Raw genomic sequence first — 576,716 nt, forward strand, 5'->3', positions numbered from 1 at the left:
TATAAAATGACTAAGTCCTGGGATGTAATGTACAGGTTGGTGACTATAGTCAATACTGTATTGTATACTGGAAAGTTTCTAAGAGAGTAGATCTTAAAAATTCTCATCACAAGAAAAAAATTTTTGTAACTATGTGTGTTGAAGGATGTTAACTAGACTTATCATGGTGATCACTGTGCAATATCTACAAGTATCGAATCATTATGTGTACACTTGTTATATGTCAATTGTATCTCAAAAAAGTGAAAAAAGGAATGGCTTCATTAAAGTATTGTGATAACTTTTTTTTTTTGCGGGCCTCTCACTGTTGTGGCCTCTCCCGATGCGGAACACAGGCTCCGGACGTGCAGGCTCAGCGGCCATGGCTCACGGGCCCAGCCGCTCCGCGGCATGTGGGATCTTCCCGGACTGGGGCATGAACCCGTGTCCCCTGCATCGGCAGGCAGACTCCCAACCACTGCGCCACCAGGGAAGCCCTGTGATAACTTTTTAAAGTGAAAGCAATGTGATTGAATATGCAGCATTATTTTGCAATATTTTGGTTTGACATTTTGTGATATATTGATCTAAATGCCTATTTCTAATTTGATTTATGGTTATACTTCACTTTAATGATAAAGTATCTTGCAAAGATACACAGAATCAAAGGGAAGAAGTGAATCATTGGCACCACTTACTAAAAACAGATACTCATTCTTCTATTCTATACATTAATTATGCAAAAGTTTTTACTGAAATCCGGATGGTCAATTTCTGTCTTTCCTGGTATCAGTTGGTTGTTCTCACACATTAATTGGGAAGTGTTGTATTTTTAAATTTTTAACAAATAAAAATTGGTGTTTGTCGGAGCACCAGAGGCAGGGATTGGGGGTGGGCGAAATGGGTGAAGGTGGTCAAAAAGTACAAACTTCCAGTTATAAAATGACTAAGTCCTGGGATGTAATGAAAAGAGCCCACTGAAGCTCTTCATTCGGTAGATCTTTAAATTGGTTAGAAATTTATATTTCCAAGTTTTCTCTCAAGATTTTTAGGCATGTAGATATGAAAGGTTTAATAGGTGTCGTGTTTGCATTCATTAGGCAACAAAATCACTTCACGATGAAAACATCGCCAAACTTCAGTTTTCAAAATGCCCCTCTCTGTAATACAGGTTTGTTTTGAAAAGTAATTAATTTCTCACTCTTTAGCTGACTTCGTTTCAGATCTGATTAGACCATTGCTGTTTCCTAACGTGGCTGACGGAAGCCACTTGCTAAAAGGCCATTTCTGCCATTTCCTGTTCCCTTACAATATCATCTTCAATCCGTAGCTTCTATGCAGGGATTATTAAAACCATTTGTTCATTTTTTGAGTATTACTTTGTTTCAAACTGGTTATTGTAATCCATAAATCCATGTAAACTGCAGTTTGTGGCAACATGCTGAAAGCAAGTGAATGGATGAGATCACAAAGGTCAAGCTCATCATTGCCATCCCCAGTCTTCCCTGGGACATCTTGTGCACCTGACATGATGCAGAGAGAGTGGGGGCAACAATGCTATTCTGTACATAGACATTAGTAAAGCCTTGAAAGTGGATTTCCAAACGTTAGGAAAGCATAATTTCCTACTCATCTTTAGATTTAAAAAATATATAAATAGGATTCTATTATTTTCTCCCCATACCACAGGGGTTGGTCTTCTAAAACCCAAAGGATGTGTGTCCCCACTTTGGAGACTACTGCTTCAGAGTAGTAGTTCTCAAACTTTAGAGTATCCAAGAATTTCTTGGAGGTTATTTATTTATTTAAGTCAGATTTATTGAGGAATAACTTACATGTAGTAAAATTGACCTTTTTAAAAATTATTTATTTATTTATTTATTTGGCTGTGCTGGGTTTTTGTTGCTGCACACAGGCTTTCTCTAGTTGCGGCGAGCAGGGGCTACTCTTCGTTGTGGTGCACAGGCTTCTTATTGCGGTGGCTTCTCTTGTTGCAGAGCACGGGCTCTAGGCACACGGGTTTCAGTAGCTGTGGTTCGCAGGCTCAGTAGTTGTGGTGCATGGGCTTAGTTGCTCCACGGCATGTGGGATCTTCCCGGACCGGGGCTTGAACCCGTGTCCCCTGAATTGGCAGGCAGATTCTTAACCCCTGTGCCACCAGGGATGCCCTAAAATTGACCTTTTTACGTATATAGTTCTACAAGTTTGGGCCACTGTGTGTATAACCACCACCACAATTAAGATATGGAAAATTTCTATCATCCCCACAAATTACCTTGTGATTCTCTGCAGCCCGTCCATTCTCCCTACCATCAGCCCCTGGCAATCACTGATGTGATTTCTGTCCTTATAGTTTTTCTTAAAAATTGAGATAAAATTCACATTAACTTACAATTAACCATTTTAAAGTGCACAATTCAGTGATTTTTACTATATTCGCAATGTTGTCCAATCATCACCTCTATCTGATTCCAGGAGATTTTCATCACCCACAAAAGAAACCCCATGCCCATTAAACAGTTTGGAAATATTTATTTTAAAAGCTAGTTGAACATGCAGATTCCCAAGTCCCAGAGATTCTGATTTAGCAAATATGAGTTGGGGCCCTAGAATCTGCATCTTTAACAAGCCTCCTGGTGTTTCTGACACAGGTGGTCCCCAAACCACATTTTCAGTAACTCTCTTCTAAAGAGAAAGCTATTTCAATGTAGCACAATACAGTCTAATTTTAGAAGAGACATACATGTAGTAATCAGACTGTTTCCTTAGAAGTATACCCTAGATCTCCCTGGGACCTCACCATTGTCTTCCAACAAATGAGGTCTCATTAGCAAGGACAATTAAATTTTTTCTTTCATTAACCCCCTGCTCATTCAGGACCTCTATCTCCTCAGTAAAGACTCTTCAGATATTTCTGAGCATCTACAAGGGATGTTTCACATCTCTTCATCTCTGTCCTCTAATCAAAGTCACTTAAAGATTCCCTCTAGTGTCACAATTCATGGTGGCCATGCAAAGAATGGCAAAGTCCATGGCAAAGATACTGTCTTCCAAGCCTCCCTATCTTAGGCTGGATTCCCTGACTCTGAGATGGAGAACTGTGGGCAGAAAATTTAGGCAGGAATGCTCTCAGGAGATACACCTGCAAAGAAGTAAGGAAGGCAGATTGAGCAGAGGGAGAGGCCAAGAGCTCAGCTAGTGTTGTGGCCAAATCTGTAGAGAGGATGGCATTTCAGTATTGTCCCATATTGAGGCAAGCCACCTGGACCTTTGTATTCCTATCCTGGTCTAGCTGGCTTGCCTAGTAAAATAACTCTTACTATCATTCCTGAGGAGTCTGAGCCCTTGTTCCCATGATTCTGCAGCTTTTATCTGTTAATTTACTATTAAAACAAGCAAGTGAGAGCCAAGAGATGCTCCTGTGGATTACTTCAGCACCCTGCCCTTATTATGTAGTGGCATCTCTTATCTCCTCCTGAAGATCAGGGTCTATTACCCATCCACCAAGCTCCAGCGAGAAAAGGATTTTGACAGAAAATACCCTAATACTCCTGAAGTCAGTGGAGCTTTAAGAGACCGTACTGTGCCTTTAAGATGCTCTGATGTGTAACTTGTTTACTAAAAAAATATTCTAGGTGGAAAAGAAATAATTTGGTGAAATATTTCTGAGCTGCTCTGTTCTGATACCACAAGAAACCAAAACTCTTTTTTTCATCAAGAAATCAAAACTCTTCATTGATCCTGAATCCTTGTCTAGCTACTTCCCACCTCTTTCTTTTCTTTCAAGGACAAAATATTCAAAAGATAGTCTATACCAGCATTGTCCAAAGCATCTAAGAAATACTGGTTTCATAGTATTGAAAAGCAATTTTATGGTAAATGCATTTGGGAATCTTAGTTATTAGTAATAGCTAAGTTTTGCTGATTGCTTACTATAAATCAGGCATTACACTAAGAGATTTCAAAGAATTATCTCATTTATTTTATTCAGGCAGTTACTCATTCAACAAAAATTTATTGAGTTCCTACTATGTACCAGTCCCTGTAATAGATACTGGGAATATAAGGCAATATAGCAACTACAAAAGAAATAGTTCCTAGCCTTGAGGGGCTCACACTTTAGTGGGAAGAGAAATATTAATCAAAGTATCACCAACAAATGTAAAACTGCAGTGGTGCTTAATGATATAAAGGAGAGATACATGGTAGTATAGGAGAATACAGTTGAGAAATTGAATTAGAAAAGTTATGGGCAAGGGGGGAAGTGAGGAGGTGGTGGTGGGATGAATTGGGAAATTGGGATTGACATATACACTAATATGTATAAAATAGATAACTAATAAGAACCTGCTGTATAAAAAATAAATAAATTAAATTAAATTTAAAAAAAAAGAAAAGTTATGGGACTTCACTAAGAAGCTAGAAACCGGGCTGGGATTGGAATAATGAATAGGATAAGTTCATTATGACATATATAATGAATATATATATATATATATATATATATATATATATATATATATATATATATATATATATGTAAAATATATTCCAGAATGAGAGGAAAGAAAGAATGAAGAAAAAGTGTTTAAAATTATTGACCAAGAACATGGGATGTCTTTCCATTTCTTTGTATCATCTTCAATTTCCTCCACCAATGTCTTGTATTTTTCAGAGTATAGGTCTTTCACCTCTTTGGTTAAGTTTATTCTTAGGTATTTTATTCTTTTTGTTGTGATTTTAAAAAGGATTGTTTTCTTGCTTTCTCTTTCTGATAGTTCATTATTAGTGTATAAGAAGCAACAGATTCCTGCATATTAATCTTGTACCCTGCAACATTACTGAATTCATTTATTAGTTATAATAGTTTTTTTGGTAGAGACTTTAGGGTTTTCTACATATAGTATGTCATCTGCAAATAGCGACAGTTTTACCTCTTCCCTTCCAATTTGGATGCCTCTTTTTTTTGTCTGATTGCTGTGGCTAGCACTTCCAATGCTATTTTAAGTAGAAGTGGTGAGAGTGGGCATCCTTGTCTTGTTCTTGATTTTAAAGGAAAACTTTCAGCTTTTCACCATTGAGTATGGTGTTAGCTGTGAGTTTGTCATATATAGCCTTTATTATGTTGAGATATGTCTTCTCTATACCAAGATGAAAGTTTTTTTTATCATGAATGGATGTTGAATTTTGTCAAATGTTTTTCTGCATCTATTGAAATGATCATGTGATTTTTATCCTTCCTTTTGTTAATGTGGTATATCACATTGATTGATTTGTGGATATTGAACCATCCTTACATACCTGGAATAAATCCCATCTGATAATGGTGTATGATTTTTTTTCTATACTGTTGAATACAGTTTGCTAATATAATATTGTAAATCAACTATACTTCAATACAAAAATTATTGACCCAAATTCTTCCATATTTGATTTTTTAAAAAAATCAACCCATAGATCCAAGAATCTTGGTAAACCCCAAGCAGGATAAATACAAAGAAAACCATACCTAGTCATACCATAGCCAAATTGCTGAAAACCAAAAAATAAAGAAAAAAATCTTAAAAGCAACCAAAAGAAAAAAGACCCCCCCACACACACACACACTCACACACACAAGAAGAATCAGGCTGCCTTTCTGGTCAGAAACAGTGGATTCTAGAAGACAATAGGCTTTAAAGGACTGAAAGAAAAAATTTCAACCAGAAATCTACATCCATTGAACATATCTTCCAGAAATGGAGAGATTACAAAGTTTTCAGATAAAAATGGAGAGATTCATTGCCAGCAGACTTGCACTTCAAGAAATGCCAAATGAAATTCTTCACACTGAAGGGAAATATTACCAGGTGGAATTCAGATCTACAAGATGAAATGGAAGACACTGGAAATGGCAAACATGTGGGTAAACATATATGATCATTTTAATCTTTTCTTTAAATTTTAAAAATCAAGGGCACATGTGCTGAACTGCGTATGGTCAGGTTGGCACCACCACTCCCAACTGGGCTGCACTTCCTAGAATCCCTATGCCTGTGTGGTTCTAGGTAAGAGTTGACCAAAAAAAGAACTTACCTGAGATCTGGGAAGCAGAAATAAAGCAGAGGCCATTACTCTGGAAAGGCTGTAGTGGTCAGACACACTGATAGACATGGGCAGAGATAACTGGCTGATTTCAGTTTGTCCTCATTCTCCTTCTGTTCTGTGTCCAGCTAACCTTGCCAACTGCTGAACCTGCTCACCAAGAGTGACCCCAAACTCAGCACCAAGTACTTGACTGCAGGCCCACAGAGCATTAGCATTACTTTGGTAAAAGTTGCCAACAACTACCATATTTTCTTTCTGATATGTGGTACTATTTTTAGTCTTCAGCTTCACTGACTTGCCTTTATGGTATTTGACGATCTCACTTTCCTTAAAGCTATTTGCTCTACTCTTGGCTTTGTGGACACTATAATCTCCTGGTTCTACGTCACTGGTTGCTTTCCAGTCTCCTGATTTCATCTGCTGATCCTAAAACTGTGTGCCCTTCAGGGTTCTGTCCTAGGTGTTCTGTTCTTCTCATCCAGCACACTCTCTGAGAGTGATATTGTTCATTAAGTCAGCAAACGGAAGTTGGAACTGTACTAGCTCCTGGGAGACCAAAGATAAAAGATACTGATCCTGCCCTCAGGGTGCCCAAAGTCTATTGGGAGAAACAGAATATTAGTAGAAGCTTGTTTATGATATAGCAGAGTGAGTGGTGGGAGAAGGTCAGACCATGAAGGGCCTTATGTAATTATAAGGAGTTTTGAATTATTCTTGAAGGTAAAGGGAAATCAGTCAAAGATATCATGCAATGAAGTGATATAATTAGATTTTCATTTTAGAAGGATCATCCTGGAAATGATATGGAGAAGAGATGAGAGGGTAACAAGATTGGAGAGAGAAAAATAGGAGGTTTCTGCAGCCAACCAATAAGTTATGATTAAGGTCAGAACCAGGACAATGGCAGGAAGATTAAGAAGAGGGGAGAGAATAAATGGCTATGAAAGAGGTAAATTTGACAGGATTTGGATATAAAAAGTAAAGGTATGAAAGGTTTAAGGAGGACCTAAGGTTTCTAATTTGGTTAACAGATTAAAATGGGTTACTACTGAATGGGATAGGGACCGAAGAGGAGAACACGTTTTGAGGGAGAAAGGATGAGTTCAGTTTTGAGTCTAGGACGCCTGCAAGTCCTTATATTAGGATTATTCAGTGTTGGCACTATTGACAATTTAGTCCGAATACTTCTGTATTTTAAGTGGTTGTCCTGTTCATTGCAGGATGTTTAGCAGCATGCCTGGCCTAACCTACTAGATGTTAGTACCGCCTTATTCCTAGTTCTGAAAATCAGAAATGTCTCCATACATTGCCAAATGTTCCTTGGGGGACAAAATCATTCCCTGTCGAGAATCACAGATTTAGATGGAGGTTGTTCCCAGGGTTTCAACTGCCACACATAAGCCAACATACTCACATTTACATTTCAACCCACCACTTCTTCCCAACTCTAGGCTCATATAATAAACAACTTACTAGACATTTCCAGATTGGCTGGGCAGGATGAAGGCCCAATGCAGCTCGGGATGATATTTATGTTCCATCTGCATAAATTCTGTTCAAAATCCCTTCAAGGTTGTGTCAGTTCTTTAAAATGCATAAGGGGCACAAACTGTTGTCAAATTCTTGTCTGTATAGAGTTTGTATATTTAGGAATATATTTTTGAGAAAGAAAATTTAAATTAACTAAAACAGTGTTAAGTTGCTGCTCTTCTTAAAATAAAAGTTTAGATTTTTTTTTTTTTTTTTGGTACAGCTCTACCTTCTAGAGGTTTCTCTGCAATAAGAAGTAATGTTTGGGGGATGGTAATCCTCAAAGGACGTCCTGCAGATGTCACAGCACAGCTGACCTTTCCTACTTAATATATTTTGTACAATAGTGAAAAAAAAAGTGCACGGAAACTGTTTGGGGGATTCTAAGGTGCACCCACGAATCTTCACGAGCTGTGAAGTGAGAAAGAAAAAAATTTATTTTTATTTTGGGGCTCTCTTTTCTCCTGGGAGTAATGGCTCCTTAGTACTTAAATAGATAGCTCTCTTAGGACCTTAGGGAAATCTGTGAATTCAGAAACAGACTGTTCCCTTACCTGACACTGGCTGGATAATAGGATTGTCCTAAATTCATGGATTTAAATATGTCAAGGTGAACTCATTCTCTCAGTGTGGGAATACAGGTGACTTTTTGGCCTTCATTTTATTATCTTCTCCAATAATACAATGAGAATATGTTTATAGTAGAAAAGTTTTAAAACAGAAAAAGGATAAACAAACATGTTCACGAACTGGCTGCTCAGATACAACCTAGATTTTATATCCTTATTGTATGTTTTTTAAAAGTTGGAATCCTGTTGGATATATAGTTTTGTGTTCTAGCCTTTTAAACAGCGCATTGTGAAGATTTTATGACTCTACTATGATTTGGTTAGCCATTCCTAGTGAACAATTCATTTTCAATCTTATAAATAATGCTGTACAAAACATCCTTGGACCAAATCTCTGATACCATCTCTGTGTATTTCCTCAAGCTGGAGTCCTAGAGGGCTGTAAAATGTTTCCAGTCTCCTGATGCATGCTGCATTGCATCCTGGGATAACAGTGCCACTTTACACACTCACCTAATGTGTAAGGTGAGCCCCTTACCCCATTCTTATCTTTATTATCAAGGCTTTTAAAAAAATCTTTGCCTGTCTGATGTGCATAAGCATTTTTTTTCACCTTAGGATGGGCCATAAGATTTGTGTTATTAGTTGTTTTCTAAGGGGTCCAGTGCCCATTGTTACAGTGGGGAAGGAAATGCCTTCAGGCTGATCTGCTGCTTGGGGAGCCTAGGCCCGGTCACCATGGGGAGGGCTGTGAAACGGGTTTGCAGCCCCACGCCCCTTTATGCTCAGATGCCTCCTTCAAAGTCCCCTGCCTTAGGGGCATCCAGCATCTTTACGCTTCTCTCCCCTATCCAGTCTTGCTCTCTGAAGGATTTAATAGATGTTGGTAAGGCTATATTTCTTCACCACGGATAGGCATCTAAATTTTGATTTTATTTGTTTTACTTACAAACACAGTGGGAAGTTTCTTCTACCCTGCCGGGTCCTACGAGTCTTGGAGGGTTAAGAGACGACCCCTGTCCTGAAAGACCGAGCTGGTCCTGAGATCTCGTCCTTAGAAAGCGAGATCCATGCCTGTATGTGAAGTGTCTACTCTTGAAACCTGAAGGACCAAGTGACAGAACAGAGGGAGGGCGGAAAGAAGGCTGCCTGTGGGAGCAGGCAGACGGGGGGATGAGAGAGTCCCAGTTGGCTCTGTCGGTTGGTGCGCTGGCTTTGTGGTGTGTCTGTGGTGGTATAAGGTGTTCTTTCCTCTCTTCCGCCTTCTCTCCCTTCCCTTCCTTCCTTCCTTTTTCTCATCACAAAAACAACACATGCTCGTTTGAACCTGCATTTGTTCCAACAAGCGTGTGTTATTTTTGTAATTTAAAATAATACCAAAGGAAATAAAAGGTTTTCCCTTACCCCATCATCCACCCCTCTGAGGCAATCATGTTAACAGACCGGTATGTGACCCTCCGCACCTCTCCCTGCACTTACGCACCACGTACCACCATGGGCTTGGGGGGGAACTCTTCCCTTCTTTTCCTTTTCTTATTAGGCCTATTATCAGTATTATTGCTGTTGCTATGCCTGTTACTATTAATATTATGCCCATTACCCTGCAGCTTGCTTTGTTAACTTCATAATACATCATGTACATCATTTCAAGTCAATGTACATAGGCTAATTCCTCCTCCCCCCCTTTTTTTTTTTGCTGTACGCTGGCCTCTCACTGTTGTGGCCTCTCCTGTTGCGGAGCACAGGCTCCGGACGTGCAGGCTCAGCGGCCGTGGCTCACGGGCCCAGCCGCTCCGTGGCATGTGGGATCTTCCCGGACCGGGGCACGAACCCGTGTCCCCTGCATCGGCAGGCGGACTCTCAACCACCGCGCCACCAGGGAAGCCCCCTCCTCCCTTTTAAAAATAGACAGTTTTTCACTAAAGAAGAGCAATAAGCGCACATGGTACAAAGTTCAAGCGGTACAAATGCACATGGTGAAATGTTTGTCTGCCTCCCATCCTAGACCCTCAGTCCTTTTCCCCAAAGGTGACAACTGTACATAATAACAGGATGCTAAGAAGGATTTTTCCTTTCTCCCTGGAATTGGCAAGTAGGTCCAGAGCTGAGGACAAAGAGGCAAAATGACTGTACGTTCTAGAGTCCTACCAACATTTGGAGCTGGACACCTTCCCCTGAGTTGACTTGAGTGGCCGAGAGGTGCCCTAATGCCATTAGCAGGCACCCTGCCTAACGCCCTAGTATTTAAGAAGAGGGCTGGTGAGATGGGAGGGGAAACCGTTACATGGGCCTTAAGCAGAGAGAAAAGGCAGTTTTCTCGTGCATATTACCCCTCGGACCCCCGAAGCCAGGTGAGCAGGGAAGGGTCCAAGGGGAAGACAATGACTGGGCTTGGCCATGGCACAGCCGCTTGCCCATGACTTTCCTCAGCACAGATCCCAGAGTTTCCTGAGTCAGGAGCACAGTTTCATGGAAAGAAGTGAGAGCCACGTGGCTGCTCCACGCCAGAGGGCAACACCAGCAGCAAAGGCTGTGGGATGTGCCCCCAGGGCAGGAGCGGGGCAGGAAGAGGAAGGCTGGTGAGACGTGGGTGGTCTTCTCAGCACACTATGGTGGAGGGGGGACGCTGGGCCTACTGCCCTTGAAGTGCTCCCTTTGGACAATGGCCACACAGAGGGCAAGATGACCACGGTTTAGCTAGAAACAGTGTCAAGCAACAAGGAGAGGATTATAATTGTCCCCACGTAAATTTCATTCTCCGCCCCAGATGTCTTCTCAGTCTGGGAAGCTCTGGGCAGTCGCTCTCCACTGGGGTAGTGCCACCTTATAGGGTGCAGTTTGGAAGTTTGTGGAGGTGGTTTTGGGAGCTTGTCAGAATGACAGGGAACCATTCCTGGTACCCTTGTCGGGGACGAGGGATGGTAGACGACCTGTAGTGCACAAATGGCACCTTAGTGTAAAACGTGTCCCACACAATTATTCCATGCTCTGCTCACTCACATAAGTGAGAAACCTGTATATGATTATATGAGCCTAGGAGCAAACTATGTTTTTTTTGTTTTGTTTTGTTTTGTTTGCGGTATGCGGGCCTCTCACTGTTGCGGCCTCTCCCGTTGCGGAGCACAGGCTCCGGACGCGCAGGCTCAGCGGCCATGGCTCACGGGCCCAGCCGCTCCGCGGCATGTGGGATCTTCCCGGACCGGGGCACAAACCCGTGTCTCCTGCATCGGCAGGCGGACTCTCAACCACTGCGCCACCAGGGAAGCCCCAAACTATGTTTTAAATGTAAATATCTTTATAATCTCATTTTAATATTTATTCAAGTGTGTAAATACTAAATATAAATACAAAAATTATTTGCAATGTTTTAATATACGCTGAATTTCATTATGCAGTGATTATGGGTTATGATTTGGCATGACCCTTCTCCAACAATCCTAAACTTTTAGCTAGGGGCTATGGGACACACTGTGGTATTTCTGCTATAATCGCAGGATTTCATTGAGTTTGTAAAAGGGTCTTAATAAATAGTGTAGATTTTGAACAGGCTGAAATGTTTGCATTTCTGTTTTGGGTCACATCATATTTTCCTCCTGCTCTAATTGCACACACTAAGGAGAAGGAAAGAGAATTACTGTCTGCTGAGAACCTGAAGTATGCCAAGATAATGCTGTGGAACTAACTTGGAATCCTCAGGATCGCTAGTTCTCCATTTTATTCATGAGGAAAGTTAGGCTTTCATTATGAGTAAAGTAACCTGCTTGAGTCATCCATCTCTCCCTACTCCCCGCCCCCCTCCCGCCCCTGGGCCTTTTCACTCACATTTTGAACTTCAGACGTTTTTGTTTCTCTTTTATGCAAAGTAACCACCTTTTCTCAAAGTGACATCCTTCTTCTTTGGTGGTCGTTGATATCCCCAAACTCTGGTTTCCTTTGGGTCACAACCTAAATTGGTTCTGGCTTCTTTCTCTTTTGATCTTCATGGATAATTTTTCACATGTAACTTTTCTTCTACAGTGGCTCTTGAATTTCACCTTCTCTTCATAACAGTCAAGTCCCTTGACGCTTCACATTTGTATACAGGTAGGTTATGTATCTTCTCTAAGCCTAGGTTTTCCATTTGTAAAATAGAAATAACAGTGACTGCTGCTTAATAAGCACTCAATAAAGGTTACCCAGGATGCCAGTAAGGAAAACAGAATTTACAGATAGTACTGAGCCTTGGCAGGCCCTGAAGGGGTTCTATTCAGACCCCAACCGGTGTACTGCAATCCAGTTCTGGCACTGGCCACCTGGTGTAAGCACAGATCCCACAAGTTAAAGGGCATAGTCTACAGCATGACTCCCCTCACTTCAGACCAACTGCCTACAAATCTGGGGGGTTCCCAAGCCCCCCTCGTGCGATAATTCACTAGAATGACTTATTGAAATCAGGAAAATGCTAAGCTTATGATTACAGTTTTATCATAAAGGATACAAATCAGGAACAGCCAAATGAAGAGACACGTAGGGTGAGGTCTGGCAGAGTTCCAAACACAGATTTCATGCCCTCTCTCCATGGAATCAGGGTGCATCACCCTCCTAGCACACTAATGTGTTCACCAACCAGGAAGCTCCCCTGGGCTTTGGTGTCCAGAATTTTTATTGGAGTTTTGGCCATGTAATTAATCTCAGTCTCTGGCATCCCTCTAGTCCCCGGAGGTCAGGAGGTTGGGCTGATATCACATGATCCAAGGCTCCAACCCTCTAATCACGAGGTTGGCGTTTCCAGCATGACTAGCCCCCATCAGGCTATTTCACCATGAGTCACCTCATTAGCATAAACTCAAGTGTGGCTCAAGGGGCTCAAGAGTAACAAAGACACTCCCATCTGTGCCCAGAATCTGAGACAAAGACCAAATTCTTTATATGACAGTCTCCAAAGCACAGTATGAAAACCATTGACCAACAGAACAAACTCTAAGCTTTTCAACATAATACAGCTGAAATAGATTATAAATTCCACGAGGGTAGGGATCTGGCTTATTCACTGCTATTCCTCCAGAGAACAGCACAGCGCCTAGCATACAATGGGTGTTCAATAATGTGTTTGGATGGGTTTCCTTAAACTCAGTCATATGTTGTCTTAGGACTTTTTTTTCCTAGTTACTTCAAGGACCAAGATGTATTTTCCCTCTGCCACATCTAGTGTGTAAGCTCCTGGAGGCTAGAGGCCACTGCACACTCTGACTAAGTGTGTGACAAATGTGATAATCCTCCATTGTGAACAATCACAGTGCTGGATGCTCAGAGAATGACTTACATCAGATGGCACTGTAGTTTAACAGAAAACAGATATCATACATGATCTGGCCAGAACACAAATAATTCACAATGGCAATTTCAGAAAATCATTTACAATTAAATTCTGGTGTCTCTTGTTTAATTGAGAAAAGACTATAAAAGTTTAGGGTGTGTGGAATCACTTTAGAAAAAGGGTAAAGTGTTCTAAGAGATAGCTTTCTTTTCCCTTTTTTTTTTCCCGCTCTGTTGAGGTATGATTGACAAAACCGTAAGATATTTGAAGTGTACATCACGATGATTTGAGATAAATATATATACACACACACATTGTGAAAGGATTCCTCGCTTCCAATTAATTAATACATTCATCACCTCATCTTTTTTTTCCTAAGAACATTTAAGTTCTACTCTCTTAACAAATTGCAATTATACAACACAGTGTTATCAATTATAGTCACCATACTATACATTAGATCCTCACACCTTATTCATCTTATAATGAAAGTTTATATCCTTTTACCAACCTCTCCCTATCCCTCCAGCCCCCAGCCTCTGGCAACCACTTTTTTACTAAGAGACAGTTTTTGAAGTTGTTAGTAGATTTACATTTTATTATTAGATATACTTGTTAGCATTTCTCTCACTCCAGTGATGGGCAGTGTGCTTGGTATGAAGTCATTTTAGATGATGAGGAACTACACTCTCTTTTCCTCCTTCTTGCCTCCCACTCCAACTATAAATATAAATGACTGTTTACTATAACCATTTGGTTCTGAGAAAAAAAGATTTTTCCATAACCTACTGCCCATATCCATGCCTATTTCCTCTTTGCTAACTATTTTGGTTGTTTTGCCCAGACATAAACACTTCCTATTTCTTCTCTTGCCCCTATTTACAATTTTGTCCTTTGGAAATTACCACTAAATAGTACTGCTTGGGCTTCCCTGGTGGCGCAGTGGTTGAGAGTCCGCCTGCTGATGCAGGGAGCATGGGTTCGTGCCCCGGTCCGGGAGGATCCCACATGCCGTGGAGCGGCTGGGCCCGTGAGCCATGACCGCTGAGCCTGCGCGTCTGGAGCCTGTGCTCCGCAAAAGGAGAGGCCACAACAGTGAGAGAGGCCCGCGTATCGAAAAAAAAATAATAATAATAATACTGCTTGTCATCTACACCTGGACCTGCAGTCTTAAGGGGTATTGCCAAAGAATATAGTTAAAGTGACAAAATTGGACAGAAAGTGACTAAAATTTAAATATAAAAGAAACTAGTATCTACCTCATACCCATTAGGAAGGCTGCTGTCAGAAAACAAAATAACAAGTGTTGGTGAGGATGTGGAAAAATTAGAACTTTTGTACGCTGTTGGTAGGAATGTAAAATGGTGGAGCTGCTGTGGAAAACATCATGGTGTTTTCAAAAAATTAAAAATAGAATTACCATGTGATTCAGAAATTCTACTTCTGGGTATATATACAAAAGAATGGAAAGTAGAGACTAGAAAAGATACTTGTACCCTCATGTTCATAGCAGCATTATTCACAAGAGCCAAAAGGTGAAAGCAACCCAAGTACCCATCAGTGGGAGAATGGATAAACAAAATGTGGTGTATACATACAAAAGGGCATTTTTCAGCCTTAAAAAGGAAGGAAATTCTGACATATGCTACATGAACAAAATTTGAGGACATTATGCTAAGTGAATTAAGTATTTGTCACAAAAGGACAAATGCTGTATGATTTCACTTTTATGATGTGTAAAGGAAAAAATATGTTGCCTGCCATTCCGGTTCTACAAGGATCAAGCCATTAGCCACTGCAGTTGCCCACCGAGAGAGTGCGCCTGAGGGGAATTCAGGATGGTGAAAAACAGGAAGCATTCTGGGCTTTGGGCACCAGTCCCTAGATAGTTAAGATACATATCTAAGGAAAAATTTCAATGACCCCAGATTCCTGCATCTTCCCATACATAGAAAAGCACTAACATCATTAACTTGATATGTCTGTTCTTTGTGATAAGCGGTAATCTTTTGATGTTTGACTACGTGTTATTTATTTATTTATTTATTTATTTATTTATTTATTTATGGCTGCTTTGGGTCTTCATTGCTGCACGCGGGCTTTCTCTAGTTGCGGCGAACGGAGGCTGCTCTTCGTTGCAGTGCACGGGCTCTAGGCGCGCGGGCTTCAGTAGTTGTGGCACACGGGCTCAGTAGTTGTGGCTTGCAGGCTCTAGAGCGCAGGCTCAGTAGTTGTGGTGCAGGAGCTTAGTTGTTCCGCGGCATGTGGGATCTTCCCGGACCAGGGCTTGAATCTGTGTCCCCTGCATTGGCAGGTGGATCCTTAAGCACTGCGCCATCAGGGAAGCCCATGTTTTTTTCCCAGCGATAAAATTCATATATATCCTGGCTCCTCCTTTACTTCTTTGAAACAGTTTCTCAGAGCTATCTGAGAGGTTGTCTCCAAGGCTACAGTTCTCAGTAAGACACTGAATAAACTCAACTCACAAATCTTATGTTGTGTGTGTGTGTCTGTGTGTTTATGTTGACAGATGTGATGATTAATTTTATGTGTCAACTTGACTGTGCCATGGGTTGTCAAGTTATTTGTTCAAACATTCTGGGTGTGTCTGTGAGGATGTTTTTGGATGAGATTAATATTTGAATTGGCAGACTGAATAAAGCAGACTGGCTTCCTTAACGTGGGTGGCCCTCCTCCAATCAGCTGAAGGTTTGAATAGAACAAAAAGGCTGACTCTCCTGTGATTAAGAAAGAATTCCTCCTGCTTGACTGCTTGAGCTGGGACTTCAGTCTTTTCCTGCCTCCAGACTCCAGCTGAAACATCAGCTTTTCTTGGGTGGCAAGGCTGCCAGATTTCAGACTGGAGCTACACCCTCAGCTCTCCTAAGTCTCCAGCTTGCCAACCGAAGAGCTTCAGACTTCTCAGCCTAGATAATTGTGTGAGCCAATTCCTTATAATAAATCTCTTTGTTTCTCTCTCTTTATGTCTATATTTATATCTATACATCCTGTTAGTTCTGTTCTGCTAGAGAACACTGCCTATTACATATGAGATACCAACAGTAGTCAAAGTCATAGAGAGACAAAGTAGAATAGCGGTTGGCAGGCGCTAGGAGCAGGGAGAATGGGGAGTTGTTGGTTAACGAGTACAGAGTTTCAGTTTTCAGCAAGATGAAAAGAGTTCTGTGGATGGATGGTGGTGATGGTAGCACAACAATGTGAATGTACTTGATGCCACTGAACTGTACACTTAAACATGGTTAAGGTGGTAAGTTTTATATTATATACATTTTGTCACAATTTAAAAAATTTTTTGTCTAAAAAAATGACTAATAGTCTTACTTATTAAACATACCAAAGTTAGCTGTGATGACAAGAACCAAATGTGACAGTGTAACTGTCATTGTGTAATTTACCAACCTCATTATCCATGGCTTGTGTCGTGAAACCTGGTATTGGTGGGCGTCATGGCAGTCATCACCAGCCTTTGCCAATTTCTTGAGACTTGTTAGAATGTAGATTAAAAAGAACATTATCATTTACTCAAGAAATATTTAATGAGCACTTACTCTGCCAGGTCATGTGTTACACACTTGGGAGAAAATGCCCAACCAGATAGTCCTCCTGAAGCTTAGGGTCCAGTGAAGGAGACAGGCAATAAAAGGCAAATAGTACCTATAGACTGTGATAAGGGTAATGAGATAGAAATTAAAAAATAGAAAATAGGGAAATACTTTGATAAAGTGAATAGGGAAGCTTTTCTGAGAAGTAGAATATTAAGCTGAGAACTGAAACTGATAAAGAACCATTTATGGAAATATTGGGGGAAGAGCATTACAGGAAGAGGGAACAGCAAGAGTAAAATCACAATAATCCCTGAACTACTTAAGAAAGTGGTACTTACATGCCTTAAATGGTGCTGAATGCAGGGGACTTCTATAAGCTTACAGAGTAATGAAATAGGAGATGTGACATTTTGGCTATAAAATAAGAGGGTAATGAGTATTCTGTGATGACTAGATTCTTTTCAAGAAATATTTTGAGGATACATGTTTGTACAAAACTTTTAAAATCCCTAAAATAAACAGAATAGTTCTTAAAACTTTGAGCATTTGTTGATTTTTATCAATTAATTATACTCACTATGGGGAGACCATTTTTAAGAAATCTTATAGATAATCCTTTTAAATAGAGAAAATTGGTCTCTAATTTAGCTTCTTGATAACTCATATATGATGAAATGGATTTGCAATTGTGGTCCTTAGACCAAACTCAGTATTAGAACAACTGACGTAATAGGTATTAAATCAAAGAGTGGCTCTGGCAGAACAGGTTTCTAGAATACTGGAAAGTGTAGAGCAGGGATGCCTGGGCTCACCCTGCTCTCCCTTGCTGGCCTTTAGTGGTGCAGGAGTAAAATCAAGGACAAAAAGAGCCTGACATCAATACTTCCTTAGTTATAAGTACAAAGGTTGATTAAATTTTTCCTGAATAAGTCCTGAGTGTGATGGAACTTATGGTGCTAGAAGGGTTGAGCTTTCCACACTTGACAAGACCTTACATTGAGTGGACAATTGTGCTGGAAGGATGTTCACCCATTTAGGAACTTTGAGGGCAAAGGAAAATACTCAGGTGTGGCCATCTTGCTTCCACCAAGATTTTCCTTTGCTAGTGAGTTAGGAGCTTAATGTAATTAATAATCTACAGCCCACCATATTTCCACATATGTAAGGAGGCTCTATAAAGTGGTGAATACCAAGGACAGCCATATCTCTCAGTCAAGCATCCCTGGCAAGACTTCAGGGATAAGAGCTGGCATCAGTCAGAACTCTTGAAATTATGAGTGACAGAAAGCTAAGTCAAACTTCATTAAGTAAATATTATTTACTCACGGATATACAAAGGGACGGTTCAAATTTGGCCGGTTCAGGGTTCAAAGAATATTGCCAGGACACTGTTTCTTTTTTTTTTTTTAAGTTTGTTTATTTATTTATTCATTTATTTATGGCTGTGTTGGGTCTTCGTTTCTGTGTGAGGGCTTTCTCTAGTTGTGGAGAGCGGGGGCCACTCTTCATCGCGGTGCGTGGGCCTCTCACTATCGTGGCCTCTCCCGTTGCGGAGTACAGGCTCCGGACGCGCAGGCTCAGCGGCCATGGCTCCCGGGCCTAGTTGCTCCGCGGCATGTGGGATCTTCCCAGACCAGGGCGCGAACCCGCGTTCCCTGCATTGGCAGGCAGACTCCCAACCACTGCGCCACCAGGGAAGCCCCAACACTGTTTCTTTTGTTTTAATCATTTGCTTTGCTTTTCTCTGGCTCAGGCATGCTCTCCCTGAATTACAGCAAGGATGGCTCTGAGAGTGCTTGACTTACACGGGGGCTGTGAACAACGGTAATTTTAGTAAGGAAGAGTCCTTGCACCCATAGCCAACTCTGATAAAGTTCTCTGGTGCTGAATCAAGCTCTGTGAGTCTGAGTCATATGCCCAACCCTCATGCCCAGTGAGGTGGGACTAGGTAACTGACAGCCTCACCAGGTCTGGGAGATGCAGGTACTGAATGGAAAAGAGCTTACTTCCATTAGAGGAAGTAGAGGAAGTGGTTTCTCTCTAGTATAGAGAGAAACCTAGATATTGCTGCTTTGGGGGAAAAAGATAGAAGAAAGTTGTGCTCTTTTATAAGTTTTCAAATGTAACCATAGTTACTTAGTAATTAAGACTTCTAGACTCTCCTCCAAACACTGAATTTACATTTAATACCGATTTAAAATCCTTTAAATTATCAAGTTGCCTAATTTCTGAAGATTGGTTACTCAGATTGTTAACATTTCCTGAAAACCTATAGTGTGATCTGGTAGACACTTTACATATATTATTAAGTCTCCACAACACCTTATTGAGCATTATTATTTCTATCTAAGATGAGGATATTGAGGGCCAGAAAGGTGGGTAATTTGCCCAATGACACACAACTAGGAGGGATGACGTGTGACTGGAGCCCAAATTCACCGAGTTCCAAAGCCCACAATCTTCTTACTTCCTACTTCTTCCTTGGTCCGACTTATTTGCTCACAAGTATTTGAGGATTTGAGCTGGGAAAAAGCAAGGGTGTTGACAATCTACTGAAAAAGTGTTAATATTCTTAATATGGAGAGAATTGTTAAAATCAGTTAGAATAATATTTCAAAAACTACATGGAGAATTAGACAATTAGTAACAGAAATACAAAAGACTTTTAAACTTATGAATAAATGTTCATCCTCACTAGTAATCAAAGGAATAAAAATTAAAATAGCAATGGATGTTAGTTTTGGGGTACTACATAGACAATGATTTCCATTATTTTTCTTTTATCCCCCCCTTCCTCCCTCCCTCCTTCCCTTCCTTCCTTCCCTCCTTTTTTTCTTCCTTCCTTCCTTTCTTTATGATATCCTGCATAGGCAAGGTATCATGGAAGCTGAGACTCTTGTACAAACTGATGGGAGTAAATATTGGTACAATCCCTTTATTTTACCCAAATTTAGTTTTTTTAAGATTGTTATGAGAAACCATCAATCCCCTGAGCCCCCCTTCCCATCTCACAACTGTTTTCGAATATTCTAGGTGATTCTTGGTATTTATCTTAATTTAGGTGATTCTTGGTATTTATCTTAATATCTCTAACATAATGCTTGTACTGCTACTTCTTGAGTTTTCAGAACTATCTTGCTAATGCAGTCACGTCATAATTTTGGCTAGCTTAATATTCAATGTTTACATCATTACGGCTATGTAAATGCCAGATACAGTTGAGCCACATACTACACGATACCTTTCCAGCACATTCTACTTTCCTTGAAATTAATAATTTTTTGTTCTTTTAGCTTTTCATGTATTCATCATTAACTCACTGCATTCAAACCCACTAGTGTTGTTTCCCATTTTCTTGACAATAACTAGTGACTCTGATCTTCTTGAAGAAGTCTCTTTGAACCCTGACCTGATCTTATGGAGACTGGTGGCCTTTTGGCCTGTTGCACAGCTACCTCCTTTGGATCTCTCTTCACTGTCATTTGGGAATTCTCTTTTCCTATCTTGTGTCACCATGTCTTTTCCCCAAGGTCTCTTCCTCCTTCTTGCCTTACTCCCTCTCTTCCTGTGAAAAGGTGAATAGGAAATAAGTTGTTTTTGAGATTTTGCATGTCTGAAAATGTCTGTATTCACTCTTAACTGATAGTTTGGCTGGGTAGTAATTCTTGGCAAAAATTTTCTTTCAGAATTTTGAAGGCATTGTTTCATTGTCTTCTGGCTTCCGTTACTGCTATAGCAAGGGCAAGTTTCTCCCTGGGGGAAATGTACTGTATAGCAAATATACTTCTTGCTATAATGTACTCATAATTAAAAAATTTACCACAAAATAACCATTTCTGCATTCAATGTTCAATACATTTCATTTATGCATTCAATAGTCAATAAATGTAAATATTGTTTAACAGTACAAAAGTAAAATAAAAAGTTATCTCATTAGCATCTAATTATGCCCTGTTAAACAGGCACCTGGGGTTATATTGTTTCCCTCTCTTTTACTATGACTTTGGAAGTCCAATGTTATTCTGATTCTTAATTCTTTATGTAAAGCCTGACTTTCTCTCTGGAAGCTAGCAAACTCATTTCTTTGTCCTCAGTTGACTGATATTTCACAACCAGCTTCCTTGCACTGAGCCCTTTTAATCTGGACACTTCCTTCATTTCTGGGAAATTTTCTTGAATTTTGATGATTCAGTGATTTCCTTCCTCATTAATTCTATTCTCACCTTCAGGAACTCCTGAACTCTGGACTTGTACGTTGGACCTCCTGGACGGATCTTCTAAATTTGAAATATTTTCTTTGTCTTTTTGTTCTCCTTTCTGGAGGATTTAATCTAACTTTATCTTCTAAACTTTCTGCTGAGTTCATTTTATCTCTGCCATAAAAATTAGTCTTTACACATGACTAACTTTTGCCTTTGTTGATTCTTTATCTTTGTTTTTTACTTCATTAATTTTTGTTCATGTCTTTATTATTCCTTCTTTCAACTTCCTTTGGATTTAATCTATTACTTTTTTTTAAACTTCTTAAGTTGACAAATTAGCCTATTAATTTTTAGGCTCTAAGCACAATATGGCTTTAGCGCCACATCACAGGATTCAATAGGAGGCATTTTCATTAATGTTCAGTTTCAAGTGTTTTCTAATTTTTTTTCTTTGACTCATGAGTATATAGAAGTATACCTATTATATTAATTTTCCTAAAATTAATTTCTCATTTGATTGCATTAAGATCAGAAATAATGTCCTCTATTTTTTTTTATTTTTGTTGACACTTGCTTTGTAGCTTTTAATATAACCCATTTCTAATGTTTTACTTGTTCTTGCAAATAACAGGCACTCTCCAACTGATGCTTTTTGATTTTTTTGTATGTTCATCAAATAAAGCTTGTTAATTGTGCTGCTCAAATATCTTATATATCTACTGAGTTCACTTTAAATTAAAATCATTGGCTTACATTTTTCTTCATAACATGCAAATACTGTATCATGCCTTAAACCCATCTGAGTTTCAAGTAAAAGCCACAATTCTTAGTGGGAAAAAAATAGTTCTACCTAGAATCAGGAAGACAGATGTGATTTCTTGCTGTTTCCCTTTGCAAATTTTTTTGTAGTCCACCATTTAGCTAACTGTGTAGCCCTTTGTCAGTTCTGGCTTTATGCTGGGGTCTTCAGTCTACTCCCTGCCCTGTTTCTGCCCCTATAGCTCTGGGCACCAGGGACAGTAGATATCCCCAGGGCATCCAGCACCTTCAGTGAGTCCTTACCTTCCCAGACTCTTCTTCCAGCTTCATTCCTGGTTTTAGAGAATTTCCCCTCCTTTCACATAAATTTACAAATTCATTTTAAATGAAAATTTAAAATAGTTTATCCAGCATTATTAGGTGTTTTGTAGTGGGAGAGTTTCTGCTAGTGTAACTTTCTTACTTTACTCATCTCTCCCTCTTGCTCTTTTCCTGCCAGTGTCCTAGTTTAAAAACATTTGATGGATGTAAAAGGGCCATCACCTGTTTTCTTTTTTCCTTTTTCCCCCAATTCCCTGCTCAGTTTTTATTTTATTTTATTCTACTGTATTTATTTCATGTTTTATTCTGGTTACTTGCAGATGAAGGGAGAGCACTTAATAAAGTGCTGACGAGGATAAAGAGGTGGGACAGCCTTCGCAGCAAAACTGTAACAGAAAGAACAGTTGTCCAGCTTTATAACTGAAATATGTGGGATGTAGGTGATCTCCTATACTTATGGCTAAAGATGCATCTTCTTGGGCCCTTTCAGACCTACTGGATCAGAATCTCAGGGTAGGGGTGGGGAATGAAGCCTGAGACTGGACATTTTAACAAGTTGTCCAGATGATCAGGAGGCACAGTAATGTCTGGGAACCACTGGTATGGACCTTTGATTTCTCAGTAGGGTGGGCAGTAAGGAGGGATGAAGCAATGGGACACAGCATGGATGGATTATTAATTGCACTTTCCGTCCAGTTACAGTAATATGGCAGGCAAGAAATATTCCTCCCAGACTCTGGAAAAAGTTAAAAAGTAAATACCAGATTTTGGCAGTGTGTTTTATCAAAAGTACTAGTTAGGGCTTCCCTGGTGGCGCAGTGGTTGAGAGTCCGCCTGCTGATGCAGGGGACGCGGGTTCATGCCCCGGTCCGGGAAGATCCCACATGCCACGGAGTGGCTGGGCCCGTGAGCCATGGCCGCTGAGCCTGCGCGTCCGGAGCCTGTGCTCCACAATGGGAGAGGCCACAACAGTGAGAGGCCCGCGTACCGCAAAAAAAAAAAAAAAAAGTACTGGTTATTTTAGGGAGAATTTGAGAGGGAAGTTACCTAGAGGTTATGATGGACATCTCTTAAAATAAAACACCTCTTGTTCATCTATTGAACATTCCTAAGGTCTACTCTTCTATTCTTTCTCATTCAGCCTCATAGCCACCAACTGGGGTCTCTTGTTTCAAGTTTTTTTTTTTGTTTTTTTTTTTACTGCCACATAGCTAGAACTTGATGCTTCCTGTCTTACTCAATTCATAGTTCGTCACAAATTAAAATATTATGATCAAATTGATCAAATACGATCAACTGTATCATCTAGTGGTGACCCAATTTGCCTATAAGATGAAGTCCAACTTCTTCATTTGAGATTGCCCAGCCATTCAAGATTCTTCAGTCTCTAATGTTTTCCTCTTCCTCTGACAATACCTTCCCACTCTCCAAAGACTATGCCTCTCTCACCTGGCTGGTTTCAATGTCTCTGTAAATTAATCAGGCTTGTCAGGACTCTAAGCCTCTACTCAGGCTTTCTATCACTCTTCTTTGTTTATCCAAATCTAAACTAGCATTCAAAGTGAAGCTCAGATGCTACCTTTTCTCTGGCTGCATTTTCTTCTTCACATTGCAGATCTGTCAATCCAACAACTCTTCACCATTTTTCCATTTCCCAGAGGTTAACATGCAAACTCTTTCCCCTTGCATATAACATAGCCCCACTTTCTCTTTCTGGTCCCATCTCTACAAACTACTTTATGCACTTGACCTCCAGACACAGTGGCTCACTTTCTGATTCTCAGTCTAGCCACGCATTTGTAGCTTTCTGTACCTTTGTACCTGTTCTTTCCTTTGTCAGATATGACTTGCCCTTTTCTCAGCCTGAAAAATCCTTGCATATCCTTCAAGAACCTCTTCAGACATTACCTTCTCTGTGAAAGTTCCCTGACTTCTCCCAGGTGAAGCACTCCACCCCAGAGTAGTTTGAGTCTAAATATCCTAAACATGTGTCTCATTGTGTTGTAATTCTTTATTTGTATGTCTGTGTTCTATACTTGATGTGAGCCTATCGCTACACAGTACCTGGCAGAATACTGTTTATCTAATAGTTGCTCAGTAAACGTTGCCCAGTGACTGAACACTGTAACCTGTATTGATCTCCCCGGTGCCGTAACTGCAAGGGCTCTTGTGCTTATTCCAATCATTTTGCTAAATTGCCTTAGATTATTCTTGCACTGTTTGAAGCATGTTCTAGATTCCAGTAAGATTAAATGGAGATGCCCTGGCCAAGGTACTTAACTCTCCCAGCCTCAGTTCCTTCATCTGTAAAAGGGGGGACAATAATAGCACCTCAGTCAAAGTGTTGCTGTGTAAAATGAGACAATGCATTAAAATATTCAGTACAGTGCCTGACACACTCAAAGTGGGAGAAGCATTTCATAAACTGTTACATTCTACATTTATGTCTTTATCCCTTAGTATTCTCAGAGGGTTGTTGTGAAGATTATATGAGAACATATATGTGAAAGCATGTTGTAATGCTCTATGCAAACGTAGTTACCTTTATTTTCACTGTCTCCGCAACTAGGTTAGAAGCCCGTTTCAGCCTGAACACATTAAGTCCAATCCTCAGCAAGAGGCACAAAGCCTTACCCAGCTCAGCTTCTTTCTTTTAAAGTCTCCCATTTTCTTCTCAGCACCTATCACAGGGTCATGCACATGTTAGGCACTCAAGGTAGATTTAAATATAGTAACAGCTCTAGAATTAGCAAGGCCTTTAGCTGAAAGTGAAGCCTGCTGCCTTCTTTTTGTTTGATGTTTGTTTTGTATAACTTGATTGAAACATTTTTCCTTGGTCAAAGTACTCCTAATATTTTGGAGATGCTGTATAATTGTATTAGGCTTAGTTTGCTTTGTGGTAGGACCACTTCCCCTTTTGGCATGGATGACAGGGAGGCAGCCTTAGCCAGGGTCCTACTTTTTTCTCTTACTAAAGACATAAATTATATAACTCTTGCATTGCAGAATGACTGAAAAAGTGCTTGATTTGGGTCCTTTCTGACATTTTGGCAACTTCTGTGTATCACTCCCGTTTAGAATTTATTAAGATGTGGTAACAAAACATGTAGAAAAAATAAATTAAAAGGGTAAGGCTTTCAGGTACTGACTGGAAACACAGGTATGGGTACAAGGAATCCAGGTAGGTGAAAGTTCCCACAATCTTCAGAAAACGTACTCAAGTTCTGAAAAGGCTTTGAAGCAGTGTACAGGGAAAGTGCAATATATTAAGACAAAGGGCCATTAACCAAGAGAGTCAAATGCTCCTTAAACCCTTAAGCATCTCCTCAACTCCCTAGCACAGGGGAACGACTAGAGGCCTGCCTGGGGAATCCACGGGGACCATCGCAGATGAGGGCGAGGAGGGAGAGGCGCGCCCCGGAGCCACAGGCCTGCAGGTGCTCCGCCCTGTCTGCCCCGCGGCGGGGGCCGATTCCCTTCGCCCCGCTGGGCCAGGGCGGCCCGAGACGGCTGAGCCGGCCGCGCTGGGGGAAGGAGTTTCCGGCGGACTCGGCGCGGTGCCGCTTCCTGTCCCCCTCGTCGCGCCGTCTCACACCGCCCGTCCGGGACGCGGCTCGCACCGGGCCTCCTTCCCCGTGCCCGGCGACGCCCCCGGCCCCATGCAATCCCGGCTCCTGCTCCTCGGGGCCCCGGGCGGCCGCGGAGGCCCGGCTGCGCGGCGCGTGAGGCTGCTTCTGCGGCAGGTGGTACGGCGCCAGCCGGGCGGTGACGCGCGGCGCTCGGAGGTCAAGCTGCTGCACGCCGGGGCGGGGGCCGACACAGGTAACCCCGAGACGCCTCGCCACCCAGCGCTCCGCGCGGGGCCCCTGCGCACCCCTGCCCCCCTCCCCCCACTCCCTGCTGCTTCAACTGGGGAGGAGCGCTGCGCCGGGAGCCAGGAGGTGGAGGTTCTAGTCTCCACCTCGCCGCTAACTGCTGTGTAACGCGGGGCCAGGCGCTTGCACTCTCTGAGCCTCATTAAGTAACCCGTGGGAACTGGACTTAGGTTTCTGATGACCTGGAATAGTGCTTTCTCCTTCCCGCGCTGCTTCTTTCACCCCCCGCCCCCGCCCCCGCGCCGGGATTCTGACTTAGATTACAGCACACGCAGAGCTTAATGCAGCAGCCCTCAGAGGGTGTTGAAAGCTGGACTTGACCTTGCTCTCTGAGTCCCAAGGGCCTGGAAGTCAGTCTGTGCCATGTTCCAGCCAGGGTTAGTGGCGGCTTAGAAATGTACGTTCTCGCCAAAGAACCCCTCGTTAGGTTTTAAATGTATCCACGAGTCTTTCCAAGTTTTACTTGGAGTTTTCATTTCTCACAGGTTCACAATTTCTTAGAACTGAAAACCACAATTTAATTTAGTTAAAACCTCTGACTCTATAATTGAGGTAATTGAGACCCAGAAAGGAAAAGTGACTTCCAGAAGATTACACAGCTAACCCTAGGCTGTGAAAGCGCAGAGTCCTAACCACTGGACCACCAGGGAATTCCCAGCTCTGATTTCTAAGCTCAGTATTTCTTGGCTCTATCTGAGATGGTTTTAGGGATCTGTGTGTGTGTGTGTGTGTGAGCGCGCTGGAGTTAGAGCATTTGTGCTGGTTAAGGGAAGGGATGTATGTTGTTGCTCCACGTGAATGGCTAAGTGATTCTAGGCAAGATTTGGTCAGTGTCATTGCTTAGAATAACGGAGGTATTCACCTGAAATTGCTAGTTTCATGGTTCTTCTTGCACCCCCCATCCCAATAATTTTCCTTGTCGGAAGTGAGGGAGTTTAAGTCCCGTCCACTTCATCATTCATTCATTAAATTTTTTTTTCTTTTTCCTGTATAGGGTTGTGATTTGAGATTTTGCCCCTTTATCAATTATTATGCTTCTAGGGTGTTTGTTTGTTCGTTTGTTTTTTAGTCCTTGAGTTTTTTATTTGTTAGTTTCTCCTTTGTCCTAGAAGGCAGAGGTCATTGGTAGAAGTGTAGCATAATCTATAAATCGTGCTTTGGAGTGAACAGTCTGAGTTGGAGGCCAGTTCTGCACCGTCTAGACATGGGGATTTGAGGGTAGGTTACTTAATTTTGTGTCCCAGTTTCCTTAACTGTAAAATGAGGATAAGGAAAGTGTATTTGATAGGGTTGTTGTAAGGATTTAGTTTATACAATCCCTGGCACATATTAATGTTCAATAAACATTAGCTTCTTGATTATTCTTAGTGTATGTTATTTTCAGCTATGTGAGATTTATTGTTTCCTTGGCTTTAGAAGAAATGAAACCAGTTCCTTTTAGGTTTGAACTGTGAGAACTGTCTAGGTAGGCTGATGGAGCAGGGTTAATTCATGGGAACTTTAAAAAGAAAAATGTTCTTTATACATGCATAATACATGTTGATTATAAACACATTAGACACGGCCTCAAAATCTGTGGTATGTCCAGCAAATCAAAGTACAGGATTTGCTTCAAATGTGAGGGTCATGTACACATTGCAAACAACGTATTAACTTCTTAGCCTCAGTCACTTAGCATGATAGCACATGGAGTAAATTTTGTTACCCTCCTTGCCTTGTCACTGCAGAGGTTCTCAAGTCTCTATGAGGGCTGTGGATAAATGTACCTGAAAACTCACCAGAGATCTGGACTCAAGCAAGAACAGCTGTGAGCCAGGTAAACAGGAGGCAAGTTCTGGGCTTCCCTGGGACATAACATTGGCCATCAAGGTTGAAGTGTCCCATTTTGAACCAGATGTCACACACAGACAAATGTAAACCACAAATAGCATTATGCTGTAATGAATTACACTTTAGATTGGAAAGATGCTCTCAGCTGCACTCAGACATGTGACTAGTAACTCACCTCTCTGCAAGTAATTGACCTTGCTTCCTAGTAGTTTGGAAAAAGAACAACACGGATACAAATTATATACTATTCTTGTCTCTCCTGGGCTGTATGTATGTCTTATTTATCTTTATATTCCTTTTTGTGCATGTCAATTCTTTGTACCTAAGAAGTATTCAGTGGCTTATTATCTTCCAGTTCATACAGAGAGGGAGCAGGAGAGCCTGGAATTGCCTTGTTTATAAAGCTCCTATCTTGTTGGCTTTATAAAGCCTTTATAAAGCTCCTATCTTGTTGGCTTTCAAGATAGGAGCTTTATAAAGCCTGAGAAGCAGAGGGAAGAGAGGGTCATTTTGTTTAAAAAGAAAAAGAAAATCCCCAAACCCACTGCTCTTTATCTTTTGCTATTAGGTAGTCTGAACATCCATAATTTGTAAATTATATCTCTTTATACTTCAATTGGTTGTATTGTCTCTTGGTTTTAGGAACAAAGGGGTTAACAAGGAGGTTAGCTACTGCAAAGAGTTGGGTTTTTTTCTTTTTTGTTTTTTGGACGGCTGCGCGGCTTGTGGGATCTTAGTTCCCCGACCAGGGATTGAACCCAGGCCCTCGGCAGTGAGAGTGCAGAGTTCTAACCACTGGACCACCAGGGAATTCCCTGCAAAGAGTTTTTATAATGATTATTGTAGTGTTTTCACAGAAGGAGCCAAATTAGTTCAGTAGGATTCTGATGTCAATCAGGCTCAGATATACAATAGATTAAGACCAAATGATAAATCTGGAAACATAACTCTATAAATCCACTGTGACACATTGAGTGCCATCTTTTTTTTTTTTTTTTTTTTTTTTTCCCGTACGCGGGCCTCTCACTGTTGTGGCCTCTCCCATTGCGGAGCACAGGCTCCATACGCGCAGGCTCCGGACGCGCAGGCTCAGCGGCCATGGCTCACGGGCCCAGCCGCTCCGCGGCATGTGGGATCCTCCCGGACCGGGGCACGAACCCGTGTCCCCTGCATCGGCAGACGGACTCTCAACCACTGCGCCACCAGGGAAGCCCGAGTGCCATCCTTTTACACCCTTATTATTAAAGGGGTTCACTATTTTATCTTTCTGACTTTTGTGTATAAGTTTGTTTATAGAAATATTTAAAAATATTGATACTTTTTGTACAAGAAATCTATGTTCATTGTAGTGAAAAATACAGACAGATCCCCTAAAATATAATCTTTCCATGCAAATTCACGATTGTCATTTTTTTGGTGTGTGTTACTATCAGTTTTTGTAAAATATATATATAATATGCATTTATATAAATACATATTTCTTTTTAAAAAATGGAATCATGTATGTTTTACAGTTTATTCTCACTTAGCCATTATTGTTAATGTACTAACATAGTGATAAATATTGCTATATATGGTCATTTTAAATAGGCATTAAGTTTATACATTTATCCATATAATTTATTTTACCAGTTTCCCATGCTTAGACGTTCAGGTTGTCTATTTTTAAATATATAAACAGTGCAATAAACATCCATCCATATGTATTTTTGTAACTTTAAGATGATATCCTTGGGTTATAATAGAGCTAATGACTTTGGGGAAGGGAAATATAGAACTCCTGCTTCAATTCAGAAGTATGGTGTAAAGGGAAAAACTGTACTGTGTGTGTGCAGGTCTTAGCTCTGTATTTACTAGGTATTGAACTCTGGGGAAATTATTAACTACTTTGAACCTGCAGCAGGCTATTTTGACCCTGAGGACATTGTGACTTTTGTGTATTAAAGAATTTAGCAGTAAAATCCCAGAACAGTTGTAACCTAATAAATTGCTGGACAATTTATTGGAAACATGCAGACTAGCCTGGAAATTGCTGATATATTTGGTTTTCTCTTGGGTCTAAGTTTTGTATTAAAAAAAACAATGGTGACACTTACCGGTTCTTAACCAGGGGTAATTCCCGTTCCCCAGGGGACATTTGGCAGTGTCTGAAGGTATTTTTTGGTTGTCCTAACCAGGAGGAAGGGGGTGCTACTGGTATCTAGTGGGTGGAGGCCAGTGAATCTGCTAAACATTCTACAGTGCACAGGACAGCCCCTAACAATAAAGAATCATTTAGCCCAAAATGTCAGTCATGCTGGCTGTTGAGAAACCCTGAACTAAACCACCTTCTTTGGTTGGTTTAGTTCAGTGCTACAAGTCATTGAATTGTGAGTCCATTTCAGAGTCGAATATCCTAAGGTGTGTATATTCATTAACTTAATTTGTAGTTTACAGTTCAGAAGGTATTAAGCATTAAGCATCTCCCTTTTCGGAGAAGGGCTACCACAGATGTGCCTGAAATACGTAACTAAGAAAAGCATTTTTGAGATTGGTAAAGATTTTGACAGTAGAACAGCTTTGAAATATCTGAGGAAAATACCCATATTTCTCCTGGGTTAGCCAAGAACTAAATAAAAATTATTAATCATATAAAAAATTTAAAGTCTTATTAGAAACTATCAGTACAAAATAAAACTCTGACAAAGCTGTATACTAAAAAATTTATTGATTAAACATTGAAGAAAGAGCAAAATCTTTTTGGTATTCAGTCCACGCTGGTGGCCACAAAGGAAAACAGGGTTGCAGAAGATATAATTGGTGAAATTCTATATGGACAAAAAAAGTGATTGATAAATCCTCACTCTAAAATAATTCTTTAAATAAAAGAAAAATAAAAATGTGCTCTATAAAAATTGATCAAGGAGGGCTTCCCTGGTGGCGCAGTGGTTGAGAGTCCGCCTGCCGATGCAGGGGACACGGGTTCGTGCCCCAGTCCGGGAAGATCCCACATGCCACGGAGCGGCTAGGCCCGTGAGCCATGGCAGCTCCACAATGGGAGAGGCCACAACAGTGAGAGGCCCGCATACCGCAAAAAAAAAAAAAAAAAAATTGATCAAGGAGTTCTTTTGGCTTAATTTTGCTCGAAAGTTAACTTTGATGAAAACTTATGAACGCTAGTATTATTCTGATTGAAATGTTTGTTTTCAGAATATCCTCAGGGTCAAAATGTTATATATTCCTCTCTGAGTATGTATCTTCTTTGTAAAATAGGGATAGCTACACTTGCTTTGCCTGCCTTTACCTTACAAAAATTGTTGTTAGTCAGCAGTCATTAGGTTTTAAGTGACAGAAATGTGCACAGAAAAGCATATGATTGGTTCACATAAGTGGGAGGTCCAATGGCTTCAGGCTGGACTAGATGCAGGATATTAGAACATCTGTAGGGCTTGGGCTCTCTCTGTCTTTCCCCATGGTTCCCCCACTCTCCACTCTTCCTTTATTGGATCTACTTTTTGCAGTATTGGTTTCAATGGCAGGCTTTCTTCAGCTGGTAGCAGTGACAGTCTTACTGACAGCCCCAGACTTTGACTCTCCTTACAGCTCACAATGTGAGAAGAAGAGAGAACATTTTTTCCTGTGAGCTCTGAAAAATCCTGGCGAGAAATCTTATTGGCCAAGCTTGGATCACAGGCCCATCTCTAAAAGAACCACTGTGGTCAAAGAGTGGAATGTTCTGGCAGGGCTTGTGCAGGGTACTCATTTCTGGGCATTTGGATGCAGGCGTAAAGGTTGGGAGGAGTGGTATAAACTACCCAAACCAAATTGGGTGGGTTCCTCACTGGAGAGAGGGATTCTGTTGTCAAAAGAGGAAAGAATATTGGGCATGTAAAACAAAACAGCCGTTCACTAAAAATCAAGTGAGTAATGTCTGAACAGGTTTGTACAAGAGTATTATGTAAAAGATATATTAATTATTTTCTTGAATATAGAAATTATTTTCCTGTAAACTTTTGGGAAATCCCTTTAAGTTAAGATCATTGCAAGTGATAAAATCAAGCCTTGTTACTTTAAAAATGGCCTTAAATTTGATTTCGATTGGAAACTCTTCCATTCTTTTCAGGGTTTTTAATTTTCAACTCAATATTTTCCATGCTTGAATAAAATACATAATTTATTGGTAGTAGTAGTTATGTGACAGTTTGTGTACTGTACACGGATTTAGGTTAATCCGTTATGAGTTACGTGTGCTTGCTTTTTTGCATTATTTGTAATAATAAATGTAATTAAATGTTAAGCAGCTTATTCTATAACAATTTGTACTTTTTGTTAACTCATTCTTAGTTATTCTAACAATTTCCATTATGAGTATCTTATATTATTAACTAAAATCTTTTTTAAAAATGATTGCACTTGACCAAAGTATTTATTTGGTTTATTTGAAGAGAGGTGTATGTTAGTTTCTTTTACCTAAATTGTATTACCTGTTGTATAAGTATCTTCATTCTCCTTTAGATGAATACTTACACTACTAAACTTATATGAATCCTTTACAAATAAATGACTTGATTCCTTTTCTTTTCTTTTTCTTTTTTACATTTTTGGTTCCGTGTTTTTTTTTTTAAATGACTTGATTTCTGAGCATGTTGGAAGATGGGCTATTCTCAAAGAATACAGAAAACAAGGGGTTGAAACAATACTTAATTAAGAAAACAGTATCTAATTAAAGTGAACCAGGGCTTAAAACAATACTTAATTAAGAAAACAATATCTAATTAGAAACTGGAATCATTCATTCATATATTCACTTATTGAATACCTGCTTGGTTTGAGGTATTATTTTTGGCACTGGGAATACAAAGGTGATTAAAACATAGACTTGACCAACAAAATGCTATAGTCTTATGGACTGAACAGTTGTCTTCAAACATTTTTCTCACTTATCTCCTAAAAGGGTTTTGCAAATTTATATCCCTTTATACATTTTTAGGTTGATATCTAGAAATTTCCCTAATAAGTTTGAATAGTTGAAGAGCATGTTGTTTCTATTGTGCTGTAAATATTGACATTTGACACAAAATTTGTTACAGTACTCTTTAAAATGTATCTTTTAAATGTGTCATCTGAAAAAAATGCACAACCTATAAGTTGAGAGTTATGTTTTATTTGGTGAACTCTCTGAGGACTTCAAGCCCAGGACACATCATCTCAGGTAACTCTGAGAGACTGTTCCAAAGAGGCAAGGGGGTGGGGTGGTGGGAGCCAGGATATGTGGGAGATTTTGCAATAAAGACCAGGTAGTTGGAACATCAAAAGATTACTGTTAATTAAAGAAAACCAGATTTATCTCAAGTTAAGGAATTTAGCGCTTTTCTATGTACGGGAAGGCGCAAAGTCTGGGTTCATTGAAATCATTCCTTTGATATGCCCCTCAGGTATTTGGGGCCAGTATCCTGTGCTTTCTAATCCCAAGTCTCCTCAGGGTGCACTGTCAGGGGTGGCATTTTGTTTCCATCCTGAGCTCCCTCAGGGCTCACCTTAGGGGCGGCTGTAATGTGGTGGCTTGATGGCTGCAACATCCTTTGTTTACTGATATGGCAGCCAGTATTTTAGTTCACAGTCTCTCTGGCCCAAATTTGACCAATGTTTGGAAGACATTTCATGACCAATTTTTTCCCATGTTTCTAGGAATGCTCATTCCTAGATCAGGCAAAGATTCTTGTTGATATGCAACTCCAGGTGCTACTTTCTGGATTAGGCCCTGTTGATAATTTAAAATTCTCTGGATCCTTTGCTTACTAGTCTGTTATGATCCAGGAGATATTTTCTCTTGTTGCTTCTTCCCATACCTAGAATTACACTATTACAATTATTCTATGTAGAGTTATAAATGTGACTTAATTCCTCAAGATGTTTAGCCATTATCAATTTTGTTGGAGGCCTGGTTACACATTGGGTAATGTAAGAGACAAGAATCTTATAAAATAGACAGGATGTAAGTAATACAGCTAGTGACATTGGCAGTCATAGTGCAGCAGAGAGACACAAAGCATAAACAGTTTAGAAACAAAGAACAAATTAAAACAATGATTAGTGTAACTAGTTGTAATCTGGTTGCAATAAACCATCAAGAATTTGGAGAGAGGAAATTAAATCTAGTCTTGCACCAGCTTACTTTTAACAACAAAATTCACTTACTTAATTAACTTTAATCTAAACCTAGCCAATCCTGACCATCCACAAACCTTCCATCACTTTCTGTATCCATATTAGTTTGTCCCTTATTTTTTTCCATCCAGAAAGAACCAGCTCTAAGATAAGCTTACTTTCTTTTCCCTTAATAAAATGTAATTCCATTTCTAATATCTTCTTTACAGAAAAACACATTCTCCTTTCCTACTATATACTGAAATGTTTACGTTATTATTTCAGTTGGCTTTAATTACATGTTTAAATTTGATGGACATCTCAAAGACACAGGAAGAGAAATTCCAGTTCCCTCTACAAGGCTTTTGTTTAAGGTCAGCATTCTGAGAAGATATTTTGTCAAACTGGCTTTTTAACTTAACTGCATACACACACACGCACACACACACACAAACATACACACACACAAATTAGCCCAACTTGGCCATTTAAGGTTGAGATCTCTTTTAGTATAATTTAGGTACTTGCAAGTGTGATCTGGCTGGCGTATTAGTTGGAGGTTGGCTTTCTGATGCCCCTTTAAAGATGTCAGGTCAGCCTCCTCTCCAACCTCTCAGCTCAGACTTCTTGGTTTCCTATACTGAGCAAATCCCAGGTTCCCCTAATGTCTTCCAATTAGGGGGGTCTCCCAGTGTTTTTCATCCAGGCTCCCCTAATGTTACTGAGTCCAAGCTCACTCTGCTCGCTGCATGACAGGCCAATAAATCAGAGACAGGTGTTGAGGCAAGGAATAACGACTTTATTCAGAAAGCTGGCAGACCGAGAAGATGGCAGACTAATGTCTCCGAAAAACCATCTTATCGGGGTTTGGATGCCAGTTTCTTTTATAGAACAGAGAGGGGGAGGAGATGAGGAGATAATGTAAAAAAGCCATAAGATTTGCAACTGTCCCCTGGAATGGCCAGCCTTGGGGAGGGGATGTGTTCATTTCTTCTTTCTTGCAGCCATCCGCAGGTGGACAGGGTCAGGATGTACAAAGGCACTTTGGTTTAACATTCCGGCAGAGGGGCAGGGTTCCCTGAGGCAGGCCATTGCGTATAGACAGCATCCTTTTAGTGAACAAAAGCAGCGGAAAGCAAAGCTTAAAGTAAAAGAAATAGATTCAACATATAGTCAGATTTGGCTCTTCCCTGTTACACTAATACCTTTAGATTAGGGGGGTCATTCCCTAATATCTTTCAGTTGGGAAGCCAGGTACCTGTTAGACACCGCCAAATGAAACTCAGGATCATCAGCCATTAACAGGAGATCCTAGAACCAGGAGAGACCCAGATTTGTCTGGACTCTGAGGAGGCGGATGGGCACAAGAGGCCTCTTCTGGTATCAAGGTTCTGGATCCTTGTAGAGTTTAGGCAAAGGAGAGAAGTATGTTCAGGGTCCCTTTGTAATTGATTGCCAAAACTGTCGACTGAAAAAAATGTACAACCTAGAAGTTGAGTTATGTTTAATTCGGTGGACAATTTGAAGACTTCAGTCCTGGAACACAGGATCTCAGATAACCCAGGAATGCTTCATCGAAGAGGCAAGGGGCGAACCAGGATATATAGGAGTTTTTTCAATAAAGACCAAGTAGTTGGAACATCAAAAGATTACTGTTAATTAAAGAAAATCAGTTATCTCAAGGAATTTAGCGCTTTTCTATGTATGAGAAGATACAAAGTCTGGGCTCATTGAAATCATTCCTTTGAAATGCACCTCAGATATTTAGGGCCAGTATCCTGTGCTTTCTTATCCCAAGTCTCCTCAGGGTGCACTGTCCGGGATGGCATTTTGTTTTTATCCTGAGCTCCCTCAGGGCTCACCTTTGGGGTGGCTGTAATGTGGTGGCTTGATGGCTGCAATGTCCTTTGTTTACTGATATGGCAGGCAGTATTTTGGTTCACAGATGGAATCAGAATATCCTAGTAATTTGTTAGCTACCACCTCTTTTTGAAAATAGGTAAAAAACTCATCTTTAACTGTCAGAAAATGTATGTTATTTCTTTATTTCCTTGATTTGTATTGCAGTTACACTTACTCATAATTTTATCTTAATATATTCTTATTCTTGAAAGTTTTATCTTTATCATATTTTTCTGCAATGAAAAATGTCTAAATGTTAAAATGTTTCTATCATTATAATTATTAGAGCACAATTGTTCAAAAGAACATCAATATGTTTCAAATTTTCTTAAAAACTAAAATTTTGTGGAAACATACCTATTAATAACATGAGTAGCACTTTTTTCCAGTTGACTATAAATTACTGTAATTAATATTCCCTAATTTTGTTGCTGGAATATAAAGAATTTTGATATAGCAATATCACTCAATTTTTTGCAGACTTTCTAAGTCAAAAATATGTTGATTTATTATCAAAAATGATATTTTTAATGATCTGTAAACTGGCAACTTGATTATAGCCTTTTCATTTTGTTTATGGCAAAGAATTGGAAACCACTTGACTTGCAAGTAAAGTCACTGACCCAGCCAATAGAATCATTCCACCTCAATATCTGGGAAGTTCACTAAAAAGGCTTCACAAAAATTTATCAAATGGCTATGGTTATTTTCTCACGTAGAAGCTGCTTTTTTATTCTAATGTACTCAGAAAGAGTTGTTAAAATAAAACTTTCATTCAACATACCTTTGCCAGCACAATATTTTTTGGAGAAAATGCTTTTACTTTATCACATGTTTAAATACTTTCTGTCAAATTCTTAGTTTTCATAATTAACAAAGGTAGTCTGTACTGTCAATCCAATCAGCCAAATTAGACTTTCTGACAGAAAAAGTATTTTTCCCTTTCAATTCAAATGAATGTGTTAATGTATATTTTAAGAAATGTTATAAAAACCACTGAAAAATAAATTATGGGACACATTTTGAAGGCTAGATTACTAAAGGCAGTAAAGCCAAGAATAAAGGAATCTCGTGGTTACATATTTAAGTTATTTATTTCATAATATATGATAATATGGTTTTGCTCTTTAATGTATAGTAAAGTAATATAATATGGTTAAAATTATTTATGTAAAGAGGACTGTGGCAGAAGTCATGATATTATTTTATTAAATGTGTAATGAACTTTGTTTATGGTGGGCCTTAGAGAACAATTAAATAGAAATCATGTATAACAGTCAGTAATAAATTCATCCGTTTCTTTAGACCTCATGATCAATATTTGACATTGTATTTAGTGGAACAGAATACTATTTGGTTCAGAAGCTATTTATAACCTTTTCATTATAAAAGTTAGAAAATAGCATTTTATAAGATGAGGAATGACTATATTGGAATGAATATTTCATGATGATGTTTGTTTGAGAATAACTTTTTATCTACCTTTTTGAAAGATATCCATCTGATCTGAAACATTTAAAAGTTTTCTCTGTTCTTTTTATCCAGTGTATTGTGAAAAATTTGGTACTGCTGAAACCTATTTCAGTTACATTAAAATGAATCAGCATTAATGATGTGTACTGCTTCAGATGTTCAGAGGTGCCTTTTTTTTTTTTCCTATGAATAACATGCTCTCAAGATAAGAATTGAGAAAAGCTGAAGAAATTGCTTACCTTTAAGGTTGTGAAAAGCCAGTTTTCGAAGCTTTTTTTCCTTTGCTCTCTGAGCTCTCCCATCTTGGATTATTTGACAATACTCACTCACACTTCCTCACTCTGCAATATACTGTATCTGACACAGGCCAACACAGGCCAACTACTCTGGTCAGTTCTAAAGCTACTCTTCACTTTTAGTAGAACTATATGAGATGGAAAAAGTATTCCTAGGCAGGTTTATGTTGATTTGAATACTTTTGAAAGCAGGCTTCTCCTCAACCATAATTCAATATGCCCCTTTGTTTGGTCCCCTGGAGCAACGCACCGTTCACTATAGTAAACTAAGTGAGAGAAGGGCTCCTGAAAAGACCCGTGGGGATGGAGAGCCTGTAGGGCCATTCTCAGTCAGGTCAATGTTAGGGAAGAACACATGGAAGTGAAGACCTGAAAACTGATCCCCTTCAGACTGCCATGCTCTGTCCCCTTGGAAAGCCCTTGTGTACCCTAATTTAAAGACTCTGAATGTAAAGGAGCCATAATCAATAATTGTACAGTGTGAGAAATGCTATTACAGAAGGATGAGCCAGATACTATGCAGAAGGACAGGAATGGAGTCATCAATCCTTGAGTGAGGTGCAGATGGCGCAAAAGGGAAAGTTAGGGTAGATTCAGTGGGGAGATGAAGATACCTGAGGAGTACTTGTGTGAAGGAAAAGTGTGAGAGGTGTGGAAGGGCTTCTAGGTCAGGGAATAAAGCATCAGTTCCTGAGATAAGAATACAAGAGGTAGAGCTGGTTGGACAACACACACAGAGAATATAGAGTTCCGTGTTTCTCATGTTAAATTTGAGGTGTCTCTGGAATATCGAAGTAAAGTGTCCAACAGGCTACTGAGAGGTATTAAACTCGGGAGAGAGATCTGAGCCAAAGTAGACATACAAGACTTTAATTGTACAGAGGTCAAATGTGGGGTATGGGTATGGATTAGATGACTAGTCAAGTGTAGCATGGTAACAGCAGATGGCCAAGAACATAAGCATTTGAGGCAGGGAGGGCAAATGCCTAACCCCTATGAATGTCTTTTTCCTCTTTGCCTACAGCAGACATGGCTAATTGATCACTGCCCTGTTTCTTAATGAGTCCAATTTCCATTGTGATTTCTTCTTTGGATTTTTTTGGAAGGCTGTTTCTTGATTTTCAAATGTTTAGAGATTTGCCAGTTATCTTTTTGGTGCTAAGTTCTAGTTGAATTCCATTTTGATCAGAAAGCATACTTCGTATGATTTTAGTCCTTTGAAATTTATTAAGACTTGCATTATGGTGCAGCCGAAGATCTAGTCTGATGAATGTTTCATGTGCATTTAAAAAGAATATGCATTCTGCCATTGTTGGGTGTAGTGTTCTATAAAGGTCATTTAGGTTAAGTGGTTAATAAGGTTTTCAGATCTTTACTTCTACACTTGGTCTTAGCCAAAAGGCCAAGAACTGATTGTTTTTACTTCTATATCCTTTTTTTCCCTGCTCTTCCATCACTTACTGAGAGAGATATAGTAAAATATCCAGATATGACTTGGAATTTTTCTCTTCCTCCTTTCAGTTCTGTCAGTTTGTGCTTCATGTTTATTCCCCAGCTCCCTCTTTGCCAGTCACCACCTTAGGTTTGCTGTCTTCCCCCACAAAGGGTCACAGCTCCTTTCAGGAGTTATTCTAAATACACTCACTCTCTCTCCTTGCTCTCCCCTGGCCCCTTCAGGCCCAGTGGTGGTAATGGCTTTCTGTTATTGCTAGTCCCAGGGTACTGCACCATCCTTGTTGGTTTTCCCAAACTCTGCTCATCTTCATAAATGGTTCCTTTATTACTCTCTCCTCAGTTATTCATTTTGAATGGACTATCAGTTTCTTGCTGGGCCCCTGATTGATAATGGATATATTTAGGAAAAGCATTTCAGTTAGTAGGAAAATCCAGTGCAAAAGCCTGAAATGAATATATGTCTGACATGCTCAAGGAGTAGCGAAGAGACCCACGTGGCTGGAGTAGAATAAGTGAGGAGGACACTAGTAGGAGATGAGCTCAGAAGGGAAATGGGGTGCCAGACCAGAAATAGCCTTTTAGGCCACTGCAAAGATGGGGGTTGAGCAGAGGACTGGCATTCCTTGATTCCTATTTTCTGATGATCACTGTGGCTGCTCTGTTGAGAATTAACTGTAGGGTGCCAGGGTTGAGAGAGGAGATATGTAAGGGAGTGAGAGGTAATGCTGTTTAAATGAGAAAATGAATTTAAGTAGTAAACCCCTACCTGGCTTGGGTCAGCATTGTGGTGGTAGAGGGTGTAGAGAGAAGTGGGAAATACTACATATATATTAATGACAGAGTCACTACAATTTTCTGATGGGGGGTGGGAGAGAAAAGTTAAGAATGGCTGTAAGATTTCTGGTCTGAGAAGCTGGAAGGATTAAGTTGCCCTTAGTAGAATTGGGGAATACGGTGGGTGGAACACACACAGATCAGAAGTTCAGTTTTGAATATATCAACCTGAAGCTGACTATTAGGCGCCTCAGAGTCTGTTGGTATCCATGCTTCGAGTTCTGTGGTCTGGATTAGAGAGAGAAATTTGGGAGCAAGCAACATATTAGTTGCACTTAAAGGCATAAGGCTAGATGAGCTCATCAAGGAGGGGTTATAGATAGAAAAGAAAAGAGGCTAGAACTGGGCCTCCACACCCAGTGATTGGAAGTTGAGGAGGAGAGGAAGAAAAGGCAAAGAAGACTTGAGTCATAATGAGGTAGGAGGAAAAGAGAGGAGGTGAGAGGGCCAGGAGAGAGAGAGAGAGAGAGAGAGAGAGTGGTGGAATCCCTGTGGAGTGAGTCATGATTGGACGCGGGGCTCTGAGTCCACTCCAGAAATCACAGTGGTTAGCTCTTCCTGCTACCTGTACCCTGGCAGCCAAGCTGTGGCTAATGACATAGGCTTGGCCAGTTCAGTGTTCCTGCCCATGACTTCGAGTCATGAGGGAGTTGTGCAAAGGCTGCAGGAACAGTTTATTTATGGCAGTGTCCTTTTTATTAGAAGATATATCTGAAGACTTTAAGGATGAAGAATCATGACTTTTGCATCTTAAGGTAGTGTTTTTCCAACTTTCTTACAGGTTTGAGAAATACCAAAATAAAATGGGGGAAAAAGTTGTCCTCTGACTGTGTTGTCCCACAGTACGGATCTATTGGTGCCTGGGGTGGTATCTCAGTGAGTTTATCCTGGCGTGTGACTTTGACTGTGCTTCCTGTTGCCTTCCCTAACATATTGTGGACTAGTTTCTGAGCCTAGGTCTCTTCATGACGGGTTCATGCTTCCTGTGAGGTATTTCATAGAATCGCTGTAACAAAAACCCCAATGTCCTCATACTAACCTAGTATGAGATGGAGTTTCTGTTACAGTAGGTTCTGTGAAATAGCTCACAGGAACCATGGGTTACTTAGAGTCAAGATTAAATGAAATAACATAAATAAATATGTCTATAATAGTATTTGCCAAATAGCTGGTACTCAGTAAGTATTAGCTGATGTCTAGACTAATTCAGAGGAAAATTCCTTTGATTCACACTCTAAATGTATGTGCATTCTGTATTAGAAATTATACCTGTGTTTTACACAATGTTTCTACTTATCTCTTAATTTACCACATACCTCTAATATATTTCTTCATCTATAAAAACTTTTTTTTCCATAGATTTACAAATTTCCTCATTTATAAAGTCTCTGTCTCACATCTTTGGGGAATGTGTAAAGGACTTAGAAGATAGTAATCATTCAACAAGTGTTGGCTGTTGTTAGTACCATGGTTTAAGGCCTTATTCTCCAGGATACCTCACTAGCTCAAAACTGGCAGTGTTGAAAGATGTGTTTTACACAGCTACTTTTTCTAAGTGTTTTTGAGCCCTTTGCAAGTGAAGTTCCAGTTGCAGATGGGATCAATATGTCTATTTTGCTGTTGGAGAGAGCAAAGCAGAGATTGTTTGGTTCACTCCTGCACTTTAGAAGGTCAACCAGAAATTAAGATTACTTTAAAAAATTAGAACCATGTAGAAGTGACTGAGAGCTTTTGCTCTGTTTTGCTTGTTTCATGTAGGAATTCTTGGCATATATGCCACTGGGGCTTTGCTCTTTTTATGTACCTAGAAATGTTGAATTGGGGAGTTATGTTGCTAGAGAACTTGAAGTTGTATGTAGTAAAAATAAGAACCTATAAAGATGTAAAAAGGTTGCAAATACATGTTAAAGATACCACCTTATGGGTGCTTTGGATGATCTTAAACAAAAATGCATCCTTCTGTATTGTTGACTTTATTAGTATTGCTATTAATGAGAAAATAAAGCTGGTTAATACATTTATAGTATTTCACCTTTTTTGCTAAAATAGCATTTAAAAAGTGAATTTCACCGACACTTCTTCTTTATATACATAACTTATACTATGGATACTAGTTGTACAGCACCGTGCCTGACATAGACAGGTGTTTCTATGGATGCCCAACACAGACAGATCTGTGGTACTCACATCCCTCTCTGTAGGTCAGGAGAATCATTGTTGCAAAAGCCATAGTGTGTTGTTTTCTTGTCTCTTGTAATGGTTGTGTTTCTGTATTCTCTTTTTAGGTGATACAGTTAATATTGGAGATGTATCCTACAAGTTGAAAACGCCTAAGAGCCCGGAACTTGTGCCACAGAACTACTGTAAGAACTAATCATTTATTTTATGAATTTATCACTTTGTATCACTTCATCCATGAATATTTCAGTAAAATATTTATTTTTCCACATATTGCTGTTTCTGTTTCAACTGAAATAAAATTTATACTTAATAAAATGCACAGATCTTAAGTATTCATTTTGATTGATTTTGACAATTTTATAAATGTATATAACCACCAAGATTGCTTTCATCACCTCTGAATGTTCTCTTGTGCCCCTTCCCTGCTCTCCTGTTCTCCTGCTCTCCTGCTCTGGAAGCCACTGTTCTATTTTCTACCATGGTAGATTGGTTTTACTAATCTAATTCGTTCTTCAGCTTTCTATAAGTAGAATCATATAGTATAGTTTTTTTTTTGTGTGTGTATTTGGTTTCTTTCCACCAAGAATAATTTTGAGGTTCATCCATATTCCTGTACCAATCAGCTTGCTTTTAACTGCTGAGTAATATTCCATTGTCTAAATAGACCATAATTTATTTGTTCTTTTGTTGATGGAGAGTTGGATGGTTTCCATTTTTGGACTTTCATGAAAAAGGTACTGTGAACATTCCTGCAGAAGTCTTGTAGTCATAAGTTTTCACTTATCTTAAATAAATAACTAGGAGTTGATGTGTCATAGGGTGGATGCCTGTTTAACTTTACTAAACACTGCCAAAAAGTTCTCCAAAGTAGTTGAACTATTTTACCCTTTGACCAACAGCAGTGTTCCACATCCCTGCCAACCTTGCCATCCTTGGTATTTCTAGTCTTTTAGATTTTACTCATTCTACAAGGTGTGAAATGGTAACTCATCATGGTTTTTGTTTTTTAACAGCTCTATTGAAATACAATTCATATACCATAAAACTCACCTTTTTAAAGTGTACAACTCAGTGGTGTTTAGCATATTCACAGAGTTGTGCAACCATGCCACTATCTAACTTTAGAACGTTTTTCATCAAGTCAAAAAGAAACCTCACATTCATTAACAGTCATTCCCTGTTTCCTCCTCCTCCTCTTCCCCCCTGCTGCCCCTCTAGCCTTTGGCAATCATTAATATACTTTCTGTTTCTTTGGATTTGCCTATCCTTAACATTTCGTATAAATGGGATCATATAATATGTGGCCTTTGTGTTTGGCTTATTTCACTTATAATGTCTTCAAGGTTCATTCATGTTGTAGCATGTATCAGTGCTTCATTCCTTTTTATGGCTAAATAGTGTTCAGTTGTATGGATATACCACTTTTTGTTTATTCATTCATCAGTTTTGGGATATTATGAATAATACTGCTATAAATGTTCATATACAAGTTTTTATATAGACATATGTTTTCAGTTTTCTTGGATATGTGCCTAGGAGTAGAATTGCTAGGTTATATTGTAACTCTGTTTAACATTTCCAGGAATTATCAAACTGTTTTCCAAAGAGGCTGTACCATTTTACATTCCCACATGCAATGTACGAGGGTTCCAGTTTCTCGATATCTTCAACACTTATTATTGTCTGTCCTTTTTATTGTAGCCATCTTCATGGGTATGAAGTGGTATCTCATTATTGTTTTGATTTGAATTTCTCTAATGGCTCACAATCACTTCTTTGCTCAAAATCATGTCAATTCTTTTCTTAAAATTCCTTAAAGCACTCTAATACCTTAGGAACAAAGGTCAATCCTTACCTTTCATGATCCAGTCTCAGCCTCATCTCCTGTCACTGTACTTCCCCTGTTCTATGTTCCAGTCATTGGGCACAATATAAAATAATTTTTGGGGGCTTCCCTGGTGGCGCAGTGGTTGGGAGTCCACCTGCCGATGCAGGGGACGCGGGTTCATGCCCCAGTCCGGGAAGATAGCACATGCTGTGGAGCGGCTGGGCTTGTGAGCCATAGGCCGCTGAGCCTGCGTGTCCAGAGCCTGTGCTCCGCAACGGGAGAAGCCACAACAGTGAGAGGTCCGCATACGGAAAAAAAAAAAATTAATAATAATAATAATAACTTTTTGTTCACTCTTCAGATTCTTTCAGTAGACAATGTGCTCCTTGTGGGAGAATATCTCACTTTCATCCAATACAAATTTCCATTGACTCTACCTCCTAAATGGCTCTGTGATCTGTCCCCTCCACTCTGTCCCACTTTTCTTTTACTGTATTTTTTTTGAGGTTTTTTCTGTTGGCTTTCTTTTTTTTTTTTTTTTTTTTTTGGCCATGCCACGTGCATGCAGGATCGTAGTTCCCCGACCAGGAATCGAACCCATGCCCCCTGCAGTGGAAGTGCAGTGTCTTAACCACTGGACCACCAGGGAAGTCCCCTGAGTTATTTTCTTAGTGGTAACTCTAGGGGTTATAATTAACAGTTTAACTTAAAACAAACTTGTTCATATTAATACTAACTTAATTTCAATAGTATATAAAAACTTTGTTCCAGTATAGCTCTGTTCCCTTCTACTTCCTTTGTACTGTTACTGTCATACAAATTATAGCTTTATATATTAAAAATCTAGTGACACAATTTTATAATTATCATTTTATGAAATTGTCTTTTAAATCAGATAGAAGAAAAAGAGTTACAAACAAAAGTATATTTATATTGTTTTTACATTTACATATATTTTTTACATTTACATATATTCCAGTTACCTTTACTGGAATGCTATTGTGTGGATTTGAGTTACTGTCTAGTGTGCTTTTATTTCGGCCTGAAAGAAGGGCACTCTTTAGTATTTTTTATAGGGTAGATCTGCTAGAGATGAATTCTCAGTTTTTATTTGTCTGGAAATTTCTTAATTTCACCTTTATTGTTTGAAGAATTCTTGGTTGACAGTTTTTTCTTTTCTGCACTTTGAATATGTCGTCTTACTGCCTCTGGCCTCCATAGTTTCTGATGAGAAGTCAGTTATTAATCTTACTAAGGATCCCCTCTACATGATGAATCACCTTTCTTTCTGCTATCAAGATATTTTCTCTTTGTCTTTGTCTTTTGATAATTTGACTATGATGTGTCTGAATGTGGTCTCTATGAGGTTTCTTACCTGATGTTTGTTGAGCTGTATATACTATACTTTCATTTACATCACATACCCTTTGTACTATTGTCAACATATATTTTAATTACATATATGCTAAAAACTATGATATTTATTGTCATTTTTGCTAAAACAGTGATATTTATAGTTATTTTTGCTTTAAGCAATAATAGAATTTTAAATAAAATTAATATATAGGTATAAAATGAAGATAGTTTTACAAGCTTTTAATATTTATCCCTATTTTAATGCTTTATACTGCTTTTTATTCCTTTCTGCAGATTCAGGCATACATCATCTGAAAGCATTTCCCTTTAGCAAGAAGAGTTTCTTTTAGCATTTCTTTTAGTATGTTTGCTAGATATGCATTCTCTCATCTGTTGTCTTTCTTAAATTGTGTTTATTTTGCTTTCGTTTTCAAAGCATTATTTTTGTTATTGTTGGATATGGAATGCCATTTTTTTTCTTGTAGTACTTTAAAGACATCATTTTATTGTCTTCTGGTTTCTACTGTTTCTAATAAAAAGTCAGCTATAATTTTTGTTTTTTTTGCCTGTTTGTAACTTGTCTGTTTTCTGTATCTGCATTTAAGATTCTTTTTTTATTTTTTATTTTTCACCAGAAGTTTGACTTGATGTACCGAGGTATGGTTTACTTTGAATTTATCTTTGTTGTATTTCTCTAAGCTTCTTGAATCTATGGGTTAATAACTGTCATCAGTTTTGGTAACTTCTTGTCCATAACTAAGTTAATTGACTCTCTCTTCTGTTTCGTATGTTCAGTGTTAGTCCCATCTGATGATTCATTCATTTCGGTTAATATATTTCATTTCTACCATGTCCATTTGGTTTTCCTTTTTTTTTTCTAATTTTTTGGCCACACCGCCCCACATGCAGAATCTTAGTTCCTCCACTGGGGATGGAACCCACGCCCACTTCAGTGAAAGCATGGAGTCTTAACTACTGGACTGCCAGGGAAGTCCCTAGTTTTCCTTTTTATTTTTCATCTCTCATGCTTGAATACGTGGATGGGAAAGAGTTAGTGGTAGGTGCAGATTTTCTCTGTTTCGGGGACTTATCATGCCAGCCCATGTATGGCCATTATAGGTTTGTTAAAAGTTCACCTTGTTTACCCTGACACATCTATGGCAGATTCTTCCTCCTCTTGCCATTCTACCAGGGATGAAAGTTAGCTGTGGGTCTCTTCTCTCCTTGAAAGGGCTCATTACTTTCTATAATCTAGTTCATTTAGATTTCTTTGTATCCTTAGCTGTATGATGGATTTTAAGAAACTGTGATTTTTGTAGATTAACTGGTTTGTCCTGGTTATTATGTTGGAAGTGAAATTCTCTTGCAGTTCTCGCCATCCTAACTAGATGTGGGAGTCAGGAATATTTATTTTTGATGTTCATTATTTAATGGTTATGCCTAATCATATTATTTTAATAGACAGGTTTTCTTTTCTAGGGGTGAGACTAATGGCTTAATTCTTTAACAAGTTGTTATACTCATCTAGAGAAAAATTAACAAAATAGATCTATAACATCTTACATGTCATAGGTACGTGATAATTTTCCTGATTTCTGGGTCTTTTCTCATTATGAATGTAACTAACTTTTTATAATAAACTTCAGATGTGAAGAATAATATCTGCTCTTGATAGACAATAAGAAAAGTGCTATATAGTTTGAGTTCTGTAGGGAAACAACTACTTGGTGGGGGGAAATTATGTTTAAAATTTTGACTGTACTACTTTCTAGATGTATGAATTTCTTTCCTTCCTTCCTTCCTCCCTCCCTCCCTTTCTTTCTTTCTCCCTCTCTTCCTCCCTTCCTCCTTCTTTATTCCTTCCTTCCTCCCTTCTTCCCTTCTCTCTTTCCCTCCTTCCTTCCTTCTTTCTTTCTTTTTAGATGTGTCAATTTCCATAGTCATTTAACTGTTCTGATTCTCCTTGACTATATGGGGATGATCATTTCAACCTCACTGATATATTGTAAGGATTAGATCAAATAGCATATGTGAAATATATATGATAGTGCCTGGCACATAATGCTGAATACATATGAGTTCCTGATACAACCATTTCCCCAGTCTCCTGATTCTTATTCCTTTTCATTTTCCATTATCCCATGCCTGTGACACTATTGAGTATGGGGATTACTAAAGGCTGCTGTGATTCTGCCTAAGAGATATGCTAAAAACAGTTTCATCTTCATTCAGTCTTATCCCTAAAAAATGAATCTGGAATATATTTCAGCTAGATTTGATTTTGAATTTGCCCTCAGTTAGGTTGTTTGCAGGATCATGAATGTTGGTAGGCTCTTCAAATACCCTTCAGTTTAAAAAGATCAAACGTAACATATTTGCAGTGTGGAAAGAATGTTGGCCTTTTCAGTCTCACCTAGACCTAGTCATTGCCTGATAGCTATCAACAAGGGATAGCACTATCCATCCCTTCTCTTAACAACTAAGATGCCATAGTCTCTTGTCTGGGGTCTGCTGAAGTACTATGTCATAATCACAGATACTTCCTCATTTTGAGGATCTTCTTATTCAGTGAGAGAATTAACAAGACTGTCTGTACTAGCTTCAAGAATTCAAGGGATCCTAGCAATAATATCAATTTAAAAACTTACAAGCTTGTGCTTTGAATGAATGTATTCTCATACTTTGCAAATGACTGAGGGACAATACAGTGGCTGGCTCAGTCCAAGTCCCAAAGTGTAAAAGGTATCTGTTCCTAAATATAGCAAAACTCCCATAAATTGTCACAAAAAACCCCCAGAAAAACTAAGAAAAGCCCTCAACATTTTCTGGTTTACATACTTTCAATTTTTATTATCTCTTATGTAATCAACTTTTCATTTCTTTTGTGTTTCGTTATTAGTAGCTTACCCTTTGAAATATATCAGAAGAGAGTTTATACTGAAATCAGTTGGATGGTTTGTGCCTGTTACCCATTCATCATTGTTCCTACCATATATCAAGAGGATGATAGCATATGTTTTACCCAGTAGTAAATTGTTATATTGCCTCTGCTAGTCTTTCTTACGAGCAACTGTGCCATTTGTAAGAAAAAGACTGTTGGGCATTTGTTAACTTGAAATAGGAAAGGTGGCCAAGCTAATTCAACCAAAATCTCACATATTCACATAAGTATTATATGGTGGTTGCTACACATTGATTAGACAGATATATTGTATTGCATAATATAACATGTTTTTATGCATCTATTTACTGTATTATGTTCAAATACAGTTATTTGAATGTTTTCTCCCTCTCTCAGGGACTATTACCAGAATGGGAAAATTACAGTTCTTTGCTTCATTCTTGCTATTACATGACTGATTAGAGATTATGGGTTTTGGCCAGGAGAGAACTTGGGTGGATTTTTTCTCCCTAAGAGTTATTTTTAAAAATATGTTAAAATATTTTGGAAATGGTGTTTTGTTGAAATTTGATATCCTATTACTTTCCGTCCTGTATTTATGCTTCATTTTAGCTTTTTACCTTTTGGATTTAATATTTTGAAATGAAACATAAAATGATAGACTTTTGTTAAGGAAAGGAACTTTAGCAATTATTATCCTCTCTGGAACTCATTTTATAGCCAGGAAAGTAGGATCACAAGAAAGAGGTCAGAAGACTAATTAATTAGTAGCAAAACCCAGATTTCCTGACGTCTGTTTGATTTTTCTTTTATTGTCTGCCACAGTGTCTCTGGCGGCTTTCTTTAGAATAAGTCCTGCGATGTTAGAAAACTCTTTTGGAATTTAAAAGTGTGAAGGATTATTGAAAAATATTGAAATAGTTGAAGCATGGCAGTTTTATTTTATTTTATTAATTAGAGAATTGAAAATCACTATTGTATTTTAGTAATGAAGAAATAAAAGTCACAATGTTGAACTATGATGCCTGATATTCATATTTAGCATCTGTTTAATGGAATCTTAGAAATCCTGCTAACTGGCAGAAGCTGTAGACTGGAGGTATTCTTAAGTGGACTTCTAAAATTCAACTAAAAACCACACAAAAGCAGTATTATCTCATCAAAGTAAAATTTCTTAATTCACTGACCATTTGATTGAGATAATGAATGCTTATATTTTGTAGTCAGTTGTCAGCTTCTCATTTGAACTGTTTCTGTCTTCACAGCATTGGGCACAGCAGGACATCTTTTTAGCTCCAGTATCTAGCCCAGTGCCTGGCATATAATAGACATAAGAGTTGGACTGTTCTTTAGTTTTTTAATTATCTAGGTCTTGTTACCTCCTGCCTTGACCATTATAACTTCCATTTATCATCTTAGTCCCTAGTCTCTTACCTGCAAGTGTTGAAGTGGATAATTGAAGCTTTTTTGCCTTTTTGTATGAGAACCAAACCTCAAGGCTTAGTTGAAATTGGCAGCTGTTGAAAAGGGGTTCCTTCATGTTTTTGTGCTTGAAGCTAAACGATGTTGTATCAAAGCTGGTATTTCTTCCAAGGTTTGACTTATGAAGTGGTGCTCCAAGGTAGCAAGTTTTCGAGAGATGACTTTAAACCGACCTCAGAATTATATTTCTGCTTCCTTACATAATCTTCTTGTTGCAGTCAGTGAACCAATTATATGTGAGGTCATTTAAGGTTTACTGGACACTCTGAACTCTTATCTAAGCAATTAGGGCCCATAAAGATGTACTGCAAGAATTACAGCATTGTGCTCTTAAAATGGTGAGTTTGGGCATAATTAACAGGATGAGAGTTTTTTTAGGGGGGAAAGAATTTTTGTCTTTAGTTTGTAAATGATTTTAAGAGGTTTGAGAAATTCATCAATGTTATAAATGACAGAATAGCATGGAAAAGCTATGTCATTTTTGTGTCAGGGTAGATAATGTGGAACAATCATTGCAGCTACTTGTCAGTTTTAATAAATTAGTGACAGAGGTTACACAAAAGGCCTCCAGGGAGGTGTTACCTCAGATTCCCTTACTTAATTGTCAGTGCTTGAAAAACAATCTGAGAAGCAAAGCCTCCAATCCTTAAGACTTGCCTTATTTTTACTAGTGTCCTAATTGCCTCTTATTACATGAGAATTTACTTTGGAAAAGGATTTCATTTGAGATTTCTTTAGATATATTTTTAAGCACAGAGTCCTCAAAAGGAAGAGTCCCACCAACTTTTAAAGCTCCTGAACATGCCCTGAAGTTTCCTCTGGGGTCTCTATAGCAGTGTTTATTCAGTGTCTAGTTTTTCTTTAATTTTCTTTCTCCCAAGTACCATACTGAAGATGACTTAAAGTTTATTGATGTGTTTTATTGCTTTTTATTTTCTTTTTAATGACTGTTCTTGCTTTCTGCAACTTTCATTGCAGATGTACAGTTTTTGAGCTAGGTAGTATGTTAAATAGGCTTCTTTGTATTTACCTGGCAATTTAACCATCATTAATGACATTGTTTAAATGAATTCAAGTACTAAACCCCTAACTTAAAAATCACATTTTCAATGCATATATAACATATGTGATAGACAGAGGTTTAATACCCTTTATATACAAATATAGCATATAAATTGATGAGAAACATCATATGATCCAGTAGAAAATAGGCAAAGGGTTTAAATAGGCATACCACAGGACAGGAAATCCAGATGGCCAATATGTGCATATGTACATATGTTCTAACCCTGCTTAATAGTTAGAAAGATGCAAATTATACAATAAGTTAGCAATATTCATACATCATCTGGGCCAAAATTAAAAGGTATTATAATGTCCAGTACCTACAAGGTCGCAGGGAAATGGCATTTCGTTCATTGCTGTGGAAGTGTGAGTTCATTTGACTTCTTTGGAAAGTAATATGGTAATAGCTATTAAAATAAAATACCTTCTGGATGTAGCAGTTTCTTTATTAGGTTCTATCCATTAAGGGAAAAATCAGCACATAAAAAAAGATATTTGTATACAATATATATTGAAGCATTTTGTTATTTTTGATAGTGACAAAAACTAGAAGCAATCTGAGTGTATCAGCAGAGGAATAGTTGAATAAATTATATTACAAATATATTATGGAAACTTCTGCAGCTGTTAAAAAAGAATAAATTAGATTTATATCTGTGGACCTAGAGGGTGTCCATATGATGTTGTTAAGCAAAAATGGAAGACTGCAGAGTAGTATATAAAGTATGATACAATTTTTGTTTTTGTTTTAAAAAACAAGCAAACTTGGAACACCCTTTGCAGGTGTATTATATGTCTCCCTGTACACAGAGAAAAGTGTGGAAGGCCGAACTCCTGGCTCTTTGACTTCTTTCTGGGGCAGTGGGTTAGGAGTTGGGTTGGAAATGGAAGGGATCATTTAATTTTTCTTTTTACATTTTTGGATTTTTTTCTTTGTTATAGTAAGTATACATTAGACTGTAACTTTAAAAAAGCTATTAAACTCCCATGTTTAAAGTGAAACTTTATTAAATTAGAGAATACCTGCATTATAACTGCTTTTTCTGTGAACTGACTCATACAAATAAAAAGTTAATGCTTTGTGTTTAAAGAATTTGACAGAACCTAAAAATTCTTGCTTCTTCTGAGATGTGTTCATAACTGAAGGTCATTCCTTGATCTCATTTTATGTTTTTGATTATTGTTGTCTTGTCATGAATATGACTAGCTACATTAAGACCAACCAAGTTGTCTTTTGTAAATTATCACAATTTAGCAATAGTTTATGGATACGCATTTTAAGAGGCTGAATTGCAAATTGAATTTGGGGTTTTTTGTTTTGTTTTGTTTTGTTTTTTTGCGGTATGTGGGCCTCTCACTGTTGTGGCCTTGCGGAGCACAGGCTCCGGACGCGCAGGCTCAGCAGCCATGGCTCATGGGCCCAGCCGCTCCGTAGCTTGTGGGATCTTCCCGGACCGGGGCACAAACCCGTGTCCCCTACATCAGCAGGTGAACTCTCAACCACTGTGCCACCAGGGAAGCCCTGAATTTGGGGTATTAAATTGTGATCTATTGATTAGTCAAAATATTCTAATATATGTCACCCATCAAATTGCTACTTTCTCTGTGTATCACAATTCTTTTCTACTTCCAGTATGGCTATGATTACTTTGCAATATGATTTTTCAAAAGAAATATAACTGTTTGTTCCTGTCACAAAAACAAAACATCAATACAAAAACTTGGGAAACACTGAAACAACGGATAAAATGCAAATCATTTGTAAGCCTAATTATAAGCACTGTTAACATTTTAATTCTAATCTTTTAAAAAATAGTGTTACTAAGTGTAATTTACATACAACAAATTGTACATATTTAATGTACAACTCCATAAATTTTGACATATGTATGTAACCATGAAACATCACTAAAATCAAGATAATAATCAAGTAAACTCATCACTCTGAAAAGTTTACTTGTGCCCCTTTATAATGTCCCCTCGTTCCTCCCTTTTCTGGGAATTACTGATCTACTTTGTAGATTTATTTGGATTTTCTAGAATTTTATGTAAATGTAATAATACAACGTGTGTTCTGTTTTTGTCTAGCTTTTATCTTCATGACCTAATGGCCTCCCAAAGACCCCACCTGTGCATACTATCATATTGGCAGTTAGGATTTCAACATATGAATTTTGGAGGAGCACAAACATTCAGTCCATAACTGTGGTGGACTGAATGATGTCTTTGTCATATTTTGGTATTCGGGTAACACTGATCTCATAGAATGAATTGGGAAATATTTCCTCCTCTTCCTGTGTTTCCCTATGCAAATACAAGAAAATTTGCATAAATACTCTTATTCTGACACCTATACACAAAAAATATATAGCTTGATACTTAATGTATATGTATATGCTCTGATTTATTTAATGTATATTGAAGTATTTTTCCAATTTTAAGAAAAACTGAATACCTTTTCTATGCTCAGTACTGTACTGGCCATTGTTATACTTCTCATTTAATTTTGATTACAGCTATCTGTATTAGATCAGTCCCATCAGCCCACTTTATAAATGAGTGGCTTATATAAGTTAAGGCTTTATATGTATGCATTTTTTTCCTTTGACACCTTCAAAGGATCTTATTGTACTTATCTTCATGTTCTTGGTGCTAAGCATATAGAAGATCCTGAATAAATGTAACTGTGTAAACGATTTAATTTCTTAGTTCAGTTAGCGCATGTGGTGAATAATGAGGACTTTGATTCTAAACGTATTGTATTATGTCCCTTGCTCCCCTGTTTTGCCCCTTGATGCCCATTATATCCTAGTAGAGAGTGATACACGGTAGATAGGTTCTAAACATATTGTATTATGTCCCTTGCTCCCCTGTTTTTCCTCTTGATGTCCATTACATCCTAGTAGAGAGTGATACACGGTAAATAGGTCAGTTTAGTAAATGAGCGTGCACTTGCAGTGAGATTAGTTGTGATTCTTTTGAAATCTCTCTTGAGATGGTAATGCATGCAGGGAGTGTGATGAGCCTGGGTTCAGATTCTTTCTGAGCAATCTTATAGGATGACTCTGGTGAATAAAATGTAATGTCTTGGGAAAGCACCTCACACAGGCTGTACTAGTTAGGTAGGTTCCTTTCTCCCTTATTTTTTCAGGGTGGGCTCTAGGTGCAGAGGGTAATTTGAGTAAACCCAGAAGCTCATTCATGACCACTGAATCCATACCTTGCAGCCTATTGTCCAGTGTGCACACCAGGTAGAGGACTGTGCAGGTGAGGATGGGCTTTTAATATCCTTCCACACATAGTTCTCACTGTCTGAGGGACTGGACAAGGTGCTTTATCTATAATCCTCACAATAACTGTACTCAGTAAGTATTATTACTGCTCTTTTGAAAATAAGAAAACTTAGGCCCGGGAGATTCAGAATACTTGTCCAAGGACACTGATAAAGGGCAGGATGAGAAATCACAGCTAGGTCTGTTTGGCTTCAGAGGCTTTTTCTTTCCATTGTATTATGTTACCCCTTGGGATACTAAGAAAACGTCACTAGTTTATATTTATTTATTTATTTATTTATTTTAACGTCTTTATTAGAGTATAATTGCTTTACAATGTTGTGTTACTTTCTGCTATGTAACAAAGTGAATCAGCTATACGCATATGTATATCCCCATATCACCCCCTCTTGGGTCTCCCTCCCACCCTCCTTATTCCACACCTCTAGGTGGTCACAAAACACTGAGCTGATCTCCCTGTGCTATACCGCTGCTTCCCACTAGCCATCTGTTTTACATTTGGTAGTGCATATATGTCAATGTTACTCTCTCACTTCATCCCAGCTTACCCTGCCCCCTCCCTGTGTCCTCAGGTCCATTCTCTACCTCTGTGTCTTTATTCCTGTCCTGCCCCTAGGTTCTTCAGAACCATTTTTTTTTTTTTTTAGATTCCATATATATGTGTTAGCATACAGTATTTGTTTTTCTCTTTCTGACTTACTTCACTCTGTATGACAGATTCTAGGTCCATCCATTCACTACAAATAACTCAATTTTGTTTCTTTTTATGGCTGAGTAATATTCTACTGTATATATGTGCCACATCTTCTTTTTCCATTCATCTGTTGATGGACACTTAGGTTGCTTCCATGTCCTCGCTATTGTAAATAGGGCTGCGATGAACATTCTGGCACATGACTCGTTTTGAGTTATGGTTTTCTCAGGTTATATGCCCAGTCGTGGGATTGCTGGGTCATATGGTAATTCTTTTTAGTTTTTTGAGGAACATCCATACTGTTCTCCATAGTGGCTGTATCAATTTACATTCCCACCAACATTGCAAGACCGTTCCCCTTTCTCTACACCCTCTCCGGCATTTATTGTTTGTGGATTTTTTGATGATGGCCATTCTGACTAGTGTGAGATGATACTTCATTGTAGTTTTCATTTGCATTTTTCTAATGATTAGTGATGTTGAGCATCTTTTCATGTGTTTGTTGGCAGTCTGTATACCTTCTTTGGAGAGATGTCTATTTAGTCTTCTGTCCATTTTTGGACTGAGTTGTTTGTTTTCTTGATAGTGAGCTGCATGAGCTGCTTGTATATTTTGGAGATTAATCCTTTGTCAGTTGCTTCATTTGCAAATATTTTCTCCCATTCTGTGGGTTGTATTTTGGTCTTGTTTATGGTTTCCTTTGCTGTGCAAAAGCTTTGAAGTTTCATTAGGTCCCATTTGTTTATTTTTGTTTTTATTTCCATTTCCCTAGGAGGTGGGTCAAAAAGGATCTTGCTGTGATTTATGTCTTAGAGTGTTCTGCCTATGTTTTCCTCGAAGAGTTTGATAGTGTCTGGCCTTACATTTAGGTCTTTAATCCATTTTGAGGTTCTTTTTGTGTATGGTGTTAGGGAGTGTTCTAATTTCATTCTTTTACATGTAGCTGTCCAGTTTCCCAGCAGCACTTATTGAAGAGGCTGTCTTTTCTCCATTGTATATTCTTGCCTCCAGTATCAAAGATAAGGTGACCATATGTGTGTGGGTTTATCTCTGGGCTTTCTATCCTGTTCCATTGACCTCTGTTTCTGTTTTTTTGTGGCAGTACCGTACTGTCTTGATTACTGTAGCTTTGTAGTATAGTCTGAAGTCTGGGAGCCTGATTGCTCCAGCTCCGTTTTTCTTTCTCAAGATTGCTTTGGCTATTTGGGGTCTTTTGTGTTTCCATACAAATTGTGCAATTTTTTGTTCTAGTTCTGTGAAAAATGCCATTGGTAGTTTGATAGGGATTGCATTGAATCTGTAGATTGCTTTGGGTAGTATGGTCATTTTCACAATGTTGATTCTTCCAATCCAAGAACATGGTATATCTCTGCATCTGTTTATATCATCTTTAAATTCTTTCATCAGTGTCTTACAGTTTTCTGCATACAGGTCTTTTGTCTCCTTAAGTAGGTTTATTCCTAGGTATTTTATTCTTTTTGTTGCAATGGTAAATGGGAATGTTTCCTTAAATTCTCTTTCAGATTTTTCATCATTAGTGCATAGGAATGCAAGAGGTTTCTATGCATTAATTTTGTATCCTGCTACTTTACCAAATTCATTGATTAGCTCTAGTGGTATCTTTATATCTAGTGGTATTAGCTCTGGTAGTATCTTTATGATTCTCTGTGTATAGTATCACATCATCTGCAAACAGTGACAGTTTTACTTCTTCTTTTCTGATTTGGATTCCTTTTATTTCGTTTTCTTCTCTGATTGCTGTGGCTAAAACTTCCAAAACTATGTTGAAAAATAGTGGTGAGAGTGGGCCATCTTGTCTTGTTCCTGATCTTAGAGGAAATGGTTTCAGTTTTTCACCATTGAGGACAATGTTGGCTGTGGGTTTGTCATATATGGCCTTTATTATGTCGAGTTAGGTTCCCTGTATGCCTACTTTCTGGAGGGTTTTTATCATAAATGGGTGTTGAATTTTGTCAAAAGCTTTTTCTGCATCTGTTGAGATTATCGTATGGTTTTTATCCTTCAGTTTGTTAATATGGTGTATCACATTGATTGATTTGCATATATTGAAGAATCCTTGCATTCCTGGAATAAACCCACTTGATCATGGTGTATGATCCTTTTAATGTGCTGTTGGATTCTGTTTGCTAGTATTTTGTTGAGGATTTTTACTTCTATGTTCATCAGAGATATTGGCTTGTAGTTTTGTTTTTTTGTGACATCTTTGTCTGGTTTTGGAATCAGCATGATGATAGCCTCGTAGAATGGGTTTGGGAGTGTTCCTCCTTCTGCTATATTTTGGAAAGGTTGAGTAGGATAGGTATTAGCTCTTCTCTAAATGTTTGATAGATTCGCCTGTGAAGCCATCTGGTCTTGGGCTTTTGTTTGTTGGAAGATTTTTAATCACAGTCTCAATTTCAGTGCTTGTGATTGGTCTGTTTATATTGTCTGTTTCTTCCTGGTTCAGACTTGGAAGGTTGTGCTTTTCTTAGAATTTGTCCATTTCTTCCATATTGTCCATTTTATTGGAATATAGTTGCTTATAGTAATCTCTCATGATCCTTTGTATTTCTGCTGTGTCAGTTTTTACTTCACTGTTTTCCTTTCTAATTCTGTCTTTTTGATTTTTCTCCCTTTTTTTCTTGATGAGTCTGGCTAATGGTTTATCAATTTTGTTTATCTTCTCATTGAACCAGCTTTTAGTTTTATTTACCTTTGCTATCATTTCCTTCACTTTTTTTCATTTATTTCTGATCTGATCTTTATGATTTCTTTCCTTCTGCTAACTTTGGGGTTTTTTTTGTTCTTTCTCTAATTGCTTTAGGTGTAAGGTTAGGTTGTTTATTTGAGATGTTTCTTGTTTCTTGAGGTAGGATGCTATTGCTGTAAACTTCCCTCTTAGAACTGCTTCTGCTGCATCCCATGGGTTTGGGGTAGTCATGTTTTCATTGTCATTTGTTTCTAGGTATTTTTTGATTTCCTCTTTGATATCTTCAGTGATCTCTTGGTTATTTAGTAGTGTATTGTTTAGCCTCCATGTGTTTGTACTTTTTACAGTTTTATTCCTGTAATTGATATCTAGTCTCATAGCATTGTGGTCGGAAAAGATACTTGATACAATTTCAATTTTCTTAAATTTACCAGGCTTGATTTGTGACCCACAATATGGTCTATCCTGGAGAAGGTTCCATGGGTACTTGAGAAGAAAGTGTATTCTGTTGTTTTGGGATGGAATGTCCTATAATTATCAGTTAAGTCCATCTTGTTTAATGTGTCATTTAAAAGCTTGTGTTTCCTTATTTATTTTTATTGTGGATGATCTGTCCTTTGGTGAAAGTGGGATGTTAAAGTCTCCTACCATGATTGTGTTACTGTCGATTTCCTCTTTTATGGCTGTTAATATTTGCCTTATGTATTGAGGTGCTCCTATTTTGGGTGCATAAATATTTATAATTGTTATATCTTCTTCTTGGATTGATCACTTGATCATTATGTAGTGTCCTTTCTGTCTCTTATAATAGTCTTTATTTTAAAGTCTATTTTGTCTGATATGAGAATTGCTACTCCAGCTTTCTTTTGATTTCCATTTGCATAGAATATCTTTTTTCCATCCCCTCACTTTCAGTCTGTATGTGTCCCTAGGTCAGAGGTGGGTCTCTTGTAGACAGCATATATACAGGTCTTGTTTTTGTATCAATTCAGCCATTCTGTGTCTTTTGGTTGGAGCATTTAATCAATTCACATTTAAGGTAGTTATTGATATGTATGTTCCTATTACCATTTTCTCAATTGTTTTGGATTTGTTATTTTAGGTCTTTTCTCTTGTGTTTCCTGCCTAGAGAAGTTCGTTTAGCGTTTGTCGTAAAGCTGGTTTGGTGGTGCTGAATTCTCTTAGCTTTTGCTCGTCTGTAAAGGTTTTAATTTCTCATCGAATCTGAATGAGATCCTTGCTGGGTAGAGTAATCTTTGTTGTTGGTTTTTCCCTTTCATCACTTTAAATATGTCCTGCCACTCCCTTCTGGCTTGCAGTGTTTCTGCTGAAAAATCAGCTGTTAACCTTATGGGGATTCCTGTGTATGTTATTTGGTGCTTTTCCCTTGCTGCTTTTAATGTTTCTTTTTTGTATTTAATTTTTTTTTTATTTTTATAAATTTATTTATTTATTGCTGTGTTGGGTCTTCGTTTCTGTGTGAGGGCTTTCTCTAGTTGTGGCAAGCGGGGGCCACTCTTCATCGCGGTGTGCGGGCCTCTCACTGTCACGGCCTCTCTTGTTGCGGAGCACAGGCTCCAGATGCGCAGGCTCAGTAGTTGTGGCTCACGGGCCCAGTTGCTCCGCGGCATGTGGGATCTTCCCAGACCAGGGCTCGAACCCGTGTCCCCTGCATTGGCAGGCAGATTCTCAACCACTGCGCCACCGGGAAGCCCTGTATTTAATTTTTGATAGTTTGGTTAATATGTGTCTTGGCTTGTTTTTCTTTGGGTTTATCCGTATGGTACTCTCTGTGCTTTCTGGACTTGATTGACTATTTCCTTTCCCATATTAGGAAAGTTTAGGAGTATAATCTCTTCAAATATTTTCTCAGATCCTTTTTTTTTTTGTTTGAGGTACGCGGGCCTCTCACTGTTGTGGCCTCTCCCATTGTGGAGCACAGGCTCCGGATGCGCAGGCTTAGCGGCCATGGCTCACGGGCCCAGCCGCTCCGCGACATGTGGGATCTTCCCGGACTGGGGCATGAACCCGTGTACCCTGCATCGGCAGGCGGACTCTCAACCACTTTGCCACCAGGGAAGCCCTCAGATCCTTTCTTTTTCTCTTCTTCTGGTACCCCTATAATTCACACGTTGTTGCATTTCATGTTGTCCCAGAGGTCTCTGAGACTGTCCTCAATTCTTCTCATTCTTTTTTCTTTATTCTGCTTCCTGGCGGTTATTTTCACCATTGTATCTTCCAGCTCACTTTTCCATTCTTCTGACTCAGTTATTCTGCCATTGATTCCTACTAGAGTAATTGCATAATTGTTCAGTGTTCAGTAATTGTGTTGTTCATCACTGTTTGTTTGCTTTTTGTTTTCTAGATCCTTTTCAAATGTTTCTTGTATTTTCTCCATTCTGTTTCGTAGATTTTGGGTCAGTTTTACTATCATTACTCTGAATTCTTTTTCAGGTAGATTGCCTATTTTGTCTTCAGTTATTTGGTCTTGTAGGTGTTTAACATATTTTTTTGTCGTTTCTTTTTTTTTTTTTTGGTGTGTGGTTCTGTATCCCTGTCCTACTGGTTGTTTGCCCTGAGACATCCAGCAGTGGAGTTTGCAGGCAGTTGGATAGAGCCGGGTCTTGGTGCTGAGGACCTCTGGGAGCCCTCCCTCCGATTAATATACCCTGGGGTCTGAGGTTCTCTGTTTGTCCACTGGTATGGACTCAGAGCTCCCACCACAGTAGCTTGGACCCGACCTCCCACAGGGAATCAAGATCCTTCAAACTTTGTGGCATGGTAAAAAAAAAAAAAAAAAAGAGAAACAGGGCCTCCCTGGTGGCGCAGTGGTTGAGAGTCCGCCTGCCGATGCAGGGGATACGGGTTCGTGCCCCAGTCCGGGAGGATCCCATATGCCGCGGAGCGGCTGGGCCCGTGGGCCATGGCCGCTGGGCCTGCGCGTCCGGAGCCTGTGCTCCGCAGCGGGAGAGGCCACAACAGTGAGAGGCCCGCATACCGCAAAAAAAAAAAAAAAAAAAAAAAAGAGAAACAAAGAAAGAAAAAAAAGAGCAGTGCAATATCAAAGAATAAAAAACTAAATAAAGTGAGAAAGAGAAAAAATATATTAGGAAAAATAAAATATAATTGAAACAACTGCAAAAAGGTAAAATAAAACCAGAACATAAAAAAGAGAGAAAAAAAAGGGATGGGGGAATAAGCAAAAGGCGAGAACAATAACAAAGTATAAAGAATAAAATAAAATTAGAAAAATAAAAGATTTATTAGGAAAAATAAAAATATAAAATAATCAACTACAATGAATCAACAAGGTAAAACAGAAACCGAATCTAAAAGAGGAAAAAAAAAAAGTCTTGCTATGGGGGCAGAACTTAGGCAGGGGTGGAACTAAGGGAGGGGTGGGGTTTAAGGTGGGGTGGGATCTAGGTGGGTTGGGGGGTGCCTTTTGAGCATAGGGCAGGGCCTGGGCGGGGCCTAGGCGGGGGTGACGTTCTAGCATGTGGTGGGGCCTCAGCTTAGGACCTGCGGGGAAGGGGAGAGGCAGCAAGTTGAATGGAGTACCTCTGGAGTGTGGCATTCCGGAGTTTGGAGGTAAGGCCCTGGGTGAGTGTGTGTGGGTGGGGCTTAGGCCCAGCGCCTTGGAGGGGTCTCAGAGGGGGTCTCCGAGTGTAGAGGTGGGGCCCTGGGCGGGCGGTGTAGGCATGGGCCTTGGGCTCTGCGCGGCAGGAGGGAGGCTCCGAGGGCAGAGGATTAGGCCTGTGAACCCAACAGGCCCCCCAGTACCTAAGTGGACAGGGAAAGCACTGGCCCTCTTCCACTCCATTCCTTCGTGTCTGTCCCCCACTTTCTCCCCCAGGGTCTCCCCTGTTGCTGCTGGACCCCTAACTGTGGGTGACTCCAACTGGGTGTAGGAACTTCTCCCCTTCCCCAGCCACCCTTCAGGGGTGCCAGTGTCAGAGGTCTAGACTTTACTTCTCCTCCCCCTTCCCTCCCTCCCACTCCCTCAGAACCCGCATGGCTGGAGGGGGCCTAGCTGGGCAGAGGATCAGGCCTGGGATCTCAGCAGGTTCCTGGGGATCTACGTGGGCAGAGGAAACCTGGCCACGCTCTCTTTTGATCCTCTGCCCTCCCAGTGGTTCCCCAATTTCCTCCTTAGGGCATTGGATCCCTTCCCCTCCCCCAGCTGCCCCTCAGGGACGCCAGTCCTGTCCAGCCTCCACTTCTCCCCGTTCACTCCCCTCCACGCCCCATGTCATACCCGGTTGCTGGGGGCTTCCTCCTGTCCCCTTAGGTGTCCATGGTCCCCCACCAGTGCCTGGTAGGTGCCCTAGTTGTGAGAAGATGGAAATTCCACCTCCTCCTAGTACGCCATCTTGACTCTGCATCCCCTGTCACTCGTTTTGAAGGATTTATTAAAGCTGAATTTGAGCTCTGCATAATTTTCTGAAATTTTAATCTTTACATATATGACAAATTTGAGTCTGTGGAGGGAGAACACTATAATTTACGTTCCTTTAGTATAATTATTTTAAAGCCCTTGAATATGCCTGGCCAAAAAAATAGTACCTATTTTTTTGGAACAGGTATTGGCTAGGAATTGAATAAGGAATTTAGCCTAACTTGAACCAGATGTTTTATTTTTACAAAGAGAAGGAAATCCTAGAATATAGGATCAAGCTCTCTGGTATTACTCTGACATCAGTTTATCATTACGTGGATGCTTGAAAGGTAGCATCAAAACCACAATGAGGTATCACCTCACACCCGTCAGAATGGCCATCATCAAAAAATCTATAAACAATTTAATACCGGAGAGGGTGTGGAGAAAAGGGGACCCTCTTGCACTGTTGGTGGGAATGTAAATTGACACAGCCACTGTGGAGAACCCTGCAGTCCCACAACTGGGCATATACCCTGAGAAAACCATAATTCAAAAGGACATGTGTACCCCAATGTTCATTGCAGCACTATTTACAATAGCCAGGACATGGAAACAACCTGAGTGTCCAATGACAGATGAATGGGTAAAGATGATGTGGTACATATATACAATGGAATATTACTCAGCCATAAAAAGGAATGAAATTGGGTGTTTTGTAGAGATGTGGTTGGACCTAGAGTCTGTCATATAGAGTGAAGTGAGCCAGAAAGAGAAAAACAAATATTGTATATTAATGCATATATGTGGAATCTAGAAAAATGGTACAGTTGGACCTATTTGCAAGGCAGGAATAGAGACATAGACATAGAGAACGACATGTGAACACAGCAGAGGAAGGGGAGGGTGGGACAAACTGGGAGATCAGGATTGACGTATATACACTACCATGCATAACATAGATAGCTAGTGGGAACATGGTATTATAAAGCACAGGAAGCTCAGCTCGGTGCTCTGTGACAACCTAGATGGGTGGGATGGTGGGGATGGGAGGGAGGTCCAAGAGGGAGGGGATACAGGTATACATATAGCTGATTCACTTCATTGTACAGCAGAAACTAACACAACATTTAAAGCAATTATACTCCAATTAAAAAAAAAAAGAAAGATAGCATCTTGTGCCTGGAAACATTGAGGTCGGGAATTTCTGTCATGCACTGGGCTGTGTTTATATTAGGTTATGCACGGCAGTTTGCCAGTTTGTTTTGCAGATGTTTGTAATGTACAGTCTTACATCTTGTTTCTATTTCTAGAACACTTTTAAGTATGACTCATGTTTTCTTGAGGTCATCCTAAAAATACAGCTAGTTTCAAGCATTAATGTAAAATATACCACAGACACCACACAGTAGTACCTAATGCTTTCTCTCAGTAGTTTAATGCGACTTCCTGACAAATTAAACGTTTTCTTTGACAAAATATGCTATACTAAAATATGAATAAGTGAAAACGGGATTTTTTTTTGAGAAGTGAGTTCTCTGATAACATAATGTAAACAACAAAATGAATTTGAAATTTTAATAAAAGGAGGTATCACTGGTATCACCAAAGCCCAAGAAATAGAATTAGTGTCCATAAAAGCAAGTCCACTAAATTTGATGGAGCCCTGTGAGGTTCATACTTGTAGGGAAAGTCTTGGACCTGAAGATAGAGCCTGTTAAAAAGATTTTAGAGGAGCAGTAGGACATGGTGGCTAGAGTGCAAGCTTTGGACTCGATTTAGGTCTCAGTCTTGGTTTATGAACTTATCAACTGTGGACAAATGATGCCACCATAAGAACTTTGATTTTTTTTTTCACAAAATGGGGATAATGAATATTTAACAAATGCTTATACTACTATTGGACACTGTTCTAAGTGCCTAATTTAATCCTCATAACCACCTTATAAGTAAGCTCATTTATCATATCCATTATACAGATGGAGAAACTGAGCACAGAGAATTTAAGTAACTGATTAAGATTACACAGTAAACAGCTATGCTAAAACAGTTGGGATTTAAACAGTTTGGGTTGAGTCTGTATCCTTATATGTGGTAGTCTACTACCTTCTAGGGTTGTTGTGAGATTCAAATGAGAGTATGAAAAATCATTCGTATTTTTACCCATCACATGACAGGAAGGCAATAAGTTATGACTATCATTATGAGTTATTAAGGGAAGACAAAAGAAGGGGCAAGAAGAGGTCTTTGTGAGGGTATAGCGTAGACTACAAGGCAAGCCACAGGGTTCAGAAGCTGCTTATCCATATTAAGAAACTTATGTAGAATTGAAATGTAGAGGCAAGCATTTCCAGATGCCTCTGGCAGGCATGGAGTAGTGGCAGTACCGCCACTTGTTGAGAACCATTGTTGAGTGGTAAGAGCAAAGGAAGGGATTGCTGAGAATTGTCACACATGCCTTAGGGTCAGTGGTTCTCAGCACGTGAGGATCACGCTGAGTGGAAGACACTCCCATGAACATACTCAAAGTTCTACACAATTCCCAGGATCTGGCTTTAAATAACTCCATCTCCATGCCTTTCTCTCCCACTTAAGAAAGTACACTGGTGTACAAACTGCTCTTTCATTATAATTTTGATTCTTCTTCAGTTTGCTAAGAAAAAGATAAATTATTCCTAAATGTCAGCACTTTGCTAACACTGACAACTTGTGAGGCGAAGACCTCACATTTGATTAGGAAATCCTGCCTTCGATTTAAAAAAAAATCTTGAAAAGAAATATGAGTTCCAAGGTCAAGGCATTCAAAATGGAATGGAACTATACTGAGACTCTGTCATTATGAATAGTTACAAATAGTTATAAATAATAAAAGGTGGAGGAAGCTGAAGAGACCAACTTGGCTTTACCTGATAGAACTTTGGAAATTTCATATTTTAAATAGTCAAGTCCAGGTAATGAAAGGTCAGGCACATTTCCAAAGGTGAATACAAAGAAGCAACATAAAACTTTAAGAATAGTGTAGAGAAGACCTGTGGCCAAAGTAAACTGAGATTTGTGAAAATGTAAAAAAACCCAAAGTGTTTACGGTTTTTTTTTTTTGTGTGTGTGTGTGGTACACAGGCCTCTCACTGCTGTGGCCTCTCCCGTTGCGGAGCACAGGCTCCGGATGTGCAGGCTCAGTGGCCATGGCTCACTGGCCCAGCCGCTCCGCAGCATGTGGGATCTTCCCGGACCAGGGCATGAACCCGTGTCCCCTGCATCGGCAGGCGGACTCTCAACCACTGCACCACCAGGGAAGCCCGAAGTGTTTACGTTTTTAATTATATATTTGATATCAAAGTAAGAAGAGGTGGTAGATCTGTAGCATAGGGAACTTTGCGTAATTTTACTGATGGAGAAATGAGAGCTTCTTAACTCTTATTTTGTTTCATCCTTAAACAGCAAGCAGATGGACTTACCTTGAAATAAGAAAGAGTAGACCACATATGACAAAGATTTAAGCCTGGAGTAGGAAAGAAAAATAGTTAAGTGGACATCTGATAGTTAAGAATGAGGTACAGGTGAATTGCTTCCTAGTGTTGTGGAGCTCCTTGAGAGATTCTCAGAGGTATAGGTCTTGGGGCAATGTTTTTTATTCTGTTTTTCATTATTGCATTCCTAAGAACATTTTCCCCCAGTTGTCTCTCCCCAATTCCATGGAATTTCAATGCACAGATATATTATATATCTGTTGATGCACAGCATCCCTTTAGTGGGCAACAGACCATTGTAATAGCTAAGAATTATTCTCAAGTCCCCCTTCAAGAACCAGTTTTTGCCCCCATGCATGGTGTAGAGGCTTCATAGAGGACAGGAGAGAAGCCAAGCGCCTCCACTTGGGTGATGAGTCTCCTGATTTTCAGACACAGAAGCATTGCTTTGGGGAAATTATAAAATGGTTTAATGTGACCCCGGTGATGTGATACACCAACCAGTCTGCCCAAAATCTTGTCCTTGATCTTCCCACCATGATTAAGAAAATCAGAAATTTATCTTTATTTTTTCCAATGATTCAATGTTAACTTTTTTCAGGGAGGGTAGGGGGAACCACCCTAGCAAGGTTGGAGTGGGCGGGGGGAAGCACAGCTTTAGTCCTAGGCAAGCGTTCTTAGTTTGATCTTTGAATTCTTTCATGACCTTCCTGGATGATTAAACAAAGTTTAACAAGTATGGGTTATTCAACACATACAAAAGACTTTGTTTTTTATATACATTTACACACATACATAAATATACATATACATAATATCAGTATTGTATGTGTTTATGTATAAAATGCAACATAATAGTAAAAGAAACACTGTACCCACACCCAATTTAAGAAGTAGAATGTTACGAATACCGTTGAAGTTATCCATGAGAATCTCTCTGATTCCATGTCCAAGTATCCTGAATTTATCATTCTTTTGCTTTTTTGCTTTTTCAAGCACTCTTTTATCACATATGTATGTATTTGTAAAGAATTCAATTTGCTAGTTTATTGAGCTTTATTAAAATAGTGATATTAGGGCTTCCCTGGTGGCGCAATGGTTGAGAGTCCGCCTGCCGATGCAGGGGACACGGGTTCGTGCCCTGGTCTGGGAAGATCCCACACGCCGCGGAGCGGCTAGGCCCGTGAGCCATGGCCGCTGAGCCTGCTCATCCGGAGCCTGTGCTCTGAAACGGGAGAGGCCACAACAATGAGAGGCCTGCATACCGCAAAAAAAAAAAAAAAATAGTGATATTAATCATTAATGCATGATTTATTTTGTGACAAAATTTTTTCTCATTTAAGAGTTAAACATATTGTTGGAAGTAATGGTAGTTCATTCTGTTTTTTTGTTGTTATTATATAATATTCCACTGTGTGCTTTTTATCCATCTCCTGTCTCCAGTTTTATTTTGAGCCACATTGCTGTGAGTATTCTATATGTCTCAATGTATAAGGGCGAGAGTTTTTCTTGTATACCTAGGAAAGCACTTGCTAGGTCACTGGGTGACTTATAAGTGAGCAAACACAAATTAATTGTATTAATACAAACATTTAAAAAAATGTTTAGGGAGAAGATGAGTGGATTGATGGGTGATTTAATAGCAGAGTTAGAGACTTCCCTGGTGGTCCAGTGGTTAAGACTCCACACTCCCAATGCAGGGGCCGTGGGTTTGATTCCTGGCCAGGGAACTAAGATCCCGCATGCCGCGTGGCAAAAGAAAAAAATTAGTAGACTTAGAAGGGCATTATACGGAGTAGTCTTCTATTCCCAAAAGAGTTGGTGTAGAATAGACTTAAATTCTAAAGAAGTCATTTAAGTCTACATCAGACTTCCTAACTGTGAAGTTTGAGAGATCTCACAACCCAGTGCCAACTTAAGTTATAGCTTTAAAAATTTTTTCAAAACTGATAATCATTAATTGTCTGGGATGATTTGGTCATATCCCCTTTTTAGAACAAAAGAGATGGGCTTTAAAATTGTGACAAAGTAATGGTACTAACTGCTCATATCACCCTTGAAAATCACTTTCATTCCTTTGGTGACACATTGTTCAAGCATTCTTATAAGCAATTTTTTTTTTGGCCACACCACGTGGCTTGTGGGATCTTAGTTCCCCAACCAGGGATCAAACCTGGGTCCACAGCAGTTAAAGCCCAAGTTTTAACCACTGGACCACCAGAGAATTCCCGTTTCTTAATAAGCTTTTAAGTATGGGATTATGTGACTCTTTGTGATGTAATAAACTTTGTTCTAACATTAGATAATAATGGTTTTATTGTAAAACAGTGTGAAAATTCACCAGATGTATGTATGAATGTATATATGTGTGTATATATATATATATGCATGTGTGTATATATGTGTATGTATATATAATATATATATATATTTTTAAACTTAATGTACTGTCTGCATTGGTTGTTTGAAGACTTATATGTAGTATTCTGATTTGCATTTCATTTTACCTTTTTTCTACCTTAAAGTTTCAGACTCTCTGGCTCAATCAGTAATTCAACATCTAAGATGGATAATGCAGAAGGATCTTTTGGGGCAAGATGTCTTTCTAATAGGACCTCCTGGGCCTCTTCGCCGCTCTATTGCTATGCAGTACCTGGTAAGCAATGAATTCTTGTGGATTCCTAAGGGTCTTAACTATGATAAGCTATTTTGTAAATAAATTAAGAATTTACAAAAATATCAAGATTAGTCATTGCTTTAAAAATGTTGACGTTGAAGGGTGATTTGTTTATAAAGCATTTGGAATAAGTTTCTCGGGAAGTAAATGTACATTTGCCTTTCATAGCTTTAGCAAATGTTGTTGTAAGTAGGAAACCCTCCACTTCCAGTAGGAAAGAGATCTATCTAAATTCAGGAAATGAGTAGCAGATAGAATCAGCAACACTGAGATTACAAAACAAAGTGTAATTTTATACTATTCAGGAAGCATTCTTTTATCTTCGGTCCACATTTTGAAAAGCCAAATAATTCTGACTTTTTGATGTTATGTGGTCTTTAAAGGGAGCCTAAGGATTACAGAATCTCTCTTATGTGTTAACTTGCGCTCGTTTTTCTTTTTTTTCTTAAATACATGAGAAAATAAGTTCAGAGAAATTAAATAACTCACTCAAGCTTTATATGTAAATGATGGAGCTAGACTTCAGATCTCACATTGCTTCCCCTTTCTGACATCTTATCCTCTTAAATGTTTGTAGTTCTCTGAGTATGGTTGTGAAGCGAGTTGAAATATTAAAATCTCGACACAAATTAAAAAAAATTTACAGGACTTTTTTTCTACTACTTTGTCAGCATTAATAGGCATTGCTCTAATGATTCAAGGAAGAACACTATCAGATGAAGTTGGTCTGTTCCAAAGATACTTTTTAGGATGAAGAGAAAAAGCTTACTTAAAGTTTCCTTTTGTAACTTGATATTAAATAATTGACTTCTAAGCTATTGAAATATACTTCGTGTACTCTTCTATTTCGGTGGTGAATTTATCTTGGTACTTTCAAAATCATGTAGGGCAGGAATGATAAAAATAGAATGGACATATCAGAAACTAACTCCCTCTAGCTCATAAATTTCATATCTTTTATTTGTTCCTAGAACCAGTTTGTGAGGTACAACGTGCCATTGTAGTATTATCCTCACTTTATTAATATACAAGGCAAAAGTGTCTTGTCTAAGAATGCAGAGTCAGCCACCGAAAATCCCAGGTCTAGAACCTCTTTAGTTTTGAGATGTGCACTCACTGCCTGGCTTATTTCAAAGGCTACAATATCTCACTTTGATTTTGTTTCTGGCAAGACCTTGAAGCTTGTTAGAAATGTGGAATGAGCCAGGCTAGGAGATTATAGGAGTCTTGTTGGCTCAAAAATGCAACTCAAGTTTATAAGGATAAAGCTTGTATCTTAAAAAAACAACAACCGGGCTTCCCTGGTGGCGCAGTGGTTGAGAGTCCGCCTGCCGATGCAGGGGACACGGGTTCGTGCCCCGGTCCGGGAAGATCCCACAAGCCGCGGAGTGGCTGGGCCCGTGAGCCATAGCCGCTGAGCCTGCGCATCCGGAGCCTGTGCTCCGTAACGGGAGAGGCCCGCGTACCGCAAAAAAAAAAAAAAAAAAAACAACCACCAAACTTTAAATTGTGAATTAGAGCTGAGGCGGCTTTAGGATGTGGAAATACATGTAAGAAAACTTAATAGCCTAAGCCGCCTTCCAAACTCTGCAATGGGTACTGCTGTTATTAGATATGGGATCCTATGCATAGTAATAGCCAGAGTAGATGACATCTTTAAAGGCAGAAATCTGGGGGCAAGCCTGTTGAACCCATGAGAAATTAAATAGAAATAATTTGATAGTTGCGTTTATTTCATATTTCACTCATACAAAATGAGTTTTGTAGATAGTTCAAAAAAACTCAACAGACCTCTGCTGCCTCTCCCATCTTCTGCTTCTGGTGCTGTTTGTGAGCTTGCTGGTACCACTTCTGTGAAGCAGCAGCTGAGGAGACCTTGGTGCTTGTCTTGGCTGGTGAAGAGTCCCAGGAAACTCAAGACTGAGGGTAACATCCTCATTGTGGCAGTTCAGGGTGCTACCATGGTACAATTTACCAGTAAGAGGCATACACCACTTTGTCAACCAATGTGAATGACAGGGTTTTTCAGTGCGGGAGATCGTATTCAGACAATCAATTAAACAAGACAGGAAGGCACTGTGATGTGTTCCAGAAGTCAGAAGGAGGTATCTGCTAAAAGAAAACCTGCTACTTAACTCCAAAATTGTGCTCTCATGGGCAATTCATTCTTATTTGGAGAAACATCATTTGGTGTCACCACATCTTCACCACTGTGGTGTATGTTTTCTCTATTTAAAACTTTTCCCTTCTTTCCACATATACTGAAATCTATGGGCGCATGGGACCCAGCACATCTTAAAAAACTAAATGACAATAATAATATATTTTTATCAACATCACATGGAGACAAGGTGGAGAAAAAAATCCCATTGTGTGGAAATATCCCCTTTCACCATTAATGGCATGCTCATTCAACTTTTTTCTTTATACTCGTCCAGTAAATTAATTTGTTCTTCCTGTTTAGTAAAAACATATTGTATTGGAGCATGTCATTGCTTTTAATTCAACGTTGTAAAACCAAGGATAATGTTAAAAACTTTTTGTACATAGTTGCTACATATATGGCAAAATTAATTTAGGGATAGATTAATTATTCTAAAAGAAATGGATTCTGGATGGTTTCTCCTTCAAATCAAATGATTTTTTGTGTGTGAAATAATAACCCCCTTACCCCCCTCCTCCTTCTCATCTTACTTCTTCTTTTCCTTCCTGAATAGTTATGTATGTGTCTCTCCTGACTATTGATATTTACCTTATTTTCACACTTGTTAAATACCTAACATATTGTATCAATATATAGTTGGTAAACATTGGTTCGTGGAGTAAATTAATTTAAATCACCCTTTCAAAAAAAGATGAACACTACTTACAGCGATGACTATCGTTTGTCTGAAAATCAAGTAATAGCCAAATTATTACTCTTGATATTTGAAAAGAACTCTACAGGAGACATTAAGATTTATAAGATCTAATTTTGATTATTATTGATTAAGTAGTAAGTAATTAAGTCATAAATTATTGTGTACAGTAAAAGTAGAGCTCTGAGGAGAGATATATACATATTTTGGTTAATGCTGAATTTATTGCACTTTTCTTAAAGCTGAGGCTTAAAAGGCTTTAATCTAGAATTACATTTAAAATGCTCTTCTGTAGAGTGACATTGTCAGATAACTGGCTCCAAAGCCTACGTTGGGAGCTTGATTTTTATTTTGGGACAATTACACTCTCTGCTCTTCAGGAGTTGACCAAACGGGAGGTTGAATACATCGCCTTATCAAGAGACACCACCGAAACTGATCTCAAACAGCGTCGAGAGATCCGCGCAGGCACGGCTTTTTACATCGATCAGGCAAGTGCTTACCACACTCCAACACGTGATTGTTTACTCCTGGTCTTTAAGAAATTGATTTTTGAAGTAGAAAAATAGTAGCTCATGTAATAGAGAAAGATGGATGTACTGTGGTCTCTCAAGACAGATTTAATTTAGGTTTTTGGTTTTCCTGTTCTTGGAAATGCCTTCTTAGTTTAGTACTAAATAAGAAGCCATAGTTGAAATTAGTGGTTCTAAAATGTTAGCTAAAGATCAATATGCTGATTTCTTAATTTTCAGTTGCTTCCTATTAATTGCCTATAGAAATTTGTTTTTTTTTTAAAGAATTAAGGCGATTTTAATATAGGAAATTCTCTAGCACATTGATTAAAGTATTCTCAATATAAAGGTCAAGTTTATAAATGTTTATTAAACATACTGAAATTAGATATATACTTCCAGGAACTGCAGCTTTTTGGAGAGAGTACTTAGGTGTAGGTTACCAATTAAAATAATATTTTTTGAAAATTATAATGAAGCTTGTTGTACATTTCTTTAAATATATTGCTTAAAATATTAAATATTGTTCTTTGTTAGGAATACCTAATAGAAAAAAGGACAGAGGCTTTAAACATTTCATAGAGAAAAGATTTCAAATATTCAATATATTTATGACAAGATGCTTGATCTTCTTGTTAAAAAAATAAAAATTAAAACACTAGTGAGCTGCTGTTTTTCCTTCACCTATCAGACTGGTAAAGATTAAATAATTTGCTAATGTCCATTGTCGATGAGGAAGAAGGGATGAGGAATCAGCATTGCTGTTAATGGGAGCGTAGATTGATGCAATTTTGAAAGAAAATTTGGTGATTAGCTATCAAAAGAAAAGAAATTAAACATATTTGTATCCAGCAGTAATATTTCTAACAATTTTTCTTTCCAATGTTATTCACACAAAGTGTGTAAAGTTATATATACAAGGATGTTTATTGTAGCATTGTTTGATATCATAAAACTGTAAGTGAAAATTATAATGATGTACATTTAGGAGACTAATTAAATAAATAATGGTAACTAGAATTCTCTGTCACCATTTTAAAAATGAGATGAGTCTATATGAGGTGATAGGAAAGAAGTCCAGGATATATTAGCAGAAAAAAAATGAAGTTGCAAGACAGTATATATAATATGGTCCCATTTGTGATTTAGAAGAAAAGAAGAAATGTGTAAATGTTTGTGTATACATTGAAACTTTCCAGAAGGAAACACAAGAATCAGTAAACAGAGCTGACCTCTGTGGAGGTATGACTGGGCATTTGGGGTGGGGCGAGGAAAGAACATTCACAGTTCTTTAAATTTGAAGCTTTCCCAGGAGTACACACTATTATTTACAATTAAAAGAGTAAAATTGTAAGGAGCACTGAGTGAAAGAATTTTTGGAGACCAGAATATTCACATTGTCACATAGATGACTAATTAATTACAAAAGGAAAAATGTACTTAAAGTGATTCGAGAATAACTACCTTAAACAGTGGTGAGCAAACTTAGCATCATATGGTGGGAAAATCTGGGAAGTTCAGACTTCTAGCAATTAAAAAGTAATGCTTTATGGATGAAGCACATAAGTATATTTAAAGAAATCCATTTTATTCACGTAATGCCAAATGTTCACTTTATTTCTAATTATAAATGGGAAAAAATGTACTTTTACAATGCTTGCTTCTTTTCGGGACCCAATGAGGATGAAATGAAGGAGATGGGATTTGAGTTGAGATAGTGGGCAGCTGAGGAGGGAGATTAGAACATGAGACCACAGCCTGTGTAGAGGAGGGGGGATAGGAATATATTTAAGTGACGATGAAAGAACTGGTTTTGTCTGGTCGAGCATGGATTTAAAAACATATTTTTTGAGTGGATTTTATACCTAGATGATTGTTGCAATGCAAATAGTAAGGAAGAGAAAGGGATTTTTGTACGTTGATTATTTTAAAGACAGCTGAAAACTTTGCCTATTCAGAAATCTCAGAAATGGAGTTATTTTAGGTAACTAAGTTTATTGATTAGCTAAAGATTTATTTCTGGAAGCATAATATAAATTATTTAGATGAAACTCTGATATTATATTCTCCTTGCCATTCTAAAAAGCATATTTTCAGATGATATCTATTTTACTATTTATAAAATAATTAAAGTGCTATGTAAATGTATGGTAGTATTTTATACTTTCATGTTTTCTTGGTGAATCCTACTTATTATGACATCTAAACAGCTATTTAGGATGCTGTAATGCACTGACACCTTCAGAGCCTGTGATGGAGATATAGGCATGTTTGTCCTTTCTCTAAGTTGCTTCAGGCTATTTATGAGATTGTATCTGATTTTCACATTTTTTTCTTCTCTCTTATTTGGCAGTTAATATTCCTTACTGTTTGCTCATAATCGGATCCTATGAGTTCATTGTTTAAATCCGTGCAATCCCATCACACCCAGAATAAAATCCAGACCCTTCAACAAGGCCACCACACTCTACAGGACCCAACCTTGTCAACCTTATCTCCTTTCTTCTTTCCCTTGCTTTCTAGACTCCAGCTACAGTGACCTTCTTGTCCTTTTAAAAATAGACCAAGTGCTTTCCAGCCTCAGAGCCTTTGTACCTGCTATTTCCTCTGCTTGGAATGACCTTCTCCCAGATCTGTATATTCCTGCCTCCTCGTCATTCAGCTTATAAATTCTCATAACATTCTATAATCACTGATCACGCCCATGCCCTTTCCACATGAACCCTGCTGTCATATAATGTAATCTTCAGAGCACCTATCACTCTCTGAATTTACCTAATTATTTCTTTGTTTTCATGTTGATTGTCTTCCCCACTAGAATGTAACTATTTTGCTTATCTCTGGCACCTAAAAACTGTTTGGAATGTAACTGACACTTACATTTTATGACAGGTTTCTCCTTTGGTTAATCAACCTTGTTAAAATTTTAAGTAAATTAAGAATAAATAGGCTCTGGATGGGACCAGGGGGCTTTCCAATGGAAAATGTATCTGTCCTTTTGACATCTATTTTGAGTCATCAGAATGAATAATTACCATCTGAATTCTAAATATTTGAAGTTACCAATTGATTACCAGCTACTCATGTTTGTTAGAGTGAAAGATTTTTATTTTATTTAGAAATTTCTTTTATTTAATATTCTTAACCGTTGACTTTGATGTCTGGGATCGAGGGAAAGGCAGTATCCACATAACCACCAAGTGAGGTTTCCTAATGTAGGTGGGCCAACCTAGATGAGAAATACCTGTGGCCATCTAGTGGGTGCTAAGGAGAAAAAGATTGGGGTTTTCAGTGTGGTTGACATTGTATGCACATATGACTGATGTCCAAGTAATTTCTAATTGACATTTCAGCTGGAAACCTTGACAACACTCCCAAATCCGAGTTGGGGGTCATGGCCATAGACTGCTTTTTTTCATGCAGGATTTTGGATAATTGATGATGAAATGAGAGGTTGAACTCAATTGCTACTCTTGAAGATCAGAATTAGGTTAATAATTCTGTAGTAGGGAATTTATATTTTCTTTCAAAATAATGTTTATTTCTTCTGATTAATAAAGTCATAAATGCTCATTTTATAGATATATATGTGTGTGTATACACATATAGTATTTATTAATTAACAAATATTTATTGAAATGACTGCTGTGTGTCTAGGTACAGTGAACAGAAGAAACAAATTCCTCCCATCATAGAGCTTATGTTTTAGTGGGGGAAACAAAATAAACATAGTAAAGAAGGATAGTATAATAGAGCAAGTGATAAAGAGCATAGGGAAGAGTATAAAAATTATTTATCTTCCCCTTCAAGACCAACAGTGTGAATATTTTCTGTATTTCTTTCTATGATGCCTATATTCATATCTATTTAATCAAGTATAATAATCTTTACAAAAATGGTATACCATGCATATAAAGTTTTACAGTCTGCTTTTTTTAAAACCTAATATTTTTTTAGGAGCGTTTTCCTGTGATATTAGATATTCCCCAAAAATATGACTTTTAGTGTCTGTACAGTATTTCATCAAATAGATGTGACATTATATATTTAATATTCCCATTTTATCTACCGTCCCATGTTGTTGGTCATTCAGGTTCTTTCTAAGTTTTCACTGTTATAAATAACTCTTTGGTGAATATCTCTGTACTTAGATCTTGTTATTACCTTGGATGATTTTTTTAGACTTGAATGCTGGAAATATAATCAAAGGGTCTAGACATATTCAAGAGTCTTGATATACATATATCGCCAAATTGCTTTCTAGAAAGGGTGTTCCAACTCATACTCTCATCAGTATGCAGAGTGATTGCCTCATGGATTCTTGTCAATATTGAGTATTTCCATGTATGTACTCTGCCAAACTGATAGACTTTAATTTGCTTTAAAAAGTACTAACCAGGTTGAATCATTTTTACGTTTATTGGCTATTGCTTCTGTAAGATGTCAATGAACTGAGTGGATATAGAAAAAGAGAGAGATACTGATGAAATAAATAAGTTACCATCTGTCAAGAAAATGTTGACATATACCCCATGTTTGTCTATGTAAATATTTACTGTAACTTATCCACTTGTTAATGTGAAGGTAACTTAAATATTTTTTATGCAATTGTTTTGCTAAATAGATTATAGGAACATTTTGAAAAGAAAAATAGGTTAAAGAACAGAAATATGAAAATTTATATGACATATTATGACACTTATGGAGAAATAAGGAGATTAAGATTTTTTGCTACCATATTAACTTTCACTTGTCTTTGAAGGTAAAATAACCCAAGAAAAGCCTAAATTGTTGATATTCTAACCCTTTAAAAATCTATTACTCTAATTTTTTTCCTTACCTTACTTGTTGACATTTTTATCATTAATTCTGTTTATTGTCCTGTGAGCCAAAGAGACCTGTGTCCAAAGAGCCAGAGAGGAAGACTTTTAAGTCATTATACATTGCTTGCATTTCTCAAATATAAGCTGTTACAAATTAGCTAAGCTACAAATAAATTGTGATTAAGTTTTTATGTCTGGCTGACAGGAGACACTCTATATAGCGTTAATTTGGGGAGTAGAAAGCCAGGATGGGGAACTTCAAATGATTTTTTTCAACTTTTCTAAACCAGTAACTCTTTTCACACTAGAATCTTGTTAATTTGTTTGACACAATAATGTCAAGTTCCTTAATATACAATATACATATTTAATATTACATATAAAATGCACTTTAAACAATTACATAATATTTTAATGTATTCTCTGTTTCAGATAATTCTTTTTTTTTTTTTTTTTTTTTTTTGTGGTACACGGGCTTCTCACTGTTGTGACCTCTCCCGTTGCGGAGCACAGGCTCCGGACGCGCAGGCTCAGTGGCCATGGCTCACGGGCCCAGCCGCTCTGCAGCATGTGGGATCTTCCTGGACTGGGCCACGAACCCGTGTTCCCTGCATCGGCAGGCGGACTCTCAACCACTGTGCCACCAGGGAAGCCCTCGGATAATTCTTGATTCTCTTTTATTAGTAGAAAAATAAGGATTAACTTTTTTTAATATGCTGCTTAAATGTTACAAGTCACTAAAAGCAACTCTTAATACATTGAATAACAGTGCTATTGATCAGAAGATGAGATTTTTATCTTGTATAAGTACTGTTTACTTATTTTAGCAAATAGGGAAAAACATTTACTTGTTTTTTGAGAATGATTGAATTCTACTACCTGCACCAAATCCTTTGCAACCGTATTGTTATAATATGTCCCAGTTGTCACTAGGACAGTTGGAAAAGGTCTCTGTGTTTACTCTGGCCTCTGTATTAGTCAGAACTCAGGCCGTGGCTCCTTACCATGCCATCTTGCTCAGGCCAGCTCTTATCTACTCATATGTTAAACGTTTGACAGACTTATATAATTCATTTAAAAAGGATCAAGGGAGATAAAAAATAACTTTCATTGAGGGGACCTCTGTTGTGCTAGGTGCTTCATATGACTGCATTTAATCCTCAAAACATCCTTAGGATGGAGGTGACTTCCACATCTTATAGGTGAAATAAGAGTCTTTAGAGGGCTATGGTCATACAACTGATAAATAGCAGTGGTAAGATTTGAACCAGGATCTGTCCAGTTCCAAAGTGTAGCTTCTTTCTGTCATATGCTACTTCCTTGAAAGAGCAGTGATGGTGATGATGATGATGATGATGATGATGATGATGACAATCATGGCAACTACTACCTGATAATAGTATTTGTAATAATAACAGGCAAGTGGTTTTCTTTTTAAGGTTTACTGTGTGCCAGAGGTTATCTTATTTAATCTTTACCATAATCTATGAGATAAGCACCATTACTAGAAAAAAATGGAGGCTTAGAGAGGAAAGTGACTTATTTAAGTCACCCATAGCAGGTGATAGAGCAACCAAAAATCAATCTGATCCTATTCTGATATTTCAAAATAAAGAACTTGAAGTGTAAATTTTTTTCATTTTTCTTTGGCTTCTTCAATGCTGTTACACTGTAACCATTTTGAGTATTTGAAGTTCTTTGGAATCTATTTTCATCAGATCATGACTGTATTAGTAATATCATATTTTAATAGGTTTTACAGCTTTAAATATTTTTCTAGTACTGCATTGATTCATAAATAGTGGCATTGTACAGTACCCCTTGAGGATATTCTCATTTAGTAAATGAGGACACGGACCTCCAGATTAATTGTTTGCCTGAGGTCTTTTATCAGATCAGAAGCAAATCTAGAACAGGGCTTATACAGTTTATGATTTTAGGTCATGCAGCTGCTTTTATCTTGAACTACTTTGTATCCATGTGTTAGGTGGTTAAAGCTGCTATATGGGGTGCTTTGTCCAGAAGGATCTTTCTGCATTTTTTCTGATTTCTATTTGAGAAATTAGGTCTCTGGAAGTTCTATAGCTTGAAGGGCAGGAAATGAGCCTTATGGTTGATCTAATTTCTACATTGAGGAATGATCACCAGTATTCATTCCACATAAAACATATATACACTGCTCCCTTCTTTTTTTTTTTAAATTTCACAAGAAAAGTTATACCACAATTATTTTATTTAAAAATCTGTATAGAAAAGTTTTGAAATATGTAGGCTACATCTCTCATGCTGACAGTTAAACTTGTTCAGTTCTGTTTTCATATCAAGTGTGGGCATAGATAAGTATTCTTCATAAAAAGATTCTTTCTAAACTTACATAACAGCATCTTTTAACTGAATGGTTACATTTTCATTGCATAAACACTAAAAGCCTGCTGTGAGCCAGTTTTGCACCAATATGACATAAAAAAACAGGGTTCTCACTCCTTGAAGATCCTGCTGGGCAGATTAAACAGGTATATGAGAGAACTAGGAAAACTTCAGTGTTGTGGTTCCACACTTTAAGTGCTGAGCAGACAGAGGGCAAAGGGGGCATTAATGCAAGGAGGTTAAGATCCTTGGGCCTCCGTTGGGCCCAAAACTTGTAACACTTTTTTCTCTCCAGCATCTCCTGTTAAGTCTGAGATTTATAGTCTGGTACAATATGTTGCTGATATATTAAAGTACTTAATGGATTGGCTATTCAGTTGTTTTTAACATCCTTCTTTACAAATATGATCAAACTGCATTCATAAAGTTTGACAGTACTGATTAAAGTATTTTAATCATTTTATAGTCTATTTTAAGAAAGAATCAGGAAGCAAAGAGATCCTAAAATAGTAACGTTTTCTCCTTTTAGCCAATAATTTTGCCTACATTTAAAAATATTAATTTGCATATGCTCTGGGTATATAACTACATAACCAAAGGGCAAGTTGGGAGGAAAGTTAAATATCTTGGGTGATCTTTTGCACGTCGATTTTCTTTCACTTTTTTCTAAAAAATTATAGCACTCTTTTAAGTTTATAATCCTCTTTTCATATTCTTACCTTTGAATCCAGTTGCACTATAAAGCAGCCATCCTCATCGCCAATTAAATGTTGTATAAAATAAAAAAATAATTTAACATTGAATTAATAAGAAAAAAGTTTGGAGTTTTAAAAATTAAATTTTATTTTTTTTATTGAAGTAGAGTTGATTTACAGTGCTGTGCCAATCTCTGCTGTACAGCAAAGTGACTCAGTTATACACATACATTCTTTTTTTATACTCTTTTCCATTATGGTTTAATCACAGGATATTGAGTATAGTTCCCTGGGCTATACAGTAGGACTTTGTTATTTATGGGAGGATTTATTATTCTTTTTTAATTAAAAAAATTATTTATTTATTTAATTTTTGGCTGCGTTGGGTCTTTGTTGCTGCGCGTGGACTTTCTCTAGTTGTGGCGAGCAGGGGCTACTCTTTGTTGCAGTGCGCGGGCTTCTCATTGCGGTGGCTTCTCTTGTTGCAGGGCACGGGCTCTAGGCATGTGGGCTTCAGTAGTTGCAGCACGCATTCTCAGTAGTTGCAGCACGCGGGCCCTAGAGTGCGCAGGCTTCTGTAGTTGTGGCTCGCGGGCTCTAGAGGGCAGGCTCAGTAGTTGTGGTGCACAGGCTTAGTTGCTCCACAGCATGTGGAATGTTCCTGGGTCAGGGATCAAACAGTGTCCCCTGCATTGGCAGGTGGATTCTTAACCACTGCACCACCAGGGAAGTCCCAGTGGGAGGATTTTTACAATTATTCTTAATAAAGTTGCAGTAAACCACGTAATCATGTATCTTGCTGCTGAAATAGACGTTACAGATGGGGTGATTCAGTCCCTCTTTTCCAGCAGGTAAAATTTCATCGCCTTAAGGACAACTGCGTACTAGACATATTGAGATATGGTGCCTGCTCCAATTAGCTCTTTTAGTAAAGAAGCAGGAAGTAATGAAGGCTCCCATTGGAATGGTGGCAGTGAGAATGAACAGAGTTCATGGATGCATGAGATATTTAGAGGTTACACTTATATTGTTTGAGGAATCAGAAGTAATGAATCCCGGATGGCAGGAGAATCAGTGAAACTTTAATTGAGATAGACATTAGGAAGAGGGCCTGGTTTAGGGAGGAAGTCATGAGCTTGATTTGATTAAGCATGTTGAGTTTGAACAATCCTTATGGAGATATTTTTAAAAGGTATTTGAAAATGTGAGCATGGAGCTCAGGAGAAAGGCTAGGGTCACACAGTATATTCCTCAAGAATAATGAAGTAAAGAAAATGGAAAAGTCTTATCTATTGTTGTTGTTATACTTAGCATAGCAGATAACAGAGGACCTGCCATGTAATTAATACTCAATGAATGAATAAGAATTTGTGGGTGTAGGTTTGATCTTTGCCAGTGGAATAACCAATGAGAAAAGAGGGGGGAAAAGGTTAAGAATAAAATCTTGGGAAACACTTGCCTTTTAGAGGACAGGAGGCAGAGGGAGGGCTGGGGAAAGCCAAGGGGAAACCAACCTGGTAAATGTTCGTAGAAGATAAAGCACAAGAGAGGATCAACGGAAGAGAATTGAAGGACAGGAGAGCACAACGATCAAGAGAAAGCTTGATTTTTGGCAGTTTTATTTTTGGTACTTTCAAGTGAGCAATTTCAGTAAGATAAGGGTGATGGATGCTTAATAGAGGCAGTTAGTATGTGGACTATTTTCAAGAGGCTTGAAAATAAAGGAGAGGAAAATGGGAGCATATTAAGAGGTATCAGAAGACTGTAGATTTTCTTAAAGTAGACATGTATGTAGAAGAAAAGGAATCTGAAAATGCAAATAAGATATGGTATAGTTGACGGAAGATTTTGGAGGAGGTGAGAGGGAATGCCATAAGCTCAGAGTACAGAGAGCTAGTCTTGGAAGGGTAGGAGTGATACTTTGTCAAAGACAAAGTTCCTCCTCCTCATCATTTGAATATGCTCAAGTCTTTGCATCGTTAAAAAAAATGACTGCTGCTACACTGTCCCCAGCTCCATCTCCCTTTCTAGCAACAGGCCCCTCCCTTCTTCTTTTCATGGCCAGTTATTTTGTAGAATGTTGCTCGGTATCGGTTTGTATGATGTTTCCTCATGATTTGGCTGAGATCATGCATTTTTTTGAGCAATAATATGAAATTGATACATTTCATTACTGTATGTTAACTGATCACTCAGTTAAGGTGGCATCTACCAGGTTCCTTCACTGCTGTGTTATTTTTTTCCTTTGTCGCTTATAAATATCTTGTTGGGGGAGATGTTCTTGAGTCTGCAAATATCCTGTTTCTCATCATACTCTTTTTTTTTGCGATACGCGGGCCTCTCATTGTTGTGGCCTCTCCTGTTGCGGAGCACAGGCTCCGGACGTGCAGGCTCAGCGGCCATGGCTCACGGGCCCAGCCGCTACGCGGCATGTGGGATCTTCCTGGACCGGGGCACGAACCCATGTGCCCGGCATCGGCAGGCGGACTCTTAACCACTGCGCCACCAGGGAAGCCCTCTCATCGTACTCTTACCCACTAATTTTACCATCTATTGATGATTGTTGCTTCCAACAGTTATTACTACGGTGTGTGCCAAATCGTGACTTTCTATTTCTATCCCTCTTTCAGAGTAGAGGTTCTTAACTTGAGGTCTCTATTGTAGACATATACCTGTGTGCATTTTACTCTGGAGAAGAGGTGCAGCATTTATTTTATCAGGTTTTCAAGAGATCTTTTTCTATCCATCACTCCTTTTCAACTATATGATCACAGCACCTAACTCCATTAAGGTAGATGAAAGGAATCCTTTGTGTATTTGACTTCTGCTTCTGATCTCTCTCTATAGCTTATTCCAGATTCCTCTGGAAAGGTGCAGTGCATAATTGACCAAAGTCTCCTGGTGTAAATAAAAGCAGATCTGCAGCGTCTGTTGTTGTCCTATGTTGTCAAGACTTTGTCTTCCCTGGCCCACAGTTGGGAAACCACTAAATTTTGATATACATATCTCTAGTTTTATCTCAGAGAACATGTATTTTCATCTCTATGAAATGTTTAAAAGTTAAATACAATATTTAGTCTGTTCTATAACTAAGACTGATAAAAATTTTAGCTTTTTATATGTAATATTGCCACAAGTTGTGATAACTTAGTTTTTTTTCTTTTTTCTTTTTTTAAATTGAGATATAGCTGAGTTTCTTTTTATTATGAGCTGTGTTTTCTTGGAGTAAATAGATTCTTGTGAAAGAAAACTTAATTGAGACCTTAGCTGAAACATGAATTTTTATAAGAAGTAGTTTATGTTTTATTTTTAATGTTCCGGAAGCCATTTCTATAGATTTGTCCTTTTCTCAACTAGCAAAAATGAGATTCTTATTTTTTTTTGTTCTTTAGGAGATACTAAGTCACTTCTATCCATGCATTTAAAAAAAATAAAGCTGCTACCACAAGATAGTCAGTTTTGTAGGTATATTCATGAATTGGTCTTATTTTTAAAATAGGATGATCATCTTGAGTCCAATTGTGGTTTTCATAAAAGTTTACGTTTTTATGATAGTACATAGACACTTGAAATGAATTCTGCAATATAGTGCAAAATGCAACAACTTATTAAAAGGAGGCTTGATTAAGCAATGCCTGTTTCTTTTACACAGTTGGAAAGTCAATGCTTTGCTATTTGAGAAATTTCTTTGTATATTTAGTCTCTAAAAAAAAAATAGAGGGCCTCCCTGGTGGCGCAGTGGTTGAGAGTCCGCCTGCCGATGCAGGGGATACGGGTTCGTGCCCCGGTCTGGGAGGATCCCATATGCCGCGGAGCGGCTGGGCCCGTGAGCCGTGGCCGCTGGGCCTGCGCGTCCGGAGCCTGTGCTCCGCAACGGGAGAGGCCACAACAGTGAGAGGCCCGCATACCACAAAAAGAAAAAAAAAAAAAAAAAAAAAAAAAATAGAGATAGTCTTTTTCCTCCCTTCAGATATTCAGATTGTTTGGGGGCGAATTACTATAGGGCAAATTAAATTTTAAGCAAAGGGGTCAGTATAAAACAGACAGATTTTTCTAGTAAAGCAGTATGGTATATATAAGCATGGGGGAAATCTCAACCAGTTCACTGTTATAAAAATACCACGTGGGCCTCCCTGGTGGCACAGTGGTTGAGAGTCCGCCTGCCAATGCAGGGGACATGGGTTCGTGCCCCGGTCCGGGAAGATCCCACATGCCGCTGAGCGGCTGAGCACGTGAGCCATGGTCGCTGAGCCTGCGCGTCCGGAGCCTGTGCTCCACAACGGGAGAGGCCACAACAGTGAGAGGCCCGCGTACCGAAAACAAAACAAAACAAAACAAAAACAAACAAAAAAAATACCACGTGTGTGGCAACTAATATCAGGAAAAGTATTGGAATGATAAATGCCATACTGTGGTAGACATATATGTTAAGTTAAGGAGCTTGAACTTAGAAGGGAGGAGATCTGAGACTTAAGGAGGGCCTGAACTAGAGGAGTGGTAGAAGGAATGAGTTCCAGAAATACTAAAGAAGTCCAATCAGAAGGACATGGTGATAAATTGAATGTAGGAGATGAGATAGGAATCGAGGACCTGGCATGGGTGTATGGTGCTCCCACCTTAAATAGAAAGATAAGAGAAAGAGAAGGTTTGGGGGAAAATCTGATGTGTTCAGTGTTGTACAAGAGAGCCTGAGGTGCTTCTAGATTCTGATTGGAGACATCCATGTCACAGGACTATGTGGTGGGGCTTGGGGGGAGCCTGAGGTTGAGAGTCGTTAGCATAACAGTGGTGGTTGCAACTATGTGATTAAGTATGATTACTCAGGCCAGACCTTACAGAGTACGAAGAGTTTGGGGTTAAAGAGTAGTTCTGGCACCACCTACATGGAATGGGCAGGCAGAAAAGAAAGTTTTTTTTTAAGAGAGTACAGTGCCATAAAGACCAAAAAAGGAGACTTTTAAGGAGAGAGTGATAACATAAATTTGACAGCATTAATCCTAGTCATGTTGTCAAGTACACAGGAGAAATGTCATTGAGGTTTTCTTTTTTTTTTTTTAATATTTATCTATTTGGCTGTGCCAGGTCTTAGTTGCAGCACGTGGGATCTTCATTGCCACATGTGGGATCTTTTAGTTGCGGCATGCAGGATCTTTAGTTCTGGTATGCGGGATCTTTAGTTGCGGCATGCGGGATCTAGTTCCCTGACCAGGGATTGAACCCGGGGCCCCTGCATTGGGAGCGTGGAGGCTTAGCCACAGGACCACCAGGGAAGTTGCGAGATTTCCTTTTTTTTTTTTTTAAAGCAGATTTTCAAGCATTTTGACCAAAAAGTAGATTTTTCTATTTTGTTCAGCATCTATCAGTTAAAGAAAGATTTTTTTTCACATCTTTAGTACTTTTAAAAAAATTATATTCTTCCTGCTTCTTACCATTTGGGGCCTACTTTATTTCCTATTTTTCTCTATTTCTAATTTTCTTAAACTTGGAAGACTTATAGGACTTCTGTTATGATCAACCTGCCGTAGGCCAATGTAAAACCTGACTCTTCTGTTTTGCTAAGTTGTTAATGTTGTCAGCATTGAACATGACACTAAATCTGAATCCGTTTTGATGGTGACTCATTTAAAACATCACAGTCTTCTTTTCTTTTTTTAAAAATTTTTATTGGAGTATAGTTGCTTTACAATGTTGTGTTAGTTTCTACTGTACAGCAAAGTAAATCAGCTATATATATACATATATTCCCATATCCCCTCCCTCTTGCATCTCCCTTCCACCCTTCCTATCCCACCCCTCTAGGTGGTCACAAAGCACCGAGCTGATCTCCCTGTGCTATGCGGCTGCTTCCCACTAGCTATCTATTTTACATTTGGTAGTGTATGTATGTCACTGCCACTCTCTCACTTCGTCCTAGCCTACCCTTGTCCCTCCTTGTGTCCTCAAGTCCATTCTCTACGTCTGTGTCTTTATTCCTGTCCAGCCCCTAGGTTCTTCATAACCATTTTTTTTAAGATTCCGTATATATGTGTTAGTATACGGTATTTGTTTTTCTCTTTCTGACTTACTTCACTCTGTATGACAGGCTCTAGGTCCATCCACCTCATCACTACAAATAACTCAATTTCGTTTCTTTTTATGGGTGAGTAATATTCCATTGTACATATGTGCCACTTCTTCTTTATCCATTCGTCTGTCAATGGACACTTAGGTTGCTTCCATGTCCTGGCTATGGTAAATGGAACTGCAATGAACACTGTGGTACATGACTCTTTTTGAATTATGGTTTTCTCAGGGTATATGTCCAGTAGTGAGATTGCTGGGTCATATGATAGTTCTATTTTTAGTTTTTTAAGGAACCTCCATACTGTTCTCCATACTGGATATATCAATTTACATTCCCACAAACAGGGCAAGAGGGTTCCTATTCGTCCACACCGTCTGCAGCATTTATTGTTTGTAGATTTTTTGATGATGGCCATTCTGACTGGTATGAGGTGATACCTCATTGTAGTTTTGATTTTCATTTCTCTAATGATTAGTGATGTTGAGCATTCTTTCATGTGTTTGTTGGCAGTCTGTATTATCTTTTCTGGAGAAATGTCTATTAAGCTCTTCTGCCCATTTTTGGATTCGGTTGTTTGTTTTTTTGATATTGAGCTGCGTTAGCTGCTTGTAAATTTTGGAGACTAATCCTTTGTCAGTTGCTTCATTTGCAAATATTTTCTCCCATTCTGTGGGTTGTATTTTGGTCTTGTTTATGGTTTCCTTTGCTGTGCAAAAGCTTTGAAGTTTCATTAGGTCCCATTTGTTTATTTTTGTTTTTATTTCCATTTCCCTAGGAGGTGGGTCAAAAAGAATCTTGCTGTGATTTGTGTCTTAGAGTGTTCTGCCTATGTTTTCCTCGAAGAGTTTGATAGTGTCTGGCCTTACATTTAGGTCTTTAATCCATTTTGAGTTTCTTTTTGTGTATGGTGTTAGGGAGTGTTCTAATTACATTCTTTTACATGTAGCTGTCCAGTTTTCCCAGCAGCACTTATTGAATAAGCTGTCTTTTCTCCATTGTATATTCTTGCCTCCAGTATCAAAGATAAGGTGACCATATGTGTGTGGGTTCATCTCTGGGCTTTCTATCCTGTTCCATTGATCTATATTTCTGCTTTTGTGCCAGTACCATACTGCCTTGATTACTGTAGCTTTGTAGTATAGTCTGAAGTCTGGGAGCCTGATTTCTCCAGCTCTGTTTTTCTTTCTCAAGATTGCTTTGGCTAATTGGGGTCTTTTGTGTTTCCATACAAACTGTGCAATTTTTTGTTCTAGTTCTGTGAAAAATGCCATTGGTAGTTTGATAGGGATTGCACTGAATCTGTAGATTGCTTTGGATAGTGTAGTCATTTTCACAATGTTGATTCTTCCAGTCATTTTCACAATGTTGATTCTTCCAATCCAAGAATGTGGTATATCTCTCCATCTGTTTGTATCATCTTTAATTTCTTTCATCAGTGTCTTATAGTTTTCTGCATATAGGTCTTTTGTCTCCTTAGGTAGGTTTATTCCTAGGTATTTTATTCTTTTTATTGCAATGGTAAATGGGAGTGTTTCCTTAATTTTTCTTTCAGATTTTTCATCATTAGTGTGTAGTAATGCAAGAGATTTCTGTTCATTAATTTTTTGTCCTGCTACGTTACCAAATTCATTGATTAGCTCTAGTAGTTTTCTGGTAGAATCTTTAGGAATCTCTATGTATAGTACCATGTCATCTGAAAACAGTGACAGCTTTACTTCTTCTTTTCCCATTTGGATTCCTTTTATTTCTTTTTCTTCTCTGATTGTTATGGCTAAATCTTCTAAATCTATGTTGAATAATAGTGGTGAGGGTGGGCAGCCTTGTCTTGTTCCTGATCTTAGTGGAAATGGTTTCAGTTTTTCACCATTGAGAATGAAGCTGGCTGTGGGTTTGTCATATATGGCCTTTATTATGTTGAGGTAGGTAGCCTCTATGCCTACTTTCTGGAGGGTTTTTATCACAAATCGGTGTTTGAATTTTGTCGAAAGCTTTTTCTGCATCTGTTGAGATGATCATATGGTTTTTACCCTTCAATTTATTAATATGGTGTATCACATTGGTTGATTTGCGGATATTGAAGAATCCTTGCATTCCTGGGATTAACCCTACTTCATCATGGTGTATGCTCCTTTTCATGTGCTGTTGGATTCTGTTTTCTAGTATTTTGTTGAAGATTTTTGCATCTCTGTTCATAAGTGATATTGGCCTGTAGTTTTCTTTTTTTGTGACATCTTTGTCTGGTTTTGGTATCAGGGTGGTGGTAGCCTTGTAGAATGTGTTTGACAGTGTTCCCCTCTCTGCTATATTTTGGAAGAGTTTCAGCAGGATAGGTGTTAAGTCTTCTCTAAATGATTGGTAGAATTCTCCTGTGAATCCATCTGGTCCTGGGCTTTTGTTTGTTGGAAGATTTAAAATCACAGTTTCAGTTTCAGTGCTTGTGATTGGTCTGTTTATATTGCCTATTTCTTCCTGATTCAGTCTCCGATGGTTGTGCTTTTCCAAGAATTTGTCCATTTCTTCCAGGTTGTCCATTTTATTGGCATATAGTTGCTTGTAGTAATCTCTCATGATCCTTTGTATTTCTGCAGTGTCAGTTGTTACTTCTCCATTTTCATTTCTAATTCTGTTGATTTGAGTCTTCCTTTTTTTCTTGATGAGTCTGGCTAATGGTTTATCAATTTTGTTTATCTTCTCAATGAACCAGCTTTTAGTTTTATTGATCTTTGCTATCGTTTCCTTAATTTCTTTGTCATTTATTCCTGATGTGATCTTTATGATTTCTTTCCTTCTGTTAACTTTCTGTTTTTTTTTTTTTTTGTTGTTGTTGTTGTTGTTCTTTCTCTAATTGCTTTAGGTGTAAGGTGAGGTTGTTTATTTGAGATTTTTCTTGTGTCTTGAGCTAGGACTGTATTGCTATAAACTTCCCTTTTAGAACTGCTTTTGCTGCATCCCATAGGTTTTAGGTCCTCATGTTTTCATTGCCATTTGTTTCTAGGTATTTTTTGATTTCCTCTTTGATTTCTTCAGTGATCTCTTGGTCATTTAGTAGTGTATTGTTTAGCCTCCATGTGTTTGTATTTTTTACAGATTTTTTCATGTAATTGATATCTAGTCTCATAGCGTTGTGGTGAGAAAGATACTTGATACAATTTCAATTTTCTTAAATTTACCAAGGCTTGATTTGTGACCCAAGATATGGTGTATCTTGGAGAAGGTTCCATGAGCACTTGAGAAGAAAGTGTATTCTGTTGTTTTTGAATGGAATATCCTATAAAAATCAATTAAGTCCATCTTGTTTAATGTGTCATTTAAACCTTGTGTTTCCTAATTTATTTTCAGTTTGGATGATCTGTCCATTGGTGAAAGTGGGGTGTTAAAGTCCCCTTCTAGGATTGTGTTACTGTCGATTTCCCCTTTTATGGCTGTTAGCATTTGTCTTATGAATTGAGGTGCTCCTGTGTTGGGTGTTTAAATATTCACAATTGTTATATCTTCTTCTTGGATTGATCCCTTGATCATTATGCAGTGTCCTCTCTGTCTCTTGTACTTGTCTTTATTTTATTTTATTTTGTTTATTTATTTATTTTTTTGCGGTACGCGGGCCTCTCACTGTTGTGGCCTGTCCCGTTGCAGAGCACAGGCTCCGGACGCGCAGGCTCAGCGGCCATGGCTCGTGGGCCCAGCCGCTCCATGGCATGTGGGATCTTCCCAGACTGGGGCACGAACCCGTGTCCCCTGCATCGGCAGGCAGACTCTCAACCACTGCGCCACTAGGGAAAGCCCTTTGTCTTTATTTTAAAGTCTGTTTTGTCTGATATGAGAATTTCTACTCCGGGGTTATTTTGATTTCCATTTGCATGGAATATCTTTTTCCATCTCCTCACTTTCAGTCTGTATGTGTCCCTAGGTCTGAAGTGGGTCTGTTGTAGAGCATATACGCGGGTCTTGTTTTTGTATCCATTCAGCCAGTCTATGCCTTTTGGTTGGAGCATTTAATCTATTTACGTTTAAGGTAATTATCGATATGTATGTTTCTATTACCATTTTCTTAATTGTTTTGGGTTTGTTATTGTAGGTCTTTTCCTTCTCTTGTGTTTCCTGCCTAGAGAAGTTCCTTTAGCATTTGTTTTAAAGCTGGTTTGGTGGTGCTGAAGTCTCTTAGCTTTTGCTCGTCTGTAAAGGTTTTAATTTCTCCATCTAATCTGAATGAGATTCTTGCTGGGTAGAGTAATCTTGGTTGTAGGTTTTTCCCTTTCATCACTTTAAATATGTCCTGCCACTCCCTTCTGGTTTGCAGAGTTTCTGCTGAAAGATCAGCTGTTAACCTTATGGGGATTCCCTTGTATGTTATTTATTGCTTTTCCCTTGCTGCTTTTAATATTTTTTCTTTGTATTTAATTTTTGATAGTTTGATTAATATGTGTCTTGGCGTGTTCCTCATTGGATTTATCTTGTATGGGCCTCTCTGCGCTTCCTGGACTTGATTGACTATTTCCTTTCCCATATTAGGGAAGTTTTCAACTATAATCTCTTCAAATATTTTCTCAGTCCCTTTCTTTTTCTCTTCTTCCTCTGGGACCCCTATAATTCAAATGTTGGTGTGTTTAATATTGTCCCCGATGTTTCTGAGACTGTCCTCAATTCTTTTTATTCTTTTTTCTTTATTCAGCTCTGCAGTAGTTATTTCCAATATTTTATTTTCCCGGTCCCTTATCCGTTCTTCTGCCTCAGTTATTCTGCTATTGATTCCTTCTAGAGAACTTTTAATTTCATTTGTTGTGTTGTTCATCATTGTTTGTTTGCTCTTTAGTTCTTCTGTGTCCTTGTTAAACATTTCTTGTATTTTCTCCATTCTATTTCCAAGATTTTGAATCATCTCTACTATCATTACTGTGAATTCTTTTTCAGGTAGACTGCCTGTTTCCTCTCCATTTGTTTGGCCTGGTGGGTTTTTACTTTGCTCCTTCATCTGCTGCATATTTCTCTGTCTTCCCGCTTTGCTTAGCTTACTGTGTTTTGGGGTCTCTGTTTCACAGGCTGCAGGTTTGTAGTTCCCGTTGTTTTTGATGTCTGCCGCCAGCGAGTAAGGTTGGTTCAGTGGGTTGTGTAGGCTTATTGGTGGAGGGGACTAGTGCCTGTGTTCTGGTGGATGAGGCTGGATCTTGTCTTTCTGCTGGGCAGGACTGTGTCCGGTGGTGTGTTTTGGTGTGTGTGAACTTAGTATGATTTTAGGCAGCCTCTCTCCTAATGGATGGGGTTGTGTTCCTGTCTTGCTAGTTGTTTGGCATGTGGTGTCCAGCACTGGAGCTTGCTGGTTATTGAGTGGAGCTGGGTCTTAGCACTGAGACGGAGATCTCTGGGAGAGCTCTCGCCGATTGATATTATGTGTGGCTGGGAGGTCTCTGGTTGTCCAATGTCCTGAACTTGGCTCTCCCACCTCAGAGGCTCAGGCCTGACACCAGCCCAGAGTACCAAGACCCTGTCAGCCACATGGCTCAGAAGAAAAGGGAGAAAAAACAGCAAGCAAGAAAAAAATACAATAAAGTTATTAAAGTAAAAAATTTTTTTGATTATTAAAACAAAAAAAAGAAGAGATCAACCAAACCAATAAACAAATCCACCAATGATAGCAAGCACTAAAACAAGATAAACATAAAAATCCTAAACTATTCAGTTGCATACAGCAAACCCGAAGTCTACACTTGCTCCCAAAGTCCACTGCCTCAATTTTGGGATGATTCATTGTCTTTTTAGGTATTCCACAGATGCAGGGTACATCAAGTTGATTGTGAAGATTTCATTCTCTGCTCCTGGGGCTGCTGGGAGAAATTTCCCTTTCTCTTCTTGTTTGCATAGCTCCTGGGCTTCAGGTTTGGGTTTGGCCCTGCTTCTGCGTGTACGTTGCCCTCTGGTGTCTGTTCGCCCAGACAGGAGGGGGTTAAAGGAGCGGCTGATTAGGGGGCCCTGCCTCACTCAAGGAGGGGTACGGAGTGCGGGGCCTGCCTGCGGTGGCAGAGCCCGGCGTGACCTTGCAAGAGCCTGAGGCGTGCTGCGTGTTCTCTCCGGGAACTTGTCGCTAGATCACGGGACCCTGGCAGTGGCACGCTGCACAGACTTCTGGGAGGGGAGGTGTGGATAGTGACCTGTGCTTGCACACAGGATTCTTGGTGGCTGCAACAGCAGTGTTAGCATTTCATGCCCGTCTCTGGTGTCTGCACTGATAGCTGTGGCTTGTGCCCTTCTCTGAAGCTCATTTAGGTGGTGTTCTGAATCCCCTCTTCTCACGCACCCCGAAACAATGGTCTCTCGACTCAGGCAGCTCCAGAGTTCTTCCTGGCCTCCCTTCCGGCTGGCTGTGGTGCACTAGCCCCTTTAGGCTGTGTTCACGCAGCCAACCCCAGTCCTCTCCCTGGGTTCTGACCTCCAAAGCCCGAGCCTCAGCTCCCAACCCCACCCTTCCCGGCGGGTGAGCAGACAAGCCTCTCTGGCTGGTGAGTGCTGGTTGGCACTGATCTTCTGTGCGGGAATCTCTCCGCTTTGCCCTCTGCACCCCTGTTGCTGTGTTCTCCTCCATGTCTCTGAAGCCTCCCCCCTGCCCAACCCCATCTCCACCAGCGAAGGGGCTTCCTAGTGTGTGGAAACCTTTCCTCCTTCACAGCTTCCTCCCACTGGTGCAGGTCCCATCCCTATTCTTCTGTCTCTGTTTATTCTTTTTCCTTTTGCCCTAACCGTGGGGAGTTTCTTGCCTTTTGGGAGGTCTGAGGTCTTCTGCCAGCGTCCAGTAGGTGTTCTGTAAGAGTTGTTCCACACGTAGATGTATTTTTGATGTATTTGTGGGAAGCAAGGTGATCTCTATATCTTACTCCTCCGCCATCCTGGAGGTCCTCTGACACATATCTTCTTTATCCATTCCTCTGTTGATGGACATTTAGGTTGTTTCCATGTCCTGGCTATTATAAATAGTGCTGCCATGAACATTGGGGTGCATGTGTCTCTTTGAATTATGGTTTTCTCAGGGTATATGCCCAGAAGTGGGATTGCTGGGTCACTTGGTAGTTCTATTTTTAATTTTTTAGGGAACCTCCATACTGTTCTCCATAGTGGCTGTATCAATTTACATTCCCGCCAACCGTGCAAGAGGGTTCCCTTTTCTCCACACCATCTCCAGCATTTATTGTTTGTAGATGTTGTGAAGATATGGCCATTCTGACTGGTGTGAGGTGATATCTCATTGTAGTTTTGATTTGCATTTTTCTATTTAAAAAAAAGAAAAACAAATACCATATGATATCACTTATATGTAAAATCTAAAACAGCCAAACTCATGAAAACAGAGACTAGAATGGTGGTTACCAGGGACTGGGGAATGGAGGATGTGGGGACATGTTGTTCAAAGGGTACAAACTTCCAGTTATTTGATGAATAAATTCTTGAGATCTTAATGTACAGCATGGGGTTATAGTTAATAATACTGTGTTATAATCAAATAACTTATAAATTTATATGTCAATTATACCTCAATAAAGCTGAAATTAAAAAAAAATTAAAAATGAATAAATAAAATAAAACCTCACAATCTGCACCTGTTCTCACCTAGTTTATCTGATCTTCACAAAAATCTTGATAGGACAGATTGTAATCTTCATTTCTCATTTCTATCAATAGTTAAGGAATCTGCTTCCTTAATTGCATTACTGATCCAAAGATAGCTCTCTTTTTCTGTTTCATTGGGGATATATCTAAAATGTTACAGCTGAAATGGGAAGTATCTGCATGGCACAGGGAGATCAGGTGGGTGCTTTGTGACCACCTAGAGGGGTGGGATAGGGAGGGTGGGAGGGAGATGCAAGAGGGAGGAGATATGGGGATATATGTATACATTATAGCTGATTCACTTTGTTATACAGCAGAAACTAACACACCATTGTAAAGCAGTTATACTCCGATATAGATGTTAAAATTTTTTTTTAAATAAAATTTACAGCTGAAAGGAGCCTTAGAGATCATCTCTTCTCATCGTTTCATTTTACAAATGGGAAAGCAGGCCTAAAGAGAGAAAACCACTTGCTTAATATCATATTGGCAGGAAAAGCAAAACCATGATCTAGAACCCAGCTTTCCTGACTCCCGGTCCCTATAATAAGAACCACAGTTTAATTTGCATTACAAGTAAAATCTGGCCATTCTCCTCTGTGTTTGATAGTCTCATATTGCTTTTGTTTCTTGGAAATAGTGTGCAGTTCGTGCAGCCACAGAAGGTAGAACTCTCGTTTTGGAAGGCTTGGAAAAGGCGGAGAGGAATGTTCTTCCTGTTTTGAACAACTTGCTGGAAAATAGGGAGATGCAGCTTGAAGATGGACGCTTCCTCATGTCTGCCGAGCGTTACGACAAACTTCTCCAAGTAAGAAAAGAAAAATGTGACTGCTTTGTCTTAGCTGTTGAGCTGTGGGTTGGCCATTTGTTGTATAAGACATGATTGTGTCAGAACGCGGACAAATGTTCAGGTGGCGCATATCTTGGGCAACTGCCTGAAGTCAGTCATGCGTTTGCAGTTTTGTATGGCTCTTCTGTTTTCCACATCACGTTAGAAGACCTCCCAGATTTTTACTTCTGTTTGCCTATCTAGTAACTATTCTTTCTTTCTCTTTTTTCTCCTTTTAATTCTTTTTCCCTTTCTCCCTCCTTTTCCATCTTCTTTTTCCCTTCTCTTCTTTCTCTCAACAAGCCTAATAGCTTCTAGACTGGGCTGGGCACCAGGAAGACTAAGCTGAATAAAATCCACTTGTTGGGTTCAAGAAGCTCAAAGCCCAGTAGATATTGACAGAAACGAGTAAAATATTTAAAGATACCCTGAAGGTCCCAGCTACCAGCATCGCCTGCCTGAGTTGTTTGTAAGAGCTTCGCAACTGGAACCCCTGCTTCCATCCTGGCTCCCCCAGGGCAGTTAGTGATTGCTTTAAAACACGAGGCAGAACAGGTCATTCCTCTGCTGTAAACCTCTAATGCCTTCCTGCTCTACTCAGAATATAATCTAAAATCCTCACAGTGGAATACAGGGTCTTGGGTGATGTGGGCCACTACTGCCTCTTTGGCCTTATCTCCTATCCTTCTCCTTTTTCATTCCACTCCAGCTGCTAGTATTCTTTTTATTGTACCATAACCTGCTGGATATGCATTATCCTATCTTATCAGTGCTTTGCACGGGCACTTTGCTCTTCTGGAATGGTTTTCTCCCAGATATCTGCCTGGCTCATTCCTCTATCCCTTTCAAGTCTTTGCTCAAATGTAATACAGGCATACCTTGTTACATTGCACTTTGCTCTAGTGTGCTTTGCAGATATGGTGTTATTTACGAATTAAAGGTTTGTGGCAACCCTGCATCAAACGAATCAATGGGCACCATTTTTCTAACAGCATTTGCTTACTTCATGTCTCTGTGTTGCATTTTGGTAATTGTAAAAATATTTCAAACTTTTTCATTGTTATATTTGTTATGGTGATCTGTGACCCCTGATCTTTGACGTTACTGTTGCAGTTGTTTGGGGGCTCCTCGAAGCACACCCATGTATAAGATGGTGAACTTCATCAATAAATGTGTGTTCTGACAGCTCCACTGATCAGCTGTTCGTTCCCCACTCTGTGTCCCTCTTCTTGGGCCTCCCTATTCCCTGAGACACAACAATATTGAAATTAGGGCAATTAATAATCCTACAGTGGCCTCTAAGTGTTCAAGTGAAAGGAAAAGTCACTTGTCTCTCACTTTAAATCAAAAGTTAGATGTGGGGCTTCCCTGGTTGCGCAGTGGTTGAGAGTCTGCCTGCCGATGCAGGGGACACGGGTTCGTGCCCCGGTCCTGGAAGATCCCACATGCCGCGGAGCGGCTGGGCCCGTGAGCCATGGCTGCTGGGCCTGCGCATCCTGAGCCTGTGCTCTGCAACGGGAGAGGCCACAACAGTGAGAGGCCCGTGTACTGCAAAAACAACAACAACAACAAAAAAAGCTAGAAGTGATTAAGCTTAATGAGGAAGGCATGTTGAAAGCTGAGACAGGCCAAAAGCTAGGCCTCTTGCACCAGTTAGCCAAGTTGTGAATACAAAGGAAAAATTCACACAGGAAAGTAAAAGTGTTACTCCAGTGAAAACACAAATGGTAAGAAAGAGAAACAGCCTTATTGCTGAAGAAAATTTTAGTGGTCTGGATAGAAGATCACACCAGCCGCAGCGTTCCCTTAAGCCAAAGCCTAATCCAGAGGAAGGTCCTAACTCTCTTCAATTCTTTGAAGGCTGAGAGAGGTGAGGAAGCTGCAGAAGAAAAATTTGAAGTTAGCAGAGGTTGGTTCATGAGGTTTAAGGAAAGAAGCTGTGTCCATAACATAAAAGTGCAAAGTGAAGCAGCAAGTGCTTAGGTAGAAGCTGTAGCAAGTTATCCATAAGATTTAGCTAAGATAATTAATGAAGGTGGCTACACCAAACATCAGAGTTTCTGTGTAGAGGAAACAGCCTTTTATTGGAAGAAGATGCCATCTAGGACTTTCATAGCTACAGAGAAGTCGATGTCTGTCTTCAGAGCTTTAAAGGACAGGCTGACTCTCTTGTTAGGGGCTCATGCAGCTGGTGACTTTAAGTTGAAGCTAATGTTTGTTTACCATTCTGAAAATACTAGGGCCTTTAAGAATTATGTTACATCTACTCTGCTTGTGCTCTATAAATGGAACAACAAAGCCTGGATGATAGCACATCTGTTTACAGCATGGTTTATTGTTAAGCTCACTGTTGAGACCTACTGCTCAGAAAAAAAAAAATTCCTTTCAAAATATTACTGTTCAATGACAATGCGTCTGATCACCCAAGAGCTCTGATGGAGATGTACAATGAAATTCACGTTGTTTTCATGCCTGCTAACACAACATTCATTCTGCAGTCCATGGATCAAGGAGTAATTTCGACTTTCAAGTCTTATTATTTAAGCAATACGTTTTGTAAGGGTATAGCTGCTATAGTAATTCCTCTGACATATCTGGGCAAACTAAATTGAAAACCTTCTGGAAAGGGTTTGCTATTGTAGATGCCATTAAGGACATTTATGATTCATAGGCAGAGATCAAAATATCAACGGTAACAGGAGTTTGGAAGAAGTTGACTCCAACTCTCATGGATGACTTTGAGGGGTTCAAGAGTTCAGTGGAGGAAGTAACTGCAGAGGTGACAGAAATAGCAAGAAAACTAGAATTAGAAGTGGAGCCTACAGATGTGACTGAACTGCTGCAATCTCATGATGAAACTTTAACAGATGAGGAGTTGCTTGCTATGGATGAGCAAAGAAAATGGTTTCTTGAGTTGGAATCTGCTCCTGATGAAGATGCTGTGAAGGTTGTTAAAATGACAACATATGATTTAGAATTTAGAACGTAAACTTAGTTGATAAAGCAGAAGCAGGGTTCGAGAGGATTGACTCCAATTTTGAAGGAAGTTCTAGTGTGGGTCAAATACTCTCAAACAGCAGTGCCTGCTACAGAGAGTCAATTGATGCAGCGAGCTTCACTGTGGCCTTATTTTAGGGAACTGCCACGGCCGTCCCAGCCTTCAGCAGCCACCATCCTCATCAGTCAGCAGCCACCAACACCGAGGCAAGATCCTCTACCAGCACAAAGCTGACTGTTCACTGAAGGCTGAGAAGATGGTTAGCATTTTTTAGCAATAAAATATTTTTTAATTAAGGTATGTGCATTTTTTAGATATAACACTATTGCATACTTCATAGACTACAGTGTAGTGTAAACGTAACTTTTGTACAAACTGGAAAACCAAAAAATTTTTGTGACTCACTTTATCGCGATATGTGTTTTATTATGGTGGTCTGAAACCGAACCTGCAGTATCTCCGAGGTCTGCCTGTATTACCAATGAAGCCTGCCCTCACCCTTTTATTAAATACTTCAATGTGCCTTCTGCCCCCATACTCCTTTGCTCTATATTTTTCCACAGAGTCTTCTAATATCCCACATGATTTATTTACTTATGTTTTTATCTCATTGTCTGCCTCCCTCTACTAGATCATACTTTCACTAGGCCAGGAATTTTGTCATTGTTGTTATCTCAAACTTTAGAACAATGCCTGGCACATGGTAGGTGCTCAATGACTATTTGTTGAATTAATGAATAAGTGCAATGAAGTCTTTAGATGCTGTGATATAAGAGGGTATAAAGAGGACAACAGCAAGGGACTGGGGGGCTCTTCAAAGGCTGAAGAACAGTGAAGAGACATTGGAAGGGTCAGGCAGAGAAAGAAGGTATGACATTTAACAGGTGACTTCTGTGCACCAGTTACTTTCATTTTCACATGCATTATCACATTTAACTTTTGTAACAGCCATAGTAATATCGGTGATATTATTTCCACTTTATAGATGAGAAAATTGAGGCTCAGAGGGTATGATAACAAGTTTTGGGTCACTTAGCTAGAATGTGCACCAAGCACTAGAGCCAGGATTTGTGACTCCGAAATCCATGCTGTTTCCGGTCTCAGTTCCACCGTAGAGTAGTTGCAGGAATGTGGGCAAGTTATGTAACTCCTTTGAACATCAGTTTATTCATCCATGAAAAGGAATTAAATGTCTATTTGGATTCTGGTGAAAATTAAATGAGAAAAATTCATGGAAAGTGCTTATCATGTATTAAGTTTTCAAAGAATGTTCCTTATTATTATTAATATACCTTGGTAGAAATAGATCCATAAACATAGTTATTTATTGAAGGTCCCTGGGCAGTCTCTGCTCTGCTGGTGGTCTACCCCTCTAGAACTACCATTTTACGACTTCTAGCTTGAACCAGTTTATTTTCCTTGCTCTTCCGACTGTTCCTTTGTGTTATTGACTAGGGTTTAGAGATCTGACCCACATCGCCTTTGTTCCTGGATGCTTCTCCTTTCAAACACCAGTCTTCATTTTGTGAGCCTTCCCTGGTATCCTGTTCCTGATTCCACTTTCCTCCCTTCCTTGACAGTTTGGCTTCAAGAGCATTCTCAAATACAGTTTACCTGGCAGTCAGGACATACACTCCTTAGCCTGGCTCTTGCAGTTGTGATCTCTATCATTATGCTGTAATTGTTGATTTCTTATTCTTTTAGAATCATACCAAAACAGAATTGGATGCTTGGAAGATTGTCCGAGTTAGTGAAGATTTCCGAGTGATCGCCTTAGGCTTGCCAGTACCTAGGTACTCTGGGAATCCATTAGATCCCCCGCTCCGGTCTCGATTTCAAGCCAGAGATATTTATTATCTACCCTTCCAGGTAAGTAGGAACAAAGATAATTTATTTTATTTTTAAATTTGTATTTATTTTTAATTGAAGTATAGTTGATTTACAATATTAGTTTCAGGTGTTCAACATAGTGATTCGATATTTTCATAGATTATACTTCATTTAAAGTTATTCTAAAATATTGGCTACATTCCCTGTGCTTGTAGCTTATTTTATACATAGTAACTTATATCTCTTAATCCCCTCTTCCATCTTGCCCCTCTTCCCTTAAGGATAATTTATCTTTTAAATAGTTTTCCTGTTTATAATAAATTCAATTACTATAAAAATGTTACTGTGTTTGTAGATGTCCCCCTCAGTAGTTGATGGAAAAAAAATGGATATAAAGGTAAAGAAAATCTCTGGAAACTAGAAAGAAAAGTTATTGTGGTATTATTTGTCTGAAAGGTTTTTTTTTTTTTTGCGGTATGCGGGCCTCTCACTGTTGTGGCCTCTCCCGTTGCGGAGCACAGGCTCCGGACGTGCAGGCTCAGCGGCCATGGCTCACGGGCCCAGCCACTCCACAGCATGTGGGATCTTCCCGGACGGGGGCACGAACCCGTGTCCCCTGCATCGGCAGGCGGACTCCCAACCACTGCGCCACCAGGGAAGCCCTGAAAGATTTTTTTAAAAGACCAACTCTTCTTTTAGAAATGACATGTATCAAGAAATGATTTTTTGCTATTAATTACATAGTGTCTGCTTAATTAAAAGGTTGAATTATGTCTGTCAAACATTTGCATTTAATCTGTTACATTCCTTATTAATCAATTTGATATGTTTTATGTTATTTTAGGACCAACTTAAACTGTTGTATTCAGTTGGAGCCAATGTTTCTGCTGAGAAGTAAGTATTTCAGATATATATATGGACACTTAACATTGAATTTGTTTTGCCCATTCATTGATCAACTGATTCATTCATTCATTCAACAACTGTTTGAAGAATTTTTCAGTAGCTATGGAACCAGCTAATGATAGTTAATAAGACATGATCTTTGATGGCAAGAAACTCAAGATCTAGTAGAGTTTACAGATATGTGTATAAATACCTTACTTTAACACAGTGTGGTAAGGGCCATAATTTCGGAGTATTGGGGGATGTTGTGGTTGAGACTTTATAAGGGCTTCACAAAGGCATTGTCATTTGGGATGGGTCCTAAAGAATGAGTAGGCTTTTGACTGATAGAGAATGGAATTAAGGAATTCTAAGAAAAAAATTTTAAAGCATGGCATGAGAATATATGCCTTATTCTTGGGTCCATGAAAAGCTCCCAGAGGCTGGAGTTCGGATTTAGATTGAGAAAGGTGGGAGGTGACGCTGGCAGAGTAGTTTTGGGCCAGGTTATGAAAAACCTCACATATTGAGACAGATTTAAGAAATATATCTGTGAACCTAATCAGCTTGAGTTTGAAATGGAATATTATAATATGGAACTATTCCCTAAGAATTAAATAGTGGATGTCAACTTTTTCGATTAATTAAATTGGCCCAACTATTTTATATGTAACAGATTTTATGTATTATAACTATTAGAATAAAATTTAACATCACTTTTTGTTTTCCCCTAGAATTTCTCAACTCTTATCCTTTGCCACCACTCTCTGTTCCCAAGAATCTTCTACTCTTGGACTTCCAGATTTTCCTTTAGATAGTTTACCAGCTGCAATTCGAATCCTGGTATGTATAAAATAAATTAATGACTGGTATACCCAAATGTGGCAAAGAAAACTTAAAAGTTAACCCTTGGAGGTTAATCATTTCCATTTGCCTTATTATACTCTTCTATAAATATTGTAAGGCCTGAGATTAATTTGCTGTGCAGCCCAGGAAACTGTGCAGAGACCACTGATGTGTTCTGAGTCCTTAAAGAGCTTACAGCCTTGGACGGGGGAAGGTAGACCTGCAGCTCAGGTGAAAGTTCCACAGAGGGAAGGAGGACTTCTACCTGATCATGCAGAGGTCTGCGGCAGTGTAAGTCGTGCCTCAGACTCGCCCCAACCTGAGGCAGGGGAGCTGGGACTTTCACACTCAGCACCATCCATCTCACTGGTTAGCAATCGTCCCAGGGGGCACACATTCCCAGGCACTAGCTGCTCTCCCACTCTGGGAGCCAAGCTGGCTCCAGGAGCTCAAGGGCAGTTTTCTTGGAAAGACCTGCAGCAGCTGGCTGTTGGAAGGGAAAGCTGGGAGGCACATGAAGGAGGAAAATGGGTGAGGGGATTTGGTGGAAGACAGACGTTGTCCACCACAGTTTCACGAAGGTCATGACAGTAGTGTCTGGAGTGTTCCCTAGGCAGAGGGAACAGCATGGGCCAAAGGTGTTAAATCACAAAAGGGCCTGGTGTGTTTTTCGGAGAATGATGATAAATTGTATCACTGGAGCAAGCACGTGTGCTGAAGAGAAAGGTTAGGACCTTATTGTGAAGTGTTTTGCATGGTGAGTGAAGTTGTCTGTATTTTCTGGTGTGGAAGAAGTGGCCCATTAGACATTATTAAGTAGATGGGATGTGTGGCAATCAGATATATGTTGGAGGAAGACACCTCTGCTGGCAGCGAGGTGAGGTGGGGGGAGCGTGGATGCACAGGGAACAGGTAGGAGACTGCTAAGGAGAGCATAATCCAAGGTAGTAGTGACAACACTTAGACAAGAGACTTATTTTTAATCTCCTGTTGCTTTTTTTTTTTCTTTTTTTTTTTTTTGTGGTACGCGGGCCTCTCCCATTGCGGAGCACAGGCTCAGCGGCCATGGCTCATGGGCCCAGCCGCTCCACGGCATGTGGGATTTTCCCGGACCAGGGCACGATCCCGTGTCCCCTGCATCAGCAAGCGGACTCTCAACCACTGCGCCACCAGGGAAGCCCTCTCTTGTTGCTTTTTATTTTACGTTTCCTGAGGGTCAGTGAGTTAGGTTTCTCAGGTATTGTTTACACTGTTCTATACATCTGGAACAGCATTTTTCCTCCTATTTATCACATCTTCTACTTTTCATTCTTTTTGTTTTTTCCTTGGAACTTTTTACTTTGACAATTCTCAGATCTAAGAAAAAGTTCAAAAATAGCAAAACCTAAATCCATAATCCCTTTAACTAGAATCACCAACTTTTAACATATTGCCACTTTTGTTTGCACTTTCTCATTTTTTTCTAAACAATTCTGAAAGTAAATTGTAGTCAGTATTCTTAAGTACTTCAGTATGCAACTTCTAAGAATTAGAACATTCTTCTACATAACCAGAACACTGTTATCACACCCCTCAGCATGTTAACAGTAATTCTGTAATGACATCTAATAGACAGTCCATATTGAAATTTCCCTAGTTGTCCTTGTTAGTAGACTTTTTAAAGTAGGGTAAACTGAATTGGGAAAGCAATCTGGGGGCAAGGGTTTGAGGATAATGAACACTTTCTAACTTTGTAGTTATAACAGTGAAGCTAGGAGTATGTGGATGAGATTAACTCAGATTAGGAGTAGAGGAAAAAGAGAAGGTACTTTGGAATGAGTAGGATAGAGAAGTGTGTTCAGACCTGTAGTTTCAGACATGCTGAATGGGAGTCTATGGGACATCCATATAGTCACGTCTAATGGGCAATTGAGAGTTTAGGTCTAGAGCACAAGAAAAAGGTCAGGACTGGAGACAGAGACATGGGAGCCATCAACACATACACGGCAGCTGAAAGATGAGAGTGGGTGAGTTTACCAAGGGAAAGGGTGTGGAACAAGAAGAGGAAACAATGAATATTTGCCTTTGTAGACTTCTGGAAAACAGGAGAAACTGGGTATTGTTTATAATGCAATTTCAATGTCATATGTACATTTTTGTTAAATTTTCTGTGATTATTTTAGGTGTTCTTCATTCCTATGTATTTTTCCTCCTAAATAGGATTCCTTTCCTATGATGTCCATCGAACATGCAATCCGGTGCCTTTACCCGTACACTATTTTACTAGGACATGAAGGGAAGATGGCTGTGGAAGTTGTTTTAAAAGTAAGTATCTGATGGAGATATATGTATGTGTATAGCTGATTCCTTTGTTATAAAGCAGAAACTAACACACCATTGTAGAGCAATTATACTCCAATAACGATGTTAAAAAAAAAAGTATGTATGTGCTTCACTTTCTTTCCTTACCTTTCCCATTTTCTCTTCTTGTCCCTTCTCTTCCCTTCTTCTCATCTCTCTCTTACCCTTCTTTCCTACTTTTCTTTCTCCATCTTTCTTTCTTTCCCTTGTCTTCTTTTCCACATGTGGAGGCATTGTCATGTCAGTAATGGGGCGTAAACATTCCTTCTGCATTTATTAGTAGGCATTCTACACTAAGGAAGAGCTTTTTCTTCTCCTCCATGTATTTATTTATTCTTTTATATCAATATGCACTTATGGATCCCTATTTTATTCAGTGGGTTATAATTGATTACTATCATCATTTATTTTGATGCTAAAATTATCCCAGGTCTTGGCCAGTGAGAGCCACTTCAAGCGGACCCTTGGCGAGAGAGAGTCATTGACTCACCCCAAATAATTCCTTTTTATGAAAGACTGTTTTTGTTTTTCTTACACAGTTTGGGTCAAGGTGTATAGGTTTCTAAGGAGTAGGTAGAATGTGAACACTAAGCTGTTGTGGTCTTGTGTATAGGCCCTTCATTTTCTGGAGGCCAGAATTTGACATATGGAGTGGTGTTAGTTTCTCCCTTATCCCAAAGAATACACAGGGTCTTTGGGAGTACAGAAGTACTCTCTATGCAGCTAATAATAGTGAGAAGGGCTCAGAAGAGTGGAACAATAGATTCTAGTTACTTCAGTGGGATTTTATTTCATATATCAGCCAACCCAAGAAACAGTATTTTCATTGATTGGTGATGTCAATAATAATAATAACAAAATAAAACTAACAAAAAGCCGTTCCTCATAAATGCTAAACAGTATAGTTAAGGGCAGAATCTAAAAGAAAAACATAAAGAAGCAAGGGGAAAGTAATGGTCAATAAAGAGGCAAAGGAAAGTAGAAGAGACAGCAAAGAATAGAAGCAGGGCTAGGGACAGTGAAATAGCAGCCACTGATGAAAGGGAAGAAAGGGATTTGCTGTGTGTGTGAGAAGGGGTGAGGGAGAGGGAGGGGAAAAAGGAGAAGGTGGAAGGATGTTAAGGAGATAATGAAGAACCATTTGGAAATGGGGAAATTAATGCCTATGCTCAAGGAGTTAGGAAACTACCAGTCTGACTGTATAGTTCACTCTAAGATTCATTCCAGCCTCTGAAAAACAGAACTAGAACTCATCTTTGATTTAATTAACATCTGAGCTACTTTGGCATTGGTCATTGAAATAGAGTACCTAGTGTTTGAGAAAAGAGGCTGTGATTACAGATGAACTCCCTAGATGACCATCAGCACAAAGTCCACTGCCTTGGGAACAAGGGTACGTAGGGTAGAAGAAAATGTCAGAGTTCTGATAAAATGAAGCAATGTAAAGTTTTGTGACACAACCAGGAGAAGGCATTCATTGTCTAGATAAGTCCATTATGAACATAGGTCTTTATTTTTACTAAGAAAACACTTTGATGCGTTTCTGGTCTCTAATTTCAAAATTAGTCATACAAATTCTATAAAGTTATAGAATACCTTTAAAGAGTTGAGTTTTCCAAAGAAAGTAGTCAGTGCTGCTTCATTTTGTTTGGCCTTTATTTTGATCTTTAAAATTAAGGGGAACATAGAGCACTGATTGAGGATCCATATTACAAACAGAAATTCTTTCAAATCTGATTGTAGAGTTTTAAAAAAAACAGGAAAAAGGGGAATTTTGTTACTTATGTAAGAGAAGAAAAAGTGATTGTCTTTTCTTGCCTTAATTTTGTGAAGAATTATATATCTGTTTTACTCCTCAATTTCCTTTTTGATTAAGAGTCTTTAAATTTCCTATGCCAACAAATGGTAACTCACCTTGCAACTTGAGTTCTTTTCCTATTTTAGTGTATTCTAGCCTACTATTTTTATTCTACTGAAATATTTTAGTGTGAATTATTTATAAGGACATAACCAGTACAGCAAGTGTGGTTCAAGGCATTAGTGTTCATTTCTGGAATATAAATGCTCTGACATTAACCCTATATCAAGCTAAACTAACATTACTATGGCTGGAGTGAAAACATACCTTTAAGCTCATATATATATTTTCTTAGAATTTAATGGGTCTAGGTTCTAAATTCCAATGAATTTAATTACTTTGCTATGGCTTCCTTTCCAATTGAACCTCCTTAAAATACAGTGTACCCTTTTTTTTTTGGCATGAAATTATGGTGTCAATGATTGTTATTTGTCTACAGCATGGAAGCAATTCCTACCACATGTGTGACACCATGGGAGTTTGCATATATAAATTGTGCAAAGTATAAAACTTATGTTTTTTATGGTAGCACATATAAACAATTTTTCTTAGGCTTGGGAAGAGGAATGATTGTCTTGAGTACTTAAGACACAGCTATGAAGACATGATCTGGGCTGTTATGTTTACAGTGTTGAAGTTGAAAATAATTTTCTTCCCCAAAATATATTTTCTAGAGTTGAGTCATTCTGTTGAATAAGCAGTAATCTGTTCTTTCATTGAGTTTCAAGTCTTTCACTATAGTGATAATGTTCTAAAAGTATTGTAGAATTTGGGGGGAATAATTTCTGCCTGTTTAACACTAAAAATGAGTTAAGCTCTTAATATTGAACATGCTGCTGTTAGTAGGGCATAGGATTTAATTAATTTTCAATTAGTATCCTCATTTTTCATATACTTATTTGTGTCCTCTGTGTGCTTTTTTTTTTTTTTTTTTTTTTTTGTGGTACGCGGGCCTCTCACTGTTGTGGCCTCTCCCATTGCAGAGCACAGGCTCTGGATGCACAGGCTCAGCGGCCATGGCTCACGGGCCCAGCCGCTCCATGGCATGTGGGATGTTCCTGGACCGGGGCACGAACCTGTGTCCCCTGCATTGGCAGGCGGACCCCCAACCACTGCGCCACCAGGGAAGACCCTGTGTGCATTTTTTATATAACGAGCTGGGATTAGGGGGTGTAACCTAGTGTTAGAATATTGATCATTGGCCTACATGGAGAAAGAATGAATGGTCTGGGCCTTTTAAATCCAGTTTGACAAATATTGAGAACCTACACTGTAGAAGGCACTGTGCCAGATACTGTGGAAGATTGATTGTTATACTTTATTGTAATCAGTTAAACTAACCACACAAGCAATCAGCAGACGGGTGTCCAGGCAGCTATTAACTTCAGTTGATTTAAGAAATCAACTGATATAGGCCTTATTTTAATTTCCTTTAGCATGTTTTCAAGAGTCTGATCATCCTTTTCTAGGAAACTGGAACCTTCAATTATCAAGCATTGTAGGCTGCAAACTTCTACCAGATCAGGAACTCAGCGATTCCATTTCTTGGCATTTAGTAAATTTTAGGGACTATTTTCATATCACCTTAGTAATTAGCTTAAGGAGAATGAATGGTATCTGTAAAAATAGGGGAAAAAATTCTCATTAATTTTTTTACCTTTATTTTTATAACATAGAGTGGGTTTCAGTTCTAATTAAGATGGAACCTTCCAGATATCCAACATTAATACTAAAATAAAAAGTAAATTACATGTCCTTCTGGTAATTTTACAGCGCTTTGAACTTCAAGATTCAAGAAGCTCTGTGCTTCCTGAAGAGGTTGTGAGAGTGGAGAAGATGACTGAAAACCATGTCTTCCAAGCTTCTGTGACCATCCGGATTGCAGAAAAAGAGGTGACCATTAAGGTAATGAATGAATCAAGGTTCGTACTTTCTAAGATGTGCCTTGTTCTGTCCATTTTTATGACCTAAATTGGGCTTATGATTCCTTTATAAGTCTTTGGTTCCATAGCATCACATCTATATACGTGTATCTGTATATCTATATATCCAGAGTCATGTATGGTTTCAAACTGGAAAAGTTCAGCAGAAACATAGGGATAGCTTTTCATCAAAAACCGAAGTCAGCCTCTGAGAAAATCAAATAAAGTGTTTATTAATGAAAGCATTTCGTGTTCTGAGTCCTTGGTAAGAAACAGTCATTGTTTTCAAACATATCTTAACAACTAAGGAACGCTCTTTTCAAATAAAATCTTGGTCAGCTACATGAAACAGTTAAGAGAGGAGCTGTTGTAGTTGAACAGTTTTTAGAGGAGGGGAACGACATTTGCTCATAGAGCTCCAACTGCTTGTTCTGCTTCCCTTTTCCCTAACCCTTCCCTTGAGGGTCCTAAGAACCCTAAGAGGTGATAGGAAGCTAACACTAGGAAACACAGCCTGAAAAACGCTGACAATTAGATTGTAAGTGAATGTAGGAAAGAATAAATGCTTGCCTTCTTATGTTATGACAGAGCAAGCATTCATGATAGGCTTTTTTTTTTTTTTTTGCGGTACGCGGGCCTCTCACTGTTGTGGCCTCTCCCGTTGCGGAGCACAGGCTCCGGACACGCAGGCTCAGCAGCCATGGCTCACGGGCCCAGCCGCTCCGCGGCATGTGGGATCTTCCAGGACCGGGGCACGAACCCATGTCCCCTGCATCGGCAGGCGGACTCTCAACCACTGCGCCACCAGGGAAGCCCCATGATAGGCTTTTTTGTTTGTTTGAACGTGATATTAGTAATACTTATTCAGGTCACTGTAGTTACTCAATCATCAAACAAAACATTGGTTATGTCTACCATGAGCCAGGCTCTGTATTAAAATCCACTCAGTGCCTGCAGTGTACTAGTTACTGTATTTTTCTCTTCACATATATTATACCATTTAAATCCCCCAATAACCCCAGAGATAACTTTTATTATCTCCATTTTATAGATTAGAAAACAGATGTGAAGAGGGTCATCAGTTCACCCATGGTCACCAGCTACCAAATGGCACAGCTGGGCCTTCTAGACAGCACACTCCACACGACACTCTTCTGTCTCCTTCAGATGAGTGACCTCACAACTGATGGTTTAGGATAGAGGCAGATGATTAAGAACTGCACTGGAATGGCTACGGAGATGTAGAGACGGAAGTAACACCAGGAGTCAGGAGAAGGAGTAGAGAAAGTTTCAGAGAGGAGATGGGGCTTGAGCTAAGTCTAATGACACAGGAGTTTTCCAGTGGCCCAGGAATGGAAAGGTGATAGGACATTTCAGGCGGTTTGAACAGAATGTCCAGGGACATGAGATGTGAGCGAGCTTTCATTATTTGCTTCCCTTTGGTAATGGCTTTCTAACATCATTGCCTCCCAGCCCTTCAAGTTAGCCTTCTATGTTACCACCAGGATGATCTTTCTTAAAAACAAATCTGATCTTGTCACTTCCAAACTTGTAATTCTTTAGGGTTTGTGTTGTCTACAGTATGATCAAGTCCGGAGTCCCCAGCAGGGCATGGAAATCCAGGAGACTTTAATAAGGAGGAGATAGGAAATAAAAGGAAGTAGGTGTGAAGGATGGGAGATTTTAAGAACAGATGCTTCTGAGTGGCAAACTAAAATAAGAGTGGAAAAAGATTTGTGGACAGTTTAGAAATCAGGAGATCTTTGGTGATTTTAGAGAATCCCAGTAGATTGATTTTAAATTCTGTACTTATAACTGAAATTTGGGCAAAAACCTTCATTCTCAAGCAGTGACATTGTTATTATAAGTTATAAATAGTATGAAAATTACTTGATTCATATGAAAATGTCTGACAGCATAGGGCTTTAATTTTAGAGGGATGATTGATTTGGAAGTTTGATGAAAACGATCATTAGATGTGTGAATGAGAAAATAATTGTTGCTCTATTGAAATATCAAAAACAGTATAGAATTGAATTGAGCAGGAAATTAGTAGGGGCTTTTAAATGGCAGTTGTATGCTTTCATTTAACTATTATTTTGAGAAAAACATGTGCATATTATATTTACCTCTCTTTAATTATAGGTGCCAGCTGGGACCAGGCCATTAAGTCAACCTTGCACATCAGACCGTTTTATACAAACTTTAAGCCATAAACAACTACTGGCTGAAATGATGCAGTCTCACATGGTTAAGGACATATGTTTAATTGGAGGAAAAGTAAGAATAGCAGCCTCACTGCTAAGTTCTGTTTCCCGACTTTTGGTGGTTTTGACTTATCCCTTGAATGATTGTGTTTCCATTTGTAGGGTTGTGGAAAAACAGTCATCGCTAAGAATTTTGCAGATACCTTAGGATACAATATAGAACCTATCATGCTCTATCAGGTAAGAAGTTCATTTTTAGCTCTTGGACTATAAACATACTTTTGGACCATCACCAGAATTTGTGGATATTCTTCCTTCAGTTGTACCTGTTAATTCTGAAGTAGATAAATAACTGAAACAGCTATCAAATTGGAGTGCAGCTATAATTATTTGGAATTTTTGAAAGTGTGTTCTAGGATATCTGATGTGCCCAACATACCAGGGTCTGTTTTTCAAGAGAGATCCATTTTGCAAGCATGTGTACACACACACAGTACATTTAATAGTAATTTGGAAATCTAAACAAAATAGGTTTCAGCAGCAGTGGGAGATAATTAGGTATTCACCAAATAGATAATTATTTTTTTATTGTGGTAAAATGTACATAACATGAAATTTACCATTTTAACCATTTTTTTAATTTTATTTTTTTTTCTTTTACTGAATATTTATTCTTAATTGAAGTATAGTTGTTTTACAATATTGTGTTAACTTCGGAACAGCAAAGTGATTCAGTTATATGTATATATACATTCTTTTTAAAATTCTTATCCATTATGGTTTATCTCAGGATATTGAATATAGTTCCCTGTGCTATACAGTAGGACCTTGTTGTTTACCCATTCTATCATTTTAATCATTTTTTTTTAGTGTACAACTCACCGGCATTAAGTACATTCACAATGTTGTGAAACCATCACCACTAGCTATTTCTAGAACTCTTTTATATTCCCAAATAGAAACTCTATAACCATTAAATAATAAATTCTCTGCCTCCCTCTAGACCCTGGTAACCTCTATGTGACTTTCTGTCCCTATGAATTTGTCTATTCTAGGTACCTCATGTAATGGAATCATGCACTTTTTTTTTTTAAACATCTTTATTGGAGTATAATTGCTTTTCAATGGTGTGTTAGTTTCTGCTGTATAACAGAGTGAATCAGCTATACATATACATATATCCCCATATCTCCTCTCTCTTGCGTCTCCCTCCCACCCTCCCTATCCCACCCCTCTAGGTGGTCACAAGGAATCATACACTTTTTGTCCTTTTGTCTCCAGATTATTTTACTTAGCATTATGTTTTCAAGGTTCATCCATGTTATAGCATATCTCACACGTTCATTCCTTTTTATCACAATAATATTTTGGTTTATCCATTCATATGTTGATGAACACTTGAGTTGTTTCTACCTTTCGGCTATTGTGAATAATGCTACTATGAACACTGGAGTACAAGTATCTGTTTGAGTCCCTGCTTTCATTTCTTTTAGGTATATATGTTGGAGTGGTATCGCTGAATCATATTGTAATTCTACCTTTAACTTTTTGAGGAGCTGCTAAACTGTTTTCCATAGTAGCCACACCATTTTACATTCCCACTAGCAGTGCATGAGGGTTCCAGTTCCTCCGGCTCCTTGTCAACACTTGTGATTTCCTGTTTTCTTGTTTTGTTTCTGTGTTCATTTTGCTTTGCTTTTTATAATAGCCATCCTAATGGGTGTGAAGTAGTAACTCGTGGTTTTGATTTGCATTTCCCTAGTGACCAATGACATTGAGCATCTTTTCATGTGCTTATTACCATTTATATATCTTATTTGGAGAAATACCTTTTCAAGTTCCTTGCCTATGTTTTAATTGCATTGTCTTTTTGTTGCTGAACTGTAAGAGTTCTTCATATATTCTGCATATTAAGGCATTCTCAGATATAATATTTGCGAATGTTTTCTCCCATTCTGTGGGCTGTCTTCTCAGTCTCTTTTTTTTCTTTTTAATATCTTTATTGGAGTATAATTGCTTTACAGTGGTGTGTTAGTTTCTGCTTTATAACAAAGTGAATCAGTTATGCATATACATATGTTCCCATATCTCTTCCCTCTTGTGTCTCCCTCCCTCCCACCCTCCCTATCCCACCCCTCTAGGTGGTCACAAACCACCGAGCTGATATCCCTGTGCTATGCGGCTGCTTCCCACTAGCTATCTATTTTACATTTGGTAGTGTATATATGTCCATGCCACTATCTCACTTTGTCCCAGCTTACCCTTCCCCCACCCCATATCCTCAAGTCCATTCTCTAGTAGGTCTGTGTCTTTATTCCCGTCTTACCTCTAGGTTCTTCATGACCTTTTTTTTTTTTTCTTAGATTCCATATATATGTGTTAGCATATGGTATTTGTTTTTCTCTTTCTGACTTACTTCACTCTGTATGACAGACTCTAGGTCCATCCACCTCACTACAAATAACTCAATTTCATTTCTTTTTATGGCTGAGTATATACAATGTACCACATCTTCTTTATCCATTCATCTGTCAATGGACACTTAGGTTGCTTCCATGTCCTGGCTATTGTAAATAGAGCTTCAATAAACATATTGGTACATGACTCTTTTTGAATTATGGTTTGCTCAGGGTATATGCCTGCAGTGGGATTGCTGGGTTGTACGGTAGTTCTATTTTTAGTTTTTTAAGGAACCTCCATACTGTTCTCCATAGTGGCTGTATCAATTTACATTCCCACCAACAGTGCAAGAGGGTTCTCTTTTCTCCACACCCTCTCCAGTATTTATTGTTTCTAGATTTTTTGATGATGGCCATTCTGAGTGGTGTGAGATGATATCTCATTGTAGTTTTGATTTGCATTTCTCTAATGATTAATGATGTTGAGCATTCTTTCACTCTCTTGATAGTATCCTTTGATCCACAAAAGTTTTTAATTTTGATGAAGTCTAATTTATCTTTTTGTTGTTGTTTCCTGTGTTTTTAGTGTTACATTCAATAAATCATTGCCAAGTCCAATGTCATGAATTTTCCCCTATGTTTTCTTCTAAGAGTTTTACAATTTTAGGTCTTGCATTTAGGTCTCTAAAACATTTTGATGTATTTTTTGTATATGGTGTAAAGTAAGTATCCAACTTCAATCTTTGCATGTGGATATCCAGTTTTCCCAGCACCATTTGTTGAAAAGACTGTCATTTCTCCATAGGATGATCTTGGCAATCTTGTAAAAAATCAACTGACCGTATATGTGATCGTACGTGTCTGGGCTTTCTGTTCTACTCCATTGGTTTATATGTCTGTCCTTATGTCAGTATCACACTGTTTTAATTACCATAGGTTTATAGTAAGTTTTGAAATCAGGAAGTATGAGACCTCCAACTTTGTTTTCTTTTCCAGGATTGTTTTGGCTATTCAGGGTCCCTTGAGATTCCAGATGAATCTTAGGATAGGTTTTTTCTATTTATTAAAAAAATAAAAGTTGAGATTTTGATAGAAATTGCAATGAATCTATAGATCATTTTGGGTAGTATTGTCATCTTAAATTAAATCATCTATTCTGTAAACATAGATGAATTTCTGTTTGTTTATGTCTTTTTAAATTTCAGCAATGTTTTATAATTTTCAGTGTACAAGTCTCATCTCCTTGGTTAAATTTATTCTTAAGTATTTTTGAATGGATTATTCTGGTGGATGTACATGCTGAATATAGTATTATAAAAAAGCAAACTTACAGCTGGTGTTTTTACAGAGTGAAATTTTCTGTTATGTATTTTTTTGTAATGATATCTCTAAGACATTTTTATCCTGCTAATTTACGGATTTCTACGTATTCGTGTTTGGGTGGTTATGGTATCTTTTTACTTCTAGCAGAATCTCTGCTTCTTATTCTTGGAACAATTTTGGATAGTGGATGTGATATACTATTTACTTACATTTTAGGAAGCATTTTGTGTTTTTAGTTTATTCTTTTGTTTAGCTTTTTAATTATTACTGGCAATATATATATTTATATTAAAATTGTTCTTATTTTTGAAAAATGATGTTTAAACCAGTTTCTTGCAGTGACCTTATCATAGAAAATTTTGTTAACAGCTCATATTTCAAATGATTCTGTTGAGAGTTTTTTCATGCTGCTTTAAGTTACTTTGTGCCTATGGGTTGAATTGGCCAGAGTTAGAAGCAATTATAATCACATGGTACTGGTAACTTTTGGGCTATAAGCAAAAAAATCTATTGTAAAAGATATTTGAGAATTCTCCCTGAAATTAATTTTTTTTCTTTCTTCTGGGTAACTTAACTCATTCAAAGCACTAAGGTATCATTTACTATTTTGAGTTACTTTGAAAATAATTTTGGAAATGAAAGAGAAAGCATCCTGCCTTGGTATAAAACTGTGGAGGATTTATACCTCCTACTATTTTGTAGTTTTTGTTATCATATTTCTAGAAATACAGGTAAAGGTAGTTATATAAAAAAAGAGGGAAAGATAATTAACTGATTAAGGACTTAAAAGATTTAAATATTTACTAAGAAATACTCCATGATTTTAAAAGATGAAATTTATGAAGAAGCATATGATCCAAGCTTATGAAATCATGAAGAATATGAATTAAGGTGAAGAGACTTAAACCAGTACTGATATCCTGAGTCTTAAGCAATAAACATGTAGGGGAAAGAAAATAAATTTCTACATTATACAGCAGGTGACAAGTCTTAGAACCCACTGAAAATAGATATATTTATATATTTTTTTCAAAAATATATTTTAAAGTGAGTCTTTATGAATTGATTCTAGGTCTACTGGAGTTTTTAAGGGAAATAAGGAAATTGGCAGGAGAGGGGAGTATATTTTTTGCTTAATTCATGAAAGATGTAATGAAAAATACCCTGCCCTCTTAGAAAATCACCCTCTTGGTGATGGTTAGCTCAATATACTAGTTCATCTGTCTATACCTTTCCATAGCTCAGGTTAGAAGTGATCTTAGGATGGCATTTTATCATCTCACCAACCTGTTAACCATCAACTTTCTAGTTTCCAATGAAAATACTTTTCTACCAAATAATGGAGAGGAAAAAAAATCCCAAATCATCAATATATTTTTAAAACAAGTTAAATTTTATTATAAATATATCATATTCCACTTATAAGTCTAGGATAAATACAAGCATAACTTAACCTTTCCAGCTGCCATTGCTTTGAAATCATATGGAGAAGACCTTTTGAGGATAATATTTCTTTTCTCTTTGACTTCATCCCCATTTATTACTAATAGTATTTCTAAAGTTGTACACATTATTATTTTTTACATTAAAATAAAAACTCCCGGGGCTTCCCTGGTGGCACAGTGGTTGAGAGTCAGCCTACCGATGCAGGGGACATGGGTTCGTGCCCTGGTCTGGGAAGATCCCACATGCCGCGGAGAGACTGGGCCCGTGAGCCATGGCCGCTGAGCCTGCGTGTCCGGAGCCTGTGCTCCGCAACGGGAGAGGCCACAACAGTGAGAGGCCCGCATACTACAAAAAAAATAATAATAATAAAAAAATAAAAACTCCCATTCTAATGAAAGCTGGAAATAATTTATGCCTCATCAATTTTTTCCAGACAGTACTCTTTCTGTATGAGATTTCTGTAGTCAGTTTATGGTGATTCTTACACTGTAGTGATAAATTATCTTATAAGCATATGCTTGAACTGTGAAGATTGCAGTCACCTCATCCTGCTATCCATTAAAAGAAGAACCAAACAAGAGAGTATGTATGTATCTATCAATTAAACTCTCTCAGCTCCACTGAAAAACTACTGAAAGTATCCTGCCATTGAGAATGTTATCTTTATGTATGAAAGAATTAGTTTAATAGGTTGAGAACAGATTTTCTTATATATTTTTGGAGAGTGACAATAAGTTCACAAAAATATTATTTTAATGTATTTTTTAACTTTCCTGTTGTTTGTTGATGATAAATAAACAAAGGTAGGAAAATTATACTATTCAATTTGATGGCAGACCATTCTATTACCTGATACTCTTCTGAGATATGAAGCCAGTCTCTTCTAATTTCTGCCACAGGATAAGGTCATTTAGTCATATCTTATTAATATTCTATCTGACAAACATGGGTGATGATATTCAAAAGGCACACAAGTTTCGCCATAAGAATATTTTGCCCATCCTCAGCATACACACTATCTACCTTATAGATGTCCTTCAAGGATTGGGAAAACTGGTACAGAGATAAGGAAAGTAATCACATACTCTGAAAACCCCTTTTCCAATTTTGTTTTTCTGCTCATTAATCTTTAGAGAAATGTCTGGGAGAAAAAAATAGTGTCTGAAATATAGACTTCAGAAAGGGATAGAGAAGTGTAATAATGGAAACATGTTTTGTAGGTGAGTTTGTTTCTTTCTCCATATGGCTTCTTTCCAGGAACTGGATCAAAGCATATATTAGGCACTTTATTGACATTTGCAGGTTTTATAAGCTGTAAATTAGTTGGTTTTTATGATAGAAACCAAGCTCCTGAGATTAATTTGACTCTTTTTGCTTATAATTTCATATTTATTAGTAGCGTTCATCTATTTCTTTGGGACAGAGGAACTAATTTAATAGGATTAAAGGTTAGATTTTGGTTTTATAATAATATAGCCCATATTGAAAAATTTCCAGAAGTTTGACCCAACGTAGAGAATTTAGTGGGAATAAGTAACTCAACATCTGTTTTCCTAGAAGATGTAGAGATTTCCCTGTTACTTGTACGTGTATAAAGCTACACTTAATATGTGGGCTTTGCCTTATTTTTAGACTTGACTATTTTTAGAACTGGGTTTCATATGAAGAAAAAGAAAAACAGAGCCTTTACACAGATTTGTGGCAGTACATAAAATAAGTTTTATAATAGGTTATAAAAATCTTAAATCATTTGGCTCAAGTGTTAGGTCAGATTCTTTTAACTGGTTATTCTTTTTTTAGTGTTGAAGTCAGTGATTTCATAGTATTGAAGACATACAGGTTATTATTCTTCTCTTTCACAACCAGATAAGGGCATATTTCCAGATTTCTTTCCACACCACTGTAAACAGCACCAGATCTGAGATCTCGTTTTTCTGTTTAAGTACTACTTGGATTAAAAGCTGAGTCAACTCCAATCAAAAATTTAGGTCAAATAAGTTTTAGAGACTTATAATGAACATAATCACTGTCTAAAACATGTTGAAGTCTTAGGATCATTTTTGACCCCTTAGCTAAGTTTTTCTTCCTATAGCTAAACTCAAACCAAATCCTTTTCTTCATTTTCCATCTAATCTACAATTCCTCCTTCTTCCTGTGTATCCTAATACAGTGGAAATATCTTGACCTCTTATTCTCTCTCATTTGTTTTCACTGCCCTATGTCTTGGACTTTTTTACTTGCTTCTTGACTTTGTCTTGAATTTGCACTTTTTTCATGAAGATTTCAATGGTCTGTATTCATTTAAGTGGTTTATATTCAACCTCAGAGACTAACTTTCTGTATGATTCTGTAGATCATTCTGTTTTCTTGATTTATTTTGCTGTAATCTGTCATCCTTTCTGTCTTCTTAGTATTTTTTCTTTTTCCCACAAAGAATAACCTTCATAAGGCTCTCTAGGAATTTACTTGCCTCAATTCCTTCAAATTTCTTTTATTATAAAATTTATTTTTTAAAAATGTATGTCATCATGCAAGTTCTACATCCTCTGAATTTTGAAATAGGAATTATAAACTAAGAGTAGTTGTCTTTTCATAGAGCTCTTCCTCATTCTTTTTCTTTTATAGTTGCATATTATTCCATCATGTGATTATACCAGAGTTTATTCAACCAGTCTCCTATATATGGACAATTGGATTGTTTCCAAAATTTTGTAATTACAAACTAAGTTGCAATGAATAACCTTTGCATATGTATTTTCACATTGTTAGAAGTGTATCTTCAGGATTAATTCCTAGAAGTGGAATTGTTAGGTCAATAGGTAAATATATGTGTAGTTTTGTTAGGTATTGCCAAATTTTCCTCTGTAAGGATTATACCATTTTGCATTCCCACCAACAATGCCAACAGAGAGGGCTACCAAGCTCTTTAATGTTTGCCAATTTGATAGTTAGAAATGGTATCTAAGGAGTAGTTTTTTTTGTTTTTATTTATTTATTTATTTATTTATTTATGGCTGTGTTGGGTCCTTGTTTCTGTGCGTGGGCTTTCTCTAGTTGCGGCACGTGGGGGCCACTCTTCATCGCGGTGCACGGGCCTCTCACTGTCGTGGCCTCTCTTGTTGTGGAGCACAAGCTCCAGATGCGCAGGATCGGTAGTTGTGGCTCACGGGCCTAGTTGCTCCGCGGCCTGTGGGATCTTCCCAGACCAGGGCTCGAACCCGTGTCCCCTGCATTGGCAGGCAGATTCTCAACCACTGTGCCACCAGGGAAGCCCCTAAGGAGTAGTTTTAATTTGCATTTCTTATATTAGGAAAGAAATTGAAAATCTTTCCTATTTTTAAGGGCCATTATTATGGTCCTTAGTAAATTATCTGTTCATTTCTTTTGCCCATTTTTCTACTAAGTTTTTGGTCTTTTTTCCTCTCAATTTTTAAGTTTCTAATATTAGGCATATTTGCTTTTTATCTGTGATATATGCTGCATATATTTTTCTCTCAGTTTGTCAGTTATACTTTGATTTTATTTATGAATAAATTAGTTTTTGCCTTGTAAATTAAAAAAAATTGTAGTTAAATTTATTAATATTTTATTTTATTGCATCTAGATTTTGAGTCATGGCTAGAAAGCCTTTCCCTATTCCCAGGTTAAGGAGGAATTCACTCATGCCTTTTTTAGCTTCTAGGTTGACCTCTGTCCAGTTCTTGCACATAACCCCTTATATTTTAGAACCAGCAGTGGAGTACTGGGTCTTTCTCAAGCTGCCATCTATCTTTCTGACCACAGCTGAGAAACATCCTCCAACCTTAAGGACTCAAATTATAAGATTGGGCCCACACGGGTAATCCAGAATAATCTCCCCATCAAGGTCACTAACTTAACTACGTCTGCAGAGTTGCTTTTGCCACATAAGGTAACATATTCACAGGTTCTGGGGATTAGGATATGGATATCTTTGTGGAGGGTATTATTCTGCCTACTACACTGACCATTTTGGAAGATCACACCACTGAGAACATTGCCACTGATGGTATTTGAGTTACAAATGTAGCATACCTCTTTCAGTGTATATAGTTTTCGTATGCATAGTGATTCTACATGTAGCTGCAAGCATCCAACTTCATGATATTTTTTGGTGTAGCTGTGCCCATACATTTGTTGAAGTGTGTATTATTTTTTAACAAGTTATTTTCCCTATAATAAAATGTAGGCATTATCCTGAATTTTTTTGAAGTTATGTGTATAGGTATATTATATTACCTATGGATTTTTTCAAGGCTATAAAGCAAAAATTACAAAATATTGTTTATAAAATGGAGGTGTTTATAAAATGGAGGTGTTTATAAAATAGGGTTGGGTCTAACAGGATTGAGAATGCAGCAAGTTAGACCACAGCATAGGGCTTGGCATACAGAAGATACTCAGTTGAATATGCACCATCCTAGAGGCTTGGGAAATCTTAAACTATTTTAAGTAGAATGACTTTTGTTTTTAAGTATGTAAGGGATAGATGTGATTATTCAAGCATTGTTGTCATTCTCCCCATCAAACACATTTAAGAACTTTTCCATTTATAGCATTCTCTAATGCAGAAAAGCGATAGAATTATTTAGATCAATTTCTGATTTTTGAGAACTAATTCGTTCTTATAGGATAAAGCAGGAGGCTGTTTTGAGACAAATTCATTTCAGTTTTAGAATTACAATTTTCTGCATATTTCCTATGTTTTTCAAACATAAAATTTTGTGACAATTTAATAATAGCTTTTTGCAGTCTCTTTGAAGTGATTCAAGTTATTTACTAAAATTTATAATTACTCTAAAATAGGCCAGTGAAGTGGTATTTCCTGGCTTTCAGAATTAAGGATGAGAAAGATTAAGTGCCAGAGTTTATACCTCAAACAAAGCTTCTACAACATGTCCTAGCTTATTAATTTTCAAGTCATTTTCTTGCCTGCTAGACTGTACATCTTTAAAAACAGTAAGTAACAGGCAATGAGGCTCACTCTGAGATGAGAGGAAACTGGGTTGAGGCCCTAAAAGTATCATCTGTTTTTATTTGGAATGCTTTCCTTCACATTAGCTTGACTTGCTTTAGAATGCTAGTGTTCTTGTTACATCACAGTTTATTTTTCAGTATTGGTCTGTTTTTCTACTTGCTAGATTTTCAAAAAACAACATAATAGAAAGGAGGAATGGAGGAGTTTGCAAAAATCAATGGTTGTTTCTATCCACCATTGAGATGGATAGAAGTCCATCTCAACAGTGTATTATTTTTATAATTGAAACTTTGTGAAACGTATCTTAGGCTCTTGTTTTGATGGAGAAATCATCTCAAAAGCTGAGTGTAATGATAGATGTAGTATTTTATGTTAAGCTTGCAATTAGAACTACTTGGAGTGTTTATATGATAGGACATAGTACAAAGTTATGTATTGAAAAGGTAGGCTATTTGCTGGTTTAACTTGATAACTTATTAAACTTATATATTCTAAAAATGCAAAGTGTATCTTAAAGTTTAACTGTGCAATATATGTTATAAAGGTTCATCTTGTTGTATTTGCATAAATTTGCCATTTAAAAGGCAGTAAGTTTTACATTTGCTTTTTAAAAAAAAGTATCCAAACATGATATTCAAATCTTTTATAACTTTGCAAGTATGTACTAGACTCCTTATTTAATTGAAACAGTGTACATTTTAAGTAACAGACAACATCTTTTGTGTTATGTTAACAAATTTAGTTATCATGAGGTATTTATTAGATTTATAAAAGCACACTAGGAGGCCTTTGGGCGTGTGTATAAAAATAAACATTACAGTAAGACCAAATCCATTCGCTCAAAGAAGAAAACAAAAGTAACCAAGGAATCCTACCAAATAAGGAATTCCAGCCAGAAAGGTATTTCATTTACCATCCTTGGTGATCCAGAAACATAGGATCCATAAACCTGAAAAGGGAAAGAATTTCAAATTTGAGGATTCTCTTTAGAATAGCTCCAAACTTAAGGACACTGTGTGATGAAGTCACAGTACTGTTGTTGAGAACAAATTGTTATGCTTGACCATCTCCATTAGTTAGGACTTTTGTTTTAAATGTACTTTACAGTAATTTTGATTAGGGGTCTTAGGGCAATCTTTGAAGGGTCTTCAGGAATTTATAGTCACCAGAGATCACTGTAAGAGTAAGGATTTGCTAAAGGTTAGTGAGATTAATGATGAAGTTATGTATTTATATTCTTATGGGTAACATGTCAAGAAAGAAAAGAAAGAGGATATAACTTTGATTTGATTTTTTAATTAATTAATTAATTTATTTATTTTTGGCTGCGATGGGTCTTCATTGCTGTGCGCGGGCTTTCCCCAGTTGTGGCGAGCAGGGCCTACTCTTCCTTGCGGTGCGCAGGCTTCTCATTGCAGTGGCCTCTCTTGTTGCAGAGCACAGGCTCTAGGCACGTGGGCTTCAGTAGTCGCGGCATGTGGGCTCTGTAGTTGTGACTCACGGTCTCTAGAGTGCAGGCTCAGTAGCTGTGGCTCACGGGCTTAGCTTCACCATGGCATGTGGGTTCTTCCTGGACCAGGGTTCGAACCTGTGTCTCCTGCATTGGCAGGTGGATTCCTAACCGCTGAGCCACCAGGGAAGCCGCATAACTTTGATTTGATTTTGACTTTCACAAATTTCTGTAAGTACAGTATGTTTTATAAATATGTTTTATTCTTGGAAATAAAAAGTAAATATGTACTTCTCAGCTGTGTCATCTAGTTGCCTTTTATGATTTCTAAGTGCTTTGTTTTTCTATTCTTCCCCTATTAAAAAAAACCCCAGTTACTCAGGATCCAGCCCATTTTCTGAATATATTCAATTTTATTGCTGATTTACAAACCAGTTTCATAGTAGAAACAGGGCTTTCTGAGGTGTTTGAACTGAAAACCATTTGGCAGAACCAGAGAGATAGTCAAAAAGAACAGCAAAGGGAAAGGCATTAACAGGCAGTGTTCAATAGTGCCTCTGGGAACTGAGTTGAAGTAGCTTGGGGTTTAAGCTAGTAAAAGCTGTGAAAATCCTGATTTTACAGTTTATTGACTACTGTTGAGAAATTAACAACCTGAAGAGGGACCTTGGCCAGCCCAGCTCCTGGGATGCTTCCTGTTCATTTCCTGTGGTTCCCTGAGGCTCTCCCAGATTCAGGTAGCTGCTGGCTGGCAGCCTCTGTGCAGGTGAGGAGTGGTGCCCATTATGCCCTCACATAGGTGGGAAGATGGACAGGGTGGGAGGGTTGCCCTGCTACCTTCAGCAGTCTGTTTCTTTAACCTTAGCAAACCTTTTTCAGTGCTGCTTCAAGCAGGAGATGCCACGTTTATCCTCAGTGTTGCTCCCTGAATCCATTAACTCTTCCTTATCTCCCACATAGTGAAAGGTGTTTGCTGCACAGTATCTCCCATGGGGGAACGATTCAGAGAGAGCAGCTTTAGTTTTGTGAGGAAGGTTCCAAAAGGGACACATTAAGCCAATAGAAAGCGTTGCCGAGTATTGCAGCCTTGGCACACTTCTTAGCTTTCTCCCCATCCGCCATACCCACCCCACAGCCAATTGTTAGTCTAACATCATTTGCTTTTTGCAGGATCCGCTATAGCTATGGACATCTCCAGTAGCTCTAACCCACCATCCCTGGACCCATTTTTGAGAATTTTCTGGAAAACGCATTTGGCATATGAAATTTTACTTTATAGAGTTTTTAAGAACACATCAGTTATGTCAGTTGGACATTAATAGACACTTATTCCTCTCTCATGCACACAAGCTCACTCTCAGGATAACATTGAAGTTCTATTTTCTTAGCCAATTTCAAGGATTTGATACAGAGTTATCAACTATAGTCACCATGTTTTATATTATATACTCAGATCTTAATTCATCTTATACCTGAAACTTTGTACCCTTTTACCAGCCTCTTCCTATTTCCCCCACCCCTCAGTCCCTGACAACCACTCTTCTACTGTCTATTTCTTTTTTTTTTTTTTGCTGTACGCGGGCCTCTCACTGCTGTGGCCTCTCCCGTTGCGGAGCACAGGCTCCGGACACACAGGCTCCGCGGCCATGGCTCGCAGGCCCAGCCGCTCCGCGGCATGTGGGATCTTCCGGGATAGGGGCACGAACCCGTGTCCCCTGCATCGGCAGGCGGACTCTCAACCACTGCGCCACCAGGGAAGCCCCTGTCTATTTCTAAGAGTTTGACTTTTTTTTTTAAGATTCCACATACAAGTGATTGCATACAGTATTTTGCTTTGTCTAGCTGGCTTATTTCACTTAGCATAATGCCCTCAAGGTCCAGCAAATGGCAAAACTTCCTTCTTTTTCATGGCTGAATAATATCGTGTGTGTGTGTGTGTGTGTGTGTGTGTGTGTGTGAATCACAATTTCTTATCCATTCATTCATTAATGGACACTCTTGGCTATTGTGAATAATGCTGTAATGAACATGGGAGTGCAGATATCTCAATATTTTGTTTTTTGTTTTCTTTGGATATATACCCAGAAGTGGGATTACTGGATCATACGGTAGTTCTATTTTTAAGTTTTTGAGGTACCTCCATAATGTTTTCCATAGAGATGGTACCAATTTACATTCACACCAACAGTGCACAACGGTTCCCTTTTCTTCACATCCTCACCAACATTTGTCATCTCTTGTTTTTTGTTTTGTTTTTGGTTTTGTTTGGATGATAGTTCTAACAGGTATGAGGTGATATCTCATTGTGGTTTTAATTTGTATTTCCTTGATGATGAGTGACGTTGAGCACCTTTTCATGTATCTGTTGTCCATTTTTTAATCAGATTTTTTTGCTATTGAGTTATATGAGTTCTTTATATATTTTAGATATTAACCTTTATCAGTTATATGATTTGAAAATAGGTAGGTTGCTTTTTCCATTCAGTAGGTTGCCTTTTCATTGTGTTGGTTTCTTCGCTGTGCAGCAACTTTTTCTTTTTAGTCTGATATTGTCCCACTTGTTTATTTTGGCTTTTGTTGCTTTTGCTTTTGGTGTCAAATCCAAAAATTATCGCCAAGACCAAGGTCAAGGACCATACAACCTATATTTTCTGCTAGGAGTTTTATGGTTTTATGTCTTAACATTCAAGTCTTTAATCCATTTTGAAGTGATTTTTGTGTATTGTGTAACTTAGGGTCCAGTTTCATTCTTTTGCATGTGGCTATACAGTTTTCTGGATACCATTTATTGACACCATTACTGAATATATATTCTTGGCTCCTTTGTCATGAACTTGTTCACCATATGTATGTGGGTTTATTTCTGGGCTGTCCGTTCTATCGATCTATGTGTCTGTTTTTATGGAAATACCATAAAGTTTTGGTTAATATAGCTTTGTAATATAGTTTGAAGTCAGGAAGTGTGATGTTTCTGACTTCGTTCTTCTTTCTCAAGATTGCTTTAGCTATACAGGGTCTTTTATGGTCCATACAAATTTTAGAATTGTTTAATTTATTTCTGTGAAAAATGCCATTGAAATTTTGATAGGGATGGCATTGAATCTGTAGATTTCTTTGGGTGGTATGGACATTTTAGCTATATTAATTCTTCAGTCCTTGAGTGTAAATATCTTTCCATTTATCTGTGTCTTCTTCAATTTCTTTCATCAGTGTCTTTTAGTTTTCAGTTATGGTGGTTGAACATTTATAGATAGTTATTTTTAAATTTATCTCATTTTTGGTGAGAATATTTAAGTTCAAGTCTCTTTTGTAGACATTAAATATTTGTAACTATTTGATTAGAATATGTTACATTTCATAATCCATTCTCTAAAGAATAGTGGGAGTGACCTAAATCAGATCATGCCATTTCTCTGCTTAGAAGCTGTCAGTGGTTTTCCATTATACTTAAAATAAGAACCCCTAGTCTTGGCTTATGAGCCCTCCATCAGTGCTTTTCTACCTTGGCTGCCTATTAGAAACACCCAAGGAGCTTTGAAAAATTTCCATGGTCCAGCCCCCACCATTAGAGAATCTGAAGTAATTGGTTTGAGGTGTGACCCAGATTTCAGGATTTTTACAAAAGCTATTCAGTGATTCTAACAGGGAGCCAGGGTTGAGAGACACTGCCCTACCTGATCTGACCCATGCCTGCCTCTCCAGCCATCTCTCTCCCTGATGGACCCTCTGCTGGTTATGTTTCAGCCTCACTGGCTACTTTCAGTCCCTTAAATCTATCTAGCTTCTTTCTGCTTTAAAACTTTTGCACAGGATATTGCCTCAGCCTGGAATACTCTTCCCCTGATTTTCACTTGGCCTTTTATCATTTAAATCACCACAGCTTCAGTATACATAGGGAAAGCATCCGTGACCCATGGAGCCATTTGTTATCACATTACCTGACATTTTCTGCGCAGCACTGACCACTACATGATCGTGATATACATACATACACACACACACACACACATATATATACACACACACACACACATTTTTTATTTTTTGCTGCACTACACGGCTTGTGGGATCTTAGTTCCCTGACCAGGGATTGAACCCACGCTCTCAACAGTGAAAGCGTGGAGTCCTAACCACTGGACTGCCAGGGAATTCCCATGGTATATTTTTTTTATTTGCATCTCCTCCCTCCCTCCCTTCCTTCTCATCCTCTGTTCCCTTTCCTTTGTCTGTTTTTGTTCTCTTCACCCTGGAATGTAAGATCCATGTTTATCTTTTTCAGTGCTGTATCCTCAGCACCTGGATCAGTGACTTGCGTGTAGTAGACAATCAGTATATGAAGGAATGGATAAATAAATTTTGAAAAATTTACATTATTTTTAAAGGATCAGCTCTGTCAACTTTTCTTTACTAATTTTTATGTTTCAATATTACCTTTACTTTAAATTCTAAGACAAGAATTTCTTTTGTCATATAGCATTGTTATTATACTTTTATTAGTGTTCTGAACTGTTAACTTAGATTTATTGTTAGATTTAAATTTTAATGTATTAGGATTTTGTTTCTTCAATTGATTCAGATTCAGCTATTATTAAATACTCACTAGGTGCCAGACATTATCGCATTTAATTATAAAGATATTTTACTCACTTCACCCATTTATCATATTATAAGTCACAGAACTGGAATCGAAAACCCAGCTTTCCTTGTACTGTACCCATTCTTTCAACTGTGCTACTTTCCATGTTGACTGACTAGAAGGGATTTGAGTGTTGTTGAGTGAGGCCAAATGCTATAACTGCTCCATGTGTCTTTACTGAATACTGAACAGGTTATTAGCACATACCACAACTTTGATTTTATACTTTGTTACAATTGGGTTGGCCAGAAAGTTTGTTTGTGGTTTTTCCATAGGATGTTAATGAACAAACAAACTTTTTGGCCAACCCAATAATTATTATAAGGCAAATATTATTTAAACTAGAATTGATTGCTACTTTCCCACCTGTTCTCCTAACAGAGTCAAATATTTGTGATAAAATGTAGCAAAGGTATTTGCTCAAGGACACTGAGTGAGTAGTGAAGTGAACAAGATACAATATCCCAGTGAGCAGAGTGTTTTTGCAAAGCTAACATGTTTGGAGAATCATCGAGACTTCCGGGTAAGATGGCGGAAGAGTAAGACGCGGAGATCACCTTCCTCCCCACGGATACACCAGAAATACAGCTACACGTGGAACAACTCCTACAGAACACCTACTGAATGCTGGCAGAAGACCCCAGACCTCCCAAAAGGCAAGAAACTCCCCACATACCTGGGTAGGGCAAAACGGAGAGATTCCCGCACAGAGGATCGGTGCCGAGCGGCACTCACCAGCCCGAGAGGCTTGTCTGCTCGCCCGCCGGGGCAGGCGGCGCTGGAAGCTGAGGCTCGGGCTTCGGTCAGAGCGCAGGGAGAGGACTGGGGCTGGCGGCGAGAACTCAGCCTGAAGGGGGCTCATGTGCCACAGCTAGCCGGCAGGGAGTCCGGGAAAACTCTGGAGCTGCCGAAGAGGCAAGAGACTTTTTCTTCCCTCTTGGTTTCCTGGTGCGCGAGGAGAGGGGATTAAGAGCGCTGCTTAAAGGGGCTCCACAGACGGGCGCAAGTCACGACTGAAAGCGCGGAGCCCAGTGACGGGCGTGGGACGCTGGGGCTGCTGCTGCCGCCGCCAAGAACCCTGTGTGCGAGCGCAGGTCACTGTCCACACCGCCCTTCCGGGAGCCTGTGCAGCCCGCCACTGCCGGGGTCCCGGGATCCAGGGGCGGCTTCCCTGGGAGAACGCACGGCGTGCCTCGGGCTGGTGCAACGTCACGCCGACCTCTGCCGCTGCAGGCTCGCCCCGCACTCTGTGCCCCTCCCTCCCGCCCAGCCTGAGTGAGCCAGAGTCCCCGAAGAGGCTGCTCCTTTAACCCTGTCCTGTCTGAGCGAAGAACAGACGCCCTCCGGCGACCTACACGCAGAGGCGGGGCCAAATCCAAAGCTGAGACGCAGGAGCTGTGAGAACAAAGAAGAGAAAGGGAAACCTCTCCCAGCAGCCTCAGAAGCAGCGGATTAAAGCTCCACAATCAACTTGATGTACCCTGCATCTGTGGAATACATGAATAGACAACACATCATCCCAAATTGAGGAGCCAGGAGTCAGTGCTGTGCCTCTGAGGTGGGAGAGCCAACTTCAGGACACTGGTCCACAAGAGACCTCCCAGCTCCACATAATATCAAACGGCGAAAATCTTCCAGAGATCTCCATCTCAACAGCAGCACCCAGCTTCACTCAACGACCAGCAAGCTACAGTGCTGGACACCCTATGCCAAACAACTAGCAAGACAGGAACACAACGCCACCCATTAGCAGAGAGGTGGCCTAAAATCATAAAAAGTCCGCAGACACCCCAAAACACACCACCAGACGTGGAACTGCCCATCAGAAAGACAAGATCCAGCCTCATCCACCAGAACACAGGCACTAGTCCCCTCCACCAGGAAGCCTACACAACCCACTAAACCAACCTTAGCCACTGGGAACAGACACCAAAAACAACGGGAACTACGAACCTGCAGCCTGCAAAAAGGAGACCCCAAACACAGTAAGATAAGCAAAATGAGAAGACACGAAAACACACAGCAGGAGAAGGAGCAAGATAAAAACCCACCAGACCTAACAAATGAAGAGGTAATAGGCAGTCTACCTGAAAAAGAATTCAGGATAATGATGGTAAAGATGATCCAAGATTCTATTTCCCAGATCCAAAATCTTGGAAATAGAATAGACAAAATGCAAGAAACAGTTAACAAGGACCTAGAAGAACTAAAGATGAATCAAGCATCGATTAAAAACACAATAAATGAAATAAAAAATACTCTAGATGGGATCAATAGCAGAATAACTGAGGCAGAAGAATGGATAAGTGAGGTGGAAGATAAAATAGTGGAAATAACTGATGCAGAGCAAAATAAAGAAAAAAGAATGAAAAGAATAGAGGACACTCTCAGAGATCTCTGGGACAACATTAAACACACCAACATTCGAATTATATGGGTTCCAGAAGAAGAAGAGAAAAAGAAAGGGACTGAGAAACTATTTGAAGAGATTATAGTGGAAAACTTCCCTAATATGGAAAAGGAAATAGTTAATCAAGTCCAGGAGGCAAAGAGAGTCCCATACAGAATAAATCCAAGGAGAAATACACCAAGACACATATTAATCAAACTGTCAAAAATTAAGCACAAAGAAATCATATTAAAAGCAGCAAGGCAAAAACAACAAATAACACACAAGGGAATCCCCATCAGGATAACAGCTGATCTCTCAGCAGAAACTCTACAAGCCAGAAGAGAGTGGCAGGACATAATTAAAGTGATGAAGGAGAAAAACGTGCAACCAAGATTACTCTACCCAGCAAGGATCTCATTCAGATTTAATGGAGAAATTAAAACCTTTACAGACAAGCAAAAGATGAGAGAGTTCAACACCAAAAAAGCAGCTTTACAACAAATGCTAAAGGAACTTCTCTAGGCAAGAAACACAACAGAAGGAATATACCTACAATAACGAACCCAAAGCAATTAAGGAAATGGGAATAGGAACATACATATCAATAATTACCTTAAATGTAAATGGACTAAATGCTCCCACCAAAAGACACAGAGTGGCTGAATGGATACAAAAACAAGACCCATATATATGCTGTCGACAAGAGACCCACTTCAGACCTAGAGACACATACAGACTGAAAGTAAGGGGATGAAAAAAGATATTCCATGCAAATGGAAATCAAAAGAAAGCTGGAGTAGCAATTCTTATATCAGACAAAATAGACTTTAAAATAAAGACTACTAGAAGAGACAAAGAAGGACACTACATAATGATCAAGGGATCGATCCAAGAAGAAAATATAACAGTTGTAAATATTTACATAGGAGCACCTCAATACATACGGCAAATACTAACAGCCATAAAAGGAGAAATCGACAGTAACACAATCATAGTAGGGGACTTTAACACCCCACTTTCACCAATGGACAGATCATCCAAAATGAAAATAAATAAGGAAACACAAGCTTTAAATGATACAGTAAACAAGATGGACTTAATTGATATTTATAGGACATTCCATCCAAAAACAACAGAATACACATTTTTCTCAAGTGCTCATGGAACATTCTCCAGGATAGATCATATCTTGGGTCACAAATCAAGCCTTGGTAAATTTAAGAAAATTGAAATTGTATCAAGTATCTTTTCCGACCACAATGCTATGAGACTAGTTATCAATGACAGGAAAAGAGCTGTAAAAAATACAAACACATGAAGGCTAAACAATACGCTACTTAATAACAAAGTGATCACTGAAGAAATCAAAGAGGAAATTAAAAAATACCTAGAAACAAATGACAATGAAGACACGACGACCCAAAGCCTATGGGATGCAGTAAAAGCTGTTCTAAGAGGGAAATTTATAGCAATACAATCCCACATTAAGAAACAGGAAACATCTCGAATAAACAACCTAACCTTGCACCTAATGCAACTAGAGAAAGAAGAACAAAAACATCCCAAAGTTAGCAGAAGGTAAGAAATCATAAAGATCAGATCAGAAATAAATGAAAAAGAAATGAAGGAAACGATAGCAAAGATCAATAAAACTAAAAGCTGGTTCTTTGAGAATATAAACAAAATTGATAAACCATTAGCCAGACTCATCAAGAAAAAAAGGGAGAAGACTCAAATCAATAGAATTAGAAATCAAAAAGGAGAAGTGACAACTGACACTGCAGAAATACAAAAGATCATGAGAGATTACTACAAGCAACTCTATGCCAATAAAATGGACAACCTGGAAGAAATGGACAAATTCTTAGAAATGCACAACCTGCCAAGACTGAATCAGGAAGAAATAGAAAATATGAATAGGCCAATCACAAGCCCTGAAATTGAAACTGTGATAAAAAATCTTCCAACAAACAAAAGCCCAGGACCAGATGGCTTCACAGGTGAATTCTATCAAGCATTTAGAGAAGAGCTAACACCTATCCTTCTCAAACTCTTCCAAAATATAGCAGAGGGAGGAACACTCCCAAACTCATTCTACGAGGCCACCATCACCTTGATACCAAAACCAGACAAGGATGTCACAAAGAAAGAAAACTACAGGCCAATATCACTGATGAACATAGATGCAAAACTCCTCAACAAAATACTAGCAAACAGAATCCAACAGCACATTAAAAGGATCATACACCATGATCAAGTGGGGTTTATTCCAGGAATGCAAGGATTCTTCAATATACGCAAATCAATCAACGTGATACACCATATTAACAAATTGAAGGAGAAAAACCATATGATCATCTCAATAGATGCAGAGAAAGCTTTCAACAAAATTCATTTATGATAAAAACCCTGCAGAAAGTAGGCATAGAGGGAACTTTCCTCAACATAATAAAGGCCATATATGACAAACCCACAGCCAGCATCGTCTTCAATGGTGAAAAACTGAAACCATTTCCACTAAGATCAGGAACAAGACAAGGTTGCCCACTCTCACCACTTTTATTCAACATAGTCTTGGAAGTTTTAGCCACAGCAATCAGAGAAGAAAAGGAAATAAAAGGAATCCAAATCGGAAAAGAAGAAGTAAAGCTGTCACTGTTTGCAGATGACATGATACTATACATAGAGAATCCTAAAGATGCTACCAGAAAACTACTAGAGCTAATCAATGAATTTGGTAAAGTAGCAGGATACAAAATTAATGCACAGAAATCTCTGGCATTCCTATATACTAATGATGAAAAATCTGAAAGTGAAATCAAGGAAACACTCCCATTTACCATTGCAACAAAAAGAATAAAATATCTAGGAATAAACCTACCTAAGGAGACAAAAGACCTGTATGCAGAGAATTATAAGACACTGATGAAAGAAATTAAAGATGATACAAATAGTTGGAGAGATGTACCATGGTCTTGGATTGGAAGAATCAACATTGTGAAAATGACTCTACTACCCAAAGCAATCTACAGATTCAATGCAATCCCTATCAAACTACCACTGGAATTTTTCACAGAACTAGAGCAAAAAATTCCACAATTTGTATGGAAACACAAAAGACCCCGAATAGCCAAAGCAATCTTGAGAAAGAAAAACGGAGCTGGAGGAATCAGGCTCCCTGACTTCATACTATACTACAAAGCTACAGTAATCAAGACAGTATGGTACTGGCACAAAAACAGAAAGATAGATCAATGGAACAGGATAGAAAGCCCAGAGATAAACCCACGGACATATGGTCACCTTATCTTTGATAAAGGAGGCAGGAATGTACAGTGGAGAAAGGACAGTCTCTTCAATAAGTGGTGCTGGGAAAACTGGATAGGGACATGTAAAAGTATGAGATTAGATCACTCCCTAACACCATACACAAAAATAAGCTCAAAGTGGATTAAAGACCTAAATGTAAGGCCAGACACTATCAAACTCTTAGAGGAAAACATAGGCAGAACACTCTATGACATAAATCACAGCAAGATCCTTTTTGACCCACCTCCTAGAGAAATGGAAATAAAGACAAAAATAAACACATGGGACCTAATGAAACTTCAAAGCTTTTGCACAGCAAAGGAAACCATAAACAAGACCAAAAGACAACCCTCAGAATGGGAGAAAATATTTGCCAATGAAGCAACTGACAAAGGATTAATCTCCAAAATTTATAAGCAGCTCATGCAGCTCAATAACAAAAAAACAAACAACCCAATCCAAAAATGGGCAGAAGACCTAAATAGACATTTCTCCACAGAAGATATACAGACTGCCAACAAACACATGAAAGGATGCTCAACATCTTTACTCATTAGAGAAATGCAAATCAAAACTACAATGAGATATCATCTCACACCAGTCAGAATGGCCATCATCAAAAAATCTAGAAACAATAAATGCTGGAGAGGGTGTGGAAAAAAGGGAACCCTCTTGCACTGCTGGTGGGAATGTGAATTGGTACAGCCACTATGGAGAACGGTATGGAGGTTCCTTAAAAAACTACAAATAGAACTACCATATGACCCAGCAATCCCACTACTGGGCATATACCCTGAGAAAACCATAATTCAAAAAGAGACATGTACCAAAATGTTCATAGCAGCCCTATTTACAATAGCCCGGAGATGGAAACAACCTAAGTGACCATCATCGGATGAATGGGTAAAGAAGATGTGGCACATATATACAATGGAATATTACTCAGCCATAAAAAGAAATGAAATTGAGCTATTTGTAATGAGGTGGATGGACCTAGAGTCTGTCATACAGAGTGAAGTAAGTCAGAAAGAGAAAGACAAATACTGTATGCTGACACATATATATGGAATTTAAGAAAAAAAAATGTCATGACGAACATAGGGGTAAGACAGGAATAAAGACACAGACCTACTAGAGAATGGAGTTGAGGATATGGGGAGGGGGAGGGGTAAGCTGTGACAAAGTGAAAGAGCGGCATGGACATATATACACTACCAAACGTAAGGTAGATAGCTAGTGGGAAGCAGCCGCATAGCACAGGGAGATCAGCTCGGTGCTTTGTGACCGCCTGGAGGGGTGGGATAGGGAGGGTGGGAGGGAGACGCAAAAGGGAGGGGATATGGGAACATATGTACATGTATAACTGATTTTATTTGTTATAAAGCAAAAAAATAAAAAATAAATTAAAAAAAGTTAACATGTTTGGCTGACCTAGTGTAGCCTGCCATTGTCATTAACTGCAGAGGAAATCATTCTTAATCACCCTGATAAGTTTCTTATGTAATAACTATTAATAGTTGTTTGAAAGCAATAGAGGGCACCAATTAATGGGAGTTTAGATAAAACCTCTGTAAGGAAATGGAAAGATGGATCTAGTCTTACTCTACATTATTGTTTCTTTCCTCCGTACATGTTTCTTTGGGGAAAAAAACCGAGAAAAGGAAAAAAAAATCAGTATTTAAAATTGGATTGTGGTGAGAAAAAAAAAATGTAGCAAAGTTTGCAGTACCATTTGAATAAAATGTGGTTCTTCAGTTTGTGTGTCCTGGGATTTTACTCTATAACATCTCTGCTTTTTGCCTTCCATTTTGAAACTGTTCTTACCCTCTTTTATATATGTAGTTGTCCTTGAACATTTCTAAACAAGCTTTCATAAAGTTGGTTTACTTGTAAAAAATTATTATCCTTAGGTTGTGATTTTTGTTGCGGACAATAGAATCCATTTTGGCTGTCTAAAACTGAGAGGGATTTATTACAGAGTATTACGTAGCTTACAGAATTTCTGGGAGAGATAGGGCACAGTGTTTAGATTTTACCCAGTTAGGAATGACAGAGCCTGGAGAACTTCAGCCATAGCTTTCTAGAAGAGTGAGTTTCCTTGTGCTGGCTGACACTTCACTCTCACTGCCAGTTTTTTCAGTTCCCAGTTTTGTGTATGTGAGAATGCTTGGTAGAACCTGAGTCGTGTACAGAACTCTAGCTGCAAAGGCATCTAAGAAATGATGTTTTCAGTTTTCTAGCCGCTGTACTACAGCAAGGATAGTAGAAGGGATTTGAATGGGTGTCTTCTTGGAATACATATTACATTATTTGCATTTACACTGAACTTGACTTTATATTTTATTGAATGACTGTATTAAGATGTCCTTTTGTTGGGTCAGTTGTGACATAGTGGGTTTGACTTCTAGTTAGCTTCAATCAGAAGAATTTTATTCTATGTTCATGGAATAAATCTTTAGAGTAGATCATCTTGAAATAGATCCCAGTGGTTACAGTAAAGAGAGCTATAAATGAATCAAAATCGGCTTCTTCCATTAATAGCAGAGTAACTGAAAACAATCATGGTAGTCTTGTAATGCCATCATTATATACATAAAGGAAGCATTTATTATATGTGTGACAGGTTAAAAATAGTTGCTTAAAAAAGAACTTTAGGAAGAAGCATGGAAGAGTTTACAAATAATTTTACAGTGTATGTAAAGCGAGAGGCCTTTTTGTTTGAGATCAAACATAAATGACACGGGAATGTTGGCAGCACGCCTTGCATTTTGTTCACTGAGCATGCTGAGACTGTAAATAATGGCTTCATTTCTATTTTGGGACCTAAAAATTATTAACATTCTGTGTTTATGCAATATTTATGCAGTATTTTATACTAATAGTTATGGACATAATTAATCCCTTATTGTAAAGTTGGTAGCTTGCTTCAGCTAGTCTTGGTGTATTCTTTTATTCTCTTAAATCCAAGATTTTCTTAGTATTTTATACTACTGGCAGGATATTTTCTGGTAGCTACTTTTTGCAGTTATTTATCAAACTAATTACTTATATCCAGGTTTCTCAAGGGAATCTCAGAAAAATTAATGTATACCATTCAAAGGTCCTTAAAACATTTAAGGTATATAATTGCTTTAGGGTTCAAATCTATATTCTCTGGTACATTTTGTGCAGTTATGCTTCTTCTCATTTTAATAGGACATTTTTATTTTTAGTAGGGTTTCTCTGTTGCAAATCAAAAGAGCAAAATTCAAAATGACACAGAATCTTAATATACATATATGGATGTTTTCCAGGGATCTGAATGAGGAGGTGAAATGTTTAAGTTTAGACAATGGTGGCTCTAAAGGAACTAGTTTTCATGTCCTGTTATTTTTAAATTTTTTAAGGAAACAGAAAGAGGAAATGGTTCGGCCTCTATGATATCATTAGTGCTATTTTTATTCTCTTAAGTTCAGAGGTTTCAAGGATAAGAAAAATATATGCAAAACTGAGGGCATTCATCTTTCTTGATTTTTATTAGTGTGCTTTCAAAACGCTCGTATGGAATAGGCACATTTCTTCTTAAAATTTTGTCTTTCCACTTGCTTTAGGGATGTGTGTGTAGACAGGAAGAATAAGGAAATGATATATATATATTTTTAACAATTTCATGTTACAGTATATGTTAAAATAAGTAAGGATATTAAAACAACTTTATGGTACTAAACCCCCAAAATTCTATAGACAGAAGCATTTGAAAAAGCTGTTACTCCATTTTAAAGATTAGCTTAATATTGAAATCATGTTACTGACCCATTTCAGACTGTTCTGAAAAAATTCTGTTAATTAAGTTTGACTAGGTTCAGTTGTTCTGTGAAAGTTCAGTTTTACTTTGGTGTCCTTGCACTTTCACACAGTGGAAAATAACTTTCACACAATTGAAAATAATTTCTTATTATAACTAACGTTATGGAAAGTGGGCGCAATTATCTTTTTAAGAAAAAGCTGAAATTTTCATCTTTTCTCCCAATACAGGATCTTAATTATGAAAACCAACTACTTTTATTAAAGAGGATACTTTTTTTCCCGTAGGAGGGTTTTTATTTTAATGCACAGATATATTAGAAATGAAGAATGGATCTTCTTCACATGATAGTATGCAGAGACTTGATATGATAAAACTGAACTGAGCTAGTCTTTTAATAAATGCCAGGTGTTTTCCATTTTTTACCCCTCTGAAGATTGAAAAAAGGGAAAATATTTCTTGTCTGTAGTTGTGGTTGGCATTAATAGCTTTGAATTCTGTTGGTCTATTACTGCTTGTTGTGTAGCAGCAAATAATTATTTCAGTTTGCTTCAGTCAGTAAAAGGGAGTCTCCAACTGCTAGGTTGGAAAAGGGGAGCCGTACATACTGGTTGTCTTTCTCATCGTCTTTATTAGTAAATATTTACTTATTTGAATGAGGCCAGTATTGTAGACATTCTGTGAATTAACAAGATATGAATGTACTTTGGAATCATCCATCACTACAAAATGAAGTAGTGCTTTTTTATATCTTGTACAGAATGGTGATTCAGGATGTGTTGGTATGAGAGTGAGGAATTTTCTCTGTCAAAATTAAAAAAAAAAAAAAAGTTACCAGTTGCTGGCCTCAGCTCCTTAGGAGTTCAAACCTCTTATGCCAGAGTCACAATCCTCATCTCCTCTTCTTGGGCCCACGCAAAAGGAGCTGAGCTGGGGCTTCCCTGGTGGTGCAGTGGTTGAGAGTCCGCCTGCCGATGCAGGGGACACGGGTTCGTGCCCCGGTCCGGGAGGATCCCACATGCCGCAGAGCAGCTGGACCCGTGAGCCATGGCCGCTGAGCCTGCGCGTCCGGAGCCTGTGCTCCACAACGGGAGAGGCCACAGCAGTGAGAGGCCCGCGTACCGCAAAAAAAAAAAAAAAAAAAAGGAGCTGAGTTGGGTTAGAAAACCATCTGTTTTCAGTCTGAAGCTGGGATTTTCAAAATTAACCCTCAGTCATTTCTTTAACAATATGGTTTCAGTGGGATACCTTCTTCATGTTACCTCCTTTCTGAATATCAATAGAAATGCTTAAAGGAAATAAGGCCTACTCTTTCCTTTTTTCCTTCTTTTTTTTTCACCTTTTAATTTATACTACTTTGTTATACATTTTATTAATATATATCTTCCTACAATCTCATAATTCCTATCAGAATAAGGAAGGAGTATAAATAAATGAGACAAAGTTTCACATTAAGTTAATGTCTCTTTTTTAAAGCTGTGCTTCCCACCTGGGAGTCATTTAAGATATCACCTATGTAATATTTAATGAAAAATGGGTGGTAAGCCCCACCTTGGATCTACTGAATCCAAATCTTCAGGGTGATAAGGGCTAAGCTTCTGTCAGTATATTTTCCAGAATTTCCTCCAGCTGTTTCTGATACATACCTTTGACTTAGAACCACTGTGCTAAAGCATGTTTTCTGTTTGTTTTATGCTCTAGGACAATATGTAATGTAACTCTATACTGACTGTTTTTCTGGAATAATTAATACCAAGAGTTTTCTTTAAATTCACCTGTTTTTATATTAATTTTTTAAAAGATTTATATATGTGTGTATATATATATATATTTGATTTTTTTCATAATTCAATTATGAAAATGAAACAGCAACATTTATTTTGATTTGTCCTATTTTTCTTGCAAGAGTGATCCATTTCCGGTTCTGTAGCATAGCCATGAGTGTGAGTAAGCTCCTTTTCACCATGAACCATCTCAGTAAACACTGATGATGATGATAGATTTAGTCTTACATGCTCATATAAATTGCATAGAATTTAAAATTCATAGTTGAAAAATTAGATAACATTAATGAGTTAAGCCAAATTTTGATAATGTGTCAAAGTCAGATCTTTAGGGCTATGTTGCTGAGTTTTGTCAATGAAAAAAATGAATCAATAGTCAATCTAAGGAAGAAACGGAAAATTTTACTCGAGCCAACATGAGTATTATAACCCAGGAGACAGTCTCTTAGAGAGCTCTGAGAACTGTTCTGAAGAGGTAAAGGGAGAGGTCAGTGTGTGTGTGATTTTTGCCGAAGGGGATACCTGCAGTCAAGCACACATCTCAGTAGAAGGTTGCTGCTAGTCATGAGGAACAGACATCTTAGTTAATAGTTTTAGTGTTTTTCTAAGTATGGGGAAGTGCAAGAATCCAGGTTCATAAAAATTTTCTTCTGAAAATATCTAACCACCTGAAGGCCAGCTGTGTCAGTTTCCCCAGAGCACAAAGTGCCTTATCCTGACCTTCACCCTGAGTTCCTTTTAGGGTGTATTGTAGGTCAGCGGCTGCAATGATTACTGACTTGATTCTTGTAGAACTGGATTGTGGGCAACATTCTTTATTTTACAGTCCCTTCCCTTTTAGTCTTAATTTTGACCAAGGTTTGGGAGGTATTATGTGACCAGTTTGTCCCATGACAATAGGAATGCTCATTCGCAGGTCAGGCACAGATGTCGTTCACAGGTCGCTCAATGTGCTATAGCTGGACTAGGCCCTGTTAGCAGTTGCCAAAAGCCTCTGAACCACCTAGCTTGCTAGTCAGTTTTGGTCTAGGAAAAGGTGGTCCTTTTGTTGCTTCTTCCCATACTAGAGTTACACTATTACAATCATTGATATATAGAACTATATTGATAGAACTATATATTTGATCAATCATTTCAAGGCACCTAATCATCATTAATTTTATCTGAGGCTCAGTCACACCTTTGGTAATGCAGGAAACAGTAATCCTGTAAAATAGATAGAATATAAGAAACATAGATAGCAACATTAATAAGTAAGTATTTAATAAGTAAGTATTTAAGCTCTTAAACTTCCATTAGGTGCTGCCCAGTATCTGCCCAGTCATCTGATCAGTCTGTTCTGCACCAATCACTGTCTTTAAGGAAAATGATATATTGGCTTTGTACATGAAGTTTACCAGAGATGTTTGCAGATACAAGGCGAGTGGTGGGTCATTGTGACCCCTCACAGGATTGAGAAAGGAATGCTATCTTCTAAGGAGTTACATGGTTGGCCTCAGAAGAAGAAAAATTGATCTTTATGATTAAGTAGACCTTTCTGCCATTGGGGAGGTCTGGTTAATGCATAAAGCAGATGCAAAATGCACACTAGAGGGGAGGGAGGAGGCCCAAATGGGCAGAGAAAAAAATTACGTTTAAATTTTTCTTGTCTTGACTTAAAATGTGAATTTTTGTTTATTTTATTTTTTTAATTTATTGATTGATTTATATATTTATTTATTTTTGGCTGCTTTGGGTCTTTGTTGCTGCGTGTGGCCTTTCTCTAGTTGCGGCGAGCAGGGGCTACTCTTCGTTGTGGTGCGCGGGCTTCTCATTGTGGTAACTTCTCTTGTTGCAGAGCATGGGCTCTAGGTGCACAGACTTCAGTAGGTGCGGCACGCGGGCTCAGTAGTTGTGGCTCGCGGGCTCTAGAGCACAGGCTCAGTAGTTGTGGTGCATGGGCTTAGTAGCTCAGAGGCATGTGGGATCTTCCCGGACCAAGGCTTGAACCAATGTTCCCTGCATTGAGAGTGGGATTCTTAACCACTGCACCAACAGGGAAGTCCCTGAATTTTTATTTCATCAGTTTGAATATTATTGTTTCTCAAGTGTCATTATGATTCAATATAAGCCTAAGTCAGTACTTTTTTGATAGTGAGAAAATTGAAATGATCAAGACTTACATTTTAATCTTGATTTCAATACAAATTTGTTGCCACTGTGAATATAAACAAGTTCATTCACTTTCCATCTTATTAAGACTGGAGTTGGGTATCAAAGAATTTACAAAAGCCTTTAAATTTTTGGATAAAATTGACTAAATGTTTAACTTTTGTTTGATATAAGTGTTACAGAATTTATCTGAAGTTGATAACACAAAAGAAACTATTATCTTCAACATTAACACATGTAAGAAAAAGTTATTCATATTATATAGCACCAAAATTTTTTACAGTAAGTAGATGTTTATATGCCACTACTATTAATAGCTTGCTTAAACCTGTTACACTGTTTTAGCACTAGTACATTGTGTATGTGCTTTAAAAAATTGCACAACGTTGTAATTCAACTGTACTCCAATAAAAATTAATTTTAAAAAATTGCTTGTAAGTGCCGTGCTATTGTTTGTCAATTCCTGTACCTCATCTGATGGCTGTCCTCCTCAGTTGCCTCCATTTTCAAGCCTCTTTCAGTGAGTCACTGGGGTGGTTCCTAGCATGGCTTTTCGGGAGAACTCAACTGTAAGAAAATGCACATCGTTGATAAGCATCTCTCCCCAGTGAGTTTGTATGGCCTCTAATTCTTAAAAAGGAATCCATATATTTTGGCCCTTTCAGGAGTAAAGCCGATTGAGCTAAATTCCATTGAAGTTGGGTGGAAATTACTGCCGTCATCTGTGTAGATACCAAGTGAACATTTGAAAAGAGGGGGAAAGTGCTAAATAAAATAGAGAAAAAAACAAAACCAAACCCGTACTATATTATGTGGCTGAGTAATGGGAAAAAAATTCAAACGACCAAGAAAAGCTTCTGAATATCTTTCTCTTTGGATTGTAGAAGATGACTCCCCAGTTGTTGTATGGAATGTTATATTCAGAGAGAGGTAACTCGAAAGCTAAAGAAACTACCCTTCGTGTCTTAAAACTTAATTCTGCATTTTCTTTGGGGGGTGTTGGGGATTGGTTTCAGGGTATGACAGCACGTGAGCTGCTACAGCAGAGATACACGCTTCCAAATGGAGACACTGCCTGGCGGTCCTCACCCCTGGTAAATGCTGCTCTGGAAGGGAAGCTGGTCCTCTTGGATGGCATTCACAGAGTCAATCCGGGTACATTCGCTGTATTACAAAGGTCTGTATGAGTCACACACACAAAAACGCACCTCGTAAGCAGCAGACGTGGAACTTTCTCAATCTTCTAATTTAAACTGGGTTACATAGTCCCTGAGGAATTTATAATTCTATATCCAAGTAGAACAGCAGATGTTGTTATTGTTTTAAGCACAGGAGAGTAAAACTTCAAATAATGAAGATTTTGGGAAAAGCCACTGCCATCGCAAAATTCTGTGTGTAAGAGCTGAAAAAAGAAAACGTTTAAGTCGTCATTTTGAAACTTTATATAGGTTGATGGCTGTATGCAGTAAGTCATACAGCTGAAGTTTCTGCAGTTTGTCAAAGCTGCACTGTTTACAAACTCCTTTTCAATCCGAAATCTAAATTATTGGTGATACTGTCGGCATTTTTGTTTTGAGAGAAAATATAGTTCCTTATATAAAATGTATAATAGCTCTTTGATTATATTTTCTATAGGCTAAAGTTCACTTTGTGTTTACAAACTTGAACATTTGTGTCACTGTTGTTTTCTTATTTCAGTTTAGGTGGGGCAAATATCCACACATTCCTAGTTAACTTCTCTTTAATGTTAAGACTTCATGTGTAACTTTCATGGAAAATATTCCCATCTTGTGTCACTTCGGGAGATTAATGATACCATTTTTGTTTGTTTGTTACATCTTGATTCTATCACTTGTAGACATTGTTTTTAACTTTTAAATCTAAATTTTAACTTACTGGGAAATTTCAAATAAGTGAAATAATCTAGTTCCCCAACTAACCATTCAACAACTTTTTGTCCTTGACAAGATGCAAATACTGAGTGTAATTAAGGATTCTAAGAACACTGCGTTAATCCCGATTCAATTTGAGAGCACTTAAAAGTAATAATCACAAAGTTCCAGTGATTTACCATAAACATTCTATAGATTTACAGTATTTTTCTCTACTAAACAGGTAAATGCAAACACAAACAAATAATACCTACTGCCTCCTTTTATTGGCTATCTCTTGCCTGTTAGGCCAAGTAGTGGTAATAGCAGCAGCAGCTACCATTAATTGAGTACTTTCTCTACACCAGGCATTGTGCTAAGCCAGTGTTTCTCAGATTTGCAACCGTGGAATCTCCTTGTGGGAATGAGGCTTAAAACTTACTGATGCCTGGGCTCCACCTCCTCAAATTCTGATGTAATTGATCCAGGATGAGGCCTGGACATTGGCATTTTTAACTGCTTCCCAGAAGATTCTAATGTGCAGCTAAGGTTGAGAACAACTATGTTAAGCATGTGCCTTATATTAGCTGTTCAATTTTCACAGCAATACTGTGAGGTTGGTATTTATTGCCCTAGTTTTATAAAAGATAAAATTTAAACAGGCGGGGGCTTCCCTTGTGGCGCAGTGGTTGAGAGTCCGCCTGCTGATGCAGGGGACATGGGTTCATGCCCCGGTCCGGGAAGATCCCACATGCCGTGGAGCAGCTGGGCCCGTGAGCCATGGCCGCTGAGCCTGCGCGTCTGGAGCCTGTGCTCCGCAACGGGAGAGGCCTGCGTACCGCAAAAAAAAAAAAAAAAAAATGTAAACAGGCGGATTAGTTCTTCCCCTTCCCAGTCCATTCAGCTAATAAGATACAAGGCTGGGACTTGAACCCGGGTCTGAGTGACTCCACTGCCCATGCTCTTAACCTCTGCATTATGCAGTCTCTCCTCAGTGCTCACCGAGTGGAGGTCTGTGGGGCGACTGTGCTGTGGGCATCAGGAAATTTTAGTGGTTGGTTTAAGACCTAGAACAGCAGGTTTCAACCTCTGCAACATATGGAAGACAATGCTGTTTGTGCTGTGGATGGCTAGCTCCCATCATAGTTGGGATATGAAATAGGATTAGTTATTTCATTGTAAAGATTTTAGATATTTTAAATCCTGTAATTGCAAAGATAGAAATATTTTGATAATATTACGCCTTAAAGAGTTAGACTCCAGTGAATATGTACCAGCTGCCTTGTTCATTAATATTTACCTCATGGTTATCCTGAGTGAATCATTCAGCTGTTTCTCTTTTTTTTTTTAGTCGTTTTACAATGTTGTGTTAGCTTTTTAACATCTTTATTACAGTATAATTGCTTTACAATGGTGTATTACTTTTTGCTTTATAACAAAGTGAATTAGCCATACATATACATATATCCCCATATCTCCTTCCTCTTGCTTCTCCCTCCCACCCTCCCTATCCCACCCCTCTAGGTGGACACAAAGCACCGAGCTGATCTCCTTGTGATATGTGCCTGCTTCCCACTAGCTATCTATTTTACATTTGGTAGTGTATATATGTCCATGCCACTCTCTCACTTCATCCCAGCTTACCCGTCCCCCTCCCCATGTCCATGAGTCCATTCTCTACGGCTGCGTCTTTATTCCTGTCTTGCCCTTAGGTTCTTCATAACCTTTTTTTTTTTTTAGATTCCATATATATGTGCTAGTATACGGTATTTGTTTTTCTCTTTCTGACTTACTTCACTCTGTATGACAGTCTCTAGGTACATCCACCTCACTACAAATAACTCAATTTCGTTTCTTTTTATGGCTGAGTAATACTCCATTGTATATATGTGCCACATCTTCTTTATCCATTCATCTGTTGATGGACACTTAGGCTGCTTCCATGTCCTGGCTATTGTAAATAGAGCTGCAATGAACATTGTGGTACATGACTCTTTTGGGATTAAAGTTTTCTCAGGGTATATGCCCAGTAGTGGGATTGCTGGGTCGTATGGTAGTTCTATATTTAATTTTTTAAGGAACCTCCATACTGTTCTCCATAGTGGCTGTATCAATTTACATTCCCACCAACAGTGCAAGAGGGTTCCCTTTTCTCCACACCCTCTCCAGCATTTATTGTTTGCAGATTTTTTGATGATGGCCATTCTGACTGGTGTGAGGTGATACCTCATTGTAGTTTTGATTTGCATTTCTCTAATGATTAGTGATGTTGAGCATCCTTTCATGTGTTTGTTGGCAATCTGTATATCTTCTTTGGAGAAATGTCTATGTAGATATTCTGCCCATTTTTGGATTGGGTTGTTTGTTTTTTTGATATTGAGCTGCGTGAGCTGCTTGAAAATTTTGGAGATTAATCCTTTGTCCTTTTAATCCTTTGTCATTAATCCTTTGTCAGTTGCTTCATTTGCAAATATTTTCTCCCATTCTGAGGGTTGTCTTTTTGTCCTGGTTATGGTTTCCTTTACTGTGCAAAAGCTTTTAAGTTTCATTAGGTCCCATTTATTTATTTTTGTTTTTAGTTTCCATTTCTCTAAGAGGTGGGTCAAAAAGGATCTTGCTGTGATTTATGTCATAGAGTGTTCTGCCTATGTTTTCCTCTATGAGGTTTAATCCATTTGAGTTTCTTTTTGTGTATGGTGTTAGGGAGTGTTCTAATTCCATTCTTTTACATGTAGCTGTCCAGTTTTTCCAGCAGCACTTATTGAAGAGGCTGTCTTTTCTCCATTGTGTATTCTTTCCTCCTTTATCAAAGATAAGGTGACCATATGTGCGTGGGTTTATCTCTGGGCTTTCTATCCTGTTCCATTGACCTATATTTCTGTTTTTGTGCCAGTACCATACTGTCTTGATTACTGTAGCTTTGTAGTATAGTCTGAAGTCCAGGAGCCTGATTCCTCCAGCTCCGTTTTTCTTTCTCAAGATTGCTTTGGCTATTCGGGGTCTTTTGTGTTTCCATGCAAATTGTGCAATTTTTTGTTCTAGTTCTGTGAAAAATGCCATTGGTAGTTTGATAGGGATTGCACTGAATCTGTAGATTGCTTTGGGTAGTATAGTCATTTTCAGAATGTTGATTCTTCCAATCCAAGAACATGGTATATCTCTCCATCTCTTGGTATCATCTTTAATTTCTTTCATCAGTGTCTTGTAGTTTTCTGCATAAAGTTCTTTTGTCTCCTTAGGTAGGTTTATTCCTAGGTAGTTTATTCTTTTTGTTGCAATGGTAAATGGGACTGTTTCCTTAATTTCTCTTTCAGATTTTTCATCATCAGTGTATAGGAATGCAAGATTTCTATGCATTAATGTTGTATCCTGCTACTTTATCAATCAGCTCTTTCTTTTCATTTCCTTCCTTCTTCCCCTTTCTAGCTCCTCCTCCTCCTCCTCCCTATTCACATCTAGTAACCATGACTACTGTCCTCACAGAAACCAACAGTTTTTGCCAAGTATAACAGCACTAGCCAACTTAAAATTTCGAAAGATGCATTTAACAAAATTACTAGACTCAATTGCCAGTAATAATACATATGACTAAAATATTAACTGACTGATGCTACCTCTAATAACTTCAATGTTCAAAACTGATTAATTTGTTTCCTGACCTTCCCCTATCCCATTAGATTGATCCATGACCGAGAGCTAAGCCTCTATGATGGCTCTAGGCTGCTGAGAGAAGACCGGTATATGCGTTTAAAGGAGGAGCTACAAATGTCTGATGAGCAGCTACAGAAGAGGTAATTTGGGGTATACTACTCTTATTCTTATTATCAAGTGTACCTTTTTAAAAATTATTCTTCTGAACCTCGGGTGAAGCCAGGGTATCTTGGAACAGCTTAATAATTTGGTATCTGAGACAAGATCATGTTTTGGCACTTTTTAATACTTGAGTTTGCTATCCAAGATGTACTCTGTACTTTCAGCCTTACTTTTACAAGAGCATTAGTTTTAAGAAGATAATCCCTCTTCTGCTGTCCGGAGCAATTCAATTTTGGCCCCAAACTTTGTATCACTTCAGAAAAAACAAAAAGGGAGCCTCACAGTTAATTGGGCCTACCCTCCTGGGAAGTGACCAGTCATTTCTGGGGTTTGTCACCTGTTGCAAGATTACCCTTTGTGCCTTATTTTAACACTCCTTCCAGAGCTGTAACAACCAAATTCAATGTATGAGATTGGATTGGATCCTGGATCAGGAGATGAAATGAAAACAGCTATAAAAGACATTTTAGGACAATTGAGAAAGTGTAGATAATATTGAATTAATATTAATTTTCTTAGGTATCATAATGGTACTGTGTTTATGAGGGGGTTGACCTAAAACAAATAGACTTTGAGTTGTTTCTCCAGCAAAAATGCGTTTATTCAAGATCAACAAAGAACTGCAGTTTAGGATCGCCAACCGTGGCAAGCCACAAGCAAGTCCTTATGCAACAAGAAGAGGAGGAAGGACTCTTCTAAAAGGGAAAACGGAAGTCGGGAGAGCTATAGTGAACAAAGAATCCAATGGAGGAATTGAGAGTTCAAAGTGTAGTGGCTTTACATTGGTTGAGTCCTGCCAGTCTCTCATTGGCTGAGCTCTTGCCAGGCAAGAAAAGGAAGTTTTTCTTCGTCCTCTTGGGCTCTGCTATTGTCACAGGGCATGAGAGCTCCCACTTCTGGCCTTCCGACTACTTAATTGAGGTTTCTGTCTATTGATTTTTTTGCAAGGAGAATATTTCTGTTCCTAGGAGCCGTATGCTAAAATATTTAAAGGATAAAATGAAAAGATTTCTACAACTTACTTCCAAATGTTTCAGGGGAAAAAGAGACATGATGAATGGTTACAAAATACACACACACACCACAAAGAGCAAGGGAGAGTGAGAACACAGAGTGGTAAAACCTTAACAATTGGTGAAATCTAGGTGAAGGATATATGGGTATTCATATTCTATTCTTTCAAATTTTCTATGGGTTTAGAAAATTTCAAATTAAGAAGTTAAAAGAAAGTATTTCTTTGAGCTGCACACTATATTTTCCTTTAGAGGAGGTTTGGCAATTATAAGTAATTTTCTGTCTCATTACATTTCCATGGATATTTTCATGTAATTAGAGATTGTGACTTTGGAGAATTCCTATTTACTTAATTGAATCTTATTTGATTGTAGCTCCCCCTTCCCCCAAAGGGCTTGCTGCCATATTTAAAACAATAAAATCCTACAAATGATAATTACGTAGATTTCTTTTTTTTTTTTTTTTTTTTTGCGGTACGCAGGCCTCTCACTGTTGTGGCCTCTCCTGTTGTGGAGCACAGGCTCCGAACACACAGGCTCAGTGGCTATGGCTCACGGGCCTAGCCGCTCCGCGGCATGTGGGATCTTCCCGGACCGGGGCACGAACCCGTGTCCCCTGCATCAGCAGGCGGACTCTCAACCACTGCGCCACCAGGGAAGCCCCACATATATTTCTTATTGTGATTATGTTTTAAGGAGAATTTTTAAAACTTTCTTTGGAATTTTTTTCTAGAGTGGAAATATTAAATCTTACTATCTCTATATAAGTTATTTAAAAATTCACTTGATTACACAGCCATTTATGCTTCTGAGGTGCCTATCATCAGATTCCTCTACCCCAGTAGGTGGTTTGGTTGAGTGTTTAGGGAAGCAAATTATAAGGATCCCTCTCATATCATACCTTGGAATTATAACATTCAACTACTGTACATTATTTACATCACGCATCAGGGAACAGTTGTGTTTTCAAGGAGAGGAATCAAAGTAATTGGGCAGTAACTATCAGCAAGACTGCCCATTGGTTTCCCTTAGGACTTAGGGAGCATTGTCTTCTAGCCAAATGTCCAGGAAATGACAACCCTTTTCTATGAAAAGAACCCAAGTTCTCCCTAATGGTCATAAGCAGTTTTACAAATGAAAACACTTTCAGGAACAAAGTGGCCCTTAGCTTCACGTTCAGGATTTGGCTCAGACTGGTTAGTAGTCCTTCCTTCTCTAAGTGTCCTGTCTTCATCACTATTGATTTTCATCACTCCCGTGAACAGAAACCCAGCTCACTTCTGTCTCAGAAGTCACTCTGAATAGGTGGAGACAGATCAGAGCACTGCTTAGTTTCCTTCGCTTATTTTTAAATTTTTATTTGAGTTTTTTGTTTTTTTTAATATTTGTTAAATATGCCTAAAATTTGATCCAGATAGTTTTTCAAGGCTTTTAATGAAAAATGCCAGTTCTCTGTTATCTGTCCTGGGACACTTTCCTGTTTCCTATTCCTCAGAGGCTACCGCTTTCAACTCTGAGCTGTTTCTTTTGATATTTACCTCCATATCACTAAACAATATACTTTATTGACATTTTTTTGATTTATTTTTCAGTGTCAGGCATTGTCCATTGATTTCCTACTATGGAAAATTACAGTTTAGCTCTCTTTCACCATCCCTCTGCCCACTACACATACATACTTCCTATCTCCCATTCTTCCTAAATATTAGGTAATCATTTTGTTTAGAACTTCATTTAGTGTTTGCATTATTATCATGGCACAAGGACTGTACACAGCTGAACCACTCAGTAAACTACAGTTATTTTTCTTTTCTTATATGCGTATTGTTTTTCCTAAAGTTATTAATTGCCTGCATATGAAGAGAGGTAGATATAGAAATAAACAATTAAAATGCAACTTTTAAATGTCACAATAGAGATTTCTACATAATGCTGTGGGAACACAGATGAGGAAGTGACCCTCTTTTCTTTTTTTCTTGTTACCTCACAGAGATTTATTAGTGAAGGCAAGGTGCTTTAAAAAGTTGGCAAATATAAACAGGTACTTTATACTTTATTTGCACCAAAAAAACAAGTTTTTCAAATTGCCTTGAATTTTTTTTAAGACAACTAGTAAGTATTCAGCTATCATACAGATACTTTGTGTGTGTGTGTGTGTGTGTGTGTGTTTATTGAAATATAGTTGATTAACAATTTTAGTTTCAGGTGTACAACATAGTAATTCAATATTTTTACAGATTATACTCCATTTAAAGTTATTATAAACTGTTGGCTATATTCCCTGTGCTGTACAATATTTCCTTATATCTTATTTCATACACAGTAGTTTGTACATCTTAATCTTCTATCCCTGTCTTGCTCCTCCCCACTTCCTCTCCCCACTGGTAACCAATAGTTTCATCTCTATGTCTGTGAGTCTGTTTTTGTTTACGTTTATTTGTTTGATTTTTTGTTTTGTATTTTTTGGGTTTTTTTAGATTCCATATATAAGTGAAAACATACAGTATTTGTCTTTCTTTTCCTGACATATTTCACTTAGCATAATATTCTCTAGGTTCTTTTACGTTGCTGCAAATGGCAGTATTTCATTCTTTGCTGTTGTTGTTGTTATAATTATGTATTATTGTTACCTTTAGACCAACTTGTTATGCAGGCTAATTTTTTTTAACATCTTTATTGGAGTATAATTGCTTTACAATGGTGTGTTAGTTTCTGCTTTATAAAAAGTGAATCAGTTATACATATACTTATGTCCCCTTATCTCTCCCTCTTGCGTCTCCCTCCCTCCCACCCTCCCTATCCAACCCCTCTAAGTGGTCACAAAGCACTGAGCTGATCTCCCTGTGCTATGCGGCTGCTTCCCACTAGCTGTCTATTTTACATTTGGTAGTGTATATATGTCCATACCACTCTCTCACTTTGTCCCAGCTTACCCTTCCCCCTCCCCATATCCCCAAGTCCATTCTTTAGTAGGTCTGTGTCTTTATTCCTGTCTTGCCCCTAGGTTCTTCATGACAATTTTTTTTTTTTACATTCCATATATATGTGTTAGCATACGGTATTTGTATTTCTCTTTCTGACTTACTTCACTCTGTATGACAGACTATAGGTCCATCTACCTCATTTCAAATAACTCAATTTCGTTTCTTTTTATGGATGAGTAATATTCCATTGTATATATGTGCCACACCTTCTTTATCCATTCATCTGTCGATGGAAACTTAGGCTGCTTCCATGTCCTGGCTATTGTAAATAGAGCTGCAATGAACATATTGGTACATGACTCTTTTTGAATTATGGTTTTTTCAGGGTATATGCCCAGTAGTGGGATTGCTGGGTCATACGGTAGTTCTATTTTCAGTTTTTTAAGGAACCTCCATACTGTTCTCCATAGTGGCTGTATCAATTTTCATTCCCACCAACAGTGCAAGAGTGTTCCCTTTTCTCCACACCATCTCCAGCATTTATTGTTTGTAGATTTTTTTGATGATGGCCATTCTGACTGGTGTGAGATGATACCTCATTGTAGTTTTGATTTGCATTTCTCTAATGATAGTGATGTTGAGCATCCTTTCTTGTGTTTCTTGTCAATCTGTATATCTTCATTGGAGAAATGTCTGTTTAGGTCTTCTGCCCATTTTTGGATTGGGTTGTTTGTTTTTTTGATATTGAGCTGCGTGAGCTGCTTGAAAATTTTGGAGATTAATCCTTTGTCCTTTTAATCCTTTGTCATTAATCCTTTGTCAGTTGCTTCATTTGCAAATATTTTCTCCCATTCTGAGGGTTGTCTTTTCGTCTTGGTTATGGTTTCCTTTACTGTGCAAAAGCTTTTAAGTTTCATTAGGTCCCATTTGTTTAGTTTTGTTTCAGTGTCCATTTCTCTAGGAGGTGGGTCAAAAAGGATCTTGCTGTGATTTATGTCATAGAGTGTTCTGCCTATGTTTTCCTCTACAAGGTTAATAGTGTCTGACCTTACATTTAGGTCTTTAATCCATTTTGAGTTTCTTTTTGTGTATGGTGTTAGGGAGTGATCTAATTTCATTCTTTTACATGTAGCTGCCCAGTTTTCCCAGCACCATTTATTGAAGAGGCTGTCTTTTCTCCAGTGTATATTCTTGCCTCCTTTATCAAAGATAAGGTGACCATAGGTGTGTGGGTTTATCTCTGGGCCTTCTATCTTGTTCCATTGACCTATATTTCTGTTTTTGTGCCACTACCATTCTGTCTTGATTACTGTAGCTTTGTAGTATAGTCTGAAGTCCCAGAGCCTGATTCCTCCAGCTCTGATTTTCTTCCTCAAGATTGCTTTGGCTATTCAGGTTCTTTTGTGTTTCCATGCAAACTGTGCAATTTTTTGTTCTAGTTCTGTGAAAAATGCCACTGGTAGTTTGATAGGGATTGCATTGAATCTGTAGATTGCTTTGGGTAGTATAGTCATTTTCAGAATGTTGATTTTTCCAATCCAAGAACATGGTATGTCTCTCCATCTGTTTGTGTCATCTTTGATTTGTTTCATCAGTGTCATAGTTTTCTGAGTACAGGTCTTTTGTCTCGTTAGGTAGGTTTATTCCTAGGTATTTTATTTTCTTTGTTGCAATGTTAAATGGGAGTGTTTTCTTAATTTCACTTTCAGATTATTCATCATTAGTGTATAGGAATGCAAGAGGTTTCTGTGCATTAATTTTGTATCCTGCTACTTTACCAAATTCATTGATTAGCTCTAGTAGTTTTCTGGTAGCATCTTTAGGATTCTCTATGTATGGTATCATGTCATCTGCAAACTGTGACAGCTTTAATTCTTCTTTTCCTATTTGGATTCCTTTTATTTCTGATTCTTCCCTGATTGCTGTGGCTAAGACTTCCAAAACTATGTTGAATAATAGTGGTGAGAGTGGGCAACCTTGTCTTGTTCCTGATCTTAGAGGAAATGGTTTCAGTTTTTCACCATTGAGGATGATGTTGGCTGTGGGTTTGTCATATATGGTGTTTACTATGTTGAGGTAAGTTCCCTCTGTGCCTACTTTCTGGAGGGTTTTCTATCATAAATGGTGTTGAATTTTGTTGAAAGCTTTCTCTGCATCTATTGAGATGATCATATGGTTTTTCTCCTTCAATTTGTTAATATGGTGTATCACATTGATTGATTTGAATATACTGAAGAATCCTTGCATACCTGGTATAAATCCCACTTGATCATGGTGTATGATCTTTTAAACGTGCTGTTGGATTCTGTTTTCTAGTATTTTGCTGAGGATTCTTGCACCTATGCTCATCAGTGATATTGACCAGTATCTTTGTGACATCTTTGTCTGTTTTTGGTATCAGGTTGATGGTGGCCTCATAGAATGAGTTTGGGAGTGTTCCTCCCTCTGCTAAATTTTGGAAGAGTTTGAGAAGGACAGGTGTTAGCTCTTCTCTAAATGTTTGATAGAATTCGCCTTTGATGCCATCTGGTCCTGGGCTTTTGTTTGTTGGAAGATTTTTAATCACAGTCTCAATTTCAGTGCTTGTGATTGGTCTGTTTATATTGTCTGTTTCTTCGTGGTTCAGTCTCGGCAGGTTGTGCATTTCTAAGAATTTGTCCATTTATTCCAGGTTGTTCATTTTTTTGGCGTATAGTTGCTTGTAGCAATCTCTCATGATCCTTTGTATTTCTGCAGTGTCAGTTGTTACTTCTTTTTCATTTCTAATTCTATTGATTTTTGTCTTCTCCCTGTTCTTCCTGATGAGTCTCGCTAATGGTTTATCAATTTTATCTTCTCAAAGAACCAGCTTTTAGTTTGCTTGATCTTTGCTATCATTTGCTTCATTTCCTTTTCATTTATTTCTGATCTGATCTTTATGATTTCTTTCCTTCTGCTAACTTTGGGGGTTTTTTGCTCTTTCTCTAATTGCTTTAGTTGTAAGGTTAGGTTGTTTATTTGAGATGTTTCTTGTTTGTTAAGGTAGGATTGTATTGCTATAAACTTCCCTCTTAGAACTGCTTTTGCTGCATCCCATAGGTGTTGGGTCATCGTGTTTTCATTGTCATTTGTTTCTAGGTATTTTTTGATTTCCTCTTTGATTTCTTCAGTGATCTCTTGGTTATTTAGTAGTGTATTGTTTAGCCTCCATGTGTTTGTAGTTTTTACATATTATGTTTGTATTTTTTACAGAATTTTTCCTGTAATGGATACCTAGTCTCATGCCGTTGTGGTCAGAAAAGATACTTGATAACGATTTCAATTTTCTTAAATTTACCAAGGCTTGACTTGTGACCCAAGATATGATCTTCCTGGAGAATGTTTCATGAGCACTTGAAAAGAAACTGTATTCTGTTTTTTTGGATGCAATATCCTATAAATATCAGTTAAGTCCATCTTGTTTAATGTATCATTTAAAGCTTGTGTTTCCTTATTTATTTTCATTTTGGATGATCTGTCCGCAGGTGAAAGTGGGGTGTTAAAGTCCCCTACTATGATTGTGTTACTGTCGATTTCCCCTTTTATGGCTGTTAGCAGTTCCCTTATGTATTGAAGTGCTCCTATGTTGGGTGCATAAATATTTACAATTGTTATATCTTCTTCTTGGATTGATCTGTTCCTTGATCATTATGTGGTGTCCTTCTTTGTCTCTTGTAATAGTCTTTGTTTTAAAGTCTATTTTGTCTGATATGAGAATTACTACTCCAGCTTTCTTTTGATTTCCATTTGCATGGAATGCCTTTTTCCATCCCCTCACTTTCAGTCTGTATGTGTCCCTAGGTCTGAAGTAGGTCTCTTGTAGGCAGCACATATACAGATCTTGTTTTTGTATCCATTCAGCCAATCTCTGTCTTTTGGTTGGAGCATTTAATCCATTTACATTTAAGGTAATTATCGATATGTATGTTCCTATTACCATTTTCTTAATTGTTTTGGGTTTGTTATTGTAGGTCTTTTCCTTCTCTTGTGTTTCCTGCCTAGAGAAGTTCCTTTAGCATTTGTTGTAAAGCTGGTTTGGTGGTGCTGAATTCTCTTAGCTTTTTCTCGTCTGTAAAGATTTTAATTTCTCCGTCAAATCTGAATGAGATCCTTGCTGGGTAGAGTGATCTTGGTTGTAAGTTTTTCTCCTTCATCACTTTAAATATGTCCTGCCACTCCCTTCTGGCCTGCAGAGTTTCTGCTGAAAGATCAGCTGTTAACCTTATGGGGCTTCCCTTCTGTGTTACTCTTTGTTTTTCCCTTGCTGCTTTTAGTAATTTTTCTTTGTATTTAATTTTTGATAGTTTGATTAATATGTGTCTTGGCATGTTTCTCCTTGGATTTATCCTGTATGGGACTCTCTGTGCTTCCTGGACTTGATTGACTATTTCCTTTCCCATATTAGGGAAGTTTTCAACAATAATCTCTTTAAATATTTTCTCAGTCCCTTTCTTTCTCTCTTCTTCTTCTGGAACCCCTGTAATTCAAATGTTGGTGCATTTAATGTTGTCCCAGAGGTCTTTGAGACTGTCCTCAATTTTTTTCATTCTTTTTTCTTTATTCTGCTCTGCAGTAGTTATTTCCACTATTTTATATTCCAGGTCACATCCATTTTTTTGCCTCAGTTATTCTGCTATTGATCTAGAGAATTTTTAATTTCATTTATTGTGTTGTTCATGATTGTTTGTTTGCTCTTTTGTTCTTCTAGGTCCTTGTTAAACGTTTCTTGTATTTTCTCCATTCTATTTCCAAGATTTTGGATCTTTACTATCATTATTCTGAATTCTTTTTCAGGTAGACTGCCTATTTCCTCTTCATTTGTTTGTTCTGGTTGGTTTTTACCTTGCTCCTTCATCTGCTGTGTGTTTCTCTATCTTCTCATTTTGCTTAACTTACTCTGTTTATGGTCTCCTTTTCGCAGGCTGCAGGTTCGTACTTCCCATTATTTTTGGTGTCTGTCCCCAGTGGCTAATGTTGGTTCAGTGGGTTGTGTAGGCTTCCTGGTGGAGGGGACTAGTGCCTGTGTTCTGGTGGATGAGGCTGGATCTTGTCTTTCTGCTGGGCAGTTCCACGTCTGGTGGTGTGTTTTGGGGTGTCTGTGACCTTATTATGATTTTAGGCAGCCTCTCTCCTAATGAATGGGCTTGTGTTCCTGTCTTGCTAGTTGTTTGGCATAGGGTGTCTAGCACTGTAGCTTGCTGGTGGTTGAGTGGAGCTGGGTCTTGGTGTTGAGATGGAGATCTCTGGGATATTTTCTCCGTTTGATATTATGTGGAGCTGGGAGGCCTCTTGTGGACCAGTGTCCTGATTTCGCTCTCCCACCTCAGAGGCACAGCCGTGACGCCTGGCTGGAGCACCAAGAGCTTTCCATCTACACTGCTCAGAGTAAAAGGGAGGAAAAAAAGAAAGAAAGAAGAAGATAAAATCAAATCAAATAAAATAAAGTTATTAAAATAATAAATATTAAGAAAAAAAATTTAAGTAATAAAAAAAATTGGACAGACAGAACCCTAGGACAAATGGTAAAAGCAAAGCTATACAGACAAAAATCACACACAGAAGCTTACACATACACACTCACAAAAAGAAAAAGGGTAAAAAATATATATGCTGTTGCTCCCAATCTCCACCTCCTCAGTTTGGGATGATTCGTTGTCTATTCAGGTATTCTGCAGATGCAGGTACATCAAGTTGATTGTGGAGATTTAATCCGCTGCTTCTGAGGCTGCTGGGAGAAATTTCCCTTTCTCTTCTTTGTTCGGACAGCTCCTGGGGTTCAGCTTTGGATTTGGAACCGCCTCTGTGTGTAGGCCGCCTGAGGGCGTCTGTTCTTCGCTCAGACAGGACGGGGTTAAAGGAGCAGCTGATTCGGGGGCTCTGGCTCACTCAGGCCTGGGGGAGGGAGGGGTACGGAGTGCGGGCGAGCCTGCGGCGGCAGAGGCCGGTGTGACGTTGCACCAGCCTGAGGCGCCGTGCATTCTCCGGGGAAGTTGTCCCTGGATCCCGGGACCCTGGCAGTGGCGGGCTGCACAGGCTCCCGGGAGGGGAGGTGTGGAGAGTGACCTGTGCTCGCACACAGGCTTCTTGGTGGCGGCAGCAGCAGCCTTAGCGTCCCACGCCCGTCTCTGGGGTCCACACTGTTAGCCACGGCTCGCGCCCGTCTCTGAAGCTCCTTTAAGGTGCGCTCTTAATCCCCTCTCCTTGTGCACCAGGAAACAAAGAGGGAAGAAAAAGTCTCTTGCCTCTTGGGCAGGTCCAGACTTTTTCCCAGACTCCCTCCCGGCTAGCCGTGGCACGCTAACCCCTTCAGGCTGTGTTCATGCCGCCAACCCCAGTCCTCTCCCTGGGATCTGACCTCAGAAGCCCGAGCCTCAGCTCCCATCCCCTGCCCACCCTGGCGGGTGAGCAGACAAACCTCTCAGGCTAGTGAGTGCTGGTCGGCACCGATCCTCTGTGTGGGGATCTCTCCGCTTTGCCCTCTGCACCCCTGTGGCTGTGTTCTCCTCCGTGGCTCCGAAGCTCCCCCCGCCCCCCGCGTCTCCACCAGTGAAGGGGCTTCCTAGTGTGTGGAAACCTTTCCTCCTTCACAGCTCCCTCCCAGAGGTGCAGGTCCCGTCCCTATTCTTTTGTCTCTGTTTTTCCTTTTTTCTTTTGCCCTACCCAGGTACGTGGGGAGTTTCTTGCCTTTTGGGAGGTCTGAGGTCTTTGCCAGTGTTCAGCAGGTGTTCTGTAGGAGTTGTTCCACATGCAGATGTATTTCTGATGTAATTGTGGGGAGGAAGGTGATCTCCGCGTCTTACTCCTCTGCCGTCTTGAAGGTCTCTGCCGCCACTCCCTTCTTGTCTGCAAAGTTTCTACAGAAAAATCACATGATAGCTGTAGGGGGGTTCCCTTATATGTGACTCTTTTTCTCTTGCTGAGTTTAGAATTCTGTCTTTAACTTTTGGCATTTTAATTATGATATGTCTGGATGTGAGTCTTTTGGGGTTCATCTTGTTTGGGACTCTCTAGGCTTCTTATACCTGGATGTCTGTTTCCTTCTTCAGGTTCAGGAACTTTTCAGCCATAATTTTATCAAATTCGTTTTTGACCCCTTTTTTCCCTCTTCTTCTTCTGGGTCACCTATAATGTGAATATTAGTGTACTTGATGTTGTCCAAGAGGTCCCTTAAAACATTCTTATTAAAAAAATTTTTTTTTATTTTTGCTTCTCTGATTGGGTGATTTCCATTATTCTGTCTTTAAGATCACTTATGCATTCTTCTGTATCACGTAGTCTGCCATTAATTCCTTCTAGTGTATTTTTCATTTCAGTTATTGCATTCTTCAGCTCTGACTGGTTATTTTTTATATTTTCCAATTCCTTACTAAAATTATTACTGTGTTCATCTATTCTTTTGCTTAGTTCAGTTAGCATTCTTATTGCTAATGCTTTGAACTCTTTATATGGTAAATATTTAATTTATGGTTCATTAGTTGTTTTTTCAGGTTTTTTTCCTTATCCTTTCATTTGGTACAAATTCCTCTATCTTCTCATTTTACTTAACTTTCTCTGTCACTATGAAATTAGGTAAAACAGTTACCTATCCCATTCTTGAAGGGGTGCCCTTGTGTGGGAGCATCCTATGCAGTTCCCAGTGGATTTGGTGGGAGAGGTGAATAGGAAGTGAGCGTGGGTCACATTTTTTCCTAGGGTGTGCTGGCAGCCATCTTTTTTTTTTTTTTCCGGTACACGGGCCTCTCACTGTTGTGGCCTCTCCTGCTGCGGAGCACAGTCTCCGGATGCACAGGCTCAGCGGCCATGGCTCACGGACCCAGCCGCTCCGTGACATGTGGGATCCTCCCAGACCGGGGCACGAACCCGTGTCCCCTGCATCGGCAGGCGGACTCTCAACCACTGCACCACCAGGGAAGCCCAGCCATCACCTTTTTAAGTGATGGGGCTGGAGATGGAGGGGCTAGAGCCACAGCCAGGTGTGGCCCAGGACTTCTCCTATTCTGTGTGGCTGTCAGCGCCCTACTGGAGTCAGGGTTGCGTCCCAACGTGCTGGAGCAGAAGCCCTGAGGGTCTGGTCTGAGCTCGTTCCATTCCCTCTAAGTGTGCTCCCTCCCCCACTCCCAGCAACAGCATCTTTGCCCTAGAGATGAGCAGCGCTGGAGCAAGAGGGGCCAGAGCATACCCTTGGCTTGGGCTGGGATGTGGGCTGGGGAGGTCCCAGCACACCAGTCAGATCTTTAGACTGCTCCTGATGTGGCACCTTCACGAACACCAGTAATGGCCACCCTCACCCCATTCAGATGTTGTGCTGGATCTGAGCCAGCTCCATCCCCCGCAGCTAAGCACTCTGCTCTGCAAAGGCAGGCTTCTCCCTAGTGTGGAGCTAGAGCTAGAAGGGCTGGAGCGGATGCTTAGTGCTGGCTGGGATGGGCTCTGGGCTGGTCTCTGGAAGCCAACTAGAACCCCAGGCAGTTTCAATCTGCTTCCTCCACCTTGTTTCTGGGAGTAAGCAAGTGAGTTTGCCTTCTTCACAAGCAGAGTCTAGGTTTCTTAGAGCCCTCCTGTAAGTCCCACTGGTTTGCCAGCCAGCTAGGCGGGCTTGTCTTCCCGGAGTCAGACCCCAGGACTGAGGTGCCTAATATATGTTTTGAACTGCTCACTCCCCAGGGAGGATCTCTGAGCCTGTGTTATCCCCATTCTCTTCTGTGTCCCCTCTCAGGGGCATAGGTCCCAACCTGATCGCTTCTCTTCCCTTCCTACCCAACTCTGTGTGGAAAGACAAGAGTCTTTCTGCCAGTCTCCAGTTTGTTTTCAGTGAGAATTGCTCCACCTGTAGATGTATTTTTGACGTGTTTGTGGGGGAGGTGAGCTCAGCTTCCTCCTACTCTGCCACCTTGATCTCCTCTTCCCAATCTTATTTTTTGTGTATCACTTTTTCATCCCAGACATTTCCTCTGTTGTCTAAATCTCATCTCAGCACATTCAGGCACATCAGGTATTCTATCAATTTCATCTTCTGTCCATTTCATCTTTCTCCATGGTATGTTCTCACTAGCCCTGATCTGGATTCGTTGCTCTCCATATGTGTAGCGTACATGTCATCCTAGATCTCTCTCCACTACCAGTCCCCCATTTCCTCTGGTCTTTCTTTCTGCAATTTTCATCAGTTAGATATTGAAACTTCTGGACTGACCTTCTTTTTTCTCTTACATTCTGTCACTTTGTCAGGACTTTATTGACTTTTCAGAGGTGAGATGTCTAAAAATGGATTCTCCTCTCTGTCTGAAATATCTCTCCCAGTTGAAAGTCTAATTGCTTTCCTTATCAGCACTCCCCCTTTTTTTAACCTGAGAAACACTATTTTCTTATGATGGTAAACAGTTTTTCTCTATTTTATTGTTATACACAGTCATATTACAGAATCTGCCTCATTCCGATGATGTGGATTGTTAGTAAATTTCTTTACCTTTTCCTGGTTAACCTTGCTTTAATTTTGTTGCCCATTTTTGTCTTTCTGAGAATAAATATGTGCTCTTTTAGGGTTGAAAAGGTTAGATTTTTCCTTTAAACCACTTGACTATGTCTTTCAAGGCTGTGTTCATTGGGTAGAGAGCAGGCAGCTTGACTAAAAGGACATAGCATAGCATAAAAAATGGGAAATTTGTACCCTGTGAGAAAATTAATTTTTTTCATGAGTTGTTCTTATATGACCCATTACCTAGCTGAGTTGATCCTGTATTGTGTCCATATCTAGTATGTCACTCTTAGCATTCGTATTTGAAGTATAAATTAGAAACTCATAACCCAGGTCGTCTATCCTTTTATTCGGTACCTAAGCACAGAACTGAAGTTCAGCAAAGTGATTATTATTTGTCTTCGTCTTTAAGTAAACTCAGCTATTAATGCTTTGTTTCTTTGTGGGGAATTTTGAGATAGAAGAAAGGTCAAAGGTAGAATGAAAGGAAATCAGAATTAAGATTCTTTGCCTCTAGACCCAGTTTGATAAATTTAGATACCTTTTGACTTTCAGATAGGAACAATTTTCATATTTGTGTTTGGCAGGAATCCTGTAGCTACAAGTAAGAGCAACAAAAGAAAAACTTTAAATTCTTGCAAAAAGGAATTTTGGGATATCTCACATGTCCAAAGGAAGGGAAAGGATGCTCTTGGGCCTCAGGAAATAACTGGAACCTAGGACTTTAATGTTGGCCAGACTCTGTTTTGCTCTATACTTCACTTCTTTGTTTCCAGTGTCACAATACCTGATACATAGTAGGTCACTTAGTAAATGTTTCTGAAAAATGAATAAATCTTAACCTAGAATAAATTCTAGAAAACTCAAGGTAAAGTAATTCTGTTAATCTAGTTTTAGATAACTTTCTGAGCTAGCAATGTTTCCTTTTATGAACCTACTAATTAGGAATACTTTGGCTTTTAATGACAAAACTGATAACATGGGGTCTCATAAATAATCTACTAGCAGTGAGCTACCAAGCCTTTCAGCTTCATAGTATGAAACCCAGTTTCTATACAATTATATTTGACTCCTTTGCTTACCTTCATTGGGGTCTAATCCTTCACCAAGATCATATACCTTGATCGTTTCCTTAGTATTCTTTGCAGGTAATGACATAGCTAATGTTCCCTTAGAAATAGCTTAAGAAATGTTAGAGACTTTCCTTCTTCTGTCGCAAGACGCCAGGAATACTGTGGACGTGGTCGTTAGAAATGACATGATGGCCACACACACCAGACACCATGGCTGCATTTCTCACAGGAAATAAGGACCGAAATAGAACTACTTCCTTTGATGAGAAAACTTCTTCGGGGAAAGGGGGAGTACAATACTATAGGCTGCTAAATGTGTCCCTTCCTGCTGTTGGTCAGAGCCTAGATGAGGGGGGTGAGAGTTTCTATGAATGCTAATAGTTTATTTTACCAAAAATAAGGCTTCTGGTTATCTCAGGGGAGAAATAAAGATTAAGGGCCTAGTCTCAGTTGTAATTATATATGCTCTAATGTTTTTGCATTTTTATTGAATATTTTTATTGATTGTGATTAAACATTGAAGACAGTTTATAATCTCCCAGTTTTTATTAATCAGTTGTGAACTTTAAGTGGACATTGGGCACAATCCTCAATCCATTACATTCCCTGGACCCTTTTACTCTTACTCATGTTTGAAGATAGTTACGATTCAAGCATTCGAGGTAGGTACTCTCCTACCTCCCCCAGAAACTTCAGGATCTCTTTGCTAGAAAATTAGGCTGTATAAATTTTTAACAAAATTCAAGGTAGATCTAGGATTTTATGCCCAAGTCTTTGTGTTTGATTTCAAAACAAAGCGCTGTATGCAAATTCTAATTTTGAAAAACAATGCTAAACATTTTTACGGTCAAGGGAAAGTTCTAAGCTCTGTGCCTTTGAAGGATCTCATTACTTATTATTGTGTGTATTGCTTATGTCTTTTTTATACACAAATGTATCACATATTTGATACAAGAATGAACCTTCTGGGCTTCCCTGGTGGCGCAGTGGTTGAGAATCTGCCTGCTAATGCAGGGGACATGGGTTCAAGCTCTGGTCTGGGAAGATCCCACATGCTGCGGAGCAGCTAGGCCCGTGAGCCACAACTACTGAGCCTGCACGTCTGGAGCCTGTGCTCCGCAACAAGAGAGGCCACGACAGTGAGAGGCCCGCGCACCACGATGAAGAGTGGCCCCCGCTTGCCACAAATAGAGAAAGCCCTCGCACAAAAACGAAGACCCAGCACAGCCAAAAATAAAAATAAATAAATTAAAAGAAGGCTCAACATTTAAAAAAAAAAAAAAAGAATGAACCTTCTCTCAAAAATTCATTCAAGACCTGATTTAGAGTAGCTGCTCTGCTTTTGAATGGGAAACCATTATTCTCAGTTCTCATCACTTATCTTTGTTTTGTCCTTGCCACCAAGGTCTTCAAAAATTTTCTTGCAGTGTTGGTTATTAACAACAGCAATACATTTATCTATCTATCTATCCATCCATCTATCTCTCATCTATCTGTCATCACACTAGACACTGTGTGGTATAAAGATGTGTTAGATATGTCCATGCAGTTTGCTACATTGCAATAAAGGAGAAAAATGGACTGTGTACAGGACTGCATAACCCACAGGTTCTGAGTTGGAATATTAGTATTATAGTGTGGAAGGCCAGTTACAAAATCCTCTTCCAGTTCATGATTAATATCTTTATAAAACCCTTCTATATTATTATTTCAAGTTCCTTAATAAACACATTTGACAAACATGTAGCATATAATTTCTTTCAAAAGATAGAAATGTATTGAATTTTTTGTTTTATTAAAGCTCTATTGAGGTATAATTGACATATTAAAAACTGCATATTTAAAGTATACGGTTTGATAATTGTTGGCTTTTTTATCCACCTATGAAACCATCACCACAATCAATGTAATGACCATCTACGATCCCCAAAGTGTCCTTGGTCCCCTTTGTAATCCCTCTCTCTCTCCCCTTCTCAACCTCCTCTTCTACCCCTAGGAATCTGCTTCCTGTTATTCTATATAACTTGTATTTTCTAGAGATTTATCTAAATGGAATCACACACTTATTACTCTTTTGGATCTGCCTTCTTTCACTCAACATAATTATTTTGAGATATTCCATGTTGTTATGTATATCAGTAATTCATTCCTTTTTTTTGCTGAGAAGCATTGGAAAGTACTTTACTCTCTAAAAACTTATGCCCCCAAACAAACATATTGACCGCAATATTTTAATTTTTTAGGTCTTTGTAAAAGATCTTTTGCTTTAAAATTTTTTAATCTTTTTGAGATAATATCTGTTTATCTGAAGTTAATCCATATCTTTAGTTTCACTTGTTATTTGTTGTTAAATTCTAGTAAAATTGAAGTTAACCTTGATTTTAAATTTTCATAGTGCATATTTCCTAATTCTCAGTTATTTACCACTGCTTCAGCCTTTGTGTTACCCACCAGTATGTCAGATCACCTGAAAGTACATGGCTGATCCTCAGGCGTACTCTGCTCTCTAACTTTCAGGCTTGGAGAACCTAACTTCATTAGGAAATGACTTTCCATAGGACCTATTTATATGTAAGGAAGCCTTTGCGGAGATCCTAACAAGCAAAAAGATCCTTCTCATCCTGTTATTCAGTAGTTTGATGGCTGTTTTTATTGTCAGCATACACTTCTCTGCTTGTCACAACAGCTGTCTCACAAACTGCCCCCTTTAAATTTTTTTTTTTTTTTTTTTTTGCGGTACGCGGGCCTCTCACTGTTGTGGCCTCTCCCATTGCGGAGCACAGGCTCCGGACGCTCAGGCTCAGTGGCCATGGCTCACGGGCCCAGCCGCTCCGCGGCTTCTGGGATCTTCCCGGACCGGGGCACAAACCCATGTCCCCTGCAACGGCAGGCGGACTCTCAACCACTGCACCACCAGGGAGTCCCCTGCCCCCTTTAATTTTATCCAGCTCATTTGGTACCCTGCTAGAGTCAGTACCAGAAAGCAAGCCACAGACAATGCATGTCATAAGGAATAACCATCCCCCTATATTCGTTAAAACCACCTAGCTTGCTTTCATGTTAATTATTCTTCTAGGCCTGAATTTACAGCTTAGCTATGTTACCTTTTCCTGACCTATTGGTTTAAGGTGTAAATTGGACTTCCTCTTTTGGCTTGCTTATTGGATTTTGGCTTTGTTTATCCCCTAATCTAGTATCCCTCACTGTCTTGAGTAAAAAATTACATTTGCAGCTTTAATTTTGAACAAAGCACAAATAAGCAGGCTCTGTCTCTGCCACCTTCTTTTGTCCCAGCTAGGAGAGAAGAGGATTAAGGATGAATCCAACATCTGTTGCTAGGTCATGAAGCAGACTTTTCTGAATTATAGCAAATCGCTTAGCAGAAGTGGAAAATGGAATAACCTTTCCTTTTAGCTTTCAGATCATAGAATTTTCTCTGTCCAGGTTCTGTTAGGTAACTGTCTAATTACTAGCAATCATGAGTGATCGTGTTATCCTCAGGACTTTCAGGCATTGTCTGTATTGTTATCCTTTCCTCTTTTCCTAGAACAACTCCTTTGAACAGATCATCCCCATGCCATGCTTGGGAAAAAGAAGTCTTTTTTTTTTTTTTCCTACCTAGAGAAATGAAATGGTATTTGGTAGCTTTTAGGAATTCATCCAGACTTTTCATATAACCATTTCTAAAAATTTCTTTTCCCTGACTTACAAATTATACTGTCACCCCCTAAAATTACAGATCATGCAGTCAGGGACTCAGTGGACCTACCTTTTCTATTGGGAGGACTTTTTCTTATCTGAAATCTTCAGAGTATTTATTTGATTCTCTCTACACATGTCCTATCTCCTGATATTCTCACTGCCCAATCACATAACTTGAGTTCTACCACAACAGTTAATGGCAATGAAGAAATGCCATTTAGGTCCCTTTATTTTTGTTTTTCTGAAGATCTTCACAAGTGTTTGAGTTTCATCTCTCCTTTCTCAGCAAGGATGATATAACCCTCAAAAGGTCTATTTGCACTGCAATTTTGAAAATTGATAAGAACTGAGGATATTACTCATGATTAGATCATGATAAAGGGTTTCTAGCTCCTTCTTCAAAAACTACTCAAGTCATTTCACAAAGCGTGGGAAGTCTTATTTTATTCCTCTGTGTGTCCTAGAATATTTACATCCTCAGATTCCCTAGCAGAGATTTATCAAAGAGATTCCTTTAAAAATCATATTGTTTCCTATAAAATGACAAAAGAGTGAATTATATAGAAGTTCACTTTTCTCTACCTTTTTAGGACCTAAGTATTCTTATTGCCAATCCAAAGTTTAATTTTAGTCCAATCCCTTATGCTCCTTAAATTTTCTATATTATAAAAAGTCTTCTTATCCTGAATCATACTTCTTGGTATTTCTGTGGTTGACATAGAGTGGGTTCCTTGCAAGACAGGAGATTTTGAATAAAGACAAGGGACCTATGAAATGAATATGGACTGTTTGGGGTTATGTTTCAAGGGACTATGGAGAAAATTTATCGTAGGTATAACAACATATCCAAAACGTTGGTTTGTACCAGGGATGGAGTTTCATCAGTGGATGTGGTACATCATAAATATTAATGTTTGGTGATTCTTCTTATGTTTTAATCTTAGGTTTTTAGAATGTCCTGACTTGTTTTTTCAAAGCTTGTTCTTTGGATAATAGCTTTAACTGTAGTACAGCCTTATTATTGCCTGGGCTTTAGCTACCATGACCTAATTTCTAACATAAAAGGTTATGTTTTGAAATTTTTTTTTCCTTTTAGATCGATTTTTCCTGTCCACCCCTCCTTCAGAATCATTGCCTTAGCAGAACCCCCTGTTACTGGAAGCACGGCACAGCAGTGGCTGGGACCAGAATTCTTAACCATGTTCTTTTTCCATTACATGAAACCACTTGTCAAAAGTGAAGAAATCCAAGTGATTAAGGAAATGGTAAGTGTGAGGCCAGCTCTAGCCTGTTGCCTTCAGCTGTTCTCTTTTTAAGGTCTTTGTGACACCTGCTTGAGCAGAGTTGGATATTTTGGGCTTTTTCTCACTGTTAATTTCCAGATTTCCTCATAAAATGGTTCTCAGATGTCAACATTTTTCAAAATCATCTGGAGGGCTTGTTAAATGACAGATTGCCAAGTTGGTGGTTCTGGGATGGAACATGAGAATTTGCACTTCTAAAGTTCTCAGGTGATGCTGACAGGGGCTGGTCTGGGGACCACACTTTGAGAACCATGAATGTAGGCTATCTCTCCATTTTCCTCATGTGGAAGCAGTTTGGGGATTCCCTTTCCTTTTATATTCAGCCGAAGGTGACTAAATTTTAAGTTCCTACTATTAGGAGAGGCCAAATATATTTTAGTTCCTTAGATTTTGTAGAAAATACTAAGTAGTCCTTGTCCCCTCGGGATTGTAATATATCCTATACTTAACTGATTAGTTGTCTTATGGCTTGTAGTGTATGTAAACTATTATTGCAGTGTCTGCCTTAACCAAGCACTGTGTTTAGCATGTTTGGAGTTCTAGAGCTGCACTATTCAGTGTAGTAGCACTAGCCACATTAAATCAAATTCAAAAATTCAGTTTCTCAGTATTATTTCAAGTGGCCGAGAGCATAGATAAAGAACATTGCCATCATCATAGAGAGTTCTATTGGACAGTACTATTCTAGATCACTAATAATTAACTTTTTACATAAATGTGCTCATCCCCTTTGAAATATCAGAATGAATGAATGAATTTTAGGTCTTATGAGCATGGTTGTGGATAAGGGCATAGGCTGTAAAGTCAAATAGCTTGCCTTTAAGTGTCAAATCCACTACTGATTAGCTTCTAGATCGTGGGTAAATTACTCAACTGTAGGCTCTTCATCTGAAGATGGGGATGATACTACTTTTGTTGTTGTTGTTGTTGTTGTTGTTTTGTGGTATGCGGGCCTCTCACTGTTGTGGCCTCTCCCGTTGTGGAGCACAGGCTCCGGATGCGCAGGCTCAGCGGCCATGGCTCACGGGCCCAGCCGCTCTGCGGCATGTGGGATCCTCCCAGACCGGGGCACGAACCCGTGTCCCCTGCATCGGCAGGCGGACTCTCAACCACTGTGCCACCAGGGAAGCCCTGATACTACTTCTTACATCACAGGATTGATTTAAAGAATAAATGAATATGTACTGAATAGAGCTTCAAATTTTAAAAGTTCCAATTACTTAAATGCCCAAAGAAACCCTGAGCAGTTTATTTCTGAAATAGTCACGTGATACCAGTCATTGTTGTAACAACTCCTGCTCTTTTTAAATTAAAATTTTAAACTTGTTATTATTTATGTAAACATTTCTTATTATTCGATACAAATACATATTTAATTAGTTTTAAATTGGTGTACTTAAAAGCAATCAGTGTATGTTTTGGGGCAACTGTTCTTCAGAGTTCATTGATAAATAGATCATGCCCCTCAGGTATGTGGTTGTTTTATTTATTTATTTTAATGAAGTATAGTTGATTTACAATGTTGTGTTAATTTCTACTGTACAACAAAGTGATTCAGTAATGCATATATATATACATTCTTTTTCGTGTTCTTTTCCATCATGGTTTATCACAGGATATTGAATATAACTCCCTGTGCTATACAGTAGGACCTTGTTGTTATCCATTCTCTGTATAATAGTTTACATCTACTAATCCCAAACTCCCAATCCATCCTTTCCCCACCCCCCAGGTATGTGGTTTTAAAGTCCTTGAAAAAATGGACAGCTTGAGCATCTGCCCTTTATACAAGGATACCTTACATCTCTTAGTAGACATAGATATAAGATTACTACTAAATGAAGGAGTCTGGTTTCAGTAAGAAAAGTGTCTAAATTAGAGTTGAAGCTAAGAAAAAAGGATATAATATATGAAAAGTTTCTTACGGGTACACTCTATGCCAGTTTTTAATTGGTTAGAGGCTCCTTTCAGTTTTGTCCTAGTGATGTAATTGTAAACGAAGAGTGGCCTGGTTTTGATTACCTGATTCTTTTTCTTTTTTTAATTGAAGTATAGTTGATTTACAATATTGTGTTAATTACTGCTGTACAGCAAGGTACTCAGTTATACATATATATACATTCTTTTTCACATTCTTTTTCGTTATGGTTTATCACAGGATATTGAATATGGTTCCCTGTGCTATATAGAAGGAGCTTGTTGTTTATCCATTCTATATATGCCAGTTTGCATCTGCTAATCCCAAACTCCCAATCCATCCCTTTCCCACCCTTCTCCCCTTTGGCAAGTCTGTTCTCTATGTCTGTGATTCTGTTTCTGTTTCATAGATAGGTTCATTTGTGTCATATTTTAGATTTAGTGTTTGTCTTTCTCTTTCTGACTTACTTCATTTAGTATGGTAATCTCTAGTTGCATCCATGTTGCTGCAAATGGCATTATTTCATTCCTTTTTGTTGCTGAGGAGTATTCAATTGTATATATGTACCACATCTTTTTCACATGATTCTTAAAGAGAAAGCAGAGGCAGAAGTGTTTCCTGAGAAGATGAATAAGCAAATTTATCCGCAGGTTAAACATGATACCTATAATCAGAGATTTCAAAAATTATAATTCTAATATTGTTTGGTAAGTAGCCATAATTTCTGGTTGATTGATCATATATCCCAATTTATTCTTTCTTTCCTTAATTCTCTTATAAAATAGGTCCCAAATATGCCTCAGGAAGCTTTGGACAAATTGTTATCATTTACACACAAACTCAGAGAGACACAGGATCCAACAGTAAGTCTGGGTTGTTTTCTATAGGATTTTCTGTTGTTGACATGCTGCTGCTTTATATTCTTAGAGTTCAGTGCTTTAAAATCTATTTTTTAAGCTGATATATTTATCCCTTATGCTATGCTTTCTCCTATGTATATATCTTACTGTTTCAATGACTTTAACATTTCTTCCAGCTCCTCATGGCTGGTGTCATAGAAAACAACTTTTAACTTTAGGGGAGTACTTGGGTATTCCAGGAGGTTTGGGTCTACTTCTCTGTCTCCTGTGCTGAGCAATCTCATGTATTCTTATGGCTTCAAGTATCACCTCTGTGTTAATGCCTACAACTTTATCTTCAGCTTCTAACTTCTTCTTCCTCATTGATTCTCTATTTCGGATTGTATTTACATTTTGGGATGTTATAGGGGCAGGAAACTTTTGCCTTCTTTTGTTCTAGGTCCTTTGGCTAGCCTAATAATTAAATTGACATGAGACAGTTTAATAGGAGAAAAACAACAAATTTAATTTTGTACATGCAGAAGCCCCATAAAAATCTGAAACTCAAAAAGTGACCAAAGCAGGTAGCTTTTATACCTTTCAGTCAAAGAAACAATAAGATTCTGAAGAACTGACAACACAAAGAAGTCTGGGCTTGGGGTAGTAATTAAGTGAAGAAGAAACAAGGTTTGTTTATATAGCCTTCTCAGTCCTAAATTTCCTATTTCTGGTGATAAGAATGCTTTCTACCCTCCTGGTACAGGGAGGGTATCTTTTTCATAGGAGATTCATTTCCTGCTTTCAGGGGGACAAAGGAGGGTCAGAGCGTCCTTGCACCAGCTATTTCCCATCCTGGTGCCTGGCACATACTAGAAAATTAACAAATGTTTGCTGAGTGCATGAATAAATTAATTATTAATTTATTAATAGATTTCCCTGGAGTTTTCTCTCCCAGAGAACGTTACATTTTCATAAAAGAAATAATTCTTTAAGAGGAAAAATAGAAAATTTATTTTTAATAATTTTTGAAAAGACCTTTCATATTTTTAAGCTGAATTACTATTATTAATCATGTTAATCAAAAAGACAACCCTTGAGGTGTGCTCTTAAACTGAATAACCATGGTAACTAAGGGAACGTGCTCACATCCTCACCCTTTTTTTGCAAGATAAAACTGCAGTTAGAAATTTGATATTATAAGTGTTAAGTACATGAGGGTTTTTAAATTAAAAGTACATTCTCAATTTTCAGTTGATAATAATATGAGAACAGAAATAGCAAACCCTTTATTCAACACATAAGTGGCTCAACCTAAACTTCTTTCTGATTTAGTCCTGGATGTTATTGCAAAGCATTTTGGTATTATCAACTGATGTGGGTTTTTTTTTTTTTTTTTTTTCGGTACGCGGGCCTCTCACTGTTGTGGCCTCTCCCGTTGCGGAGCACAGGCTCCGGATGCGCAGGCTCAGCGGCCATGGCTCACGGGCCCAGCCGCTCCCCGGCATGTGGGATCTTCCCGGACCGGGGCACGCACCCGTGTTCCCTGCATCGGCAGGCTGACTCTCAACCACTGCGCCACCAGGGAAGCCCTGGTGTGGTATTTTTTAAACTCATGAGAAGTCCTTACTGATCACTGGAATGAAATGTGAAGCCTGAATTCAGTGTCATGTTTGGAATTAGGTTAGAATTTTGTAACCTGGAAAGTTACTGTATGGTTTAATAGGACTCTTGTCATAAAAATCTTCTGGTTGGAGTCATTTGTCATACATTTTCCATGATTAAAGTAGGAATTTTTCATGGTTTCAAATATTAAGATGAGAATTGCTTTCATATTTAACTTCTAATACTTTAGATCGTAGTGGCTGAAACAATCTTATCCTTAATTCTTCCTGCTTTCTCACATCCGTCCTTCTTTCTCATATCCATCAGTTGCCAAGTCCTTTGAAACATTTGTTTGATCCCTTCTCCCCCTTCTTATTGCCAGTAACCTTACTGTAGGACTTTCTCTCTTCATAAGTAGGTAACTGAAGTAGCTTTCTGATTCCTGTCTCAGTTTTCTCTGTCCTTAAACTACTTTGCATATTCCTGCCAGGTTAGTCTTTCTAAAATCATGTTACTAAGTCCTATTGCCTTTAGGAGAAGGGCCAAACTCCTCAACATGTGATTTACGGGTCTTTGATGTTATGGAGCAAGCTTTCCAGCAGGACCCTCTAGCAAAGCTGGGCTGGTTTCCTCACATTCTGCTTGTATTTCCGTTCCTGTTGCTTTCGTGCCTTTGTTCATAGCATTTCTGCTACCCATTTGAACATTTTAAGCCCCTATAGCAGTTTTGTCAAGTGCTCCACTTATTTTTGCATTAAATTATATGCTGTTTTGAATTGCAATTTATGCTTTCTTATATTTAAATATTGTCTCCATGTCTAGAATGCAAATTTGTTGAAGAAGTCTGAATCAAATGTTTTGCTTATGAGTTCTTTGTAACTTAGAATGTGCTTTTTAATAGAAAAAAGGATATGTCATAAATGGTGGTCATGCTGCTAATCTAGTCCCCAAAGGAGTGTTTAACTCGTGTTGTAGCTGAAATATAATGCTAATAACAGCAGTCCAACATCTCATGGAGCTGTGAAATACACAAGAAAGGAGAAACCAATTCACTTTCTGCTTCCTTGGGATGTACAGAGGTGGGCTTAAGTGAAGTGTTAAAAGGAACAAACAACTAGTGTAGTTTTGGCATCCTCCTACCATCCATTCTGAATCCTTGGTTAATTTAATAGAGTCTCCTTCTCTGTTTCCTCTGGTGCTCAGGGCCCCTTTATTGCCCTTGTCAGACTGTGACATTTCACCTTGGTCTCTTCTGTGCCTTCCCCCCACCACCACCAGTGGACCAGTTTACTTAAAAAGTTCTCCTCTTCTCTTGATTTTCAGTGAAAACCACTATCTTCTAATGCTGATGATCTTAGTTAGACATTAGGCCAATAATAATCTGATACATTAGATTCCTACTAATGTGTAGGTCCCGTTCCCTTCCTCTGTTGGATTTTTTTCATTTTGAAGTGGCTGGCTTTCAGTAATAATTGCTGGACTTCTCTGGTGGCGCAGTGGTTGAGAATCTGCCTGCCAACGCAGGAGCCATGGGTTCAATCCCTGGTCTGGGAAGATCCCACATGCTGTGGAGCAACTAAGCCCACAAGCCACAACTACTGAGCCCACGTGTCACCACTACTGAAGCCCGCGTACCCTAGAGCCTGCGTGCCGCAACTACTGAGCCCATGTGCCACAACTACTGAAGCTCGCGTGCTCTAGGGCCCGCATGCTGCAACTACTGAGCCCACGTGCACCAACTAGAGCCTGTGCGCCTAGAGCCTGTGCTGCACAACAAGAGAAGCTGCTGCAGTGAGAAGCCCGCGCACTGCAACGAAAACCCAACGCGGCCAAAAAACAAAAACCAAAAAAAACTTGCTGCCATTTGCTGAGCACCCATATGTGTCCAACATCTGCTAAATGCTTTAGAATAATTTTCTAATTTAATCTTCATAACACCTGAAAAGTGAAGGCATTATTATTGCCATTTTAAAGATGAGGAAACTGGGGCTTCAAGAGATTAAGAAACTTGCCAGCATCACACAGCTAGTAAATGGAAGGCTGATTTGTCTGACTCCAAAGCTTATAAACTTTACTATTACATTATGCTGCCTGCTGAGACCATTTCAAATTCAAGTCAACAAATATTCATTGGTCTTTACCATGTCCTGAGTTCTATACTAGCAGCTCTATGAATGGGATTTGGAGAAGAGGAAGAACACAATGGGAAATAACTCTGCCAGTGTCAGAGAAGGATCCCAAAGTGTAAGCTGCCCCCCAAGGGACAACTGGTTGACACCTCTATGATCAGAAGCCTAAATTGTCCACAACTCCTTTTTTCTATTTCAGAAGTCATAGATTTACTTAAAACTGTAAGTATTTCTGTCCATGGTAACAGTTTGGCTTTGTGTAAGCAGGGGAAAAAAACGAACAAACAGTTAATTGTACATAAGGGCTATTTGTAAGTCAGGTTCAATCTGTACAATGTAACATCTTTCCTCCATCCAGCCTCCTCCCCCACCCCCGAAAAAAATCATGTATACACAGTACTTTAATTGAATTGAATTAATAAATAGTTTTTATGGAATTTTAAAAAAATGTCTTTAAGGATGTTTTAAGTGTAAATTGGTTTCTGTTTATTTTATTTGTAATTCATCAACAGTACATATTTATTTTAAGTTTGGCCTTGTCCTTAGGAACAATGAATTCTGCTATGATACCCATCCAAAGGGACTTTCAGCAAGTTGAAACAAGACTCTTAACAGCCTGTCTTTGCCTTTTGGTAGGCGCAGTCATTGGCAGCATCCCTTTCTACCAGACAGCTGTTGAGGATTTCTCGTCGGCTGTCACAGTACCCTAACGACAATCTCCACAGTGCTGTCACTAAAGCCTGTCTTTCCAGGTAGCCACATTCTCCTTTCTCACTGAATTCAACTTTCTGGGTCTTTGCTAAAACAGTGACGTAAGTTTCATAGTCTGTACTCACAGGTCTGGAAAAAGTTTCAGTCTGAATATGTAGCTATTTCAGCTTTGTGTTCAGTTTTTACAACATATGTTACCTTACTTAGGCATAGTAATAAAGAGATTTTTATAGATGAGAAAACTAAGTCACTTACTCAAATCAGACAGTAGTAAATAAGTAAAAGTAGGTTTGGTATTTGAACGCTGGCTCATGTGTCTTCTGAGCGAGTGCTCTTAAGCACTTAGCACCTCCCAAATTTGCACTGGAACTTTCCATGCTTGGTAGTACTGTCCTGTTGCCCAAATTTGACAAAACTACCATCTTTTCAATCTACACTAATATTTTTCATGCTTGTTTGGAAATTATTAATAAAACATCAGCTTATATAATTTCCTTACAGAATCATACTTGCATGAAACTATTTTAAAAGAATAATAAGAAAAGATTAATAGCAATGTCTGATAGACCTGGAGATTTCTTTTAGACTCTTTGCATATGATCTGGTAATTATTTTTATGGTGGCTTTAACTGTTGTCCATTCATTCCTTGATATATTAAAGGAATTAAAAGAGAATCTATATTCAGCTTAGGAGGATCTCTAACTGCCCTCTGTAAGTTTTCAGCTTAGTGGACAATTTTTCTTGTACTTAAAGTAAGCTTCTTACGTTGCAGCTTGAATTTGTTCTGTGGTGAAACGAGGCTAAAATGAGGTTTGTTTCCAGTGTCTTTGGGGTACTTCTTTGAATAACTAATAATTATGAGAAATAATAAAGTTGATTCTCCTTTTCTTTTAAGTAGATTAATATTAGACTTCCAAAGGAAAATTAGAAAAAAACATGCTTCAACTGCCTATTTTTTAGGCTCATGAACTGAAGATATTATTGGGTTGGCCAAAAAGTTCGTTCTTTTTGGGCAACCCAATATATACAGAAAGATAGATTCATTATCTACCCAGTGTTTCCTTAGTCAGAACTTGGTTATAGATGTGTATTAATAGAAGTAAATAGTCAATGCCAAGTAATACAAACAGTTTCAGAGCCTAAGGGAAAATAATACTTTGGAATGAATGAAATAATCATACACAAAGCGTTCTAGAGACCGTTCTAAAGAGCAAACAGTGAAAACAAAACAATTCACTTTGAGTCTAGTGTAATCTTGATACCTAAACCAGACAAGATAATGTATGAAAGGAAAATTATAAATCAAATTCATAGAATGTGTACAAAAATCCTAAATGAAATCCAATCGTAGCTAAATATATATATATCATATATATTTATATGATATATATAATTTATTTATATATATAAATAAATTATGAGCAATTTGGAGTTATCTCAAGAATGTGCAGGGTTACTATTCTTTTTTAAAATTCACCATATTAACATATTACTGAGAAGAATATCATTTTAATAAATCAGTAAAAAGGACTGGATAAAACTCAACAGCCAAACTTAAAAACAACCCAAAGCAAAAATAAGCAAAAAATATTCTTAGTTAACCATGAATGGATGGGAAATTCTTTAATCTGATAAAGGGTATCTACTAAAACTATATAGTGAACATTCTTATGGTAAAATACTTGGCTCATTCCCTTTAGAGTTAGGAACAAAACAAGAATGTCACCTTTCTATACTTTTGGATTGGCTAAAGATTATATGATTGGCTACATAAAACATTCAAAAGAAGCTACATATAAACTACATATTAGAACAAATAAAATCTAATGAGATTACTTATGCACCCAACTCAGTGATATTCCTATATTCCAGCAAAAATCAATAAGGAAGTCTAAGTTTTAAAAATAATACCATTCAAAATTATAATAGAAAGCTTTGAGTATCTAAGAATAAATCTAATGAGTGACATATAATGCTTTTATGGAGAAAAACATAAATCTTTATTAAAAGCTGTAAAAGATAGCTGTGGGAAATGGGAAACTGTACTATGTTCATGAAAGGGAAGATTAAGTATTGTCAGGCTGTTTGTTTCCCCCCCAAGTTGATATGTAGATATAATTTGGTCAAATACAACCAAGGTTATATTGAATTGGACAAGCTGATCTCGAAATTAATATAAAGGGCCAATAATATCCAAAGAAATTTTGAGGAAGATTTAAGTGGTGTGCTTTCTCCCTCAGATATCAAGATCCATTATAAAGTTATATTTATTTTAAGTGTGGTATCGGTGCTAGAAAAGACAAGTAGACCATTAGAATAGACTACAGAGCCCTGAAACTGCCCCACATATTTCTGGGAACGTAGTATATGTTAGAGGACGCATTATGAATTAGTGTGGGAATGGATGGACTTGTCGATAAATGGTTAAAAATAAAAAATATCCACTTTATTCCCATACAGAAATGTAAAATCCAGATATACGACAAAAACACTGTAAGCCATTCTGCAAGTTATAAGCCACAAACTAAGAGATGTTTCACAAGATTTCTAATCTCAAAAGGATAGCTATTCAGGAACTATAAAGTATACAAATTAATGAGATAAAAGCATCACCCCTAAATGGCAAGAGGATTAATAGATATGCAGGAAAAGTTAATTCAGATAACAAACAAACATTTGAAAAGATGCTCAACTTACTATTGATCAGGGAAAATGACATTTAAAACAATAATCAGCTATCATTTTATACTTTTACAATCTTTACCTGTAAAAATAGCATTTTCCATGAGCAGAAGGAAATGGAATTTCATGACTGCTGTTGGGATGGAAGTCTTGTCAGTTTGGGGGTGATCTTACAGTATCTTTATGCCTTAATACATTAATACTCTATGAATTGACAATTCTACTTCTTGTTAATCACCTTAGAGATAGATTTACATGTATGTATAAGGAAGCATGTAGAAGAATGTTCATTGCATCATTATTTGTCAGAATGAAAAATGGGAAACAACCTATCAGTCCATCAGTAGGGAATGAATATATAAACTGACATATTCATATAATGAGGTACTATACAGCAGTTAAAATGAAGTAGATCTACATGTATCAACAGGTATGGATCATGACAACTTAACATCAAGTCAAAAGTTTGAAAGAGGAGATTTCGTATATGATGCCATTTATATAAAAGTTTAAATACAGTAAAAGTGCAATATATTTTTTACTCACACATATGCAGCAAAATAAAAATATGGACAAGAAAGGTATACACCAATCTCAGAGTAAGAGTTAGCTTCAGGGATAGAGAGAGATGAATAGAATACTTAATATACTGTAATTTTCTGTATGCTTGAAGTAGTTCATGGTTAAAACTATTTAAAAACTAAAAAATACATTCCATATTCATACACATATTTCAATGAATCAAATAATGCATTTTTCCAGTGTTATCAACTGAACACAGTAAAATTCTATTTTGTTACCACCCCATGACCCTTTGCAAATAGTAAAACAGCTATCTTGTTTATATATCATGTGTTGACTTTAGCAAGGCTACAGAGTCAAAAGCCTTTTTATTAACCTTCTCTTTAGGATAGCACAATGGCAGGAAGGAACAACAAAAAACATTTCATAGAAATCTTTTTTTTTTTTTTGCGGTACGCGGGCCTCTCACTGTTGTGGCCTCTCCCGTTGCGGAGCATAGGCTCTGGACGCGCAGGCTCAGCAGCCATGGCTCACGGGCCCAGCCGCTCTGCGGCATGTGGGATCTTCGCGGACCGGGGCACGAACCTGTGTCCCCTGCATCGCCAGGCGGACTCTTAACCACTGCGCCACCAGGGAAGCCCATAGAAAATTTTAAAACAAAAATTAATATGATTTATATTCATGAAGTCTGTTATTAAGCAGACAAAATCAAAAGAAACTCTGTAGCCTAAATCTGTTAAACATTAAATTTATTAAATATTAGCTTGGCTCTTTTATGTTTTTAATTTAATTTTTAAAATATTTTTCATTTATGTATTGTTTATGCCAGTTGAGTTCTGACTGGAACATTTCTTCATCCGAGGGAATGGCTCCCTAAGCACCTCTCATAGCCTATAATATGTGCATCAAGCCTTGGAGCTAGATGCGTAATTCATTTTAGATAGTTGAAAACCTAAGAGGCCAAAAGGAAGAAAACTTAGAAGGTTATGAAGATATCAGGTATTCTGTATTCCAAAAATTACTTTACAGTGGAAGAGTTAACTAGAAATCCCTAAAAAAAGAGTTTTACTCCATTCAAGTATTTTGCATTACATTAAATTATTTACTTTTGGAAAATCTTGGGGTGATGATCCCTTAGCATAGAAATTTGGGGCAGAGTTATAAGAATTTAATCAGAAATGAAGATTAACTACCTTTGACATTGAGGTTAAGAGGAAATTTTCCATTCATCAAAAACTTAGTTTCTATACAGTATTTTTCAAAATTCCCTTGTGACATAAAATGAATAACAACTATATAAAATTTCCACTGTTTAAGTTATTAGCTAATTAATTTTTTTAAGTTATAAGCCTGCTAGAACTAATACACAGTGTTAAATGAGTATAATGATTATTGTGGATGTGAATTTTTTGTTTTCCTGAAGAATGATTTTGTTTGCAGGAAAGACTGTTCAGGAATTTTTGGCTTAAAAACTGCTGTTCAGCTTTTTGTGTTCTTTTTAAACATTTTTATTGGAGCATAATTGACTTACAATGGTGTGCTAGTTTCTGGTTTATAACAAAGTGAATCAGTTATACATATACATATATCCCCATATCTCTTCCTTCTTGTGTCTCCCTCCTGCTCACCCTCCCTATCCTACCCTTCTAGCTGGTCACAAAGCACTGAGCTGATCTCCCTGTGCTGTGCAACTGCTTCCCACTAGCTATCTGTTTTACATTTGGTAGTATATATATATGTACATGTGTACATATACACTACCACTCTCTTATTTTGTCCCAGCTTACCCTTCCCCCTCCCTGTGTCCTCAAGCCCATTCTCTAGTATGTCTGCGTCTTTATTCCCTTCTTGCCCCTAGGTTCTTCATGACCATTTTTTTTTTTTAGATTCCATATATATGTGTTAGTATACGGTATTTGTTTTTCTCTTTCTGACTTACTTCACTCTGTATGACAGTCTCTAGGTACATCCACCTCACTACAAATAACTCAATTTCGTTTCTTTTTATGGCTGAGTAATATTCCATTGTATATATGTGCCACATCTTCTTTATCCATTCATCTGTCGATGGACACTTAGGTTGCTTCCAAGTCCTGGCTACTGTAAACAGAGATGCAATGAATATTGTGGTACATGACTCTTTTTGAATTACGGTTTTCTCAGGGTATATGCCCAATAGTGGGATTGCTGGGTCATATGGTAGTCCTATTTTTAGTTTTTTAAGGAACCTCCATACTGTTCTCCATAGTGGCTGTATGAATTTACATTCCCACCAACAATGTATGAGAGGTCCCTTTTCTCCACACCCTGTCCAGCATTTATTATTTGTAGATTTTCTGATGATGGCCATTCTGACCAGTGTGAGATGGTACCACATTGTAGTTTTGATTTGCATTTCTCGAATGATTAATGATGTTGTACATTCTTTCATGTGTTTGTTGGCAATCTGTATATCTTCTTTGGAGAAATGTCTGTTTAGGTCTTCTGCCTATTTTTGGATTGGGTTGTTTGTTTTTTTGATATTGAGCTGCATGAGCTACTTGTAAATTTGGAGATTAATCCTTTGTCAGTTGCTTCATTTGCAAATATTTTTTCCCATTCTGAAGGTTGTCTTTTGGTCTGTTTATGGTTTCCTTTGCTGTGCAAAAGCTTTTAAGTTTCATTAGGTCCCATTTGTTTCTTTTTCTTTTTATTTCCATTCCCCTAGGAGGTGGGTCAAATAGGATCTTGCTGTCATTTATGTCATAAAGTGTTCTGCCTGTATTTTCCTCTAAGAGTTTGATAGTGTCTGGCCTTACATTTAAGTCTTTAGTCCATTTTGAGTTTCTTTTTGTGTATGGTGTTAGGGAGTGTTCTAATTTCATTCTTTTACATGTAGCTGTCCAACTTTCCCAGGAGCACTTATTGAATTGGCTGTCTTTTCTCCATTGTATATTCTTGCCTCCTTTATCAAAGATAAGGTGACCATATGTGTGTGGATTTATCCCTGGGCTTTCTATCCTGTTCCATTGACCTATAATTCTGTTTTTGTGCCAGTAGCATACTGTCTTGATTACTGTAGCTTTGTAGTATAGTCTGAAGACCCAGAGCCTGATTCCTCCAGCTCCGTTTTTCTTTCTTAAGATTGCTTTGGCTATTCGGGGTGTTTCGTGTTTCCATACAAATTGTGAAATTTTTTGCTCTAGTTGTGTGAAAAATGCCGTTGGTAGTTTGATAACGATTGCATTGAATCTGTAGATTGCGTTGGGTAGTATAGTCATTTTCAAATGTTGATTCTTCCAATCCAAGAAAATGGTATATCTCTCCATCTATTTGTATCATCCTTAACTTCTGTCATCAGTGACTTATAATTTTCTGCATACAGGTCTTTTGTCTCGTTAGGTAGGCTTATTCCTAGGTATTTTATTCCTTTTGTTGCAATGGTAAATGGGAGTGTTTTCTTAATTTCACTTACATATTTTTCATCATTAGTGTATAGGAATGCCAGAGATTTCTGTGCATTAATTTTGTATCCTGCTACTTTACCAAATTCATTGATTAGCTCTAGTAGTTTTCTGGTAGCATCCTTAGGATTCTCTATGTATAGTATCATGTCATCTGCAAACAGTGACAGCTTTACTTCTTCTTTTCTGATTTGGATTCCTTTTATTTCTTTTTCTTCTCTGATTGCTGTGGCTAAAACTTCCAAAACTATGTTGAATAAGAGTGGTGAGAGTGGGCCGCCTTGTCTTGTTCCTGATCATAGTGGAAATGGTTTCAGTTTTTCACCATTGAGGATGATGTTGGCTGTGGGTTTGTCATATATGGTGTTTACTTTGTTGAGGTAGGTTCCCTCTGTGCCCACTTTCTGGAGCGTTTTTATCATAAATGGGTGTTGAATTTTGTCGAAAGCTTTCTCTGCATCTGTTGAGATGATCATATGGTTTTTCTCCTTCAATTTGTTAATATGGTGTATTACATTGATTGATTTGCGTATACTGAAGAATCTTTGCATTTCTGGGATAAACCCCACTTGATCATGGTGTATGATCCTTTTCATGTGCTGTTGGATTCTGTTTGCTAATATTTTGTTGAACATTTTTGCATCTATGTTCATTAGTGATATTGCCCTGTGGTTTTCTTTCTTTGTGACATCTTTGTCTGGTTTTGGTATCAGGGTGATGGTGGCCTTGTAGAATGAGTTTGGGAGTGTTCCTCTGTCTGCTATATTTTGGAAGAGTTTGAGAAAGATAGGTGTTAGCTCTTCTCTAAATGTTTGATAGAATTCGCCTGTGAAGCCATCTGGTCCTGGGCTTTTGTTTGTTCGAAGATTTTCAATCACAGTTTCATCATCAGTGCTTGTGATTAGTCTGCTCGTATTTTCTATTTCTTCCTGGTTTAGTCTCAGAAGGTTGTGCTTTTCTAAGAATTTGTCCATTTGTTCCAGGTTGTCCATTTTATTGGCATATAGTTGCTTGTAGTAATCTCTCATGATCCTTTGTATTTCTACGGTGTCATTTGTTACCTCCCCTTTTTCATTTCTAATTCTATTGATTTGAGTCTTCTCCCTTTTTTTCTTGATGAGTCTGGCTAATGGGTTATCAGTTTTGTTTATCTTCTCAAAAAACCATCTTTTAGTTTTATTGATCTTTGCTATCATTTCCTTCATTTCATTTTCATTTATTTCTGATCTGATCTTTATGATTTCTTTCCTTCTGCTAACTTTGGGGGTGTTTTTGCTCTTCTTTCTCTAATTGCTTTAGGTGTAAGGTTAGGTTGTTTATTTGAGATGTTTCTTGTTTCTTAAGGTAGGATTGTATTGCTATAGACTTCCCTCTTAGAACTGCTTTTAATGCATCCCATAGGTGTTGGGTCTTCGTGTTTTCATTGTCATTTGTTTCTAGGCATTTTTTTATTTCCTCTTTGATTTATTCAGTGATCTCTTGGTTATTAAGTAGTGTATTGTTTAGCCTCCATGTGTTTGTAGTTTTTACAGATTTTTTCCTGTAATTGATATCTAGTCTCATAGCGTTGTGGTCGGAAAAGATACTTGATATGATTTCAATTTTCTTAAATTTACCAAGGCTTGATTTGTGACCCAAGATATGATCTGTCCTGGAGAATGTTCCATGAGCACTTGAGAAGAAAGTGTATTCTGCTGTTTTTGGATGGAATGTCCTATAAATATCAATGAAGTCCATCTTGTTTAATGTTTCATTTAAAGCTTGTTTTTCCTTATTTATTTTCATATTGGGTGATCTGTCCGTTGGTGAAAGTGGGGTGTTAAAGTCCCCTGCTGTGATTGTGTTACTGTTGATTTTCCCTTTTATGGCTGTTATTATTTGCCTTATGTATTGAGGTGCTCCTCTGTTGGGTGCATAAATATTTACAATTATTATATCTTCTTCTTGCATTGATCACTTGATCATTATGTAGTGTCCTTCTTTGTCTCTTGTAATAGTCTTTGTTTTAAAGTCTATATTGTCTGATATGGGAATTACTACTCCAGCTTTCTTCTGATTTCCATCACACCAACATCTCTTTTATTAAAGCTTATACTCAAGGCTATGGGAACCACCAAAGTTTTAGAGCTATTGAAAACCTAAATTAGAAGTGTATGTTCTTAGTACGTTTATTTGAAACATAGGGTTAGTTTATAGTAATATAGTGCAGGCAACCGTGGATTAAAAAGCAGTTCTGTGGGCTCACTTGTGATCATAAATTCCGGATATAACTTTATTTATGTGTGAGGGTAACTCTGTTTTCATGTTCTAAGCCCATGATGTTCATACAATCAAATTGTAAATGAAGAATGCCTCTGTCACTCACAAGATAGTTGTTTTGACAACATACATATACAATAGATAAACAGGTATATTTTTTAAATGGAAGGAAAAATCAAGCTGAATAATCCTAAAGTCATCTAATAATTTGTATTAGAAAATAAAGAAAACCTCATTAATCCATCTCTACTAATCTGAATTTGTGGTTGCCGATGTGAAGTAGGTTAAATTGTGGTTGTTTTATGTATTTAAGAAAATTTGAAAAGCCAGTTAAATGTTAAATAAGATATATGAGGTATACTAAATCTATTTTAAAAAGCAAATTATTTTAATTCTCATCCTGCAAAATGTTGTATATAAACAAATACTGCTACTTACACATTAGTTTTCTTTATTAAAGGAGATTCAACAAACATACTTCATCTTCACACATACTTGAAGTTTATATTTATTCTGAAATATTTTATTATCTAGCTTTCACAGATCAAGACTGATCATCCTTAATTGGTTATAATTCGTAAGAGAGAGAGTGTGTCTGTCTGTCTAAGTGTCAAAAGATATTTGTGAATCACAGAAAGCTTTGACTTTATCATTCCATCCTTCCCACCCCACCAGATTTTTACCAAGCCTTGCAAGGTCAGCATTAGAAAAAAATCTGGCAGATGCTTCAATAGAAATAAGTACTGATAATAACCTGGAGCCAGAATTGGAGGATTACAAATGTAAGTATTTGATTTGTTTCTTTTTTAAGTGAAATAGTAATTATTAAGCATTTGTATTGTTTATTATTTTAATTTCAATTAAAAATGTTTTTGGTTTCCACCCATTTTTTTTTATGTATTGTGTTGAAAAAATGAATCTTTTATTTAAAAAAAAAAGTTTCCAGATACGATATAGTTCCTCCCCCAAGAGTTGCAATTGACATGAATATATTAAAAGCTCAGAGAATTCCTACCGTAAATAAACATGTAATTTTGTTTTACCTTTTATTCCAAATGTATTTCACCACAGATTCTAGCAATCTGTTTTCTTTGCATAACATTTACATTTTTGACTACCAGTGTCCTACAGGGCATGTTTTGGAAACTCTTCTAGGTTGATGTAGACTAAACGAATATTCAGAGTACCATTTCATGCCTTCTTACTCCTTTCATTTCCACCCGTATTGTCTTCTGTGGTACTTTTCTTCTTGATAGCCATAAGTGTAATGTAGAGTTTTGGGGAAGTTTAGATCTTCCTGTAAAAGTACCCTATTCTTCATTTAGAGCACAATGAAAGGTTCTCTGTTTTTTGAGGGTAATTACCTGTCTTATCAAAATATCCAATATGTGATCACTCTCTAAAGGGGGGACTTATTGTGGCTCTCTTTATAGATGTTTTTAATAGTCGGGGCTACACCAAGATAAGAATTTGATGTTAAGGAAATAGGTGACTTTTTTAGAGTAAAATTATAAATTCAACATACTGATGGATCTGGGTACAGATACGCAGAGCCAACTCAAAGAGAAGAATAACTCTGGGATTTGGAGATTCAGAACATTACTTACTTGAATGGTTTAACGTATCCAAAGAAAGAGTGCATCATTCAGACTATAGATTGTTTAGTCTTGGCAACAGGCCAGTGTTAGCAGCCCCCATCTAAACCTTGCATAGGAGATAAGGAGCCTAAGTTAAGCAACTTTTGATTCATCTGGTCCCATTCATTTTTAATATCATCTCTGTTGTAGAGAATTCATGTAATTCATTCTCCTTGTTCAGAGGATAAGTTTCACCGAAAAACCTTCTGATGAGGATTTGTCTTTCCACGCAAGGCTCCCTTCATATAAAATGCTGATGTGGCAACCAGTGTATCACATAGTCTCTATGAAATTTGCAGTTTTCATTGCAATGTAATATTGCAGTTCTGGTTTTATATATCAGAATTTATGTATAGATCAAAATATATGTCTTTAATGTTCTCCTGAGAGTTAGGTTTGCCCTCAGTCATAATGATAAAATCAAGTTTTGAGCCTACCAGACTGAAGGCCTTGACAAATTTACCAAAATAATGCCATCCTATGAGATTTCTTAGAAGATAGCTAGCCAGCTTTCTCCCAGGGAAGTACTAGCATCACCATTCTCTGAGTTCATTTCCCTTTTCTTGCCTGAAATTTTAGCAATAAACATTAGTTGAGTGAATTAAATCATCCTAAAGCACTAAATAGTACTGAATAGATATCCTCCATAAACTAAACTGTAGATGGTATCAAATGCTGTTCGAACCTGAAATCACGTGTGTCATCTCAACATACAAGTATGTAGTAAATTCACTGATGCAATCCTGGTCTTTCCCTTTACAGTTTTCTATTGGGTCTATTTCAGGGACCTGAAAGTAGTCAATAAATAGTAAATTATCAGCACAGCAGTTCATGTTTTCCTTCCCTATAGAACTTGTGAATAGAAGGAAAATGGCAAAGAAATATTGGAGGGAGAGGTCTACTGTGCTTTGGCAAATGTGTAGCACTCAGCAGTGATTAAACAGGGTGACAGTTTAGTTATTTTTAGCTCAAAATTGTTCACGGTACTCCATAGATGCAAATGTTGCTTTCTCTCCTTGTCTTTCAAAATGTTTTAGCACAAAAACAGCAATTTTCTTATTTGAAATAGGAGGAAAAAAAGATGGGTCAGTTGCTTAAGGCATTGTAATTGTCTGTCTGCTTGCTCGGGTATTTCCGCAGGATGGAATATTATTTAGAGTCCACATTGCAGAAAGAGTATTGGACTGTACTAAATTCTGTTTTTAGCTCTACCCATACTAGCTGGGTGATTTTAAGCAAATTATTTAATTTATGTTCTTCTTAGCTTCCTCATAATTCTTATTTCATTGTTAAGAGATTTCCATGAAATTATATGAGAAAACAATGAGCTGAAGCTGAGGTCTGGCACATGGAAGGTCCTCAGTAAATGATAGCTTCTATTATGGTCAGTACTACTACAACAACTACTACTATTATGTTATTATTATTGACCTTGGAATATGTCAGGTAGTGAGCATGTGTATCTCCTTACTGTAGGGAATACGTGTGAGATATGTACCCTGACATAAATTTATTACTTAGTTCCCTGGCTTCAAGGAGCTCATATTCTATCCTAGACCAACTATTTAAAGCAAATAGGGGACAATACAATAATTATTATCACAGAATAACTGTAGCACCTGTGGTGCATATTTGGAAGTACAGGTCTCCTGGACCATTCCTAAAAATAGTAATTTGAGAGGTCTGGGGTCAGTTGGTTCATCTATATTTTTAGCTAGAACTCCAGGGGACTCTCCTATGGGGTTTTTCAAGGGGTGGGTCCTAAAAAAGTTATATTCAAGGTACTTCAGAGCTTGCAAATATATGTATTTTAGAGTTTCTGACCAAAGAAGCTCATAAAGGTGGCTTGACTGAGTTCTGGGGATTTTTTCCCCTTCTCTTTTTTATCTCTATGCTGTTTGCTACATACGTTGTTTTAAATAAAAGTTATTATATTTTGGAACATCTTAAGCCTTTTTGTAAAGCTTTTAAGCTTTTTATGTAGTGCTATGATGTTTAATTACCACCTTCAAGCTTATTTCTTTTAGATGTTAGATGAAAATTCCTTGATGAGCCCACAAGGTATTAAAGATGCAGTATTGCATTCTATTTGGGCTGGACTTGGCTTCTCTGAGGACAGTGCTACCAGTAATTCTCTGTCCTGTGTGAAATGTTTAGGTGAAGTCACATCTGGATCTCTGAGGATTGGAGCTGTTAGTGCACCGATCTATAATGCCCATGAGAAAATGAAAGTGCCTGATGTTCTGTTCTATGACAACATCCAGGTAAGATCAGGACTTTGCATTCGTGGATATATCCCTCTTACATTGTGGTACTTAACCCCAGTTCAAGTGAAACTGATGTTTATGTTTGTAATTTGCTCAGTTCAACTCAGATGATGTAGAATGAGGCGACAGTTGAAACATCTTTTATTAAGTCGTTGTAAAATTATACACTCTTCCCAGAGTTACTTGAGAATTGGAAGAGTTGCTGCAATGATTAGAGTAATAAATTTTAAATGCAGACATAGCTATACTTTAATAAATAAAATAAATAATTATTAAATTAAAAACAAAAGGCACTGATATTCATCTCCCCTTTTGCGTTCCTGTTAAATCATTTCAAGTAATTCAAAAAAGGATGTGTCCTATGCATTCTTTTCCTCACGGTTCTTTCCTTTTCCCAAAAATTCCTAGTATTTTTCTAGTCTTTACTTTTTCTTATCTTTTTTTAAGAGAGGAGGATAGATAATTTTCCACTTGTAAACTAGCCAATAATTATGAGCTTCCACTAAGACACAGAAATAAGTGTGTACCCAGAAAGCTTTATTATAGATGTTCACTTTAATAAGAATTTTTTCCAGAGAAAATTACCCATAATATAAAAAGATTTTTTCTTTTCCAGATTTTCTGTGAAGTGCTTATGTATTTATTTTATAATAAAAACCATACTTAAAATTTTCTCTAACATTTGGTCACTATTCTGCATGTAAATAATAATCCTACATTTACAAATTATGTTTGAAGAACTTCTACTTACCATTTTCACTATATTAAGGAATTAGAGAATTAAAGTACATTAAAGAATTTTTTTATCTGCTATTTCCCAAGCCTATTTGCTGTTCAATGGGCAACATAATGTATATCCCTACATTATGTTAACAATAAAAGGTATCTCAGCAAATTCTTCTTTCTCAGTAAAAGTCTTGATTAAATATTTTTGAATTCTGTCCAGATTATAATTCTCTATAACATAGCAAAAGTCATAACCTGAATTTGCTTTTTATTCTTCATTCTATGGGCCATTAACTAATATTGGTTTTATTTTTCTTCCAGAGCATTAATGCTCTTATTCAAGCAGTGGACAAATGAACAGAAAATAAGGTTACTTATAAGACACAAAGGAATAAAGAATCTTGCCTGTCAAAGACAAAAACATGATGGCAAGGAAAATGTAATATTTTCAAGCATTTATGGTATCACACTCTGTTCATGTAGTAGAAAGGCATAAAGAAAAAAGAATCAGGGAGATTTCTCTGGTGGCACAGTGGTTAAGAATCCGCCTGCCAATGCAGGGGACACGGGTACGATCTCTGGTCCGGGAAGATCCCACATGCTGGGGAGCAACTAAGCCCGTGCACCACAACTACTGAGCCTGCACTCTAGAACCCGCAAACCACAACTACTGAAGCCCGCACACCTAGAGTCCGTGCTTCACAACAAGAGAAGCCACCGCAATGAGAAGCCTGCACACCACAACTCAGAGTAGCCCCCGCACGCAGAAACGAAGACCCCACACAGTCATAAACAAACAAACAAACAAATAAATAAGAATCAGGAAACTTGGTCATAAGTGACAATTTGAAAAACTCCATGGCAACAAAGGTTGAAAAGGCTTCCCAGCATATAAAAATGTAGGAAATTCGGTAGCAGGGAGGGCCATTGTACCCTTGAACACAGTGTCTGTTGCCATGGTGTTTGTGACATAGACGCTGAGGACCGCAGGGCTGCTGTGAACTTTACACAGTGGCCCTGAGGGATTTTCTGCAGCCCATCTCCAAACGTACCTTCTCTTCATAAAGCATTATGAATTAACCATTAATGAAAAATTCTAGCTGTACCAATTCTAGGAATGGTGGCTTGATTAAATTTGCTTTTGTTGCATATATTATTATTGCGTTTTATGTTGCACTTCACCTTTGAAACAGTACTCTTCAGTGCCTCTTGAGTATTTAGGTGCTTCTATATACCATCTTGTTCTATACCCTGTGGTCCCCTTGCCACACCTTGTTGTAATTGATTTTTTTTTAATTTTTTATTTTTTTATTAGTTTCTGCTTTATAACGAAGTGAATCAGTCATACATATACATCTGTTCCCACATCCCTTCCCTCATGCATCTCCCTCCCTCCCACCCTCCCCATCCCACCCCTCCAGGCGGACACAAAGCACCAAGCTCATCTCCCTGTGCTCTGCGGCTGTTTCCCACCATCTATCTACCTTACGTTTGGTAGTGTATATATGTCCATGCCTCTCTTTCGCTTTGTCACAGATTACCCTTCCCCCTCCCCATATCCTCAAGTCCATTCTCAAGTAGGTCTGTGTCTTTATTCCCGTTTTGCCCATAGGTTCTTCATGACATTTTTTTTTTAAATTCCGTATATATGTGTTAGCATACGGTATTTGTCTTTCTCTTTCTGACTAACTTCACTCTGTATGACAGACTCCAGGTCTATCCACCTCATTACAAATAGCTCAGTTTCGTTTCTTTTTATGGCTGAGTAATATTCCATTGTATATATGTGCCACATCTTCTTTATCCATTCATCCGATGATGGACACTTAGGTTGTTTCCAGCTCCGGGCTATTGTGAATAGAGCTGCAATGAACATTTTGGTACATGTCTCTTTTGGAATTATGGTTTTCTCAGGGTATATGCCTAGTAGTGGGATTGCTGGGTCATATGGTAGTTCTATTTTTAGTTTTTTAAGGAACCTCCATACTGTTCTCCATAGTGGCTGTACCAATTCACATTCCCACCAGCAGTGCAAGAGTGTTCCCTTTTCACCACACCCTCTCCAGCATTTATTGTTTCTAGATTTCTTGATGATGGCCATTCTGACTGGTGTGAGATGATATCTCATTGTAGTTTTGATTTGCATTTCTCTAATGATTAATGATGTTGAGCATTCTTTCATGTGTTTGTTGGCAGTCTGTATATCTTCTTTGGAGAGATGCCTATTTAAGTCTTCTGCCCATTTTTGGATTGGGTTGTTTGTTTTTTTGCTATTGAGCTGCATGAGCTGTTTATAAATTTTGGAGATTAATCCTTTGTCAGTTGCTTCATTTGCAAATATTTTCTCCCATTCTGAGGGTTGTCTTTTGGTCTTGTTTATGGTTTCCTTTGCTGTGCAAAAGCTTTGAAGTTTCATTAGGTCCCATTTGTTTATCTTTGTTTTTATTTCCATTTCTCTAGGAGGTGGGTCCAAAAGGATCTTGTTTGTAATTGATTTTTAAAGCATGTTTTCCACACTACTAAGATAAAGCCTTGTTGCTGTTGTTTTAATTTTAATTTTGTGTCTCTAGCAAATAGCACAGTGCCTGGCACATAGTGACTGTTGAATAAATATGTGTTGAGTGAATTCATGAAAGAAGGAAAAAGATTTTGAATGTTCATAATTAGGAGTATTATTTTATTATATCTGTCATGAAGGAATTATAGATTGGTGCACTAACAGCTCCAATCCTCAGAGATCCAGATGTGACTTCACCTAAACATTTCACACAGGACAGAGAATTACTGGTAGCACTGTCCTCAGAGAAGCCAAGTCCAGCCCAAATAGAATGCAGTACTGCGTCTTTACTACATTGTGGGCTCATCAAGGAATTTTCATCTAACATCTAAAAGAAATAAGCTTGAAGGTGGTAATTAAACATCATAGCACTACATAAAAAGCTTAAAAGCTCTACAGAAAGGCTTAAAATGTTCCAAAATGTAATAACTTTTATTTAAAACAACGTATGTAGCAAACAGCATAGAGATAAAAAAGAAAAGGGGAAAAAAAACCCAGAACTCAGTCAAGCCACCTTACACTTGCAGTAGTAAGGAGGAGAAATTGGAAGAGAGATTAATAGCCCCTTAAGCCTAATGAGCTTTAGATTTGAAAAACTTTAAAAAAAACATCTACCATCTGTCAAGCCTTTCTTAATACAGTAATTAAAATACACACACACACAGTCCCAGGGCTCAAGTTGCCATATTCTGTCAAGGGAAAAAAGCAAGCAAGTACACGTGGTTACTATAGAGCAATATGGAAGTATGCACAGGTTACCGTGGTAGCATTGATGAGGTGATGGTCCCAGATTGGAATGATCCTGGAAAATGAGTTCACTAGGCAACGTTGAGAGAGAGTCTCCGGCAGAGACAGTAGCATTTGCAGAGACGTGGCTATGTGAGAGTGTAGCTTATTCAGGGAGCTATGTCTAATTAATTGTCATGGCCAGAGCTGAGATTCAAATGGAAGGGTGACGAGATGAGGCTGATGAGTTAAAAGGTCAGATTATCTGGGCCTTGCTAATTAAGGAATTTGGAAGCTATTCAGAAGTGAGGAAGCCGTTGAAAACTTTGAAGCGCATTTCTACTTTTGTTAACTTTGCACTCATTCTTTTTTTTTTTTTTTTGTGGTATGTGGGCCTCTCCCTGTTGTGGCCTCTCCCGTTGCGGAGCACAGGCTCCGGATGCGCAGGCTCAGCGGCCATGGCTCACGGGGCCCAGCCGCTCTGCGGCATGTGGGATCTTCCCGGACCGGGGCACGAACCCGTGTCCCTTGCATCGGCAGGCGAAGTCTCAACCACTGCGCCACCAGGGAAGCCCTGCATTCATTCTTTAATGTTGTCTATGAGTTGGAACAAAGGCAGAGAGGGACTAGTTAGGAGGCTGTTTCAATAGTCCAGGTGAACCTGAAGGATCTGAATGAAGGCAGTGATAGTGGGGACAGAGTGGAGGGGACACATTGCAGGGCTATGTGGGAGGTAGGTAGAGTCAGTGGAACTTTGTGTTGGATGAAAGTCAAAGAGGCTTCCTCACGGAGCACATAGTCTGCTGGAAAAGTAAGCAGAAGAGTGAAGAGAAAAAGATTCTACATCGCGCCTGTGATTGGAACACACAGTGGGAGAGTGATGGGGGATGAGACTGAGGCTACATCAAAAAAATAAGGAGTGACCCTTGTTCCAAAGGTATTAGGAGTCATTTAAGGAATTTGGTGGGGGGGGGGAAGTGACATGATTGTGAACAGAGAAGTGACTGTCAGTACTGTGGAGAGCACGTTGACTCAAGGAGAGACTGAAGTCAGAGACGCCACACTGGCTGATAAAAATCTAGGCCAGACGTGATAAAAACCTAGATGAAAGCTGTGGGGATGGAATAGAATGGATAGATACAGTGGACTTTTAGGTGGCTGAATAGCTTAGACTTGGTGTTTAATTGGCTTTTGATAAGGGCCAACTGAGATGGACAAGAAGATGATGATGATAGGGTCGGGTTGTAGAAGATGATGCTATGAATTGGGATAAGAAGTACAGGATAAAGAATGAAGCTGAGGGGCTTCCCTGGTGGCGCAGTGGTTGAGAGTCCACCTGCTGATGCAGGGGACACGGGTTCATGCCCCGGTCCGGGAGGATCCCACGTGCCGTAGAGCGGCTGGGCCCGTGAGCCATGTCCGCTGAGCCTGTGCGTCCGGAGCCTGTGCTCCACAACGGGAGAGGCCAGAACGGTGAGAGGCCCGCGTACCGCAAAGAAAAAAAAAAAGAATGAAGGTGAGGAGAAAGGAATGAGTCAAGTTTTGGATGTGATGAATTAGAGGAGACTGGGAAATAGCTAGCATAGTTCGATAGTTGCTCAGAAATACAGGGCTAGAGTCAAGAAGAAAAGTCTTGCTGTTGAAGATCAGTGTGAAGTTGGTGGTTGGCTGGAGTCAAGAAGAAAAGTCTTGCTGTTGAAGATCAGTGTAAAGTTGGTGGTTGAAGCCATGGAATGGATGAGAGGATTTAGGGAGAGCAGGGTCAGAAGTAACTCGTTGAGTGCTGATGTGTGGGTCCCCAACTCTGCACATAGCCCTCCCTCGCCCGGTGGGTGCCCATGTACAAGTAGGCAGAAACTGCTCTGCCCTATACTGTGACCCCCCAGGAAAACATGTAACAAGGTAGTGAAAGAGAACAAAAGAAGGAAGAAAATCAATATTTAAGGAACTGCTACCTAAAGAAGATACAAAAGACCATAGAGAGAAATTGTTAGTGAGGTAAGAGGGAATCAGGAGAGAGAGAAAACTGGGAGAGAAGACTTAAGAAATTGTCTATGGTACCAAGTGGGACAAGAGGTTAAGGAAAGAATTATATAGGCCGTGACCTTAGCCTTAGCTAATGTTTGTTGACTTGAATAACTTAGGTGCAATGAGGGCATGAAGTAGAAGGACATGAGAAAAAGTTAAGAAGATTACAAGTATAGTTTAGATTATTTTTCAGTGTTTACATTGCTTTTTTACCTGCTCTCTAGGTGCTTATTCCAACTTTCCTATCTGTTCTTCATGCATATTAGCCCAGGTATTTCTGTAAGAACTTAATGTTGTCTGGAAATTGGCACTGATTTTTCATCTTACTTAGAAGGAAGAGGTCTATAGACCACATTATCACTAGAACCCAGATTAAAAGAATGTTCTAGGGACTCCCCTGGTGGTGCAATGGTTAAGAATCTGCCTGCCAATGCAGGGGACATGGGTTAGATCCCTGATCCGGGCAGATCCCACGTGTCGTGGAGCAACTAAGCCTGTGCGTCACAGCTGCTGAGGCCTGTGCACCTGGAGCCCGTGCTCCCCATGGCAAGAGAAGCCACTGCAATGAGAAGCCCGTGCACGGCAACGAAGAGTAGGCCCCCGCTCACCGCAACTGGAGAAAGCCCGCACGCAGAGACGAAGACCCAATGCAGCCAAAAATAAATAAACAAATAAATAAGTAAATAAATTTATATTTAAGAAAAAAAGTATGTTCCAGGGCTCCCCTTTAACTAGGATTAACATGTACCCTCCCTCATTTGCTTAAGATAGTCCCTGTTTAGGGCTTCCCTGGTGGCGCAGTGGTTGAGAGTCTGCCTGCCGATGCAGGGGACGCAGGTTCGTGCCCCGGTCTGGGAAGATCCCACATGCCGCGGAACGGCTGGGCCCGTGAGCCACGGCCGCTGAGCCTGCGCGTCCGGAGCCTGTGCTCCGCAACGGGAGAGGCCACAACAGTGAGAGGCCCGCGTACCGCAAAAAAAAAAAAAAAAAAGATAGTCCCTGTTCACATTTGTTGTTCCAGCCTATTAATAACACCTCTTTTTATTCTAAAAAGTATTCCAGAATGAACAAAGTAGCTCACCCTACTTCAAACCTTGTTAAAACTCCAGTTCCATGGTTTATCTGCAAGCAGTTTAAAAAATTAAAATTACCAAGATAAACATTAAGGAATACTTATCTGTTCTTGAAGGAGGGAAATAACTTTCTCAATTTTTCTAAAAAAGAAACTCCAAAGGGAAGCATTGTTTAATGTGGCAAGAAAAAGAAAAATATTCTAGATGTCAAAAAATTCATGAACCAAGTTAAAAAAAGAAAAGTGAGTGGCAAACTAGAAAAATATCTGCAGCATATATGAGATAGAAAAGGTCAATTTGCCTTTTTTACAAATAGAGAACTACAGTAAGTACTTACGAGACCATTATTGTTTTGATACAGAAAACCAAGAGAAAGTAATAGGGACAGTAACTGTTCTGGGATATAGTTCTCCCTTCAACTCCCGGATGAGCCTTTGTGACCTACTTACGATTGTCCTATTTTTCAAGATACAAAAAGAGCAATGTAATTTCCTCTGTGCCTATTGTGAACAGCTTTAATCTTGTTCTTTGTACTGTGTCATGATTTGAATTTAAAAATATGAAAGTGAATAATATATTTTTAATTCTAAAGCTATATATACTTTGAAGGTAATGGTTAAGAAGAAGTCAATGTAAAATGTTCCATGGAAATCTCCAATTATTTTAGAAAGACTTTGTATATTTGCATTAGTGTTAATTTAAGTATTATATTAAATTATAAGCCAACACTGCATAGTACAATAGCTGAAAAATATTTGAGTTGAACCATAAAAACTCTTTGAAATACGTATTGGTCAGTGGTTGAGTCTTGCTAAGGGGGACCATTTCAGGTTTTCAATATCAGTGACCAAGTTGGTTATATAACTTCTTTATAACCACAGCATTACTTTTAAATTTATCTAAATAATCAAATTGAGTATTGTCTATTATAATAGATGTTTTACTTTCCATGAAGATATCTTTATAGTTAACTTTCTTATTTCACCTTGATTATGCACAACACAATTAACCTCTAGTTGTTTTTCCTCTAGCACATGATAGTGATGGAAGATATGCTCAAAGACTTTCTTCTTGGAGAACACCTATTATTGGTTGGGAACCAGGTGAGTTATGGCTGGAACTCAGGTACTAATGAATAAATGATAGTAGCAGTTTAAAAGCAGTAAGTTTCTTTTCCTTGTTGGAGTACGTTTTTAGAAATGATTTTTTCCCCAATTAAATGACTAGTTGAATTAGACAACAAGGGTCTTCTACCTTCTAAACCTTAGAATTGCCTTATACATATCTGCTCTTCTTTCCCACGTCTGTCACCCTAGCCCAGCTCGTTATCACCTATCACCTGGATTACAGCCGTGGTTTCCTAATATAGCTTCACCCCAACCTTCCTTCCACTGTGATCTACTCTCCACTCTGCAGCCAGATTGATATTTGTGAAAATAAAATCTAAGTCTCTCTTTTTTTGCTTAAATTTGCTCCCCACCGCCCTTAGGTGTAGTCTTCAGTATGGCTTACGGTGTCCTACAGGAGACAGCCCCTGCCCACCTTTCCAGTCCTAAGGCTTGGCTCCCTCCTTTCTTGCATTTGGTGTTAGCTTGAGCCACTCTGAACTTCTTTCAGTTCTTATCTCCCCTCTGGTCCTTGGTGCATGCTCTTCTCTCTGCCTGGAGCACTCCCAGTCCCCTTCCCACACCCCTTTTCTCTAACTCCAGGACATGTTCCCTCGTCCCTAGCTTTTAGGTTTCCCTGCTTCTACATAACTTCCTTCCATCTCCCCATCATCACACTCATCATATGTTACTGTATTTACATGTAGAATGACTATCTTCTCAACTTGTCTATATGCCCGTCAAGGGCAGGGACCGTGATTCTCTCGCTCATCTCTGTGTTCTCAGTTCCTGGCACAGTGCTTGCTGCTACATAGTAGATACTGAATGTGTTTATGGAGGGAATGGATGGACATTTTATATCTAGAGGCTTCTGATAATTTTCCTCAATGAAATGAACAGACTCATAATGACAGCACCTTTGGTTTTTTAAATTAGTTTGAAATTAAGGATAACAAGCTTTCAGAAGAAGTTTGGTCTTTTTGTTTTTTAACTTATAAAAACAATACATATTCTTTATTTAGTCCCTCAAACTTACAAAAAACATTTTTTTAAAATAAAAAAGGTCCAATTGAGTGGTTTACTGGTTGAGTTCACAGGCTTGGATGTTAGCTGGCTAGAGGTCCAATTGCAACTCTTTCCCAGATGGCTATGACTTTGGGCAAATTGCTAATCTTACTAAGGCTCAGTCTCCTGATATCCAACCTAGGAATGCAAATCATGTGCACACTATTGGGCTAATGTATGGGTCACATGAAATAATACATGGAAAGCACTTCACACAGTCCCTGGCTCATGATAGGTGCTCAGTTAGAATTAAATCTGTGGGTCACTCTGTTGTGAAAAAGGACTTTAATACTCTGTTTTATTTTTTTCTGAACAAGAATTAAAGGGTGAGCAATGAAGTGTTCATGGTCTTTTTTCACTATTTAAAAAGTCCTCATGAGTCTATGTACCAGAGTGGGAGGCTGAAGATCAGTTAACAGTCCAGTATTCAGTACTTGATATTGAAGCCTAGGAGGTCAACTTCTCATCTGACTCTGAAAACTGACGACTCTCATCTCACTTTGCAAAATGATGGCTTCATAGCCCAGAGTACCTCACAAACTTTCTGTAAGTCGTTCAACCCTGGTATACTCAGTGTGTCTTTTCCAGGTCTTCTGATGTTATTTGAAGTAACAGCTGCAGACCAGAGAGTAGACCAAGAGAGTAGGCAAAGAAAGTAGACCAAGAATACACAGAGCTGGAGCTTGAGGAATAATTTTTGCCGAGGAGCAGGCTTTCAAAAGGAAGGTCCCTAGGGGTCAAGTTATGATGTTCAAGCAGCTTTGAAATATCCTAGATGATACTGATGTCCTTGGGGTTTAGTGGGTAAGATACAGAAGGAGTTTCCTGGTAAAGGCAGGGTTTACATTTGAGTTAGGTAATAAAGTCAGGGTTTCACAAGAGTTGTCTAGGTTGAACGGTTAAAGTTAGAGCCTAGCCAGTAACCAGAGAGACAGGGAGAACATTCTAACCCCTGGGGGCTGGGGAGATCTATACAGGATGAGGGCTAAGGTGGAACAGAGGATTGCTTCTTCTTTATGATAAATTTAAAAGAGGCTATGAAAGTGCTTTGCAAGTACTCTAGAGTCCTATACAAATGTCGCTGTGAAATCCAGTATGCTACCTCTAGTCTATTTCGAGTCCCAAAGAAGAGAACAAGACACTAGGGCAGAGGGCTAGGCATTGGGTGGAGCGAAGAGCACCTCCCTGTCTACACATACTTGGGTGGACCCCAGCATCCGGTGACGGTGGGAGATCCCACTGGTTTTCAGGCTTGCATAGAGTTGCCTAAGGAGCCTCTGGGTAGAGCCTGCAAGAGATGCGCAGGAGGTGCAAGGCAGGAGGCAGGGACCTCACACAAACGTCGTCTGTCAGTCAGTGCTGTCACAAACCCCGCCTGTCGTTAGCAGATCAGTGTCTTCCCTTCTTTTACCCCTAGTCTGTCACCCTTCACTTTGGAGAAACAGAAAAATTGAAAAATGGAGATTGTATTCGTTATACATTGGCTACACTTAGCTGGCTTTTTTCATGGCAGAAAGCTTTTTTATCCTTTCATTATAAACCTCTAAGACACTGATGGTCTTAGATGTTATAAGTAAATTCTGCTACCTGTGTCCATGAAATTATCTAGTGAAAAAGTCTAAGTCTTTTAGGCTATCATTTGATGTCTTCCATTGTCTCATCCCACTCTGCTTGCAGCCTTGTGTCTCATTTCTCCCCTGAAATTCATGTCCTCAGATAAACACTCTGTTTTCCAGATACCTTCTTATCACTGTTATATTTTAGCCTTTGATTGTCACCAGCATGCTCTCTTCTTTCTCCCATCTTTGCCTGTTGAAATCCTTCCAATCTCAGAGGGCAGTGTGGTGTCATGGAAAAGCAGAAAGCTGGGAACCCATAGATCTGTCTTCCTGTGCAGATTTTTCAACTCTGTATGTGATATTGGATAGATTGCTATTCCTCCTTAAAGGGCTTTGCCTTTTTTCTTTTCTTTCTGTTTCTTATCTATAAAATGATAGGATTGGAATGGGTGTTTTCTAAGGTCCCTCTGGCTGTAATATTCCATAATATGCTTCTTTACCTGAGCACTTCAGCCTGAAGGCTTGGCCTCATTCTCTGAACTCTTACAGCATGTCATTTCTAGATTTCTTTTGAGTTCTGTCAGACTTATGCGTCCACCTGCCACCTCTCTACTGAAAAGAGAGAGCCCCTTGATAAGTCTTACTTATTTTTACAACCTCCCTGATGCCTTGCATACAATAGACATTCAACAAATATATTTTAGAGGACTGCCCAGAATAAATTTCTAATGAGTAGCCAAAATGATTTAGAAGTAATATGAATTTAAAATTTAGGCTTACTTGGTTTATTTTCAGGAGATTCCAAGACAAATTGACTAAATTTCTTATTCAGTAAATTTGCAACTGTTTGGTGAAGGAAACAGTGAATAAGACAGAATCTAGGGAGTAAGAGAAAATACTTAAGTGGCCCAAACAACTGGGTATGATTATATTACTGATGGGATCTGATCAGAGACTGGCAGCATTATCACTAGGACAGAATAATGAAACACTAATTATTTAATTTTTCTAATAATAATTAAGTGCTAATTAGTATTTAGCTAATTAAATGAGATATAACTTTGCACGTACTTACATTTACCAAGTCAGCGAGTGAAAACTGGATTTAAGGTGGCTGGTTAAAATCTAAATAGAACTTTTTGAGTGCCTTAGCCAACTTCAGTTCCTTTCAAACTTGTTTTCAAAAACTAACATCTGTGTTAAGATATGAACAAGATTCTATGGTCAGACTTTTATTTTTTCCCAGCTTTATTGAGGTAGAATTGACAAAAAAAAAATGCATTTAAAGCGTACAACATGATGATTTGATATAACCGTACATTCTGAAAGGATTCCCCCCATCAAGTTAATTAATATATCCATCACCTCACGTATTTACCTTTTTTGTGTGAGAACATTTAAGTTTTACTATCTTAGCAAATTTCAATTATACAATACAGTGTTATCAACTGTAGGCACCATGTTATACTAATATATAATACATATTACTAATATATATAATATTATATATTATATAACATATATATAGGTATATAAAAAACGAATATATCCTCAGACCTTATTCACCTTATAAGTGAAAGTTTGTACCCTTTTACTAACCTCTCCCTATTTCCTCCACTGCTCAGACCTGGGCAATCACTTTTCTACTTTGTCTCTATGAGTTCAACCTTTTTTTTTTCTTTTTAAGATTCCACATATAAGTGATACCATGCAGTATTTGTCTTTCTCTATCTGTCTTATTTCACTTAGCATAAGGGTCATTATGGTTAGACCCTTGATTGCTTCCATTTGGTGTGTAGGAGGGGAAAGGAGCCATCTGTAGTATTTGCCAGCAAATGCAGAACAAGTACCCCATGGACATGTGTTTTTCTAAGGACTGGTATGCAGTTATGTGTTCTCTTTCCCCATACTTTCCTCCGAGTCCTGATAACCTAGGAGATATCTTTTTCAGGAGTGTGTACTTTTGCAGTCATAGTAACTCAGGTCCTCCGTGGATACATTTGAAAACACCCTACTTTATTTATCAGTGGTATTTCAGTACCTTAATATCTTACACACCTTCTCATCTTCACCCTTTATCCGTCTTGTGAACCAAAACAATGAGAAAAGAAAAAGACCAGGAAGTGAAGCTACAGCTGGTAAGTTAAGGTCTACTGATGCTCAGCTGTGACGGGGTAGTGTCACTGGTGTTTTCCCTCAAATGAAAAGTGACAACCATCTGGGAAAACACCTATTTCAATTACATGATTTAGTTTGAAACTAAGTAAACCATTTGTAGCAATTGATCAGGCTCCTTTTCTCTTTCTAAAACATTACATGATGACTACTCAAAAAAAAAACCCAAAACAAAAAAACAAGTCAGTTAGAATTGAAGCTTTGAGGATTAAATATTGGCAGAGAAGCCAGTAGTAGGTTGTTATAATTATACAATAAAGTGTAATGAATGCTGTTAATACAAACTGTCTATAGATTGATACAGTTTACCCAGCCTTCTGTTTTGCAAACTAAAACCTGGCTGAAGTTCATGAAAGAAACTTTTCAATAGTCGAAGTTGTCAATTTAGAGATGTTTTGAAAGATTGCTGTTACCAGTAGCAACTTTTACAATGAGGAAATAAAAGGGAATACGTGTTGATTTTGAGGTATCTCAAGGTTTACCATCTTTATTGAGCCTAATCCCATCTTTTCTTTCCATGTAATACTATCTTTTCTAAGAATCTTTGACGTTAGACAAGGTTTCGTAACAGTTGGGAAGCTAAAAACAAGTCTATAAAATCACTTACCATAGCAAAATAAAGTAGGCCACATCTTCTTTTGGTGAAATAAAATTTTTTTTTAATCTTTTCAGTTTTCTTTGTGGGATGTTATGGCACAGCACATCGACTGTCCAGTAAATGAAGCAGAATTGCTGCCTGTCAGCCAAAAGGGATAGGGTGCCCTGAAATTACACGTTTGATGCTCCCTAAGTATACAATGCTTCATATTGTAGAACCACTTTAGTATGCTGCTACATGCATTATTTTCTACTTACTGTAATTATAACATTACATGTAACTTTCATGCAATTAGGAGTTTCATGCTGGCTTTTTAAAAAAATCATAGCATGACTTTCTATTTATTTCAGCTTTACTGACAGGGAAAAAAGAGAAATGGCTATTTACTTTCAAGCCAGTAATGCTTTTTTTGTCACAACTCTACTCAAGAATAAGCTTTCTTCCTCCCCATATCTTATTTTCTTTTGATTTACAGAGCTATATTCTATTTGATATACAAAGTATTTGTTGTGAATATTTTGGGTTATAGATTCAGCTTATAGGTGCATAATGTTTTTGTTGTTTAAAAACTCCTTAACGGGGCTTCCCTGGTGGTGCAGTGGTTGAGAGTCCGCCTGCCGATGCAGGGGACACGGGTTCGTGCCCCGGTCCGGGAAGATCCCACATGCCACGGAGCGGCTGGGCCCGTGAGCCATGGCCGCTGAGCCTGCGCGTCCGGAGCCTGTGCTCCGCAATGCGAGAGGCCACAGCAGTGGGAGGCCTGCGTACGGCAAAAACAAAAAAACAAAAAATACTCCTTAAGAATAAACTTATGTTTCTGAATAAGAATACTTAAGTTTTGAGAGGCAGTTGCGTTTTATCTGATACTTGAAGGAAGAAATATTTTAGTAATGTGGCGTTCTAAAATGCTCAGGTACCCCCCTTATGTAAGAATTATTTTTAAAATATATAGTATTTGTTTTAAGAAATGAAAATTTAATCATCTGCATATAATGTTTCCTGATTTCTGATGTTAGACAAATTGCAAAGCAAGTCATCAAAATTTAATTTATATTTAATGAGGCACAACTAATAATTCACAATTACTTCTACATGAATATAGTCCAATAATTTGCCAGATTTGTCAACCTTTTTTTTTTTTTTTTCCATTTTAAGCGAGTCCTTTGTATCATTTTACCAGATAATAGCACTCTGGTGAAATTTTTATACTTAAGCTGTCCTTGTATTCCACAGTCTATATTTTTTACGTTTACCAAAATTCTAATATATTTTGTCCTCCTTAAAAAATAAAGAGTCAGCTCTGGCTGATTTTCATAGGGGAGGCCTTCTCTGTCTGACTTCCATGTGCTTTATGTTTCTAGAGTGCTGATTCTTTAGGTACTCTTTCCAATTCCATGGCACTTTCTGACTTATCAGCAGTGAGATAAATCTTAGAAAGCAACTCTTAATTTTATTAATATTTTCCTGCTAAAAGTTGAAAGTGGCTCCCCCTTGCCTATCAGATAAAATCTCTTTCATAGGGAAACACTCAAAACAACCTATGACCTGGCTCTAAACCTCTTGTATAGTTCTAGTTCTTCCAGGTCAGAGTTTCTTACCCTCCCTAAGTATACTATGCCCTTTTGTTCTCCCAGCCATTTTTCATATTGTTTGTTTCATATGGTGCTTCTTCCCCTCATCTTTGCCTGTGAAAATCCTACAGTTTTCAAGAGCTTGGATTTTTTTCCTCTATGAAGCCTGTCTTAGACACCCTCAAATAGAAATAATCTTGTTTTCCTGTGAACGTTTATAGTATTTTATCACTATCTAATTCATCTTTCTTTTAAGGTTGTTGTGATTTTTAAATTTCATCTATAATTGAATTACAAATTTCTTATGAGCAAGGATTAAAAATAGTAATAATTGTTATGTTTTACAAGTTCCAATATACTTTAAAAAATCATTTCATTTAGTTCTACAGCAACGCTTTGGGATAAATATTTTTATTTTCCATACTTTACAAATAAGCAGACTGAAACTCAAGAGGTTAAAATATTTGCTCAAGATCACATAGCTAGTTAATGATTGAGTTAGGACTCAGATCTCCAAAGGTCATGCATATTTTTCACCATACCACACTAACTCTTATACTAGTAATACAACGACAACAATAATAGTGTATAATAGCTCACTTATGTTGAGTGCTTGTAATAGGCCAGGAACTATGCTTTACATACATACAGGGCATTTTAAAATTTTCTATTATGAAACTTTTTAATATATTCTATAAAAAGTAGGGTATATATATATAATGAACTCCTTTGTACCCATAACTTAGTTTCAACAATTATCAGCATTTTGTTCATCTTGTTTAATCTGTATTGAACATATTATCTATATGTTGTCTTTTAATACATCATTCTTTTACATAATGCATTTTTCTTACAGTAGCTCAGTTTTTATCTCTAATATAATCACAATCCCATTATTACACCTAACAAGTTAATAATAACCCCTTCATATACTCTGATACCCTATTTTCAATTTTCCTCAGTTATCTCCAAAGTGTCATTTTACAGTTGGTTTGTTTCAATCAGCATCCAAACAATGCATGATCATTGCATGTAGTTGATGTACCTCCTGAGTCCCTTTGAAAGTTGAAAGATACATTCTCCTGTTCTCTTTATCCTTAGAGGTATTGACCCAGTTTCATGAATATAAACATTTTATCAGAATTATACCAATATCAATGAACTTCCAATAAGGAACTATTTTCTAAAGTAAATTTCATTAAGCCAATTTAACTTCTTGATTAATTTACATAATGAAATTAAACCATATTCATTTCTTCCAGGCTAGAAATTTCTTTTTTTTTAATAAATTTATTTTATTTTTGGCTGCGTTGGGTTTTCGTTGCTGCATGCGGGCTTTTCTCTAGTTGCGGTGAGCAGGGGCTACTCTTTGTTGCGGTGCGTGGGCTTCTCATTGCGGTGGCTTCTCTTGTTGCAGAGCACGGGCTGTAGGCGCATGGGCTTCATTAGTTGTGACACAAGGGCTCAGTAGTTGTGGATCACGTGCCCTAGAGCGCAGGCTCAGTAGTTGTGGCGCACGGGCTTAGTTGCTACGCAGCATGTGGGATCTTTCTGGACCAGGGCTTGAACCTGTGTCCCCTGCATTGGCAGATGGATTCTTAACCACTGTGCCACCAGGGAAGCCCTAGAAATTTCTTTCTGAATTTCTTCACAGGCTTTTTTCCCTGAATTTTCATAGCATTTAATTTTGAAATCTTTTATACACTATGAAAATCAGTAAACATACATTTAATACTCACTAAGGAGGACTCTATATACATTGTTATTACATATTCTATATAATCCTTTGTATCTCATACCATCTATTAATTATAGGCTTGTAATTAATGGACTTAGTTTTTTCCTGGTATAGGCTTAGTAAATGTTTGTTGAATTATTTAGTATTGAGATGCTGTGAATATTTTATTGCCAAAATTAAAGAATGTGTGAATTTTGTTAATTAATCATTTGAACTGAGCCCTGGCAGATTGCTAATGTGTCACATCAGAAATACACCATGTTGCTATGCCAGAATAATTATCTAATATCTGTAGAGGGGCTGAACAGTTTTTTTTTTATTTTTTGCTTTTTAACAAATTTAATCAGTTATACATATACATATGTTCCCATATCCCCTCCCTTTTGCATCTCCCTCCCACCCTCCCTATCCCACCCCTCCAGGCGGTCACAAAGCACCGAGCTGATCTCCCTGTGCTATGCGGCTGCTTCCCACTAGCTATCTACCTTACGTTTGGTAGTGTATATATGTCCATGCCGCTCTTTCATTTTGCCACAGCTTACCCTTCCCCCTCCCCATATCCTCAAGTCCATTCTCTAGTAGGTCTGTGTCTTTATTCCTGTCTTACCCCTATGTTCTTCATGACATTTTTTTTTCTTAAATTCCATATATATGTGTCAGCATACAGTATTTGTCTTTCTCTTTCTGACTTACTTCACTCTGTATGACAGACTCTAGGTCCATCCACCTCATTACAAATAGCTCAATTTCATTTCTTTTTATGACTGAGTAATATTCCATTGTATATATGTGCCACATCTTCTTTACCCATTCATCCGATGATGGACACTTAGGTTGTTTCCATCTCTGGGCTATTGTAAATAGGGCTGCTATGAACATTTTGGTACATGTCTCTTTTTGAATTATGGTTTTCTCAGGGTATATGCCCAGTAGTGGGATTGCTGGGTCATATGGTAGTTCTATTTGTAGTTTTTTAAGGAACCTCCATACCGTTCTCCATAGTGGCTGTACCAATTCACATTCCCACCAGCAGTGCAAGAGTGTTCCCTTTTCACCACACCCTCTCCAGCATTTATTGTTTCTAGATTCCTTGATGATGGCCATTCTGACTGGTGTGAGATGATATCTCATTGTAGTTTTGATTTGCATTTCTCTAATGAGTAAAGATGTTGAGCATCCTTTCATGTGTTTGTTGGCAGTCTGTATATCTTCTGTGGAGAAATGTCTATTTAGGTCTTCTGCCCATTTTTGGATTGGGTTGTTTGTTTTTTTGTTATTGAGCTGCATGAGCTGCTTATAAAGTTTGGAGATTAATCCTTTGTCAGTTGCTTCATTTGCAAATATTTTCTCCCATTCTGAGGGTTGTCTTTTGGTCTTGTTTATGGTTTCCTTTGCTGTGCAAAAGCTTTTAAGTTTCGTTAGGCCCCATGTGTTTATTTTTGTCTTTATTTCCATTTCTCTAGGAGGTGGGTCAAAAAGGATCTTGCTGTGATTTATGTCATAGAGTGTTCTGCCTATGTTTTCCTCTAAGAGTTTGATAGTGTCTGGCCTTACATTTAGGTCTTTAATCCACTTTGAGCTTATTTTTGTGTATGGTGTTAGGGAGTGATCTAATCTCATACTTTTACATGTCCCTATCCAGTTTTCCCAGCACCACTTATTGAAGAGACTGTCCTTTCTCCACTGTACATTCCTGCCTCCTTTATCAAAGATAAGGTGACCATATGTCCGTGGGTTTATCTCTGGGCTTTCTATCCTGTTCCATTGATCTATCTTTCTGTTTTTGTGCCAGTACCATACTGTCTTGATTACTGTAGCTTTGTAGTATAGTCTGAAGTCAGGGAGCCTGATTCCTCCAGCTCCATTTTTCGTTCTCAAGATTGCTTTGGCTATTCGGGGTCTTTTGTGTTTCCATACAAATCGTGCAATTTTTTGTTCTAGTTCTGTGAAAAATGCCAGTGGTAGTTTGATAGGGATTGCATTGAATCTGTAGATTGCTTTGGGTAGTAGAGTCATTTTCACAATGTTGATTCTTCCAATCCAAGACCATGGTACATCTCTCCATCTATTTGTATCATCTTTAATTTCTTTCATCAGTGTCTTATAATTCTCTGCATACAGGTCTTTTGTCTCCTTAGGTAGGTTTATTCCTAGATATTTTATTCTTTTTGTTGCAGTGGTAAATGGGAGTGTTTCCTTGATTTCACTTTCAGATTTTTCATCATTAGTATATAGGAATGCCAGAGATTTCTGTGCATTAATTTTGTATCCTGCTACTTTACCAAATTCATTGATTAGCTCTAGTAGTTTTCTGGTAGCATCTTTAGGATTCTCTATGTATAGTATCATGTCATCTGCAAACAGTGACAGCTTTACTTCTTCTTTTCCGATTTGGATTCCTTTTATTTCCTTTTCTTCTCTGATTGCTGTGGCTAAAACTTCCAAGGCTATGTTGAATAAGAGTGGTGAGAGTGGGCAACCTTGTCTTGTTCCTGATCTTAATGGAAATGGTTTCAGTTTTTCACCATTGAAGATGATCCTGGCTGTGGGTTTGTCATATATGGCCTTTATTATGTTGAGGAAAGTTCCCTCTATGCCTACTTTCTGCAGGGTTTTTATCATAAATGGGTGTTGAATTTTGTCGAAAGCTTTCTCTGCATCTATTGAGATGATCATATGGTTTTTCTCCTTCAATTTGTTAATATGGTGTATCACGTTGATTGATTTGCGTATATTGAAGAATCCTTGCATTCCTGGAATAAACCCCACTTGATCATGGTGTATGATCCTTTTAATGTGCTGTTGGATTCTGTTTGCTAGTATTTTGTTGAGGAGTTTTGCATCTATGTTCATCAGTGATATTGGCCTGTAGTTTTCTTTCTTTGTGACATCCTTGTCTGGTTTTGGTATCAAGGTGATGGTGGCCTCGTAGAATGAGTTTGGGAGTGTTCCTCCCTCTGCTATATTTTGGAAGAGTTTGAGAAGGATAGGTGTTAGCTCTTCTCTAAATGCTTGATAGAATTCACCTGTGAAGCCATCTGGTCCTGGGCTTTTGTTTGTTGGAAGATTTTTTATCACAGTTTCAATTTCAGGGCTTGTGATTGGCCTATTCATATTTTCTATTTCTTCCTGATTCAGTCTTGGCAGGTTGTGCATTTCTAAGAATTTGTCCATTTCTTCCAGGTTGTCCATTTTATTGGCATAGAGTTGCTTGTTGTAATCTCTCATGATCTTTTGTATTTCTGCAGTGTCAGTTGTTACTTCTCCTTTTTCATTTCTAATTCTATTGATTTGAGTCTTCTCCCTTTTTTTCTTGATGAGTCTGGCTAATGGTTTATCAATTTTGTTTATCTTCTCAAAGAACCAGCTTTTAGTTTTATTGATCTTTGCTATCGTTTCCTTCATTTCTTTTTCATTTATTTCTGATCTGATCTTTATGATTTCTTACCTTCTGCTAACTTGGGGATGTTTTTGTTCTTCTTTCTCTAGTTGCATTAGGTGCAAGGTTAGGTTGTTTATTCGAGATGTTTCCTGTTTCTTAAGGTGGGATTGTATTGCTATAAATTTCCCTCTTAGAACAGCTTTTACTGCATCCCATAGGTTTTGGGTCGGCATGTCTTCATTGTCATTTGTTTCTAGGTATTTTTTAATTTCCTCTTTGATTTCTTCAGTGATCACTTTGTTATTAAGTAGCGTATTGTTTAGCCTTCATGTGTTTGTATTTTTTTTTTTTTTTAAGTTTATTTATTTATTTTTTTAATTAGTTTCTGCTTTATAACAAAGTGAATCAGTCATACATATACATCTGTTCCCACATCCCTTCCCTCATGCATCTCCCTCCCTCCCACCCTCCCCATCCCACCCCTCCAGGCGGTCACAAAGCACCGAGCTGATCTCCCTGTGCTCTGCGGCTGCTTCCCACTATCTATCTACCTTACGTTTGGTAGTGTATACACGTCCATGCCTCTCTTTCGCCTTGTCACAGCCCACCCTTCCCCCTCCCCATATCCTCAAGTCCATTCTCAAGTAGGTCTGCGTCTTCATTCCCGTTTTGCCCCTAGGTTCTTCATGACATTTTTTTTTTAAATTCCGTATATATGTGTTAGCATACGGTATTTGTCTTTCTCTTTCTGACTTACTTCACTCTGTATGACAGACTCTAGGTCTATCCACCTCATTACAAATAGCTCAGTTTCGTTTCTTTTTATGGCTGAGTAATATTCCATTGTATATATGTGCCACATCTTCTTTATCCATTCATCCGATGATGGACACTTAGGTTGTTTCCAGCTCCGGGCTATTGTGAATAGAGCTGCAATGAACATTTTGGTACATGTCTCTTTTTGAATTATGGTTTTCTCAGGGTATATGCCCAGTAGTGGGATTGCTGGGTCATATGGTAGTTCTATTTGTAGTTTTTTAAGGAACCTCCATACCGTTCTCCATAGTGGCTGTACCAATTCACATTCCCACCAGCAGTGCAAGAGTGTTCCCTTTTCTCCACACCCTCTCCAGCATTTATTGTTTCTAGATTTCTTTTTTTTTTTTAATTAGTTTCTGCTTTATAACAAAGTGAATCAGTCATACATATACATCTGTTCCCACATCCCTTCCCTCATGCATCTCCCTCCCTCCCACCCTCCCCATCCCACCCCTCCAGGCGGTCACAAAGCACCGAGCTGATCTCCCTGTGCTCTGCGGCTGCTTCCCACTATCTATCTACCTTACGTTTGGTAGTGTATATATGTCCATGCCTCTCTTTCGCTTTGTCACAGCTTACCCTTCCCCCTCCCCATATCCTCAAGTCCATTCTCAAGTAGGTCTGTGTCTTTATTCTCGTTTTGCCCCTAGGTTCTTCATGACATTTTTTTTTAAATTCCGTATATATGTGTTAGCATACGGTATTTGTCTTTCTCTTTCTGACTAACTTCACTCTGTATGACAGACTCTAGGTCTATCCACCTCATTACAAATAGCTCAGTTTCGTTTCTTTTTATGGCTGAGTAATATTCCATTGTATATATGTGCCACATCTTCTTTATCCATTCATCCGATGATGGACACTTAGGTTGTTTCCAGCTCCGGGCTATTGTGAATAGAGCTGCAATGAACATTTTGGTACATGTCTCTTTTTGAATTATGGTTTTCTCAGGGTATATGCCCAGTAGTGGGATTGCTGGGTCATATGGTAGTTCTATTTGTAGTTTTTTAAGGAACCTCCATACCGTTCTCCATAGTGGCTGTACCAATTCACATTCCCACCAGCAGTGCAAGAGTGTTCCCTTTTCTCCACACCCTCTCCAGCATTTATTGTTTCTAGATTCCTTGATGATGGCCATTCTGACTGGTGTGAGATGATATCTCATTGTAGTTTTGATTTGCATTTCTCTAATGATTAATGATGTTGAGCATTCTTTCATGTGTTTGTTGGCAGTCTGTATATCTTCTTTGGAGAAATGCCTATTTAAGTCTTCTGCCCATTTTTGGATTGGGTTGTCTGTTTTTTTGCTATTGAGCTGCATGAGCTGTTTATAAATTTTGGAGATTAATCCTTTGTCAGTTGCTTCATTTGCAAATATTTTCTCCCATTCTGAGGGTTGTCTTTTGGTCTTCTTTATGGTTTCCTTTGCTGTGCAAAAGCTTTGAAGTTTCATTAGGTCCCATTTGTTTATCTTTGTTTTTATTTCCATTTCTCTAGGAGGTGGGTCCAAAAGGATCTTGCTGTGATTTATGTCATAGAGTGTTCTACCTATGTTTTCCTCTAAGAGTTTGATAGTTTCTGGCCTTACATTTAAGTCTTTAATCCATTTTGAGCTTATTTTTGTGTATGGTGCTAGGGAATGATCTAATCTCAAACTTTTACATGTCCCTGTCCAGTTTTCCCAGCACCACTTATTGAAGAGGCTGTCCTTTCTCCACTGTACATTCCTGCCTCCTTTATCAAAGATAAGTTGGCCATATGTGCGTGGGTTTATCTCTGGGCTTTCTATCCTGATCCACTGATCTATCTTTCTGTTTTTATGCCAGTACCAGACTGTCTTAATTACTGTAGCTTTGTAGTATAGTCTGAAGTCAGGGAGCCTGATTCCTCCAGCTCCGTTTTTCGTTCTCAAGATTGCTTTAGCTATTCGGGGCCTTTTGTTTTTCCAAACAAATTTTGAAATTTTTTGTTCTAGTTCTGTGAAAAATGCCATTGGTAGTTTGATAGGGATTGCATTGAATCTGTAGATTGCTTTCGGTAGTAGAGTCATTTTCACAATATTGATTCTTCCAATCCAGGAGCATGGTATATCTCTCCATCTATTTGTATCATCTTTAATTTCTTTCATCAGTGTCTTATAGTTTTCTGCATACAGGTCTTTTGTCTCCTTAGCTAGGTTTATTCCTAGATATTTTATTCTTTTTGTTGCGATGGTAAATGGGAGTGTTTTCTTGATTTCATTTTCAGATTTTTCATCATTAGTGTATAGGAATGCCAGAGATTTCTGTACATTAATTTTATATCCTGCTACTTTACCAAATTCATTGATTAGCTCTAGTAGTTTTTCGGTAGCATCTTTAGGATTCTCTATGTATAGTATCATGTCATCTGCAAACAGTGACAGCTTTACTTCTTCTTTTCCAATTTGGATTCCTTTTATTTCCTTTTCTTCTCTGATTGCTGTGGCTAAAACTTCCAAAACTATGTTGAATAAGAGTGGTGAGAGTGGGCAGCCTTGTCTTGTTCCTGATCTTAGTGGAAATGGTTTCAGTTTTTCACCATTGAGGACAATGTTGGCTGTGGGTTTGTCATATATGGCCTTTATTATGTTGAGGAAAGATCCCTCTATACCTACTTTCTGCAGGGTTTTTATCATAAATGGGTGTTGAATTTTGTCGAAAGCTTTCTCTGCATCTATTGAGATGATCATATGGTTTTTCTCCTTCAACTTGTTAATATGGTGTATTACATTGATTGATTTGCGTATATTGAAGAATCCTTGCATTCCTGGGATAAACCCCACTTGATCATGGTGTATGATCCTTTTAATGTGCTGTTGGATTCTGTTTGCTAGTATTTTGTTGAGGATTTTTGCATCTATGTTCATCAGTGATATTGGCCTGTAGTTTTCTTTCTTTGTGACATCCTTGCCTGGTTTTGGTATCAAGGTGATGTCGGCCTCGTAGAATGAGTTTGGGAGTGTTCCTCCCTCTGCTATATTTTGGAAGAGTTTGAGAAGGATAGGTGTTAGCTCTTCTCTAAATGTTTGATAGAATTCACCTGTGAAGCCATCTGGTCCTGGGCTTTTGTTTGATGGAAGATTTTTAATCACAGTTTCAATTTCAGTGCTTGTGATTGGTCTATTCATATTTTCTATTTCTTCCTGAGTCAGTCTTGGCAGGTTGTGCATTTCTAAGAATGTGTCCATTTCTTCCAGGTTGTCCATTTTATTGGAATAGAGTTGCTTATAGTAATCTCTCATAATCTTTTGTATTTCTGCAGTGTCAGTTGTTACTTCTCCTTTTTCATTTCTAATTCTATTGATTTGAGTCTTCTCCCTTTTTTTCTTGATGAGTCTGGCTAATGGTTTGTCAATTTTGTTTATCTTCTCAAAGAACCAGCTTTTAGTTTGGTTGATCTTTGCTATCGTTTCCTTCATTTCTTTTTCATTTATTTCTGATCTGATCTTTATGATTTCTTTCCTTCTGCTAGCTTTGGGGTATTTTTGTTCTTCTTTCTCTAATTGCTTTAGGTGCAGGGTCAGGTTGTTTACTCGAAATGCTTCCTGTTTCTTAAGGTGGGATTGTATTGCTATAAACTTCCCCCTTAGAACTGCTTTTGCTGCGTCCCATAGGTTTTGGGTCGTCGTGTCTCCATTGTCATTTGTTTCTAGGTATTTTTTAATTTCCTCTTTGATTTCTTCAGTGATCACTTCGTTATTGAGTAGTGTATTGTTTAGCCTTCATGTGTTTGTATTTTTTACAGCTCTTTTCCTGTCATTGATAACTAGTCTCATAGCATTGTGGTCGGAAAAGATACTTGATACAATTTCAATTTTCTTAAATTTACCAAGGCTTGATTTGTGACCCAAGATATGATCTATCCTGGAGAATGTTCCATGAGCACTTGAGAAAAATGTGTATTCTGTTGTTTTTGGATGGAATGTCCTATAAATATCAATTAAGTCCATCTTGTTTACTGTATCATTTAAAGCTTGTGTTTCCTTATTTATTTTCATTTTGGATGATCTGTCCATTGGTGAAAGTGGGGTGTTAAAGTCCCCTACTATGATTGTGTTACTGTTGATTTCTCCTTTTATGGCTGTTAGTATTTGCCTTATGTATTGAGGTGCTCCTATGTTGGGTGCATAAATATTTACAATTGTTATATTTTCTTCTTGGATCGATCCCTTGATCATTATGTAGTGTCCTTCTTTGTCTCTTCTAGTAGTCTTTATTTTAAAGTCTATTTTGTCTGATATGAGAATTGCTACTCCAGCTTTCTTTTGGTTTCCATTTGCATGGAATATCTTTTTCCATCCCCTTACTTTCAGTCTGTATGTGTCTCTAGGTCTGAAGTGGGTCTCTTGTAGACAGCATATACATGGGTCTTGTTTTTGTATCCATTCAGCCAATCTGTGTCTTTTGGTGGGAGCATTTAGTCCATTTACATTTAAGGTAATTATCGATATGTATGTTCCTATTCCCATTTTCTTAATTGTTTTGGGTTCGTTATTGTAGGTCTTTTCCTTCTGTTGTGTTTCTTGCCTAGAGAAGTTCCTTTAGCATTTGTTGTAAAGCTGGTTTGGTGGTGCTGAACTCTCTCAGCTTTTGCTTGTCTGTAAACGTTTTAATTTCTCCATCAAATCTGAATGAGATCCTTGCTGGGTAGAGTAATCTTGGTTGCAGGTTTTTCTCCTTCATCACTTTAATTATGTCCTGCCACTCCCTTCTGGCTTGTAGAGTTTCTGCTGAGAGATCAGCTGTTATCCTGATGGGGATTCCCTTGTGTGTTATTTGTTGTTTTTCCCTTGCTGCTTTTAATATGATTTCTTTGTGCTTAATTTTTGACAGTTTGATTAATATGTGTCTTGGTGTATTTCTCCTTGGATTTATTCTGTATGGGACTCTCTTTGCCTCCTGGACTTGATTAACTATTTCCTTTCCCATATTAGGGAAGTTTTCCACTATAATCTCTTCAAATAGTTTCTCAGTCCCTTTCTTTTTCTCTTCTTCTTCTGGAACCCATATAATTCGAATGTTGGTGTGTTTAATGTTGTCCCAGAGGTCTCTGAGAGTGTCCTCTGTTCTTTTCATTCTTTTTTCTTTATTTTGCTCTGCATCAGTTATTTCCACTATTTTATCTTCCACCTCACTTATCCATTCTTCTGCCTCAGTTATTCTGCTATTGATCCCATCTAGAGTATTTTTTATTTCATTTATTGTGTTTTTAATCGATGCTTGATTCATCTTTAGTTCTTCTAGGTCCTTGTTAACTGTTTCTTGCATTTTGTCTATTCTATTTCCAAGATTTTGGATCTGGGAAATAGAATCTTGGATCATCTTTACCATCATTATTCTGAATTCTTTTTCAGGTAGACTGCCTATTACCTCTTCATTTGTTAGGTCTGGTGGGTTTTTATCTTGCTTCTTCTCCTGCTGTGTGTTTTTCTGTCTTCTCATTTTGCTTATCTTACTGTGTTTGGGGTCTCCTTTTTGCAGGCTGCAGGTACGTAGTTCCCGTTGTTTTTGGTGTCTGTCCCTAGTGGCTAAGGTTGGTTTAGTGGGTTGTGTAGGCTTCCTGGTGGAGGGTACTAGTGCCTGTGTTCTGGTGGATGAGGCTGGATCTTGTCTTTCTGGTGGGCAGTTCCACGTCTGGTGGTGTGTTTTGGGGTGTCTGCGGAGTTTTTATGATTTTAGGCCACCTCTCTGCTAATGGGTGGCGTTGTGTTCCTGTCTTGCTAGTTGTTTGGCATAGGGTGTCCAGCACTGTAGCTTGCTGGTCGTTGAGTGAAGCTGGGTGCTGGTGTTGAGATGGAGATCTCTGGAAGATTTTCGCCGTTTGATATTATGTGGAGCTGGGAGGTCTCTTGTGGACCAGTGTCCTGAAGTTGGCTCTCCCACCTCAGAGGCACAGCACTGACTCCGGGCTCCTCAATTTGGGATGATGTGTTGTCTATTCATGTATTCCACAGATGCAGGGTACATCAAGTTGATTGTGGAGCTTTAATCCGCTGCTTCTGAGGCTGCTGGGAGAGGTTTCCCTTTCTCTTCTTTGTTCTCACAGCTCCTGCGTCTCAGCTTTGGATTTGGCCCCGCCTCTGCGTGTAGGTCGCCGGAGGGCGTCTGTTCTTCGCTCAGACAGGACAGGGTTAAAGGAGCAGCCTCTTCGGGGACTCTGGCTCACTCAGGCCGGGCGGGAGGGAGGGGCACAGAGTGCGGGGCGAGCCTGCAGCGGCAGAGGTCGGCGTGACGTTGCACCAGCCCGAGGCACGCCGTGCGTTCTCCCAGGGAAGCCGCCCCTGGATCCCGGGACCCCGGCAGTGTCGGGCTGCACAGGCTCCCGGAAGGGCGGTGTGGACAGTGACCTGCGCTCGCACACAGGCTTCTTGGCGGCGGCAGCAGCAGCCCCAGCGTCCCACGCCCGTCACTGGGCTCCGCGCTTTCAGTCCTGACTCGCGCCCGTCTGTGGAGCCCCTTTAAGCAGCGCTCTTAATCCCCTCTCCTTGCGCACCAGGAAACCAAGAGGGAAGAAAAAGTCTCTTGCCTCTTCGGCAGCTCCAGAGTTTTCCCGGACTCCCTGCCGGCTAGCTGTGGCACATGAGCCCCCTTCAGGCTGAGTTCTCGCTGCCAGCCCCAGTCCTCTCCCTGCGCTCTGACCGAAGCCCGAGCCTCAGCTTCCAGCGCCGCCTGCCCCGGCGGGCTAGCAGACAAACCTCTCGGGCTGGTGAGTGCGCTCGGCACCGATCCTCTGTGCGGGAATCTCTCCGCTTTGCCCTACCCAGGTATGTGGGGAGTTTCTTGCCTTTTGGGAGGTCTGGGGTCTTCTGCCAGCATTCAGTAGGTGTTCTGTAGGAGTTGTTCCACGTGTAGCTGTATTTCTGGTGTATCCGTGGGGAGGAAGGTGATCTCCGCGTCTTACTCTTCCGCCATCTTACCTGGAAGTCGGGCTGAACAGTTTGTCCAGAAATTTTCCCACCTGTGTCCCCAGCTGGTAGTGGCAGCAGGGAATTTGATAACTAAATGTGCCCTGTTTCTAGTAGCTACAGCGGCCTAGGAGTCCTAAGGCTATGGAATATTTGGTTTCATCAAATATAATGACACTCATCTTTATTTTATATTACATTATTTTGTATCCTTTCTCAAACCTCTTGCTATGAAGTTGCCTGAATTGCAATATGGAAATTCTTTGCCATGCTGCACATTCTCTCTAACATTCAGTTTATCTGTCCAGTGTTTCTTAGTGAATATTTTTCTTGCCTTTGTTCTGAATTTGTATATTACTTTTGTAGACACATTGATTTTTTTCCCCCACAGTATTTGTTACGGATGCTGTGATCATACCTAATGACCAAACTACCAAAGAATATATCTTTGCCATTTATAGCAACACATTATTTCAAAGGGAAAGTGCAGGGAGGTGGATTTTATTATTCCTGTTTGAAAAGGAGGTTTTGACTTTGCCAGGGAACTTTATAAGTAGGTTTAAAGCCATGCAAACTGGTAGTGCGATTGAAAAGCATGTCGTTTTGTCTGACTTCCGGGTACCGTTTTCTGACTCTGTTACAGGGAACCCATTTATGGAAATGTTTGGGATTGTGTACTATTTAGTGTTAATTTTTTTCTGATTACATAAGTAATGCATGTCCACTGACAGAATTTGGAAAATAAGAAACTTCCAGTGAGTCATAAAGTAGTGACCTCTCATTTTGTTATTGGATTAAAATATTAGAATAAGATAGTGTTTAGAGATCAGCTTGTCTAGGCCCTCTTTATTCAAATGAATAAAGATGGTGGTAGAAACCTACACCTGAGACAGATTAAGGAGATATTGTTGTCTGAGTCTCCCAACTGCTAGTATAATGAGTATATTTTCAGGCACTTTGGACAAAGAATTAGAAGTTTCAACGTTTGATGGAAATTTTATGGTTACAAAAAAGCAGCCGCAATTTATTTCTCCTGATTCTGTTGTAATGTTAGTTTTCTCGTTGTTATTTTTGACTGCACTTGGTATTTGTTGATGATATCCATACAGTAGCTTTTCTAAAAGGAAAATTAGGACCCTATGAAAAAAGTCTTTAAGTATTATACAAACTGAGCTGTGAAAGTTATTGAAGAATTAGGGGGAACTGGAAGGAAGGCCCAAACGTAAGAGGCCTCAGAGAGCATGAGGGAAAGCTGAACACCGGCTGTGGCAAACACTCACTTGGTGTCCGTTTAAAAAGCTACTTCAGAAGAAAAGTTCCAGCTTGACTTCCTCACCTTCTCCCTCCTGAACCTTGGATACCATACAGGGAGTTTCTGGACACATGTTTTAGACTATTTAATAATCTTGGAGTAACTGATCTTTGACTCCACGACATTAGCCTATAAACCCTCATGTAAAGCAATTCAGGGAGGCAACCTCCTGACATTCTGTTTTGCCATATAGTGAAACAGAAAACAGCCCAATCTTTTAAGTCAGAGTGGATTTGCCTTCAAAATCCCATTGTGTGCAGGGTCTTAATTGCTTAGAACTTAAGTTTGCTTTTCTCTAAAACAGGAGCATTACCTCCTACTGACATGGCTGGCTTGAGGATTTGAGTGGTAAAGCATTGAAAGGGCGTGTATGCATGTAGCAGCGGGCTCCATAAATGTCAGTTTCCTCCTCTTTGTTGACACAAAGGGAGCAGAATGTTCCTGAAAGAGGTTTCTACCTCCTTTAGCAAGAGCACATCATACGACTGCCCTTTCCTTTTCATTCCTTTCCTCAAATGTTAATAGTTATCACCCGCAGGTTACATGTGCGTGCCGGTGAGAGGGACAAGGAAGAGGGCCGATCCCGGCCTCAAGGGGTGTGTCCTTCTGCCGAGGCACCTGACACATTACTAAGGTACAGTGTGGTGAGGCCTGTGAAAGACAGTGGTTTAGGGACGTGAAGAGGAAACCATGCTGGTGCTCCGAGTTGAAGGAGAGAAAGCATTGGGAGAGTCAGGCAAAGCTTCAGAGAAGCTGGGACATTTCATCAGAACACTAAGGAGTGAGTGGAAGATGGCAGAGAGATGGGGAAAGGCAGCCTAAACGAGTCAGAAAAAAACAACCTCAGCAAAGAAGCAGCCGCACAAAGGTTCTGGAGACAGCTGGCTGCTGTTTGGGTGAGAGTTGGCAGAGGGCCAGCATGGCACGCGTGCAAGTTCATCCGCTGTGAGGGATCCTTCAACATTTCCATCCCAGGACAATTACTCTTAGCCCAGATCCCACCCCGAGACCCATTTTCTCTTGTCTGCTCTCCGTTCCTCTTTAGCCCTTTTCTCCTACTCTGGTCCTTGCCCCCCTTGACAAGATATGGATAGACTTTCCCAGTCCTGTACCTTCTAGTCCAGGAAGGCACACTCTTTTTCTTTATAGGATTTTACTTCTAATCTCTCTGAGGAAACAGGGTAACTGAAATAATGAGCCTGAGAACGTTGAAAGAGTCCCAGAATCTTTCAAAGTTCTTTTTTTTTTTTTTTTTTTTTTGCGGTACGCGGGCCTCTCACTGTTGTGCCCTCTCCCGTTGCGAAGCACAGGCTCTGGACGCGCAGGCCCAGCGGCTATGGCTCACGGGCCCAGCCGCTCCACAGCATGTGGGATCTTCCCGGACCGGGGCACGAACCCGTGTCCCCTGCATCGGCAGGTGGACTCTCAACCACTGCGCCACCAGGGAAGCCCTCAAAGTTCTTGAAGTCATGTCTCTGATCCTTTCTCTCACAGAAGCTGGAAGCAGGTTTACCTCCTGTCCTTGTGTCTGTGGGGCTTAATATAGCCCTTCTTCCTCCTAACCCTGTAAAGGGCCGTGTGACTCCTACCTCTGTGAAGGTCCTTCTTTCTAGTATGTTGTCACAAAGATCACAATGGGATGGGACGGTAATGATAACAGTAAGTGTCATCCTTATGAGACAATTTGTAGTTTTTAGAATCTCTCATTCTACAGGTTGCTTCTCCCTTTTTAAATTTTCACTGACTGAATATTTTCCTAAGAGTCAATTATGATGTAAAAACTATTTATTTTGTGCTTTTTAAAATTGAAGGAAACAAATTGTATATACAGAATAATGACTAGTAAATAAAGATAAATATGCACAGGAACAAAATGAAAACGGTAACAGATTTATTTTGGCAGGTGCACATTGGGTAGTGTTTTGTTTACGAAATTTACAATTAAGAAAAATGAACATGTGTAGTTTTTATAATGGAAAAATAAGATATTATTTATGTATTTATTCAATTAAAAGTAATCCTGAGGGGCTTCCCTGGCGGCACAGTGGTTGAGAGTCTGCCTGCCGATGCAGGGGACACGGGTGCGTGCTCCGGTCCGGGAAGATCCCACATGCCGCGGAGCGGCTGGGCCCATGAACCATGGCCGCTGAGCCTGCGCGTCCTGAGCCTGTGCTCCGCAACAGGAGAGGCCACAACAGTGAGAGGCCCGTGTACCGAAAAAAAAAAAAAAAAAAAAGTAATCCTGAGGGTTTTCTGTTCTAGGTGAAAATGATGACTGGAAAGAGCAAATTGCTGTAACTGTTTCCTTTCGCTCAGGATATTTACAGAAATTCCTTCCTAGGTCATGCTTTTAGCATTTCCTTGAAGGAATAATCAGAGCTTTTCAAATGAAGCCAGAAATGACCTGATGAGATCTCTGTTTTAGAAAAATAACTAAACAAATTGTGGACTGGCCGGTTGTAAGTCCGGAGGCGGGAGACCAAAGAGGACCCTTTCTAGGAGTCAGAACACGATGATGATGGGCTGCCCTGGAGTAGTGACAGCCAATTAGACAGGAAGGAGCAGATATGGGAAGCAGGCACTGCAAAGTGAACATGTTCACAGTTAAACTGCCTTTTTTTAAACTAGACTTTCCTCTCCCACCCAGCAAATGCACTTCCCCTCCCCTATTTCATGTGTCGTAAGTAGCATCACCTTCCACCCTGTGGCCCAAGACAGAAAGGTTGATTTCTCCACATCCAGTCCATCACCAAGTCCTGTGAGTTCTTTCCCTTCAATATCTCTTAAATACATTCATTTCTCTCTGCTCCTTACTTTAAGCCACCTTCATCTCCTGCCTGAGCTTTCTAAGGAGTTTCCAAACGGCTTTCCTTTGCTTTCAGTCTTGCTCTCTGCCGGATCATTTCACCAGAGTGATTTTCCAAAAATGAAAATCTGATCCTATCACTCCTCTGCTTCAGTGGCCTTTTGGTGCTTTCAGGAAACGGTCCAAACGCTTTTACGTGGCTTCCAAGACTCCCAGAGCTAGACCCTGCCTCCTGCTCTAGCCTCCTTTCTCACCCTTCCTCATTCCTGCTGCTTGACATCCCTCAGACCTGTCCAGCTGTCCAGCTCACTAGTACCCACAAGTCTTTACACATACAGTTCTCCCTTCCTGGAACACTCCTCTTTCTGCTCCTTCCCTTTACCTCTTTAATTCCTTGATATTTCAACTGAAATATCACTGTGCATAGTGGGACTTCCTGAGCCCTCAGTTAAGTCTTCAAGCCTTTTGGATGCCCCACAGCAGAACACTTATTACATGTATATCTATTATGTTTGCTTAATTGTCTGTGTTGCCTACTAGATTGTAAGCTATGAGTGTGGCTCAGGGGCTGTAGCTATTTTATTTACCGTTGTATCCTACTCAACTAGTGCAGTACCTATAATGTTAGGTGCTAAAACAGTTGATAAATTAGACAAGGGAGATAAGGAAGGGAGGAAGGAGAGAAGAGAAGGAAAGAAAGAAAGAAGGAAGGAAAGAAGGAAAAAGGAAGGAAGGAAGGAAAGGGAGAGAGAAAGAGTGAGAAAGAGTGAGAGTGGGAGGGAGGGAGGAAGGAAAGAGAGAGGGAGGAGGAGGGAGGGAGAGAGGGAAGGAAAGAAAGAAAGAAAAGAAAAAGGGAGGGAGGAAGGAAGGAAGGAAGGAAAAAAGTTTTGCAAATAGAGACTACAAAGATTCTAGTGACAGTTTGAATGAGATCAGGGAAAAGATAGACAAAAACATTCCGAGATTCATTCATTGAGCAGCTGGGTACATGACAATACTGTTATATTGGGGTTAAAAGAAAAGAAGAGTAAGTCTGGGTGGAAGCATAATGAGTTTAGTATGAACATCTGGTGCAGAAGTTCAGTTGACAATTAGGAATAGGGAATCTCATCTCAGCTAGAGCTTAGGAAAGAAGTGTGAGCCATATGTGATGACTGAAGTCAAGGGAGTGGGAGGGAGTGGGTGAGATTCCCAGAGACAGTATATGGAACTAGAAGACGTCTGAGGTTGGAGTTCTGAAGACCCTAACATTTGTTAAAAACAAGACAAGTGGCCCCAGATGGAGTCACTTATGCTAAATCCTACGTCACAAAACCCAGACTTAACTAGGTAACAGTTTCAGCCTCTCCCAGAAATGGAATCTTAAGCCAATGAGGAATCACTGGTCAGCACTAGTGAGGTCATTTGCCTGATAGAACCCCTGCCTTCCCCTAAAGGAAAGTGACCTTGTCCCAAGCTAGTATAACAATTTTGCTAGTATAACTTCCTTGTCCTGCTCCCTTCTGCCTATAAAAGTCTCTCATTTTGTATAGCTCCTCAGAGCTCCTTTCTGTCTGCTAGATGGGATGCTGCCCAATACATGAATCACTGAATAAAGTCAATATGCTCTTTAGGGGCTTCGCTGGTGGTTCAGCGGTTAAGAATCCGCCTGCCAGTGCAGGGGACACGGGTTCGAGCCCTGGTCTGGGAAGATCCCACATGCTGCAGAGCAACTGAGCCCGTGCACCACAGCTACTGAGCCTGCACGCCTAGAGCCTGTGCTCCGCAGCAAGAGAAACCCCCGCTCGCCACAACTAGAGAAAGCCTGCACGCAGCAACGAAGACCCAACACAGCCAAAAATAAATAAATTTACTTAAAAAAATAAGATCTTTAAAATTTACTCAGTTGAATTTTTTTTTAAAACATATTTAAATAAGACATAGCAAAAGAGCTTCTTAGTGGCAGCCTGGGACTTCACATTGCATTGTCCTACATTTATGGGACTTGTAAACTCCTAAAACAGTGCTCAGGAGGAGTTTGAAAAGGCATGGCTGATTCTGTAATTTTGGAAGTGGGGAGGGAGCAGGACCTCCCCATAGTAGTTTTTCGTGACTTGTTTCTTTCAAGAAATCCTTTGTATTTCTGACATTACAGTGCATTTATGATATATGTTTTTCTCTAGGTTTCTTGAACAGAGCTGATATATCAACACACATTTTACTCACCTGAATTTATTTACTTAAAATTTTATGTTGATTGCAACACGCCATTTAAAGCCCACATAGCTATTTTACCATACATTCGAATGTAAACATTATAAGAAATCAGTAAGTGTTATTTATTGCTGGAACATATGTTACAGAACTCAGCTTTTTTAACTACTTCTACTCTTCCCCCACAACCCACTTGTTAAAAGACTTACATCCCATTAATAGAGTATTCTCTAAGTGAAGACTTTAAAATGGAGCAGTAGCATGGGAGTGGATTCCATTTTTAACAGTCTGTCTGCTACAAAAGGACAGCAACTCTCACCATCAGTAAGTGGTAAGGAAATGAGGGCATTTCTAGGAAGAGCAGATATAGTTGAGACTTATTAATAAACCTTGGTTATAATTTTAGGTTTCCAAGGTTTTAAAGGACTAAAAAGTAGGATGAAAGGAGAAGAAATTAGTGTTTGATTAAAACAGAAGTACAGTATTATATTTATCTTTATATAACAAAAACCACACTTCTGAAGAGCTGATTAGAAAAATCATTGTTTTTACACTTACTTGATTTCCTTTAATGCCATTCTTCACATCTGAAATAGATAATATTCTGCTCTAATGTCTGCACGTCAGTGTAAAATTATAGAACAGAAAAAACAAGTCACAGAAGGCTAAAAATAATTATGAATTTCCTTTTAAGTAAGAACTTAGGGCTAGTGTATTTAGAAGTAAAATTTTTTTTGAAAAACCTTTATGTCATAGAAGATGTGTTGTATACGTTTACTCGTTTGGTTTTCATTAACAATAAGCTGAAACAGTAAGTATGTTTTGGTAAGAGATTCTTCTGGTTTGTTTTACCTCCAGACAAAAGTTACTTTTAATGCTTCTTTGTGTAATTACAGGGCGTAGGAAAAAACAAGATTGTTGATAGATTCCTTCACCTGCTCAACAGACCTCGAGAATATATCCAGCTGCACAGGTAAGAGGATAAAACCCACAACCTCTTAAGATCTGGTTTAGTCATTTATTTTGCTCCCAGTACAATTTAAAAAATACTTTCTTAAAGGCCCATTTTTAATATACCAGTTTCATTTCTGTTCCTCCTACTGTTATCTCTCCTCTCCTTAAGAGGTAATAAAACCATGCAAAATTTATTTTTAAAGTGGCTGATGCTTTATAAACATGAATTAATAGATATTTTGTGGACAAAGAGTGATGAACATTACATTCAGAAAGCAGTTTTCATCAACATAAAGGCTCTTAAATTAGAAGAAAAATATGTAGAGACTAAGCCCACTTTCTAACAGGAAGCTAAAATAGCTCACAAGGAGAAACATAAGCTATATGAATCTCAGGTGTGAGATAAGGAAGTCAAAACTATGAAGCAGTAAGGTATTAGTCTCCTTGCCTTCCTTGAAAACACTTTGTGGATTATTTAATTTTGCGTGGTCAGAATGCTGGTCCAGGGATAGCTTTTAGTCAAATAGATTTTCTCAACATGGATTGTTTTTAGCTCTATCAAAGAACCTGTTCTGAATATTTTAAAAATAAAATATAAGCAGCAGATCCACCAAAGGGGAGAGAGAAAAAAAAAATCAAGGAATATACCAAGTAATAAGCAACTTAAAAGTAGACTGAATTGTTATTGTTTTAATCCCAGGAAATTAACAAAAATATTGTGTAGTGGAAATAACACTGGATTGAATTACAAGAATTGGTTTCTGGTTTGGATCCTTTCACTAAATAATGATGTGTTCTTGAGAGAAAAATGTAGGAGAAAAGAAGGTAGAGTTAGTGGACTAAAGGAGAAAGAGAAGAGGACCAAAGTGAAGCTGAGAGATGGTCAAAAACTCCTTCTTGGCATTTACACCTTTGGCTGTGATGGAGTAACTAGTACCAGGTTAGTCCTACCACAGTAAAGAACTGTAAAACTGGACAAGGCTCACAAACACTGGGAAAGGAACAACCACTAGGGACTGGTGAGCTGAACAATTACCAGAGCTCCCACATGGTTAAGAGACTTCATTAAACTTACTCCTGGTATTCACAAGATATCCTGTAAAGTTTATGCTTTAGGAGTAGGATTGATCTGCCCCTAGAGTAAAAGCTACTTTATGCCTACCCTTACTAAGTTTAAAAATAAAACTTGAAAAAACAAGGATGTTTGCTATTTAACCCTATTTTGTAAGTTTTTCTCATACAAAATGATTTTAAAAGTTAAGGGGGGGCTTCCCTGGTGGCGCAGTGGTTGAGGGTCCGCCTGCCAGTGCAGGGGACACGGGTTCGTGCCCCAGTCTGGGAAGATCCCACATGCCGCGGAGTGGCTGGGCCCGTGAGCCATGGCCGCTGAGCCTGCACGTCCGGAGCCTGTGCTCCGCAACGGGAGAGGCCACAACAGTGAGAGGCCCGCGTACCGCAAAAAAAAAAAAAAAAAAAAAAAAAAAAAGTTAAGGGGATGTATGTTGGGGGAAAATGTTTTGAAAAAAATCAAGCTGATTCAGAAGTGAATTAACTGCTTAGCTGAACAAACTTACCGAGCAATGAAAGAAGAGTACAAAATCCAGACATTTAACAGCAGAGCATTCACAATATGAAGCATTTAATAGAATATTACTAGGCATACAGATAAGCAGAAAACAGACCCCAAATGGTCAATAGAAATAGACCCTAAAATGACAGATGATAGAATTAGCAGACAAGGACTGTAAAACAGTTGCCTTAAATATGTTCAAGCATATAAAGGGCATATAAAGGGGGAATGAACATAATGAGGGAATAATTAGGAATTCCCAGTACAGAAATAGCAACCTTAAAAAAGCAGTCTCACATATGGGCAATTAGAGTTTCAAAAAAAAAAGGACAAAGAATGGGAAAGAGTAATATTTAAAGATGTAATGGTGAAAAAATTTCCAAATTTGATGAAAAGCATGAAGTCACCAATCCAGGAGGCTCAATGAACCTCTAGCAGGATAAGCAGGAAACCACAATAAAGTACATTATAATCAAATTGTTGAAAATTGAAAAGGAAATCTTTAAAGCTGCCAGCGAAAAAAAGACATATTACGTATAGGAGGAAAATCATAAAAATGATGACTGACTTGTCATGAGAAATAAATACCACAATTCAGTGAAATAGTTGTTTTTAAAGAGCCAAAAGAAGAAAAAAAAGTCAGTGTACAATAGTATATCTGGCAAAACATTCTTTAGAAATGCAGACATTCTTGGATGAACAAAAACAGAGTATTTTTTACCAGCAAACCTGCATAATATAAGAAAATTACAGTTCAGTATTTCCCATGAGCATAGATACAAAAATCCTTAACAAGTATTAAATCAAATTCAACAGTATATAAAAAGGATAATACATCATAACCAACTGGGTTTTATCCCAGGAATATAAAGTTGGTTTACCATTTGAAATCAAATAATTTAATTCACTCTATTTACAGCATAAAGGAAAAGCCATGTGATCATTTCAGTCATTGCCAAAAAATAAACAAACAAACAAACAAAAACACTTGGTGAGATGCAGTGCTCATTCATGATAAAATGTTACAGCAAATTACAAATAGCAGGAAACTCCCTCAACCTGTTAAGAGGCATCTATGGAAAACCTATAACTAACTTATATTTAATGGTTAAAAAAAAAAAAAAAACTAAATACTTTCCTCCTATGATTGAGGAAAAGGCAAGGATATTCACTTTTCATCATTATGCTAGAGGTCCTAGCCAGTGCAGTAAGGCAAGAAAAAGTAATAAATGGCACATATGTTTAAACAGAAGAAGTAAAATTGTCTAGAGACAACATGATTGTGTATATTAAAAACCCTAAGAAATCAAAAAAAAAAAAGAAAAAACTATCAGAACTAAAAAGTAAATTGAGCTAGGTCACAGGATACAAGGTCAACGTATAGAATCAGTTGTATTCCTATCTAATTGCAGTGGACAATGGGAAAATTAAAATATTTAGATACCTTTTATAATAGCATAAAAACAGGAAATACTTAGGAATAAATTTAACAGAATTTGTACAAATTTTAATTTACTAATTTTAATAGGGCATGGCAAGGTCATCTCAACTCCTAAACTTCTATAGCTCACCTAATTCATAGCTTCAGAAAATTTCTAGCCTATTCCCATATCATCTCACAGTTCTTCTTTATATGAATTATGCCTTATGTAAACCTAGGAATTTCAACTTACCTTTTTTCTTTTTCTAAGAATTTACTATGTCATGATTACAGTACTAGGTGTTTTAGGAGATATGGAAAGAAATAAGAAACATAATCTCTATCTTTAAGGAGCTGCAATACTGTTCTTGTTTGTGATTATTTCAGTCTTTCATGTTCCACTTAATCTAAAAAATTTAACTCCTTTTTTCCCTCACCTTTAAGCCTTTCCACCAGTTTTTCTTCCTACATGAACAAAGTTTGGGAGAAATAATGAAAGAATCAAAATGTTTGCTAGTTTCACCTGAATAACTTATTTGTAACATATCACAGTTCCAGTTTTTGAGCCACAAGACACGCGGCAAGACCCATATTTTATGTTTTAAGGATGATACAGTGAGCATTGCAGTTATTCATTCTTATTTGTGCTATTTTATCTCTTTCAGTTTGGTTTCATTGTGTTTAGTCTGTACTGTTTAGTGGTGCTCTTAAAAATACGTAATTACTTGAAAGTTTTAATGAAGTATATACTGATGCCACTTACAAATTAGAGCCAAGACAAATTAAATTTTATATTTTAAAATAATCAAGCAGAAAACCAACTTTTCTCTTAAGGATGACTTCAGAGGTTGAAATCAGCTCTCAAATTTATGCTCAGAAATATGAAAGTCACTTTATATGAGGGTCCCTTTGTATGGTGAGGCAGTTTTTAGATTTCTGTATATTGGACATTAGAATATTTTTAAAGAAATATTGAGCTAGGCTGAGCTAGCTCAATTAATTCTGATTGCAGATTATGAAGGTTAGTTAATACAATCAGCAAGAAAGGAAGCAAAGAAATATAACATGTACTTAGTAATTATTCTTGGGTCTGTGTCACCATCACATTCATTGTAAACAGGCCTTTTGCTTATAATAGTTACAATATAGTTATAGTTATATAGTTATATACAATATAGTTATAGTTATAATAGCTTTAATAGTTACAACCCTCAGAATGGGAGAAAATATTTGCAAATAAAGCAACTGACAAAGGATTAATCTCCAAAATTTACAAGCAGCTCATGCAGCTCAATAACAAAAAAAACAAGCAACCCAATCAAAAATGGACAGAAGTCCTAAATAGACATTTCTCCAAAGAAGATATACAGATTGCCAACAAACACATGAAAGAATGCTCAACATCATTAATCATTAGAGAAATGCAAATCAAAACTCCAGTGAGATATCATCTCACACTGGTCAGAATGGTCATTATCAAAAAATCTAGAAACAATAAATGCTGGAGAGGGTGTGGAGAAAAGGGAACACTCTTGCACTGTTGGTGGGAATGTAAATTGATACAGCCACTATGGAGAACAGTATGGAGGTTCCTTAAAAAACTACAAATAGAACTACCATATGACCCAGCAATCCTACTACTGGGCATATACCCTGAGAAAACCATAATTCAAAAAGAGTCATGTACCAAAATGTTCACTGCAGCTCTATTTACAATAGCATAGCACAGGGAGATCAGCTAGGTGGTTTGTGACCACCTAGACAGGTGGGATAGGGAGGGTGGGAGGGAGGGAGACACAAGAGGGAAGAGATATGGGAACATATGTATATGTATAACTGATTCACTTTGTTATAAAGCAGAAACTAACACACCATTGTAAAGCAATTACACTCCAATAAAGGTGTTAAAAAAAGTTTTAATAAATCTTATTTTTCTAGGAATTATTCCTTGTCTTCTAATTATTGGCATAAAGTTGTTTATAATACCACTTTATGATATTTCAATGTCCTTAGGCCCAGAAATGATATTATCATTTTTATTCCTGGTATTGGTTATTTGCCTTCTCTCTTTTTTTCATGATCAGTTTTGCCAGGAGTTATCAGTATTATTGGTCTGTTCAAGCAACCAGCTTTGGCACTGTTGAATGTCTCTTTTGTATGTTTCTTTGCTATTTCAGTAATTTCTTATTTTATCTTTATTATACCCTTTCTTTTCTTTGGATTTAAAGTGCTATTTACTTTTAAACTTTTTTATATGAATGATTAATTGATTTTCAACCTTTATATGTGTTTGAGGCTGTCTATATTTGAATCTCTTTTTGAGTCTTGGTTTTTTCATCTCTGAGTAATAGAAGTTGACAAGGTCATTTTTAATATCTCTTAGGTCTTTATTCTAATATCTTTGAATAGGCAAGAAGAAGACAGTATTCAATGTGCTTTAGAAAGTTTAGAAGATTAGAGATACAGTCATCCCTCATTATTTGTAGGGGATTGGTTCTAGGACCCCCATGGATGCTAAAATCCACAGATGCTCAAGTCTCTTATATAAAATGGTGCAGTATTTGCATATAACCTGTGCACATTCCCCCATATACTTTAAATCATCTCTATATTACTTACAATACCTAATACAATATAAATGTTATATAAATAGTTGTAAATACAGTGTAAATGTAGTGTGAATAGTAGCCACATGACAAATTCTAGTTTTGCTTTTTGGAACTTCTGGAATTTTTTGTTGTCCCAAATATTTTCAATGTGAGATTGATTGATCCATGATGCAGAAACTGTGAATACAAAGGGCCAACTGTACTATGCTTTCCTTTCTACCTAGAATGTCCCTTATATCAATCTTTTGTTGAAAAGTAACAAATAATTCATAAATAGTAGAGAAGTACCTGCTGATTATATCCCATGGTAATTCTGATATTGGCTACATAAATATATTTTCTATGAAAAAACTTTCTAAATTCAAAATGTAATAAAATTTTCAAAGTTACAAATTTTTATTATTTTTGCTTATATCACTCATTGCTATATCATTGATTGATGATAGTATTACAAATAAAATATCTACTCATTTAGATACTGGGGTACCTCTATTTGTCAGTATTTGATATTTAATTTGTTATGTAAAGCTGGAAGTAAAAAAATCTCCATTTCTGTTTAAAATATATATTATTAAACGATTTTCATTAAATAGACTGACATTCCCACTAATTTCAATGTGGACCGTTTTTTTCTTTATTATGTATGACTTTATGACTATATTTGTCATAAAATTAAAGCTCATGAAATTGCCTTAAGAGAAACATATGTTTTAAAAGATCTAAAAATAGCAATCAAAAAAAATGTTCGGAACTTCTCTGATCTATGGGTGACCTATTTAATGTCGTTAACTCTGTCAATTTTAGATTCCTTTTAATGGATTTGCAATGTTACCATCTAAGTAATCAGTCACACTCAATTTAGTTTATGGATGCATTCCAACAAAATTAGTTATGCGCCATTCAAAACATAATCTTGATAAGTAAAACCATCACCAAACATACATGAAGAAAACATACATCCAGCGTACTTTTTGATTATGGCCATCTTATGTTTTAATGATCAGATCTCATAAAATGAGCAAGCTAGGCAATTCATGTTTTTAGTTAAAATCAAGATGTTGTCCTAAGAGTATGATTTAGATAATTTAAAAGATTAATGAGTATAATGACTTTTATGGTATATATTTCAAGCAGAGGAGACTACATGGCTCACATTTGTGAAGTGTATTTATTTACTTCTTTTCCCACAATATTATGTTAATTTGACATTAAAGAGGACACTTGATATGTCTACTTCTGTAGCTATATTTCCTCCTTGGATAAAAGTATACTTCTGTATTAAAATCAGAATTATCTTAGTTTTGAAATTCTTATGTTACCAGATTTTTTTCATCTGCTACCCTTCATATAAGAAGACGATGGCACGGGTCCAATCATTAGCATGACCCATATGCTTGTTTATTTTTCTAATACTGGTGCCCATTGTAAATACAGAGTTTTCAGGTCCCCCAGCAAAGTCCCAGCTTTCTCTTCAGTGAGATTTTCCCAGTGTATGCTCAACTTATTCCAGACTGAACCATTCTCTGTCCTACTCACAAGTTTTGAACTTGTATGCATACCTGTCTTTATTCTTCCCTCTAAAATATACTCTGTTTCTCCCTGAATACTTCAAGATTTGGTCCACTGTTATTTTGCATGGAACTGTTCTGATTTGTTATTCTGGGTGTATTTGTTCCCTCCTCTGAAACTCCACAGGACTGAATTTGTACCACTGTGATAGAAAGAACATGGATTTTAAAAGATAAAATTATGTCTCTACCATTAACTTTTTTTATAATTATTAAAAACTTTAATAATTTTTAAAAATTTAATCATTTAGATTTTTTAAAAACATCTTTATTGGAGTGTAATTTCTTTACAATGGTGTGTTAGTTTCTGCTTTATAACAAAGTGAATCAGCTATACATATACGTATATCCCCTTATCTCCTCCCTCTTGCGTCTCCCTCCCACCCTCCCTGTCCCAAGCCTCTAGGTGGTCACAAAGCACCAAGCTGATCCCCCTGTGCTATGCGGCTGCTTCCCACTAGCTACCTATTTTACATTTGGTAGTGTGTATATGTCCATGCCACTCTCTCACTTCGTCCCAGCTTACTCTTCCCACTCCCCATGTCCTCAAGTCCATTCTCTACATCTGTGTCTTTATTCCTGCCCCTAGGTTCTACCATTAACTTTTATGTGGCCTTGAACTCCTTGAGTCCTAATTTCTTTACCTACCAAATTGAAATAATAATACCCTTCAAGATGGTTGTGAAAATTAGGTGAAAATGTTTGCCAAGGACCAACCACAATGTCTGGCACATTTTAGGTCCCTAAATACTCAAGCTAACTCATAAGTATTAGTTTCTTGCCAATACCCCACTTCCTCTCACTCTGACTTGCATTATAATTTCTATATATTATGTCCATCCCCCCCTCCCCCAGTCATGCCTCCCCAACTAAATCAGGAATTTTTTGAAGGCAGGAGTCAGGTTTATTCATTATATATTAATTCATTTCACCTAATTTGTATTTATTAGATTCCTGTTGTTTGCCCATAGCTTTTTGGGGGCACGGATGATGTACAGTCATTCCTAGTATCTGTAGGGGATTGATTCCAAGACCCCCACGAATACCCAAATCCAAGGATGCTCAGGTTCCTTATATAAAATGGCATAGTATTTGCATATAACGTACACATGTCCTCCCATATGCTTTAAATCATCTCTAGGTTACTTATAATACCTAATACAATGTAAATGCTATATAAATAGTTATAAATGCTATATAAATAGTGGCTGGCTCACAGCAAATTCAAGTTTTGCTTTCTGGAACTTTGAGATTTTTTTTTTTCAAATGTTTGAGTCCTTAGATGCAGAACCTGTGGGTGTGGAGGGCTGACTGTATAGATGATGATATTGATTTTGACTAGATGTGCTTGCTTGCTTGGCAGTGCGTGAGAATACGTCAACATTTATAATACAGTGTTGTATATAAGCCAAGAAAGAAACATGTGCAGGTTCTGTGGGACCCTTGAAGAGAGGTACCCAACCCTCTGAATGTATGCATGTGATTTGGTGGAAGGGGTCTGGAGAAGGTGGCACTCAAACTGACTCTTCAGGGATAAGTAGGAGTTTTCTAAGTGCAGAACACAGAACAAGGCATTGTAGTTATTGAAAACAAGCTGTCTAGGGCTTCCCTGGTGGCGCAGTGGTTGAGAGTCCGCCTGCCGATGCAGGGGACATGGGTTCGTGCCCCGGTCCGGGAAGATCCCACGTGCCGCGGAGCGGCTGGGCCCGTGAGCCATGGCCGCTGAGCCTGCACGTCCGGAGCCTGTGCTCCGCAACGGGAGAGGCCACAACAGTGAGAGGCCTGCGTACTGGGAAAAAAAAAAAAACTTTTCTGAGGTCACATAGCTGGCTTCATACTGTCTGGCTTCAGCCTTATGCTCTAACCACTGCTCTGTGCTGCTTTTTGACTTTGTCATGCTGATCAAATAGTATTTTAGTGATAGTAGCACTTTAGTAAGTACCTCACTAAAGTACTAGCCACGTGTTAAGATTGTTGGTCAACCAATTCTTAGATTTAATACTTCAATCTACATATAATAGCTTGATTTTTTAAATTCTTGCTTCATATTTCTAATCCTTGCCCAGCTTGATCCCAAAGCCTTTCCTTTGGTCAGTTATTCCATATTTTCCCTTTTTTTCCCAGTAATAATATCCTTATTAAATTTCATTTTCTGTTTTCTTGACTACTTCTCCAGATTATTAAACTTCTTTTGTGTCTTAATGCACCTCTCCTGAGGTGTATCATCAGTGTACTTAACAGCTCCGTTTTCTGTTCTGTCACCCAGGTAATTCATAAAATTGTAAACCAACTGAATGCCTGTGATCTTTTATATGATGTTCCTCCCAGGCGGACACTGCTTCAGTTCTCCGTGCACTCACCAAATGGTTGTTGTAGGTTATAGAGGTGGGTGAGTCAGAGCTGCAGACAGACCCTGAAACTGGAGACCCCAGCCAGCAGGCTGCTGTAGACTGTCTTGGAAGAGAAGACTGGAAATAAGCAGGATTCTATGGGATTCTTTTTAATTTTTATTTCCTAAATCACAAGCTAAATAAGCTTGAGAACCACGGATACAGTGTGTGTTTTTTCTTAGTTTTGTTATATCCTTTGCCACTAGAGAATAGCTACATTCTTTTCAAGTGTTATACACTTTTTTAGTTTGAGAAAAATTTCAAAAATCAAAAACATGTAAACAAAAACATGTAGCACATACCCAAGTTTATCACTCATATTTAACAACTATTAATATTTTTCTCAAATTTGATTCTACTCTTCTTTTTGCAGAAAGGAAACACTAATTACAGCTAAAGTCCCCTTTACCACCACCTCCAATCTCATCTCCCCTTCTTCAAGTCAATCACTCTTCTCAATTTAGTTTATAACCTTCCAGTCATTTGTATGCATGTTTTTTTAATTTGTAAAGCAAATTTTTGTTAAGAAAATAGTTATTTCACACTGACTTCCACTGTAAAATCAGTGATGCTCTGATGGCAGGGGCGGGGGAGAATTTTTTAAAACTTGTAGTCCTTAGTTGTAATAAAAAGTAAACTCAATCTTACAATTGTTTCAATATTAGATTATCTTAACATGCTTAACATCGCGCTCCAACCACTGAAACCTGCTCTTCTCTCTCTGGAGAGCTTCACCTGCAGGTTTCTTTCAGCAGCATCCTTAGTTAAGCTGATAGAGTGAAGACGTATCTTGGGCCAGTGTCATATACTTCCCAACCATCTTTTTTTTTTTTTTTTTGCGGTACGCGGGCCTCTCACTGTTGTGGTCTCTCCCGTTGCGGAGCACAGGCTCTGGACACGCAGGCTCAGCGGCCATGGCTCACGGGCCCAGCCGCTCCCCGGCATGTGGGATCTTCCTGGACCGGGGCACGCACCCGTGTCCCCCGCATCGGCAGGCGGACTCTCAACCACTGTGCCACCAGGGAAGTCCCCAACCATCTTTTAATTCATTAAGATCTAAAATGTTTTTTTGTTGAGCTTTATAAAGTGCCAATTCTTATAAGTGAGACGGATATTGCTGTAGCCAGACTCTTCAGATGACAGCAACAGTGACAACATGAGCTGAAGGAGATGGGGTGAGGTGCTTAAATTAAGCAGGTAGATTTGTGTCCTAATGCGATCACTTAGTTCACAACACCGTTATCTATTTCTCTTAATGGATATATATCTGTAATGTTTTGTGCAAGAATTAAGAGCACTGCTGGAAAATCTAAGAATTTCTTCTTTATTTCTTTTGACTTTATTCCTTTATGCATCCAAATAGTCAACAGATATCTAGGTTGGGTACTCTAGAAGCAGAGCCAGAGATGGAAATATCTGTATAAGTGATTTTAGAGGGAGAGCTTTTAGGTGAAACTTTCTGGGAAGTGAAGGAATCAGGATAAGACTGTGGAAAAGAGGTGGTTTTATTTATTTTTTAGTTTTTTAGTTTTGGCCACCCCATGCAGCTTGTGGGATCTTAGTTCCCTGACCAGGGATCGAACCCTGGCCCCCTGTCAGTGAGAGCACAGAGTCCTAACCACTGGACCGCCAGGGAACCCCCAAGAAGTGGTTTTAGGTGAAGTCTGGCCTCAGCCTCCTCACAGGGAGCTCTGGAGCACAAATGGCACTACTCAGTTATCCCACCTGGAAGCAAGAGAGCCAGGCTTCTTTGCCCCCACATCAGTGAGGCATTAGTCAGCAGAGGAATCAGGGAGAACCTCTAACTTCCCAGACATTTCTGGACAAGGTACTCCCCAGTGATGGAGGGCAATTCTTTGGAGAGGGGTGCAGCTGTGAGCTTTTAGAAGTCAGTGCTACAGTAGCTGTGGGATGGGTGCCTTTGGTAGCAAAGGAGATCTGGGTAGGACACCAACAATATGCCCTAGGCCTTGAGAAATGCAGTGATGAACAAGATAGACAAGGTCGTTGCTGCCATGAAGCTTTCCTTCTAGTGGTAAAAAGGAGGCATGCAATGAACAAATAATTCAGTAAACTGGAAAATATCAATGCTATAATGGAAATGATATAAAAGGTTTTATAGGGTAATGTGATAAGGAGTAAATGAATAAGTTTGGCAGCAGTTACTATCTTCATAATTGTGCTGGGATTTACAGCAAGACATTCTAGCATTTTAGCAGCTTTGTCTGTTCTGGAGATTCAGTGGTTGAATTGACCCTATGTAAGATGGATCCATAAAAGATTACAGATTATAGTAACTAGAGACTTGTGAGAACTTGGACTAGTGATAGTTCGAAATAGGATTCCAGCCAACAGCTGAAGTTACCAGGCCTAGCTAGGGTCTGACCCAGGGGGAATAGGGTTTTCGGGACTAGGGTTACTAGGGATACTGGTACTAGTATCAGTAAATCCCCAAATAGGAGATTTATAACCTCTCTGAGCAAAACCAATGAGTCATGTATCTCATTCCCTGGTTAGAACAGGAAATCAGGAACTGAGCAGGGCTGAGCCTGCAGCTGAGTGAAACTGAATAAAGTAGGGATAGCACTATAAGCTCAGCCATCTACTAACAAAGGTGTCTTTCATGTTATACACACCACATTCTGAATGTGAGTTTTTTTACCAACTCTTAGTGGTAGTGGTATAAGTTGTATATAATTGAATATCATTTTCCACCAAGGACTTAAATTCTGCTGCTGCATTATTTGAACACTTTTACTAATACATATTTACTGGTTTCTGCTAGCAGCTGATCAGATGATAGTAGAGCTACATAGTCAGTAGTGTTCATTCGTTTTAAGACATGGCTTTTAGGAATGCATTGCATCAAAAAGTATAAACCATTTATTATAAAACTGGGCTAAAATAAAACAGAAGCCTCAAATTTTTAAAAGAAAAGCATGAGTTTGGGTAACCTCTTTGAGCCTGAATTTCATCATAGGATTGTTGGAGGTATTAAATGACATAGGTCACCTGTGTCTAGGACAGCGCCTGGTGTGTGGTAGGCACCCAGGTAAAATTCAGTCTCTTCTCTATAAATCTGTATTGTCCATATATCTTCTGCCCCTCCCTCTCTTCTTAGCTTTGAATCTGCAGTTTTCTTTTTAAAATATCCACATTGGTATCTCTGGAGCATTTCAAATCCAAAATGTCCGTCTCTTCATACCAAATTTTCCTTTATAAATGTCCTCCGGCCCCTTTTCTATACCTCATTCATGGTGGGTATCAGTAAAGCAGTGTTTATGATAGGTAAAGGAAAGAATGGATGTTTCCTCTCTGAGCTGATGGAATCCTGTATCCAGTCACCTGGTCTGTAATCAGTATACCTTTTTCCTTTCCCTGTCCTTTATCTTGACAGCCAGTTATTACAAAATCATGTCTACATTTTTCTAGGACTCCCAAATATTTTCCTCTTTTCCTTTCCTACAGTCACTAGCCATACCTAGACTATTAAAATGGTTTCTTCTCCTTCACCTAGAATTGTGATCAAGTCCTTTCAATTCCATCCTCTGGGCCATAGATCCATTCCTAATTTTCTCTTGCCTGGACTTTTACAGTAGCCTCCTGGTTAAAAACTGAACCTTTAATCTGTCTTTCCCAAGCCTCGTACTGTTCCATCAATAAAGTTGATCACTTATTCTCCTGCTCAGACCCTTCAATGACTCCCATTGCCAACAATATCAAGTCCATAGTCCTTAATCTGAGCCCCATCTGTTTCATTAGTCTTACTTCCAGCCTTTCTCTCCCACGTACTTAGGCTTAATCCATATGAACAGCTTGTGGTTCCCAAGAATCAAATGCATATTCACGACTCGCTCACTTGCCACTTGCAGCTTTTATAGCCTGGAATGCCCTTCTCTATCAAGTCTGTCTGGAAAATTCTTACTTTTTCTTCAAAATGCAAATCAAAGTATTTTCTTCTAGGAAAATTTCTTAGACCTTTCCTTCTTTTCCTTCACAAGCAGATGTTTCCTCTCTTTGTGACAACATTAGTACAAAGCACTTCTTAAAGTGGGGAGCACATACCAAGAAGTTCAAGACCATCCACTGGAACATGGGAAGACATTAGAATTTATATTTACTTTGCTCTTAAAAATATGAAATAAGCATTACCAATATTTAGTATACTGACTGACACTGGCACCCTCATTTGTTTAGTTTGTCACATACGGGAAATGGGACGTATCCAGAGAGAATTGTGGGAGTTTGTATTATGAGAAGATGACAGTGGTGCTCTCAGGTATTCATTTGATTGCACAATATGACAACACATAACAGTTTACTGTGCCCAGTTTAGCAGATTTGTGGTTTACATTACCCAGTGTTAACTAAGCCAGCCCTCATAAAATGGATAGTGGTTTAAAAGATTCTTGAAGAAACAACCCTGGGTTGAAAATATCGTTAATAATGTAAACATAAACAAATGACATGGAATCGGCAGGAAATTATGTAAGTATAACTATTGATGGAGCATCTGATTTGATTGGATAGAGACAAGACTCTTAAATAAGGTTACAGAGGACATCACACATGAAATGTATTCACTCCATGATGATTCAAAACAAAACACTGCCACAAAGATTGAAAGCAGACTTGCACACGGTGCTACAGGATGTCACCAGTTAGGTATGTCACATAAAAACAAGAGCTTTAAAGCAAAGCCAGAACTATTGCAATATTTTGGAATAAGGTAGGAACTGACTGTGAAGAGCTTTCATACTACACAGTCTCACTTATAATCTCATTATAAAGTATTTAAAAGATCTGTCAAACCTACCCATTTGTCTTTTACAAAGTCAAGAGTTCACAATTTGTTGATCTGTCTGTGTGTTAATGGCTGTTAGAGAGATGCTATGTAACAGATACTTTAAAAATTAAAAAAAAAAAACATTTAATTTGACCCTTCAAGCTACAGGTCATGTTTTAGCCGTAAAGTAGAAAATAACTCCTTAAAAAAAACTTCTCTGGAGAGAGTGTTTTTAAATCAGATGTTTATAACTGTTTCAGTTAGTTTTTTGTGGCTGAAAATAATGTATGTCACTCTGTGATATTGTGATATAATAATTATATGTTTGGTCTTCATTCCCTTTCCCGGCACAAGAGCTTCTAAAATGCTTGTAATTTCCTGCGTTATAAGGGTATCTTTTGTTAAAATATTTGGTCTTCGTCTCCAGTTCTAAGACCCTTGGAATCTCCAGAATGATAAGAGAGTCTCATAAGATGACTCTAGGGTCTCTAGAGAATTGTTGGGTGTGGAAAACCCACATATTTGGTGTCAGAAGTAGAAATAGATCGTAGTACTCCTAAAATGTCTCATGTCTGCACACTAAAACAATTTAAAATACAATTTCCTACAAATGAAGAGTTTCAGTGAGTTTTGAACCTATTCGTTCAAAATATATATAAAATGTGACACTGTCTGATTCGTTTGCAAAAACACTGACATCAGGAAAGATGGAAATTCCCAAGCCTAACTGTAATGAAAACCTTTGTATGTTTTGATAGATGAGATTGAAAAATGCATGTTGAGCTATAGGGACTGCAGTCAATATTGAACTTCTGTTTGGAGCTACGAGTCTTCGTGAGCTCTTTTTCAGCTATAATAAGTATTGAAATAAACTCAATTTAGGACTGGACCTTTAAATCACACAAGTAATAAAATGTATTAATCACATTATTCTTTCTAAAGTATCCTTCTTTAATTTTTTATGAGAACAAAAAGGTTTTTTTGTATTATTAACAAATAAAATTATAAAGTGTTTTTAAGGTATTGTTTTTCATCTTTAGCTCAGTTGTTTCTATTTTGGTATACTTTAGAATGTATCTTCTTAAAACAAAAACATTTTATTAACGGTACATTTAGAGCCACTGACCTAGAGGAGGCTCTGCTATTATACACGTCATTCTTTATCGCAATCACATGTTTCCACCTCTGTCTTCCCTGCTAGACAGTGTTCTCTCCCTAAGGGCAGGGGCATTTCTTTGAACTGCCTCCTCCAGCATGATTTCTGGAATATGGTAGACGTTTGATAAGATTTGTTAAGCAAATGAATAAATGCAATGTCTGTTCCTTCCCATCCATCTCTGAGACATCCATTTAGAGAATCCTCTCTCTGAAATGGATAGATGATTGGTCCTCCATTCCCATGAGATGAAAGTCAGACTCTTAACACATGATATTTAAGAAGAGTGTGCACTCCGACTCACCCTACCTATCCAGCACTACTCCCCTCCATTCAGCTATGTTCTAGACATGCTCGGTGCTTCCCCAAACTACTCTTGTATCTCCAAACTTCGACATGTTTTTCTATTCCTCTACCTGGAAGCACCTTCCACCCATCTCTGCCAGTTAAAATCAAATTTAATCATCAAGATCCTATTTTCTTCAGTCAGAATTAATTGCCTTCTCCTCTGTGTACCCATTGAACTTTGTTTTAATTTCTATTATAGCCCTTATCACATTCTGATGTAAGTTATGTTTATTTATTTATTTATTTATTTATTTTGGCCGTGCCGGGTGGCATGCAGGATCTTAGTTCCCTGACCAGGGATCGAACCCATGCCCCCTGCATCGGGAGCATGGAGTCTGATGTGAGTTATATTTATCTTATATGTCTCTTGTCATGTGAGCTTCTTGAGAGCAGGAGCTCTGCATTATTCATTTTATAACCCTTCATGCCTAATAATCTGCTTTACAAACTGGTAATACATAATATAATTTTAAGACACTCACGGGTTTATTCATCCTTTATGCAAACATTTATTACATGCATAGAAGGTACAAGGCATGATGACAGGCTCTAGGTATATTAAGAATATATATATGATATCCTCTTGTCTATAGATGGTGTATGCCTAGTGAGGGGACAGTCATAGAAATGTTACCGAGCAAGGGCTCTCTGCCCAATGCACATAGAAGCCAATACCAGGGCTCAAGTCTGTCTCCCCAGTCTGGGGTTCCGTCAAACCTTCATGAGTTAGGTGAGGAGGGTTGGTATGCAGAAGCACTGGCAGGGCAGGTTTTGATTGGAGGGCTTTGGACAGTGGCCATTGGTGGTAAGGTGTGGTAAAGGGGGCTTCAGCACTGGGTCTTCCTGGACAATGGACCCTTCGCCTCTGAAAGGGATCCCGTGTTCAGGTTCTGGTTATGTCCTGGTCCTCTGGTTCCATGGCCGGGGGAGGGGGTGGGTAGAAATTTTGGTTCTAGGTGTCACTTGAGGACCAAATTGCCTCCTCTGTGCGTGCTTGGCCTGCATGACTTGCAGTTTTGTTCTGCTGTCTTTGAAAAGTAATTCAGTAACTTGTTAGAAACAGGATAGGGCCAGTTTGGGCTGGTTCTGCAGTTGCCTGAACAACTAAGATGTTTCATGAGTGTAAAATGCTTTCTATGGGCCAGTAGTTCAACTGGGAATATAGACGTGAGAAATACTTAATGCTTCAAAGAGGAGGCAGTTTTTGAGTTGAGGCTTTAAGGAACGGGCCTTAACAGTTTGTCAGGAAAAGTGGGGAGAAGGGAAGAAAAAACTTCCCAGGAAAAGTGCACACAATTGGGCACAGTGCTTAAGGAATTACCGGCAACTCAGGGCAGCCTAGGGTACGTGACTGGAGTAGCTGACTGGAGTGCACCCATTTCAACAAACATTGTTGAACACCTAGTAGATGCTGCTCACTTTTCTAGCATGAGTGACTGCATCAGGAACAAAAGAGCTAAAAACCCCAGGCTTCATATTTATATTCTAGTTGCTAGTGAGAGAGAACAAGATCATTAAAATATGTAGTCTGGGGCTTCCCTGGTGGCGCAGTGGTTGAGAGTCTGCCTGCCGATGCAGGGGACACGGGTTCGTGCCCCAGTCCAGGAAGATCCCACATGCCGCGGAGTGGCTGGGCCCATGAGCCATGACCGCTGAGCCTGCGCGTCCAGAGCCTGTGCTCTGCAACAGGAGAGGCCACAGCAGTGAGAGGCCCAAGTACAGCAAAAAAAAAAAAAAAAAATGTAGTCTGTCAGATGGTAAGTGCCATGGGGAAAATAAAGCAGGGAAGGGAGGCAGAGTGAGCTGTATAATTTTCATAGGTTGACCAGGGAAGGCCTCCCTGAGAAGTTGGCTTTTGAGTAGCCCTGATGGATAGTAGCCTATTTCCAGCCTCTTGCTCCTATAAACATGCCTTTTATATTTTAAGTTTTATCTGTGTATTAAGTACTCTTTTTCAGGTTTTTGAGATCCTCTGACTAACCTTGAATAAACAGCAATAATACCTAAACTCAAGTGAGAGAACAGGACAAATAGACCACACCTTCATATTCATCCTGAAAGAGTAGAAGAGATTTGTCCAGGAGACGGGAGAACTTTTCAAGTCCCAAGGTGACCTAAGCTGCTGATATCTTGGAAAGGTGCAGTAGTTGAAATGCCCGCCAACACCAGTCAGAAAATGCTGCATGTAATGCCTCTTCAGCCTCATGTGGGAGGCTCTCCACAGTGATTATCCTGACACAGTTCATAACACAGTGAAAAGAACAATTGCCATTTTATACCCACTCATTTATTTAATTTGGAGTTTAAGAAGTGTGCTAGATACCGGAAGAGAAAAAGTGGCCAGAGGCTGAACTGGCTGTGCAGTCAGCTGTCTTCCACTCACCCCGGTGTCCTGGACAGCAGCTCTTTGTTGCTGTCTTCCTAATGATGTCTTACACGCATTTGTATTGGAACAGCTAGGGATATTATGGAATGGCATTCAAAATCTCCATCAAATTTTAAGGAAAAAACGTGAGATGGCGAAGAAACGTGCTAGAGGACTGCTCTGTCTTCTGCCTTCTGATTCCTCAGAGGTATTTGTTCCTTCTCCTCTGCCATTAAAATGACACTGGAAAATAGGCTGGGGTTGAAATGAACTCTTTAACTTTCATTGCTGAAAGCAATGCATATTATTTTTCTTATGATTCAGTAGTGTCTTCCTTTAAGAACACCTATCATAAAAACTTAGTAAAATAGGTATATTACAGAAAACTTAAACATAGATTTTCTTTAAGTTAAGAGTTCTCCAAATAGAATGCTTATTTACATACTGTTTTCTGTTTGACTCAAGTGGTTCAAGTGTGATAAGTAAACCAGAGCATTGGGAATTGTTTCAAGATGATGAACAACCAGAAATTAGGAAAAATAATTTATGGATTATACTATACTAAATACTATTATGGTAATACAAAATGCAACTTACATAGTAAATTTTAAGCTGTAAGTATCACATGAGAGGTGTATTTTGGGTTATTAACCAAAAGAGGCATGCCTGACCAGTTTCATGGAGAGCTGGTGGACTTAAGTCTTCTCTGACTTAAATAGTCAAAGGCTGTTTATCATTTGTCTCAGTGATCAAAAATATTTATTTTAACTTTATTTTGAATTGCCTGTGGTAAAATATCTTTTGATATTTAAGTTCATGCAAGATCCAGTTTCTGCTGTGTCAAAGGTGGCACATTATTAGTATGGTAAGATAAGTTTACTTAAATATATCATAAATTTAAGCTCAGCAAAGGAAGGAATGTTTACTTTCACAGATACTTATCCATCTTATCTAAAGCAGTGCCCATTAATAGATGTTCAATAAATATTTATTGAATGAATAATTATGGTATATCCTGATATGAAAATATATTCACTTAATTTTTGACTCTCTCAAACTTTTATGTTGTTACCCAATTAACGAGGCATTTAAAAATATAAATTACTAGATACTATATTTTCTGATAAAGATTTATCCAGTGGATGCAATATTTATTTACCCGCCTCACACTCTGGTTTCATCTGTGTGTGCATCTTTGTACACTCATTTAGTTTTGTACTTTAATCTTCATTTCATTTTATTCCTTTTCAAAAACTGATTAGAAAATGCCTTGTTTAATGTCAGAGGAAAAGTTAAATAAGAGGCCTGCATATTGTTTTTCTTTTTTTGTCTGGTAAAGGGGAAATGAAGTTCCTACAAAGAAATTAGGTCATTTTGAGTCCCTAAAATTTACCAAGCCAGAAAGCTAGTTTTCAGAGTAAAGACAAAAGATCCTGTGTTTAATATTCTATCTTAGTATATTTACTTTTAAAGACTAGACAACTTATAAAATGTTCAGATTTTGTTAAAGTATTTGATTATCAGCATGGCTTTGAATATTGGAGGAATTTCTTTTTAAATAAGTGTTACTGTATTGCTAGGAGACGTGGTAAGGAGGGTAAGTAGATTTTGAAAACTATTTTGAAAATTTTAGCTTCCATCAGATGAGTGTTTTGCTGCAGCTATTTTCTACCTGCTGTTCCCAGAAGAGCCTACCTCTGGAGAGCAAAGTGCTGCACCACAGTAGAATTCCTTCCATAAATACTATACCCCTAATGTCTTCCTTCCTTTTATGGTTTGTTAGCATTTTATGCATCTGGACATAGTGATGAGTGATTGACAACTAAATAAACTATTTGTCCTCCAAAACAAATATTTTAAGAGCTGGAGTCTTTTTAGTCACTTTGGCAGAAAAAATATTTTGCTTATCTTACTAAAAGGACTTTTCCCTCACAGCATTCAAAGCACATATAATAATAATGTCTCTCTCACTTTTATCTTTCTTACTTTTTACTCTACTGTATTTCCTCATATGTTCTATTTTGATTCCCTCTGTAGAGATGCGTAATCTTGGGTTTCAAGAGTTTAAGTGATTGGGACTTCCCTGGCAGTCCAGTGGTTGAGACTTCACCTTCCAATGCAGGGGGTGGGGGTTCGATCCTTGCTCAGGGAGCTAAAATCCCACATGCCTCACGGCCAAAAAAACAAAACATAAAACAGAAGCAATATTGTAACAAATTCAATAAAGACTTTAAAAATGGTCCACATCAAAAAAAAAAAAAAAAGAAAATCTTAAAAAAAAAGAGCTTGGGCTTCCCTGGTGGCGCAGTGGTTGGGAGTCCGCCTGCCGATGCAGGGGAACCGGGTTCGTGCCCCAGTCCGGGAGGATCCCACGTGCCGCGGAGCGGCTAGGCCCGTGGGCCATGGCCGCTGGGCCTGCGCGTCCGGAGCCTGTGCTCCGCAACAGGAGAGGCCACAACAGTGAGAGGCCTGCATACAGCAAAAAAAAAAAAAAAAAAAAAAGAGCTTAAGTGATTGACCAAACTAGGAGGACTCAGATTTAGGCCAGTGCTGGTTTTCAACTAACACTGCAATAATCATAGTTAATTTTTGTCTTGCTTTTTTTGTAGTGTATGGCAACACTGCTTATATTAATGACTGTTTCTGTTTGAGGGCTCAGGGAAGTTTCTTCCCCAACATGGCAAAATAAATTTGTCCTTCATAGGCAAGGTAGGAAGGGAGTGTTCAGAGAGCCCAGAATATTTGTAAACATTAATTTATTCTCAAATTTAATTAATTCTCAAATTTTTTGCATCCCCTGTGTCTAAGTACCACTCTCTCTTTTATTAGTGATAATTATTATTAGTACTTATCTTTATTTCATTACTTGCTTTAAAATAAACCTTGTGGAAGTGATATTCTTGTTTATTCCATGACTTCTTCACTTGAAAATATCCTTCAACAGCACTTACTTCTTAAGTAATGTTATGCTTGTATCTTATTTGTGAAAATTACCATTTAATTCTATTTTTATAATCATCCCACTTTTTAAAATATTGAGCAAATATTTGTTAAGTGCCTCCTAAGTGCTATATTCTATCTTTCCTTTCTCATGCTTGGCTTATAATAATGAGTGGACGGTTACTGTAGCCATCTCTATTTTAATGAACTACAAATTTAGAGAAGATTTCTATTAGCTATTTAAAACTCTTGTGTGTCTTTTTTCTTCTGTCACCCTTGTGCTTAACTATTATTGTTTTTCTAAAAGACAACTAACCATAAACCAATTTAAATACTTACTAAAATAATTTACTAAAATATTATCCTCAAAGTAAACATTGCTATTTTGAGATCTTTTGCTCCTCAATAAATTCGAAGATATTAGCTTAATGTACCTTTATAAGCAACATCGCAAGAACGGATTGTGCTTGCTCTCCAGAGGCCAATTTTCTTTCCTTATTTTAATAAAAACCTGGTCTTTATTCAATCTAATTACTTTTTATTGAATCTGGAATCATTTTAAATTATGATTGAAACATTAATAACTCCAACTTAAAAAAAAAACTTTAAAATCACAGAGTTAAAAGAAGACTAGAGTTTAGCACCATATTTCTTTGAGTAGCCCCTTTATCGACACAGGCTTTAATTGATGGACTGCTTTAATTTGTAAGAGAGTAAGAAGTGCGAACAATTGGTGCTAACATAAATGTCAGCAATTAGCTGAACATTCTAATTAATTCCTCAAGCATTGCTGATAACTGTTATGTACTGGAAAGACATCCCTTTATTAAACTGTAGGCTAAGGAAATGTTACTAAGATGTGTTTTCTTCTCAGTATTGTTGAAATTGTTGAGTCTGTTTCAACTTTTATGAGCTTATGTTTCAAAGCTGTTATTGAGAGGAACAAATCATAATAGAATTGAAATTGTAACTAATAAAATATTCTCTTAGGGTCGTTGCTTATTTGTGTGGAGAATAAATATCTTTTGATCCAAGATGCTCCTAAATACAAAGCAATGATTTTAATCAAATATTTTCTGAAAAAGAATCATTATATTGTCTTTGAGTCAATTCACATGCTACTTGTGACAATAGTCATCTGATGATTTACTGAGTTGAAGTTTATAATATTGTAAGATACCTTGAAAAACAAGCTTTTTTCTTGTTGTATGAAGTACTAATCAGAAGACAGTAGGTTCTTTTCTCTTTTTTTCTTTTTTCTTTTTTGCGGTACGCAGGCCTCTCACTGTTGTGGCCTCTCCCGTTGCGGAGCACCGGCTCCGGACGCGCAGGCTCAGCGGCCATGGCTCACGGGCCCAGCCACTCTGCGGCATGTGGGATCTTCCCGGACTGGGGCACAAACCCATGTCCCCTGCATCGGCAGGTGGACTCTCAACCACTGCACCACCAGGGAAGCCCAGTGGGTTATTTTCTACTCTTATATAATAAGGGACTTACATATAAGCCAACCCATTTTTTAAAAGTTGAATGTAATTTTACATATTTTACTATCCTTTGCAATCCTTTGATGTATAAGACAAAGGACCAATAATAAGAATAGAACAAAGCCACTTTTTTCCTTTACGCTCCTCTGTCTCATAGCCTACTGCACTGAAACCCATGATTCCCATTGGTATTTATCCTCATTTGTTGTCCCTTTTGGGAATCATCTGATTTATGCTTGTTCTCTCAAACCTATGGTTTTTATTTCTAGCACAAAAGTCTTTTGAGAAATCTAATTTGGCAAATTGTATGCTATCAGAATTCAAGTGTTATAGAACAATATCATTTGCCTTTTTAAAATTGGAATTCAGCTTGAATTTCCTGTTCTTAATCTGCTGTGAATCACTCTAATTATTAGGGTAATGGCTGAATTTCCTTTCTGCTGACAATGATACAAGAGTTCCTTTTTCCATTTCGGTGCTGGGAGGTGTCATGTTGCCCATTAAATATGTGACAGCTGAGGTGTGAAATTCACTATGTTGCTGTAAAAAATCTGTGTGAACACATCTCTCTCTCTTCCTCACTTACCCCCTTCTGTATTGCCAGGATATTAACAGTGAATTTAAGTGATATTCATTAAACTCTGTTCTTATTTGTTTAAAACCCTAAAAAATTTTAGCAGACAAGAGCATAAAGTATATCCTACAGTAAACTTATGAGACCCAGGAATACAAAAAATGGATGTGTGACTATATATCATTATATTGCATAAGAAACATTTTATTCCTACTAAAGTTGATAATCACCAATACATGTCACAATATATTTTCACTTTCCTTTAACATCTCTCAAGGCTTTATTTTAGATACATTTCAATTTGAAGGTTAGTGAAGATAAAAGAATAATGTTGAATTCTTTATAAAGTGTAGTGCTAAGGCTATAGAAAACAGTAGATCACCAGACAGGCACCAGGCCCATGAGAGCCGGTATCATGAGGCTAGGAGCTTGGAACAGAGGTCAGGAATGGCAATAGGCCAGACCTCCAGGGAATAAATTAAAGAAACCAATCACTGTTTAGTCAAGTTAGAGGGAGAAGCCTTTCAACCTAGGTGCAAAAAAGTCAGGTAGTCTAGAAATTGTAAATGTCAATAATCGTACTGCCAACATACTTGCTCAAGCCCTGGTAAATGAGAACTCTGATGCAGAACTTTCCTGCTACAGTAATAAGTGTAAATCCAACTCAATTTGAAATCCATGATGGATGTAGACCATCTCCCCCTCCGTCCCCTGACTAGTCAATCCCAAGTGTACGTCTCAACATGACTGTACCTTCTGATATACACTCATAAGTGAATAAGGAAGATTCCTTACCTTAGAGTCAGCCTTAGTCTAACCCAACGTTTATTAAAGTGGGTTCTGTAGTTCCAGATTCTCTGTTAAAAAAAAAGAGTTCCATGATCCAATATATTTTGAAGTCCATACACTGTATGTTGCACTTTTAACTTTTAACATTTTTGTTCATTTCATTCATGGATTCATTTATTCAACAAAGATTTATTAAATTCATTCTGTGAGTCAGACATCCACTAGATGCTGGGGACAGGATGAGGAACAAGGTAGATATGGTCTGCACTCTGAAATCTTAACAGTCTGCGTAGAACGACAGATAGTAAAAATAAGCAACTATGATATAGTGTGGTAAGGACTGAAATAGGGGTGACCCAGGACTCATAGGGGACATACAGCAAAGCCACCTAATTGGTCTAAAAAGGGTCCACAGGGGTTTTCTAAGAAGTACCATCTGTGCTAAAAACCTGAAGATCAAGTAGAAGTTACACAGGAAAGGAACTTTTAGTCACAGCAGCAGAAGTAATGATCACAACAAATAGTTAAAGCTGGCATGTAATTTTACTCTTTCTATCTGCCATATATTGTGCTAGATACTTTCCCAAGGGTTCTATCAGTGATCTTTCTGGGTAGGTTTTATTATTTACTCAAAATCGTATAGTTAGTAAGTGGCAAGAACTAGAATTTGAATCCTGTATGGTCTGACTCCAAAGGGTTTTTTCCGCTACTCCACAAACTGCCTTTCAATGCAATTAACTGATTTTGATTAAATTTGTTTTGCTAAGGCAAAAAATGACTTGAGTGATATCTTAAGTTTGCTTTGGCAGTGATTGTCATGTAGTATTTATTAGGGTTTTTTTAATAGAATCATATTTTATATTTTAATAATTGTGATAAAATTTAGCATTTGGGTAGAAGTCTCAGAAGTATATTATGGCACTGAGGTCCGAAGTTCACATTCCAAATAGTATCTTACACAGAGAAGGTACTCAAAACAACACAGTTGTAACTTCACATTTTACTTTGAATAAGTGGTAGGGTAGTTTGAAAAGATAAGTTTGAACTCTTGTAAAGAAAGATGCTACTCACATTTTGGAAGTAATTTAATTCTCTGTACGACATGATCAGGATGGCCGTAGGATTTTTTATTTTTTAGATAGAGTATATGTAGAAGGTGAAGATATGAAATCGATCTCCTTAAAAAATGTCTGGACCTACCTATAACCAACAGCCTATATACACACATTTTTGGCAAGAATATTCATAGGTGATGTGAACTTCATATCTCATCATGTGTGGAGGTGCATAACATCAAGATAACTCACTATTAGTACTTTTGAGAATCCTGATCTAAAGGAGAGTCAGATAAATAGTAGTAGGTAGACTTAAGAAAGTAAAATGGATTGCCCTAATCCTAGCAGAAATGTTCAAAATCCCATGGTTCCTGGAGTGAGGTGAGACAGTCTTGCTTTTGCACCTAGTGATGGCAGATTGGGCCAGAAAGTGTAACTCACAGACCTGCTGTAATTGGCCATGTCAGCATGCCAGTCATCACCAAACTCACCATCAAAATTATTTTTAACTAATCTAAATATTGTATATAAAATACAAATATATATTTTTAATTTCTCCTTTTCACCTTCAGGGAGTTATTTTGAGGAGTGAAATGGTCACAAGGGAAATTACTGGAAGAAAAAAGAGAAGTAAAGAACCTGGATAATCTGTAAACTTGGATTAATTCCCAAACCATTGTAATTTATATTGACGTCAACAAAATACTATTGCTGACTGGAATTTCATTTGCTTTTTTATTCATTTTAGAGAAAGCTGGATGGGGGTGAAAAAAGAAATGCTCTTGTGTTGTATTTTATTCGTGATCAAATGTCAGTTTATTTCCTTACTTACTATAAAATGTGTTGGTTTAACTTTAGGGACACCACGGTCCAAACCCTTACTCTTCAGCCCTCTGTTAAAGATGGACTTATTGTGTATGAAGACTCACCTTTGGTTAGTAATACAATTATATGAATATTCTCAAACGTATTTTTTGAATGATAATTATATTTCAGCCTTTGAGGGTGAGAAATCTCCCATTGGTTCCAATATGTTTCAGTCTTAACTGGAAAACACTCATTCATATGTCATTAGGAGAGTGGATATTTGAATGCAAATTACTGGGAAAATAACATGTTTTCTTATTCTGTTCTCTCTCCAGAGTGAGAGATTTTGATATCCTCTAATGATTACTTTTCTATTCCAGAATTTTGAAAAAAGAAAGAGGTTTGCTGTTTTCAGATGTACAGACTTCGAAATTAGATGCTTCTAGAATGTTTTAAAAAATGATTTTAATTAATAAAATATTCACCCAATGTTTTAGGCAGCTGAGAAGATCATTCCTCAGCTTTTCACATAAGACCCAAAGAAATCTGGCCTGCCAGTCACACCTCTCTGTGTAGATAACTCCTCGGCAGCAATGGCACAAATAAGCCACCATGAGAACCTCTGTGGTCCAGACCCCAGTGATGGGAGTCTTCAGGACCTCCTGCCTGAATTCAGCCAGATTGGACCTGACTTTTCTGTGAACAAAGATGTGAAGGCTGGAGTTAAGAGTAGAAGCTACACGTTTTCTCTCTCTCTTTTTTAAAATTCAGCTTATTTTTACGCTAAAATTAAAAAGAAAAATCCTTATTCATTTTTTAGAATATGTAATAAAATATTTGTGGTAGAGAGAATCATCTGTGTCTTGATCTATATTTCCTTAAAATTATTTGCCAAAATTATGTAATGATAAAAGTTTATGATATGGTCCATTTTATATTTCTTGCTATGTAAAAAAATAATCTTTGGGTTTACATTGAAATTCATTGACTATCTCCTCCTATGCACTCTTTACTTTTTTTTTTTTTTTTAATTTTTGGCCATGCCACTCAGCTTGCAGGATCTCAGTTCCCTGACCAGGGATTTAACCCGGGCCATGACAATGAAAGCACCAAGTTCTAATCACGAGGCTACTAGGAAACTCCCTCCTATCCACTCTTTAAAAATGTTTTTAAGGATTTTTCCAAATTTTTACCTTTCTTCTAATAATGTCACCACTTAGTCATCTAAGACCTAGAACTCTTTCTTATTTTTCCTTTCACTTCTTCCCATCTAATCAGTTACCAAGGCTGTAGATTATACCTCTGGAAAACTCTTCAGATCAATATAATGCTTTTTATTTCCATTTTTTTCCCCATGCCCCCTTCCCTAAAATCAGGTCCTCACACCACTTTTTTACCAAATTGTTATGGTACTCCCCTTTTAGTCTATTCCGCATATATCTACAGGATTAAATGTACTAACGTGTAGCTCCAAACTCCATTGTTATCATGTCTGAACTCATAAATCTTTAATTACATCCTATTATTTAGTGAGATAAAGCACATATTTTTTGGTCTGGCAGGCAGGTTTTTAGTAGTAGAGACCCAATCTACCCTTTCAGATCCTATTCTCTCTTTTCTTACATTTAACGTCTGCTTCAGCCAAGATAGATATTCATATTCACTCTTCGCTCAGTGGGCTGCAGGATTTCTTGAGTTTGACCATTGATTTTCTTTGTCTTGACTACCCATCTCCTCACCATACATACTGATCTCTTAAAATCATGCACTCTTTTAGAGCCATCACAAGTGCAATGTTCTGATATCCAGTACTGATTGTGATGTCTCACTCCTCTTAACCCCCATGGCACTTTAATTTCTCTATTCGTTATACTTGTTTTAATACTCCCCTACTCTGGGGTGTGAAATGTTGTGAAGTCTGCCACATAGGGATAATTATGAAGCTGAAGGAAAATAAAGTGATTACTGCAGAGTTAGCAGTTTAGTAACTGTGAGAAGCTTTTGGTAGAGAGCCATAAATTTTGTTTCCGGCTCTGCTACAGACATTTTTGTGATAGTGTATTTATAACTTACATAAAACCACCTATTATAAATCCAAATCAATGAGTGATGAAATGTTTAAAACGTTTGCTTTCATTTTTTTGTTTATGGTAAATGTTCTGTCTTCAAAGGTTAAAGCAGTAAAATTGGGTCATGTTCTGGTAGTAGATGAAGCAGACAAAGCCCCAACAAATGTTACCTGTATTTTAAAAACTCTAGTAGAAAATGGAGAAATGATTCTAGCAGATGGAAGGCGCATTGTTGCAAGTGAGTATAAAAAAGCAACTTTTCTTTCAGTGTATGCAATTTTTACATCTCCGGTATCAAATCACACACTTAGCTGGCTATTTATCTGCAAACAACAAGCATAAGTTCAACATAAGTCAAGTTGTCTGTATTGACAATTATTTGTAAAAATCAATATGTCTGAACCTAGCTTTGTCAGTTTTACTTTCTTATCACCAGAGAGCATCTTTGAGCATTTCAATAGTAGTTTTAGGACAAATCGGCTTCATAGTTTTTCTACTCTGAGAATACAAACATATAATCCTTTGTATACTCATCTCAATTATTTGTGTGCAATTTATTTTCTTTCATTGTTATCTGGAATTTTTAAAGCTCTACCACATTTCTGTTACTCATAATATTAAAATTAATGTTATTATTAGCTCAGTATAATTAGAAAAAAATTGCTGGGCATTTTATATCTGTCATATATATGTATGAATATATCAGTGTGTATACAGATATTACACATACCAGCTTCAGGAAAAAGTTAGTTATTCTCTGTTTTGGAGTATCTTCCTCCTTTTATTTTATTTTTGTTGTTGTTGTTAAGGGAAATGTACATAGATAAATCTCATAAGTCTGTTTAAGCTACAAGGAAAAATTGTCTAATGCAATGTGAGAACATTTTCTAGTTTCTAATATAAAATTTTTGTGTCATGAAAAGACTTGAAGATCTATAACTAGCCATTAAAAATATACAGTCAATAGTAAGGTAACCAAACAAGTTGAGACTAATAACTGAAATCTTCAATATTCAAAGAGAGTATAAACAGAAGACTCCATAAAAATGTGCAAGTGCATCACCACAGAGACTTCTTTTTGGACACTGTCATTGCAAGACTGCTGTTTCTAAGCCTAGGAAACTCAGCACTAATAAAAGTATTCTAACATTTCAGTTTCACAATGAATTTATGGGAAAAAATGAGAATTCGACTTAAACAGCCTGATTACTATCTTTTAGAAAGATCATTCAGACTTAAGATTAGAATGCTTCCTGCCCTTTTTAGAGGCATTATGAGGACAGTGAAATGGAAATCAAGAAAGAATTGCTGAAACAAACTTATAGTTAAACAGTGACTCTCTCCTGGTAACCCTTTACATTTTTTAAATATATTTTGGAAGGACAGTCTAGAAGCAAAGGAGTCATCATAATTCTTAAATTCAAGTTTGATTGTAGATGACATTTTAAACACAAGAGCAACTGAAGCTCTTTTGAACATGGTTTCATAAAACATCACTTCTACGGCTATGTTTCTCATTTTCTTTGCCTTTTAAATTTTTCATGTTTTATTGCTATTTTTATTTTAGTTAACTAATTAAGTAAATTTTGTGTGTGACCACATACCCTTGTATTTACCACTACTGAAATTAGTGGAGATCAAACGTTAAAACTAATGGTGGTATTAGTACATGAGTATATGGCACATTGAAAGGTTACTTTCTGGTATCATAAAAAAATACAAGTATAGGTTCTTACAGACTCATCTCAGATAAAACTCCAGGTGTTTCACAGGTATCATTTCTTAAAGATGGACAGCTAAAATTTAAATAAACCCAGATGACAGGTGTTTCTTCTTAAAATAACCATAATAAAGTTTTTACTATCTTAAATTATTGTTTGGATTAGCAGTTCTATCTGAAATGTACATCAGCAAGTAGTATATAATATTCACTTCCTTTAATACCTTAAACATTTGCACGAAGAAAGTTCCAGTCAACTTGAAATTATGTATTTTAAGAACTATGGTGGTAGAATCCCTTGAATGGAAATTAATCACCTTTGCTCTAATGAATTGACTAGGTGGTCAAGACCTTTATTCTATGTGGTTAAGTTTCAGGGTGCGTAATCTAAACAGGAATTACTCCTTAGCTACAGAATGAAGGCTTTATGCAAAGTGATGCAGCTGCTGATTGGATAAAAACTAAAGGATGTTTGGATTATCCTTTGCATATTCTTTGGATTATCTATTGTTATAGATTCTTTTTTTTAAAGGAGTAATAGCATCTCAAGCCAAGTTTAAGTACCATAAAACAACATTTAGACAAGTTTGCTTTTTAGACGTGCATTTAATTTACATAAAAATGCAAGTTCCCGTATAGTTTAGTATACGCTTTATCAGTATTCTGTTCCTAAGCAAACTTTCTCAAAAATGTTTTGTTTTCTGCAGCCAAATTGTTACAACCAGATTTCTTAGAGTTGTTTTACCACTGAACAGTATGACTACTTATGTGATTTTAAAGGCTGTAACTTGATACTCTTAAGAATTATTAAATATCTATAAAGACTAAATAGAAATTATGTTTTTCAGATTCTGCATTAGTCAATGGAAGAGAAAATGTTGTAGTGATCCATCCTGACTTTAGGATGATTGTTCTGGCCAACAGACCTGGATTTCCGTTCCTAGGCAATGATTTCTTCGGTACCTTAGGTAAAAACAATATTGATAATAATAATAAAAACAATAGCAATAACAGTAAAATATTGTCTTAGTAACAGTGCTGTAATGGCTATCACTGAATGCTATCATGTGCTGTCATCATCACAGCTACCTTGTGAGAGTATTTGTTATCCCCATTTTAGAGAAGGAGTGTATATTCAGAGAGATTCTTTTTTTAGGGTCACTCAGATAAGTATTAGAATGGCTTCATATCTATGTGTTTTCTTACACAACTAAACTATACTTTGTTATTTAGGGCCTCTTAGAGTAAAACACAAAATAAGGAATGGTTTTTAGTGTTTGGTTTTCATCACATCCCCCTATGAAAAGGTTTGAGGCCAGCTCTGGGGAGACTGATTCTTATTGATTGGAGAGGCCCTGGGATAAACTGAAGCATCAGGTATGGAGAAAAGGGAACACTCTTGCACTGCTGGTGGGAATGTGAATTGATACAGCCACTATGGAGAACAGTATGGAGGTTCCTTAAACAACTACAAATAGAACTACCATATGACCCTGCAATCCCACTACTGGGCATATACCCTGAGAAAACCATAATTCAAAACGAGTCATGTACCAATATGTTCATTGCAGCTCTATTCACAATAGCCAGGAGATGGAAACAACCTAAGTGTCCATCATTGGATGAATGGATAAAGAAGATGTGGCACATATATACAATGGAATATTACTCAGCCATAAAAAGAAGCGAAATTGAGCTATTTGTAATGAGGTGGATGGACCTCGAGTCTGTCATACAGAGTGAAGTAAGTCAGAAAGAGAAAGACAAATACCACATGCTAACACATATATATGGAATTTAAGAAAAAAGATGTCATGAAGAACCTAGGGGTAAGACAGGAATAAAGACACAGACCTACTAGAGAATGGACTTGAGGATATGGGGAGGGGGAAGGGTAAGCTGTGACAAAGTGAGAGAGTGGCATGGACATATATACACTACCAGATGTAAAATAGATAGCTAGTGGGAAGCAGCCGCATAGCACAGGAAGATCAGCTCGGTGCTTTGTGACCACCTAGAGGGGTGGGATAGGGAGGGTGGGAGGGAGGGAGACACAAGAGGGAAGAGATATGGGAACATATGTATATGTATAACTGATTCACTTTGTTATAAACCAGAAACTAACACACCATTGTAAAGCAGTTATACTCCAATAAAGATGTAAAAAAAAAAAAAAGAATAGCTTCGTTTCTCTGTGGCAAGTAGGTAATTCTGGATACTGGGCATTCCATACTCAATGTGAAGCGAGCTCAGTCTCCTAGTAGGATTTTTCTTTGATTTTTTTTTTTAACATCTTTGTTGGAGTATAATTGCTTTACAGTGGTGTGTTAGTTTCTGCTGTATAACAAAGTGAATCAGCTATACATATACGTATATCCCCATATCTCCTCCCTCTTGCATCTCCCTCCCACCCTCCCTATCCCACCCCTCTAGGTGGTCACAAAGCCCCGAGCTGATCTCCCTGTCCTATGCGACTGCTTCCCACTAGCTATCTATTTTACATTTGGTAGTGTATGTATGTCCATGGCACTTTTTGATCTAGCAATTCCACATAAGGAATTTAACTAGGGATATTCCCCGTGCAATGATTTAAGTACAAGGATAGGCAATATAGCATTGTTTATAGTAGCATAAAAAAGAAAAAAGAAGAAAACAAACCAAATGTCTATCCAAATGGGACTGAATGAAGAAATTCTGTTATATCCACACAGTAGATTACTGTGCATCTGTTACAAACAAATGGGATAAGTTTGCTCATGCTGATACCAAAAAAAATCCTGGAAATATATTAAGTGAAACAATAAGAACAGTGTGTGTTGTAGTCCACCATTTGAATTAATAGAGACTAAAAGGCAAGGGGGATATGTTACATGAATATGCTCAACATGCGTAGAACTCCTCCAGAAGCACACGCGTCTCTTACCTCCTCTTACCTCGCTGACCTTGCTTCCTGCTCTGCTCTGTGCTGCTCTCAGCACTCACGCTCTTCCAGCCGCTCCACTCTCCTGCCTCCTGAACACGCCAGCTGTGCTCGCCTTAGGGTCTTTGCCTTAGCTTTACCTGCCATGCTCTTCCCTCAGATATCTGCATTTGCCCAATTGTCACCTTCTCAGTGAGTCCTACCTGACTGACTTCCCCCACCATCACCATTTCTGATGTCCTGTAGTGTGCTTTTTCTTTTTTCCTTGAAACATACAGTTTCTAACGTTTGTAATTATTGTTTATTGTCTCCCCATGCCAGAATATAGACTGCATGAGGACAGGGGTTTTTGTGTTTTTGATCTCTGAGTTATATAAAGTACGTAGAGTACTACTTGGCACATAGAAGGCATTTAATACTTATCTGATGAATGAATGAATCAGGGTTCAAATATAGTTTTATATTAGTGTTACATTTGATTTTCAGCAAAAAAGACAAAGGTGTTATTCACATTTATATTTGAATGGGTTTAGCTTATGAGATGCAAGCATGAAGTTGTCATGGTTGCATTTATTCAGTTGCTTTCATGAATATATGATAACAATAAAATAATGATTTGAGTGGTTTCTAAGTCAAAGTAAGTTCTAAATATCCTTTCTTTCTAAAATGAACGTACCGAATAATGCAAATCTATTTACTTTAACTTCCTTTGGCCCCTTGTCCTTTGGAGTATGAATCAGAATTATGTGAACTTTTATATGAGAAATTCATTTCTCTCGAGCATAGATTATATTTCTAGTGTGTTCTCAGTTTTCTAAACTACGGATGAAATTTTTTGTGTTTCTACATTCCTTTTTCTTGATTTTAATTTAGACATTGTCTCTGCAGGTTTACTTTTCCAAAACCTACTTCTAAAGTACATTCTAGCAATCTGCACAAGATATAAATTGTTTGGAGAGTGATGATACTAATTCCCCCCTTTTTAGTGTACATGAAGAGGCATGCATATATGTATATAATTTCTGAAGATATTCATCATGTGTTAAAGTTAAAAATGCAGTCTCAGAACCATATGAGGAGTATTTTCCAATTAATGGAAAAAGAATAAATTATCAAAACTATATACGTTTGTATGTATGCATTTTAAAAAATACTAATATGGGGCTTCCCTGGTGGCGCAGTGGTTGAGAGTCCGCCTGCCGATGCAGGGGATACGGGTTCATGCCCCGGTCTGGGAGGATCCCACATGCCGCGGAGTGGCTGGGCCCGTGAGCCATGGCCACTGAGCCTGTGCGTCCGGAGCCTGTGCTCCGCAACGGGAGGGGCCACAACAGTGGGAGGCCCGCGTACCATAAAAAAAAAAAAAAAAAAAAAATACTAATATGTATGGAAAAATGAAGACACTGAACTATTAACACTGGGTGCCTATGGGGGAAGGAGTGGGATAGCAGAGACACGAGAGGACTGCTCTTTTTTGCTCTTTGTATTTGAATATCTCCCAGTGAAATTATATTCAAGTATTTTACAATTTTTAACAAAAATAAATCTATGTAGAATAAACCATACATCAGTCACTTTCATTTTCTTTTGTTTTAGTTATTTGCCTTTTTCTCTATACCTATTTTTGGACAGACTTTCTGTGCAGTTTTACACATTTAAAAATAGAAGTGCTTTGGTGAGCAACCCATGGCTCTTTTAACGACCATTCTGTATTTCCTATGGCATTATAATGGATTAGTTGCATGCTGAATGTGAATCTTTTTTCTCTTGTAGGTGATATTTTTAGCTGCCATGCAGTTGATAATCCCAAACCCCACTCGGAGCTCAAGATGCTCAGGCAGTATGGCCCCAGTGTGCCCGAGCCCATCCTTCAGAAGCTCGTGTCTGCCTTTGGAGAGCTGAGGAGTTTAGCTGACCAGGGCATTATTAACTATCCTTATTCTACCAGAGAAGTTGTCAACATCGTCAAGCATTTACAGGTATGGCACATGCCTACGCTAGAAGTTTAAAAGAAGCTGTCAATCTTGTTTTTTAGACTGCCTAATTTATACAAAGTCTTTCCTTTTCTCTATAATTCTGATTCAAGTGATATAATATGAAATGTCCATAATCTAAATGAACATTTTCTGTTTAACTTTGAATTGACTTAGGCATGGTTCTGTGCCATGGCCATTACCAAGGAGCTAGGAAATTTGGTGGAGGTTTTTTGCGCGGGGGGCGTGGGAAGACAGGAGAGTGAGACATCAGGGAAACTTTACTACTGTTTGACTTTAGACAACAAGCATATGGTATCTGAGTGAAAAATATTTTCATTTTGAAAAAAAAGACTTGGAGATAAAAAACAGACTGGGAACTAACACTGTTGATTACAAACCTGTAAATACTGTGAGAAAATTTTATAAGATGGAGTAAGTGGGCAGGAGAATGGAATTCCTTATAGCCATTTGTGATGCATAGTCCACCTTGGTAAAGAAGACAAAAAGCCCATGTAGATTCTACTTTTATAGCAAATAATGGTTTCCAAGCTAACAGTCACAACCTAATGACTCTTGACCTCTGCTCCATCCCCATCCTCCAAGGAGAACCTAGAAAGGAAAATAGAAAGCTTTGTTCTGCCTGTAAAACCATGCTAAGTCCAGCTCAGATCCCAGCGCCTAAAGAAAATCAAGACAGAGGCAATAAAGGACCCAGACGACCCCACCAGTGTGAAGTTAGCTGTTAGTAGTATTTGTTTTCTTCCCTCTGCTCTTCCCTATTTCTCTATTCTCTGTACTTTTTACATTCTTCTTCCCTTCTTTTCTTGTTCCTTTATCTTTTTTTTTATTTAGTCATAGACTTGTGGCTTCTCTAAATACTTCTGTATAGATATTCAACACTCTGCTTTATTTAAATAGCATTTTTAATTTTGGTCAATCCAGTACTCATTTTAAAAGCAGGAGATTTCAGAAAGTGGTGCAAGTCACCAAACACCAGGATCTGAGTTCCGATTTAACATTTGAGAGAAAGAACTGTTCCCCCTCAAATTCTGATATTTATTTAAAAAGAAAAATATTAAGGACTTCCCTGGTGGCGCAGTGGTTGGGAGTCTGCCTGCTAGTGCAGGGGACGTGGGCTCGGGCCCTGGTCTGGGAGGATCCCACATGCCGCGGAGCGACTGGGCCCGTGAGCCACGGCTGCTGAGCCTGCGCGTCTGGAGCCTGTGCTCCGCAACGGGAGGGGCCGCGATGGTGGGAGTCCTGCGCACCGCGATGAGGAGTGGCCCCCGCTTGCCACGACTGGAGAAAGCCCTCGCACGGAAATGAAGACCCAACACAGCAAAAATAAATTAATTAATTAATAAACTCCTACCCCCAAAATCTTCTTTAAAAAAAAAAAAAAGAAAGAAAAAAGAAAAATATTAAGTCATCAGAGCAAACCTTCAAAGAGAAAAATATTCCTCCTATCAGTATTTATTAGTTGTCTGACAAGGCTAGTGAAGAAAGGTCTGGTAAAGTTCCTTTGATCCTTATTGTTCTGTCAGTTTGGGAAATCTTTATAATACCGTGTATTTTATCACATGGTAATAAAGGAATTTTTTTTTTTTTTTGAATACAGAAATTTCCCGCTGAAGGTCTCTCCAGTGTGGTTAGGAATGTGTTTGACTTTGATTCCTACAACAACAACATGCGGGAGATTTTGATTAACACTTTACACAAATACGGGATACCTATTGGAGCAAAACCTACCAGTGTGCAGCTGGCAAAGGAGTAAGGCAAACTCACTACTGATAAAGTACCCTTGAGTGTTACTGTTCTGGTTCTCAAATGCTGATTATTCTGAGTCTACAGTCATACTCTACTAAACTGAGTTGGTGTGGAAATTACTTTCCATGAGTAAGCACTTCAGGTATCTGTTGCTATTTGCTGGCTGGATTTCAGTTAAATAGCATTATTTATAGGTCTGTAAATTGAGAACTTCAGTTATTTCGAATGTCCCATGAGTAGATGTAATGTAATCAAATAAAGGGAAATATTTGTTTCTTACAGCCTCTGTCCTTTTGTTGAATTCCTATGACTCTCATTTTTTCCTAATCTAGTGCAAAATCATTGTACAAACATGAAAGCTACATGAAGAGATAATATGTATTTAGTTAAGATGTTCTTATTTATGTCACCGTATATTTTTCTGTTATGACAGTTTTCTAAATTTATAATCATATTAACTTGAAATTTTGGGGTTACTTATTTCAGCTTGACAGATGAAAGAGGCAGGGAAAACAAGTGAGTTTTGTTTCATGTGGGCCAGTTGCCTGCCTTTTATTTCGTAATAACAGGCTACATGCTTAACAAAGAATCTTGCAAATATGATGTTGTTGACCAGAAAGATAATTGACAGTATTTATTAGTAGGGTAATTAAGTCAGTGCAAATTCACTAGAAAACAGTTTTAAATATATGTAACTTATTGATAATGCATCTAATGCTATTTTTGTCTATAAGAAAGTCAATTATCATAAATTCCCAAGGGACAAAAATTACCTTTAAATTATTATATAACTGTCATCTCATATAGGAGGAACTCTCTACCTTTCTTAGGAAAAATGTGTTAAATATAAATTAATGATTAATCCAGCTATATATGTATATGTGTGTATATATATATACACACACACATACATATATATTCTAAGTGTTTACATCATCATTCTTTATTTATTCTTTTAAGTTATTACAAAACTTGTCAGAATATTTGCCAATAAAAATAGTTAAAGCTTTAACAATTTCTTCAAGGATTTCTTAAAGAGAAACAAATATTTCCCTTTAGTGGTAAAAGAGCAAGATGGAGTTATGTTAGAAATTATCAGTGAATTGGTTTATATTATTAATAAGTTAGTAAATTTTCTTTTTGAGAAGAGTGATTTGGTGTCAGTTGCTAATATATACACTTTTCTGTAAAATACTATTTTACTGATTGATTACCAGTATTTATGGGCATTTTGAAACTAGTTTGGTAATTTAATGGGTATGGCTTATCTTCTATATTAGAGAGTTCAAGAAATGTCTTGGATATGCAAACTTCTATTAGTACTCATGTTTTTTACTTCCTTTTTATAAATTATATCTTTAGTTTCAATTGGAAATAAGGTGATTTTTATTACCATTAACAAATTTATATAGAGTTCTAACTTCATGGAAACCAGGCTTGTGATTTTAAAATAATTTTTTTGTACTCTTGTACAACTTGAAATAAAAATTCAAATACATATTAGTTGGTAAGATCAATCAAAAGAAAATTGTTGGCAATTTAAGTTTTAAGGAAGACAGATAAAATGATTTAACTTATTCCTTAATGTCTCCAGTTCTAAACTGAAAAATTCTTGCCATGGCCCGTTCATTGTTGCCATAGCAAGTTAATTCCAGCTCTAGTACTTACTTATGAGTGGAAGCAAAAGGACATTGAGCCTGGAAACAAGATGGTCATGCCTAAGACCAGGATGGAAAGAACTAGTTGTCCACCCACTGTGTATAGCTAAAAATAGACTTGTAGCCCATGTGGGGGATGTGTGAGTTTTCCTTCAGGGTGGAGATCATAGTAGACTACGATTTGCACATTCAAAGCATTTTTTCCTCACCTGTAAATTGCAGTGACTTGAGCAGCTCAAAAGTAGTGATGTTTTATTACCCTTTAGTGAAATCCACAGGTTCCATATGTTTTATTTGTATCGAATTATCAGCCTTGTACTTTGAGAGGGTAACATGGTAAAGTGAACAAAGCAATGTCCTGGGAATTCAGCAGTTAGTCACATGTTCAACCTGTATGTCTGGGTCAGACATGAAGAAACAGATTTTACAGTTTGTAAAATTGAGAGCATTTTATTCTAGATAGCATAATCATATACCTTTTCACCTAATTAATACATTTTTTAGAATGAAAGGGCACTATTAATAATAACTCTGTAAAAAGAGATGTAAGATAAGACTGTCCTAGTGAGACCAGAATATATTTTCATCTTTGTAAGGTTAATAAGGTTCATTCCTATTCTGACGTCCTTTGCATTTTAATATAATCTTAATTTTCTCTCATCTGCAAAAACCAAAACAAATTAAAAAGAAGTGATACTAACACTTTCTATTTCCCCCCTAGAAGCACAGTTAATAGTAATCACGTAGACCTCTGAAGATTTAAAGTTGGCCTCATGCAGTCTTATGATTTGCTTTGACTTTTCCATACCTTTTGCTAAACCTTTTACTTCACTAGACCTTTTGCTAAATCAGTTCTTTGAGGGTGCTCCTGCCCATCTCTGGAGACACTATTTTACTAAAGAAGATCCACATTGGATTTCTGTCCCTAAGGAAGAAGGACCAAATGTTTTAGTTACTATTAATATCCTTTTGCCCTGAAAGAAAAAGTGTTGCTGTTAATTTTCTTGTTCTCTGATCCAATTTTTATTCGATAGGAGCAAAATTACATTGAACCCAGAATAAGATGTTCACATTCACACACAAGATAGGGATGGAGAAGTAATTGACCATCCACTGCATATAAGTAAAAAGAGATGTAAGACAGATGTTGTAGAAGAGGGAAGTTTTCATGTGTCTTCTATAGCACCTTCCTCCTCAGCTGAAATCAGAATATACTTTGGCTGTTTGGTGATGTCCCGTTAGTGCTCTTTAGTGAAATTCCTAAGAGAGATCCTGTCACTTTCCCTTTTATTCTCCTAAGTAGTGCAGTGATGCTACCTATCCCATAGGTCTCTGTACATTTTTTTAAAGGCCTGTTGTGATATTATGAGAGGAATAGGATTTATCTTATTTACTAAACCTTTGCTAAACCTGGTACTTGTAGGCTGCATCCTACTGGGCTGTTATCTTACCTTGCTCGATTGAGCCATAAGGCAGCTCTTCTTCCTGATCTGTTGAATGAATATATTCCACATCTTAGTATTGGGATCAGAATTGGCTCCCTAGACACCCGCATTGCATTTGCCCTTTTCCACTAGTACTTCCTGAGGTTTTTCTGTTGTTTCCTTTTAAGTTTCTAATACACAGGAAAGGTTATGCCAGAGAGATGGCAAACATAATGAAAATAAGGAGGTGCACTGGGAGAAATTTAGGCAGAAATAGGAGGATTTGGCTTAAACTCTGAGCTCTTAAAAAAATAATCTGAGCTTTTGAGTTTCAAATGTCATTATTGGGGAAAAAAATACACACACACATACACATACATACATATATATGTATAATTAAGTGCAAACATCCAACCAAAGGCATATAGATAATCTGCTATAGTAGATACAGATCTACATTTCAAAGCAACGTTTGCTTGCTTTACGCTCAAATGAGCTTTTATTTTTTTAAAGTTTCTTTTATTTGGGAATAAACATACTGCTAGCACATTAGCACTTCCAAATTTAAAAGTGTGTTTCAGAGTAACTTATGAACTCTAACATGCTACGGAAACATTTGTTTTAAAGGAAGAAAAAGTCCTTTTTTTTTGGTACATCCATTTTTAAGAGACTTACTCAATATTTTATCGTAATATATGTAATATTATTATTGCATTTTATAGATAAGGAATTTGAGGAACAGAGAGGTTACATCACTTGCCTAAGGTTAGAAAGCTGATCAGGGGCAGAGCTATAATATACATAATTTTAATTCCAGTTCTAAAGACAAATATAAGCAGATCCGTATGCAGATTGTAGGCAGTTTCTAAATCAGAGTTATTCTTTGGATACTGAAAATTACAAATAGTTTTGGTTTAAAAGGACCTTAGGATTTTAGATAATCAACTTGGAAATCATCATTGACCAAGATGTCATACATGTAACATACATATTCTTATCCTTCAGAGAGTTGTGATAGATTCAGATTTGGGGGGTTTAGCCATATTTCACAATGACAAGTAAGTCGAAAAGCAGGTTAATATAGACTTTTGGCATAACAAAAATCATTTCTAAAGACCTCTTCATCCCCAATTAAGCTTTCCTTTTTTTTTTTTTTAATAATGGAGGATCATGAAGTAAAACACAAGGTAATTCATTTAGAAAAATAAAACCTCTAGAAAGCTTTATTTGGCTACCACACATAAGAAGCATCCTAGCCATCAGTCCTCCCTGATCTGGAACACAGAAGGAATTTATTGAACCTTCTCAAACGTTGTAGTCATATTTACATAAATCAAACATACAGAGAAATGATCTCTACCCTCGGAATTTTAGCTTCATGTATTTTTCTCTCCCTATCTTCCCTAGGAGACACACATAATCTATAAAATATTTAAATGATCATCCTTCTTGATCCACATTCTTTGTCCTCAACCCTATTGATCTCTTTTTTTAATGCTGCTTAGTTGATTCTTTTTTCTTTAATAAATGTATTTATTTATTTATTTTTGGTTGCGTTGGGTCTTTGTTGCTGCACGCAGGCTTTCTCTAGTTGCAGAGAGTGGGGGCTGCTCTTCACTGCAGTGCGCGGGCTTGTCATTGCGGTGGCTTCTCTTGTTGCGGAGCACGGGCTCTAGGTGCGCGGGCTTCAGTAGTTGTGGTGCGCGGGCTCAGTAGTTGTGGCTCGTGGGCTCTAGAGTGCAGGCAGTAGTTGTGGCGCAAGGGCTTAGTTGCTCCAAGGCATATGGGATCTTCCCGGACCAGGGCTCGAACCCATGTCCCCTGCGTTGGCAGGCGGATTCTTAACCACTGCGCTACCGGGGAAGCCCTGCTTAGTTTATTCTTAAGCCAGTTTCTTTTTTTTTTTTTTTTTTTCCCCAAAGCATTTATTGCCTGTTTGTCACTGGCAAAGTATCTACAGTGTACCGAACATTTATTTGTGTAAGTCAAGTAGAATAAAAAATTTGAGGAAATTTAAAGGCTTTTATATGTAGGATTTCTCTATGATGCATATTTACTAAATGAAAGGTGATATCCCATTTTTAAAAAATAAATTAGCAAAAAGAAAATTAAAACACTAATAATTCCACCATCCAGAGACAACCATTGTTTAATCCTTCTAGATCTTTTCCTAGGATTCTATGTGTTATTTCAACTGAGAAATGTTTCTTCCTAGTTTTTCTTTTCTGAGTTTTTCTTCTTAATAGGAGAGACATGTCCCTGAAAGGAGATGCTTTTTTAAACACTTCATTCTCACTCTTCTTTGTTGAAAAGAAATATATCTATAATGGTTTAGATTCGAGTATGTATGACATTCCTCCCATTACCCCACTTGTTTCTCCTTCCCTCTTGTTAGTTGAGTTTTTAGACTTAAGATATTTATTCTAATGTAATGAACAGATCATAAAGCATCTAAGGTGCTTTATGCCAGGCATTTCTCTGGCATTTCAACACCAAGTAAGGAATAAACACATTAATATCAACACTTTGTGTCTTTATGCATATGTTTCAATGTCATTATCCTTTACAGACTCATAGAAATGCCATTGCTAGACAGACTGTACATCTAAAAATGACTGTTATATGTGACTGCACTTTTAAAGTGTCCCATAGCTGGTGAAGAAGCCCTATGGAGTCTTGTAATTACTCCTCCAATGTCCTCTTGATGTCTGTATTCTCTCTCTGCTTTCAAATGCTTTATTAAAATTTTTTTAACTTCATTTTTCAAGGGAAATAAGGTAACTTTATGTGGTCTAAGACCATATTAGCCAATATTTTTATTAAATTTCTCTAATAGGTTCGCATTTTAAGTAATTTAAAAACACAGTGGTAGCTGTTGATAGTAGTTGCCTTCGGGAGAGGCTCTGGAAAGGGGAAAGGGGGCCTCACTTTCTATTCTAACATGTGTATTATTTTCTATATTTTATTTTTTAAATGTCCGTAGACTACTTGGGCCCTGGAATTTTTCATTCTGTTTTCTTATTTAAATAAAATTAAAATGTTAAAGTAAAGGTCTATTCTGAGATTACTATTTCATGGGACCTTTGCCTCCTGGACAGCAAAGCTTACACCGCTCTGCAATGCCTACTCTAAGGGTGTAACATTGGCACCCTTACCGATGACAAATGAGAAATCAAGTTAACCGGACATTGCTATGGCAGTTCAACACAATATAAGTAAGTTTTATGCATTGGTAGACATCAACATAAATGAATCAAGGGAGAGAAGACAACACATTTTTAAGGCAGCAAAAATTAAAATATTGATATTTATCAAATGCTTACTAAGGGCTCTAAGCACTTCACAAATACTAACTCAATCTATACAACAATTCTGTTTTTTCTATTGGGCAAGTAATTCCTTCCTATTTTATTATCTAGTAGGTGTAAGAGTGTGTGTGTGTATGTGTTACAGATGAAGAAACTGAGGCTCAAGAGACTCTAAGTAACTTAACAAATTATACAACTAATAAATGGCAGGATGGGAGATTCAAACACAGATCTGTCTGTTCCAGAGCCTTTTTATTCACTCACCATGCAGTCTCCACATTCTTGCATGAGAAAAGCAATGTAATCAACACTGGATTGCAAGATTTTAAAGATAATGTTTCTAAAGAAACTTCAGAGTTGTTTTCCAAATTTCATTTCCTACCCTTTTGGGACATATATCATGCAAAATATACATTTAACTTTTATGTGGTGACCGGGCCCATCGTTTTAATCACAGTGTCCTTTAAATTAATGCCATTTGTCATGGATTACAGAAGTAAATAAAAACATCTTTTTTATACGATGCAAGCAAATTTGCTTATATCTTTTCTCCTACAATAAGGATTTGATTTTTGAAAAATCAAAATAGTTGACATTCACAAATTCTTCAAAATGAGTAGAACGATTCTTTTCTTTTTTCAGTTTATTCTATAAAGAATCCTTTACTTAGAACTACCATCCTCAAAATCATATACTTAGCTTTGGCAGAATAATTATAAATCACTATGCATTTCCTGTGCATCTGTGAGTTGCTTCTAAGTCATTACAAATTAGAGTTGGCCTCCATTGAGGGGCCAATAACTCCTGTGTTCAAAGGTGGAATGGACTCCCCAGGGGAAAGGTAGGGTATACCTTCTTGTAGTCCAGGTTCAAACAGATCAGGATGAATCTTGTTGGGGAGGTACTCAAGTGATTCAAACTTAGAATACCGGATTAAAGAGCTTTTAATGTCCTTCAAACTCATAGGTTCTGTGGTTCACTGCCCCTAGATGAATTGGATAGCTGAACAAGTTGTCGCTCTTCTCCCTTGTATCAGCAACCATTCATTACTTTATCAGCCAGTCTCACAGCATATTTTAACTGAACTCCCGAGGAAGGTAGCTAAGGCCATGCTTTCCTGTTGTAAGAGGTGTTGATATTTCATTGCAGTGTGTGTTACATGATCATGTTTAATATTGATCTTTCTCTTTAGAGTAGTGCCAGGTGTGCACATTTGCAGACAGAATAGCTTCATCTATATTGAATGTGTCTTTAAAGGGTATCTGTCTAGAATCAGTCTTCTACATTAAGACTTATTCTGTGTAATTGGAACATCAACAGCAGCTGCTTCTTCTCTGACCAAGACCAACTACAGGGTCTTCCAAGTACCACAGACATCAAAAACATCCCCAACCAGGGCCTCCCTTAGAAATAATTTCATAAGGTTTATCTTTCAATATAAGAATGATTATCAGTTTACTATTTATCCCATTAAATTAAAAGACTCACTTCTTAAAGTTTTGTGCATCTCCTTCCATTTTCCAAACTATTACATGGTATAATTTTCTTTTTGAAGTCTAGTTTTTACAGATGAGTTCATTGTATTGATCATGAAGTTCTAAGGTATGCAATTCCACTCTGCATCATGATTTACTTGCACTTCATAAAAGAGCTCTCAGTTTTCAAAAACAGTAAGATTTACATAATGACACTGTTATAAGCAGAAGGGTGGTATTGGGCTTTACAGTTTCATAGTCCTCGCCCCTTATTCTCTTGGTGTATTATGAAGTAGCTTCACAGCCATTTTATTTGCTTTCAGCTCCTTTATGGGGGTGCAGAGAAAAATTTAAAAGTATAACCAATCTACATAGAAATTGTCAAGATCTATGAATCTTCTTCCATACTCATCTTCAGCAGTCTCACAGAATTATCCTTGATCCTTTAGGCATTTGTAAGTGATATCTGTCACCTGGCTGAATAGAAATCCCCAATCCTGACCAATAGGTAACTCTTCCAAATACACTTGCAAAGTAGATTGCATTGTTTGTTGAGAGTCGTGTAGTCAGGATGCAGTGAGGAAGATCTGCCGTGGTGGTTTGCAACTTGCCATCAAGATGAGAAACAAGTAGGTGAAGATGTTCTCAGTTGTAATGTAACCAAATATTCATTCATTTAACAAACACTATTGAACATTTATGTGGTAAACACTAAGTAGGGAGTCAGAAATATAAAGGTGAAGAAGGCTCAGTACATGCCTTCAAGGAGGTCATTATAATTGGGGAAGCACTGAAGTAAAGAGTGAGAGCCACACAAGAGCGAGCAAAGAGGTGGGGTTGCTGCCTTCTGCCCTGGGGGAGATTCAGGGACAGTAACCAAGCTGAATCTTTATAGGATGACTAGTTGTTCTCCAGGCAAATAAAGGAGAAGAAAGCACTTCAAGCAGAGACAGTTTTAGGAGGTCATGGTGCCTTTTGGAAAATGCAAGTATTTTGGTGACTAGAACTAAAGATTAAATGAGGGCATGCTATGTGGTGAGACTAAAAGGGAGAGAAGAGTCGGGGGAACCATAGAAGAATTTGAAGCCAGAAAGTAGCATGGTCTGATTCATAATTTAGGAAGACCCCTTGAAGTTTTCTAAAGATAAGAAACTGAAAGGCAGTGAAACTGAAGGCAGGAGGACCTACCTGCTGGGAAGCAACTGCAGTCATCCCGGTGATGAACAGTGAGAGCTTCCACTGTGGCAGTGGGAATGAAAAAGAGGGACACCGGTGAGAGAGGTTTCCATAGCAGAATCGATGGATTCTGAGTGCCAGAGATATAAGTGAGTAAGATGTAATACCTTCAATGAATTAACAATCTTGGGAAAACATGTAAACTCGCAACCTTATTACGCAATGGTATGTTCAAAGTGCTACATTCGCAGTAGGGTTTCTCATCCTATGAGTCCTTTTTGTGGGAAATAACAGGACTCAAACAACTTTTTTTTTTTTGCGGTACGCGGGCCTCTCACTGTTGTGGCCTCTCCCTTTGCGGAGCACAGGCTCCGGACGCGCAGGCTCAGCGGCCATGGCTCACGGGACCAGCCGCTCCGCGGCACGTGGGATCTTCCTGGAGCAGGGCACGAACCCGCGTCCCTTGCATCGGCAGGTGGACTCTCAACCACTGCACCACCAGGGAAGCCCCAAACAACTTGTTTGTTTGTTTGTTTTCTGGGAAATTTTCCAACTGGGAAAGTTTCAGTCCCAGTCATTATTGATGTGAATAATTAGAAAAGGAAAGAATTTAAGATTGGAAAATACTAAGATGTAGTTGGTAAAGCAGATGGCAGAAAAAGAGAAGTTTTTGCAGTGAAATTTGAAGAGAGATGAGGGAAAGGGAACCCAAGCCCCAGAACTGTAGTTTCACATCTTCTATGAAGAAGAAGAAAGCCACAGATGTGTGGAGCAAGGTGACAACATCTGTTTTAGCACGGAGTGACCCTGGGCAGCAGCACTGACCCTGCACAGTGTCAAGCTGGATATTGGGGAACAATTTGAGAAGAGTTAGCCAAGAATACCAAGTCTCCCTAAATCTTTTTCCATCCTATATCCAAATGAATCTTTATTTCTGTGACCACAGCAGGACCTTGGTGGCAGAGGTGCACAAGTCTGAGTTATAAAGTGAAACCCATAATGTCTAAATGCAGAGCCAGCCAGTGAAAGGGAAAGCACATGTACATACTCGTGTACATATCATTTGCAGCAAAGCAAAATTTATTTACCAGCAACATGTGCGACTATAGGGAAGGGAAATTCAGAAGTTTCTAGCAAACAAGGGAGGGTAATTGGGGATAGTAATACCCATTATTACTAATTTAAAGCGTTTAGAGTAGCATTTCTGTTTTCTCTATGTAGTGTGGTGAATTTTTATTTTAGTAAGTATAAATATTTACAAGGGATTTCATAGATTCACTTCTGACCATGCTCTCTAAAACTGTTATTCTCTATCAGGTCTTAAATTTGAAAATTGCAAATTCTACAGGACTCTATCTTAAGAGTTTCTAAGAGTTCCATATATACAAATTTCCATGGAAACCCAGAAGAGCAAGAGATTAATTCTTCCCAGAAAGAAATATGGGAGAGGGGTGCAAGGGGAAGTAACATTTGAATTGGGCCTTAAAAATGAGAAGGATTGGGCTTCCCTGGTGGCGGAGTGGTTGAGAGTCCGCCTGCCGATGCAGGGGACGAGGGTTCGTGCCCCGGTCCGGGAGGATCCCACATGCCACGGAGCGGCTGGGCCCGTGAGCCATGGCCACTGAGCCTGCGCATCCGGAGCGTGTGCTCTGCAACGGGATAGGCCACAACAGTGAGAGGCCCGCGTACCGCAAAAGAAATAAAAATAAAAAAATAATGAGAAGGATTTCATCAAAGAGGCAATAGCAGAAAGGAATTCTGGGCTGAAGTAATAACCTTATGGAAGCATGAAAATGCATAGCATGTTCAGGAACAGCAAGTAGCAATTTGAGGTAACTAAGGCATACATTAGCTGGAGAGTAAGAGGAAGGGGTAAGAACCAAAGGTGGAAATATTTGTCAGTGTTATTCTATTAAAGATTCCAGTAAACTCAGTTGGATAGTCCAACTTAATTATTACCAGAGGCTAGATTTAAAACATTAGGAATGAGTGAGGCCTGCTAAAGTTGGAGTTGTTCTTTTTCTTCCCAAAGATGGTCGTAGTTGGTGAATTTTTGAGTGTCGGTGGAACTACCCAGAAGGGTTCCATTATTCCCATGAAAATTAGTAGTTCTTGTGGTAAGGAAATGTTTTAGGAATTGTTGATAATAGGTATATCAACAACTTTTGCATAATGCCCCTAGAAAGATCCAAATCTTTTTCATGTGTTTCTTTCATACTCCAGAAGTAGTATTGGCAAATGTTCAGAGAAGGCAGAAGTTTGCCAGAACATACTCTTTAAAACCCCAGCTCACCTCTATGGAACAATCTTAGACAAATCTCTTGTACGTCATTCAGACTCTATAACTCAACTTTGGTGTCCATGTGCACCGTGTTATGAAATGTATGCATGCTTAAAAAAAAACTTCTTTTTCCTTTCTGTAACTTGGCTAAGTGCTATAATTTGACCTGAGTCATAATTTTGAAAGTCACCTTTTTTTTTAGTTAAAAGTTTTTCTTCCAGATCTTTATTAATTCTTCCTCAAGGGATTAAGAAACATCACAACATATGAATTGAAATACTTCATTGTTTTAAAAAACATAAATTCATGAATGACATGATAAAAAGTAGTACTATTTATAAGTCTTAAGTTCATCCTCTTCCCCTTTAAAATCAAATCCAGACATCATTCCAGCTAGGACTTTAACAAACTTAAATAATACAAGTGACAGGATCTTAAAACTATGGAAAATGCCGTTGTTGTTTCTATCAAGTCAGGTATAACAACTTAAGTCTGGTTGGAGTTGAATGACAGATTTCAGTAATGGAATATAGGGCCTTTTGCTAACTGGTTAGTAGTTAGAATTACCCCCAAATTAATGTTGAATATGTTTTGAATTCCAAAGCTTATTCATACAATCAGTTATAATTCCCCTTCCCCCTAACTACTAACTTATTGAAGGGGAGAGAGTTAATAACCGTCAAATTGTTCCACAACTTATTGGGAGGACTTAGTAGTGGAAAATAAATGAGGGGCTTTGGTTTACCTCAGTTGGCCAGCCTGGAGCCCACAGGAAGTCTAGAAACAACTCCCCATGTTACCAAGGACCTGACAGAATCAGTTTGGTTGTGCAACAGCAGAACACCCTGCGTATGTGACTTTCATTTGCAATTGTTAACGCTAATAGCATCTTGTTATGTGGTTCTGGAATAGATTCTATATGGGGCACCTGAAGGTCTTTCCAATACTCTGCCAACCAAACTGCTAGTACTAATTTTAAATGGAACCAGGCAACCTGTAATTTCCATGACTGTTACTTAGACTGAGTTGGCAAGTTCAAAGCAGCTTTCATGAATATCCCTGGGGGTTGTCAGTAAAAATTGCAAGTCGAGTAAAGTTACTTTTTCCCAAATGGATAAAGGTTTTTGGTTTGGTTTTGTTTTTAACATCTGTATGATACTTTGTGGGATTATTAAAGGATATATTAGACGTGTTTTTTAGACTAGATTTCAACCTATCAACCGAGCATCATTTTTATTAAGCAATTCTCCACTTCTGATTAGATTTCCAGATGTGCAACTGTTTCTCTTGTCTTCAAAGAGCCAATTTAGGATGTATGTAGAGCTCCTTTAAAAAAAAAAAAAAAAGCAATTTTGTCCATCAGGCACCTATTCTATTGGTAGGTATAGATAATTTCATTCTGATTATTTATTTTAACTCCAGAGCACTAAGGTAATGTAAGATCTACCACTGGTACTTAGCTCCACTCACTTCAGTGATCCTCAGAGGCCTCCCCCAGCTGTAAGAAACCAGAACCTTACAGATTATCCCTTTCATCTCACAAAGGAAAAAATTAACACTCAGAGAAATTGTCTAACTTTTCCCTTCACAAGTTTGCTAGTTAATAACAGAACTAGCACTAGAACCTTCTAAGTCTTCTACACTAGAGGGAAATTAGGTGTGTCTCCTTCCTTTGTCTTCTCCTCTATATTTAGAGATTTAATTCTCCTTAGGTGAACTGATGAAAGCAATGAAGAATCCTGTTCATCCCCTAAACAAGGAGAGAAGATTCCAGTCTATGAGATGTTTTCAAGATCTGCCCTTTTGACACAGAAATGTGTTTTTATTACATTTAAGAGAGAACACAGTAATAGTAAATCCCTGACTCACTGCCTCTTCCACCTCATTACCAGTACAAACATGGAAATAAGTGGTTGACCAATCAGGATAATTGTCCACGTACTTAAAATGTATTTTAAATGACAGATACAAAAACACATACATACTTTTGAATGATTTATGACTTAGAAAAATTTCAATGTAAATTTCTTTTAAATTTCTTTCCTTCTGTGTTAAACATTAACATTTCAAAGGACAAAAATCATATTCCGTCGGAAAGCGTAGTTTCGTATTCTTTTTTTTTTGTACAATTTAGCAAACCTTTTTTAATTTGATTTTATTTTTTATACAGCACATTCTTATTAGCTATCCATTTTATACGTATTAGTGTAAACCTGTCAATCCCAAACTCCCAATTCATTACACCAGCACCACCACCACCCGCCGCTTTCCCCCCTTGGTGTCCATATGTTGGTTCTCTACATCTGTGTCTCCATTTCTGCCCTGCAAACCGGTACATCTGTACCATTTTTCTAGGTTCCACATATATGCGTTAATATGCAATGTTTCTTTTTCTCATTCTGACATACTTCACTCTGTATGACAGTCTCTAGATTCATCCACATCTCTACAAATGACCCAATTTTGTTCCTTTTTATGGCTGAGTAATATTCCATTGTATATATGTACCACATCTTCTTTATCCATTCCTCTGTCAATGGGCATTTAGGTTGCTTCCACGACCTGGCTATTGTACATAGTGCTGCAATGAATATTGTGGTGCATGTGTCTTTTTGAATTATGGTTTTCTCTAGGTATATGCCCAGTAGTGGGATTGCTGGGTCATATGGTATTTCTATTTGTAGTTTTTTAAGGAACCTCCATACTGTTCTCCATAGTGGCTATATCAATTGACATTCCCACCAACAGTGCAAGAGGGTTCCCTTTTCTCCACACCCTCTCCAGCATTTGTTGTTTGTAGATTTTCTGATGATGCCCATCCTAACTGGTGTGAGATGATACCTCATTGTAGTTTGGATTTGCATTTCTCTAATAATTAGTGATGTTGAGCAGCTTTTCATGTGCTTCTTGGCCATCCGTATGACCTCTCTGGAGAAATGTCTATTTAGGTCTTCTGCCCATTTTTTGATTGGGTTGTTTGCTTTTTAAATATTGAGCTGCATGAGGTGTTTATATATTTTGGAGATTAATCCTTTGTCCATTGATTTGTTTGCAAATATTTTCTCCCATTCTGAGGGCTGTCTTTTGGTCTTGTGTGTAGTTTCCTTTGCTTTGCAAAAGCTTTTAAGTTTCATGAGGTCCCATTTGTTTATTTTTGTTTTTATTTCCATGATTCTAGGAGGTGGATCAAAAAAGATCTTGCTGTGATTTATATTAAAGAGTGTTCTTCCTATGTTTTCCCCTAGGAGTTTTATAGTGTCTGGTCTTACGTTTAGGTCTCTAATCCATTTTGAGTTTATTTTTGTGTATGGTGTTAGGGACTGTTCTAATTTCATTCTTTTACATGGAGCAGTCCAGTTTTCCCAGCACCTCTTATTGAAGAGACTGTCTTTTCTCCATTGTATATCCTTGCCTCCTTTGTCATAGATTAGTTGACCATAGGTGTGTGCGTTTATCTCTGGGCTTTCTATCCTGTTCCATTGATCTATATTTCTGTTTTTGTGCCAGTACCATATTGTCTTGATTATTGTAGCTTTGTAGTATAGTCTGAAGTCAGGGAGTCTGATTCCTACAGCTCTGTTTTTTTCCCTCAAGACTGCTTTGGCTATTCCGGGTCTTTTGTGTCTCCATACAAACTTTAAGACTTTTTTTTCTAGTTCTGTAAAAAACGCCATTGGTAATTTGATGGGGATTGCATTGAATCTGTAGATTGCTTCGGGTAGTATTGTCATTTTCACAGTGTTGATTCTTCCAATCCAAGAACATGGTATATCTCTCCATCTGTTTGTATCATCTTTAATTTCTTTCAACAGTGTCTTATAGTTTTCTGCCTACAGGTCTTTTGTCTCCCTAGGTAGGTTTATTCCTAGGTAATTTATTATCTTTGTTGTGATGGTAAATGGGAGTGTTTCCTTAATTTCTCTTTCAGATTTTTCATCATTAGTGTATAGGAATGCAAGAGATTTCTGTGCATTAATTTTGTATCCTGCAACTTTGCCAAATTCATTGATTAGCTCTAGTAGCTTTCTGGTGGCATCTTTAGGATTCTCTATATATGGTATCATGTCGTCTGAAAACAGTGTCAATTTTACTTCTTCTTTTCCAATTTGTATTCCTTTTATTTCTTTTTCTTCTCTGATTGCCGTGGCTAGGACTTCCAAAACTATGTTGAATAATAGTGGCGAGAGTGGACATCCTTGTCTTGTTCCTGGTCTTAGAGGAAATGTTTTCAGTTTTTCACCATTGAGAATGATGTTTGCTGTGGGTTTGTCATATATGGCCTTTGTTATGTTGAGGTAGGTTCCCTCTATGCCCACTTTCTAGAGAGTTTTTATCATAAATAGGTGTTGAATTTTGTCAGAAGCTTTTTCTGCATCTATTGAGATGATCATATGGTTTTTATTCTTTAGTTTGTTTATATGGTATATCACATTGATGGATTTGCCTATATTGAAGGAACCTTGCATCCCTGGGATAAATCCCACTTGATCATGGTGTATGATCCTTTTAATGTGTTGTTGGATTCTGCTTTCTAGTATTTTGTTGAGGATTTTTGCATCTGTATTTATCAGTGATATTGGTCTGTAATTTTCTTTTTTTGTAGTATCCTTGTCTGGTTTTGGTATCAGGGTGATGGTGGCCTCATACAGTGAGTTTGGGAGTGTTCGTTCCTCTGCAATTTTTTGGAAGAGTTTGAGAAGGACAGGTGTTAGCTCTTCTCTAAATGTTTGATAGAATTCACCTGTGAAGCCATCTGGTCCTGGACTTTTGTTTGTTGGAAGATTTTTAATCACAGTTTCAATTTCATTACTTGTGATTGGTCTGTTCATATATTCTGTTTCTTCCTGGTTCAGTCTTGGAAGGTTATACCTTTCTAAGAATTTGTCCATTTCTTCCAGTTTGTCCATTTTATTATCATAGAGTTGCTTGTCGTAGTCTCTTTGGATGTTTTGTAGTTCTGCGGTGTCTGTTGTAACTTCTCCTTTTTCGTTTCTAATTTTATTGATTTGAGTCCTCTCCCTCTTTTTCTTGATGAGTCTGGCTAATGGTTTATCTATTTTGTTTATCTTCTCAAAGAACCAGCTGTTAGTTTTATTGATCTTTGCTATTGTTTTCTTTGTTTCTATTTCATTTATTTCTGCTCTGATATTTATTATTTCTTTCCTTCTGCTAACTTTGGGTTTTGTTTGTTCTTCTTTCTCTAGTTCCTTTAGGGGTATGTTTAGATTGTTTATTTGAGATTTTTCTTGTTTCTTGAGGTAGGCTTGTTTAGCTACAAACTTCCCTCTTAGAACTGCTTTTGCTGCATCCCATAGGTTTTGGATCATCATGTTTTCATTATCATTTGTCTCTAGGTATTTTTTGATTTCCTCTTTAATTTCTTCAGTGATCTCTTGGTTATTTAGTAACGTCTTGTTTAGCCTCCATGTGTTTGAGTTTTTTACATTTTATTCCTGTAATTGATTTCTAATCTTATAGCGTTGTGGTCAGAAAAGATGCTTGATATGATTTCAGTTTTCTTAAATTTACTGAGGCTTGATTTGTGACCCAAGGTGTGATCTAACCTGGAGAATGTTCCATGCGCACTTGAGAAGAAAGTGTAATCTGCTGTTTTTGGATGGAATATCCTATAAATATCAATTAAATCTATCTGGTCTCTTGTGTCATTTAAAGCTTGTGTTTCCTTATTAATTTTCTGTTTGGATGATCTGTTCATTGGTGTAAGTGAGGTATTAAAGTCCCCTACTATTATTGTGTTACTGTCGACTTCCTCTTTTATAGCTGTTAGCAGTTGCCTTATGTATTGAGGTGCTCCTATGTTGGGTGCATATATATTTATAATTGTTATATCTTCTTCTTGGATTGATCCCTTGATCATTATGTAGTGTCCTTCCTTGTCTCTTGTAACATTCTTTAGTTTAAAGTCTATTTTATCTGATATGAGTATTGCTTTCTTTTGATTTCCATTTGCATGGAATATCTTTTTCCATCCCCTCATTTTCAGTCTGAATGTGTCCCTAGGTCTGAAGTGGGTCTCTTGTAGACAGCATATATATGGGTCTTGTTTTTGTATCCATTCAGCAAGTCTGTGTCTTTTGGTTGGAACATTTAATCCATTCATGTTTAAGGTAATTATTGATATGTGTGTTCCTATTGCCATTTTCTTAATTGTTTTGGGTTTGGCTTTGTAGGTCCTTTTCTTCTCTTGTGTTTCCCACTTAGAGAAGTTCCTTTAGCATTTGTTGTAAAGCTGGTTTGGTGGTGCTGAATTCTCTTAACTTTTGCTTGTCTGTAAAGCTTTTGATTTCTCCATCGAATCTGAATGAGATCCTTGCAGGATAGAGTAATCTTGGTTGTACGTTCTTCCCTTTCATCACTTTAAGTATATCATGCCACTCCCTTCTGGCTTGTAGAGTTTCTGCTGAGAAATCAGCTGTTAACCTTTTGGGAGTTCCCTTGTATGTTATTTGTCATTTTTCCCTTGCTGCTTTCAATAATTTTTCTTTGTCTTTAATTTTTTCCAATTTGATTACTATGTGTCTCGGTGTGTTTCTCCTTGGGTTTATCCTGTATGGGACTCCCTGCAGTTCCTGGACTTGGGTGGCTATTTCCTTTCCCATGTTAGGGAAGTTTTCGAGTATAATCTCTTCAAATATTTTCTCGGGTACTTTCTCTCTCTCTTCTCCTTCTGGGACCCCTATAATGCGAATGTTGTTGCATTTAATGTTGTCCCAGAGGTCTCTTAGGCTGTTTTCATTTCTTTTCATTCTTTTTTCTTTATTCTGTTCCACAGCCGTGAATTCCACCATTCTATCTTCCAGGTCACTTATCCATTCTTCTGCCTCAGTTATTCTGCTATTGATTCCTTCTAGTGTATTTTTTATTTCAGTTTTTGTATTGTTCAACTCTGTTTGTTTGTTTGTTCTTTAATTCTTCTTGATCTTTCTTAAACATTTCCAGCTCCTCATGGTGAGACACAGCCACTCCCTGCCTCTGCAGGGGACCCTCCAACACTAGCAGGTAGGTCTGGTTCAGTCTCCTGTGGGGTCACTGCTCCTTCCCCTGGGTTCCGATGCACACACTACTTTGTGTGTGCCCTCCCAGAGTGGAGTCTCTGTTTCCCCCAGTCCTGTAGAAGTCCTGCAATCAAATCTGGCTAGGCTTCAAAGTCTGATTCTCTAGGAATTCCTCCTCCCATTGCTGGAACCCCAGATTGGGAAGCCTGACGTGGGGCTCAGACCCTTCACTCCAGTGGGTGGACTTCTGTGGTATAAGTGTTCTCCAGTTTGTGTCACCCACCCAGTAGCTATAGGATTTGATTTTATTGTGATTGCACCCCTCGTACTGTCTCATTGTGACTTCTCCTTTGTCTTTGGATGTGGAGTATTTTTTTTGGTGAGTTCCAGTGTCTTCCTGTCGATGATTGTTCAGCAGTTAGTTGTGATTCTGGTGTTCTTGCAAGAGGGAGTGAGAGCACGTCCTTCTACTCCGCCATCTTGAACCAGTCTTCTCTGGTTTCGTATTCTATGCAAAAAATATCTAAGCCTTGCATGGTCTTATTAAGTATATGGAGATATTTTGTCAGATTACTCTTTCACTGAAAATAAAATGATTTTCTAAATATCAATATATACTCTTTTAATGATCATCAAGCTCCTTTCAAGCATACATTTCAATTTCTAGCCACATGTACATGCCTTATTTTTAAAGAATTTTAACTCTGAATCATTTTTGACCTTCACTCACCATGGAATAAGAAATTTATAATGAATTAAGTGACAAATTAATTGTTCCTTTTTTAAAGATTCAAAGAAAATGATTAAAAAGTAAAAACTTATTCTAAAGAATTTGTCTGTGGTTTTGTATTTTAGCATTGCTGTATTTGTTTTCGCAAGTTATTTTATTTAAATGTAACTTTAAATAAAATGGAATCTAAACACAGAATAATTCCATTAGAAGTCAGAATAGTAGCTCCCTTGGTAGGGGTAATGACTGAAGTGGTCCATGGGAGTTTCTGAGTGTTGGTGATGCTTGGGTGCTGGACGCACATGTATGCTCAGGACTAAGTGGCACATTTATATGAATGTTTCTGCAGGTATATTATATGTCAAGTCAAAGCAAAAAAAAAAAAAATTAAAGTGCTAAGATAGACCCTATGAAACTTGCCCTGTACAACTTACAAGCATGTGACTGGTAGTACTGTGTACTATTTATTATTTGATTTCAAATTTAGGAGAATAGAATGAAAAAATTGGTGGATTGCTCCATTGTTTTTCCTAAATCCTTCCTATACTGTAATAGGAATTTGATATTAAATTGCTAAGTATTTACCAATTCAGGGAAAAAATACGTAAACCCTAATTATATTTGTCATTAAGGTAAAAACAGACTAGGACCTTACCTTTTGAGTTTCTGAAATGTGAAATCTTTTTCTTTTCAAAGTATATTTTAAATATCATATTAAAGACTATCTTTTAATAAAATTAACTATAACTCACTTCTAAGTAAAGCGTTCTTCAGATTTGCTTGTGTGGTCGGTAATATATGGCTCATTATTTTTTCCTATGACTTGGAAACAAGAACAAATGTTTATTCTTCAAATTAATCCTTGACAGGTTGCCTCTGCCAGAGCAGACCTTCATGGGCTATTGGACAATTGGTCAGTCAAGAAATGGAATGCAAAAACTATTGTGTCCAGCAGAAACTCATCATATAGATGTAAAGGTTGATATCATTATTTCTTCATTAGAATATTGAATGTTATCCATTTTTCTATATCTTCTCTGGAGAAAATCCATTCAATCTCAGAAATGACTTGTTCTGATGTTATTTTAGAATAGATTAACTTCTGCTCTAATTCTTAAGCCAGTCTGGCCTCTGAGGGACTCAATGTAGGTAGTGGCTAATGGCCAGTAGAATTCCTAAGAGCTATCCTGTATTTCAGGAACGTCAGATAGGACGGTTACTCCATTATATTTGTTTTCATGAAAAAGGGCAAAGGAATATCATTCACTAGTTGCAATAGGAATATGAGGAATGTAGTTTTTAGTCTTCCAGCTCCTAAGATACAGACTAGATAGAAGGGGTGTGAGCGCCCATGGATGGCAAAATGGTAAATATCTAACCCAAACATTTTTGATTAATTAAGGACTGTAAGGGCATGCAAATCAATGTTCAAGAGTCAACTGTATTTAAAAATTATTCTCCTGGTTTGGACAGCTCTGGGTCCCAATACTTGAAGTTCAAAACTTGCTCTTGGCTTAGGAAAGAATGAAGGAATGAGAACTCCTATGGGATTTTACATCTGCTATATTTTGTGAGTAAAAAGAAAAGAAAGTGAGAGATTAAATAAGATAGCCCATGTGAAAGCATTTATAAATGCAAGTATATGGTATTATGATTGTTATAAGTGTCATGCTCGTCAGTAAAATGAGAAGAGGCATATCAAGATGTGGAATATTTGAATTGAAAATCTGTATTTTGGAAGAACTTTAGCTTTTCTACTTTTTGCTAACTACACAAATGTCTTAACTCAGATAACTATTTTTTGTAGGGTCCAGCACTTATAAACATACAGGAGTATCCGATAGAAAGACATGAAGGAAGATCCCAAACCTTTACTGAAGAATGTGCCTCCTGGAAGTTACCATTGGATGAAATTAACTTAATCTGCGACATCGCTACATCACATGGTATGTCAGTTTATTCTTTTGATTTTTCCTTCCTGCACTGATCTTTTTAAAAGCAGGATCAAAATAATCTCTAGACATCAAGAAGTCTATGATAGACTCAGTAACTGTGTCATGCTTGGATTGGATGGCAATTATATGTAATTTAGAACTAATTTCCTATAACAACCTAACAAAATACTATTGTGAAATCCACATAAGCACTGCTGAGTTTATATGCATAGGTCTGTTTCTCATTACAATTGTAGCACAAAGTAAAACACACCCAGGCGTGTGCTAAAAATAGAAGAGGGAAAGAAAAAGGAAAAACATTGGATTTTTTTGGCTCGGATTCCAGTTTGGTGATTGCATGAACCTTGAAAGCAGGACTGGAGGATTTGCAGTCATTAAACCTCTCGTTGTAAAGTATGGCAAATAAAGGATGTGAATTTTTGGCATCTACGTCTCTGGACTGTTGCCATTACCTACTGATTCATGCAGTGTGCCCTGGGTACTTTTTGGCAGAAGTTTTCAATTGATGGCAGTTACTAAGGTGATATAAACAGGAGTGATGGCAGGGGAAAGGGAGAAATTCTCTAACTTGTCTACAATGGAGGTTATTCAGGCAAAAATTCAGAAGCAAGTTTTTGTTCATGTAAGTTCTGTGGATGTTTTCTCCAACGTCAGCTATGTTGAGTAAAAATATGTGCTTTGAAAATGTACAGGGTTTTTGTTGGTAACAGATTGGTGTTCCTATTAAGATATTTTACATCCACTAGTAGAGAATAAGTATGAATCTTACGGATAAAATTTGAACTTTGTCCTTGTCTCATATTTAGAGATTATAAGTAAGTATGCTGTGATCTTTGTCCTTGTCTCATATTTAGAGATTATAAGTAAGTATGCTGTGATCCTCTGCCCCATGCCAGTGACAGGTGTCATTAAACCATGTCACAGCCTCACAATTCTCAACACAGCATTCCAGGCAGCCAGCCACCATGAGCCAGTCAGAATTGGTCCTTAAAAATGAACTCATTTGCTGTCCCTCACATAATTTAACCCTCTATTTTAGTGTTGTCCACATTTGCAAACTAGGTTTTTGTGTTGTTTTTTATTTCTTTGTTTCTTTACCTATTCTGTATTGGTGAGAGAAAAGAACATTTTCTTGGGTTAGCATCAGGGTTAAATATACGTGTGTGTGTGTGTGTGTGTGTGTGTGTGTGTGTGTGTGTGTGTGTGTGTGTGTGTGTGTGTGTGTGTGTGTGTGTGTGTGTGTGTGTGTGTGTGTGTGTGTGTGTGTGTGTGTGTGTGTGTGTGTGTATTTGAGCCAAAGACCAAACAGCACTTAATGCCTGCAATTAAAGAGAACAATTGTAAGTTCGTGAAGTACATTTCTATTTATTTTTTTCTTTTTATGTTTCTATTAATACTGTTATTATATTCCCTGGTCCCTATACTGTGTACAAAGGTGCTCAATAAATGTTGAATTGAACTTATTTGTGCTGATAGTAGAAGCATTAAAAAGATTCTTAAATTATAAGTTGCGTGATTCTATCTGATATTTAGAACTGTAGCGTGCACACACACACACACACAGTTCACATTGTCTCCTAAATAATATGTCTTCTTCTGCCCTTCCATTGATTTGTGTTTCTTATCAATGTTAGCTTATTTAAATTTACCATATCTTTATATATATTTAAGTTTTCTATATATTTGGTCTTTATGTGTAGACATGACATATACATGCACACACACATACACTATATCTTTTTTCCAGATTTTCATATCTTGTGTCTTAGTTTTGGATTCAGAAAATATGACCACTGTAAATAGATACCTGGATGATGAGTGATGTTAATAGCGTTTATTATACAGAAGCAGCTTAATCCCTTGCTTCAGGGTTCCCAGAAATAGAGATTATGGGAAACATAGTCCACAGCCTGGCTTCTCTAAGGGAAGCCCTGAAACCAACAGCAGTGACATCTTCTGGGCGCTTGTTGGAAAAGCAGAGTCTGAAACCCCACCTCAGACCCACTGAATCAGAATCTGCATTTTCATTAGATCCCCAGGTGATGCATATGCACTTGAAACTTGACGAAGCACTGAAATAGAATTCAAAAAATGGACCTAGTCAAGTACTAGTTTGAAAAGACAGAGATTTTTTAATAATGAATACACAAATATGAAAAAAGATAATTTGGAAAATAAGATCCATAGAGCTAAGAACAAAAAATGGGATTACTTATTTACTAGAAAAACCTAAAGATCTAGTAACTAGCTGGAAAATGCCAGATTAGCACATAGAAGATGTTGACCAGCTGTTGTCTATCTGAGCCAATAATAAAATAAGAGGGAACAGACTTTTATTGAGGCATAAAATACTTGCATACAAGGAAGAATTCCCTGACATTGAGGAGTGTTAAATATTTAATGGTGTTAGCATGAGATGTTATAGAATTCTTAGGGGACCAGATACTTACTTCCAGGAATAGGTAGGTGTGGCCCAATGTGCATTAACAGCAGGTGCGAAATTGCTCCTCAAAGTGCTCTTCAACCTAATCAATCCATTTGCAAATCATCTGCTGAGTTCTGATTGTGTGCTGTCTCACGATTCAGTTTTCACTGGACCTTTTGACCAGTCAGAAAATCTATTGCAGACCATGGAATTAACACTTTTTTGTCATTTCAGAAAATGAGGAAAATACTCTCTATGTAGTTGCATGCAATTCCGTTTCCTTATACTTTATGAATATGACTGGGAAAAGCGGCTACTTTGTGGACCTTTTTGACATCTTCCCAAGAGCAGCCAGTGGAGCCTGGCACCCATTTGTGACAGTGGCACCGCTGGGAAATCCCCTCAAGGGTCAAGTGATTCTCCATGAGCAGCAGGTAATGACATGGTCTAATTATGCCCAGGGTAACTGATGCAAAGGAGAAGGCAAGAGTGTTTTTCAACCTATAACTAAAAATAGGTGCTTTCATAAAGATTGAGGACAGGCGCTGAAGGACGGGATCAGGAGTTGTATTTTATCAGTACCACAAGGCAGGCTAATATCCTCCTCTCTGTAGAGACTTCTCAACCTCAGCACTAATGACATTTGAGGCTAGATAATTCTTTGTTGTGAAGCTTACATTCTCTTTGGGGAGATAGACAACAAACAAGTAAGCCAACAAATAAATACCAATTTCAAGTAGTGATAGGTGCTGTATAAAAATAAGGTAAGGTCCTAAGGAATGATGGGGGTGGGATAGGAGGAGATGAAAGGGTAAACAGTACTCAAAAGGGTGCTGAGATATCTCCCCTTAGGAGATGACATTTCACCTGAAACCTGAATGGCATTCTTTATGTGGAGATAGCCATGTAAATATACTGAATGGAATTGTCTTAGTCTGTTTGGGCTGCTGTAACACAAGTACCGTAGACTAGGTGGCTTATGAACAGAAGAAATTTATTTCTCACAGTTCTGCAGCCTGGGAAGTCCAAGATCAAGGCGCTTGCATATTCAGTGTCTGGTGAGAACCCACTTCCTAGACAGCTGTCTTTTCATGGTAGCCTCACATGGCAGTAGGAGCAGGGATCTCTTTCGTGTCTCTTTTATAAGGGCACTAATCCCATTCGTGAAGACTCCACCTCCATGACCTAATCATCTCCATAGTCCCCACTTCCTAATACATTGGGGCTTAGGACTTCAGCTTACAAATTTTGGGAGGGCATCAGGCCATTGCAGTAATACACTGAAATTCTTTAGTATCTAATGATGCTCAAGTTCCAACCATCACTACTATTGTAAGACAACACAAATGAAAAGTACAGATGCCCAGAGTCAGGCTAAAAGTAATTCCAAACAGAAGATATAGATCAAAAGACAGTCTGTGTTTCAATTAATGAGAATTCTCCAGGTCTAAGTTAATCTGTACTATCCAATAGAAAGGAGTACAATGTTTTTGCAGACCTATTACCCACCTAGTATGTACCAAATAGTACACTAAGCATATTATTCATTCATCAGATATGTATCATGTGCCTACTATTAGGGATACTGCCATGAACAAAACAACAAAAATCCTTGTTCTCAAAAGCTTTCGTTCTGGTGCAAAAGGTAGACAATAAGCAAAGTAATTAATTACATCTTAAGTCAGAAGATGAGAAGCAAGGGAGGGTAAAATAGAAGGCTGGGAGGAAGGTTGCCTTTAAAACAGGGTGGGCGGGCAGGGATTGCCTAACTGAGAAAGTGATATTTAAGCAAAGCTCTGATAGAGGTGAGGGAGAGAAGAGATATCAGGAATAAGAGAGTTCTAGGCAAAGGAATTATAAGTTCAAAGGCCCAGAGGCTGGAACATGGCTCTCCATCTTTAAAGAAGCATGGTGGGGAAGACTGAATGAGGGGGAGGGTGTAAGGAGGTGAGGTCAAAGAGGTCACTCAGTGGGTTGGGTCAGGGTCGGGGTGGAAGGGTGGGGAAGCAGATGTGTAGAGCCTTGTAAATCATTCTAACGTTCTGCAGCCTGACTGTGAGGAAAGGGGAAGGTCTTAGAGGGTTTCAAGCAGAGGAGAAGCAAGATCTGACATATTTTTAAAGGATTTCTCCAGCTCCTCTTTGGTGAATAGTCTTTAGGTACTAAGGCAGAATGAAGGAGATTAATGAAGTGATTTTTACAACGATCCAAGCAAGAGATCATTGCAGTTTGGAGGAGGATGGCGGTCATAAGTAATGATGGATTCTGGATATATTTTGTAGGTGGGACCAACAGGATTTCTGAACAGATCAGATATATGAGGTGAAAGAGAGTAAACTAAGATCAACTTTAAGATGTAGGGCCTGAGCAACTGAAAGGATAGACCTGCCATGAACTGAGATGAGGAAGGAATTGATTTGGAGGGGGAGATTAGATGTGTGATTAAATTCGAGATGCCTATAACATATCCAAGTAGATGATTCTGGTGTTTAACAGAGAAGTCCGAACAGGAAACATACATTGGGCATCATTGGCATATAAATGTTATTTAAAGTCATGAAACTGAAAGAGATCACTAAGGGAATGAATGTGGGTGGAAAAGAGAAGTCTGAGGACTAAGCCCTGGGGCAATGAAATATTAAGAAATGAGAGAGGGTGAGGAGGAATCAACCAAGGGGAACTGAAAATGAGTGCCCAGTGAAGTAGATGGTTACACCAGGGTGTGGTATCCCAGAAGGCAAGTGATTAATATCTCAAGGAGGAGGATCAATTATTAAATGTTGACAAATGTGCCAAGGAAAAGATTACATACATTATTCCGTGTTATTCTTCCACAGGCCCAGTGAGGTAGCTTTAGCAATATTTACATGTGAGAAAACTGAGTCTCAGTAAGTTTAAATAATTTGCCCAGTAAATACATGGTAGAACTGAGGTTCAAACCAAATTGGATTGACGTCACCAGAATTAAACTTCATCCATACTGTCGCTCACTGCAGAAACGTGGGGAAAAGAATAGTCTGAAAATTTTTTTAAGTATTCATAATAGGAAAATATGGAAAAAATGTAATGTTGTTACTTGTTAAGTATTTAAACACACTATGAGAGTAAAGCGTTACCTACAAACAGTACTTTTAGACTGTTTCTAGTCAAGAATAAAAAATTGCATAAGTGATACAGCAGTATTTCGTTGAGTAAATAAGTCAACTTTAGCTTCAGGCTTTGCCTAAATAATTATCATAAATCCTGAGTTAGTTTTTCTGGCTTTCACAATTTTTTTCAATATGGCTTTCTCCTAGAAGCAGAATTTATCAATATCCAGCTATTGCTTATAAAGGTTTGTGTCCAACACATTGGAATAAGGGTTTTACTTTATAGATTTCCAACAAAATACCAATGCCATTGAATTGAATTCTACAGCCAGAAGAATCTGTCATAAAAAGCACATATCTTGGTGATTTTTGATTCAGGAAACCAATCAAATTTAAATACGAGTCTACATTTGAAGTATTTATTCAAACAATCTTGCCAGATTTTCAGCTATCAGATAAACTGTCAAATTTACATATACCAATTCTTTAAAAGTACAAGATTTTCAGGTTCTCAGGAAGTATTTTATTTTCTCAAAAGATCCAGTTATCTGGCAACATTGCTGACCAATACGCTGCTCACTTATAAGGACTTTCATCAAAGAAAATCTGTTTTTCAATGTAAAGATGTGCTTGACTTGCACAGCCCGCACTTTCCCTCCTGGCATTCTTGCATGCTACCTGGCTTATCCCTTGGACCAGTTTCAACAGTTTTCCAGAAGGGTACCTCAATGCCCTGAGCAGGCACGCACAGCTTATCAGGATACTTTCGCTACCTGTACTCCGAACTGCCTCTTCTTTTCCCAGAGAGGATGTATCAGCTGTCGGTTTTATATTATGTCCCTGCTAGGATATAAGACCTCCTTAATTCCAAATGAACAGCATGTAACTGTAAAATTTAACAAATGATAAATAATTGTAATCGAATAAAAAATGTGTGCACTGCCATCGGTTCCTTCTCCCCCATTCTGCCCTGACAATGGAGCTAAAATATTGTAGAGAAGTACTTCCATTAATTCATCTCTCCCTTGTCTTTAGAAAGCTTGGCAACGGATACATTTCCCTGGTTAGTTTAAGAAGTTGTTCAAAAATTCCTGGCTAAAATAAAATCTGAAGTGAGGAAAGGGAAATTTTGCCATGCCTAAAAATAAAGCCTCCTCCCCCCACCCGCCCCATGAGATTACTTATTACATCTGTACAAAGTTTAGAACTTCAGACTTTAGGACATTGAGGTCATCCAGAGGTTACTTTTCTCCCAGTCAAATACAAACATAATAAAATTGCTCACTCGCTTCTCCCCCCTGCCCCCCTTAAAGGAGAGCCAAAACCACGGTTACATGTACTCATGTGTGATGCAGAATTCTATTTTTGGACTCAGACAGAATATATCATTAGTCATTTACAGAAGGAAACCATTAACATCTAAAAGGATGGAGCAACAGAACTCCTTCATGTTGCCAGTTGCTTCTAGAACTAATTCTAAATACAGCAGCGGCTGGAAATATATATATGTGTGTGTATATAAACATATATATATATATATGTTTTCTGTTACTTAGGAAGATACAGTTTTTCAGTTCACTTATGCAAAGTTATGAGTATATAAGTATTAGACCCTAAAAGGGAAGAAAAATGCAAAACCATACTCATTTTTCTGTGTAATCATATCTGTTTAATCATCTGCTTATTCTTCTACTTAATCATATTTTGGGATCAAACATTATTTTTAGGACTTTCTGTTGCTTAGAAAAGTTAATATTACCCCAAATTGCTTAAGTGCTAACAATTCATGTTAATGTTGTACATATTTATCATAAGAGAGAGTTTCTCCTTTAAAAAAAGCTTACTCAAAAAAGATTTAATCTAGAATAGAGACTGTAAATTTTTAACTTATTAATACATTTTCTTAAGGAAAACTTTAAGGGTTTTCCTTAAGGTTTTCATCATTTTCAAACTTTCAAATGCCAGAAACGGTGCTTCTTATATGACATGTTGATTTTAAAAAGAATATTACTAACACACATTCTTAATGGAGAGTTGCATATTATACAGAATGATGCATTCTAAGAGTGTTTATGGAAAAATTTAAGCATTGTCAATATGCTTGGTAGAATTTTTTAATACAGCCAAGATTCAGAGTATATGGAATAAAGGAGACTTTGGAACAAATACTACTTTAATTCTTGAGCACTTCAGTAAAATTGACTGACTAGTAAAATAAATTGAAACCACACTATGAGGTCTCAGATTTGCAGATGAATCATTACTCTACTTACATTTCTTTTTATTTCTCTCTAACTGGATTAAGTAATAAAGGGCAAGGGTCATGGTTAATTCATCATTGTATTCTCCTTTGTGCTTTAAATATAAGCCGTTCAATAAATGTTATGGAACAAATGAACAGACTTTTCATGTTTTGTATATATTTTGCAAAATATGTATTAATTCTTCAGGTGCTTTGTGATTTTATTTTCCCCAAAGAAAGTTCTTGAAATGAAAAGTTCATAAGGATTAGGATAACTGAAGGGGCCCCAAATTTAAAACAAAACAAAATAAATAAGACAAAATAAACAAAAACAAGAAAGAAAGAAAAGACAATTGCATAACAAAGCCTGACAAACAACTTTCTGGTGCCTTTTTGTAAACCTGTTAGTCTAATCTTCAAATGTCTTTAAATTTTAATGAAAAAAGCCCACTTCTTGGCATCTCTTTAAAATATTTAATCTTTTTTGGCTTTCTCAATTTTAAATTCTTATTTCGTGTGTTTCTCTTCACTTATTTTAATGCCTAAGGTTAATTAAAAAAAAATTTTTTTTCTTGAAAAAGTCCTCCTAATTACTGAGGGATTATTACTTCATTTGCATAACTGTGATTAATGCTGCTGGAGCAATCTCTTGTCTGTAGTTATTACAGCACCAGCTATGAAAGTTCTCAAGCTTAGTGAATGTCAAGATGAAACACTCATTACTAGCTAGGTTCTTGGGGTTCTTGATATTTTCTTGCTAACCCATCTTTATAACAGGTACATATTTTCTGAGTTAAACCTGGCTTTGTGAAAAGAATAAATGAGATTCATTTATGCACAGTGTAAGAGAGTTTTTAACAGAACATTCTTTAAGTGTAATTTTGATAAAAGTAAATGGGCTTTTAAAATTATCAATTCTCTTAATTTCCTCATTTGTATGTAATAAAACAGAAATCATGGTTAAGCTAGCCTATATTTACAAGGTGATGGTTTTAAGATAAAGTCTTCAAAGAGAAGATTCTGCATTACATAATTAGAAATATCTTCATTAAACCATCTAATACTTTAAATTCTGTATTAGGGAAAAACATTTAGTGTCTTCATGGTGTCTCTTAAATATTTCAATATTGTCATCTTCCCTTTGGTTTATTTATCGCTATTCCCTTTATTCCCAGGCTGCCAAGAGGCTGCTGGTAAATAAATAAATAAATAAACAAGGAAACAAACAAACTGTTCTCTTTATTTCCAGAGCAATGTCATCCTGTTGTTGGATACCACTAGCCAAGCCCTTCATCGTCTCATCTTACCTTCAGAAGAGTTTACACTTAAGAAAACTTCCTGGTGGAGCAAGGAGGAAGCTGTAAGAAATACCCAACTTGTCCAGCAAATTGCCAAGGATTTTCCATAGCTTTCTAACTGTAAAAATGCGTGCCTGCCCATCCCTTGTAGTGCCTTTTGTTTGCTATAATGCACAAGAGAATTCTCTTATTATGCACTTGTAAATTTTAATATGATACAAATAGGTAGACATAGATACACATATAATTCAATATCAATGGCTTCTTTTTGTATCCATCACAGTCACATGAAGACTTGTCAGGACGCAACTCACAATAATAGGACATCATGAGCCATTTGAGTGTGGTATTCATGACAAATCCCTAACATGAACTTTAATAGTCACTTTAATAGTTTTCCAGTTATGAGTTTATGTTTGGATTTATGTAATGAACCTATGAGTGCAACAGCTGATTGTATTTACTAGATAAATAAACGTTTTAGCTTATTAACTAAATTAAACTAGTAAACATTTTGGCTAACCAACAAGAATTTTTTCTGCCATTTAGAAAAAGGTAATGGATATAAAATAAGGCTTACCCTCTGCCCTGCACGACAGCGTACTTAGGTCTTAAAAGACCACAAAGGAAAGAGATAAATATAAATATTTATCATAAATATATCCAAATCTAAGAAACAAAATATTTCCTACGTATTTATGCTATGGTACAAATTCCACAGTTAATCACCAGATAGCATGTTTATTTCTAACCAGTATTTGGCATTTTTTTAATATGATCTTTAAAAATATTTATTTATTTATTTGGTTGGTTGTGCTGGGTGTTAGTTGTGGCAGGCGGGCTCTTAGTTGCGGTATACGGGCTCTTAGTTGCAGTATGTGGGATCTAGTTCCCTGACCAGGGATCGAACCTGGGCCTCCTGCATTGGGAGCGTGGAGTTTTAACCACTGGACCACCAGGGAAGTCCCCTAAAACATTATTCTAAAGATGTTTTAGTATGCAGTTCACAATTAATTTTGAAATATATTTTAATCTATGTTACCGTAAGAGTCTTGGAGTGGATAAAGAGGTAGCTTCTCGGAGAATTACATGTTTTACACTTTGAAGAAATTTATTCAAGGAAAAGCAGCTGAATAGACATGAATGCATCTGACACATTTAGAGTGAATATTTTGTTTTGTTTTGTCTTTAGGAAACTTACAAAATGTGTAAAGAATTTGCGCACAAAAACTGGCTAGTATTCTACAAAGAAAAAGGGTGAGCTCTTTGTTGTAGATTTAATCTGGGATCCTTATTGTGTCCATTCTATTTCCTCCTTTAATTATGCTTGTCTATTGTAAAGCTAATGTAATAAAATTAGAAATATTTTATTCTAAAAGTATCTTATCCCACATTGCAGAACATTGAAAAACAGACATAAGAAAAGACACTGCCCATAATTCCGTATACAACCACTACTAGCATGGCCGCTCTCACTTCTCATTTTTAATTCTTATGCATACCTTTATATAGCTTAGAGTTTTATATATCTATTTTCTCAATTAACATTTTTCTATGTTATTATCTAGTCTTAAAAATATTGTTTTTAGGGGTGTATAATATATCATGAAATGACTGTGCCATGGTTACTCAACCAATATCTTCACCATTTCCTTTCAGAGAGTTTTCTTTCTTTTTTTTTTTCAGGAACACCCTGGCTGTGCTGGATGTTCTAGAAGGGCGAACTCACACCATCTCACTTCCCATAAGCCTCCAGACGGTTTTTCTCGTAGCAGAAGACAAATGGCTTCTGGTGGAGAGCAAAACACATCAGTGGGTAGATCTACATAGCACCTCATGGAGTGTGCTCAGTTAGCCAGCATCCTTACAGCTCTGTCTTCCTGTGTCTGTCTTTTAACAATTTCTGTATTTGGCAGCATCTCTGTAGGTGAAACTTCGAAGAAGAGGGGACAGGAAAATCTAAATAAATTAAATGTAACTTCGCAGAGTAATTATAAAAGTGTTTCAGAAGATGACCTTGAAATTAACAGTGAAAACGTAATGACTTTTACAACTGATCCGTATTTCTTTAGGATTTTTCCTGTTAGCACACTGAGAATTCACTGTATTCTTGCCAAACTAGAGATACTTCAAAATAGATTTTTAGTTTACCCTCTCTTCAAAGGGCCACAGTCTCCATCCAAATGCTGTTGCTTTTTTGTAACTTCACAGAATCCACCCCTTAGAAGTTTCTTCTTCGTTTTATCTCATGTGCTCTTATTTGGTTATGTTTATGTTTGTGTTGCCTCTTCCATTGCACCGTATACTTCTTGATGAAAAGGACATTATGTACACTCGGCATAAGTGGGGTGCACAGTAAATTTTTTTTTTTTCGGTGTGCGGGCCTCTCACTGTTGTGGCCTCTCCCGTTGCGGAGCACAGGCTCCGGACGTGCAGGCCCAGCGGCCATGGCTCACGGGCCCAGCCGCTCTGCGGCATATGGGATCTTCCTGGACTGGGGCACAAACCCGTGTCCCCTGCATCGGCAGGCAGACTCTCAACCACTGCGCCACCAGGGAAGCCCTGCACAGTAAATTTTGAGTCACCCTCCCTCATGCATTACATCTACTGGATTCATGCAGATTCTCTGCCCCTCTGCTAACAAGCAGAAGTGACCTGCTGCAAAAGATTCCTGGCTATTTATATATTCCTATATTAGAAATCTTACAGACAAGTAGATCAAGGGGATTACAGCAGGGAGGGCTTCTGTCCCTTAGCTGGTCACAAATCAGAGGTTGGCCTCCCTCTTACTTGCTGATCAGTCATATTAACAGCAGGCTCCATGATAGTACGGATGTGTCTCTTTAGAGTCGCTTTTCTTTTTTTTTTATGGCCCTTCCTCTTACAGGAAATATTGGATTTTCAGTTCACATTTATTACTGCATTGTTATTATGCACTGCTCTTATACAGTGTTAAGAAGTTATTTTTTAAATTCATGATGAAACTCTGAAACTGCAAATTATACTCAGAATATAAAAAGGGGGCTTTGGGGCTTCTCTGGTGGCGCAGTGGTTGAGGGTCCCCTGCCGATGCAGGGGACACGGGTTCGTGCCCCGGTCCGGGAAGATCCCATATGCCACGGAGCGGCTGGGCCCGTGAGCCATGGCCAATGAGCCTGCGCGTCCAGAGCCTGTGCTCCGCAACGGGAGAGGCCACAGCAGTGAGAGGCCCGCGTACTGCAAAAAAGGAGGCTTTGGCTGGGGGTGGGTAGGGTATGGCAACTCTGATTTTTCCTAGTCTGGCCTCATAGTTATTAGAAAAAGAAAGACTTTTCACTTAGATGATTTGTTTGTTTACAGGAAATATCTTTTAACTAAGCCTGCGCACATCGAATCTGAGGACAGTAGGGTTTGCCAGTTGTATGTGCTGAAAGAGGAGCTGCCTAGCACAGGGTTTGGAGTCACACAAGGTAAATACTATATTCTGTGTGTTTGTGGCTGTATAGGTGCATGCCTGCATACACACTGTCCTCTAGAATCATTTAAGGACAATAATATCAACATGTTAACTTTATACCAAAAAAGAAATCTTAGTCACTACACTAGAAACAGTAAGAATCTATCATCTTTTAAATTCTGTCTTTGAATTTTTTAAACTAACAAGTCAGAATGTTTACATATATGTAGGTTCCAAGTCTATTTTAGGATTGCATCATTTCTTTTTTACACAGACCATCAGTATTTCTACTTTATTCATCACAGTTTTGGGGGGGGGGTGAAAAGTAATTACGAAAAAAATTCTAAAATATACCATTGCTAAGACTGGTTTGGGCCAGTTTCACCTCTTTCTGCAGAGTGCTATTATATTAATCTTGATTGCTAATAAAAATTTGAATTCTTGAATAAATACTTGAAATCACTTTGAGAAGATGCCATGATTGTGAAAACTGAGTTTTCTCAGACAAAAAGCCATGAGTGTAAGTGAAAGCGTTTTCTCTTTTTTGATTTTTGCTTTTCTGTTTGAGTTGGTGAGAATGAAATCTTGCAAAAATTAATTCCTGGAGCATTTTAGGGGCATATGGTGTTTAACGTTTCTCTGACACTTTTTAGAAACAGACTTCAGCATACCTCATAAAATTTCAAGTCATCAACTATCATCTGAAAATCTGAGTTCAGCTGTGGGACAAAAGATTGCCTCTCCTAACCGAATTCTCTCAGATGAGAATAGTTATGCTACAGTCGTTGTTGGTTTCCCAGATCTCATGGTAAGCATAAATTTCTTAAATGATTGAATAACTATTTCTTCCCCCCATTTTGGCCTATACTCTATAAGCCTATCTGAGGGGTAATTAAAAACGTAATGATTTTCTGGTAAACATTTCAGGTCAACCTTCTGTTTTCCAGACCAGTCATTAAAAAATTCATTCTATATGGTTTCATTGCTTGTTAAAAATTAACATATACATTGTAGTGCAATTATATAATTTAGTAAAGGAAAAACAGTATTCTCCATACATGGGAGTTCATGTGACAGGTAAATACTTAACCTACTGACAGTGATTTTATATCATGCTGTCTTAATGTGTGCTCATGTCATCTGTCAAGAGGGACAATTTGAGACTAACAAAATAATATTTCTTCTAGAATTTTTTAAAGTGAAATATGTTGGAGTCTCATTACTGTAGGTTAAATTTTTTAATGCTCATGAACACCAATTCACTTTCCACTGAGTTTTGCTCTGATTTATATCTTTGCTGCATCCAGATTATACTATAAATGCTGGTGGTCTCAATTTAATTTGCTTTTAAATGGATCCTTCTGCTGTTATTTACTATTATCTGTAAAGAAGAGGCTATTCATTATTGACTTTAGGTGAAACTAGGTACCATCTTCCCCTGATGGAAATGTGAGAACATGAAATATAAAGGTTATTTCAGCCCAAGTTGCCATCTAATAACCTTAGATGTAACTCCATGTGTTTTGATTAAACATTTAATTTTCATAATTTCCTTTGTAGCTTTTAGGTGGGATGATAGAATCACTTAAAGATAAAAATATTGGCTCTGCTTAATAGTACACCAGTCTCACATGCCTCAAAATTTTAATGTAATTAATGAATGATGAGTACTTCAGGATATAAGACTTTTGAAATCCAAAACCCGATGGATAATGTGTGGCTTAGGACTTTGCCCTATGTCTTCTTAATTATTAAGTAAAAAACATTTGCTGTGGATTATATATCTGAAAATGAAACATGTTGTTGGAATACAGCATCTACGGCGGCTTTGATTAAATGAAAGAGTTATGTTTAATATGCTTTCTACAATGCTTGCTGCTATCAGTAGAGAAAATACTGGAGCTACTTTTCTGAAGGTGGAACTGTTTTAAAAATTGATCTTTTGATTGAAGAAGTTAGTATAGAAATATAATGTCACTATAAAAAGGTAAGAAAGCTGAGTATAAGGTTATGTTTGTATTGACCCTCTAGAAATCCTTTGTAGACTGTAGAACTAGTGACTTGTTAAATTAAAAGCTGCATCCCCATATTTATTACCCACCGTATCGGAGTTGTTCATGAATTTTTGTTTAATGATAGATTAGATCATTCAGTTAGACAGCCTTTCAGCATTTTATGAGAGCAGTCATATTTTTTAGACCCCAACACAAGTCAGGCACTGTACTATTCTAAACCATTTCATACATGATAATTAATTTTTACAACAATTGCACAAGGTTTTATAGCTAAAGAAGCAAAAACAGAGAGGATATATCCCCCAGGCCCCAAAGATATTGAATAAGGGATCTGGGATTTGAGCTCAAGGGTGACTGACCCTCAAACGCATATCCTTTCTACTATATACTACAGTGCCTTTATGACTTCATGTGAATTTCTTTTGATTCTTCACAAAACTATTAACAAAAGGGCATGTCATCTCTTATTAACTTTTTATAGCATTATCAAAGGCACCTAAATGATTATGAACTTATTATAACTTTCTTAACCTACTACCAGATGGCTACAAAAACCGTCAGCAAGTATCATAGTGAATCCTCAATAGTGAAACATTAAAAGCATTCGTTTCGATATCAAGAGTAAGACAAGGATACCCACTACCACCACTTCTACTAAACATTGTTCTGAGCATCTTAGACATGATCCATTAGAAATTTTTTTGATACCTTGACTTTCCTCAAAATTAAAAACCTCCACTCTGTAAAAAAAGTCACTGTTAAGAGAATGAAAGGACAGTCTACAGGCTGGGAGAAAATACTGGCAAATCACATTTCCAACAAAGGACTTGTATCCAAAATATATAAAGATTTCTTAAAACTCAAGAGTAAGAAAATAATCCAGTATAAAAAATGGGCAGAGCGGCCCATTATGAGGTGTCAGAGGTCAGAGGCTGAGCAGATGAGCAAGATATCTGTGGTTTGGGAAGGAGTAACCACTGGCGACGGGAATCAAGTCTAGCCAGGATGAAGATGGCACCCCATGAAGGGGCAGCCTGGTGTGGGAAGTAGGAGCCCAAGTAAGGTGAAGAGTTTGTTGATACATGCGCGTAGCTCAGTGTGGGCTATCAGGCCAAGCAGAGTGAGGAGGGCATTGGCCTGGAAGGGAAAGTTAGTGGTGGAGATGGGAGATGAGTCATATACAGTGGAACTGAGCCAAAAAGTAAGTATATGAAGGGTAATGATGTCTAGGTTTCTCACTGTTAAAGAAGGGAGTTACAGATACAGAAGGAAAGAAAACTAGAATGAGTCCTGTAGTGGTTGGATTGGAATTGTGTGTATCTGGGTGAACTCATGGTTTTCAACGTATTTAAGTAGGTATAGAAATAAAATCGGAGGTAAAATGTATTAAAAAAAATGGGCAAAAGACTTGAACAGACTGTTTACCAAAGAGGATATATGGATGGTAATTAAGTACATGAAAAGATGTTCAACATCATTAGTCATTAGGGAAATGCAAATTAAAACCATGATGAGATACTACTATTGCCAATTAGAATGGCTAAAATAAAAAAATATTTTAAATACTGACAATACCAAGTACTGACAAGGATGTAGTGCAAATGCAACTCTCACACATGTTTATGGAAGAGCAGGGGCAAACAATAACCAAGACATTTCTGAAGAAGAACCAAGAATAAAAAGCAGAGGTACTTGCCCTACTAAATTTCAAGGCTTATTATAAAGCTTTAGTAACTAAGACCACATGGTATTGGCCTAGGGGTAGAAAAATATACAGTAGAACAGAATGGAATGCCCAGAAACAGCTGCCTGCATACATGAAACTTTTCTGATAACAGTGCTGATCAGTGGGCAAAGGTTAATGATATTTGAACAATTAGCTATCCATGTGAAAAAAAGATAAGCATGGAGCCCTGCCTCATACCACTCACAGAAAGAAACTCCTGAGGGGTTAAGGAACTAAATGTGAAAGGCAAGACTTCAAAATGTTTAACAAATACGTAGGAGAATATCTGTGATCTGGGAGTAGAGAAGGATAAATATATATGTGGTAAAAATTTAAAGTAAAGCAAGAGAAAAAAATAACACAAAATTTCAGAAGAATTAAAGTCTAGGGAATATGAAAGAGATGTGATTGAAAAGGGGCCCTCCAGGGGCTTGAGAAATACTGGTAATACTATTCCTTATGCCAGATAGTGGATGCTATAGTATAGTTATTTATTTATAGTTACTTAAATTACCTGTATTGTCATATTCCCTCTTTTTAGCTCTAATTCATTTCAAGATAAAAAATGTGTTGCATATTTTACACTTGTCTGAAAATTATGATTATTGATGAAGCAGCTATCTTCTGTACCAAAGTCAAAAAGGTTAAGGAATAATTTGATTTTCTTATATTTGTGAAATATAAGTGTACCGCTGGTATCTGCTTAAAGGACTGCATTGTAAAAGTTGTGAATGTAGTTTATAATACTTCAGTGCTTGAATTTCTCTCCCTTTTTTTTTTAGTCACCTAGTGAAGTTTATTCTTGGAAAAGGCCAACATCTTTGCATAAATCAAGGGTCACTGATACATTCTATGCAGGGAAGAAGAAAATTGGAACTCCAAAGCAGAGCAATTGTGTGACACTTTTGGATACTAATCAGATAGTCAGGATTTTGCCCCCAGGAGAAATCCCTCTAAAAGATATCTACCCAAAAGGTAAGAAACTTACCAATTCCTATTTTATCAAGCTAGTCAAAGGTAGTTTGGTTTTGGTAGGGATATTTAACTTATCATTTTATGTTTATGAATATGAATAATTTTAACAGGGTTTAGTAGCTAAAAAGAACTATATGTGCTCAGAAGGGTTTCCCTAAACTTCTCATAGGAGTTTAAGACTTTTGCCTTAAACTCCTGTGTCTAAAGGCCAGGGACTTGTGCAGCCTGATTCACTTACCAGTGCTCTCAAAGTCAACTTATGTTTATTACTGCGTGACTTATGCCAGGTCCTGTGCTGATCACTTTTCCTTGTATAAATTCATTTAGTCGTTAAATTCCCATTCTATCATTAAAGTACTCTCAAGTTTATATGCAGGGAAACTGACGGAGAGGTAAAGTAACTTTCTGGGGTTCTCCCCAGCAGTGGTCAGCAGAGCCCAGATTTGCACCAAAGTCTTCTAACCCAAGGCCACAGCTACCCTTACTGAACCACACTGGCTTTCATCATAAAGGATAATTATGAAAATTTTTGATCATCGAGCCACTGATTATTATTTGCATCATAGTGGCAGTAATATTGTCCTGTGTTTACATTCATTATATTAGTGTGGACTTCATAAATATAATAGTAAACACATTATAATAATCTATTATTGGGTTTGAAAAGTCCTGGTTATATGATAATGTTAGAATTAGTTCGTTCCAAATAAATCACCATTTCCTTAGAATGTTTTTTATGGTAGAAGAGGCAGGTGAATACACTGACAATTGCAGTGCAGTGCAATAGGCATATTCACAAGGTGATATCTAAACACAAAGGAGAAGCTTAAACCCCAGGCTTGTGATTCCGAGCTGACTCTCGAAAGATGAATGGGAGGGAATCAAATGAAGGAATTGTTCCAGGAAGAAAAAACCCCACGAGAAAGGTACAGAGGCATTACAGACACTCCAGGAGTTACAAGAAATTCTATACCAGAATTCAGTGCACCTTCATCCACCAGAAACCAGTGGGTCAGCCCTGATACTCCTCCCTCATCCTCCACATCATCATCAACCACCATGTCCTTTTGATACAACCTTAATATACCTTATATCCACCCACTTGTCTACAGTTGAGTTGCCAACATCCAAATCACCACCATCTGGAACTGGAACGCTGCAGTAGCCCTCTGACAGAGTTCCCTCTTCCATTCTTCCCCCACCCCCTATTCTCCACACATCAGACAGAGTGTTGTTATTTAAGTATTTTATTGTTCTCATTTGTTCTTATTAGGGACCAGTTACACAGAGTAAAATTCATCCTTTTTAGTGTATAGTGCTGTGAGTTTGACAAATACATACAGTTGTGTAACCATCACCATAACTGACAGAGAACAGTTCCATCTCCCCAAAAACCTCCCCTATGCCACTCTGCCATTAAGCCTTCTGCCTTCCCCTATACCCCCACTGATCTGATTTCTTTCCTTATTGATTTGCCTTTTCCAGAATATCATATAAATGGAATCACACAGTATGTGGTCTTTTGAGTCTGGCGTCTTTCACTTAATATTAAATATTTGAGAATCATATATGTTGTGTTTGTTTGTTTGTTCTTTTTTTTGGCTGAGTAGTAGTCCATTGTGTGGATATATCACAGTTTGCTTATCCATTCACAAGTTGATAGATACTTGTATAGTTTCCAGTTTGGGGCAATAATTAATAAGGCTGCTATGAACGTGTTTGCACAGATTTTTAAGTGAACATAAGTTTTTGCTTCACTTGGATAAATACGTAGGAATGGCATTTTTATGTCATACGATAAAACTGCCCAACTGGTTTCCAGAATAGCAATACCATTTTGCATTCCTGTCAGCAATGGAGAAAGTTCCAGTTGCTCCGCCACCTTTTCAGTGCTTGGTATTGTCAGTTTTTCACCATTCTAGCAGGTGTGTAGTGATAACCTCATTATGATTTTAATTTGCATTTTCCCTAGTGCCAAATGATGTTGAGCATCTTTTCATATCTATCTTCTTTAGTGAAACGTCTCTTCAAATCTTTTCCCACTTTCTGAATTGGATTACTTGCTTTCTTTTTAATGATTTTTGAGTGTTCTTTATATATTCTACATATAAGTCCAGTATCAGATACATGCTTTCCAAACATTTTCTCCCATTTTGGTGAAGAGCCAAATCTCTTATGTTTTCTTCTAGAAATATCATATTTCTAGATTTTATACTTAGATTTGTACTCCACTTTGAGTTAATTTTCTTATATGGCACAAGGTGTGGATTGAGACTCATTGTTTTGCATGGGGATAGTCAATTGTTCCAGTACCATTTGCTGAAAGGATTGTCCTTTTTCTACTCAGTTGTCTTTGGACCTCTTCAGAAAATCAACTGACCACATATGTGAGTCTGTTTATGGATTTTCGTTGGTGTTCCATTAATCTATATTGGGTTGGCCAAAAAGTTCGTTCGGGATTTTCCATAACATCTTCCATAAGATGGTACGGAAAAACCCAAACAAACTTTTTGGCCAACACAATATGTGTCTGTCCTTTCACTAATACCAGACTCTCTTGATAAAGGAGAGAATCTTTGTCATCATCCACACTTCATTCATTTTCACTGCTGTACATACAGCACAGCCAATTTATTCATCTGTTCTCTATTGGTACACATTTACGTTCTTCACAATTTTTTGCTATTACAAGTATTCTTGTACCAGTCTCCCTGTGTATATGTGTGGGGAGTCTGTAGGGTATATATCTAAGAGTGAAATTACCAAATTGTTACCCAAAGTTATTGTTCCAGCAGCATAAAAGATGAGGCTACTCTCTATCCCCATCTTCTCTTGCAAAGGTCAGACCTTTTATTGTGCACGTCCCTGATTTCTAGTAAGTTTGAGTATCTTTTTATATATTGTGATTTACTCTTCTGAAAATTGCCTGTTTATATATTTTTGCTATTTTTCTCTTGGTTGCTAAGAGTTTTATTTACCCTCATTTTTTAAGGTAATGTTCCTTAAATATTCCAAATGTATAGAAAGTGCTTAGGTTAATGCCTGACACAAAGGAATAATTTTTTTAATACATTTATTTATTTATTTTTGGCTGCATTGGGTCTTCGTTGCTGCGCACAGGCTTTCTCTAGTTGCGGCGAGCAGGGGCTACTCTTCGTTGCGGTGCGTGGGCTTCTTATTGCGGTGGCTTCTCTTGTTGCAGAGCACGGGCTCTAGGTGTACGGGCTTAGTTGCTCCGCGGCATGGGGGATCTTCCTGGACCAGGGCTCGAACCTGCGTCCCCTGCATTGGCAGGCAGATTCTTAACCACTGCACCACCATGGAAGCCCAGGAAGAATTTTTTAAATGTGGGCTGTAAAAAAAAAACAAAAAAAATCCTAAGAGAATGGTAAAGGGAGATCTCAGGATGCCAGCTGCACACAGGCCTAGGGATCAACCAGTTAGGATTAGAAAAGTTGAGAAGATTTCAGGAGAGATGCCTCCAAGAAAGTGAAGTTGATAAACCCAACTATTTGAACACATTAAGAAATTTTGACATAGGGAAAACTTCGAGGATGAATTTGTGCTAGGTACATGAAAAAGTAAACCAACAACAAAGCATGATTATTAACTCTATGAAAAGAAAAAGCAATAATACTATGATAAGACATAGCTCGGCTGTAAAGAGCATTTATATAATCATAACAACATAAGTGCTGGATGTTAATCTAATGAAAAATTATCATATAAATATACGGAGGGATGGGAAAAATGAGATGGTAGGCAGGGGGAGGGGTATGTGAAAACAGTTAAACTCTCATCTTACATGGTGAGAAGTCAATAAATAATGCCTAAAACTAAAACATAAAGACAGCACCATAAGGATGAAGGTGAATACCAAAGAAACAGCTTTAAAAAGTTGAAAGCATCTCTGGGAGCAGAAAATGAGGGGTGAGAGGAGTAAAGTCAAGGCTGATGATTTTTTCCTTCAGTCTGTTTGACTCTTTAATCTATGTGCCTATAGATCTCTAATGATAATTCAAACTAAATTAATCTTTTTAAAGTAAATAGACTCCCACCACCTAATTAGTCAGGAACTAATGCACATCAGCCTTTTATTAAAGAAATCAATAGCAATTGTAAAGGCTACTCTCCCGGTGGCTTTTACAGAGATGGTATAAATTGTGGTTAATGCAGATGGGGAAAGATTTACTGCTTTCTTTCAATCATTTTCCTTCTAGTTAAATGTTAGCTTTTTTTTTTTTACTTTAGATCACAGGCCTCAGCTCTTTAAATACAAAATAATGACTCTTGATTGAAAGCAGTGTACTGTTTTCTGAACTTTGATTAAATTCAAAGATTTGGTATCCGCACAATCTCGGGGCACACATCCCTCTTTTAATCTGTGAACACAGAAGTGCATTTAACCTAGTAGTTAACAGAAGTACATCAAATTACATTGCTTGAAGGAGTGAATTTTTTATGTAATTTAATCTTCCTTCTGAAAATGCTCTTGGTTACTTTGTCTGACGGTTTTTATACCCCCTCCTAACCTTGGCACTGTGCATCTAAGCTGTCCCCACTCTATATGGGAACTGCACACTAAATGCTGCAGCAGTGACTTACCTTTAATCATTAGTGAACTAATCCTGAAATATAATTTATACCTCTCTTCGAAGTCCACCTAGATTATAAATGTAATGGAAATATACTGAACCTCCATCCTCTCTACAGTTTTGAAACATTTAAAATGGATAGACAAGGATTTGGCTAAGTTTGGAGGGAAATCTGGCCATGGTTTTCACTTCCTTAATTCAATCACGTATTCTAAGCTGATTTATTTTCAAATCCGGAAACATTAATTCTGATTATTTTTCAAGCCTTACCATTACCACCATCACTACCACCACCCTTAAAGTGCTTTATAGCCACAAATTGCCTTTTCTGATACGTGAAAATATGTTTTAGCACAAGGAATAAAATTCTTGCTTTCTCCTTCCTGAAATAGGCACAGCCATTATTGCATTTTCTCATCCTCTTTATGACATGGAATTAACTTGCACATTGAAAAAAAGAAAGAGGGCTTCCCTGGTGGCGCAGTGGTTGAGAGTCCGCCTGCCGATGCAGGGGACACGGGTTCGTGCCCCGGTCTGGGAAGATCCCACATGCCGCAGAGCGGCTAGGCCCGTGAGCCATGGCTGCTGAGCCTGCGCGTCCGGAGCCTGTGCTCTGCAAGGGGAGAGGCCACAACAGTGAGAGGTCCGCCTACCGCAAAAAAAAAAAAAAAAGAAAAAAAGAAAGAAAGAAAGCTGTAGAAAGAAAGATACTTAAAATATGTTGGCTTACTTTGCTTTCTCAGGCAGTCCAAAAGCACTGGTGGCGGTAGCTCAGCCTAATACTACTAGTTGTGAAAAGGAGAGTGCGTGTAAGTGGCAGGCCAGATGCAACTGGCTAGCTAGGCAGCACTAGTCAGCCCAACCGCTTCAATAACTGGTCATTTTTGGCAAAGAACCAGGGTCTATAAGTAATTCAACCCACCTCAGTTAGGTGCTAGCCGCCAGGAACTGTCAGAAATGATATATGGTGCAAAACTTTGTCCAAGACTGACCTTATATCCCAGGCAGCGTTTCCAATGCAGGTGGTGCGTGACTTACAATAAGCATGTTGGCTTTATACAAATGGCTATCTGAGGATGGCCAATTCAGCTGGGTGGTCGGGTTACCATAGTAACTCTCTTTCCTTATTCTCTGCTGTCCGTGGACATCACTTTCCCTTCCTCCTGCCTCCTTTTGCCCTCTGGGACCACTCCGTGCCTAGCTCTGCAGCTCATACCTGGCCCCAGGGCTGTGATTCCCACCCTAGAATCCTTTCGAAGTCCCTCCTGTGTATCCCCAATGCTTCGTATAGTGTCTGGTGCAAAGTAAGCTCAATCACGTTTGTTGAATAAGTAAGAGATATATTGAGGTTTTCAGATGGCCTACTCAAAAACCTTCAGCAGCAAACATGAAATTAAAATGCCAAGTTTCTTATTTTTTGTAAACTACATTGGATAAATTCAATGTGGACATCCCGGATATCTCATTCTAATCAGAAATTATAATAAGAGGTAGACAACAGACAAAAATCTTTAAGAGTATGGGTTCTTTGTAGGGGGATTTTTTTTTAAAGGAGACATTGGTGGCCAAGATTTTGTAAAATAAAGCATTTTTAAATTGTTGCCCTACGGTCAGCTCAGGTAGGACTTTTGTGGAGTGGTGGGCAGAGCAGAGATTTTAAAGCCAGAAGAAAGGCCTGATTTTGAAAGCCTTCTCTATCACTATCCAGGCAAGTCCGGTTATTTTACCACCTCTGTTAAGTCTCTACTCCCTCATCTCTCAAACAGGAATCCAAGGTCTTTGTTGTTGTCAGTGTTAAAAACACTATCTATAACGATTGAGCAGTGGGCTTCCCTGGTAGCGCAGTGGTTGAGAGTCCACCTGCCGATGCAGGGGACGCAGGTTCGTGCCCCGGTCCGGGAAGATCCCACATGCCGCAGAGCGGCTAGGCCCCTGAGCCATGGCCGCTGAGCCTGCGCATCCGGAGCCTGTGCTCCGCAACAGGAGAGGCCACAACAGTAAGAGGCCCGCGTACCGCAAAAAAAAAAAAAGAATAAGCAGTGTTCCTGATGCAGTATTCCTGACACAGTGGTGGCAGCTGGTGATGATGAGCATGGTGGTGGTACTCAGGGCTTTGGGGAAAAAGTCAGTAAACGCCTGGAATTTGCTGGGAAACAACTCTAGAATTGGAGTTGAGGACTCTGTTCCCCCATGTCTCATCACCCTCTCCTTCCCCGCCTTTTCATATTCTTCATGACCCAGAGTCCTCGCCCCACTGCCCAGTCCTCACCTCACCTTTTCTTGTCTTGAAGAGTCCTAATAATAACAGCCACTGTGGGTGGAGCAACTACTAACTGGGTGCAAATTATGTTTATGATGCTCAGATGCTGTCGTCATCCCCATTTTACAAATGATGAAGGCAGGTCTCAGAGAACTAACTTGGCCAGCGTAAAACATAGTTAGGAAATATCAGAGCTAGGATTTCCTACCAGGCCAGTCCAATTTCAAAGTAGGTGCTGACTCCACTGTGTTATACCATTGTTGTGATTTCCTGGAAAGGAAAAAGAGAATTCAAATGATGAAATATTTTCAGATAAACTGTAAGTGCTAAAATAAAACATTGACCCATCTGGGGAAGCTATCAAAGAAAATGAAAGGAATTTAGGTAATGCTCTTGACAGTAAAGAATCACTAACATGCATCTATTTCACAGTCTCTGTATTTCCCTGACTAAAACATAATTCTGAGAGTCTAGCCTCAAGGCTGGAATTAGCCAGCCCAGGACCTTTTCAAGTGGGTCCCAGAGTTCTGCTCTATGCTAGTGATAACTTCATTCCACTTTTAGCAGCATCCATGCTTTCTTTAGGTCCTTTTTTTGTATCATGCAGTAATTTAACACTCGGCTCGTGTCTTGACTTGTTTGCAGATGTTATCCCTCCACAAACAGCTGGTTATATAGAAGTCACTGATCTCCAATCAAAGAGACTCCGATACATCCCTATTCCTGGGTAATCTGTTTTCATCTTTGTTCTTAGCTTGTGTGTCATATTAAAAAAATGAGTGAATTCTTATCATGTACTCTGAATAAATGTGTGCTTTTTGCTTCCTTAAATAGCAAGCTCTTTTTTGTGTTTTTCAATTACAGTTGGTTTATATCTTGCTGTCCTGCATTCCTTTTTTTTTTTTTTTTTGGCCATGCCGCACAGCATACGGGATCTTAGTTCCCCGACCAGGGATCAAACCCATGCCCCCTGCAGTGGAAGCACGGTGTCTTAACCACTGGATTGCCAGGGAAGTCCCTGTTCTGCATTCTTTACTGCCATTTTTATTTTCATTTTGGGAAAATGTTCATATGTTACCTAGTCTAACAGCCTTCAAGCCTTCGTTTTTCCTTTCTGATCTGTCCTAACGATAAATTTTTTTGAAACAGCATTTTTTAGTACAGCAAAAATTTTCATATTTATTAGCTCCGTATATTAGTTTTCTGAGGTAAATGTATTCAAGATGTCAAAGGAATTTAAATAGCATTGGTTTAATACTGTTTTTAAATATGTAACCGAGCATCTACCATTGTGAAGGCTATACAGTAGCCAAAGGATTCCAGAGATTTGGAATGGAACTCATTACCACTGGCTGCTTTTATTACTGTTCAGCAGTGGAAGCAAAGCATTCAAACTAACTAGACTAAGGGTCTAAAAGGAGAAACAATGATGCTCCATCTCTTCCTTGACAGACACATGTGTCCTCACCTGTAGCCCATCCCTTTCTGGATGCATCCATGCCTGATCTCCCTTTCTCAACCTAAGTGTGTGCCTGCTTTGGTATAGATTGATGTACATCCCCTCCTAACATGTACTCCCTCACAGGCAACTGAGGCCTCACAACACAGTGGTTAAAGGCTCACCCAAAATCCTGGGTAAAGGAGCCTGGAGAGGCTTCCAATGTCATAGGAAGGCCAGCTACACCTGTCAGTCACCCAAACGTCACCAGACCTCCTGTTGACCCACGCCTCCAACTCCCAGAAGAAAATTGCTCAGCATGACAGTACAAAATAACTCAGAAACACAGTTTCATTTCTTAGGACCTCTTAGTCAGGTTCGAGAAATATGAAGAATAAAAGTATTTTCCAAAGAAATAGATTTACTTGTTCCAACATATATAAGAATACCTTCTTGGAACATCTTAATGTGTCAGTTTAATGAAAAATAGCTTTTCGTCATTTGGGGGAATTTCTTATTCCATTGTATGCTCATTAAAACATACTATTAGTTCAAGTAGCAAAAGAAAAGAACAACTTTTTTTTTTACATTTCTAAAGCATGATGATTTTTTTCAATATTTCTCTTAATTTCTCCCTAATTGGCCCTAGTTTTTTATTTCAGTACTTTTCTCTGTTAAATTTCTGTATGAACCATATGTTATACCTGCCGTAGAAGTAACATCTGGAAGGGCAGCTATACATATTCAGCCAGTGTCAGCTGATCACCACCATACTTCATTCATTTAGTGCTGTGCTGTCCAATAGAAATAGAATGTCAGCCATATATGTAATTTTTTTTTTTTTCAGTACACGGGCCTCTCACTGTTGTGGCCTCTCCCGTTGCGGAGCACAGGCTCCTGACGCGCAGGCTCAGCGGCCATGGCTCACGGGCCCAGCCGCTCCGCGGCGTGTGGGATCTTCCCGGACCGGGGCACAAACCCGTGTCCCCTGCATCGGCAGGCGGACTCTCAACCACTGCGCCACTAGGGAAGCCCCATATATGTAATTTTATGTTCTTAGTAGTCACATTAGAAAAGTAAAAAAAGAAACAGGTGAAATTACCTTTAATAGTGTTTTATTTAACCCATTATATTTAAAGTATTACTATTTTGACATGTATTTAATATAAACATTTTAATAATACTTGACATTCCTTTTTTCTTCTGCGTCTTTGAAACCCAGTATGTATTTTACATTTACAGAACATCTCAATTTGGACTTGCCATATTTCAAATGCCACGTGGTTTAGAGTCTGTTCATTATCAGTATATCCTGAGTTTCTCTTGAGATTAACTGTTGCCGTTTTTGGCATATATGTAATCCAAGGGAACAACCCATCTGGATTTCAGTTTTGTTGCTGGTTGCTTAAATTTAGTATTTTGCTAGATAGCAGGAATTTTCCATTTGAAGACTAACTTCAAATAATAGAAAACACAGTAAAACTATATGTGACTGCAGGGCCAAAATGAATACATCACTTTCACTCTCAGTAAAATGTGAGTATTATTCCTCAAATTTTTGTATTATTTGCATTTGTAAAATGATACTACTTAGCTCTGATATATGGGAGTATATAAATCTGGGCTTCACTCTACTATAATTCTATGTATTCCTTAAAGACTTTGTTATTATATATAAGGGGAATGTGCATTTTTTTAAAAAGGTAAAGAAGAGATTCTAGACCTGGTGTGCAAGTTGTAGTAAATATGTGATATCTTCAAGCACATTTTTGACATACTGAAGAAATTGCCCCTGTAAATTTAAAGTTTCATGGTGGAGAGTTAAATAAGCAACCAGTAGGTACTGTGCTCAATAGAATCATACATATTGAGCACTTGTGGCAGAATTGCAAACATCATACGTGGAGAAATTTCATTACTCTTGAGTAGCCTTTTACTTCACCATCTGTACCTACTAATTCTTTTCCTAAGGCAAATATTTTCTGAGAGAGCACCATGAGATGAATCCTGTATTATATCAAATGTTATCTTCATTGAGTCCTTCTAGTACTGTAAAGTAGTTCTGAAACACTTCTTCCATCCTACTGTTTTTGTTCTCTTCATATAAACATTTTCTAAGACTTCCATGTTCCACAATGGCTGGCTTTGTCACTCTGTGTTTAGTATCTACTAAGGCAGACTGATAAAAAGGCTAAAGTCGCCTTGATTTATTCTTTAGTATATTATAAGAATTTACCCACTATATAGTAGTTTTGTGGTTTTAACAAATCTACATTGACAGTGTATTATGTTTTTATTATCTATTAGATCATCCCTTTAGACCATTTATTTCATACAGAAAATATCAGATGTATTTAGAGAGCCAACACTGGTAATTAGAATTTATAATCTGTGTTTCTTTTGTATAGTGAAAGCTATACTGAGGTAAAGGAAGTGTGCAGTTGACTCTTATAGGCAAAAGTTGCACTCCTAGAAATGACTATTTCTGATATATAATATCAGAAATAGGTATATGTATGAAATATATAATATGAGAAATATATAAATTCTTTATTATAAATCCATATAACTTTCTAAGTTAGAAAAGGCAAAATATTAAATATAAATGCAATTAAAGCACATAGACAAGACATCAGTTTCAGCACTGACCTTAGACCCCTAAGGAGTGTGTCCAGCGCTGAGGGTATGTGAGGTGTCAGTTGGTATAGAGTTTCTTTCTTCCTGACAGTGAATGCTAATGTCATCCAGGATCTACAAATACAGGAATATGTAAATAACCAGTAAATAACTATGTATTTTTTCCTTACATGTGGATCTGTTGGTATCTTATCTTTTAATTGTGCTTACTATTAGAATGTTTTTTTAAAACATTACTTTTCTTACTGAAGTATAGTTAATTTACAATGTTGCGTTAGTTTCAAGTGTAAGCAAAGTGATTCACATATACATATATATATATTCTTTTTCGGATTCTTTTCCATTATAGGTTATTACAAGATATTGAGTATAGTTCCCTGTACTGTACAGTAGGTCCTTGTTGTTTAACTATGAGAATTCTTTGTAGGGAGTTTAATGACCCTAATTCAGGTTAAACTAACTTCATTACCTGGACTTCACTGGTTGAACACTGATTTCTTTTGCAGATCAGACTTTCTCTCACCATATACCACGTGGCTATCTACTATCTCGGATACAGATGCACTGCTGGCTGAGTGGGGCAAAGGTGGCGTTGTCACTGTTGACATGGGAGGTCGCATCCGGCTTTGGGAAACTGGACTGGAACATCTGCAGCGGTCACTCATGGAATGGAGAAACATGATTGGACAAGAAGGTGACAGACTTATGCAGGTACCACTTGAATTGACCTTACCTCTTAAGGGTGCACGTTCAGTTATAAATTCATTCATTTAGTTGCAAATGCCACAGTCGTGGAAACTCCCGGCCCAGTGACTCAAATGTAGTTTACTTAAATAGCTAAAATAATTTTGGGACTCATAATAGAAAAAGACAGATCTATCATTCTAGATAGAGAAAAAGTAAAAATGTGCCTTTTTTGTCTGTCAGTGCTTAAATATATAGGTTCCTCACCTCACAACATGCAAATACAATCATCAACTTTTATTTTTTAACCTTAAGCATTAATCAGTTTCCAGCACCACCTTTGCATCTGTTCTCACTTCTGCCATTGTCGTCAGCATCGCCCCATGCTACCAAGGAAACAGAAATACTGAGCATCTAAAACGCAGCACGTTAGTATAAGGCCAAAACGTTTAGACTAGAGAAGATAAGAAGAACTATGCATCCGGTAGAGATGTGCTTTTACCAACCTCATTTCCAGAGAATGGAAGTTTAGCAGCCATAATAAGTAGACCCAACCCTGCACTAGCAAGAAATATGGGAACAGATCACCACAGAGGGAGGAAGCTCCACAGCTCCAGAAATGACTCAGTCACCAACTAATCTAGCTGCTGTCTGGAACTAATGTGAGCAGTGAGGAAGGCTGTGTACCCATAGATACTAAACCGTATTATAAAAGGATTTCTTTTATTTGTAATTTATTTATTTTAACCTTCAGAGGAAAACTTCTTTGTTTACATTTCATTTTTATCCAGCAAAAAGAAAGGTAGGTTCCTGCCAACTCTGTTGCTCTGTAAAGAACCAGTTAACAAGATAAGAAATTTCTACAAATTACTCCATTGATATCTGATTAACAATGACTATTTTCTGTGGTTATTTTTGTGATATTCCTTAGAGGAGAAATATATATGTGTGTGTGTGTGTTTATTTGTAAATGATTAATACATATTCCCAGATTATAGGAACATTTTGAAAATTGCAAACCAATATAGGCCAGCAGCCCCAAATCCTTTTGAAAGGGTATGAGTATATTAATTTAATTAAGCTAAAACAAATGTATTACTCTAAAATAAACATGTCATTAAGTGCAGTGGATCTATCACAGTAACAGGCTGAATGTTGGTCACTATCCATAAGAGTAATTAGAAAATTAATTAACTATGGTTCTGCTTCTTTCATTATTCTGAAGATTAGTTTCTTCTCCCTTTGAATTAAGCTCCTCTTTTCATTACAGTAATTGATGCCTAATAGTAAGTACTATTGTGTTCGAATTTCTTATATTTTATTTCAGTTTCTTATGTGTTATAACAAGGTTATAACAATTAAGTTTATCTTTGACAATAGAACTTTTAAAAGGAGTGTCACTCGTGATTTTGATAACGGGTCTTCACTGGTACAAAAATTAACCCCTTTTTGTGTTTTAACCATGTAACTCTCCTCTTCCCAGTGACTTTCCTGCCTCTGTTGTACATTTTTATATCTCCAGCTCTTAGCATGATGATTGGTACACAGTAGACAAATATGCTTGTTTATACTCATATATACGAAATTGAAGCTTTTTGACAACAAATGGAATTCTTTTAACCGTCTCAGTTTATCAGTTGTAACTAAATAAGTATTGAATGAATATATATAGTTCCTAAGTTAGAAATGAACAGAAATATAGTATCTAACATCTCAAAAATAATCAAAATACTCCGCTATATTATACAAGGCAGTATCTGATTCTTCTACAAACCAAACATTTTCTAAGAAATGTATAACTTTATGTCTCCAGTTCAAAGTGCAGCTATAATAAAAATAAGACTTATTCAGTAATAAAGTTACATAATTCAGAATTGAATGATAGTTCCTTTTGTAAAATTAGAATGTTACCTAACATTCTCCTTCCATCTCTGATGTTCCTTGATCCATTTTGTTGATATTGAAAATATACACTTAATACATACTCAAACTGAGAAGCAAATTATGAGCATATATCTTTATGTCTAAACAGACAGAAGTCATTGTCCAAATAATCTGCCGTTGTTGTAACTTTTGGCCACATCTCTTCCTCCTCACTGTTTGGTAAATAATGAGACAGCATACTTAATTGCTTTTATTTAGACCAGCTTATGTTACTATTTACAAGTAGTTTGTACAACCAAATCTAAATATGAATCATTCCAGGAGCCATGGTAATAACAAGCAAAAATGTGTCTTTTACAGCTACCTTCCTAATCAATCCGTCAACCTACTCCTCATTTATGGACACTTTATTCAACATTGGTCTACTCCTGATCTGGGCTCTTGGAAAATACCTTCCATAGAAGTACTGAGAAAAGAGAATAGGTTCTCAGTACCATACCTATCACTTGCTGACTGCCAGCAGCTTCCCTGTCAATGGCAGAGTAACCTGATCTCCATCTAGTGGACAAATGGACTTACTTTACATCATAGAAATTAAAAGGCCTGGTTTACGCTCCAGTAGTTTGTGGCAGCCTCAGACCTGCTGTTAGGGGAGATTTATACAAGTCTCTTCAGCGGTTCCTACTGGTCATGAGATGCTCCTTTAGGTCAACAGTGAAGGCCAGGCAGAAAATCTGCCATGCCATTCACCACTTATTGACCCCCATCTTTCCCTGATTCCTTTGCCTGGTGTCAAAAGAACTGTTTTATCTTTAGATAAACTGTCAGTTACATGTTTTATCCCTATTCTTTATGACTTTGCTACATTTCAGCCTTCTTGAGGTATTAGCTTTGAAGCCATTGTTGCTTTGAATTTTTGTTTTTGTTTAATGTATTCATTGATAGTTTTCTTTAATGAGTACAGCTTGCAAGAGAGTTTTGTTTGTTTATGCGGTACGCGGGCCTCTCACTGTTGCGGCCTCTCCCGTTGCGGAGCACAGGCTCCGGACGTGCAGGCTCAGCGGCCATGGCTCACGGGCCCAGCCGCTCCGCGGCACGTGGGATCTTCCCGGACCGGGGCAGGAACACGTGTCCCCTGCATCGGCAGGCGGACTCTCAACCACTGCGCCACCAGGGAGGCCCAAGAGAGTATTTTTTGAGCTTCATATAAAATGTGTTCATTAATTTTACATGCTTTGATAGGAACATGTGTTTTTCTTATAGTAAACAACTGTAACAAACTCAAAGTATCACTATAACTGTAGTCTAAGAACCCATTATTAAGAACTCATATTTACTACTTTTAGACTCGATATTTTCAGAAGCACAGGTTAATTATAAGCAAAATTTTTCTGACTAGGTTTTATAGTGTTCTCTATAAAGCATAGTTTTCATATTTTTATTTAGTTACATTTGGATTCCTCCCAAGAAGGCTACACCACTGTTTTCCTCAGAAATCAAATCATCTTCTCTAAAAAGCTCCTGGTGACTCTTCTTATGGGAGCAAAAAGGCTAAAAGATTACAGTTTTCAAATGTTATTGTCTAATTACAATAAACTAATCAGAAACTAAATCCTTCATATATTACTCGTAGAATCTCTTTGAGGCCTTTGAATAATACTTCCTTAACTGTATACTTTAAAACTTGACAGAATCTTTGAAACAGTGTGGGACTGGAACTTATTGATCCTTATAATTAAGATAGTGCCTGGTACACAGTAGATACGGTAAATACTGAAAATAGAGAGAGGCATAGACAAAAATACATAGAAAAGATAACCAGTTTATACTAAGCACCTCTAATCTTTCAAAGAAGATATTCTAGGAATATGAGTAAATGTCATCTGCTGTACTTTGGTAACTAGGCCTAGCCTTTTCTTTAACTGCACATCCAACGCTTATGATTTTTTTTTTTTTTTTTTTTTGTGGTATGCGGGCCTCTCACTGTTGTGGTCTCTCCCGTTGCGGAGCACAGTCTCCAGACGCGCAGGCTCAGCGGCCATGGCTCACGGGCCCAGCCGTTCCGCGGCATGTGGGATCTTCCCGGACCGGGGCACGAACCCGTGTCCCCTTCATCGGCAGGTGGACTCTCAACCACTGCGCCACCAGGGAAGCCCCCTTATGATTTTTTAAGAATGTTAAAGCCCACTTCCAGTTTTGGAAACCACAAGATTATTTAATTGGTACTCTATTAGTAAATGTAGTTTTTGACTCTACAAGCTACATTATCTCCAGATCTTCTGTGAAAGTTTGCAATTCTTTGTTCTTCTTAAGGAGCATAGTCCACTCTTGTACTTCACTCTTAGCGTTGGTCAGCAGTTCTGAAAACACTTAACAGTCTGATTAAGTGGCTCATTGTTATAGAGTGATACACATTTTATAGGACTGTTATATGTACATATATCGTTCGGAATCTTCCTTGGCCCAGAAAGGCAATACTTCTTAAAATTTTTGTTTATAATTTCCCACCATATCTCCTAGTGATATATCAGTAGAAGTGGTTTTCATCAAGATGGTCTAGCTATTTGCCTATGTGGTAACACTTGGGCAAGGCCTCTAATGATTTTTCCTTTGTTTATTGCTGTTAGAGAAATCCCAACCATAGAAATTCATTTTGAATCTAGACTTTGAATAAGGTGTTCAGGCTTACCTAATGAAAATGCAGGATCCCCTGGAGAGTGTACTACCCAGTAGTGTGCTGACAGCCCAGCTCTCTGGCAGGTGGGGGGCAGTTTACAATGTTTGCCAGTTTTCAAGATGTAAATACTCCCTCCATGGCTGACTTGAAGCTACCAGAGGTTAACAATCTACTCACAAAGTCTCTGAATATTTAGTAAGCATCTCTCGCAAACTAGTACAATCCGCTTCCAGCATGCCCCTGGCTTGATTAAGCCTTTAACTAACTCCCCAAGGAGAATTATGACAGTTACCTGACTGCAGGGTCCTTCAGAAATAAGACAATGGAAATGTGGTTAAGAAGAGAGAAAGGCAAAAGAAAAGGGAAAGAGGTACTGAGAACACAGATAAGATGGTGTCATGATATCTCTGGGAGATGTGGAAGCCTACAGTTGTCCCAGTTACAGATTAGCAACGCTCTTCTTGAACAAAGAATTCAGTTTGAGCAAATAATTGGAGAGAAGTCTATACTCAAGTGGGATAACACTCATGGGTTCGTGCATAAGGGCCTCCTTTCTTATAAACTCTTGCAGAAGGAAATTGCCAGTCGATTTTTACATTCCTCCAGAAGTAATGCTTCCATTGGATCACAAATTTGTCAGTAATTGCTAAATGTAACTAAAATTAAATCAGCAACCACCTTCCCAAGACAAGCAAATCGACAAGTTTATGAGTTTAAAGAGGCCATGAGTTTTCATTAAACTTTTGTGTGTATCCAACAAAAAAGATAACCATAAAAATTATGAAAATCATGGGTATTAGAGTTTTAAAGTAATGCTAAAAATAGAAATATCATTTAGCTTTTACATTTTAGAAAAGGCCTAAACTCAGGTAATTCCTTTTCAAATCATCAGCAGCAGAAATATTTCAACTCCTTTCTCTCATGACAGACCTTAAGATCATTATTTTATATACTATATCCCCATTGCATACTGTTTGACAATATAATCAGCAAGTAAAGAAGTAATCTTAGTAATATTTATTTAAAGTATAAGGGGGGCCTCCCTGGTGGCGCAGTGGTTGAGAGTCCGCCTGCCGATGCAGGGGATACGGGTTCGTGCCCCGGTCTGGGAGGATCCCATATGCCGCGGAGCGGCTGGGCCCGTGAGCCGTGGCCGCTGGGCCTGCGCGTCCGGAGCCTGTGCTCCGCAACGGGAGAGGCCACAGCAGTGAGAGGCCCGCATACCACAAAAAAAAAAAGAAAAAAAAAAATAATAAATAAAGTATAAGGAAAACAAATTAATTCTGTAATATATCAGTTATAAATTGAGATATCAAATGCAATGAATATGTTGACAATCAGTGGCTCTAGAATTTTTGTGGTTCTAAGCTCATTATGTATATAGTTATGTATAATCAACACATCGCAAGGCTATAGAAATAAAACCTTGCTGTTATATTTATAGAGAAAATTGTAATTTTATTTATAAGTGGTATAGCCTATTGTTTAAGAGCATGAAACTTTAAGTGGTCAAACCTAGGTTCAAATCCACGTACCACTTTTTAAGTGATCCTCGGCAAATTACTCATTCTTTCTAATTTTCACTTTCCAGTCATAATATAAAGACAATACCATTGTACTTTACAAGCTGTTGTAAGAATGAAATGCATTCATACTTGGCACAAAGTATTTAGTAAGCAAATAAAAATTAGAAACTCAGAAGTTAGGTAATATTGGGCTACAGAATTCTTTAACACTTACATGGAAACAAAGCCAAATTATAAGGAATCAGTGTTACCCAAACACCTAATATTACATCATGACCCAGTGAGTTACATAATTCATCATCTGTCTTAGTGTTGAAAGTGAGCTTTGCTTATAATCCTGTTTAGGAAAAGTTTTGTCAGGCCCAAAAAAGGAATTGAGAAAATGGTCTGGGCCTAAACTTGTCAGCTTGAAGAAAAGCAGGAAATCAGTGATAGGACAATTGTCAGCAGAGGATTATAGTGTTTAGCCTTATTCAAAAGACAAATTAGAACAGGACCAAAAAACACACAGTGAAATATACATCATCTTTAGCCTGAGTCCTGAGAACAGTAAAGAGCAAGCCCAATTTGGAGCTGTCTTTCCTAGTTTTTCTGTATACAGTGTTCTTTTGCCTCTATAACATTCTAAAAATGTCTCTCTTTTTATTTTCTGTTTCCTTACAAGGTCAGGCCACAAGTGCCATCTCTAACCTCTCCCTTTTAATAGCTCCACCCATTCTTACATTTATTTATTTAATTAACATTCGTTGATCACCTAGACTCACTAGGGTAAAGAAATAAATAAGACAGTTACAGACCCAGGGAACTTACAGTCAAGTAGCACTATAACCAAATAAACTATGGTGCAGTGTGGTGAAGAAAGTGATGGAAGCATGATTAAGGGACAGGAGGACGGCAAAGAATACTTAACTCTATCTTTGGAAGTGGTTTTAAGATAAAATAATACCTGAATCTGGTTTTTACGGAAGGGGAAAGGGACTCCTGACAAATCGAATACAGGTTTAGTTTTGCCTCTTACCAAAATCCCAGTAAGAAAACAATAAAGGATCAAAAAAGGTACAAAACCACAAGGACAAAGAGAATTAGAGATGCAACAACACTTTGGAGGATTGAAAAATACATGTGTAGGTGATGACCGAGTTAGTGCCTGGAGAGAACTAAAACCCTAAAATTCCTCCGGGGGGAGACGCAAGCTTTACTCTGTGGAAGCCCATAAAGCATCAGGACTTGAAGACACCATGTTCCAAAGAAGGTTAGAGTACAGGGCAGCACTGAAAATTGGCAGATTAGTTGAAAGCCCATATAGAGGCCATTTAGAAATACAGATTTTCTCCTCCATCTTCTGCACCTGGGCAGCCGGCTGTCCTCTACCCTTGCAAGAGACGGGAGCCACAGTGGAGATCTGCACAGTTTAAGACAGGAGTGAGACCATGTAGCCAACAAGAAGATAAAGTGAAAGTCTGCTTTCCTTATTTAGATCTCATGAAGCTGGCATCCATATTTATATCCCTTAAGCAGGAGACTGGGAAAATCCTTTCTGGAAACTGACATGCCCAAGAGAAAAGTCTTTCTTTTTTTCACTTCTTTTTTTTAAGGAAAACATTTTTTTTATTTGTTTTCTTATCATTTTGAGTCAATATACACAAATAATACAGTCTATAGGATGAAACAATCATTTTTGAGATACATTCAGTTTATAAGGAGATAAGTAAAAATGTACTAACATACAAAATTACATTAAAATTAGTACATTGCTTATCCATGGGAAAGCTTGTATCCTATCAAGTGATTTTTTTAAAATTTTTATTTGAGTGTAGTTGATTTACAATGTTGTGTTAGTTTCAGGTGTACAGCAAAGTGAATCACTTATAAATACACATATATCCACTCTTTTTTAGATTCTTTTCCCATATAAGCCATTACACAGTATTGAGTAGAGTTCCCTGTGCTATACAGTAGGTCCTTTTTAGTTATCTATATAGTATTATGTATATGTCAATCCCAATCTCCCAATTTATTCCTACCTCCCCCTACCCCCAGTAACCATAAGTTTGTTTTCTACATCTGTGACTCTAGAGAAAAGCCTTTCTGATGCTGACATTTGGAACATTCTCCCTACTAGCCTTAGAAGAAGACCCACTTGTTGGCAAGCCCTACTTTATGCAAAAACAAAAAACAGAAAACAAAAATTTCAATCTACTTTTTAATGCCTTATTCTTAAATATTAATGGGTAGCTTCTTATATAAAAGATGGAAATCAAAACAAATGAACAGAGAAATAGAGATGATACAGAAAGCAGAAAAGCATTTCATAAAGTGATAATTGATATTCTCAGAGAGGTAAGAGAAAATATTATAAAACAGAAACATAGTGCTATTTTAACATAGTAACCTTCAAAGAATAAGAAAGATCTCTTGGAAATTAAAAAGTAGTAGCAGAAATAAATTAATAAAAGGGATTGTACATTAGGGAACTCTCCCAAAAGACAAAGAAATTGAAAATAGAAGAGAGAAGTCTTATCTGACTAATAAGAATTCCAGAAACAGAAAATGAAAGGGCAGGAAATGACTCAAAAAGTAATTTAAGAAAATTTCACTAAACTACAGGACAGATGTTCTATTTAATAACTGGAAAACACACACCCTCACGCAAACACCCCAAAGTATATTCACTTGAAATTTTAGAACCCTGTGGGTAAAGAGACAAAACTGAAAACTTCTAAGTTGAGGGAAGTGGGAAACAGGTTATATAAAATGTATTGTAAATCCTAATAGCATTAGGCTTCTCCACAGCAGCATTGGAAGCTAAAGGGAAAATTATTTCCAACCGAGAATTTTATACCCAGCCAAGCTATTAATCAAGTGTGACGGTAGACTAAAAACATTATTAAACATGCAAATCTCAAAAAACTTTCATTCTTTATACAAAAGGAGGGAATAAATCAAGAACGAAGAAGAAAGGGTGGAAAGAGTGGTCTTAGCCAGGGAAGAGGCAAAGGTAATTCCCAGCATGATCATGAAAGGATGTTCTAGAATAACAGCTGTGCCTGAAAACAACTACTCCAAAGCAAAGTGGGAAAACAGGGTTCCAGAAAGAATAGATGTCTTGAGGGGAAAAAAAAAGGAGCTGGCAATGTGATAGAATAACTATATTGCGAGAATTTTACAGCTCTGCTGGAGAATTTGGGGAACAATTAGTGAGAGATAAATAAAGTAAAGCTAAGAATTAGTAAAGAGTACATATTAGTGGGAAAAATGAAAAATTATATATAATAATAGTATGTAATAGTATAATAACTATATAGTAATATGTATTATTATAATTAGAAATATATAGTAATATATAGTAACATATATTATTGCATATAGTAATATAGTACCATATAACAGTAATAATAAAGTAAACAATTAATATTGATTTAACTCAAGTTTATGATGGCACTCTATTAGGATGATAAGGGGCGGGAACATGAGTAATGTATGTTCTAGGTAAGATAGGTGAAATAATCCTTACCCTTCATAGTAGGAAGTCAATAGATAATGTCTGAAACTTAAAAAGAAAGAGAATGTAAGAATATTATTTAGAAATATGAAGGTAAATAGCAGGAGACATAGTAAGCAGGGTTGAAGTGGCTGGCTACCTTTGGGGAGTGGGAATTAGGGGGTGAAGATGGTGGAGCTCGAGGTTGCTGTTTTTGTTATACATCTTGTAGTACTAATTGGCTTATTAAACTATTTACATGGATTACTTTGATAAAAATTAAAACTTGGTTTAGAATAATAACAAGTGGAGATTCACCAGGTAGATAAGAGGAATAAGAGTAGCCATGAAACAAAGATTTCATTTAACTCATCTTTGGATCCTAGACACTTTAAAAAATACATATTTTTTAACAGAACTGAAGAAACTGGTTAATTTTCCTTATTTCCCTTTGCAATGACTCGAGTACTAGTTATGAATAAGATGGAGTAAGCACACACTTGCCCTGCCTTTTCCATTGAATTCAGCAATAAACTCCGGACAGGATACATTGAGCAACTGTTTGAGGTCTCTGGAAAAGAAGTGATAGCCCGTGGATTGAGGAAGACCAGAGTTTGAACTCTACCACCGGACTAGATGTGTTTCCCCTTTTCCTCCAGAGTCTCCTGGTCTTGACTCAAGGTCATCTGAAAAGGAAGTGGGTACTCTCAGCAAACTAGAAATAGAAGAGAACTCCTTCAGCCTAACAGAAGGCATCGTCAAAAGCCCTACAGCTAGCAACATATTTAATGGTGAAAGACTGAGTGCTTTCCCCCTAAGATTGGGAATAAGGCAGGAACAACCACACCCATACACCCATCACTCCTGTTCAACATCAGACTGAAAGTCCTAGCCAGTGCAACAACAAGAAAAATAAGTAAAAGTATACAGATTGGAAAGGAAGAAATAAAACTGTCACTATTTGTAGACAAGGTAATTGCCCACCTAGAAAATCCCACGGAATGTACCAAGAAAAAGCAAATAACGCCCAAAATAAACCACGTCTTTCAACTAATAAGTGAGTTTAGCAAGGTCCAAAATTAATCATATTTCTATATCCTACCAATTAAAAACCAAAATTTTAAAATATATATACCATTTACAAACAGTTCCACCCAAAAATGAAATACTTAGGTATAAATTTAACAAGGCATGTATAGGATATGTATGCTGACTACTACAAAACACTAGTGAAAGAAACCAAAGATTTAAGTAAAAGGAGAGTTCACAGATTAGAATTCTCAACATAATAAAGATGTCGATTCTCTCCAAATTGATTCGGAGAGTTCCAACCAGAATCCCAGTAGGATTTTTTTTATCGTGATAACAAGCTGACTTTAAAATGTATATGGAACAAAAATACTCAGAACAACTTTTTAAAAGAATAAAGTTAGAGGAATCATACTACACAATTTTAAGATTTAACATAAAACTACAGTAATCAGGATGGTATGATGTTAGCAAAAGGACAAACACATAAATCAATGGAATGGACTAGAGTATTCAGAAAGTGACCCAGAGACATATGGCCGATTGACTTTCAACAGAGGTGCCAGAGCAGTTTACTGAAAGGATAACCTTTTCAACAAATGGTGCTGGAACAATTGGACATCCATAGCCAACATGAAAAAAACCTATTAATTTTAAAAATAAAAATAAAAAAATAAAATGACTCAGTGGCTGCCAAACCAGGAATAATAGTAGTTGACTACAGTAAATGGCACTTGCCATGTCATCTTTCATTGTTGCATTAAGTGGAGAATGTAAAGCTAATTCCAAATCTTAAAAACTCTGAAGGTAAAGAAAGCTAATTTGTTTAGAGAGTTAAAAAAAAAAAAAAAGTCTTAACCTTTGGTATATTTTGAGGGTAAGAGAATGCTCCAGGGATGTAATTCACAGATGGAGAAACTCAAGCTCAAAGAAATTAAGCAAGTTGACCAAGGTCACAGGGCTCACAAGTGGCAGAGTCAGTGGTTCTGTAATGTGTGCTCTTTAACCACCATGCACTCCGGCCCTGGCAGCTTTATCAACTTTCACCCTTTAGTCAAGTATCCAGGGTGCCCTCCCCCTGCCAAAACCTGAAAATGCCAGTGGCGTTAAAACTAGGCATTTGTCTCTGTATAATCCCATCAGATCATGTTGGTTCCCATGGAAGTCAGGAGTCAAGGAATATTATACAGCTCTGTGGCAAACAGTAATAAGAATCTTTCTTGGGTGCTGTTGAATGTTAATAATAGAAAACAGAACTCTGAGTGATTCTTACACCATTTCTTAAATCCCTGACACTCTTTCTTTTGATAAATAAATAAAATAGGTTAAAATGTTGCAAAATTTCCATGTTGTTCGAGTGAACAAGGCAGCAGGATCTGAACTTGGTTTCTAGAAGAGCAAGCTGGAGAGGGGTAATGACAGTCACAGGTGTGGGGTAGGAGGGTATGAGTCAGTGAGGAGAAGAGTGGATTGACTGGGTATCCATCATCACCACGAAACAACCTTACCATTGTGTAGCAATGATCTCATCAACCTTTCCTTTCCCAGCGCTAATGATTAACTCTGGGGAATCTTTCATCTCTGTTTTAAAAATGGGACGTCGAAAGACAGGACCCACACATAAATACAGCTTATCCTCAAGGATGTAGGTGAATCACTGTGGAATGTTTAGAGGAAAACTGATGTCTCTCAAATTTAACAAGGGTGATCGTCAGTTCCAGTCACCGGTGAAGACAGTAGTGCTGTGATTGTGAGAAGGCAAGATTCCCAAATGTTTACCTGTCTCAATATCATTTTTAAAAAGTGTTTGTGATAAGATATAGAGAACAAACTAGTGGTTACCAGTGGTGCGGAAGGGCAAGAGAGGGCTGGAGGAGTGAGAGGTACAAACTGTTGGGTTTAAGATAGGCTCAAGAATGTATTGTACAACACAGGAACATAGCCAATATTTTGTAATAACTGTAAATGGAAAGTAATCTTTAAAAATTATATAAAATTAAAAGTTAATAAAAATTTAAAGTATTTGTGATAAAGCAAAAGAACATCAAAGAAAGCAGAGGTCAGGTGGCACAGAGAAAAATAAAGAAACTCCATCATTCCTTTTGTGACAGATAGGTTATATTAAGTCTGTGATCATTTCACTTGCTAGTACTTTGCTTAACCACGTTAGCTTTTAGAACAGCACTGGTTCAGTGTGTTGTCTCATTTAAAAGTTTAAGCACGTTGAAAAGCACAAGACCTGACGGGTTAAAATGATTTTCTAGAACTAGTTTCATTTGAACCTCTTAGGATACGCTGTGGGAAGATAGAGATGTGAGAATAGGTCTTCTATATAATTACTGCTCACTTTCCAGGCAGAGCACAGCCCTTATATTTCCTCCATGATTGCCTGTTAACTAAACCATCAATGTTCTCTGCTTCCATTAAAAAAACACTGAAAGCACTGGTCCCAGAGAGAAGAGTGTACTATTTCTAGGGTGGGAGTGCGAAGCCCACAAGCTGCAGGGCAGAGCAGAAAAGCCTGGCTGGGACACAAAAGCTAGAGGAAATAGACTAGCTGGTCTGTCCCAGACAAAGCTGGCAGTTTATTCACTTAGAAGTTGCTTTTTTTTTTTACAAAACGCTGTGTTCCCATGATTTTATTTAACCTGTCGAGTATCGATCCTATTTCAGCCATGTTTGTATACCCACAAAATAACTGTCACTGCATTTTTTAATGAATTGATTTACCAGTAATTGTCTGCACGTGAATAAAGTGAAAACCTTTAAGTATAATCTCAATCTGTACTAATGAAGAGCCTTCCAGCATTCCCAAGTTTCAAGCAGCAATTGATACCTATAGATCCAAATATAATTACGTATTTGTCATCATAAATACCTTTTTCATTGGGGAAGTTTTCCTGTCGTGTCATTATGTCTACAATCTAATGGCTCTATTAGTTGACTCTCAGTTCCTTAAAAACTCTGTCTTCCTGCCCCCATATTTCTAGTTGATTCTCACATAACAGCAGTGTTTGTACTCTAGACCTGGCTTTAGGAAAGTCAACAAACCATAATTTCCTAAAGAGGTGATGGTGATCCAAGCTGGAGAGTTTCTTTGTGGCATTGGCAGGTTGTCATCTATTGAATTAAGGAAGTTATGGACCAGCAATAGATATTTGAGTCACTTGACAATCAGCCAGCCAGAGTGTTCCCATGGAGCATTACTCTGTAGCCACCAGCATAGGCCCTGTGGAGGGTCAGAGAATACTGAAATATGAAGCATGGTTTTTACCTTCAGGAAGTTTATACTATATAATTGGGGAGGTGAGACTGATAGTCATGAAACAGCAGCCAGTGGTACAAAAGAATGTGTAGTTCAATGTTAAATTGTGGAGTTTGAGCCCTGTGCTGTAGTAGTTCAGAGGAGAGGCACCAATGCAGATGAAATTCATAAGCAAAGGAGACGGGGCTTTGGTTGAACTTTTATTTTATTTATGTATTTGGATAGTTGAAAAGGAGAGGAAAGGGCATTCCAGACAATCCAAAAAAAAAATGACCACAGGCATAATAGATACGAATGAGCACTGTGTGTTTCCTTAATAAGAGGACGAATTGTGCCATAGGCTTGGATCACCGCAAATCCCAGAGGAGCAGTGAGCAAACATCACGGCCGAATTGATGCAAGCACAAAGCCCAGAGGGCAAATCCAGGTTCAACACCAACTATCCCAAGAAAACAGGGGACTGTACACCAGACCAGAGGCAGGAGTACGAGCTGGGTCTGGGACCACCAGAAATATACAGGCTGGGAGATTTTCAGAAGACAGTGTGTGATTTACTTTCAGCACAGTCTTGCTGGCGTGGGACTTTTTAAAAGCAGTTGAAAGAAAGCTCACCTTCTTGGCAACCCTTGGTCTGTCTTAAGCGTATCTGTAGCATATTGTAAGACAAGCTTAAGGGAAGCAAATGGTGTTTGGGGGGCAGTAATGCAATAAGGAGTCACCTGAATAGGAGGAAGCAGGCCGTGTGAAGGCCCAGTGAGATTTTTAGGTTCCCTGTGCCCAGGAGCTGCTGAAGGTCATTGAATAAGGAAAGTGTATGGAGTAGTGAAGGATGTATTAGGAGCATGGTCTTGGTAGTGATGTGAGGTCTGGAAAAGAGCCCTGAGTGGAGCAGGGCAACCGGGAGGCTGAGGTATGGCCAGGTGTGAGCCTCTGACCCTCCACAGGGCCTATGCTGGATGCAGCCGTTCTGCATGTGTCTAGTGTGGGTGTCTGGCAGACCATTGAAGGAGTCAGGAGAGCAGAGAGGAGATAGGGTTAGGGCATTTTAACTGTGCTGAGTTTGAAGTAATGGTGAGATATTCCATTGACATTGCACAGTCAGTAATTGGAAAATAACAATTGGACTTGAACTTCAAGCTAGCAAGAGTTCCAGTGATCTTTAGCATGGACGTTTTCACTGAAACCATGAAAATGGTTAGCTGCTAAGGAGAGGAGAGAGATCAAGCAAAATGATCAGGACAAATAAGCTATTTAGAAATACGTAGAGTCAGATGTTCCTGAAAGCATATTCTCAGAACCCTTTTTAGTCAGGAAGCCGTGTCCACACTGTTGGAAAATACTGTATAACCTAGAAGACGCTTAGAGATGAAGTTACAATAAGTAAATATCTGGCTTTGAGAAGTCCCAGTAAAGAAACGTCTTAAATGTGTTTGACCCAATAGTCCCTAAATGTTTTCAAAATCTTTTTAATACGTTAGCAAGTTGCTGGTCTCTATATTCCTGGTTTTCTTTGCTCCAGTTCACCATGGACCCTCTATAGTAGGTCTCTTAGGACAAGAGCCTTATGCTAATTCTAATCCTGACTCATGATACAGCCTCGTTGCATGGCATTTATGACTAAAGAGAATATATTTGGAAGGCTAGGGTTAAGTTGACAGTTAAAAGAATAGTTTCCCTCCATACCTTTGAAGAGAGGAACTATTACTTCATGTGATTCCATATTCATTATGGAAAAAGAAAAGGTACTGAAAGTGACAAAAATTCAGCTCACACTAACTTAAACTACAAAAGGGGGTTTATTGTCTCATATAACCAGGAAGTCCCCAGGCCTTAGGCACAGCTCAAACCAAAGGCTCAACATGTGTCACGGGACACAGACTCTGTCCTCTTCTTTGTGCTTTTTCTGAGGTGGCTTTATTCTTACAGTCTTTCTCCATCTGGTGGCAAAGATGGCCCTGGTAGCATTAGGTTCTGCATGGTTCTCATAGCTGGTAATCCCAACCAAAAGGGAGTGAGTGTCTTTGCCAGTAATTTCATCAGAAGTCCTCAGAAGTGCTCCAACTGGTCTTTGAGATCTCATGCCCATCTCTGAACCGATCACTGTGACCAAAATGATGGGATACTCCTAAGTGGTCAGACCTAGGTCATTTCTCCACTTCCAGAGTTTGGGTTGAGAGAGAACTGTATCAGTCCCATCTGAACCACATGTTAGGAATAAGGGAAATACCCCAGGAGAAATACTGACTAAGCAAAAAACATGACCGTGTGATTTTTTTTTTTTTTTTTTTTTTTGTAATTTTGACGGCTACCTTCCAAGTGACAGCTGATGACCTTCCAGTTTAGGGTTTCCTGGAGGCCAAGACTATTGTCAGGTTTATTTTGTTTTGCACTCAGGATGACATTCATGAAACATGACCCTTACCAAATGCAAAATGATGATAATTAGGCCGGTGATGATTATATAGCATCCATTAAATGTATCTTCTGTTTAATTCCTAGACTGAATACCTCAAAAATATGTGCTTGGTTTTCTAAGTACATGTAGGGCAGAAATAAATATTCTAGTTACAGTTTTCTCATGAGATTTTCCAGTTGCCCGGGTTGTGAATGAAATTGTCAAGTCTTTCTTGACAGTGCTCTGATGATATCACAGTGGGTTTCCCCCACAATGAAAAGAATTCACTAATATTGAATAATTTTCATTATTTTTTCCTTTTATATACTTCTGTTGTAAATGCTATTAAAGTCCTATATTTCACATTGCTGGTATGGGTTGAATAATCCTTTCCGTAAAGAACAACGATATCTATAGAGCTCTAGTAGGGAAATCTAAAATTTAAATATGTTTTGTGCTAGCTGAAGGGGAAAATGCTGCCTTTGACTGTGAGTCATCATGACCTCAACCACTCTGCCATCATATTTACATAAGAGTCATTGCTCAGAAGGAGAAGACCCTGACATAATGTCAGAAACAAATTCATGTGTTCTAAGTCTGGTTTGAGTTAACCCATAGAATCCCCAACAAATACATAAGGCTATTTCACAGCAATAAATAATAGCTATTATTGTTACTCTGGCTCTCTTAATACTAAAATATGATTTTTTTCCTATACTATAGCCCATAATTACTTAGAAGTATAAAAATAAGCTGCAGGTCTCTCTAGTAAGGATAAGCTGCTGACTTCTCTCAGGAGTAAATAGCAACAGACATGATGATTCTGAATATAACTCTTCCTCTCACCGAAACTCAGGTTGAGAAATATTTAGATAGATTTATAGACAGACATATATTTATGTTTACTTATTTCTATTTTTATATTATTTTATTTTATTTTTACTATTTATATATTATATGAATATGTTATATATTATATTAATTATAAATTATATTTATAAATAAAACCACCTCTGAGTTTTTCACTATATCTTCTAATCTTTGGTGAGTTTGACAGGAGCATATGTTCACCCAAGGCAGCTGATAATAAAAACAACAGAAAGAAAAAGCATTCCCCCTCAGAGCCTTAAATCCAAGCTCTATTTATAATTTCTCTTCTCAGGTATAGACAAATAATTTACCCTTTTGCTTTTCTTCACCAAATCTAATTACATCTTTTAAAACTGCTTATTTTACCTCTCTCTCTACATTGTTTTCCATGAACCATTTTAAAGTAAGTTGTAGACACGATTCGCTGTTACCTCCAAACACTTCGATGAGTATTTCCTCAAAACAAAAGCACTCTCCTACATAACCACAATACAGACCTTAAAATCAGGAAGTTAACGTTGATACTACATTAATGTCTAAAACTTATACAAATTTCAAATAAAGATGTTTTTAAAAAAAAGCTCTTTTAGAATATGAAGGAAGGGAAAATCCCTCCTAATTTGCTTTATTGAGGTCAGAAAAAGCTAGTTTCCAAAATCTGACAAAGGCACTACGAGAACAGAAATAACAAAGTACTGTTCTTCATGAATACAGACCAAAAATAAAACTTACACAAATTTCAGATGTCCCAATAACATCCTTTTTAGCAAAAGGAAACAATCCAGATCATGTGTTACAATTCAGTTAACACATCTCTGTTATCTTTCAGTCCAAAACAGGTCCTCATCTTTCTTTGACTTTCATGACCTTGACATTTTTGAAACCTATAGGCCAGTTATTTTGTAGAACATCCCTCAGTTTGGGCTTATCTGATTCAGTTTATGCATCTTTGGTTGGAATATCCCAGAAATGATGCTGTGTTTTTCTCAATGTGTCCTATTAGGTGACACACAGGATGTCGATTTGTCCCATTACTGGTGATGTTAACTTTAAATATTTGGTCAAGGTATTATCTCCGCTGTATTTCTCCACTGTGAAGTTACTGTTTTTCCCCTTTATAATTAATGCATGTGTCTCATGAGCAAACATTTCAAGACTAGACAAATATTTTGTTTCTCATCAAACTTTCATCCATTAACTTTATCATCCATTGGTGATTCTTGCTCGAATCCATTATTACTACTATGGTTGCCAAGTGGTGATTTCGTCTGATTCTGTCATTCCTTCTGCATTTATTGCTGGCATTCTGTGCTAAGGAAGTGCTCTCCCTTCTCCCCTTGTTCGTTTGTTTTTTATTAGTATGGCTTCATGGATTTCTGTCTTACTTAATAGCTTATAGTCTATTGCCATTCTTATTTATTTTAGCGCTCAAATTGTTCTAGACTTATCCAGTGGGAACCCCTTCGAGCCAGTTTCCTTGTCCTTTTGATATGCCTCAATCATTGTTTTGAGTACGTCCTTATTTTGTGGCACAAAAAGTAAATCCAATTGCTTTTGTCACTGATTTTCTGTACTGGGACAAATACTGTTTCTTTGAGCAGTTTTGGGGGGCGCTGCCTGTTCATTTAGGTCAACCTGTTAATACAAAAGAAGCATTCTAACCTACTTCTGTCTAACCAACTCACCAGTGAACCTACCGTCTTGAGTGGATGATGAGAGCACCCAGAACATTTGCAGCTCATCAGCTTCTCTCCAATACACCCTCATCCTTCTGCTCCCACCCACTGAGTTTGATAGAAGATATTTCAGCAGAGCCCTCAGGTTTAACTACCTTACACATAGCAATCGCCTATACCAGGGGTCCCCAACCCCGGGCCGCGGACCGGTATCGGTCCACGGCCTGTGGACGTCACCGGCGGGTGAGCGAGCGAAGCTTCCTCTGCCGCTCCCCATCGCTCCCCATCGCTCGCATTACCGCCTGGACCATCCCCCCACCCCCGTGGAAAAATTGTCTTCCCCGAAACCAGTCCCCGGTGCCCAAAAGGTTGGGGACCGTTCCCCTACACATAGCAGTTGCACTCAGAGTCCCAGAATGCTCTGTCATTCAGAATCACTGATAGTGAAGGAAAATCTACAAAGGTCTGAGATAATATAGTCACCACATATGTTGAATATTTTTCTTCATTATAACAGAGTCGTATTGTGATCAAGCCCTAAGTAATCATCCATTATAATCTTTGTCTCCTTAAAGATTTGGTCTGAGATAGATAACTTTTCCCCAGGCCATTGGCCAGGGCCTAAAAGAATATAATTATAGTGACTTCTTATTATTATGTTATTTGACACTTATCTACCAATCCTGCCATACTTCATCATTAACTTTAAATAGCTCCAGATTTTTCTTGATCCTTTGGCTGGAATTGTTATTTCTAGTGACCACACGAGGGTGTCTTTGAGCTTGGAACAGGAGTATTTCAGCTAACTTCAACAACTGATAGCACTTTAACCACTAATAACTGTCGTCATTTCACTATATTTGGAAGTTATAATTTAAAAGTATAGTCAGATTAGCCAGAAGACTTGAGTCAATGTTCCTTCCGTTAGAAGATCTCTAGACTCTGAAATGAAAGGCTTTTTTGAAAAGAATTCAGAACTTTTAGTTCTGTCATGGGGTACAGAGAAATTTCCTGAGGTCAAGAACTAAAACATCCGTATCCTCTTCCTGGTTCCATCACTGATGAGTGGCTTTGGGCAGTCATATCTCTCTGGGCCTTAATTTCTTTATCTAATATAAAATGAGATAGATTGTAAACTGATCCTTTAGGCCCTTCCACAAAAGGCAACAATGAAGACAGTGTCTAAAATTAAGATATACATCAAAGAACTTCTCCATCCTAGTGATTCGTTTTTTATTGACTGCTTAGAATGTGCTAGCTGCTTTCAATACATTTTCTGATATATCATTACAACCACCATTTCAGTTTATGTATTATTGTTCTCATTCTGAGACTGGGGTAAGTAATTTGCCCCAGGTCACTCTTCTAACAGTGAACAAAGCTGAGATTTCAGCCTAGGTGTCTCCAACTCAGATGCACACATTTTTATTCCTGTTCACCACATAGCTTCCCTAGAGCCAAAAGACTAGTTTCAATGGAGATCATTCTCTGCACAGTAGAGTTTAGACGAAATGCTCACAAGTACTAGATGGGGGGTGGGGGGACACAGGCCAGGAGGGTCTGAGGTGAACAGGAAGTCATGCCCCAACTAGGAAGGCAGTCTCTACTTAGCTGTTGCCATGTGAAAATGCAGGCTTGTTTTTTAGAGAAGACCAAAATTCATATTTTCAAATGAAATCTCATTAATTTGGAATTTTGGCAACAAAATTAGATTTTGGGGGGTTAGGAGGATGGCAGAACACTTTGGGACCCACAGGTCTCTCTCCCATCTCACCAGGGTGGAGGTGGCCTCAAGAAGGGAAGCCTCATTCTCTTCCAGGCTTTTCCAAGTAATTAGCCTATGTTGGTAAATTTCCTTACTTGCTCCACAAAACTCTTAAATTCTCCTAATGGCATTAAGCGTTTTAAAACAGGGATTGGCAAATTATACCAACTGTTTTTGTATGGCTCACAAGCTAAGAATGGTTTTTACATTTTTAATGGTTGAAAAAAATCAAACGAGGAACAATATCATGTGACGTGTGAAAATTATATGAAATTCAAATTTCAGTGTCCATAAATAAAGTTTTATTGGAACACAGCCCCATTCGTTTATCTATGTATTATCTGTGACTCCTTTTGCACTCCAAGGGCAGAATTGGGTAGTTGCAGCATAGATCATATAGCCCACAAAGCCTAAAATATTTACTACTTGGCTCTTTACAGAAAATATTTGCCAATCCCTGGTTTCAAATGCAAGAGCCAAAAAGATACAGTCTACCTCTGCTTTCTTCCCTGTTACATACCTACCCTGAGATAATTTTTTTAAATGGAATCTGCTTAAATCAGAGGGAAGGAAGAAAAATAAACATCTCAAAATATTATCTAGGTATAAATAGATAAAATTACATTTCTTCTCCCAAAGTTATATACACGTCCTCTAACAAATCTCAAAGTGTATCAAATATGTATTTAGTTTTGCATGAGGTTTAAGTCACAATAATAAACAACATAACAGTATTAATTGTCAGGGGAAAACATCTAATCTGATGAATGGATAAAGAAGATGTGGCACATATATACAATGGAATATTACTCAGCCATAAAAAGAAATGAAATTGAGTTATTTGTAGTGAGGTGGATGGACCTAGAGTCTGTCATACAGAGTGAAGTAAGTCAGAAAGAAAAAAACAAATACCGTATGCTAACACATATATATGGAATCTAAAAAAAAACAAAGGGGGGTGGTTTGAAGAACCTAGAGGCAGGACAGGAATAAAGACGCAGATGTAGAGAATGGACTTGAGGACACGGGGAGGGGGAAGGGTAAGCTGGGACGAAGTGAGAGAGTGGCATGGGACATATATACACTACCAAATGTAAAATAGAGAGCTAGTGGGAAGCAGCCACACAGCACAGGGAGATCAACTCGGGGCTTTGTGTCCACCTAGAGGGGTGGGATAGGGAGGGCGGGAGGGAGACGCAAGAGGGAGGGGACATGGGGATATATATATGCATATAGCTGATTCACTTTGTTATACAGCAGAAACTAACACACCATTGTAAAGCAATTATACTCCAAAAAAAATGTTAAAAAAAAAAAGTCTAATCTGGCCCGGAGTGTTCTTATTGTTTATGCATCTTACAAGTGACAAGGCAAATTCTCCAGTCATAGAAGAATGAGAAGAATGAAGCTAGAACACTCTCCACCCAGCTCTTAAACATGCATTTCCATGCCCTGTGCCTTCCCTCACGTTGTCCTCTCTGGTTGCACTGCCCACCACCCACTTCTGTGTGTCATCCTGCAAGGCTGAGCAGTTGACTCCAGCCTGCCCACCCCCAGCAAATTCACCCCTCCCTCCGTGGCGTCCGCATGCCCTGGCCACACTGCAATCTCTTGCTTTGATGTGTGTCAGGAAGGCAAGCTTCCCAAGAGCAGAATTCATGTCCCATTTCGGCATCTGCTTGAGAGCCTGACACCTGGTCAGAGCTCAGTAAATTCTTGATGAATCAGTGAATCTGTACATGAATGTATAATTAATTTGGTTATTTAAAGCTTTTATGAGGTCCCTCAGAGGGATGGTAAAAGCTGCAAACTCCTGTGGTGATGTCTAGAAGGCTGAGTCTTTTGTTTCTGTGAGTTCACTGTTCACTAGCTGACTGTTGCCTAGGTTGGCAAAGAACCAAATGGTGATAAATCTCCCACCCCCTAGTTTTTCCTACACTGGTTAGTTTGTGGCTCCAGAATGAACACCTGTGAGCCAGGTAGCTAGAACTGAGTTTGATTTCCAGTTGTAGCCAGTGACCGTAAGCATGTCACTTAACCCCTCTGAAGCTGCATCTCCCCATCTGTGAAATGAAGCTAACCATAGCAGCTAGGTCACAGAATTGTAAAAACCAATCGAGATAACATATGTTCAAGTGCTCTACAAGCTGCCAAGTAGTATATGAATGGGAGATGCTATTACTTACTATCATAGATGTGTATCATAAATGGAGGAATGATGATAGAGCATGGGGAACTGATTTTAAAATTCATAAGAAGCTATTGAATTAAATTTGAAAATTTTAGGAATCATGTTGAGTATGTGCAGTAACCTATTTTATTGGAGGAGGGGTTAACACTTTGATCATAACTTACATAGATTAGGATGAACAGTCCAAGGAATTGGATTCTTTCCTGTCCCGGCCAGTTTTGTGGAGGCATGATGTTTGTTGCAGGATGATTCTAATATTATTTCTAACTTGTGCAAGCAACCACTCGTGGTAGAATGTCTTCCTTCTGAGATAGGGGGCTTAGTACATGCAAAAAGCATTCTGGTGTACTGTATTTCCTTCAGCTCTAAAATTCTGTGGTTTGATAGAAGCCTGGTTACTGGAAATGAATTCTGTTTTGCCACTAATAGACATTATAAAGCTGGAAGTGCATTTCAACAGAAAAAAAAAAAAAGCACCCCCCCTCTTAACAAACCTTTGGAAGTTATAGGATGAAAGAAAAAACAATAACCTTGTGATTAAATACTAACCGTACTTTAAAAATTAGCAGTGCTCAAAATAGCAATCAAAAACATTTGCTCTACTCAAAATTACTCACAAAGAAACACATACAAAGTAAAAGTATTCCACCAGAAATACAGATAATATGATTATCTGCCTGACTATAACTCATAGACTGTTCATCTAATTCAATTATTCCTCCTGATTCCCTAGTATTTCCTTATAGTATTCTTGAGTAATTGAAGATAAAAGTAAGTTACCCTAAACATTACAGTCTCTAATCTTCACCTAAAAATGGAAGTTTGCTTGAGGTCCAGAGTCTTCCTACTCTGATCCCTTCTACATAGACTGCTGAGTTAAATTTTCTTAAATAACAGCTCTGAACAGGTCACTCTAGACCAGAAATCTTCAGAAATTGTGCCATTGTCAATCTGAAATACAACCCACTCTTCCTGGCACCCAGGGCCTCCACAGCATGCCCCAGCCTGCAAGCACCCAGTTTACACTCTAGCCAAGCTAAACTACTCCCAGGACACAGCCCATTCTTGCTCTTCCCTGCACTTTTGTTAGTGGCTGCTTGCCATCTGCAACCCATTCCCTTCTACCACTCCTTTCCTGTTTCTGTAGGTCACAGCCATCCAATCTCAAAAGTCCATTCTAAACGCTTCCTCCTCCAGTCTACCCCACCCCCAAGGTGGATGTGACCTCTTCCTCCTCTGACTCCACCCGCTAGGCTTATACCTTTTGTGTGGTACTTACACAACCTGCCTTGAATTACTTGTGAAATTGTCTTACCCTCCTTCAGAAGGTTTTTAAGTGGTTAGAGCCAGGGACTGTGTTTTCCTCATCCTTATTTTTCCTAGGTCCTGGTATGTATTATACTTAACAAATTATCAATAATTTTTCAAAATTAAGGCATTTAATCCAGCAATGATTGGTGTTAGGGGTTCAAGCTGGTGAAGGCCCTCTTCCTGGTTCATAGCCAGTGACTGTACGCTCATATAGTGGAAGGGTCATGCTCTCTGGGGCCAGCTCTCTGGGGCCTCTTTTATAAATGCACTAATCCCATTCATGAGGGCTCCACTCTCATGACCTAAGCACCTCCCAAAGGCCCTACCTCCTAATACCATCACATCAGGCATTAGGATTTCAACATATGAACTGGGGGAGACAGAAGCATTCAGAACATAGAACAAATCAAACAGTAAGTCTTCTGATCCATGAGCACGGATGTCCTATTTGTTTGGGTCTTCTTTAATTTTTTTCAAGAATATTTTATAGCTTTTAGGGTGTACGTTTTGCACTATTTTATTCTTTTTGATGCTATTGTAATTGGAATTGTTTTCTTAATTTCATTTTCAGATTGTTCATTGCTAATGTATAGAAATGCAATTGACTTTTATTATGCATCCTGTATCCCGCAACCTTGCTGTACTTACTAGTTCTTATAGTTTTCAGTGGATTCCTTAGAATTTTCTATATATGTAAGATTATGTTCTCTGCAAATAATGGTAGTTTTACTTTTTTCTTTCCAATCTGGATGCCTTTTGTTTCAGTTTCTTACCTAGTTAGTCTCATTGGCTAGACTCTCCAGTACAATATTAAATTAGTGTGGCATGGCATCCTTGTCTTGTTACTCATCAAGGAAGAAAGCACTCCGTCTTTCACCATTAAGTGTGATGTTAGCTGTGGTTGTGGGTTTTTTGTAGATACCCTTTATCAGTTTGAGGAAGTTCCCTCACATTCTTAGTTTATTGAGTGTTCTTATCAAGAAAGAGTGTTGAATTTTGTCAAATGCTTTTTATGCAGCTATTAAGATGATCACGTGTTTTTTTCCCTTCATTCTATTAATGTGGTGTATTATATTAATTGAATTTCATGTGAAACGTGCATGATAATATGCAAACTTGCATTCCTGGGATGAAGCCCACTTGGTCATAGTGTGTAATCTTTTTTTAGTATATTGCTGGATTTAGGTTCACTATCATTTTGTTGAGGATTTTTGCATCTATTTTCATAAAAGATATTGATCTGTAGTGTTCTTTTCTTGTGATGTCTTTTTCTGGTTTTGGTATCAGTATAATACTGGCCTCAGAATCAGTTGAAAACTGTTCCTTGTGAACAATTCTAACAATTCTTGCAAAGAGCTGCTATTAATTCTTCTATAAATGTCCAGTAGGATTCAGTGGTGAAGCCATCTGGGCCTGGACTTTCCTTTGTGGGTAGTTTTTAAGTCACTAACTCAGTCTCTGTACTTGTTATAGGCAACCTGAGATCTTAAGGGTATTAGGTTATATGAGGCTAGGACTTAGGAATGTCTTCCCTATTGCTTACACCTTCCCTCCACAGGATTCTGCCCAGACAGCTCCTGCCAACAGCTTTGCCTGGGAAAACTTGGTCTTGGTTTCTGTGGGTTTCACAGCCACTTTCTTCTCCACTTCCTTCTTGTTTTCTTGAGAAATTCCAACCTTGTTGAGATTACTTCTGTAGTCCTTCAGTTCTTTCAGTTCTTCTTCTCTTTGCTGCTTTTCTATTAGTTCCTGCTGCCGAGAAACCTCATCAAGGAAGTTGGTCCTTGGGGGACCAACCAAGTTGGGGGCTACTCTTCATTGTGTTGCGTGGGCTTTTCATTGCAGTGGCTTCTCTGGTTGCGGAGCACCGGGCTCTAGACATGAGGGCTTTAGTAGTTGTGGCTCGTGGGCTCAGTAGTTGTGGCGCATGGGCTTAGTTGCTCCTCAGCATGTGGAATCTTCCCAGACCAGGGCTCGGACCCGGTCCGCAGCTCCTCGGCGACCGTCAGGATCCAGAGTCCTTGCACCACCGACGCCCCCTGGCCCCTCGGCCCCCGCCTCTGCCCCACCTCTGCCCCTCTGCCAGGCCGGCCCCGCAGCGTTGCACTCCGGCCACTCCCCCACGGAGCTATAACCAAGGGAGCTATAAACACAAGAGAACTAGCCAAAAGGGACACAAAGTACCAATATACATACATACTAATTTATGAGTAAATGGACCAGTACCCAGCTACCCTTGGTGCAGGAGTAGCAAAAATGAAGAAAGCAAGACCTGGGCCTGGCAGCTGAAGCAGGTCTTCTTGCTTCCTTCCCTTAGACTCTAAGCCATATTTGCAGAAGCCCCAGCCTTAACTCCCCTCTCAGGTGCAGGCACAGGAGAGGTAGAGCAGAAAGACACAGACCAGCTGGATTTCCCTAAAGGACATAAGTCCTAAACTGGTCAGCTCACTTCACCAGAGTGGGAACTACCAGGGAGCCCATTACACATTTAATGCACAATGATGGCACACTTGGAAAATGTAGCCCAGTGGGTGACCTTTGCCAAGTCAGATTGGCAATTCCTCCCTGCCAGATGCTAGGAAGGGAGCTATAACAGACAAAGGCTGAAGGAAGGAGCCAAACTTCCTCTCCTACAGGAGCAAAGCTGTGGATTATGTCCAGTTCATTCTTCCGGTCCCAAACTAATGGTTCCTCTTTTTTTTAACAAATGACTCACACCTGTTTATTACGGTGAAAATCACAGAATGGAGGAAATCTGGCATAACTCATAAAAGAACCAACTCTAAAACTGGACAGACTAGCCTTTGTATCCTGGCTCCACTCCGTACTAGCTTTGTGACTATGAACAACTCACTGTCCCTCTCCAAGCCTCTGCCGCTTCACATTAAATGGAAATGATAATACTTGAAAGGGGAGCTGTAAAGATAAATGAGATAACCCATGCGTATGGCAAGTATTAATATACGATTCCATGCCTATGTCAGCATATGGCAAATATTAGCGCTCGGTAAATGTTTGGTATCGTTAATACCTTTAGGTACCTCAGAGATCGCAAGGCAATTCCGATGAGTAAACTGAGTCCCAGAAAGATTAAGTGACTTAGCTGAGATTATACGTTTACTTCATGGCAGAAGTTGAAAAGGCAGCTCTATAATTTTAGGACTCTTCCTTTTCTTAGGAAAGGAGAACTGAGGAAAAGGGAATTGGGGGAATCATTCTTTCTTACTATTTTTACAGCATGAACCTTATGATTCCTCTGCCCACCTCAGTCCCCCCGGGAACATGAAATCTCATGCTCCTTCCCCAGGAGAAGCACTGGACCCATTCCAGCCAGGGATGGCCTCTAGGAGATGCCATCACCCTCTCTCAGTGTTATACCCCCTTTCCTCCACATGGGATAAATCCTTCAGGAGCTGCTCGGTGCCCTCCACTCTTTCAGAAACTCTGAGGAAGCAAGAAGCTCCTTTTTCAATTTGACCAAATGACACATTCCTTCCATGATACTGGAAAGAACCCACATTGCCCAGGTCCGTGGAAGTGGAGGTACAGGGGAATGTCACACAGATGCTGATCTCTGAGGCACACTAGCCCTGCCACTGCCTCCACTCTCCCCCCACACCCCACGGGGTCCTGGAGAATATCTCATTCTCATTTTATATTCATCATTTGAAAACAGAAAACCCAGAAGGAAATCTCAACATCCTCTGACCCTGAGCTGTACTCCTTATAGATCATATCCTAGAAATTGTGCGACCCTTCCATAGTGATGGGAGAAAGAATCCTAGCAGCTGGCTGCAGTGGGATTTGGGCTGATGATGGTAATCATAGGATGTCTGCAAAATCTGCAGCTGGGTAAGGAAAGATCTCTGGCATTTCCATAATAATTATATAATTTGGTTATAGCATATAACTCTATTAAATATTATAAACATAATTACCAGCATCAATTTTAAATTTATTATAGCTAGGTTTATAAAGAATAAGACTTTAAAGTAGGAAAAATATAATGTTTTAGCTAACTGACATCTCATAATTCCTGTCAGTCTGAAATATTAATAATCTTCTATGATCATAACAAAATCTGTTTTTACTACTGTATAGCAGAGGGAACTATACTCAATATTTTGTAATAACCTATAAGGGAAAATAATCTGAAAAAGAATAGATATATGTGTGCGTGTGTGTGTGTAACTGAATCACTGTGCTGTACACCTGAAACTAACACAACATTGTAAATCAGCGCTACTTCAATTTTTAAAAAATCTGTTTTTAAACTCCAGTGCCCTGTAACTTTTAAACTCTTATGCTAAATGGAAAGCATCAGCCTAGCATTTTATACTTTCTCATAAAGCATTTCTTTATTCCTGAAGACTCTAGGCATAAATGATGTCACTCGTAATTTATGACATGACTTGCTTTTAGCAGTACTCTGATCTGTGTGTTATTATTGCTATTATGAAAGTAATTGTAATTGTATCACTCCTGAGACGATAAAGTTTTTGTAGGTCTGTATGCAAAGTATTTGAAGAAAAAGATTATTTTACTGCCTACCAAATGTAGCTTCAAGCAAGAACTATTGTGCAGGACCTTTTATAGACATAGATGAAATTCCTTTTGCCATTTGAACAGTGTTTACATTCAGGAAAGTTCACAGTTAAGTCTTTGACATACTGTGAAAGGATCTTTTGTTCTCTAGAAAAACATACTTCCTCATCCTTTGAGTCACCTTGTTTTTATTCCCTTGTTTACTTTTCAGGGGAAATAATGCCCACCCACCCCCCAACCTCCCCCCACCAAGTAATGTCAAGGGAAGAACTGTTTCAGAAATCAAGATTGTTCTCCAAGAGGGAAAAGGGCTTGGTTATTGGCAGAAAAAAATCAGAAATATTTTTAAAACCTGAACGAGATAAATAATGTAATCTCAAGCTTCAGAAAAATTACTTGGGTAGGATTTTTTCCAAGGCTAAAAAAAAGGGAATCTTTTTTTATCATCATAATTAACAGTAATCAGGCTCAGGAAATCTGAGACACTCTACTTGGGGCTACAGACAGAGTCCAGAGGCACACTTTTCTATTGTGTCAGTAAAGAGCTCCTCTGCTAACCTGTGTTAGATTCTCTAAGACATGCATCACTTAATGTTTCCTCCTGGTTGGTGGGATCCAGAACTAGTTTTATGATAAACTCAGACTAAGGCCACTCCTGTCTAGAGTTTCTTAGTGATATTTATTTGTCAACAGAAAATGTGACTAATTCCATGTGTGACTTCAAAACTGATTTTGAAAGGAGGAAACATTGCTCTTTTGTTCATCACCATATGCCCAGTGCTGGCACAGTGCTCTGAACTTACTGGACACCCAGTAAACATTTGTTAATTGAATGAATGAAATAAATACATGCACTTTCAGGAGGACAATTTCAAATAACAGTCTTTTTTTTTTTTTTTTTTTTGGTATGTGGGCCTCTCACTGTTGTGGCCTCTCCCGTTGTGGAGCACAGGCTCCGGACGCGCAGGCTCAGTGGCCACGGCTCACGGGCCCAGCCTCTCTGCAGCATGTGGGATCTTCCCGAACCGGGGCACGAACCCATGTCCCCTGAATCGGCAGGCGGGCTCTCAACCACTGCGCCACCAGGGAAGCCCCAAATAACAGTCTTTTGAATGAACACATGTGCTTGCTTCTTTTTGAGTCTTATTAGTCTGTAGATATACTCTATGTGTTAGTGTGGTTATATATCCTTACCTAATTTGCATAAGTGAAAGATTACTTGAGGTTTAGGGATTATCTATTCAAACCCTTCTTCAGTCACCCTATACCTGAGTCATCCAGAAAAATGAGAAAAATGTATCCTAAAAGCTTCTATTCCTCATTTACATCCTAGCTTGTACCACTAGCAGGGCATCAAAGGCAGTAATCTTCATGCTCTAGGACATTTCCATCAGAGGTATTTTTGGTCTGTAAATGCTAAACAGAGATATGCTTTACTACTGTTAGAAAAGCTGGTGTGTCATATGTGGGACAAAGGAAAGGGACTGAAGCATGCCTGTCACTGTTAAGCCTTCTGTACTGTCCTCCATTTACTCTTTGTAGCTCTCCATGTGACAGGCGATGATATCCCCATTTGACAGATGAAGAAACAGGATCTCATTGTGTAATATGGTGATACCTAATGTCCTATGGCCAGTAAGTGACACTATCAGCTTTGTATCACAGAGCAGGCCTTGAGTCTGCAGGTCTTGCTCAAGATTAGCTGGTATAAAACTGATTCAGACCATATACAAATACTATATTTTACTAACCTTATAGAAGAGATGTTAGCGCTTTGAACCAATGTCCAAATAACTGGTATTCATTACTTTCTATAAATCTGACATATATTAAGAAGGAAAAAGTGATTGTTTTTCAGAAATATTACTCACTTTCTTAAACCATGATACGCTTTATAAAACATTGAATTCTGTAACTCTCAAGAACACACTTATTATTTAAAGACCATGTGATGATAGAATAAAAAAGAATCTAATAGACCTGGCTTTTGGAATGAGATGGACTGGGATTTGAATCCTAGCACCACCAGTTAATAGCTGTGTGGCAATAAGTTGCTTAACTTCTCTAGGCCTTGGATTCCTGGCCTGTGAAGTAGACATAACCATGCCTAATATGGAGAATCATGAGTATTAGAAACAATATATATGAAGTACCTGGATTGCAGGGCCGGGGTCATGAATGTATTGTTCACAGTCTCTCCCCAGTGCCTGGAACAGGCACATGGGAGACACTCATCATCAGTATACATTGAGTGAATGAATGAATGAATTCTTCTCAGCAGCAAGATTAGGTTCCATTGTTCAACTCTGCACATATAAATCAGGAACATTCTTTCAGACCCTTTAAAGAAAGAAAAAAATAGTACACATTTTCTTCTTTGCATTCTTGGAAATGCCTTTCTTCTTCCAGATGAAATATCACTTTAACAAGTGAACAGTAAAAGTAATTGAAGAGCAAAGCCTAAGTTGGAATTTTTAGGCAATGAACTGCCTTTTCCTTAGCTCTTTGGCATATTTTATTCTCATTTTTTAAGCTACCCATCTCTCTCAGATCACTTGGAGCTGCCATACGGCTAGAAATGTTTTGAGTCTCCTTCATGCCACATCTTTTGCAACTCAGAGCAAACGTGTTTTCAAGAGCTCAGAAGTCATCAAGTTCTCATTCCAGCTGCCAGAGCCATAAAGGGGCTGCAGCATTCTGGGCAGAGAGAGCATAGCGTTAGGAAACATCAGTTTGGGATTTGTAATACTTGCAGTACCACTGAACTTCCTGTGTGAGGTCATGAATGAACAGCAAATCATGAGTGTTAGTATAAGAATGGGACATAAGTGTTATAAGAGTTATTATAAGAAAATAGGGCTTCCCTGGTGGCGCAGTGGTTGAGAATCTGCCTGCCAATGCAGGGGACACGGGTTCGAGCCCTGGTCTGGGAGGATCCCACATGCCGCGGAGCAACTGGGCCCGTGAGCCACAACTGCTGAGCCTGCGCGTCTGGAGCCTGTGCTCCGCAACAAGAGAGGCTGCCATAGTGAGAGGCCAGCGCACCGCGATGAAGAGTGGCCCCCGCTTGCCACAACTAGAGAAAGCCCTCGCACAGAAGCGAAGAGGCAACACAGCAAAATTTAATTAATTAATTAATTAACTCCTACCCCCAACATCTTCTTAAAAAAAAAAAAAGAGTTATTATAAGAAAATGGAGTGTTATATAAGAGTGTAGAATTCTCATTCAACCTAAATTTCAGAAAATATCCTTGATTAAAATCCTGAGTTAGTTTTTCCCAATGCTGATATTAATCTGATATATATCTGGCACATCTCTACTGAAAAATGAATGTTTTGTACTAACCAGTACCTTTTTCACACTCAGAAAATAAAACAATAGTAATAATAGCTAACACATACAGCACTTAGTGCGGCCAGGCACAGTTCTTGGTGAGGATGTGTCTTAACTCTTTTTAACCCCACAGCATCCCTATGAAGTAGGTACCTTTATTATCCTCATTTAATAGATGGGGTACCTTACGCAGCTAATAAGTGTCAAGAGCCAGGATTTGAATCCAAGCAAACTGGTTCCAGTGTCTGTGCACTTAGCCACTACGTTAGAGGACTTTTTTTTTTTTTTTTTTTGCGGTACACGGGCCTCCCATTGCTGTGGCCTCTCCCGTTGCAGAGCACAGGCTCCGGACGCGCAGGCCCAGCAGCCATGGTTCACGGGCCTAGCCGCTCCGCGGCATGTGGGATCTTCCCAGACTGGGGCACGAACCCGTGTCCCCTGCATCGGCAGGTGGACTCTCAACCACTGCGCCACGAGGGAAGCCCTAGAGGACATTTCTGAGTAGCAGGAGTACAGGTCTCTGTTAACACTGAAAAAAAAATATATTCGATCATCCAAGAGAAGTGCCTATAGGCAAGGCAGACCACCCCCCTACACTCCCTGACCAGGGATCGAACCCATGCCCCTTGATTCTTAACCACTGCACCGGCAGGGAAGTCCCGACACTCTGTTTTTCTTCACGTGCAACATATCTAAGTATCACTTGTAGGTTGAAGGCTGATGTGAGGAAATCCTCTGAAAGAGCCTTCCAAGGATTCTCCCAAAACTAAGAACATTCACCTCACTTCCCTGGGGGGAAAAATGCTGTAATATAGTAGCACAATACAAAACATCCGAGTTAGTCAGCTCCCATACTAAAGTTCTTATCTTCAGATTCTGATGAAGTCTGTCTTTATGAACTTCCAAGCAGAATTATTCGGTTTTACGTATAATAGGAAACAAGAAAGGAGATAGCAGATTCACTCCGTCACAGGGCCTTGTTCCTTAAGAGCTGCACTTACCCGAAGTCGCTAAAACATTTCCTTGTGGGAGTGATCATCCCGCTAGGGCCTCTTCCAGCACATGGGCCACCATGCAGACCTAGAGAAAGGCTCTCCTGGCGGGAGGACGGATTGCCAAAGGGCCCTCTCTGCATAAGCCAGTTAGGAAAAAATAGCCACTTCCTCCAGGCTGCTCACCCCAGAGCCTAGCGCCGGTGATGGGAGCACAGTGGGAATTTCAGCCCCAGTCACATGGCCTCAACGTAGGCTCACCCTGTACAGCCCCAGGCAGCTGCCCCATTAGGGACACACACCAACTACCCAGGCCCCTGGATTCTTTAAACTCTGTGCCTGTGTTAACTCATCCCAAAGCCATATACATGAACCTTAGCTCCCTGAACGCTGTTAACAATGGAAAGAGCCAGGTGGAAGTGGCGCTTGGAAGGAAACCCAGCTCCAGGCAATGAGAAGGAAGCTTCGCGTTCATTCATCACTTAACTGCCTGTTGAGAATCTCCTGTGCGCCAGGCATTTTACTGGATGCCGTCTGTTCAAAGACAAGAAGTCCTGAATGTCTGTCCTTACTGTCAGGAACACAAGCAAAATAGAGAATCAGGAGTGTGACGGCTGACGGCAGCTGGGAGTCCAGGTAGAAGAGGTTCCGGATCAGGCAAAGGGATCCTTGAAGCTCCAGAGAAAGGACAAGGCAGGGAACCAGAGCAGAGATGCATGCGATAGGGAACCAAATTGGGACCTGGTTGCCAGAAGAGGGATCTAAGGTAGGGGCTTGTCCCCAAGGGAAAAGGCAAGGGATCAGATAAGACAAAGTGCAGAGAGAGTGGGACCAGCAGCAGGACTGGCTTGAGACTGGGTGGGATTTGGGGCTAAGGCCATAGCTGGCAGGACCACCTTAGCCTAGGACCTATAGAAGTACCTGAAAAAGCTGAAATGTGTCTATTATGCTGTAAGTTTTCATAAAGAGTTGTAAGAAACAGATACCAGAAAATTTATTGGTGAATTGTGCAGACAATATTCAAGTTTCCAATTTTTTTATTTCAAAATTTTAAAAATTCTGCTTTCAAAAAATTGTTAGTATGGGCTTGGAACAAACAGATCTTTATAGACAAATATAAACAAACATGTATGGAACCTTCTATCAGATGGTGAGAAGTATATAACCCAGTATTGCCTGAGGCAATTGCTGCCCAGAAACAGAGTTTAACTCAATACGCAAATGGCGTAATAAACTCCTCCAAAGGGTTGGGTTCTATCTACATGCTTGGTTAATATAGGATGATCATATAATTCCACGTATAAGAATGAAAGGGGTGCTATTAATAATTACATTGGGACAACAGGCATTAACAGGGACTGTCCCAGCCCAGCAGGACATATGATAAACTGGTTATTAGTCATTTCATTTCTATTTGTCTTATTTTATGTAGAATGCAGTTTTGTAGGATCCCTCTGATATTTTGGAAATATAAATTCAGAATATATGATCATATAAAACATTTGCATACCAGGAAAAGGTTTTCCCACTCCTCCCACTTACTGTTTTTTTTGTTTTGTTTTGTTTTGTTTTGTTTGCGGTACGCGGGCCTCTCACTGTTGTGTCCCGTTGTGGAGCACAGGCTCTGGACGCGCAGGCTCAACAGCCATGGCTCACGGGCCCAGCCGCTCCACGGCATGTGGGATCCTCCTGGACCGGGGCACGAACCCGCGTCCCCTGCATCGGCAGGCGGACTCTCAACCACTGAGCCACCAGGGAAGCCCCCCACTTACTGTTTTTTAATAAAAGTCTTCTTTGCATTATAAACCCATAATGCATTCTAGAACACCACACAGTATGAATTCCAGTTAGCATGGCTAGCTCGCTACCTGAGATCTTTGGGTTGCCGTGGGAGACGTTATTCTCATGGTCAGAATCTCCCAAGATTGATGGAAATTGCTTTCTTTTAATAAATAGGAAGAATATAGCAGCCATCTTAAAACTAATCATCGACACCACAGCAGTAACGGCCCCTCACCGGTAAATAGATGTTATGACCCTTTACAGAAAAGCTGAGCCAGGACACCTAAGAAGATTTAGAATTCCAAACGAACTTGACCTGCTGTACATGACCCTAACTGAGCAGGTCCCCCAAACATCAAATTCCTAAAGAGATTGCAAAGTGAAATAATCTATCTGACTTTGACTAGCACCATAATTTTTCTCAAAACCAGTGATCTCTAAATACTTTGAAAACTAATTATTCTTTATAGAGTTAATCTTTTCGTTGTAATTTGTTTTGTTTTATTAATACTTAAGGTTACCTTTTCTCTGAAAGAACTGTTACTCTTACTCAAAGTGCTTATTCTAGTACACTCCTTCCCCAAGAAAATGCCTCCAACCCTTTTATCCAGTTCCTGCCCACAAACAATGTAACTCCCTTGCTCTCCTTCTTTGTCATTTGTCTTCATTCAAGTAGGTACTTAAAGATTTTTTTACAATATACATATATATCTTGGAAGAAGAAAACAAGGATTCTTTGGAACAGAAAGTGTGCTGCTCTGTGTAAGCATGTTGTTGATAAACCCACTGGTTATCAGAGATCAGGACTGGATAGGAGAACTTCTCAGACTGATTCCTTGTTTCCCTCTAACCTGTTTTCGTTTATCTCGTCCTCTGTTTTTGTGGGTTTGTTTTTTTTTTAAGCAGAATGAAGCAATTGTTTGGATACTTTACTTCAATAAACTGGAAATATCACTTTCCAAGAGTAATCTAACGTTTCATCATCACCAGAATAAGCCACTGGCTTGACTTATTATCTGGTAGTAATTGCCACCAAACAAAAGATAAATCCGTAAGAAGCCTCCAACTTTGAAATTTATTCTCCCTGCTGTTTTAAATATAAACAAATCAGATATTGGACAGAAGCTCCAGTTTTAGCATTAAGTAGCCCGGTGACTAGATAAAACTCATCTAGTGTGTTTAGAAATAAGCCAAAAAGCTAGAAATGGAGATTTTTAACTAGCAAGCGTATGATTTTTAAATCACTAAATTGGTTCTCCTATATGTTTCAGTTAATCTACCAACACTTTGAATGATTACTATTTTTGCCAGATTGATTTATTTTCCCTCTTAGTCTAGCCATCTTTCAGGTTTAGAACTTTCAGGTTTATTGAGCAAAGGGAGTATCCTAAAAAAAATTCATTGCATCTTGGTTTGTGTAAGTGTACCAGCAGGAGAATTTTATCAGTCCCTCGGGGTGACTCAGAGCCCTTCAGGTCTGGCTGCCTGTTAAACTATTTCTCTTTATTTATGGTCTGTGTAATGTGAGGGAGAGCGGAAGTTGGCCCTCGTGAGCGTTCCATAAGCCTGCACATTGCTTTGCTTTTGCTCCAAACACTGACGTGAGTAGACTACCACAGACCAGAAGGTCACTTTGCCATTTTGTTCAGATTGAGAAATACTTTAGATAATTATCTGTCTTTTGTATCTAAGAAGAATAGGAGCAGGGGGAGGGAGTTGTTTCATTTCCTTGAATTTCCTTTGCTAGGCTGCATGGGGCTCTCTTGAAATTGTGAAACAGAGTGGAGATGCCGCCCACCTCAAGAGCACGTTGCTCCCAAGCATGGCCCACCCATTTGCTGATAGGTTGCTGTTTCTGGAAATCCTTTGTTCTTACAAAGATAGCTCATTTTATGCCCTGAGAGTCTACCTCAACGTGTATGAGGCCTATCTGTATAAATTAGATAATATTTCCTCCTCAACTATTTCAAAGGTTGCAAACATTTATTGAAAGGCACACTGTGTGGTTCAGCTATGGGCTATGGGCTGGTGCCTTTAAGGTGCCCACAGAATGGAAGAGGGAAAGCCACACATGGGTGAATAAGACTGTTGTGTCACAAAGGACAGTAAAGAGAAGGTTAGAGTGCAGTGAGAGCCCAGGGAAACGAAAGCAGCTTTTGTTTGGGAAATTTAGGAACGACTTCTAGAAGGTGTCATTTTCAGGATTACACTCCTCATGTCCGGATACCTGCAATTTGTCCAAATTATAGCTTTGGATTTCATTAATCTACCTTCCTTATCATTTTTTTCACAACCAGCCTATCTCTCTCATACTTAATCATCTCCAGACAGATGGCTATATTCCACAAAACTTCTATTTAAAGGAACGTGTTTGGAAATTTTTGAATTCTGTTGACTTTTTTAAAAAGTCTTTTAAGCCTGATCTCCATAATGACTCTCATACAGTCCCTACTTTCTTCAAACTTCAAGCTATACTCCCTCATATTCTCAGACAATATTTCAGTCTTGTGCTTCTGAAAGAAAATAGAAGTGACCAGAATGCAGCTCCTCCAACTTTCCAGGCTCAAATGTACAAGCCCGCCTGCCTGCCCGCAGCTGTGCCAGGACCCCCGCCCGCTCCATCAAAGGCCGGTCTCTCCTCCCACCTTCACAGGCATTTTGCTCCATCCTTTGTCTCCTTCGTTCTCTCTCCTTTCTGGATCCTTCCCGTCAGTATTTAAACATGCTCTAGTGTTGTTCTAGATGCCACAGATCTCATTTGCTATCACGCTAATTTATGTGACTCTAATCTCTTTCACAGCAAAGCCTCTTAAGAGAACTTCCTACACACACAGACCTCCAGTCACTCACCTCTCCATCTAATGACTCCTGTCCCCTTCCCCCGCCTTCTACAGAATTGCCCTTGCTGGAGTACCAGCTAACCTCCACATTGTTGAATTCCATGGGTACCTTTCCAGTCACCATCTCTTTGGCCCTCACGAGCATTGAACTCTGCACAGTCTCTCTGTGTTGAAGCCCAGTCTTGTGTTGGCTCCCATGTTAACCACAGCCTCTTCCTGACTCCCCTTTGCCTCTCTTGCCTGCCCTTCTCAGTCTCTTTTGCTGATTTATTTCTCTCCTGGGCCACTACCCTTTTCATTCTGAATGCTTTTTTCAGGAAACTTCATTCACTTGCATGACTTCAGGTGGTTGGTGCTTGTAAAATATGCTAACAAATAAAATAGAGAAATGGTGGGAATTTATAAAACTGTAAAAAAAATAGAGTTCTCCCTTTTCTTCTGTTTCTTAATAATTAATAATATGTCTCTACTGCATCATATATTTGAACAATACTTTATGTGCTTTGAAAGCATCTTTGCATAGATATAAACATGTTTCAAATGGGAAACGACACATGGGTGCCTCGCTGAGTACAGCCCCCTTCGTTCTGTAGATGCAGAAACTGAAATACAGAGAGATTAAGTACTTTTTCTAGAGTCACACAGCTGCTTTGTGTCTTATATGAACCTCACAACAACTCCATGAGGGCATGTGCACTTCTTAACTACTTGAGAGATGAGAAAGCTGAGGTTCTCAGAGTTTGAATTTTGCCCATTTGCATAGCTAGAACTGGAACTCAGGTAACCTAGTTTCTAGGCTGCTGGCATGCTCCGTACTGCTTCTCTGTGTTCCTAGGATTGGTACAATTAAATTATATCCAAAATTAATTAAATTATATTTAAAAACTGAGATTGTCTTTAAAAAGAGAGAGGCAGGGGCTTCCCTGGTGGCGCAGTGGTTGAGAGTCCGTCTGCCGAGGCAGGGGACACGGGTTCGTGCCCCGGTCCGGGAAGATCCCACGTGCCTCGGAGCGGCTGGGCCTGTGAGCCATGGCCGCTGAGCCTGCGCATCCGGAGCCTGTGCTCCGCAAGGGGACAGGCCACGGCGGTGAGAGGCCTGTGTACTGCAAAAAAAAAAAAAAGAGAGAGAGAGGCAAACACACAACAACTGCAGCGTGGACCATTACAGCACGGCCTGATTATGAGGAAGAGTAAGAAGTTAGGAGGAATTTCACATGATAAAAATTCTAAGTGTTTATCTAAAGACTGAGGTAGATAGGTAGGGAGGTAGGCAGGTAGGTTGGTTTTTTAAATGTACCTGCTGATTACTGGTGAACTGATACCACAGTGATCAATGCATTTCTCCCTGATGTTCTCCAATAAGGGAGAATAAGTTTAGGAGTGATGACCCCTAACTACTTCTTTCATTATTGGGGTTTCCACATAAACCTTGGTGTGCTCTGATTAGCTGATTCTACTTTGACTTGGCAGAATGGGTGGGTTAGGGGATGAGGCATTTCATAAACCTCAGTGAATATGCCTTCATGCAGGGAGATTGTACGGGGTGCTGTAGCAAGAGCTGTTTGAGCACAGACGAAGGTCCCTCCGTGTCAGCTATCACCTAATCCCCTTGTGTCCAGCTCAGCACACCTCCTGCTGTTCCTTCTGCCTGAAATCCCCAGCCTCCTGGACTGCCCACCTCTTTCTCTTCCTTCAAGATTCTTCTTGGGCATTGCCTCTTCCAGGAAGCTTTCCCTGATATGTGTCCCCCAGAAACTAACACAACATTGTAAATCAACTATACATATATATAGATAGATAGATAGATAGATAGATAGATAGATAGAAGATTTAGCTCACTTTCACTTTCCCATCCCTACTGTATGATACACAGTTAACATCTCCCTACCCCTGCTATATTATTTACACATCCTCTCAATAAATTTGTACTGGAATTTTGGTTAAACCAGTGTTTAGCGTTCATACTGTAAGGAGTATCAACCAGAAGAATCATGTAGTGTACTTAAATTACATTTCTGCCAGTCATGCCCCTTGATTTTCGGGTAAAGAAAGCTAAGAGGAGATAAGTAACTTGGGCCAAAACCATTTCACCAGTTAGTACCAGAACCAAGATCAAAAGCCAGTCTTCGGGCTTCCCTGGTGGCGCAGTGGTTGAGAGTCCGCCTGCTGATGCAGGGGACACGGGTTTGTGCCCCGGTCCGGGAAGATCCCACGTGCCGCGGAGCGGCTGGGCCCGTGAGCCATGGCCGCTGAGCCTGCGCGTCCGGAGCCTGTGCTCCGCAACGGGAGAGGCCACAGCAGTGAGAGGCCCACATACCGCAAAAAAAAAAAAAAAAAAAAACCAGTCTTCTAATTTCCAGTAAAATGCTTTTTTCCATGACATCGAGCTGCCTCTTAAAAAAAATTTTTAAGTTTAGTCTTAGTGAATCAATTTGAAGAAAAACCAAACTTTTACATGATTATATCAAAATATTCTTTACACTTAACTCTTATTTTACTCAAATTGATTTCCATGACAACTCATTTCCTATAAACTAGGATCAAAATAAATGTAGATAAGGATCCCTGTGTAAAGAATTTAGAACTAGAAAGAATTTAGTCTGGTTTGTCACTTTGAAAATGAGTAAAACTAAGGCCCAGAAAGGTTGAATGATTTGCTCAGCATCACACAGCAAGTGAGGCTTCAGCTGTCAGGCCAGTCCTCTGCTGCGTACCACCCTCCTCTGAAACACTACTTAATTCCTCTCAGGCACTTTCTTTCATTTAAAATCTGTCTCTTACACATGCCTGACCTCATTCTCTATCTACATTAAACTTACACAGCCCTAAAAATGACATTAAGACGTCAAAATATGTCGGAAGTGGGGTATAAAGCGTGTTTCTTAAAACCAGGGTTCTGATAAGCTACTGTGCCCGGCTGCACAACTAGAACACTACACTGTGTTAGCAACTGGGGTACATGATGTCAGTGGAAGGGGACAGGATGAAAACATTCCTAAGTGTCATACAGCATTAGTCACACCACAGAAGTCAGCACAGACACTGGGAGGACGCAGGGGAAGTCTGGCTGCCACTCGCTCACCGCAGTTCAGCCCCAGGGCCCCAGGTTAATTTAGGGTCTCTGTACTTTGTCTTACGTTCTCTCCTCTTCCCTCCGATGACCCGTTTCATTGCCAGGTGGCCAGGTCACGGCCACACATGCACAGCTTCACATCTGGAGTCCTCAGATGGGGGCACAGAGCGAGAAGAGTGGGGTTGGGGCCCAGGGAGAGGAGGGGAGCCACGCGAGACAAAAATGCAGAGGGGGGCCTCCCTGGTGGCGCAGTGGTTGAGAGTCCGCCTGCCGATGCAGGGGATACGGGTTCGTGCCCCGGTCTGGGAGGATCCCATATGCCGCGGAGCGGCTGGGCCCATGAGCCATGGCCGCTGGGCCTGCGCATCCGGAGCCTGTGCTCCGCAACGGGAGAGGCCACAACAGTGAGAGGCCCGCATACCGCAAAAAGAAAAAAAAAAAAAAAAAAAATGCAGAGGGAACTCGCTCGGGGGGGCATCCGGGGCTCTGTCCTGTAAGGAGTGTGAGTTCCAGGGTGTAAACAGGAAACAGACAGAGTCACACTGTTGAAGAAACTGGAGAACTCACACAGAAGAGAAAAATGACAAACTCACTTGTGTTTTATTACATAAACCCCTCACCAATTACAATCATTCTAGGAATCGTTTGTGTCTAATTACCATGTAGCTCAATATCAATGATACATAACATAATTTGTGTCTTATAACTATGGCCTAAATTTCATTATAAAGCTTTACCCTCTGGTATTTAGTGTTCTAAGTTTGTTGCTCACAAAGAGCCTTCACAATCTAAAGTTCAAAGAATATCTTGCAAAGCAAAACCCAATGGTATTCTTTTCTCCTCTCCCAAATTTCCTGCTTTCCGATTTGCCTCCTTTGGTTCCAGGACAGCAGTTATCAGGCTTCCATATATTCTTGGTGGCATACACCCCGCTGGAGCCGTTCCGCAGCTTTGGAATGGCCACAGAGGCGGTGCCTGTCGTGCAGCCGTTCACTTACTCACCACACATTTACTGAGCTTCTGCGATACGCAAAGACCAGGTGCTAAAGCTGATACGAAGAATAAGACCCAGTCCTGCCCCCTGGATGTTCACATTGTAGAACTGATGCCACTTTATATATGTGGCCACATTTTCCAGTGCACAGCCCATAGCACTGATTTTTATCACTTAAAGAAATATTTTCTTTAACAATGTATGTTCATGTAGCCATACAATAAATGCATACATTCTAGTTATTCGGTGTATGTATTTTGCCCACACTGTAAGTGGTGTTTTACACTCTCAGTCCATTTGAGCTAGTTCAGCAGCCTGGAAGGGTCCCTCACCCAGTGAGCTTAGAACACAGAACCATAATTGCTCTCAGCCGGTGAGTGACATACCACATTCTCCTGAGCTCTTTGTATGTGCAGTGCATATAGCTTATTTCTCTACAGCCTCTCTTTATGCCAGTGTTTTGTATTCTGGGTAATAGTTTTGACTCATCATGGTTGTTGAAAAGTGTGGGGGACCAGGGGATAATGGGGGGAGGGATAAATTGGGAGATTGGGGTTGACATATACACAATACTATATATAAAATAGATAACTAATAAGAACCTGCTGTATAGCTCAGGGAACTCTACTCAATACTCTCTAATGGCTTATATGGGAAAAGAATCAAAAACAAAAAAAGGAATGGTTATATATTTATGTATAACTGATTCACTTTGCTGTACACCTGAAACTAACACAACATTGTAAATCCACTATACTCCAATGAAAATTGGGGAAAAAACGTGTGGGAGAATGCTGGGCCTCCTGGAAGCAAAGGAAGACTGTCTTGCTCAATGTGAAAACACAGGTTTTACAAGAACTCCATGTGCCTTGAGGAAATGGTTGAGGAAACTCAGGGTAAACATCAGTAGACAATGACTTCATAAACATTTAGAGTCTGAGATGATGAACCAACAATGGTATGAAGAATAGCTGGAAGAAATGATGGCTGGTGACATAACCTGACTTTAGCATAAACAAAACGGAAAGCCATTTGCCAATGTTTGATGATGGAAATACCTCTCCATGGGGAGGATGCTATGATAACTTGTCCAGCACTGATTCAGTTAGCATTCCTATTTTCAGAAGAGAATTCCCCCACGCTAAATGTGTTTGCATGAAGATGTGCTCAGTGCTTTCAAGAATTTTTAGAACCTGGGTCTTATTAAAACCCCCTTTTGCTTCTCCCCACCCTAGTGGTAGGATGGCTTTTCTACCCACCCTTCCGTTTCCTAGCTACACTTAGCACCTCAGAGAATTCTGTTGACAGGGAAAACACAATAGTTTTAAAAACTGCCAAGTAGGTTTTGTGTTCTGGGAGGAGCACAAGGGTTGGGTATGAGACTGAAATCACCTGGCCAGGAAATGCCAGGGGAGATCATTTAGCTTCAATAATAAAGCACGTGACAGTAGATGTCTCTTGCCAGAGCCACCTTGTATATAACAAAACCAAAACATTTGCATGCTCTGCCATAGTAGAAGTGGCCTTGCATCGCCAACCTTCTCTTTGGCTTTGGAGGTGTCATGGCCAGTCTTGAAGTTACTCTAGCGTTGAACGTTAACCTTTTGAAGTCTCTGGAAAATAAAAGAGGCAAAATAGAAAAGGTAGAATATATAAAGACCTGACAGTTTGCCCTGCACCCAACGTCTCGGAATTTAATTAGCAGTTGTTTTGTGAGAATGCTTAGAATACTCAACGTGTCCAGTGGCAGCAGGAGGGGTGCTTGTCCATGCCAGTAAACATGCCAATATTTGTGGGTTTTTTTTTTTTTTTTTTTGCGGTACGCGGGGCTCTCACTGTTGTGGCCTCTCCCGTTGTGGAGCACAGGCTCCGGACGCGCAGGCTCAGCGGCCATGGCTCACGGGCCCAGCCACTCCACAGCATGTGGGATCTTCCTGGACCGGGGCACGAACCCGTGTCCCCTGCATCGGCAGGTGGACTCCCAACCACTGCGCCACCAGGGAAGCCCCATCCCCTGCTTTTTAAGAACTAGGAGGGATTAAAGAGGGCAGGAAGTCATTGAATATTTGAAAGCAAATGTTGCCACCAGCCAGGGAAAAACTGGAGATAAATTACATACTTGATGGCTTTGCCGGAGATTGAAATTGGGACACATAGAAACTGCCTGTGGACAATGGTATTTTTGTCATGCGTTATCATTGTAGAAGCTGCATGTTGTTCATGAAAACTGGGTAAGGTTTTTTGTTTGTTTTAAGAAGCTGTCTTCATATGAAAGACCATCATTCCTAGGGACATGTTATGTGACTTTCATTGTATCTATGATAGAAATGTCTAACTTTCTATCATAGAATAAGAATAACCTCAGACAGTAATCTTTTAGGCAGATGTATTCAGTACCTTATTATGGTCTGTATTACCCTGTGCTGTGACTTTGTTCCACTTTATAAAACATCCTCCTGGAAGCAAAGATCCTGTTTCATGTTATCTCCATTATCTCAGTGAGTAGTAAAGGTGCCATAAACATACACAGAAATGTTTGAATAAGAAAATGAATGAGTGAATGCATTGAATTGCCTGCTAATCATCAAATTGTAGGCAACTGTACTGATAGTATTATGGCGGTTTTCGATGTCAGAAAATTTACAACACACCTTCTGGAAGTAGGACATCCTCCAAAGATCAAGACCGTGGCTTCTGCCCTGTTGCCTCTCATTCATCCTGTAATGAATGAATCAATTAGTTTGCATGCAGTCGACTCCAAGTAGCAGAAAACCCAACTCACAGTACCTTAAACTAAGGACATTTCTTATTTGCTGATGTAGGAGACCAGAAGCAAGTGACTCCATGGCTGGTTCAGCAGCTCAGCGGTGTCATCAGGGACATAGCCTCCTCCATCCTCCCCTCTGCCGCCTTCTTCTCACTGCCACATGGTCACCAGATGGAGACCACAGCCCTAAGCATCACATTCTCACTCCGTGTGCCAAGGCAGCAAGCGCATGTATGTTGCAGGGGAGGGGAGGGCGGTCCATCCAGGGCAGTGAAAGAGCTCTTGACCCGAGAGGAAAATCTTTCCTGGAAACCTCCTGATTTTCTTACATCTTGGGTCGCCTATCTTCCCCTAGACCAATCACTGGCAGAGGGGAATGGGGTAGCCGGGCTTCATCCCAGCTAACCGTGGTGCATCTGACTTCTGTTTAGAAAGGAGAAAGAGGGAGTGGACGTTGGGGAGGCAGCTAGAAGCATCTGCTGTGCCACACCTCGTCTCCAGTTGGAAAATAAGAATAAGCTGTGTTGTCCAGTCAGTCCTCCAAGAACTAACTTTCCCTCCAAGATTGTATTCTGGCTATTTATGTCATTTTACTGATGGTTTTTAAAAATCATGAGTTTGAGGAGGAGCCTGAAATATATGGGCCTTGCCTAGAAGGGCTTTCATGAGTCATGTCCCTTCCCTGCTCTGGCTTTGGGTTGCTTTACTCTGGGACACTTTTATGAGTTATAATTTACAAGCTCCATGTTTTTTCCATTTTGATTCATCTGAAAGAGGGTAACAGTTCTTATGATTATAGCACGCTTATCTAAAAGGAAGTAGATTGTGTCAGCTGTGAGAAACACGTCAAAGGCCTTAGCCTGTGCATCCATTTGCATCAACAGTTGGTAAGAGTCCACAATGCTTTGTGGTTTGGGAAAATTTTTGATCCATTTAAGTGAATACAGTAGGGTCTATTTCAGTAACTGGGTTGACTCACTTGAGCTCTTTCTAGATGAAACCAACCCTCGAAGGAAATGCATTCCACGTCCTTCGCAACACATCCTTCAAAGAATTCAGCAGTTTATCAACTTTCTGAATGGCCAGAGGCTCTATATCATCCTCTGTCCCTAGGAAACAAGCTTCCTCAAATAATAGGCCTTCCCTAGTATCTGTTCCAGTTTCTGTCCTGCGTTGGACTGTCCTAGACTTCCTGCCTTTTAACTTTTATGAATCATTGTCAATTCACTTAAGAGACGCCCTAAAATGCTTTGGAAACTGCTTGTCAGGTGAGCTCCTCCCATCCACCTAGAGAAATAGACTCGTGTGAGTATAATGGCATTCATAAAATGACACAGAATTAGATAAACTCCCCAAATGTCTCGCTTTTAAGTAAGTATCCTTGGAATTTTATGGTATGTGTTTCTCTGGAATAAATCAGGTTTGGGCTGATGATTGTTTCTGTCAAGCATTTGTCAATTTTGAAACATCTCTAGACTCCCATTCGGGGTTGGTGTGGGGCTGACTTGTTATGAGCCGTGCCATTCCCCAGCAGATGGCCTGGAAGACGCACAGGTGGCAAAGAGCACACCAGTTCCTTTCTGCCCAGAAAGTTCATAGCAAATTTTCTGTCTCCCTGAAGGCCCATTAGAGATGTCTTTGCAATTTTAAGAGTGTGATTTTGGAGGTAGCTGAGGGGGGCTATTTGACAGGCTTTTTCTTTTGCCTTGTGCCGTCATTTTTAGTACTTCTTTCTTACAGCAGAATAACTGAATTGTCGTGAAATGTCTGAAGGAGATTGATTTTGATGAAAATAAAGTTACTAGACACATAGGACTTTGCTTTCTATATCTCTTCTGAGTTTTTTTAATTTATTTATTCATTTATTTGTTTATTCATTTATTTGTTTTTATTGAAATATATTTGATTTACAGTGTGTTAATTTTTTCTGTATAGCAAAGTGTCTCATTTATACATATATATATACATTCTTTTTTATATTCTTTTCCATTATGGTTTATCTCAGGATATTGAATATAGTTCTTTGTGCTATACAGTAGGACCTTGTTGTTTATCCATTCTTTTATTTATTTTTAATAAATAGTATACACACACACATACCCTAAAGTGAGGAAAGGTGTTTAGAACAGTTATTCCAATAATGCTGTCATTGCCCAGACCATTTTTGGAACTTCATCTTTAAGAATTGGCCTGTAGAAGTATCACAACTCTTATGAAGCAAACTAGTCTCATTATTGTATAATTGTGCCTGGTTTTGACTAACGTCCCTTATTTACCACATTTTGAATCGTTGAATCAGCTAGAGCATGTCAATGTTAAGCGGAATGGAAGAAATTATTTAGTTGAACCCATTTAGTTTCTGATGAGAAGGTTGAGGCTCAGAGAAGTTAATTGACTTTCCAAACGGTACAAAGCAAATTAGCAAATAGTTCATACCAGAAATCAGCTCCAAGTATCCTTTAGCTATTTATTAAAAATCCAATCTATTTTTAAAGAATACAAAGTGGCCACCATTAAAGGTATTCAAATAGAATCTGCATGGATTCTGCAGATCCTTCCAGAAACGGGCCAGAAGTGTTTTGAGCAGCATTATTGTAATAAATGTGTCTTTATGTATGAAAAATAAGCTTACCATCTTATTATAATAAACGTATTTCCTTATGTAAGTTCCATTATATTTGTTTAAAAAAATCAGTTAGGCTGCAGTCATAACTTTTCTATAGATTTCTTAAAATGACAACAGAATAAAACTCTATCGCAATTTTGAAATGTTTCTTGTTTTTCTCATTTCTCATGGAAAACATCTATAAGATACTGCTAAGATAACCAAATATTATCTCCCGGGCTGAGGCAAGCTTGTCCTTGTGCTGTGCTGTGCTGATGAGATACCTGCTGACTACATGTAATTTAAACTTAAATTTTAGTTAATTAAATAAAACTTAAAAATCACGTCCTCGAGTACTCAATAGCCACATTGGGCTAAAAGCTACCATGTTAGACATCTCAGGTATATATATTTCTATCGACACAGGAAATTTTCTTGGTTAGCGCTGGTTTAGAATTCTCATAGTCAGTATACATATTTTAATTTACTGATTATCTCTTACACTGCCTCTAGAAAAGCTGGAAAGTGGTGGCAAGTTTGTGGGACAGTATTTTAAATGCTTATTTGTTCTCTGAATGTTGCTAGCTATTCTGCATAGTTTAATTTTTAAAAAGAAGAAAAAAATTATATTCACCCATTTTTTCGAGCATGATTACATGTGTGGAATTCATATCAATTGTCATGTCCTGGCTGCGAAATTTTAAAGTATGCTGAAGTTATGGCAAAAACTCTGTTAATGATGCCAAAGCTAAGGGTAGAAAGATCTGGTTAATTAAAATCTCTTTATGATGTCATAACATTTGAAATGAACTAGTCCAGACATAAGACAATGGAAGTTAGGTTGAATTCATTCTTAATAGCCATTTTATTTGCAAAGGCCTTAAATCATCTACCTTTGTTAATCCTAACATCCAGAATGAAAAGTCCACTTACTAACAAGGATTGGGTCAGCTCTCAAGACTGACCTGGCATCATGCTACAGGTCTATTTGCAGGCTCTCCTGTTCCACTGTAAGCAATTTGAGGGCAGTGACCAATCCTCCATGGCTTTTGTTGGCCCCATGGTAGTTCAAATGAAGTCTTGCCAATACATTTCCCATTAAGTGTTATTTGAACAAATAAATAAATGTTTGATCTGGTCTGCCTTGAAAATCATTATATTTGGGAGCAGGCTCATAGGGGTACATGGATGTGGCTGCTTCAAGTTCTTTTCATTGTGGAGTAATATCTACTGAGCTGACTGCTAGGATGGAATTCCTGCGTGGTTATCAGTCCTTTTGGTGAATCTGTGCCAAATTAAATTAGGGACCAATGAATGAGCCACAGGCTCTCTAAGAGGAAAGCTAGTGCTGCTTATTCTGTTTGATTTGCAGGAATAGTAAATCCAATTTCAAAATCGAGATGAACTAGGAGAGCTATAAATACCAAAATAAAATTAGAGTGGGTCCCGGAAATAAATAAGCAGTTTTCAGTGTCTGTGTGTATAATATATATCACTGAAGCACACAAAGATACCTTTTCTGTTTTTCTTTTCCACATATTTTATATAAAGTGGCATTTCTCTGAGGAATGGGATTTCTTGGAAAATTAAATAGGCCAATGTATATCTGCTGTGACTCAGCTGGACCAGCTGGGCAGTGATCCTTTTAAACCATTGAGAGCTCTCTCAGTCAGTCTCTGGTGAGATCCATTTCCCCTGCTTCCGGTGGGTCTTGTTCTTTATGTAAATGCTCAAGGCATACTCTGCGCTAGAAGAATTCTGAAGCTGTAACCCAGTCCAGCACCTTTTCTTTAAAGAATATTTTTTTAAATTAAATTTGTCTCCTTCCCAACTAAGTGGATGGAAAATCCGGTGAAACTTTTGCCAGACACTAACAGCATCTGTTGTGTCCTGTGGCCTGAGGTTATGCCCTACCTTAAGGACTTAGGGGGAAACAATTCTTTCTGTCCTGCAGCTCCTGGTGTTGGTCATGGAGAATGATAATGTCTTATTTCTTCATTTTTAGATAACAATCAACAGAGAGAGCGGTGAAGACGTGAGTTCCCCCAAACACGGCAAGGAAGACCCAGACAACATGCCGCATGTGGGCGGCAACACCTGGGCTGGTGGCACAGGTTCGTAGCACGGCATTCTCCTGGGTCAGGCTTCCAGAGACTTCACAAGCCCGTGTGGACATCACAGCAGCCCCAAGAAGGCTTAGGAATCAGCCTGCCTTCTCTGTCTCCCCCCGTTAGTCGGCTGGAGTGTGCCTTTGCCCTCTGTCCCAGCATGACATCAAGACACGGAAAAACCCTGGCATTTGGAGTCCCGCAGACTCTGCTACCCTCTGACCTAAGACCGATCTGGTCCTCCTAGGGTTGCTTCATCCCTAAAAGGGGCATAATATTAACTGCCTCACAAGCTTGTGATGAGGATTCAATGAGATTATGATTGTAAAGCGCTGAGCTCAAGGCCTGGCATGAAGAATGTATTCATTAAGAGTGTTAATCCCCTCTTTTAAATTCCATGCCCTTGGGAATCATGCCAGAAATCGACAGTACACTCTTTCTTGACCAGCTGACTTTGAAAAGAAATGGTCCTGGTCCTCCGCATCTCAGAAGTGAGCATGTTGAGGATGCAGGGTTTTGAGATAAGAGGGGTGGCTGTGGTCTGAACCGATGACGGGGGTCCACTCCTTCCTCTTGGCTGCCCGAAGAGAGCATTGTTCCCACAGCTGCTGCCTTCCTCTTTCCTCTGCGGCAGCTGGAGCAGACACATCTGCAGAGCCCCAGGAATAGGGCCAGACTGTGTACGCACCGTCTGATCTTATCACGGCCATGAGCGGTGCTGGCATGAGCTCTGTTCTTCGCCTTCCCTGAGGTTGGTCTGTGCCTCTTGGCCTTGACAGCCTCGGGAGGAAATGGGTTTCTGTGTTCAGACAATGTGCTATGAAATCGGCCTGGGGACTCCTTGCCTGCTCTGTTTATTCATCAAGCATCAGCTTGAAAGAAAGGATATTTTGAGAAATGTCCTTTGATCTGGAAGTTAGTGTCAAGCCAGCAAGATTTAATCCATGTGGAATGCATTGTGGGACGAGCTGACCAGATGCAGGTTTCCCGGCAGCAGGCTCCTCTGGAGCGGACGTTCTCGCTTGTTATTCAGCTTGTGTCTACTAGCTCACGTATCTGTCCAGGCTGAAGACCCTGCTATTGCTTCCCCCAGCCTTTATTTTTCAATTTATCAAGGCTCTTTTGCTGCAATTTTTTTTCTCCTTGTTGCTCTCTTCCCTCAGAATTCTCTATATTGAACTGAGCTCTGACCCAACAACTCATTTGATTCCTTCTTCGTCATCAGAACCCGTCCATTGCCTCTCTCCCCCTTATCTTCACAGATTTAGGATGTTCAAGGTTAGCTTCAAGATTATACCTTGTAGTCTGGACTCTCTGGCAAGCATTTTCATTTAAGAAGTTCAAATTAAAGGCTCTTGGAAGTGGAAGACGTGAAGAACTGTGTCCTCATGCCCTCTCCAACCCCGTATGACTTTGCCAAGGGACCATGCTTTCCCATGCTGTCCATCACTCACACCAGCCTCTGAACAGTTGTGGGTCCTTTCCTCGTTTCACCAAAAATGATGTCATCTCAGCGCACTTGAATTTTTAAGCTCTAATTCATGACCCACTCATACCTCCAGGAGGAAGGGAGTCAGGTCCCAGAAACCTGACTCTGTATCTCCTCATCATTGTCCAATTACCAGTCCCCTCCGCCCATAGCCCGTCCACAAGTGACAGCCAGGAACCACACACATCCAAGACGGAATTTTCCACCAGCAATTTCTAAATAAAAATGAAATAAGATGTGCTGGAATCAAAGGATAAATATACTATAATTAATAGGCTGTTCTCATGGTATTTCCCAAAAGGAAATGACCTACCTGGACTTTGATAAGGGAAGCAGAGTATGCTGAGTTCTTGCTTTTAACTTATTACACCACTTAAGGCTTCAAGGGAGAAAAGAAAAATGTAGCATAATTTAACCAAAGCCTAAAAGCTTTCAAAATTTCCACTTTATGAAACTTAGAAATGACCTCATTCTATGTGACTGGTAGTTGTGTAAATAATAGTAAGAGCAGTCACTTACAGAGCTCTTATTTTGTGCCATATACTGTTCTGAGCATTTTAGCCTCATGACAATCCCATGAAGTAAATAATATTAGTATCCCCATTTTACAGGTGATGAGACTGAGCTACAGAGAAGTTAAGGAACTTCTGTCAAGGACACATGACTAGTGCATTGGAACCAGGATTCAAACTCAGGCAGTCTGACTTAACTATAGGATACGGCACTATATAATACTAGTATACTATACTAATCTATACTATACTATACTGTAACATGATATAATATTCAATATTATGCTGCCCCTCCAATATTGGATTCTCTTCTAAGTTCCCAAGTTATTTGTGAATGAACAAAAGAAACTGATTACTAGTATTTTAATCATTAAAAAGCAGGGGTAATAAACTGGTAGCCCAGGGGCCAAATATGTAGCCAGTCTAGCCAATATATGTATTTTGGGGGTCAGTGCAGTGTTTTAAAATAATATGAATTTGAATGTATTTAGACAAGGCAAGTCTTCTCTAGTTAACCAAGTTCTCACCGCTTCTTATAATATTACCTACCTAATCTTCTAGGCATTTAATTTTACATTAAAAGTTATACAATATTACATAATGCTCATTTTCAAGCATGTAAACTTGGGTTTGTATTTAAAAACTGTCCTGAAGCTGGCAGTGTTTATCTGTTGTATATTATTCTAAGCTAAAAGTTGAAGTTAGTATAATAATTGGCTTCTAATCTTGGCTCATCCACTGATACGAGGTCATGCGTAGGTGACTTAACCTCTCGGTGCATTATTTTTAGCATTTGCAAAGCAGAGGAAACAGGATCGATAGCCTGGTCATCTTTCTTTTATTTTAAGGAAAAATGAGGTCACACGTGAGGGAAGAGGAGTGTCGTTCACTGAATTAACAAATATATACTAAGTATTTATGATGTTCAAGCCTCTTACAGGTACAGAGCTACAAAGATATGTAAAATATAATCCCATTCACACTATAGGTGACAAGAAAAGAAAAATAAACTTTAAAGGATAACAAATAGCGCATAGGAGTATTGATCCCTGTGAGGTAAAGTCATCAGGTGAGGGGTCATGGAATTTGGACTGAGCCTTGAAATCTGTGTGAGATTGGCTGGATGGAGAAGAAGAAAGCGTCCTTGATGGGGGATGCCCTGTGTTTCCAGAAGAAAGTCATTTGAATATTTAATTACTAGTTAAGTACAATTGATATACGGCACAGGACTGCCTTAAAGCCATGATCTGACTTCTGTTTTGTGATCTGGATCAGACTAATCACCTGGACTTTCTGGTTTCCTCCCAGGGGGAAGAGACACTGCAGGTCTGGGCGGCAAAGGAGGTCCTTACCGGCTGGATGCAGGCCACACAGTGTACCAGGTCTCTAAGGCTGAGAAAGATGCAGTTCCTGAGGAGGTGAAGAGAGCTGCGAGAGAGATGGGCCAGAGAGCCTTTCAGCAGAGGTGAGTGGACCCCACTGCATCCGGAGCAGTGTTGGCCACCATGGTGAAATGTCCGTGGACCCTGAAGTAGACCCCAATGTGTGTGATTCTATTCCTCATGCAGCAACTTGGACCCACAAACTGAAAGCCGTAGCCACCCCCTCCCAGTGGAGACAGCCGAGTGAACATAAACTCCCACCCTTTCTACTCAGGCCCTTTTAAATGTATTAATTACGTAGGGTCTTTTGGGAGGAAAGACTTGAGCACATTAGAAAGTAAAACCAAAGATACTTCTCTTCGGAGAAACTAAAGGTCAAATCATTCCACCCACATCTGTTCCCAGGCCACATAGGGAATTCAGATAATGCTACATGATGGTCCCTTCCTGCCCTCAGCAATCTTGTAGATTTCCGTGGAGACAGTACTAGTGTACACACACACGCTCACACTCACACACCCCCTGGTTAAGGGCTGAAGTCCCGTGGTACGGCAGTGCAGAGAAGGGTAAGGTCCGTGGGCTGATGTGAGGTGAGGCCTGAGCTCAGCCAGTATTTGGACATTCCAGGAAGGGAAAACTAAGGGACCAGACGCGCCAGGGTAAGATGAGCAGAGTGACTATGGCAGAGAAAGCCAGCTCGCCTATGCAGAATAAAGGGTACCAGCTGGGGGCGGTGGGGAGTGAGGTTGACTGTGGAGGCCCTGTCCATGGGTGGAGGCCTTGAAATCCAGGCCAACCAGCCTGTAGCTTTCAGATGTTCTGGAACCATCCGGAGCCACTTTGATTGGAACCATCTAAAAAATGAGAAGAATCCGCATGATGCTTTCACTAGACATCCACATGTGTTCATCAGCTAAAAGTAAAAAATACCCAAGGAGCAGCAAGATCTCCTTCAGGAGTGAGGGCATAGACAGTGGTCTGGGAGGCAGATTTATACTGCTGTGCTCAGTGAAAGGAGCCGGGTGCAGTTCAGGAAAAGCACACTCCAGGGTATGTGAGTTCCGAAATTCCTCCCACGCAGGACATCTGGTTTTACATTACGTGCTGTGCTTACACATCCTGCAAGTAAACAGTCCAGAACAATGGGGACACAAAAATGCAGGTCCCTCCTGCCACACCCTCAGGAAAGCCTGCAAGGCTTAGGACCCTCATGTACTCAGCAGGTAGATAAGACAAGAGTGTCACTCCCAGCCCTTCTGCTGGCTTCCCTGGAGACCTCAAACAATTTGTCGTCACTGGGCGTCAATTTGTTCTTCTGATGGTGACTCCCGTCTCCCTTCCTCTCAGAGAGGTTATGAAGACAAATCACTATGTTAGGAATGAAAGCAGTTTAAACTTCCCAAAAAAGGATGGGAGGAATCCTATAATACAAGGTCTTGTTAGAATCAAAATATGGCTCTACGTTTCATATAAACAATAAATATCTATTTAGGAAAAGAACCAAATAATTAGATACACATCATCGTCTCCTCCCCAAATGATGAGTTCCTATTGTTTCCACGCTGAAAACCTCACAAGTCCTGTCTCAGTTTTTGTGTAAGCAGACAAATGGATAGAGGAATTCACAGGGAGAAAGAAGGACCTGTCAGTAGTGCTTGGCTAGAAGAACACAAGCCCTTCTCTGATTTCCATGATAAAGGTGAGGAATCTGGTTCTATTAAGGACCATCGCGCCACAAGAAAGGAAGGAGCATCTGTGATAATAAGGCAACTAAATTTAGTGGCTATAAGGGAGGAAGGAGAAAACGTGGAGAAGGAAATGAGAAAACCAGACACCTCTACTAAGCGCTGCAGAGAAGAATCTAAGTCCACGTGAAAGAACACTGGAAGGTGGTTGAAATACAGAGGAGATGGACAAGGGGATGAGAAAGGAGAAGATGAAATAAAAGCACGTGGAGACCCTGAGAAAGACAGAAGACACACAGAAAAATGTTGCTTTCTACTTTCGTGTAGTAATAGTCCTATTTGATGGGTATTCAATTTAGTACCGCTAAAGATTTTTCTTAAACTTTTTATTAGGAAACTTTTTAAACAAAAACAAAAGTAGAGAGTAACGTATAGTGAACCCTGGGGACCTGTTCCCTCAACCTCAGGAAGAAAAATCTGATTCCATTCCGAGTCCCCATCCCTGGGTTATTTTGAAGCTAATTCAAGATTTTCTATCTTTTCATCATAAATATCTCAGAGTGTGTCTCTGAAATATTTTACTTAAAAACAATAAAAATACAAAACTATTATCAGGTCTTTAAAAAGTAATCATTCTTCACTGTCATCCAATAGTTTTGGATGCTTTAGTTTTAAAGCTATTTTGCAATTTTAGGTATATGCACAATGAGGTCAAGTCCCTGCATTTGTGCTTTTATAGCACCCTGTACCTTTTCTCCATAGCTCTTGTCACTCTTTCCCATAGTGTTATTATTTGTGTGAATAGCTTATTTCTTCTCCACTGACTTCAAGTTCGTTGAGGGCAGGATATTTTGCCCTCTAGTATATCCCCAGTACCTATGCCCAGAACCTGGTACCTGGCAAGCACATACATATTTGTGGAATGAATAATACACATGTGCATACAAGTAATGGTATCACCCTTTCATACTTAATTCAAAGACTGGCTAAAACCAGACTGACAGCCAGACCTATCCATCAGCCTAGAGGTCTACCATATTGCCTCGAAGAGCCTAATTCTACCGATGGGTTCTTGATATTATCAACATAATATTTACTTAGCGCTCATTTGTATCTGGATTTCAGCTAGATACTGGTTCCTACATACCAAGAATTGCTTAACTCAGGAAGAGTAACAGGTAGACAAGTGTTAAGACATGTATAAAGCAGAACAGAAATAGTAAACCAATAAAACAAGAATGAAATAGATGGCGAGGTACTTTTACATGCTTGGAAAAGCGTTTAAGGTGGACACCAACTGTGGAAATTGTACCCACTACCATTTGCAAAACTAATCAGCCCTACACACTAGATTTCAGCTTGTGTTTGTTTTCCCCATAATTGATCCAAAAATGACCTATACGAAAAAGTAAAATGAGAACTAAAATTCCCAGACCCTTACGTAACAATAAATATACCCTTTAAGAATATACTGTGCCAACAAAGTGCAGTCAGTCCACATAGATTACTGGGATGTGAAGCAGCTGTGCCCTGAAGTTTTGATCAGGGTTAAAGCAGCAGAAAGACCTATTTTCAGCTAGCTTTGTGGGTTTGAGGGTATTAGCCTGGGCGTCTTGTCTCAAACAGAGGCTAAAATGTCCTATTTTCTTTCACTGCTCCCTGCTTCGGTCTTCATCTTTCAGAATGTTATCAGCTTTGAACACCTTGTAGGTGATTTTTGTGAAAGCTGACACAGCTTGGAATATGATTTCCAGATCTCTTCATAATTAGAGCAGCATGTGGTATGTTTTGGGTGCAACACAATCGTGCCAGAGGTATCCCTATAACTGGAGTTAATTCTGATCTGTCTACAATGACCAGTCTGCGTGAAGTGACTTACTAACTGCCTGGCTCCTTCCTTGATGTGTGTGTGTGTGTGTGTGTGCGTGCACGCACATGTGTGTGTGTGTGTGTGTGTGTGTTTCCCCTGCTAAGGACAAGCTATGCCTACAATTTTTTTCTAATCTCCCTTCTTTGGAAAAGTACTCATCTCCCTTCTTTGGGAGAGAGCACATTAGCCTCCGGGTATTAAGGGGTTGGTAGCATGTCCTTCAGTGTCATTGTGCCCAGCTTCTGTCAGGCTTGATACTTGAGACTTACCTTAATCTAATGAAAATTTATAGAGAGGTTTAAGAGATTACCAAAACTAAACATAAGGGACATTGTTAGGAGGTCAAGTCCTATACACATATTCGTTTTCGTCCTTCAGAGCAGAGAGTAAATTAGATTTAGAAGGGCACCTTGGCATGTCACCTCAGGAAATGACCATTCAGTTACTACTTACCTTTCAGGTATTTACCTTTGATAGGCAGTGTTTTCAAAAGTGCTATCCAACAGCATTTATTGAATGCCACTGGGTGCCAGGGTTTGTGCTGGTACTGGGGATTCTAAGAAAAAATAAGACATGTTCCTTCCCCCAGAGGCTTAGAAGAAAAAAATGAGAGTACATCCCATGTAGTAAAGGTATTTTTCATTAAATTTTTGGCTCAGGTACACACACACGTGTGTGTACATGCATTTTTGTTTACTGGATCTCAATATAAAGCTTATTTCCTACTGTGGAAAATACAGTTTGAAAAACACTATGATAGGGCAAAGTCGACATATGTATTAAAAGCAATGAAGTGTGTAGGTTCCATAGCAGATAACTGTGGAAGATACGTGAAAGAGAATCATCATGAGGGGATTGAGCCAGACTTCACAGGATGTGAACGTTGAGCCGGGTCTTGCCACCTGAGGTGGCATTAGCTAACCCAGCCAGGTCGTAGGGCAGGAATTGCATATCTGCCCTCATGGTGGTCTAAGCCTAACATTATGTGATTCTAATAAGCCTTTAGTACTCTGCCCTGTGATGGATGGATTCTTCCCAGCGCTTGGCCAGACAGGGAGGAATAGAGACCATTCATCTTCATTGAGCATTTGGGGGTTCTGTTCCAGCCCAAGGCAATAAAACTATACTCCTGATAAGAGTTTCAGCTCCACACCTAGGATCCATACCTCCAACATTGTGTACATGCACACACACACACACACACACACACAGCAGCTTAGAACACCGTGTTGTGGTTAGGCTTTTGAGATATGCATTCATCATTCCCTGTCCTAGTATTAGTACCCTTTACATTTATAGAAATTTGTAGAAATGTGTATTATGGATAAAACACTGTAAAACCTTCTACTTATAACTAGTTTAAGATGCTGCATTTTAAATAATTGAGTCTTATTTGTATTTCAGTCACTCATATCAATTTATTTTGAGCATCTATTATGCTAGGGATCATGGTAGGCACCATGCAGATACAGATGAGAAAGACTAAAGGAGCAAAGAGTCCAGGTGGGGAGACAGGAAGCAGACAACTATAGCATAGGTAGCAATGCTCTGACAGAGAAAAGCATGAAGTGATTCGAGAGCACAGAAGACAAATCTGAAGATCAGAGCAGTCTTCCTGGAGGAGGTGACCATTGATATGAGCCTTGAAGAGTTCGTGGAAGTTAGTAGGCAAAGAAGCAGGGAAAGGCACTCTGGGTGGGAGAGAAGCCCATGCAGGGGCTCAGGGACAAGGACACACAGTGGGTTGAAGAAACTGCAAGTGGGCTGGCAGGGCTGCAGCAGAAGCAAAGAATGAAACGTGGTAAAAAGGAGCACTGTCCTGGGAGGTCAGAATTTCAATGCCACAATAATATTAAAACATAATTATCCTATTAAACATACACAGTCAATTTCAGAAAACTCCTATCTTTTACATAGCAACACATTTATTTACATTCTCTGGGCCTGAACTGTTATCATGGTCAACCAAATATATGTCCTTGGTCTTAAAAAGCAACCCATGGGATCTCTCTAGGAATCTGCCACACGAACTGACCATCTGCCAGCATCACGACATGTGTCTGGGATACAGCAGCAGTGTGCTACAGAGCTGAGTCATACTGGCTCACGTGAGCCAACTGCACATTTCTTTCTAACTCAGTGCTCAGGGGCGTCCCTATTGAGAGCTTAACGTCGACCACCACAGAAATCAACAAACACGACAAATCAGGGCTGCTTTTTCCTCTGCAGGACGACTTAACCATTTCCTAGGGCATCACTGCACACACATTCCTCTCTTTTGAAACATCAGCTGGAGACATCACTTCTTGCTTTTTTTCCTCAAAGGCCTTCTGAGTTACCGAGGAGTTTGCTACAGTTCTTAGCAGTAGATGAATCAAAGTAAAAGATGCACAGGTACAGGCTTTCAGCTGTTGTCTTTTTTGCCCTCTGATTTTAGGCTAAAGGAGATCCAAATGAGTGAATATGATGCTGCAACCTATGAAAGGTTTTCAGGGGCTGTTCGACGGCAGGTGCACTCCCTCCGAATTATCCTGGATAATTTACAGGTAATCAACATGTATGGGCCAAGAAAATAATCTGGGCCCCAAACTAGACCCACCCCAAAGCTATTGGAGAAAGTTATCTGAACCCTAATCAGCCAGTCCAAAAATATTAGTCAATGCCAAAATGTTTGCATAAAACTGTGGGTCACTCCATGGCTTTCTTAGTTCAGTTTGTCAGGTAAAAATATTTGACCTCACCTTTCCTCCTGTCCAGGAAGCAGTAATTTAACCAGTGACTCTAAAAGGTGTCAGACTTCCTGATTCTCCTCATCTAGATCTATGAGTGTCCCATCTCTACTAGAAATCCACAGATAGAATTCTCTGCCTACAAATCATTTTGTTGTGAATGACTCTCCCAGGCAATGACAAGAACATTTTGGATCATCCAAGCTGTGCATCCCCTGTGCACCCTGACCCCTCCTCCCCTGGTCCCCACATTGCCGACCTCTTTGCAGTTTCATAGGCTAGTCGTCTCAGAACGAGTTCATGTTGCTATTGCCCCTAAAAATATTAAGATGCTTCAATATTTCTTTTTTTAAAATATTAAGTTGTTTTTGCATTTGATTTATAAGATAAACACCTCATGCCAGAGTCTGTAAAAAGCATGTCTGTATTATCTGTGATAACAGACACAAGTAAGACATTTAGCATTATTAATAAGATTCCAGAGGATAAATTTTAAGTGAACAAACTGCTTTCGAATCCATTAGAAGCATAAGATGCTTCAATATTTCTTAAGCAAAGATTTGTTATTTGGAGATTTTACACTTAAGATTGTGTTCTGACCAATTTGCACAGATAATTAAGGAAGGGCTAAGTATTCTGAAAAATCACAAATTATGTAAGGTTGTTTTGCCTGAAGAGAGAGAGAAGCCACATTTCAGGGGAGGAGGGGCAGGGTTAGGAGCCAGGCTGTGGTGTGCTTCTCCGTTCTACTCTGGAATCTTCTATCCTTTCCTTTGAAGTCCATGGCCTTCAGTTATGCCCTTTCCCTCTTTGGTTCTTTTGGGGGGAAGTTTTATTATTATTTGCTAGTTATTGGAGGTAAGAAGTTTTCCTTATGCACTTTTAATCTACCATTTCAACCTCAAACTCTGAGAAAGCCTCATTTCTAAATAGATCTAAACGACATCAGGAGATTAGGAAAAGTTACATCACTTCCAAAGGGTAAGGAAGGAGAAAGGTCTTTATAATGATTAACTAGAAGCCTAATTTCAAAATCTAGGGAGTGTAAGACTTAAGTCGTTTGCTTTTAAAAAATCCATATACAGTTATTTAAGATAAAACAGCATAAGAGTTTATATAAATTATGTGAACAACATAACATTGAATGATTGGATTTTCTTCCATAGTCACTCACTTTAAAAGTACTCATTTCCAGGCTTCCCTGATGGCGCAGTTGTTGAGAGTCCGCCTGCCGATGCAGGGGACATGGGTTCGTGCCCCGGTCCGGGAAGATCCCACATGCCGCGGAGCAGCTGGGCCCGTGAGCCATGGCCGCTGAGCCTGCGCGTCCGGAGCCTGTGCCCCGCAATGGGAGAGGCCACAGCAGTGCGAGGCCCACCTACTGCAAAAAAAAAAAAAAAAAAAAAAAAAAAACTCATTTCCCTGAACACTGAGAGCAACTTCTGGGTGAGCTCTGAGCTGCAGGGCAAGACAGTAGGCAAATAAGACCCAAAATGAGTGGTTCACAGGAGATGAGGGTTATGGGAGGTATGGTGCTGCTACTAAAACTGAAGAGTGAGTATAGTCCCGTCATTCGTTCATTTCTTAAGTTCTTGATGGGATAGAAAAATAAAATGCAGGGCTTCCCTGGTGGCGCAGTGGTTAAGAATCTGCCTGCCAATGCAGGGGACACGGGTTCGAGCCCTGGTCCGGGAAGATTCCCACATGCCGCGGAGCAACTAAGCCCGTGCACCACAACTACTGAAGCCCGGGCGCCTAGAGCCTGTGCTCCACAACAAGAGAAGCCACCGCAATGAGAAGCCCGCGCACCGCAACGAAGAGTAGCCCCCGCTCGCCGCAACCAGAGAGAGCCCGCACGCAGCAACAAAGACCCAACGCAGCCATAAATAAATAAATTTATTAAAAAAAGAAAAGAAAAAGAAAATGCAGTCCCTGCCCTCAAAGAAGGAACTTAAAGAAGACAAGCAAACAGTTTCCTAAGTTCTGTAGAGAAGTATGTGCACGATTCTATGGGATGAATGAGAAAAGGCTTCACTGAGGATGCAATGCTTGAGTTCACTCTTAAAAGAAGCTGAGGAATTTTCCAGGTGCTTGAGGAGTGAGGGCATTCCAGACACAGGACACAGCACATACAAGTGCACAGAGGCATGAGAGAGCACAGTGAGTTCAGAGAATAGCACGTTATGCAGTGTGACTGAGAAGACCGTGTACGTGGTGGGGCACAAATGGCAGGGGAGAAGGCTGGCACAGCTGTAAGGACCAGATCGTGATCTGGCCCTCGATGCCGTGCGAACTTGCACACAACATTGGGTTTGACCCGGTGCACAAACAGGCCCTTGGAGGATTCACAGTACTAGGAAGAGATACAAGAATACTTTTTTTTTTTTTTTTGCCGTACGCGGGCCTCTCACTGTTGTGGCCTCTCCCGTTGCGCAGCACAGGCTCCGGATGCGCAGGCTCAGTGGCCATGGCTCACGGGCCCAGCCGCTCCACGGCATGTGGGATCTTCCCGGACCGGGGCACAAACCCGTGTCCCCTGCGTCGGCAGGCGGACTCTCAACCACTGTACCACCAGGGAAGCCCTAGAATACATTTTTAATTGAAGGAATCAAAATCCTCATCTGGTATTAGTTAATATCTTGATTGATATTCATTGGGCACCATGCTATAGTTACTTTTACAAACATCAATGCATTTAATCCTCACATCAACCCTTTAAGATAAATGATATTATGTTTACAAGATCAGCCAAAGGAAGAAAAGTCAGGCCCAGTGCTCTGACTTCTTAAAGTAGGACATCAATTAAGCCTGGGTTAGGATTAGGGTTAACATTAAGGAATGACTCTTCTGTGAAACACCACAGCAATGAGACCAGTATCAGAAAACCATGTTTAGTTTTGCTTCCAGCTTGCAAAGAGAGAAATGCAAGAAAATTGTGAAGGACTCAAAGAAAGGCAGCAGATAAGACTAAATAGATGGAAAAGATTTTTTTTTTGGAACCAAAAAAAAAATCTGTAAAGGTATTAGGGTTAATAACTTTCTAAATACCCTCAAATAGAGTAAACATTTGTCTCAGGGAAGTTTTCATTCTCTTCTCCCCTGGAAATCTGAAAAAGAGAAAACAGGCTTAAATAATGACAAGGAAGAGCTTTAAGATATAAGAAAAGGAATAAAAGTAATTTAATCCTTAAGTGAGTACCTAAAATGGATATGGAACTTCCATCTCTAGAAATCTTTACAAATAACACGAGCATTTTAATAACAGCAAGCATTTATTGAGCAATTACCATGTGCTGGTTATTCTACTAGGTGCCTTACGTTATCAGCAGCATCATCAAGATCTCTTCCATCATCATCAACACCAACAACATCATCATCATCATCATCCTTAGTGGCTAATAATGCCAGCTCTGGAGCCAGACAGCCGGGGTTCTGTAAAATGGGAAAAACAGATAAAAGGCAGTTATTAAGATTAACTAAGATGATTTGTCTTGTAGGAGCAGATATCGATGGTGCCATAACAGGCTCAAGGGCAGTCAGAGCAGAGACAGCATTGTGGGACCCCCCCGCCATGCCCTCCAGTTTCCTTCTTTTATTTTTTCTTCTTCCTTAAAAGAAAAATTAAATTTATTTGTGATTTAAAAAAAGAAAAGATTAAGATGATACACATAAACCCCTTAAAACAGTGCCTAGCATATAGCATTCTCTACAGAAGAATTAGCTTCATCATTTCCTTCATTGCACTTGCTAATATTCATCAACCTGGACTACAGGCCAGGCACCCAGTCAAGGACTTTACGTTCATTGTGCTATTTAGTCCTTACAATAACCAGTCAGTATTATTTTCTACATTCAATAGGTAAGGAGACTGAGCCACATAAGTTATCTCAATTCTCACAATCTTATGAAATACAGATATTTTGTTCCCACTTTATAGTGATTAGGAAGATGCCCCCTTTATAGTGAGGGAACTGAAGATTAGGAAGATGACGTAGCTTGTCCTGGGTCCCTGTGGCTAGCGAAGCAGGTGTCTGAGCCCAGAGCCCAGGTCCCTATGATCTCTTAAGCCTGTTATCTTCTTCCAACTCTACAACTCTGTGAAAAGTATAACTTTCACATATACTCTTAAAACATTTTGCATCATTATCCAAATGCCAACACAGGATCCTCATCTGGTATTAGTTAATGTCTTGATTAGTATTCATTGGGCACCAAGCTCTAGTTACTTTTATAAACATCATTGCATTTAATCTTCACCTCAACCCTTTCATATAAATGATGTTTTATTTACAAGATCAGCCAAAGGAAGAAAAGTCAGACCCCCTGCTGCAACTTCTTAGGTATTTTCAAGTGTTTCCCTTATCGAATCTTCTTTTTTTTTTTTTTTTTAAATCCAAGGTGTTATTCTCAAGTGGGGCTTCTGAAGTCCTCAATTTGGAAAGATAGTGCCAGTTGCAAACAGCCATTGGCTAAGGATAGACAGGACCTCATGTGGAATATGAATGTTTAGATTGCAACGAAAACAGGAAGGCCTGGATTTGGTCACCTTTTGGCCGTCTCCTGCCAGTCCTGTGTGATTTTGATTGACTAATAACATCCAGCTGTCTTGAGGTTATTGTGTAATCCCAGTAACAATGGGTGTTTCCTCAGTGATCAGCACAGAGTCGGGCCAGGAACTAGCAATCATCATTCGGGGTGACTTTGAAAGCACAGCTTCAAGCCCATGCATTGAGAGGCTGGGCTGAGATCTGAGGAAAGGGAATATCTTGCCGCCCGTGTCAACGCTGCATCTGCATGTGCCTCTGTTGCATCACGGGTCACTCTTCTCAATTAAGACAGCTGTCATCAGTGACCTTCCTTTGCTTCTTGACTGGATTCTTCATGGGATATCATAGAGTCCCGGTGACTGGACCTTTTATGAATCAGTAGCAAGAGTTTTCTCATTAGAATAGTAGGGTCTATAATAACTTCAATTATACTCGGTTCAGAATCTGAATCTCTGATTCCAGCTTTCCCTAACAATAGAACATATCCATTTCTACAAAAAGCCACTGGTTTTAATCATATCTTCTCTCCAGTGTTTTTTCTAATCTACAATCACTAATTTCATTCTCAGGCTAAACTAAGTTAGCCTTTCTCTGATTGTTTTGCCTAGCATGATATCTCCATGAACCAACAATTACGTTCCTTTTTTTTTCCTTTAGTGGTTCAAAATGAACTTGTGTTCACATAAATAGTGTTTGTGAACACTGATGTGTGACGTGCACTGTGCTTGGCACTGAGGGCACAAAGATTAATAAGATATTGTCTCTGTACTCACAAAGGTATTAAGTTCAAGAGGTGGGGAAAACAGACACCTACACAGATCATTTCTGTTTAATATGTAAGCATCCAGGTAGAGGAATGAACAGTATGCCGTGGATGCCCAGAGGAAGGGGATTCTAGGATAGATTTTGAAGGAAAGAATCCATGACCTGAGTCTTGAAGGACACATGAATATTAACCAGACGAAGAGGGTGAAAACAATGCCCAGCAGAGGGCACAGCACAGACAAAGGCCTGACACTGTGGTCTCAGGTGTGAGCTGAGGTCCGGCCAAGGGCAGGATACCACTCAGTGTGAGATGCAAAAGGCTTTGAGGCTGGGAGGCAGGTTGGTGCCAGGTAAGGAACTTTATTCTGAGCCCCTACGTTGCTGTATGTAAAGAATGGAAAGCATTTCCCCATTCGCTTTGTTTATAGTAACTGCGTTTCACCCAGTGGACATGTACTGAATATCTATTTTGCCTAAGAGTTCTTGTCTTCAACAGCTAACCTTCTAGTGAAGAAGACACGTTTAGTGGTAAGAGAAGACACAGTATGGTAGATGCCACAGAATGGTTTTTTTTTTTTTTTTTTAATTTATTTATTTATTATTTATGTTTGGCTGTGTTCAGTCTTCGTTGCTGCACGCAGGCTTTCTCTAGTTGCGGCGAGCAGGGGCTACTCTTTGTTGTGGTGCGCAGGCTTCTTATTGTGGTGGCTTCTCTTGTTGCGGAGCACTGGCTCTAGGCACGCGGGCTTCAGTAGTTGTGGCTCACGGGCTCGGTAGTTGTGGCTCACGGGCTCTAGAGCGCAGGCTCAGTAGTTGTGGCACACGGGCTTAGTTGCTCCGCGGCATGTGGGATCTTCCCAGACCAGGAATCAAACCTGTGTCCCCTGCATTGGCAGGCGGATTCTTAACCACTGTGCTACCAGGGAAGCCCACACAGAATGGTTTTTAACAAAGCGCTGTGGTTCTGTAGACAGATGTGCCAGCAACTTCTAGGTTGGGCACTTAGGGAAAGACTCACAGAGGAAATGTCGTTTGAGCCGGACCAAGAAGGATGAGTATGGTTTCAATCGGCAACTCTTCTAAGGATGCGGATGGAAAGATGGTCTTGACCAGAGCTTCTCAAACCTTCTGTGGAGAGGGGCCAGTTTTTTTTTTTTTCAACTGATCACAGACAAATTTTTCTTTTTTCAACCTTTTTTTTTTAAGGTCAGTCCTTCAAACACATTGTTAATTGGGAAAATAATGCCTTCATGTTTGTGTTTCTCTAACATTCAAGTAACAAATTTAGTGGCTCCTAAGGAAGCTTATTTCTATAGTAGCTCCGTAGATTGTTCCCAGTAACTCCTTACAAAGACTACCTTTTCACGGACTAATACTTTTATAAAATAAAATAGAAATGAATTACTGAAAAAAATGATATTAAAAATAACATACGAAATACAAGCCCATATTATTTAATATTAGATTCAACAAACATAAAATTACTTTGTCAAATTGCCGTCTAAGTTTCTAAATGATTACTGTCAACTTCTGTGACCTGTTTCATCACAGACAAGTAACAAGTGTTCACACACCAATCTGGGTAGCTCTAGTCGAGATAGAAGAAACCTGTGAGCAGGGGACAAAGACTACAAAGAATACAAGGCTGTTTAGAGAATGGCAAACAGTCCAACGTGACTAGAGTTCAGAGTTTTGGGATGGGCTTGTGGGGCAGGGAGTAATAGGAGAGAAAACTAGAGAGAAGATGCGTCCATGCTGACTATCTTTTGTAACCAGTGAGGAGCATGGACGTGACTGAGAAAGGGAGTGGTGTGGTTTTATCTTCTTTAAGAAGTTTCATAATCATGGAGTTATTAAGTCTTAGAGGAGAGAGAGGTGGAAGAAGCCAGGAAATCATATCATAACATTACTTCAGTCGTTTAGGTAAGAAGTGATAGGAACCCAAACCAGGGTAATTGAAGTGAAAATGCCAAGGATGGGACAGTTGGGAGGTATGACCAGAAGACAGTGACTGATGGAACATGGGGTGAAGGGGATGGTGAGGTTTTCAAGCCCTAGGGGACAGAAATAAGGAACACAGGACTCTGAGGAGAGGCTTGTGGAGAAAGCAGATGTTTGGTTTGGCTGTTATTATGTTTTCTCACTACTGGGACACCTATGGAAAAATGTCAAGCAAGCATGGTATTTGAAGATTTTGACTCCAGTTCAAGAGCAAGGTTAGGATCAGATAGGCTTACATATCTGTGTAGGTATGTCTGTATTTTTATGGTCATCTGTGTAGAGAAATGGCCCAAACCAAGAGGGAAGATGAGTTGATGACGGTGAGGGTATAGAGCAAAGAGGGGGAAAGGTGAAGATGGGCCTGTCAAGGAACATCTGCATTTCTGGGGAGACGAGTAAAATGCTAGTTACTCTTTCTTAGCACACGAATGGCTCTTCACTTAGCACGTGGTATCAGTGGCCATGAGAGGACAGCGTCAGCCGAGCACAGCCTAGAAGTACAGTCCTGACTTCCAGGCTGCGTGAGCAAAGGCATCGAACGCAATCTTTGCCGGGTGACCATTAAAAGGATTAAAATACTAAAAAGCTGTAAACAGTACAAAACCCATATGACAGAAGTTGGAGAAGAATGCTAGTGACATACAAGAAGCTTTGAAGAGTTTTTGCGAAATTTAATGCAGTGTGACCCCTATGAATAATAGTACCAAAGACAATTCAAACTTCCTAAGAAATAGCATTCCTAGCAAGTAAGTACAGGAGACCACAAATCACATTAACATCTCTTGCTTGGAGAGGCAGGGAGTAGAAGAGAGAACCCTAGAGCTGGTGAGAAGCAGGTCACTTGACCTCCATGTTGTCACTGCCAAGCAGCAGCATTTGAAAGCAACAGCTCTGAGGAGCAGTGGAGGGGTGGAGAGGTCTAGACTTTATGCAGTGGCATAAAGCGACAAGCTGGAAAGGCAGTAACTCTGGGAAAGGGGCCAGACCAGCCTCAACTTATACTTGGCTTAAAGACCAGATCAAACAAATGCCAAATGGCCCCATTGCAATGGCTTTTCCAAACAAAATAAGAAATGATGTGGAGATGAAGTTCTCATGCTGTGACTGTCCATAGTTCCAACTCCTTCCCTGCAGAGTTCCTGAGCTAGTAGTATAGCTTTCCTTCAACTACTAACACCAGTCTAAAATCTTCAAGGAGAATTCTAATAATAACAAAGTGGAGAATCCATCCAATCTGTGGCTGCACAGTTTTGGACAGCCATCCTATCATCCAAGAATGAGGACACAAAAAAATTAAATAAGATGAGCTCTATGAAATAATTCTGCAGGGAGGCAGAATAATAGAAATTCAAGATGTAGAAGAAGAAGAAGATGCTGATAGACTATAGAATATTTTCTTCAGAAAATGTCACATTTTTAGAAAACATCTGCTTTGTGTTCTCAAAATTCAAAGAAACCTGAAGTATGTGAAATAAGGAAAGACTAGAAGAAAACTACAAGTGCAGTGCCAAAGCTGAAATCTACATTAAAAGTAGAAAGAACAGACTCAATCCAGTCTTAAGTACTAATGTGAAAGGAAAACTTGAATTGTTATTCCATACTGAAGAGGTAAAAATTATGAGAAAGCTGGTCAACAAAAACAGAGCAGAGAGCTAACACATAGAGCCATGAGCCATACCAACAAGTAGAACAGTACCTGGCCCATAGTAAGTGCTCAGTAAATATATGCTGTACCAACGATATTCCCGAAGAGGCCACCAAAAAGCATGCATAAACAATAATTCAAGTAATAGTAAAAGAAAACTGTGCTGAGCCAAAGACAGGCTTAAGTCAATGGATCAAAAGACCTTTACTGAGTACCAGGCAAAGTTAATAAGAAGAGATAAGCACCTCGCCAGAGCCTCATGGAATTTTAACATTTCAAAAACAAAGAAAATAAGAATGTAAAAAAAAAGAAAAAGAGAAAGAAAATATCCTAAAAGCATACAGGCAGACAAAAACTAAGCTATTGTCCAAGAAAGAAAAATTCATCTTACGTTAATTGTCCCTGAAACATTGAACACCAGAGATCGTGAAACAACGTCCGCAGGATCTGGGGGGAGAAAAGTTGTGACCCAGGAATTCTCTACTCAGCCGAAGTACAAAGGTGACAGAAAGACATTTTCAGATATTCAGAGACTTAAAATATATGTCACTTAAGTATCCTTTTGAAAATAATATTGAAGTAAATATGTATACACATATGTGCACACACGCATCTATACATACATATGTGTAAATATTCCAGCCAGTTAAGAGAGGAATCAAATTCCTTAAGAATGGGAAACCTGTAGTATAAAAGGACCAGCAATGAGCATTGGAAGCAGTTAAACACAGAATCGGATCTAAATAATTGTGGTAAATATGTTTAAAAGAAAACTCAAATGTCAAGAATAATGTTTTTAAAGATATACAATATAAAAATAGTACATTTAAAAATAATAAACAGGGCCTAAATTCCCATATTGTCTTAAAAATTAAACAAAAATCAGAGGTTGATATCAAGAAACAGAAGGTTTGTAGTGAGGTGGATGGACCTAGAGTCTGTCCTACAGAGTGAAGTAAGTCAGAAAGAGAAAAACAGATACCATATACTAACACATATATATGGAATCTAAGGAAAAAAAAATGTCATGAAGAACCTAGGGGCAAGACGGGAATAAAGACACAGACCTACTAGTGAATGGACTTGAGGATATGGGGGGGGGGAGGGTAAACTGTGACAAAGTGAGAGAGTGGCATGGACAAATACACACTACCAAACGTAAAATAGATAGCTAGTGGGAAGCAGCCGCATAGCACAGGGAGATCAGCTCGGTGCTTTGTGATCACCTAGAGGGGTGGGATAGGGAGGGTGGGAGGAAGGGAGATGCAAGAGGGAAGCGATATGGGAACATATGTATATGTATAGCTGATTCACTTTGTTATAAAGCAGAAACTAACACACCATTGTAAAGCAATTATACTCCAATAAAGATGTTAAAAAATAATAATAAAATAAATAAATAAATATTTTAAAAAAAGAAACAGAAGGAAGCAAAAAGTGGGATAATGCATATTACATATGAGAGCAACAAATACTATTTCATTCCTGAAGATGATTAGAGAAATTGAAGTTAAGCCAGGCTTTTTACTGAATGCTATGTATTGCTGAAGTAATGCCAGCAACATTAAGACAGTTTTTAAATAAATTTATTTTGTTTATTTATTTTTGGCTGCGTTGGGTCTTTGCTGCTGCGCGCAGGCTTTCCCTAGTTGTGGCGAGCAGGGGCTACTCTTCGTTGTGGTGCACGGGCTTCTCGTTGCAGTGGCTTCTCTTGTTGCGGAGCACGGCCTCTAGATCGCAGGCTCAGTAGTTGTGGCTTGCAGGCTTAGTTGCTCCGCATAAGCCAGGCTTTTTAAAAACTTAATCATGCTGATATTTTTTTATTGTATTTCTTGCAAGTTATGACATGTTTTTATAAAGATTCCTGATTATTTTGTGGAGAGGGGACTGTCAGGGGGCTAGAGTAGAAGCAGGGGGACCATTGCAGTGGTCCAGGTGGGAGGAAATGACAATTGACCTAGGGATGACGTGGACACAGTAACATATAGTCGGAAACCACCGGAAGTTGAGAGGCTTTGCCAGTGGTCCAGGTGCGAGATGTGAGGGAAAGAGCAGTCAAAGATGATCCCCAGGTATGTGGCCTGAACAGCTGAAAGAATGGGGTTGCCCTGTTGCCTTTTGTTGAGAGAACTTGGGGAGAGTGGGCAATGGGCTCTAGGGCTCGGTTTTGAACTGTTAAGTTTAAAATGCCTGTTATATATGCTCACTGATATGTGTAGTTCCCAGCTCCTTTGAAGTACAAAATATCTAATTCTTGAGGGAAAGATGTGAAATTGCTCACAAAAACTCCTTGTAAAATGACAGTAAGTTGTCACCCAAAGTAATAGTTTAGTTCCACATCACCATTCAAGAGTACAAACTCTTCTAACAAGAATCGTCTTTGTTAAGTACATGAATCACCATTTTTTTATTCTGGCAATGAGATGTCACTTCAAGAAACAGAGAATTCCCTAAAATAGGAAGGTCTGTATCTGCTCTTTTTTTTTTTTTTTTTTGGCATTTCACCGTTTAGAGCAGCTGGCAACCTAACAGGTATTTAGCAGAATATTTTTTTACTATGTCAAAATATCGAGAATCAGGGACTTCCCTGGTGGTCCAGTGGTTAAGACTCCATGCCCCCAATGCAGGGGGCCCGGGTTCGATCCCTGGTCAGGGAACTGAATTCCACATGCCACAACTAACAGCCCACATGCGGCAACTAAAAGATCCTGCACGCCGCATCGAAGATCTTGCACGCAGCAATGAGGATCCTGCGTGCCGCAACTAAGACCTGGCACAGCCAAATAAATAAAATAAATAAACAAATATTTTAAAAATATATTGAGAATCACAAAGAAAATTTTTTATTGTTTCCACTGATTTATAATTTGTTATTTTACAAATACTGTACAAAAGTTTACCTTAATTCTTTTTCATTTGAATGGCGCAAATTAATAGCAAAAAGTATTATGTTGGTCTAACGTGGAGAAATGTTAAAATAATGGGACCTAATGTTTAATGAAAGAATCACTGCTCCCAGGTATCCTCAATATCCATCTACATGTATTTGTTCACCCAACAAGTATTTAGTGATGGTCATCTATATGTTTTACTCTGTAGAATGGATGTGCTTTCTACAAAAATTGCTACTTAAAACTTTCTAATCTTTTCATGAAACAATTCTAAAGGAATAATAGAAGATTGGCTTGCTTGTAGAGTTTATAGATAAAAGAAGTCTTGCTTAACCATAACCCAAATAAGTGAAGACTTAAGACTTAAGACTTAGAATACTTTCAGGGCTGAAATCACAAGACAAAGTTCACAAACCTCAAGATAATTGGTTTTTGTCAAGTTTATTCCTCCTAAATGTCCTCACTGCTATAGATGTGCGTGTGTGTGTGTGTGTGTGCACGTGTGCATGTGTGCTCACGCTTTCTGGTTACCAAATTATTTCTCAGAAAATGAATTAACCAGAATATGTCATCCTCTGAGCATTTCAGTTAATCTAAGTGTTCTTTACATGAAAGTAATAAAACTGTATTTCTTTTTTAAGAAAGTCTGTAACATAGACTTTCTACTAGTGAAACCTATCTTTATATATAATGAATTCTCATTAGTATGAATTTATTACATAATACAAAACAGATGGACATATTTATAAGAATACTTCTCTTCATGCAATAGGAATATACAATAAAGAACATGTCTGGCCCTTTGTTATAAATAAATGCATTTATTTAAATACAGTAGGAACTTACTATTTAAAGAAGTATTTCAACGAGTCCCATAAAATACACAGACCAAAGTAATCAATAGTTCTATTCCAGCCCTCAATAAATTTTTAAAGAGCCCCCCTTCCAGCGCATTGCCTTTAAGAGCACCCATCCTGACGGGCCTCTTCCTGTTTTGAGCTTCCAAGTATTGGTGGGCTGGCTAGATGATAGATAATAAATTATCTGTCCATATTTATGTGCAAGTTATATACTTGGAAATGAATGAATAGTGCTACTATATAAAAATGTCTTTGTGCCCATAGTTCTGGATCAAAAGGCTGGTACATACTTTCACTTCTCAAAAACAAAAACTACTAGTTCATTATAAAAAAGGTCAATAACAAGCAGAATCAAAAGTAATTCATTTCAGGACTTCCCTGGTGGTCCAGTGGTTAAGACTCCACGCTCCCGGTACAGGGGGCCTGGGTTCAATCCCTGGTTGGGGAAATAAGATCCTGCATGCTGCACGGCATGACCTAAAAAAAAAGAAAAAGTAATTCATTTAGCCACAAATAAAAATTCAAAAGAAAAGAATTTTAGCCACCAGAGCGGCTAAAATTAAAAGAAAAAAAGAAGCTGTCAATGTCAAGCGTTGGTGAGGATGCAAGCAAAGGAAACCCTCATACACTGCTCCTGGGAATGTAAATTGGAAAAACTACTTTGGAAACTTGTTTCGCAGTATCTCCTAAAGCTGAGCATATCTAGGATTTCCACCCAACAGAAATACACACATACCTGCTGCAAAAGACATGTTCAGGGCTGCTCATGGCAGCATTACTCGTAATACCCCCAAACTGGAAACAACACAGTTGTAGATGAGATATAAATTGTGATGCATGATCAAAATCACATGATTGGACATTGTTACAGCAGAGGCAGAGAATAAAATGCTGCTGGGCACAACAGCATCGGTGCCTGTCTTGGGAATGATGTTGAACCAAAGTAGCCAGACACAGAAGAGTACCTACTGTATGATTCCACTTTATGAAGTTCAAAAACAGGCAAACCTAATCTGTGATGATAGAAGTCAGGTGGGGGGTTTCCTTTGGCAGGTGCCAGGTCAAGTCCAGAAGAAGAGGCCCCGAGAGGCTAGGAAGGTGCAGGTGTTACAAGGGCACGTTCACTTTTAAAGTTCATTGACTCTGCACTTAAGATTTATGCACTTTATTACGAGTAGGTTACACTTAAATTTTAAAAGCTGACCCGAAAAGGTGGGTAGCAGATTATTGGAAAAAGCATATCCCTTCTTTACTCTCACCCCAAATTTTATTGAGTCTTTTTCTTTTATTGGTATACAAAACAGAAACAAAGTCTTCAAGCTAGAGAGGACCTTAAAAGATGATAATCATGTATAGGAAAAGAAGCAAACCAGCACAAGAAAATTAAGACCTAAAGTCCCTAGGTTCTTACATAATGGTGAATCCAGAGACAGCAGACAAACATAATATTCTAAGGGAAAAATAAGTATTTTGTAATTTGATAATCCCCTTATCAAGGGCAATAATAGGTCCCCTAGAAGGGACCCCCCCCTTTTATTATCATTTTTACTAATTGTTAGCATGTACACCAAAAGAAGAATTCTGCAGTGCTGTTGCGCTAGTTGTTTGACATACTTCCACTGGGTCGTGGCCCTATTGCTCTTAAGTCGGACCTTTTCCCCAAATTCACACCACCTGTAATTCCCTTCTTGTGCCTTTAGTCTGTGACAGCAGGCTCTATGCTCTAACTCTGACCTGGAATTGATATCAGTAATGCAGGATTTTGCAAACCTCTCATAAGGAGTTAACATTTGTTCACTTATAGTCTTGAAGAGCTGACTCATAATAAATTAGCTTTGGTAGTTAGCTTAGCTGGCTGGTGAGATTTCTACCTCACAAGCCTGCTAAAGAAAATTGAAGACAAAGTTCTTCTGGTAAATGATAAATGTACTAGTATACTTCAGTCAAATATAGGAATATCTAAAATAGCAAACCATTATTATTCCACAAAGCTTCATTACAGTGAGATCTTTATAAATATATTTAGAGGATAACCCACTAAATAATTATATTCAGATAATAATACTCCTATCTGATTGTCATAAAGCATGCAGTTGTCTGTGGTATTCTTTGGCAATCTTTTTTTTTTTTTTTTTAAACAAGATGTTGGGGGTAGGAGTTTATTAATTAATTTATTTATTTTTGCTGTGTTGGGCCTCCGTTTCTGCGCGAGGGCTTTCTCTAGTTGTGGCAAGCGGGGGCCACTCTTCATCGCGGTGCGCGGGCCTCTCACTATCGCGGCCTTGTTGCGGAGCACAGGCTCCAGACGTGCAGGCTCTGTAGTTGTGGCTCACGGGCCTAGTTGCTCCGCGGCATGTGGGATCCTCCCAGACCAGGGCTCGAACCCATGTCCCCTGCATTAGCAGGCAGGTTCTCAACCACTGCGCCACCAGGGAAGCCCCGGCAATCTTAAATTTAAATCTCAGTAGTATAAACTAGCATAATGGAATGCTTTCCTGGGTGTGACATTCAGTGAATCTTATCACTTTTGTTATGGTGATATGGTCATTTGTTTGTTTATGTGGTTTTACTTAATTATGTCTGTATGCTTATTAGTATAGTTTTTAGATATTATTCAAAAATATATATCCAGGGACTTCCCTGGTGGTGCAGTGGTTAAGAATCCGCCTGCCAACGCAGGGGACATGGGTTCGAGGTCTGGTCCGGGAAGACTCCACATGCCACAGAGCAGCTAAGCCCATGCGCCACAACTACGGAGGCTGCACTCTAGAGCCTGCGAGCCACAACTACTGAGGCCGTGTGCCACAACTACTGAAGTCCTTGCACCTAGAGCCAGCGCTCCGCAACAAGAGAAGCCACCGCAACGAGAAGCCCGCGCACTGCAACAAAGAGTAGCCCCTGCTCGCCGCAACTAGAGAAAGCCCGCATGCAGCAACAAAGACCCAACGCAGCCAAAAATAAATAAAATAAAAAGAAAAATTTATTTTAAAAATATATATATACCATAGCATAGGCATTCATGTGTTGATATAAATAATGAACCTTATTAAAAGTTCTGATGTCCTGTTTCTAGTATAATTGTTCTTAATATTTCTTAGATCTGACTTTATCCCAACTTAGAGAACGAGCAATTGCTGAGAGTCTTAGACAGTTATTTAGGAGATTTTTAGTATCCCTAAAACTCCAGATAATGAAATGAAAGATTTTCATCAAGTTGTAAATCTGCTAGGTTTTAGCCGTTTTGTGCTTTCTTTTGAGTGTTGATGTTGGGGCAGAAAGATGAAGTTTGGAAAACAAAGTATGTTTCCTATAATTAAGTATCCACCCAAGTCTCAAAATGCTTAATTATCAATAGCAAACTAGCTTAAAATAAACTACATTGAAGCTAATGTCAAAATAGACACGGAATGAACTAATTTCCTAAGCAGTTATTTTCTCCACAATTTGTTGCACTTAGCAGGCAATTCAGCTATTTCTATTATTAAAGAATAGATTTATTAGTGAAAAAAACACATTCCTTCAAAGTCACTTTTCAGACCTTGATTAACACTTAGAAGCTTACAAATTAGGGACAATTCCCAGTTATTTGAGAAAATACTACTGTCGGACTTCCCTGGTGGCACAGTGGTTAAGAATCCACCTGCCAGTGCAGGGGACACGGGTTTGAGCCCTGGTCCAGGAAGATCCCACATGCCACGGAGCAACTAAGCCCGTGAGCCACAACTACTGAGCCTGTGTTCTAGAGCCCGCGAGTTACAACTGCTGAGCCCACGTGCCACAACTGCTGAAGGCTGCGTGCCTTGAGCCTGTGCTCCACAGCAAGAGAAGCCACTGCAATGAGAAGCACGCACACCACAACGAAGAGTAGTCCCTGCTCGCCGCAACTAGAGAAAGCCCTCACACAGCAATGAAGACCCGACACAGCCAAAAATAAACTAAATAAAATAAATTTATAAAAAAGAAAAAAGAAATGCAGAGTATCAGGCCCCAGCCTGGACCTACTGAATCAGAAATTGCTTTTTAACAAGATCCTTAAGTTATTTATATGCCCATTAATGTTGGAGAAGCCCTGTTCTCTGTAACCTGCAAGCTGGTCCCAAAAGTACATCTCATAAAATTATAAAAGGATATTTTTAAATCCTTTTGAGGAAAAAAAAGAGCATCTATTTTTTAATTATAAAAGTCACGAGCTCATTATATGAAGACTGGAAAATACAGGAATTTAAAGAAAATAATATCACCCGTAATTCCACAACACAAAAATAACCATGACTATTAATATTTTTGTTTTTTCCTACATACTTTTCTTTGCATATATATATATATATATATATATATATATAAAATATACATGCATATACATTGAGAGAATGCTATATATGCATGCTTTTACATCATACATTTATCACTTAACATTTTATAGTAAGCAATCAACTTTTGTTCAATACATTTTTATTGAACACCAGCTAGATATCAGGCACTGTTCTAGAAGATGAGGTTACATAAGGGCTCTTATCCCCATGAACCTTACTTTCTAGCAGAGCAAGCAGATAAGACAAAGAGATAAACAATACATTTGTAAATAGTGATAAGTACGAAGGAAGTAAAACAGAGTAATAAGCTACAGAGAGACACAATGCTTTTTTTCTTTTTTAATCACCCATGCTCCTGATCTGGCCCTCTTCAGTTCCTTTAAGATTGACAGTATAATTTCTAGTCTTACAAAAGACTGTGTTATTCTCTACACTTACTATTTGGATAAACTGAGAGTTACATGTTTTACTTAATTGAATTACATAACACTGGAAATTTAACAGCTTCCCTTGAACTTTTATTTATTTATTTATTCGTTCATTTATTTATTTATTTATTTATTCATTTATGGCTACGTTGGGCCTTCTTTGCTGCGCGCGGGCTTTCTCTAGTGGTGGCGAGCAGGGGCTGCTCTTCATTGTAATACACGGGCTTCTCACTGCGGTGGCTTCTCTTGTTGCTGGGCACAGGTTCTAGGCACGTGGGCTTCAGTAGATGTGGCACGTAGGCTCAGTAGTTGTGACTCGCGGGCTCTAGAACGCAGGCTCAGTAGTTGTGGCGCACGGGCTTAGCTGCTCCGCGGCATGTGGGATCTTCCCGGACCCGGGCTCAAATCTGTGTCCCCTGCATTCGCAGGTAGATTCTTAACCACTGTGCCACCAGGGAAGCCCCTCCCTTGAACTTTCAGATGGGTGTGCAGTGTGTGAGAGAGAGTTCTTCATGGTCCGTGAATCAGTCACTCCAACTTCTGCTAGCTCTAAGCATGCTGTGATCTATTTTACAAAGCCTAGGGGTTTCTCCTCTCTTTAATTGCAAGGTCTGTCCTGTGAAATGTAGCCCTCTACGCATATGTTCTTCTAACAAATTTAAACCCAGATTCCTCCTCTCAGGGAGTCTTACCTTCATAGGTCTTGTTGGAAGTGTTGTTATTTCTGCAGCAAAGAATCTTGCTTCACTTATAGTATATTTGCATCCTACAGCTCTATCTATTTGCTCATTATTCTTATGCTCTACTGTAGTGTAATGTTTGTTTTTTGTTTTTTGTTTTTTGCGGTACGCGGGCCTCTCACTGTTGTGGCCTCTCCCGTTGCGTAGCACAGTCTCCGGACGCGCAGGCTCAGCAGCCATGGCTCACGGGCCCAGCCACTCCGTGGCATGTGGGATCTTCCTGGTCCGGGGCACGAACCCGTGTCTCCTGCATCAGCAGGTGGACTCTCAACCACTGTGCCACCAGGGGAGCCCCTGTAGTGTAATGTTTTTTTAATCCATTTAAATAATAATTGGGAATTTTAGTTCAAATTAAAAGTCAATTGCCTATGCTGCCAATGGAAATAATTCAGTAGGATGATACCTGCTATGCTCAGCCAGGATCATATGTTTGTCCTCCAGATATGACAACCAGGTCACAATTAACCCCTCTGCCTTTTACCTTGGCAAGTTTCTTTTGCCATCAACTATAAGATATATTCTGTTTTCAGGCACACCAAAATCTGGGGAGGGGAGTAGACTTATTAGTTAGAATTTTAGCATTTTATATTTCCTCTACGATGAGATGGCGGGGGCTTAAATTTATTTTTACTACAGTTGGAATCTGGAATCTGCATTAAAAATCACAATAAATCACTTAATCTGTGGCTATTGTGATGGTTCTTTACAGGGTAAAGGCATCACTGGTTAATAAAACCATGTAGCAACTAGTAGAATTGGGTAGGGAGTCCTCAGGTCAAGGTCATTGACCTGACAAGGTCATTGCCTTGCCAGTGTATTGATGAAACTTTGAAAATCAGTGCTTACTGGTAACAGTGACACTGCTGTTACATAACATATCATGAAATTGTGTTCCAGTTCTAATCCCGTATTCCTCTTAAACCCAGCTTGAGAATCCAACTTCCAAGCCACTACTGCTGACTACTGCTCTCACATTCTCTTGAACTTTCTGCAGTTCTTATTTTCCAGTCTAGACTAGTCAGTGAGAGTCTGTTCTCGTCTATGAAAGGCATTAGCAGCACTGCTCTGCAGCCTGGTACCTCCAAGAGTTATAGATTCTCCAGATTGAAAGGTACCTAAATGGTCATCCGCCGCTGCGTTTCCCAGCAGAGAGTATCCTGGAGGCCTGAGGAATTATCCACTCCAGATGTCAGGAATGTCAGGGAAGAGGAGATGGGAGCCAGATCCCAATCATGTTGCAGGGGAGGGGGCCTGAGAAGGAAAGCACTGTGTGATGGGGCTTGTCTGTGTTATCCGTAGCTCAGTGGGAAGGGATTCTAGGAGGCTCTGCCCACCCCTTCCACCTGTCGCCTGTAGCTGTCTATCTTACAAAGCTACATGAGCTCATTGAGCTATGTTCCAATGAGTCCCATTGTCCTATAAGATCATGAGGCTCTTACCAAGGTTACACATCAGGAAAGAACATATTTCCAAGGGGCACGTACCTGGTAGTTCCTGAAATTAACTACTCACCAAATTTAATATCTTTATGCCAGTACCTTAGGAGTTTCTCTCTCTTTATTGCATGTACACGTGAATATATATCTGTATTCAAATGTGGTATTTTGCACCTGTTTGCAGCAAGGGTATCAGGAACAGGAAAACAATACATAGAGTACTGCCGCAGAGTTATACCGTGTGGAGCTTCTTTGCGTAGTGGTTGATCTGCCCCTAAAATAGAGACTGGCTGCCTAAAGCTTGACTTTTTCAATGACAGTGCTATCATACAGCCACCTCCAATGAAACGGTGATGAAAGTGTGCTTACAGTCATGTGGACTTAATTGTCCATAACGTGTCTCATCATCATCACCATATACCAGCTAACTCAGATTGCCAGGCTCTTTCTCAGCTAATTCCATGTAGTATCTCAGTTAGTCTTTACAGTAACTCACTAAAGTAGAAACTAGTGTTGTCTTCACTTTTAAGAGGAGGAGGATGCAATGCGGACAGGTTCAAGAACTTGCTTGAGGTCCGATACCTGATCGTGGTGAAGGAAGGACTGGAGCCAGGCTGTCCGACTCCAGAGCCCATGATCTTAACTACAGCTCTAGTTTGTATGCATAAAAGTATTTTAGCTTTTCTTCCCACTTCTTACTGTAAATATCAGCTGTGATAAACCTATACCTGGATTGGGACATTGTAACTCTTTATCATTTAACTATCATCTTAGTCCACTTGGCATAGTTTTAAGCATTATGTGCGAATACCTTTAGAAAAGTAATTCAGGAGGTTTCTGAATATAGATGATCAGAGCGACAGTAGGGTACCGAATGTTGACGTACTATTGTTCTCAGCTGTTCCCATTTGCACTGGAAGTCACAGAGAACCGGCGTAACAACTTCTCCAAAAGGAAGAGCCTGAAGATCACATTTTCTCTGCGCTTGCAGACAGCGTTAACAAGTTCAAGCTGATTATTGTGTTACCTAATAAATTCTCTAGGAGTACCGTGACGGAAAATCTATAAGAAATGCATCACCATTACATTTCCAGATATTGCATGTTTCTCCAGAGGTTCATTTGCATACCATTTTCCTGTTCATGTGTGTTGTGAGTTCATTTTGTCATTCCATATGTTAAAACACTTATAATGAGCAAAATCTACACAAAGGGCATTTCTTTGTCAGCAGGGCAGAAACCAGTCCATTTATGAAACTGTGTCCATGCAGAACCATCACATATTGAAAAGATCCCTGGTGTGTTTCCTGTTACTCTTGCATAAGTTGTGTCAGGTGCCCTGCAGAACTAATTAAAGTAAGGATTTGTGTGTATGTCATTGTAGGCTAAAGGTAAAGAAAGACAGTGGCTAAGACACCAAGCTACTGGGGAACTAGATGATGCCAAGATCATTGATGGGCTGACTGGAGAAAAAGCCATCTACAAACGCCGGGGTGAGCTGGAGCCACAAGTAAGTACCGGTGCGCTAGGTGCCTCAGATCTGCAGTTTGGTCTTCTTTACAGGCAGATGCTTCCTTGAGCTGCTGTCTTTGTCAGAACACCATAAACCCTGAATATGGCAATCAAGGAAAGCATTACACTTTTTAAAATTAGAAAATAACAAATATTATACTGTTTATTATATGAGTCAAGATCCCAGCATGAGTCAAGAAATACCAGGCACACTCAAACTGAGCAATTGAAGGAACAGTTAATATTTACAAAAGTAAGGGTGGCATTGACGAAATCCAAAAAGAGACGGTGTGGTCTCCCGACAGCAAGGAGCTGACCCATCCCTCTGTCTAAAAGGGCAGAGGAGAGAGCACTTACTGGAACTTAGAAAAGGTGCTTTATGGAGAGGGCTGCCCACCAGGGGCTGCGGCCTTCAGCAGAAGGAGAGCCCACCCACGGGCCACAGCAGAGAAGGAGCTGAGGGAGTCAATATTTCCCCCTCACCCTCTGATCTCCTGCCAGCACCTTCCATCAGCAGAACCCACCGGAAGCCAGCAGCCAGGAGAGAGGCCAGTGCCATTTGGAAAACAGATCAGCTCCCAGGACACAGGGCAGGGTGCCCTGGAGGGGGAACTAAAGACACTTGGTGCCACTGAATCCCAGAGGGTGATGCAAATGAAAGCACAAGGGCAATCTTGGTGGTTTTCCGCTGTCCTGTTCCTTTAAGGATCTGTGTCATTCTTATAACCGAAGAAATTTTCAGAAAATAAGGAATTCTCCCTTAAATAACTCTAATTATAGTGTGTAAAGTTTTCGACAGCCATAATATTAAAATATTTGCAATAATACAATGGCCAAAAAACGGCAATAAGGTGAGTCTCTTAGAGGCTTCTGTGACTTCCAGTATCTCCAAGTAACTAGAATTGCTGAGTAGCCACTGGGAGCTGGGGGTGCGGTGACAGGTGGGGGGAAGGGAGCCACTTACCCCATCTAAATGTTGATTCAGAGAGGTTCCTGAAGTCACTGCGATGAGAGTTCTTCCTTCTGTGTCCTTGGTATGCGTCAACAGCTGCTTTCTCTACTGACTCACTGTGGTCCACAAATGTGTTTAGATTCATCTGAAATTGTGAGTCGCCATGGAAGTGGATGAGGCACTGTTCTTAATTCTGGCAGACTCAACAAGCTTTCAAGAAATATATTGAATTTGTCTCCAACCATTACACTCCAATACCCACAGTATTTTCTTGAAATGACTACCTCTGCTCATTAGTTTGCATACATGTCAGCGAGTGTATAGTAAAAGAATAATCTGGAATGTTTCTTCTTTTTTCCTGTAAGTAAAAACTGACAAGCATACTTCTGTTTTTCATTCTGCAAATTGGCAGGCCTGGGTTCAAAATCAAACTGAAACTCATAAGAGTTTCACATTTTAATTGACAGTTGTTGCTATACTGCAGTTCGATGCCTCTTTCATGCTGTTAACTGCCAGGAAAAGTAAAGAGTAGTAGTAATTCAGTAACTGGAAGGAGGAGAAAACTGAAAGCTTCCTAAAGACAAAAGACACGGAAGAGATATTTTCCTTTACTTCTTTGCTGGAACCCCCTGCCCCTCATATCGCCTGGTTTTAGGAATCTGACATTTCTTGCAGGCTGTGTGGAAGTGATTTTTAGGTCACTACACAACAGGTACTGGTAAGATTGCTGTGGGCTTCCAAAGGAGCTCCATCTTGCTAGAGAAACGGATGTGAAAATGAAATGCTGGGCTTTATATTCTTCCCGATAATTGTTTTGAAGACGACATCAGCCTCACTAAGGGAGTCTTACTAGACTAGGTTTGTCCTTGAAAGGACTATATTCCAAAGGAAAATCTTTCCCATGTGGCCCCAACTACCAGCACAAGTGTGAAGCTCCATTTACTGAAATGTAATCCATAGGTGCCTCCCCACCTGCCAGGACAGCCTTGTGCCGGGCCCAGCCTACAGCTGATCTGCCAGCCTGGCGGCTGGCACTCTGGGACATGCGTGAGAGCCCCAGAACAGCAGCCAGTGACAGTTTTCTGGTTCACAAGGCTTTTCTGTTGTCTCTCCCTCAGCTGGGCAGCCCCCAACAGAAACCCAAGCGCCTGCGTCTGGTGGTGGACGTGTCCGGCAGCATGTACCGCTTTAATGGGGTGGATGGCCGGCTTGAGCGCTCGATGGAAGCCGTGTGTATGGTCATGGAGGCCTTTGAGAGCTATGAGGAGAAGTTCAAGGTAATGGAGTGAACTGAGGAGTATGAGAGGCATCCCCAGACAACCCCCCCCCACCGTCTCTGCTCAGGAGTCAGCCCCGAGTTAAGGCATGAGGCTGGCTAGGGGATGTGCACCCAGAGTGGACAAGAATCTGCATCTTCTCGTCAACTCATCTGTCAGTGTAGAGAAAGTGAACCTTTTGTTTCATCTGCTCTAATAATCAAAAAATGATAAGACCGTAATTTAAAGACCAGTTGCTACAGAAGAAAGCACTGCACTTTACAAGTTGTGTGATATTATCCATGAGGGCAGGGCGAGGTGGGGAGCGGAAACAGACAAATAGAAGCACCACAAGTCTCTCCCTAGATTTCTCAAGGCCACCATCCCCATCCCAATACCCCACACCCCCACCCACCCATTCTTGCTCCTTCACCAGCCAGGCAGCCTCTCAATGTTCTCAGCGTTGCCTTGCCTTCGTGCATGAGCGAGCGCTACACAGTAACAGGCGTGCCCCCAGATGTCAGTGAAGGTTCTTACCCTGGGAGAAATGCAGCTTCTCATTTAAACAGTTGCCATTTTGTTATTGCCAAGTTTGCTCTGGAGTCAAGCAAAGGAGTCATATACCTCCTCCGTCGGAGACCTGAGCATTGAGGAGGGATCTCCTGCCGCCATGTTACTGCCCAAGGCGAGCCCATCAGTCTGCTCTTAAGCAGCCACAGGGGCACCCGCACTCCTGGCTTTGACCAGAACAAATAACCTGAACACTGTGCTGGGTAATTATTATCAGAAGTTCAGTTGAGAGGAGCGGTATATGTGCAGACATAGGTAACGGGTACTCAGTCTCTCCATAGATATTCTCAACTGTGTCAGGGATCAAACAGGTCCTTCAGAAATAGTCCATCTTAGATGATGATTTAGCTTGACATCCTGCACACACCTCGGGATTGCCGTACTGAGCCGTGTCCGTGTGCCGTGATGGATACAGAAAGAAACAGACTGAAGCCCATCCCTTCATTGACTTTAGGCCCACTTTTGTGGCTCCGAGGCTCCCAGAGCCCCTTGTGTGAAGCTCTACATGAGAGATTCCTTTTAGAATGAAGGGGTTAGGGAAAAGGCAGCTTGAGTCAATGAGCGCTGTGGTTGCCAGGCTCTGCCTAAGTACAGGATACAAAGACGAGTAGGACGTGGACTTTCCCCGTGGGAAGCAGCTCTGTTTCCCTGAAGAGCTGGAATGTGCTTCGCCTTGTGATCAGTGAAAACCATGGAGCTGTTCCAGACTCCCTCTTGGTTTTAGCAGCCAGGAAGCTCCGAGCTAAAATCCAAGACCGGCCAAGCCAAATCTGTTATGTCTTATGGCTCTCAGACTAGTTAGTGTTCAGCGTTTTCCTTCCCTTGACCTTCCCGGCCTTCAGATAAGTTTTTCTTGATTTTTTTTTTGTTTTTTTTCATGTTTTTTTTAAAAATTTTATTGAAGTATAGTTGATTTACAATATCATGTTAGTTTCAGGTATACAGCAAAGTGATTCTGTTGTGTGTGTGTGTGTATATATATATATATATATATATATATACACACACACATATATACTTTTTCATATTCTTTTCCATTCTAGGTTATTAAGTGATATTGAGTATAGTTCCCTGTGCTACACAGTAGGTCCTTGTTGGTTATCTATTTTATACATAGTGGTGTGTATATGTTACCCATCCTTCTAATTCATTCCTCTCCCCACCCCCCTTTCCCCTTTGGTAACCATAAGTTTGTTTTCTGTGTGTAAGTCTCTTTCTGTTTTGGAAATAAGTTCATTTGTGTTTTTTTTGGTTTTTTTTTTTAGATTCCACATATAAGTGATATCATATAATATTTGTCTTTCTCTGTCTGACTTACTTCACTTAGTATAATAATCTCTAGGTCCATCCATGTTGCTGCAAATGGCATTAATTCATTCTTTTTATACCTGAGTAATATTCCATTGTATATGTACTTTTTATTTTACTTTTTTTTGCAGTACGCGGGCCTCTCACTGTTGTGGCCTCTCCCACCGCGGAGCACAGGCTCTGGACGTGCAGGCTCAGCAGCCATGGCTCACGGGCCCAGCCGCTCTGCGGCATGTGGGATATTCCCGGACCGGGGCATGAACCCATGTCCCCTGCATCGGCAGGTGGACTCTCAACCACTGCGCCACCAGGGAAGCCTGGTACTTTTTATTTTTTATGGGCTTAATATTTTTTAATGTTTTACATCCTTTCTAGTATAAGGTGGAGTATAATTCTTAAATCACTTGGACCACTGATCACCAGTGAATGGTTAGACATCCATTGCATCGGCAGAAATCCCACCTATGTTTTAAAACCTTGGGTTCTGCCAATAGTTGGATCAGCCCGTTCACCTCTCTTGTGGATCCTGAAGGCCAGAGTACCTCAGCTCCCTTTGAGTTACATGAAGAGTTTAACCCCTTATAGACCACAGCAAACATACCACTATTAAAATTGGCATATTCATAGTTATCTAGAAAAAAATTTACAGTTAGTTAGGATTTCTATATCTCTGAAAGCAGAATTGCTCCATTTTGTGAAGCTACTTCTTCCAGGTTTTTAGAAAGATTCAGTAGAAGTTCACCAACAAATTGGTTGACAGAGCTCCCCATGACTGGGTCAAGGATGAGACGGAAGGCCGGAAGTGGCAAAGCTAACAGGGAGTGTGTTGCATGTTCCACTGCATCTCACACTCAGCGTGTATGGAGAGATTCGTATTTGTCTACTTCTCACCATTAAAAGTCTGTAATCTGGACTTGCCTGGTGGCGCAGTGGTTGAGAGTCCGCCTGCTGATGCAGGGGACACGGGTTCGTGCCCCGGTCCGGGAAGATCCCACATGCCACGGAGCGTCTGGGCCCGTGAGCCGTGGCCGCTGAGCCTGCGCGTCCGGAGCCTGTGCTCCACAATGGGAGAGGCCACAACAGTGAGAGGCCTGCGTACCGCAAAAAAAAAAAAAAAAGTCTATAGTCTGGAAGAATGATTAGTAAAACCGGACATGTTGCATAAAAAAGAAATAATGTCAAGGAAATAGCATTTCACAAATTGTTATTTTGTATTGTTTTGTTTCTAATTGACAATTAGAAATGAAACTGTTGCCATATGACCTACTGAATTTCAACTAAATTCAACAAAATTACAAGCATAGGGCACTTGCTAAGAGCAGAGTACTCTGCTAGGTACAGAGTTCCCTGCCATCCTTGAGCTTGTAGCCTTGTGAGGGAGACCTATAAAAACTAATTCTGGAGACTTTCCTGGTGGTCCAGTGGTTAAGACTTCGCCTTCCAATGCAGGGGGTGCGGTTGGATCCCTGGGCGTGAGCTAAGATCCCACGTGCCTCGTGCCTCGCTGCCAAAAAACCAAAACAGAAACAATGTTGTGCCAAAAAAAACAAAACATAAAACAGAAACAATGTTGTAACAAATTCAGTAAAGGCTTAAAAAAAAACAAAAAACGAATTCTGATAGGACACTCAGTGAGAGGCACTCAGTACAAAAGGCACAGGGAAGCATGCCTCTCCAGACACCCCCCTTCGGGGCACCACCCCCAAAGCAGTATTTTGCTGACAGTCTCTCCGATTGCCACAACGCTGTAAAGAATTTCCTCGGTTTTCATCTGTAAAACCACAGAAATATTGAGAAGATACCATACTAATATATGACTTTTTAAAAAAAATGTTATTGAAGTATAGTTGATTTACTGACAAATCCAGGGGAAATTATAGTAAGACCACGATAAAATGAACTTTTTTCAAGGCTTGAAGAAGCTTCATCATGTTTTATGCTATTTGATTTTTAACAGGAGGTACTTTAACAGTTTTGGTTTTGTGCATTTTCGTATACTTATAAACATACCCCCTCACATTTACTACATAAGTCCCTTCAGAACTTTTTTTAAGAGCATAGAAAACCTGATGAAACTAGAGCATTAAAATCTTTCCAACAAAAGGAGAAAACTCTGAAGATTTCACAAAACAGGCTCTTTGAGGAAAAGTGGTGCTTAGATGGGTATCTGGAGGGATGGGAAAGGGAAGACAGGACGGAAGAGGACTGCAAGTCTTGTGCCTGCAAATTCCTCATTATGACCATGGCCTTTAGAGCTGAGGTCACCTCGCAGGTCATTCCCTCCAGTTTCCTCATTCCTCAGACAGGAAACTGAGACCCAGAAACCTTAAGGGGTTTGCCCAAAGTCAGAAGGCTAGTTGGAGACAGAATAGGATAGAGCCCAGGTCTCTTCTCCTTGTTTTCCCTTTTTTGTTTTGTTTTTAAACATTCCCCTTTATTTCTAATTTTTTTTATTTTGAAAAAATTTTAATCTACAAAAAAGTTGAAAAACTGTAAAATGAACACCCATATGCCTTTACTTAGATTCACCAAGTGATCATTTTCTCCCCTCGTTTGCTTTATGTTTCTCTCTAAATACAGTCTTTTTCTTCTCTCTGATCTATTTGAAAGTAAGTTATAACTATCATAATACTTTACCTCTAAATACTTCATTATGCCTCTGCCAAGAGTAAGGACATACCCTAAATGATCTCAATACCATTATCACGTCTAAGAAAATCATCAATAATTTTATAATATCTTATAATATCTAAACCATGTTCACTTTTCCCGACTATTCCAATGGTTGCCATCCTGGGCTATAGAATATAAGCCATCCCAATAGTGTCTAGTTATTTTTCCCCCTACAATCTGGGATCCAGTCAAAGTCCTCACCTTATTTTTGGTTATAATGTCTTGTTAGCCTCTTTTTTGCGGGGGGCGGGGGGGCGGTGTACGTGGGCCTCTCACTGTTGTGGCCTCTCCCGTTGCGGAGCACAGGCTCCGGACGCGCAGGCTTAGCGACCATGGCTCACGGGCCCAGCCGCTCCGCGGCATGTGGGATCTTCCTGGACCGGAGCACGAACCCGCGTCCCCTGCATCGGCAGGCGGACTCTCAACCACTGCGCCACCAGGGAAGCCCGGGCAGCACTTTTTACCCCTTCCCCCTACATCCCCAATTCAACCAAAATAATTCCACTTATATTGATATTGCATGACATTTCACAATCTGGACTTTTGTGCAATATTTCATTTAGAGAAAGAGTTCCACTGCTTAAAAAAATTTTAGAGTTAGAAAACTGCTATTCTAGGACCAATACTGGATTGTTATTTCTTACAGACTCTGGGGGCTTTCTTTTTGGAAAAGCCTTCATCAATCCTCACTTAGATTTGGATGATTCACTCCTTTGACAGAAGAAAACAAGGCACAGGTGTTCCTACAATTAAGTGAAGCAGACTTTTTCGTTCCATTTCTTGGATGTGCCTGTTGAATTTTCATAGAGCCTTGGGAGCAGAAATGATCTTGGAAATTATTTTCACCAACCTGTTTGTTTTAAGATGAGGAAGTCAAGATGCAGATCCCAAGGTCACACAGCTAAACTGTAAACAGCCAGGATGTCTGACTCCCACTTCAGGGTCTTTCCTTTGTTCACGTTTTATCCCTTGTTCTTGCAGCCATCTTATTTCTGCCCAATCAGTATATTTACAAAGCTGTAATTTAGGAGTAAATAGACCATTTACATAAAGTATTCTGTCTTCTCCTCGCCTTAGCACTCCATCATCCAAAAGAGGTATACTAGACATACTTTTGTCAATGATATCTTGGTCGGAAAGATGTGGAAAGATGTGACTCACAAACCAGCACCGCTGGGAAAAATTCCTTCTATCAAAAATGTAGTTCAGCATCTGTAATTCACCTTTCCCCAATGTCTCAGGCATGTTTCAAATGTTGAGAAATGGAAATCAATCATCTTATCAGGCTCAGGCTTTGAATAAATTTTTTAATTTATTTTTTTTGGCCGTGCCACACAGCTTGTGAGATCTTAGTTCCCCGACCAGGGATTGAACCCAGGTCCATGGCCGTGAGAGCTCTGAGTCCCAACCACTGGACCACCAGGGAATTCCCTGAATAAATTCTTATCGCTGCTTGAAGGTAGGACCAAAGAAGGGTGTACAGACTTCTCTGAATCCGTTCAAAGTTAAACACGAGTTCAGGATTGACTTAGTTGTAGGTGTGGAAGTATTGGCCAATCCAACTATTCAAAAAGCCTAAGCAGAGATTGGGAGAGGGCGGAGGGGCAGGGGAGTAGTTAGGGAATGGTTATTTCTCTATAGTAAAAGCATTGGACTTAGAGCACCTGGGTTTGAATTCCACCTCTGCCAGCACTAGATCTCTGACCTTAATAAAGTCTGTTAATCTCTGAGCATCGATTTTTTTATTTGGGAAATGATGTTAATAACACCCACCCCAAAGGTGTGGAGAGAATCAGAATGAAATGAGATATACAGAAGCACTTTGTAAACCATAAAGGATGGTACAAATGTTGACATTATACTCATTAAATGGATAGTCCTATCCTTTCAATGACCCTGTGAGGTTACATGAAACAGAGATTATCCCTACTTGTCACAGAGGTTAAGTGATTTACGAGCATACAATATTAGAGGTCATCTAAACCAGCATTATTTATAAGGTAGAAACAAGATTTGGAGCGGTCAGGTGACTTGCCTGAGGTCGAAACCTTGTGAAAGTCAGAGCTAAGTCTAGAATCTTTGACCTTCAGAGCATCGTTCTCTTTACATTCACTTCCATAAGAGGAAAGGTTAGTTAACTAGTACTGTAGATTAGTGACTATACCCTGGAGTTCTGTTAGCACATATCTTGACCTCTTAAATTATATTTATCTTCTAATCCTTTGCTGCCGGCTGTCAGCAGTGCCACCTGAGTATGGTGTGTTTGTATGTCTAGAAGGAGACTCGAATTTCACACATCATCAGGCTTCTGAAATAGCCTCAAATGATTCTCTTACCTACTTAAAATATAGATAAGTCATAAAACATAACTTCTCCTAAAGTTAGCAAATGATTATCCTTCCCAGTAAAAATTGAAACCCGAATCTTATTCATAAAAATGCTAGTAGCTCTTTGTTTGAAGCAAAGCTTTCTTTGCCATCTAAGTATTATAAATCATCCTAATAGGATGATAAATCTTTGTGTCTTGCACTGAAACTCAGCATTTGTTTTCATTTGTCATGCCTTTCTCTAAACAAATGAGATTTTCAAAAGAAAATATAGCAAAAGGGCATTTAAACAAGTTTCTAAATCAAAAAAAGTATGAAAATTGGTCCTCTCTAGTTGAGGCTTGTCTTTACTGCTGTGGTTTAATGTTTATGTTGGATGTTAAATACAAGACTCCACGGAGATTTAAGGGATGCTCTGAAAAGCGCAGAAATCATGATCGTAAAAATTTTGAGCTACCCAGAAAAAGTTATGATCTAAGTGTTTGGTGGTTGATAGCAACAGTAATGTTCTTGTTTAGTGACTCCTATGATTCCTGCCTGGAAGCAAGCTTGAGACCCTATCAGGTCTGATTTGACAGTGGTCACGGCAGAAGCAGACGGGGTGAATGGCAGAAGCAGGCGTTAGAAATACTAACTACTGATAAGTGTGGCTCATATACTTTTTCCTTTAACCCAGGCAATTTTGAGGATTAGCTCTCTGTAAAACGTGTTTGGATCCTTGGAGAGCAGATACTAGATAATTATGACATAGAAGGATTGTTTTTCATGGAAGCTTAAAATGATCTACAGTAACACCAGGGAATGCTCCACATTTGGATGTACTTTGAATTCCTCTCAAGCAGTTTATTTACTTTGGGCACAGAAGAATCCCCAAGCCCATCTGGAAGATGAGAACCAGAGCCTGCAAACCATTTTATAAGCCCCATCCTGTCCTTTAGGTGTGTCTTCTCAGCCTTTGCAATACTAACGAGGCCCAGACAAAGGCAGATCCTTCTGCAAGTTGCACTTTCCTTACTGCAAATAAAGGAAGGAAAAAAAGGAGGAAGAAAAAGGAAGGAAGAAAGGAGGGAGGAAGAAAGGAAGGTCTGCAGCTCACCTATCTCATTTACCTGAAAAAGTTTAGGATGCTTTTTTTCTCCTGGGCAGATAATTAAATGGTAGGTGATAGATAGATCAATCAAATGGTAGATGGGTTTGTGACTAAAATATTTCTGGAGTGTTCAATCAGTCTGTTTTTGATAAAGAGCATCCAACAATTCATTTGACTGCTATTTGTTTAATAATTAACTAGCAACATTTTTCCTTGCAGTAACCCGTTATGTCAACCCTGTAAGCAGACCACATGGTCAAATCTTTATCTATATCGTGTCACCCATGGTCATCTGGTTAGTAAGAACTTTAACCATCAGTTAAAGGGAAAGAAAAAGTCTAATATATATATTCCAAGGAACTGATCTTACCCCCTTACGTGTAAGATTCCCGTTTAACAGATTACTTCACCAGCCCCCTAATGAAAGCAGCCTGCCTGGCACCTTCTCAGGAGAGCTTTATTCTTGGCTTAAAACGTTCCTGCCGTGACTATTGTCAAATCAGTCTGGACAGGGCCTGGCACATGTTTCCGTGGAGGAATCGTGCAGGTTTTCTCCACATCCGTGCCAATCCTCACACTGAGCCCGTGGTGACCTTGATCAGGCATATACTGAAGCCAGCACTCCCCTATAGTAATCCATCGTCCAGAGCTGTGCCGCCTTTAGGTTTCAAGTTTTGCTACCTTTTCACTATGTTGACAACAAACTATACATAGAGTTTCTTTTCATATATGGAATTTGTTACATCCCTGGAAAGCATTTACTGCCGAGCTTTTTTAATGTATTGGTAAATTTCCCTCACAATTCTTTTATATCATCCTTTGTATTTAAAAAAAAAACACCCTAAAACCAGGCATAGAGTAATGTCCCTGGCCCCTGCCCAAGGCCCCACTCTGGCTCTTCTCTGGCCATGCCCCTACCATCAGGGGAGGAATCTATGGGGCCAAGGGGACAAGCCCACTTAAAGCTTTTTCTCTAGATCATGCCCCCAGTTCCTGGGATCCCCAACTATGCTGCTCGGGTGACCCCAAGTCTGCTCGTTGGGCCTCTTTGTTAGGTCCATCTTTCTGGGGCAGACTGGCCAATCGTGTGAGCACCCAGACCTGAGGATGACTGAAGGTTGTGATGGCATGTGGACGTGAGGACTGGGTGTCCACACACGTGCAAGTGAGGCACTTCATGGTGGGGGACAGAGCCAGCTACAGAAAGAGAAGGGTGTGGGCTGCAAGCCAGGGGCCAGGACTACCCACACAGCCATGTTCTAGCACAGAGCTTCGAGAATCCAAGTATTCGAAATTTGACTCTGGCTCTCCAAGTCATTATAATGTATGTTTATCAAAGTTGGAGGACAGAACATATTTTATTTAACGATTTGTAGCCTGATTTATAGCTTTCAAGTATTTAGACATCCTATATGGGCCTTCATTTGTCCACTTACTTCTTCAGTTATACACCTGTCTCTGTCCACTCTCATTCTCTCTGCCTTCCTTTTAGTCTCAGAAAAAGGAGGGTCCTCCCTCCCTCTCCAAACTTGACCCTCTGACTGTGACCCTGATCTCTTTCCCCACTGCCTCTGCTCTGCTGCCTATAAAACGCAGACACCTCTCCCCCAATCCCCATCTAGCTGCTGTTCTATTTCTCTTTCTTGTACCAAAAACCTTTCACTGAAATTATCCCCACAAAGGTCACCATTGATTCTGATGCCCAGAAGTCATTAGTCACCATTCCCCTTGATGGTTATGGTTAGTGTAAGTCAGCACGATTGCACAGCTGCTTCCGAAATCCTACACACTGATTTCCAGGGCCATCCCGGTTACCTGCATCTGCCATTGCGCTTCTTCACTCTGCGCTGTGTCTTTTCTTTCTTCCACCCCAACAAGGATACTCCCCAAGGGTCGGTTGAGGGGGTGCTTTGCTCTTCTCTCTCTATGCATTTGCCCTTGACAGCTGCACCTCTCCCTCCTAGGGATGACAGCCAAGTTTCAGACGACAAAAAATAAGTTTCTTCTCTGATATCTCCCTGAACGCACGATTCCAGCATGTCTAGAATGAAACTCATCTTCCCCAAGTAACCTAACTGCCTTCTGACTTCTTATTTTTACATAAAAATTATTTCAGCAGAAATTGTTCTACTTTTCATTTTTCATACAACGGTTTTAGTTATGTTATGGGTTGGTTTTCTTTTCAGCTAGCTTGGGCTAACCACCATTTATCACATGAGTGCTGGGAGAAAAAAATGCATTTCAGCTTCCAAAGAGCTTATTTGTAAAAGAATGTAGCCCACATGGGAAAGGAAAGCTTCTTAATGCCCCAACTTGATTGCAAACTCTCTCAAAATATTTCAGCAATTAACAGACCAGGCCCACTCATAGATACTAAAATGCGTTAAGATGAATAAGATACAGCCTTGCCTTCAAAAACCTCACCAGTTAAAAAAGAATAGACATGAAAAGGAATCATTGCATTGCCCTCAACACCTTAAGTAGTGCTTTGCACATGGTAGGTGTTCAAAAGACAGCTGTTTATTGATGGTCAGGTGGTGAATAGACAGTAGTAATTCTTAAGCATTTTGACCCATAACACTCCAAGTAATCCCTAAAGTATTTTGCCCCAGACCCATGCCCAGAATTTTCTTTGCAGATCCCCCAGTTGCTCAGATACCCTAAGGTCTATTCCAGTCTTTATATCAGCATCACAAAAATTCTTAGAGAGAGGGCTTCCCTGGTGGCGCGGTGGTTGAGAGTCCGCCTGCCGATGCAGGGGACACGGGTTCGTGCCCCGGTCCGGGAAGATCCCACGTGCCGCGGAGCAGCTGGGCCCGTGGGCCATGGCCGCTGAGCCTGCGTGTCTGGAGCCTGTGCTCCGCAACGGGAGAGGCCACAACGGTGAGAGGCCCGCGTACCGCAAAAAAAAAAAAAAAAAAAAAAAACTTAGAGGGAGATGGGAGGAGAAGAGGGAATGTGGGGGCAAACCCCATGAGTGGAGAGAATCACCTTGCCCCAATTATAGTTGCCTCAGATCCCAAACTTCTTTCCAGATTCTGTAAAAATGCTGCACCTTTCTCTCAGCTCCAGCCTTTTCTCAACAGACAGGACCTTCTCTTGTGTATTGTGAGAGAGGGAATTTAAAAGGTATTTCCTAAACTGAAAAATCTATGTCATGCACTATTAAATAGAAAAGCAAATTATAAAATCACATGGTCAACATTATCCATTAGTTAAAAATAATGTTGATGCAGACAAGCATGTGTGTGAATGTGCAACCCCTTACACATATATTGAAAGGAAATTCAAGCTTAAGAACTTATACAAGGAAACATTAACAGAGGTAATCTTTGAGTAATGGGATCATGGGTAATTTTTACTTTCTTTTGTTGTGTTTGCTATAATTTCTGCAGTGAATGTTTCACTTTTGTGTTCAGGAAAAAAGTATGTGTACTAGTTTTCTATTGCTATGTAACAAATTACCATAAACATAGCTTCTTAAAGCAATACCTGCTTATTAAGTCATAGTTCTGTAGTTCAGAAGTCCGGCCAGGCTCAGCTGAGTTCTCCGCTTAGGGTCTCATAAGGCTGAAATCAGGATGTCAGCCAGGCTGGGCTCTCACCTGAAGGCTCTGGGGAGGAATCTGCTTCCAAGCCCATTCAGATTGTTGGCAGAATTTGGTTCTTTGCAGTTGCAGAACTGAGGTCCCTGTTTCTGTACTGGCCCTCAGGCAGGGTTGTTCCTAGATGTGATGCTTGGGGTCTTGCTCTGTGGTCCCCACCATCTCAGCCACAGATAACTCCCACATGTCAAATCCCCCCCACACTTCAAATCTCCTTGTCTTTCCCTTCTACTAATAGCCAGAAAAAACCCTTACTTTTTAAGGGCTCATGTGATTAAATTAGGTGTACCCAGATAATCTGTTTTGATCAACTCAGAGCCAACTGATTAGCAACCTTAATTACATCCGCAGAATGTTACATACATAACATAATCATGAGTGATATCATATTCACAGGTCCTGCCCACACTTAAGGGGAGAGGATTGTATAGGCTGTGTATACCAGGGGGCAGGAATCTTGGAGACCACCTTAGAATTCTGCCTACTACTCTGTGTGTGTGTGCATGTGTGTGTGTGTGTGTGTGTGTGTGTGTGTGTAATTTTTTAAAGTCTCCCCTAAAAGTTAAGAATGGAATTCTTGGTAGCCCCTGAAGCCCTCATCATGCTTTCTACCTCCTGCTGGAAAGCAGAGATCACACAAGGACAGACCAGAAGTGAAGGAGCCTGGAATTGTTTTGCCTTGTTGATAAACACACATCCATCTCTCTGCTTTTCTCCATGGCCATATGTTGAGCAATTCTGGGCAATAACAAACCAAAGAGTTGGAGGCTTATAGGTCTAATGACAGTTCTTTAGTGGACAGAGGCTTCTAACTCTCTGATTCTCTTGCCTATAGTATGACATTGCTGGACACTCTGGAGATGGCTACAACATTGCTCTAGTTCCAATTAACAAAATCCCCAAGGACAATAAGCAAAGACTAGAAATTCTCAGGGTAAGTACATTCAGTTACCTCTATATCATGAAAACTTCCACCAGATTCAGTAAAGTATCTTCTGGTCACTGAAAAGATTCACTGAAGAAGCAGCAGTTACAGGAAAGAAGAAGACTTTCTGTTTCACAAACATTTAAGCATTAAACTGAGAAAGCACTTACCATGCCTAAATTCCTTTTTTACACCATACAAAATTTAAACTTTGTTCCCTACATATTTTTAGGGTACTCAGGATTGTATTGGGATTCTATTCAGCCTCCTATATTTCAGAAGGAAAAGAATGACTCCTTCTAGAGTACTCTCTAACCCAAATTTTATGTATTTCTTAGTATTTTCTAACAATAAATTCAGTTTCACATACTTAGATATACAATAGAAACACACTCACCGTGATTCTAAAGTAAATTTCCTCCCTTGCTATATTGATGTAAGTACAGTGTTTAGTGTTGTAACTTTGTTTATTGGAAACTCAACCCATTCCTTATTTTTCTTCTGTGTCATCTCCATTCTCCAGTGTGATACCAAGTTTCATATTTTCTTACATTTTCTCACTTTAAATGGCAGCTTGAGCCTTAAAAATCAGTGCCAAATGGGATAGTTTGGGAACATTTCCTGTTTTTAATGAAAGTCTTAACCACATTCAAATATCACTATGTATTGTTGTCACACTAAGGTGCAAATTAAATAGAACTCGCTCAGAGTATTTGTGCTTCCTCATTGTCAATAGAAAAATCATCACGTTTGTTAAAAAAAGGAGCTTCTCATTCATGGCCTTTGTACGATGTCTCTTCCCCCCCAGACGATGCACGCCCACGCTCAGTTCTGCATGAGTGGGGACCACACATTAGAGGGGACAGAACACGCCATCAAGGAAATCGTCAAAGAAGAAGCTGACGAGTACTTTGTCATTGTCTTAAGTGATGCCAACCTGTCACGCTATGGAATACATCCTGCCAAGTTTGCCCAGATCCTGACAAGCAACCCTCAAGTAAATGCTTTTGCCATTTTTATTGGATCTTTAGGTGATCAAGCAGCCAGGTAAGTGTCATCCCAGGATGCAGCAGGGGGCAGGGATGGAGATACTTGAGTACCTGACACATGCCATTTCATGGGCTTCCCATCGTGAGGGGCAGTGGCGGGGGAGGATGGGAATGGAGGAGAAACAGAAACCAGAGTTGCTGCCCTCAAGCAGCTGAGAGTCTAGGTGAGGGGATGGGATGTTCTAGCTTATATTTGGATGAGCAATAATACTTTAAGTTATTTATTTTTCAGTTTATATTTAAACTAACCAACAGTAAAATAAATAGCAAATTGATTTGTCCACCAATAAATTAAACAGTACTTTAAACATTTTGCCTTTTACATCAAGGTGCTAAGCTCAGTTCTATTCAGTTCATGCTCAAATCGTGTTCAAAGTAACAAACATCTACTATTTTCCTAGCATCAGAGATTGGGTGTCTGTGTCTCTACATTGTATGTAGACAGACACACACATATATGTAAATAATACATAATATGTGTCTACATATTTATAGACATAGCTAGATCATCTTCTTTCTTATATTTCTCCTTCATGCATGTCTGTAATTATAGTAAGATGCTGCACTGAATATGCTGAATATTCAGTAGAGAAATTTATGGTCAGATAATAAATACCATTGTGGATAGTCTGAAAGGAGAGATCTGGAAACACTTTTATTTCTTAAACACACTAACATTTATCTTTTTGAATTATAAACAGGAAGACTCATGGTTTTTCTCTGCTTAAAGTACTTGTAAGAAGCAGAAAACACAATTAAAAGTATATCTCCTCAAAAAAAAAACCAATTCTGCCTCCACACAAAAGGCCACATACCCTTTTGTTACTCCACCTCTTTTACCTGTCACACCCTGTGGTACAGAGTCCTACAGACTAGGAGATGTTTTAGTGTCCAAAGTGCTGATATATTTTTCTCTTCCCTTCGCCTTGCTGCAGGATTGCAGAGCACGGCTAAGAACAGACTTAATATCACGTAATTACAGTCACTTTATTACAACTGAATTTGCATTTTTCTCAGTTGTATGTGTTAGCCTCTTCAAGGACTTCCGTGTCCTCAAACGTAAACCATGCCTTTCCACTCAGGTTGTCTTCAGGACCAGCCCAGGATGAATCAAACGGCAAGCTCAACAAATATTGGTTGAGCTGAAAGAGCTATTTTGTCTTTCTAGTGAACAGATCCTGTTTGAATACTTAAGAAAACACAATAATACCCTTGTGGTTTCCTAGGGAAATGATCCAACATCCACTGGCAAAAGATATGTTGCAGAATTAGCTGGTCTACTGGGCATGCCAAATGTATGATACTACACAGGATGGTGGACTTTTATTAAATGTCATTCCAAAACCAAACTTTGTTGGCACAGTGAAAGGAGGCGTTCTTTTGGGTAGAGCTGTGTCTTGTACTTATATTGCCTCCAAAATGGCCCTTTGTTCCAAATGATAAATTGGCATTTTAAAAAATTATCATAAGCCTGTATAACCTCAGTGTCATCAAAACAGCAATTGCATAAGTCAGATTACATTTCACATTGTATGATGTGGGGCAAAAAAGAGAGAGAGAGAGAACGTGTGAGAGAGAGGAAGAGAGAAAGAACTACTTGGGGTTTGGCTGGGCAACGTTTTTCAAGACCTGTTTTCTAAGGCAGGGAAAGCAGTTAGAAGTACAGGGTGAGGCCAACACGTTCTATGGATCCAGGTGAGCTAGTCCCAGATTGGTCCCTAGGGCTCTGTTCTGTCCAGGGAACATAAAAATACCAGGAAACTACAGTAATAAAAGGGAGAGAATTTTTTCTTTGCAAATTCGCTGATTTTGTCACTGAAAAGACCTTTCTTTCGGTTCAGTGCTTTCAGTGTGCCTCTCCCTGTAGCTGTTGTTGCCTAGTGACAGCGGGTTCCACTGCAGGCAGGGGCAAGGTATTAAAAAGTGAAAACTTCCCTTCCTAAGAAACCCTTCGGATGCTGAGGTTCGCAGGGGCAGGAGGTGGAAGGGGAATCCTGATTTGCAATGGTAATTTCCTTTCCCCATCCATCCTGACAGGCTTCAGAGAACTCTACCAGCTGGCCGGTCTTTCGTTGCCATGGATACCAAGGACATCCCTCAGATTTTACAACAGATTTTCACCTCCACCATGCTGTCCAGTGTTTAAGAAGTGCCCTTTATCATCCCGATGACCCTGGGATTTGAAATAAGCTAGGAAGAAAGAGCATTCTGAAGAAAAGAAGAGGTCTATAAAGTGCCCCTGAGTGATGACTGGATAATTCTGGCATTCCCGGGCCTTCCTGCGCTTGCTAAGTAATCAGAGTTCAGAGAAGCCGCCAGAGCGAGGCCTGTGCGTGGAAATCTACAACCATTGATGGGTTTACAAATCATTAGAGGAAGCAAGTTGGCCTGCATCATACAAAAGGTCAGGGTTAAGGGCAGGTGGTTTGAGAGCTATGACGCATGGTCTGTTTCCAACAACCTGACGGAAGGAGTACCTTGCTTTTGCCTTAACGCAGCCCCTGGTCACCTAGGATAACAAAAGTGACCCCAGCAAACTAAGCCTTTGATGCCACATTCTGACACTGGAATACAAGTCTGTGCAAACTCACCCAACCAGCTCCTCTTCAATCATTATTTTTATTTTCTCCTCCACTCTGTACCGCCCAACAATGACTTTACAGTATTTAACCCACTGAAAAGTCCTTTCAATGGCAATATTCTATAAAAGGTTGGGTTTTCTCAATAATTTCATTTTCTTAGCCAAAACCAAAAGGAATCAAAAGATCCTTGGATTGCTTCCTTTCCCACATGACTTCTAAAAGGCTTTTTAAATAATAAGGAGCAAATGTCCTATTCTCCGTGCTGCTGGGATTGGAGGGATGTCTTGCCTTGAGTTTCCTGTTTCTTCTCCTTCTTTAGTGCTCCTCAGAAGTTTCACACTCCTCCGTTTTGGTGTCCAAAATGTAATGCCCAAAATAACAAATGCTTATGTTTTTATATAAAGCAAAGTAAAAACAAGGCAGTGTGTTTGAACTGAATGGTAATGAGATTTCTTTAGCTATAAATATATATTTAAGCCTCATTCTTTTTTTTTATTCCCAGTCTCTCTTGGGCTGACCTTTACTTATCAATAGACTCGATGTCAGTTTTTTTTTTAATCAAATGCTCCAGCAGAAGTCAGTGTCTTTCCAACCATATAATAAAAGTTTCTCTTCACCTTTGATGGTAAAGTCCGAACTGCTGGGGGCACCACTGTGTCTGTGCTTTCATAAGACAAGTTAGAAAAATTAGTCTTGTTAATAATGGTAAGTTATTCACCCATACATAGTGAGAATTGTACGATTCATTTTACTTTAACTATAGGAAAGAAAAATAGATGACACCCATTTGTTTCACCAATCCATCTCCCTATCAAAGACATAAAAGCAATCAGATTTCCAGTGCAGTATTGCCCAGCAAGTTTGCGTGGCTTGTCTTGTTTCTCTAGACAGACGCTTGCTTTGTGTACTGAATCATCCAATGATGCAAACAATTTCAATCCAAGAAGTATCTTTAAAAGTGGAATTGCAGGGCTTCCCTGGTGGCGCAGTGGTGAAGAATCCGCCTGCCAACGCAGGGGACACGGGTTCGAGCCCTGGTCCGGGAAGATCCCACATTCCGCGGAGCAACTAAGCCCCTGCGCCACAGCTACTGAACCTGCTCTCTAGAGCCTGCGAGCCACAACTACTGAAGCCCACGCACCTAGAGCCCGTGCTCTGCAACAAGAGAAGCCACCACAATGAGAAGCCCCTGCACCACAGTGAAGAGTAGCGCCCACTTGCCGCAACTAGAGAAAGCCCATGCGCAGCAACAAAGACCCAGCTCAGCCAAAAATAAATAAAATAAAAATAAATTTTTTAAAAATGCAATTGCATTAATAACAACAATAATGATAAGAACGGCAGCTAGCATTTACTGATTACTACGTACCAGGTATGCTCAGTGATTTCATACATTATTCCATTCACTCCTCACAGCAGTGCATGTAAAATAGGTATTTTTTAACCTCATTTACAGATAAGGAAAGTGAGGCTCAGAGAACTTAAATCACTTTCCCAGGATTCCCATTTCTAGAGTATTGACTAACTACTCATAGTACTATGAACATCCTCATTTTAGAAAGAAGGAAGCTGAGGCTTAGGGAAATTCAAGAAAATAGGGGAAGGAACAGAGCTGTGACCCTGGACTGTCCCCTCTCATGCTTTATTCTTGCAAACCTGGATGTCGAGCTTTTGGTGCCTTTTTCTCCTTCCTCCCAGTGCAGTTTCTCTTCTTGCAAAATGACCACATTTCCTAGAGCTCCCTCTCCGCGGTACTCAGAAACTATCTGCACAATTTGAGCACTTAAAGGAGGGAGTGGGGACCAAGGACATGGGACGCTGCTGGGGGGACGCTTCCAACTGCTCCTTCTTGGGCCCACAGCGAATTGAGGAAGTGTCAATCCAAGGGGCAGCTTAACCCCTAGGGGTGCCCCTTTGCTAGAGGGTCACAGCCCCTGAAAGGCTTTGGAAGTTGAATCCAAGAGTGATTGACGGAACAGCCTTTTACTGAATCCTCCCTATGGGTAACTACCTGAGTAAGCAGAAGTCTTTTTTTTTTTTTTTTTTTTATAACATGGAAAGAATGTTCTCAAGTAATTTAATTTCCCTTTCCCCACTGGCCAGACATCCTTTGCAAAAGTTATTTTTTAAAAATATGTAACTCCTGGCTTTTCTGATTTGTAAGAGGGAAAGATGATGGGGGAGGGGGGTAGAGAGTGAGAAACTGAAGGGCTTCTTTTCACTTCTTGCAATACCTCAGAAGTTGTGCCTTTATTATTAAATGCACTTAATTATAGGCCACTGCAAGCTATTCCCAGGCCCTTCTTAGGGCCAGGACGTTATAATAAACGCATTGTGTGCCTCAGGGGGGGTTCCAGAGAAAGGCAGCTAAATCCGTCCTCAGGGAGCCCGTGTAATGCTGAGAGGGTTCATTGTGATCCCCAGCAGCCAGGAGGAATGAATGCCATGAATCGACTCAGTAGAGGATGCGTTTTTCCCCCTGGAGTTCTTTGTGTGCTCCAGCAAAATGACCTCATCACATACAGGCAGCTCAAGCGCAGCCACAAGAAGAGGGTGAGAGCAGGAGTACCAGAGCCCAGCACATGTTTGGAATGAATCATTTAATTCTTTACATTACACCCTTTCCTGTGAGCTATCAGGAGGAGAAATCCATCAATGCCAGAAAGGTTTACTCTAAACAAACTTCCAGGCTTTGAGAGCCATGTAGAAGTGGTTTTCCGTGGGGAGCATTGTCAGCGTCCCCGAAGGCAGCTCCGGAGGCTCCAAACCCTCCCTCCACCTGGTGCCTTCTCGTGCCTGTCAGATCAGCCAAAATGAAATTCCTCAGGGAACAGAACAAAGAGATATGGGACCAGGGAGCAAGAGGCATCCTCGCTTGTTTGTTGCGTTTCTATTTGTTTCCTCCCATCACGATTATAAGAGATATTTCACAAGTCTAAGCTGATACCTCATGTGCCTAGACAGACTTTTTTTTCTGGAATTGCATCTAAGGAAGAGTCAAACATCCATTCGTATTTAGTAAACTGTACATCACTTCTTCATCTTATTAAGAAATAAAATGTCCCCTTTTTAAAAATCATTCCAACCACTAACATAGATGGCTTTTTAAAATACTTAATTGAAGAGTCTAATTCACTACCAATTTCTGGTCAGGGTTATATCATAAAGTTCTTACGTGTTGCCTTTCCTTTACCTTTTTTCTAAGACTTGCTGTGGCAAAAGTACTACAGGTAATGGAAAGGAATTCCAAAGTTCCATCTTGTAGTGGGAGGATTTCCTAACTCTGGGTAGAATTAGTCAGTAGGAAGGAAGTTCTCAGTGCTGCTCGGCTGTTAACTACCTGTGCAGACTTGGGCTAGTCACTCGTGGGCCTCAATTGCTTCATCTCTGAAATAAAAGGGTTGGACAAAAGGATCTCCCACGTTCCTTTAACTCCTACAGAACTGACGTTGTCCCTTGTATGTCTTAGAGAGCCACATCATTTCAGTGTATTTTTGTCTCAACCTCACACACATTTTAGCCCCTACTGTACAGAGGATTTTGGCACGTATATCAATCGCCCTAACAAAAATGTGTTATTGAATGAATATGCATTCTAAAAGCTACATAAGCTTCATTAGAATTGGACAAGAGGGCTTTTTCCCCCCAGCAGCTGGACAGATATTTCTGTTGGATCATGATTCACAAGATTTCTCCCCATTGTCTCTTGCTCTGCATTTTGCAGCCATAAAATAAAATTCCATATCTGCTGATCTGCACAGTGGGATCAAAAAGGATCAGGAATTGGAAAACTACTGTGTGCTGAGAACTGACCTTTGAGCCACAGCTGAACAATGTGCAATTGTGTATGTGTTTTTTTTTTAATTGTTAGATCCTGTAAACAAAAATCTCCTCCAGAGGAGAAAAAAAATGCTTGCCAAGCAAACTCTCAAAATGAGAGCGATTTGACACTTTTTTTTTTTTTTTTTTTGAGACTGAGCACTATCTGGGGCTTTCACCTTCAAACAGAGACAGCGTCTCTTCTGGCCCAGCCGTGCACATTTGCTTTAGAATGCCAGGGTTACATAATTTTTAAATTGAGTGGCACTTGTGGTATTTGGCCAGTCAGAGCAAAGTATACCACTCTTTTAAGGTGGCTTGGGTCCTTAAAAGGTGGCGAGAACGTCGTGTTCTGCTCTAAGAAATCTCATCAAGGGACCTATCAGCTCTAAAGAGCATGGACCACCACGCACGGTCCCCCCATCCTGCCCTCAGCAGGCACCAAAGGCACCCTGACCCTTTGTTCTTCTCACGGGCTTCAGTGAAAGGGTTTGGAGCTGCCAGCTCTTCCCCTATAGGAGAAACTGAAGGATTTGTCAATAAACCCTGACTCCAAAGATGGTAGGTATGACCCCAGAGGAGTTCCAGAATATAAGGATTTATTGAAATTACATGCAACTCTGAAGCATTAGTAACAGTAACTGGAGCTTGACCTGGAAATGGAAGGAAACTGTCTGTCTGAATTTCCCAAAGCGAGTGTGTCTGTCATGCCGGCCGGAATGTGGAGAGAAAGTAATGAGCCTGTCAAGAGTCCTTTGTGTAATTGGTCTCATGATGCCATACTTGAAGGCTTATTCGTTGAAACTTGAAGAAAAATAAAGTGTATTTACTCAGACAGGACATTCAAGTTGGACTTTCAAATGTAACATATTTATATTAATAAATACCAATGCTAATTTACTGAGACTGACCATTTCTTCATTTCGGAACTAATAAGAAATCCTCCATCATCAGGTTCCAGGAATAGAGTGAGTCTCAACAAAGCTAGGTGGTCCGTTTCCTTTTACAAAAGATTTTCTGGCCCATATGAAATTCAGCACTGAAAACGCTGGCCCAGAAAGGAGCACTTAGGGACCAGTGGAAATAAGTGGCAACACTGGGGAAGCAGCCTGTTGACCACCGTTGGCCTTGCCTCCCGGCATGTGGAATGGGGAATGAGGGTGTCCCCATAGATCCCAGAGCTGGTAAGGAATCCAAGGGTCTCTGTAGCAGGCCAGGATGCCCAGATTCCAGGGTGTATGCACACACAATTAAAAGGACAGATGATGGACTACCTGGGAAGGCCTAAGGCTTAGTTAATGGACACAGGCACTGGGGAAATACAGCTGTTTGTTTTGCAGTGAACAAAGAAATGGTCTGTTATCTGAAAAGTATCCCTTAGGACCCAGATGCTTTTGAACAACTATTTTCCAGGCGGATAGAATATGCATGTCCATACATGGCAGGCTTGAGTACAAAGATGTGATATTCAATGTGTGGTGCCTGAACTAAAGCATCTCTTTTTCTCTCTCTGACCTTTCCTACAAACTGGAGGGAACGGGAGCACTCTCTGCAGAGGTGGAAGATTGTCATAGCTCCACAAAACCTCCTGAAAGCAGACATTCAGTCACTTGGCAGGAATACAGCCCTGCACAGCTGGCCTGGCGCCTTGCCCCCTCACATCTGAAGTCTATCTTGAGAGAGGCGTTTCTCAGCGAGAGGGGCTCCCCTCTTTTAAAATACAAACAGCTCTGGGGGGCCATCCATCACACACACCTTGTTTGAATCCCTCATTCACAGGCTTTCCTCCTAGCCCAACTGACATGAAGGTCCTCAGACAGGACTGCGACTGGGGGGGAGGAGAAGAAGCGGGTGAGGGGTGTTTGCCACTTGGAGTCACTCAAGCAGAGGAATGGGCCTGGGACACAGGAGGAGGACATGAGACATGGGCACATGGAGGGCTGTGTATTTGGTCCTCCTGAGAGCACTCACTGAAGTCTTCCATGGGTGTGCATTGGTGGTGGCTTGGTTCTCTTCTATCTTGTTTTTAATTTTTTTAAGGAGTTTAAGTCCTTTTTTTAAATTAATTTTTATTATAGTTGATTTACAATGTTGTGTTACTTTCTGCTGTACAGCAAAGTGAATCAGTTATACATATACGTATCTCCACTCTTTTTTTGGATTCTTTCCCATATAGGTCATTACAGAGCACTGAGTAGAGTTCCCTGTGCTATACAGTAGGTCCTTATTAGTTATCTATTTTATATATAATAGTGTGTATATGTCAATCCCAATCTCCCAGTTAATCCCCACCCCTTGCCCCCTTGGTAACTGTAAGTTTGTTTTCTACATCTGTGACTCTATTTCTGTTATATGTGGAATCTAAAAAATAGGCACAAATTGAACTCATCTTGCTTTTTTAGAGACATCAGATTTCCACCTGTATTTCACCCTCCATCTTATGGAAGCTCTATCTTTCTGACATCTGGGTTACAGAAGCAGGCGCAGCAGACATGTCTGGGAGGGAATACCCTAGCCATGATTAAGGGCCTTCAGCCCAAGGGCAAGGCCGTTCAACTTTGGAAACCTACTCCACAGCCCCTGAACCATGTCTCTGGTGAAGTGAACAAGTCAGATTCTTTTTTATGCCCTGTTCAGTTTGTTAAGAGAAGAACTCTTGCCCTCAGCTGGGGACCTTTCAAAAGAGAACTTGCACCTCTGAAAGGCTGCGGCATTTATTGGAAGCCACTTTCCTCCTTGCAGAGGCAGGGCTGGTCTGCGCCCCACAGGACAGCCCAGCAAGCCATGGGGAAGTTCTAGCGCTAAGAGCTGTGGAATTCCCAAGCTCCATCCTGGTGAGGCCTGAAATGAGATCAGAGTGAGCCTCTTCAACTCAGAACATTCCTTTTGTGGAATGAGTTCTGAGCACACTTCTACTAGAAAGTTTTCTGAAGTGTCTGTAATTCAGCCTTTAGGAAGAAGATGCTATGTAACAGTTTCTAAAAGCCCTTAAGGATGTCCTGACTGCTGTCTGCTGCACACGGTGGGGTGTTACTCCAGGACCTTGCTTCAGACAGGTCTGGACTCAAAAAGGGCTAAAAATCCTCAACAGAAACTCTCCGGTAATTAAGCAGCACCCAGCAACAAATGAGCCCAGCCGTGTGGCTGACAGGGTCTTTGTGCTTTGTCTGGGAGTCAGGCCTGTGCCTCTAAGTTGAGAGAGCCAAGTTCAGGACATTGGTCCACCAGAGACCTCCCGGCTCCACGTAATATTAAACGGCAAAAGCTCTCCCAGAGATCTCCATCTCAATGCTAAAACCCAGCTCCACTCAATGACCAGCAAGCTACAGTGCTGGATACCCTAAGCCAAACAACTAGCAAGACAAGAACACAACCCCATCCATCAGCAGAGAGGCTGCCTAAAATCATAATAAGGTCACAGACACACCAAAACACACCACTGGACGTGATGCTGTCCACCAGAAACACAAGATCCAGCCTTATCCACCAGAACACAGACACCAGTTCCCTCCACCAGGAAGCCTACACAAACCACTGAACCAACTTTAGCCACTGGGAGCAGACACCAAAAACAACAGGAACTACGAACCTGTAGCCTGTGAAAAGGAGACCACAAACACAGTAACTTAAGAAAAATGAGAAGACAGAGAAACACACAGCAGAAGAAGGAGCAAGGTAAAAACCCACCAGACCAAACAAATGAAGAGGAAATAGGCAGTCTACCTGAAAAAGAATTCAGAGTAATGATAGTAAAGATGATCCAAAATCTTAGAAATACAATGGAGAAAATGCAAGAAATGTTTAACAAGGACCTAGAAGAACTAAAGAGCAAAGAAACAATAATGAACAACACAATAAATGAAATTAAAAGTTCTCTAGAAGGAACCAATAGCAGAATAACTGAGGCAGAAGAACAGATAAGGGACCTGGAAGATAAAATAGTGGAAATAACTACCACAGAGCAGAATAAAGAAAAAAGAATGAAAAGAATTGAGGACAGTCTCAGAGACCTCTGGGACAACATTAAACACATGGGTCCCAGAAGAAGAAGAGATAAAGAAAAAGACTGAGAAAATAAATGAAGAGATTACAGGTGAAAACTTCCCTAATATGGGAAAGGAAAGAGTCAGTCAAGTCCAGGAAGCACAGAGAGTCCCATACAGGATAAATCCAAGGAGAAACATGCCAAGACACATACTAATCAAACTATCAAAAATTAAATACAAAGAAAAAAATTTTAAAAACAGCAAGGGAAAAACAACAAATAACATATAAGGGAATCCCCATAAGATTAACAGCTGATCTTTCAGCAGAAACTCTGCAAGCCAGAAGGGAGTGGCAGGACATATTTAAAGTGATGAAGGAGAAAAACTTACAACCAAGATCACTCTACCCAGCAAGGATCTCATTCAGATTTGACGGAGAAATTAAAATCTTTACAGACGAGAAAAAGCTAAGAGAATTCAGCACCACCAAACAACTTTACAACAAATGCTAAAGGAACTTCTCTAGGCAGGAAACACAAGAGAAGGAAAAGACCTACAATAACAAACCCCAAACAATTAAGAACATGGTAATAGGAACAAACATGGATAATTAGCTTAAAGGTAAATGGATTAAATGCTCCAACCAAAAGACATAGACTGGCTGAATGGATACAAAAACAAGACCTGTATATATGCTGTCTACAAGAGACCTACTTCAGACCTAGGGACACATACAGACTGAAAGTGAGGGGATGGAAAAAGATATTCCATGCAAATGGAAATCAAAAGGAAGCTGGAGTAGCAGCTCTTGTATCAGACAAAATAGACTTTAAAATAAAGACTATTACAAGAGCCAAAGAAAGACACTACATAATGATCAAGGGATCAATCCAAGAAGAAGATATAACAATTGTAAATATTTATGCACCCAACATTGGAGCACCTCAATAGATAAGACAAATGCTAACAGCCATAAAAGGGGAAATCAACAGTAACACAATAGTAGGGGACTTTAACACCCCACTTTCACCAATGGACAGATCATCCAAAATGAAAATAAATAAGGAAACACAAGCTTTAAATGATACAGTAAACAAGATGGACTTAATTGATATTTATAAGACATTCCATACAAAAACAACAGAATACACTTTATTCTCAAGTGCTCATGGAACATTCTCCAGGATAGATCATATCTTGGGTCACAAATCAAGCCTTGGAAAATTTAAGAAAATTGAAATTGTATCAAGCATCTCTTCCGACCACAATGCTATGAGAATAGATATTAATTACAGAAAAAAATCTGTAAAAAATACAAATACATGGAAGTTAAACAATACACTACTAAATAACCCAAGAGATCACTGAAGAAATCAAAGAGGAAATCAAAAAATACCTAGAAACAAATGACAATGAAAACACGATGGCTATTTGTAATGAGGTGGATAGACCTAGAGTCTGTCATACAGAGTGAAGTAAGTCAGAAAGAGAAAGACAAATACCGTATGCTAACACATATATACGGAATTAAAAAAAAAAATGTCATGAAGAACCTAGGGGTAAAACGGGAATAAACACACAGACCTACTTGAGAATGGACTTGAGGATATGGGGAGGGGGAAGGGTAAGCTGTGACAAAGCGAAAGAGAGGCATGGACATATATACACTACCAAACGTAAGGTAGATAGATAGTGGGAAGCAGCCGCAGAGCACAGGGAGATCAGCTCGGTGCTTTGTGACCACCTGGAGGGGTGGGATGGGGAGGGTGGGAGGGAGGGAGATGCATGAGGGGAGGGATGTGGGAACAGATGTATATGTATGACTGATTCACTTTGTTATAAAGCAGAAACTAATTTAAAAAAATAACTTAAAAAAAAAAGAAAAGAAAAGAAAACACGATGACCCAAAACCTATGGGATGCAGCAAAAGCAATTCTAAGAGGGAAGTTTATAGCAATACAAGCCTACCTCAAGAAACAAGAAAAATCTCAAATAAACAACCTCACCTTACACCTAAAGCAATTAGAGAAAGAATAACAAAAAAAATCCCAAAGTTAGTAGAAGGAAAGAAATCATAAAGATCAGATCAGAAATAAATGACAAAGAAATGAAGGAAACAATAGCAAAGATCAATAAAACTAAAAACTGGTTCATTGAGAAGATAAGCAAGATTGATAAACCATTAGCTAGACTCATCAAGAAAAGAGGCAGAAGACTCAAATCAATAGAATTAGAAATGAAAAAGGAGAAGTAACAACTGACACTGCAGAAATACAAAAGATCATGAGAGATTACTACAAGCAACTCTATGCCAATAAAATGGACAACCTGGAAGAAATGGACAAATTCTTGGAAAAATACAACCTTCTGAGACTGAACTAGGAAGAAATAGAAAATATAAACAGACCGATCACAAGCACTGAAATTGAGACTGTGATTAAAAATCTTCCAACAAAAGCCCAGGACCAGATGGCTTCACAGGGGAATTCTATCAAACATTTAGAGAAGAGCTAACACCTATCCTTCTCAAACTCTTCCAAAATATAGCAGAGGGAGGAACACTCCCAAACCCATTCTACGAGGCCACCATGACCCTGGTACCAAAACCAGACAAAGATGTCACAAAGAAAGAATATCATTGATGAACATAGATGCAAAAATCCTCAACAAAATACTAGCAAACAGAATCCAACAGCACATTAAAAGGATCATACGCCATGATCAAGTAGGGTTTATCCCAGGAACACAAGGATTCTTCAATATACGCAAATCAATCAATGTGATAAACCATATTAACAAATTGAAGGAGAAAAATCATACAATCATCTCAATAGATGCAGAAAAAGCTTTCGACAAAATTCAACACCCATTTATAATAGACACCCACCATAAAGTAGGCATGGAGGGAACTTACCTCAACATAGTAAGCACCATATATGAGAAACCCACAGCCAACATTGCCCTCAATGGTGAAAAACTGAAAGCATTTCCTCTAAGATCAGGAGCAAGACAAGGTTGTCCACTCTCACCACTATTATTCAACATAGTTTTGGAAGTTTTAGCCACAGTAATCAGAGAAGAAAAAGAAATAAAAGGAATCCAAATTGGAAAAGAAGAAGTAAAGCTGTCACTGCTTGCAGATGACATGATACTATACATAGAGATTCCTAAAGATGTTACCAGAAAACTACTAGAGCTAATCAATGAATTTGGTAAAGTAACAGGATACAAAATTAATGCACAGAAATCTCTCGTATTCCTATACACTAATGAAGAAAAATCTGAAAGAGAAATTAAGGAAACAATCCCATGTACCACTGCAACAAAAAGAATAAAATATCTAGGAATAAACCTACCTAAGGAGACAAAAGACCTGTATGCAGAAAACTATAAGACACTGAATAAAGAAATTAAAGATAATACAAACAGATGGAGAGATATACCATGTTCTTGCCAATGGCATTTTTCACAGAACTAGAACAAAAAAATTCACAATTTGTATGGAAACACAAAAGACCCCGAATAGCCAAAGCAATCGTGAGAAAGAAAAATGGAGCTGGAGGAATCAGGGTTCCGGACTTTAGACTATACTACAAAGCTACAGTAGCAAGACAGTATTGTACTGGCACAAACACAGAAATATAGATCAATGGAGCAGGATAGAAAGCCCAGACATAAACCCACATACATATGGTCACCTTATTTTTGATAAAGGAGGCAAGAATATACAATCGAGAAAAGACAGCCTCTTCAATAAGTAGTGCTGGGAAAACTGGAGAGCTGCATGTAAAAGAATGAAATTAGAACACCACCTAATACCATACACAAAAATAAACTCAAAATGGATTAAAGACCTAAATGTAAGGCCAGAAACTATCAAACTCTTAGAGGAAAACATAGGCAGAACACTCTATGACATAAATCACAGCAAGATCCTTTTTGACCCACCTCCTAGAGAAATGGAAATAAACACAAAATAAACAAATGGGACCTAATGCAACTTAAAAGCTTTTGCAGAGCCAAGGAAACCATAAACAAGATGAAAAGACAACCCTCAGAATGGGAGAAGATATTTGCAAATGAAGCAGCTGACAAAGGATTAATCTCCAAAATTGACAAGCACCTCATGCAGCTCAATATCAAGAAAGCAAACAACCCAATCCAAAAATGGGCAGAAGACCTAAATAGACATTTCTGCAAAGAAGATATACAGATTGCCAACAAACACATGAAAGGATGCTCAACATCACTAATCATTAGAGAAATGCAAATCAAAACTACAATGAGATATCATCTCACACCAGTCAGAATGGCCATCATCAAAAAATCTACAAACAGTAAATGCTGGAGAGGGTGTGGAGAAAAAGGGACTGTTGGTGGGAATATAAATTGATACAGCTACTATGGAGAACAGTATGGAGGTTCCTTAAAAAACTAAAAATAGAGGGCTTCCCTGGTGGCGCAGTGGTTGAGAGTCCGCCTGCCGATGCAGGGGACACGGGTTCGTGCCCTGGTCCGGGAAGATCCCACATGCCGCAGAGCGGCTGGGCCCGTGAGCCATGGCTGCTGAGCCTGCACGTCTGGAGCCTGTGCTCCACAACGGGAGAGGCCACAGCAGTGAGAGGCCCGCATACCGCAAAAAAAAAAAAAAAAAAAAGAACTAAAAATAGAACTACCATATGACTCAGCAATCCCACTCTTGGGCATATACCCTGAGAAACCATAATTCAAAAATAGTCATGTGCTACAATATTCATTGCAGCTCTATTTACAATAGCCTGGATATGGAAACAGCCTAAGCATCCATCAACAGATGAATGGATAAAGAAGATGTGGCACACATATACAATGGAATATGACTCAGCCATCAAAAGGAATGAAATTGAGTTATTTATAGCGAGGTGGATGGACTTAGAGGCTGTCATACGGAGCAAAGTAAGTCAGAAAGAGAAAAACAAATACTGTATGCTAACACGTATATATGGAATCTAAAAAAAAAGAAAAAGAAGAAATGGTTTTGAAGAACCTAGGGGCAGGACAGGAATAAACACGCAGACATAGAGAATGGACTCGAGGACACGGTGGGGGGGAAGGAAGGGTAAGCTGAGATGAAGTGAGAGAGTGGCAGTGACATATATACACTACCAAATGTAAAATAGCTAGCTAGTGGGAAGCAACTGCATAGCACAGGGAGATCAGCTCGGTGCTTTGTAACCACCTAGAGGGGTGGGATAGGGAGGGTGGGAGGGAGACGCAAGAGGGAGGAGATATGGGGATATATGTATACGTATAGCTGATGCACTTTGTTATGCAGCAGAAACTAACACACCATTGTAAAGCAATTATAGTCCAATAAAGATGTTAAATTAATTAGTTAGTTAATTAATATAAAAGCCCTTAAGTATTATTGCCTCAGCACAAAAAAATCTAGTGCCTCTGAAAAAGGAATGTGACCCCTTAAAGAAAAATAGCTCCTTTTTCCTCTTCTAAGGAAGATCAGGAGGTCTTTCTTTGTTTGTTTTTTTAGGTATAATTGACATATATCATCATATATCAACATGACATTATATTAGTTTCAGGTGCACCACGTAATGATTCAATATATGTATATATTGCAGAATGATCACCATGATAAGTCTAGTTAACATCCAGCACCCCACGTATAAGGAGGACCTGTTGTGCATTTCCTGATCCTTGCTCTGCCAACGACCTCCCTCCCCTTCGTCACTGCCGTCCCCAAAGAGCTTACAAATAAAGACCATGACATCAATTTCCCTCTTAAAACAACTTCAGCTCTGCCCTATGATGATCTCATTTGTCCCGTTGTTGAGACATCACTAAATCAGCCTGTCCCACCCAGGTCTCCTGGGAAGAGGCCACATGGCTGGCACCCTGAAAATATTATGAGTCAGGATAGCGACAAGCACAGAAGGCAGGGAGAGGTTGACGTTTGTTATGAGAAGAGTCACCCTGCTGTCTGTAGTCAGACCCATCCCCGCCAGGCCGTAGCACCCAAGAAACCCACACTCAGCTCTGTGGTGCAGGCTCAGCATCCGTGAGGTCACAATGGATTTCTGGACCTGCCCCTATCAGCTCTGTGACTTTAGGCAAGTTTCCTGGTCTCTCTGAGCATCACTTTTCTGCCTTCTGAGATGAGGACAATAATTCCATATCTCAGGGTTCATGTGAAGATGGAAGTAAAGTAATGAAAGCACCTCATAAACAGAAAGTGAGTCCAGATCAACAGGCATTTGGTTTTAGGCCCATAGAGGGACGTGGCCCCTTGGAAAGTGAGGGTCTCTTTGACTAATTTTGTTTGGGGAACTTAGGCCTGGTCAGACACCTCAGAATGGATGCAGGGCCCAGAGTGGCCCGTCCCTCAGTAGGAATGAATTGGGGACCAAATAAAGGAAAATGGAGGGCAGAGCAGCTGGGGGTACAGGGCAGATGATAGGCAGCCTCTCAACCCTAGGACTCTGGTCCCCCCCATGCTCTCTGCCTTACTTACATGTACTTACACTTACAGACGTGGTTGTAATCATGACGTGTTTCCTGGTCAGAACTTTGTTTCTGTCTCTGGCTGAGGGGAGGTGAAATGGCCTTTCTCAGGAGGGGCCCCCAGTAGTTTGCAAGGCAGCCACAGGCTCCCCTTTGGGAGCTGTTAGCCCTGGAGCTGGTTTTAAAATCAAGACGATAATAGAGTCCATCTGGGATGTCTTCCTGTGCCCCTTCCTCAGACCCATGGGAGAAGAGCTGACTCAGCCAGGTGTTCAGATATTCCTGGAAAGAATTGGTCCCTTTAGTGAGTCCCTTGAGGGGGAGGCAACAGAGGAGTCTTAGAAGGTTAATTCTGGGCTGCCGTGTTCTATATGCTGGGAGAATAATAAAAATTATTATTATTAAACAAAATAATAATAGCTGGCTTTTTCCTAGAACATCCCACGTGCCAGGCACTTCCTAAGCACTTTACATAGATAAACTCATTAAATCCTTACAACAATTTCATGAGACAGCTAACTGTTCTTACTCCCATTTTATTTAAAAAGCAAAGACAACCATCTAAAAGATACAACAAACGAGTGAATAAAACAAAAAAGACGCAGACTCACAGATACAGAGAACAAAGTAGCGGTTACCAGTGGGGAAGGGGATGGTGGAAGGAGCAACATAGGGGTAGGTGGGGCAAAGGGTTATTATGGGATTATATGAAGTCATGTGTGTGCAACTTTTGAAAATTATAAAGCACTGTAAGATTGAAAGAATCACTCAATTAAAAAAATTTTTTTTCATTAAAAAAAAAAGAGCAAAGACAACCAGTCTACTCCAAAAGAGAAAAGAAGAAGCCGACTTGCAGACTGAGGGAGAGACAGGTACATGCGGCAGGCACCGTGATCACAGTGAGAACAGTCTTGGGAACTGAGTGCATCGTGTCAGTCACTGTTCTGACTTCCCTGTCACAGGGAAGAACAGGGATCAAGACTCGTTTGCCTTCAGCCTGGCCTCGAAAAAGCAGTCCGGAAACTTGAATAAGGAGCTGTGGGCTGCAGGGGCACCGTGGTCCTGGGAAGTGGGCTGTGGGCTGCCTCTCAAGGGTGAGCAGTCAGGGAGGCCTGGGGGGAGGCGGGGGCCAGAGTGGTCCAAGCCAAAGCCTGAAGCTGGGATGTCCGAGGGGCAGCGGAGGTGACAGGCCTCACAGGACTGCTCTCCATGCTTAGCTGCCACTGTCCGGCCCTGAGAAGCAGCCTCCTCCTCAGAGCCTCCAGGGTGGCCTTCTGGGCTGCCCAGCTGCCAATTCCAGTCTCGACTGGCCAGGGGGTCGGGGGGAGGCCAGTGGGCAGCCCAGACCCTCCTGGAGCCCAGAGTCATGACAGCACAACGGAGCACATCTCCTTACGGTGGCTGCTCTGTTTTGCTTCGCATGTTTGTTTCTCCTTGAAAATGAGCTGAGAACCTTTTACCCAAGATTACAAGTTGGGCGGGTGACGAAAGGTCTGTGCCATGCCCAAGGAGCCCTCGGGGATGAGCGTTCACATTTGCAAGCCCTTTTGTTGAAAATAGCTTGCTCTGTGTCAAAAAAAAAAAAAAAAAAAAGGAAATTAGCTGGGAGGGGCAGAATCATCTTGGCCTTTGTGAGGCTGCCTGACATCCCTGGCTAAGCATCATGGCTGCCAAACATTTCAATTCTACACACAACCCAGTAAGACCTCTAGATTCATAAATCTCTAGAAGGCTTAGGAAAAACTCAGTCGGCCCATGTTCCCAAACCCAGGCAAAACCATGCTTCAGCAAGTCGTTTTGCAAAGGGCCTGACAAAATATGGATTAGTCAATGGGATGGATGGACGGATGGATGGATGAATTAGTGGGGTAACCCAGTGCGTAGATGAGGAGGTGGATGGATTGAAGGGAAGAAAGTCTACCCTATTTAAAATACCTCAGAGAGGGGCTTCCCTGCTGGCGCAGTGGCTGGGGGTCTGCCTGCCGATGCAGGGGACATGGATTCGTGCCCCGGTCTGGGAGGATCCCACGTGCCGCGGAGCAGCTGAGCCCGTGAGCCATGGCCGCTGAGCCTGCGCGTCCAGAGCCTGTGCTCCGCAACGGCCACAACAGTGAGAGGCCCGCGTACCGTAAAAAAAAAAAAAAAAAAGCCTTAAAGGGCATTAAAAAAAAAAAAAAAACCTCAGAGAAAGGAGATTCCCAGGTCTCTTGTTAGTACCCACAATAGTAAGTGTAGCAGAGGGAGAGATTCAGCTTTAGCCTAAGCAGGAATTCTGTCACGTCTGCCCGCACGGCAACATAGGACCACTTCTAACCCCCTTATATGAAAGATGAGGGACCTCGTGAAAAGGATTTCATCCCAAGAAAATAGCAAATCAGACACATAAGCTTGACCCTATAACAAAATCTTAGTAGTGGGAAGGACAAGGATGCAGGGGGGTATTGAGCATGAATTTCTGTCCAGGTCAGCCCCTGGTGACAAGCAGACATCCAGGCAGCTGTGTGCAGAAGACACAGTGACATCCAGCAGAGACCATTCTTTACGGGCACCTGAGAAAGCTCCAAGGGACCACATGCTGCTTAGCAAGGCACAGAGGCCTTGACAAAAAAAAAAATGTCCTCAAGCTCATGGGCATCAGATTTGAATCATGACTCCTGTACTAACCAGTTTTCTGTCCTAGGGAACTTTTTAAAAGTATATTTCTGGGACTTCCCTGGTGGCACAGTGGTTAAGAATCTGCCTGCCAATGCAGGGGACACGGGTTCGAGCCCTGGTCCAGGAAGATCCCACATGCCGCGGAGCAACTAAGCCTGTGCACCACAACTACTGAGCCCGTGTGCCACAACTACTGAAGCCCGGGCGCCTAGAGCCCATGCTCCTCAACAGGAGAAGCCACCGCAGTGAGAAGCCCGTGCACGGCAACAAAGAGTAGCCCCTGCTCGCCACAACTAGAGAAAGCCCGCGTGCAGCAACGAAGACCCAATGCAGGCAAAAATAAATAAAATAAAATAAATTTATAAAAAATAAAAATATATTTCTATTAAGATATAATTCACATACCATAAAATTCACCCCCCCCTTTTTTTTTTTGCAGTACGCGGGCCTCTCACTGTTGTGGCCTCTCCCGTTGCGGAGCACAGGCTCCAGACGCACAGGCTCAGTGGCCATGGCTCACAGGCCCAGCTGCTCCGCGGCATGTGGGATCTTCCCGGACCGGGACACGAACCCGTGTCCCCTGCATCGGCAGGCGGACTCTCAACCACTGCGCCACCAGGGAAGCCCAAAATTCACCCTTTTAAGGCATGCACTTCTGTGGTTTGGAGTATATTCAGACAGCTGGGCGAACATCATCACTACCTAATTCCAGAATATTCTCATCACCCCAGAAGGAAATCCCATGCTCATTAGTAGTCATTCCCCAGTGTTCTCCTCCCTAGTCCCTGGCACCACTAATCTCTACTTTCTGTCTCAATGGAGTCTCCTACTGAACATTTCCTACGAACGGATTCATACAATATGGCACCTTTTTTTGCTTCTTTCACTTACCACAATGTTTTTAAGACTTATCAACATTGCATCATGGATCACTACTTCACTCCCATTTTATGGCCCAAATAATATTCAAGTGTACAAATATACCATATTTTGTCTATCTGTTCACCAGTTGATGGACATTTTGGCTGTTCCACTTTTGGGTCAATATGAATAATACTGCTGTGAACATTCCTGTACAACCTTTTGTGTGGTCATATGTTTTCAGTTCTCTTAGATATGTAACTAAGAGTGGAATTGCTAGGTCATACAGTAACTCTATGTTTAACTTTTGAGAAGTTGTCCAACTATTTTCCAGAGCAGCTGTACCTACCATTTTATATTCTCACCAGCAAGATGAGGGCTCCAATTTCTCCACATCCTTTCCAACAGTTGCTATTTTCTGTCTTTTTAACTATTGCCATCCTAGTGGATGTGAAGTGGTATCTCATTGTGGTTTTGATTTGCATTTTTCTAGTGACTAATGATATTGAGGACATTTTCATGTGCTTATTGGCCATTTGTGTATCTTCTTTGGAGAAATATCTATTCAAATCCTTTTCCTATTTTTTAACTGGCTATTTGTCTATTGTTGAGTTGTAAGAATTCTTTAAATATTCTGGATACTGGACCATTATCAGAGGAATATGATTTGCAATTATTTCCCTCATTCTGTGGGTCATCTGCACTTTCTTAATAGTGTTGTTTGGAGCAAAAAAAGTTTTTTAATTTTGATGAAGTCCAATTTATCTAATTTTTTCTTTAGTTATTTGTGCTTTGCGTGTCATATCTAAGAAACCATTGCTTTATCCAAGGTTATGAAGATTTATGCTTATGTTGTCTTCTAAGAGTTTTACAGTTTTACCTCTTACATTTAGATCTTTGATCCATTTGGAGTTAAATTTTGAGTATGATGTGAGGTGGACATACAACTTCGCTCTTTTACACGTGGATATCCAGTTTTCCCGGCACTGCTTGTTGAAAAGAGAATTCTTTCCCAATTGAATTGTCTTGGCATCCTTGTCAAAACGTAACTGACCATAAATGTATGGGTTTATTTCTGGACTATCAATCCTAGTCCAATGATCCATACATGACTATCCTTGTGCTACTACCGCACAGTTTTGATTACTATAGCTTTGTAGTAAGTCTTGAAAATGAATGTGTGCTCCAACTTTGTTCTTCTTTTTTAGATTATGTTTGCTGTTCTATGTCTCTTACATTTCCATCTGAATTTTAGGATCTGCTTGTTGTCATTTCTAGAAAAAAGAAAAGGCCATCTGGGATTTTGGTAGGGATTGCATTAAATCTGTAGATCACTTTGGGGAGTACTGCCATCTAATAAAATTAGGTCTTCGTGAACAAAAGATGCATTTCTATCCTTTCAGGACTTCTTTCATTTCTTTCAGCAATGTTTTGTAGTCTTCAGTGTGTAAGACTTGTGTTTCTTCTTTTATTCCTAAGTATTTTATTGTTTTGATGCTATTGTATGTGAAATTATTTTCTTAATTTTATTTTCAGATTGTTCATCACTCATGTACAGAAATACAATTGAGTTTTGTATATTGATCTTGTATATGGTAACTTTGCTAAACTTGTGTACTAGTTCTGATGCAAGTGAAAACACCACAAAGCTCACTGTTCTTACTAAGCTTTAGCTATTTTTCTTAATTAAATGCTCCCAATTCTTGCAGGCCTTTGGTTAATTTCCAGAGTTCTGAAAAGTTGATTCTGACCATTTTTCCAGTGTTCTCGTCACTTTTATGGAGGAGAGGATTTTTCCGAGGTCCTTACCCACCAGTTTTACTGACATCACCCCACTTAAGGAAGCATTTTATACCTCCATTTCCTCACCTGTAAAATGTTTTGTTATTGTTTCACACTTTGGGGGAAATGATCACTAAGATAACGTGGTCACAACATTCTCAATCAAATATACTTCAATTTTAAAAAAAAATAAGATAATGTGGTAAAGCACATACCACCTGGCACTAGCAAGTACTCAGGAAGGCTCCTGTCACTGGAGAAAGAGGAAGGAAGTGGCTGTGAAGATGCAGCGGCCACCTAGCCTTGCTCACCATTGCACAGCGGTGCAATCCTCAAACCACCACGCTTATACCCAAATTACCCTCCCCCTAACCCCAGCCTGGGCTTATACTCAACTCCTCGTTTAGCAAACCCTCCCTTTCATTCCTGTCTCCCTGTCAAAGCCTACCTTTCTCAAGCTGTGCGTCGTCAGTGTCTGATCTCTGCCAGGTGGTGACGTGCCAATGACATAAGCCAGCCAGCCAGGTAACTGAGGGTCTGAACCTACCTGTGCTCACGGGTCTGAGTGAGGTTCACCAAGCCTGACAGCAGCCACGGCCAGCTTGGGAGAGGCGGAAAGAGGCAGATTTCAAACCACACCAGCTCCATCCACCTTGACCTCAGGCCCAACCTGGCGAGGAGGACTTCCGTGGTTTATGAGTGATACTAAGAAGCCTAAACCTGGAGGTTTTCAACCAGAGAGAGCAGCTGAGTGCTCACGATAAACCTCGAAGCCCTGCAGGCCTTCCTTGCATCTCAGCCCCCTCAGCCTCACGACAGCCCTGAGGATTAGTCAGCTAGTTGGGCGCCCAGCCCCCGGAGGACGTGGTGCTCCCCCAGCCCCGTCTCCAGGCCACCACAGCCTCTGACTGACCTCACATCTGCTGCCCCTTTGCTGGACCTGCCCTCCTACCCCCTCCCCCATCTACTTGCCCCTAGTCCTTCAAGGCCTAACTCACGTGACCTTGTGAGAGAAGAATTTCCAGAGAATCTTCTCACTACTGCTCTGCTTCATAAATTCATCCAGCACATATTTACTGAGCAGCTGCTATGTTTCAGGCACTCTCCTGGGTTGGGGCTACAACAGTGAACTTGCTCTTCTGGAGCATACGTTCTAATGGCAAAAGCCAAAAAATAAACAGGAAATATGTAGGCAGTGATAAGCTCTGAGAATAAAAGTAAGAGGGTAAGGGTTGTATGGGGGGCCCTATTTTAAATAAGGTGCACAGGGAAGCCTCTCTGACAAGATAATAATTGAGCAGAAACCTGAAGGAAGTAAGGTAGTGGGCTGCTCAAATATCAAAGAGAAAACATTTTAGCCAGAGGGAACAGCAAGTGCAAAAGCCCTGAGGTGGACGCGTGTTTTACAAGCTTGAAGAACAGCAGGGAGGCCAGTGTGGCTGGACTGGAGTTAACAAGGGGGAGAGTGTCAGACAATGAAGTCAGAGAGATAGCCACCCCTAAACTATGCGGGACCCTACAGTTCATGGTAAAAAGTTTGGATTTTACATGATGTAAGTGTGGTAGTCAATGAGGGTTCTGAGCAGAAGAGTGACATACTCTGAATTGCATTTTGAAAGAATCACTTTGGCTGCCATATTGAGAATAGATGGTGGAGGGTCAAGGGTGGAATCAGAGTGACTGGTTAGGAGGTCATGGCAATGATTCACACATGGCCCAATGGTGGCAGGGCCCCAGGGGAACAACGGAGGTGGTGAGAGGTGATCAGAATCTGGATATATTCTGATGGTGGAGCCAGCAGGATTTGCTGATGGATTAGATGTGGAATGTGAGAAAGAGAGAGGAATCTAAGATGATGTTAAGGCTTTGGGTCTGCAGAACTGAAAGCAGAAAGTTGCCACTTACTGAGATAAGGAAGCCAAGCAGATAAAGTAGAAGGGGTGAAGCTGGAGTCCCCACCTTCTGCCTCCAAGGCAGGACTCCTCCCTCAGAGCACAAAGACCCAGCTGTGGCGAGACATCCCTTCTGCGGGGGGTTCCTGAGCCATCTACAGACACCTGCAAGTTTTATCTTTCCACTGTCCATGGCTGTGGACTGGAGGCACTTTGGACATCTCCAACTAAGATCCTCTTTCGTCGGGTCACATCGTCTGAATACGCTGGGAACCAATAGAGTTTGTCCAGGTCCCAGTGGCTGACAAGAGGCAACGCCCTGGACTCCCACATGGGCAGACCCTGAGCTGAGACTCCACAAGGCTGGCAGGGGAGGAAGACAGGACATCAGAAGAGCAGTTCCCTGCCTTGTCTGCATACTGGTGTCACACGGGCAGGCCACACTCCAGGCCGGTTCATCACAAAGTCTGCCGGGCCAGGGGGGTGGGAGGGAAGAGGTGGAGCCTGGCATCTATGAGTCTCAGTTTCCCAGATGACCCCAATATCCAGCCAAGGTTGAGCACCACCACCTTGGATCAACAAGTACTTCTCCAGGGCCTCCTGGTGTTTCCTGATCCAGCTGTGCTGAGCCAAGGGCGAGCTCTGGGGGGGGATGGAAGCACCCCTGTCCTTACAAAGTCAGGGGAACCAGGCAGGGGCTGCTGAACACCCTTTTGCTCAGAACTGAAACGAAATCCATCTCTACAGGAAAACACTGAGGCTCACCCAACCCCACTCCACATCTCCACCTCCAGCCCTGCTGTGAAAGTGAGCCTATTTCTTTTCTTGTCTTTTTTTTTTAAGGCTATCTGGCCAAGCTCTGCCCGGGAATGTCTCCCAGCCAAGCCCACCTGTATGTGGAATGTGGCTGAGAGGTGAGAGAGCTCAAGGCTGAGCCGGGCGTTGGGTGTTCATTCCCACCTGGGCGCTGGGACAGAAGAGGTGATGGCAGGGAATTGATGGAAACAGGTCCGATTTCAATTGCAGACCCAGGAACCCGGAGACCTGCTCCCCTGCAAAGCCCAGGGTCAGCCATTCCACAGCCAGCAGACAGAAGAGCCATTCATCCCACAGAAGCTCCCCCGAGGCCTGCGGGCAACTGGGACCCCCTCCCCGGTCATCTGGCTCCCCAGACACTTTTGTGGACGGAACTCAAATAACTTGATTAAGGTAAGATGAAACGAGAAACGTTTGCTCCTTGAAAATTGCTAACATCTGGCCTGGCCAGCACACCAGAGCAAAGGCTCTTTGTAACTAAGGGAAGGGGTCCCCAAGGAGCTTGGGAGGGTGATCGCGGCTGCCCCCTCCACACCTACTTCCCAGCCCGCCCACGGGAGCCGCGAACTGTGATGCAGGGCCGGCGGGGAGAGAAGAGGGTCCTCATCAGCCCAGCTGGGCTTGAACCTCGACGCCGCCGTGACTGTGCACGCCGTCTTGAGATGCCATTTCCTCCCAGTCTTGTCCAGAGCGTCCAGCAGATTCTGTGAGCAGAGCTGACACGGGAACATCTTCCATTCCCTCCAGGCTCCTCTCACCTGCCCGTGGACCCATTTTTTTTTTTTTTTTTTTTTTTTTTTTGTGGTACGCGGGCCTCTCACTGTTGTGGCCTCTCCCGTTGCGGAGCACAGGCTCCGGACACGCAGGCTAAGCGGCCATGGCTCACGGGCCCAGCCGCTCTGCAGCATGTGGGATCTTCCCGGACCGGGGCACGCACCCGTGTCCCCTGCATCGGCAGGCGGACTCTCAACCACTGTGCCACCAGGGAAGCCCCCATTTTTTGATAGACTCACTTATAGCTGAGTCAGGCTGTCATTCCCACACCCCAAAGACCTCCTTTCTGTGGGTCCAGAAGGAGGAGAGTGAAAGGACATGGTTGTAATCGGAATGTTTGAGTCCCCCCCAAATTCATATATTGAAATTCTATCCCCAGTGTGATGGTATTTGGTGGTGGGGACTTTAGGAAGTGATCAGGTGATTAGGATCTTTATAAAAGACCCCAGAGCACTCTCTCTACCCCTCCACCAGGTGAGGACACAAGGAGAAGACGGCCGACAGTGAACCAGGAAGAGGGCTCTCACCAGGCATCGAATCTGCTGGCACCTTGACCTTGGACTCCCAGGCTCCAGAACTGAGGGAAATAAATGTTTTTTTGTCTAAGCACCCAGTCTATGGTATCTTCATTATAGGAGCCCCAAAGGACAAAAATAGGCCAGGATGGGGCCAAAGCCTGACCTCATAGAGGACACGTGGGGACAGGTGTGGCTTCAACATCAGGTCAGGTGCATGACTAAAGAATGGCACAGGGTTTCCCTCGTGGTGCAGTGGTTGAGAGGCTGCCTGCCGATGCAGGCGACACGGGTTCGTGCTCTGGTTCGGGAAGATCCCACATGCCCCAGAGCGGCTGGGCCCATGAGCCATTGCTGCTGAGCCTGCGCGTCCGGAGCCTGTGCTCCACAACGGGAGAGGCCACAACAGTGAGAGGCCTACGTACCACAAAAAAAAAAAAAAAAAAAAAAGAATGGCACACAGTGAGGTGATTGAGTACTGGTCCCAGAAAGATCCCTGTGTTGCCATTCACAGGCAATGACAGGAGGTCTGGAGAAGCATCTGAGGATGTTACCATCACCCTTTGCCTGTCCAAGGCAGTGACAAGACAGGGAAGGAGAAAGGGATGGCAGTTCCAGATCTCCCACGTCTACGAGATGGCATCACTTAATATGACTGCAGCTCCCTCCTCCTTCCAAGCTGACGCCAGATAGGGGCCCTGTAGTGGATTAAACAGCCCCAATTCTTTGCTGTTCTCTAATCGGGAGGTGGAGTTTATCTCGCTCCCCCTTGAGCCTGAGCTGGCTGGTGACCGCCTAACCGTCGGAAGTTGGTAGAAGTGATGCTGGGCCAGCCGCCTGCTAAGCCCTGGAAAGACTCCTGCTGCGGTGCTTTGGGGAACCCTGAGACTTCATGTAGAAAGTCTGGCTCCTCGGCCAGGAAATCGCATGGAGACAGCGTGCAGGGAAGGCCACGTGGGAAGCGGGGCCTTGAGACAACCTGGAGAAGCCACCTGGCCTCAGGCCCCAGGAGACCCCAGCTGACTCCAGCCCCAGGCGGCATCTCATCGCAACTGCATGGGAAACCCCAGGTGAGACCAGCACAAGAACTGCCCAGCTGAGCCTAGGTAACCCACAGACCCGCGGGAGGCAACAAAACGGTCGCTGTTTAAAGCCATCAAATCCGAGGGTGGTTTGCTCTGCAGCAACAGATGACTCTGCAGAAGTCCCCCTGCCGCCCCACGTAAGAGCCAGACCCTACAATCAGAATCACCCTCCTTCCCCCATCCACAGAGCCCCCCGGGTGCACATGCTCCTTTAGTTCACCTCAGCCTTGCTCTGTGCCACACAGTGTGTAAGTGCAGGGGCCTCCAGGATGGAACACACACGGAGCTGCAGACAGGTTTAAACCACTAGCAAACATGCTACTCCTCCACCCACCTGAGTCGTCCCCCAGTTCAGAGCCTCACAATCAGCATCCCTCCTTCCCACTCACTGCCCTCCACCTGGACCGCACTCTCCGTCCCCTCAGGGCCCACCTCCAGGCGGGGCAGGGTTCTCCCAGCCCTGAGCCCAGGCTCTGCCTGGTCAGTTCCCTCCACAGCCTCCCGCTGCAGCTCTAAGGGGTGGACTCAGCCTCCTCCTCCCCAGAGCATTCCAGACCCTCCTCCCCATCCCCTCCCACCGGCTCTCCCCTCGCACCCACCTGACAGGAGCCCCCATCTTCCAGATAAACAGGAGGATGTTAAAAACCCTCATTCCGCACCTGGGTCTGCACTCAGAAATGAAATCAAAGAACGCTCCCCAGTAGGAAACTAGGAGGCCCCTTCCCTCGACTTCGTACCTACCCCGTGCCCTACTGTGCTTTGAGGGCCAAGCGTGACTTATGGATATTTGATGGAAGATTCCAAACGTAAACATAAGCAGAAAAAGAGTAAAGCCTAAATGTTCTCAACACACACACACACAAGGTAACCATGTAAGGTGATGAATACGTGAATCAACTTGATCGTGGTAAGAATTTTACGACGTATATCAAAGGCCATGCTGTACACCTTAAATATATACTATTTTTATTTGTCAGTTACACCTCAATAAACCTGGGGAAAAACAACATAAGCAGAGAGAGAACCACAATAAACACCCACGGACCATCCCCGGGGCTCACAGCAGATCTTGTTTTCTATTACCTCACCCGCTCTTCCCCAATACCCACCCTCCAGGTTATTCTGAAGCCAATCCCAGACATCACATGCTTTCATCTCTAAATATTTCAGCATGTATCTCTAGAAGCAAGGACTATCCTTTGCAACCACAATACCATAGTTCATAGGTTTTGAGAAATCTCATCTGGGCCAGGCCCTGCCCGGACTGCCAGGTAAGGCCCACGTGTGGAATGTGGCCGAGCAATGAGAGCGCCAGGCGGGCTCCAGGTGTTAAGTTCCTACCAGTTCTGGGCGCCGGATGGGACACGGTGGGCCAGGGAGCCAGAGCACAGTGAAAATCACAAACAGACAGGAAGGAGACTCCCAGAGCTGACTGGACTTGCAGCCATTCCCCCTCTTGTCACCATCCTCCACCAGAGCCACCTGTGAGGCCCAGGCAACCTCGGGTGGTCTCAGAACTGTGGACGAGCTGGAGGTAAAAGTGGGTCTAGTGGTCCACCATCACCCTGAGAATGGCGCAGAGTCCAGTGATTAGCCACCCATTGCAAGGGCCACAGCCCATGGCCTCAGACCCCCACACCCTCACCCCCATTCTGCCCTCTCCAGCCCGTCCCAGAATGCCTAGCCCAGGAGCATGGCGGGATGCCTATCTTTTCCATAACTCTGAAGCCTGGGCCGGAAAAGAGGTGTGGAAGATTCAGTGCTGTTTCCGTTAGGTAGCATTTTGAACATTTGAATCTTGCAAATTCCTAAAAAACTGTAACTGTGCCTTATGCCTCTTTGTATGTCACTTATTGTTTCCATACCAGGGTTTCCCAGCCTCAGCACTATTGAATTTTAAACCAGATCATTTTGAGGAATGGAGGAGGGGGGCTAGTCTGAGCATCAGAGGACACTGAACAGCACCCCTAGCCACTACCCACCCCGGGTGCCGGTAGCAGCCTTTCTCCTCCAAGTTGTGACAACCAGAACCGTCTGCAGATGTTGCCAAGTGTCCCCTGGGAAGCAAAACTACACTCAGGTTGCGAGCCACTGATCTATACTCAACTATTCGTATCTTTATTTATTTATTCTTCTAATTTGTCTTAAAGTCCTTCTGAAAGACGTGGTGATTTACTGTGTTAGATAAATTAGAAACAAAGAACTGATTGGGGAAATTCTCTTCAAAAGCCTCAAGTTTGTCTGTCTTAAGGGTTTTGATCAAATTTTCCAGCAGTTTTGCAATCATAATTGTTATTAAGTGTTCAAATACGTAGATTAAATTTAAACCAGAAGCAGCTCAAGTAAATAAAAACTAAGCCATCAAAACAAATAATTGTGGTGTGTTGAGTGACTGACTGGATTCTGTGTAAATTTTTTTTTCTGTTTTTCAAATTTTTATTTTTGCAGTTAAAAAACAAGAGACTGTCCTGAGTTGGGGATAGGAATAAGCCTACATGTCGTGACATTTTTTCCGTGGAGTCTCTGAGAACTGAGGTCTGTTTTGCAGGCCTTGACTAGAGATTCCAATCACCTTCTTATTCCATTATTTTTTCTTTTTTTGCATTCCTAAAAGATGCAAAACACCCTTCAGGATGTCCGCATTGCAGCAAAAACTATAACAGCTGATGACTTACAACCAGGCCGTTGAGCCTTTCCTGGAGCTACCAGTCTTGCTCGTGTCTCACTTCTGCTGCTGATTCCAGTTGATCACGATTTCGCTCCAATCTACCATCAGAAATGTAAAATGTCTTATTTAAACCCACAGACACTGGCGCCGGAGAAGGTCCCCAGGTTAACGGTGGTCGGCCAAAGGCCGGCTGGCCTGGGTCGCTATAGAAACGCCCTGCCGAAGGTTCCATCCCACTCACTTTCCCCAGCCCCTGAAGGCCTCTTGCCCTGAGGGGCAGCTCAGCCGCTGTAGGGCTGGCACCCACTTGCAAGTAGCTATTCCAGAACCCCAGGCTCATGTCAAAACGGGTGTCACAGAGGCGCTGTGAGAAGCCTCTTAATCCGAAAAATTAAAGGAAAGAAAATCTGATCTGAGGACCCTGCTTGGAGGAAGGTCCTTGTTTCCCAAGGAATCCAGAGTGAGTGAGAAGCACAGGGCCGGGGGGTTCTGGGACTCTGGGGGTGGCCCCCTCAATGCCTGGGAAGCCGCAGAGCCTTGTAGGGTAAAGGTCTTGGACCCCAACACGTCCCCAGCTCCAGGGCAAGGGTTCCTTCATAAATGAGCTGTCACTTTAGAAAGCAGAGAGCAGGGCCATTAGGTAATTGATTGAGAACAGGCCGGGCTGATGAAGAAACAGAACGAGGGACCGTGAATGTCTGTGGCCCCTGCAGGGAGGCAGGGAGACCAGGACAGGGATGCCCATCAGCTCGGAGGCTAAGCTGCCTCCGGGTCTGTGCCTGAGACCAAGCCTCTCTCGGCCCCCGGGCCCAGGGCTGCCCGTTCCCATGGCCACATGGGGTGGAGGTGGCAGAATGGCCTTCTCCAGGGGCACAGCCAAACTGCCCGCATACTGTCAGCCTCTCTGCTCTGAGGCTCCAGCGCAAACCCCGCCCAGGAAGGGGGAAAAAAAAGACTCTTGTCAGAGACTGAGTCACAGCAGGAATCTCCTTAAGACGGAAGATGGAAATTTCAACCTTTTCTACTTCCTGAGCAGGGCGGTGAAAAGGGAGACTGTTCAAAGGATGGGGACTCCGGGCACACACTGGGCCTCAGGACTCGAGTGCCCTTGGCCAGGGCTCACAGGGAAGGGGGTGGGAAGCACCGACCCTCTGGCACAGAAGATGCATTCAGGCCCCTGGGGTCCCAAGCACCTCAATGGGCACCCCAGCCTGGCCGGGGGCTGCCTCTCTCCCACAGTGGGAAACAAGGCCAGCCTTGGGGGGCTGCCCAGACTGTCCAGTAAACCCGCTTGCTGAGCCCAGCTCATTCCATTGCCACCGCCGGGGCCCTGGGGACTTGTACAGAAACCCATGCTGCCAACAGAGGGGGCTTTGTTTCCTGGACTGGGCTGGGCTTTTTGCTCTTCGCCCTTCATGGGGGGACAGGGCTACTGAAGGGAGTTTATATTATTGTTATTTTCAGCTTGGCAAAACTATAAACGTGAGAGTTCACGCTGACAGAAAATAGGTGGTGTTTTCTCTGCGGGCCATCACACGCTGCTCAGACCAGGGGGGGCCTCTCCCCGCAGAGGGTCCGAGGTGCCAGGAAGAAGGCATGGTGGACCCTGCTCTTCTAGGAGGAAGAGACCTGGGAGACCCACGCAGAGCAGCGACAGAAACTGCACCCTGAGGTCAGGAGTGAGCTGCGCCCTGGTTCTGGAAGCAACAGGAGACTTTGCCGCAGCATCACCTGGGCTCTCCCTCCCGCTGGGCCCCGATGCTCAGACCAGGGCCTCAGCCCACCCAGGGCCTCCCCCAGCCCGAGCTGCTGACGGCCATCCCTTCCCTCCCCACAGGAGGAGTCTCTGTTCCTGGAGCTTTTACAGTATCTCAGTTAATCTCCATGACAACAAGTTCATTCATTCATTCACTCGTTGAGTCATGCATTCATTCATTCATCCAACAATACTTATCCATGGCCAGGCTCTGGGGTCAGAGAAGAAAACAGGACAGATGTGGAGTAAGGAGCTGCTGGGGAAGGCAGAAAGTAAACAAATAATGACAAAAGGGATAGGTAAGTGGTAGCAACCACAATAATAACCACTAATTATTAAGAACCCATGGTGTGCTGGGCATATATAAGCTCACTTAATCCTCCCGATACCTAATTTTTTTTTTTTTTTTTTGCGGTACGCGGGCCTCTCACTGCTGTAGCCTCTACCGTTGCAGAGCACAGGCTCCGGACGCTCAGGCTCAGCGGCCATGGCTCACGGGCCCAGCCGCTCCACGGCATGTGGGTTCCTCCCGGACCGGGGCACGAACCCGTGTCCCCTGCATCGGCAGGAGGACTCTCAACCACTGCGCCACCAGGGAAGCCCCCGATTCCTAATTTTACAGAGAGGACTAAGGAACTTGGCCAAGGCCACTCAGGTGGTCAGCGGTAGAGCTGAGGCGAGAGCGTCAGAGCTGCCCAAAGCCTGCTCCCCCCAGAGGGAGCCCTCAGCTTGCAGAGGCCCCGGGTGGCCGATCAGGAGCCCGTGGTGGAGACCCAGGGGCCCCTCTGGGGATCGGGCTGTTTGCAGAGCCCCGGCCTGATCTGCACGATCAGAGGCTGATCCTTTCAGGAGTTTAAGCCATGCCTTCGGGAGAGGCAAACACTGCCGACTCGGTTTCCGCCCTCCCGCTGCCCCAGACACGCTGGGGTTGTCTGAGCCCATCCTGCCGGGCTGGGTCCTGAGGATCCAGAAAGTCACGTTGCCAGAAAGACCAGTCCTGACCAGATGCTTCCAAAAGCGACTTAGGCAGGACTGTAACATGTGTATAGCCCGTGCCCCAGGCCCTAGCCTTAGAGGAAAGGGGGAAAGAGCTTGGACGGGGAGTCGAACAGCCCGACCCTAGATCCCTCTCACCAGCTGCATGAAGTTGATTAAGACACTTGCTGTCCCTGGTCAAATGTTAGGGCTTGGGGGGAACCAAGGTCAGCTCCAAGGTTTCCAGCCTGCAGCACGTGCACTGTGAGCGGGACCAGGATCCCGGGGCCGGAGACTGAGTCGGGGGAAGTGCTGGTTGGATGCAGGTGGAGCTCCCCCAGCGACAGCGTCTGCCCAGCCTGTGAGATGAGTGTGACTTGGGTGTACACGGGTGGAGTGAATGTTGAACAGAAGCTCCATTTGAACCTAAAAGGAGAAGGTCGTCATTTGGTTTTGCTTATTAGACCAGTGAGATTAGGAGACAGTGACCCAACATCTCAAAAGAGCAACGATCCAGGGGTAAAACCAGAAAATATAGTGCAACGTATTAACCCAGGTCAACAGCTATCATGGGTCAGGAAAGGGGCAGGGGCGCTACCACCGTCAACAATCCCCGGACCCCACGCCCCTCCCCGGGGAGAGCCAGGCGGCACCCGAGAACCTGTGGCTTGTGGTGCCGCCCCTCCTCCACTTCAAGATGGGGCTCAGAGGGGGGCGTTGGTTCTTCGGAGACACTGGTGAGAACTTTTTTCTATTTCTCATCCTCTCCCGCATTGCTTGACAGAAAAAAGCAAACCATAAACCATGACTTTCTTGCTCGTGAAGCCGCACGTGAGTCATCCCCGCAAACCACCTGAAAACCCAGGTGCTGGGAGGATGGTCCCGTGGGCAGGAAGAGCTTCTCAATAATGAGAAAATCCAGTGGAAAAATATCCCCAGCATCTGGGCTCCATTGAGCAACCAGCCACTCTGGAGAGGCCAGCTGAGCACAGTGCTCCCGGACCTGGGCTGGAGACAAGTGTCCAGGTCCCCCTCCACCACCCGCAGGGCCTGGAGCTCCAGCCGCTAGCGCTCTTCAGCTGGCTCCCCAGTTTTGTCCTCCCACTGCTCCCTTTGTTCCCCAGAGCAGCCACCCTCGGTCACCCCCCAGATCCTGGGGACGCACCATAATGAGGATCCCTCCCAGGAGACTGACCCAGGAAAACCAGAGCCCAGGAAGGAGGCCAAGGCACGTCCTGGAAGCAGGCTCAGGCCAGCTGGGCAGGGTATCTCAGGGCCCCAGTCCCCGGAATGCAGCCTAGGAGGGCAGGCACACTTTCCAAGGAGCAAGGCTCCTTAGCCCTCCAGTTTTTCCTCCTGTGGGTCAGGGTGCAGCTGGAGGAGTCAGAACAGCTTTCTCTAAAGCAAAACCCACGCAGGGTGGCCGGACTCTAATGGAAATGCCATATGTGTGGAAAGTGTGTGTGTGTGTGTGTGTGTGTGTGTGTCCCCACTTCTTTCCCTCCCTCTCCCTCTCTCCCTCCCTCTCTCTCTCTCTCTCTCTCACACACACACACACACACACACACCACACACAAACAGAGAGAAAAACCAGTTAAGAGCCAAGAGACAAACAAGTCCTCATTCAACAGGCCTTTACTTAGGCAAAAACTATGCTGCGTCAGGATAGGTTTTCTGTCCTTTCAAGTTTTTCTTCTGAAGACTCACCTCTGGTGGGGTGAGTTTTAAAAGGGGACATTTTTAAATTATGTTACATCAAAGAAAGAGTCATATTCATGAGAGAGAATGTGTTGGCCTGCCCAATCTCCACTATGATGATGTAACCACCATCACCTTCCAGGCTGGGGTGGGAACAGGTGGTCCAGGGTAGGACACTAGGCAGGAGTGGGTCACCCAGCACCTTGGGGGATGGAGAGCGAGACGGAAAGGGACACCTCAGGAGGACAGGTATGGACCCAAGGCCAACAGTGAAGAAATGTTCTTCAACCTCTTTGTTCTGTGTTATTTGGGTGACGGTCAGTCAGGTTCAGTCACAAGAGGAGACATGGGGAGGTCCAGTGGTTAAGACTCCACGCTTCCACTGCAGGGGACGCCGGATCGATCCCTGGTCGGGGAACTAAGATCCCACATGCCACACAGCGTGGCAAACAACAACAACAGGAGACACGGAAGAGACTCGAGAAAACGATGTGCCCCAGAGAGGGGGTCATGGGGAGGCAGCAATACCAGTCAGGAGGCAGCCAGGAGACAACAGGGCGAAGGGAGAGCTTAGGCTGTGGCCTTTATTGGGGTTTCTACAGGGAAGGCAAAGCAGGGTGGAATGAACAGCTGAGGACTGGCTGGATGGAATCATGTCAGCAGGCTTGCATAGAAACAGTACAATCCCCTTGAGTCTGAGTGTCTCTGTGATTCGCTCCAATAAAGAGTGGGCTCTTTCTGGAAGAGCCCCCGAGGGATAATGAGCTTGGCAGAGATAATGACCTGGGGCTGACCCACCTGAAATCGCTGGTGGAACTCAAAACTGAACCAATGCTAAACCAAGGCACCTGACCCAGAGTCCTCCCTCCCACCTGTGCCGCGTGTCTGGTGTTGGAGCCTTTATGAGGCTGGCTCAGTTACTCCAGACCGTGTCAAAATGTTATTTCAGGATCGTTGCTCCCCTCGGAGAGTGGGGCCAAGACATCGGTAGCACCCCGCCCAAGGCTGGCCACATCTCACATTTCTGCGAGATTAGGAGAAGCTGGAGGAAGCCCTGACAACGTGGAGAGGCCACCAATGCATCTGGTCTCCAGACCGTGGGAGGGGACCCAGTCCAACAGCAGCAATAAGGCAACAAGCCTGGAACTAAAAGCAAACAGCAAATGGGGGCCAGCAGGGCAGCATCCAGAGTGAACTCATTGTTTCAATGTGTTATCACCACAACCAGATAGTCACGGTCAAAGCTAGTCTGAGCCATCTCCCAGGATGACCTTCAGGGGAGCTGAGCTGCGTTGGATGGAAGCTGCCTGATGACAAACCAGCCTCTCTTGCTGGTTGTCTCTGGGCCATCTTCACAACCACCTGCCCACTCACCTTAAGAGTGAGGAGGCCCCAAGGTGAGAGCTGAAGAATGTGCCCGCAGTGACAAACCTGCTCTACTGGACTCCGGAGCAGATCGTTTATAACATCCCTCCATACGATGAAATTATTTTCGTTAGAATAATGAAATGAATAAAAATGGCCAGAAAAAAACAGCAGGCAGTATTGAACCTTGCATATGTCATTTTGCCGTTCTTAAATGAAAAGCAACTCACTGAATAGGAGAAAATATTTGCAAATCATATGTCTGATAAGGAGATAATATCCGAAATATGTAAAGAATGCATACAACTCAATAGCAAAAACAAACAAACAAAAAAATTCCATTTGGGGTAGAGGATCCGAATGGACATTTTTTCCAGAGAAGACATACAGATGGCCAACAGGCAATGAAGAAATGGTCAACATCACTCATCATCAGGGAAACGCAAATCAAAACCACAATGAGGTATCACCTCACGCCTGTTAGAATGGCAGTCATCAAAAGGACAAGAGATAGGTGTTGGTGAAAATGTAGAGAAAAGGGATCTCTTGTGCACTGTTGGTGGGAATGTAAATTGGTACAGGCACTATGGAAAACAGTATGGAGTTTCCTCAAAAAAATTAAAAATAGAGCTACCATATGATCCAGCAATTCCACTTCTGGATATTTATCCAAAGGAAACAAAAACACTGACTCAAAAAGCTATATGCACCCCTGTGTTCATTGCAGCATAACTTACAATAGCTAAGACATGGAAACAACCTCAGTGTCCACCAACAGATGAATGGATAAAGAAAATGTGGTATATATATATATATATATATATATATATATATATATATATATACAGTGGAATATTGTTCATCCATTAAAAAGAATGAAATCTTTCCGTTTGTGACAACATGGTTGGATCTCGAGGACATTATGCTAAGTGAAATAAGTCAGACAGAGAAAGACAAATACCATATGATCTCACTTTTATGTGGAATCTAAAAACAAAAACAGAAACAGGTTCAAAGAACAGATTGGTGGTTACCAGAGGTGGAGCCTGGGGTATGAGCAAAATGAGTGAAGGTGGTCAAAAAGTACAAATTTCTGGTTAGAAAATAAGTCATGGAGATGTATGATTGACTATGGTTATAATACTGTATTGCATATTTGAAAGTTGCTAAGGGTAAATCTTGAAGGTTCTCATCACAAGAGAAAAAAATGTTTTAAGCATGTGTGGTGACAGATGATTTTTTGGGTTTTTTTTTTTTGCGGTACACGGGCCTCTCACTGTTGTGGCCTCCCCCATTGCGGAGCACAGGCTCCGGACGCACAGGCTCAGCGGCCATGGCTCACAGGCCCAGCCGCTCCGCGGCATGTGGGATCCTCTCGGACCAGGGCACGAACCCGTGTCCCCTGCATCGGCAGATGGACTCTCAACCACTGCGCCACCAGGGAAGCCTGTGGTGACAGATGTTAACTAAACCTATTGTGGTGATCGTTTCCCAAAATATACAAATATCGAATCATTACATTGTACACCTGAAACATATAATGTTATATGTCAATTATACAATAACAATAAATTAATAAGTAAATTTTTAAACAATTTTTAATAAAAAGTAAAGTAAGTATTATAGTACAAAAATTTAAAGTCCTGGATTAACACTTTTAATTACACTAATGTATTTTTTAAGGTAGGGGCATGCACGAAGAAACACTCCTAAAAGAGTTCAGAAAATGACTCAAATCTGGACAGACAGAATTGAAGCAAATTAAGTTCACGTGCCATTGTTGTTTATTTCCAACCTCCTGTTTCAGCGCAAGAAGATGTAGTATCACGGGTGTTGAAATGGAATGCACCGAAAGCAAGCTCCAACAATTCTGAATTGTCACACTTACAAACTGACTTGAAACAAATCATGTGACTGACTCTGCAGGTATCCAGGGTGCCTGTGTCACTGGAGGGTTTCCAAATTAACTTCCATGTAGAATGCAATGTCTATTAAATTTAAGAAATAAAAATGTGCACACTTGAAACACATTCAAAGGTACCACTAACAGCCACATTCATTTAGAGCTTAGACCAATAAACAATCTGTAGGAGAAAGAGTGCTTTATCATGGACATTGTTTAGAATTCTGGTGTATAATGATTAAAAAAGGAGGTTAACCCAGTAGACAAATAGATCAATGGAACAGAATAGAAAACCCAGAAATAGACCCATGAATATAGTCAATGAATCTTTGACAAAGGAGCAAAGGAAATTCAATGGAGCAAAGGTAGTCTTTTCAACAAATGGTGCTGGAACAACTGGAACTCCTCATGTTAAAAAAAAAAAAAAGAATCAAGATGCAAACATTATACTCTGTACAAAAATTAAATCAAAATGGATCATAGACCTAAATGTAAAATGCAAAACTATAAAACTCTTAGAAGATAACATGCAAGAATACCTAGATGACCTTAGGTGTGGCAATGACCTTTTAGATATATTACCAAAGCACAATCCATGAAAGAAAGAATTGATAAGCTAGGCTTCTTTAAAATGAAAAACTTCTGCTCTTTGAAAGACAATGTCAGAGAATAAGAAGACAAGCCACAGGCTGGGAGAAAATATTGCATAAGACACATATGATAAATGACTGTTATTCCAAATATACAAAGAACACTTAAAACTCAACAATAAGAAAACAAACAACCTAATTAAAAAACAGGCCAAAGACCTTAACAGAAACCTCATTAACTATTACAAATGGCAAATACGCATGTGAAAAGATGCTCTGCATCATATGTCATCAGGGAAATTCAAATTAAAACTACACATCAATTAGAATGGCCAAAACCCAGAATACTGACAATGCCAAATGCTGGTGAGGATGTGGAACAAACAAGAACTCTTATTCATTGTTAGTGGGAGTTAAAAATGGTACAGCCATTTTGGAAGACAGTTTTGCTATTTCTTACAAAACTAAACACTCTTACTATACAATCCAGCAATTGTGGTCCCTGGCATTTCAAAGGAGTTGAAAACTGTGTCCACAAAAATGCCTGCACACAAGTGTTTATAGCAGCATTATTTGTAATTGCCAAGATTTGGAAGCAACCAAGATGTCCTTCAGTAGGTAAATGGATAAACTGTAGTACAACCAGATATCCAGACAATGGAATATTATTCAGCACTAAAAAAAAAAAAAAAAGAAAGAAAGAAAGAAAGAAAGAGCTATTAAGACAAAAAAGACATGGAGTAAACCTAAAAGCATATTACTAAGTGAAAAACACCCATCTGAAAAGGCAACATAGTGCATGATTCCAACCATAACTATATGACATTCTGGAAAAGGCAAAACTATGGAGACAGTAAAAAATCAGTGGTTGCCAAGGGCTGGGGGATAAATAGGTGGAACACAGAGGATTTTCAGGGCAGTGAAATTACTCTGTATGATAACATGATGGTGGATACAAGTCATTATACATTTGTCCAGATACATAGAATGTACAACACCAAGAGTGAACCCTAATGCAAACTATGGACTTTGGGTGATTATGATGTGTCAATGTAAATTCATCAGTCATGACGAATATACCACTCTGGTGGGAGATGGTGATGATGTGGGAGGCTGTGTAGGTTGGGGATGTGGGGTAAATGGAAAATCCATACCTTCCTCTCAATGTGGCTGTGAACTTAAAACTATTCTAAAAATAAGAAAGTCAAGGAAGGGAGGGAGGGAGGGAGAGAGGGAGGAAAAGGGAAGGGAAGAGGTGGGAAGGGATGGGAGAGGAGGGCTCTTACTTATAGCGGAGTGTCAAGAGTTGGCCAGTCAACATGTAGGGGGCACTGGAGTTGGAAAAGCATCATTTTCCAACCATCCTGTAAACGTTGGATGAGGCAAGAGTCGTCAATGTATACTAAAGTAAACTTTGATGAGGAACAGGATATTTGCGTGGTCTTAGTGCGTCTCCCCACAAACACTATGTTAGTTACAAGGAAAAGAAAAAAGAGGAAACAGTAATTCTACAGTGGAGAAATCAGACAGCACCTTAACAAAGGGATCAAAATTAACATCACCAGTGAGGGACACTGTGTGTTTCCAGATGTGATACTCTGAGGATGGTACCTAACTGAGGTCGTAATCCAGCAGAGTATAAATAACCTGGATCTAATCATGAGAAAACATCAAACAAACCCCAAATGAGAAATGTCCTATTTTTTTAAAAAAGGAGGAGGGGACTGTATTCTTCAAAAATATCAATGTCATAAAACACAAAGGAAGGCTATAGAAATGTTTTAGATTAAAGGAGGCCAAAGAGACCTGACAATCAAATGTAATGCGACCCTAGACTAGATCTTGCACTGAAGGTAAAAAAAAATGCCATAAAGAACATTTTTCATTGACAAAACTGAAATGTGAATGGTGGTATTGTAGCAATGTTAAACTTACTGAGATTGATAACTGTGCTGTGGTTTTGTAAGAGAATACACTTCACCCCTTAAAAACATTGAAGGGGCCATGATGTACATAACTTTCCATCAAATGATTCAGAAAAAAAATGTGTGTGTTTATGTGACACACACACACGCAGGTACATACATACAAATGATGTAAAATGTTCACATTAGTGAATCTGGGTAAAGGGAATACAAGTGTTTTGTTGCTATTTTTATTTTTGCAACCTTCCTATAAATTTGAAATTATCTCCAAATAAAAAGTTTTTTTTTTTTTAATTGCACTTGAGTTTACAAGTCTGGAGTTCCAAGGAGAGAATGGGACTAGAGACAAATACAGGAGCCATCAGAACATAGGTGGTGTTTAAAGGCATGAAAACAGATGAGAGCTACTGGAGGAGAACGTCAAAGAGGAAGAGAAGGGCCAGGACCATGACCAGAAAACACTGGTGTTCAAGAATCAGACAGAGAAAGCAGCAGAGGAAGAAGTGGGTGAAAGGAAACCAGAGGGGTGAGGTGTCATGGAAACCAAGAAAAGATAGTATTTCAAGAAGAAAGAGTGACTAACTGTGACAATTGTTGCTAAGAGGTTGTCTAAGATGTAAACAGAGATATGACCACTGGATTCAGCAAGATGGAGATCACGGGAGACATTAATAAGAACAGTTTCAATGAAATCACGGTGAATGAGGCCAGATTATAATGTTTCCAGGGTCAGTGCAAGGTAAAGAAATAGAAGCGTCAGAAGCTGTTGTAGTCAGTTCCTATCACTTCATACCTTATAGGGGACACTTGTCATCTGTCTGGTCACTAAGGATCTGTATCTTCTATGCTTGTGCCCTGCACCCACCTTGTGAGATAGAGTCCACCTCTCACTCTAGAAACCCGAAGTGCCAGATGCTGGCTACTCCAGCTCCCTGGCAGGTAGACCAGGTAAGTGACCTGGGCTCTGTCACTTACAAGAAGAAGCTTGGAGAGCTCAGAATGTATCCTGGCAAAGGGCAATGGTGATCAATCTGGTAAGACGTCCCGTTCCTACAGGCAACAGGGGCTCTGTTTCCAGTCAGCACCCAGAGGCCAGTGTTGAGGTGGCAGTGAGCCCTACAGCAGAGCAAATGTGTCTTCACCATTTGGGTCCTATGGAAGAGTTGGGGTGTTCTACCTGGCCGTGAAGCTTCCAAACCAGGTGCCCCAATGCTGTTGGAATGCTACAAGCTGCCCAACATCTTAATAAACTCTCTCTCTGCGTAATCAGTCAGGGCCAGTTTCTTTGGCTTGCCACTATGAACCACTGAAAGAGGATCTTGCTTTTTCTTGGCTAAGGAGGGGATTCCGTTATGCTGTCTTGCCCAAATTCTGCCTCTCGAGAGTATCTCAAGTATCCAGTGTCCTTGGCCAACACTCACTGTGGACAGGATGGCCTCCCACTGGTCCCCCTCTGAGGATATTCCTCAGCCCTGATACCTAAGACCTCCAGTGTCCCAAGACCTCATTACCACTGGAGTGAAATGCCCCAGTGTGGATGTGTGTGCCTGCTCCCCACTTTATCTTGGCTTTCTGAACACTCAGCTCTCGCCACCACCATCCCTTCTCCAGGGACTCCTCGGAGCCTGTGGTTTTCTAGCTACTTCCCTATTGAGTGTGGGAAAGGAGATAAGGGAAGAACACAAGGCTGAAATGCTTCCAGAAGCATCTCACGGGTTTGTCTCTTATTAGGACTGGTTTGCTGTTCTCTGCCTGAAATCAGACCATGCCTGTCATCACCCTGGGCTGACGCAGGATGAATCAGACCCTGTAGATGTAGGGAATCCTCAGTGGTCTCCCCAGCCACACATGGCACAGACCCCAAAGCAACTGAACAGAGCAGCCAGGATGGATTTCTAACCACGACACTGACAAACGCTAAAACCATGCACTGGCGCCACCTCCTCGGTCCACTGATTCTCCATATGGTGGGTCTTTTCCTTCACATATGACTGTGCCTGAGAAGCCCGACACCTTCCCAGAAGCCCCGCCATACTAATTGCACGTGTGGTCTCTGAGGGAGCCTCATGCTGCCTTTGGAGCTTGGGGGCAGTCAGCACCAGATGGCAGGAGACTCTGTGCTTGCCCTGCTCCTGTGGGCGCAACATTCTCACCTTTTCCAAAGAACTCTTTTGTCATGTGCCTTATCCTATTGATATACTGCAACTTCCCTTGAGGTGGAGAGGGTATCGATTTTGTCATCCAGCTGGGAAAGGTGAGGCATAGAGAGAGCGGGAGGGACTTTCAGTGTGGCAGAACCATGCCCGATGCCAGTTCTGGTCTGTCCACATCCGCTCTTGATGGCAACATCCACTGTGCCTACCCTTTGGTGGATAAAGCCTCCCATTTCCTCCCTTTCTTCTTCCTCTTTCAGCCATTAAATGAAGCATTCTTTGGAAGCACATCATTCCCTAGGGATTCACCAAAGCTAAGTTATGATTCCTAAAATCTAGACCAACAAAAAGATGGTGTAGCTTTGCCCCCAAGGAAAAGTGGCTTATTTTCTTTTTTTCAACCCCAAACTCCATCCCTCCCCCACACACCCTCCCCCTTGGCAACCACTAGTCTGTTCTCTATGTCTGTGAGTCTGTTTCTGTTTCGTAGATAAGTTAGATTCCACATATAAGTGATATCGTATGGTATTTGTCGTTCTCTTTCTGACTTACTTCACTTAGTATCATCATCTCTAGTTGCATCCAAATGTGCAACTTATTCTTCAAACAAGATTTGTGTTGCTCAGTTCATCATCTCCTGGGCCACTGATCTGCTTCCCCTGGTGGGACTGGTCTACTCCAAAGCCGGGACATCTTCCCACCCATGGGGCTGCCCTAAAGGAGGCTAGACAGAGGGTAGGGCTTGGGGAGTAGGGGTATGCTGGAGTCACCCATGAGGACAGAAAAACACTACCCAGGAGGAGCTGTGGGAGATGGTCACCCCAGACTCCCTCCACCTCCTCTCTTGGGGTTGGAGGTAAGGATGGGAGGTTCTGGAATGCTCTGACCTCATTGTCTCTGACTCCACAAACGTCTCTTCCATGTCCCTTTCCCAATCACAAGCCATGGCATGTCAAAGCTGTAGGGCTCTGAGACTGTCCCCAACCCCTCATTTGGCAGTCAAGGTGACCTTGCTTCAGACATGTTGCAAAGACAGAGGCAGAAGGTCAAGCAGAGGCGTGTTCTGGGGTGTGACATGGAGAACACGCTTCGGATTCATACATGGGGCTCTTTGGCCCAGCCTGAAGCCCAGTATGTAGCATAAAGGAGAAAAATGGCTGGAAAACTCCCGAAAGCTGACTCTGCAATTCTTCTGAATTCTCCCCACCACAAACGTAGCTGAGTGTCCGGAATGGATGAGAAACAGAGCAGCGGCCTCTTGGTTTTGGAGTCCAGCTCTGATGCTCACACTCCCTGGGAGACACCCCAGCACCCCAATCTCCTCAGACTTTCTTGGGCTCTGACGTTGATGAGACTTCTTAAAAGCAGTGAATTCCTAATGGAAATCTGAACCTCATTTCAGCCATCTGGTGGTCTCAGACAACATCTTTTCCAGCTTCCCTGCTACTGAGGAAACACAAGGCCGCTCTTTGTCTCCACTTTGAAGTGGCTCGAGTTCATTCTGCACCCACGGTCCCTGTCTCTCTCTGACCCCAGGTGCTTCTCTCCCACAAGAAGCCAACAACCATCCCGAGTAAAATCTCCATAGTCGGTTGGTGGGAAATGACAAGTGAGCCATGTCATCTGGGGTCCATGCAAGTCATGCCCTGGAGGGGGCACCACAGGAACCACCAGCCTCCATGGAGCCAGGAGGGGGACACAAGGGTCATCTTTGGAGAGGGAAGCTGTTGGGCTGAATAATCCCTAGAACCTGTGTTTCCTTACATGGCAAAAAGGACTTTGCAGACATGATTAAGGATCTTGAGGTGGAGGGATTATCCTGGGTTATCTGGATGAGCCCAGTGCAATCACAAGGGTCCATATTGGAGGGAAGCAGGAGGGTCAGGTGAGCGACAGCAGATGTGACAAGGGAAGCAGAGGTGGGAGTGATGGGAGTAAGGGGCTGCAAGTGAAGGGATGCAGGGGGAGTCTAGCAGCTTAAAAGGGCAAGGAACCAGATTCTCTAGAAGCCTGAAGAAGAAATGCAACCCTGCCAACACCTTGATTTTAAACTTCTGACTTCCAGATGGTAGGATAATACGTTTGCTTTGGTTTAAGCCACCACTGTTTTTGGAAAATCATTACAGCAATAATAGGAAATGAATACAGAGATCTAGGTTAAAGGCTCATAGGACCAGGAGGGCAAACTTGGATGGCCCATCAGGTGTGGTCCCCCAAACCGAGGTCACAGATTTTCTAGCACCGGGTGATTCAATGACAGCATATAACAGAAAGATCCAATTCACCTGCCTTACACACAAGAAACCCAAAGCCAGGAAGGTCCAACCAAGCTGGGCTGGTTTGGCAACTCAGTGATGTTACCAAGGACCTTGGTTCTTCCCATCGGTCCATCCTTCTAGGCTCACTGCCCTCTCAGTCACAAGATGGCTGCCAAAGTTCCAGCAGTCGCATCCAGGCACATTGGCAAGTTTCAGGAGAGGAAGCCATTTCACCCTTGAGTCTCTTTTTAAGAGTGAGGAAAGCTTTCTCAACACCCACACTCCACACCCTCTATGCCAGAGGGCCTCCCCTCATATCGACCTCATTGGCCTGAATTGGTTCATGTATAAACCAATCCCTGGAAAGCAGTATGGGAGCACTTTGATGAGGTTTAGACCAGTGGAGACCTACTCCCAAAGTCAGTCTCCCTGAAGCATTTGACTATTGGACTGAGGGTCAAAATCAGGGTTGTGTTAGCAAGAAAGAAGGGGGTAAATCCATGCTGGGGAGGCATTCAGAAGTGTCTGCTCCACTGGTGCTTGGGGTGGGCTTCACAGGGACCCAAAAGTGTCTCTCCCTGTGACTCCACACAGCTCAGAGCTCACACAGCCTGCTCTCTCTAGCTTTTCTCCTTCACCTAAGGAGGCACAGCGTTGGTTGGCTTGTTTCAGTCACCTTGGAGCACTCCCTCTGAACAGCCACCTGGCCCCTGAGCTCTCCCTCACCTGCCCAATCACCTTGACCTGCAGTGTGGAGCCTGATCAACCATCTGGGCCTCAGCTAACAGGGCCGGCTTCTGCTACCTCACCAGCATCCTCCACCTGCAGCCACAGCTGAGTGAGGACATTTGTGGTTACTTTCCTCAGAAAGCAGCTCTCAAGCTCCATGGATTTCTCTGCCGGGTCCTACTACCCCCTGAGGCAGGCAGTTGCCCCGTCAGCCTGCTGGGCTTCAGCCTCCTCCAGCTGTTCATGATGGGCAATCGCATCCTCAGGTCCCTCTCCATCCGGCCATAACTGTGGGCTCCTCTTCTCTGCAGCCACTGCTCACCTCATGGAAGGCATCACAGTGTTTTGTCCCCAGTACAGAGGACTCATGCACTTGCCTCACTGTCCCCCTCACCTACTTTACCTTCCTGTCCCATCCACGAGATGGGATGGGAAGATGTGCAGGAAAAACAAACAAACAAACAAATAGACTGGGGCGAGAGGGATAAGGAAAGAAAAAAGAAAAGGAACTAAGTGTAATGTGGTGCCCTGGGTTAGATACTGGAACAGAAAGAAGACCAAGTGGAAAAACTGGTGTCATCAGATTAAAGTCTGCAGAGAGTTCTGTGCATTGTCCTGGTGTTAATTTCTTACCTCTGACAAGTGCACTATTGCTGTGTAAGATGCTAACATTGGGGGAAGCGGGGTGAAGGGTATGTGGGAACTCCCTGCACTACCTTTGCAACTTTCCTGTAAATCTACAATTATTCCTAAATAAAAAGTGTATCTTTTCAAAAAAAAGAAAAACAATAGTTTCTGGCCCTGCCGGGTCCCCACTCCTTGCTTCCTTGGTGATCCCCCTCACTGGGGAAAATCGTCTGTCCAGGCCCCAACCCTGAGACCATTGCTCACCAGAGGAAGAAGGAATTTAAGTTTTAAAACCAAAGTGTTTCTGGCATATCTCGTTCCTAGGGATGTTAGTAAAGTACTTGGGAAACTGGGGAAGGAAGTGTGAGAATCAGTGGGTAAAAGAGGTTTCTTAACTGCAGGACCACTCAAAACCATTGATAGGATCCATGCTTTATAACTCTCTGAGGAGGAGCTTTATCATGAGATGTATCCCCAAAATTACTGAACAAGGTACCTTTCTTCCTTAAGCCACTAGTGGAATAAGTCCCACTGTCTCTGTGGGAAGACTGGCTCCAGCTCTCAGGTCCTCTGTGGCAAGTCGCTCTGCTGCCTTTCCAGCCCCACCCTGAGGCCCAGTTCTGACGGTAGCCACGCTCTCTAGACCCAAGCCACCCAGGCAGCTCAGTCTAAGAAATGGTCTGTGTCTCGCTGCATGAGCAGCCTGCTGAGAACCCAGGTCCTCGGTGATGCAATCGCCTTGTTTAAATCAGAGCGCAATCATGTGAGGAAAGACAGAGCCATGCTTTTGCAGATGAGGAAACTGAGGCCCAGGGAGATAAAATCGTTTGCTCAGGCTCACCTGTGCCTGCTGATGAGCCTGTGCCTTACTTGCCTGTCCGATTTCCTCCAATACCAACCAGCTCCCGGAGGAAGCTCGTGCTGGGGCCTTTGTACCTTCATCGCCTGGTTCACCATCACCATCCTGCTGTCCCCTGCTCTGTCCAGGGCCAGTACCCGCTGTAACTTTGTGGCTTTGCTGAAGGCCAACTGCCCCCTACCTTGTCCTTCCTGCTCCCACAGCTGTGGCTGGATTTGCTGCCCACGGTTTTGCTGCCCACGGTCGGGCCCCCCTGGCTGCAGTTCACCTGCCCTCTCCCAAACCCCACCCAGATGAGGAGGGGAAGGCGGGAGGTGTGGGATGAGGCGGGAGGAGAAGAAAGGGCTGCTTCCGTGCCAGACGTCTGTGATGGGTCTAGCAGAGAGTGAAAGGACGTTGAGAACCCAGCGCAGGGCCTGGCGTCCCCAGCCCCAGTGACCTGCCTACCCTTGTCACTGGGAACTGTCACAGGCATGGGGTGTTCACGATACCTGGCCACTGAACCTTCCTTACTTGCTGCTCCCCTTCAAGTGACCCAGCTGCTAACTAGGGGTCCTGGCAGAACCCTGTCCTGCAGATTTCAAAGCTCACGGGGCTCATGAGCACAGACCCAGGGTGACACTCTACAATCTGTGAGCCAGCGGCATTGGTCTCAAAGAAATGAGACCAATTGGTCTCTGAAATGCTTTTACGCTCCACGGGTTTACTTTGCAAAGGAAGGTCCCAGGCAAAGACACTGACCTTTCTCTGCCACTTAGTTTGAATTGCATTAAAATTGGGATATTTTCCCATTTTATTCACAGCCCATCTCAGAACGATAAACACCTCAAGAAAAACCAGTAGCTTTGGGAGCTACACAGCAGGAACATTATAATTCAAAACTTATGATTCTTTGTTCCCAAGGGAATCTGTTTTCAAGGGTAAGTAGTAACTGATTTAATGTTAAAATAAATGCAAAATGAGTAACCACACTGAAAGTCTGACATCACTGAACAAATGGGGAAAATATTTTGTAAAATGTATTTATTTATTAAACATTAAACTCTAAGACTGCTACAACTTTGGGGTGGCAGCCCAGATGTCTAAGGAATAAAAACTTGGATGAAATGACTCCCAAAGTAATTCACCTCACAGCATCTAGTGAGTCAAGGCAGAGCCCTCAGGCTGCAGACTTGCTGAATGGCAGGTGCAGAGTGCTTGTCTTAATTGATTACCGACCTCCACTCCCCGAGCTCATTCATCCGCCATCCATTCAGAGATCGTTTACTGAACTCTCCTCTGTCACATTCCCCTGTTTTAATTTTTTTCATAGCACTTGTCACTCTTTGAAATTATTTTTTATCTATTGGTTCTTTTTTTTTTTTGGTCTGTCTCCTCCCTGGAATGTGAGCCCCATGAGAGCAGGGACTTTGTGGGCTCTTGTTCGCTGCAGACCCTCCAGAACCTGGAACGACGCCCGGCGTGAGTGGGAACAAAATACGTGTTGTAGGTTAATGCCATCGTCATTAGCTTCCATCCTCACTGAAAGGCAGGTTGTGCTGGAGAGTTTGAGTTCAAACTCCAGCTCTGCTGCTAACTAGCTGCCTGGTAGGCAAGTGATTTAACCCTCCTGTGCCTCAGTTTCTCTATGTAAACACCAGAGTCTGTTAATGGACCCTCTCTCTTCCCATCCATTGAGTTTACATATGTGAAGTACTCAGGATAGATTCTAGCATATAAATACTCAAGAAGCAGTAGTTATAATTATTGAGTCAGGGCCAAGCCCAGGCAAAACTGTTTGTCTCCAAACCCCATCCTCACCCTCACTGTTGCTGGTCTGTTCTCTTCTCATTTTCAGCCCCATCTGATGGAGGTATCTGGCGTTCTTAAATCCCCCCAGCTTCTGAGAGCCTCCCACTGCACACGAGCCTGGAGCACCTTCCAGGGCCATGCACCATGCTCCAGAATGATCCTCCAGCTCCAACACTTCATTTTTCCACCTAACACTCTCCACCCCATTGCCTGGGAACCAAAAGATCTGGGTAACCAAGCTGCATCAAAGTGTGCAAACAAACATGCTATCTCCCCTGACAAATAGTTCCTGGACAGATGGTAACTAGAATTACCGTGATGATCAATTTGTAAGATATAAAAATATTGAATCATTGGACTTCCCTGGTGGCACAGTGGATAAGAATCCGCCTGTCTATGCAGGGGACACAGGTTCGATCCCTGGTGTGGGAAGATCCTGCATGCTGCAGAGCAACTAAGCCTGTGCGCCACAACTACTGAGCCCACGTGCTACAACTACTGAAGCCTGCACACCTAGAGCCTGTGCTCCACAAGAGAAGCCACCGCAATGAGAAGCCCGTGCACCACAACGAAGAGTAGCCCCTGCTAGGTGCAACTAGAGAAAGCCCATGCTCAGCAATGAAGACCCAACGCAGCCAAACAAACAAACAAAATATTGAATCACTATGTTATACACTTGAAACCAATATAATACTGTAAGTTAATTATACTTCAATTAAAAACAAAAAACAAAAAAACCAAGCTCACAGATAGAGTGGTGGCCAGAGGCAGGGGGTGGGCAGTGGGAGAAATGGGTGAAGAGGGTCAAATGTACCAACTTCCAGTTATAAAATACATAAGTCCTGGGGATGTAATGTACAGCATGATGACATATAGTTAATAATATTGTATTGCATATTTGAAAGTTGCTAAGAGAGTAGATCATAAAAGTTTTCATCTCACGAAAAAGAATTTTCTGGTAACTGTGTGTAGTGACGGATATTAACTAAACTTATTGTGATGATCATTTCAAAATTTGTACAAACATCAAATCATTATGTTGTACACCTGAAATGAATATAATGTTATATGTCAATTATACCTTAATTAAAATAGATAGAAAGATAGATAATTTTTAAGAAAAAAAATAGTGCCTGGACCTTCCCAAGTGGGCAGTGGAGTGAAAAGCTCAGCATAAGTGGGGTCCGTTGAAGGCCCAGCCCCGTGTCCTCAAGAGCTCCTTCCCCTGGGGACCTCTCCATAATGACCTCTGTCATCACACATGGCCTCAGAGGGATTGGCCCAAGTGCAGGCACAGGACTGTCCCTGTTTCCCTACAAGACAGCGGAGGAAGGTTAGAACATCTATTGACTTTCCTAAGGCTCCAGGATGATTAGAGGACTTCCCTGGCCATCCAGTGGTTAAGACTCTGCGCTTCCAGTGCTGCGGGCTCGGGTTTGATCCCTGGTCGGGGAACTAAGGTCCCACATATCACAGGCTGCATAACGCGGCCAAAAAAAAGAAAAAGCTACCTCATACGGTGGTTGTGAGGATTAAAAAAAAAAAGAACAATTAGTGTCTCCTTTCCTTGGTGCCACTTTCATGCTGCATCCTCAGCTGGGTAGGGGGATAAAGAACTTCCCTCCACCCTCTTACGTTCTGTACCTGGGCCTGAGAATTAAACTGACATAAGACAGATTGACAGGAGAAAACATACACATTTTTAAAAAATATTTTCACATGTACCTGGGAGTCTTCGAAAGGAAAATAAAGACCTGAAGAAGATGTTCGTCCCAAAAGCTTATATACCTTTTTACACAAAGAATGATAAATTGTGGGGTTGTGACGACATAGGAGCTTGGGTTTGGGGCAGTAAATTGTGGGGCAGTGACTAGGAAATATAAGGGGGAAAACTAATGAAAGATGAGTTGTTTTAGTGGGCTGGTTTGTACAGCTCCACTTAGGCATTACCTCCTGGTCTCCAGTGGTAAGAACGTTCTCTGGTAAGGGGAGGGCACCTTTCTCAGGGGAAATTTTATGACCTGCTTTTAGGTGAAAGAGGGCCGTCAGGGAACCCTTCCTGCATTTGCTATTTCTCAAGTGTCCTCAGCTCAAAATAATCAAGATGCCAAAGCAGTAGTTCTGATTCCCTTCAGCTGGAACACTCCTCCGCCTCTCCTTCTCCTGCCTACGTTCACTCACAGTCTGTGTCTTTAAATCTGTAGAGATCCACTTCCTCCAGGAAGCCCTCCCTGATGGGACAAGTCTGGGCGGGATCCCCTTCTTATGCCTCCTGCCCAGGCTCCTGCTCACGCAGCATCCTAGTCACCTGGTTCCCTGTCTGAACCCCCGAGAGTGGGGCCACAGCATCTTCCCCATGTAAGATGCTCTCTCCATCACCAAGCACAGGGCCCAGCAGGAATCAAGCTTTTGGTTACTAACTGTTGAGCTGTTAACCTAAAATTTATTTAAATACTCAGATGATGTGTTTCTTTGCTTCTGGTTGGAAATTCAGCCACTGAATATTGCTTTAAAAATTGATTTCCGTGAAACATGAGAAAGTGAAGAACTTAAGGGGAAAACAGGAGGAATTTCCCCTCTGTTGTACTACCTGCAGCTCCCAGGCTCTGCCCACAGACTCTCCTCCACAGCCAACTGCTGCCTGAGAGACTTCTAGGCGGTGGAAATCATCCACAGTGGGCTGGGCTGAACTCTTCCGGCTGGGGCAGGCGGCCACCGCGTCCTCACACACTTGTCAGGCTGCGGTTTGGTGGGATGGTTCCTGGCCTTAAATTAAATATCTTCTTGTACGATGGGGGGATGAAGGATGGGTCCTCTTAGAGGAATTCCCCGCATCACACTTGGCCACACGCGGCTTACCGGGATGCCAACCATTGGTAAACAGCTCGAGAAGGCCTTGCACTGTGTGGATACATGACAAATCCTGCCTTGTGCAGGGGTTGTCCTCACTTACTCTACTGGGGAGAAGCCAGCAACGTTCCCTGAAGAGACAAGGAGAGAGAGAAGAGCTCCTTGAACTGTAGCCGTGAGAACCCAGCATGTCTGAGTTAAACGTAGTCTGTCTGAGACCAGACAGAAAAAAAGTTAGATATCTTTTTAATATATATTTTTAAAGGTGATCTAGGCACATTGTGGAAAAAAAAAATCAAGTAGTACAAAATCTAGTGAGAAGAAATCTCTTCCCACCTGGGATCCTCCAAGACTCTAGCCCCTTCTCATTCCAGGCTCTTTCAAATATGTCATCTAGTTTCATCTTCATTTTATATATTTTTGAAATTTTTAATGGATTAAAAAATTTTTTTTCCTTTCAGTATTATTGAGATACAATTGACATACAGCACTGTATAGGTTTAAGGTGTACAGCATCATGACTGGACTTACATACATTGTGAAATGATTATCACAATAAGTTTAATGAACATCCATCACCTCATATAGATACAAAATTAAAGACCTAGAAAAAAACCTTTTTTTTTCTTGGGATGAGAACTCTTAGGATTTACTCTTAATTTTCATGTATAATATACAGCAGTGTTAATTATGTTTATCATATTGTACCTTACATCCCTCGTACTTATTTATCTTATAACTGGAAGTTTGTACCTTCTGACTGTCTTCATCCAATTCCCCTTCTCCTCACCCCTAACCTCTGGTAACCACAAATCTGATCTATTTTTGTATGGGCTTGTTTGTTTTTGAAGTATTATTGACCTACGACACCATGTAAGTTCCTGTTACACAACTTAGTTTCAAATGAAATAGTTTCATCATTTCAAAAAATAGTTTCATTATTTCAAAATGATCACCACGAGTCTAGTTACAATATGTCACCATACAAAGATATTAAATAGTTATTGACTGGACTATTTTTACTAAATGCTAATTTTATTTTATTTTATTTACATATTTAAAAATGAGTTAATTAATTAAACAAATGTTAAATAATAAAAATGTTCATTCTCCTTGAAAAATATTAAAGCATGATAAAAGTTTTAAAAATAAGACTGACAAAAGATTGAAATAAAATAGAAAACTAGCAAAATGCTAACAGTCGATGGGGCTTTAGGTGATTTTTTTTTAAATTTCATACCTTTCTATTTTTTCTAAAAATTCTACCATAAATAATATTTTTATATCATTTTAAAAATCACTTTAAAAAAAGACTTGGGGTATTTTTGACATACAATAAACTGCACACATTTATGTGTACAATTTGATACATTTTGGCATGTATATAAACCTGTGAAACCATCACCATAATCAAGATAAACAATATATCTTCTCTACCTCACACCATACACAAAAAATTACTCAAAATGGATCAAAGGCCTAAATGTAAAGCTAAAATTATAAAAACACTTAGAAGAAAGAATAGATGTAAATCTTCATGACCTTGGATTAGGCAATTGTTTCCTAGATATGACACCAAAAACACAAGCAACAAAATAAATAAATAAATAAATAAGGGATTGGAGTGCAGGGGGCCTCCTAGACAAGGACCCTGACGGTACTCTTGGTGGGGTGAATGGGAAGTCATGAGTGTTGATGGGAGGAGTGACATGATCTGCCTCTGGCTATGAAAGGATCACTCAGCCCCTGTGTGGAGGATAGTTTTGGGAGAAAGGGAAAGTGGGAAAGACTGAACATTTGGAGATTAACTGGGAGGATCTGCAATAATCCAAGTGAGAAAAGATGATGGCCTGGACCAGAGTGGAAGTGCTGGAGGTAGTGAGAGGTGAATGGGGTATATTTTGAAGATTCAGTCAATATCATCCATGAAGGATTGGATCAGGAATGTGAAAGAAAGAATAGAATCAAAGCTGACTCCAAAGTTTGGGGCGTTAACAAGTGCAAGGAGGGGTTTGCCTGAGGAAGATGGCATATTTGAGATAAAGATGGAATCAGGAGTTTGTTTGGACAGATTAATTTGGAGATAATGTTAGATAGCCAGTTGGCAAAGTCAAGCAGGCAGCTAGGGGCATGAGTCTGGGATCTGCCTAGAGATATAAATCTTAGAATCATCAGCATATTAGATGTCATTTAAAGTCATGCAACTGAGTTGAACAAATGGGAATGAAAGTGAATAAAGAGGAGAAGTCCAAGGGCTAAGCCGCAGGGCCTCCAACCTTCAGATACGGAGACACAGAGAAATAGCAAAGAGATTGAGAACGGCCATTAGGAGGAGAACCAGCAGTGACCCAGAAGCCAGGATGAAGTAAGCCTTCAGGAACAGCGAATTGTTTCAAATGCTACCGAGATCAACAAGTTGCGTTGACCACTGGCAACATGGGGCTCATTTGTGACCTTGGTAATGACAATTTTGGCAAAACGGTGAAGACTGATTCAAATGTGGCCAAGAGAGAATGGGAGGAGAGGAAGCAGAGACAGTGAGTGAGACCAATCTTTTGAGGACCTTTGCTCTAAAAGAGAAAAGAGAGGTGGTAGCTGGAGGAAAACGTGGAGTGAATGGAGGTTTGGAGGTTGGTTGTGTTTGTTTTTCAGGTAGGAGACATTAGAGCGTGTTTGTGCATTCTAATCGGAATAATGCAGGACAGAGTGGAGAGAATTGCCAGCATGAGGTGCTTAGGTGGTCAAGAAAGGAGTAGATCTAGTGAACATGAAAAGAGCTGGTCCCATGATGGTCTAATTACAGGAAGGAGGGCAGAGTAAGTGGGCACCTATACAAGCAGGATGGTGGAGGGAGCATGTGGGAAGTTCTATTCATTTTCCCAGTGAAATACAGAGTGAGGTCACCAGCAGGGAGGGAGGAGGCGGGGAGGAGAGAGGAAGAAAGAAGAGAAGGTGTGAAATAGCAGTTTAGGAGAAAGGAAAATAGAGTCAGATTGCGGGGCAAACCAAGGGCCCACTTGAGTTATGGCGTTAAGTGAAACCAGGCAGCAAGGGTGTGCGCGTTTCTCCAGTCTCTTCGGCGACCCCAGGGCAGACATGGAGCAGAGACATTGACTTCAAAGAAACGTAAATTAAGATAAAATGCCATTTTTTCCCTTTTTTTGGCCACGCTGCACGAGGCGTGGCATGTGCGATCTTAGTTCCCCCACCAGGGATCCAACCCACGCCCCCTATATTGGAAGCACAGAGTCCTAACCACTGGACTGCCAGGGAAATCCCAAGACAAAATACCATTAAAAAACAATTCACTTTAACAGCAAAGATGTTTAAAGTATCCTCAAAGTATACTAGGGAAGAGTGAAATAAAAACTCTCACACATATCTGGTAAGAGTATAAATTGGTACAATTACCTTCAGAAATTATTCCCTGACTCTTAAAAATATTCATTTTGCACTTCTAGGAATCTATCTTAAGAAGAAAATAAAAACTAAGAAAAAATGCACACAAGGATATTTATGTAAGTATTATTTATACTTGGGAAAAATTGGAAATAATTAAATTACTAACATTAGGGGAGGAGTAACAAAAATAACAGGATAACCATCTATGAAATAGCAACATTCATTGAAATTGATGTTTACCAAGAGTCTTTAACGACATGAAAAAATCCTTAAGATATAAAGTTATGGCACTAAAAGTAGTCAAGATAAAATGCATTTTTAAAAGTCACTGGGAAAATATCAAAATGTTCATTGTAGTCATCTTTGAGTAGTAGGATTATAGCTGACTTTCATTTTCTTCATTATTGCTTTCTGCATTTTCCAAACTGGGTATTTCTGTCATAATCAGAACAAAAATGCTATGTTTAAAAATATGGTCCATCCTTAAAGGATTGGATGGATTTGAAGGCATTGGGGTTCTTTCTAGTCACATGGTGTCCTCACAGTCTCACATTTCAAACTGTGCAAATTCCAGGTACATCCAAAAATTCCCTCCCAAGCAGTCTCAGTTTACCTCATCAGAGTTGAACATTCTAAAGCTTTAACCTGAAGATAAAATGTAATAATTCATTTACAATGAACTATTGATTCAAGGTATAATACCAGATTCTTGTTCTAGAATGATTAGTGTCTCCTAACTCTTTTTTTTCTAGACTTGCCCCAGCCCTTCTCAGAATTTGGAGATGGCCTTCAGGACTCAGGAACTTTAGACTCCAGCAGATATCCTAACTAAGGTTTGTAAAATTCTTTTTTTTTAATTGAAATTTAGTTGATTTACAATATTGCTTTAGTTTCAGGTGTACAGCAAAGTGATTCAGTTATATATTTTTTCATCTTATTTTCTATTATAGGTTATTTAAATATATTGAATATAGTTCCCCGTGCCATACAGTAAATCCTTTTTGCTTATCTATTTTATATATATAGTAATTAGAACACTCCCTCACACAAGATAGAAAAATAAACTCAAAATGGTTTAAAGGGGACTTCCCTGGTGATGCAGTGGTTAAGAATCCTCCTGCCAATGCAGGGGACACAGGTTTGATCCCTGGTCCAGGAAGTTCCCACATGCCACGGAGCAACTAAACCTGTGCGCCACAACTACTGAGCCTGCACTTTAGAGCCCACAAGCCACAACTACTGAGCCCTCATGCCACAACTACTGAAGCCCGCACATCTAGAGCCCGTGCTCTGCAACAGGAGAAGCCACCGCAATGAGAAGCTCATGCACTGCAACGAAAAGTAGCCCCCAGTCAACGCAACTAGAGAAAGCCTGCACACAGCAACAAAGACCCAGCACAGCCAAAAAAAAAAAAAAGATATATAAAAAAAAATTGGTTTAAAGACCTAAATATATGACATGACACCATAAAACTCCTACAAGAGAACATAGACAAAGTATTTTCTGACATAAATCCTAGCAATATTTTCTTAGGTCAATCTCCCAAGGCAAAAGAAATAAAATTCTTTTACTTATAAATTCAACAAAGAAGTGCCTCAAAAGGAACTTCTACTCATGTATCAGGCAGCTATCACTGCATAACAAACAACCACAGAATTTCAATGGCATACAATAATAAGCATGCATTTCACTCATGCACTTGTGTGTATTGGCTGAAGCCAATATGATACCGGCTGAGCTTACTGGGCAGCTCTAAACCACAAGTTGAGACCAAATCTGCTCCATGTGTCTCTTATCCTCCTAGGACTAGTAGGCTAGCTTGGCATGTTCTCATGACAATGGCAAATGCATGGAAAAATAAGCCCAACCATGCAAGTACATGTCAAGTCCTTGCTTGTATGTCTGTTAACAATCCATTGGCTAAAACAAGTCACCTGACAAGCACAAAGTCAAGAACAAATAAACTCTGCCTCTCTAGTGGAAGGAACCACAGAATCACACAGAAAAGGGTGTGAAATCAGGGAGAAGTGAGGAATGAGCCAATAAATCAATCTACTATAACCAGGAAAGAAAGAAAAACAGAGAAAATGCAAACATGAAAGGTGGAAACTAATTTAAAAAGAGTCAATTCTTCAGTCAAAATCTAATCATGGACAGTTCCTATTCCTAATTACTTTTTCAACACCTCTGTTGAAACCCAACCCCCAAAGCCCCGATATTCAGTCCTTGAGCATTTCTCATCCCCATCTCCTCCAGAGGAGAGATGGGAGCCAGAGATACAGCCTCAGTGGGTCAGCAGGTTAATGGACACCATCCTAGAGAAGAAATGCAAACCTTGGCTTTTCTCTATCCCAGGAATATCAGACATTAAAGCCTCTTCCAGCCCTGTAAGCCAGCCTCAAGGCCATCCAGTCTGCCCTGCACCCAAAAGCCCCATCACAGGGATGAGGAAACAGGTCTAGAGGATAATTTCTTCAATCTTTCCTGGAGGCTTAAGGCTGAAGCCCGAGCTACGTGCTATTAGACTCCTTTAAAATGGGAGCTTTGGGGATCCTCTCATTACAAGGGGACCACCATTTATCTGAAACAGAAAAAGGAGCATGTCTTAATGCCATTAGAATATGCTTAATGAAAATTTCTCCTTCTCCCTCTCCCCCTCTCTCTCCCCCTCCCTCCTCCTCTCTTTCTCTTTCTTCCTTTCAAGCCCACTTCCAAAGCTGACCTGAATCTCCAGCAAAGGCTCTGAACCACTCCAACCACACAGCTTGGGGCCCAGAGAGGCACCACAGTAATGATTTGCATTCCCACATTATACTCGCATCGCTCACAACAGTCAGCAGTTCTACATGCTGCTCTGAAACATGGTTGTTAAGAGGATTTGACTCCAGGTTCAGACAAACCTGCACGGACACCTGTCTCCTCTTCTCACCTACCATGTGACCTTAGGCAAATTGCTTAACCCCACAGGTTCCTCATGGGTAGAATGGGGCCAATAACAGTGGCAAACTCAGGACTATCATGGATATGTTGAGATAAAATATGAAAGTGCTTAGAACAGTGCCTGCCACATGGTCCACGCTCAGTCAAGTGCAGCTGTAATAACTTGATGTGGAAACCATAAACCTCCAGTGGGAAGACACTCAACCCTGGTGAACTCTGAGGAACAGGAACCCCAAATCGTGAATCTTGTGTCTACAGTATTTGGAACACTTAAAATACTGGTTCCCATTGCGGAGGTAAAAGGACAGCGTTTGGGCCAATTTGGAGTTAACTACTCCTGGGTACTCAAATGTTACAATGGGGATTTTTGTGGTCTGAGGAATACATGCAAAAACGCAGGTGTCTGTGGCCAGTGAACTTAAACATGAAGCAACAGTCACCCAGCAACAAGCCAGGAACACCTGTTGGTGTCTGTTAGATGCCACCCCAGGGCACAAATCAGCTCTTTCCTCCTGCATCACTGGGTGGATCAACAAACTTCTTCATGTGACTGATTAAGATACTAGTTGTCATCACAACTTCACTTTTTTTTTGTTGTTTGTTTTTGTGGGTTCTTTTTTTTTTTTTTTTGGTTTGCTTGGTTTTTTGAAATTGAAGTATAGTTGATTTACAATGTTGTGTTAGTTTCTGGTGTACAGCAAAGTGATTCAGTTTTACACACACACACACACACACACACATATATATACACACACACATATATATATATATATCCTTTTTCAGAATCTTTGCCCTTATAGGTTATTATAAAATATTGAGTATAGTTTGTTGTGCTATACAGTAGGACCTTGTTGTTTGTCTGTTTTATATATAGTAGTGTGTATATGTTAATCCCAAACTCCTAATTTATTCCTCCACAACTTTACTTTCTAAATAAACTGTGCCTCCTTTTGGTAAATTCAATGTATTTCCTAGCACCCTTGATTCAATTTGATAAAGATGTGTGGAGTGTTTGCACTGTGGCAGATGCTGTGGGTATTTGAAATGGAGAAAGAATGAAAGTAGGCTTTTTTCGAGTTCTTGCTATGATTAAACAACCTTGTGGGTGTTTATGAATTCCCTGCTCTACTTTGTCTAAGGAGGGTAGATTCAGAGAAAGATCATTTGTGTGACTAGGAGTAAGAAGGTAAAATGGGAAATACTTATGCTTCATGTAAGAAAAATGAAGCCATTTCCATGACCTAAAACAACACAGGTGGATTCCTCACTCCCACTGCGATGTTCCTGGTCAGGCTATGGCTTCCTTCCACGCAGTGATTCAGGCACCCAGGCTCCTTCCTTCTCGTGGACCTGTCATTCCTTAAGGCCTCAAAGTCCCCTACACCCTAACTGCAGAGGGAAAAGATCATGGAGAAAACCCATCCACTTCTTAAATGCTCCCTCCCAGAAGCGACAGATTCATCCTATTCACATTCCACTGGCAAGAATTAATCACATGGCCGCTCGTGGGTACAGGAAGGCATGAACACAGAATCCTCTTTCCTGTTGGGACAGCAATAATTCCCCAAAGCATAGACTTTTGGTAAGTAGCTAGCTACCTATGTGTATGCAGGTTCATACATTGCTATATTATTTTGCCTATTTCCCCCACTCTGACGTGAGCTCCATAAGAACAGGGATTTGTCTTTGTTCATTGTAGAATCCCCAGCTGGTGGTGATGCCGGAACTGAAACTTGGAGGAGTTGTCCAGGTGGAGAGGTCAGAGAAAGGCCATCCAAGGAGTGGATGGCACGTGAAAAGGCAGGAAGTATGAGGGCGTGGTGTGTTAGGAGAGCTGAATCTGCCTACTCTGGCCAGAGAGAAGAGTGAGCTCTGGGCCAGGGCATAGCAGGAGCCTGAGTGCAGGACCCAGAATGGGCAGGGCCATGGCCTCAGGCTAAGGAGTTGAAATATATCCTTAAGTACCACACAACTCAGAAATTTCACTCTTAGGTATATACTCCCCCAAAAAAGGAAAGAAAAAAGAAAATTATGTCCACACAAAATGTTCGTAATAGCCAAAAAGTAGAGACGACCAAAATGTCCCCCAATAAATGAATGGATAAACAAGATGTGGTAAATCAATACAATGAAATAGTACTCAGCCATAAAAAGGAATGAAGGACTGATTCGTGCTGCAACTTGGATGAACCTTGAAAACATTACCTAAGCGAAAGAAGCCAGACACAAAAGGCACATATTGTATGAGTCCATTTATATGAAATATGCAGAAAAGACAAATCCAAAGAGACAGAAATAGACTAGTGGTTGCCAGGGATTTAAAGGAAAGGGGAATGGGGCTTCCCTGGTGGCACAGTGGTTGAGAGTCCGCCTGCCGATGCAGGGGACACGGGTTCGTGCCCCGGTCCGGGAAGATCCCACATGTTGCGGAGCGGCTGGGCCCGTGAGCCATGACCGCTGAGCCTACGCGTCCGGAGCCTGTGCTCCACAACGGGAGAGGCCACAACAGTGAGAGGCCTGCGTACCGCAAAAAAAAAGGAAAGGGGAATGGGGTGTGAGGACTAATGGGTACAGGATTTCTTTGGGGGGAGATGACAATGTCCTGGAATTAGATAGTGGTAATGGTTGCCCATCTCTGTGAATATACTAAAGACAACAGAATCGTACCCTTTAAAAGGGTGGCCTCGGGGCTTCCCTGGTGGCGCAGTGGTTGAGAGTCTGCCTGCCGATGCAGGGGACATGGGTTCGTGCCCCGGTCCGGGAAGATCCCACGTGCCGCGGAGTGGCTAGGCCCGTGAGCCATGGCCACTGAGCCTGCACATCCGGAGCCTGTGCTCCGCAACGGGAGAGGCCACGACAGCAAGAGGCCCTCATACCGCAAAAAAAAAATAAAAATAAAATAAAATAAAAGGGTGGCCTCTGTAGTACGTGAATTTTATCTTAATAAAGCTGTTATTTTAAAACTCTATCCTTAGGACAAGAAGCCATGAAAGTTTCAAGCAGGTGATGATCACATGGTCAAGATATGACACTGGTGGTTATATCGACAATGGATTGAAGAGGGTGGAGAACAGTGCATGGAGCCTGGTCCTCCCAGTGAAGTGTAACAAGCAACTGGACTAAGGCCCCAGAATTAACAGCCCCCAGGTGAGTTAACACTGGGTCAAAGGACAGAAAAAACGGAGAAAGCACAGAACCAGCTTTGCAGCTCTCCCTGTAAAACCACATCTTCTAAGTTGTGCCAACAAAACGTGCACAGAGGGACTTCCCTGGCAGTCCAGTGGTTAGGACTCGGCGCTTTCACTGCCGTGAGCCTGGGTTTGATCCCTGGTCGAGGAACTAAGATCCCCCAAGCTGCACACTGAGCCACCAAAACAAAAAACGCTCAGAGCCCAAGAAGTACCAGGCATGTTTCTAGTCCTACTCCTTACATTTGAGGAGCTACTGGGTCGCTATGCCACTCATGTTGCTGGCACAGGAATTCACCCCCCAGGCTGTTTGTCTTTTCAGCACCAAAACATGGAGCAGGTTTCCAAGGTTCTCACCACTGACAATCTGTGTTGTGCAACTCTGGCTGCTGGCTCTGTGGTTGACATTTGGTCATTTTTCTTTTAAAGTATTAATAAGTAAATGCACATACCGGAAAGCCATTTGCATATCCTTGGAATAGCAGGGAGTCATGTTTTGCGAATTGGTAGGTAAGTGATCCAGGCAACAAATTCAGTACCTGCCACATTTGATGCCCTGCCCTACACCAAACTCTACAACTCAGTTGGGTTTCACAAACACCTACTGTGTGCCAGGGACCAAGTGATATGGAGTGGATAGGAAAATGATCTGTGTTCTTAGGAAGCTCATAGGCTGGTGAGGGAGAATGACTCTGAGGCAGATGGGGGTGAGTTTATGGAAGTGCGCTGATGGAGGGATGTGTGGGCATCTAGCCCACGGGGTGGGGAGAAGTCATGGGAGGCTTCCTAGAGGAACACTTCCAGTCTGGAAGGACTCCACAATCTGTGGGCCCTGAGGCTGGCCTTGCATCCATCAACTCATGGGGTAACTTCCTGGGTGGGAAAACTCAGTGGGCACACAGAATAAAGGTGGGGGGGGCGGGTGTTTCTGGGATTGTAAAGACGGACCAAACATGAAGACTTTTCAGGTAATATTCCAAGACTAGAGAACGGGAAAATCCAATCTATAGTTGCCTTTGGGAGTTTGTTGACTATGAAGGGCCCCAAGAGAGTCTCTTAGGCTGCTGAAAATGTTCTATATTTTGATTTGGATGATGACTGGAGGAGAGAGAGAGAGAGAGAGTCTTTAAGACTACACTGAAGGGCTTCCCTGGTGGTGCAGTGGTTGAGAGTCCGCCTGCCAATGCAGGGGACACGGGTTCGTGCCCGGGTCCGGGAAGATCCCACATGCCACGGAGCAGCTGGGCCCGTGAGCCATGGCCGCTGAGCCTGCACGTCCGGAGCCTGTGCTCCGCAACGGGAGAGGCCACAACAGTGAGAGGCCCGCGTACTACAAAAAAAAAAAAAAAAAAAAAAGACTACACTGAAGAACAAAACGAAACCATTGGCTTACTACAATAACTAGACTTATTCACTATATTTTTTTAATAGCACAAAAATTATTTACCACGTAGTTACTATTTACAAGTGTTTTTTTTTTTAAATTGAAGTATAGTTGATTTACAATGTTGTGTTACTTTCAGGTATATAGCAGTATAGCAAAGTGATTCAGTTATATATATATGTGTGTGTGTGTGTGTATATATATATATATATATATATATGTATATATATATATATTCTTTTTCAGATTCTTTTCCATTATGGTTTATCATAGGGTATTGAATATAGTTCCCTTTGTTACACAGTACGACCGTGTTGTTTATCTATTTTATATACAATAGTGTGTATCTCTTAATCCCAAACTCCTAATTTATCCATCTGCCGACCTCCATGTATTTTCACCTGTGTGATCTCATTTATTTCTCTGAATAAGCCTCAGCTTATTCAGGACACATATTTTATGCCAGAAACTCAAACTCCAATGCGTTAAATAACCTGCTCAAAATCATCCAACTAGGAAGTAACAGAGCCAGGAGTTGAATTAATTCTCCTAGCTCATAATTCAGCTACATTCCTGTTACCCAAGCTAGTTTAAAAATTGGGAGCTCTTAATGTCATGTTCTAACCACAGGTCGTGCCAAGAAGGCCCAAGAAACATCTCTTAGCTGCTTCTGACATGAACTCCTTTCAACTCAGTTCAGCCAAGCCTTGGTCCAGCCTGTGCCAGGCACAAACCAGCACCTGGGGGACCTGGCGTGGGGGGACATCACCCACACCTTCCAACAGCTCATGGGCTAGTGGAGAAGACAGGTCGTGCACACCTGGTTATGGCCAAAGCAGAGTATGAAACAGGCACTATGCTAGACACACAAAGGACCATGGGATGGCAAATGAGGCCACCATGGTTTTCAGTTGGCATTAATTTCATACCCAATATATGTGACTGTCTTGGGAAACAAGCTGGGCAGCTGCCAAGCTGGCTGCCGGAGAAGCTGGTTCTATGTACTTCTCCTGGTAATTCCTGTCCCCTTTTTTCCACATATTCCCTGGGCCTGGCCTGGGAAGCAAAGGGAGCCTGAAACTTCACTCATCAGCCCCTTCTCTGGAAGTCGCATGTTACCATAGCAACACTGACCTCGGTTCTGACATTGTCAGGCACCAGCTGGAAAGTTGGTGCAAACACTGGCTTTCACTGACAAGGGGCAAAGTCTCTGAAATCACTGCCTGATCAAAGTCCCAAGAAGGCCAACCTCTGACCCTTGAGGGGCGGGAGGCCAACTAACCCAGATGTTTCCCGAGGGCCAGCTGGTGTGATAGGAAGAACATGAGCTTAACCCAGGTGAACCTAGAAGTGGTCCAACTCTGCCGCTCTGTGCTGCCAGGACCTAAGCCTCAGTCCCTCGGCTGCAGACGGGGGATGATGACGCCTGCCTCACGGAGCTGCCCTGAGAATGTGATGAGAGCACCTTTGTCAAATGCCTCGCACGGGGTGCTTTTATAACTGGCACTAATTTCCCGCCATGAGGAGAACTTTCGGAGCATCTCTTTAAAAGTTCTGGCCAGGATTCACTCAACATCTCATTCACATAGACATCCCTCTTTGAAGATTACTTCACACTCCTTAAACGCTAGACTTATCTATTTAAATCCCAGAACAGGATGTCTTCAACTTCGGAAACGCCAGGGTGACCTCGGAGGCCCTTGTGCATCCCTGGAAAGGGTGCAGTTCATGTGACAGTCACCTCACTCCGTGGCACAGATGAGATGCAGCTGAAATGGTGGCTTTAGGTGGGGCCTGCCCCGCAGGACAGCCCAGCCGCGCAAGTGGAATTCAGGTCCCTAAAGTAGAACAGCTCAGGAGGCCCACAGGGAGGACCAGAGACCTGGGAGGGACAGCCATGGGACAGGACAGAAAAGCCTTAAGAGGTCAAGGACCCACCTTCACCCTTCACAAAGGGTCTTCCCTACACCCTTCAGACAAATGATACTCTATCCTTTAAAAATGAAGAAGTGTCAACCCCCCTGCCCACTGACTATGAGATTAGTGTGTCCAACGTAGCCAGGATCCCTGTCCATCCTGGTGATCTGGAAAGAGGTAACAGCTTCAATTGCCATTCAGTCTTTCAGGGAAGCAGGACAATGGAAATGAGGGCTTGTGTTTCCTGACCCCTCCACCTCCCCTCAGACCATCCCCAGGTTCCCTGTGTCTCTCCTGGATCGTGGAGCCAACGAGAGATTCAGAAAACAACCATCTCGACTCTGAGCAAAGAAACCTGGACCAGGTGCCCACCATCTTAAGAGAGATAAAGTCGTGATTGTCCAGTGCAGCGTCTTAATGATCAGGAGAAAAAGCTAATCCAACCTTTCGGATATGTTAGTGCATCTGTCTCTTTCTCTTCCTTGGGGGGGAGGGCGAGGGGGGACAGTTTTGCCTTTAAAAATGGGACTTAATACAACACGAAAAGAATTCTGGACATCAGGATGTGGCAGGATTGAAAGGCAGAATTCGCACAGAGGAAGAGTGACTACTGTGGTATCTCAGATCACAAATTACAAACAGTTGTGTGCAGTCTAAAAACACCATTCAGCAGCTGGTCAAGGAGAAGCAATCTCTTCCCTTTCTCAAACGAGATTAAAAATTAGAGGAATCTAAAATATGGCACAGATGAACTTTTATGAAACAGAAACAGACTCACAGACAGAGAATAGACTTGTGGTTGCCAAAGGGGAGAGGGGATGGGAAAGGGATGGATTGGGAATTTGGGGTTAGCAGATGCAAACTATTATATACAGAATGGATAAACAACAAGGTCCTACTGTAGAGCACACAGAACTATATTCAATACTCTATGATAAACCATGATGGAAAAGAATTTATTTTTATATATATATATATATATATATATATATATATATATATATATATCTGTCTAACTGAATCACTTTGCTGTACAGCAGAATTTAACACAACATTGTAAATCAACTTTATTTCAATTTAAAAAAATACAGGGACTTCCCTGGTGGCTCAGTGGTTAAGAATCCATCTGGGGCTTCCCTGGTGGCGCAGTGGTTGGGAGTCCGCCTGCCAATGCAAGGGACACGGGTTCATGCCCCGGTCCGGGAAGACCCCACATGCCGCGCAGCGGCTGGGCCCATGAGCCATGGCCACTGAGCCTGTGCATCTGGAGCCTGTGCTCCACAACTGGAGAGGCCACAACAGTGAGAGGCCAACGTACAGCAAAGAAAAAAAAGAATCCACCTGCCAATGCAGGGGACATGGGTTCGATCTCTGGTCCAGGAAGATCCCTCATGCCATGGAGCAACTAAGCCCGTGTGCCACAACTACTGAGCCTGCGCTCTAGAGCCTGTGAGCCACAACTACTGAAGCCGGCACCCCCTAGAGCCCGTGCTCCGCAATGAGAGAAGCCACCACAACGAGAGAAGCCACCGCAATGAGAAGCCTGCGCACCGCAAGGAAGAGTAGCCCCCACTTGTCGCAACTAGAGAAAACCCACGCACAGCAACGAAGACCCAACGCAGCCTAAATAAATAAATGAAATATAAATAAATTTTAAAAAATACAAAAGGATCCAGATGTCATTTTGCCATGTGCCCTAGAACCCATGGGGCCGTGGCCCTAACCTGTTTTATAACTTCTCTGAGGACCAGCTCCAAGCACAATGGGCTTCCTCAGATCAAGGTGACCTCTCTCCCAAATGTTTTCCTCGGCTGCTGCTTGCTGACTCCTTTGCCTGCTAGCGTTACGCAACTTCTCTTATCTGCACGCGAGCAATTGATAAGTGAATGTCCTTCTGGACACAGCTAATCTCCCCATCAGCCCTCAATCACTTGAGATTATAATGGTTAATTATACTTCGGGTTTGGGGAGCTCATTTTCCCCCTGGTACATTCATGTCTCTGATTTCACCTTCCTGAAACTTTTTTGTCCGAGACACAATGTTTGGTCACTTAAAGCTTCAACCGCAGCATTAGTTTTCTTGTGTCTAAAATGAGGTAGCTAGGGACTTCTCTGGCGGTCCAGTGGTTAAGACTTCTCCTTCCAGTGAGGGGGTGTGGGTTCCATTCGTGGTCAGGGAGCTAAGATCCCTCTATGCCTCGCGGCCAGAATACGGAAACATAAAAACAGAAGCAATATTGTAACAAATTCAATAAAGACTTTAAAAATGGCCCACATCAAAAAAATCTTTCAAAAAAATAAAAAATAAAATGAGGCAGCTTGACTGGATGAGCTTTTTGTGTTTCAGCCCAAGGAAATGCCGCCCATCGGGGCAGAGCTGGGACAGGGCATCAGATGCCAGCCCCTCTTCTGTTTGGGAGACGTGCAGCCAACCCTCCTTCCAGAATGATCCTGAACTCTGCGTCCTTTTAAGTTTCCTTCCCTTTGAGTCTACACACCTACCAAAAACCTCACTGCGTAATTTATCCTGTTTCCCAAGCTCCTCTCTGTCTACCTGAGTTCTCCCAGGGACGTACTCCATACTCCTGTTTCCCTAGACGGATAGCCCCTCACTCAGAATCCTTCCATAGCCCGGTGACTCTGCTGCTCTCTTCACCACTCCTTGCCCTCCAGATACCCTTGACAAGCGAGAGGTCACACTCTGTTCCTGCGCCTCCCAGACCTGTTCTTGGCTGGGCAGGGGCTTCCTTTGGCTTAGATTCCACAACCAAGCCATGACTCTTTTGGTTCTAAAACAGGCTCTGGCCCTGAGCCCAGGACAGTAGGTCACACGCCTCCTGGGAGCACGTGGAAATGGTCCCTTCCCATGCGATGCATGAAAACTCAATTACAATCCTGTTTTGAAATGTTGACAAGCAAGGACAAGCCCAGCGGAAGAAGGGCCACTCCAGCCCAATAGACAGACCAGGCTGTTACCAGCTCTACACCAGACCCTCTGAGGGCACTGCACCCTCCTCCAGGTCTCCAAAACCAGGGCCCACGTCTTTGTCTCCTTCCGTCTGATTCATAACACACACATATGCATATACAGGCACACATATACATACAAGTACACACACACAAGCACACATGCATACATCTACTCAAAGACACCCATGGTGTGCTGACACCATGTTCTGTCCACAGGGGGCTCAGAAGACTTCTCTGACTTTAGAACCCTGGAGTTCTAGGAAAAGGTAAATATTATGTCAGAATCAGCCTAGCATCAGACATCTCCCTGGAGTGACAAGGAAGTCCACCTCTTCCCCTTACTGCCAGTCATGGCAATTGAAGTTCCACCATTAGAGATTCATTTCTTTTGGCCTCAAAGGTCTCTCAGTCTTCAGAGCTCTCTCCTCCCCCAGTAAACTATAAGTAGCTGGGGAAAGGATTATTATGGGCCCCCAGCACCAGTCTTGGCCCTGGATTCATTTTTCAGATGCTTTGGCAGGATGAGAGCAAGGCCCTAGAGAAGGCAAAGCAAAAAGACCTGCGAGAGGATGGTAGCCCAGCAAGGTAGCAGAGGAGACAAGGTGAACGAGCACCCCAGACACAGTGCCACGCCCAGCCTGCCTGGGTTGTGGAAGAAGTGAGCCGTTTCACTCATTCCGTCAACAAATATGAACTGAGAGCTTACTATGTGCCGGGCACCATGGCCGGCACTGGGGATACATGGCAAGCCAAACTAGAGATGGTCCTTGAATTCAAGGAGCTTATGGTCCACTTGCAAGAGAGTGGGGAGAAATTAACCCCAAAAAATCACCCAAATGAACATGTCATTGTAAACCAAGATGAGTGCACTTAAAGAAGGTGCTACAAGAATAGCACCAAGGACCAACCTAGACTGGGGGCCAGGAAGGCTTTCTGAGGAAGTAATGCTTGAGCTGATCCTAAAGAAGCAGAATTAACCAGAAAAACAGAGAAGAGCAGGCAGTCCAGGGAGAGGGAATTGTGTGTGCAAAGGCCCTGTGGTGGAAAGGAACCACCCAATCCTGCCATTGTGCATAATCCTTAGCCTTCAGTAAACTTTGAACTTGAAGGAAAATATTCCTTTCTAAAAATGGGTTTCCCTTTCCCTTTCCCCTTCCACTTACCCCTGCCCTTCAATCAATACAGAGTGACACAGAGAAAGGTGAGCTGGGCAGGAGAAAGCCTTAAAAAAACAAAAGCTCCAGACAGCAGCTATGACAGCTATTTCCCGTTTGGTGTCTCTCACCACAAACCTCCTTAGCCAAATAAATTAGCACAGGAAAACATTTTGGAGAAGGGTGTGGAAGAAACACATACTGAAAAGCCAAACATATTCCATCTGCTTTTCTGAGAAGAGCTGCAAGTCTGAGGTAGAGGCCAGACCCCACTCAACTGTAGGGGCCAAAGAGACTCGTGGACATTTAGTCCTAGGTCTGTGTTTAACCTGGAGGAAGCTGAGGCCAAGAGAGGGGCCGGGATTCACTCACCGGCAGGGCTGAAGCTTGAAGTCCATCTCCTGGCCCTTTGTCCTGTGTTCCCTCCCTGCCTTACTCCCTCTGGGCCCATCAGACCAAACCTGCTGGTTTTCTTCACTCAGACAAGGAATAGTGGGGTTGGAACTGCCCTCTGTGACCACCGTAGGTGATGCTTAATTTTGCCTTGGGTACAGGAGCCCAATGTCCTTGTGTTATGAGGTGGAGGAGGAAGAGGGCTAGATGCTTTACATCTATATTCAGTTTTCACAATGACCCTGGGAGATTAGGACTCACCTCCCCATTTTATAAATGAGGAAACAGAATGTCTATGCCCAAGGTCAGCCAGATACAGGGCGGCAAGGTGGGATTTTAACCTGGTCTGGTTTGAAAGCCCATACTTTCTCCCCTTTCCCCCATCCCATCCCAGAGGGGTATTTCTGCAGAGAATCCTCCTCAGGGTCCCCAAGCTCAGCTGGTTGTCAGTAAAGCCCCCATCACCACCTACTGCCCCCAGCTCAGATGTGCCTTCTCACCCTTGGGGCCGAGGTGCCGATACAGCCCACCTCGCTCATAATTCCTCAGGAAGACATGCCATTGGTTCCTCTGTCCCAGCCCAGAGGCTGGCTGGGGTGTGGATGTGTGGGCTGGCACTTGATCCTCTCATTTTGGGTGTGTGTCATATTTTTTGTTTTGTTTTGCTTTAGCTCTCCCTCCCAGGAGTTTGAACAGAAAATTCCCAACTCAACAACATACTATTCACATCCTACCAGCCCTGCATGCTCAGAATCTGGCCTTGTTCTGTTCCAGAAAAGCCCACTGGCTGACACTCTCCAAGGAACAATCAAGCAATTTGCAAAGGCCATGCTGTGGGCACTCAGGTCTTGGAGGAGGTGGAGTTCAATAGACCTCACTGGGGTGAGATTACCTACAGTGGCATTTCCCAAGGTGCGTTCCAAGGAAGACTAATATGCTGTGGATTATCGGTATTTTTTCCAAAAAAAGAAAAAAGAAAAAAAGGCAGGTTTTTTGGCTACAGGATTTCTCAAAGCCTTCAACATTCTGTGGCAGAGATGACTAGTTGTCCTCCAATACCCATTCTCTTTGTCTTTCTTTAATAATAGAAACCTCAAGTTTTATTTTTATTATTATTTTTTAAACTTCATTTTTTATCTATTTATTTTTTTGGCTGTGCCACACAGCTTGTGGAATCTTAGTTCCCTGACCAGGGATTGAACCCAGGCCCTCGTCAGTGAGAGCATGGAGTCCTAACCATTGGACTGCCAGGGAATTCCCAGAACCATCAAATTTTGGTTGAGCACTTATCTGCTCAGCAAGAGACTTTTTCTCCCAGCCTCTCTTGCAGCTGGGAATGACCATCTGACTAAGATCTGGACAACGGAATGTGAGCAGAAGTAATTTGTGTCCCCTCTAGTCATGTCATTGAAAGAAATAAGCCTGTGCTTGACTTGCTTTTTCTCCTTTGTGTTGGCTGGGATGAAATGTGATGACAGGAGCAGGAGCAGCCACTTTGCACCAGAGAGTCACTCAGCCATCCTTGTACTGCTCACCTCTGGGCTGTTAGTGTGAAAGAAACTCCCATCTTGTTTAAGACACTATATTTGGGGTTCTCTGATCCATCACCTTAGACTGAACCCTACATAATTTATGTACTAATGTGCACAATAAATCTCTAAGTGAAGTATATGCAGCACTTTTCAAGTACCTATGACCTTAATACCTAGTCTTCAAAACAGCTTAGGAATGTGCTCCTGAAATGCATTTTGAGAAACATGGAAAACACTCTTTTCAACATTCCCAGAACCCCAAGCTCTGACTCAGCCCACAGCCTGCTTGTCCCCAGTTACTCATTCAACAGAGGTTAGAGCACAAACTACCCTCCTCCCAACACTCTTCTAAAGGAATCCACTTCCTTTCTCCAAACCACTGACCTTCTCCTCACAACAGGTCACAAAGCTCCATACCCTGCACATCTAACTTTGGGAGTCCAGGTTCCAGGAGACCATAAAGAAAGAGCTGGCAAATGAGGTAGATCCTCAAATCCTAAAGAGGCTACTAATAAAAAGGTATAGTATCCCAGTGGAAAAAAAGGTTTATCCAAAGCAGATAAATGTTCCCAAGCATGAACAAAAAACAGTTCCAGGTAATGGGAAAATTATGTTTAGAAAACAAGTTAAGGGCTCATTTGATGAAAAAAGATAATATTCCCACATCGTACTTAGTGGTGAAAGACTGATAGCTTTTCCTCTAAGATCAGAAATAAGAGTAGGTTGTGCCCTCTCACCACTTCTTTTCAGTATTGTACTGGAAGTTCTAGCCAGGGCAATGATGCAACAAAAAGAATTTAAAAGACATTCAGATTGGAAAGGAAGAAGTAAAACTATTTCCATTTGCAAACGGTATGATTTTGCATATAGAATCAGCCCCCACCACACACACACATGCAAAACCCTATTAGAACTAATAAGTATAGGAAGGTTGCAGGATACAAAATCAATATACAAAAATCAAGTGTACTTCTGTACACTAGCAAGGAACAATCTGAAAATAAAATTAAGAAAACAATTCCTTTTACAATAGTATCAAAAAGAATGCTTAGAAATAAATTTGACAAGGAAGTGCAAGATTTATACACTAAAAACTACAAAACATAGTTGAAAGAAATTAAGAAGATATAAATAAACTGAAGGACATTTCATGTTCATGAATTGGAAAGAAGACATAATGTTGCTAAGATGGCAATACTTCCCAAACTGATACACAGATTTGACACAATTTCTATGAAAATCCCACTGCCTTTATTGCAGAAATTGGCAAACTCATCCTAAAATTTACCTGAAAATGCACGGAATTCAGAACAGCCAATATAATTGTGCAGAGAACAAAGGTGAAAGACTCACACTTTCTGATTTCAAAACTTACTGCAAAGCTATAGTTATCAAGACTGTGTGGTACAGGAATAAGGATAGACATATAAATCCCTGCAACAGAATTAAGAGTCCAGAAATAAACCCATACACATAGGGTCAATTGATTTTCAACAAGGGTGTCAATACAATTCAATGGGGGAAAAATAGTCTTTACAACAAATACTGACATGACAACTGGATATTAACATGCAAAAGAATGGAGTTGGACCCCTACCTCACATCATATACAAAAATTAATTCGAAGTTGACCAAATACCTAAATGTAAGATTTGTATAATCTTATAGAACTCTTAAAAGAAAATATACAAGTAACTCTTCGTGACCTTTAATTAGGCAGTGGTTAGATATGACACCAAAAGCACAGGTGGCAAAAGAGAAATAGATAAATTGGACTTCATCAAAAGTTAGTGCTTCAAAGGACGCTAACAAAAAAGTGAAAAGACAACCGACAAAATAGAAGAAAAATTTTCAAATCAGATGTCTGGTAAAGAACTTGTATACAGAATACATAGAAAACTCCTACAACTCAACAATAATAAAGACAACTTATTTAAAAATGGGCAAAGGCTGTGAATAGACATTTCTCCAAAGAAGATACACAAATGGCCAGTAAACACATAAATAGATGTTCAACATCATTAGTCATCAGGAAAATGCAAATCAAAACTGCAATAAGATACCACTTTACACCCACTAGGATGGTTATATTCAAAAAGATGAACAACAGCAGGTGTTGCCAAGGGTGTGGAGAAATTGGAGCCCTCATACATTGCTGGTGGGAATGCAAACTGGCACAGCTGCTATGGAAAAGTTTGACAATTCCTCAAAAAAGTTAAACATAGGGTTATCATATGGCCTAGAAATTCCACTCCTAGTTATATACCAAGAGAAATTAAAACATATATCGGGCTTCCCTGGTGGCGCAGTGGTTGAGAGTCCGCCTGCCGATGCAGGGGACACATCGTGCCCAGGTCCGGGAAGACCCCACATGCCGTGGAGCGGCTGGGCCCGTGAGCCATGGCTGCTGAGCCTGTGCGTCCGGAGCCTGTGCTCCGCAACGGGAGAGGCCACAACAGTGAGAGGCCCGCGTACCGAAAAAAAAAAAATATATATATATATATATGTATATATATATATATATATATCTCCACACAAAAATTTATACATGAATATTCATAAGAGCAATATTTGTTAGCCAAAAAGTAGAAACAACCCAAATGTCCCTCAACCAAGGAAAGGATAAACAAAATATGGTATAGCCATACAGTGATTATTCAGTCATAAAAAGGAATGAAGTAACGATTCACATACAACATGGGTGAACCTTGAAAACAGTATGCAAAGGGAAAGAATCCAGACACAAAAGACCACATGTTGTATGATTCCATAGGTACTCAAAACTACTGAATTGGGAATTCCCTGGCAGTCCAGTGGTTAGGACTCCACACTTTCACTGCCAAGGGTGCGGGTTCAATCCCTGGTTCAGGGAACTAAGATCCTGCAAGCCACATGGTGTGGCCAAAACAATTTTTAAAATTTATTTTAATTAAAACTGCTGAAATGTACACTTCAAGATGATGAATGAATGGGTATGTGAATTACATCTCAATAAAGAAATAAAGAAAATATTTGGGTTCAACCCAAAAGCTTTCCCGGAAATTTGGGGAAAAGAAAAAGGTTAAAGAAAAGGCACTTTATTGAATAGTTTCACAATGCCCTGAAAAACAGATCAAATTAGTAGTTAGCTTTTGAAAATATAAATAAAATTATAAGTACTTATGCTTTGGATTTGTGTTCTACAGGAACATAAGGATTGGAGGGTTTTTTTACAACTTGATTCTGATTATCAAAGTAATGCCTGGTTATTTTAGATGTTTTAAGGATAGAAAAGCATAGCTAAGAAAAGTATGGACTCTCCTGTTTTTTATGCCTCTCCCCCTCCTCCACAGAAGGCAGGTGGGGGTGTGTGGGTGGGTCACTGCCCTCTACAAGCGAAGCCCACTTTATGGGAGACCTTGCATCTGGACCCTCCAGCTCCACTGAAGCCACCTGGACGTTAGCATCCAGGCCAGCATATCAAATCTTCCTCAGCACACAGATTTTATAAGAGCACCATCATTTATAAGTCCTCCAGTTGCCCCAACTTGCCCTGGATTTTGAGTACACCTGGTATTTCCCCTAATTGAAGGAATGAACCTGTGGCACCTAAAAAGGTGCTAAGAAATGAGGAGAATGGAGATAGAAGAGAAACCCAACTTTCATTAAAACTGCAACCCTCAAATTAAAATTTCCCATCAATCTTATGCCAGCATTTCCCTTTAGAGCCCCGAATGAACTGCCAAGTAACACTTTCTCTCATTTACCATCCTAGTACCTAGTGCAATGCGGCAGCGCCCAGGGTCCATATTAGAAGTCAAGCGGCGTGTTATTTCCACTTGAATACTAGTTGGATGGACCTATATTGAAAGAAATCAAGAGAAAAAAAAAAAAAAAGGAAAGCTTACAAAAGACAGACTTCCAGTTCAAAGTTTATTTGCATACAAAAATATATTATAATGGGAAAAGCATAGTACTGTCTCCAACTATATATAATTAATTACAAATATTTTCATAAAAGCACTTTAAATTACAGAAAAGCTATGTTTTAAGAGGAAATACAACATTAGCATGAGTCATCTGTTCTAACACGCTGCAAGCAGGTAAACAAAGTCAATTTCTAACTTGCCCAGAGATGAGCCCAAAGGCATTTTTAGGACGAGAATGAGAATGGCCTGGTGGTAGATGAACAGCATCTCTGGCCCCTCCAGCAGCAAATTCTGTAGCTGATTTTATCAGGTCCTCTGAGCTCTCTGAAGCTTCTCCCTTATGATGAAAGGACCCAGAGCTTCTTGCTTCACATACCTGTCAACAGGAGACAGAGAAGGTGATCCACTCACGAAAGCCAACAATTCCTATGCTTAGCCAGAGCACACCTCTCAGACAGGCATCAAAGCACCAAACTTACTGGCAGGCTTCCCACGTAGTATATGTCTGATTAACTGGTATGACTGGCAGCCTGCTGCAATTTCCATGAAGTCAACAGGCGTGTCACATGGGTCTAATACAAACTGTGCTGCAATTACAATCCCCTCTGTCTTCTGATGCAGGATAAGAAAATGGGCAACAAAACCTTCCAGTAAACAGAAGCTGCACAAGAACTTTCCACCTAATACTTAGGTCTGTCTGCAACCATGTTTAAGAACAGAGTTCTTGTTAAATAACCAGCTTTGGATCTATTTTTTCAGATTCTACCCAGCTATTTAGCAGAGTATAGCATAAAATATTTCTTAAGGAAAATCAACTCTTTCATTGTAAAATGAAAGGGGCTAGGATGTAATTCTCCAGGCCTGTTGTGTGACCGAATAAGGCCCCCCAAGGGTAGAGTTGCTGAAACTGTCATCCGGGAAACTCTAGCTGATCCTTCTGGCTCTTGCAGTCCTGTTCTTTGGAAATAGACTGGGTGGATTGATTCTCAGGGTCCCTTCTTCTAGGCATCCCCGTAGCAGTTATGATCTAACATCCTCAGGTCTCAAAATTTTTGGTCACAGAAAATGGGGTGCCATTAGTGTAACTGCCAGTGGGAAACAAGGTACTGTGTACCTAATCCAGGTCTTTTAGTAATTGGCATGGGTCTTTGGTTACAGGATCTCCCGAAGCCAATTCTCTCTTTGGGGACCCAACCCTCTAGAAGTCAGACCTCACCAAACCCCTGATCTAACTTGTGAAATTTTCTCTGGCCCCTGAGATGGAACCCCCTGGCTTGTCAGTATAATGCTTGATGGTCAATAGGCTGATTTCTTTTCTGAAAAGCCTGGCAGGCCACCATGCTGGTAAGCCTCCAATCTTGCTCTAACTACTACTTTACTCTCCATTTCTCAAACAAAATGCCATTGTTTGCTGGTGGTCAGTTCTCACTGTTTGGAAAGGCACACGGTCTACTTCAATGTAAGCTTACCCTCAGAATTTCTTTCTGAGCCACTAGGGTCCTGTTTCTGAACCTACAAAAGCCTTATGATGTAACTTCCTGCCCCAGGCAAGCTGGTAAACATTACAGCACTTTATCAGAGGTGCTGGTTGGGTTTTCTGTTTGATTTTTTTTTTTTTTACTACCGGGCATGCACTCACTTGCTAAGGTTCTGTCGAGATCAGCAATAAAGTCTTCTAGCTCTTTCGTGTCTCCTAGTTTGGCTGAAAAACAAGAGTTGAGGTTCAGTTTCCGTATCCAAGACAGCTGATGACTCCGACTTTTCCAGAATTATGCGACCCCATCTCTTTGTCTTCAGAGACTTTATTAAAGAGTGTCCTGTACCAACCCTAAGTGGCTGCTCCAGTGTTTACTTATAGTCAACTCGGAAACTTATTCTGAAGATTAGCCTAAATGTTTCTTTCTGGTTTTTGTAGTTCATCACCCCCCATACCCCACCCCTATCCCAGCAACCTGGAAGAAGTATCTCCCTTCACTACCTTAAAAGTTGGGAGATGCGGGGAGACAGGGGCAGGGAAGGAAGATTAAAAGTTTGAACTTTTTGATTGTGCAAGATTTGAGTTAGTCAAAATATTCGGGAAGCACGGCACTGTGTGGAATGGACACCCAGATTCCCTAATTCCTGCTAAACTTCTCCCCTGACGCAATTTTGTTCATGCTTTCACTCCAGGGCAATGCTTCAGCCCTCATGGTCCCTCCAGGATGAAATGAACTAAGCACTACAGTTCCGTGTCAAAATGGTACAGAGGGCTTCCCTGGTGGCGCAGTGGTTGGGAGTCCGCCTGCCGATGCAGGGGACACGGGTTCGTGCCCCAGTCCGGGAGGATCCCACATGCCGCAGAGCGGCTGGGCCCGTGAGCCATGGCCGCTGAGCCTGTGCGTCCAGAGCCTGTGCTCCGCAACGGGAGAGGCCACAACAGTGATAGGTCTGCGTACCGCAAAAAAAAAAAAAAAAAAAAAAAAAAAAGGTACAGAGAAGGCGACAGGAAGCTCCTGGGTCTAGAGAGCCTCATCCCATCCAGGTGCCAGCACAGAGTAACAAGTCCTCATTATGATTTTGTTCCTTCTGTATCCTGAGACAGGTACTTCTTTCTGTGTATCTTATTTTTTTCTCTAGAGTTCATCATTCATGCCCTCTCTGAATGCACTACTGGATATTTTTATTAATTAGCCCCCGCTGGCCACAAATAGCTCATTGTTCTTAGCTTTTAAAGTCAATTTGCCACTAGGGCTTTCTTCTCCTCTTCAATTCCTACCTCTTGAGGATCAGGTAACAAATCTGGGTCCATTTTAAGCCACTTTCTAGACTGTTCTGTCTCTCTCAATTCAATAGATCCATTACAGATGAGGGGCTGGACAACGGCAGAGTCCCCAGTGGCTGCTAACATTGTTATGTTGAGAAGAGGATTTTAAAATGTCCTTTTGAAAAAGGGGGAAATGCTGCCTTCATGCCAGAGTGAGAAAATGATGGAATCTTCATATTTCTTTTTAACTATGTTCCACTTTTATTGCATTCTGCAACGATTTTCAGCAAGTATAATGTTTCTTAAGGGAAAAAAACTGCTTTTGTTTTCAAAAGGGCACTTGCCCAATATAAAAGAACATTCAGCTCTCTGGCTGGAGACACTTTACTAGTTCCAAAATACAAGAAGCTGCTCATGCATCTTTAAAAACCTTTTCGGCCTATTAATATCACAGTAGAGGTAGGATGGAGCTGCCATTTTGAATTATGTTAGATCATTACTTGTTTCATAATGATGACCCCATTTAATTGCTAAATTGGTCATCTGAAAGCATTAGTTAAAGAGTTAATGCAAGAAAAAGAACCCAACTTTCTGCAAAGCCTAACTGCTGAGTTTTACATTCTAGAACCAACCAGTCTTGGGAGGCCACTGCCATTTGACACTGTCTTGATGACACCACAAGAGAGAAAGCAAAGTCTAGCGTCTACATGTCTTTTCTCCCTGTGAATTTGGTTTCCTGCCCCCTAGTTATCTGATTTCACTTTCAGGCTGATCAAAATCCTGAGAACTGACAAAATCCATTCCATGCTGTACTATACTAAGATACTAGTCTTCTCTATTTGTTTTGCACATTTGGGAAAGATTGGTTAGGGGGAAGGGGGAAGAAAGAAGAGGCTGAGACGCAGGAGGAGGGAGGAAGGAAGCAAAAACACTCACAATCCAACTAATGAACTTACCTTTCCGAGGAGGGACAGCGGGAGACAGAAGAGCTGGAGTGCTGTCTGTGGGAGAATTCAGTTTTTCATCACTGAAGCTGAAGCTGTTCCTATAAAGTGAATCTGCACCTTTCAGGAAAGAAAACAGAACTCATTAGAAACGATTTTCAGTCTTATGGTCTATTGCCAACCAACAGTTTACCTCCCAAAGGAGCAAAGTTATAAAAAAAAAATAGGTTGGTTTCCAGATTTTATATTTATGCCCCCAAATGATTTGAGGCAGGAGAGTGTGCCTGTATATGTGTGTGAGTATGTGTCTCCAATCAGGCACACCAAAGGCCCTTGCTTCCCTAAAAAAAAAGAAGGGGGTGACAGGATCATCATGACCAAACCAGCCCCCTTTGTGACAAACCGGAGCCCACTGCCCAGTGGGTGTCTAACTGACAGCTAAGCCAATGCTTGGCCGATGAGGGTGAGGGGCTTCCCTTGGGATTTGAGACATAAGGAACCATCTTTCCTGGAAGATGTCCCTTCTGCCCTCTGAACCCCCTAAAATACAAAGACAAGGTTGGATCCCATGACTTAATAATCCTCCCTGCCTGCTCATGAGAGTCTTTGTCATGGTTTTCCTAAGCTCCTACATTCTGGGGATAAGCTAGAGGGTCAAAGATAAAGATTTCTTCTCCCACAGGTTGTCTATTACAGTTTGGGTGATTTGCTGCCTCCATTATCATACCCTCAAAGACCAAAGCAAGAGCAAGGCAAGGTCCCAGAAGCAGGGCTGAGCTGAGTCAAGGAAACCAGCCCAGCTACTAAGTATTCAGATGCCCTTGAGCAAGATAATGTCTCTGGGCCTCAGTTTACCCATCCATAAAATGGGAAGCTGGACTAAATAATCCTTAAAGTCCCTTCCAGCTCTGAAGTTCTGAGATTCTATTTCTCTAAGTCCTGCCAAGGGGTAGGAAACCAACCCACGGCCAGCCAGCCGTGTGGCTGTGACACAGAAAGGAACTGCTGGCTGAGCTGCACTAACTCAAAGGCTCAAAGGCAGACCTGGTGGTGGAAGCAGGATGTGGCCTCTGAGGTCACAAAGGAACAGCCTTCCCAGCTAAAACAAAACACAAAGCCAGGCACGGCTGTAGCAGAGATGAGCTCTGGGAAGGCTGTTCAGGTGAGAGAGGGTGGCTGAGCCATGAGGACCTGGTCAGGCTCCCTGTCCTCCTTGGGATTCGCTCAGTTTTATCCAATCACCTCCAGCTCAGGAAGAGACTAAACCACCTTTCTTTGGTCCCCTTAACTCAAAATGAACAGGACTAAGTTACAAAAGACATGCCCAGAATAAAAAAGGGTTTTCAGAAGCAGAGGTTTCTGGTCCTAGGAGAATTCCTCTTCATCCCTAAAGACTGCTCCAAGTTCCTGGAGCAGTTCCTGAGGCCTCCTTACTGGTCCTCCCAGCCTCCCCTGACCAGGCGGCCCCAGAGCCATTTTGTCTTCCTGGCCTACACACCCATCGCATTCAGTTTTCCAAACATGCCCAACCCTCACAGTTGATTCTTCCTTCATAGGTCCAGCCCGGGTCACCTAAAAGGATGACAACCATTTTTCAAGGCTTTGATGATGAACACCTACTGAGATCTGAAACACCAAACCTTACCCTTACATTTCCCCAGAAATTATTTCCCAGAATAGTGGTCCTTTGAGAAGAGCTGTGTGATCAACGAACTCTAAGAAACACCAAGCACCCCTGGAGGGTCCTCTGATGTAACCCCACTTTAACGTGCCTGAGACATCTTGTGATAAAGAAACAGACTCAGGGACTTCCCTGGTGGTCCAGTGGTTAAGAATCCGCCTTCCAATGCAGGGGACGCAGGTTCGATCCCTGGTCGGGGAACTAAGATCCCACATGCCACGGGGCAACTAAACCTGTGCGCTCTAGAGCCCGTGAGCCACAACGAAGAGACCAGGCGCCGCAACGAAAGATCCAGCATGCCGCAGCTAAGACCCGACTCAGCCAAACAAATAAATAAATAAATATTAAAAAAAAAAGAAAGAAAAGAAACCAGCTCAGCCCTATTTACCCTGGTTTACTTGCCCTTGGGACAAGCGTCTCAAGACGCTTGTACTCAGTGGAACTCAACGTGGGAAGCCCTTCTGCTCGCTTGTCAGCTGGGCCGCCCTCTGCAGCATTCTGGGTTTTCTCAGGGGGAGGCCTTTTCCCTACGCACTGGAAAGTGGTCACGCCCATCGCAGAGACTCGTTACTGCTTGTCGCCACGTCAGAGGCAGGAGAATCGCCCCAAATAGAACCCGAGAGACTTGTGGGGAAAAGATGAGGTAAGACTGAGGGGGTTAGGAAAACCACAGAGGGCGCTGGGGAAGCAGGCCTCGTGCCGGGACTCGTGAGCCAGGAGAAAGGAGTATGATGTCTCTGGAACATTATCCTTGGCTCCAAAGGACACCTGAGAGCATCACCCCCATCCCTGGCCCAGAGTGCTGAACCCAGGACTCGCTGGCAGCACCCCTGGTCTCAGTCTCACCACCACACCCTGCACTGCAGGCCCTTCTCCTGACTTGGGACTTCACCTCTGTTCTGCCCCGACTCTCCATCAATTTTACGTCCATGTATACTCATCCCTTGGGAGGGGGCAAACACACACACACACACACACACACACACACACAATTTGTTTGCCGCACACACAGGTTGACCAAATGCTGTTGAGTCTGGGGGGAAGGAATGACCTAGACATGGAAAAGGTCATTGCAAAATGGTAGGAAAAAGGAATCCAGTGAGGATTCATGAAAAATTCAGGTAACTCACTTGGTTTTGAGACTCTGTAGCGTCATAGTATACTAAGACATCACCACGGCTTACGTCTTACCCTTTAGAGCCTGGTGTTTATGTGCCTTTTTGATCTAAGTATTTTCCTCAAACTCAGAAAATATATAGACAAACTGCCTGTTATTTGACTGACAAATTCAGCTGCCAACTATTAAATACACTGTTCAAATAATCAGAAGTTGCCTCTTACTGATAATGAACTTGTGCTACTCCCACAATGAAGGAGGGGAAAAAAAATTCTAGTTACAATACACACACACACACACACACACACACACACAGAGACACAGGCATGCCAACATAGCATATGCTCACTTCCCCTCTCCCCTCACACTACCGCCCCAGACTCAAACACCTACACACCCACCCACCCACACACACACACACACACACAGCCTCACACACCAGCTCACTGCTACACCCTGACGCCTCTCTATTTCCATGAGTTCCAGTGCACAATCCGGGCCTGACCTGACTCCAGGCTCCAGAGTGTTCAACCATCAAAAGGAAATGAAGCCCCAGCACCCCTGAGTCAAACTCCTCCACAGTTGAGTTCCACCCTGTGTTCATAACTGCTCTACACCTTATTCCCCAAAACAATGACCAGGACAACCGCAGGAGCCCCAGAAGCTGCCACCCTAGAGATGTGTGGCACCGAGGCCGTGTGAAAGCTGTGTGACCCTGTGCAAGTCACTTCATCTCTGAGCCTTAGCTTCTTCTCTTGCGAAAGGGGAATCAGTAAGCCAGGCGCTCCTGTGATACCTATGGTTTTCATTGCTTTTATTCTGTTTTCCCAACAAAATGGAGGAAGACACTCAGGAGAAGAAAGGTCACCAAAGAGAGTAAGAAGACTCAAGATTCTGGGCCCAGGCTTCGTCCACTTCTTCAGATAAATTCCTAAGAGAAAATTTATCTTCAGATGTGCCCTAGAACAAACCTCCCAAGAACAAACCCACAGACATGGAAGTACCCCAAGCTCTAGACCTCTCTTTACCCTTTATCCAATAAAATTTCATTCCATGGACTTACAGTGAACAAGATTTCATGCTAGGTGTATATTAAAAGGGAAGCAAAGCCTGACTTCCTGTTCTTTTCATTCCCCTAGAACTCTATTTCTTGAGTTCTAGAAATAACAGCTCATTAGTCTGATAAAGGACAGGAATGTGTCACAGGCTGATAGCATAGTAATGTATTGTTGCCCCACCCAATATTAGGTGTTGCCATTAACAGGGCTTCAAGGGACACATAACAGTGATGATTTGGGGAACCGCGGCAGGTGGCAAGACTAGATATTTTAGATGTTGTAAACATCTACTGCTATCGGCTGTAAAGCCCCGTCAGAAATGTCCTTGGCCAGTCAACTTGGTGCGCTGAAGCTAGGAACCTCGAATTCAGGGACCAAGTTTTCTAAGACATCATCAAAAGTATTGTGAGCATATTAAATATGCAAACATCTAACTGCAAGAGCGTCAACAGAGCTTGGGAAACTCAGCTACAAAAACAGAGGCTTGTTTAAAAGGTAGACGTGCTTATTTCATTTGGGGGTGGGGAGAAAGGTAATTTGGGGTTGGCACCAGCGTGTGCTACTCCAGAGGAAAGGGAAACCACAGACAGTAACCCTGGCCCAGAGCTCCTGTAAATATAGAACAATCCCACACATTTCAGGCAAGCAAACCATAGTAATTAACTGAGAAAAAGAAAGCCTTGGACCTGTTTCCCTTTTGCCACAAGGAATGGTATGCGGGTGTTGGGGGAGGTGGGTTGAATCTCCTCCTCAAAATCTAAATTCCAACAGCCTCCCTGAAAGTGGGATATAATAAGAAAACGTTCCTCAGTTTCAGCACTATCGCCCCCGCTTCCCTTCTGAGACTGCTCAGTCCCTCTAGATACCCCTCCAGGTGTCAGCCAGTGACACCTGTCACCTGCCTGGAATTCCTAACACACACCAGGACACCCTGAGGGCTCCTAACTTCTCAGTCTCTCCCACCTTGAACAAGTTCAAGTTCTGGTCTCAGTGCCTCTTACGCCAAATCAGCCAATAGGCTACCTGTCATGCATGCCCCCCCACCACGGGCCATACAGTCCCCTCTCCCAGGGCCAAGCTAGAAGAGTCGAGGCAAAGAAATCCAGACATTCTAGGTCCTGCACATGCTAAAGAAGCCAATTCCTCATTCCCTACAATGGCCCTGCAAAATCATAATAGCTCCAGCATTCGGAGTAGACTTCAGACGTTTTCTGTTAAGTAGCAAAACACTTCCCCCCTCAAAGGAAAAAGGAAACTCCAATCCGTCAAAGATATAAGTTTGCATCACCTTTTAAAGTTCCAGTTAATATTAGAAACTTCTTACAAAATCCATCGGTGGAATCATAAATTAACACATTGGTTAAAATGTAGTATCTGATGAGTTAAAATGTCATCAAACACATTTCAGAAGTCATGCTGTGAGCTTACAGTTTTGAAAATACTGAAAAAACAACAGATTTTTCAAAATAAGTTCAAACCAAAGATGTGCACAATGCCTGAAGCACCTCCGAGGATCGCGTTTGAACCTCGCTGCCCTCCTAACTGTGCTGCCCTTTTACTGCCGAAGTTGAAACCGCTCTCATGAAAGTGTCTGGTGTTACCTGTTGGAACCGAAATCTAGAAGAAAGAAACAAAAGGAACTATTTTCATCAGCCCCCATTTGAATGCCACCCCTAATGTGAAGTTATCTTGCCACTGTTATTTTGGTCCTCTTCATGTCTTAGAAGGATTCCCTGTAAGTGGAAACAGGCAAGAGTATTTCCTTATTAAATATCCGTTCTTCTCTCCTATCTAAGTAACTTGCTTCTCTGGGTGGAAGAAGGAGTGTCTACTTTTTCTCCTTTGGATGCAAGCAAGCGAAATATTTTTTAATTGAAGTGTAGTTGATTTACAATATTGTATTGTTTCAGGTATACAGCAAAGTGATTCAGATATATATATATATATATATATATATGCATACATATATTCTTTTCCATTATAGATTATTACAAGATACTGAATATAGCTCCCTGTGCTATATAATAAATCCTTGTTGTTTATCTATTTTATATATAGTAGTATGTATCTGTTAATCCCATACTCCTAATTTATCCCTCTCCCCCCTTCCCCTTTGGTAACCATAAGTTTGTTTCCTATGTCTGTGAGTCTGTTTCTGTTTTGTAAATAAGTTCATTTGTACTAGTTTTAGATTCCATATATAAGTGATATCATATAATATTTGTCTTTCTCATCTTTTTTTTTTTTTTTGAGAGAAAAGAAAGGGTTCTTCAAGAAACAGGAATGCAGTAGGTACATCTTCAGAGTGACGGAGCTGTAAAGGTAGAGTGAAAACCAAGGTCCCAAGGGTTTAGAGCTTCATGCATAACATTTTCACACAAGACACTGGCTCAAATGTCTCTGACTTATGTGACACAGCGTGGCATGTGCATTTTATTATTTTTTTAAAAGCATCCAACAGAACAAATATTTTCTTCCTCATCATGAGCTTATGGATGTTTCTAACATCATCATTAAATAGCATCCTTTCCATTTCACAGCTAGAGAAAATGAGGCCCACTCCTCATGCAGGGCCCTAACAGAGCTCAGCCTGGGCTCCACAGACCCGGCCAGGTGACCACTGCCTTGAAGAGACACCTTCAGACACAACCACCATTGATAAACAGGCACATGATCCCGGTCCAGTGAGACTTCAAGTCTATCCCGGAGGACCTGGTTCACAAACCAGCCAACCATCCATGGTGATAGAGCAAGACCTTAGAGAGAGAGACAGCCCAACGGGTTCCACTATTTTATCAGAAAAGAGGAGATAACAGTGCCTACGCTCCAGGACTGTAGCAGAGATCATACGAGATAACACATTTAAAGCAAAGCAAAGAGATCATTAATGGTTAGAGCTAATAAATAATAATAGTAATCATAGAAAGAGCCGGGCAAAAGAGAGCTGCTCTTCCACACACCACAACTACTGAAACCCGCGCGCTCTAGGGCCCGCATGCCGCACCTACGAAGCCTGTGCGCCTAGAGCTCACGCTCCGTAATAAGAGAAGCCACCGCAATGAGAAGCCCGCGCACCGCAAGGAAGAGTAGACCCCGCTCGCCGCAACTAGAGAAAGCCTGCGTGCAGCAACGAAGACCCAATGCAGCCAAAAAATAAATTTAAAAAAAGAGAGAGCTGCTCTTATTATGATCATCCTGGTGCGTCTCCCCTTTGGTGGGCTAAATTTCAGTAGGATCCACGTCTCTCAAATATTCTCTTCCACAGAAAAGCATTAAACAGACAAATGAGTATAACACATGTCTGTGATCCATTCTTAGCGGCAATTAAGACACATATTATGCGTCCTTAAGAAATTACTATTTAGATACACTGCTTCTGCCAGGACTATTTCTAACCTGCCTCATGGAGGCCAAACTACACATTTATAGAAAAGACTAATGTCATCTGAGCCTTCCTTATACCCTCCCGTTTACCTCTCTAACCACCAAACTAAGGGTTAGTTTAACAGTTAACAACAAAAGCAGAAAACAAAGTACACACACATACCCTAAGAAAAACTACAGACTATTCCAAATATCTCCCCCCAAACTGTTAAGAATGTGTTTCGAGTGCCTTTTCTTTGAGGCCTCTGAAAACAGATCCCAGATCTGAAACCCTACCCAGAGGGAGTTGCAATCACCCATGAATGGGTGAGCTCAGACCATATTCTAGCCAAATGCAGCTGTGGTTTAGAAAGGAGCTGTTCTTTGCAAGACAGCGGCACTGGACAGACCGTGCCAGCTTTCTTTCCCACGGGGGAGAGAATTTGTACTTGATGAATAACTTGCTCCATGCCCCAGTAGAAGGAGACATATTTAAGTTTGGCTACAGACATGGAGACAAATTTCAAAATTTTTTAGACTTCTCTTTGAAATTGAAAATAAGCGGTCTGGTCATTAGCAACAAAGTCCAAACATACTGAACGGAAAATTAACAGCATACGATTCCATTCCCTTTCACCTCAAAAGCTGCAATTATTTCTAACGCTTGGGCAGGGCTGCCAAGAAAAGTCAAGCTGGAACTCAAGTTTCTGACTCAAAGCCTGAACTGGGTGGCGAGTGTCCTTTATTCCTTTTCAGAAGGACAGCTCGTGTGTAAGCCTAGGACTGTATCTTTGCCCTGTAACAAGGGGGAGCTTCAGATTTCAAAAGAAGGGAATCACAAGGAAAGGTCATTGTTTTTATTTCCAGAGTCAAGGACAACAAAGGGAGTGACATTCACGCTTGTATCCCATCTAGGGAATGAAGCCTCAAGAATTACCCAGAAATGTTTAAAATTCACTTTGAAAAATAGTAAGTAATCCAGGTTGGGTAAAACAGCAGTCACATAATACTGAAAAGTCACCCGATTTGCTGTTTGACGCCTGAAAAGGTATCCAAAATCCTTACAGGACACTCAAGTTCCTGGAAAAAATGGTCTCTCTTTGTAACAAGGTTGCTTAGGACAGAGAGACATGGGGGGTAGTTTCCACGATGAGCAAAGTCACCAGAAAGCAGCTCTGGGCTCATGTGCTCTCTGCCCACCCCCAACTGGGTGGGGAGTCAGAGCCAGCCGTCCACGTGATGGACCTGCCTGAAGGATGAGGGACACTTTCTAAATACTTGAGCTCAGCAGTGCCAGGGATTCTTCCAAAACTTCAGGCAGTGTAGCAACAAGTCTGGGAGCTCAGGGCCAGAAGAAAGTGCAAGAAGTGTTTCAAAAATCTAAGAACGGGAGCTTAGGAAACCTTTCCTGGTTTCACAAATATGTGCATATTATGCCCTCCCATGCGCCCCGACCCCATGCCTGTGGCACTTGCTCCACATCTTCTGAAGATACTGCTGAGAGAGGAAAGACGGGGGAAGGAGAGGAGGGGAGGGAGCCGCGGGAAGGCCTGGCTGGGGTCCCAGGAGTCCTGCCGCTTCGACCCTCCTGCCTCCTGACACCTGCCGGCGGCAGGTAGACCAGCCTGCCCTCCAAGAGCCTTCCCGAGACCATGCTCAGGGGTCTTGTCCCCGCCGGGCCTGCAGCCCCGGAGACGCCTAGAGTCCTAGAGACCGCGCTGAGCTATGGGGCTATAACTCCGCCCGGCCCCGATAAGCAAGCTGAGCCCCGAGCCCGGAGCGCTCCTCCGCGGGCCGGGTACGGGGAGTCCCCAGGGCTCCGGCACCTTCCCCGGCGGGGCCACACTTACTCTCCGAGTCGCTGAAGCCGCTGCTATCGCTGACGCTGGCGCTGCTCCGCCGCTTCATGCGCTCCAGGTGCTCTTCGTAATGGAAGTGGCGCTCGTGGAAGGGCGACGCGAAGTCGGCCAGCACCGCATCAAACTCGCACAGCGCGTCGCTCAGGTCCCCCGCGTCGGCCGAGTCCAAGGCCGGGGCTGGGGAGGCACGGTGGGCTCAGGTGAGGGTGGGGCGGGGCGGCCGTCCCAACCCCGGCCCGGCAGGGGCCGTACCGTTCCCGAGGATCGCTAACTAACGCTGACCGCGCGCTGGCCCGGGGACAGCCCGGCTGTCGCTGCCCGCTGCTCGCTGTTATCTTTTAATAGTCTCCACCACCCCCGTGAAGTGCGCCTTGGTGTCGCGCCCGTTTTCGAGATAAAGAAACTGAGTCTCGACCGGGGGAAGTTGCAGGCCGAAGGTCACGCAGCTAAGCGGACACAGCCGAACGCTTTCCCACGCGCTGTCGGGGACTCTTCCCCGCGTTCGCTCCCCGGGGGCGCGTGTGAACGGGGCGGCGGTGGGAGGACTGAGTCAGGATGCGCCCGTGACGTGTCGGGCTCGGACCCCCAGCCCCGCGTGGGGAGGAGGCTGAACCAGCCCGCCGGAGAGGCTGGGGGAGGGATGCAACGAGATGACGCGGGATCCCGCTTCTTTCGCGCAAGGCCCCGGCTTTAAGGAGACCCCCACTCACCTGCGGCCGCGGCGGCCGCGGGGCTGCCCTGCGCGGCGGGCGGCTTCATGGGCGGGCTAGGCCCGGCGCGCGTCGGGGGGTCCTGCGAGGTCTGGGCGCGGGATCGTGCAGACGCTCCCGCTGAGGCCGCCCGTCCCCTCTCCTGGCCTCGTCCCGCTCTGCCTGTCCCCTCGCCCGGCTGCGCTCCCGCCTCACAGCTGCCTGCGCCGTCCGCCCGCCAGATCTTTCCCGGCCGCAGCCACCGGCAGTCCCGAGGTCTTATAGCCGCGGGCGGGGGCGGGCCTGGGCGGGGCCACGGGAGCCTGGCCGCCGGGTCTGTCCCTGCCGCCGTGCCAGGGACGCCCCTGTCCCCCAGGCACCGCCCTCGCCACGCGCCCGTTGGGGAACCGCAGTGACGCGGAGTCGCCGGAGCCCAGGTTACAGCCCCAAATATTTACCCGCCGCCTTCCCCGCGCGCCCTGACAACGCGCCCCACGAAAGTAGCTTTGGCGACACCAGGGCCCCAAAGAGTTTAAGGCTGGTGCTCGGCTGATTCCCGCCCTGTGCCCAGAAGCTCCACGAGCCTCAGTTGCCTCATCTGTGAAATGGAAATGCTGAGCCTCCTGGGTTTGTTGGGAAGAATAAAGCAGGCAAAAGCCGTGGAAGACCCAGACCCATATGGGAGCCGCAGAGGGAGTCTCCCGCGCGTCCCCTCCCCAGTGCCCCCAAGGGACTTGAGGTTGCGGGCGGACGGAGTAGAGAGGGTAGGGGGCCAGAGGGACAGAAGTCGGTGGAGTCCAGGAGTTGAGGAACCTTCATTGTTCCCATCCCCGAGCCCCAGAGCCTGACTACGGTCCTGGGTGTTCACGGCAGCCCCGACTTTGTTCGGGAGGAGTTTGTTAAGAGAACAAATTACTGCGTAGATGGAGAGCCGCCTGGCAGGGGACGAGTCCTGACCGTGAAAGCCCTGCACATTGCGCTGCCCGATGCGGTAGCCACTTGCCACGGGTGGCTTCTTAAATGCAAAGCAACTAAAATAGAATAAAATGACATTTTCAGTCCCTCAGTTGCACTAAACACGTATCGAGTGCTCAACAGCCATCCTGGCTCAAAGTGCTATTGGACGGCGCTCCCAGTGTCTCTGACCCACAAACGGGTCTCAGAGGGAAAGGAGGCATCTTACTGCGGTTATCAAGGGCCTCCTAGGGCAGGTCTCGGCATGCACCATTTCCAGGCCCACAGCAACCCTGAGAGGTAGAACTACTGCTTCTGTTCTACACAGAAGGAAACTGAGGCACAGAGAGGTTAGGTGATAAGTTAGTCACATAGTGATGGAAAGGCAGGTCTGACGGAATCAACCTCAGTGTCCATCGACAGATGAGTGGATAAAGAAGATGTGGCACATATATACAGTGGAATATGACTCAGCCATCAAAAGGAATGAAACTGAGTTATTTGTAGTGAGGAGGATGGACCTAGAGTCTGTCATACAGAGTGAAGTAAGTCAGGAAGAGAAAAACAAATACCGTATGCTAACACATATATATGGAATCTAAAAAAAGAAAAGGTTCTGAAGAGCCTAGGGGCAGGACACGAATAAAGACACAGACGTAGAGAATGGACCTGAAGACACGGGGAGGGGGAAGGGTAAGCTGGGACGAAGTGAGAGAGTGGCATGGACATATACACACTACCAAACGTAAAATAGATAGCTAGTGGGAAGCAGCCGCATAGCACAGGGAGATCAGCTCGGTGCTTTGTGTCCACCTAGAGGGGTGGGATAGGGAGGGTGGGAGGGAAGGAGATGCAAGAGGGAGGAGGTATGGGGATATATGTATATGTATAGCTGATTCACTTTGTTATACAGCAGAAACTAACACACCATTGTAAAGCAATTATACTCCAATAAAAATGTTAAAAAAAAAAAAGTCAAGTCTGTACGGTTTCAGAGCCACTTTGTGCTTCACCACACCCTCCCTTTCTCCACAGTGTAAGGTGGAGAACTGAGCAGACAGGAGGAAGAGGCTCCAAATAAGAGTGCAGATAATCCAGGTCCTTGAAGCAACAGTCAAGGCATGTGCATCTTTTTTCTTCCTTTTCCCACCTCCCTTATTAAATTCTTTTTTCTCTCCTCATGCTCTTTGACTTGCTATGGTACCCACTGGGGATGCCCTGGGATAACGGAGCAGCAGCCGGTCTGGGAGCTGAGGCCAGGGAGCTACCTTCCAAATGAAGCTCTCCCTCTTTGGTCAGGCTGAGATGTAGGGTGGCGGGATGTAGCCCAGCTCTTGCATGATGGCTCAGGGGCCCTCTCAGCTAAAGAATCAGTTAAGCTGATCTTCAAAAGAGCCTACAAAACAGCCCCACATTTTAACAGCCATGACAATTTACTAAGAGAGTGACAGTGAAGATCACCTGTTTCTACCAGGAGAGGTTGGTTGGTTGGTGTCTTCTGCACCCCATTGTAAGGGAACTCCCTCGCCCAAGCGCTGGGGAGATGAATGGGCAGGGGCCTCAACTCAAAGTGTCACCCCCTCTAGGACGGTGTCACTTCCATTATGGAGAACTACTGCTCCCTCTCTTTCCTAATTATAAATATAATATGAATGTACAGGAAAATATAGAGAATTCAGTAATAGCACTCTGGGTACCCACCAATGAGAACTAACACATGTGAATATTTTGTCATTTTTGCTTCAGATTTTTTTGAGATGTAACTTATACATGATATAGTATGCAAATCTTGAGTGCACAGTTTGGTAAATTCCTACCTACATATACACCTGTGTAATTACTATCCAGATCAAGATGTAGTATTTTGTCATCACCCCAGAAGGGTTCTCTATGCCATTTTGCAGTCAATAGCACCCCATAAGTAACCCCTATGGTAACCCCTGTTCTGAATTCTGTCACCAGGAATTACTTTTGCTGACTAAAACTCCTTAAAATCATACTGTATGTATTCTTTTCTATCTGGCTGCTTTTGTTTAACATAATGTCCAGGAGGTTCATCCATGTTGTTGCGGTATGAATCCGTCCTCCTGTTGGTGGAGATTTGAGTTGTGTTGCTGCCGTTGCTACTGTAATGTAGTGCAGCAAGGGGTATTCTTACACGTCTCCCAGTGTACAAGAGTAAGAGTCTCTAGGGTATGTATCTAGAAGTAGAATAACCAAATGATATAAGTATCTCTAGTCATTGGCTAGTATAAATAAAGCTGCCGTGTACAGCATGGGCATTTCTTTTGGTGCACATAAATACTCACTTCTCCTGGGTTTATACCTAGAAGTGAATTTCCGAATCACAGGATAGGCATCTGTTTAGCTTTTGAAGATACTGCCAAAGAGTTTTCTGAAGTGGTTGAATGAATCTACATTCCCGCCAGCAATGTAGAAGAATCCCGGTTGTTCCATATTTGTGTCAACACATGATACTGTTAGACTCATTCATTTTAGCCATACTGGTAACTGTGTACTAGTATCTTACTGTGGGTTCTTTTTTCTTCTTCCTGTAGCTTTAATTCACATTTCCCTAATAAGTAATTAAATTGACCACCTTTTCATATGCTTCAAACATTTCTTAACAAGAGAAATAGAACAATGCAGAAAAAGTTGAAATCCCCTTTTTCATCCTTCCAAGTCCTATCCGCTCCCTCCCAGAGAGGAGCATTACCATGAATTTGGTAAGTACCCTCCCAGTCCACGTTTTTGTACCTAAACTATATTTATATGTTTACATTAAAAAATATAGTACTGCTTTGTATGGTTTTTAAATTTACATAACTAATGTGAACATGCTTTGTTTTCATTCAACTTTGTTTTTACATATGTCGGTACACACAGATCTAGTTTATTCAACTAGATCTAGTTTATTTATTTTTATCTGCCAAATAGAATTGTATTGAATGACTACAGGATAATTTATTTTTCCATTCTCAAGTTGATGGACACTTGGGTTGTTTCCAATCTTTCTCTCTCACAAACAATACTTAGCTAACATGCTCTTACCTATCTCTTAGTGTACACATGCGAATACACTTCTCTGTTCACCTTGAATCCTTTCCTAGAGCCAGACGAAAGGCAAAAGTCAAACCCTCTGTCCCTAGAGCCTTCTGGCTGTGTTCCATTTTCTATTCCAGGGCTTCCTGTGGTCCCCAGTCACCTGATCATAGTGATGACGATGGTAAGTAACCTCACCGTTCAGATGTGACCTTTTCCCTCACTGAGGAGGGCTGGGGAGCCTTGTCTTTCATGAGCCCTGAACCTAAATTAACCATAAAATCTTTACACTACAGTTTATACATATTTCAAGTTACTGAGGTCATTCATTCACACAGGTCTCCTTTGAGAAAAAAACTTGAGGTAGCTTACACTTTTGAAACAGGAAATCAGAACTTCTTACATTTTAAAGACCAGTTCCTTATCTTAATTGGCATCTCTTCCCCTTGTACACTGTTAACCACTGTCTCCTTAAAGCTTTTCTTGAATACCCATCTAATCACTTCACCATTTCTTCTCAGGACCCTGTTGAATCCTCCTCTTCATAATTAAAGTCTGAGTCCCCTACAGGTCTCTCCTTGATCTTTTCTTCTCATCTATACCTTTGCCAGGCTATCTCATCCCCTCTCGAGATTGTAACTAACATTTATAAGTTTTCAAATTTTTTATTTCCAGATGAGATTTTTTTTCTCCTTAAGCCTCCTATAGACAATCAAAAACTCCTAGCATTCCTTTACAGACACTGTGTGGAAGAAACTTCTGTTTCCTAATATCAGCCCTCCCCTTCAGACCCATGGATTCCTGAAATAAAGACTGTATTTCCCAACCTCCCTTGCAATTGGGAGTAGTCATGTGACTTGATTCTGAACCACAGGCTTTGAGCAGAGATATTCTATGCAAACCTCTAGAATGTAATCTCAAGGGAAGGGGGCAGGCACCCTCGTCCTTGCTTCTTCCTGATGGATAGAAGACAGACTTGCAGCTGGATTTCACACCATGAGGTAGAAGCCATATATTGAGGATGGTGGCAAAAGGATAGAAGAATCCCAGATCCTGATGTCTTGGTACCTCCATACCAACCGAACCCTGGTGAGAGACCTACATGAGAGAAAAATAAAAGACAATGTCTGGGATAGGGAGGGTGGGAGGGAGACACAAGAGGGAGGAGATATGGGGCTATATATATATGTATAGCTGATTCACTTTGATATACAGCGGAAACTAACACACCATTGTAAAGCAATTATACTCCAATAAAGATGTTAAAAAAAAAAAAAAAGACAATGTCCATCTTGTGTAAGCCACTATTGTGGGGATTTCTGACCCTTATAATTGAACCTCATCCTAACACCTAATACTTTACATGAATCTCACCAGGAATCCCTCAACTCTGGAGGTGTAAGAGATGGTCATTTCCTTATTGCTTAAGCAAGTTTGAGTTGTGTTTCATTAACTGTATTAGTTTTCTAGGTCAGCCATAACAAAGTACCACAGACTGGGTGGTCAAAACAAAAGAAATTTATTCTCTCACAGTTCTGGAGGCTAGAAGTCCACAATCAAGGTGTCAGCAGGGTTGGTTCCTTCTGAAGGCTGTGAGGGAGAATCTGTTCCATGACTCTTCCCTAGCTTCTGGTGGTTTGCTGGCAATATTTGGCTTTCTTTGGCTTGTAGGTACATCACCCTGATCTGTGCCTCCATCTTCACATGGCCTTTCCCCTGTATGTTTCTGTCTGTGTCTTTTCTCGTCTTCTTAGGACACCAGTCATATTAGATTAGGGTCCACCCTAATTCAGTATGACCTCATCTTAACTTGATTACATCTGTAAAGACCCTTTTTCCAAATAAGGTCACATTCACAGGTACAAGGGGTGAAGACTTCAACATATCGTTGGGGGAGGGGGGGTGACCATTCAACTCACAACAGTGATATAAGCCAAAAATTGACCTATAGTAGTGAAAATCATCTTAAAGAAGAGAGTAATGTTACACTACCTGATTTCAAGACTTTCTGTAACGTTACATTTATTAAAACGGTGGTATTGGCCAAGGATTGGCAAATAGACCAATGGGACAGAAAAGAGTTCAGAAATACATACACACATATTTGGTTAATTGATTTATGAGAAAGGTGTCAATGCAATTCAACGAGGAAATAAAAATCTTTTCAACAAGTGGTGCTGGAAGAACTAGCTATCTGTACAGAAAAAAAATTTACAATAACACCTACACAAAAATTAACTTGCAATGGATCATAGACCTAAACATAAAAGCTAAATCTGCAAAGTTTCTAGAAGAAAACATAAGAGAATATCCTCAAGACTTGGATGTAGGGAAAGATTTTTGGATGGTATATAAAAAGCACTAATCATGTTTTTAACTGAGAAATCAGACTTCATCAAAATTTAAAACTTTTGTTCATCAGATGTTATTACAAAAAGAAAAATGCAAGCCCCAGACTGAAAGAAAATGTGGAAATCCATATAACAGACACAGGATTTGTTTTTAGGACATAAAAAGATTATCTACAAACTAATAATAAAAAAACAAGCAACCTAGGAAAAACAAAACATGGGCAAAACACTTGAACACACACCTCACAAAAGAAGATATAGGAATGACTAATAAACACATGAAAAGTCAAACATGCAATTACCCTGTGATCTAGCAATTCTTCTACATTTTTATCCAAGAAAAGTATAAAACAATATAAGAATGAATTTTTATTCATAATAGCCAAACACTGGTAACAGCCCAGATGTCCATAAACAGGAGAATAGATACACAACTGTGGTACAGTCATATACCAGAATACTGCTCAGCAAAGAAGCAACAAACTACAGATACAAGACAACATGGATGAATCTTAGGAATAAGATGCTCACCAAAGGATGCTGCAGCGGGTTGAATAACAGCCTCTCAAAGACATTCAACTCTAATCCCCGCAGCAACATTGCAGAAGGGAATGTTGATAATGGGGGAGGCTGTGTTTGTGTGAGGGCAGGAGGTATAAGGAAAGTCTCTGTACTTTCCACACAATTTTGCTGTGAACCTAAAACTGCTCTTCAAAGTAAAGTCTATTAAAAAACCCCAAAAAATCAGTAAGTGAAGTCATGGCATAGAAAACAAGTGACCTTTCAAAGAAAGAAAAATACCTCCACATGATTTTTTTTAGAGTTATCTCAATATAATCAACATACAATAAACTGCACAACTTTTGAATATACAATTTGAAAAGTTTTGACATCTGTTCATAAGATAGTGAATGTAGCCACCACCCACAAAGGTTTCCTCCTGCCCCATTGTCATCCCCTCCAGCCCCATTCTCAGGCAACCACTAATCTGCTGTCTGTCACTATAGATTAGTTTGCATTTACTAGAATTTTAAATAAATGGAATCATACAGTATATACTCTCTTTCCGTAATTATTTTGAGATTCATCCATGTTGTTGTGGGTATCAATAGCTCACTCATTTTTACTGCTAAATAATATTCCATTGTATGGATATACCACAATTAGTTTATCTATTCACCAGTTGATGGACATTTGGTTGGTTCTAGTTTTGACTATTACAAATAAAGCTGGTACACAAGTATGGGCAGATGGTTTTGTTTCTCTTGGATAAATACCTAAGAGTAGAAAGACTGGATCATACAGTAGGTGTGCTTTTAACTTTTAACTCCTAAAGAAAGAAAACACTTTAATGTGATTTTAAACCAAAACAACCCACTGTGAGTCTCAAGCAGAATCAAGACAGGAGTTTCCCTAGTGCCAGGTTCTAAGACTTTCTGCTGCCACCATCTGGGGAGCAAAAAGAGGAGAGAGCTGTCCCCAGAAGTCCACTCCCAGCACCAGGATCTTGTCCTGTTTTCTCTGCTCTCTCCTGCAGTGTTGCCTCCACCCCATCATACCCACAGCCCGCAGCCATTCAAAAGCCATTTGCCTAACTTGATTACGGGTGAAGACTTGGAGTGGTTCAAGCCACAGACATAACTCAGTGGAAAAGAAGAACATGGGCTTAAAGCTACTCTCCAGCCCTTTGTAGCATCTTAATGTCACAGACGAAAAAAGAACTTCTAATTCTGGAAATGAGCTAGCGCTCTTTTTGCACCCCAAACCACCTTGGCAAGTTGCAGAGGTGCTTTTTATTCCAGCGCCAGGCACAGATAAGCACTTACTTTTCATTTGAATGAATGAAGGTCTACCACACACATTCCTCTAATTAGTCACAAAAGATACAGTTGGAGAGAAAAACAAATGTCGTATATTAATGCATGTATGTGGAACCTAGAAAAATGGTACAGATGAACCGGTTTGCAGGGCAGAAGTTGAGACACAGATGTAGAGAACAAACGTATGGACACCAAGGGGGGAAAGCCGCGGGGGAGTGGGGGTGGTGGTGTGCTGAATTGGGCGATTGGGATTGACATGTATACACTGATGTGTATAAAATAGATGACTAATAAGAACCTGCAGTATAAAAAAAATCCAAACAAACAAAGAAACAACTAATACTAAACTTTCTTTGGGTTATTTGTATGGAAATATGTTAATATAAATGTTTCAGACATTACATGAAATTTCTAAAAATCTTATATGTTCTGGTATAATGTTATAAGTCATAATTCTAGTTATTACTTTAAAATGTATATCTCAGAAATAACTAAATTTCCTTGTCAATTGCATTATCATGAACTTTCATCAAATCTTTAACTGTGTCATTTTTAAGTCTTTTGTCATTTACAGACAGTTCTGGGTGTACTCTGATACTTTCACAAAAATGTTCCTATAAAAAGGTTTCATCTTCAAGGCATTCATGGAAAAGACTCTGACAAGTACAGGTTTCTGGTAACTGACTATACGGCTGAACTGAATGAATAAGCATTTTCAGAACTCTAATGGAAAACTGATGAATTCATAAAAGTGCTAACAAAAGATCAAGATGAAAAAAAATTAATTACAGGGGACTGAGTGAACTGATGAGGATGATTATAATTTTTGTGACTTTCTGTTTGAATAATAAAAAAAAAAGATACAGTTGGTTTCAGGCAGGAGCATGTAGTGAACTAGGGGTCAGAAAGCCTGGACTCCGGTGCTTGCCTTGCCATTAATCTACCTGTGTACTAGGGGGAGGACATGGAACTTTTCTGAGCTTCGATTTCCTTAAATGTAAGATAAGAAAACAACCTGACTTTTTTAGTTTTGGGGGCATTTAAATAAGATGACACATGAAAAAATCCTTCATAAAATGTCTACATTTACAAATTTATCTACAAATGTATTAGCAAATAAAAACAGTTATACAATATGACTTTTTTTTACATTGTCTTCCAAAATCTCAAACCTGGCTCATACATTTAACTCTACTTTGTTAGGAAGTTAAAGAAGAACAAATTTTTGCCAAGCCTAGTAAACCAAGCAGTTGAGCCACAAAGAGTTGAATTGACTTTCCAAAGATCACCCAGGGAGTCATTTTTCCGGCAAACTTGAATCTGGCACTCCTTTCTGAGGACAAGTTCATCTCCTATTTATCTCCGGGTTTCCATCCGCACTTCTCTGTACTGCTCTAAACCTCTGACACTACTAAATGTGGAGCTGGCTTAGTCAGCCTACCTGAAAGCAAATGCTAATTTCTCCATTGCACTATAGAGAATAATTAACTTGATTATTTTATAAGTGGTGTTAGTTAATCTCAGATGAAGACCACCTAGCTCAGGACTTCCCTGGTTGCGCAGTGGTTAAGAATCCACCTGCCAATTCAGGGGACACTGGTTCGATCCCTGGTCCGGGAAGCTGCCACATGCCATGGAGCAACTAAGTCCGCGAGCCACAACTACTGAACCCATGTGCCACAACTACTGAAGGCCACTTGCCTAGAGCCCATGCTCTGCAACAAAAGAAGCCACCACAATGAGAAGCCCGTGCACCGCAACAAAGAGTAGCTCCCGCTCGCCACAACTAGAGAAAGCCCACCGCAGCAGTGAAGACCCAATGCAGCCAAAAATAAATTTTAAAAAAAAGACCACCTAGCTCAAATATATAGTCCAATATTTTAAAATTACAGTAAAACTAACAGTCTATTAATGCAAGAGATTATTTCCACCGTTGTTAGGGGGGAAAAAAAGACATACAGAGATCTAAAACTCAGAATGGGCCAAATCTTCATTTGACCTTTATTTGCCTCCAGCTTTACATTGCCCATCCCCACTACCCAGGGTTTATTTTGGATGAACATCTGATTTGGGTTGGAGTTAGGGGACATGACTGTAGATGTGAAGTGGTAAATCATGGCTGTCTGAGGTCCTGACAGTGGATTCTCCATCTTCTATGTTCCATGACACTGTTTTGTGCATTCCAGTTAGATCACTTGACTCTGTCCTATGTTCTAACACAGATGCCCACATGAGTAGAAATGAATAAATGAAGAAACACACAAACTTAGCAGACACACCACCAGCATTGTACGTATGGAAAGAAGCAGAAGAATGCAAAGTTCCCTTCTGAATAACACCTTTTACCAGACTCTCCTGGTAGAGAAAACTTTGAGATGACCATACTAATTGCAATGAAATATAAATAAGGCAATGATAGGTTTTCAATAATAAAAAACAGACCAGCTACAGGGTTTCCCAGGGTGGTGAAAGTAACATACCTCGTGACCCCACCCTGTGGAGAGGAACTTACTCTAAAGCTATCCTCTCTTCTCTCCCTGGATGATACTTTCATCCTCTTGAAATATTCTTCAAAAGGATGACCTTTTGAGAAGGAAATGAAGTCTAACTTTTTAAAAATTAAGAGTTTGGGTAACTTTGCATGAAAAAGAAACAAAGAAAGTAGGTTGTATGTTGTCAATTTTAGTGTTGTTGAAAATTTTAGTGTTCAATAAAACCTCATACTGTAAGTAAAGTAGAATCCAGTAACTTAATATGTTCAATGGGAGAAAAACATCAATGCGAGTACAGAACTTTTAAGCTCTCTCATTGAATGTGTCCCAACATCAGCAGCTGTTCTTTGGTTCATTCCCGAAACGTGAACATCACTAACAGTAGGAATTTGTTCTCTAAATTCACTAAATGGAAAAAGGACTCCTTGGAGAGAAGCTTATTGAATATCTTAGGGAAGGGGAAAAAAAAATCAGTTTGAATCTGGATTATCTTGTTTCCAGAGAGCAAATATGCTTTTCAAAAACAGCTGCAGCCGAGTAACTCAGAGTGAGCTCCCACTTGGCATGTAATGACAATTTAAGTTTCATCATCTTCATATACAGTGTAAATCAGTGGTTCTCAAACTTGAGAGAGCATCCGAACCATCTGGGGGTGTTAAAACCCACATTGCTGGGCCCACCCCCAGACGTCTGTAACAGGGCCCAAGAATCTGCATTTCTAACAGATTTCCAGGTGAAAGTGCTGCTGGTGGTCTAGAGACCACACTTTGAGAACCATTGGTATAAATTATCTTAGTTGAACTGGGTGATTCTGTGAGCATCTATGAGTTCATTATGATCCTCAAAAGAAAAAGTTAATATAAAATGTACAGAAAGGCAGTTGTAAAATAAATTAAATTTCTCAATATACATGGATATTTGTATCTTCCTTTTAAGTACATGTTGGTTTATAAACCATAGTTCTTTTAAAATCTGTGAAGCAATGAATAGATATCCACAGGTACCAAAAGCAGGAAAAACTAAATAACGTGATAGAAAGGAATCCAGTCCTCAGTCAGCACCACTAGAACACAATAACTAATCAAAATTCTTGTGTTCAAAGATGACAAACTAGGCAAATGGCCCAAAGAAGAGAATTAACTTGGTCCCTTATCGTCTAGGGGGAAAAAACCTCTAAATGCTCATTGTAATGAGACGTTCACACACTCATAGCTCAGTGATATATTTTCAATTAATATATCAAATGAGGTTAATATATAATAATGGCAAGACAATGAGATTGGCAATGTCAGCCATGTGAAACCCAAACTGACAACCTTTCCGATGAAGATGTAAGTTTCATAAACTAAAATCTATGAGAAAGTAATAGACTTAAAATTCCCACTGATAAAACCAGGTGCAACTGAAGTATAAAAGGTATTTAACTACAGACTCAGGTTTATATTACCGTGGACTATAAAACCAAATTGAGGTATCCACCAAGAACCAATCAGTGGACAATACACAAGGTCTAATATTGTCTTGCTTTGTTTTTATCTTTAGAATCTGGTAAGATTACTACAACCACAGGAAAATGCAGAAATAGAATCAGGTCAAATTACTGTTAACTCCAAGGGGATGTCCCTGAGGAGATATAAGAATAAAAGTAAGAATAAGAACAAAATAAGGATAAAAGCCTATAAACTGCACAAAGGCTGACATGTGAAGGCTAATAGCAGTTTTATTCATAATAGCCAAAATTTGGAAACTACCCAAATCTCCATTAATAAGTGAATGAATAAGCAAATTGCAGCACACCCATACTATGAAATACTACTCAGCAAAAAAAAAGGAACAAGGTATTGATACATGCTACAACACAAATGAATCTCAAAAATATCATAAGCCAAAGAAGTTAGACAAGAGTACCCATAGTATGATCTTTCTATTTTTTTTAATGACACAATCTTTGTTTTAGTGTATGTGGAATAATTCTTTAGGCATTTAAAATATTTATAAGGAGTTAGTTTATTGGACTGGTGACTTCATCAAATATTTAGAAAATTTTGACAAGACAGTTTTCAGTCAATGTTGAAATGCATGGGGGAATTTAATTTGTCAAAATTCAATGTTTTAATTTATTGGTTGTGGAAGTCATGTAAATACTCAAAAGGATATAAATTTCAATGATTAAAGGAATGTTAATTGTTCAAAATATGCATAAGAGGAATACATTGTGACATTAAATAAGACATAATAGAAGGAAGTGGTCCTCGCTTGCACAAAAGCCTCTTACACACTCAATAATGCATCAGCATGCATCGTACAAACACCTCCAGTCTTGGTCAGCACGAGCACATGCATTTGGCAGAGTTCTCATCAGTGTGTGTAGAAGATCCTGGGTTCTGTTTTTTCCACTTAATGACATTTCATAGGAACGATATTAGCTATAGAAATAGCCCACAGGACTTCCCTGGTGGTGCAGTGGTTAAAAATCCGCCTGCCAATGCAGGGGACACGGGTTTGAGCCCTGGTCCAGGAAGATACCACATGCCATGGAGCAACTAAGCCAGTGCACCACAACTACTGAGCTTGCACTGTAGGGTTCGCGTGCCAAAACTACCGAGCCCTCGTGCTGCAACAACTGAAGCCCGCGCGCCTAGAGCCCGTGCTCCACAACAAGAGAAGCCACTGCAATGAGAAGCCCGCGCATCGCAACGAAGAGTAGCCCCCGGTCGCCGCAACTAGAGGAAGCCCGCTCACAGCAATGAAGGCCCAATGCAGCCAAAAAAAAAAAAAAAAAAAAGAAAGAAAAAGAAAAGAAATAGCCCACAACACTGTTGTTTTTGAGATTCTGATAAGGTATCTGTGATATACCATAGTTTGCTGATCTTTTCCTCCATTGTTGGGGCTTAAGTTTAAAATCATTAAAAATTATAGTTACCAACCATTTCTTTCTCACCATGGTACACTAGCAATACCCAGACCTGGCTCAGAATCCCAGCTCCACCTTGTCATAGCCATGTGACCTTGAGCAGACCACCTGACGTTTCTGATCCTTACTTATTCCAGGGTTTCCAAAAAGGATAAAATAAGGCACACCTGCAGCTTCTGGCACATAGTAGGTGCTCAGAAATGTTGAACCCTGCACGAGGTGAGGGTTCTATCCCTGGTAGGGAAACTGAGATCAAAAAAAAAGAAAGAAAGAAAAGGAAAAGAAATGTTGAGCCTTAGATCTAACACATATTTTCCTGATGTACATACTCTTCAGAGCATCCAAGCGTTTCAATTTTAGTGTAACAATTATACCACTTTGGACTTGATATTCTTCATATTCTAGCCATAATCTTTACTGCTTTTCTTTTTTGAGAGTTGATTTACACTTCCATTTTTCATTCCTTCAATCCATTATATTCCTAAGTTTTTTATGTTGTGTTTGTGTTTTTGCTCCTATTTTTTCCATCTGCTACTCTATCTGTAATCCATGGCCTTCAAATCATTTGTGCTGCATTTTCTCTTCTCCTGTTTGGTGTCTATCTTTTCAGTCTGTTTTCCTTAGACATACATTGGTGTATATATTTTAAATAAGATCATACGTTATATTCTGTTTGTAACCAGTAATCGTATGATCAGTTTCCATGTCAAATATGTTTTCTCATTATTTTAATAGATGTGTTGGTAAATTGCAATTTAATCGATTCCTCACTTTTAACATTTATATTGTTTTTACTTTTTCACTTTTATAGGTGATGCTTTGATGAATATTCTAGTAGCTATATCTTTAGGCTCATCCGTGATTGCTTCCTTAGAATTAATTCATACATATTAAATTGCTGGGTCAAAAAAAACATAGAATTCTAGGTCTTTTAGTATGTATTTTCACATTATCTAGATAAAGATTATACACAATAAGGTTATAGCTTCCTGCAGAAAATCCAAGGCAATATTATCACATCGACTCCCTTTAGATACTCCCCTACAGATCAATCTTCAGAAATATTAATATTTTGAGCCGTTTTCCTGAATAAAAAATTATAAATAAACTATTATGAGCTCACATTTTTACAATCTGATACAAAAGAAGTAACTACTCTCTGGAATGTCACCTTTATTAAACCAGTGCTCTCTGAAAGCACCTTACAATGTAGTGCCTGTTTTATAAAAGCACATTCGTTTGATTTTGAGATCAGTATGTGAGGGGGCCTGGGGGCATTCCCATCCTCTTTTGCACTCTCATTCGCCCTAGCAATGCCGACTAAACACTTTGTTTTCAACCACAGGGTCTGGGCGCTCCATAGCTATACCATGCCTTTTGGATTAAATCTGATTTCTTCCTTCAAGTGGATGCTTTTTTCTCATAGCCAACAGGTCACAGAGTTCAGAGAAAGAAGATCATGTTCTATAACGTTTATTAATGTCTTAAAACTATGTGCCCATCTATTCTGAGTCTGAAAGAAATCAAAGTCTTACAGAAAATCAGGTGCAGTGAATCAATCAATTAATTAATCATTGCTGAGTGCCAACAATGTGTAAGGCAGCAGAAGTCCTCCATATCAGAGAATAAGCTTAAAATACATTGGTAAATATTCTCCTTTCATTTTGGTTGCTTTTCCTGGAATGTTTGATGAATGTTTAAGTTTGCATTTTGTTTTTCTATATGTTATTTTTTCTAGCCTGGAGAAAGACCATAGTAGCTAAGTTTTTTAAGTATCCTGTTTTTCCTCAAAAGATGCTTTTTAAATTGAGGAAGTTGAGTGTCTTGCAATATGAATATTGGCTTTATGTGTTTCCTCTTCTGTGAAATGTCCGTTTACGTCTTTTGCCTATTTTTCTATTGGGTTATTGTCCTTTGCTTATTGATTTGTAGAAGTTCTTAAAATATTCTTTTTTTTTTTTTTTTTTTTTTTTTTTGCGGTACGCGGGCCTCTCACTGTTACGGCCTCTCCCGTTGCGGAGTACAGGCTCCGGACGCGCAGGCTCAGCGGCCATGGCTCACGGGCCCAGCCGCTCCACGGCATGTGGGATCTTCCCGGACCGGGGCACGAACCTGTGTCATCTGCATCGGCAGGTGGACTCTCAACCACTGCGCCACCAGGGAAGCCCCTTAAAATATTCTTGATAGAGATTCTTTGTTATATATGATACATCTTCTCTATTTGTAGTTTACCTTTTCACCTTCTTTAACATGTCTTTTGATTAATACTAGTTTTTAATTTCAATATAGTCAAAGTCATCACACTTAGTTGATAATGGGCTTTTTCAGGTCCAGTGTTTAAGAAATCCTTCCCTACCCTCCAGATCTAAAGATATTCACCCATATTTTTTTTTCTGAAAGTTTTAAAGTTTTGCTTTTGATATTTGAATCCTTAATCCATCTGGAGTTGATTTGCATGTCTGATGTGAGATAGGAATCTGATTTATTTTTCATATGGATAATAATTTTTTTCCTGTTCCATTTATTGAATTCCTCATAAATAATCCAGGAAATGCAAATCAAGACCATAAAGAGAGATACCAATTTACATCCATTTAGTTGGCAAAAATTGAGAAGTCTGACAGCACCAAGTGCTGAAGAGGATAGATCAATAGGATGGTGAGAGTATAAACTGTTACATCTGCTTTGGAAAACAGTCTGGTTTTATATTGCAAAGTTGAACATTCATACATCCTACAATGGACCCACATTCTATTCATAGGTATAAACCGAGGGCAACTCCAGCAGGTATGCACTGGGAGAGAAAACCACTTATGGGACTGTTCATTAGAGCAAGAAATGTGAAAGCCTAAACTCCAGTATCCAGGAGGCCAGATAAATAAATGCTGGTAGAGTCAAACAATGAAATACTATACCGCAGTGAAGATGAATGAATCACTGCAAACCACAACTCTTAGTAATAGAAGTAAATGACTCTTAGTAATAGAAAACTAAATGGGAAAAAAGTCCCAGAAGACTGTATACAGCATAATATCCTTTTTATAAAAGTCAAGAAGAGTTGAAACCAATCATTAATTTCTTTGTGTGCATATATGTGTGATAAAAAATAATTTAAATCAAAAGAATGAATAAAAATACAAGATTCGGAATTGTGGCTATACACGTGGAAGAGGCAGGCAGATGGGCCAGGGCAGGGCACGTAGAAGGTGGAAGTTTTTGTCAGTGTGTTGGTTCGCTGACTGGAGAGTGAGATCGTGGGTGGTCGTTATATTATATTATATTATTTTATTTTTTTAAAGGTACCTTTCTAAATTTATTTATTTATTTATTTATGGCTGTGTTGGGTCTTTGTTGCTGCACGCGGGCTTTCTCTAGTTGCAGCGAGTGGGGGCTACTCTTCGTGGCAGAGCCCAGGTGGGCTCTAGGCTCATGGGCTTCAGTAGTTGTGGCACACAGGCTCAGTAGTTGTGGCGCGTGGGCTTAGTTGCTCCACGGCATATGGGATCTTCCCAGACCAGGGATCGACCCCATGTGCCCTGCATTGGCAGACGGATTCTTAACCACTGTGCCACCAGGGAAGTCCTGGTCGTTATATTATTAACAAATAAACACACAAGTAGATAAAATAAAAGAGGGCCAAGCATGAACCAGTGATGAGAGTGGGAGAGAAAAACCAGCACAGAGCCTTTGAGGAATGAGCTGGCCTAAGGTGTGAAGTGGTGACACTCAAAACGAAGGTCAAAAAGCTGTTTGAGGGAATTTTCTGCTGGTCCAGTGGTTAGGACTCTGCCTTTCACTGCCGAGGGCCTGGGTTCAATCCCTGTTTGGGGAACTAGGATCCCACAAGCCGTGCCGCGCAGCCAGAAAAAAAAAGGTATTTGATGTAAGTAACAGTTAAGTATTACTAAATCAAAACTCCTCACCTTAGTAATTTTTTCACTAGATCCTGATTAGGTATTAGTTAGTTTATATATGCAGGCTGCCTAAATTCCATGTCATTTCAGATCTGTTTGGATCATAGTGAAAAAAATAAATTCTCTAGGGAGAGACTAGATAGAAAGGGAAGCAAGCTGACTAAGAAAACCTTCAGCGCTTCCAAGCACTTTCATATCACAAGAATAAGTTAAAGACTATGGCATTTCCAAACTTCTAATAATAAAAGCACCTTACATTTTTCTGGGATTTTATATTTGCTTAGTGTTCTCACATACATGCTTCATTTAATAATGGGTCAAAGAGCCTGAGAACTTACAAAATCAAGGCTGTCAGATGTTGGTGACAAGAAATAATAACAATACAAATAAAACAGAGCGCTGGGGTTATTTCAAAGCTGAGTCTCTGTAGATAAGAGCTTACTAAAGACAAATCAGAAAATGGGACATCAATTTATCAGCATGATCTTTTTATGCTTCAATTTCTTTAAATCTTAGTCTAAACGGGAGGTTACCCTACTGTTGTTCTAAAACTCCAACTCAACAAATATTCGTCGAGTTCCTAAAATATGTAGGCACTGTGCTTGGATCTAGGAATAAAACAATGAATAAAGAAGACAATAGCCATGGAGCTATTGATAAACAATGTTTAGCAAAATAAATATATTTCTGTTTTTATTTAAAAACCTGGATCATACATGATATCCTTCATGAAGTTTTACTTGTCTTTATCCAAAATATATCCAGTAGAATTGATGACCCCCTCCTCCGTCCCCACTAGACCTCACAGTGCTTCCTTTATAGTATTCGTCATGCGGACTTACAATCATTTGCATACATGTCTGCAGTAGATGTCTATTACTTTTATTCTGTCCAGGACCTTTTCTTCTCAGGAACTCCTTTCTCCACTTTCTAAGGCTGTCAGTTACATGCCCCCGTCTCCCCAGTCCATGGGGAAGCACAAGATGTAGGCTGGCCACAGAGAGAAGGTGGGTCTGTGACCCAAGTAGAACCTTTTTTGGAGGCTTGATTCGGATCCTGGAAGAGAAGAATCTGTTTCTTCTCCTAAACTCACTAGTACTAATATGGATGCCTAGAGCTTTGCCTCCATGGGAAAATCTAAGAACAGAGAGGAAAACAGAATTGTGAGATGGAGAGAGAGACTGAATCCTGATGATACTTTTAAAAAAATATTTATTTATTTACTTGGTTGTGCCGGGTCTTAGCTGCAGCTCGCGGGCTCCTTAGTTGCAGCTCACGGGCTCCTTAGTTGTGGCTCGGGGGCTCCTTAGTTGAGGCATGCAGGCTCCTTAGTTGTGGCGTGCCTGTGGGATCTAGTTCCCTGGCCAGGGATTGAACCCAGGCCCCCTGCATTGGGAGCATGGAGTCTTAACCACTGGACCACCAGGGAAGTCCCCTGATGATATTCTTTAAGCCTGAACCAGCAGTACCTGCAACCCATTATCCCAGTTAAAAGAACCAATATATTGACTTTTAACTTAAGCTCGTTAGGTTAGTTTTTTGTCACTTAAAACTAGGAAATCCCAACCAATAATGTGTACGTCTCCTCCCAGACTGTCAGCTTCTAGGAGTACCTATGAGCAAGGGACTAATTGGTACCTAAGCTGACCTGGTGGCAATGGCTGACAGGCTGATGCCTGCCTGCTGGCAGGCAAATGCCTAGATAAAATTGTTCAGCGTCTAGAGCAGGTGTGTGTAACCCTAGGCCCATGAACTCCTAATTGGATCCATGAGTGGATGTGGATATGTGGATTTTTCAGGTAAGAAAGTTAATACTGGTCATCAGATGCTCAAAAGAATCCCAAACCAAGAAAGTTCAGGAACTCTCACTGGTTTAAAGGCTGTGCCTCGCAAACTCAGCCTGGTTTCAGTGACAGCAGTCATCACATCTGGATACATGGAGCCAAGGGGAGAAAGAGCTTTGGTCGAACTTTCCTTCAAGTCCAGAGAACGCAAAAGCTTGCTGTATTCTAAGTGCAGTCATGCCATGTTTGTGTGGTTTGTTGCTTTTTCTGTGTGAGGATGCTTTCTGGTCTGCTCTTCCAGATCCACTGAGGGATATAGCTGGGAAACGTAAGGTAAGAAGAGAAATCCAACCCCCTTTGACCACAGCCCTCACTTCATATCACATAACTGACAGAACCCCTCCTGCACTCCCTCCCAATCCCTGGGATCCCTTGAGCACTGACCACACCTAATCCTGTTATTAATCTCTAGATCCATTCTTTTTTTTTATTGTGGGAAAATACACATAACATACAATTTACCATCCATCCCCAGAACTTTTTCATCATCCCAAATTGAAACTCTGTGCCCATTAAACACTAACTCCCCGTTCACCTCTCCCTCCAGCCCTAGGAAGCTCTATTCCACTTTCTGTCTCTATGAACTTGACTAATTTAGGTACCTCATATAAGTAAAATCATACAATATTTGTCCTTTTATGTCTGGCTTTTTTCACTTTGCAGAATATTCTCAAGGTTCAGCCATGTGGTAGCATCTAGCTTACATTCTGAGTCACCTGTGGACCACAGTGACTTAGCTTCCCAAACCTGCCTCTTCACGGCTGACACATAGGCTGGCTCTCAGAGAGCTGGACCGAATGCTGAGCCAGATGCTGTGAATCTTCACTTCCCGGGCACAAACGAGCCTCTCTCAGGGGCTTCCTGGGGAAAACAGATGGGAGAGATTATTATCCCAGTCCCATGAGGTCTCCAAGTATTGCCATATTCATTCATATGGATTTTCTTGATGTTTTTCTTTTTTTATTGAGGTATAATTGGTCTATAACATTATATTAGTTTCAATTGTGCAACATAACGATTCAACGTGTATATATATTGCAAAATGATCACCACAATAAGTCTAGTTAACATCTGCTACCATACGATGTTACAAATATTTTTTTCTTGTGATGAAAACTTTTAAGGTCTACTCTCTTAACAATTTTCATTGATGTTTTTGAAAGATAAAAGACTGTCTTTGTGGGGAATTCCCTGGCGGTCCAGGGGTTAGGACTCCAAGCTTCCAATACAGGGGGCACAGGTTCAGGGAATTAAGATCCCGCGGGCGCAGCCTTAAAAAAAAAGACTATCTTTGTGCACCAAATATGCACATGAATAGAAAAGCCTATCAGATCTATCACTAGGTGAAGTTGGAGCAAGTTCTGGAGAATCTCCAGTGAGGAAGAGAGGGGATGCTCAGGAAGAATCAACCAGGACCAGTAGATAATCCCAAAGCATCAGCTTTCTTCATGAGAAAGCTGGGCTGGAGAACACAGTGGGACCTCCCACTCCAACCCCGCTTGACTGAGAGCAATCAGGCCTGTGGCTGTAGTGAGGATGTGACTCTCCTCCGGGAGGCCCTACAACATGAAGGTTGGAAGCACAAGACCTGCTCCACCTGAATACAGGCAGGGAGGTCCAAGAGGGGACAGTCAACTGCTCATGCTGCACAGGGGTACACGTGACTTTGACTGAGGATCCTGATCGAACTTAGCCATCAATAGATCACTCTTCTATTAAGAAGCAGCCAGAAAAGGGATGAAGAGGGAGGCAGGAAGTGGAAGTATTGGGGATGGTCATTCCTCTCTGGGCGGAGGCAGGGCTGAGGGGATAAGAGGAAAATAAATCCACCTTGCAAATTCCAGAAAAGCCAGCCTCACTACGCCCGACAGCAACGGCCTTCAAACTGGACGTAGCAAAGAGGGTTGCTAGTTTATGAGCTCTCAGCAACTTTTAGGGAATTAATATTCAGATCCTCAACTTGAGTTTGTCTTCTTTCTTAAAATTGTTCTGCCAAAGAAGCAGTGTGGTCAAACTATTATAGTGGTGCTCTATTTCTACCTCCCTGTTCTCAATAGTGCTTCTCCCACTTAGGAAAAGTGTTAGGGTTAGGGTTAGGGTTGGGAACTCAGTCTCTCTCTCATCTGAATCTTCCAATGGTGCATTGCCACTCGGTATAAAAATCTCCAGGCACCATGGGCTTCCCTGGTGGCGCAGAGGTTGGGAGTCCGCCTGCTGATGCAGGGAGTGTGGGTTCATGCCCCGGTCCGGGAGGATCCCACGTGCCGCGGAGCGGCTGGGCCCGTGAGCCATGGCCGCTGAGCCTGCGCATCCGGAGCCTGTGCCCTGCAGCGGGAGAGGCCACAACTGTGAGAGGCCCACGTACCGCAAAAAAAAGAGAAAATCTCCAGGCACCAAACAAAGGGCAATTTAAAATAGTGGTGTTGATGAGAAAATGAATAACTCTAAAGGGATGTCTTAGGTTGGTGTATTAGTTTCCCATGGCTGCCATAACAAGCATTTCCACAAACTTGATGGCTTGCAAAAATAGAAATTTATTTGCTTATAGTTCTGGAGGCCAGATGTCCAAATTCAAGATGTCAGCCGGGACCAGCTCCCTCCTAAGGAAAAATAATCCTTCCTTGCCTCTTCCAGCTTTTGGTGGCTCCAGGCATTCCTTGGCTTGTGTCTGCATCACTCAGTCTCTGCCTCTGTCTTCATGTGGCCTTCTCTGTCTTTGTGTCTCCTCATCTTTCTCTTATAAGGACACTTGTCTTTGGATTTAAGGCCCCTCTTCTGGTGTAGTCCAGCATGATCTCATTTACAATTCTTAATTATATTTGCAAAGACTCTTTTTCCAAATAAGGCCATATTCGCAGGTTACAGGAGTTAGGATATGGATGTATCTTTTCGGGGGCCACAGTTCAACCTACTGCAGCTGGGTTACCCCAGAAGCATTGCCAAGATCAAGACCTGAGTGCAAATTCTTTTTTAGGGAGGTGATCCCAGGAAGCATCAGCAGGAGAGTGGGAAGTGATTGACGGGGAAGAGAAGGAAGCCAATACAGAGTACCTTAATGAGTTACCATTGTGAGAAACAGGGGTTCACTTCCATAGAGAGCCCTGGGGAGGTGGTGTAGAACACACCTCAGGGTTCTGAGTCAGGGAAGCTGTAGTGTTCATGCTCAGGTCTGTCATTGACTGAAGGCTGTCCCCGAGGGTATTAACTCCCTGATGCTTATCTCCTTGAACATTCAGGCAAAGTGAAAGCTTTCAAAAGATCATTCATATATGTATTTGAATGCTTAGTGCACGTACTGAAATGCTAAGTGCCTCGGGGATGTGGGTGGGGTATTGATAGCATCTGCTACTGAGCAAGTCAGGTAGATTTTATTTCATTGCTTCCATCAAAATTGAAGAAGGAGCTACTAGAGTTGTCCACCGACAGATCATTTAAAATAATATTTAATGGAAGATCACTGAGTGATTCTTGGCATAAACCCGAGAAGAATTTCAAAAACTTGAGTGACATTAGTATACAAATTACTTCCAGACTCCTCTGCACAATTATGTGAACAAAGTTAGTTACTATATATGGGGATTAAGTAGGAATATGTGATATTCATCAATATATAATATTTATCACTGGACACATGAATTAAAAGTTTAAAAGGCCAATAAAATTTTACTTTATGTTGTATACTTATGAAATTACATAGCATATTTAACTTGTTTTCAATACACTTAAAACCTTATGGTCACTGCAAAATTTAACATTTCTAATTTCAATTTACATAGGTATTTTTGTTCTGGAGAATGAAGATGCTGTGATCAATAAAAAATGGACAATTTGGAATGGAAACATAGGTTTAGAGGGAAAAAAGAATGATGGAAAATGTCCTGCTGTTAATATAGTGCTTTTCTTTTTTTTTTTAATGGATGATGGATGGATACATTTAAGGGATGAATTTAGATACTGCTGGATATGGGTAAAAGAGTGACATGATTATTTTATTCTAAAATGTAAGTATTGGGTTTCCCTGGTGGCTCAGTGGTTAAGAACCCGCCTGCCAATTCAGGGGACATAGGTTCGAGCCCTGGTCCGGGAAGATCCCACATGCCGCCCTGAGCAACTAAGCCCATGCGCCACAACTACTAAGCCTGCACTCTAAAGCCCACGAGGCACAACTACTGAACCCGTGCACCACAACTACTGAAGCCCGTGTGCCTAGAGCCTGTGCTCTGCAACAAGAGAAGCCACCACAATGAGAAGGCCACGCACCACAACGAAGAGCAGCCCCCGCTCACCGCAACTAGAGAAAGCCCACACGCAGAAAGGAAGACCCAACGCAGCCAAAAATAAATAAATAAAATAAATAATAATAAAACAAAATAAAATGTAAGTATTTATGGAACCCAGGAAATAATATCCTTTGCAATTCCATATGCTTACAATGAAAAATTTTAGAAGTCACTCTAAACTTCCTTTAGGAAACATTAACTAACCTCTAAATCTGAATCACAGATTCCTTGAAAAGAGGGTCTGATTGGCCCAATGTGGATCAGATACCTACCCCTGGTAGGATCAGTTGTGGTCAGTGAGATGGGGTCACACAGACTTACTGTCCACTCGGTAGGGGCTGTGAGGGGTTGGGTAGCATGTGCTAGATGGTTCTCGGAGAAGAGGGTGGCACCCAAGAAAGCTTGACTACTTAATAAAGGTTTTTACTTAATATGCAAGTGAACCCCAGTAAACTGATTTTTACGCTGAATCCATTTTTTAAAATATACCTTTTGAGGGAATAGACGGTGGTCACTCAGAAATACATTGGCACCAACTCTCCAGAAAATCTCTAGGCACTGCTTTTCAGAGACAGTTGAGGGTACTGTCCATGCAGCCAGGCCCTACCAGCTCTGTTTGTCTCCATTGTAGGATGAGAAGCAGATCAGGCTCTTTGTTCATGGATGGAAACACTCAGAACATGAAATATCACATAAACCTCCCTCATAACATAAGTTTCCTTCCTTCTTCCAGGCAGTGGTCCAACATGTATTTTAGGTTCCTTCTTTAGCATCTGTCAGTGTCTCTACCTCTTATTTCATAAGCCAACCTATATTTTGCTCTTATATTTTTAATCAGGTTGAGTAATGCAGCTACTAGTTTAGACCAAAATTGGATTGATTTGCTTGTGACTATGAATAACACAACAGGGAATAAAAAGGAAACATGTACAGACAGTGTGTCTCTGGAGAGGTACACGGGATTCTCTGAGGAACCGGAGGCTCCAGTTCAGTGTTTCCCAGCATTTTGGACATTTCTGTACTCTCTTCATGAACTTCACTATATCGCTTACTTGTACTTTTTAAAAAACTAGCTGTATTGAATTGTACACTCACCATTTAGAGTATACAATTCAGTGTTTTTTAGTGTATTCACAGAGTTGTGCAACCATCACCATCAACTAATTTTAGAACATTTTCATCCTCCACAGAAGAAAGTCCAGACCCACTAGCATTATCTCCCCATTCCTCCCCCTCTACCAGCCCCTACCTGCAAACACACTTTCCAGCCCTAAGAAACCATTAATTGATCTACTATATGTCTCTATGGACTTGCCTATTTTGGACATTTCATGTATATAGAATCATATAATTTGTGGCTCGCTTTTTTCACTCATACAATGTTTTCAAAATTCATCCATGTTTTAGCATGAATTAGTACTTCAATCCTTTTTATTGTCAAATAATATTCCATTATATAGATATATCTCTGTATTAGGGTTCTCCAGAGAAACAGAATCAACAGGATGTGTGTATATGTATATAGAAAGATTTTTTAAAAAATTTTATTTTATATTGGACTATAATTGATTTACAATGGTGTGTTAGTTTCAGTATGTATACATATATATATTCTTTTTCAAGTTCTTTTCCCAGTTAGGTTATTACAGAATTTTGAGCAGAGTTCCCTGTGCTATAGAGTAGGTTCCTGTTCGTTATCTATTTAATATATAGTAGTGTGTATATGTCAATCCCAAACTCCCAATTTATCCCCGAGCTCCCACCTTTCCCCTTTGGTAACCATAAGTTTTTTTCTAAGTCTGTGAGTCTGTTTCTGTTTTGTAAATAAGTTCATTTGTATCATTTTTTTTAGATTCCACATATAAGCGATATCATGATATTTGTCTTTGTCTGACTTACTTCACTTAGTATGGTAATCTCCATGTCCATCCATGTTGCTACAAATGGCATTATTTCATTCTTTTAATGGCTAAGTAATATTCCATTGTATATATGCACCATATCCTCTTTATCCATTCATCTGTCAATGGGCATTTAGGTTGCTTCCATGTCTTGGCTACTGTAAACAGTGCTGCAATCATCACTGGGGTGCATGTACCCTTTTGAACTGTGGTTTTCTCCAAATACATGCCCAGGAGTGGGATTGTTGGATCATATGGTAGCTCTATATTTAGTTTTTTAAGGAACCTCCATACTGTTCTCCATAGTGGCTGTACCAATTTACATTCCCACCAACAGTGAAGGAGGGTTCTCTTTTCTCCACACCTGAGGGAGATTTATTTTTAAGCAGTTGGCTCATATGATTCTGGAAGCTTGGCAAGTCCAAAATTTCATGGAGTAGGCTAACAAGCTGGAGCCCCAGGAAAGAGCTGCAGTTCAAGTCCAAAGGCAGTCTGTGGACAGAATTCCTTCTTGCTCAGGGGAGGTCAGTCTTTTATCCTCTTTGGGCTTTCAATGGATTGGATGAGGCCCACCCTCATTATGGAGCATAATCTGCTTTACCCAAAGTCTATAAATTTAATGTTAAGCTCATCCCAAAAATACCTACACAGAAACATCCAGAATAATCTTTGATCAAATATCTGGGCACAATGGCCCAGCCATGTAACCATATCGAATCAACCATCACAACTACGTTTTATTTATACATGCACTGGGTGATGGAAATTTGTGCTGATTCCATTTTTTAGTTATCATGATGCTGTCATGAACATTCATGTACAAATTTTTGTGTGGACATATGTTTTCACTTATCTAGGAGTGAAATTACTGAACTAAATGACAACTCTATGTTTTACATTTTGAGGAACTGCCAAAATGTTTTCCAGAGCAGCTATACCATTTTATAGTCTAACCAGCAATGTATGAGGGTTCCAGTTTCTCCATAACTTTGCTAATACTTGCCATTATCTTTTTCAATATAGACTTTCTAGTAGTTGTGAAGTAGTATCTCATTTCCATTTTCCTGATGACTGATGATATCAAACCTCTTTTCATATGCTTGTTGATTGGCCTTTTGTATATACTCCTTGGAGAAATATTTATTCAGATCCTTTGCCCATTTGTTAACTGGGTTATTTCTCTTTTTATTATTAAGTTATGAGTTCTCTATATATTTGGAATAGTCTGTTTTGTAAATAAGTTCACTTGTATTATTTTTTTAGATTCCATAAATAAGTGATATCATATGATATTTGTCTTTGTCTGACTTCACTTAGTATGATCATCTCTAGGTCCATCCTTGTTGCTGCAAATGGCATTATCTCATTCTTTCCTGTGTTGTAGAAACTTTAATCTCAAAACATTTCATGTGAGGTGGTAATGGTATGGTGGTTATAGAGGAGAGAAAAACCAGAGAAAGGACAGCATTACTAGAATCATACTGTTCCATAAATGGGTTGGGGGAGATAAAGGAACAGATGAAATCATATTGGCAGCCGCTGGGGCCAAGTCAAGTGGACATGGACCCCTTTTCTCAACCCTTCCCCAATTCATTTCACTCAGTTGAACCTGGGTGATGGGTACATGGGGTTTTTTTTTTTTATCCTATTCTACTTTTTTGTATATTTGAAAATTTCCATAATAAAGAATTTTTAAATTGCCTAATTGATGATCATGTAGCCGGATGTACCAAATTGTATTTAAAATGTATTTAAGAGGTATTTGTTGCTCCCAAAGTATTTCAAGTTTAAATTACTTTGTTCAACTGAAGACCCTAATTGGATGGATGATGAATAGATAGATGAATAAACAGATGGAGGGATGCATGGTCAAATTGCTGCTAAAATAAAGACTTGGTCTCCGGAGCTCTGGCCACAGATCCAGAGTGCACTTACCCGCCCAGTTCTAACGTACTAACCCTTGCTGATTCCATCTTTGATTTTCCTTCTAAAGCCAGATCTCTGTATCAAGACAGATAGACAAAATCCTTTTCTCTCCCCCTCCAATCTCACTCAGGCTCCTTTTGGGTCACTGACATCCCTGAAAGATGTGAAGTGGTGATCTCAAGATGAACGGCTCCAGGGCCTGTTACCAAATCCCCCAACAACCTATTTTCAAACAAGAGGCTTAAATTATATCCTAAATGTGGGTGTTTGCTGTTATTTTTTAAAGTTTATTTATTTTATTTATTTTTGGCTGCGTTGGGTCTTCGTTGCTGCGCGTAGCCTTTCTCTAATTGCAGTGAGAGGGGGCTACTCTGTTGCCTTGCGTGGTCTTCTCACTGTGGTGGCTTCTCTTGTTGCAGAGCATGGGCTCTAGACATGTGGGCTTCAGTAGTTGTGGCATGTGGGCTCTAGTTGTGGCTCGCGGGCTCTAGAGCACAGGCTCAGTAGTTTTGGCGCACAGGCTTAGTTGCTCTGCGGCATGTGGGATCTTCCCAGACCAGGGATCAAACCTGTGTTCCCTGCATTGGCAGGCGGATTCTTAACCACTGCGCAGACAGGGAAGTCCCGTTGCTTTTGCCATTATTAAGATTTCCTGCTGTTCTTCCCCATCCTGACTGCTTTTCCTTTGGGAAATTAATAGAGGTCTTGCATTCACTCTATCACTGGTTGACCCCCATTTGCTGAACTCCTATTGTGTGCTACTAAAAATTAGCAACACGGAACCTGCCATGGATTTTTTTATGGTTCTATGAGGATTTACTGTTAACACAATTGCTTATATGAGAATAGTGGGGTTTTCAAACTCTTTGGGGTACACTTTCCAGCGGTGTGCTGGAGCTGGCTCATCCAGGCTCCAAAGAGCCTACTGTGGCTTCTCTTCCCAACTTCCCAACTCTGTATTCAGGGACGCTAAACTGGCAGCTTGAAACCAGCCATAAGAGGAGTATTTGCACCACAACACCAGCACATTCTCCAAATCAGGGCTTTCTCCCCTCTCCCCCCTCAACCTCAGAGCCATTTATTAAACACTTACCAGGACAAAGCAGACTTTTTGCATGTATTACCCCATTTTCTCTCTACACTAGTCCTTAATGTAAACAATTTACTCACGAGAAAAGCCAAACAAAACCACTAACTGCAGGACAAGATGGAGTGAAAGCTGCAGCCCAGTTCTTATGGCTCCAAAGCAGGGGCTCTTCCCCCGAACCCCACACTCCCCCCTGCCACCTCCTCCCCAGCCACCCTCCCAACTGTAATTGGCTCTTCTTCTCTACTTCTCATCTTTTCCCTTCACTTTTGCCAACCAGATTTTAAGGACAAGAAATAACAAGACAGAAGATGAAGTGGAAACAAGGCAGGCTATGGCTTTTTAAAAATATAATTTTTTTAAGTAAATAACAAAAGTAGCATATAACTTAGAGAGTAGCACTTGTTATGGGCTCCATTATTCATAAGGACCCTCACAGGCTAGCCTGGGGGATTTCATAATATGTATTGAAAAGGGTGGATATGGGCAGTGATAACAGTTACTCTAAAGACCAGTAGGGGTCTTCTCTGGTGGCACAGTGGTTAAGAATCCGCCTGCCAATGCAGGGGACACGGGTTTGAGCCCTGGTCCAGGAAGATCCTACATCCCACGGAGCAACTAAGCCCACAAGCCACAACTACTGAGCCCGTGCACCACAACTACTGAGACTGCACGCCACAACTACTGAAGCCCACGCACCTAGAGCCTGTGCTGCACAACGAGAGAAGCCACAACAATGAGAAGCCCGCGCACCGCAACAGAGTAGCCCCTGCTCACCGCAACTAGAGAAAGCCCGCACACAGCAACAAAGACCCAACACAGCCAAAAAAAAATTAAAAATAAATAAATAAGACCAGTAGGATATTAGAAATGAAAAAAAGAATTATTAGCAATAGATTATTTATATTCCAAACAATAGAGACTATAGATAAAGGAGACTGGAAACTCAGAGGCTTGGGATTTTTAATCTCTCTCCATATATCTCTGAATTTGGTTTCCTTCTCTTTTTTCATTGTCTGAGTACCCAGGTGCTGTGAAAAATATGAAAATGACCTGTTAGAACCCGCAACTTGAATTTTCCAGGCTGGTTCCAATTTTAAATAATTACATATTGTATCAAAACCCTAAATTTGTTACCTAAAGTCATTGAATATTTCTCTTTTCATAATCCTTTTCCTATAACCATTCACAGTTTTTAATATGATTTATGAGGTTTAGCCTGGATCTTTGGTTCAGGAAACACAGCCACTGTATTGGGGACAGTCCTGAGCCATGGCACTTGTGGACTGTTGGAAGAGCTGGCTGTAGTTTCCGATTCAAGTTGGGTGAGCTTTGAAGAAGTAATTGCCTCTTTGGGCTCAGAAGGCTCCAACCAACTACCTTCCAGAGAAATAAAAAAGAGATTCAAACATTTACTAAACTAAAGCAAACAGCTCCCATTTACAGACTGTTGCACAGCAGGGGCAGGCTATTACTGACAAGGTACAGTGGGGAAATGACTTGCCCAAAGTCGCCCAGCTTGTAGAGCATCACCAACCAACTTGAAAGGCAATGCCCGTCTTCCTCTAAAACCTGTGTTCTTTCCTCAATGCCCTGGTCTCAGATCATGTGCTGGGAAGAGATTTGTGAAGAACTAGGAAGATGTTCCTAAATAAAACAATGAATGGTCTCCCTGATCCTCCTACTTCCCTCCAGCATAGACACCCCACGGTCTGCAAATCCCTCACCTCCTATCTTATCAGCTCCCAGGACAGAGGGTCTCAACATCATTAGTTCCTTAAAGGGAGCTTTAAAAAAATGTCTAAGGACGGGCTTCCCTGGTGGCACAGTGGTTGAGAATCTGCCTGCCAATGCAGGGGACACGGGTTCGAGCCCTGGTCTGGGAAGATCCCACATGCCGCGGAGCAACTGGGCCCGTGAGCCACAACTACCGATCCTGCGCATCTGGAGCTTGTGCTCCGCAACAAGAGAGGCCGCGACAGTGAGAGGCCCGCGCACCACGATGAAGAGTGGCCCCCGCTTGCCGCAACTAGAGAAAGCCCTCGCATAGAAACGAAGACCCAACACAGCCAAAAATAAATAAATAAATAAATAATTTTAAAAATAAAGGAATTCCTTTAAAAAATATTTTGATAGTGTGAAACAATAACACAAACACAAATAAGCAACTGTGTACAAAATAATTTATTATAGCATTACATAGGTTGGCATTATTTTACAGTAAGGTTTTTTCTCTCAACAATTATGAATCTAAATATTAGCTTAGAGTGAAGGAAAACCATTTTAATTAGAATTGTTTCTCTAAATAAAATCTCCCCTTTTGAATTTATATTTGCCTTTAAAAGGAAGTATTAATGTTACAGACATTTATACAGTTCTGAAAGAAACATATTCAATGATTCCATCACTGTTTTCTGTACAAGATAGAACAAAAGCTAGCACCCCCCAAAAAATATTGCTCAACAATACTATGTTTTAATAGCTAAACTAGCTGATAGTTTAAATTCTCATTTTGCTGATATAAAAATGTATTTAATAGTCAATGCATGGCTATAAGAGCAAGAATATCTCATCGTAATTTGTATTCTACCCTATTATGCTCCCTTGAAGCACTCATATACAAACTACTTGGTAACGCAAAGCAATGTAGCCAAGAAAGCATAACTCTTGCCTGTGGGTCTTTAAGACTGATCTAGATACGCAACAAATTTACCAGTGAACTTCCATGATTAAGAGGCAAACAGATCCCCGTATTCTGAATCATCAATATAAAACTGGAGTACCCCTGTTCAACAGAAAATAGCATTTTCACGGCTATTAAAAAGGAAAACGGTAAATCACACAAAAAGTAAGGTGGACAAAAGGTCAAACTGAAGTAAATTTTAAATAAATATCTGTCAAAAGGAGTTCCATATCACTTCTGACATATAGTTAACACTTTAATATTGATGTGCTTTACTAAAAAGCAAACAAACAATAACAAAACAAACCAATAAGGGATCAAAACGTAAGATTCTGAAGCGAAACCCAGATCTAAAGAAAATAACACAGCAGAGCTGTATGCAACTTAGGTTAATTAAGAAATTATAGTTATGATACGCAGTGACCGCACCAATCACAATGCTGATAATTCAGAAGTTTACGAAAGCTGCACAAGTATATAACAGGTAATCTTAAGAGCTTTTTACGTAAATTGGCATAGTCGGATAAAGAATAAAATAAGCTTACAGCACACTCCATTTAAAAATTCTGTCCAGTACACTTGACCTTTGAACAAAAGCAAGAGTTAGGTGCACTGACCCTCCCTCCAAGCAGTCAAAAATCCACATTTAACGTACAGGTGGCCCTCTGTATAAGCAGTCCTTCCCTATCTGAGGTTCTGCATCCCTGGATTCAACCAAATGAAGATCGCATAGTACTGTAGTATCTCCTATTGAAAAAATCCACATATAAGTGGACCCTCGAAATTCAAACCCATGTTGTTCAAGGGTCAACTGTACTTCATTTCATATCTATATTAACGTACAAGCTGGAAAAGAAACCCTGATCTGAATTCAACTTTGAGTTTTACAAGAAGTCAACTTTCTATGGGATTTCAAATTTCACTTGCCAAGACATCACAGTTAGCTGTGTGGTTTAGAGCTGCGCTATGACCGCCGACTTCGCTCCCAGCAGGCAGGAAAGCAGAAGTAAAAGGAAGCAGGTTATGACAGGCCATCCTGTATTCTTCATACTGAGAATTACAGCTCCCAAAGCTGCCATCAAGCAGTGCCTCAGAAACCTTTATTAAAGTCTATTTAAACAAGGGAAAAATAAAAATTATTTTTTTAAAAAACTCTGGTTAATAACTATTTTAATCAAAAGATGCAATTTGTTAATTAAGCAAGAGAAAACCAACAATGCCACACTCTAAAATAACTTCTTGCTATCTGAAATAAGTAATCACTACAAAAAAAAGAACATTTAAAAAATCAATTCTACAAAACCTTAAAAAAGCAATAGGGAACTTGCCTGCTGGTGCAGTGGTTAAGAATCCACCTGCCAATGCAGGGGACACAGGTTTGATCCCTGGTCCGGGAAGATCCCACATGCTGCAGAGCAACTAAGCCCATGCGCCACAACTACTGAGCCCGCGCACCACAACTACTGAAGCCTGCGTGCTCTAGGGCCCGTGCTCCGCAACAAGAGAAGCCACTGCATTGAGAAGCCTGCACACCACAATGAAGAGCAGCCTGCGCCCAGCAATGAAGACCCAACAGCCAAAAAAAAGGCGATAGAATTCTAATACTTAAAAAAAGCGAGTCTCTGAAACTGTGACCACTGAAGTGTCCTTTATTAATAACAATAGTTCCCATTTACTGAGTGCTTACTATATGCCAAGCACTTCACAGTTTACTATTTCAGTTAACACCAACTCTGAGATAGACAGTATTTTCATCCTCACTTTATAAATGAGGAAAAGGAAGCTAAGAAAGGTATCTTGCCTAACATGACACAGCTCATAATTGGTAGAAGAGGTGAGATCCAAATCCATACATAACTCTGAAGGGCCAATCAAGAATTATGTTGTAGGGCTTCCCTGGTGGCGCAGTGGTTGAGAGTCCGCCTGCCGATGCAGGGGACGCGGGTTCGTGCCCCGGTCTGGGAGGATCCCACATGCCGCGGAGCGGCTGGGCCCGTGAGCCATGGCCACTGGGCCTGTGCGTCTGGAGCCTGTGCTCCGCGGCGGGGGAGGCCACGGCAGTGAGAGGCCCGCGTACCGCAAAAAAAAAAAAAAAAAGAATTATGTTGTAAAGATATGTTTTGTTAGATCACTCTGTATCCACAATCTCTGGGAATCAGTGTGTGAAAACTCTTACCTTTACATTTTTATCTTTTATGGTTTCATCCAGTCTAGTGGCAATAGCAATTGCTTTCTCTTGCCTTGACTTGTCCAGAAAATACATCATTTTAGCACCTGAAATACCAAGACATTACAAAATGAGTGCATTCCTATGTCTTACATTTGATTTGATTTATACTCATCAGTGACTTAAAACATGGTTCCAGAGACTTCCCTGGTGGCACAGTGGTTAAGAATCCACCTGCCAATGCAGGGGAGACGGGTTCGATCTCTGGTCCAGGAAGATCCCACATGCTGCGGAGCAACTAAGCCCGTGTGTCACAACTAAGCCCGTGCGTCACAACTACCAAGCCTGCGCTCTAGAGCCCACGAGCCACAACTATTGAGCCCACGTGCCACAACTACTGAAGACCACACACCTAGAGCCCGTGCTTCACAACAAGAAGCCACTGCAATGAGAAGCCTGTGTACTGCAACGAAGAGTAGCCCCTGCTCGCCGCAACTAGAGAAAGCCCACGCGCAGCAGCGAAGACCCAACACAAAATAAATAAATAAATAAATTTATTTATTAAAAAAAAAAAAGAGAGCAGTGTGACAGACGGACAACAGGAAAATATTTGCATATTCACGAAGAAAATAATTTTTAAAGCTGTTTTAAAGTAAAATCCAGTTTATATTCCCCCTATAAATTACATGGTCCATGTTCTATGCTCATTTTTCTATCGGGCTTTTATTAATTTATATTTCTATTGTTAATTTATAAGAGTAGTATGGATATTATTAGCTTTTAATTAGTTACAAATCTAATGTATTTTTCCCACTTGGCCTTCTGACTTTATGGCTTTTTTTTTTTAATGTGGCAAAAACTATCTTTTCCTTAGAATTTCATGATGTTTAGAAAGGCATTTCCCATTATTATAATAAAGAAATGTTTCCCTCCATTATTCTGTGTTCTTGAAGAGAAATTCTTATTTGCCCTTACTACTAAGAAGTGCTGTAATTTTTCACAGGAATTAACTTTTTTTCCATAGATATCACAACCAAGCAGTATCCCTTTACAACAAGAAAGGTCAGGTTAAAATATTTAAAGTAGGAGCATAGTTAATTATATTATGTACTCCATTCATTTTGTCCCCAACTGCTTTTCCACAATCTTTTTCCAGTTATCATTTTGCCATCTTGTCATGTTATGAATTTGTATATGCTGCCTGAAATCCTTCCTGTAACAAGACAGGATACAGTAAATCCTCAAAACACAAAATACGGGGACATCCCTGGCAGTCCAGTGGTTAAGACTCCACGCTTCCACTGCAGGGGGCGCGGGGAACTAAGATCCCACATGCATGCCATGAGGTGCAGCCAAAAAGTGAAAAAGAAAAGAAACAAACCCACAAACACAAAATACATACAGTAATAAAAAATACAAGAAAAAATAAGTGTTGCATAACCCCAACATCCAAAGTCAACCATTAAAGCTTTGATGCTTCTTTTCAGCTTTTATGCCATGTGTATTTTTACACAGCTGAGATTATATGTTAATTCTGCATATATATTACAAAAGTACCCCTGTTATTACAAATCTTTTGAATAAATATTACTTTATATGACTACCTGTCATTTTATATGAACCTACTACCGCTTTCCCTATTACTGGACATCATTAAATTTGTTTCCATTCTTTTCCCCATCCTTACACACAGCATTCCAGTTAATATCTTTGCCCTTAAAGCTCTTTCTTTGCTTTGGGTTAATTCTTTAAAATTATTTACACAAATATGTGTGACTACAGCAAAAGACACAGTTGTAATGAAGCTCTTGGTAAGAATGACAAATTGTTTCCCTACATGGCTAGGGCGATTCACACCTGCAGCAGTAAAATACAAGAGTGCTTATATACCACATCTTTCCCATACTTTAGTCTCCTTTTTCCATATAAAAATAATCTTTCCTTTTATGTGGTAGGTTAGGTTGTTTGTTTGAGATTTTTCTTGTTTTTTTTTTGAGGAAGGCCTGTATCACTATGAACTTCCCTCTAAGAACTAAGCTTTTGCTGCATCTCACAGATTTTGTATGGTTGTGTTTAAAAATAATCTTTCCTAATTTGAAAGATCAAGATGGTATTGTGTTCATTTCTTTTTCTCTGATAGCTAGTGAGGTTGATAATCTTTCCAAACTTTTCTTTTTTCATCACATTCTAACTTTTTTCCATAAACATTTTAACCCTGGGAACTAAATACCAACCTGAAAGTAGATGCTGAAGAGAGGTAGCATTATGTTTGAGAAAATCCTCATTAAAACTTTCCAAATCCTTGTTAACAAATATTTTCTGCATTTCTTGAGACAGAACTTTGCTCACAACGTCTGGAAGATTACTATGATTAGACACTATAAAAAGAGAACATGTGAAGTTTATAAAATTTTTGGTCTGTACTTTGAAACAAAATCAATTGAAATACATTTATATTTATTATGAAACTTGATATATTTTACATAATAAAAATAGTATTATTCTTTTGGAATATAAATACATTCTAGCTTAAAATGCACTAATTTCTAACATATCTTTGCTAGCATGTTCATTTTATAGATAAATCTCCATTTAAATACTATAAACATTATACTTTTTTTGCTTTACATTGTTACAAATCTCTTTAATGTCCAGCTTAATGGAAGACAGCTGAACTGTCATATTTACTTTTATATAAATATTACCTTTTTTATACTTACCAGATTTAGAAAATTTAATTAAACATTCATGTAACCATGGGTTATTCCTGTTGATGGCAAAAGCTCGTTTGACAGACTGCAGCATTAACAGAAACTTTCCTATGTCAGAAAAAATTATAAAAGTAACAGCATCAATATTTATGTATGTTTTTTCTTCACTTTATTTTAGCCTCACTTAAAATCCAGTAACAAAGTGTTACCTGTCCTATAACATTCAAAAGCAAAATTCAAAGCTGCCTTTGGTTATCAAAGATAATATTATTTTCTAAAGAAATGCTTGAAAAATCATGAAGAATTGATTCAGGTAAACAACTTGTATGACTATTCAAATTATTCATTTGATCATAATATTCTAATTTATTACTCAGTAAAGTTTTGAGTAGCAAAGGAAAAAGGAATTAAGAGCCTTTGTGGAAGGTTGAAATGAAACTCTAAGAAACAAAAATAGATCTAATTCACAAAGATTCTACTGAATATGGCCACCAATAAAATCAAGGATTAAAATCTGGATTCAAACTATTACCTTTTCTAAAATATATTTCAAATGCTAATAGATGAGTGTCAATGTTATCAGCAACAAGGTTCTTAAGAGGTATAAGAAACTTGATAGCTTCTTCTAATGGATTTTCTATCTATTTTGAAACAGAAAGAAAAATTATTGTATTTAAAAAGCAGTTACACAAGTCAAATTTCCCCCCAAATTTTATATTAATACATAGCTGAAGTAATTTAGACAGTTCTCTTCATATAACCAAGTAAGAAAGAAAAAATTTTAAAACTATAAACAGTCAATACTTTTCAAAAATGGAAATAGCTCTTTTGCTTTTCTGATTATAAAATCAAGATAATTTTATAAAAATCAAAAAAAATACAGGAAATTATTCCACAAACTTGATGAAATGGTACTACAAGTATCATTATACTACAAGTACCATTATGCTACCAAGCCCCTTAAACTACAAACTTTTAAAGGAGACAAATATAATTGCAATACAGTTGAAAAAAAGGACAAGTTTAAAATACTTATACTAGATTCATAGTGAATAAACCAGAAAGCTATTTCCCTAAATATTTAGCTATTCCCCTAAATAGGAAATATTTCCCTAAATCTGGTTCCTAAGTAACTATTAACACTTTGAGAAAATCCCGGAGATAAGATGCTATTCTCTTTGTAGCTAAAACATTATCTAGCAAGGTATATGAAATGCTTCCATATTTAACTGTATTGCTGCTCTAACAAATTACCAAAAATTTACTGTATTAACACAATTTATTATCCTGTAGTTCTGTAGGTTAACATGGGTCTCACTGGGCTTAAAATCAAAAGTGTCAACAGGACTGCATTTCCTTTTGGAGGCTTTAAGGGAGAATATGTTTCAGTGCCTTTTTCCAGCTTCTCAAGGATGTCCACACCCTCTGGCTTGTGGCTCCCATCCCACCCTCTTCAAAGCAACAACAGAGGATTGAGTCCTTTTCCCACCACTCAGCTCTCCTCTCCTGCTTCCCTCCCCCATGCTTAAGGCCCCTGGTGATTAATTACATTGGGCTTACCTGGATAATCCAGGCTACTCTCCCTATTTAAAGGCCAGCTAAGTACAACCTTAAATGCCATCTGCCACCTTAATTCCCTTTGCCATGAAATGTAACATGTTCACAGTTTCCAGGGATTAGAACACAGACACCTTTGGAGGGCCATTATTCTGCCTACCACAACTACAATTCTATCTATAATTTGCATTAGCCAAAATTTGCATATTATCACTCAAAAACAATCGACTATCATAATGATCTTGGCTAATACTACAAATAGCTTCTGATTTACAGATTTAAATAAATTATGTTTACGGTCAGAACAGAACGAAATAACATAAATTTTACCAAGTAAAGACAGTAAGTTCATCTCACCCTTTCTAATTTTTCAGGTATAAGTTCTTCTTTGAGACCACTGGTTTCTTCTTCTTCTTCATCCCGTTTTTTCTTTTGATTTTTTTGTTGACGTTCCCTTTCCACATGCTTTTTCTCTTCCTCTAATTTAGCCTTTTTTTGAGCTCTTCTCTGCTTGCTAAGCATTTTCTTCAATTCTTTGGCTGACAGGTTTTCTATAAATATCCAAATAAATGAAAATTCTGAGTCAATGTTTCCAATTTCCTCATATTCTTATTCAATATACACTATTAGTATAGTTTTTTGGGGAGCAACTATATAGAAGTTTTTAGAAAGTGTACTCCTAATGACTAGCTCAAACCTGGCACACAAAATGCAATAGCAAATGCTGCGTCAACTAAAATTAACCAATTCTAGCCTGGTTCTGCTTCCTACACAATACATGGGTTTAAGCAAATCATCTTCTCTCAGTCTCAAGTCCCAAACTGTATAAAGTGGAGCTGATGACTATCCTCTTGGAATATGAATATATCAAGGATAAGTGCAATGCACATAAACACCCGTGATCTGATCAGAAATTTGCCTCCATGCTATATCTCAAATATCCTTAGATATTAACATTTTAGTGAATAAAAGGCTCTATACAGATATTCTCACTGGCATTATTATTTTCAATCAAGTAGGTATTCAAAGTTGTACAAATATATTTTTTCCCCTAAAAAGCTCAAATCTATCTTCAATTCCTATTTAAGAAAAAAAAAAAAAAAAACCCAGCCCATAAACATTTCTATGTTTCCCGAATGGGCCCTACCAACGATAAAAATTAGAATGACTGCAGGTCATTCCATTAGGGTAATTTAGAAGCATCAGCTACAGGACATCATCCTGTCAACTTTTTCTAAGTCTTCCCCCCACTTTTTTTGGTATATCAGTTATCTAATGTTGTCTTCACATCCATCTGATAATATACTTTTTCATCGTTATGTTAATGATGTTCTGAAATTTTGTGTTCTTTTCAAATCTCTTTAAGCAAGTCCCTTTTCAGTTACCTGAATTTATTTCTTGTTGTTGGCTTTCATTGGTCAAGGGATTATCATACAATTTCAAATATATTTCAATAGCTGATCTAGCGGCCTTGAAATAGAAGGCATGTCTCCTGAGTATATCTTCTAACCTCAAAAGGTCAACGTAGGCACGAAGGGTCATCTTTCTCATGCAATAAGTATGGAAGTCAAATTGATCGTCGGTTATCTCAAAAAAATGCTTCAAAACAAAACCACAAAATTATCCCTTACGTTTATGTCAATAATGTCTACTTTTGAAAAGAAAATCATAAAAAGCCCGAAAGATAATGTAAGAAGTCACAATTTCACTTAGTTGCCCTCTCCAGTGTTTAACATATGAAGGACCTCAAGGTGTTCTTTGCATTAAACTTAAGTTTCTCTTCCTATGATCCATGCCCATTCTCTATACATCATGTTTTATTATGATACTCAATTTCTGTCAAATAAGTCAGATGAAGGGAATTCCCTGTTGGTCCAGTGGTTAGAACTCAGTGCTTTCACTGCCAGGCCCTAATGCAACCCTGGTCAGGGAACTAAAGTCAGATGATCAGGTTGTTTTTTAAACCTGGAAATTATAACATACTGATATTTTAGTTTTAATGAAATACTTCTCCTCAGTATTCTCCCCAAAATCAGCAACGCAGAGTTAAACAGAGGTGAACGGAGACTAAATATATGTAGGTTCACACTGAATGTCTACAAGTTAGATGGTTCTACTCAACCAAGAGCTCTTCAAGGACAAGCCTATCATATCCATCCCCACTACCTGGCACAGGGCCTAGCACAGCAGACATTCAATAAGCACAACATTTGCCAACTCAGGAGAGAAGCTGCTTATCAGTCATGTGACCTGTTAATTTCCTAGAGCCTCAATTATTTAACCTAAGTTAGGAATAAAGAAATATCAATATATACAGCTAATTTCATAAGGTTGCTAAGGGATCAAATAATTATTTTAAAGTTCATTCTGAACAGTAAACTACTTTACAAATGCAGAGCATTATGGTTTTCTCTCACTCATTAAACTCCCATTTATCTACTTACATTCCATTTTAGCAAAAGTTCTTAATCTGGAGTCTACGTATAAACAAGCATAATAACATTTTCCTAAGGAGAGCTTGAGGCTTTCATCCAGTTCTCAAAGGGTCCATGGCCCAAAAAGGGTTAAGAACTAATCCCCTACATGGAAAAAAGACAACTAACCCTCTGACAAAACAATTTATACTTTTATTTTCTTCCCTACATGCATCTCTACCTCCATCTTCTTTCTTTTCCCCTATTTTAGCTTTGCCAAAATTATATAGGAAAATGAATGATTCATTACACAAACACAGATCAAACACTGCTACTACTTCATTTTCCCTCTGTCCTGGAGGCCTAGTAACTCACTGTGCAGAGAACACATTAGTAATTTTCCATATCATTTGATAATTTTAGTTATCTTGGTAATTAGAAATACACTATACACAGAATTACAGTAAGTACCTGAGACTTTAAGGGAAGACTACTAAGATAAAAAGAATAAAAGTATACATTGTGAAGGAAAGAAATGGGGAAGAAAAAAATGAACATTTTAAATTAGTTTATATTTCCTAGTTCAAGAATCATGCTTTAATGTTATATTTGAAAGTTGCATTCCTCCCATTAATAAGACAAATAATAACAAACTTTTTTTAAATCAAGGAATTACATAGTTGTTCACGGCTAATATAAATCAAGTTATATCTAGCACTATAATATCTTAAAATTCAATACAACTGACTGAGGAAAAATGGCAGTGCCCAAAATCATGGCACACATAATGAGATGAAAACATCTGAGAGATTACAGGACTTTTTTTAAGGGTGAGAAACATTTATGTGTAAAAAGGCAGACACAAGTTTCAAGAGATATTCCTATAGCATTAGTAGACATAGATTTAAGTCAAGTCTTAGAGGGAGCCATATGGAACCACAAACATTTAAGCCGCCTCTTTATCAGTAACAGCCCATAGGCTGCCTCTCTCCAGTTAATGTCTTCCATAAATAGGGTAACCAACTTATCCCAGTTTGTCTGAGGCTTTCTCAGTTTTTCCACTGAAAGCCCTGTGTCTCAGGAACCTGCTCAGGAATGGCATATTCCTACTTAAAAACAATTAAATAATCTTAGGTTGATTTTTTTAAACTTTTAATTTTGGAATAACTATAGGTAAAGGAAATTGCAAAGACAGTATAGAGATGTCCCATATACTCTTCCCTCAGTTTCCCCACAAGGTTACAGCCTATAGTAACTATCAAAACAAAAACCTGACATTGGCTTAATGTGTGTGTATAGTTCCATGTGATTTTATCATGTGTAGATTTGTGTAACCACCACCACAATCAAGATAAAGAACTATTCCATTACCACAAAGATCTCCCCAGAACTACCTTGGGGTGATGTTTAAGTCTCCAAATTTATAAAACATAAAAATATACTCGATAACACAAACAGGCAGATAGGTAAAGTTACCTTCCCTGCTCTTCAGCCAAACATGAACATGATATGGTCACCTAGGTCACTGCAGAAATTAGGCACCCTAATTTTAACATACAGCCTATGCCCTTAACTCACTTTGCCCCTCATCATGAACACTAGTTCTCTCTTTTGTGGGTGAGGGAAAATGCGGGAGGAATGCTGGCAGGAATTGCTTAAGTTGTCAAAATTAGGCTTGTATCAAAGTAAGACAAGTCATCAAAAAATTAAGAAATGCTATTCACAGCTTAAAAGTATGGTTTTCTTTAGGAATTTCCTATTAGGCCTTCTCTTCTGACCCAGATTCTCCCACCCAGTACTTCTCAGAGTTGCTGCAGGAGACTAATAGGAGCTCATACATAGAAAGGCTACAAAAATCTCTGGACTTAAGAAATAATAATAACTAGACCAACTAGGAAAATAAGCAACTCTGTTTTCTTTATAGAAAATCGATTGTTATAAAAGCATGTGTCAGGACTTCCCTGGTGGCACAGTGGTTAGGAATCCGCCGGCCAATGCAAGGAACATGACTGACTTCGATCCCTGGTCTGGGAAGATCCCACATGCCACGGAGCAACTAAGCCTGTGAGCCACAACTACTGAGCCTGTGCTCTAGAGCCTGCAAGCCACAGCTACTGAGCCCATGCACCACAACTACTGAAGCCTGCGCGCCTAAAGCCTGTGCTCTGCCACAAGAGAAAACACCGCAATGAGAAGCCCACGCATGGCAACCAAGAGTAGCCCCCATTTGCCACAATTAGAGAAGGCCCGCACGGAGCAACGAAGACCCAATGCAGCCAAAAATAAATTAATTAAAATAAATAAATTTTTAAAAATAAATAAAAGCACATGTCAATTTGATAAAAATTAAGATGTACTAGAAGATAAATTTATGAATTTCCTATGGTTTTGATCTATCAGAAATCTTAGATCTTATCAAAAAGTTTTAGAAATATACATTGTTCCTGTTTCAGATATAAATCAATACACTAAAATAATGAGAAACTAATCACCTGAAAAAAAAGGAAAAGAAAGCTCAATTCTTGAAAGATAAAATAGTTAAAAATATTATTCTGAACACAAGTTTACAGCCAATACTTTGAAGGTGGTCATTTTGTCTTATCTTGTTAATAAAACAAGTTCTAAACATTGGATTAGGTTGGACTACATAATCTTTATATATAATCCTAAAATCCTATAAGGGGGGCAAGATTAAGGCAGAAAAAGTGCTACAGTGGGCCATTCTAGAAATCTAATGTTTCAAATCCAATTAGTAAGAGCATACAGCAGTATGACCTAAGCTGAAACTGCCTTCAATGAAAGAACTCCTGAATGAATTCTTGAAGGGAGAAGGACTTAGCCCTTCTTGGAACTTATTTCTCTATTCAATGACCTTCTATTTAGACGGTCAACTGCAAAATTTTATATCTGAAAGGTGCTCATTTCTTTACTAAAATATTTAAAACCTAGGCACAAAACTCAAACAGATACCTATTATATCTTTGATCTCTGTAATTACTCGTAAATCCTTACAATTGTATCATCAAGAATTTTCTTTTAGATATTAATTTCATTCGAAATTAATTTCAGAAGCATTAATCAGCAAACATTTAATCACCTTATTTGTACTATACACTAATATTTTTACACATAACCACTAGAAGAGCTAAGTCTTATAATATTTACTTTTTAGTAGAAATTATTCACTATTAAGACTAGCTTACAAGTGGAATATGAAGGACCTTTTCTTACTTATCTGCTTCTGGTTATATTTTCAAGCACCAACAGCAAACCCTAAAGACACTTTGTAAAGTTTCTAGCAATAACAGTTATATAACATGACCAGAGGGTGACGATTTCTACCACGTTTTAATCTCTGATAACCAATGATTTCCTCTAATTTTTTTTCCTTCAAAAATGCTTTCTACCAGTCAAAACATATTTCCTGAACTGGAAGTACAGCTGACCCTTGAACACTACCACGTGGCCCCACCAATATGTGAATTTTTTTCAACAGTAAATACTACAGTACTACACAATCCACGGTTGGCTGCATCCATGGATACAGAACCACGGATATGTAGGCACCGCACATACAAAGAGCCAACGAGAAGGCACAGAGGGATTCTCAACCTCACACAGCGCTGGCACCCCAACGGCCACTCTGGTCAAGGGTTCAACTGCAGTAGTTCAAAATCACTGAAAACTCAGGGGAAAGCAAAGTCTAAATGAAACTTAGTAATGGAATAGCTAGTAATCATAGTCTAACAATCTTCAAAAAATATTAAAAAGAATAAAGTAGTACAGTTACTAATGTTAGGAGGAATGGGACTAGAGCTGGAAAAGTTCATAATGATCCCCAGGTGTTCAAATTTGACTTTCACAGAAAATCTGATAAATTTCTAATTATGGTCTTGCTGGAATTACTGTTCCATACGTGCCGAGCAGGCTGTTCATTCAGGAAACAATCTACCACTCCCTGAGAACATCCTGGTTAATAAAAATGTCTTTCCTTAGTAACGAGCAGAATGCTTTTAGAGTGACCATCATCTAGGAGTATCGAAACAAGCTAGTGATCTAGGTTTTGTCACAGAAATAAGAGCCTGATTTAAACTTAGAATGCTTGGATACTGCCTGAATATATCATCCAAAGGCTTTGTATTTTCCAAGAAGATGAGAAGGATTTTCCCCAGCAATCCAGCCATCAAGCCCAGGCTTAAAAAGGAAAAAAACAAAACAAAACAAAGCAAAGCAAAAACTAAGCTATTTCTAAAAGGGCTCAGGTAGAATCCTAGTGCCAGTTCCCAACCAAAGCCACCCCCTAAGATTTAGCCTTCCTTTTGGGCAACCTCAGAAGTTTCATGTGGGAAAAAGGCCAAAGTGACTGCCAGAGTGCAGACATCAGGCTCACCTGACTACGACGCCTGTGGCTCTATACTGCGTCAGCTTGGGACAGTGCTGCCGAGTGACCCCCAGCTGAGGGCTGCTGAGGGCTGCCTCAGGGGTGCATTTGTGGCTCTTTTCCTCCTGTGGTCCATTTGGAAGGAGAGTGCTTCAGAGATGACAAAGAACAGGAAAACAAAAATTCACACACAAGGAAAAGAAAAGTCCCCTTACTAAAGGCACATCACACACATAATCCTAGCAAGTAATAAAATAAGCTTGCAAACCAGCCACACATTGTGTACAAAGTGCTGAATGTGAGAACAAATATCCTGGGAAGACAAACTGGAGAGAGGCTGACTATAGAGCAGATCCTGACATAAAGAGGAGAGAGGTGGCCATCAGCTTGTGCATCTTTCTAGGCTAGAGATGAAAATCAATAATGGCCCGATTAGGGAATAGAAATTTTGAGTATATGTTAATAATAGCAACAATAACTTACTAATCTTTTCCTTCTTCCTTCAGGCAAAAGTATGCAGACATGTCGAAATATAACCATTTGAGGATCAAAAGAAAGCAATCATTTATTCACAACTTCTGAATGTTTGAAAGGCTAAAGATCAAGAATTTTTTCACAATGAAGTTTCCAAAGTAGTTATAAGAGGTAGATGATCCCATGTAGAAATCTACCTGCTTTTTTTGTCACCTTACAGGAGAAAAATAAAGCCAAAACTCTATTAACTTACCCTTTCTACTTCATGGCATTTTTTCAAAGCATCCCCATATCTTCCCAAACGCTGATATGCTGAAATGCATTCTGTTTGAAACCACATACATTGCATTTCATTTAGATTTTCCATGGCAGATGTTCCTTCCTGAAACGGAAGCAATCATAAATAAAGGAAGCAAACAAATAAAAGAGATCCTTAAAATCTCATTTTTCTCTTTTACAACTATGTCTACAAGGATTATTATGACAATAAATAGCATTAACAAATTATATAACAAATATATCAATGTGCTTCCAAAAGGCTCCTATCAACTTAAAATTACATGTCTTATTTTCCAGCTCTGTTGAGATATTCAACAACCTACATAGAAAAGACTGCAGATTACTGAAGCTAAGTTTTAAACACCAAAGCTTTTACTCAATCTATTTAAGACAGTAATCCTACGAAGCACTGCCTATCATTTGTCTATTAAGCAAAAGTTACTTACTTCATCTTTCCTTGCCAATTTAGGATCACTGTTATTTACAACATCATTTTCAAATCGCTTACTAGTAGTTCCAAGCCTGCTTTTCAGTTTCCCAAGTCTCCTCCCTCCACGTCAGGCTATCAGTTGTCACTTCCTTTGTACCCATGTGTCTGCTTCTAACAGCATGTCCTGTTCCATGCCAACTATTTGCAGTGGGCTGACAAAACCAAATAATGGAATTTATTAAGAATATTTGTTAACTCAGGCTCAGTGTGTATTCTAGAACAGTGTAAGACATAGAGTACCTAGTTTCAGCGCAGGGGCACTGGAGTTTTGTCACAATTTAGAACAGTTATTTAAAATATACTTTATGTGACCCCAGAAAAGACGGTAAAAATATGGGTACATTTATATAAGTTTAATATTCACTTTCTCTTTCACACCCATTGTGAGTTATGAGTTCAATTTTCAGAATTCAAGTATAAAAAACAGTATCTCTGGGTAAAGAAAATTATGGTGATATTTTATGTCATCTTTAGGGCTGCATATATATTCCATTTTTTGATGACTACATGTTTATAAGAAATCTACATTATTTTTCATTTCAAAACTTTACTAACTAGAACTTTCCAACTTGCATCAGCAACTCTACAAATATTCTAAACTGCGAAGAATCTGCAAGAAGGAAATATGAGCACTTCACTCACTGATTACCAAGCAGATATAAACTGAATATCAGAGTCATTAGCAATTCTCCTCCCCCAGTTCATTGCTATCCACCACACATTAGGGACATGCCTGGCCACGGGGTGAAGCAGTATGGATACACTAACAGGCCCTCCATACGGCACAGCAACTTGTCAAGAGTGGATGATCGGAGATGATTACGATGAGCAAGCGGAGCCCCAGACTCTGAGGACTACCCTCCTCGAACAGCCAACCTTTCCCCTTCATTCTTCTGGGCCTTTTCAGACATATCCTAGTCGGCTGTGATTTGCTGTGTGGGTGTTTTTTGTTTTTTTTAAACCACTGAATTTATTTAACTTAAGAAGTTTTATATACTCATTTCTAATTGTACTTTATTTCTAATCTAGCTTGGCCTTCCAGGTGGTACTTTTCTCTACAAGCATCACTGCTTTTACATCTACTCTTGGACTTCTTCTAATTTCTAATCTTCAAAATTATGACACAGTGGAAAGGGCATTGAAGAGTTTGAGCCCCAGTACTACTGACTATGTGACCAAAGATGATTTAGGTAACCTCTTCAGAGCCTTAATTACCTTGCTGTAAAATGTCATGTGACTTTACATGTGATTAGGTGCTATATGAACAGAAACAGTACCATTTTCCTAATTTTATTTTTCTCTAATACCCATCATCCTTTTTTTATTGATATAGCTGATGTACAATAATTTGTTATAGGTGTATAACAATAATTCACAATTTTTAAAGGTTATACTCCATTTACAGTTATTATAAAATATTGGCTACATTACCTGTGTTGTACAATATATTCTTGTAGCTTATTTATTCTATACACAATAGTTTGCACCTCTTAATCCCTTACCCCCATCTTGCCCCTGTCCCCTTCTTTCCTGGCCCACTGGTAACCACTAATTTGTTCTCTATATCTGAGAGTCTGTTTCCTTTTTGTTATATTCACTAGCTCTATTTTTTAGATTCCATATATAAGTGGTATCATACAGTATTTGTGTTTCTCTGTCTGACTTACTTCACTTAGCATAATACCCTCCAAGTCCATCCATGTTGTTGCAAATGGCAAAATTTCATTCTCTTTTATGGCTGAGTAGTATTCCATTGTATATACATATATACCGCATCTGCTTTGTCCATTCTTCTGTTGATGGACACTGGTTGCTTCCATATATTGGCAACTGTAAAGCTATGAACATTAGGATGCATATATCTTTTTGAATCAGTGTTTTCATTTGTTTCTGGATCTATACCCAGGAGTGGAACTGCTGGGTCATATGGTATTTCTATTTTTTCTGAGAAACCTCAATCCTGTTTTCCACACTGGCTGCACCAGTTTAGATTCTCACCAACAGTATTCCCTTTTCTCCACATCCTCACCAACATTTGTTATTTGTGGTCTTTTTGAGGGCAGCCATTATGACAGGTGTGAGGTGACACCTGACTGTGGTTTTAATTTGTGTTTCTCTGATGATTAACGACATTGAGCAACTCTTCATACACCTGCTGGCCATCTGTATGTCTTCTTTGGAAAATGTCTATTCAAGTCTTCTGCCCATTTTTTCATCACGTTGTTTATTTTTCTGACATTGAGTTGTAAGAGCTGTTTATTTTGGATATTAACCCCTTATGGGTCACATCTTTAGCAAATCTTTTTTCCCATTCAGTAGGTTGTTTTTTCATTTTGTCGATGGTCTCCTTTGCTGTGACAAAGCTTTTAAGCCTAATTAGGTACCATTTGTTTATGTTTGCTTTTATTTCCTTTGCTTTAGGAAACAGATTCAAAAAAATTGCTATGATTTATGTCAAAGAGTGTTCTGCCTATGTTTTCTTCTAGGAGTTTTATGGTTTCCAGTCTTACATTTAGATCTTCAATCCATCTTGAGTTTATTTTTGTATATGGTGTTAGAGAATGTTCCAATTTCATTCTTTTACATGTAGTTGTCCAGTTTTCCCAGCACCACTTACTGAAGAGACTGTCTTTTCTCCACTGTATATTATTGCCTCCTTTGTTGTAGATTAATTGACCATAAGTGTGTGGGATTTATTTCTGGGCTTTATTCTGTTCCACTGATCTATGTGTCTGTTTTTGTGCCAAAAGCTTTGTAGTACAGTCTGAAGTCAGGGAGCTTGTTTGGGCTATTCAGGGTCTTTTGAGTTTCCATAAAAATTTTAAATTATTTGTTCTAGTTCTGTGAAAAAACACTCTTGGTATTTTGATAGGAACTGCACTGAATCTATAGATTGCCTTCAGTAGTATGGTCATTTTAACAATATTAATTCTTCCAATCCATGAACACAATATATCTTTCCATCTGTTCATGACCTCTTCAATTTCTTTCATCGTGTCTTATAGTTTTCTGAGTACAAGTCTTTTACTTCCTTGGATAGGTTTATTCCTAAGTATTTTACTCTTTTTGATGTTATGGTAAATGGGATTGTTTCCTTAATTTCTCTTTCTGATAGTTTGTTGTTAGTGTATAGAAATGCAACAGATTTCTGTATATTAATTTTGAATTCATTAATAAGCTTCAGCAGTTTTCTGGTGGTACATTTAGGATTTTCTATATACAGTATCATGTCATCTGCAAACAGTTACAGTTTACTTTCTTTCTAAATTGGATTCCTTTTATATCTTTTTCTTGTCTGATTGTTGCGGCTAGAACTTCCAATACTATGCTGAATAAAGGTGGCAACAGTGGGCATCCTTCTCTTGTTCCTGATCTCAGAGGAAATGCTTTCAGCTTTAGAAAGCGTTTAGAAATGATTTAGAACATTACTGATGTTCTGTCTGGATGATCTGTCCATTGATGTAAGTGGGGTATTAAAGTCCCCCACTATTACTGTGTTACTGTCATTTCTCCCTTTATGTCTATTAATATATGCTTTATGTATTTAGGTGCTCCTATGTTGGGTACATATATGTTTATGATTGTTAGATCTTCTTCTTGGATTGACCCCTTGATCATTACCATCATTCTTGCTAATACTTTGCCACCACTACATCTGCCACTTTGCAATTACTGTTGATCCTATGCCATATGAGTTTTAGAAACACTAGTTTGTATCCTACTACACAATTCTAAAACATGGGTTTTAAAGAGTCTACCTAGGGCTTCCCTGGTGGCACAGTGGTTAAGAATTCGCCTGCCAATTCAGGGGATATGGGTTCAAGCCCTGGTCTGGGAAGACCCCACATGCCGCGGAGCAAATAAGCCCATGCACCACAGCTACTGAGCCTGCACTCTAGAGCCCGCAAGCCACAACTACTGACCCCATGTGCCACAACTACTGAAGCCCGCGCAACTAGAGCCCGTGCTCCACAACAGGAGAAGCCACTGCGACGAGAGGCCCACACGCTGCAACAAAGAGTAGCCCCCGCTCGCCGTAAATAGAGAAAGCCCGTGCGCAGCAACAAAGACCCAACGCGGCCAAAAAAATAATAATAATAAGCTAAAAAAAAAAAAAAAAAGAGTCTACCTAAGCTAGAATCCTGTCTCCAAACGAATGGCTAGCTGGGTGATCTCCAGCTGGCAGAGTAATTGACCTCTCTAAACATTCTCTTAACTGCAATATGAAGGTAATGATATAGGATTGTATATACAAACAATATCATGTATATAAAGTACTTGGTTCAGTGATTAGTAATTGTTAGAGCCATTTTTCTCTTTTCCCTTACAAATGGTATACAAATTATTAGCATCACTCTAAATACCAGAAAGTAGAAGTCAAGCAGGTTCAGATGAAAAAGCTCTTTTATGGACTTCCCTGGTGGCGCAGTGGTTAAGAATCCACCTGCCAATGCAGGGGACATGGGTTTGATCCCTGGTTCAGGAAGATCCCACATGTCACTGAGCAACTAAGCCCGTGCGCCACAACTACTGAGCCTGCACTCTAGAGTCCGCACGCCACAGCTACTGAAGCCCACACGCCTAGAACCCGTGCTCCAAAACAAGAGAATCCACTGCAATGAGAAGCCTGCGCACTGTGACAAAGAGTAGCCCCTGCTTACCACAACTAGAGAAAGCCCACGTGCAGCAATGAAGACCCAACGCAGCCAAAAATAAATTAAAAATAAAAAAAAAAAGAAAAAGCTCTTTTATGATGAGAAACAACTAATGGTCTATAAGTAGTAGCCTTTAATGAAAAATTAAACCTATATGTGTATATGTACATCACATGCATAGACCATACATTGCTTCTTTCTCATCATAAATATATACACAACACAGATATATGGTATACGTACGTTAGACGTGTGTGCATGTGTGTGTTTGTGTGTGTATGAATGACATGTCATATGTCAATACCAAGTAATGTCAGTCTTAAATTTCTGGGTAATTTCATGGGTAAAAAATGATATATTGTTTTTTTCCCTGATTACTAATGAAGATATCTTTTGGCCATTCCATATTCTACTTATGTGAACTAATTATTCATCTCCTTTGCCCATATTTGTATTGTCTCATCTTTTTCTTATTGAGTATTGTGTGTGTATGTGTATTTAATGTTTCTATGACATCATTCTTGCAAGTAGTTAAATTTTCACAATAAAAGTTCAAGCTATTCTGTGGCTTCTAAATTATAAGGGGTTTCCCTTAACACCCAGACACGACTAGAATCCAGTTAACATTCAAACAAGGTGGTACACTGGTGCTATATTAGTGATACATTAGCATCACAGAGCACAGTGGTAACTTATTCTCATCCTAAACAACTTACTTACAAACACCAGCACTAAAGCCCTCCACTTTGTATGTAATGCACTTGGAGATATAAATTATTTATTTTGAAGTATCTTAATTAAAACTTGGAAATCAAACTTGAAACATGGTTTTCTCATAATGCCTCTATGTTACATTCAATGTGTAACTATTTCAGTGAATTCTTTGGCTTTCTTTATAAATTCTTTTCTTTTTATATGAGTTGGAAATATCTTCTCCAATTCTATGGTTTACCTTGTCACTTTGCTTATAATTATTTTTTGTTATACATTATCTTTAATTTTGATATAATCAAGTGTATCAATTTTACTCTTGTACCTTTATGTGTTTGGTGTCTTAAGAAATGTTTCCTACCTTGAGCCCTAAAGATAAACTTCTATACTTTCTTCTAAAAGTGTGAAAGGTTTGCTTTTAGATCTTTAATCCACCTGTAACTGATCTGTGTGCAGTGTAACAAGGATGTCATTTTATTTTTTTCAACACAAATAATTATCCAAACAACATCTTTTCATCTCTGATTTTTAAAGCACCTCTGATACATACCAAGTTTCCAAATATGTGTGAATAGTTTTCTATTCTGTTCCATTAGCCTCCTTATATTTTTAACCATAAACATGTACTGTTTTTACAATATAAAAGAAAGTCTGTGTAGAAAAGGATATGAAAGGATGGTGAAAGATGAAACAAAAGGAACAAATGTTTAGCCTAAAAATTTGAAAGAACTTAAATTCTTAATGTCACAGAGACCAGTAGTCCTCAGAAGTTAGTTCTACAGAGAAAGAACTCTATGAGCTATTATGAAGTTAAGACACTGTAACTGAGAAATTAAACAGCAGTCACAAATTACTAGTGAAACAAAAGAGCAATAAATCAAATCTTGCATATAAGCACTGAAGTATGGCATAATGCTTATTTCTGTATAAAGGTATTTTTGCTCCTGTTACTGCTTTTTAATTATCTCCCACCAGAAGCACATGCACATACAACAACCACAGTAAGAAACCATACTTAGGATATGAGCTAAACAAGATTAAAAAAAAATAATAACAGAAGTGAATTCTTAGGAACTTCAGCAGCAAACTTCACACATCACCACAGAACTTAACTTTAATTTTACTAACTCAGACAATTACACGCTATTTCCTACCCTTGTGAACTTGGAGCACATTTCCTCTGCTTCTTTTACCATATTTGCTCGAAGCATATATTTTGCACATTTGGAGTTGATGAATCTATCAGCTGTGTCTAAAGACTGAGCTTCATCCATCCACTTGGCAGCTTCTCTGAGATTACCTATATGCTTTAAGAAATGAAAGTATTAAAGAAATCGCTGTTTATGATTAAGAGAATATGGGTACAATATAATGGAAAAAGTTCTTAAAGACAAATTAGAAATCTGTTACATTTTGGTCAAATTTATCTAGAAATCTTTAGATACATTACAATTCATATTTACTAAGAGCTGAATGAAACTATTAATACTGACTATACAACTATATAACATAAAACTTCTTAGGATTACTAGAATATTAGGAATAGATTATCAGGGTGTACTAAAAGTTATCTCTATACAGAAAGAACTCCAAGCATTCTTAAAATGGCCAAATTCTTCAACTACTCAAAAAACATGACAAAGATTTTACCTTGTAAATTTTTGCTTTCATATAGAATAATTCTATTAGAGTTGGAGTACTAGCAATTACAGCATTAATATAATCCAAAGCCAAAGAATACTGCCCAAGTTTATCAAAGTGCTGTGCCAGGAAATACTGAACCCAGAGTAGTGTCGTTGGGGGTTCTGTCTCCCCATTCTCTGCAATCAAACAAATATAAAATCATTACAGGGAATGAGGCAAAGTAGAGCAACTCACATACTTTCTTTCTCCCAATGCATACTGAAATTAACTATTACGATAAGCAGTAAAAATCCAGCAAAAAAGACCAAGTTCAACAGAAAGAGATATGACTTCATGTCATAAAGTTCAAAAAGTAGCAGCCAAACAGAGAAACAAGATGCTGGTTTCATAGGCTTCTACCCATACCTCACTCCAAAGAAATAGTTTGGGGAAAAGAGGTAAATCAATCTAACTCTACGAATTCTCAGGCTGAGAGCATAAGTAGGAGGTCCAGGAAAAGTCAAGGAAAATAGCTTGAAGAAAAGATGTCCCTAACTACCACTGCAAAATTTCCACAAAGGCAAGAATGGCCAGGGCTTACTTAGCATTGTAAGTAGGCCTTGACACTACATCAGGGAAACCCAAAATTGAAGAGTATTAGGAGGACACATTCCTGACAAGATGGTCACACTGAATCAGCAGAGCTCTACCTGGTTCCCCATTCTGTACACTCAAGCTACAGAAGAGCAGATAAAGAAGTACCAAGCACTCAAAATGGATTTCAGAAGGGAAGACACACAGGTATAAAATGAGGGAGAAAGAGCAGAAAGGAGAATTTACTCATGCCACCTCAGAAGACACAGAAGGTCTCCTAGACTAGATGACCAAATGAAATGACAACAATGAAAACACACAGATTAGCATAAAATTAAAACACAAATAATAAACATAGGCAAAGAGCCAAGCATTTATCTTGCTCCTCTCATATAAACTATATTTCAGGGGAACCAAATATTTGATGAAGCAAAGTTCTTTACTTGGGATTGACAATATATACACTAATATGTATAAAATAGATAACTAATAAAAATAAAACTTCTCTATAAGAATTCCAGCTAATAAATGCAGAAGGAATGATGATTAGAATGAAATAAGGGATGAAGGCAACGATTCTCAGTGGCTGCAAAAATCATTAGGCCATTGAAGAACATTTAATAGGCATATTAGGCTGACAAACATCAAAACCCTGATCAATCTTCATATCACAAAAAGACAGACAACCAGAATGTTTTCTGCCTTCAGATGTGATAAAACAGGAAGTACAAAATGTCACATATGAAGTATTCACATGGAACCTGAATCTAATCAAGCCTGTAAATCTAGGGGAATTGCCTGGCAGTCCAGTGGTTAGGACTCCACGTTTCCACTGCAGGGGGCATGGGTTCAATCCCTGGTTGGGGAACTAAGATCTCACTTGCCACACGGCAAGGCCAAAAGAAAAAAAGTTGGTAAATCTAACTCGAACTTTGTAAGAAATATGGATGACAGCAAAATGTATTACATGATACCATGAGAAAACAATCAGCCAAATTCAAAACATGGTATGTTCCACAAGACAAATGACCTTTCGACAAACAGCCTTTTTAAAAAAAAAATAAATAAAGGGAAAGGAGTGGACTGTACTGCTCAAGATTAAAAGAATATCAGAGACATAATAATCAAACGTAAAGTATGGACCTTAGTTGGATCCATATTCAAATAAACCAGTTATACAATTTTTTAAATAATTGGGAAAATTTGCATGCAGACTGGGTGTCAGATACTGTGGTATGAGAGTTAATTTTGTGTAAGACAGCACTGTGGCTACATCTTGTGTTTAAGTGTTTTAAACAGTTAGAGACGCATACTAAGGTACTGACAGGGGAAACAGTATGTCTGCTTTAAAAATACTCCAGGAAAAAAAAGTAAACAGAAAATACTTCAAATAATACTGGTGAAACACTGATAAAAGAAGGTAGGTGATGGGGACACGAGGGTTCATTATTTACTTCTGTGTCTGTTATTTTATTGTGAAATTTGTTTCAAACTAACAAGAACAAAAGGGCGATAATAAAAGATGCAAGAAGAAACCAAAGTTACCATTTGCATGACTGAAAGCATTCTAGAGTGTTTTCTAAATAAAGCTGCCTTGATTTACATATGCCCCTACAAACAGAAAAACAAAGAACCAAATTACACAGGATTTATAGTAATATAAGAGTAGAAAGAACAAAGAAGTAGGAATTCAGGAAAAATACATTTCAACATAAACTAACTACTTGATCTTGGTCAAGCTGCTCAACCTCTCAATTCTGTTTATTCATATTAAAATGGAGTTAACTCCCCCCTGACAAGATCAGAACATTTTTAATTACTTAAGATTGCAAGTGCTCTTCTCATTTCATTCACTAATTCAAAAACTATTTAGGGAACAGCTATCATGTGGCACATACATAATAAACATAAGATAGTGTTAGTGTAAGTGACTAAAAATGGATTGAAAATGAGTAATCAAATTTCAACTCAATCTAATTCAAACTTACCGTAAGGGCTAAAAGAGTCACACGTTTTCAGAGAGGCTTCATAATTAGTAACAAGCTCCTGGATTATAGAAATCTGTTAAAGAAACATAGTTTTAAAATTTAAAAATATTTTATGAAGGTATTTTTATTTACTATGGATTAAATTAGATTTGGAAGCAATATACAGCTTATTTCAGTACAATAGATTAACTATAAATTGGGGTGTCTGCTTTTCCCCACTCCCTGTGTTGGGGGAAAAGGAGAAAAACAGAAAACGTACTGCTCTCTTTATTAATAGTAAAACAGAATCTCATTAATTTCTCATCTCAATAAATATCAATAGTTTCAGGTTTTGATGCACAAATCATCACTAGTTACCACACACTCCTTTTTTTCTTTTTGGCCAAAGAACACACCTGTATAATTTATTATTATTAACAATTTATTTGCCTTTTGCTTCCCATTGTTACAGGGTGAAGTTGTAAGCCATTATATATTCAGATTTTCTAAAATGTCACTCATTACAAAAAAGTCAAGTGAAATAATCTAAATTATACAGTGAGTTGATGAAGTTAAATAAACTAACTAGATGTTTAAACTACCTTTGTTTTTAGTGATCATTTTGATAGATTTTCATTCCAATGCTGCACTTAGGTAGGACTGAAATATTATACACTACACTGTAAACATGCTATGCCCTGAAAGTGCAAAAGAAAAGTGACATGAGTTAGAAGTGGCAGGGGAAAAAAGTAGCTTCTATGCCTGGTTTGTTTTAAATGTCTGTTGATGTTACCTGTTCAAAATGAGTTAGAAAATATAACCACCTTATTTGTGAACTTCAGAAAAACAAAGGTCAAAAGTGAAGAAAAACCATTAAAACTTATAATATATGTGACCAATACAGTATTATTTTAAAACCATTCCACTGACAGCAGTCAAAAAAAACAAAAAAGATCAAATTAAAACACTTCTCAGTCTTACATGATATCTTTCTGATAAGAATGTTGCATTGTAGGGCAAAATTCTCTTAGATTGAAGGGGAATAAGGAATAGGTGGGACAATACACATTAATAGTGGGGGAAAATATGTAAGTAACATATAAAAAACAGAACATGAAAAGAATTTACACACATTATGACTTCACTACAACATATATGTATAGATACATACTTATTGGAAATATGACCAAATGGATTAGGGCAGTAGAATATGAGGACACTCTTTTAAAACACAATAATGCTGTATTATTTTAGTAAGATTTTTAAAGCAAAGACTGTTTAAAAAGAATGGTTATTAAAATGTGAATAGACCTATAACTAGTAAGGAGATTGAACCAGCAATCAAAAACCTACCAGAGAACAAACATATGGCTACCAAGGGGGTAAGGGGAAGTGGGATGAACTGGGAAACTGGGATTGACATATACACACTGCTACGTATAAAAAAGATTAACTGGGGCTTCCCTGGTGGTGCAGTGGTTGAGAGTCGGCCTGCCGATGCAGGGGATGCAGGTTCGTGCCCCGGTCCGGGAAGATCCCACATGCCGCGGAGCGGCTGGGCCTGTGAGCCATGGCCGCTGAGCCTGCGCATCTGGAGTCTGTGCTCCGCAATGGGAGAGGCCACAACAGTGAGAGGCCCACGTACCGCAAAGAAACAAACAACAAACAAAAAACAGATTAACTAATGAGAACCTACTGTATAGCACAGGGAACTCTACTCAATGCTCTGTGGTGACCTAAATGGGAAGGAAATCCAAAAAAGAGGGGATAATGTATACATATAGCTGATTCACTTCGCTGTACAGCAGAAACTAACACAGCATTGTAAAGCAACTATACTCCAATAAAAATTAATTTAAAAAACAAACAAACAAAAAAACCTACCAACAAAGAACAGCCCTAGACCCAATGGCTTCAATGGTGAATTCTACCCAACATTTTAAAAACTAATACCAAACTCTGCCAAAAAATCAAAAAGAAGGGAACACTTCCAAACTCATTCTGAGGCCAGCATTACTCTCATACCAAAGCCAGACAAAAACACCACAAGAAAACTACTGACCAACACCCCTGATGAATATGGATGCAAAATCCTCAACAAAATACTAGCAAACATGCCTCAGCAGCATATTAAAAGGATTATACACCATGACCAAGAGGAATTTATTCCTGGAATGCAAGAATGGTTTAACATAAAAATTGATCAATATAACTTGCCACATCAACAAAATAAAGGAAAAATATCCACATGATTATCTCAATTGCTGCAGAAAAAGTATGTGACAAAATTCACCACCCTTTCTTTATAAAAACATTCACCAAACTATGAATAGAAGGAAACTATCTCAATATAATGAATGCCAAATATGAAAAGCCCACAATGAACATCATACTTAATGGTGAGAGACTGAAAACATTTCCACGATGATCAAGAACAAGGCAAGGATGCCTGCTTTCATCACATCTCTCATCACAGTACTGGAAGTTCTACTGCTGGAAGGCAAGAAAAAGAAATAAAAGGTATTCAAATAGTAACGAAAGAAAGAAAATTATCTCTGCAGATGATATGATCTTACTAGTAGAAAACCCTAATGATTTCACAAAAAAACCTGTTAGAATAAATGAACTCAGCAAAGCAGCAAGATACAAAAAGTCAATACACAGAAACCAGCTGCACTTTTACACACACGAACAATCTGAAAAGGAAATTACTAAAGGGATTTCATTCACAACAGCATCAAAAAGAACAAAATACTTAGAAATTAACTTAACCAAGGAAGCAAAAAACTTGTACAATGAAAACTATAAAACACTGCTGAAAAACATTCAAGATGACACAAATAAATGGAAACACATCCCATATTCATGAATTGGAAAAATTAATATTATTAAAATATCAATACTACCCAAAGAGATCTATAAATTCAACATTATCTCCATCAAAATCCAAATGCCTTTTTTTTTTTGCAGAAAAAGAAAAGCCCATCCTAAAATTAACATGGAATCCCAAAGAACCCCAAAGAGCCAAAACAATCTTAAAAAAGAACAAAACCAAGAGGACTCACTCCTGACTTCAAAACTTATTACAAAGTTACTGTAATCAAAACAGTGTGGTACTGGCTTAAAGACAGACGTAGAGACTAATGGAATAGAACAGAAAGTCCAGAAATAAACCCTCACATATATGGTCAAATGATTTTTGACAAGGGTGTCAAGACCAATCATTGGAGAAACAGAAGTCTTTTCAACAAATGGTACTGCGAAAACTGGATATACACATGCAAAAGAATACAGGTGAACCCTTACCTAATACCATGTACAAAAATTAACTCAAAATGAATCAAGGACCTAAATGTAAGACCTAAAACAATAAAACTCTTAAAACATAGGACAAAAACTTCACAATATTAGATTTGGCAATGACTTCTTGGATATGACACCAAAGGCACAGGTAACAAAAGAAAAAACTGACAAGTTGGACTTCATGAAAATTTAAAAATTTGTACACCAAGATGCCCTCCATAGAGTAAAAAGGCAACCCATGGAATAGGAGAAAATATTTGTAAATCATGTATGTGATAAGAGGTTAATAGTCAAAATATATGGAGAACTAAAATTCAACAACAAAAATCCAATTCAAAAATGTTTGATAAAATACTTGAATAAACATTTCTCCAAAGATATACAAATAGCCAGTAAGCACATGAAAAGATGTGCAACATCACTAGTCATTAAGGAAATGCAAATCAAAACTACAATGAGATGCCACCTCACACCCAGGAGAATGGCTACCTTAAAACAAAACAAAACAGAAAACAACCGTAGACAAGGATGTGAAAAAAATTGCAAACTTTGTGCACTGCTGGTGGAAAATGGTACAGCTACTGTGGAAAACAATGCAGCAGTTCCTCAAAAAATACAACTACCAAATGACCCGGCAATTCCACTTCTGGCTATATATCCAAAAGAACTGAAAGCAGATCTCTAAGAAGTATTTGTACATCCATGTTCATATCATTGCTCATAACAGTCAAAACGTGGAAGCAACCCAAGTGTCCACAGACAGAAGAATGGATGAGCAAATGTGGTATAGACATACAATGGGATATTATTAAGCTTTGAAAAGGAAATTCTGAAATGTGCTACAACATGGACGAACCTTGAGGACGTTACGCTAAGGGAAATAAACCTAGTCACAGAAAGACAATTACTGTATGATTCCACTTATATGAGCTACTTAGAGTTGTCAAAATCATAAAGACATAAAGTATAATGGTTGTTGCCAGAGGCTAGAGGGAGGGAAAGACAGAAAGTTATTGTTTAACAGGTACAGAGTTTCAGTTATACAAGATGAAAAGAGTTATGGGGATGGATGGTGGTGATGGGTGCACAAAAATGTGAATGTAGTTAATACCACTAAACCGTACACTTAAGAATGGTCAACATGGTAAACCTTATGTTAAGTGTATTTTGCCGCAATAAAACAACAACAAAAAGGTGGTTCTAAAAGTGCAATCCTCACCATTAATATCATAAATGTCAGCATTAGCATCATTAGTAGTTTGTTAGAGATGCAAAATTTTGACCAAACCCCAAATTTATAGAATCAGAAACTCTGAGTCTAGCAATGCTTTTAGCAAGCTGCCAGATAATTCTGATATACCCTAGAGTTTGAGAACTGATTTTTAAAATTGCTGCAATAAGACTATTACTACAAAGCAAAATAAAAACTAATAGGCATTTTTAGGGACTTGCCTGGTGGTGCAGTGGTTAAGAATCCGCCTCCCAATGCAGGGGACATAGGTTCGATCCCTGGTCCAGGAAGATCCCACATGCTGCAGAGCAACTAAGGCCCTGTGCCACAACTACTCAGTCTGTGCTCTAGAGCCCGCGAGCCACAACTATTGAGCCCGCGTGCCACAACTACTGAAGCCCACACGCCTAGACCCCGTGCTCCGCAACAAGAGAAGCCACCGCAATGAGAAGCCCGCGCAGCGCAACGAAGAGTAGCCCCTGCTCGCCGCAACTAGAGAAAGCCTGTGCGCAACAACGAAGACCCAACACAACCAAAAATAAATAAATAAATAAATTTATTTATTAAAAAAAAAGTAATAGGCATTTTTAACCCACCAGGATCAATCTCACTGTGAGTATGTGTAACTTAAAAAACGTTCAGGCTTAGAAATTCAGTACTCAATTTATGGAAGCAAATAGTTTTCCATGAACTTACACTGCCATCTACTGGCAGTTACTAAAACCACAGCTAGAGCTTTAAATAAGGGTGTACCTTTCCATCTCTAGGGTGAAATAAATTTTTTAAATCAGTTTTAATCATTTTAAAAAGTACAACAAAATATATACTGAAGTTACACATAATTCTTCATAAAGGAGTGTAAAACACTACTGAATAAAATAGAATCTCCAGCTTCAGAACTTCAAAACAAGATTTGAGGAAATAAATCAAGGTAATGGAAAGTTCACATGAAATGTCCTAAATAAAAAAACTGCAGAGAACACTGTCCTTCTGGGTTTATTAGGCATATTTATTGAACCTAAAAAATGTATATTATAGTCATTCACTCAGTAATTAAGTGAACAATTCAATTTTCCAAACTTGTCTATGAAAGTTAGTCTAAGGAGTTTTACTAAGGTATAAAGGACCCATTTTACTTCAAGTTTACTTACCATTTATATTTCAATAATACTGTATAACTGTATATTCAATTATATAATTGTATACTGTATAACTATATTCAATTATACAATATAACTGTATATTCAACTCCTTTCTTGCAAAACAACATGTAATGGCTATTCTTGAAAATAGCTATCTGCCACTGCCAATTAAAATCAAGAAAGCCAATCCACTTGTTAGGTATCTAAGATCACAATAAAACTTTAAGCCTCAAAATAGCTTAAATTATACAGTCAAAATTTTTTATGAACTGAAAAAATTTCCAAGTTCAACCACCTTCTCCTGATTTAAATATTTTCTTCTAACAGTTATAATTTGACCAGGATTGAAAAAGCTTTGTTTCTGCTAACAAAATCTAACCTGGGCAAATGTGACTATTGTAGATAATTTCCTAAATTACTGCCCTTATCCAGCTTTTCTTATGTATGAGTTAAGAGAATCTTTACTAGCCTTAAAGACAAAGCCCTACAAACCACATCTGATGCACAATTTTTCACAATATAAATACAGATCCCATTTTAAATGTTACTGTAACATGAAAGGCACTGAAACTGTCTTTTCAGATTTTTTTTAACCCAAATTAGAAAACTAAGCACAATAGTTTATCAACAAGGACCAAAATTGTTGGATTAATTTCTAATAAATGTACAATTAACAGTGATGATTTTGGTTCCAAAGGAGCTAGCTAGAGGTAAGTTGTCCAAGAACTATGACACTAAAATGAAACTAGGTAACTTCTTGCAGAGATGAGGTGTGATGGGTGGGGATGGTGAGAGAACGACCAGTTCTTGAAAACCCTCTCTGAACCAAGCACTTTACAAACTTTATCATTTAATTAAAGAACACAGCAACTCCTTAAGTATTATCTTCCCCAACTTTATGATCCAGAAACAGATTCAGGTAGTTGCTCAAGCAAATGTGTGATGGAGTCAGGATTCCAAACCAGGCCGGATTCCAAACCAGGCCTGATTCCAAAGCAATGCTCCTTTCCCTATACCAGTATTTCCCAAAGAGTGGTACCCACGCTGTAACAAGAGATGATTACAGCTAATTCACCAACTGAAACTTTTTAAGTTAGATTTTAATTTTATGTGTTTTATAAAAACGATACTAGCATAAATCTGTGGTTTTTACGAAAAACAAAAAAAAGTAGTCAAATTTACTGAAAAATATTTTTAAAATAACACTATAGGTGTTATGTAGATTTGGCAAAAATTGTGAAGGGGATTAATAAATGTCAGCAGACATTATACTATACTGTGATACCTTCCTAGGTATTGGAATACCTAGGAAAAGTATTGGGTTGGCCAAAAAGTTTGTTCGGGTTTTTCTGTAAGATGTTCTGGAAAAATCCGGAAGAACTTTCTGGCCAACCCAATACTTGCTTTTATTTTCTTCTCCCAAAATTTAACTGTTTTTAAACAAACAAAAAATGAATTCATGAACATCATTACAATTAACATTAACTGTTGATCAGCATGTCTGAAAAATACTAACTCTGATACTGTTACCACTGCAAATAATGCCTTCTGGAATTTTTAAAGACAGAACTGTTATTGACTCATTTTTTTCCTTTTTGTGAGAAATCCAGGATTCTCACAAAGAAACATTCTTAATGTAGTCCTTCTATTACTTAGAGCATCTAAGAAAAAAATTCCTTATATTGCCCTGAAATACAAATCAAACTCTTGCTTTCCTTGCCAATTATTCCCCTATATCACCTTCTGAAACACCTAGTTTTCCAAAAGTATATATGAAATGAAGCAATTTTAGAATCATTTTGCTTGACTATTAACTGTGAAGCCATTTTTACAATGATAACAGAATTCTAATATTTTTATAATGCTGTTTAGCTTCATTTTTTTCCTAACTTACCTTCACAATTACAGTTAGGTAGTAAACAGATAAAAAACTCAAATTTTATACCTGCCTGAGTTAATTAAAAATAAAGAAAGAACCAAAGATACCTTACAGATAATATATTCCAGGATTAAAATCTAGTTTACCCACCACCTCCACCAACAAATTATAGTTGTTTCCCACTAACAACAGTCAAACAATTTAGTACTTCCCGTAGAAATATTCCAGTGAAGTTCATGATGATTCTCTTTCTTCACTGAACAGGCCAAGTTTTTTGTAACTCTTTGGGTCTACAGTCACCAGTTTCTAAAGGGCACACCATACCTCCACACGTTCTTTAACTGAATGAGGACCTTGGACTATTTTCATAGTATGGGCAGATTTAACACAAAAAAATGTCCTCTGAGAAACAGCCTACCTCCCCTTCCTGTGTATGGACAGCCATACACTTTTTGTTGAGACATCTATGCTTCATCCAGTCAGTCTCATCAAGTACTCAATTTCCATGTTCTTACTCATATTCACTGCACCTGTACACTGATGTCCAGCTTCAATGGAATCAAATGCACCTGTAACAACCCATGCAAACCTTGATGATTCACTGCCTTCACTCAATAGTCTGACATAGTGAATAGCTACAGAACAAAACTGCTAAGTACTTTCCATTATAGGTGAAAATGGAAGCCCAGAATTAATTTCTACCTCTTATTTAGGGTCATTCTGGTTTCTTTTAAAACACTAAAACAATTTTTTTAATGTATATACTGTAGCCTTGACAGTTGAACTAAAATTAAATAAAAACTGATTTTACTCAGTATCTTTCTGTGCAAATATGATCTTTATCCTTAGAAAAAACATTTTTCTCATCGATTAAATCTGCAAAGTAAAAAACAAAAACACAGAACCCTAAGCACATGTTAGGGGAAAAAAAAACTGGAAAAAGATGAGAAAATTAAACCTAAAACCAGCATAAGTAAGGGTATAATAAAGATTAGATTGGGGAACTAATAAAATAGAAAAGGGGGGTGGGAAATCAACAAATCGAAAACTTGGCCTTCGGAAAAGATTGACAAAAGTGCCAAACCTTTAGCTAGACTGACCAAGAAAAAAAGAAGACTCAAGTTATTAAAATTAAAAATTAAAGAAGAGACATTACTTACTACTGACTGGAAAGAAAATGATTATAAAGAAATATGATGAACATATATGCCAATACTGGATAACTTAAATGGACAAATTTCTAGAAACACAAATTTCAGAAACCAAATAAGAAGAAATAGAAGATATAAATAAACCAATAACAAGTAAAGAGTTTCAACAGGTAATCACAAAGAATCCTACCAAATATTTAATACAAATCTTCATAAACTTTTCAAAAAAAAAAAAACAGGAGAGAACACTTCCCAACTCATTATAAGGCCATTATTACCCTAATAACAAAACCAGACAAAGACATCATAAGGAAACTACAGTCCAGTATCTGTTAGAAATACAGATGCAAAAGTCCTTAATAAAATACCAGCAAATTGAACCTAGCAACATATATAAAGAATTATATAGCACAACCAAGTGGGTTTTATCCCACTAATGCAAGGTTGTTTAACATCTGAAAATCATTTAATGTAATACACAATATCAACAGAATAAAAACAATAAACACATGATCATCTCAATAGACAAAGAAAAACCATTTGACTCAATCCAACACCCTTTCACAATAAAAATGCTCAACAGACTAGGAGTAGGAGGGAACTTGCTCAACATTACAAAGGGCATATACAAAAAAACCCATAGTTAACACAGTATTTAATGGAGAAAGACTAGATGTTTTCCCACTGAGATCAAGAACAAAACAAAAATGTCAATTCTCATCATTTCTATTCAACACTGACGGGAGGTTCTAGACAGGGCAATTAGTCAAGAAAATGAATAAAAAGGATACAAACTGGAAAGGAAGAAATAAAACTTTCTATTTGCAGATGACAGAAATTCATTACACCAACTATAACAACTAATAAACAAGTTCATCAAGGTTACAGAATATAAGAACAATATACAAAAATCTACCGTATTTTATATACTAGCAATAAAAAAACCTGAAAACTAAATTTAAGAAAATAATTCCAATCCGAAGAACACAAAAACACTAATCCATAAAAGATAGATGCACCCCTATGTTCACTGCAGGATTATTTACAATAGCCAAAATATGGAAACAACTTAGATGTCCATCAATGGATGAATGGATAAAGATGTGGTGTATATATACAATGGACTATTTACTCAGCCATAATGAAGTCTTACCATTTGCAACAACATGGATGGACCTCGACGGTATTATGCTAAGTGAAATAAATCAGAGACAAATGTCACATGATTGCATTCATATGTGGAACCTTAAAAAAATTTTTAAAAACAAAACAAAACAAAACAAAAACAAACTCAGACACAGAAAAGATTAGTGGTTACCAGAAGGGAAGGTGGTTAGGGGGTGGGTGTGAAATGGGTGAAGGCGGGGTGGGGGGGTCAACTGTATGGTGATGGATGGTAACTAGGCTTGTAGTGGTAAACAATTTATAGTGTACACAGATATCAAATTATAATTGGCCCTACATAAGTTTCAGGATGTACACCTAAAACTATATAATAAAAAAAAGAAAGAAAATACTTCCATCTAGCATAGCATAAAAAAATAAAATACTTAGGAATAAATCTAACAAAAGATGTATAAGACTTATAAACTGAAAACTACAAAAAAATTGTTGAAAGAAATTAAAGATAATCTAAATAAATGGAAAATTTCCAATGTTCATAGACTGAAAGTCTTAATAGTGTTAAGATGGAAATACTTCCCAAAGCGATCTAAAGATTCAATGCAATCCCTAGAAAATCCCAGCTGGCTTCTTTGTAGAAGCTGAAAAACTGATCCTAAAATTCATATGGAAATAAAATAAATCTTTAATGGCCAAAAGAATATTAAAAAAAAAAAACTAGAAAGATTCACACTTCCTAATTTCAAAATTTACCCCAAAGCTACAGTAATCAAGACAGTGTGATACTAGCCTAAGGACAGACATACAGATCAGTGGAACAGAAATGAGAGTCCAGAAATGAACCCTCACATTTATGATCAATTTACTTTCAACAAGGCTATCAAGACTTTCAATGGAAAAAAAAAAACAAATGGTGCTGGGAAACTGGACAAACACATGCAAAGGAATGAAGCTGGGCTCCCACCTCACACCATATACAAAAATGAACACAAAATGAATCAAAGACTTTAATGTAAGAACCAAAAGTATAAAACTCTTAGAAGTAAATATGTGTAAATCTTCATGACCCCGAATTTGGAAATAGGTTTCATATATACAACACAGAAGCAAAAGCAACACAAGAGAAAAAAGATAAAATGGGCTTCATCAAGACACTTTTAAGAAAGTGAAAAGACAATCCACAGAACGGTAGAAAATATTTTCAAATCATATATCTGATAAGAAACTTGTACCTAGAATATATTTAAAAATATTACAACTAATAATGAAGAGACAAATAACCCAATTAAAAACTGGGAGAAGAACCTGAACTGACGTTTCTCCAGGGAAGATATACAAATGGCCAACAAGCACTTGAAATAATGCTCAAAATAATCAGTCATCAAGGAAATGCAAAGGAAAACCACAAGGAGATACCACTTCACACCCACTAGGATGGCCATAATCAAATATCATATAATAACAAGTGGATTGTTGGTGAGGATGTATAGAAATCAGAATCCTTATACACTGCTTGTGGGAATGTAAAATGGTGAAGGTACTTCGGAAAAGAGTCTGACAGTTTTTGAAAAGTTTAAACATGGAGTTACCATTTGACCTAGCAATTCCACTCCCAGGTATACGCACCCAAGAGAAATGAAAACATGTACATGCAAAATCTAGTACACAAATGTTCACAGCATTATTCGTACCAAAAGGTACAAACAACCAAAATGTCCCTCAACTGATAGATAAAATGTAGTATAGCCATACAACTGGACATTATTTGGACATAAAAGGGGATGAAGTACTCATGCTACCACATAGGTGAAAATATTTATGCTAAGTATAAGAAGCTAGAGAAAAAAGGCCACATATTGTTTGATTCTGTTTGTATGAAATACCCAGAATAGGCAAATCCATAAACAGAAAGTAGACTAGTGGCTGCCTGATTGCGGGAGTGCGGCAGGCAGATATGAATGGGGTTTCTTTTTCGGGTGATGAAAATTTTCTAAAATTACTGTGGTGATGGTTGCAAAACTCTGAATATACTAAAAATCAGTGAATTTGTAAACTTCAAATAGGTCAATTTTATTGTATGTGAACTGCATCTCAATAAAGCTATTAAGACAACAACAAAGATACTGGGGGTAAGCTGCTGACGCTAAGTGGTAGAGGCCAAGGACACTGCCAAATATCCTGTGACGCACAGGACAGCCCCTAGAATTACGCAGCCCAACATGTTGGTGACGCAGTTCTTTGCTGTGGGGGGCTGTCCTGTGCACTGAAGAGTGTTCAGCAGCGTCCCGGGCTCCACCCACATTAGGTATCAGTAGCACACCCACCAGGCTGACAACCAAAACATCTCCAGACACTGCAGAATGTCCCCTGGGGGACAAAATTCCCTTCCCGCCCCACCTTGAGAAGCACTGCTCAAGAGGAAGAGGACTTTCCAAACTGTTTCTAAAACAATAGGTGAACTCCCACAATAGAAATAAAGATCAGCAAATCTGGTTACATTAAATTTTAGCTTATGTTTAAAAAAAAATCTCATTAGAAAAGCAAACATAAGAAAAGAAAATATTTAACACTGCTTAATGCTGGTGAGGGCACAGTGAACCTTTCACACACTTTGGTAGTGGCAATACAAACTGATGTTTACAAGAATAACAAAATGTTCATACCTTTTACCCATTAATTTATTCTGAGAATTTATGAGACAAAAATCCTAAGTAAAGCTATGTGTACAAAGAAATACTTTTTTAACTGCAAAAACTTTGAAAATCAAAGTTTAGTTGGAGGTATGATTTTGATAAAAGACTATGCTGTCATTAAAAAGAAGATATTGAAGACTACACAATAACACATTAAGTGCTTGTGAAATTGCTGGGGGGAAAAAAACAAAATATTTATGGTCAAAATTCACAATTTAAAATGCTGGAGACATTTTTTAAATATACTTTTTGACACTTGTACTATATCCTAAGCTAACTTCAAAAGATAATTTTATTTTCATGGTACCTGACATGGATTATTCTTTAAGACTTGGAAGTTTACAAAAATATAATTGTTTATCAGCCTTAACCTCTTTGAAATCCTTCAAGAGTTAAAATGCAGCCCTTAGCTAAAAACAGGACTCACTGCTGATTAGAAATATGCAAATTTTAAAACGCCCTCTTGAGTAATCACAAATATGTGACCAAAATGATTTGAGAAGGATTTCCCATACTTGTACATTTTTTCTCACTATACTAAGTTCTGACAACTTAAACTCAATTTTCTGTAGCTTAATTCAATTCTCAAAAACACATGGTAAACATTCCTGTTGCGTGCTCAAAGATTAACACTAAAGAGATGTCAAAGGTTCGCATATAGATGAATGCATTCTCACTGCCTTCTTTAAAAATGCCATTTCCAAGCTTTATAAAATAAAATACCAACAAATGCTTAACACCTTTAAGATGGTAATTTTGGATCAATATTGGAGGGATTTTTTTTTTAAGTCTATGCCTCTTATGAAAACTGAGAAAGCCAGCGAAAGCCCAGTGATAGCTTAAGAGGAACAAATTCTGTAAGGAATTCTGTAAGGAACAAATTCTGTCTTCAGTACTTGCTGTAAGACAGTGTTACAAAAGCACTACTCTATTCTCATTCACATACATGTTCTTTATTATTTCCGACATTTTATCTCATCTTTCTTCTCTGTCACTCCTGCCTAAATGAGTAAGAGAAGAATTTTGGCAAATGCTCATTTAAATAACCTACAAAAATTACTGCTAGGCACTGCTACATGTTTTCATATGAATCAATCAGTATAAAAAAAATCAATAGAAAAAATCAATTGCAGAAAAAAAATCGATAGCAGTACCATTGCAATCAAATAAAGCATACTACAGACATTAAATAATTGTTAAGTTTTGTTTGTTTGTTTGTTTGTTTTAATGTAAATGACACGTTCTACTAGTCGGGTACTATAGGTCTCTTTCCCGAAGTGGGGATCTGCCCAACTGGCAAGGAGACTGGGTGCACCAATGGTAGGAACAGAGTGCAGAAGTTCTGTTAGCCATCCTCAGCCACTCCCCTCTAGATATTATCAGTTGTCCCTTTTAGTTTATGAAACCTGCTGCCAAAGGAAGAAAGTGTCAATCAGTTATACCTAACACTGACTTTTTTCAATGTTTTATTATTCACAATTATTACTAATTTTCAAATAATTATGGGTCAAAACTAAATAAACATAAAGTGATATAGGTTTAACTAAAAATATTTTAGCATTTCTAATAAAATCTTTTCCTTATCCACTAGTAACTTTCAAAAACTGATTACAGAAAAGAACACAGATTTCAGACCTTAAGAAATAAGAAGCAATGCTTGGAAACAGAAGTATAACTATTTTCTATTAACTTTTAATTTTCTAATTATCTCTCTAATATAAAACCAAGTCTATTTCCTAATTTTAAAAAGCAGAAAGTGATTCTCTTCATTCGAAAACTAGCTAAAACTACATTAAAATATAGCCTATTAGTTAAAACTAACAGCGCCAAATGACATTTTACTGTTGCAGTAACAATTTTCCATGCTCTAACTTTATTTTATTTTTATTATTTTTTGTGTGTGTGTGGTACACGGGCCTCTCACTGTTGTGGCCTCTCCCGTTGCGGAGCACAGGCTCCGGACGCGCAGGCTCAGCGGCCATGGCTCACAGGCCCAGCCGCTCCGCGGCATGTGGGATCTTCCCAGACCGGGGCACAAACCCGTATCCCCTGCAGGCGGACTCTCAACCACTACACCAACAGGGAAGCCCCATGCTCTAACTTTAAAAGCAAGCATAACGAATTTAAAAATCCAGTCATACCATAAAATAATAGATAATTAATCATGAAATAGTTAAATACAGACCTCTGGTGACAATAGGTCAAACTTAAAATCCCACTACAAAAGTATACCCATTAAAAACAACAATCTTTATTTTAGTGCTTTGATAAACCCTTTACTCGGTAAATTTCAGATTGACATTTCCTTTGATACTACTTACAGTACATGCATACAATTTCAGTTCATCTATTATTAGACTAAGGTGCACACTATAACTAGAATAGAGAAAATGAATCATAGCATATTATTTACATGGAAATCTTTCTGTAATAATTAAGTTAGTAAAAAGACTACAGCAAATTGAATAAAGACCAAATTTTACCTTTTCTGTATTGTAATATAAAGATTTCAAAGTAGTAAACAAGGGTGGGCAGCCTTTACTGAAGTGAACCCTCAGGAACTTATCCATTAATTCTCTAAATTTTTCACCTAGAAACAAAAGTATACTTTGTTATACTTCAACTGATGCAAACAGTTCGCAAAATTATTTCATAAATAAAAATAAAACTCTTTCAGAAACAATGATTCCCCTATCCAATGTTTAAACCCAAAAAGTCAGTCAGCATTATTTGTTACCGCCAAAAAGCATAACACCAAATATCTCGGTTCGGTTGGCAAGTGTGTTTTCCCTAGATGCAGATTCAAAATATCTTCAAGGAACACTTCAAAAGATAGGTAAACAAAATGACTGTGCAGCTTTGAGGAAAAGTAACCTACTATCTATTCTGAATACAGTCCCCATAGGAAGTATCTTTCCTAATCTCACTGACCAGCAGAGGCTCAATCCTACTATCTCAATCCTACATCTCAGAAGGCACTCTGCAAACTATATAAGGATTCTACTGTAACCAGCACTATATTTAAGTAGCAGTCAAAATATCTTTTTAAACACTAACACAGTATTTACAAATGTTTTCCGAATCAACTAGTGATTTATTTCAACAGTCATTCATTCCACAATCATCTATCAAGCACCTACTATGTGCCAGGCATTGTTCTAGGTATCCAGGATATAGCCGTGATTAAAACAAACAAATTTTTAAAAATTCTGCCCTCATGGAAATTATTAACATTCTAGTGGGTGAGATAGACAATAAGTAAAATAACATCCATAAGACATCAGACAGAGCCCTGAGGCATGCTAACATTAGAATTAAATAAATACCCTATTTGTACATCAAGTAAATAAATCTCCTATTATTGCTAAACCCTTACCAAAAAGTTTCAGTGTCACTTTTTAAAAGCAGAAAAAATTGAAAAAAATTAATTTTAAATACAAAAGCTCTAACTTTTTGACAATAAGGGTTAATATGTAAGGACGTGGATTTGCCCACTCAAAAGAAAAAAAAAAGATACATATATGTCATGAATGTTTTAAGCTAAAGTAAGACTACTGAAATAACCTTTCTTAAGGTTTCTTTATGAATCACATTTTACCAAAATACTCAACCCAAGTGGTTATTTTTATTTGTTGTGACTGACACTACTGAACAAAACATGCATACTCAACATATTACAGATGTCATAAATATTAAGAGGAGAAATTTAAATTTTATTGAGTGAAAATTTTATCTAATATAAAAACAGGATCAACATTTGTTACCTCAACTTACTACGAAGACTGTTTCCAGATGATCTCTAATCTTTATAACAGGAAGTGCTGGAAAGATTTGATCTCTAAAACTACTTTTGAATTTTAAGGAAGTAATCATGTATATTCAACCCAGAGTGGTATTTTGTGTTCCTTCAGTATACTTTGTATATAATCTTTTGAAAATCACAGATTATCAAGACTGCACAAAATTTCACTCTGGTTTAAATATACATCATTACTTCCTTAAAAATCAAAAAGTTTCAGAGATCAAATCTTTCCAGCACTTTCTCTGATATAAAGCAAAGGTTAACAGTATTGTGGCAGGCAGTCAGGGATTTGTTGCTTACTTCGTGTGACACTGTCCACTAAAAACCTCAATTTCTCCCCTGTAAGATGATGGTAACACCACCAGCCTCAACAGTACTCTTTCATGACTCACACAAGATGAAAAGTATACAGCATAAGCACACAGTAACCACTCAATAAATGTTGTCTATCATGTACACCTTGACATCTGATAGCTATTGTATTTCTATAGTTAAGAATGTTTTCCACATTTGCTATCATCATCTACTGAGAAAACATGCATTTTTATCTTCATGTCAGAGGCTACTCTGAACTCCTCTTCAACTTTCTCAATCTATTTAGATCATACTGGCAATTTTACTTAAAAGACAATGTACTCAGCTCTCAAGTATCCACTATATTGAAAGCCTCTTCTCCCATTAAACTTTTATTTCAACTGTGCAGCTAGCTATGATAAAGAATGAGGAAGGTCTTATATACTGATATAGGACTGAATTCCAGATACAGAGTTAAGTGAAAAGGAAAACAAGATGCAGAACAATCTATGTCACTTTTGTACAAAAGGGGGAGGAGAAAGGAAAACTATATACATAAACCCTCAAACACAGACTTTCGCTTGTATATGCAAAATGTATTTCTGGAAGAGTTAAACCATCTACTAGTAACAATGGCTGTCTCTGGGGAAGTAAACTTGGTGGCCACAGGACAGAGACACAGAAAAGACTTTTCAGTTAAAACCTGTTTTGCACCCTTTTATTCAGAACTGTATGAATGCACTGTCTAAACCAGAAGCCTGCACAGCTACTCAACTGCTCAGTCACACACTATATCCCAAAATTACTTACTATTTACCCATCTCATAATTTTTTTCTTTATATATAAGAAAAACTGTTTCACAAAAATAAATAACCTCCCTTCTTCCTACCTATTTTAAAATAATTCCTTAGTACCCCCATAGTCTTTCCTTTAGGGGGAAAAAATGCTATCTATCAATCATTATGTGCCGGACTCGGCCATAAAAAAGGAACAAAACTGGGTCATTTGTAGAGACATGGATGGATCTAGAGACTGTCATACAGAGTGAAGTAAGTCAGAAAGAGAAAAACAAATATCGTATATTAATGCATATATGTGGAACCTAGAAAAATGGTACAGATGAACCGGTTTGTAGGACAGAAATAGAGACCCAGATGTAAAGAACAAACATATGGGCAACAAGCGGGGAAAGTGGGGAAGGGCTGGTGGTGGTGAGATGAACTGGGAGATTGGGATTGACATATATACACTAATATGTATAAAATGCATAACTGATAAGAACCTGCTGTATAAAAACATAAAATTCTAAAATTAAAAAAAAATCATCATGTGTCTGTTTAGCACTGCAGCTTGTAAAACAAGTTATCTGACTACAGAGATGCTATGCTAATTCTTCACTAGATGTAGTACAGATTCACATAAAAACTGATATCCCAAAAACCACCACTAAAATAATGAACATAAACAGCAAGATCAGACTGTATCTGATAACCTGGGAATTTACTCTAAATAATGGTGCATGTTTTCACTACAAAAAAGAAATGATAATCATGTGACCTACTGGAGGTGTTAGTTAACACTACAGTGATAATAATATTGGAATATATAAATGTATCAATCAATACATCATACACCTTAAACTTACACATTGTATGTCAACTATATCTCAATAAAAAATAAAAACAATCCAATGAAACAAAAATAAAATAGGAGCAAAATGTGATTAGCATTCTCATTTAATACTCTGGATTATCTCCTTCCCTCTTTCTCCCTCCTTGGCCAGTGAAGACTAATAGATCACGATGAATTAAACTAGTTATTTTGAAAAGCACTGTTTTCACAGCACTTAATATTTCAGGCTGTTGGAGAATCTCCCCAGGACTTTGGCTGTTCACTAATCTGTAGGTAATAAACATTTTTATCTAAAAACCAGTAAGCCTTTTTCAAAACTTGCATTCTCAAGTTCCATCATGTTTCTTGAAAAAGATCTTATTGCCTAAGATACCTTTCTTATTACACATAAAAATATTTCTAAACATGCAAAAAAACTTCATGAAGTATTCAGCTGTTATACAGGTACAATTAAGTAGTTGCACAATTTTATATATGGTCCCCAGAGCTTTGTAAATACATGTATGTTAGAACCTCAAATCATGCTGATCTTGAAGCCCAAGCGGTCAAGACCCCTCAGCTGAGGCCCAGCTTGTAAAAAGATCCTTTTAGCATTTCAAAGACAATGTCCTAGAGCGTCCAGAATGATTCCACTTTAACCCAAATCACACTTTACATTCAACAACTGGCTCCAGGTTATCTTTCAGTAAAAATATACTTCCTACCTTATACACAAAAGGCCACCTATGGTATGATTCCAATTATACAAAACGTCCAAAACCAGCAAGTCCACAGGTACAGAAAGTTAGGTTAGTGGTTGCCTGGTGCAGGGGCTGGGGGCTGGGAGTGACTGCTAATGGACATGAGTTTTCTTCTTGGAGTGACGAAAATTTCCTGAAACCAGGGAGTGATGATGGTTGTGCAACTCTCTGAGCACATTAAAACACTGAGTTGCACACTTTAAAAAGTGCATTTTATGGTATGTGAGTTATATTTCAACAGGCTGTTTTTTTTTTTTAAAAGGAGATACAGAAATGTGAGCTTGAGCATCTTCCAGAAAACACTTTTACTAGGGAAATGCTCCTCTCTGCACAGTACATCCCACCTTGGAAATTCACAACTCATATACTGAAAGTTCTAGGAAGTCCTGCAGAAACCTGATTGTTGGGTTTAACCAAAAGTTTCCCAAACTCATTTGACTGAAGAACATCTCAGTACACAGGCATCCTCCCCACCAAGCCTATTAACATCCACTGGGACGTAATGTTCCCTGGAAAACATTAGGAAATCTGCCTACTTCACAAAGCCGAAACAAAACAGGGAGGATCAGAATACTATTCATCATTTACATAAATGAAAGGCACTATTTATTTTTAAATAAATTTGTATCTACTGTCTAACCCAGTACACTTCTAAGAGGTATTTCATGTATTTTAAAAGTCAAATAAAAAGCTTCTAATTTCCATTAATCTTTTGATAAAAAGAAAATAACACAATTATTTAAACAAATATTTCCATTGTAAATGAGAATTCATAGAAAATATACTCCCTCCCTCGCCCCATGCCTAGAATAGAGATTTTTAAGTTATATTAGCATTCTAGGGTCTGACTTGTATCAAAAGACATGCCAGAAGTCCCAATAAATAATTCATAATATATAGCACTTACAACTAAAAATAAAAGATGACTTTAAGAAAAAGGCACAATTTTGCATAAAATCATCAACAAAGTCATTAACTGAAGAGCTAATATACTCTTTACCTCCTATAAGCTCAATGGCAAATGAGTTCAGCTACATGCTACAACTCAGATCAAGGTCATGAATATACTATTGTTCAATAGAAGCAAATCATAGAATACATACCACAGTGCTCCAATTTACATAAAGGACAAAAGCAGGCTTTTGTTTTTATTTCTAGAGATACAAAATACATGGAGCTCTACAAAAACAATAGCATGATAAAAGGCAAATTTCAAGAATGCAATCAACTCTGAGGAAAGAGGGCCTTGCACAGCATTGGTGATATTCTTTAACACTGTGGTGGGCACCAAGAGCTCACAACTTTTTCTTTGAATTTATGTCCTAAAAAGAAGATCCAGAATGTCAAAACTTCTACCACTTAAATCACAATACCTCACATATAATTTGTCATCAATTCTAAGGAATTTAATTTACCTTCTAAATATGCTGTTTACTTTTTAAAGTCACATAAGAAAAACAATTTTATATAAATAACTTCTGACACTTAAAACCAACATAAAGCTAACAATGTAAATACTCTTAACAACATATGCATAACAAATAAATAACTGATCACTCCCACCCCCAAGACTGGTGTAGGTGTAAACTCTATTCCAGAAACAAGCTTTTAAAATGTGAATGGTGTTGAGTAACTTCAACAAGTAATTATTAGTGTTACAAAAGATATCCTAATATTACCTGGGACAAGATTCAAAGGTATTCTTCTAGGTGAAATTGCTCTGGGGTGCTGCTTACTAATTTCTTCATAAATTTGAAGCCTCTCTTCTAAAGTGCCTATTATCAGTAAATATGCGTCAGATTCAAAGCATCAAAACTTTTATCTATGATAAAATGCTAATAAACTTTAAAAATTGTTATAAATTAAAAATCACATTATCAATATTAAAGCTGCTCTCAATTTTTGTAAGAATGACATTAAAAACTCTGTGGCAATGAAATAATCATTAAAACACCATTTTAAACCCAAAGTCCAGAGAAAACCAAAATTTCACCACAACAGATTCTACATCCAACTCAAATCATATACACACAAGACAGACTGAAGATACACTGCACTTCTCTGATATTCCTGCATGCACAACCCACGAAAAAGAAAATGTTCCTTTATAACATACCTTACATAAATCCTCTAACCCAATATAACCCACATAAACCCAACAAAAGTCTATAACGCCTATTGACAGGCTTAAAGAAGCAATAGTTTTAGGGTCATGAATGCAATATTTTAAAAGATGAACTACGTTTCTAAGGAAGTTTGACACTTAAAATCTTCAGTGAAACTCTATTACAAAGAACTCCATTAGTTCATATCCCTGTCCAAGTACCAAAAAAAAGAACCCCATCAGAACAGACTTTTAAAGTGGCAATTACTTCTCCCAAATATTATGATATAAAATATACTTCTAACAGAAAGTTATATCTTCCCTGTCAAGACCAACCTAATTTTATAGTACTAAATACAGGATCTATATGTAAACTACATTAACAATATGCAGAATCGGATCTGGGTCTAGTTTATTATTCTAAAATAATATCCAGCATAATTTACAAAGAGAGATTACATGTATTATTTTATATAAGCAATAAGATAACTTACAGCAGAATTTTTAAGAAAAGGCAAACCCATTTCTAAACTATAAGGTTCCAGGTGGATTTTAATTCAGACCACAGAAATATAATTATTATAAAAATAACCCTTGGTGCTAGCAATCAAGCCACCATAAATGTAGTGTTCAGTATCAAGATTATAAACACAGCACTTTAAAAAGTAAAGTCCGATTTTGTTTAGACTCCTTCCTTCCCCCAGTAATACATTTTGGAGCTCCAATGTGGTTGAATTTTAAAAACTGGGATATGTGAAAAATTATTTTCACATTCTGTTAATGATTTGGAGACTTCATGAAATATTAAGGACACTTATACTAAAATTTACAAGAAGCCTATTGCATATTTTTAAAAAGCAGTTCTCATATTTATACCTAATCTTAGAGAATGAGACGAACTATGAGTATAAAAAACATTTTCCCACTAACCCAGATAAAGCCAGTCTTATAAATGTAGTTACATTAAGACAAAAGCCAAACCATTTCAATGACCTGTTTGAAGTCACAAGTTGGAGCTCCAGAACCTACCATGGGAGAGGAAAAGGTCCTAAGGAACCTAAAAACATAGTTTTATAATCAATATATTTTACAGTAAGCATGGATCCTGATATATGGAACATATTATTCATTTTACTAAAGCAGTTAAGTGATTAACATGCCAGTAACTGGTAGTTTAAAGAAAAATCAGTTATCTCACATTTCCAACCTTCAGACACATGACTTTTGTCCTGTTTTTTTTTTAAAGACAGAGTACTGATCTAATCAATATTTTAATTTTCATTATTTTCTTTAAAACAATTATTTAAGGAACTTTTAAAAATAATTTGATATAAAATTTAAAATACACACAGAAAACCTGGATTCATGTATACATGTGATTAAGATAGAACAAATAAATTTTTTTCATAGCTCTTCCTACTATAAATGAATATGGGTAGCTACCTACTTACCATAATTTTTAAATTTAAAAATTCTGCTTTTTCAACACCCTCGAGTTTCATAATTATTTCAGCCATATACTTACTTACCCATGACTAAATATGATTTTAGCAATATTAAAGATATTTAATTATGAGAAATTAGGGAAAATTTAGAATACTATTCTAGATTTCTGAAAAGGGTCAAGGTTATCAAATTTCAAAAGAAGATGTATACAATTTATTCTACACAAATTAGCCTAGTTTGAAAGTAAAAGAATAGTTTTTATGTTGATGCTATATACAACGTACTCTCAGCAACATTTCTTTGGCCCAATTCTTATTCTTAGAGATTGACAGTAATAGTCCTCTAATTCTTTAAAAATACTAAATAATTATGACATTTCCCAGAAAGGGGATGCCCATTTTCTTCCCCACCACTCTAGTTAGTGTATATTGGTAACATTTTAATGGATCAAGAAACCTAAAATAATCTGTAAGCATTTATCACTTAAATATAAATATCTGAATTCATTTTCACTCCCATGTTTAACCTGTAACTTCCTAAATAGAAACATGAATGCTAAAACTAAAAATATGCATCCTCAAATATTCTTACAACTTTATATTTTACTATACTTCAAACACTAGCTAAAGGCTTCCCTGGTGGCACAGTGGTTGAGAATCCGCCTGCCAATGAAGCGGAGACAGGTTCGATCTCTGGTCCGGGAAGATCCCACATGCCGCGGAGCAACTAAGCCCGTGCGTCACAACTACTGAGTCTGCACTCCAGAGCCCGGGAGCCACAACTACTGAAGCCCGCACCCCTAGAGTCCGTGCTCCGCAACAAGAGAAGCCCCTGCTCACCGCAACTAGAGAAAAAGCCCACGCGCAGCAACGAAGACCCAACGCAGTCAAAAATAAATAATTAAAAAAAAAAAAAAAACCCACTACCTAAGAGAAGGTAGGAGAAAAATCATTACATACTAAGTTGTAGAGCTTTTTCCAAGCCTTCATAGTAACACCAATTTTCTGCATTCCGATCAATCAAGTTTTTGAATACTTCGCTCGCTTCTTTTAATCGTCCCAATTTCAACAGCATTTCCCCTAAAATTAAGTTTAAATGTCACATTCATTTTGCTTAAACATTAAATACCTTTCTAATCCCAGAGATTTCACTAAGCATTATTAGTATAATAGATGTTTATGAAAGACAGCTGTATGGTGCTTCCCTTTAGGGCTTGTTGCAGTTTAAATAACTAAACATAGATTAATTCACAGCTTGTCTTCAGAAATGAACCTTCATTTACACATTCTATTATACTAACATTCATTTTTGGCTCCCTCCCACACCATATATATGATATTAACTTGTTAGTAAAATATCTTTGCATTATGCACATTTTTGTACACCCTTTAAAGTAACTAAAGTTACCTTATATATAGATTGGTAAATAATTCTAATGAAATATCCCTGCCTTCCTACTGCAAGATTTTTAATGTACTTTTCCTAATCAATTCTTATGTTAAACAATTCTCCATTCAATTCTCTTACTGTCCTTTCCAGGTCACTAAAACTGGAGAAGTTTAACTCACAAAACAATGACACTAAATACCACTTCGCAGAAAGAAACTACACAAACCATGTTCACATGTGGGTCACCTCTAAGACTCAATTTCTTTTACTAAGCCGTACAAATTGAAAGTGGGTATGGGAAATGGGAATCTAAATTTCTCAGATAGGGATTTCCTTGGCGGTCCAGTGGTTAAGACTCCACACTTCCACTGCAGGGGGCATGGGTTCAATCCCTTGTGGGGGAACTAAGATCCTGCAAGCCAAACGGCGCAGCCAAAATAAATAAATAATGAACTTTTCAGATAAAATGGAAAGCATACCTAATCAAGATAAGAGGGAGAATCTCAAAAAATATATCTCAACTTTCTATGCCTAAGCTTTCCCACTCCCTACAGAATCTGTTTCAAACAACCCTTTGAAATGTCTTCAGTCATACATACTGTTTCGGCTTTCATCATCATCATATTACAGTGATTATTATATATATCATTTTACTATTTATTTTACTATATTGTATATTACTTAAGCTCTACAGTAAGACTAACTAGGTGTAACTACCAGTTTTACCACTTTCTAGCTCTGTGACTTTGAATAACTTACAAAACTTCCAATTTCCATTTCCTTACCTGCAAAATATCAACTACATCAGTCTGTTTTTATGATAATCAACTGAAATAATGTACTTAAAATGGTCAGCACACTACTTGGTACAAAGTGACACACATAAACATTTACTAGTTAAAACCATAAACAGTACATTAAACTTAAACTATACTTGAATTCAAAAAATAATAAAAGGAGAAAAAAAGAACTATGATCGTGCCCCATTCCTCCACAACAGTAGAGGATAGCAGTTAAAAGGACTCATGAAAAGACATGAAAGAAACTTAAATGCATGTTGCTAAGTGAAAGAAGCCAATCTGAAAAGGCTACATACTGTATGCTTCCACCTCTAATACATTCTGTAAAAGGCACAACTATGGAGACAGTAAAAGGATTACTGGTTGCCGAGGGTTGGGGGCAAGGAGAAACAGGCTGAGCAGAGGATTTTTAGGGCAGTGAAACTATTCTGTATGATACTATAATGGCAGTATGTAAAATGTCATCATACATTTTTTAAAACCTAGAAGGTATACAACACCAAGAATGAACCCAAATGTAAACTACAGGCTTGGGGGGATGGGGAGTGCGGGTAGGAGGAACTGTGCACGTGCAGGGACAGAGGGTATAGAGGAAATCTTTGTACCTTCCACTCAGTTTTGCTGTGAACCTAGAACTGCTCTAAAAAATAAAGTCTATTTAAATTAAAAAAAAAAAAGTAAAGGCTCTGAAGTCAGAAAGATATTTTTAGAAATTAACTCTACCTCCTGAAAGGCTGGGTAACTTGGGCAAGTCCTTAACCTCTCTTAGTTTCTTCAAATATAAAAAGGGACAATAAGTAATACCCATGTTAGAGGTGCTAAAAAATTAAGTGAAATTAAGCAGTTTAAGCAATTACCATACTGTGAAACACAGAAGAGTAAATAAACCTTAACTAGTATTTTTAAGCTTTAGAAGTCCTGCAACTACATGAGATTTTAGTTTTAAACTAATTATTTATTTAGATGGACATTCTATTTAATACGGTGTTGCTCAGGAAATGGGTAATTGATGAGCAAAGCTATGTATAAAAAAGAAAATTTGTTTGACTTTGTTGAAAAACATTCTTAACAAACTATTTCTCAGAATCCTGTCTTCTTAATTAGCCCATAATGAAAATAAATGAATCTTGCTTTCATGAGGATCCCAAGTGTCATTTACTCTTCTCATTTTACTATATATGGAGATAAATACTGGGGGAGGGGGTTGAATATGAAGGCAGTATAACATACTGCTTAAGAAAATGGAATCTGGAGTCAAAATCCCTGCACTCAAATCCAGCACTACCCAGATTACTTAGCTGTGTGACCCTGGGCAAGTCACTTACCTCTCTGTTCCTCAGTTCCTGATCTCTAAAACGGATGTAACAACTACATCATAGGATTGTTATGAAGATTACATTAATTTTATTATTAAGCCCTTACATTAATTAATAATGGCTTAATAATAAAGTGTTCAGAACATTGCCTGATATATAGTAAGTCTCATTTAAGTGTTCGGACATAATAAAGTATATAGGTTTTATTCTTTTCTTTAATTGAGGCCAATAAAAAAGAAAAAGCAGTTCAACCTACCTTTAATTTCTTCCACCAAAAGTTTATCACATATCTGTTTCTCATATGTTTCTATATGTTTCAAAGATTCCTGAAATAGATCTGCCTCCCTCATCACTTGATTCTGGTACAGTAACAGTTCACTATATTCATAGTCTATTTTGTTGGGAGGAACCTGAAAAAAATAACCAAATTATCTTACTTATATAATAATATAAAGCAGTTACAGATCTTTAATTGCTTTCTCAGGACAGTCATTCACACAGACTTTAAAAAGCAACCCACAAGCAGTTACAAATAGAAGAGTGATTAAGAGCAAAGAAGATTAATATATTCTTTAAAACAAATAAAGGAGTGGGGACTTCTGCCTACAGCAAAGTGAAGAGGTTAGCAAATCCTATTACCAAAGGAAAGTATAAAAATGATTAAAATCCTAAAGAATCTTCCAAAAAAAACTACTAGAACCCATAAAGGAGTTTAGCAAGGTGACAGAATACAAGGTCAATATATGAAAATCAATTATACTTCTATATACTGGGAACAAATAACCCGAAAATGAAAGTAAAATAATTTTCACAGTAGCATCAAAACGAACAAAACATTCAGGAATAAATTTAAGAAACAAGACCCCATATACCAAAGAATACTCAATCTTTTTTGACTCTATATTTATTCTCCCCAAATTGATCTAAAAATTCAATGCAATCCCTATCAAATTCTCAGCAAGCTTTTAGAAACTGATAAGCTGATGTAAAATTCAAATGGAAATAAAAGGAACCCTGTATGGACAAAAGAATATTAAAAAGAAAAAGTAGGAAGATATGTACTTCAAATTTCAAACATCCTTAAATATTACAGTAATCAAGACAGTGTGGTTGGTATTGGCATAAGGATACACATATAGATCAATGGAACAGAATACAAGGTTCAGAAATTAGCCCTCATAATCTGGTCAACCGATTTTCAACAGATATGCCAAGACAATTCAACAGGGACACGTTAGTCTTTACAACAAATGATGGTGGGACAATTTAATATCCATATGCAAAAACCTTAGACACATACCATTTACAAAAATTAACTCAAAATAGATCACAGACCTAAATGTGAGCACTAAAACAATAAAAGAAACCTTAGAAGAATAGGAGAAAATCTTTGTGACCCTTTGCATAAAAGAAAAAACAGGCAAATTGGACTTCAACAAAATTATAAACTTTCCTCTTCAAAAGACATCATTAATAACATAAAAATACAAGTTACAGACTAGGAGAAAATATTTGCAAATGATCTATCTGATAAGGAACTTGTATTGAGAATATTCAAGAAACTCTTACAACTCAGCTGTAAGACAAATAACCCAATTAAAAAATGGGCAAAAGAGTTGAATAGACATTTCATCAAAGAAGAAATATAAATGGCTAATAAGAACATGAAAAAATGCCCAATAGCATTAGTTGTTAGAAAAATGCAGAGACACAACTAAAACAGATACTACTACATATCCACTAAGATGGCTATCATCAAAAAATTGGACAGTAACAGGTGTGGGGATGGGTAGAAACTGGAATTCTCACACATTGCTAGTAGGAACGTAAAATGGTTCAGCCACGTAGGAAAACAACTGGGCAGTTTATTAAAAAGTTAAATATATACTTACCATATAACCAAGTAATTTCATTCCTAGGTATCTACCCAAAAGAAATAAAAACATATGTCCACACAAAAACTTATGCACAAATGTTCATAGCAGCATTGTTCATAACAACTAAAACTAAAAACAATATATATGTCCATCAATTAATGAATGGATAAACAAAGTGTTATCCATAGACTACAGTGTATCCATATAATGAAACAGTATTCAGCATTAAAAAGGAATGAACCACTAATACATGCTCTAACACAGGTGAATCTCAAAAGCATTATGAATAAAAGAATTTAGAGAGAAAACACTGCATTTGATTGCCTTTATTCGAAGTTTCCAAAAAGGGCAAATCTATAGAGACAAAAAGCAGATCAGTGGTTGGCTGGGGATGAGTGGAAACTGACAAATGGGCACAAAAGAACTTTTTGGGGGTGACGAAACATTCTAAAACTGGACTGTGGTAATGACTACATGACTATAAATTTACAAAAAAAAAATCTTTGAGATGTACAACTAAAATGGGTAAATTTTATGGCATGTATTATACCTCAAAAAAGCCTCTTATACCTCTTATAATAATTATACTTATTATCACAAAAAATAAGAAAATTCCACACACCTAATTTTAACCATCAAATTGCAATAACATTGTATTTAAAATGAAAGAGTGTTTATCAAACCCCAGTGAATATGGTACAGTACACCTTCATATAGTAAGGACTTGATTCCTGGATAAAGACAAAGAACTAGTCTCGATAGAGAATTCTCTAGTTCACAGTAAAAAGCTAAGAATCTAAGTAAACATGATGAACTTACCACACTCCCTTATGAGAATAAAAATAATAGAGGATTTAAAAATATATTAACCTATGAAAATAGAACATACGAGATTTCAACAAACTTCTGGGAAATGGAAAGCAAATGAAGAATAAGGGATGAAGTAAAACAGAAGCTAAAGCCTAGAGTAGCTATACAGAGGAAATCTTTAGGGAGGGTGGCTATCTGCCCTGGAAAACATCAAACAGGGTCAGGATTCTGAAATGACAAGTAAACAGAGAGTGCCGGAATGAGAAATGGGGCTCAAGATTAAGGGATTAACTGAAAGGCTGACCCTGACCCCATTTCCATCAACTCAGCAGCCAAATCCGTGTTTAAAATATTACCCTGTAACCAGGCATCCATCCCACTCAAAGAGTCAAGAGCTCTTCTTCAAAGAAAGCAGATAGCCCCAGAGAACTGGATGCTAAGGCGGGGGTGGGGTGGTGTAGATATTCACTGCAGCATTATTCACAGTAGTCAAGATATGGAAACAACCTAAGTGTCCATCAACAAATGAATGGATAAAGATGTGATATATATATATACAACAGAATAATATTCAGCCATGAGAAACAAGGAACTCCTGCCATTTGCTGGCTTAAGACACAAAAGTGTAAGTATATTCCCTAATGTTATAAAGGTAACACTTAAAGAACCAGAAATATTCATATAACTATTATCAGGAGAATGGGGAAGAGATGGTGAGGTGACATAAAAGAACTATATACTACCCTATTGTAGCAAAAACCATAAAGAATGCCTAAAACACATATAAAAAAGTTGAACGTGCATTATTTAGACATATGGCAGGCTGTGTTCTTCCATGTCTTCTCTGAACTAGACTCTGGATAGCAAGGCAGGGACAGAAAGGTAGAATAGGGGACTGTTATGTGTACTCTGTAACGAGAATTACTGGATGAATGAAAAGAGAAAAAAAGTCTACCACTCTAGCAGGTAAAATTAGTTTGGCTATCATTCCAAAAAACAATACCTTGCTTTTAGGGTAATGTGTCAAAAGAAAAAGTTTTCATCAAGAAAATACAAAGAGGATGATGTCAGGAAAACCGGAAGAGTAAAGAAAGAACTCCAAAACTTCACCTCTCTAGAAGAGCGAGGAAAGAACTGGCAAAAACTGTCAGAATTGGGCTTCCCTGGCAGCCCAGTGGTTGAGAGTCCACCTGCCGATGCAGGGGACGCGGGTTCGTGCCCCGGTCCGGGAGGATCCCATGTGCCGCGGAGCGGCTGGGCCCATGAGCCATGGCCGATGGGCCTGTGCGTCCGGAGCCTGTGCTCCGCAACAGGAGAGACCCCAGCAGTGAGGGGCCCGCGTACAGCAAAAAAACAAAAAAAAACCCCAAAAAACCGTCAGAATCACCTTTTTCAGAACTCTGGAAATTAACCAGAGGCTTATAGCACAGCTGGGGAGCATTCATTGAAGAAAACAGCTAGATCTTGGTAAGACCAGTGAGTTTTGTGTCATTTTAACTTGCCCTAATCCTGTCCAGTGCTCTCCAGCTACACAGTAGCCTTGAAAAATAAGCTTGTATTCCCAGAGCAGCTTGACAGCCACCAGTGAAAACAATGAAGCTGGAGCTCTTTCAAAGCCTCATTCCCAAAGAACTGTAATTAACTGACCTATCTGTTGGTTCACTGCAAGCCTCCAAGTACAAACCTAACTCAGAGCTTGCCCAGAGCAAAAAAGCCTTGGGGGGAAGGGAAGGGCCAAAAGTGCTTATTAAAAGTGATTACAGGCATGTGTTTTACCTTTATAGTGCCTGAAAGATGGCTAACAGTGAGGACAAACAACAGACTAAACAAAAACCTTAAAGTAAAAGCTGGGAAATGTGATGTCCACAGGGGCTTTGAAAAGTCACACACATGTACAGAGTTACACACATATTCAAGAAAGACCTGAGAAAGCCCTAAACTCTCACCTGTCGCTGACCTTGAGACTCTGACCTTTCACCTTAAGAGGTGAAAGCTAAGGTAGAGTTGTAAATTGCCTGGCTGAGTGCTAAAGCATACATACACCAACACACCCACAGAGAAATTTAACAAAACTACAAGTTGGTTCTTTGACAAGATCTACAAAATTGACAAACCTTTAGCTGGAATGACCAAGAAAGAAAGAGAGAAGACTACTAAAATTGAGAATAAAAGGACGGACATTACCACAAACCCTACAAAAATAAAAAGGATTATAAGGGACTATTATGAAAAGTTGTATGCCAACAAATTAGATTACCTAGATGAAATGGACCAATATTTACATAAGAACTAACACCATCTATCACAAACTCTTTCAAAAGAGGGAACACTTCCCAACTCATGCCATGAAGCCAGACACAGACATCAAAAGAAAAGTACAGATAATATCTCTTATTCCAATATCCCTCACTAATAATCAAAGAAACACAAATTAAAAGAATAATGAGGGAATTCCCTGGTGGTCCAGTGGTTAGGACTTGGAACTTTCACTGCTGAGGGCCCAGGTTCAATTGCTGGTCAGGGAACTAAGATCCTGTGAGCCGTGCAGCGCAGCCAAAAAACAATAAATAAATAAAAGCTTAAAAAAAAATAAATAATGAGATAAACTTCTTCACATCCAGAAGAATGGAAAAAATAATAAAGCTGACATCAAGTGTCAGTAAGGATACAGGCAAACAATAAGCATAAAACCTTGCTAGCGGGCATGTAAATTAGTACAGGTGCTTCAAATTAGTAAAACTAAACACACAGAGCCACAACTCTGCAATTCCAGTTTTAGGTATAAACTGAAAAGGAACTCACAAATGTGGCTTATGAAACAGCAGACAAGAATATTCACTGCAGCACTAATTTTTCATACAGACAAAGTAGAGTAGATTAACTTTAGCTTATTTATATAACAGAACACCAAACAGCAGTTTAAAATGAATAATCAACATGTATGAACACAGATATATCTCAAGAAATGTTGAATTTTAAAAACTACATGTCATTCATGTAAAATTTTAAATATACAAAATAATAGTTCGTAACTTTCATGGACTTAAACATAATGTAAACATGACTAGAAATGATCTATACCAATTTCAGAATAGTGGCTACCTCTAGGGAGGGATGTGGGAGGACTTCAGCTGTTTCTGTAACATTTCTTTAAAAAATAATTAAATCTGGAGCAATTATGGCAAAATGTTAACATCTTTTTAATTTCTCTTGTGATACACAGTATACTTTTTGTATTTTTCTATTTTATATACATATTAAAATATGTATTAATGTATTTATATAAAATATAAAGCAATGTATATTAGAGAAACAATTCCCACAGTCACAAAACTATTTTCATTTTCATGTATTCTTTTCTTTATTCATTTGAATATTGCTGAAATTATAGTATGCAAAAATCTTTATATTATTTATTTTGTATTAAGAATTCTTTGTTTTAACTTCTTCCAATTATTTCAAAAAATTTTCAAGTTCTTCCATAGGTCTGAAAGACTAATCCATGCTTGGGGGTGGAGGCAATATAGAAGTTAACTATTTTAGTTTGTGAAGGTAGAAGAAAATGTTAAAATGAAGTTCTTACTTGCTGAGTTTGTCTAAATTCTTCCAATAGTTTTAGTGCCATATCATAATCTTTCAGTAAGTGGTATGCAATAGCATATCCAATCCAGGATGCACGTTGTGTTGGGCGCAACTGAAGAAGCTGATATCTCGTCTCCTTTAAAAAAAAAATTTTTCTTTATAATATTTTTCACTTTCTTAAGTTTCTCTAAAATATAATTCATCACAGAGTTTTAAGAAAAAATACCTTTAATTCCTTTCTAATGAATTCAATGAACAAACATCTCTGAATTCCAGAATAAAACAGAAATACTTTTTATGTTCCTGATCTAAACTTAAGTTCTAGAATACCCTGCAATGTAATGTCCTTGGGGTCAATGCTTTTAGGTTGCCTTATAAAATTAACTTTATATAATGAGAATTTCTTCTGGTAACTAAACATCTCAGAAGAGAGACTAAGATAGCTTTTTATGAAACTAGAGTTTACTGTTTATAATATTGTTATATGAAATCACAACATATTTTACATTATTATAATAGGCCCCAGAGATAGGATGGACACAGCTAGGGAAAACACTCAAACATCTGACTGGACTTTTCTAGCAGAAACACCACTGCTGCTACTCTAAGACAGTTCAATATCTACAACATTAGGGAGAAAACACCAGAAATTCCACCATGGCTGCTCCAGAAGAATCAAGATACCTTCAGACCAGCAGAAAATCTAACCTCCCTACACAGCTCCCACTTCTTCATAGCTCATATC

General features: G+C 39.5%; 3 protein-coding genes and 1 long non-coding RNA gene across 11 annotated transcripts in view; 1 reads left to right on the forward strand and 3 right to left on the reverse strand.

The window, feature by feature from the left end:
- Positions 1-25,834: 25,834 nt before the first annotated feature.
- On the forward strand, positions 25,835-403,835 carry VWA8 (von Willebrand factor A domain containing 8). Of its 3 annotated transcripts, none has more exons than XM_081214571.1 (45): positions 25,835-26,131; positions 42,386-42,463; positions 67,985-68,115; positions 71,375-71,485; positions 93,689-93,856; positions 98,580-98,744; positions 99,550-99,599; positions 100,325-100,433; positions 102,636-102,740; positions 106,408-106,539; positions 108,702-108,836; positions 108,926-109,003; positions 139,450-139,610; positions 143,982-144,095; positions 163,416-163,584; positions 166,327-166,404; positions 170,748-170,863; positions 180,405-180,511; positions 183,524-183,630; positions 191,775-191,846; positions 218,889-218,965; positions 244,859-244,934; positions 246,979-247,114; positions 249,445-249,564; positions 253,290-253,495; positions 255,111-255,262; positions 275,197-275,305; positions 276,135-276,273; positions 278,942-279,141; positions 285,288-285,398; positions 286,529-286,593; positions 287,023-287,148; positions 288,676-288,785; positions 289,426-289,580; positions 293,296-293,488; positions 300,989-301,070; positions 304,925-305,129; positions 354,110-354,218; positions 357,522-357,678; positions 363,588-363,696; positions 384,889-385,014; positions 387,087-387,245; positions 399,633-399,731; positions 400,531-400,769; positions 402,809-403,835. In XM_081214571.1, the coding sequence occupies exons 1-45, from the start codon at positions 25,969-25,971 to the stop codon at positions 402,915-402,917; spliced, it is 5,718 nt and encodes a 1,905-aa protein (XP_081070697.1). In that variant the 5' UTR covers positions 25,835-25,968; the 3' UTR covers positions 402,918-403,835. The 3 variants fall into 3 exon arrangements, with proteins under 3 accessions (XP_081070697.1, XP_081070698.1, XP_081070699.1); XM_081214573.1 differs by lacking the exon at positions 25,835-26,131 and adding an exon at positions 40,835-40,855; XM_081214572.1 differs by lacking the exon at positions 387,087-387,245.
- Positions 296,582-305,021, reverse strand: LOC308604946. Of its 2 annotated transcripts, none has more exons than XR_014013574.1 (5): positions 304,888-305,021; positions 304,431-304,532; positions 302,486-302,575; positions 300,552-300,613; positions 296,582-296,840 (listed from the first exon to the last, which is right to left on the reverse strand). It is a non-coding gene; the product is annotated as an uncharacterized lncRNA (long non-coding RNA). The 2 variants fall into 2 exon arrangements; XR_014013575.1 differs by having other exon boundaries at positions 300,358-300,613.
- Positions 403,836-474,962: 71,127 nt separating the features above from the next.
- RGCC (regulator of cell cycle) lies at positions 474,963-488,697 on the reverse strand. Its single transcript, XM_081215170.1, has 5 exons — positions 488,448-488,697; positions 487,729-487,914; positions 478,672-478,779; positions 476,612-476,674; positions 474,963-475,348 (listed from the first exon to the last, which is right to left on the reverse strand). Exons 1-5 carry the CDS (start codon positions 488,494-488,496, stop codon positions 475,341-475,343), a joined length of 414 nt encoding a protein of 137 aa, XP_081071296.1. The 5' UTR covers positions 488,497-488,697; the 3' UTR covers positions 474,963-475,340.
- A 30,420-nt stretch (positions 488,698-519,117) lies between these two features.
- The window catches only part of NAA16 (N-alpha-acetyltransferase 16, NatA auxiliary subunit), a 67,415-nt gene continuing 9,816 nt past the window's right edge, over positions 519,118-576,716 (reverse strand). The window contains exons 5-20 of one of the 5 annotated variants that reach the window (XM_081214801.1): positions 575,973-576,107; positions 569,959-570,112; positions 567,157-567,276; positions 564,327-564,422; positions 558,662-558,768; positions 543,679-543,751; positions 541,124-541,293; positions 540,628-540,780; positions 533,592-533,720; positions 527,455-527,668; positions 526,427-526,620; positions 525,045-525,153; positions 524,522-524,620; positions 524,036-524,179; positions 521,811-521,908; positions 519,118-520,744 (exon numbers count right to left, since the gene is read on the reverse strand). In XM_081214801.1, coding sequence (XP_081070927.1) covers positions 520,547-520,744; positions 521,811-521,908; positions 524,036-524,179; positions 524,522-524,620; positions 525,045-525,153; positions 526,427-526,620; positions 527,455-527,668; positions 533,592-533,720; positions 540,628-540,780; positions 541,124-541,293; positions 543,679-543,751; positions 558,662-558,768; positions 564,327-564,422; positions 567,157-567,276; positions 569,959-570,112; positions 575,973-576,107 — 2,193 coding nt within the window. In that variant the 3' untranslated portion in view covers positions 519,118-520,546. Of the gene's footprint in view, positions 520,745-521,810; positions 521,909-524,035; positions 524,180-524,521; positions 524,621-525,044; positions 525,154-526,426; positions 526,621-527,454; positions 527,669-532,873; positions 533,015-533,591; positions 533,721-540,627; positions 540,781-541,123; positions 541,294-543,678; positions 543,752-558,661; positions 558,769-564,326; positions 564,423-567,156; positions 567,277-569,958; positions 570,113-575,972; positions 576,108-576,716 lie in introns of those variants that run through there. The other 4 variants (XM_081214802.1, XR_014013603.1, XR_014013604.1 and 1 more) reach the window with 4 other exon arrangements.

The sequence above is a fragment of the Mesoplodon bidens genome (genome assembly GCF_964165515.1).
Source record: "Mesoplodon bidens genome assembly, chromosome: 17".
NCBI lineage: Eukaryota > Metazoa > Chordata > Mammalia > Artiodactyla > Ziphiidae > Mesoplodon > Mesoplodon bidens.

Coding starts and splice junctions, on each gene's coding strand:
- VWA8 (XM_081214571.1), top strand. CDS start 25,969: ATGCAATCCCGGCTCCTGCTCCTCGGGGCCCCGGGCGGCCGCGGAGGC. Junction 166,405..170,747: donor GAGAGACACAGGATCCAACA/GTAAGTCTGGGT, acceptor GCCTTTTGGTAG/GCGCAGTCATTGGCAGCATC. Junction 399,732..400,530: donor AAAGACTAGAAATTCTCAGG/GTAAGTACATTC, acceptor CTTCCCCCCCAG/ACGATGCACGCCCACGCTCA.
- RGCC (XM_081215170.1), bottom strand. CDS start 488,496: ATGAAGCCGCCCGCCGCGCAGGGCAGCCCCGCGGCCGCCGCGGCCGCA. Junction 478,780..487,728: donor CGGCTTCAGCGACTCGGAGA/GTAAGTGTGGCC, acceptor CTTTCCTGAAAG/GTGCAGATTCACTTTATAGG. Junction 476,675..478,671: donor CGCTGTCCCTCCTCGGAAAG/GTAAGTTCATTA, acceptor CTTGTTTTTCAG/CCAAACTAGGAGACACGAAA.